The sequence below is a fragment of the Lates calcarifer genome, linkage group LG12, assembly GCF_001640805.2.
Source record: "Lates calcarifer isolate ASB-BC8 linkage group LG12, TLL_Latcal_v3, whole genome shotgun sequence".
Classification (NCBI taxonomy): domain Eukaryota; kingdom Metazoa; phylum Chordata; class Actinopteri; family Centropomidae; genus Lates; species Lates calcarifer.
In genome coordinates, this window is record NC_066844.1 from 7,472,242 (window position 1) to 8,026,186 (window position 553,945).

Here is a 553,945-nt window from a genome sequence, read left to right on the forward strand (position 1 = left end):
GGGAGACAAGTGTTCTTCTCCAGTTTGGAACAATGACCACAGTCACTTCCTAACTTTTGCCGCATGCTTATTATGATGGAGGTCCCCTAACCTTAACAAAGCAGCCATTTTAATCCCAACCATCATCTTTCCTAGAGCCTAACAAAGTCATTTTAGCCCATCCATCCTCTGCAACCTCTCAGGAATTAGGTCACAGTGGCAGCAGATTAAGCAAGGTAGTCCACATCGCTCTCCTCAGCAATGCTTTCCAGTTCTTCCTTGGGGACCCCAAGGCATTCCCAGACCAGATGAGATATGTAGTTTCTCTAGCGTGTACTGGAGCCTCCTACCAGTTGGGCGTGCTCGGAAAACCAAGACACCCCGGAGGCATCCTGATCAGACGCCCGAACTAGCTCAGCTGGCTTCTTGCGACGCAGAGGAGCAGTGGCTCTACTCCCTTGCTCCCTTAGGACGTCTGAGCTCCTTACTCTAAGGGTGAGCCCAGCCACCTTACAGAGAAAACCCATTTCAGCAGTCGTTTTAGCGTCTAAACCCAACCAAACCTTAACCACTGCATTGTGGGGTCATAAAATTCATGGCATAAACAATGATTTGTAACAGTTATGGAAGGCACAGACTAATGATGTTGTCCTCCAGATATGGGCATTAGATCAGAGTGCCCCAGTTTATTACAAAGGCTGTCTGTCATAAATGTATCATCTTCAATCCTGTACTGAGATAACCCTGATGACAACACTAGTGTTGTTTATTACCTCCTCCAAAACCACAGATGGCTGTTTCACTGTGCAGCACTGAGTAGTTAAAATGACGAGTAAACCCCTGTGTACTTCTTGTGTAAAATCCATGAAATCTCTCTTTAATATGTGGTTTTCAAGGGTCATTATAAGCAACAGAGCTCCTTATAAATAGATAAGGAGGATTGGCATTTATGAATACATGAAAATGTTATATTTACTTGATTTTGTATCTGTCATTTCCATCAGGTTATTTGAATTAATGGATGATGTTTCAATTGCATTTCTAGAAAATCTATTATATTATGATTTAAATCCCTGTTACAGCACATAAACAGCCTCTATATCAGATTGCATGAATACCCTGGAAGGAAAACAGTACAGTTACAAGGCAGAAGCGATCTACTATCTAGGAATCTACAAGACAAAATGCTGACTTTTATTTAAAAAAAAATCACTTGATAGAGTTGTTACCACTATATTCATGTCCATTAAGGTTTATCTACACTTATTATTAACAAAAGCCTATTTTCCTGTACCCCCACATGGGTTGACAAATAAGAGGCCACGACCACATGTCTGTGATGATAGTGACAGCATCCTTACATGACTCTCTGGTACAGGACCATTTACCCTCCCCAGCATCAGTTTGCATTGAAATATTTACCAATAGTGCTGTGAGGGCCTGAGTGAGGTAATGATCCAGGTCAGTGGAGATGATGAGAGCATGGGCACAGCTGTGGGAAAAGACCCAGTGAAAAACGTATCCTGTGTTAGCTCACAGGAACAATGTATTATAGAGGAGAGAGCGCTGTAGTGCAAATTCAATCAGCATAATAATGAGTATTCATATCTGCCTAATAACAGTAATAGTGAAATATTAATTTTTTCTCTGGCATTTCCCAGAAGAAGTACAAAACAAAGGACTCGTCATCTATCTACTGTATGTGCGTTTCAAAGAGTTTCATCTTAATGTGTTGCATAACCAGTTCATTGGACAGGCAGTGTGTAGGGAGCTGCCATTCACCATGAACCATGCTATGTAATTTTGAGGGCTTACCACAATTACCAAACCATAACAATCAAATCCAATCATCCCAATGATGAGGTAAGGCTCCCCTTCATTTCTTTTTAATGGTAATGACCGGGCAATTCATCTTTTTCTGAAAATCCAAACAAAAGGAAACAAAGCAGAAAGCTTTATGAGGACAGACTTCAAAGCGCGAGTCCTCATCAGACATATTACGCCTTTGAAGAGACATCCGCAATCCTCAGTGCTAAATCACAGATGGATCTTTCCGAAAGCTCTGTTTTTCTCCCACTGGGGTTCCTATAATTATGAACACATTAGCAGAATGTATTGTTTTTGGCTTTAAATGTGTCATATATCTGCAGCCAGTGACAAGCAAAGTAGTGGTGTGCGTGTACATACTATCACTGGCCAGTGTAATCAATTCCACCGCTGGCACTTTGCTGCTGAAAGAGCAAGAGCCAAAATGTACCCGTAAATCCTGTGGGAGTCTTTGTTTATTGGCTCTATTAAGAGGTTTGGTGGCTTGTACTAATTCTGGCTGCAGTGATCAAATGTGATAGAAATAAGGGCAATTACTGCACGAACCATTTGGAGAAATGGTTTGTAATTGGCCTGTTTGTGGGTTTGGAATATAGTGTGTACCCTCAGGCTTCATAGTTAATAGAAAACAATAGATCATAACTCAGTATCAAGTATTAAGCCATTAACATCCAGTTTCCCCCCTTTATTTTGTTCTACATAAGTTGGAAAAACATATCGTATTCTTTACATTTCGTATTTTTAGTCATTTATTTTAGGGTTGCAAATGTATGTATAGTGACCTATAGTGTGTTTATAGCTGTTTTTTCTGTCTAGAAGTATTGTGTCTTCTTCAAAGCTGAAAGCTACCAAAAAAATTTCATTATGTGCAAGTATAATGACAATAAAGAATTACTGATCTTGATTGATTTTCAGTATCTAATAATCAGTTGATTACATCTGATTATATTCTGTCTCGCTCATTAAATGTTCCCAGAGCCAAATCAAGTATCCGTTATGTCAATCAATTATCAGAATTATTGCTAGTTATTTTTCACTTGATTGACTAATTGACTACTTGGTTGTACAAAAATATGCCCCACATGCATGGATAAACAGACAACAAAAATTCTGGTGCTGGGATAAAACAGCATTTTTCGGAGAACAGAACTTCTGACATTACATTTCAAAGAAAGAACTTTGCCTCCCAGTCCTCACTGGAAATGATTTTGATTTAAGGTAACTTGAAGCTAAGGACTGCGGTGGAGCCAGAGTAAAACCAAGAGTCAGTGGCACGCTGTGACTGAATGAACTAATAGCGGAAAGAATGAATTTTATACAGACACCGGCAAAGAAATTGTACTTAATCTGGATCGGTCATGTCATGCCTAATATCTTATCTGATTAATGAGTTATGCCAATACTGATAAAGCATATCCAATCAGTGCATCCCTAATCTTAGGAAAACTACAACCTTTAAATTATCATATAATAAGCAATAAAAAAAAGAATCCTATCTTCAATCATACCTACATCACATAACAATCAAAATCTGCCCTCAACCCATAGGAGACTATCTAACCCACATGTTTCTATTGCTGGTTGTAATATACCTGGTACATTCTGTATCATTTTGTTCCAGTTCTCCATGGAGGCTATATGATGTTTATAGTCTGGTATCCTCAAACAAGTGGTAATCTCCTACATCATTTTTATACACATTCCTCTAAATTCAGCCTGATATATTTAGTATCTTTAGAAACTTTGGGATCTCTACTAGAATTCAAAATAAAAAGCTGCTGTTTTCAAGAATGTTTAGCTGTGCAGTGTGAGGATATAATTTGTTTGGGTCGTCAGGCTACCAGTTCAGAATATCTAAATAAAATGCAAAACACTTGAATTTCTGGGAGAAGGGAATTAAAAAAAAATAAAAAATCTACATGATGATTAAAAAAAAATCTTCTCAGACCAAAACCTCCCCTGATGTGCCCCAGATCCTGTTACAACCATTACAGAAATCTCCAAATAGGGCATCTCTGATAAAAAAAAGATAGAAACATTAAAAACAGTGATAAGACTTTTCCTTGACTGCAGCTAACCAAAGGCTCAGTCTCACATACACAAACACAGAGAGCTTTTTCTAAAGCCTGTTTGTTATCTTGGGCGAACATATTTGTGCAAATGTGATAAAATATGAGGCGTGCTGGGCTCATTTACTGGAGCGAGCGAAGCTTGCAAAGCACTCGCACAGATACAGTAATTCATGCACACAATGAAGACAGCAGAAAGTGACACATTTATTCAAAAACATCCGCTTAGATTTTAAATGTGTCACGTTTGATACCACTCACATTTGTTCTCTCAGCACATCTCACTAAACAAACAAGTAAGAGATATTGGACACAGTGGCTGCTCCTGCCACACCAAGGGGAGGTCTCACTCCTTTCTGCCTGTGCAATTGCCTTAGCTCAATGATTTATGAAAAGGAGAACAATCTGTGCACAGATGGGACATAGATATAAATATTCTGACCCATTACAAGGAGGCCAGACTACTCTGCTTCTGGCTTCAGGTGATCTATGACAAGGCACACAGAGGGCTAAAGCTGTGCTGGAATGGGGAACCAAAATGTCTCCAACAAAGGGTGAAAACAAAAATTAGAAAAACCCACTAAAAAATGTGGAGTTGTGTTTGTGCTTCTCCTTATCCAACTTAGTTGTTTCTATTCTAATCTTCTAATGCAACAAACAACTTCAGCAACACTTGTTTTACAATGACAGATAAATGTTCAGCCTGAGGAATCTGCATGTGATTTAATCGTATGCGTGGTGAGTCAGGACAGCCACAGTTGTTTACTACCTACACCTGATCCAGCCGGCAGATTGCCAAGCCAACACATCAGTACATGTTTTTCTTTTTTTTTTTTTATTCTTTTGAGGGTTCCCAGGAGAACTGGAGGCAATTTTCTGTGATGAAAAATCCCTCCTAAGGCAAAATGCTCATTTCACTATTTCATTGGTTTTGGACAGTAAAGTCAAGTCTGCTTGGATTGTAAACCAGAGAATCAAGACTTTATTGGATGTCGTTATCAGCAGAGCACGACATTTATGTTGGATGGCTGCAATAATTGGCTTATTTGAGTGTTCAGTTTATATTGGTATTGGCATACACTGTGTCTGCTGAAGTGCTGTAACAACAAACAGCACTTATGTCTTGCCATGATGTCCATGATAAAAGAACACATATGCTCATAGTACTCACCAGAAGTTCAGCCAAATGCATGCTACATATCTGGTATAAACTCAAAATTGTTAGCTTAAAGTGTTATGGAGTTACAGCAGTTTTTGGAAAATCAATGTACCCCTCCTTCCCCCTTCCCACTTATTCCTGATTAAAGGATGCTTATTAAAAATGGTAGATGGTAGACAAAAGACGGTCTCCTGTACAATACTGAAATCAGCCACACAAATTCAGTATTGACCAGACTGTAACTATCAGGTGTCACTTTCTTGCATTAATCAAATTAAACAAAGTGACTGACCAAAAGCAACATATGGTTGATCATTAATTTCTGAATTCATAACAGATTCTGTGGGTACACAGAAACATGCTAGACTCCTGTAAAACTGTGCAGCCATCAGAGCTGCTGCATTGTTCACTGCTTTATGAAGCAGCAACAATTTGGGGATGTCAGTGCACATTTTCTCTCTAGGAAAACAGTCAAAGTGTTGCACTCAGTCCACAAAACGCTAGATAGTTGTGTAACAAATTTAAAAAAAAGAGATGCTAGAGAGAGATGTCAAATCCCAGCCTACTTTCTCACCTCCACACAGCTGGCCAATCACAGCATGAAGTGGGTGTGAATATCAGATTGTCAACACTGTCATCATTAAATCCAGCGTTTCTTGATGCAACATTAAGAACTTGAATGACAACAACAGTTATCACCAATTTCTGAAATGATATTTTAATCTATTTAAGGTTGCCTATCCAAACTTGCCTATTTGGATCCATGGCAACTTAATGTTAATCATCTTTTTTTTTTGTTTGTTAGTTTTTATGAAGCCCTCCATACTGACTGCAATAATGTACAGTACATCACTGTTCAATATTTTGATCAGAAGAGAAAGAACAGCGAATACAATAACACAACAAACTGACAGAATACTATGTGAACCGTCAGAGTTTACGTTCACAACACTGCATCCTTCAACCTACACTATATTACACTCCTCTGGGGCTCTGTGCAGCATGAAATGCATGTTACTGTCTATATATAGTCATCATTATTATGCAGGAATACCTTATGGATGAGCATACATAAAGCATTCATTCCAAAGTAGTTGTGTGCATAGCTTTTGTCTATCTCTGAACAATCAGTCACTGTGCATCATCTGATACAATGCTATACCATGTCTACATCCAGTCAGACCATAATGCATTCCAGTCTTAGACTGTCACAGAGATGAAGTCACTCATGCCTAGGGGCTTTATTCAGTATGCCATGCTGTGGCTGCTGCTGACATTTTGTCTATTTCTGTGGGTCCTCACGATACGATCAGGGCAAACCTTCCTTCACAAAAGAAAGCTTAATTAACCAATTCTTTGGAGTTTTCCATCAGCCGGTCTGTGCATCTGTTGTTGTTGGCCTTGCATGGTGAAAATATCCCTGAGAGAATTCATTTGCTCTTTCTCCTAATGAGCAGTTGGACAGGCATACCTGCCCTGTTGCTGCTCCTCTGAGGATATAGGCATCAAAACAGGATGTGTTATGCTATAGAGTAAATCAACTGGCTGGGTACAGAGGAGTGAAACACATGAGGAAAAAAATACTGCCATCACTTGGAACATTTAAATGGCATAAGGTTTTACTATATCAGTAGAGAAAAACTACTTTAAAAAAAAAAGTCTGCACTGGCATGCAAATATTTAGGCTCAATCCACAGAGCAAAAATATTACACCAGTGACGAAAGTTTGGCTCAGAAATTTAAAATTAAAAGACTTATGAATACATTAATTATCTGTATTAAAGTGGGATAATTCAATTAAGCCATATATACATAAACTATCTATAATAATTACTGATACTTTGGTTATGTTTTTTTTTATCTAATTGTTGTTAAAAAAAAAAACAATTTCACAGTGAATCCACAGGAGGGCAGCAGATAGATTTTGCTAATTCAACACTGCTCTGACTTATGACAGACTGTGAGGTGTTTTTAGCCATCTTGTTTCAGTTCTTTGGACACTCAGCAGCAGCACCAGCGTTGGACTGAAACACACACACCAGATGGATTAATTGAAAATGACAGCAAAAGCTTAGTAATGCTTTTTTTCCCCTCAACCCTCTCATGTGGCAGACTGACCCACGAACCTGAGTGTGGATTAAGGGTGTTTAGACTGAAAATCACATGCTCACTGCAACCTCAGAGCCAGAGGTCTCAAAGGTCGAGGAGACAAATGTGCTGTTAAGCATGGTGCACAGAAGTCTGGGTTTACTCTTTAGGTTGAATCATCCCTCAAGGTCACAGAATGGATTGTGAACATATTGTCACATAATATATTCAATCAATATTCAGTGAGTGGTAGCACCTGTTCGAATGTTATTTATGTTCTAGCAGATTATACCACTGAAAAACATGCATACATTTACATTTGGGACCTCTGGGACTATAAATTCAACCCAGGGTTCCACAATAAACGATTACTCATAAATCATCTACAGCACATCAACTTTTTGAGAACATATTATAATGCAGGCTGTGTTAGAGAGCAGCCGTGTTGGGAATTATGTTGATATAGATTGGACACATCTGGTGTCCAGATTGCCAGATATTTAGGAGACATCTTGCATGCTAGTTTTCATCATACAAGTGGGCCTAATTAAGTTTTGCTGTGTGAGATCAGGTCAGATGATTATGGAAGACATGCATTTCATTATACATGAGGTGCTATGATTCACTGCTGTATATTTAAAATGAAATCCCTAGGGATAAACTAAACAAAGTATTGACATTGTAATACTATAAAGTCATGTAGATAAGAGGACATGTCACAGCATTTCAAACATATTTCCTCGTAAACAATCAAAGGAAGACTTTGTGACCATAACTTCAGAAGACTCACCACAAGATGCAAAAACCCTTGTAAACCTCAAAAATAGAAAGGTTTAAAAAAATAAAAAAAAAACATCAACAAAGAAATTTGTAGAGTTCTGGAACAAAGTTCTATGGACTGATGAAATTAAACTCAACCTCTATCAAAATGATGGAAAGTGTGGAGTAAAAAGAGGATCAGCTCATCACCCAAGGCCAAACATGGTGGTGGTTCTGTTATGGATTGGGTATGTATGGCTGCCAATGAAACGGACACACTGGCATTTATTTTTGATTTCACTGCTGACAGAAACAACTGGTTGAATGCAGAGGTATACATGAGTATTCTGTGCGCTCATACACTTAATCATTCAACAACCCTTCTTATAAACTAGTTCTGAGAGAAGACCACCCCTAACATTCTCCCACTTTACGTGTAGGGCACACTACTACTTCCATTGGACGCAAGTCTAGGGGTGCGAATTCATCCAATATGTGGGCTGTCTGAGCGTTAGGATGAGGAACAGCTGCTGACACATGTACAAGTATGTACAAGACATTTCCTTGTAGTTGGTAGAGAGAACAATAATCACACAGAATCTCCCAATGGCCAAGGCAGAACAATGAAAAGCAGGAGAAAAGGTTTCCCCTGTGTTAGGAGAAGCATAGTTTAAGAATAAAGTTTTAAGAACACGGTTCCAAGTTGGCTTCATTCATTGTTACCACTGACACAATACTCTCTCTCTCTGTCAGGGGGTCCTTGGTAAGAAAAAAAAGACACTCTGTTGGCCCTAAACTTACAGCATTTACTGTATTCATCCCATCCAAGTATCTGTAACCACAACACCACAGGAGAGAAAATTGCCTGTAAAGAGACACAGGCCTGTGTTTCCCTCTGTGTGTCCTTAGCAGAGACGGAAAGGTTTGATCACATACACAGTTTCAAAGGTTGGAGGGTCACCTGATCCTCTGTGTGTATGTGTCTGTGTGTGCATGTGTGTGTGTGTGTGTTGGGGGTCCTTAATGCCTTGGGGTAATAGTATAATAGGTACTAACCCACTCTAGAAGCCAGAAGCTCTCCAGCCCCTGGACAAAGTGAATTGCCTCAGCCATATTTGATTTCAAGGGCCAATCTTTGAATTGATGAGTTCTGGACAGAAATGAAACAGACAGAGGGTGAGGACTGGGTTTTTTTGGTTCACTCTTAGGCTAATATAGTACTGGGCAAAGTTTTCTGAACTCATCAGGAGACATCCATCTCAAGACCATGTAGAACCTTGTAAAAAAAAAGTTATACTGATGCCTTTCTGATGTTCTACATAAGGTTTTGCTTAATTCTACCATCAAGTAAGAGGAAACTGTTAATTATGAACTAGAATTAGTAAAATCAGTCCTAGCCTTGGAAGCCACATGAGACATCTTTGCAGTCCTCTCAGGCTCATGCATTTGTCAACCACTTGAAAGGATTCATCAGGGCTTATAAACCATTGTGTAGTTTAGAAATAGAATGGAATAGAAATGCATTTCTACTCTGGATAAGTGGGTGTGGATGTTTAAGTTCATTGGCCTTAGCAGGGCAATTTGAAGAGGTGTGAAAAGGAGATGAGAGTAAATGTAAATCTAGAACATGTAACTAAATTAAGAATTAAGACATTAGTTGGTTTAAAAACACGCTGTTTTTGTTACAAGTACTATAAAAATATAATTTTCAATTCCTTTGAAATGTAAAATAAGTGGCAACCAGGGTAGCCTCTCTAAAGAACAGGCGCTTGAGATTGTAACTCATTTGAGGACTTGACACTAAATAATACAGGCAAATTACAACAAGTAGATTTGATATAGGGAAACATTCCAACTGGGTGACAGAAATAGTCATGGAAAAATCTTGGTGTATGTGACAGCAGACTTCTCTGTCAGAACGTGTTTTCCATTGACTCAGTCTATCACCCTGAAGCACAAAACTGCTGGGCAGTGATGCTGAATCAATGCTGTGGGGCATCAGTCATGGGAAGTGAGCCAAACCATAACTATAGAGCCTTGTAGACAATGGCAGACTATATCACAAACCCTTATTGTGGCAGAATGCCACTTTGACTGACACATTCCTTGGCATTGAGATCACACAGAAATCAACAAATGGACGATGCACACACGCACAGACTATGTGTACGGTATGTTCAGTAAAATACAACTGGCAGAAGTTTAAAGGATCACTCATGTGTTATCTTAAGGTTTCGCCACTTAGTTACAAATTGCACAATACTTAATGTAATTGTTAATCGTTTTTCAAAGCATAGCTTTTTAGATGACATTTCTTCCCCCAAGGCAGCCATTTGTTTGTATTCTTTTGATACTGATGAGATAGCCAATACATCACAGTGACATTTTGGCCTTTATTTATTTATACAAAGTAAAATTGTGACAGTAATGTATGGACCACTGGGAAATCCGTGTTGGCGCCATCCAAGATTTGAATGTGAGCTGAGAAGCTTTGCATTAGTTGCATTAGCTATGAAAATCAACATGTTTTGAAGAGGGCAAAGTAAATTGGTTGTTTCTGGCATTAATAAGTTTGCAGCCAAATCTGGAACTTCAGAATGTCAGAATGTGGTGGACGCATCAACAAGTGTATCTAAAAACTATAACTGTCCACAGCTGCGCTGTAATGGTAATGAAAAATAAAAAGTGACAAACTGTCAATTGTGATGGCCAAACTCTCTTCATTTTTAAGAGTGTGCAGGTAGATTGTCACATTACAGCAACTAGTGAACCTGGAGACTAACTAAAAGGTAGAATATCAATTAGAAAATTTATGGTATTCTATATCCTATAGAACGTATTCACCAGTAATACAGAGTATTTGCAATTGTAGTTAATCATGCAAAACTATCGCAGCCTTTGAAGTAACACAATGAAAAGAAGAGAAAAACATACAAGGAAGCAAAGGTAATATACAGACGAAATTGTATATTGTTCTAAAGGGAAAGCTCAGAATAAAAGTAAATGACAGAGGTATCAGTTGTTCAATACTCATTTAAATTTTAAGTATTTAGCTTTTGCAACTAAGCAGTGTGAGATAGGATGCTCATTCCACCTTCAGGGAAGAAACCAAGGAGGGAGGAGTGAAACACTGTCCTGGTTTGATTGTTTGAACCATCAGCACGTCCTTTTGACAACTATGGTAAATGAGAGCTCATCTGTCAGCAGTCAGTCCTCAGAGAACGACACAACCTCCCACCAACCACATACACACTGAAGCCTTTGTAAACAAACACTAACTAGAGAGAATAGATCCCTCGATCTTCATCGCACAGCTGTAAACACAGATGTGCTGGGAATCATGTCATGTAACACATACAGATGCGGCGCAACAGGAAATACAGTATGTTGTTAACAAATTGTATGTGCACATGCAAGAACTGGTGTAGCATATAGTCTAAAAAGATATAATATAATTTTTATCATAAAGGGGAAAAGTGGAGATCTGAAGTTTAAATAACAGCTGTTATACATCATATCTGCATCACATGCAGATATGCATTTGAAAACCATTAAGCTGCCAAGACAGTAAAGACTCAAACAGCCTGACATGAAATTACATAGAGTGGTTGGGAAATTGTTTGAATTCTTCTGTTCTATAAGAAATTTAATCCAACGCAGAAATGGTCTTTTCTGTCACATACAACAAGGCCATTGTCCTCCAGAGTTCGGGAGCTTTTTCCTGAAAGGCTATCTGCCTGGTGGCCCCAGGCTAATCTGGGCTGGGTGGAGTGGAGGTCACAGGGCACATGCTTTGCCTGGTTTTGACTGGTGGTCTGAGCACAGATCCTTCAGATCACTGCTTAGGTCAGGTGCTCAATTTGCTTGAGATAATCTGACAAAAGAGCTTACATACCTTTGAAAGGGTTCTCTTTTTTTTGTTTTAGGAGAAGCAGGCAACCACTGGCTGTGAGACTCAATTTCAGATTGATTGTTGAACTCATACTAGATTAGATGACCTGAGGCCAAGAGTCAAACACAGAGTCTCCTCACATGCACACCGATATTGCGCTAGAGCTTCTAACTAACTCCATGAGGAAGAGATATATTTGCTGCTGTTTACATTACACAGAGTCCAGGACTGACTGAGACATGCAAACATGCAAACATTACAAAGTGTTTTACAAGTTTGCAAACAGACACACAGTGCATTTTAGGAACATCACTGCAGGAGTGTAAGACATGGCCTGTTGTAGATACACTATCTTTTTTTTTTTTTTTCCTCAGTTCATGTCTAACACAATATACTGTTGATTCATAAGCCAGAGAATAAACATCCATATAATCTACTTATCTGAATATGACTTAATTCCCAGCTAACATCCTAAATAATGTGTAACACAACTACTGTTGACCAGGAAAGCTACCGCTGGCTGAGAAAGATGACCTCCGCTACATGCGCTCTGCTGTGTCTTTGTGGTAATCAAATCTGAATGTTTCATAGAATGAAGATTAAACCCTTACTTCCTGCTCGGTTCCACGAAGTCAGCTGTCTTTTCAAACGCCGGGTCTGCGTTGATGTGGCTGATGAAGGCCAGATGTGGATTGCCACAGTGCACACATTTTCTTTCTTCTGAAAAATTCAGAGTTACACTGTTGCTTTACAAACACACACAAACTGATCTGTGGTCCTCTATGAAATACCATTCATGTCACTGATAGTTCATATTGTATTAAGCAACACCCTGGTTTAGTTTTGGAAGGGGTGTGTTAGTCTAATACCATATGAATATTATTTTTTGCAGTTTCTGGTTTTTCTTTCTTTACCAAGACCTTGTCTATGACAAAAGTTCATTGTGCAAACATGACCGTTGTTTTTGCATCCATTTTGGGGCCATTTTGCGCCCCTTGGGATCACCAGCAACCTAGATTTCAACTTTCTCTTGCTGCCTCTCTCAAATCTCTCAAAATATTTTTGAATTAGGAAAATTCAAGACAGGGCTAAAATTTTGCTCAAGTTCCTAAATCCTTGTTTTCGCATAATGTGCATGACATAGTCCACTCCATTTCACCATTAGACCAGGTTTAAATAAGGGAAAGACCACTTCCTTTTTGCCAAACATCCCCCAACTTCTCGGCACAGGAGCTACAACAAATGTGAGCCATAAAGTTCTTCCTGTCATTTTGTGCGTACACTTTGGATACCTTATCTCCTACAATAAGAGAGTGTATCATTGCATGACCAGCCTAGATCCTATTATGTAAGAACAGATCAGGGTTCTTAAATTACATTGATTATAAGATAAAGTAATAACATACAGTGTATCCTATCATGCCCCTCAGACAACAGCACAGTTACTGGAATAACAAAGACTCATAAAGCCCAATAAAATGTAAACACATACTTTCCCATAGTCTCGCACTGGCTGCGTGCAACTGCCAAATTAAAATTTCAAAGTCATTTTGTGCTTGCACAAGATGCTAGAAATACCAAAACAAACAATAAAATGACCTTTCACGTAATGTTTTACCCTCATGCAACCTGTCTGGTTAAGTACAGCATATAAACAGTGACAGTAAGTTCACATCTGGATATTGGAAACACTGATCAAATGACATCTGTCCTTGAAAAAAAAAAAAAAAAAGTGTGACTTATGTTTCTTCCTCTGTTACTTTAACTCCCGACCATGTTTCCTCCTCCATCACATTTATTCCCGGCCATGTCTAAAGATGTCCAAAATCTGTGATAAACAGCAGATGAGTCTGGTCTGGGCTGAGTGGCTAAATGGCCTCCTGCAAATGAGTTTTACAGGAGATCAGTGAGACGCCAAGTTTCAAATCCCCAAAGCCCTGTAGTGCCAAAGCAGGAAGAAACCACTGATGTAACTCGTCTGTCATGGGTGTCTGGTCATTCAGATTCCCAAAAGACAAGTCTAACTGTAATGTTCATAGATGACAAACTGGGTCTAATCCATTATGTAGGAAAGAAAAGCTGTGAAGAGGCTCCCACCAAAAAGAAAGATCACAAAACTAGAGAGGGCAGCTTCTCAAAACATGGCCGTGACCACTCTTAAAAATACCAGCCGTGCCATGAAGAGTTCAGAGCAATAATGAAAGACAGGGTGTAATATTCATGTAATATGGTAAGAAGATTTAGCTTCCATATGTTCTTATTAGGATCCAGATGTTGGAGGCTGGTAGTGACATAAATATGAACACACTGAAGCCCTTATGTTATATGTCAACCATTATCTAATTTCTGAGGAGAGGGCAAAAAAGAAAAACTGAAACACAGACTATCAAGTGACCTTGAGTTAAACTTGTTGTGAAGGTGAAATTAGATAGAACGATCCACGCAAACCCACTCACAGCCACATATGAAATATGTACCTTTTCCACACCTGGATTAGTTTATGCTGTCTCACCTCTAAGCTCAAAAACTCCTCTGAAACATGAGGATTATTCACTCAAACACACTCAGACACAGATACACTCTGTAACCCTATGCTGTGTAAGAGCTGGTGTCAACAATTACGTCAGTTTAGCTAAGTTGAACAATTTCAACAATTTGGCATCTGGGGGAATTCAAAAACTGCAATAACTCTAAAGAGAAATGTAAATGAATGCATGAATGAATTCTCAATTTATAGTGGTGTGCATCTCCTCTTAGGGAAATTTAAAAAATAAAAAACACTCTCTACTCCAGGATTAGAGTTCAAAAGTTCAGCAGAACAGACGACAATATCTCCCAAATTAGTACAGTTTAATGAAAAAAAACCCCTGGAGAGGTTTCCTATCTGTGAAATTGATTTCTCATAGATGGTGATCTCATAAACATCTGCTCCTGCTTTCAACAGGAAGGAAACCCAAAATCAAAACACTGAACTGGCTAAACATTTATTAGGTAACAATACTTTTGGGAATTTGGGGACATTGTAAGGAGACAACACAATCTGCTTTTTTTGGTGGGGGTGGGTTGTTTTTAATGTGTTGTCAGACTATAACTACATAACCTGATGAAGGCCACCTGTGGCACTTCCACAGCTAGAAAATAAACGCTAGCAATATCTAATTGCTGTTTAGTTTGGGAATAGCCTTACTAAAATGTGAAGAAAGTACTATAACATAATGTCACAAAGCTAGAGTAGAATTTTATTCATCCTGATAGATTTTTTGTGCCAAAGAAGGTCAGTATACATAATTAAGTAAATATGGGGTACAAGTTACTATGTTACAATTTGATAAGATTACTATGAACAGACATAAATTTGAATCGGTGGTACTGATTTCTATCATGGAAGTTTCATTGAATGTGAGCCATCATATTTAAACATTGTCAACCCCTTCTGGTGACTCTTAGTACGGCAGGCACTAGGACCCGCAGCACTCCATGGTCAGACAGAGCCTGCAGCCTCTCGGAAGCTTCTCACTTACTTCAGAACAATTTTCAAACAAGTGCAGGAGTCAGAAAGGACTGTTTGGGATAATTGACAAAGAATTTGTTCTTCCCCTCCCTGGCATCTCATGGATTTGGACACTAACTGGAATATGTTTCAGTAATCCTCAGGAGTTCTTACATCAGTGGGGAGAAAAAAGAGCTTTTGAAGAGGTAGAAAACAATTTTACCTTCACATATACTGCATGGCATCCACACTAACTTGCTACTGGATAAAATGCAAAGCACTAAAGTAGACTGACATGTTAATAGTTACATTAAATGCATTTACAGACAAAGGAAAGGGAGTTTACTTTAGAATAATTTAGAGTTTTACATGTGCAGCTTTAAAAGATAGAGTAAGACTTCTTTAACCAGGTTAGGAAGACAGTGTTTAACAAGGTAAACTTTCACATGCAGCATGTGGGGCATTTTTACATTTCCTGTTTCTGTATATTCTCATAGTTACCTGCTGAGGATTTTAATAAAAGTTATGTATTCAGCTGGTTGTGAGGGTTTAGGGTTGAAGATCAGACCCAACAGGGAGCTGATCATCTCCATCCCTTCAGAAACTGCTGAAGCTTAGCCTGGGGCTCATCAGGTTACAATAGCACCGATCAGACCTGCACTCTTGTCCTTGGGCTAGGTACTGTTCTCAAATTTTTCCTGTGGAGTTTTTGTATTTGTATGGTATGCTGGGTTGAAAAAAAGGAGCTAGCTGCAGGGTAGTGTTCTTAAATTATGTGTGCCACAGAGTTGAAACAAATTATTGCATTCTTGAAATAATGGCAGGTGATTATACCTGAGAAGACTTGCTATGCTCATTTGATAATAAGTACTTTTTCAAATAGTATTTTAAATATGCATGTGGTTCATTTCAACACACACTTGATTTGATTTGACATTTTCACTCTCTTGTTTGGCCACTTTCCTGTATTAAGAAATACATGCAATTACGTAGTGAGTTTATAAAGCATGGGTCTGCATTTGAGCTACAATTTAAATATGGGAACAGACTGAGCAACTCATTTCTACATCAAATCATATGATTGTTATAAACTGGCATGAAAAATAAACTGCACTATCAATAGGGAGGCTTCTCTACACACAAACAATAGAGGCAGTAGTCAGTTTACAATGACAATGAGAGTGATGAAGTCAGAGTGATGAAATCAGAGGGGGGGTGGGCTGTAGGTAAGATATTGGTCTCAGTGGTTAATTAGTGTGCTTTTGATTTGAAAAGGACAGGAAATAACAAAAGCAGGTTATGGCATACATTTACTCGAGATCTTTCTGATGGGATCTGTGATTGGTCCAAAGTTTTCTGTTCACCTTCACCAATGGCAACTTCATTTCGAGGTCAATTCGACTCTTTGCGATGAGGGGTGGAGCTTGTCATCTGGTCTTTTAAGGCATCTTTGAATTAACGGTCAATATTCAATTCTCTCTTCCAAGGGAACTTGCGGTCGTGTTTTTTGGCATGAGAAATCAAACACACAGTATGCTTGGCAGCCGTGGTTAAACTCACACTGGCTCTGGCAAATGAAAAACAGTGGACGCTACACAACTCCCTCTTGTACAGCATGAAAAAAAATGTCAGCAACAAAGCTAACTACCCTCTGCAGGCTGCGCTCATAAGAAATCAAGTGTTCTGACAATTTTTTATTTCTAATGTGGGTCACTCATATTGACTCTCCCTCTGAACACAGTAAACACGACCACATTTGAGGGCACCATAAATCAAGTCAGTCATCTGACCATTCGAAACTATAACTTCAAATAAAGCCTGATAGAAACTGAATTTTTAGGAAACTACATTTTGTGAGATGCTATGCGAGAAACATGATAGCTGTAACTAGAGAGAGAGATCAGAAAATGACATTTTTAATATAAAATACACTATGTATTATTCTGACTGCATGCCTCAAAGCATGTCAGAAGATGTGCTTCTGTGTGTGTTCTATGTTGCAGACTTAAACATGGAGTAATTCAGTATGTTTGAACCTCCTTACCTAAAGTGCTAATTAAAGGTGGGACACCGGTGTTTTCCAGTGGCTTGTCCTCATATGCCATGTCTTGCTGCAATCTCTGTCAAGAAGTTTTATGTCTTAAAATTATGATTATTTTCATAATCAGTTAACCTCTTGATTATCTCTTTAAGTAAATGATCAGTTGTTTAGTCTACAAAATGTCAAAAAAAAAAGGGGGGGGGTCTGTTACAAGTTCTCAGAGCCCAAGGTCATGTCATCATATTGCTTGTTTGTTCAACCAGCAGTTCAAAACACAAAAAGATATTTCAATTGCATTGATATTACAGAGAGAAAAACACATAACCACATTAAACAAACTGAAATCAGAGAATGTTTTGAGAGAAAATTAAAATGAAGTCCTTTAACAAGCAAAAAGCCAATTGCCTAATTGATATATCAGCCAAATCCATCAGCACCAGTCTAAACCTTACTCTCAGTCATCCAGTAACAACAGAAAAGCTGCCCAGCAAAAAAAGTTACTCATATCTATGCTGAACTCTACATGATGACCTTACTATTCCTGAAAATGTACATTATACATGCTGACACATTGTTGACTGCTGTAGTTTGTTCTATATTGCTCACATATTTAAGATCTAAGGGGAAAAAAATTAATGGCATAGGACTAAAGTGTCCAATGGAAACACTATTTGACTGCCAGTGCTCATCCAAACCACAACTGATGTTTCTATTTGGCTGAAAACTAATTCAATATAAGATTTCACATTGCAACTATGCTCCAGGTTTTCAAATCTGCTCACATTTTAACAACTAAATGTAATATATTCAGTGTTAGACTCACTCAATCTCTTCTGGTATGTAGAGCAAACGTGTACATTGGTGAGGCTTTTCTGCACAACAGCTGTAATTCCTCATCGCTGAACAATCTGTTCCACAGGTGGATGAACATACTCTGGCAGTCCAGGCTCATACTCTTTAAGACAGGTTACAGATGCTGTATGGTCCATATGAGTGGAACCAGGGTATAGAGGCCTCTGCATGCCTAAAAACAAACTTTTACATGCAAAGAAACATCTATCTACACTGGACAGTCACTGATACATTGTTCCAAACTAGCTGAAAACAGAGATTACGAGGGAAATGTCCATGTAGCAAGGAGATATGAGATAAACATACACATGTATTCTGAGTTCTCGTTATAGTCCTGCTGCTATGTTTATCTGACATACGGCATCTGAGGTGTTTCGCTATGCTTTGGAGATGTAATGAGGTCCAGACCTACCTTCCAGTGTTTCAAAGTGAACCACTGGCAATGCTGTACAGACTGTACACAACTTTATCAAGCAATTAATTTACATTTGTTGTTGTTTTAACAAGACAGTCATGAACACCAAGCCTCAATACAGAGGTTTTTAAATGTTGACAGTAGTATATCTTTTTCATAGTATGTCACTATGTTTTTAAGCTATCATCGCAGACCTGTTATACATTCAGTTTTTAGCCTTTTTTTTTCTCTTATGCCAGTTTCATACCAAACATATCAGAGTGGATAATCTTATAATAATAGTCCAGGTATAGAACGATAAAGTCCTGGACTTATTTCCATCGAAGCAGCTAACCAGGACGCTACAGGCTAAATAACTCGAGGAATTTAGAGACGCACAAAATCAACTTTTCTGTTTTCTGTTCCTGTCAATGCTGCTCACTGTTGGAGATTGTCTATTTGGAGATCAGAATTCAAATTTTAGTTAAATTGTGGCAGCAAAACCTGATGGAAAGTCAGGATAGTGCTGGCCAGTATAGCTCTATCCACTGGAAAGAATGGCCTCCTTCTGTGCAATGTCATACTTAAATATTTATTGTTGAAGACCTGTAATGATTTTTTTATGTTTCATGACTGTTGTTAAAATCCCCCTTTCACCGGTTTCCCAGCAGTGTAGAACAGAAGATGTGCATCAAAACTACGCCCTTAAAGTTTGGAGCAACTGGACAGGGGTTTCAGCTTGCCATCAAAGCACAGCAAAAAGCAGAAAATCTGAAAAGAGTAAGACTCCTGTCTCAGGGATGTACAGTTACAACTACAGTTTTGAAAAAATCTCTATGACAGAAATTGCCAAGCCACATAGGACCTAATAAATATCGATAAAGGTAAACACACTTTTTCCTGACAGTTTTATAGTCTGCAGATGAGGAGTACAGTAGTTATGTGAAGAATGAGTGAAAGAATTTACAGACTATTTTCTGTCTGTTTTCACACCAAGTACTCCTGGCCAATCACTGCAGTCAAGTCAATTTATTTATGCTAAATCATAACACGGAACTTTTCATATACAGCAGGTCTAGACCATACTCTTTACAATATTATTTACAAAAACCCCAAATTCCTCCATGATAAGCAAGAGAAAATGAAAAGAGAAAAAGGATGTAAAAAATGGAATAACTGCTGTTTAAAGTGTTAAATCTCAAACTATATGCATAGACTTCTTACTGCTCAAAGAGATCTCACTATGTTTACATCATAATACACAAAAAGAATATTTTGATCATTTTGTCCCCTAAATAAGCAGGACCATAATTGCCTACAATTACAGAAGCTTGTGTTATTCCTCCTCTCACTGGCTTTAAACCTGATAAGCCACCCTTCATATATAATTGCATTTGTATCTATCCTTCCACGCAGACATGTCCCATCATCTCTAATAGCCTCAGGTAAAGTTCAAGGAACATAGTACTCACTTACAAAATATGGAAAGAAAAACATTGGCTACTGTTAAGCCTACTGTACAACAGCAGACAGTGCAGCACCTTTCTCTGATATCCTGCTTGACATAAGTCCAAATCCAAAAGTTCAGCATTTATAACTGTACCTAGAACAATAAGATAGCATATTAAAATTGCACATATAAAAACACTGTGTAAATGTAAATATCTGCATGGATGAGCAGCAGAGATACAACAGGCCTGTGCCTGTGATTAAGGTGTATTGCCTCTCTCCAGTGAAGTGCTCCCTGCAAGAAGGAGTACCTCATCATCTCAGAGTGCAAGTTACAATAAGGCCACACACACACAGCGTGAACTGTGAGTCACTCTCCTCATCCAGCATGCCAGCCACAGCTCAATCCTGTAACCCAACAATCCGACCTCTAACTTCTGGTCTTTCAGACACTGTCAAGTCTACATCAACACCATGTTGATGCAGGGAAACCTGCTGTTAAAATTTAGATGTCTGATGTTCAGTTTTTAAAGTATATGGTTATTTTTCGTTTAATTAAGTGTTTCAGTACAGTAACTTTCTTCTATCTGTAGATGCTCCTGAAGGCTAACTGTGAACACAAATCGATGGGCTTGTCCAATATCAAAATGTGTATTTGAATTTTGTATTTGTTTATTTGTAAGCCTTTTGGCAGCACCACTTTTTCAAGCTTGTAATTTATCTGAATCATCATCTGAACCATGTATAGAATATAGACTAATTGTGTAAAGGAATCTCCTTTTTGATTTGAGCCACTAAAAACAAATAAGGCAAAAGCCCACACAACCACTAAAAGCGGCAGGATACAAACAGTCAAACTTGCTTGAAACAGAAAACGTCAAACACAGCACCACGTATGCATTTTTACATACACACCGCCACTCCTGTGGTGTCACTTTATTTACCTTCCATAACAGCAGGGGCGAATTTATTTGGAGAAGGCGTAACCATAATGTGGGGATATGGAAAACTGCAATGATGAAAACAATGGCTGCAGTAAAAGAGCCACAAAGGTGTTGGGTTGTATGTGAGGAGCTGTTTGATTGGCCGTAAAAGGTGCAGATATATGACACGCTCAGTGAACCAAGACTTTAAACAATCAATTTGGACAGCACACCAACCACAAAAAGTCAAAGCAAAGGTGGACACAGCAGCCAGAAAAGGAATCCCCTTTTCCACAAGGTGGCAAAACAACAGTGATAGTTTAGACCAATTTCATACTGCTTCATATTTGGAGTTGCTGCACAAAGAAATACTTTGGCAAAGGCGGCTCGACAAATCCAAATCCAATATGTGAAGCTTCTACTGCAAATGTGTGCTTTCTTCTATAAATACTCACTATGAGCTTCTTTGGTCCGTCTGCACCCTGGTTTTCATTAGGAGAAAATAAAAACAACAGCACTACATTTGAGTGACACAGAAGAAAAGTTACCACAAACAAAACAGACCGCAGCTCTCAATATCTTACAAAACACCACATGGACTGCAGCATGGTTGACTAATACCAAGAATATATTGTGGACCGTGTTTTCAGAGTAACGTAGTTGCTAAAACCAACATGCAATCTGAGAGTCATTGAACTGGCACTGTTCAGAAATACTGACAGACACAGCAATGAACAGAGGATAAAGTCCTCAGTCCTCTTCTTGCTACAGCAGAGTAGTTGGACTTTGTCTTGGCGTTTATCAGCAGCTTTCCTGAAATGTAAAAGATGTGTCTGGCACTCTATTTTTAAATGATCTGCATGATTGTCATTAGTGAGACCCAACAGTAACCAACTTAACACCAGCCAAGTATGGACACAGGGGGATGTAAAGGTCTGGCAAAACCATTTCCTTGAGTGAACGGAGAAATCAAAGCAGCTGTTCTGTCCAAGTGTTGAAAGCCATATCTGATCTGGCATCTGCTATTGTGGTGTCCTCTAATGACTGGCTATAATCCTGATAACTTCAGGCCACTGAGACTGTTTTTTAAGTTCAGCTCTTAACTGGGCCAAAGTTAATTCACGAGTAGACTTGACTTAATGATGATATACTGTGCAGTTCATCTCAGGCGACTGAGGTCTGTCAGGGTTTGAGCAAACTGCACAAGCTAAACTTCCGCCGCATTGTTGAGTGTGTGCCACTAGATGATGAAAACTACACATAACGCTGCCGACCCCCTTGAGTCATTGTTGTAGGAGTTTATTTAACTAATTTGGAGTACTTGAGCGGAGCCTGTTTCTCCGCCGAGTCTGTTGTGTTTAGTCACACTGTGTATAGAGACTGGGGTCAGCTGTGTTTCCTCAGCGCTGTGAGACCAAACACAACCATCAGTGAGTAATGAAACTGTCCTTGTTAAATCTGCCATTTACCATTCTCATGTGGTTGTTTCTGTCTCAGTCAGTGATTATATTTCACATGCGCTGGGTTCTTGCAATATAAAGAAAGATGTTGTATGCTTTACGACACATTCCTTCTGAAGCTGTTTTCACTTATTGTTGACATCATCAAAAATTTTGTTGCATGTGTGTACAATACAGATGTTTGATCTGCTGGTTAATGTGAGTGGTCAACAGGAAGTATGCTCTAAGTCCTCTTGTGGGAACTGCTTAGCTTATAAATACTAAATCACACAGCTACATTGTAATTTCTGCAGACTGTGTATCCTATCACAGGACACATAAACATCCAGATGTTGCAGTCAGAGTGTCTGTTCTCAGTGATAACTCTGAAGTTTCTATTGGTTGCATCACAAAAATCTTTGGATTAAAAAGTCGGAATCCAGTCTTTGAGCATTTGCTGACTGACTGGCCCTCCCTGATTTGCTCTTTGGCTCGACTCCGTTCGGTCTCCGTTTGGACCTGATGTGGCCTTCGGGTCTCAGCGCCAGGCAGACTTTCACACATCTGCCTTAAATCACAACCGACTGCCAACAGAGGCCCCGTTCCTTAACCAAAGGTCATATTGTGTTTGAAACGGATTCCCACATACTTGTCTGATAACAGTAATACACAAAATTGCCTCGACTAGATCTAACAGGACAGCAGTGTCAGGGAAAATGGGAAATTATGAGCTTCAATTGCATGCTATAATCCTTCTTAACGTGTATCCTTTGACTAGTTGCCAAAAGACAAAATAAGACATTTCACTTCCCTACAACTTGTGGACAAGCTGAGGCAGGTATGCAAATTAAATGTGTTGCATGTGTGTCCTTGAACACTGCAACATTTACATTTGTGTTAAAACCAACTGTCTAATAGCACATGCAATCATGCCTGTTCGCTTGTGTGAGATATATGCAGTAAAAAGTTGTAAAATAGATTCCAACACATGTATTGTGTTACATCCACAATGCTTACCAAATTAAATTTAAGATTTTTTTTAAATACAGCCCAGAATGCAATGTAATCCTGGAGAGTGACAGACAACCAGTAAGGACAATAAGGCTTACAATTATTCATCAAGAAAATATCATCATCTAAACTCAAATGGCAGAAAATTGATGCATGGATTGACCAATTAAAAGAATAATAAATTTCAGTTTTAGTTTTTGCTGAATTTGCCATTTGCCTATTATGAGTCGATTAGCTTCCTAGATACTGTGCCTTGCTACTACTAGCAGTAAGCAACAGTGCTTGTAATAAGTCTCAAGACACCAACTGAAGGTCCACAGAAAATGACTAACAGACTCCTTCAAGTACCATCCACTGCTGCACCAGTAGATTACAGATGGGATGATCTCCCAACAGCCCCTAATCCATTCCAAAGATATAACCAGTTACTGTCTAAGACAAGCAGGAAAAAAATATTCCATGCCTTTTTAAAAACATTTTTAACAACTTTTAAGGTCTTTTTTGAAGGAAGTGAACAAGGGCTGCATTTACTCTGTATCATATTTGGTGGTTTTTGATTGCATCCATAGGAGCTTTTAAACTGGGACTTTAAAAATGTGTTTCCATTCTGTAGTCAGTTCTTCATACATTTTGACTCAAGGAAATAAACTTTGAAATCCTTGCATAACTAAGTTATTCTGAACCTCTGGTGTAAAGGTGATACTTCTTAATAATGTTCAAAAACTCCATATATTTCATCTTAATGTGAAGGAGGAGGTTGTGTTTACTGGAAATTTCCAAAATGGATCTTAACTGACATTTACTGGCCTCATCCTGAAGCAAAGCTGCAGTCTGTTATCACTCAGCAATGTGTTTTGTTTCCCCCTCTGCTCAGGTTTTGCAGTATTTTCTGGTAAAATCTGAAAAAATGCTCAAAGATTTAACGGACCACTACTATTGGTGTCTCAGTGACAGACACACCTTTCCATAGTTTATCATTATTATAGGGTTTTACTGTCTTTAGCCTGGTGCCAGCTATCACCTGCTGCTGGTGCTGCTGTGCTGTGTGTTAGTGTGTGTGGGTGTATTCAGGCCTTTGTCAAACAGACTCCAATTTGAAATCACTGAGGGCGGCCTGATGCAAGATCTGCATTCAGAGAGAACGTGATTTCTCCAAGGGGAGTATTAATGAGAGGACAAGACAAAAGCTGAACTATCATTCACCTTTTTGTGCTGGACCTCAGTCAGGAAGTGAATTCATTAATCAGGAACAGGCCTCACTGTGTGTTTTAAGCCCTTCCTCTATTTTGTCATAATGCAGAATATAGCAGCGCATAATCCATGTGCAACTTTCTAGTGCCTCTACCTCTCTCTTTTTTATGCCTCTCAATTATTTTTTTCCCCCCATTTGAACAGTACCTCTCCCTGTGTAGCCTCAGGAAAGAATATACTGTACAGTCACTATAGCAACAAAATTATGCCCTATTTACCTCTACCGGAAAACACCATTCATGTTAAGAGATGTTTAGGCTCTATCACTGCTCCCTCTTCCTGCCTCTCCTTGCATAACTATGAAAACACCACAGCAGAGCTGCATGCAAGTTTAATTGAGGGATTCTCATCCTGCATTTAAGATGTGAATGGCTCAAGAAACAGGACATACTCAGAGCCTCAAATGATCTGCTAGTAAATTAAGTCTAAATTATAGTGGCACGCAACAGTCCAACAATTTAGTCACAAAGGAGAAAAATTTCTAGCATTCTAGCAGCATATCACAAACATAGAATTTAATTTAAAATCCCAATCAATGAGAGTGGGGGAATGACACGCAGTAAAGATCCAGCCAGACCGGGGACCAGCTACTCAGGGCACTTAAGCCCATGTGGTACGCGCCCCAACCATTCGGCTATGGGGGCGCCAAGGTTTACAGACATTTTTGTGAGTCCCAGTCTTCTGACATTAAAAAAATATTCCAATGATGTGCATGATATTTTATGAATTACATAACAGTTTAAAAATGATTATTATTTATAGAATCAAAGTCATGGACTACAGTAGGTTGCTGTCCATTGCTGTATGCTAAAAGCTATTATACAAATAACTGATTTTGTTTTAATGACTTTTTTGTTTGAAAAAATCTCTATGACAGAAAGTTTGAATATTTGAGATTGCACCACCACTTGGGGAACTGTCCTGTCATTCAAGTTTATGTTATTGAGGTCCAGACTCCAACATTTTGTACATTTCTGTTGATGGCAAGGCAGTTTTAAGAAGAAGGAAAGAGAGAAAGGAAAAGAAAGAAAGCTTAAACACATTAGTTTCTATCATCATTTCAATACTATTCACGAACTTCATACAATAGATCAATCAAGTTTCACTGTGGCCAACATTCAAGGAACTTTTGAATTTGAGGACTTAAATTCAACACAAAGATACACAAACCTGCTGAGCAGTTTTGCACGAATGACCACAGCAACGTAATGAGCAGCATGTCATTCAAAGCCCACTGGTGGCTTTCAGATAAAGTCACCTGCACCTCCCTTCCTCTTTGAATGAGAGCCAGCCTCAGTGGATCAGGTTACTACAGGGACTGTGTGACTTTTACCGTATGAATGAAGCCACTGCCATTTTTGTTCAGAGGGGAGGTGGATTGTTCCTGGACTGCAGACTGGATTGTGTGCCACACTGGGCTGAGTGTCAGTCAACCCAGACGGGTTCATTAAACTGACTCCATTAGAGCTAATGAGTTGTAGGTCAGTTGGTTGTGGGTGGCCTCTCCATTCAGGACTAACAGACCACATAACTAACTCGCCTACTGATTCTGTTAATTCATGCCCGCAAGGGAAGAACTGTTTTCTCGGCCATTGTGTCTATGTGGATCCTTGGCAGGTTCAAACCATCAGAAATAAGAAATAGTTCAATCAGTCAAATCACATAGAATGACTATGAAAATACAAAGTATACATATAAGGTTGGTATTTGGCATCTAGGCTCTGCCTTCATTAGCCTACACAAGCAAACTCAGCACAACAGAGATTGGGGAGTGAAAACAACACCTCCGCTCCCTCTTGCTGGGGGAACCTAGACTCAGAGCCTACAGGTGGATGCTGGGTTCAAGGTGAGAAACAACAGCAGTGTTACACCAGAGGGTGGGTCACACAATATGAAGGCTGCATAAAGCTGATAAATTATTAAATCAAGAAGTATTGCAAAGTGGGGCTCGCAGAAAATAGTTGATTAAAGAAATAACTAACTCAAAATAATCAACTATTTTAATAATGGATGAATAGTTTATGTCATTGCTACAATACCAAATGAAACTAATTTTTCAGCTCCTGCTTTTCTCTGTGAAGACAATACATTTGAAGACATGACCTTGAACTCTGAAAATTTGGGTTGGACTTTTTCACTATTTTCTGACAATTCTGCCCATTATTTTCTTGATTGATCATACTCATTTGGTCTATACAATATCAGAAAATGTAAATTGTCCATTACAGTTTCCCAGAGTGCAGGATGTATTCAGATGTTTGTTTTGCTCAACCAACAAACAGTCAACCAAAAACCCAGTTTTAGCTCTAATGCAAAGTGTGCATATGACAATGCAATAAGTACAGTTACCAGTACAACACAACTCGCCTGCCTGGACACTGCCTATCTGGTGCTGAGGTTCTGACCTCATCACTGCCTACAAGCATGCACCAAGCTCAGTATGGGAAAACTGACTGACCAGCACAAATGCACAAATCTTTTCACACAGAAACAGACAGCAGCTTTCATGCGTCCACAATGGGGAAATAGGAATATGAAATAAGAAAGGAATATACCACAAAACATATTCCCTGCTAGGCACCTCAGTCATAAGGGAAATAAACTAGTGAGCATCTTCTACAATATATGAGGGCCTGCTATCAGCCAGTACTATATGAAGCCATCGCCATTTAAAGCACATCCAGCTACTGTGAGGGAATATAATGTCTAGTAAACAGAGATGAATCTAAGCTTAGCAGTAAACCATTTTCCAGGCAGACCATTTGATATGTCATGGCAGAGAAAACACATGTTCCTAATAACAATCACATCTGCATTTCATTTAGGTTTCCCAACTGCAGGACTGGTATTTTGCATAATGTCTCAATGGTATGACTTACTGGGACACTTAAATGGAACATAACCCTTATTAATATTATTATTTGCACCTGTGTTTTCCTGCAATAACAACGTAAAAAAATAAATAAATAAACACTGAAAAAAATGATAGCCGAGACACAGCTATAACTTATACATATGAACACCACCAAAAACGTATTGTTTGAAATGTTTATTGTTCCCCTCGGGCACAATAGAGTTGAAGCAGTAAGTGGCAAATTTAAGCTTCAGGTTGACAAGAGTTCAGCAGTTTGGGCTAATGATCAGAAGAATATAGAGAGCCTAGGCCTAGCTGAATATTAAATGTGTTGATAAAATATTAAGGTTATCTGAGCAGGTTATCATAGCTTGTGGTGTCCAGCACACACACAAATTTTTTACAGCTCTTAAGGCAATTTGCAATATAACCATCTCTGCACCTGGTTTACAACAGGACATTACCCAGAACAACAGCAACAATCAAAAATGCTTCAAAACCAATTCAGCCCATAATACTAAAACAACAATATCCATATCTCTCTACATTGAGAAACAACATGAGAGCATTAAAATACCCAAGAAAATTAAACTCAGCCACATAAAGGAGTTAATTCTTGATTAATAATAATGCTCATACTCATACAGGTAGGCTACAGGTCAACAGAGCACAAAACCACCAAACAGCTAGTGAGGCCTTTGAGCAAACTACCAAGCACACAAACACTGACGGATACGCATATTTGCAAAATAAAAACATACCTTCGCTTTGGTGAAGTGAAGCAGTAATCCTCGGTATCTCCGCGTTGGGAGTTCGCTCGACAGAAGGTCCAAAAACTCTGCTTCCCCTGGTTTGAAGTGGCCTCAAGAGCTTGCAACGCTTGTAGCTTGTATGACCCAGGCCGAAAATGGAGACCATAAATGAGACAGATTATTACTTCATAAAGCGACATTATGGCGGTTGTCAGGTGAATTAGCTAGTTTATGAAATGCTAACACGAGCAACAGTCGCTGAATCAAACGTTGGTTAATTAGTTAGTGAGTACTGCAGGTGAGTCTTAACAGTGGGCAGGGTGGTTAGAGTTTAAATAATCCGCCCAACTGGAAAAGGGTGCGTTTGATACAGGGTTAGATATGAAGAGTGTCTATGGTGTAGCCGCTGTTTTCTTTTAATGACATCCTCAATGTTCCTCCACTTAGAAACACTTGAGTGTTTTTATACGTTAGCAATATTATATGCTTACGTTACGCCCATCAGTTTTTATTTTTTCAACTTTGTTCCGAAGAAATCGCGTTACTTCCGTCAGTTTTGGTTTGGCGAATGGTTTTAAATACTACGATACCCATGAGCCTCAGCAACCGTTGCTATGGAGATGAAGCGCAAATCACAGCTAGTGAATGGTTCGCAACATGCTGACGTTGAAAATGTGCACGTAGACGCACAGGAGTTGCTAAATTAATGTGACATTTACTCAGATATCTGAGTAAATGTCACATTAATTGTCTGTAATTGTGACTTTTGACGTTTGTTCGCATTGATGAGGTGATGTAACTAAATACATAAATTAGTACATACATTTACTAAGTACTGTAGGCTAATTTGAGGCACTTGTAACTAGTTCAGTATTCCCAGTTTATGCTTAGTCGCCTATTTCTTTTCCAATACATTTACTTTTACTATTTTTTCCAACAGCTCTAGTTAACCTGTTTGTTACTCTACAGATTCAACTTATACATAAATTTCATAATCTTATGAATTGCATTGTTTTAAACTAATGGTTCCCAGACTTACTGGCTTCTGACCCCTTACAAAAAAGTCAGCTGGGGTTTCTTGTCATGTTTGAGATGTCCATGAGTTTTGTATCATTTACACAGAGGAGACATTAGCCCTCTGTTCAAGTATCCAATACACAAAAAACAACAGCAATTAGAGAAATATCCCAAAACTGAATACAATTGTCTGTATCAGAACTTTGTTTTCTCTTTCTCCCTCACTCATTCATCATCTCACAGCCCCTCAGATTTATCTTGCGACCCTGTGGAGGGGCCCACCCACTGGGTTGGGAACCACTGGACTAAATTATCAAACTGTTTGTAGTTAAAACTCCACCTCAAATGCTCCTTACACACTGATGCATCAGTATTAACAATCTGATATCTGAGTCACAGGACACATTTTACTGCAGAATGTGTACTTTTACTTTTGATATTCAAATACATCATACTAATGACACTTGTATGGGAAATTTTACTGAAGTATCTGATTACTTCTTCTATCAATGGATGAGATAAAACATGAGTTTCAAAGTTCATAATGAACTTGGAAATGACATTTGACAAAACAGTCTCACCTCAAGATCCATTTAATAGCTATTCTGGAGCTTTCAACCATATCACATGATTGTCATCAAATTGTAGATATTCAAATTTCCATATTTTTAATTTAAAAAAGGCTATTATTATATTAATTGTGAAATCAATGTAACTTTATCAAAGCCACATTAATTAACTGTCAAAGGAGTGAGACCAGACACATGGTATAAACAAGAAACCCTAAAAACCGCTGGAATAGGCTGTCCTAAATGTCTACAAAATTACGATAATAGGTATAATATTACCACTATATATAAATATGAACTGGTGAGGAGATAAGGATGTCACATTAAATGATAACATTAAAAAAAAAAAAACTACCCTTGAAGGGATCAAACATTGGATATTGTTCTTTTTCTTGTTGTTCTCAACTTGTGTTCCAAATAAAAGAGGACGGCATGACCCCAGAACAGCCTTAAACATCCCAAGCAGGGTTTTAACATGGTTTTAGAAATGTTCCAAAAGGATCTTGTTCATGCTGATTCAACAGCATTTCCTGTGGTGTTATCATTGGCACATTATGATGCAAACATCCTGCTCAACACCGTTCCAACTGTGTTTTATTGGGTTAGGTCTGGGAAGTGTTAGGGCTTTTTTCTGGAAGCTGAAGTCAAATTAATATTAACGTGGCACAGTAACTGCTGCTTAGAATGGCACATTATCCAGATGAAATACTCAGCACATACACACAGAGGGAGCTGAGGCATGCCAAGAAATGCCATTTCTTTCACTGTGGCGCCACCACCATTATCTGACCAAGCAGCATATTTCCACTCGTCAGTCATCAGGTGGACCTGTGCTGCTGTAGCCCATCTGCTTCAAGGCTGGATGAGTAGTGCGATGTGAGATGCCCCAGTGCACACTAATGTTGTACAGCGGTGTTATGTGCATATTTGTAGGCCACCTAGTAGCATGGATGAATGTTGCCATTCTCCTCTCACCACAGGACGAAGACTGCTGACTGCATGTTTCTTAACCACTGAGAGGCTGTTATAGCTGCGTGTCATGGGCCAATATCAGATCCTCATAATAACATAATAGACATTTGTTTTCTATTTACATGATCACTGTTTTTCAAGATATATATTTAATAATAATGGTTTTGCTACGCAGCATGGAAATTTTAACCTAAACTCCTAGTGTTCATCACACAGAAATGATCCTTGATAAGACATTATAAATCACATAAACAAGTACATATTTCATGTATTTTTCTGCTGCTGTAATTCTGTTGATCTGTGACACATTCTCTGGTAGTGCATAATAAATCTCAAAATAGCTCAGCTATGATCATAAACATGGCAGTGAGTTTCAAGTTCAAGTTTCAAACTGGCATTAGTTATGTCTCTGGATGACATTGCGTTGAATGCACCCTGGCATCATTCTTGGTTGTGATTTGCCCAAAACATCAGGTGTGTTGTAGGCTCATAGCAATCTGAGTCACACTTCTTGTCCATTCCTGTCCACATTAACATTTAGTCAACACAGTGACTGAATCTTTCAATCCTGTTTGCTTTTGTACCAGAGTGTACAAAAGACTTAACAACATGTTTTGTTGCTTTTCTATTATTCTGTCCTTATGCGAAATGTATTGTCATGAATCTATTGACCTGCGAGCTCAGAAGGTGTCACTGACTTCATCCATTGCACTTTTTATGACTTTTCTCCTCCTGAGCTGATGTTTACTGAGATCACGTATCAACAAATCCAACTCCATGACAAGTGAGCAAATGTCATCCACCAAGGAAGACTGTGTGGTAGGGTTGAAAGCTCTGGAAAAAAGCCAATAAGTCAACCTTGATTCAGTAAAGAATGAACCTTTATGCTTAAAATGTATTTTATGTATATACAAATAGTTGCACATTGATGTCATGCTTTCACCTGTGTTTGTTTGTGTATTTGTCAGCAGCATTATGCAAAAAGTACTGAACTGATTTGCTTCAAACTTGGTGGATGAATGGGGCATGGGACAGGAAAGAACTCATTCAATTTTGGTGTGGATCCAGTTAAAGGAATCTAGGGTCCAGGAATGTTATTTTATCACTGTCCTTAACATTAAGGGTGAACAAAGTATGCCCTCTATGAGTATCATTCTGATTTTAGAGACTGTTTTGTAGTTTTGTTCCTTGAACATACTTCAGTAGTGTCAGTCACAAAATCCACCAGGAACACATAGTTGGAGTAGACTTTCTGTAAGTGCAAGACTTTTATATCACCAAGAATTTGGTCATTATTCAACTTCAGATATTTGTTTTGCAGTCTGCAGAAAAGGAGAAGAATATGTTACGGACAGACACATGCTGTGGTTGAGGGGATCAGTGTGAGGACAGTGGTCAGTTTTACTCAGTTGTTTTCGGATAGAGTACAAAGACAGGGTGGCTTTAATGTTAAACATCCCATTCTGCAGGTGAAAGGTCACAGGTTTACATTCCCTGTCTGTAAAAAGACCACCGTTGTTGAGGAGCTGTAAAGCAAGAACACCCCCTGTGCCAGTGTAGATTCCTTACAGGAATACACTGGTGTCTTTTAGATTTACAGCTCATTTACTTCTGTTTACGTATCACTTACATTCCTGTAATTTTACCATACATTCCTGTAACTGTGCTGTATCCTAATAACTGTTTCTAATTTCCTGTGCCATACATGCCATACTTGAAAGAGATTTTTTTAAAAAGAGAAAGAAAGAAATCCATGAAAATTACAGTTACTTTTGTAAGGGAAGATGTTTTCAGGGATTCATTTAGAGCTTTTTAAGCTTTTGGAAATTTTATTTCTGTGGGTTTCAGGTGACTGACACTAGGTAAGGTGTAACATAACACATTGTCTGCTGACATGAAAACACTTATCTCGAGCGCACTTGAGCGCAGTGGCACAGCAATAGGACAAAATGACAAAACAAAATTAAGGCTTCTGGTTTAATGTGATGGATTATCTAGCTCGAATGGTGGCCGTGCACCACTCACTGCACAAAACATGAATCATGGCACTTTAAACGTAGGGAAATCAAACCTGATGGTATAATTTAACTGGGCGAGACAACGAGCAGCAATATCCTGATTTAAGAGAATGTTATGCAGCGTTAACATCTTTTGAACTCCTCTTGTGTTTATGTGTGGTTTCATATATAATATACAAAATTCCAAATTCCTAAATGATCTGGTTTCTACTGTTTCCTAAATAACATGTCTTTAGGTACAGGAGTGTTTAAGCCTAAACAAACCTGACAAAATATATATGTTAAAGAATGATGACAGAATTTAAAGCATTAATATTAATCTACCTTAAGTGTTTCTTTGCTTTTACAAATATTTGAGGTTATTTTTAAGTTGAATATGACAAAGTTCACACATACTGTATATACTCACCATACATGTTTTCACACCAGATCATTTACATTACACAGGTCTGTTTTTTTATTTTGGTATGTTCAGTATGTGAGGATCTGGTGAGCAGGAATAACATGAACTTTCTCTTCCTGTATCAGTCTCAGAAAGAATGTGTTTACTTTGGGTTTATGAGCCGGCCGAGACACTTTCTCCGCTTGTCTCTCAACAGCGCTGAAGAGAAGCGGAGGTAGAGGAGGGCAGAGGTGCGCTGGATGGGGGCCACAGCCAGGCCTGATGGCAGGAGCCCAGAACACAGTGAGCTCTAATCACATCCTCTAGGAGCCGCCGAGGTGCTACAGTTCACGTGGAGACACTGAAAAGGTATGAAGATGGATGAATGATAGTCTCCAAAAGAGGAAAGTGCACAAAAAGCAACATTTCCTTTTTTCTTTTCTTTTTTTTTTAACAGTGCAGCAGCACATAGACCAACCAGTCAGACCTTTTGTTGGGTCACAAACACAACATCAAACAAGTTGCTCAGTACATGATAACATTCTACAAATTTCATAAAAATCAATAAGGCATAAATGCAATAACCCTAACCCTAAGTTCAAACCTGCCTCACTGTCCTTTTTGTCATCCTTTTGACTTTTTAAAAATAAATCCTTACATTTTAAAAGAGTGATATGTTTTTCTACTAAAAGCTTTAGTTTTTTTTTTTAATTCAGCCAGTTTTGTGTGAAATCTTTAATATTTAGCAATTAACTTGTGAAATTGTTCATAATAATGTATACAAATATGTGGGTAATTGGTTGTAATGAAAATGAAAAAAAAAAAAAAACTTGAGCAGGGGGGAAATTCTACCGCTGCTAGGTGAAGTATAATAAGGAGACAAGAGCAGGCAAGGAGGATGCCTGGAAAAAAACAAAACATCAAATGTTAAAATCAAATGCAAATATTTGGCTAAAAGCACGCCATTCTGTGTTATTCTTACTGGTTATTTATGTATTATTCATCTTGACCAGTGATATTTTGTACAATCTCTCCAAAACATCTCAGAAATCGTCTCAGAAAGACCTATTTGCTTTTCATATGCAACAATGCATGTCCTATTGAGTATTAGTAAAAATGCTTCAGGTAGTGTTTTAAACATTAATACATTTAATTGTGATGACTTGGTATAATTAACTATAAAAAAGTACAAGATCATTTTAATCCTTTGTCTCACATCAGTGATTTTGTTGTGTCTTTGTCTGTTGTGACCCTTTTACTTCCTTTTGCAAAAGAAATGTTGCCACTGGGGAGGCACTGTGCTCATTTAGAAGTTTTTTCCCCCCTTTTCATCAGCCCTACACTTGACTCAGAAAGTTTTAATACTTTTTTTTCCAGTGTCTCCTGCTTCCTGTTTTAAAGCAACCTTCCTGTGTGTCCCCCAAGCAATCCCACAACTTGGCACATAATGTAAAAAAAAGAAAAAAAGAAAGAAGAACAGTGGCCGGCTTCCTTCACCGTTATCCTTTGTTTATAGCAATCATACTAATCAACCTAAAATTAATACTGTAATGATTATTTTATGTCCAAATGTTGCACCACACACACAGGAAGACAGAGCCCAGTGGTGTGAGGTGTGAAGAGACACACTACTGAATTGGCCAGACCTCAAGAGCGATGATAGGTGCAATCATGGATCACATTATGTACTTTTGTACAGGCTATATTTTTCTTTTGATTTGTTGTGCCAGCATTTTGAATCTAGGAGCACTCACCCTCACACCTGAGGCAAACAGAGCATGTAATAAAGCTACCTGACGGAGCCTGCTAGCAGCGGCATCACAGGTGTTAACATGCCTGTGATTCCTGTTGTATTGTGGTGAACACAGTACACAGGCTGTCAATTTATGCAAACCACCAAGAACAGAGAGTAGAGTGTGGTCAAAGTGTGATGAAAAGAAAATGGTTTTAAACTGATGGGATGTCACAACAATGTCAGTTATATGGGGTAATATGGGTAATGTGACACTTATTTCCATGGATAACTATATACAAGATCTTCTTTTCTATTCCTCAGAGGGAAGCTCTATTCCTGGGAGCTGTTCAGTTTTTTTCCTGCTTACACAGAGACATTAATGGATTTTCTCTTTCATGTCTGTGAATACAGTTTGAAGATTATATTAAACTGCGAGCTCCACAGAGCTTAGATCAAATCGTGGATATCTTTGGAATCAAAAAGAAAACTTCCCCAAAACTTGATGGATATTCAAGTTTAAAGGCTCAGCTTATTTATACATTTAAAAATAATAATAATATGAAATTGCAGTTCTCCCATCATTATCAACCAATGCTGAATACAGAACATAATAAATAAATATCCATCAAATAAAATCAGTAGTAGACAGTACAAACAGTAGCATAAAAACTAAAATTTAAGTCAAATTAGAATTGACATCCTCCTTACAAAATTCTGGTTGTACTGTCCCCTGTGAAATAAATCATTCATCTTATCTGATCTCATACTACAGATGTCCTTCATCCTTCATAATCCTACAGATGCAGATCATTGTAATACTACAGTTCACTGCCTCTCTGTGGATGTAATTAAGTGAACATTCATACTGAGAAATCACTATGAAACTTTCAACTATTTCCTGTTTACATATATAAATACAAATCTGGGGACATTGTTGCCCTCTGTTGAGCCTCTCAGGAAGTGCCTCATTTCAATATCCTACCTCCTCCTAAAATTAGTTCTTATACTTTAAGGTAGAATCTGTGATCCAAATAATCAGATCTTTAGCCATCTATACACCTAAACCTAAAAATAACCATTTGATCTTTGACAAGACCTCTGCAGTCCTTCATCAAGGCCTGCAACGTACAAACATATCAGACACCTGAATTTTTCATGTACTGTACTTGAGAAATCTCTTAAGGCTAGAGGGGATGTTCTCCTAATTTAAAAATGAGCTGCCACAGGCATCAAAATCCAGTGATTATTATCAACACACTGAATTAAAGTTGCAATAACTATAAAAATTCAATTATTTTTTTTTGCTTCACACATTATTTGAAGTTGTAAGCCAGTGTTCAATTCCTCTCCATTTTACTCTCTGGTCTCCTCCACCTGGTCTATAATAGGATAGGATGTGAAGATATAGATGCTATAATAAGCAGTTTCAAATCATAGAAAGGGGTCACTCAAACTGGTCACTCAAGGTGATGAAGCCACAGAGAATTATCACTGAGTCTTGCACTTCAGTGTAATTCTACAGAGCTTTATAACAACTTTCAGCTCATTGTTTTTGTTATCTGTCCTGCAACATCACTGTTTTGGTTCAGGTTTGACCACAGCAGGCAGCAGATACCAGCTACAGCTCACTCTATACCACCTTCACACTAATTAGCTAGTACCAGCTAAACCAGAAATTTCTCCTGGGAGTCGTTGGAGACCAAAAACTGAGAAAATATTAGACTTACAGTCACTGATGCTAGAAGTGTAAATAGGCAACTATCTGCTCACCATAGTTCACTATATCACTTAAATGGTGATAATATGTCAGTGTTCTATTTGCAGGCTTTGTCCACTGCATCCAAGTACCCCGAAAATCAGTTATTGCAGGTTTATATTACTTTGTGAAAGATACAGTGGTCAGTGTACCAGTACAAGGCCTTTTCACCATGTGAATATACTGCATATCTACAATAACAGAAGTGAATTCTGTGCTTTTTGACACCCTTAGGTTGTGTGCCCATGAGGTCGTCCATGCTGGTCCTGTTCCTCTTCTTCAGTGCCCAGGCCGTGGCCACCATCAGAGGGGACTCGTGTACCACCAAGTCGGCACAGCGGCAAGATTCAGGTGACAACCCCAACTCCATCCCCACAGTGGACCCCAAACTCTTCACCAAGCGCCACTACCTCTCACCCAGGGTGCTCTTCAGCTCTCAGCCCCCTGATGCAGAGCCGGCAGCATCAAAAGGTGCCAGCAGAAGGACACGCAGGGGGGCAGGAGAGCCTCAGCACCGTGGGGTGTACTCAGTGTGTGAGAGCATCAGTGTCTGGGTTGGCAACAAGACCAAGGCCACGGACATCTTAGGCAACGAGGTGACAGTGCTCCCAGACGTGAATATCAACAATGTCAACAAGAAGCAGTACTTCTTTGAGACAATGTGTCACAGCGGTCGTTCAGGCGGCTCAGGCTGTTTGGGAATTGATGCCAGACACTGGAACTCCTACTGCACCAACTCACACACTTTTGTACGAGCGCTGACTTCATTTAAAAACCTGGTGGCGTGGAGGCTCATACGCATCAATGTGGCTTGTGTCTGTGTGCTCAGCCGCAAGTCATGGCGGCAGTGAAGATTCATACACACACACACACACACACAGGCTCACACACTCAGTCAAGTGCAGTACATACACAAGACATACTCATACTAACATGCAGGCAGTTGTGACTTTCTCTACATAAATTATCACCAAAGACTTCTCACTCTCTGCACAAAGTAAATTATTGGTATACGTCAAAGTATCAGGACTGCATGTATATACACCAGGCCTGGGTCAAATAGTATTTGGTTTAAGTTTAGTGGGTTTAAGTAGCTAGTTTTTACCTGTTTGAAGCACCACATGTTAAGGGGCCGTTGCAGTGTCACTTAGCATCTGGCTGATTTTAGCTGCAGTTTACAACAGGCTCAGCTCACACTGGTTTAAAATGCAGCTGCAGGCTAAGTTGCTCCTGACTTCTATGTCAAAATAAGCATCAAACTTCCATTTCACAGGAGAATGCAAACTTAGAAGTAAAACAATTTATCAAGCTACTTACCCCCACTCACAGTAAGATGCAACTCTCAGGTGATCACATGACTGATCACCTGATCACAGCAGAAACAGCCAGTCAGAGACAAGAATATACCCCACACTTGCCATATTGTGTAATGTTTTACAGAAGAACCCTTACATTTTATTCTCTGATATGCTTTGTAATCTTGTAACAATTACCCTGTGAAATAACAACAATCTAATTTATTTATGATTGATAAATATGGATTAAATAATAGGAAACTGGCTACAGCTGGATAAAAAGAACTGAACTGAACTGAAGCAGGAAAAAAATCTGCTGCTGGTATATGAGGGACATCAGAGAAGGGGAATTTGTCACCACACTGATAAGTGCAGATTGATATAATAGTTAAAGATGTATTGAAATTTAAAAAGTGGTGTAACATTCTATCAAATCAAGTAATCAAGTAAGACTCACCTTATTCAAAATTGAACATGTTGCTTTATTTTGACCAGCTTATCTCAGGTTCAACTGAACCACAGCTGAACTGCAGCTACAACGAATTCATCTTGTAAGATTCACCCAACACAGCCACAGGTGATTCAGACTCATAAAAATGTCTGGTTTCATCTGTATCATTTTCCGTTACAACTAACTGCTAATTAAAGAAATTAAAAGTCCCACTCAAGCAATATACAGTGTGTGTTTAATCATTATAGTTGAGTTACACTTTTGACAAACACAAGCATACGTTTTCACTGAATTAATTTAAGACAGATGTGAATCATTTAGTTGTGCTTGTGGCCTCAGGTGACTGAAACAGTTTACATGTCTCACCTGAATAAATTAGAGTCTGCATGTATTGGACTTATTGGTGCTGATACATTAGTCTATGCATTGTTCCACACAGAATCAGTCACCATCTTTTCTGGAGTCAAAAATAAGCTGAGGTACAAGTGAATAAGATCATACAAGTCAAAATATTTTAACTTTGAGAGATTAATTTAATTATTTAAACTGTAGAAATCTGCCTTTAGACTGAATTTTATTATCTTAAACCACTGTTCAGGATCTGCAGCAGGTTTAATTTAAGCCTCAGATACAATGCCCTCTAGTGGCATTTACATGAATTCAGCAAGACACGGTAACTGGCTTTAGATTGAACCTCGGGTGCGGTTTAAGAGACCAAGACATCATGTCTTAAACTCGAAACCACAGCTCAGCTTGTCACAGAGCAACAGCCTCTAAATGTTTTAGCACAACACAGTCAGGATAATTATAGTATTTTTCTGCCACCCCTTATATTTTCCTATAGCACACCCCACTCACTCTAAGTAGACTAATGCAACCCACAAATTTTGGAAATACAATTTGACCCAGGTCTGATATAAGCAAAACCTTTGTTAAGATATTGTTGTTGACATTGTTATTTATTAAACACTCACATACATGCACTGTGTATTATGAAGTTCTTTGAATGAATACTAAGCCTGTTGTTTCCCAAAGTCTTGACATGAGACATTGTTTTTTGGCCTGGATGAAAAAAAGAAGAGAAAACCCATATGGCTTCTGTTTACTGCCAGTAATTTGGTGTTTTGGCTTTGCTTTGTGTTTTCCTCCTGCTCGACAGTAGATATGGAACAAAGGGGAAAAGACATAAACATAAATAGATTGCCTATGATTCATCAGTCTAACTCTGGCTGATAATATCATGGCTTGTCATTTTCTTTGATTTGGCAGTGACATTTCAGCATTGTGAGCTCTCTACAAATTGTACTTGAGGCCAAAGAGTCAGTATCAGTTGTGATTTTTTTTAGGCTTGTAGCCCAGTTTTGTATCACAGCTGACATTTAAAATGTCTGATGTAAGCTTCGTGAGCTTGGGGGTAAACTTGAAATGGAGACAAAGGGCAGCTGCTCAGATTATGTTTCTGGAAAACTCTTGTTTTAAGAGAAATACTCCCAGAGAGCTGTCTATCAATCAACTCTAAATATTAATTCTCTGAGCCAATTCGTTTAGTTTACTACTGACTGTGTTTACTTCAAACTCAGTCGTCGCTGGCTGCCCAAAACAAAATGCAACAGTGCCCTCCAGAGGTTAAATGTTGACACATGTCTGATGTGTGTTCAAATCAAAGGAGGACAACAGCTCTGCTGCTCATGACAGTGGAGTATTCAGACCCATCTACGACCACTGTGTAAAACAATTACAAGTCCTGCATTTAAAATGTTACCTTAACTAAAAGTATGTTTGTATATTCAGGAGAGTATACTTAATGGACAAACACAAAGACAAAGACCTTATGGTAACAAAACTTCGACATCTTCTTCTCTTAACACAGATTATTTGTTGAAATAGATATATGAAACAATACCTCAAAATCAAGGAAAAGCAAGTGCAATTACTACCAAGATTTTATGTGCATTTCTTGATCTGTCCACTAGATGGAGACAACGACATGACTATACATCCAGCATCATAATATTTGTGTGTCTATCTGGTTCTGCTTAGAACTCCTGCTGATAGATGCATGCAAATAAATGATCCTAGTTTTCAGATGTTGGAGTATAGTTTAAAAACACCAAACAGACACAGTCACAGTCACATCACAATGAAATTACCACCTAAACCCTGTTTGTTGTTGTCTCTCTATCCCAAAATATTCACTGACACGTCCAAAGTAGTCTACTTTACCAATGATTTCTGAACAGACCAGCTTGACCTCATGAAAAAAAAAACAAAAAACAAAACACATAGGTTCAAGAGGTATTTCAGTATCACCACATTGTTTCCTCACCTCTGATGTCTCTTGGATCATAAGGATGACTCACAGTTGCACCATGTGGAGATCAGGTTACGTTATTGCACCAGATTTACATATCAAGCACAGAAGAGGAGGGTGAGGAGAGGGCGGCTGAGGAAGGATAATGGGATTTTGACTCCATTACACCCTAAGGATATGGTTTCAGTTTGGGTGTACTTCCACTGTGATAATTACAGCTCTGAATTCATGACAGGATTGGATGACCAAATTGGTATTAGGTTAGCATTGATGCAGTTCAGTGATCTTATTCAAGGTTACACAGAAACCATTAATCATCTGTAATTCAACAGGGTACAATGATATCTATCTATCTATCTATCTATCTATCTATCTATCTATCTATCTATCTATCTATCTAATGTTTGATCGAATGTTTGACAGCTGAATCCTCACATTATTTCTGGAGTTGTTATCTGATTGAAAATAGAAGTAGTAGGCAGTGATGTGATGTGTCTCATGATCGACCCAGGCTGATCTTCTCTGATACTCTGGCAGACAAACAGGGGGGTCGCTGTTTCCCTCCCACATCAGTGCAGCAAACAAAGGAAAGCACAAACATGAGAAGCTTGAGTGTGAGAGTGGGTGAACCGGAGCTGACCCTGTCGGGCCCACAGAGAAGACACAGAAGAGCTACGGTGACGCTCTAATACTGCACTCTTCATTCACTGGAACTGGTTTGAATTCAGTGTGCAAAAGCCACACTACAATACTACATGCATGTTTAAATTATACAAACAGTTACCAAGCAAATGAACAAATAATTCTGATTTCATATAAGACACCATAAATAATTTGTATATTAACACTAGAGCTACAATGATTAGTTAATTAATTGATTAAGCAATTGACGGAAAAGCAATTTTGAGTAGTTGAAAACGACAGAAATTTTCGTGGTTCCAGCTTCTTAAATGTGAGTATTTGATCCTTTACTTTGTCATACATGATATTTGACTGTTGTTCAGACAGATCAACATATTTGGAATGTGGGAAATTTTAATAGATATTTCTCACAATTTGCTGACAGGTTAATTTATAATGACAATAGCCATTAATTGCAGTTCTAACAAACACATAAACAAAAGCAAAAGAGTATGCTGTAGATGTTCACTGTGACTGTCTGTTACAGTAAAGAACTGAAAACTCTGTGCAACTGCCATAAAGGACACTGATGTCCTTGGGTTTGGTTTCTAGAGCAACCTGTGGAGAGTTTACAGTCATGTTGGTCAGAGACATATCTCAGTTCACTGTGTTTCAGGTGCATACTGTAGACAAGATCCCATATTTTCATAATAAACACAGATATCAGTGGCACGACGTAGGGTGAGAGGCAGCAGTGACAGAGCCAGACAAATTTTCACAGGGATGGCCAGGTCATGGCCAGTACTCAGTTTTCAATAGCACAGAAATTACAGTTTTCCATTTTTTCTGCATTAATGGAACTGTACAGAAGTTAGATTATGATAACACTATTTATAACACTATTAGCAGCTCTCTGTTCTTTTGTAGCTCTTTAGAGTCTAGTTTAACTTCACAGTTTACTCCTCCAGAGGGAACTATGATTAGCTATGTGGTGCTACGTGGGGTGGCCACCCCCTAGCTCCACCACTGAAAGGCAGGTTTAAAAGCATCAATGTGAGAAATGAATAATGACTAAGTCTACAAAGTCTTGTCCTACAGTCGCTCCCAAAGAGCCTTGAGGGTCCTCACAGAGGTACTGAGTGTCCTCAACAAACTGAACAACAGATTAAATTCACCACATTTGCTCAAAAGAAGCAGACAAAATAGGGACTGCAAACAGATGGCAGTTTTCTATACTGGCTTCACATCTCCCACCCACACAGATTGTTATGTAATTTGCTATTTAGTCATATCTACAAACAATTTTCTTTTACAAATGAAGTGTATTAAACACAAGTGTGATCAAACAGAGCTCTAGTCTGGGCAATTTTATATTTGCTGTAACATTTACCCTTATTATCACCGCGGTAAACCCCAAGCACTGATATTACCCAATGAAATGAGGCTATTCCTTATGTTGTCTAGGGACATCCTAGAGCCTCCCTTTGGGATCCCAGATCGTCGCTGAACCCCACTTTGGGTACCCCAGCGTACACATGCACGCTCACGCAGATGGGCGGTGCCAGCAGCGCGCAACAACAGCCAGCCAGCCAGCCAGCCAGCCCCGTGCGTGCAGCTTGTGCGCATGTTTGGATGTTTGGATGGTGGTAGCGGTGCAGGTCATCACCATTATTGCATGGGGTTGATGTCCAAGTGGAGGAAGCGAGGATTTGCAAAATAATAGCGTTCACAGGGCGTCGAACTTTAGATCGGAGAGAGCGACAAATCAGGTGGCATCATGAGCAAAGTGCAGGGTGGGATGAAATGCGTAAAATATCTGCTTTTCGTTTTCAACTTCATCTTTTGGGTAAGTCCGCTTACCACAACGTGATTGCTATTTGAAAATCTCCATAATGTTTAAACAGCCTGATATTCTTTTATTATTTTATTATTGTCAGAGCAGCTGATATTGGATTTTCAATTCAATTACCCAGCTCTGTTTTCAAGAGAAAAAACAGTTAGTGCTCCACCTTATTGTTTGCATGTTCAACATGCTGCAGGCGAACAGTCTGTCTTGATATTGTTAAATATGGTTTTTAATTAACCTGGTTTCATGATTCACTGGAGGACTGGGGAGTGGTGCTGATAATGTAATCGTGCAGAATTCTCTATCCACCTGCTCTGTTCATATTACCCTCTTTCTTTGTCTCTGACATTATTATCTCTCCCTAATTGTCAAATTAATCCTTAATTAAACTATCAATCACCCTCGTTTTATTTAAGTCCACTATAAAGCTCACGTACCACATTACAGCTCTAAAAGCATCCTCGATCTGTGATCTGGCATGTCTTAATAATTAATGAGGAAATCAAACAAGAGCTTGTAAACCACCAACCCAATAACACTGATGTGATTTATGTAGTATGAGATATACCATGGTCATACTGCAGCACATACAGAGCTGCAGTGTGTTGCTACTTTTCCAACACACCCACTGTTCAGATCCTCTATCATGATTTGGCAATGTGCTGTGACTTTCCTGTTGCAGGTCTGGGAATGTGTAGGCTGTTTTTTTTCTTTTTTCTTTTTCTTTTTATAGACAAGGTTAATATGTTTTGGGTACATCATGGAGGGTTTCTGCTTTGGTCTGTTGCTCTGCTGCACTAGATCTGCTCAGACAGGGTTACCTGTGGCTCCAGCCGCAGCAGAGGCTGCTTCACTTTCGATTTGACTTATCTTGTTATTATCTGTCTAGAAGATGGGTGGACACGTTTGGTAAACATGGCTTTTGGGTTTGTAACTGCCTAAAACAAAGCTGTACTGCACTGTTTCTCCCATCACAGGTTACCCATGGGCTGTGGATATATGCAAATTAAGAGTTTTTTTTTTTCTTTTTTAGATTGATTAATTTCAATTATCTAAAGAGGCCAATGACATTAATAAATTCAGTGATCAACAAGAAAAAGCTAATGTTTTACAAAGTCTGAGAGTGTAGGCAGGTTTGTTGTCTACTTTCGAATTTGGTTTTACTTCTCTTCAGATGAATCTTGCAACTCCCAGGTTGGGAACCACTGATTTAGAAAACAATGTCAGTGCCAAATGAATCTGTTTATGCTCCCACTTCAGATTACAAAATCTGATTTCATTCCACCACCTGTAATGGGGTAGAATAAATAGATTACACACATTATTTTATTATGCAACCAGTAAATGAAAGATGCTGCAGCTAACACCAATTTCCATCAGTGATTAGTCTGACAACTATTTCCTTGATTAATCTATAAAAGTCTATAAAATGAAAGACAATTGTGACAAATGCTCATCACTTCTGAAAAGCCCAAGGTGACAACTTTACATCACTAGTTTTGTCTGACAGCAGTGCAACACCTAAATACTTTCAGCTTTACTATCACATAAAATAAATAAAAACAGCAAATCTTCACTACTGACAAACTGGACCTAAATAATGTTTGGCATTACAGGCTGAAAAATGACTTGATCAATTGATCCTTTCAGCTGTTCTAAACTCTTGTAACTGTCGCCAAAAGGATGCTGATGTTTTACTGCTAAATGATACAGTATATATGAGTTTAAGCGGCTGCATTGACTCATTTGTGCTCTGTAAGACGATCACTTGTGTCACCCAAACAGACAGCGGCCTCTTTGTTGAACAGTTTGGGGACTGAAAGCAGAGTTGTTGTGGTCGGAGCCAAAAGGGGTGTACAGTACGCTGTCATTTTGGGGTGCGGAGCCAAATGAGCAGCCAATGCCAGTGTGAGTTACATCACCAAGGCACTGTGAGGCTGGCACAGCCTGTGGCTGAAATGCACCATGGGAGATGGACCACTGATGCTGGCGTTCAGATATGATACTTTGATGGACCATATGGAAACAGAAGCTGCTGTTACAAAGTGTTCTGTTCCTTTTTCAGTCGTTTTTTTATTCTCACTGTCATTTCCTGACAGCACAGTTTTCTCTTCTTAGGGCTGAGTTAACAGGAAAAAAAATGAGACAGGAAAAGGATCATAGACAAAACAAACTGGTTTGGTTATAGTTGTGATTTTATATTTATATTTATCAGGGCACAGTTGACTATCAAAGCTCATGCTACAGTCACTGAAAGATAAAGATAAATAAATATGGATTGTAATTTTAATTTTAAACTTGTTAATTATCTGTTTGCATTTGTATTTATTGTGAAAAATGAAACTGAAACTGAACTTCTGTTTTGTTATATATAAAACTTACAATACTCACTAACACACCTATACACATTTAGCATTAAAACCCATCATCTGTCTTTTGATTAAATAGAAGAGCAGTGGTTTAAACTAGATAATGTTTTCTAGGTGTTTAGGTCAGAAGGATTAACTGTCTCAGGGTGACACCTTGGTCTGAATCATTGCCCACGGAGCAATGATGTGCTCTCACTGTTGTGACAAACTAATCAGACACATCACAATTGACATCCTATTTTTCATTCAACTTAACGACCATGAAAAATGTGATTATTATATGGGATGTTATCTAAGTAGTAATACTTTTTAAAGATTTAACAGACAGCCACACAGTTCCGGCCTGTGATCTGTTTGAGAGTCTGAGCAAGGCTTAACCTGTTGGATGTTTTGAAAGACCTTTAGTTGCTGAAGAGGCGATGCATTAACATTTCTGGTTTCTCTAGAATAAACTGAAGAAAAAGTGGGCAGTGAGCATCAATAGCCACTTTGCTGATGAGACAAAGACAAGAGTGCCACCTGCAGAATCTTAATCAACTGCAAAAACATGAGAGGCCTCAGTCTTTGACTGTGAAATGATTTCTGAGCGAACATGCCATCACACTGAGAGCTCATCACCGAAGATGTCACTTAAAGACTAAAAACAGAAAATTCAGCATTACTACTCTGTAAAAATCTGTGATTATGACATGAAAATTGAAGCTGTAATTTATCATTCCTTAGCTGTCAGGCTTGCTGGTGCTGGCTGTGGGACTTTGGCTCAGGTTTGACCCAGAAACAGTGGAGCTCCTGACAGGTGATGGCGCCCCTGACACCTTCTTTATAGGTATGTCCCAACTTCTGCAGCCTCCAGTCACACCTCGCCTTGCATCTACAGGTCATAACATACAACTTAACATAACTGAGTAAAATGACTAACTGATGGACAGTCTGTTTGTTTTAAAGTTAAAGTTGAGTTAAATGAATTAATCATGCCAATTCAGTGGCACAATATCCACCTCTTTTTAACAATGTAGATATGGGTTTTAGCTATTTTTCATGCAAGTAATGCAAAGGAACAGGAAAGAGTAAGTCACATGGATTGTATCAGCCACAAAGCAGCTCAAATTTAATTTATATGTAAGAATTTGAATGCTGTATTGCTGATTTATTTCTTCTCAAAGCCAGAAACTAGCAGTTTGACATCTTGATGTAAAAAGTACAAAGTGTGAAAAGATATTAAAGCAGGCTCAACACATTTTCAGGGGTAAAAAAAACAAGCTCATTTGGGCGTAAAACATATTTTATATATGCCTGCAAATCAGTCTCCTCCAGACCCACTGACAACAAGTTTTATGTTTATCACGTTGTAATAATCGTATAATAAGCCCCTATTAACTCATCACCTCACCACTATTTTAACTGAAGAGCCGTTCAGGGGCCACAGGTGTCACCGAGCAATGATGAACGTTTTATCCGGCACATTTTATATTCAATGCAGCGTGATGTTTCATCGCTTCCTCTGCTCAAAGCAAGATGGAAACTCACTTTTCTGTGTGTCTTTGTCATTGTTTACATCCTCAGTCATTAAGTCATTAAGGGTTAAGTGTTTTCCATTTAAAATCCTCAGACATGTTCCTTTGCCCTGCAAATGGGTGCTCAAGGTGCTGCGTGCAGACGGAAGTGAAAACCGACATGTCAAATGGTTATTGAAATGCACCATTAGTGTTAGTGCTCTGGTTTATGAGCTATGGAGAGAACTGCTCATGTTTACAAACACTGATTCGATTTGCCTTCCACTGGAAGAACACAAATTGATCAGTCAGATATACACAAATGGTGACAAATGGAGCAGACCATTAGCTGATTAATGAACAGCTCTGTCTCTTTGCTGAAATATCTTTGAAGCACTTTGCTCTCAGCCTTTAACTGATGTTGAATGAAGAGCTCCTTCTTAAGGCTCCCGATAAAACACACAGTGGATGATTAAAACATACAGTACAGTAGACAAGACAAATACCCTTCAGCTCGTAGTAGTGTTGCAGGACTCCATACAATAGGCCCTCTCTCTCTCTCTTGCTCTGCGTAGGAGCAGATGATTAGAATGAAGCCTATTCTTGTTACTCCCATTTAGACCATGACCTAAAATGGTGACTTCACTTCATCAGTTCTCTGCTGTGCTTCCATGGAACTGGCTGTCTCCCTCAGGACATGAGTAACAGGTTGGGTGGGGCAGGTGACAAGAGTCTATCCTGAAGACTCCCTCAGTAACAGTTATTATATCACGCAGAAAAACAAAAGTGTTTCACAGAGCAGGCTGTGCAACACACAAGATAAAATTCATCCAGCCATAACTTGCTTATGTTCTCACAGTTATCTAACAATGCAAAATACTGTATGTGAGATAAGTTTTGTTCAGTTTAAACTGACATGCAAATATTAACTTGCATAATAATGTCCAACTTGTCCCACACATTTTTTGTTGTTGTTTTTTTTTTTTTTTTTGCCTGTACCTCACTGTACTGTATATTACTTATATAAGTAATATACAATATAGTCAGCAATATACATTTTCTGCTTGTTTATATGCTTCTTCCTCTACATTTCAGAGGCAAATATTGTACTCCACTACATTTAAAGGACTATTTCTTGGCCAGGTTAAGTAACATCCTGACAGCTCCCAACCAAGAAATAGTCTGACACATAACTCCCCCGTTAAGCTGCAACACATGTTATTTCAACACTTCAGTTGATGCACAGTTTGTAAATAAATAAATGGTGTTAATTTATGACTTTTAGATGTGATGATAGGTGGATGTAGTTACGTTTGGACAGAGCTAGGCTAACTGTTTTCTCCTGCTTCCAGTTTTTATGTTAAGCTAAACTAACCGACTACTGTCTGCAGTGCTTTATTGCTTAGACATAAGCGGTATCGACCTTCTCATCTTACTCTCAGCAAGACAGTGAAGAAACATATTTCCCAAGATACGTGCTATTTGAAAGTTTCGGTATTGCTATATAGATAGTGTTAGGATTAACAACTGTCTTCATATCAGTCTAGAAGAAATGTTGCGAGTTCAGCATCAAACTTCAATCCTTTACTCACCAAGAACTGTCGTCACTCATGGGAAGCAATAGCAAGAGTTTGAATCCAGTTCTATCACTTCTTTCCTTCTACTGAAGTTAGCATGCTAATGAGCTAGCCCCGGCCCGGCAGGCCCATCTCGCCACTTCACTGTAGTGTGCAAACTGCCCTGAAGAAGCAGCGCTGCTCAGAGGATGTATCCTAATCTCTTGTATTGTAAACGCAACAATGACTGAAGCTCTTGGCAAGCAACCATCACCACCACCAGCTCCCGGCAAGAAACCACAATCAGTAGTAGAGAGAACTCACAAATTGCCCTTTTCACTCTTTTACATACAAAACATATGATTATAAACCATATCAAACTGTATAAATCGGTCAGAATGTCCATCTTTACCAGCTACAACATTAAAATGGTGCTTATTCATTAATACATCCATAATACAGTCATTTCTAATAAAACACTGAAAGGGTCTGACCTGCATAGTGGATACTTAAACTTAGCATTTTAGTAGACTTTGCTCATAATACTTGTGTACTTTTACTTATGGTGTATTTCTTGGCAACACCAGACTGCAGGAAATTACAGAGTCAGTTTATCTACATATGCATCTTAAGGGTCCAGCAGAGGATTGATTGTCTTACAGAGGAGCCTTAGCAACAGAACAAATATCATCATGAGCTTCCTGAGCAGAACGATGCAGTGTTGCTGCCTACGTGCACCACTAGCAAGGAGACTAAACAGACTGATACCATAACAAGGCAAAGTGGCAGCATTCCCTATGGATGATTCACTTTCCATTCTGTCACCTTTGTTGCTCTGTGTTCCAGCAAGTAAACAGCCATTATGTGCATATACAAGATAGAGACGGTGACACTAAGAGATGTTTACACTCAATAATTTGTACGGATACCAGCTACCTGCCAGCAGCTTTAACAAGGAGGAAGTGCAGTTGGCAGCTTTCTGCTAGAGATCAGCGGTTTCACTAAGAGGAAGTGCTATAGCAAAACGGTGCATATTAAAGTGATGGAAAACATCAGCAGCCAGGATCAGCTCTGTGTTGACACTTTGTATATACAGTAGAAGCTGTCTTGGCCCATTATATTTTCCACTGCTAACCCAGACACTCAGCTTTGAAGCGGTGTATCCTTCACTTCCAGCTCCCCTCAGTGCAGCAGCAGTGGTTGATTTGCTTTGTCTTTACCTCCCCTTTTGTTCAACAGCAGCAAAACAACAGCTTGCATTCCCCCCATGTGGATTAATTAAATTGCTGCGGTGGTTGCTGTCTGTGCCACTGATTAGGCCCCTTAGCGTGGACCTCCGGGACTGGTCCGGTGTATGGTTACAGTCTGAAGGGCTCAGTAGTGAGGGCTGGGAGCAGGGGGGATACAGACCGGGGAGGTGACGACATCCAGGCTAACTGAGGGTTAGGACTGGTGGGGGATGTAGTCTGATTCTGCACCAATAAAACTTTTGAAAATTTGATTTAGTTTTTTACTAGGCAGATGGCATCTGTTTTACTGCTTTATCCTGCAGGACCATGAATGCACAAAGTCTGAGTAATTGGATGTAACACTAATGCATGAAAATAGTAAACCGGAAGCCTTATTTCTCAATAGACTCTCCAGCTCCATCAGCTTTAAATCAGATTTGATCGTGATACTGCCCAGAGCCTGCCCATGCCTCTGAGACATGTATAGATGGATATAGATGGGTAGGATTTCCAGTAATTTGCAGCTCGCCTGTAGCACGACAGAGTCCAGCGTCTCGTTTTGTTCAACACACTGACAAGCACAGACAGATGGCCACTGCAGGTATTTATTATCAGTGGTATCAGCTATTGGGACTGTCTCAACAAGCAACAGTCTTCTTAAAATCAGTATTTTTCTGGGTTATACAAAAACCTTAATCTGACAGATTAACTGTACAAAATTTATCAAGTGAGGACAAAATAACAACAACAACAAAAACCTATTTAAAAGTGATCAAAGAAGCAATAAGCCAAACATCAAAAAGTGGCAGTGGATTGTGTGAGAAACTTTTTGTGTTTCAGTGTTCTTTCATCTACTTTCAAGGAGTAGGCCGATAATCAGAGTAAACTGTGGGAGGCGATTCAGAGGTTTTAGGCTACTAAAGAAGTTCCCACCTACACTACTGCTGGTAGTCAAACACAACAAGAGTCCTATTATAAACCCCACTTCAACAACAAAGACATGGAAGCAGTTGGACAATGCCGCCATCCTTAGTTGAAACTGCAAACTGCAGTCATGTGACAGAGCACTAACACAACGATTAGATTCTTGTCTTCAAGTCTATTTAGCCTGTAAGTATGTAAGTATTGGGAACATTACACAATTGGTATATTGTTAATTTCCTGATTTAGTTCTACAGACTAACACAATTTAAAGTATTAATCTATCTGCCTTTTTCTCTTTTCAGCTGTGTACATCCTTCTTGGTGCAGGAGGGCTGATGATGATTGTTGGATTCTTCGGTTGTTTCGGGGCCGTACGTGAGTCTCAGTGTCTCCTTGCATCGGTGAGTTAAAGTGCTCAAAAATGCTGCCTCTTGTGGTGTTATTTCTGTTCTGTGTTCTATATGTTCTCTATATATGTTTCATATATTGTGTTTTGATGTTCCTTTACTGGCATTTCAAAGATAAATGTGGCACAGTTTTTAGTGGTAATGCTTTAGTTGATAGATCTGCAATTTCTGAATAATTTCCAGGAAGTTTCCAAAAGCTGTGTAATTTGTTGCTAATTACGTTGGAAATAGAGTTTGACTTGTGCACTTCCAATTAATTAACTCCAGTTACTTTCCAGTGTAAACAAGACTTGTTTTAATCATTGTCTGCAGACAGAATTATGTGTCTAATAATAAATGAATAATGGTTGAATATTTACTTTAGTTTAAATTTTTTACTGTTATTACAGACATATTCTCAACTTTTTTTCAAGATATCTTAGATTCTTTTATCATTACTTTTTGCCTACCGCTATAATTTTCACTTTCATTTGTTGGTTTTTTTCATCTTTTATTGTTTGATTTTATGATGTAAGCTTGGCACACTTTTTGAATGAGGGCTCCTACGTAAATACATTTTTCAAGGACTTCCCTGTTGTCTCTATAAGTAGAAACCTGTTTTGTCAGCTGTTGTTTCCAGTGTCAATAATGAACTTTCAGTATTAGAAAATTATTAGGAATTTACTGACACCTAAAATAAACTGCTTGCCTCTTGGTCAATCACTAAACCAGTCCTAGCTCTTGATCTTTTCTGTTCTGCAGTTCTTCGCTTGCCTTCTGATAATCTTCGGTGCAGAGATTGCCGCTGGTGTGTTTGGATTCATAAACAAGGAGCAGGTACAGTCTTAAATAACTCAATATTATTTAATCAGATTGTAATATGTTTTCAAACCCAGAAGCAAGTGATGCATTATTATTATCTTTTCTCAATTACAGATTGTTGAGGAAGTCCAAAAGTTTTACAGTAGCACCATCACCAATTTGAACGGCACTGAAATAGCAATGATTTACCACAAAACTGTGAGTAAAACTTGTGCTCAACAACTTCCTTCTTGTGCTTGTCACTAATTAAAGCCACTACTGTCACAGTTTTAATCTTTCTACTCTATAAATTTACAGTTGAACTGTTGTGGAGGTTCCACATCAGAATTCTCCAGTGAGTTGTGCTCAGAAATGCCTCATGACACCCAGGTAAGAACCATTATGCCTGCTGTAACACTGTATACCCACATGGTGGCAGTAAAGCACTATTTCAGAATTACAAGATTTGCTGCAACATAGTGTTTTATCACACGTGTTTCACTGAATAATTCACAGCAAGACTGTGTACAGTATCTGTGATTATCAATATGTCTGGTTTATTGTTTTTAGGACTGCCTGTCTGCAATATCAGACTTCTTCAATGAAAAGCTGCATATCATTGGATACATTGGGATTGGTGTTGCAGGTGTAATGGTGAGAAATTGCAAAATCTTGAACTTCAACTTCATAAAACAAAAATAATTGTTTCAGGTTTTTTTTTTTCCTTTTAAAATTTTTGAATTGTTTATCCTCAACTTGCTGATGACACTGGTTTGTGGTACTTGATACAATCCTACATAAGTGCCTTAAGTACTTTAACATGACCCCAAAAATGTGTTTGATTTCAGATCCTAGGAATGATCTTCAGTATGGTGCTGTGTTGTGCCATTAGAAACAGCAGGGAGGTTATATAAATGGTGAGTTGACCACCCACCCCGTCCACCACCCCCCACCAGCCAGACCACTACAAGCTCACTGAACCCTTCATCCCGACCCCTCTGCATAGGAAGGGCAACACCAAAGTTACATTTCAATGCCATTTCTCATAGTCCAAACTGATCTGGTGGGGGGAGGTTTACCGGATATCACAAATAAAGAGAGTACAATACATCCACGGGCCACATTCAACACGATACGCTGGATCGTTACCATCACACCTTCTCCTCAACTCCACCAGCACTGAAACACTGATTCGTTTCTCTGGGTTTTTCCATAACACACGCTCTGCTTTTTGGCACGACTCTGTGACATTCCTTGGTTATAACATCCTTTTGTTACACTGCCGGCGTTGCTGCACTGTAGCAACAAACACGGTACACGAAGCCTTCTTTGACACAGGAATGTTGTGACTGAGGAGTATTTGCTGTAAATACGGACACCTGTTTTATGCACCTGCCGTTAACATTATTTATTCTGTGCCCTTTGTAGCCTTTTGTAATTTAAAGGCCTAATGCCAATCATACTTTGTGTGCTTAAATGTTTTGAGGACTAGCCCACCTTTGCAGTTTAAATCTCCATTGTGTGCCTATTTAGTTACACACACAAGTTACCGTACTATTTACCTATTCCTTGTGATCTTTAAAGATGTATATAAAGACTGTGCTTGCTCCCTGCCACCACTCTAAAGTATTGCTACTGTAAAGCACAATAGAGGAAGTGTAGACATGGTATCAACCCAAAGGGTTAGGAAGGTCTGATGATAAACTGACACTGTAAATTTTCAAATTCTTGTAAAATTAGTAATACCACATCCTGAGCTCTTCTAGAGCATGTGTGACCTGTAACAGTGAGCTAGTTTGCATTTTGTGTGAATTATTGTGGATGCCAATCTTGTTGGTGTACCAATAAGATGTGAACTATAGAATAATATAGCTTATGTCATACTGTTAAACATAATAACAATAAAAAAAATACTGGGTGCTTTTATTGACATGTTTGGCTGTTTTCTGTGTCTTGCGGTTTGAAGTGTCTGAATCACAAACTTGCTTTTTGTAAGGTGTCAGAAGTAGCAGTAACAGAGCAGTGCCGTCTCATGAATGTAAATTTTGTGGTCAGTGAAGTTCCTGAACACGTCAGTGCTCCGTGTAGGTTCACTGACAAGAAATGGCAGCCATGTAGAATGGCAGCACGTGATGCTAGCAATTGCAGAAAAATGAATCCTGAATGTGAGTTACGCGTAGGCCATGTAGTCAGAGAGGGCCCAGTAACTCAAGATTCTTTAAATAATATGGCATTGGTTTGATAAGTAGGCCTTGTGTTTCTGTTCAAGGTCAAGAGCAAACTTTTTAAGGTCAAACATTACATTGACTTCAATATCAGAATGGCAATTCACCTACTGTAATTTCGACATAATTCATCATTACCAAATCTTTACAGTGCTTACTAAACATATTAAGCCTAACGCTGACTGATGTTGTAGGCATTTGCCATTTCTTTCCCACTACACATGAAATGACTAACCATTGAATGCATTGAGTGATTAACCAATGAATGCATATAAAGATCTTTACATAACCACTGGTTCTAACAGTGTATGATAAAGCACAATTGTTCATATATGTAGAATTCATGCAGCATTAGTTATTTTGTCTCTCCCCTTCATGGTTGCCCTTGCAAAGACCCTGGTTGGGCTGTTCAGTCAACGATTCACAAACACAGAATGAGTGCATTGAAGTTTTTTAGGCATATATTTCATATATACATATGTACAATATGTACAAAAAGCATCAAACAAAGTATGGTATGTGAACAGTCATTGTTCACATGATCACAGTAATGGTAATAATGCTTTTTTGGCCAAGAGCATTGTCTCTTCAGAGAGACATGCTGATCTGCTCTGTTAAGGCATAAACCAAAAATGAACTGAAGTGAAATTGTTGGTATGCATATGTAAATCTCTGAACTGAGGTTAGTTACGTGTACAAACACATACATATATAATGTGCATGAATGCATCTCAAGTTTCTGCATAAATTATGATTAAGATACAAAGACTGTGGTTCACAGATTACTAACCAACAGTAGAGCTAATATCAAGTATGTAACAGGACGCTGTTAGTGGTTTGGCAAACCGTATGGTCCCATGTCAGTAAGAAGGGTCACGATCAATCAAATCAAACATGTACATCACAGTTGAACTGAAAATGTATGTAAAAAAAAACGAAATAAAAAAGATCCCTTTGAAATAAATTGTGTAAATTGGGCCCCACTGTATCTCCCATTTAAAGCCTTTGTTCAAACTGAACTGAAGGCTGTGTAACATGACATGACAGACAGCAATGGGAAAGGAAGAAAAACATATAAACAGTAAGTACTGCAAGCTATAGCATTCAGCAATTCAAAATAAAACTGTAGCTCACACATAGAAAATAATATTAAAAGTGATAGCACGAAAGAAAACACAAGAACAAATCGGTCTCGATGGAGTGAGCTCCCCTCCCTCACAGAGGAAAACAAAACAGGGCCGTCTCAGGACAAAAAGTAACACTGCAAATCGGAGTCCCTCAACGCAGTAAGGCTAACAGCTTGAGCAAACATTGGCCACAGCCTACTGAATAAGTCATAAAAGTGTTTAAGTGCAACACAGCTGTCAGACCGTACAGAAGATGAAACTGTAGGTCCTTTACACCCTGAAGCTCTCTGACGTTGTCAAACAAGCCTTGAGTATTTTTTATTTTTTTGCTGTAAACTGGTGATAAGTAGCTGCCAGTTGTTCCATCATTTATACTCAGAAGGTCTTATGCATAGCCAGCAAACTGATATGGTCTCATGCCGACAAGAGGCTCAGTGGTGAGTTGTCCAGGATATATTCTCCAACACCAACAAAGTACATAACCTGTGCAATGCCAAACAGAGGAGCAATGACCAGAGCCCGGCAGCCTGCGCCTTTCAGGAAGGCAGAGGGTCCCTCCTTCCGCATGATTTTACTGTGGAGACACAGAGGGATGGGTTCATTTATACACATGCACAAAGGAGAGAAAAAAAAAACCGTTATGGAATAATGAATGACCCAACTGTCTCACCTCACACAATCCACAACACCATTGTAGGTCTCCTCACTGGATCCTTTGTTCAGTGACTGCAGTCTCGTTTTCACCACTTGAAAAGTGAGGAAATAAAAATTATGTAAGAAGCCAGAAACATTACAGAGCTGCTGCAAACAACAAGATGAATGTAATTTTCTCAAAACTCACCATCACAGGGATTAACAGCCACTGCAGCAGTAGATCCTGCTAAACAGCCTGAGAGGAAAGCCCAATAGAAGGGCGACGACTCCTCAGGACTGGGTTTGCCCAGATGGTTCAGGTTGGCAAACAGTGGGAAGTAGACAATAGAAAAGGGAACATCCCTGAAACAAATTACACAAAGAGTTGTTTCAGATGGAAACCCCCATTCAAAGTAACTGGTTTAACAAGTTTACATCTGCTTCCTCTTCAGGAATGAATTTTTTACCTCATCAGTGTTGCCCCTAGACCTTTGTAAAGCCCCTGGATGCCCTGGGTTTGAAGCAGTTCCTTTGCGATCTGTGTGGCAGACACAGCTCGTGGTGCTGAGACCACCATGCCAGAGTTGTACGAGCGGCTGAGGAAGGTGTTAGTGGCCACAAGCTTTGTGGGAGACATCATGACTGGTTTTTGCTGCTGGGCCGCTTTGGATGAAGGACAAATTAATATGTTAATATAGACAGCAACACGGGTTAAAAGTGAGCCAAGTAAATGATCTAAAATCATTTTCATTAAATATGAAATATTTAGTCATCTTACCGAGTCTTCCTGCATCCTGTAGCTGTATTTTGAGCATTTCCATGGGGGTTGTGACAATAACCTGACACATTCCTGCACCACAACCTGCCAGCATCTCTTTGAACACTGTCAGCCCCTTTCTGTTAAAGGAAAAGAGAAAAATTCAGAGCCACAAGTGATGAAACACTAGATTTACATTAAATGATTTTGCAAGATGTTTTTACCTACCCATCTTTAGCAAGGTGATGTCGAAAGAAGTCATTAGCAGCCAGCTTGATTGCCTTCTCTGGGGTAACCAGTGTCAGATTTACAGCAGCACCTGAGGAAAAACAAACACACAGTTAGCACTGAAGTCACAATCATGTTTTTATTTAGCACATGTACAGAAACATTCCCCGCCACTATCATTACAACTTCAGAATCTAATTAGTCCATTGTATAGCTAATCTACACACAGACAAGACAAATGCTCAATTTACAGTAGCTTCGGTAATAATGATGGAGGGGGATTATGTCAAGAGAAGTTACATTAAAAAAATAGAGTTTCAGAAGCAAAATGAGAAACAAGCAAAGACGGGAAGAAATATGATGAGGGTAAAGAACCAGAAGAAGATGCAAACATCAAGTTTATGAAATACAGTGAGTCAGCTTATGATAACGGCCCACTTTGTGTGGAGAAAACTTTAAGAAAGGATATGTCTACAGACTACAAGTCAGTAAACTGGTTAATGACGACAACAGACAACAGAAATGCAGAGATGTTAGTGAAAGGACAGACAGAACCCCGACTATGTACTGTGTGCACAGACTTTGGGCAAACTTAAAAACTGATCTGTGAGACATCAAATCTCAAACAAACATCTTACTAGTTCACAACAGATACATTTCCAAGCTCAACCAAAGTCTTTGAGGGGCACAACCCATAGTCTAGAAGGTGAGGATCCATGAAAAAAAACTGACAGGACAGCAAAGAGACAGCCAAGTAGTTATTGACAAGTAGTCAAATTACAGAACAAATAGATGGCAAAACAAAAACTTGTGCCTATAGTTTTAAATAGAGCAATATTGTAAGAACCATTTAATGATTTGCCTCCAGCGTGGCTGCGCCTTATCGGCTAGCCTTCAATATCCCAGGGGGACCCAAGTCTGTAATATGAAAAACACAGATGCAAACAAACAGCATTCCTCACACAAGCAGAGACCCAGACTAAAGGTCTCCATTTTCCTCATATTAAACTCAATATTTTAATGTTCCTTTTTTACATTAGAGAACTGATTAAAACATGGCAGGTGTTTTCCTACTGGCTGCATGTATGCTATTAAAAAACACCAGAGCTTAAAGCTACAAAACCACTTTGTATGAGAACAGCTTTGGCTACTTCTCTTTTATAGCTTATTCCAGCTCATAACCATATTTTAAGTAAATCAAGCAACCCATGCACTGAACATACACTGTATCTGAATCCTCAGTAAAGATTAAGAGTACCCAGTAGTAGTCAGTATCAATGTTCAACCTCACCACACAAAGATCTTTACATCACCAAGTTTAATCCTCTTCTACACGTTCTAACCTATTGGCTCTTAATATTCAGATGTGTATAAATCTTACCTCTGTACATGCCAAAGTAACCTTCCGATCGAACTGTCTTGACAAGGCAGTCCATCCTATAGAAGAAAGAAGCAAGGGAAATTATTACTAGTTTGGACCATTAAAAGGTGGTTGATTGAAAAGATGATAGAAAAAAATACATACTTTACAGAGGCTTAATCATTTTAAAAGAATTCAAGGCCAGATATTTCTCCTTAATGTTTAATGTTTTAAGATGAGTCAGGACCAGGGAAAAGTCGCTACTCTAAGGAAACACAGATGCTGAGCTGATAAATGGAGCAGTAAATTTCCACCCTTTAAAGCCAGTCTAGGAGATATGGACCATCTCATTGGAGAAGAATGAGAAGGATGAGGAGTCATTGTGGCCCATCAAGTCAGGAATTTCCCTACTCATACACAGTCATCCTGATGCCCTCCATGTGTCATTGTGGGATTACAGAGAATAATACTAGATTATACGCGTACGTAGTAAGTATACCGCCAAGAGATTTGGCAGACCGAGTGTTGCCTTGTATGTCGTGTAAAACAACAGTAACTAAAAATACTCACATGCTCTTGTAGACCTGCTGACCTCGTCTCTGATTCTGCAACCTGGTCTTTGCCAAGTCAATGGGGAACACACAAGTAACCCCAACGATGCCAGCAATACCTCCATTAATGAGTTTGGCGGGAAGGCTGAAAGAAGACAACAAAAAGGAATACTTTAAATGTAGAAATGATTGTTTTACCAAAGTTTCTGAATTTGGTCTTCATTTGGTCTACAAAATGTAGGACCAGTGATGTTCGTCCAAATTTCCTAAACCAAAAGTAATGTCTTGTTTAGTCAATCCAACAGTAAAAGTCCAAACTTTAACTACTGATCAATAGTAAAAAATAGTTGCCAAATAATTTTCTGTCAGTGGACTAATAATGTCAGCTAAAGAGCAACTAGTGAAAACTGACTGCACTTACGTAATTATTCTATATGAAGAAGAAGAGAATGTGAGAGACTTACCTGATCTGCTGCTGAGACATGATGACTTCGAAATAAGTGAAGTGAAGAAGATGTAGAAATTAAGTGTTGTAGATCCAAGTATCCTTCAGTCAAATGTATGAACAGAGTCCTAGACAGAGATAACGGCAGCAGTCAGTTACTTAGAATAAATGACAAGGTTCCGGAGTACTCAGAGTTCAGTGTACAAAGATCCCACCCACTGCATAGGCTTTGGCTTATCTAGGCACGTCAGAGTCACGGGGCCATGATGTAGCGCTTGAGCTACTTGCAATATGAGTAGTGCAACCCGTGGGCGTGTTCTAGTTCACAAACCGGAACACCATACATGGGTATGTCCGCCTTTCATACATTCTTGATAGTGATCTGGAGCCGAAATTCGAAGTAGTTCATGCAAACATGCAAGTGGTAAAGTGAATTATAGGGGGGAAAACTTCCATGCATACCAATAAGAAAGAGCGTTATTTTCTTCTATGAGCGAAAATAAAAGTCCTGCATTGATTGACATAATGGATGTATCTTCCATTGTAGTAAATTAAACTGTTCAAGAGCAAAAACTCACTATACAACACGGTCTCATAAGGGCTAAAAGCCATTGCTTTTAGTTTCGTACATTTGAAGTGGTCAGGTTAGCAGGCCTCGTTAGCTAGAATACCCATTCAGAACAATACTACTCCTAAAAGCGAGTTTCTGTTACTGAGGGCAAGTTCATGACATTATGACAAATGCTAAGTTATCTAAAAATAAATGTAAAACTTTAACTTACCAAAAGATTGTCTTGAAGTTATTTTTAAAGATTGTTTCGAGCCGTTAGTTTCTGCTTCCGTCCGCTTCGTCGGTGCTGTCTGCTGAGGCAGTTGTGAAGTAGAAAGCCAGTAAATTTCCACTGACTTTTAAGCAGGGTGGGACTGGCACGCCCAAGTCCTCATTGCTGGCGAATTACAACTAAACTAACATTTAGTAATTTGCATACCGGGAGTTGATTGGCTACGTTTAACCCTACCCTTATTCCATTGGAGGACAGATGGATCAATCAAACTGCTCTACCAATCACACAGCAAAAAAGATGATGAAAAGTGTGCGACTAAATAAACCATTGTTAACAATCACTTCTTTCAAACATTGAGGCTAAATTTAAAGTTTATTGATACAGCGCTCAAGGCTAGACATTAAAATTAGGTTTTTATTCGGAGAGATTCGTCGGTGAAGGGATCAGGACACCGTTTCCCATAAGGATTTTAAGGTTAATATGATCTTGGGCCCATTGCAAGTCAGTGAGCCAAGATCATCGTGGCATTAAGATCATTCTAGAAAGCTCGCTGGCTTCACCAGTGCAATGACATAATTCTATTGTTTTCTAGTCTAGTCTTTTCTGTTTTGTATTTCTATTTTTATGCTTGTACCTTTATACCAGTGGTGGACAGCGACAAAATACATGAATAAATACAGAACTGTACTTGTGGAGTGATACATTATCAAAGCTTAATTACCCAGAGCTAATTTTAACTATGTTAATTTTAACATAGTTAAAATTAGCTCATCATTTGACCTGTTAAAAGATTTAAATGGTGCTTTTGTATTAATACATAAACAACATAAAAACAATTGTATATAAAACTCTAACAGGGGCTGACTTACTGCATTATGAGCACTTTTACCTTTACGCTTGATACTCATAATAATTCCATTCTTTTACCGAAGTAAGATTTTGAATTTAAGACTTTTACTTTTAATGCAGTATTTTTACTGCTGCTTTCATTGAGAAAAGTATCTCACTACTTCTCCCACAACTGGTCTTAGTTCTTTCATGCTACCCTTTTACACAATAAAAGTGGGTGGAGAAGTTGACGAGTTTCACCCCTCTCTCATCACCCATTGAGACAGTGTCCTTAAGCAGGTCACCTCTTATTCTGAATAGCAGAACTATAACTGTGGAGCTGCTGGGCAAGTACTCACTTGTGTGCTACTGTGTGAATATGAAGCAGGACATCACTGGAAAGGGGACTTCATGCTCAATGAATCCACCTTTGATAAATAAAGGTTAAAATAATCTTCATGTGGTAAGTCATGGCCTTGCTACATAAATAGAGGTAGCCTATTGAATTACTCAAAAGAGTTTTTTCTGGATTTAGTCTGGTATCTGGTAAGTTGAACTGAATGGGTATAAATTGCAGGTGTTCACAGCACTAAGCATTAGCTGCATTATATGGAAATTTACAGGGTGAATACCAAAGACAAGCAGGCTCTTGTTAACATCAAAACTGGATTATCTAAGGTGATGGTTATAAAAGTATAGACACATTCCAAGGCAGAAGGAACCTGTCTTTCCCTGCAGATGCATGACTGAGGCTTAAAAGTTACGCAACAATGGGTGGTATATAAGATCTGCAAGTCAGGTTTGCAGCTGTAGCATGAAGTGCATCTCATACTTACATAACCATTCCATTATATCCCCTTTTGTTCACTGCTCCATTTATTTAAAAGTATGTCAAACATTTAGTTGTCTACTTTCCTTAGAATAGGTGAAGCCCAGTTAGTTAGTTATCCTAAACCCTGCTGACACCTAAAATTGGAGATACTCTATGTGTTACAATGAGTGTTAGCATATATTGTATTAAACTTATTCAACAGTATCTATCTATGTTCTCTTGTGCATGTGTAATACAGTAGATTATTTCAAAACAAAACTAAGAACCCACTGCCATGCTAGTTGCTCTGCTATTTAGGCACAGTTTGAGTTTAGTGTCTTAGCATGCTATCATTTGCTAATTTGAAGTGAGTCTGAACCACAGGTTTGAACGACAGGCAAAACAAAGCACTGGACAAATTAAAAATTTGACCTGATGGTGGCACTAGAGGAAAGGTTAGGTAGTAAGTAACCAAAGTTATTACAGCTCAAAGCAAAGATAATGTGAGTACATTTCCTCATTGTAAATTTTACATTGACCAATGTCTTCATAACACATTGTCTGGGCTCCATGCTTATCTGTACAAAAACTTAATGGCAGGTCATCCTGATAGTTGTCAAGACGTATCACTAAAAACCAAAAATGTCAACCTGCTGGTGGTGTGGAAGGTTGGTAGTTGATGACATATCTCAGTCTAGACAGAAATGCTGGATGGACTAACAGACAGACCAACACTGGCATCCCCAGAGCCATGCCACTAGCATGGCTAAAAAAATCTCACATTTCTTCTGGTTGAATAAACACAACAAAAACAAAACTGTATGGTTTGTCTGAATGAAAGCGTGATCGGTATGTGCACCACATAGCTGGTTCTCTTGGAGTGCTGATGGAGGCAAATTCCATTTCATCCACTGCTTTATCCATTAGGGTATTAGGGTTTTCAAAACACCACTACACAGGGAATTTTGTCTCGGCAATTCAAACCATTGTGCCATATCAGTCTGACGATGTTAAAGTCATACCAGGTCAACTGTTAATATAAAGCATGTAGTGTCATAACACCCCAGTTATGTGGATTTAGGGGTAAAGTCATACTAGTCCATATAGATGTTTTGTAATCAGGACATGCTTTTGAATAGTAATGACCTGACAACAATCCATATTACTTATCATTACTATCATTACATACACACCTTACACACCTGACACTGGAGATTTTCTGGGTAGACCCAACTGGCAGGGGTAGATCCAGAATATGCTGGAGAGACTATATAAAATACTATCATCTACTAATTATGAATAAGGTATGAACAAGGGCAGCACAAATTGTCGAATAAAATTTGAACCTTCTAATGCATATAGGTTAAAGAAAAAGAAGCAGTACTAGTATTTCACACACTCCAAGGACAAACACGAAAGCAACGATAAATTCCTGAATGAATAGAATGCTCTGCCTTTTTTTCAGCTGACTGTTTGCAAGGTTAAACAAAGTGTCAGGTTTTCAGTTTGTACCAAGCTTCCTCAAAGCATATAGCTAAGAAAACAAGTGTACCATTGTTATTAATTCATAACTGGTTTCTCCATCCGTATTTCCTCTCACACAGTTAATTGAGCCACACCTATCCTCTTTTGCTTTTGCCTTCAAAAAAACACATTGAACCAAGCTTGATTCAAAGGTCATAATTTTATGAATAGTGTCAGGCATCAGTGGCACAAAGGCCTTTTGATATATGGAAAAATGGAGATGGTGATCACTCCTGTTGGCTGATGAAAGTGAGACCTTCTCTTTTGCCAGAGGAAAATTCTATGACTCTATGAATCTATGATATGCTGGCATTTAGGTCACCAGATTTCTACTTTGTATTTCACTCTTTTCTGATCACAATGTGAGATACTGTCAGAGCTGTAGAACCAATAAAACCAATAGAACAGATAAAACAAAAAAGGCTCAGGTAACTGTCTAAATCTACCAAAAATCTGTTTTTTTCATCAACACAACCACTTTTCACACAAAAACGGTCACTAACAGAACACTATAATAAACAGAAGTGACAGAATATAATATAGAGATGAGAGAGAGATGTCACAACAATCCACATGATGGACTTATCATACATTCTCCCACTCTGAACTGCTGAGCTATTAATAAGCGCCAGCTGTCCTCCCAAATTCCCTTTGTGAATGGGAAACTACACACATAAGCTCTACTTGAGATGAGACAAAATTAATTCTACAGCTAACAAACTCACAGTCCAAGTTTGGTGTCTAGTCATTCTTCTGTGACTATATGTGTTGTGCTAAATCTTTGTGGTTGAACACTGTCACTGATAATCCATTTAATAAGAGGTGGTGTTTCAACAGTCACGTGCTTTCCAGAATGACTCTGGAGGCAAATATAGTATCCTGAGGTGACATTGCGGCGCGTCACGGCCTTGTGCTTGTTGTGTAGTAAACAGAAAGCTACGATCAAGCACAGGATGTGATTAAGTCAAGCACAGCTTAGTCGGAGGGCTATTTAGAGACTTTAGCTTTAATCGAGTTGTATTCAGAGTATCCCTTTCAGAGCAAACATAATAAGTCTGGGAGTCACACACACACATGAGTGTACAAGAGGATAAATAATGACGCTGTCAGGACCACGCAACTGGATAAACCCCCATTGTAAACTGAGAAGCAGAGCTTCAGCACAGACACGAAACAAAGGCACAATAAAACTGGACGGTACAATAGGCAACAGTACAGACAGTGCAGATAACACTGTATCCATCACAAGCTAAAGGATGACGTTTGTTTTCTCTTAAAAACATTCATGGAAAATGCAGTCTCAGTATCTTTAACGAAAACACGATGAGAACAAAAACAAATCATTCAGAAAGGGATCATGTAGTTGCTCTGACCAGGGTATGGATAGATACGTCTAACTGGTTTGGTACACTTAGCTCTGTCCACACTGGCTCTGTGTGCACACTCATCGCTGTCGGTCCTGCAGGCACCGCAATGGCAGCTGAGGGCCACAGGGTAGGTGAAGACAGGGTTGGAGTCGACAGGACAGCCGGGCAGTATGGCCGTATGGTACTCCACCCTGTCATAGGTACAGCCTCTCTGGATGAGGTAGCGTGGGCCAAGTATGTCCCTCATGTTGCTGTCCTGCTCATCATACATAAGCACAGGGATGACAGCACATAATTAATCTTGTAATACATCAATGGGAAAACATGATGATTCCTTGCTTAATGTCAAACAAAACAGTGAACCTTTTAAATAAATGTGCTTCATGAACTTATGTAAGGAAACTGAACGCACATGGTTCGTCAGTCTTTAGTTGCCATGTTCAACATTTTAAATAACATTTACTGAAGATTACTGAAGATGACAATTTTTCTTTCTTTCCACCTAGAGAGGTGTGACTGTCTTTTCTTTCAACACAAAATACTTTTTGTACATACCCTTGAGTAGCAAAACCCCATGCAGATAGTAGTGTTGATCGCCACACAGAAGTCACACTCTGGCTTCTCCACATACAGGGTGAAGTCAGTGGGTAAACACATGGGAACAGATGGGCTGAACAGCAGAAAAAGGAGCCAGCAGTTGAACACGGCAGTCTCCATGTTAAGTATTTTTTCCAAACAATTTTGGACCTGCATGGGAAAGACAGACAAAATTGGCAACCAGATAACCAGAGATAATCAAGTGTTTGGTATCTTAAATATGGTGTTCCTTGCTCTGCTCTGCAAGTAAAAGTCACCTGCTTAAGAGATGTGGTCACCTAGGACCTGATGATGCTGTGAGTCTGAACATCCCTGCTGAACAGTATTTATGCGAACATTACATAATCCACCTTTATCCATGCTAGCTGTTATCGTCTATCTGTGACAAAAAGGAAGAACTGAATTTTTTGTCCATTATGTGAATGACATGAATTAATGATTTCTTTTATGGACAGAGTTTATGCAGTAACCAAGAAGAATGATGCAATGGATTCACACCAGCTGAAAGCTTGTGCGTAACTGTATCTGATTTCATCTGAGGTGGTCTATGGCAGTGTCCACTAGATGTCACAAAATGCCAAAAGGCATTGTTTCTGCTTTAAAGGATTTATATTTTATGACACACCCTTCAAATATTAACTAGAGTTTTACCTTCTTTTCCAAAACAACCTAATCTGTCTGTCATTTGAATAAAAATTAACTAAAGGTTCTTCAACAAAAATATTTCAGTGTACTTCAGAGTCTGAATGTTCAAGAGATGCTTTGGACATTGTAGGTAAAAATGACACTAACAGTCAGCAATGTGCACAAGTTGATAAACAAACTATTAAAGTTCTGACCTGTAATAAACATGGGTAGATAACATTCTGAGAGGGTTTATCTAATCTTGTCTCATAGTAAATAAAAAATAAGAACTACTGCATCATCAGCATTCTGGTCTACATCAAATACCACATTTTGAAGATACAGACCACAAACTACTGACAAGTCAACTGCTTGACTTAAAAAGTGACAAGACATTCACAATTTTCAGCCTAACACTTCCAGACTGTAGTGACATTCTTATCTATAGTTTTGTTTAATAATTGTCAAGATAGCCAAAGTCTCACATCGACACATTAAGTCACAATTGTAAAGATGTGTTTGCTTTTATGTAGCCTTTAATTATAGTTTACTAAGATTCCTACACACCAACAATGTCTGTGTCTGTGCAATAAACTGGGCGATGTAGCAAATACAGTGGAAAGACTGATAAGTGTCTTTTTTTAGTTCAGTACCACAGTACATTGTACCTCTTACTGAATTTACATCCTCATCTAATAAAAGTTACTCTTTACAATGCACATAACTAATTGTCTGGCATGTGCTTCCAGTCTCTAGTGAATCAGTGACTAGGAATAATGTCCACAAAATTATAACAATACAATGAAAAGTTAACGGTATGGTGTAAGTTCACTGAGCATGTTAGTTGTTCATTCTCTCTCCCTTGCTCACCTTTACAAACATTAACAATATGTGGCATTTCACGTGAACTTTCACACTTGTTACTGATACTCTTATCAAGAATGACTTGAAAGAAGTCAACTGTAAAATCTGTTCATTAGATCACTAGCATTATGAGTAATAACACTGTTTAACTGTAGTTGTCATATTTTTCCTGTGACACCTACATGTTCTTGAGTTTAAAATGACATGCTTCTCTATGCATCACAGGAGTGATAATCAAAGATAAAGATGAGCTAAGTAATGGTAATCACATGAAAAATGATGTAACAGGGGAAGTAGTGACCCAACCTTAAAGATTTAACCTGCCCTGCCTCCTGAAATTCCTGACATAACCTATAAGTACTGAGTAACCCGGAGCTGCATCAGGACACCTTGTGGAAGTGTCACTGTGTCATTTGTTGTCAAAAGGCATCTTGACAACAGAAAGTCTAATTTGCCATCCTGACAATACAACCTTAGACATATCACAGGATCCTCACCTCTATCACTGAAATTATGACTGACTTCAGTACCGTGCGTCCTTGGTGGATTATTAACCAAAGTGAAGAAATCTTTATAGTCTGCTGAATGCATCAGAGAGGACCATCACTATGCACACTGCAATCACTATCAGTAGGAAAGACTCTAGTAACGGACTGGCAAAGCGGGAAACAACAGACAACTAAAACCTTGAGATCTTTGGATTTTCCTATTCTTTGCTGAGGGTTTGAAGAGAAACATTTAATATAAATGCAGCTGATTTTAATATGTCTGACAGTTGACAGATTATAAAAAGTGCTGAGAAGCTTTTTTGTTTTTGCAGTTTTTAAGGGTGTAATTTTTGCTTTTGATACTGGTTTAGAACAATTTCAGAATAATTTAAATGGAAGAACATTAATCATTTGCAAGATTGCATAATAGAGAAATCCTGCTGATTCTAAGCATTCTTAACTACAGCTCAAGGAAGTTCCCGCTGCTGAACTAACAATGGTTGGTACAGGTGGTCCAGTGGCCACTTTCTCTGTGTGGGATTATGTGGTGTTTGCAGGAACAATTTTGGGGGCAGCTGGTATTGGTCTCTTCCAAGCCATTCGAGGCCGTAAGGAGACCAGCAGTGATGAGTTTTTGTTGGGTGGACGGCAAATGACAGCTGTGCCGGTCGCAATGTCACTCACTGCCAGCTTCATGTCTGGAATCACAGTCATCGGCACACCTGCCGAGGCATACCGGTTTGGAGCTGCCTTCTGGCTCTTTGGCTTCGCATATGCCATCATGTCTGCTGTCACTGCTGAGATCTTTGTCCCACTTTTCTACCGACTGGGGATCACCAGTGCCTATGAGGTGAGATGCCACAGACATCAAAATCATTTTACCACTTTAGTCTTTATTGCCTGTACACATACACAAATAAAAGAAACACATAACATCAGAACATACAACTGCAAAGAGTTTACAGCACTGTTTGCTTATTAAACTCATCTTCTCATTTTCTCCATCCTGGTCTATATCTAACTACTGACTATGTCTAAGTGGGTCTGTATCCAGTCAGTCTTTTGCAATGGCCTTCCAGCTGTGGGTAGAATTTAGGTATATTCTAACACCTCATTCAATACTGATTTCACTCTATCACAAAATGGCACCCCCGGAAGATATGTGTATGATTTGCATCTGTTTGGCCACAGTGCCTCTAGCATGTTTGTCGCCTTAGGAATTGTTTGCTTTTTATTTAATAAGGAAATCTAAATTATTTAAAATGGTACAAAGTAGGAGTGTAATGATTCTGGAACGAGACCAAAACTGTAATACAAACACCTGTAATTTTGTATAATGATATGGGGAGACATAATTGTGATATTTTGGTCCAATCACGATCAAGTGATCACGATGAATAATAACTTTGGTATTGCAGAGCCCAACAGCATTCAAGACTTTTAAAAAGTTAATGTGGCTACTGATTCATCCACCATAGTTGGCACATGTCTTGTTTACAGAGGTTTGTAATTTATGAGGCTGTACTGCATCCAGCTGCTATAAAACTATTTCCTTTTAGAGGGAAAGTTTAGAGTAAACAATAAAGAAACAGAAACAAACACCTTTAATATTTAGTGAATTTGAATGTGTATACTAAGCCACTATGCTTCAATCCAATCCATTAGTTTACTGATGTTTGATGGCCTAATTTTGCCCTTTTATTTCTAGTACCTGGAGATGCGCTTCAGCCGGCCCATTCGTATAATTGGGACATCAATGTACATCGCACAGACGGTAAAAATTATTTATGAAAAAAGAAAGAAGAATATTAAGTTACTTTTTATATTTAGATAATTAAAAACTTCAAACCAATGAAGAATCTAACAAATGCCCATGATTAAAATGATAAATATAACATGGTAAACAGCACCTGCCGTCTTTATGACTTCATGTAAAATTGATTCTTGATTCCAAGGATCTATGAATATGAATCACATGCTGTGTGCTTTTGTTGTGCTTCTATCTAATTAACTAATGGTGGCATCTTTTCTCAGGCGCTGTACACTGGTTTGGTTATCTATGCTCCAGCTCTTGCACTAAATCAAAGTAAGCCAAATCACACAAAAGCAGATGTACCTTACTGAACTGTAACCTGGTGATACAGGAGTTCTCTTCTTACAATTATCTGTGATCTGACAACAGAGTTTATATACTACTATTAGAGTTGTCAAAGAAGCTGCTTTTCTTTCTCTCTTATTATACAGGTCAAACTTGAAAAAGAGCATGTCTCTCTTGTGTTCTTGTGATAAATAAAGGGTAAAACTCAAACTGAGCATTAACTTGCAAAAGACAAATACATACATATAATACATTCTTCCCTCACTACTCAGTTACTGGACTTAATCTGTGGGGAGTGCTAGTGGCCACAGGAGCGGTGTGCATCCTCTACTGCACTTTGGTTCGTACTGTACATTTAAAAAACAATTATGTAATTTTACTTAATTAATGACTTGTGTGATTCAAAAAGTGCATTATGTGTATAAACATAGACTGAAATCCTTGAGTCCAAGTGTGCCCCAATTTCAAAGTGCCTAGTTCATTATGTTTTTTCTGAATAATTTTACACTTTGGTAATATTATCCACCTAATTTAGTTTGTGGTTCATAAAACTGAAACAATTTTCTGCATTACTATGTATAGTTAGTACACATTTTAACATTACTATAAGCCTCAACTAGCACTTAATTGGAAAGACTTGACAAAAGTAATAAGTAATTATTCACCTTTTCCTGGATTTTGTTTCAGGGTGGTCTGAAAGCAGTTATCTGGACAGATGTGCTTCAGATGGTGATCATGCTGGCAGGTTTTGTGGCTGTTATAGCTAGAGGAGCTGTACTGCAAGGAGGCCTGACAAAGATTTGGGAAGATGCTGGTCAAGGAGGCCGATTAGAGGCGTTTGAGTAAGTTAACAAGCAGACTAGTGTTGGTGCAGTTTAAAACTGATTAGAGTACTAGATGGGTGGGGCTTCCTGAATGAGAGCCGTTGAATTAGTGTCTTAGTTTGCAGTCACAAGGAAACAAACACCCTTTATTGCCTTAAAGTGGCATCCCACATTATTGGAAGTTTTTATTGTAATATGTGTCAGTATTCTTTTGTGTTGATCTTACAGTTTTGACCCAGATCCTCTGAAGAGACATACTTTCTGGACCATTACAATCGGTGGTAGCATAATGTGGGTGTCTATCTACTCAATCAACCAATCCCAGGTGCAGCGCTACATCTCCTGTAAAACCTTGGGACATGCCAAGATGTAAGGCTTCTGGCAAAGCAGTGAAACAGAATATCGTCGGGTGTAAACATAGGTTTGTGCACTGACAAGTGTTCTTTCATTTTCAGGTCTTTGTATGTGAACATGGTTGGCTTGTGGGTAACTGTGAGTTTGGCTGTGTTTTCTGGCCTCACCATGTACTCCATTTACAAGCACTGTGACCCACTTACAAATGGTGATATAAGCACCCCTGACCAGGTAACTGCAGCTACCTCTTTACTCACCATCACATAGCCATCATGCTGTTTGTTATTTAGAAAAGTATAATAGTTAACAGTAAAAATGGTTTACATTTGCAAACCAGCTGCTGCCCTACCTTGTGATGGATATTCTGGCCATCTACCCTGGAATCCCTGGCTTGTTTGTGGCTGCTGCATACAGTGGGACCCTTAGGTGAGGCCTGAAAAACAAGGAAAATTTCTTATCTTACAGAGTCAGTGGCAAGGAAATAATGAGCTGGCAATATGTGGATTATGTTGCTTCCTGCAAAAATTTAATTAACTTATTTGTTAAAGGCAGATAGAAGATCTAGTTTATTCAACAACAAAATCAGGTCATTATGATAAAGTATGTAAGTGAAGACTTATACACAGAATACACAGTGACTGATATTACAATAATGTGCAGGATTTCATCAGGTAGACTTAATCTGAAAAACATGGCCAGGTAGGAACATGTTTTTTCTAAAGTTAAGATTAAGGGTGTGGCTCCACTATCTCATTGAGAATACTGCTACAGAAAAAAATCTACTTTTTTCCTCATTTAGTATAGACATTGGTAAGTCTAGATCTGTCTACTATTCATACAGTGTCACAATGTTGCTCTTTCTTGCAGTGCATGTATATAGGTGTTAATTAGAGGTGTTATTTGGGGGAGAGGAACAGACACAAACCAGGGTTTCAACAGTTAAACTCAGGACTTTTTAAAACCTTTTTAATACCACATAAAATGCAATTTGAAACCTGTTTCATGATCATACTGGCAGAAGTATATGCAGAAAACGAGTAGGGATAATAGGATGCAGAATTATTTATTATTATTTTACATTTTTTGTCACTGAAACTCCACCAAAAAAGGATTAAACATCTTGCTGCACACACAATCCACTGTCACAATAATCCCACTTTTAGTTTATAAGCATGTTATGCCTCCTGACAACCTGCAATAGGATGAAAAAAACATTTCATTACTGCCTATGGCAGGCAAGAGAAAAAATATTCAGGACCAGAATTTTAAATAGGTGAGGGTTAGGATTCAGAAAAGAAAGATAAGAAAGATAAGAAAATTCAGGCCTCAGTTACCTTGTGATGGATATTCTGATAGTCTACCCTGGAATCCCTGGTTTGTTTGTGGCTGCTGTATACAGCGGGACCCTTAGGTGAAGCAAGAGAAACGAGGAAAAGTGTATTATTTTACATCAGTGCCAGGAATGTTGTGTTGATAAGGAAATACTGTTGCAGAGAAGGTGCAGCAGTGAAGAACTAATGCTATCAATACTTAAGTTGCTTGCTGGGAAAAGGCCACATCATTGTTTTACTGACTGCCAAACAAAACAAGTCATTGTTCCATTTACATTTCCAGTCATTTTCTTTACACATTATGCAAGACACAACTGTCTGTCTGCTACCTGACACTAATCTTATCTATAATCTACCATTTAACTGCATCAGCATTACTGTTCTCTTCAGTGACTAAAAGCTTACTGTTGCCTTTTTTTCAGCACGGTGTCTTCCAGCATTAATGCCCTGGTTGCTGTCACTGTGGAAGACTTTATTCACCCTGTGTGCAAAAACCTCACAGACAAACAAGTGACCTGGATGAACATGGGCCTGAGTAAGTTGTGTTAAAATATAAAAACATACTAGAATGATCATGTATGCGAGAAAAGTGGAAGGAAAAAAGGGAGTGAACCCATTTTTTTGTGATTTACAGGAAAATGGTTCAGAAAAACACTTCATTTCTGGAAATTTGAACAAAATAATCAAATTAACTCCCGATTCTCATTTTGAATACCACATTAATCATCATACAGCATGACTCATCATACCCCCACCCTCCATGAAACTTACTGGATGCCAGTAGGCACCAGGATGTTATCTTATCATGTATTTCTTAGCAGATATGTTGCCAGTTCCACTGTACAAGTCACGGCATGACCTGTAATATATCAAAGACAGTTACAAGTTCTATTTATAGTTCTAAATTCTAATTAACTGCAAAACTAAATTAATTGACGAGAATTTAAGTATGTACAACCCAGGTTTAACTATTTTGTAAAATTTGTTTGTAAAAAATCTTCATCTGCCTTAGACATTTGAACCTGTTCTTTTGATGTTAGACCTTTTCTTTAATAATGTTGATTTTAACATCTCCCAGGTGTATTCTTTGGTGCCCTGTGTATTGGGATGGCTGGAGTAGCTTCAGTTATGGGAAGTGTTCTGCAGGTAAACCTCTCCAACTGTGCAGTAATACACAATACTGCAGCCATTTATTGCTCTACAGCACCACCATGAGCTGAATATTAAGAACTACAAATCTCCCAACAATTTTCTATTTTCAGGCAGCTCTGTCCATATTTGGCATGATCAGCGGGCCTCTTCTCGGTCTTTACCTGTTAGGCATGCTTTTTCGTACATCAAATTCAATAGTGAGTATTTTCTATAATTTGAGCATTTACTGGAATACCTGCATTCTCTGACAACACAAATAAATCTTGCTTGACAAACAAACGTGACACATTCCAGAAATATTTGACTGCAGTCATATTTACTTTGCAGGGAGGGTTACTGGGAATGATCATCGGTCTAGTGTTGACTCTGTGGGTGGGGATCGGAGCCCAGATTTACCCACCAACAGATGAGAAGACAAATCCTCTTCCTCTCAGTATTGCAGGCTGCAACAGCACATTAAGCCAGAACTACACAACAATAGCTCCTTGGACCAGTCCAGTGACTGTGAGGCCTGAGTGAGTCATGTTACATAGTGAACAAATTTGATTAAGCAAATATGCTGCACCCATTGTTTTTTTTTTCTGGACTAGATTTCAGAAATTAACTTTTGTCTTGGCTTAAAGTGCATTTATAGAAAAAAGTAGTAGTAGTATGCACAGTGACAGAGTGAAAATACAAATTCATAAACAAAAGCTCTAAACATACCATCTAGATGTATACCATAAAAAATGGATAGTTTATACATGAGCTTCGATTAATAGGGGATTAAGTGATAGGTTGACTGACAGAGAATTTATCAGCAACTGTTATGACAATTGATAATTGTTGACATGATAAATCACTGAATCTCTTTGGGTTTTGTACTGTTAGCTTGGCAAAACAAAACATTTGAAAAGGTTAAGTGAATAATTAGGTAATTAATAATTAAGGAAATAATCAACAGATCAGTTGCAGCCCTACTAAAACTCCAGCATCAAGAAAGATGACACTCATGTGTAACAAGTGTTAACAGAAAGTTAATATTGTCACAGTCTAGACAGTCAAAAGACAAACCTCTTCTGATACCTCACAGCCAGCCAAGGGGCTTAAATCACCTCATATAGTTCATCTATCTCCTACCTTGTTTATAAAGCTATCCTATGAAGGCCTTATGTGGCTGTAACAAAAATGCACTACATTACTAATCTTGGGGGTATTTAGCAGTGTTAATATCACCAAGCTGTTAATGTTAAAGGAATACTTTTGTTACTGAGACGATTTCCTTTGGGTGTCAGTGTCAGACCACCTTTGGCAGACTCCTGGTATTCTCTGTCCTATCTCCACTTCTGTCTGTTGGGAACACTGACCACAATGGTGTCTGGCCTGCTGGTGAGCATGATCACAGGTGAGACATCTTTTTCAAATCTCAACTCTCACTGCAGAGACACAACAATTCTGCTTTTGTGTAAATGATTCATACTGTAAAAGTTATGGGTATTTGATGATGATTATGTTTTTTTAGGCGGATGCAAACAAGAGAAGCTGAACTCTGATCTGTTTGTGAGGAAAAGAGACCTGATCTGCTTCAGCTGCTTGAGTAAATCAAAGGTAAGATGTTGACCAGGTTACTGGTAACAAAGTAAAGATATACCAGTAGTACTCACTTTAGTACACAAGATTTTATCATGTTACTAATATGTTACTAATGTTCTTAACCCACTACAGGCATCGGATGTCACAGAAAAGGCTGCAACAGAGTTTAATGTTGGAGCTGACAACTCAGCATTCACAGAACTTGATGTGATGGGCAAGGATGTTGAAAATGCAACCAAACTGTAAAGCTGATCAAGGCACCATACTCATGGAGACACTTTTTTATAACCATATAAATGACAACTATTATTACTTTACTGCTACGTTGATGTTTTGCATTTGTTTGCATATTTATGTTGATATGTTAATACATAATTACTTAGAAGGAGCTTGACAACTAGTGCTAAGGCTTGGAAAACCTAAAACTTAACTAGTAAAGAATGTAATTTAAATTACAAAAATCTGCCTATTTATGTTGCTACCTGACTGAAGTGCTTAAATGGCAGAGAAAAAACAAATCAAAAACAATGGGGAAAAGAACATTTAAAGTAAAACATATTCAGTGTCTTTTGTCCCACACAGATTGCTCTGCTCCCATTTCCTGTTCAGCAGTGATGTGGCAAAACTGTTTTACTTTTACTGCCCTTTGTTCAGCTGAGCTCCCTGTCAGCGGCTGCTACCTCTATAATCTACCTGAACACTGGCCTTCTTCATTTCATGCTGACACAGGAAAACAGACAGGAGTATTGTTGTTGCCTATCTGTTTTGAGTATTTGTTTATAGGCTGTTTTTTTTCTCCCTTTTTTCACAATTTGTTCACTCTTCATAAATCACCTGTTAAATTAGTAACAAATTCTCCTTGTTAATAAATATTTTGTACAAAGTTCAAGCGTGTTGACCGTAATCATATGTACACAAGCATACAGAATCAGCGCAGAGAACTTCAGTGAGTGCATGACCTTCATAGTGTGTGTGAGAAAAAAACACAGAACAGTGAAGTGAAGAAAAGCACATTTACTGTGTAGTTAATGCTTTGGCATTGTCCCTTCTATTCTAGTCTAGGCTGTAAAATTTATTTGAACTGAGTGGAAGGGAGAGACAAACAGAGAGAAAAAAAAATGAGCTTTGGTCTTGGTAATAACCGTGTCCTTTGTCTCCTTGGCAACAAACAATAGAGGAAGTTAACAAAGCACTGACCTGCCCACTTTTACCTGCCACTATGCCAGCAAATCAAGCCTTTATCCGTCCTACTTTGTAGGAAGTGGAGAGTCAAGCGTGACATGGAGGGAGACTCACTGCCAGGGAAGTGAACTGAGTTCCGTTTTTCAGTCACACCAACAAAACAAGGTGAGCCTGACTTTTTTAAATCAGTCTACAGCAATGAACTCTGTAAAAGTCTTTTACTTCTTAATCAAAGTTTTGACTTAGTCAAGCTTTCACATGACAGGGAGATCAGAAATATTTCCACTGACGTAACTACAAAAGACTTGGCAAGTTATGTGCTGTGTAAGACTGCCTTAAACAAGGCACCACGTCTAAGGTATTGTTTTCACTGCATAGTTTGTCAGTGACTTATAGAGCCAGACTTTGGTTTTAAACTGAATCTTGCGGAGTTAATGGAAAGAGGCGTTGTTATCAGGGCAGCGTTTACAGTGTTTATTAAACACAAGTTTTCAAGTCCATGTTGTGTTTTCCAGGACAGGACAGTCTGCCATGGATACCATTACCATACTGGCTTATTGCCTTCTGGCCATTTCTTTTGCTATGGCACAAACAGAAAAAGAGAATTTGACTACCACGCCTACAACAACAACAACCCCTGACTTAAACTTGACTCACACAACTACATTTGTAACGTCATCTAACTCCACTCCACATGCAACTGTTATTTCAAACATGACTGAGGAAACAACTCCATTTACCAGCACAGCCCGAGACAATGAGACAGTCAACGAAACCACAAGTCAGCCCCAGACCTCTCAGTCAACAACCATCTTGATTCCTCTACCAAATAGTACCTCAATGACAACCACCACACCCGCCACTCACGCTCAAACATTCACAATGCTCACAACGACAGCAATCCAGACCACAGCAGGTTACATAAGTACACCTGCTACTACTGTAATTACAACTGCAAATTCCTCTCATATTGTCAATACAACTTCAGATTCAGTGGACAGCATCACACAAGGTAAACATCAGGTTCCATGTTTTTATTTGCAGAGTTTTATTAATAATTCAATTGCTCGTGTTTTTTTCTTTTTTTAAATTTAACTTCTGTCAATTACTTCCTTTTTTCCTGTGCTAATAGGTTTTGGACTAAACACTTCAGAAAAGAATATGACTATTGTCTTCAGTGTTGCACTGGGAGTGTTTGGACTGGCACTGGTTATGTTTATGTTTCATAGATGCAAACAGAAAATCCAATACTTGCATCAGCCACTTAACAACACTGATGGGGGTAAGGAGTTCCCCATTCATTATACAACCAATACAAACTACTTTGCTTATTACAAACAGTTGAAAATACCTATTTAATTTTCAACAGATGCATTTGTAGCAGACGATGACACACTCATAATTTCTGGAGGACTTTATGATGGCCATCCGATCTACGACAATGTACCTGAAGCCCCAGAGGACCGATCTCAATTTCGCCTTGAGTTCCTTCATTGACGAGAGACAGTTAGCTACATCACCTTTAATACATAACAGATGTGCACAACCAGTTTTCCTCATCCACCAGTTAGTACAATTTCAAGACTGAAATTTCACAGCTCTTAATGGGAGGCTGACAACAAAGAGAAAGGGATAATGATGATGGGAAGAACAAGGCCAAAAATGACCGATTTGAACATTACTTTTACTACTATCACTCTCAATACTAGGATAGATAAATATATGAAGATAGTAATACATAACAACTACACCTTTTCCTACACCAACAATATAAACTTGTTCAAAATAAATGAGATTTCATGCAAACATCAGTAAAGATTAATTATTTCATAGAACTGATTTTTTTTTTCCAAAGTACTTAAAGAGATAGAGGGTTGATTCAAAATTTACCACCAAATCTCAAACAAACTTGCTTAAAAGCTGGAACACCTAAATTTGCATTTGCATTTGTCATTAACAATGCTGTTTTGCTGATCCATCAATAATTTTCCTGTTATTATGATTTTCCTGTTATTATCATCTCTTTCTATTTGATCTCTAACAGTACTTTATATGCATTTTAAGTATTTAATAAATATTGTTGTTGTTTATCTGACCTGTAACAGCACTACTTATGCAAAGATCTTCTCATTGCTCTTCTTCTTTTTCTTCTTGTCATGGCCAGTAACTGCAGTCCAACCAGCATCTCTCATCCTTTTCATTGCAGCTAGCTTCAAGGAGTTCCCTGGTGATTTATGAGTGACAGGGCTCTGAATCTGAAAAAGTGTTGATCCAACTTGTTTAATAACAATTAAATAGCTTATTTCATTTTTCTTTGAGTGTAAAATGCATGAAGATCATTTTTAAATATATATAATATTATAATATAATTTTAAATTTACACCACTATGTCAGTGTTACCTTTTTGAGGGTCTTGAGTTTGCAGTGTAGAGCAGAAAAATTGGATGCATTTGCAAAGGTCTGTCAAGACGACAAACAGAAGGCCAAATCATCTTGCACAATTAATCAACACAGCTGGTATGTACTGTATACTTAAGACAAGTAAACTATCAACCAATAAAACTTACCAAGAGATCAATTTGATCAGAGCTGTCAGACTTGGGGTCAAGCTCTAAGGTGCTCTTCCCCCAGTGTGATGCTTTTTCATTAGAGGGTGGTGTCCTTATTCTGTAGGACTGTAAGAGAATTCAAAAAGTAAATGTCAGCAAAAGACATTGATATTTTTATTCATTTTGGAAAATGTCAGAATGATACAATATATTACTTTGATCTTTGATGTTCCGCCAACCCTGTCTGTAATACTGCTTGGGGTTTTCAGGTCTTCATTGTGAACATCCTAGGATGCAAAGTCAATGTCAGTTTGAATTGTTACGCATGCCATAGTAAACAGAAACACAGATTAAACTAAACTTTATAGTTGTCTCTATCATTACGGCCAGTTAACATCTACTTTAAAAACAGATTAAATTGTTGTCTACCATGGCCTTTGGTGTTGTTCCACATGACACTCTGATTGAATCCGTGTCAGATTCCTAAATCACAGAGGACATAAAATGCAATGAGTTAATACACAGTATTTTTATTTACTCTTTCCAACTCACTTCAACAATCAAGAATGTACCTGGAATCAGACAACTTACTACACCAATCTAAAAACATTTTAGTAGATTAAACTCACAGTGTTTTTCATAACTGTAGCACTTCCTTCATCTTTGCTGTGGGATGGTGTCTTTCTAGTCTTGGAAAAGTCAAACATGTATCTCTTTGACATGCTCTCTTTTGGAGTTTCTGAACATCTTCCTTGTTTACAGTTTGAGGCAGCCGACTAGAATTTTAAAGACAATTGCTTAGTTAAATGATGACAAACCACATCATCAGTAGTAGCATATGTACTGATGAATAGACTTTGCACCTGCTTGTTCCTTGCTCCTGACAGCAGAGTGATTTTCATTGATGACATCTCTTTCTTCAAATCAGTTAGCTCCTTCTGTAGGTTTTCCTAACAGCAACAAAACATGTTTACCCCCCCCCCCCCCCAAAAAAAAAAAAAAAAAAAAATAAAAAAAAAATTAAGTCTCTCAAAAGGTAAAGCACATCTGATTTCAGCAATCAAGCCAAACATAAAACTATAATTGGTTCACACTAGAACATACCCCCTTTGTTGTTTCTATCTTGAGCTGTTTCTTCAGCTGATCATTTTCTGTCTTATGCGTTGAGAGATTCAACTCCTGATTTGAAGAATTATGATATAGATGATCCAATATCTAATTGTTAGTAAATGGTGATAACTGACAAATCTATTAGTGTCATACCAATGGATTTCCTTTGAGCAATAGCTTCCATCTCTTTTTTCTTGTTCTCATCAAGCTCTGCATCCTTTTGTTCAACCATCCGGTCATACTGGCTCTAGCAATCACAAGTCAAGTTTATTCCAATACAACAGTGACAGTCATGCTGTCCAAGCATACAGTATTTTTATACAGAATGCACTTCATGATAACCTTACCTTATGTTTCTCCATTAGTGCAACCATATCTGCTATCTTGTGCTGACACTTGAGTTCTGCATCTTCCTTGTTCTTGATGGCCTCTGCTGCTGCTAATCTGAGCTTTTGTGCCTATAAGACAAGAAGCTTTTACTTGCTTTTTTTAATTCTGTGGAGCTAAAAATGTGATATGGAAAATAACTTTATATTATTTAAATAACCTCGTTCTCAAGCTCTGCTGCAAAGGTTGATTTGTACTCAAGATCCTTAAGCAATTTTTGACAGTCTTCCTTGTTCAGTCTTTTCAGGTTCTGGGACTCGTCGTGAAGACTGCTGATCTAAAGACAAAAATAAGCATCTACATGAACCTGAGTAATACTCATTAGTTTAAATGTTCATCAATATTAATATTAAAAAAACATCTCCATACCACATCTTCAAGTTGACAGGATTTTGCAATCTCCTTTGCTATTTGTTTCTTAAGAATTTTATTCTGAAAATATAAAAGTGAACTGTTAAGCTAAATCAATAACAAATCCATCTCAGGTATTGTTAATCTATAGTTTCAGTCATCACAAACCTCTTTTTGGTATTCCTCCTGGGCTTTAAGTTTAATTTCAAACTTTTTCCTCAGATTCCACAGCTGAAAACCAAAACTTTTCTTGTTAGTTCCAGAAAATGGTCAACAACAACAGTATTTGAAATTTCCATCTTTTTAAAATCACCTTTGTTTCCACAGTTTTGATTTGTTTTTCTCTTTCTGCAATTTTCTGCTGCAGATGTTCACACTATACATAAAAAGAACAAAGAAATCATTGTTGACTACTTTCAGAAGAACAGGCATCTTTATGAAGCATTGTGTGTCTATTGATAATTGGTTTAGTTGGCATTCTTACATTTTCTTCAATTTTCTTCTGCAGAGTCTCAGTTTCTTGGCATTTCCCTTGGATTTTGGTTTTAATTGAATTTAATTCCTCTCTGTTTAATGAAAATATACAATTATAAATCTTTAAAAAACTATATGATGTCAAAAATCTTTAGGTATCTAAACTGATAACTCACCGTAAACTTTGGTTTTCTTCTTCTAGTCTTTGAATTTCTCTTGTGAGCTTCACAGCCTTCTCCTCACTCACCTGGTCAATTAAAACCATTTTCAGAATATGTCCTTCATATGATACAGTGAGTAATTAATAAAACAAACTACTAGACAACTAATGCAAAAAGCTACTGTACACATGAAAATCACATTTGATTGGATACTTCAAACCTTCATATTTGCTTCAACAGCTTCCATATTAGAGGATCCACTCTCAAACTGCTGTTGAATGGCCATCTTCTCAGACTGAAGCTTATTAAGGTTGGATAATAGTTCTTCATACTTTACTCTTTAAAGTGACATAAATACACATTAGACATTAAGGTCACAACAGTTTAGTATAATACTCCATAAGCCAATGTTATGGAATTGCTGGCTATTAAGAACTCACTCATGTAGCTTTATGTCTTTCCTCAGTTGCTCCATTTGAAAAGTGTGTTCTTTATTTTTGTTCATTTCGGTAAACAACTGTCCCACTAGCTCCTGCACTTTGATCTGAGGGTATAAAAAACACATTCACCATATCACTACATCATATTTTTTCATCATGAGCGGAGCAAGAAAATGAAAATCATGTTATTAGACTATCAAATGAAGAGATTTAGTATTTGTTTGTATCACCTCAAATAGCTGGACTTCTTCAGTCTTCCTTGAAAGCTCAGCTGTGAGTTCCTCCACTCTGACTTCAGTTATGTCAATCTTATTCTTCATGGACTCAATGGATTTTGATTTTATGTCCTTCGAATGACAATCAACGGAGACTGTCTTCAAGTCATTTTCTGTGGTGTTTAGATCCCAAAGAATGCTTAAAAAGCAAAGGCACTCTTCCTTAAATTTAAAACACACTTTACCAGTTCATCCTCAAGGATTTTGATCTGCCCAGCTTTCATTGCACTCTGATCCATGGTCTCTCCTGATAAGTAAAACATTTTCTTTCAGCTTGACAAAACATCAAATAAAAATATCTACATATTTCACACAGTGAGGCTTACGTAAAAGAGTGTTTCTCCTTTCAAGTTTGTCGTTGTTTGCCATGAGTTTATCTTCAAGTTCTTTGGCCCTTGAAAATAAGTTAAAACAAGAATCTAATGCCATGAGGAAAATTTGTATTTGGCCTGGAAAATACTGTGAATTTTCAGGAGTGATACCTCTGTCTCTCTAGGTCTAATGAATTCTGTAGCTCCTGAATGGTTGCCTGAATCTCCTCCAGTTTCTCAGCTTGTTGATTTTTAACTCTGCTGAGCTCCTGTATGCTTAAGTCTTTGCTGTGGATGGTCTGTGCATATTCTTCTTTACTTTGTTCCAGGGACACAGCAATAGCTTCACCTTTTTTCTTCGAGGGAGCGATAATGTCTCAATCAAAGCAGTCAGAACACAACAAAGTCCGATTTGAAAATTAAAAGAATCTCAACACACTCACCTCAGTTTCTATACAGCGCTGCTCAGCAGTGTGCAGTTTTTGAAGAAGGGATTCCTGTTCAGTTTTTGAGCTTTTGAGAAGTTCATGTTGTTGATCTGTAAAGGTAATAAATATATGATAGAATTCTAGGCATCCTCAAAATCACTAATAATACTGCTCACTGGACTTTCAGAAGCATTTACCCCAGAGTAGTGAGACACTGCACACGAAAGACATAAGAATTTGGAATTTAGATTTTCAGAAATTTGACTTTAGGTATTATAAGTTTATCGATGTTTCATCAAGCTGTGATAAATGCAAACATGTGAATCCAGTTCAAGGGTCAAACTGTTAGCTTTGACCATACTGCTTACCAAAGAATTATTTTAACAGCACCATCACTTGGTTGTTAGTCCTTTAAACATTATTGGTCACTAAACATTGGCCTTGTTTTTCCAACAAGCAATTTTAAAACAACTGTTTAACAATTAAAAACTGTTTAACATAAAAAAGTTTAACAAAATCTTTACAGCTGCCAACATCTGAATCGAATCATGATCTTACTTGTTGTCTCCTGAAGATGTTTGCAATGCTTTTGGGTTTCATGAAGGTCAAGCAGGATTTTCTGTAATTCATTTTCCTTTGTCCGAAGTTTTGTTTGAAGCTCTGCCACCTGTGAATGCAGCGTCAATCCTTAAATTTTTTATCAAAACTTGTAATTAAATGTTCCCAAATTACCAGATTAAAAAAAAAAAACAAAAAACAAACCTCTTCCTCTTTCATGTTATATTCTTGATGATATTTCTCTTTAAGTTCTTCAAATTGCAGCAAGCCCTCTTTTACTGGAAAAAAGATACAATTATTAACTCTCTTGCTGGCAGATATTATCTTGCTTACCTATCAATCAATAATTTGTCATTTAAGGTATATTTTGTCCTTCTGAGTGATTAAAATACCTTAAGATTTGGAGACATACACCTAAAAATGTACCTTTTTGCATCTCTTGTTGATCAGCTTCTGCTCGAATACGAAGGCTTTCAAATGCTGCAACCAGTTTCTACAGAAAATAGTTATTCATTAATTGACCGTCAAATCTCATGTCCTACTATTTTACTGTCTCCTGTCCAACAAATAATTATTAGAAAATTATTTCATTATGACAGATTTGGGGGTGGTTTACCTGAATGTTCACATTGTTTTCCATAAAGAGGTGATGTGTTTCCTCTCTTTCAGATTCAACTACAAAATTTAAAATTTCATCATAAAATATGCAGCAGTGTGTCAATATTTTCAGCACTTCAATTGTATGGTTGACATGTTTATGGGCAGAAAAATTTAAAGCACTTTTTACTTACAGAGTAGCATTTTCTCAGCTGACCGCTGAAAAGTATCTTTGAGTATATTACACAAGTTCCTGGTTGCGTTGTTTCTGTATTTAAATTTGACATTTTATATAAATAAAACATTAGATAAACATTTATATTTAGAAATCAGATCAGATTTAACATTTTTCAAACAAAGCCCATACTTGTTCCTCAAATCCTCATTTTCACTGATCTGTTCCTCCAGCTTTATGCTGAGACTCTCATTTCCAAACTGCAAAAGCACAACACTTGATAGATTATACAATAGATATCAAATTAGAGTTTGCCGTTCCTCAATTATCAACAAAATTTTTAATAAAAAAGAGAATTCAAAACACACACACACACACACACCTGTAACTCTTGAATGGCTTTGCGCTGTGTTTCTATTGTTCTTTTGTTTTCTTGGAGTCTTCTTTCCTTTTGCACAGTGTCAGAGTCAACTTTGACCTTCCAGCATTTAATTCTGTCAACTTCATCAAACAACTTTGAATAAAGTTGTCCAGGATTGCCATTAATCTGGGGGATAAGCACAATGACAGGAAGTAAACTGGGGTACTATAGAATAAACATGTTGCAAAATCCATTTATATTCTATTCATGCTCCATATTTTTGTACAATGAAAATATTACCTCATCCTTTTCCATTGGTGGCACAACTTTTATCTTGGGAACATCTTTGGGGGAGAGACAATAATGAATTTATAATAACATGTTTAACACTTAAAAAGTCATTTGTGTTGAAATTATGAAGACAGTGTTGTTTGACAGAAAATACCATTGTCTGGTTGGTTTAGTAGGCATAACCATGCTTGTATTGGAGAAAGGCATGTTTTGCTCTTTGTCAAAACACATACTATATCCCTAGGGGAAAAGAGCAATGACGCTTAGTCATCATAGGCATTAATGATTACTGCCTCATACAGCTGCCTGCATTCATTAATGCTTACAGCTTACAACAAGGAAAACAATGCCCACAAGTGTACATACTGCATGTTTAAAACTTTCACTGTTGATAAAAAAAAAAAAGCCTAATTATTGTGCTGAAGGACTGTGTCAGTGCTGAGCTAGCATCAAAGTGTTCTGCCTTTACTTTAGTCATTACTATTTACTGTGGGTTAACTATTGGCTAATTTAACTTACTTGCTGTAATGGATTCATGATATCACCACAGTTCTCAATGACTTCTTGAGGTCTAACTGCAGATACCTGACCACTATTCACCCTGGGGGGCATCAACAGTTTGAAGTTAAAACTCCGGTCACTCTCCATCCTGAAATGACCACATAGATAGACAGATAGATAGATAGATAGATAGCATAGATAGATAGATAGATAGGCAGCAGTAGAGGAGGAATTACACAAATCTTAATGATAGAAATAAGAATGGGTACAACAAAGTAGTTTGTTATTCAAAATCCTACTTTAGTAAAAGTACAAAGTAGGTTATCAGTAAATTGTACTTAAAATCAACAGTAAAAGTACTCTTACCACAGAGAAATTGCCCCTATGCATGTTATTACTAAATGTGACTTTATAAGACTATGAATACTAAGCCATCAATTTATAAACAATATTTTACTTTTGTAGTTGCTTGAGGTTTCAGTTAGTTTCAAATAGTTTTATATGCAGATAGCTAGTTATAACAGTGGTTCCCACACAAGGCCCTTGTACAAGCCCACAAGATAAATGTTGTTGTTATTGGCTAACTTAGACGTCAGATAGCCTTCCGTTGGTTAACTAATTAGCTTGCTATTGCTAATTCAGTTCGTCTAGCAAGCTAGCCGATGCCACTTGACGGTAACTTACTTAGCCAGCCAGTTGGCTACATTCAGTAATTTCAATGGAACAATAACAAACAAAACAACTACTTGGCAAAGGCAGAACACTTAAAGTTGTCAAGACGTTATTTAGGCAAAACAACACTCGAGACTCACCTCCTTGTCGTTGGTAATGCTGAACATTAACGTTAACTGTTAACTGTTAACGGTCAACGGACAATGTATTCAGGCAGGAGTGACGACATTCCTGTTCGAGGGCTCCTTGACGGTTCATTTCAAATTTAATTAAGAGTTATCAGGAGACTGCGTGCATTGGACAACAGCCAACACAATCCTATAACTTTATATTTCGACTCACGCGGGATTATTAATAATCATACCAACTATTAGACTGGTGTGCACATCTGTGAAATTATTAGGCTAGTATTAGGCTAGTAGTAGAAAATAATGTGGGTCATTTATTCAAGGGATGCATTTGTATAGTCTCGTTTTCCTGCTACTTAATACTTGTACTCCACTACAGTTCAAAGGCAAATATTATATTCTCCAATAATAAGCAAACTTTCCTTTCTCTTTTTCTATTTGTATTTTGATGCTAATACTTCTTGTACTTTTATTTAGTAAAACTTTCTACATTGTGCTATTTAAGTGAGAAGCGCACTAACTCCACCCCCGCCTGCTATCTACTTGAATACAACAACAACTAGAATATTTAAATGGGATGGCATTTTGTGACTGTGGCACTGAAACAACTGTTAGGATGCTGTCAAATAGTAAAATATGTGAGCTTGTTTTTACCCCCAGAAACATAATTTAATGAGAACTGTAAGAATAAGAAAAATAAACGACATTGCTTCTGCCAGCCCAAACCTTTTAAACCATCAGTCAAAGATTCTGTGTGGCTTGCAGGTTCATTAAGGAATCATAAGTTCAGAAAAGACTAGGGAGTCAGGCCATGCAAGTAGAAACTGATCAATAAAGCCTTAAGTAAATTTGAAAGGGAAATAAGAGGAGCTTCCAGAGTCATTAGATTGTCTGATTAAACTCGCATTAGGTTTCCTGTGGCAGATGAACAGGATATGCAATATGCAAGGCAGAATGAAATGAAAACATGTGCAATCCACTCCGTGTCCCTGAAATTCAGTATAAATCTTTTTTTTTTTTTTTAATTTCTCAGATGGGAAAAAAGCATGACTGAACAAGCTGTTCTTTACAGAACATTGCTTCAGATTTAATTTTGAAGGCTTAGCTTGCAGATGTAATATTTTGAATCAGAGGACCAAGTCCAGGATAATGCTCAGGTCCATTCACAGTCTTGTCCAAAGCAATATACTAGGTACTATCCATTTCTAAAAACATTAAACATTAAACTCTTAAACAGCCAAAATGGACACATGTTGCATTTGAAAGTGGAATAGGGAGGTGTATCCTTTCACCTTTGCTATAGTATAATTATTGTATTTGTATATTATTGTCATATTCTACATTTTCTTGAATTTTTTTATGTGGCAGGAAGAAAAAAACTCTCTTGATTCATTTTGAAAAGCTGCAAGTTATTTCACATGTAAGATGAAGATGTATAAATAAATATAAAGTAAATCTAATAATGCACTGTCTTCATCCAGTCTGTTTAGTAGAAGATACTACGATGCAGTGAGGTCTCTGAGAAAAATAGTGTTAAAGCACGAGAACTAATGTTTTTCACATCTAAAATTTATGTGAAGCATAGAATACAGAGGACTTTTATTTTCTTGTCTAATGACAGTTTATTTGATTTTCTGACATGTGTTTCATATATAGTCACTTGTAATCAGTGGCACATTTTCCTCTCATGTGAATACATGAAGCTACCCAACAAGGTTTTATACTCGCAGAATTATTGATAATTCCTGTCATCCATCATCAAAAATGGGCCAGGAAAACATGTTTAAAAGAGAAACTGAGAATTAGTATGAATATATTTGTGGAGTACACAAGGTGGTAGTGGCACCAAGGGTGTTTTCAAACCTTCAAAAACTGCACAGTGCTATCAGGTCCTTGTAAACAGGAAAAAGTCTCTATAAATGTGCTTGAGAGGCAGTGTGACAAGTAAAGCGTGGTGAATATATAATTATGCACTTTTCACAGAGAATGCAGTCTCTTCTGAAAAGTACAACCTTGCACCGCTCATGTTCCCTGTTGAAAAATAACTTTTAATTATATTATGGCACATTTTATAAGGTTAATATACTATCTATATAAAAATAATGTGCTGCAGTAAACTTATTGCATAGTAAGTTATATAGTAAGCTACAGTGATACCATCTGAGATAAAAATAAAAAAAAAGAAAAGAATATCCTACTAATATATAGTAACATTAAAGGCTAAACAAACTTGAATAGTCTACCAAACTCATGTACTAGTCCCTATAGGAATAAAAGAGGTATTTTATGTGGATTGTTCATTAGAGTTTAAAGGGATTTAATAGGCGTGTAAATATTTTACAATGAATTGCATATGAGGCTGTGTATGGTGGTCCTAAAAAAGGAATGCATTATGAAACAGAAGAGGAATCATGAATGAGACAGAAGAAAGTTTCTTCTTTCTGTTTCACACAAATATCTGTTTTTCATGGAAATACACCTCAAACACAACATTAAACAGAACAAGAATGTAACTTAATATGTTACAGAATATTAGACAGTGTCTTCTGTGTTCCTTGCCTCTGCTACCTCTCTGGCAGCATTGTCCCTGTTGGACTTTTGATCTCTACCTCCCACCCTGGCCCTCCTCTCCTCCTCTTTTTTCTCTTTGTTCAGCAGTCGATAGTTGATTCCCATCCCTAAAAACAGGAAGAAACTGGAGACGATGAGGAGGATCCCACAGCCCTGGTATGTATACTTGTAATCATGATAGATGTCTTTGAACCTCCCTGTGAAGACAACGAGCCATGTTTCAGAATTTTGAATCATCATTCTGCAGTGGTTAACAACACACAATCAAATTAATAATAACTTCAGTCAAGTTAGAAGTTCATAAAGTGGGTGATATACTCACCGAGCAAAGGGGGCCCCAACAATACAGGACCACACTCCACAATAGTAACCAGCCCAACAGCACTGGAGAAGCGCTGAGCTCCCACCAGGTCCATTAAGGTCTCAAAAAGCACAGAGCTTAGCCAGCCAAACGCAAACCCGAAGAAGATGGCATAAATAACAAAGCCTTTGTAGTCTACTGATACTGGAGCAAGAATGTGGCATACACCATTGTACAGCACAGAGGCGGCAAAGAAGTACTGTATCCTGGGCCGCACCCATTTGGTGTTAGCCACAATGCCCATTGAGGGCCGGGCGAACATGTCAACAAAGGCCAGCACAGACAATAAGAAAGCTGCCTTTTCTTTGGGAATTTCTTTACTCTTTGCGTAATTACTGAGGAACACCAGGGGTGCAAAGAGGCCAAAAAACATGACAACATTGCCCATGATGTAAAGCAAAAAGCCACGGTGCTTGAACAAAGAGAGGTCAATGAAGCTGTTAATGGTCTGCAGTACGGTCCTCCTCTCTGTGGTCTTCTCAGCAGGTTTGGGTTTTGGTCCTATAGGCCGCATGAGGGAACCTGCGACACAGCAATTGAAGAGCAGCCCACCAAGAATCAAGAAACTTCCTCTCCAGCCAAACTGGTCGTAAAACCAGGTGTTTAAAGGAGCCAAGGTGGAGAGAAAGACGGGGCTACCAGCCATAGCAATCCCATTAGCAATGGGCCGCTTCTTGTAGAAGTACTTTCCAATCATGGTGAGGGCTGGGTTAAGGTTGAAGGCCAATCCCAGACCTGAAAGAAACAATTCAAAGTAACTGTGTTGAAACAAGCTTAAGAGTAAGAATTTAAACATAAAACAACATTTGAAGAGTTTTGGTATTTCTTAGTGTTTTTTATTTTTTAAGAACACTAGATGGCAACAGTGCACAGGAAAAAACGGGTGAGTCATGTCCAAACTTAAAAATATAGAAAGGAAATTAAGTACCTCCCACCACACCAATACAAAAGTACAATGCTTCAACAGAGTTGCAGAAAGAGGCAGCAATAAGGCCCAATCCGGAGAGACATCCTCCTGCCATCATAACAGGACGACTCCCATATTTATTAACCAGGATGCTGCTGATAGGACCTAAAAAGAGAAAAGGAAGAGAAAACATCATGCAAAAACAGACACATGCACATTAAAAGCTGAGAGATGGTGATTTTTTTCCCCAATCATCAATGTGCAGTTCTACATTTAACCACCAGAGGGCTCTGGTGCCACAGCGTTGGCTCAGCAAATTCAAACAAGTTCTGCAATCATTTTTGTCAGTACTGCACTGCAGTAGATGTGTTCTCATGCCATTAATAATGCGATCTGTCAGAAAAACCTTGAAAGCTGTAATGAAATAATCATTTATTTGGTTCAGAGATTCATAAAAATTGACAGAGGAATAATTTGTTTTTGAATTCTTCTTAAATGGACTCTAAATGCATTTGAAATGATTATTGGAAGTACCTCAGTTTAGATAAGAGGGTGGGGGTACTAATGTGTGTGTGTGTGAGAGAGAGTGAGTTTTGTAGGGGTTGAGGGGCAGGATGGGGGTTAGAATAACTGGAATCTTCTACTTTTTGAATTTTTTGTTTTCGTTTTGGCAGCTGATAAACTAGTTCCACAGAAAGAGTGAATGAATCAGACAACAGTAAATCAACTTATTAATATGCGTGCACCTTGGATTCAGCATCAATTCAAGAAAATCACTATGACTTGTAAACAAATGCCTAAAAGGCAAGGAGGGTTCAGGTCGCAAAACAGCATCTCTATCTACGACTTATAACAACTGGCTTAAATGAGTATGAGGATCCACATGGAGGACACTTCTGCCTCCCTGCCAAATCCCTGCACTACCCAATGAACCCAAATAGAAACTGACAGTTTTTGTTTAGAGGTTGTCCAGACTCATTTGCCAGCGCAATGCAAGACAAAAGGGTTTTTAAATTGTAATACAGGGAGTCTCCACACTGACAATGAGTTCTTTCCTTCCGTCTTGCAGGGCGAGTTGCTTAGGATAAAAAGGTTGGAGACAAACCAATGTAGAATATTATGAATGTAATGAATCAAAAATTGAAGTAGCACAGAGGTACGCAACAGTAGGTTGTTAATGAACTTCTGCAGCTGTTGTGCCCAGAATGCTGAACAGTAGCAGAGTCAGCTGTCATCTACTCACAGCACCGGCAAAAACTTTTTCGCTTACTTTCAATTAGCTTCTTTTCATCTATGTATATTTACATCTAAACATTTGCATTAATTAACGATGTCACCCTTGTACACCGAGGGATTCTGCTATGGCACATAACTTGTTAGGACAGATGTAGATCTCACTTTTGCAACCATGAAAAGAGATGAAAAAGAGACCCACACAAGCTTCTGATAAGTAATCTTACATAACACAATGTAAAATGAAAGACAGTTTCGCAGTGTAACTCAGTAACCTTTAATCACTGCTTGCATGTCACCCTACAGCTACTTGTTAAGGGAATGTGTGGCTGAACAATGAGCAGCATTGATTCCTTTATGGGGAACACGGTACTTTTGTTGTACAGTAATGAGGGCTTAACTTGGATGTGATGTTTTTCTTCTCTTTGACATGCAATACTGTTTGAAGTGAATAGGCAATATCCGGAAACTCGCTTTCACAGAATATATTTTGTAAAAATATAATATTAAGGCAGGTTTTTGAAGTAAAATGTTCACCACTATGCATTGGATGCAATGCTAGCCCAGCAAGAAAACTCTATGTCCACTTTTATTTGATTGCTTGCAGATCTTGCAAATACATTTTATACTCATGCCAGACTAGATTCAATAGAGTGTTTTTAAATGGTGTTATACTTTCCACTTCACATCAGTTTGGCACACGAAAGCAACTTTCCTGAAACTTCCCTGAGATTAGAAGAAGATGCCTGTGTCATCATTTTTTCCAGTTTATCACACATTAGAGTAAAGAGAACTGCAGTGTTTTGATTCCAGAGCAGACGGCCTTGAGGGACGAAGGAGAGCTCCTTTGAACTCTGTTCACTCCGTGTTGAATATCACGCACAAGAATAGGCCTGCTCGACAGGAGGTCGCACAGGACTGGCCAGACCTGTGTGACATCACCCAGCGTCTCATTCATCTCATCAGTGCAGGAACACAACCAAACCCCTAGTGGTCTTTCACTCTCAAAGCACAGGGGAAAACAATCAAAGGGGTATACAGGGCTAAAACTCATTCATGTGCTCCAGAAACAGATAATGTTACACTGTTGTAAACAACACTTCAATAAAGGAGTTACAGTATTGTTTTACCTCAGTTTGAAATGCTGCATTATAATTCTGAGAATCTGTGGCCTCTGTGGACAAACTGAGGCTGAAAAGGCTACAGTATACAAGTCTGTATTGAAGCAAAAAGCAATGGATTAGCTTTAAACTGAAGACTGCAGGAATAAATCTTTTGCAGTTGTGCTAAGAGCCAGAAATTGATTCGATCTATAAATCTTCTTGATGTGCTAAATGTCAAGTGTCGAGAAAGCCACGTTTGGCAGGTTGTATTTTGGAGACATAGCTCACCTCCGCCGTACATGACTGCTAACATGATGGAGGAGATCCAGGACACCTGACTGCTGGTCACGTTGAAGATGACCTCGATCTCTTTGAAGAAGACTGTGATGGACTTCGGAAATGCGTAAGAGAAGCCAATAGAAATGAAGGCCCCAATCACCACCATCCATCCCCAGCCACCTTCAGGTGGGGTATAGCCTTGAGGTCCACCGATGGCAGCAGGCATTTTTGCTCACAAAAACTCCTCTTCAAATTCAACAGGTTTTACAAATGCAAGGACCTGGTGAGGAGAGAACAAAGCAGCATAGAAAATTGCTTGAACAGTTGGTGACATTTAAGATTCTTTTCAGATTCTTTCAAATATCTGTTCACCATTCATAAACTTTGGAGAACCTGTTATTATTGAAAACAGTTCATTAACAGAGAGTTAAAAGTTTTGAACAAATGATCGGATCACTAAAAGTATGACTTTAATGAATATAAGGATCCATCAATAAATACATGAAATGATAAAACTTTCTGCTGTTTGTTACACATGGTGATACTTTATTCACTCTCATGGCCATTTTAACCTAATGTTTTATTTTCAGCTTTAAAACAGTTCACATCTTTAACATTTTTGTATCACCTCTGTGAATGTAAAATATCAGAAAACAGGTACTCTTGTAATTATCCTTAAAAATTGTCATAAAGCATTTTATCAAGCAGTATCTAACTGGACAGTAAAATGAGGAAATAAAGATGAAATATGTAATAAATGTAAATTAGTTTTATGACAATTTTAACACAGAATCAAGACATTTTATATATGTTCCAAAATTTACTACAGGCTACTTATGGATGTAACAGGAGCTCAGATTGGTTTTCACCTGCATGTTCACCTTTGAACTTTCCATGATGGTAGAAATGAATCATGGCTGTAATGTGTGATTCAGATATTGCCATTTTTAATTGCCATGACCTTTTCTGCAATTTGTCTACCTTACTTTTTATGCAAGTTTGACTTCATTTTAATGAAACCATTTATGACAGTGGGAATGTGGGGAGATGTGGGTGCAGTTTAACTGCTGCTGAAGGTTTTCATTTGCAAATTTGACACAAAACTATTTGGAGGCGTTGGTGTCAAATGTTTAAAAGCTGAGGACAAAACATTGTGTTCATGTCAGACAGACAATGGAGGAACTACAACACACAAAATTGCTACCGCAAAATGCAACCCTTTTCACCCTTTAATTATACAATTATAGCTTATCATCTTTTTAACAGCCAGCAAGTGCTTGAACTTTTACAAAATTCATTTTACCCCCTACAATAGGTAGAAAATAATCATGTTGATTGCTATGTGACAGTATTGATCTTTGTCTTTCTTTATCTGACTGTGTTTTTTCTCTCCTTGTCTTATCTTCAGTACTAGTTAACCAAACTTGCCCTTTTATTCTCTGTTGGCTAAAGCCCTACTGTTTGTTTCACTGTATAAATTCACCATCAAGATGTGCTACATACATTGACCTCTAAGTACCTCTGGGTATCTCTGCTTTGTTGATACCCCGTGTGTATTTCAGAAGATCAGATTTGTCAAAAACATTTCCCCAGCTCGATAACTGAGTTTAAGACTGAGGATGCCATTTCTGGCCGTGCTTTGCTTCAAATTGCTCTCTGCATGTATTCACTGAGCTCCCACCCGCTGATCTTCCACAGTCTCCCTTTAGAGGTGATGAATAAGAGTCCATCTGCAGAGTCAAACAACTTACTGTATTGTTTACACAGGGGAGACTATCTAGAGAGAGCATCGATCAGACCGTGAATACAGGTTGAATTTACACTAGTCAATAGCTCAGGGCCATGCTCGGGAGTGGGTGATGATATAGTGTTTTTCAGCCAAGGAGGACTTGATTTGGTTGATGAATTGGTTTAGTGCTCTGAAAACTTATTGGATAAGCCAGTTGTGTGCAGCAAGTAGTGAATATTTAATGCGTTAAAGAACTTTTGTTATTGAGCTGGGATTTTAGCTGCTGCTACGCAGCTGTAAATGTGCCTCCTGCATTACTCTACAGATACAATAGCTAATGGAAGAGAAATAGGAACTTGTGTTCTTTATTCATTCACATATTATGGAATAATTGAATAGTTACTACTTGGGCGTGACTAATTAAATTTGCATATGGGTAGCACATAAAATTAACAGATTTGAGCATAAAGTGCTGATTTGAGAATAAAGTGCTGTGCATTTTATACATTGGATGACTGAGGATTTGTTGGTGTGTGATTCTATAAGTTGAGCAGTGACAGAGTCATGTATGCTGGTTTTAAGCTTTTGCCTTTATGCCACTATCAATCGAAGTGGGTGGAAATATTAGGAACAACAGATTATCTGTTTAGTAACATATTGGTCTAACAGGCCTACACAGTGGTGATTTCCGTGATAGTTCAACTTGAATTGAAAAATTTTCTTTGGATGTTTGTAAACCATCATGTACACTAACTCATGGCAAATATAGAATTGTTCGTCATTTTGGGAGATAACGACTTAATTTGGTGTCTTTCCAAGAATGAGAAGATAAGATCAGTAATAATCTGTGCGTTAACATAGCCTAGCATAAAGACTGGCAGCATGGTGAAAAAGCTAGCATGGGTCTGTCCAAAGTGAAAAATTACAACGTACAACTACCAACTGACATGTTTTTTTTTTTTTTTAATGTAAAAAAGGATAGGATGTTGAAGCTATATGCTGTAACTATTTTTTAGCCTTTTTAGTCTGTTTCCCCATACTCCCAGTGTTTATACTAAACTAAGCTAAAATAAGATAAGCAATTACAGATCTCCTAGTCTCATTCTTGGAAGGCAAGCAGGTACGTGTATTTCCTCACATGTTGATACTATTTCTAATGATTACTTTGGTCATAAATAATCCTTTTTTCATTTGTTGTGTCTAGGTTTATTAATAAGTGTCTAACTGCTTAGGTCATTTTATGTTTGTTCAATTTTTGATTTGCCGTTCCTCTACTTTCTGATGGTTTTAAAATACAACTTAAAACCTTGAAAAAACAAACTTTCTTCCATCATTGTTTGGATTACATTCTTCTTGAATATTATAGGAACTATTTTGTGGTTGCTACTTTTACTTGATATCAGTGTCATTAAATGTGGGCTGAATATTAATTTTCATGTGTGTTTAGTGTAACTGTGCACTTGATAAATAGAATGAGTGTTCTGATTCACATCATACTGTCACTTTTCACTTTCAAATGAGTTGCACAATTACAAGAAAGGTCAGTTGAAAGATTTCCACTGTCTTAAAATAGTGCCCACACATCTACAAGGCAATCTCTCAAATAGGACAGTATGCCTGGGAAATGTTCTGTAGTGGCACCAGAGACAGCATTGACAGTATTTTTAAAGGATGAAAAATTCAGTGGTTGACATTAGATGATGAATGGAGAAACGAGTTAAGACAGACAGGACTCCAGATAAAATGGCAGAAGTTCAGAAATAATGAATAAAATGGATAATTTCATACTAAGGATTGATTGCTTGGCTCTAAAATGGAGAGAAAAGTATCAAACAATTCAGTGAGAAGTGCAGAGGTAATTCATCTAAGCCAGGTAAAAGCAGACAAATGGGCAGAGGCATCAACGCTAACTCCCCTCACGCTGTAAGGGTCTAAATAAAGCAGTCATAGTGGGCGGCCTCAAAGTGCCGTTTGACAACACGCAGATACCAGCACAAAGCAGGGTGGGCTCAGCAGAGAACATTAGGAGAGGGACAACAGAATTTGAATGGGGTCACTTAGTCATAGCACTGTCAAGATCCTGAGTTTGGTTTGTGAAGCAGTGAAACCCTGTTGTTGGTTTTGACCAACACTTGCAGAGGGACAGTTGAATCAAAGCACCTGTTCTTATAGAAATACATTCCATATGTTGCACTCAAGGGCCCATTTCTATAGATACTTGGTAGCAGAGTGTCTGGGCAAAATTTGTTCTCCTTAGTTTATTAAATTCAGATTAATTTTATTTATTAATTCATCTGCTTTTTGTGTTTGACTAATAGGTTGGTTAGACTCATAACATGAAACTGAACAGCTTTAACTAAATTTTTAGTGTTTGTGCTTCTGGCAAAAGAGTTTTCATTCATGCTCTGGGCCTCTTATGACCTCAGGTTTCTAATTCCACTTATTAGATCTAGTGAATTTGTCTGATTAATTATAGATGAGAATAGCATGTTAAATATTTGTGCAGTGAAATCGCACACTTGCACAATAAGCTGTAACACTGACAAAGCAATACATCCAGCTGAAAACAGACTACTTGTACAAGTAATTAGTTTTAAAGTGATGTCTGGCAAACGTATAGTGTCTTTGTTGAGCGTCTTACCTTACCAAGGCCAGATGAGCTCTGCAGATAAGTAGAAGTCTCTGAGGCACGTTAACACACTGTAGACATCACTGAATGGGACTGAGTGTCTCTGAATATGTATGAAATAAAAAATCACAGCATATATTTCACAGATACTCCAGAAGTGATCTGTGGGTCTGTATCCACTGTGACAGTCCAGAAGTTGCCAGTGGCACCTCAGCCTCAGACTTCATCTGTTTCCAGTGACTGAGGTGAAGTTGAAAAGTTGAGTTCATTCAGTGCCCAGATCAAACAGCTGGACGATCTGGACACTATGGAGCTAAACTGTGAGGTCAGTCAACTTCTTATTGGCTGTGGGAGGCTTAGTGCCTTGCCCCCACAATACTTTCTCCACCCCTCTGTCATGTGCTGAGCTCACACACAAGGTTAGGGTAATTCACTCAATGGCCCAATAGTACTGTATGTGTGACCTAAGAGGATATTGAATAATGTCTGCACTCTAAGAGATAAGATGCTTTCTGAGACGCTATTTTCCTGCATCAGCTGATATATCAGCCTTATTCAACTGAATATTGGAAGTTGTAGCTATAAGACATCCGGTTTACTTAAACAACAGACATTGTTAACCTCAGCCACCTGAAAGAAAGATTTTTGAACCATTCAGGGGTCAGTCCTGGTTGAGCCTTTCTCCTCAACTCCCTGAGGAGCTATTAATGAGTCTGTATAGGGGCTTGGGAAAGGAAAGGCCTGAGTGCAGGAGGTTATTGAAACAGCGTGTACTTGCAAAGCGCCTTCAAATTCTTGACACCCTTGAAACATTATTTCTCTTTGTTGCGTTGTTTTATGTTGTTCCCCTCATTTTTTTCACTCCAATAAGATTTTTTATTGCTTTTTGAACCGAGAATGCAATAGAGCACCACCTACAATTCATTGTTCTCTCCTGGGCTGACATTTATTTACAAGTGTGAAAAATGGAAAAGGATTTGCGACAAAATACTTCATATTTGCACACACATACTCACACAAGCACCCACACCCACACACTCACACACACGTGTATATAATCTTTAGTTTATTTGAATACAAAATTCTAAAAATCTTGTCTCTAACTGCATCCTTCTTATTTTCAGCCATGCTGACAGACATATCTCAACAACTACTGGATGGATGGGATGGCCTAATGACCTTGTTAATGACATAGATTGCCATTAAATTTGCCACAGATATTCACAGACTCTTAAAGATAAATTCTAACAACTCTGATGATTCTCTGATGTTTCCTGTAGTGCCACCAACAGGTCAAAGATTTCACTTATTCAGTGAAACATCTCAACATTCACAAGCTAGATTGGCACAAAAATGTGTTTATGATTCCAAGACAATACATTCTAATGATTTTTGTGATCCCCTGACTTCTCCTCTATTTCAACAACGACTGGATGGACTGCAATGAAATCTGGATGAAGTGAAATAACTTTGATCCATCTACATGGCAACTTTCTAGTTTCTAGTCTAGACATCACAATATCCTGCACAATAAAGGATTAAAGAAAGAAAAAGCAAAGACACAAAAAATAAAAAATAACAAAGAAAACGAGATTAAAAAAAAAGTAAAACTCAAAAAGGCAAGCCTCATAAGATGGGTCTTGACATGCTTTTTAAAGGTGTCAACAGTGTCGACAGATCCCTACCCTAACAGAGCCACAGGCGTGGCTTTAGCCTTGTTATTGCACATGCATTCACTGTTAGCTGCCATTTCTGCTTTAAATCTGAGTAGGACTCCAGTGTTTCTGTCAGATTAAACCAAATCACCACAGTACGCGCTTCTCTTGTTTCTCTGATTGTATCTTTTCTGTGTACTGCAAGGGTCTGTACAGTCTGAGTCTTGCTGTTTCTATCTTTGTCTCCCTTTGCAATCCCTCCAGAGACATAATAACATTTTTGGTAATGCAGCTGATCGGTGGAGGTACAGAACCTGTCTGCTTTATCAGTGTAATCACTCTTAGTGCACCAAATCTCAACTCAAAGACTCAGGTACTATGACATCATCCTCTCTCTCCCATCCCATCCCCTAATGTCTGTGTGTTCGTGGCCTACGTGTCGGACCTGTCGTTGCCCTGGGAGTTAATTGTTCTAATCCTATTGTATAAGCAGTCAGAAACCAGAGAGGTTTATGACCATGCGGGGGGGGGGCATGCTATAGTCAGGGGTTTATGTCTAGTAATTAGGCTGCAGCTTCTACAGATACAGTTACAGCACCCACGTAAATAATGATTTTAAGTTGCAACTGTGTGAAACTGAGAAGGTAAGAACTAGACCAAATCTCAGTAGGATATAGCAGCCATCTGTGTATACAGTAGATACCATACACTACATTGCACAACATGTTCTTCAACCACACTGGACACGGCAAAAAATGTATTTAGCCACACCCAAAGGTGGGCTTAAAAGCCGTCACAGAGACGGTGGAGATGCGATGAAATATTGGGATAATGGCACACACTTTCAGACAATTTTCCTAGATGGCAATTGTATTGTTGCACCTATTTTGTACACAGCAAACGCAACAGAAGTGGTTGTGTAAACAATGAAAAAACAGTGCTTGAGAGAAGTTAAAACCCTGCTTATTGTTTCACCTCTGCACACCTGCTGTGTGAAGTGGCCAAATTGTTAAATTGTTGGTTTTGGAAAGTAACAGAAATTGTCAGATGCAAAGAGGTAGTAAAAGATGTGTAGGGGGTGGGGGGTGGGGGGAGCTGTTCCACCAGCATTTCATCTGGAGCACTTTAAGTATCTAAGTAAATGATTATCGACATGAGCTAGTTTAGTTCAAAATAACTAGTCTGTTGTTGTGGGTAATAAAGGGAGTGAAGAGTGAAGAAAGAGGCCCATAAAGTAACAGAATTATCATTCAGCTTTTTTAAAATATAAATCAGAACATTTCATCTCTGTCTGATACCGAATGTTCCAAGGCCAAGCACTGGGCTGCAGCTCAGTGGTTAGGAACCACTTCTGTAAAAGACCTTACAGTATTGTCAGAGGGATTAAAATTGATTAGCTCAGCTATGTGAAACACACCACCTACACAGTATAATAAGCCATAGTAAGACTGCCAAACTCTACATTTGCAATCAAACTGGGACATTCTCAGTCAACACCACCAGTGTTCTTTGTTCATTACTGTGACTGATTTGCCTTGTTTTCAAATGCAATACTTAGTTGGACTGTATACCCCACCTAATCAAGTGTAGAACATATACCTCTTCTTTTTACTCAGATATTACAAAAATAAACATGATTTGCCATAATAAGAGCAATAAGTGTATCATAAAGTTAGTTATTTTTACAGAACCAACACCAACAGTGTAACCGACAAGCGAATAAACATTGCACCACCGCAAGCTATCACTGGACTGAATGTACTGTAATTGCACTGTGGGCCACAGAATTGACACTCACAGGTCAAAAGTCAGTGGCAATTACCTTTTGCCCAGGCATGGTGGTCCAGATGAAAGTGGAGTAAATCCTGGCTTGCTGAACCGAGAGAGAGCACGGTCTTCATAAGGGTCAGGGTGAGGGCAGAATGTTGCAAAAGCCAATTAGTTCACACATACAAGTAGGAAAACATCTATTTCATTTAGTGGCCACAGTGACAGGAGAGCTTTCACCTGGTACAATGTATGAAAAGGCCCAACCACGCCTCAAGCTCAATCACACATAACTCTTTGTGTGTTTGTCTGTGGTCCTCTCAGGACAGAAAAGCTGTTTTTGGCAGACAGTTTCTACTGTGGAACAAGGCCAGGCAACAGAGTCACTGAGACTGAAAGTGACTGAAAGTCTGTCCAGCTCTGGCTTCATCAGCAATGTATCATTTGCTCAGGAAAGCAGTTCAGGGGACATTAGTCTCTTGAATGGCTTATTAAAGGATATAATGCTCTTATTAGATCCTTGAGACTTGAGGCAACAACTTATCATATGGGGATACGATGCATTTTTTTGATCCCAAAGTATGTTTTATCTCAAGAGACCCAGACTAATGTCATATATAGAACTGTGGCTGTGTGTTGAACCGTTTTTAGGTACCAACTGATTGAGCACTGTCAAGTCTCAAACATCGTGTTTACACATTCAGACACTTCCTGATTACAGGAAAAGCCTGAATATGCCAGCTTTGTTGGCTCATACGTACATTCTAATACAATTAGAAAAAAGAACTAATCCACAGGGGTAGTTTCTGGAGTCTGAGAGTTAAAAATTTAAACCAGCTTCAAAACGGATTTCTTTGGACACCTCTGGGGCAGTGAAAATAATATTGATATATGACATATATGGTGAGGTTGTTAGCTATTTACACATCCAGGAAATATGGAGCATTGTTTCTACAAACTCCTGTGGCAAATAGCTGGCTTTGTAACTGCTAAATACTCCACTTTGTTCATTCACCACCTATTTGCTAACTTTGCCTGTTTCACATTTATTGTTGAACGGGTAGTGTATAGTCAGTTTATCATCAGATTCCTGGTGCAGCAGTAAATGATGATATGAGAGAGGTGAGAGTCAAACAAAACAGTGAAGTCACAGGCCTTAAAAGCAGAAACAATGAGCTAAAAGACACTACAGCACTTTGGAGAGCTGAGGGAGATAATATTTATCTACAAATAGGAATGTGATCTTATTTGTTGATAGAAAAATATTTATAATATCCACACAAGTTTGCTTAGAAAGCTTTAGGAGGCTTGTGCTGCTTGTCCTAGATACATTGTGCAACGTTATCAGCACAATTATGAGAAGATGACCAAGGCTGAGAAAGAATTTATGTTCTTCAATGTAAAGGTATTAGAAAACCTACACAACCTGATTCAAAATGATTCATTCTCATTTTCAAACTTTCATGTCAAGATTAAAGACCTGGTGTCCATGGCAATTTTAGAATTAACCTGATCACGTAGGTCATGTATCATAACTGCCAACTGTGTCCACATTTAGTGGGGTGTATCCTGGATAATGATTACACCAGCTACAACACTCTTATTTTCTAGATACACCTGAATGCAATAATGCCATTACACAATTTAATCTTTCTAATTTGCACTGTGTTGTGTGGCTAAACACAAAGGTGACTGTGCATCCTAATGTGAACAAACAGACCAGCATACAGGTCTATGCCAGGGCTTCTGCATCATGCACAGATGTATTTTTATTAAATTACAAAGGGTTTTTGGGGGGGGGGGGGGGGCATTTGAAGGCATTGTTACATGTCAGGGCACATTTCAATGTTATCACACAGATTCTGAGACACACATGGTTCGCACTGATACACACCAATGGCCGCCACACAAAGTGGTCGGTGAAAGGATCGGAAACTACAACTTGAGAGTTTTCTGATGAATACCTCTGTAACACAAGCTTTGTTTTGATCTTCTGTTTGTTTACAGGCCTCTTCCCCTGCCATCAACACACACACACACACACACACACACTGTATACCCATCGCTCTCTTATGGAACACTTCAAGAACTCCTTTGTGTTTACAGACATCCGGCTGCTCAATACTTCCTGCCATAAAGGCTTCAATCTTGGCCCACTATAGGTTGTGCCGAACTGTGGGCACAGGCTGTATCCATGTACAGCCATGGACTTATTTTCTCCTCCTTTTTTTGTTTTGGAATTGCCTGTACACCTGCCATGCTTGCACAGTTTTCCCATGCCCCCTATAAGTGCTAGTATGTTTTTATGAACATAAAGCATATCAGGATATTTGCATCTTAAAACACAATCAGGCTACATGTTCTATTTGGGTTTCTGTAATTATCCTTCTCTTGGGCTCATGCCACAGCTCTCAAATTGAAGACTGGTTATTTCACACAGTCTTCTTCAGAATTAACTAAACTTTAAAACCAACATGGAAAAAGTCAGAAAAATATGAGCATCTCCATCTGGTGAGGAAAATCATGTGACACAACTGTTGTTTCCGGGGTCGAGAACAAACTTTGAAACTCAATACAGTTTTTTGTTTTATTTTTCTGAAACAATTTTCTGAAGGCAATTTTCAGTCAACAGGAAAAGGTCACCTGTGTGTGTGTGTGTGTGTGTGTAAATGATCACATGAATAGTCTGTAGTACACAAAATGTGTTATGCATTATAAAATGCAATTATATCTATCAAGGAAAACCTCCAGCTGCAGAAGTTAAGTTAGGGTTTTTGTGTTTATTCATGAATATACACAACAGAGAGTATCTCTAATGTAAATGTTTTTCTAGCTGTTAATATTTAATATTATCAAATGCAATTTTTACGTAAGTAAGATTTCCCTTTTTCCTATCTAAACCTGCCAAAAAGACAATGTGTCTTTGTTTAGGTACTAGCTGTTTTATCTTCAGTGTGTTCTTTTGTTGTGGTTATTTGTTTTTATTATCTTCAATATTCTCTGTTCTCGCTCCAGTCTTATCTATAACTAGTTTCCTGCAGCCCAATTTTCCTATGGGGATCATTACAGATTCAGCTAATCTAAAAAAAATCTTATCTGATCTAAACACACACCCCACACAAAGCACATATTTGTCTAGTAAAAAAATAAATAAAGTTGAGATGAGTAACCAAAAAAAAAAAAAAAAGAAAAAAGAAAAAAAATCCTCACATGTTTCTTCTTCTGTGGTGAATGTATAGCCTATGGAGATTTGTCACACATCAAACACTCAGCAGAGTAGGTTTCTGTGTAAACAGATAAAGTACCTATGGCAGGGCATGTTCCGTCACCACAGGGGTCCCATTGTTTCGATGAAGAGGCATTTTAGGAAATGATGCGAGGACCTTGTGACCAAATGTCAACAAAAGATACATATTCGCTTTAAAGTATGAACAAAGTGACACAGTAGACAGTGTCCTCAGCAGGAACAACATCATTGCAACACTGACAACAACTAGAGGATGTTTTTTCTTGAAAAATCACTGTTAACTTATCAATAAATTACTACCATTTATTCTCGAGTTATAAATTCTGTCTCCGTAATATCTGTGGCTTATCCTAGGGCAGTAATTCTTGAATATACTACAAAGGAATAAAATGTCACAGATCTTATTAATTTTTGCTTTGTTGTTTGTTTCTTTGTCATCTTGTCTCTTCATATTTGGGACCTTGATCCTTAGATCAGAACCAAAGCCTACAAAGGTGGATTATATATAAATTTACTATACCACAGTATATATTTGTCTGATGTGTTATAGGTACACTTCAGAGGGAGAAAGTGAGAGAGAAAGACAGAAAGAAATTTTTGTAGAATTGCTCTTTAAGTCTCTTAATAAAAATATACCTAAAACATGGAAAAAAAACAGCCTGTGTTTTCCTGATAAGGGTTCCCTTAGGCAGAATGAATAGAAGTGTTTTCTCTCAGAAGCAAAGGTTGCAGTGCAGTAGCATGATGTTATTACGACAGTGTATAACCTCATCGGGGAGGTGGTTACGGTACGGTGGATAGGTGAGTGTACAAAGTCAGCATTTGTTTTGTTTTGTTTTGTTTTTTTCGTTTTCACACCATGACCACAATTTTGATCTAAAACCAAATCATTTTTGTTCCCTGACATTAACCACGCCTAGGTAAAGATCAGAAAACTCACTAACAGCCATGCAGTATGCGTAAGGCTCTGACAAACATCCTGTTTTGTCACTTAGGCTGCAGGACTTGTTGGAGCCAACTAGGGCTGAAACAAATTGGTCATTTAATAGATTAGTGCCCACTATCTTTGGATTGTGAAGTCTTGGTTTGGAAAAACAAGACATTCAAAGATGTCACCTTGGGCTCTGAGAAACTGTCATTGACATTTACTAACATTTTATAGACACAATAATTCATTTAAAAAATCTAATTGAAAATGTATCAATAATGGAAATAATCATTGCTTGCAGCCCTACCAAATCTTTAGTTTTTTGGGTCCTGCTAGTATGTATGACATCAAAACACCTCTGAAGCATCACATGCATTTTAGAGATAGTTGAATGCCTTTGGGTTTTAATGGTATTTCTGAACCTTGTATCTCCTTGATTTGGAGCCCTTTTGTGTTGTCAACATGTTCTTTCCCCTCTAACCCCCATGGTGCTGCAGGAAGGTGGATGTAGTCATTAGTGTATCTGAAATGTGATTGGACCACCGGGGCAGAGGGGTGGAGGCAGGAGGCCTGGAGAGCTGGATGTGAAGTAGGCAGGCAATAACAGGAGAGCTGTTCTGCTACTTTGTCCAACAGCACGGAGCGCTGACCTTGAGGGGAAGGGAAAATTGACAGGGGGGAGAGCGGTAACAAGGGCCAGCTATATATCAGGGAGGCAATTTGGAACGGTTTATCCGATGAGGGTCAATTCCTGCTGCAGTGCCATAGATCACAGTTTTTAAGCCTGAGCGTGCCTTCATGGGGAGAGGTTAGGATAGATCCATTTTTGAATGACTGAGCCGCTGATCAAGCTCCAGCAAATCATTCACACAAAACATAGAAGAGTGGGGTAATCATGAGGATTTGTGATGCAGGAAAACATGCATCAGCAGATTTATCCCCTGCTATTTGTGGCCTTGTCGCTGTGGCTCCTGTCCAACTCAAACCTTTTTTAAGAGGCAATTTTACAATGTTCCCTTCAATTATTTTACATATCAAGGACATGGAACAGGTTATTATCTAGAGGATACAGGCATTAACGTTATTATTATTACCAGCGATAAAAATGAAGATCCTCATTTGTGACCAAAGCATATTCCTCCTCAGAATAGAAAAGACATCAAAGATCTGTACTAAATCTGTCACTGTGTTACGGTGTGATGCCAAGAGAGAGTAATTTTACAGATGCCTTTACTCTGTGTCTGACCTTTTCTATTACCGCTTCTATTTTGGATCACTGTCTATTTGCACCTCTGAGACTGGCCAGATGGCAGGTCTATTGAGTGATAAAATTTGAGAGACAAGAGCACTGTTACACCATGAGACTCTTTGGCTCAGGCCCCAGCTTCAGTTGAAGCTGCAATGAGCACATAACTCCAGCACAACATTTGAATTCCCCTTCATTATCTTCACCTCCTGCGTGGCCAACAGACTGAGCCCAATTCAGATGCTCTGCAGTTTTTACACAGTCGCAAGACAACACATTGTAAATGGTGAGTTATGTAGGACATCTACATGCAAATTGTTGCAGTGCAAATGGACTATTGTGAAGAAGCTGAGATGTTCCTAAAACAAAATCTTCTTTATAAAGACAAATATGTGACTCAAAACCTCAATAATATGTTAATGAGTGGGGACACCTTGTGGGCAAAGTCTATTTTGCACCTTGTTGATGTTCCAAAGGCAAAATTATGAGAGGCCATCAAATGAACATTTTTTTTTCTGCTTACAATTATACACAACACTACATGCTTAAAGATGGGTAGGGTTTTAGGAGCATGGCCCACCATTATTTTACTTAAATCTTAAAGCAAAAGGAGTTTCAAAATCTTAACAAATTCATGTTAAAACATAAACAATTAGAGCTTCCTTTAAATAGGTTCTGGTTTTAGGACTCCTCAGTCTTTAACACAGACAACATCTGGCAGATGGCATCCTTCAGAATCCACATCATCAAATCTATTAGATCCATTATGTATTTACACATACACATATACAGTAAATATGGAGTGGGAATGTCCAACCTGGAGAATTATTATCTTCATGCCATTGTTGTTTCATTAATTCCCTTACTGTCACCAGTGTTGTTACTAAATGATAACACTAATTTGGAACTTTCCCTACCACGACGGTGTCTGCAGCCACCAGCTTTCACAGCACACACAAAGCAGTAGTGGCTGCTTTATTTTCAAGAAAGCTCTGTACTGAAAAGCAAAGCAAAGCAAAATTAGTTCAAACGCCACCATGCTTAAGTACAGCCTCACGTGCTAACATTTAGCAGATATAATGTTTACCATGTTCACCATGTTAGTTTAGCATGGTAGCAGGCAAACATTTAGTCATTAATGCTAAACACGAGATGTCATTTGTTTTTTCAGGTATTTGGTCACATAGTAATTTACTGGAATTTTTAAAATATTGATCTGATTATGGTGCTGAATGAAAAATGACAGGACTATCAACCAAATACACATTCATCCTGAGGGGGGCATACATGTTTGTACCAAGTTTCATGGCAAACTGCTTATGTTTAACAAGATGTGTCCCAGAAAAGTAAAGATGGCAACCTGTGGGTGGCAGCAGATGAAAGTTCAGGGGATCACCAAACTTGGTAGGTCAGAGGAATCATGAATGCCTGTGCACATTTTCATGGCAATCCTCCAAACATTACCATGACTGAGTTTCCCAGCAGCTATCTTAGTGGTGAAGTGTCTATTTAAGTGCTGCACAGTTTTAAACATTCCCTATCTTATTATAATTCAAATCTCATCATTGTGTGACTGCTTGGGTCAATGACTCATTCATTCTACTTATGTGGTTGGTTTTAACTGCATTCATTAGTGTCTTTGCAATGCCATGGCTGCATCACAGGCATTTATTCCGGGTTTAGTAAATCCATTTATCCATGAATTCATAACTGTATAGCTTTGTCAGCTTGAGGAGTGAAGTATATATACTGGCTAACACCTAATGAAAGCATAACAAAACAGAATCAGAGCCAGAAATGGTCGGATGAGCTGGGTACATTACCGTGGAGATCACGGGAGAATATTTATGCAATGCGATTCAAGTTACAGTTGGTTCCCTGCTGATAGTCTACAGGATTTTCACTGTATGCCATCATAAAGCAGATATACTACACAGTCGACGATGCACTTTCGCATCTTATCTGTGCTCTGCTCATTTTCCGCTTGAGGAAGTTGGGAAAATTGACTTAGAATTGCTCCATGCAAAGTAGCTGCACTTTCCACTCACATGGTTAGACACAGGGCATCAGAGTGTGGCGCAGGTATGCATGGTTTTCAACAACACGAGAGACCTTGAACGTCCACGTTGCAAATAAAAACCATCAGCACTTGCAGTCTCATTAATGTAACTGAGGTATGTGGAGGAATTTAGGATGCAGCTTCTTTCCCGTGGAGGCACATAAAAAATGCTGCGTATGCTTGAGTAAAATAATGGATTATGCAGCCAAAGCGGTACCTTGGTCTCTTTCGGAAATGAAGTTTGTTGACTATTTAGAAAGGATGCCACAGTTGTTTAAGGTTTTGCTTTTCTTGTACATGTAGGTGTACTTCTTTTGATATAAAACCTAATCTAGATATATTCAATAAATTCCCATGTTGCACTTTATTTGAGGAGCCTACTTTTTTTTATCATAGACTACAGCGGTCAGCACAGTAATTTGATTAAAACTCTAAATACATCAAGACAGTACTGTATCAAAATGTATCACTTCCTTGTGCAATGTGTGAACACTTGTTCTCTTTAGCTAAAGAGTGGTAGCGTGCAACACAAGCACATCCATCATAATAATTTCACATTTTTCAGTGAATAAAAATGGTAATTCCAAGACAAACACGGAGTAAACAAAGTTCTGAGGAAGTGAAGAAGCCTGTAATACAATTGCATTTGCATTTCATACATCTGTTTCCATGACAGGTACATACAATCCTTTATTTCTGCCTTACAGAACTTTCTCTGAATGCTAATTCTCAGAGGCTTTGTCAGTAAAGGTATGTAGGCCTGGACTGTTTGAAAAGCTCCTAATGAATAATTAATTGGTGCCACTGCAGTTAGAGCATAATTTACCTCACCATTTCACAGTGATTTTATTAAGGACCAGGGCTGGCTGGCCAGTCAAGTTGGAAATCCATGCAATATTCATCATTGAAAAGATGCATGGGACAACAGCTCGTAGCCTGAGGATTTATTTGGGAAAAACAACAATGACATCAACAAATCCCACCCTGTTGTAAAAGCCTGGCATGCTACATAGCCTCTTCCAGCCTGTGCGTGGCGGATTTGTGGCAACCTTTCTGCAGGAGGCCAAATGGCTTGAGAGGGGCTGTTCTCATACCTCATAATGCCACGGTGGGCTCCAGGGAATAAGGCAGCAGAATGGTGGTGCGGGGCAGGGGAGCAGTGAACACACTAGCACGATTTTCCGTATGTGCAAAACATACTGTATGAGCCAAAAAGTTAACTGTTCCCCTGGACATTTTTACACTTTCAGGACTGGAGTGCTTCTGCCTCTGCAGCTACCTCTACGAATGATACTCTGTCATCAGATCCTAACTACAAATACTTAAATCTTACAACTTTTTTTAAGGAATTCAAAGAAGTTTCACATCTTATATTTATGGGAAAGCTGTTCCATACTTGTGGTCCATAATGACAGAAAGCTGCTTCTCCATACGTTTTTGTCTAGATTGTACACTGTGTTCACTGACCTAAACTCGGCCCCTTATTTTCTCAATCTGTGGTCTGCCAAAGTAGGAACATCCTTCAATTTTGTCTTTGGTTTCACTCATAATCTTAAGACAGTTGTAGAGTTGTTTACTTATGTTGCCATCCCACTGTCAATCAAGTGTGACTAAACCACAAGCTAACAGTTCTAATGCAGATTAGTTTGAGTGGTTACAACTGCAGTAACTGTTTTTGGCCACTTGGGGGCAAAAACAAGTTGTGAATAGAAAACAGCAAATTTAACTACTTAACTAACTACTTAACAATGAGCTGAAACGCAGTATAAAGCTTCATAAAGCTGTGGGGAACTGTATATTAACTGCAGTAACGCTACTGAGAAATATATCAGATTTGAATCTAAGTTTTCAGGGTCTTTCAACAGTCATGCCCCGATATTTACGCCAAAGACAACCACAAGGTTTGCATGATTAAAGTATAACAGTGCAACCCAACTCCCTTTGAAACACCTAGTATTTAATTTTGTTATCTGAAACAACATAAAAGTTAAGAGTTATAAAAACCTTGTTTTTTATTGTCTTTTGAGAGATTAAAAAGGTAACGTTAGCTCATGGTAACTAGGTTAATTTTAGTCCATTCTTTTAACAGACACACTGGGAGCAATTTGGGGTTCAGCTCCTGCTCAAGGACACTTTGACATGCGGACAGGACGAACCAGGGATCAAACCACAAATCCCTTCTGTGGAGATTCTCATCATCCGGGTCATGTTCATCCAAGAAGGCTTGTATCAAGGGCAGCTGGACTTGGTTGTAGATGTTAATGACCTGTTCTACCACCTGAACTAGCGCCAAGATTCATAAAGCTTCAGTTCATAAAGCACAAGGTGGACTAGATTAGTACATGCAATAAATAAATAACTTTCATTTGACCTCTTCAAGGGTTGTCTCACTCTGGTTCCTACTTTAGGTTAACCACAAAGTTATTCTTTCATGCATCAGCACACTGAAACACATATTTACCTCACAATTGTGCAATTGTTCTTTTATAGTACCGGACTGATTTAAGACAATTGCAATGTAGTTTTATGTAAATAGTGGATCATTTTTGGCTTATAGGAGATTTTTTTTATATTTGTATGACTAGTTCTCTACAGTTTTCCTAATTAAAGACTTGGGAACTTGCATAACTTACTGTGCAGACTACCACTGTTCTTACATTGTATGACACTGCTTTTCTCTTGCAATGGTACCCAACTGGGGTTGCACATACTATTCATCTTCTCTGCTTCGCACAGTAACATACCCCACAGATCTGTTACTAACAAGATGTTTTAATATTTTAGCTCCTCTATAATAACAACAACTACACTAACTTTTGAGTTGCTTTCTCTTTCAGCTAGCTTCAATATCCTTGCATGGAATCAAGTTTATCATATAATATTGTTTATACTAAACTATAAATTAAAAAACAGAATTTAATTTTGTGAGACAAAGGACTAAGGACTGCTTTCTGACTGACACAGGTGAACAATTCAAACCCTCTATGCAGGAATCACCATTGGCCACAACAGTGTTTTAATGCTGCAAATATCTGTAAGCAGTCAGGGAAGGCAGGCAGGAGGGATTAAATATTTATCACTTGCTGTCTTTTGACAATGAAGCTACATGACAATGGTCTCACTTTCAAATATCTCAGGTACGCAAATCCAAAGGGGAACTTAGCTTACATAATTTCTGCTTGTTTAATTCAGCGCTCAAGTGCCAAAGCAAAGTAGACACTCGAATTTCAACAGTACAATTAAATGAGGGGTTAGTGAATCACAGTGATAAAAACACTGCCCTTGAAAAAGGCTCACCTATAGAGAAAAAAACACATTGTATGTAAATATGGGGAAAGCAGTCCATGAATATTTAATTTTCTGGCAATGTAGCACAGAAGATAAAAATAATGCTTCCTTCAAGTGAGGACCTCCTTATGAAATCGGGGTAAAAGCTATTCTGTGTTATCAGATTTTCTATGAAGCCTAGTGTTTCTTTTGAATTGCATCATCTTTTATTTAAATGTCAGGATCTTTTTGCTGTTAGTGTTAGATGATGACTCCTGCTTTTCACAGCTTGCTGATATCAGGTGGATGAGGACCTGAGGATCGGATCTGATTGAACTTGGAACAGAAAAGGTCACTGTAAAAATGCAGATTTTATGCATTTGTTGTATTGAGGTTTTTTTTTTCTCTAACAGATATACCACGTAGGGGATTTTATCCTTACAACAATAAAAATCATACTCTGTATTTAAATCCAAATATCCACACCTTAAACCCATCCAATATCTGATGTCAGCAAACAATAACATGAATCTAAATCTAGATGGTCATCTCAGTTTCTGAAAACACTGACAATCCTGATAGACTGCCTGATGCTGTGGGTACTCCATGATGCTTCAATGCCTGATGTGTTGCATATTAATTTTTTTTGGATAAGGTAAATATAAACAGTTTACACCGAGAAAGAAACAAGTGAGTCTTTAACGATGAATTCAATATCATCATCATCACACACACACACACACACAAATAATAATTAAAAACCATTCCCAACTCAAAGTTAACTTACTAGCTTCAGTTTTAAAATCTTGCCACTCCTTTCCTTAGTTTTCATGGAGATTAATTTGTTGGCATAAGAGCTCAGTAGATGTTATGATTTTATCCATACAGTTTTTTGCTAAAGTTTTGGGCAAGCTGTATATTTTATTCATTTTCAAAGTGAAAAGAAGTAAATACAACCCTTGCAGTAAACAGATGAACCTTTCTTCAAATGTTAATGCACTGTTACTTTTCATTTCATCAACTTACAAAAAATAGGCAACTGGGGTATGTGCAAAAGTTTGGGCACTGTTTTAAGTCAGTACTTAGTAACCACTCCTCTGGAAGGTATCAGGGCTTCAACACTACAAACACTTTTGTTGCAACTAAGGCATTCTGTTGTTGATTAAGAACATTTCACCCACTCTTCCTTGCAGATCACTTCAAGTTGAGAGATATATTTAGGCTGTCTTGCGTGCACAGCATGTTTAATATCTATGGACAGATTTTTGTACAAATCAGTGGACTGACTTTGACCTTTGCTCCCCACACACGAGACCCATAATGCCAATGGCTACTGGATAATTTTGTTAGTTAAACATAAACATTTGTAATTTTGGGGCATTTACTGAAACATCTGATGCTGACTGTACTGAGGATTTATCTTGGGAAGACTAGAAAACTATCTGTGAGTTGTGGAATAAAGTAAAGAGAGTATCAGGAGTCTCATTGAAACAAAAACCCTTTATTGCTATAAAGGGATCCTGCACTTGTCTATTCATGTAAAAACACACCATAATTCCGCAGAAGTGTAGAGAAACATGACAGTAACTAGTAATCACATGTTCGTTATATTCAGCCTTCCCTCATAAAGCAACACCACAAAAGGCACAAAAAGAGATATATTTATAAGGTTTTGAAACCAGGTACAGATTGTAGATGACCTGATGGTGGCCTGCGCTCGTAAATGTCAAAACGAGTCAATAACTCACTAGTTTATCTAAACAGAGAAAGAACTCCATAGGAATTTTTATGATAAAGTACTTCTGCCTTGACTACATTTCCTTGCCTCATGTGGGATGTTGTTATTAAAAATTCCCTTTTTGATACCTTCTATTGCTTTTAAATTGTGTTTTTGAAACTGAGGATGATTCCAGTCTTTATATCCTTTCTAAAAAATGTATAAACCTATCTTTGCAAAAAAAAAAAAGGTATTTAAGGCTGTTGTGATAAATTTGACATAATCTGTGGGCAATCTTCCACTCCATTGCTTTGTTTTAGGAGCAAAGACACTTTAATTAAAAGGTCATGTGCTTCTGGCCGGATATGTCAGTGCTGATGCAAAACTTGCATATTGTCTTGCAATTGCAATTCTCGTGAGTCCAGCGCAGACAGTACAAATATTACTTGCTTGCTCATTGCTACAAGAAAGTTCTTTCTCTACAAATCACAAATGTTGACAAGCGTACAACAATTACAGCTTTGTTTAAAAGGATGACTGTCAGGAGCATTATATTAAGTAGTTTATGGACTGCAAAAAGTAATGGGTCCACTACACAGCCTACTGAAAGTTAATGTCTTTCTCATTAGATAGGCCATAGATCATGAGATGTTATCTAGTATTCACACATGCGTATGGGATTTTAATGCAGAGAAACTAACAACTCAACAAAAGGAAAATCTGATTAAAAGCTGCACCAGGCAACATACACAAACATGCACCAGCATCTTGGCCTGAATCCCTTTTCTCTCTGACAACATACAATGCACTGATCATATTTTAACTGAAGAAACTTGTGGTGTATGCATGCTGGATGTATATGAATGTTTATGGCTAATGCTTACGTAATGCTCTGCCCCCCTCGAGTGGCACTGCTGTCTCTTTATTGTGTGGATATTCACTTTCAGGTCCCCATGCTGTGTCTTTGTTGTTTCCTCAACAACCCATTTGTGAAATTGCCAAATTAAACAGTTGGTCTATCTGATCTTGATTTAGCAACACTTAAACCTAATTGTTTGTTAAGTCTGTGTTCTCTTTTTCTTCCTCACTGAATCAATTTATCCATAATGTGGACAGTTTACAAATAAAAATGGACTTGAAAATTATTATCATTAATTATTAGTATATAATAAGTAGGTAATGTACTCTACATCCACTCTGTTACAAAATACATGAGGTTGTAGTTTAAATTGACACTGAGTTAGTGTTGTGGGCAAAATACTCGGAACACCTGTCAATATAATGTAGGCCAGGTCAACAACAGCACTAACTACAACCTCAGTAACAAACATAAACTTAAATGATTAGCCCTCTGACAGTGTCGATCAAAAGTGAACATTATTATCATTGTAAAGGTTGAATCTATGGCTGAGATGTTGTATTGGATTTCATTAGTGTTTGCAGGTGTACCTAATGAAGTGGTCACTGAGTGTGTATGACAGTAATATCACTAGCCTGGAGTTTTACAAACAGGGTGATGATGGTGACATTGACGGTGAGGGTGGCATTGCTGGCATGGGTGGTTGTTGTCATAGAGACATCTCATTAGACTAGGAGACAGACACAGACAACAGCAGTAGAGATGCGACAGATTTTTTAGGACAAGTGATTCAGTCTGTAAGGTGGTTATTGGCGAAAGCCAGTGTAGTCTGAATTGGATATTGATCCTCTCGGGGGCAACAGTGTGGAGCAGGTAGTAACTGCTGAACTGTGCCTCATTTCATTGAGAGCGAGTGCAAGGGCAGCTTGGTGAAATTCACACAGCTGTTTGAGTCACTGCTCAAATCACAGCATGCTAACACAGGACAGTGGGTTTACACTGTTTCTAGGATCTCTCATCAAAAACTCTCATGTCAAACTTAAAGTAGTCTATATGGCAATATTTTATAAATCAATGATAAATCAGTAATTAAATAATTAGGACTGCTATCTTGCCTGAGGACTTTAGGCTGCAGTTTGTCATGTAGGGGATAGTTAACGCCTCAGAATAATTCACAATTGTAGCATCACTGACTTGGAGAGTTACTGCTCTCTGCACATTATCTGTTACTCATAATAGTTATTGTAGTAGCTTAAGCGAATGGTGATTCACACATGGAGTTGCAGTGTTCAGGTTGAAATGACAGTATTTTGTCCTGCCATGTAAATAAACTCCAGTAGTACTGCGATTTATGATTAGAAATCAATGTTCCTATAGCTTCAAGTCGGTGACTTTCTCAGAGACACTGAAGGGGAAGTTAACAAACGTCTGAGGAATAAACAAAATCACATTTTCTATATATTTTTTTTAATGACCTAAAATTTCTATCCATCTAATTTTGGTGTCATTCATGAGTTTTTACAGTAGCTGTCCATGGCTGCAACTAATTATTCTTACTGCTTAATTTTCTGCTCATTGACTAATCGATGAATCTACTATTTATATCAGCTCTAATGTATTTTGTTTATTGAGAACGGCAAAGTGAAACAGGATGAAACAAAGACGAAAATGTATTGACTCTAACTCACAGAGACATGCCATCCCAGTATGAACACTGGGTCTATGGTGTTAACACATTTTTTGTCAAGTAAAATGGAGCAATCATCTATATCAAAGGCAGAACTAAGATGAAGAGGGATTAAAATAGAGCAATCCTCAACACTGGCAGCCAGTGTTAGATCATTAGTGAGTTTATGGGTAGCTGTTTTGGCGCTGTGAAGGGCTTTAAAGTCAGATTGATTGGGGAAAAAAATGCTGTTGTTATTCCTTAATGGAGATCCTTAAGGGGAGCAACATTTTCTAAAGCCTTAGATAAAACATCTAGGTCTAAAATTGTTGAGTATTGAAATTTAATGAGGATTTTGTGTAGCATTTCAATGTTTCTGAGCCTCTCATAAGCGCTGTAGGATATACAGCTGAAGGCTGATTGCAGCAAGCATACACACATAAACAGTAAAGTACACACCTCTCTCTTGCTAACCAAACACTGTACATGGTTTAGTTTATTATGAATGAGTCAAGGAACTAAAAAAAAATGTTATTGATTAGATTAATAGCCTATACCCGGTGCTCACAGCTCTGTGAGAATGCAATGTAATGTAGCCTAATGTTTGTTTTTTGGTCCTTACACTAATTGTTCCAGAGGGTGACATTGGACATTGGAATAATATCAGACCTAATCACAAGGGTGAAGACATACTGTAAGTGTGGTGGTATTACATAGAAGTTTATTTGTGTGAGGAGTGTATTTCATTTCTGTTTGACACTGTTTCTGTCTTAGTTTAGCATATTAGAATGCAAGCATTGCTAATTAGCACTAAACACAAGGTACAGATGAGCGTGTTGTTAGTTTTCCAAGCATTTGGTTATTAACCAACGTACTGAACAAGTAAAAATTTTACCTGCTGATGGCACTAGATGAAAAGTTAACTGATCACTGAAATCATTACAATTAATACCGTGAATAACATGAATATGTGTACTACATTTCCAGACAATCCAACCAATAAGTGATGAGATACTTTACTCTGAACTACAAATGTCAATCTTGTGGAGGTGAAAAGTCAGGGGATCTACACAATTCCATGTTAATCCATCTTACAGTTGCTGAGATATTTGAGTCTGGACCAAAGTGGTGGACTGACTCACTGACTGACACACCAACATCCCTAGAGCCATGCCACTGCCTTGTCTGAAATACAATTATAATCATACCATCACCACTGAAGATTAGTTTCCAAATAAGTTTGGCAAATACATCTGCTGCTCTGTAATAATTGTTAGTTTGTTTTTTTTTATTCAGGATAAATTGAAAATCCCAGGGCCACAGAAGGTCTATCAAGGAGGTCTTTCATGGCCTGTCACACAGGACTTTCTGAACAGACCTGTGTGACTGAGATACAGCACAATCCAGCCGACTACAGCTCCTTGGCCCTGGTAAGTTTATAAGACATGCTGCCAAGAGATAGAGATTGATGATAGCATCTGATGCAATTTACTCCATGTCCAGGGTTGCTGGTTCACATTCTGTGGTTAATGGTGAAAGCACAGGTTACAAAGAAAATCTCCTCTGAATCTGTCAGCTGGAATTGAACTCTGGGCTTAAACAGCAAAGCCTGTGGATTGGATTTCTTGTTTATCTGCAAATGCAGATGGGAAAATTCATAGGATTTGTGTGGTGTGTAAATGACAAATGTACAGGGTTCAGGGCACTATATAATTATACTCACTGGTTAGAAAACATTGCATAGCAATACACAGTATTTGCATGTAGCAAACTTAAAATAACTCGATATAAACAAACAAATAAATAAAGAGTTACAGCTTGTATTTGAATTTATATTAATGAGCTGTTTTTCCAGTGACAATGCACTCCTAAAAACAAGAGGAACAGTTTGTATTTCAATACAATCAGTGTGGCTGGCTCTCTCATTTAGGACTTTCCATAGACAAGACTTTGTTGAGGAACTGACTCGTTAAAATCTGAAAAATTACCATGTTAACTAGATTAGGCAGGGCAACTTATCAAGTAATCTCTTGATAGGGAATCTGAACGGTGTGATGGATTGTGTGCTGTCTTTTTTTTTCCCTGAAATGTATTCTTAATTGCCCATTGCAATTAGGTATTGCCACAGAAAAGACATATTAGCAGATGTTCTGTTTCCCTGAAGATATTTTTTATTTGAATTTGTTGTAAGGTTTCTAGCTGTGCGAGCTACTCTCTATGCACATCAGATGTGGTATATAGATTTTTCTTTATGTCTAATAAAAAAAAACATACACTTTAGACCCTCAAAGTCTATTTCCCTTTTAAGTGCCATGCCTAAAACTGAGATTCTATATTGTAGGCCAATATATTGGCTGATAACAGCTAAAGAGAGATACACCGCATTAGAGTGTATATCAGCCACTAAATTATATATAATTTATAATCTCTCTCTCTCTCTCTCTACATTATATATATATATATATATATATATATATATATATATATATATATATATATATATATATATATGTGTGTGTGTGTGTGTGTGTGTGTGTGTGTGTGTGTGTCAAGAAAATACCTGGAATGATATCTTGTGTAGGATTATAGTTTGCATGACTGTGTAAGATGCTGACTTTTTCCAGATAACTCATAATATTGAATCTGTCCTCTGCAGGATATTGCGTTTGATGTAAATGCCAAAGGTTGTAACTGAGCGGCTAGGGGACATTGTTTGAGGTGGGGGGGTGGGAGTGGAAAATCAAGTCCTCCCACAAGACACTGTCCATGTGTTGACATATGTGTTGGACAGAGATAGGATCTTTGTTCTGAGGGGAAATGAGATTTCAATGACAACAGAACCTAGGAGAGCTTAGGATTCAAACAGAAAGTGAATGTGAATGTGTGTGTAGGAACTGAGTAAAGTAAAAGCACAGAGATAGTTGTGTGTGTGCCTGTGGCTGCCCCTGTGACTGGAGGACTCCACTTCTTAAATGCCACTTATTTAAGGTGCATTCATTTAATGTCAGCCCTAGTTTCTGAAAATGAGAATGAATTACACTGACCTCCCCCTAAGTGAATTAACATGGGTGATTGTGGATGTAATTGCTAATTAGCATGACTCACTGATTCTACAGACTCACAGGTGGATCATTTTCACTCTCAGGGGTTTTTTTTAAAAGAGAGGAAACCTCATGAACAAAGCCATTAGAATAAAACCAACTTTTCCTAAACACAAGCACTGGTCTTTTCTTTTCTTTTAAAGAATAACTTCCTTTCAGTGAAATGAGAAGTGACTCATGATGTAGCACCACACACAGAAGTATAGTGGGTCCACACAAGAGATTCAATTCATATCACAAGAGGTTAAGGCAATCATTTTTCTTTCCATGTGGCCTGCAACCCTATTTTTCTTAATATCTGGCAGCTTACACCATCTCCCCGGCTATCAAATACTTCAGAGACAATATCATAATGGGAGACACAAACAACCCTCTTGCCCCTTGACCTTACGATCTCATAAAAAAGCCAAAAGCCAAAAGCCAAAAGCTCCAAGCTCCACTGCTCTCACTGTCATTCCTTCCGGGAGGTTGAGGTAGGTGAGCACCTTTGTTTACTTAAATCAAAATCCAATACACTATCCTGGCAGTTTTTATTTATTTATTTATTTTTTTGCTTCCCCAGCACTCAGCTGTGGCACGGCTCAAACAGATGCCCTTGACTTTTCATTAGGTTATTAACCCTTCAGGAGGTGAGCTATGATTCAGAGGGGAGCACTGAGTCCCTGGAGGCTGTGCCACAGCACTATCAAGATGACTCAGGCAAAGAGAGCAGAGGAGCTGTAACAAGAAAGAGAGGGAGGGGTGGATGAGAGGAGAACAGGTAGGGCAGGTGTTTCTGACAAATGGAAAACAACAGATATTTAAAAAGTCTTGTTGTGTTGAGTCCCAGTATCATTGCCTGAATGCATAAAGCCTACAACTATTGTTCACAGAGGAATGAAAAACAACAAATGTGGTATTTTGTCTTGCTAGGTACTGGTGTTGTATCATTTGAGTCGTGTAGAGGGAAGCGCAGCCAGGCCTCAAATGCAGCAAAGAGCTTGTTCACTTTACCCAGAGGTTTAGCTGTGCTATGTCAAGTCTACATCCCATGTTATACTTACTGTGATAGACACAAAAACTCTCAAGGAGGGTCAAATGGCAATGCAACAGGTTGTACTCTGAGGCGGACAGAATAAGATTTTTATTACAAAGCTGCAGTGCATAGACTAAAGGTGTGTAGGTTAAAGAATAAGGCTTGTTTTATATTCTTCCCCCAGTCAATAATAGAACAGTTAGCTAGACTATCTTTACCTACCCAGCTACCCAAGCTCCAACCCAGTTGTTCATACTGAAGAAGAAAAGGATCAAAAATATAAAGTTTAATCTTTAAAAAAGATCAGTAATTTCCTAAAAACGAGCTTTGAGCAAATGTTACTCGAACAGCTGTAAATTTTGCATTTGTTGGGGAACTATTTTCAGCTGTGGACTGATACACATTTACTGTTTTGTATCTCATGATATTGCCAAGTTCTAAATAATTTCAATGTGGAAACACTGAGTCCTGCAAGGTTCTGATTGCACATAGGCAGAGATCCAACAGTTCCAAGTCTAGATGCAACAGTCATTCTTGGACTGGTTCAAACACGTACCCAGCAAATACAGTTCTTGCTAAATACAGGTAACCTCAAGTGATGCCACGCCCATTAAATCTCTATGGACTTCAATGACAGAGTAAGGAAGCGCATGTGACCAGTCCTGAATGTGCAAGAAGAAGAGGGAAAACTGCATGCCACATTTTGTGTGTCTGTATAATAAATGGTATGACTCAATTATACCCTGAGGTATCTTTGTCAATCTTTGAGAAAAAAGAAAAAAACTGATTCAAAACACAGCCCAAACTCATTACAAAAGCCTGCTTTATACATTCAGCATGTGATGACAAACAACAGTGAAAGCCAGCAGTAATCCATAAATCCACAACAAAAGACTCTTCATAATCATTTAACCTTCATACCCAGTTTCATGCATATATAAAATAAGAACTTGACTCTTTTCTTTTGACTCTACACCTGTATTATGTGCACACTGGCTCCCGTGGAGCTTCAGGGAGCAACAAAGGAGAGTTCCACATTAAATAAAAAATGAGCAAAGCGAGGGAAGTTTCATTATTCATCTCACACTGGCATGCCCAACTCCCCAGCTTCCCGAAGGGAACACTATGAAATTTCAATTGGCATCATTCTATGTGTTGAGTTTTAATGTCAATATCGCAGACAGTCTTCAACAGCCTCGCAGCCTCCCTTCTGACTCCAACAAGAAACTTCAAAGGAGCACTACTCTGAATCCCTCAGTCTTGCATTAAAAATGTTAACCTTGGAGACATGCTAATTACCCGGCCATGTATGTTGCCGAATTCCAATGAAGATTCTGATCATTCAAGAAAAGAGGAGTCAACTATGCCCTCTGACTGTCCATCTGTCCATCTTTCAAACTGACCATCAGTCTGTTTCTCAGATTTTCATGTTCACCTCATTCTTAGAAATTCTGCTGAATCAAGAGTGCCTCTTAAAAATCAAAAGCTTAAGATGAAACACTACTGGCATTTACTGTAAGAAATCAGCAGAGATATACACTAAGCTCTTTGTTCTGCTACACTCATGTTCACACATTGTGGTGCACGTACGCAAACAGCAAGCTGCGGAATCAAGAAGATCCCCCCTCATTCAATATGATCTGAACTGGGGGGAAAAAAACAACCATAACAACATAACGAAGCTGAGCTGGTTCTTTTGGGGGGCCTGTGTAACTGCTGCTCACTTAGCCTCAGGTGTGGAGCTCTAATGGTTGGCAGCGAGGACTCCACCTGAGTGCCAATGCACCCGTAATGTTGCCAGAGCTTTGGAGGTAGTATCAGAGGTACACTGGCAGGAATATTTGTGCAGGTGCTGTAGTTACATTTTGGTGTATTGCAGAGAAAATGACACGATATCCTCCAGCAACATTGTGTGAAAAGACATGAAATCTCAGAAGAGGGAAAGACTTAAAAAAAAAAATCTGTAGGATTAGTATTTGCTCCCCAGTCTATAATGACCAATACCATTGTCCTGTCAATTCTGAAGCTACTGGTTGACCTACGGAAGGAGTAGTCATGTTCTATCTGTGATTAGAAACTGGCATGACACTACCCAAGTGGATCTGATGCACATATTGTAGCTACCCACCATGTAAAGCATGGTTAATAAACAAAATGCACAAAATGATTTGCACACTCTGCAGTATCTGATCCCAGTACAATCGCTGTAAAGAAAGCTTTCCAGGTTCTAATTATCAATGTGATGCCCTCAGGGTTTTGAAACTGTTAATAGGTGTAGTAAACTGTATGGATGAATTATGGAATTATTCATCACTTAAAAGACAGTAAAGAAAATTATTCAAGGAAAAAAGGTCAATTGTGACTAAGAATACAATGACAGTGGTTTAAAAAGCTGACATTGTGAAAAAGTTAAGACAACCACAATATTAAAGGTATTTTAGGGGGTGATTAAATTATGCTACAAGCAAATTTCAGCTTTTCTTTTTTTTTTTTTTCGTTTTTTTTTTTACTGATTGTCTCTACAGCGACCTTTCATGGAACTGAACTGACAGACTTTGCCCCATCTGCCATAGCTGCTGAAGGGCCCAGTAGTTGTCTGGATGTCATTCTGCCTTCATTTCATTTGAATTAAAATCCCCGCGAAGTGAGGAAAAAAAATCTGTCCTCTCTTGCCCTCACTTATTATATGGAGGAGTTCGAATAATCCCCATAAAGTTCATCTCATGCAGCTGGGAATCACAAGAAAAGTATTTATACATAATGCAAGCTGTCCATCTGATAGACCTGTAAGGAATAGATAGTCATCACCATCTCTGCACACATTTGGAACACCCACACAGTCTCTCAATCGTCTCATTTAGAGAGGGCATGAATGGGAAGGAAAATGTCATTAGTGAGATAGGTAATCTGTTTCTGGAGAGGAATCAAAGATCATAATTGGATTTTCTTCAAGGCTGCTCAAAGCTTTTCAGAGTCTCAGCCCACTATCATATTAATGATTGTAAGCCGACTGAGCTTGAGAGTGAGCTTGGTGAGAAATGGCCTCCTCTACAGGTATCCGCCTATAACTTAAGTCAGATTGCAGCAAATGTGCTATCACAGAAAAGCCTCCCAAGAGTTTCTACAATTCAAATGGATTCACAGTATGTACATTGTGTGTGTGAAAGAGGATAAAGATGAAGGGAGGAGCAGGAGGAGGAGAAAAATAATTTTACCACAAAGTGAAAAACCTCTGACAAAACGGGCTTATTCTTAAGTAAAGTAAAACACATCTGTTAAATTCCTTCCCCAGACAAATGATCCAGTCTTAACTGGTAACTAGTCACAGGAGCATTGGAAATCTCAGCATGGCAGTAACTGTGTGTTCGGGACTGTAGTAAGAATACTCTGAATTTAAAGGAGGCCTGTGTCTTTGCTTTAGCCTTTCAAAAACCAAAAACACAAGAGCAGAGGTGTAAGGAATGACTTAAACTCTTTATTTGCTCCAATTGTTAGCATGACTGCTAATTAGCTTCCTACATACAGTAGTAACTGAGGCCAAGAAGCACATTATAAAAAAAGAACTGTTCATAACTCACAAATCCACTGTGTAGTCTAAGTGGTGGTACTGGATGCAACTATGCTGGAGTTCAGGCTAACGTTAAGCAACTCTGTCCTGCTGTTTTTTTTATATTCAGGGAAGTTTACACTCCAGCATCTTCAGCTGATGCTACACGAGATACAGTGTTACATTTGCAAAACTGGTTAGTCCTCATCCTGAAAGCCATCATTCTAGGGGTGTAACAATTCTGAAACCAAGACTGAAACGGTGATAAGAACATGCACAATCTTCTATTGCAATACAGGAAGATGGAGCATACAGCATGTTGAGCTCTCATTATGATAGGAAACCAACAAAACTCACCCACAAACAAAGAAAAAAACAAAACAAAAAAGAGGTATGAACCAAACCGTGGATCTGGAGAATCAGTTCACCCCTACTTTATTCTTGTAACATTAAAAGTGAAAATACAATTTGACAAGAATCATAAAGGGTTATGTGAGCATCAAATAACTGATCTCACATTTCTCCTTATCATGCTGCTAAGACTAACCAGCTCCACACTACAATACAGGAACAATCCTTTTTCTTTATTTCCATGTCTTCTACATGGATCACCAGCTGGTGAGGATGCCAGCTTCTTCCCTGCAACATGCAGCCTTAGCCTAAGTCTTTTAGCATAATATCATGTATGTAGCCATCAAGTGCATTTAAGACTCCTACTACACAGTTCCACAAAAGAAAAACAGGAGGATTGGCAGATTGGCGGAGTATCATGGGTTGTATCAAACACAAAGACCTTGAGAAGTTAACACCTATAGCATATAGGAGGCAGACACTTGAAATCCCTTTTCTCAGAATACATCCTGCTTAATGAGCTCCACTTCACTTCTAACATGTGTTGAAAGGCTCACAGCAGGACCACTTCACAGTACATCCAGTTTTAGTATAAAGAATAATTTAGTAATCTGGTTACACGCTGACACTGACAGCCGTTTTAATCAACATCTGCTAGATTATATGAAAATGTATTAATCAGAGAAGAAAGATATGCACTTTTATAATAAATGTCTTCCTGTATAGTGTACCATTTTTGCATATTCTGCCTTATTTCTGAGTAGAAGATTTTTTCCTGGTCGCTGTAAGGCATTAATGAACAGTAAACACTTCACCCAACACCTATGATTAATAATTTATTACAGGACTCATTTTCTGCTTTATTGCATGGTAAACTAAAATCCCTGACTTTCATAAATGTATAACTGCATAAAAAGGCTCATACAAAGGATCAGGACCACATTTTAATTAAATAATGGAATATACTGATTTCATCTCATTACTGATATTATGCTTATTTAGGCCTTACATTTACAGCATTGACATTTCACATGATTCAGTTTTACAAGTCTGATATTCATGTACTTCTGCAAAAAGCAGGTGTTTCAAGCTGCCTCATATCTTTGCTAGATGTTGATGTCTAAGCAGATGGTAACTCTACAGTTATGAAAGAAGGCAGCTATAATCTGAAGCACGACCAATCCAAAGTGCTTTGAAAACTGCCGTAATGGTGCAACACATGGAGCACTATTACAGCAATGTTATTTCTGGCACAGCTGTGGTCTCTCAAACTTGTGTTTTATTGCATTTATTTGCTGGGCTTCTTAACCAAACTCAGAGAGCGCAAGAAGCAGAGGTGTGAATTTAGAAGCTAACAGGCAAAAGATATCAAACTTAGATACCTCTGCCACTGCTGAACATGTTTTCTCCTTCTGTTATTCCTTCTGAATAAAACTAACATCAAGAGTGGAGCAGTTGGATTTGGCAGTCTTCATTGATGTGAAATTTCTGAGTGGGAAGTTGTTAAAAATGACTTTTCTTCCAGTTCATTGTCTTTTTCTCCCACTCGAGCTGAACTCCTGTTGGCTGTTGGCAGGACATGATTTCACTCTTGCCAAATCTGGGAAAGCTTCACCTTACGCAAGCGCTGCATTTCCAGAGTGGACCAGACCTGACGAAATCAAATCAAAAGTCATGGTCTGAAAGGGGGCAGTATTTGTCTAAGTTTCTCATAGCCTCTCTACTGATTAGTTAAAGAAGTAGTTCAACATTTTGGGAGTTAATGAGAAGATTTATACCACTTTTTCTAGGTGTTAAGTATAGAGCTGGAGCTATATGTGAAGGGGAAACTGCTTGCCAAAGCTCGAAAATACACCTGTCAGCACCACTAAAGTCATTAATTAACACATTACAACTCATTTCTTATCTGTAAAAAAAACCAGATGTGTAAAAACAGCAAATTGATCCTATGGGGATTTAACTAACAAGTAAAAATTAGTAGGCTGGAGTGTTTTTGATGTCAAAACATCTGTAAGATCGTATAGTATATAACCTGTCAACCATTTAACTGTTAACAGTGCAGAAACAAAGCATCATGTCTGTATATGTGCCTGAAGCTCCAGAGGCCCCCACAGCTGGTGTGATATGGCCACAGGAGCACCAGTCAGACTTTAATACCTCTGAGGGATTTCTCTGTCAGGTTGCATTTTTGTTGCATCATGTCTCTCTTCGCTCTTTGGTGATAGGCTGCTTGTGCTGACCCATCCTGTCTACTGCACGACAACTCAATAAAAAGACGACATTAACGATTTCAAAGCCAGTGAAGACTGAAGACGTATTAAAACCTTGTTTTCTCAAAGAAGTATTGCTTTAAATGTGAGTGCTGAGGCGTCTCGAGATAATTCTGTGTGAATTGGCTATATAATAAATTGACTTGACTTGACTTGACTTGACTGAGGCTACATGAGAGAAATAAGAGGGTTATTTGGTGTCAATTGAGGAAGTATCTGACTATCCTAGGAATTACATCCATATTGGATGACTCCGCAATGCAAGATTTATCTCCAGTATCATTGTTCAGTGCCAGTACAGTGCCCTATAGTATGCAGTGAGGTTGAAAGAAAGGGTAGGTGGACAGATTTGTAAAATGTCAGCCTTTTATGCAGGAGACCAAAGTTTACATCCAGTCACAAACTGGCAATTAACATTTGTCTTAATGTGATGCGTAATCACAGTCTTTTCTTAACTTTATCTGAGTATTTTAGTTCCATAACCTTACAACTTACCTAATCCTCTTTCTCTCTTGTGAGTTTTAAGGTCACAGTGAGATCTTTTCCCTTCATCCCTCTGTCCTTGGCAACAGGTTAAGCCTCCCCTCAAGTTAGGTTGGCTGGCTCATCTGTCACAGTTCTGCACCAGGCCTCTTTTAGTCTTCCAGGCTTTCTTTTAGCAAAAACTTGAATTATCAATTTATTATTTTGTAATTTGTTAATCAAATCATAAAGTTCCTGCTGCTTCTCTGGGGTGCATGTCACATTAACTGATTAACTGTATTACTACTATATCACCAGGAATTATAATGTTTAGTACAGACAAAAATGTGACATAAACATGAAAAAACACTGTTCCCTATTGGTTTTCCATCATTCTTTGACAAGTACACCAGCAGAAAATGTATCAAATTACATTCTGTCTGGTTTTAAAAGGTCTTAAGAAGTCTTCAATTTAATGTGGTGAACACTGCAGAGAACCATGACTTCCAAATTTGTGATCTTGTTAGGTTATCCATTGTGGAACGCCTCAGTCCTTTTGCTATCAGATTTGGTTTCCTGCCAGCATTCAGACGTTTACAAATGGCTGCTTAACCGTAACTCTATTTTATTTGCCACAGCTATGATCCTTCCTTAATTATATACTGTAGTTGCTGTGCCCAGATTTTGAGGAAGTTGGAAATCTAAAACCTTGGTCTTGAACATAATTTTGAGGTTTTGCAGTCATCCGATGACATTTTTATCTGTCGATAGGGATGAAGAAGACAAGATAACAGGACTCGTGTGAGTTTAGCTTGTGCGTAAATATCTGTAGCCAAAAGTTTCATGACAAAAATGTAATGTGCAAAACCCAGAGCAGAAGCCACAGATAAGCAGCTGTGATTTCAAGCACATTTTCCTTTAGGGCACTGTTTTCTAGCCATTGTATCTACACAGAAGGGAGGTGGATGCTAATTTCTTTTCTAAAGTCTCAAACAGAGCAGTGTTGACTCGTGTCTTTAATCACATCCAGGTAGACAGAATCACCTGTAGTGGTGGATTTGCGGGCGCCATTTATATTCAAGGTTGATTACTAGTAGGGTGTCATTTGCATTATCAGAGACTCAGCACTAATGAGACTCCTGGTTTTAGGCCTTAATTGGATTGCTTCACCACAGTCCCTTATTGATATTTGCATGCCACAGTTCATCATGATAAGTAATGAGAAGATTATTCACTGGAGGTATCCAATTGCAAACTCCATCTGTGAAGTACAGGGAGCACTGCCCATGCTATGGTTCCCGCTGGGACTGAGAGGGCATAGTGGCATGCAATGACAAAGATACATGGCCATTCATACAGCACACACAGTATAGATACTGTGTGTTCCAGTCAGTGTCTGACTACTGATCCACCTTCAAACCCTATTTCAGCTCATGTTTACCATTTCACTAACAGGCAGTTGTTGTTTACCTGCTCTGTGCTATTACGGATTCTACAAGAAGTAAATTACCACCATGCGAGCCAAAATTAAGCAAACATCTGCCAGGGAGCAAGGTAAGGGGATTAAAAAGAATGTAGCTACCTTAGAGGAACATAATCCAAAAAGAGGCATTTGCAGAATAAAGGACCCGGGATTGGGAGAAGCTTGGATTTCTATATAGGTAATTTCTTTCATTTGATAAGGAAAGACCTCCACTGCATAACCAGACGATGTAAAGCGCTCACAAAGCCATCAATCACTCTCACAGAAGACCTCACAGCGTTATTATAATTTATATATTTTCCCACACAAACCAACAGCTCTCTATAAAAATGTCAATAAAGCTGTGGGACAAAACCTTTGACTCATTAAGGCAGATAATGAAACAAAACCTGCTCATCAAGAACGCATTTGTCTAAAAATGAAAATGGCAAAACGTTTATGGAATGCTGTACAGATGGTGCTTTTCCTGTGGGCATCGGAGCGCGGAAGCACTTTGGCTGGAATTCAGAAAAATAACTTTCTATCATTACAACTTGTCAATTAGCTCGGAAATAGCTGTGCATCTGCGTAACAAATGTTGTTTTTCAAAATTGTCATCATATTGTTCGTTTACACACGCTGTGATTCGTATCCATAGATGTTTTTCCAGAAAGATCGTTCACCTTGTTATCCATTTTTCATGAATTTCTGTGGGCATGACGGTAAAAAAAAAGAAAAAAAAGAAAGAAGAAGAAAAAACAGGGAGAGTAAAAATGCTATTGAATCAAAGATAAAGCTGCACATTCTTTACTCTTACTTTTCCTATAAGCTTCTTTTCTCCAAGGAAAATCTTGACTATTGGTTTGTATCTGCAACACATGAGATGCAGGATTTTGCATACATCTGGGTTTTGTCACCACACATCCACAGTGCTGTGACATTTTCTGAAGCTATAGGTTTATCCAGTGAAATTAGACATGTGGCAATATACAGATGAGAACTAAAGCCATCTGATAGGGAAGAGAGGAATCCCGGTGAGTGTTGCTATCATGAATTCCCTGAGCTTCCACTGTGGACAGCTCTGAGGTCCACGACTGCTGGTTTGGTGCAGTGTGAATCCCATTAAAAAACATTCCTCTCTGCTTGATAGTCAGCTCTCAGGAAAATAAAACAGGACTTGCAACAGAGGCGCATATTGTTGCTGTTTCACAGATTTTCACATTTTTCCCCAAATGCATTTCAGCACCTGGGGGTTTGATTTAATGGTTGGATAGATAACATAGCTGTAATGGATTCATGTGCATATAAAAATCTGTCTCATTTAGATCAGAGGCCATTCTCAGAGTATGTTGCGTTCTGGTCTTAAAAGGACGTCCTGTTTGTTTAGGAAGAGGCCAAAGTGTTTTGCTGCAGCATTTTCAAACCTCACTGTCATGTCTGACATGATAAGGCTACATCTGCAGCTGTCGAAGCGTTGGTCTCTTCTGACCTGAACTGGGAGATGGGAATACGCCCAGAGCAGTATTTGACACCTCAGTGAATCTCATTACCATAAAGCAGGGTTGAGAAAAAGCCGCACTTACGCAGCATGAAATATATAACAGTGTCCCCCAGCCAACTATGCTTTCATAGCTCGTGGTCGAGGCATGACAAGTGCCACAAATGAGCAAAAATGTTTTGTTTCGGTAAATTAATCCACACTGAAAATGTTTACACGAATCAACATGGTTGCTTGCGGTGTTTACTTCCTTTGAAGGTGTTGTGAATGAATAAAAGCGGTGACAGCCTCCTGCCGTGCTCGCCGATGTGACGTCGCTTGCAGAGTGGTCATTGCAGCATAAACTTGGCTGTGGCTCCCACCGCTTGGCCTCTCCTGCTTTATCTAATCACTCAGACATGGCCAGGCCTCAGGCACGCTGCCCTAACTCTACACTAGCTCCGGGCAAGGTTGAGGCAGAGGGTACACTGGCTAAAAGCACATCTACAGTCATATCCCCAAGATTATCTACAGTAACACCCAGACATCCTCTGCACCTCTCATCTCTGTTTCCACTCACTTCTTTTATCTCACTCAGGTTAGTTTTATATTCAAGTAAAATGGGTATTTTTTGCAGAGTAAAAGTGAATAAAATATGAGATATCCAAGCAGAACAGCAGACTAAAGGTGCATAATGAAGTGAAGATCTGCTAATTCTGCTCATAATAAATTTAGAGTAATTGTGCTCATAACCTTGTTCATACAAGACAAATAAAAGCACAAATGATCATTTATAAAAACACCATACAGTGCATGTGCATGCAAATTAATTATTTTAGAGCCATTTTACTGAGTTCTGTAGTTTTAATATATTATAGACCAAATATTTTACCTGCACTAACAAAGTCTCAAACCCTTTTTGTACTGGCCAAGTTTTGTTGTAATATATTTCAAGGCAGCTATGATTAAGCTAATAAAAACCAACCAAGTGTAATTTGTCATTGTCAGACAAAGTGTCTGACATCACTCCTTTGCCCCGAAATGCATCATCCAGCGATAAACTCAGATATGTTGCATCAGTAATCTCTCCACCTTTCTTTGTGTCTTATTGGCTGCAGGTCCATTGAGGCATCAAAGCAGCAAGGGATCTCAGAGAAGAGAGGCCTCCTCGGCACGCTTCCTCTGATGATCTGGCAGAGGCAGCACTTTCAAAGCATAAAGAAGTGGGCCTGAATGCACGATGGTTGAAGGCTTCCAAAGGAGAACAGGCTGCCAACTGCAACTTCTTCTCTTTTTTTTGCACCTCACCAAAGGTTATGGTTACATTTTTTGAAAATAAAACTGTGCCATACTTTAAGTGTTAGATCTGCAATAGTAAACACTGGCAAATCCTTATAGTGAATTTGTTTTTTAGGCTTGTTCAAAAGGACAAACCACATTCAAGCTGTATAAATGTACAGGAGTTGGCATCTACAGTCAGATTTAGTAAACGTGATAAATAATAAATCACATGGCAAAGTGCAGCTTTAATGCACATGAAGACATGTAGCATTATATATACTATTCCTATTACTGCTAAACTTATGCTTTATATCCTGCAAAAGTAAGAGTTTTGATTGGCTGCACTTACAATATTTGCTGGTGTCCTTGACCTTGACATACCTAGTATAAGGGGAGTTATGTGCTACAGTGACTATCTGACCTTCGTAGATCGAGACTGTCCTCGTCAGAAAAACCACAATATCTGGCATCTGTTCAGTTTAAAGCAGCTTAAGGTTACAATTAATTGACAAGAACCTCTTGTGGCTTTGCAAATAATGACTTATATGCCACAGGTAAAGGCAGATGCAAAACAAAGTGGGCAGCTTTGACAAGGGAAAGCAGTTTGTATCTTGTCTCCAAACAGTTATGTCCTTCCCTAACCCTTAGGCAAGGGTAGTTTTAGTTTCTTAAAACCAATTAAACCAAACTATAAAGATGGCTGAACATGAAAAAGTCACAAAAAGCATCTGTGATGATAATTTGTAATGACAGTGATCAATGACAACATCCTGCCAATAGGGGCACCAGATCTTTGCAGTAGCTGACAAACAGCCCTTTTACACACACAATTAGCAGTCACTTTTACAAAACAGATTGATGCACCATATGTTTCAAAACTCTCGCATATCTTTGTTTCATTTATGTTTATACCTGGCCACCAGGTTGGAGCTGGTGTACCCCAACCATTTAAATATTGAGCACAGACTCTATAAAGTACAAGAAAGGTAATGAGATTCAAACCCATGCTAAAGTGTCCAATGATGAATCATGAAATCAAATGATATACTGCAAAACGAATACTGCCTCCAAACCTTTGAACATTACCACCCTTCATCATTTACTGTATGTAAAAGCATCATAACAGCTTGTTTTACTGACCTCCAGTAAATCAAAGGAATAGTTTACAACACTTATTCACTTTCTTGTCAAGAGTAAGTGGAGTAAATGTCTGTTGAATATGGAGCAGGAGCCAGCAAGCAATTAGTGTAGCTTAGCATAAAGACTAGGAGCAGGGGAAAGAGTGAGCCTGGCCCTGTTTTACCCCCTAACAGCACCTCTAAGTTTAAATAAATAAGACAAAAGCAAATGAATAAGAATCTAATGAGCTTCTGAATGAGCCTATTTCCCAAAATGCTTAACTATTACTCTGTATTTCAACGAAAAGTATCATTGTTAATCATGTGCTAGTGATACAATATTACATCAGTAGCACAAAGAGATCAATTTTGAGATGAACTTGGTGTTTTGATCTGCATCAGTAATTTTGCAAGCACATGAACATCAAGGTGAAAGCTCCAACATTATTTCACTACCCAAAGCAGAGGCTGCAATTAAACCCACACTGAAATATTTCTATCATTTCTGGTCTCTGCAGACAGCACAGATTCCTGTGGCAAATTGTGTGCTGCCAACTACAGTATGTGGGGTCAGTCTCTCAGGCGTGTTTAGCTGGGCTGCCTTATCCCCTGTTCAATCTTGCCTTTTGTTTTCCTTCATGAAAATAAATGAAACAGTGCAGTCATCTGCAGAGGCGAGCAGAGCCCTCTTGACTGAGGAGGCCTTCGGGCTTCGTCAGGCTTTTCCAGCACGTTGTCATGGCAGTTCAGAGAGAGTGAGGGGGAACATTGCAGCCCAGTGCTGCTGTGGAATGACAATAGGAAAAGGGCTTGGGAGGGGATTGCTAATGCAGAATGCCAATCATAGCAATGTTTTTCTAATGTGCTGTATGAAAGACAGGTAATGGAAGCCCAAAACCACGATCCTCCTGAAGGACAAAGGAGTGATTAGGGGAGAAAGGCTGACAGAAGTGGATTGTGGCAAAGAAAATATTCATTAAAAACATCAAAACCTATCAAACTTTTCCAACAAGATCTGAAGAATAATACAACTAGCTGTCAAATAGCTCATAAGTATACTTTATAGAATTATATTTCCCTAATTTGATCAAGACCAGAGCCTTAGAATTTATTGCTTGTTATTAAAAACATTACCAACTTTGTGCGATTATTTCTTGTATGATTGTTAATCCATACTGCGCAGGATGGGAATAACACTGCTGATTAGAAAGCAGAGCAACAGACATAATGATGCTTAATGACGCAGTTCAAATGTGCTGCCCTCAAGTTGAATTCAAGCTGTTAGATCAGAAAGTTTTACAGAGTTTGCGGGTGTCTTATAGTTCAACCTTCTTATATGGCTTTATTTGCTCAAAGGCTGCAAGTTTAGAGGGATGAGGGACCTACCCAGGAGAGAGCAGTGAGGTCTTAATGAGTTACGTAACTTCCCCGGCACTGCACATCCTCTGATGTAGCACCAGCCCAAGATTTCGGAGGACTTAAACCTAATCCACAGATGGAGGGAGATTTGCAGGTAGAGAGGCTGGAATTCTTATTTGATGGCTTTCTTTTTACAGGCAGAGAGAGATGTCAGCAGCCTCTGTTGCACAGTGACAGATGAAGAAACCTGCTTCTGTGTTTGTTTTTGAACTCAAGTGTTAATAGAAAATATATAGAGGATCTGCTATTATATGTCAACATGTTCAAAGACATCGCAGAGCCGCTGTGGAGTTCTGGGAAAAGTCTTGAAAAACTCGAAAATAGATCCAAATTTAGTAAAGCTGAAGTTTTTTGTAAGTTGAGATGCTATTGCTGTGAAAAATCTGTCCATAGGCAGACACACCTGCTTCAGTGTTCAAAGCCCCCCCCCCAAACCCTTACAGACATAAATGTATAAATGATGGATGGATGGATGGATGCATGGATTAATGGATTATTGTGAATACTAAGTACTTAAATGTTTACAAGTAGTTATTTTTTAAATGCACAATCCAATTTGTGTTTTATAAGCAACAGATCTTCCTGAGGTTTAGGGTTAGGCCTGAGGTACAGTAGGTATCTTATACCCCATTAACAACCATCAACATTAAGTCTAAACCCTGAGGTGTGTGAAACCAATTATAAACATATAGAGTAAAAGCTTTAAAAGCATCCCTGTAATTATTTCTCAAAATTCCATTTACCATTTCCAGTGGGTTTTTTTTTTTTTTTTTTGTTGTTTTTTACATTGCCTCTTTGAAATCAGTTCAACAATCTTAGAGAATCCACTAATGTGTGCCCACTTGGGAAATGTGCAGTTTTGAGGTAATTACTGATTAATCTTGAAATTAGTTCAGATTATTCCTTCCCCTGTGGATGCGGGTAAATCTGTGCCTGAGTATCCTTAAAATAGCCTTCTTACAGCCTCACTCACATAGACAGACTGGCAACACGGCAGCAGGTGAACGGATTGGCACAGTTCTTTCATTTGCAATTTCCTGACACAAGATTTCTGTGAAAATTGAATCCCATTTAATACTCAGAGGCCTGTATCATGGAATAAAATATGCACACTTTAGGATAAGTGAGGTGTTCAGATAATATTCAGTCTTCACAGAATGCTTATATCAATAGCACTAATGCCTGTATACTGTAGCTCAGTGCCCTGGAGAGGAGCACAGAGGAGAGTGTTTGTGCTTCTATTTAGGCTGCCACTAAAACTGTCGAAGTGTTTATTTTTTCATTTTCATTTCCAAAGGTGTTACAGGATCTCCATCATCAAATTTAATAAATCATACCCTCTCAGGGATTATTCATACGGGGGTGTGGTGTTAATGGAGGAGATGGAGAGTTTGAGTCTGAAAGCGGTGAAGGCCTGCGAATGGCCACTGAGCTGAGGCATGCACTGCACGTTGGGCCTGCCAGGGAAAATAAAGTTCACCGGATCACAGTTCACTCTGGCCCTGTATGTAATCAGTCAGTGGTGGGGCCTGTCTGTCAACTCCCTGACAGCTGCCTGTGCCGTTAAATGTGCAGAGATCAGTGGTCGTCAGAGCCCTTCGCGTGACAGCCTCTAAACGAAGACTTTAAATTAGTTCCATGGGTGGTGGAGCATTTCGCTTGAGGTCCGCTCTCTCTCTACACACACACACAGTGCAGAAACATCACCACCTCCCGTTCCTCTACTCCAACTGCCACTGCCAACCAGACTCTGTGATTACATATCATTAATGGCTCCCTTCACCTGATATTCCAGTCTGTCTGTCACAGTGCTTCTCCCATCCCACGGTGGATACTACAGGCTCTGCTCGCAGGAGATCCACAACTATATTCAGGATCAAAAAGACAACTGAATTTGTCATGCAGTGGAATGATTTGGTATGAAGGGTAATACCTACCTCACATCTCTTCTCAATTTTATGATCGTTTTGAAGGACGTAGTGTGTGGTGCTGTTGAGCAGTATTACATTTGTGTGGAAGCATCTAGTCTATGTTCATTAAGATAAATGGGGTGGACAAAATAACAGAGATATAATTCAAGAGCTCCACAAGCTGCAGCCTCCAGAATGATGACAAAGTTCAAACAACCTCTTTCTGAAATTGCTGGTTGTCATGCTTTAGACATGTTTCTTTCATCATTTCTTGCTCTCAGGCCTCACTTGGAAACGACATTTTGATCTCAATGACAATTCTCAATAAAATAAAGCCACTTATTATCAAAAAATGCTAAGTTAGAGCATAAAAAAGGACAAAAAAAGGAAAAGATGTACAAAGGAAAACATTAGTCCCTCTTCTGTTCCCCCAGTTTAGAAACATAATTCACTTGTGACATGGATATGGAAGATGAGAACCTAAAAGAGCATCTTTTTCTGTGACAAACCAGGAAGGCAATCTTAAGAGTAGATGCCCCCTTTACAAATAATCCTGTGCAAATTTCTTTAAAATCTAAGTGGTCTTCATAATCTAGGATTACATCACGTAGAAAAGGAAAAAGAGGCAATCAATCTCCTTTAAAGGATTTAATCTTTTATGAAATAGACTGGATTATTTCCTTGGGTTGGGTTTTATGACCAGGATTTAATTCCCTTGGAGTTACAGTGCCAGCTCTATGCATTTCCCCTCTCTCCCTGGCTCCCTCTCACTCTCCACCAGGGGATCCTTGATTTATAGATATCATTTGACCTGTTAAGGCAACAGTCTGCCAAAAGTCCAAGATTAAGTGCCAATGTCTGGGCTGACAGGGGTTCCTGCTGCTAATTTTACATGATCTATGGGGCTAATACCTGTTCTCCATCCACCCCTCTATGTTCTGTAGGGGGCCAGTGAGAAACTGCCTATACCTCAAACCATCAAGCAATTATTAGAGTCAGTTTTGGCACTCGACTCGAAAAACCTAGAAGGTGAATTTTAGTCAACGTTACAGATGCCCTCCAAGAATGACTTTGCAGCATGATATAACAGGTGTACCTCCTCCACAGTTTCAAAGTGTCTCCTCTCTGCACATTCTTCAAACTGTCCCCGTGCATTCCTGTGGACTACTACAGTGTATTTATGTGTGTAGTGTCACTGGAAAACAGCATGAGAGAGAACAGGTGAGAGGGAGAAAAAACGGTGTCCCAATTTTTAGAGCTGTCTCCCTCCAAATCCACAGAATGAAGACGGAATATGCTGTAATGAGTCGTCAGGGTTGGCGTCATTTTAAATGCTCCTACATATTTAAGAAATGCAGCCAAACTTGGTGGACTCAACTGCATTCAAAAAACCCACAACTGCAAGTCTTGTTTAATGGTGCTTTCAGACTGTCCTTGTCAACTGGGAGACTCAGGAAATGACATGCAGTGGACCAATTAAAAAAACCACTGGTGTCAATGAACTTCACTGTTCTTGTTAGCGAGCTGGGGTTTGTTATTAATCTGTAATGCACTCTGTTGCAGTCATTTACATTAATGATGCAGAGTGTCTATTTGCATACAGGTGAGAAAAGTCACACGGCAGCTATTTGGCTATTAACACCCTGCCCGTCGCCTAGCCCCACAAAAACAAAAAAACCCTGTGGTGCATGCACAGTTGGCCTATAGAATGCCCAATGGCTTAAGCAAAAACAAAAGGCATATAGAAGGGTGCAAATTGTTGCAATGTGCCATTTAATTAGCATTATATGCTGGATCACATCAGGAGTCAGGTGAGACAGTATAAAGAACAACATAATCCACATAGGAAAGAGATGTTGTGATGGATGAGTAGGTCAAGAACAGGATATTCACCAAGGAGACTGGGCTCGAGTCCTGAGTGACACTAATTCTGTTTTTAGATGTAGCTGATCTATTATCTTCAGTTGTAGTTTCAGTTCAGTTCAAATATGATCTCTTAGTTTTTGCAGACTGGTTTATTTAGCCCTAACAGCCAGTGAGCTGATTGTGCAAATGTTAGTTTCTAGCTAACGTATGCACTAATCATGTGTGTGGAGTGTGTGTCTGTCTTGTGTTTGTGTGGACGGTTCACAAACTAACTGGTCACAAACACCTTGAACTCTTTCACTCGTCTCTCCAACTTTTTTGCCTCTAATGTCTGTACATTAATAAAGTAGGAGGCATGCAGCCTTGGGATAAGGAACAATTTTAGTCTCAAGATGAAACATTTTAAATTCATGCCATGGTTGAACCTGCAGTGATTTGCATCTTCTCATGTCTTGCATGGCATTGACTTTATATGCAATTTCTCCACCCTAAATTTGTTTTGAGTTTAGTCTGAAGAGGCTGAGCAGGCTACGTCTTCATATGTGCACCTTTCAAAGGAGACAAGATGAAGAAGTGACAGTAAGAGTTTAAGAGGACAAATGACACAAGGGAAGAGAAACAGCTAGAACGTGATTCACAGATTACCTTTTGACACCCAACATGATTGAGATGCATGGAGTGACAGTGACTGGTTACTTATTTTCACCAAACCCATCCATTATTTTCTGCTCTCCTTACTGACTTATAATAACTCTAATGGCAGAGCTACAATAAAGTCTCTATGCTCTAAATCACTTTTTACTATTTTCTTATGAAACAGTCTCACAAGGGAACATAGAGAAAAAATACAAACCCGAACAAAACCAAGCAAAACACTGTAGAGATCTTGTAGCTAAATATGATAGCATCTGTACAGCTGGTATATACACTGCTATACATTGCCTCCTGGTTTAGAAGACACTAAATGTATATTACTTTTTTGAAGAGTATTTTGGCTTCTGGTTCATTGCACACAACAATGACAATGATCTCAAAGGTAATGGACATAATAATAAAATAATCATCTTCATGATTCAGCACATATTGTTATGAGAATTAGCAAAAAGCAGCAGCTGTGTTAGTCATGAATGAATGTCCTGAGAAAAACAGCATTAGTTCATTCAACAAGTGCCAAAAAAGACATTTTTACGTTCAACTGACAAAGCCCCCTTTAGAAATGAGAAAATCATGTAACTTTCTTATAAAGCAGCAAAGTCCACATTGGGAGGAGGTTGGGGTAAATGGGTGGGTCATCAAAACATTCAACTTCAACATGGGAATCGAAAAAAGTCTCTTAACTTTAAAGTAGTTTTAACCCAAGTTACAATTTTCCCTTAAAACCACAAAACCTCAACTATAGTGTTTTCTCATCATAAAACATTCATTTTTTCACAGTGATCTCTAAGAGTTTTGGTAAGCACAGGCAAACGTTTTCTGCAGACAGAGGCAACACGTTGTCGCTCTGGAGGGCATGGACAAACACCAGGGTCCTCTGTGATCGAGAGTGTTGTTGACTTTGTTGGTAAAATAACTTCATCTTTTAGAACTACTGTTACACATCTGTAAGTCTTACTCAGTGTTTAAAGTAACTCACTGGCACTCACTATGTACACAGTGGGAGAGTCAGGTCCACCAACATTAAGTGCTGAAGCAGAACAGCTGTATTGGTGCAATGGGAGCCAGCACAGAAATTTAAGACACCTTGACTAGATAAAATTTACCCCAAAAATTGTCAAAGGGTGGGAAGCAGAAGCACTTTGAAGAACTGAGAGGATTTTCTCTCCTGCAAGACTTCTAAGGCATATTACACAGTGAGGCGATTAGTATTCCCACTCATTATACATGTATGTAGGGATCACTTCAAACCTCTGTATTAATCACTACCATGCTAGGAAAAGACATGTAGAAAAGTGTTGGTCAAAATATTAAAAGAAAACAACAAGCAAATTAAAAAAAAACTTGTCTCATCTCCAGAGATATTACTCACACCTACGTCTAAAAGTCAGCTGCAATAATCACGAAACAAATTGCCTGGGTTAAACATCAAACGAAAGCTTGGCTGAATTATTTACATAATAGTTTTACTTGATAACAACTTCCTCTGTTGCTGTGGGCTGCCACATAACCTTTCTGAAACGTGTGGGCAGGCTGATGGGAGTAAACATGATCATGCTTGCTATCTTGATCTACAGTGAAAATAACTCGCTCAGCTCAACCGACCTTCAAATTAAAACATACTCCCGTATCTTCAGGGTGTATCCCTGTAAAGACAGTGTAAAGTCTGATTTTGTGAGATGTTACTTTCCAAACAGCCTGTCAACTTTGACAGCCAAGCTTTAAAACCAAACTGTGGCGAAAAAGCTTTCTACCAAGAAAACACCAGAGACAACACATTGTGATAGATCTGGATCCAGCTCGCTATGGTTCTACTCCTGACAAAGGCTTGTTGTATTTCATGAATATGCACCGTTGCTGTCCAAAAACTATTTAAAAAATATCAATGAGTCACACCACAGAATTCTGTGAGACACTGGTGCATTCAGAAAAACATGGGAGCTGTAATTTATTTTGAGCAAACCCCATGTACATTTTGTAGGCTACTCCTATTTGTTGATGTAACAGGTACTATGTTCTTCTGGGAAGAAGGTGATCTAGATTACAAAATGCTAAAATTTGGTCTGAACACTGAGTTTTCAAGGTATGTTCTGGCTATAGATGACCCTGCCAAAACTCGCTAGAAATACACCAATCATAGCACAACTTTACAGAGATATACACACAAAACAACTAAAAATAGAATGACATACAGAATTAGCTCAAAAGTTCACATGATTATCTTCAAGCATCAAGCATATCAAAAGTAGCAAAAAACTTCACACACACATTGTGAGTTGTAGCTAGTGTTTTTAACTGACCTGGTCCCTTAATGGCGAATATTAGCTGCATCTGCTGGCGAGGGCCTCTCTGTCTTATTCTCTCCCTTTCTGCTCTACTGTTTTTTTTCTCACCAGAACAACCATGTATTTTGCTGGGCGACTTGTCTATAATGTTAACAGTGCAGAAGCAGGTAGATGTTTGCTATGTGTGTTGCTGAGAGATGTGACGACGCCATGCTTGATGAGTTGGCTGCTCACAGCAGGTCAAAACGACACTGAGGCCACTGGGAAATGTCCCGGTACTCGTGCCTTTTGTTTGTTTTATTTTGAGTGAAGTGACCCTTTAATTGACCCTCTCTAAAAGCTCTGAAGGACAGGTTTAAGAGCAGAAAAGTCTGCTTAAACTTTGCCTAAACTTGTCTCATGTTTCATGATGAAAGGAGGAAAATAGGTGTGCCTAATTTGTGCTGCTGTCGCTTATTTATTTTGCGATGGAGGAATTTACCGTTCAAGTAATTCATTTCCACAAACTGTATCATCCATCCATCCATTTCAGTTAATGCTCATTTGACTGGTGCCTAAGGATTACAGCAGCATAGGCAACTGCAAATTAATGAAGAATTTAGTTTCATTAAGCACCAGTCTTACACAAGTAATCTGTCAATATATATGTATGAGCAATCGTGATTAATTTAAACGGTCACAGAAGAGACAAATGCATCTGAAGCATAAGATAAAAATACACATTTCAGTGTTTTACAGCATTTCACAAAACACAGAGCAGGGAGATAAACAAGGGAGATTTTCAACATTATTTATTCTGCTGACATCCCGTGACAATAGCACCTTAGAAAAACACTGAGGCGTAATGTTAATGACTTGCTGTAAATCCATTAAAATCTCTTCATAACAACTGGGCTCCTTTTTTATGAAAATCCAGTCCTATCTCTAAAGAGCATATTGGAGAAAAGCTGTCACACAGTGGGACCACAGGGAGCGGATGCAAAGTGTTTAAGTGGTTCCATATTATGCTGCCGTACCCAGTTTATAAGGACGACTATAGAACAGCAGATCCAGCTCTGCCACAGCAATTCCCTTCAGTCTTTACACAAAGAAACACACACATATACTTTTCTTTACATCAACACACACACACACACACACACACACACACACACAAAGATCCTCTGACACAATGTCAGCTGTGCTATGTGAGGGTAAAGTGCTGACTTTCAGCTGTATAGGGGAAGTTTAGATCAATATTGAGCAAACAATGGAAGGACTGTAGCAGTTCTTATATGAAAACTAACTAGAAGATTGGCCTCTCAAACAACAATATAAGAGTGAAAAAAGTATCAAAATAAAATTTTGATAAAATATTGCCTGGCAGAAACATTCTCTCCAGTTGACAGTGGTCAAAGTGTCAGAACCTGTAAAGCAGGAAGAGTATGATGTAGCTATAAAATCAGAATATGCCTACATCAGAGAAACAGCCAAAAATAATGAGTGCATTGAAATTAAGTGTTAGCAAGAATGCCCTGCTGCGCTCAGCAACTGTGAACGACTTGGCAAGCCACAGCAGATGAGTACTGGGTATGATGGAGGGTGATGAAGAAAAACTCCTCTCCGGCTGTCCTATGGACGAATAATTACGGAGAGGATGACTACACAAGCATAACCAGAGGGCAAGGCCAAAGATGCTCACCCCTGGAAAGTCTTGAGAAGTGAAGGACAAACAGTAAGATAGAAAGTAAGAAAGAAAGTTAAAGAAACTTGTAGTTTTGGAACAAAGTGTTTGGAATAGATTTGGCAAAGACCAAACTGGCCCAAAGAGATGAAAAAGATGAAGAAGTGGAGAAAAAACAAGGAACAGCTTGTGATTTGAGGCACACTATAGATGATCTGTCAGACTTACTGGCTGTGGTGTTTTGGCTTGGCCATATAGACTGCAAGTAGAACATGTTCACTTCTGTATACTAATGGCATCACTGCTGATGGCAAGGAGGATACAGAAACATCTTTTAAACTCAGATTTGAAGAAATGCACCAGTACTCTGGATGATGCTCAGTGCAGGACAATGACCCTAAGTAAACAGAATAAGAGTTTTTAAAACTCTGTGTCAAAAAGAGGACTATTCTTGACTGGCCATCAGTCACATGATCTCCACCTGAATGTGCATTTCATTTGCCAAAGACCAGAGTAAAGGCATTAACCTGCAACAAGCAACGAGTGAAGATGGCTGCAGTGAAGGACTGATATCGAGTGTCTGCTGATGTTTATTGGCTTTAGACTTCAGTCACTAACTGCATAATATGCATAATTAACAAGAGCTACCAGTGCTACATGGTTCATCTGAAGTAAACACTCTTAATTAATAATTAAATCACTGAGTTAGCACTCTAGGTTCTGCAGCAACTTTGTAAAGCTTGTGTTTACAAGAAAGTATAGCTGCTATATAGATGTTTCAGTTAATCTATTAGTTAATCAACAGAAAATTTATCGGGAACAATTTTAATAATTGATTAATCATTTAAAGATTTTTTTTATACAAAAATTATCTGCTCTGTCTCTGCTACACTAATACTAATACTGCTCCATCAGATACAGTATTTGGGTATGATATACAGAAAGTGGCTCCACTGAATTTAAATAAATACAGGAAGTGGTGTACATGGTACAAGACTCACACATAAAGTGTGATTACATGCAGTGAACACACTTTGCTGGTGTTCGTTTAAACACATTTTCTAACAGCTATTTGCAGTTTGAGTTTTTAAACCTGATTGTTTGTACCACATTACATGTTTTGTACACTAAGACTCCATACTCTAAAATGTGGAATTAAAAAATCTCAATAGTCAACTTTCATCTGCAGCTAATGGGTTTATAGTTAACAGAGTGAATGTTAGTATCTATAAAGATGGAGGGTGTGAGAGAAGATCAAGAGCACAGCTAGCCTGCTCTTGGACCCAATATCTCTGCGATGGAGACAGATTTCCACACAAAATCCAGACTGAGCCTCACTGGCTGGGGATCTCTTTGATATGAGAACAGGGCTAATCCCTCTAGTTCTGGCTGCTGCCATGTCTTCATCCTCACAACCAGGTGCCCTTTCATTAACCTTTGACTCATACTGGCACTGTGTTTGAAGAAGCTGGTATTAAACTGGCTTATCCTAGATTGCTGCTGTAGCAGCAGTGAGAAGGCTCACACTGTTTCTCACAGGTTTTTTAAGGTGCTGAACAGTACAACAGTTGCATTATGTAACCCTCAGTTACCAGCTGGCCCAGGCTGCACCCTGTGCGGCAGGGCAACGAACTGTTAAACTCTGATAACATGCTGCATGTATGAAAACTCAGAGACATGCCACTTTGTTTACAAGCCCCATGACCCTGGCTGAAATCCAGATGTGTTCTTCCTTATGAATCATGACCAAAATCCCATATTCCAACAAACTTTTGTTTTTCCACTTTTTTCTCAGTTTGGATTATTTTTTATTATTATTTTTTTTTTTTTTGGAAATAAATTTTCACACAGCATTGTCTCCAACAAAAACTAAAAATATTACATTTAACAAAAACTATGAATATATAACAAACTGCTGAAAAAAATGTTCCAACAACAACAACCACAACAATCTCTGAACCATCAGAAATGTTACCATAAAATTTATACCAATATATCTTTCCCTTTAATGTATCCAGATGCATTATACCATTGTAAGTGATTCTGAAAATCCATGAACAGGATTACTTTATGGTAATGTCGCATTATATATTGCACTATGTTATGATGCTGGATTAACCAAAAATAGATATTTCCTTCTGGTTATTTCACCCATAAAGTGTTCATAAAGTGTTTGAAAATGACATGTACAGTGAGGATTTTATTTAGAGTATTTCATTTTTATCCATATTGCCTCCCTCTTACACAAAGCAATGTAACTGACCAGTCAGGTGACTGGGAACACAATCCACTCAAAACTCTGACTGAAATGTCTCTGATTACTCAAGATGTTGTCCGTGAAGTTTACAGAAGCTTTACCCTCTGTATAACCCCACACCCTCAGAAATGCATGGTTTTTTGCACTTTAGGTCACTGTTATCTTAAGGAATTATTTATTGTTATTACAGCTAGTAGATTTAGGACATTTACTGAATGTATTAAATCTTAAAATGCCCATTTTCTGTATAACTCAAACACAGAGTCTGTCTCTTTGAATCTTTCTTCAGATCCTCATGGACATAAATAGATTTTGTCGTGCACAACAAGCACAATGAAAACATCAATACAGTTACAAAACAGGTTTCTAATATCCCAGGAGAAACTTATTTTAACAATTATAAATGACTAAAAACTTCTCATTTATACTTGGATAATCTTAGAAGAAATAACCACTTTATATTATATTTTCGTGTATTTTTTCCCAGCATGATTTGTGCATAGTTGCACAATGCCCATTTCATTTTCAAATGCAGTAAAGACTATAATTCAGCCAGAAAGTCCAATGTTGTGGCAGGATGTGATAACAGGATAAACGTTTTTAAAACCAAGGTACCTTATTTGACATGCTTGTTTTGTTTTTATTTTGAATGCCATAAGTGATGTTAGGCTTGCACTAAGAGGATAAGAGAGATCTGCACATGTGATTTGCACTTGAATGGATTTGAACTGTTGTGAAAATTGAGTTGCAGCAAATCACAAAAAACAAAATAAACCTTCAATGAAAATGTTCATTCTCTCTCTCTCCCTCTGTCTCATTATTTTAGGTTATATTTTTTAAATGTGGTAAGAGAGCAGCAGGCTGTACCTGCAAAACAAGCCAGTGAAGTTCTGTAGCACCATTAACATCAAGTGTTAATTTTTGTCCACGATCTGTTTTCATTTCCTGCAGTTCTTTGAGAATACTTTTAAACTCAACAATGAGTCAGACAGTAATCTGAAACCACAGCAGATGTGTATAATCAGCTGCTCACTTTGAAGAGGGAACAGGGTGGACATTGAGCACTGGTCCCTGAAATTACAATTTTGTTGTTCAATTATCCATGATGCCACAGAATGATACATCTTGGCCACAGGCCCATGCGGTCAGCGGCCTCCTGTGAGACGCTGCCTCCCCTTCACTTCCCTGCTGCTGGGAATCATATAATTGAGTGTAAGTGCTTTGTGAATGACACACATCTGAGAATATTTACAATAATATAACATGTACGATGACTGGTTTTGGATGCGCTCTCTGCATGGTCAAATGATTTACCAAAGGGGGAATCATCAGCTCAGAATTATCAACCGGCTGTGCATGAAATTATAGCCATTAAGATAATAACACCATTAATTTTGTTGCACTATGTGCCATGCATGGTAAAAAGGGCTTGACCGGATTGTTTGGTGGAATTTCTGATACCAGCTCAGAAACTTCGAGACTATGTTTGTTTTTAGTAGCAGCAGTCAGCAATATCAAGCTACACAGGAACAGAATCCATCTAGATGTCCTTTAATCTACACAGCAGAATGAACTGCCAGTATGCCTCCAGCTTTGGAACATTATAGATACAGTCCTGTCTATGGTTATATCAGTAAACCAACAGATTTACAGTTTTAGTACTGCTACGCCTCTGTTCAAGAGGAACTGTTAATACCAACCTAATGATTCTGGCTCATCTACACCTTTGAAGTGGTGTGGTGAAGTCTAAGTGTCCTAATAGGTTAGTGCTCCTATGTCAGCCTCAGTCGCTCAGTCAGTTCTGTGATTCCTAGCTACAACCTTACGTAAGCCCAGGCAAGACTTGTCTGATGAAAACATTCAATTGAGCTATTTCATATAGTTAAGGAAAAAACAAGTTAATGCAGGTTTAAATGCACTCTAAGGGCCCCATTTTCATGGTGGCGTTATAACCAAGCGCAAGCAGTACTCCAACCTTTTAGTAATTTCCTGACATTCACTTTGGCAGTTTCTGTACAGACAATACTTTAGTCTGTACAGTTTGGCCACATTCTTAGATCACCCAACTCCACCTTTTCCTGAATTGTCATGGAAGGCCAACAAAAATGGCCACTTCCTCTGCAAAGACAGAACAAGTACGCCCCATACCGTACAGCAACATCTCTTGACCCACAGCACATTTGTTGACCAGTATGCCAGTTCCGCCTTCCAGTTTCACACATTGAGACGTGATCGAAATTAGGTAAATATTAGCTGAGATGATGGGATTGACTGGTGACACCAGATGTAAATGTAAAGTCTTAAAAGGTAAATTACAACACTAAATTGCTAGAGTTTCACATAGCTACCTTGAGAATTGCAGAATCCTGAGGTCTCCAAATTCCCATATATTTAAACTTAGAAGCCAAGCCTGTAAGTGTGACATGACTGTACACGGGTTTCACTAGCCTAAGGGCAGGAGACCATTTCAAAGTGACGGTTCTCTGAAGAAAGAAGTCAAGATTCTTAATTGACAGCTACATAAAAAGAACCAACTACTCATCATCCTGTCATACATCTTTAAAATTATGCAAATGGCCACAAATAAAATCAGGGATATGACATGTTCCTATTTTTCAGTTGTCCTGAGAATTTATGATCAGCAGCACACTTGTGAATGTGCAGAAACACACTGTATTGGTGAAACTGGTACTGAAAAATCTGCAGCACTTGTAACACCATCACAATCAGTCCATCTACAAGTAATACCACTCTGTCTTTCTCAGAGATAGATGATCTCCTCTTTTCACAGTAGAGTTCAATAAGGAAAGGCTGATCCACCCAGAGGCGACTCTGTACTCATCAACTCAACACAGTCCCTCTCTCCCTCTCACACTCACTCACTCTCTCCCTCTCTCACTCTCTCACTTTCCCTTCTCTCTCTCTCTCAATTTCTCTCTCTGTGAAAACAGTGATACACAAGTAAATCCAAAGCACAAGTGTTTACTGAAATCAACGATGCATTTTTTCAAATTGTAAAAAGATGAAGACAATGATGCCACATGTAAATTGAGCAAAGACAAACGTGAATTAGTATTCTATTAAAAAAACATGGCTCCCAAAGTGCTTTTCCTAATTATATTTTTCAAGTAGTGTCATGATTTTTCAATACATTTCTCATGACAGTCAAGTGACAAAATTATCATTATATTTAATTTAAACAGAGGTTAAAAAATGCTAACAAGAGCCTTCTATTAGCAATCAATACCTATCAAGAACCCTGTTTCTCCCTTTGCGTCTCTGTCTGTCTGCTGCTCTCACCTCTCCTGTGGCATCAGAAGCCACAGTACTGACGCAGCTTGTATGTAACACCTGCATCTGTCCACCACTGCTCTGCTTCTGGAAGTCGGCTTCAAGCTGCTACCCAAAGGCTATGTCCACCCATGGGTGACTTTCACTCTGACAATAAGGAATTCAGAGTTTTTTCCCCCCATAAAATCTATCCTGGAAACAATCAAATGTAACATGTTTTTATGTATTTTGGGGTGCCCATTTAGCATCTGGCAAGTACACATGAAAACTAGCTGTTTGGTTAAGTGGCACAATTACAATGATGTTCATTAAAGTGCAGTGTCCATGTTAAGTGAACCAATTAAAATTGTAAATAAATTAACCTTCATGGTCTGGTGTGAAGGCCAAATAAACTGTTGAATAAACTGGTTTTCTACTTTGTGAACAGTGCAGCATTATGAGGTGCTGGTAAGGCTGTGTGTACACTGCTAATATACCTTGCTGGCTTTCACTTCTTAACGGAACATTTTGAATACATGAAAAGATTTTGTGAGTATATATAATTATACCGGCAAACTTGAAAGCAGCACAACACACATTAAGGTTGTAAGACCAACACTGTGAGCAAGTGTGCAAGAGTTTGAGAGTGCACAAATGTGTAAAACGGAGAGAGAGAGATTATTGTTAATTATATATTAGATATTATTGTTCATATGTTGTGTATTAACAATAGATTCTGTTTGTTCAAATAAAATTATTCTTTGGAATTGTCCCTCAGAATGTGGAGTCAGAATTGAGACAAACATCGAGTGCCACAGAAGTGAGCTGGGTTGTGGCTATAAAGAAAAAAAAAAAGTGACGGCAACAGCATCAGCAAAAGCAAAACAGAGAAGTCACTTTGTCTTTAGATAATATAACCTAACCAGGATGAGTCAAGGATATATTTTTCTTGATAATATTGTGCATCAGTGAATGACATGGTTATCTTGAATATTCCAGGAATGTAATAAGTTAAACTACAGCAGCAGTTATTGCTTTGCACCATGGGACTGAACAGCATCTGCACTTTCACTTAGGCTGTGCCTGCCATCTGCTCCTTCATCTCCTGTGATCATTTTTTTTTTTTTTTAATGCCAAGCCTCAGGCTGGATGTTTCAATGTAGACTCCTCATCAAGATGAGTGACAATTCTCGGGGCATAAACTTGTCCAACTGAAGTGAATGAGGGTGGCACTAACAGCATACCTTGCTGACTCAAGTCAAAAAGTTGCATTATGGCTCGACTAGATTGACTAATGCTGCCCCAGAGTACTGTGTGTTTTCAATACAGTTCATTTTGATTTTTGTCATTTGTTTGTTTTGGTTTTTCATCTCCGTTTTCTTTTATGGCACCTCTAAGTTTCTTAGAGGGAAAGGGAATAATTTGTTTTGCCTGTATGTGTGTATGTGTATGTGTGTGTGTGTGTGTGTGTGTGTGTGTGTGTGTGTGTGTGTGTGTGTGCGTGTGTGTGAGGTGCCGTTGGAAAGAAATCTCATAACATCAAAACAGAATCCAGATATTATGATATAGGTACTTGATGAAACTATGTTGCAGCTGTTTGGTCAAGATAAAATATTTTCCTCAAATAAAATTTCTCCAGGTAAAAGCATAGCTTGCAGCTGTCAATGCACACAGTATAATAAAACTGAAACTGCACATCTAACCTGTAATACCCACAACCACACTATTAATTTTAGATATCATAGCTACTGTATCTGCATAGGCAAGTATTATATAAGTATTACACGTATTAATGAACCTATAATAAATATATGATTACATTACAACAAAGGGAATTAAGATCTGTGAAAAATACTCAGTTATCTGAACAGAGCAAGATCTAAATATTCTCATTATTCTTCTAATGTGCATGTACTGCCAGTATCAGGCTTTTCTGTTGACATATAGTTCTTCACAACCACTGTCAACAGTACAGAATTATGATAAAATCAGCACAATAATGAATTGGATGTGTGGGTCTCTGATAGGTCAGATCGTAACACATAATGCACACTACGCATTACAGAGCCCAGCCATTCTATAGTGTTCATTAAAGCAAAGGTTATTTCCATTTCTCCAGAGAAAATCCAGTAATTCTGTCCTCTAGAACCCTACAAAAAATCTGTGAAAAATATGACAAATTCAGATAATACATGTGGAGCTCAGAGAAATGTATTCCCTTTCTCCAATGATTATGTACTGGGAAAATGCTTTTTGGACCAGTTTGCATCACGCAATTCTAGCAGAAGTTGCAGCACCCAGTACACCATAATCGCCTCATAGCCCAGCGCTGCTCTTCTGGGACTCTGGACATTCAACTAACTGTCACTGCTTCCAATGCCAGTAAAATGACAACAAGAAAAGACACAGACTCTAAGTGTTATGAAACCGGACGGTATAAATGTTAAAACAAGAGTTACGTAACTAAGGATCTATGAGTTGTGGATGAACACCCAATACATATCTGCCATAGGAACTGCAGAAAATGGCTGAAATATGCTGAGTGTGAAAAGTCAAGGGAAAGATTGAGGGACACTGGGACAGCGATGTGACAGAGCTGTCAGAGCTGAATTTATGAAGGGAGCACGTTCAAAATATAATGGGTTGTTAAGTTGCCCTTTAAGCTGACGAACCACTGTTTATTTTACTCCACAACAGCATCATCAGATTGTGTAAAACTACAGGGCGGAGCAGCAGATCTAATTCCTCTGTCTCATAAAGATCTTGTGAGTTGTGTAGGGGAAGATGGATATATTTTTTGATGAAGTTTGCCCAGTGTCTTGACATTTGAAAAAGGAAAAAAAATGTGCGTACACCCATTCCCAGAGGATCAATTTGAAAGAAGCAGAGGGTTGCAGTGTGACACGCTGACAGGCTTAATGTCTGTGAGAAGTGACAAACAACATTCACACAAGTGCTCTAAGGGACCGATGGTTTCTCTGCCTGACATTTCTCCATCCCTTCTAATTGCTAAGCATTTCAGTAGGGCATACACCCTTATTCTTTTTCCAGACAACAGCTGACATGTCTGTGGGTTTGTGACCAATCATGAAACAACCATTTAAACCTTCTAGCATATGAGACTGTTCCCATATGACATGGATGATTTATCAGACTAATTCAGATGTGATGGTCACAGTAATAAAGCAAAAAGTATCGGACACAAGTGAACACATGGTCCTTTCTGGGGGAAACTGCAACATTCGCAGCTGTGTCTAGTGGGCTATATCCTTGGAAGAAGAGGAAGCCTTTAAAAAGTGAACTGTATTTTAATCTCTTTTGAAAATCTTTCCCTCTGGCACAGAAATCCTCTCCATGCTCTTTCCTATCGTCTCTGCTTCACTGGGGCATATGATGGGAGAGGTTTCAGCAGTGTCCCAAGGTAGCCGATCTTTGAGAGATGACAGACCACAGGTTCCATTTTTATTATGATTTATTCGAGCCAGCCAGTTTTCTGTAATGGAAATTCATTTGAATCAACGCCCCTTTGCAGAGCCAGTCGGGAGCCATACTGGCCATCTGTGAGCCAGGAGACCAGCACCATTTGGCAAAATGAAAGAAGTAGTTGTTTTTAATGCAAACATTCACCAAGCATGTCAATCTGAAAACGCGTCTCAAGGTCCATTTCCAGGTTTGTGGACTATGTCTGTTTATTACTAGAAGTCTCTGTATAGCTCATTTTTCAAAATATTGAATATTTATAACAATGATATCATTGTTGTTTTACAGTACACTAATGTCAGTGGATTTCCTTTTCTTTTCCCCCCATGCACAGAGCTTATGTCAGGGTATTAGAAGGTTGACAGAATGACATATTAGCTACATCACCTCTAGGGAGCAAAAGCTATTGAGAGAGACTTGCACAGTCAAATCTTGGATCACTTAGCTTTGTTTAAGATTAGCAAAAGTGTTAGAAAGATAACCCTGTCAAGTAAGGAAAAATATACCAGTAGCACAGCAATGTGTGACTAAAAATGGTTCTTGATGTGAATGCAGATTTAAGATACCATTTAAAAATTTCCCAGACAGCACTAATCCTTCAAAGTGAAGAATGAATGAGATGAGATGCTAATAATAAGCAGTGAAGGTCAACATGCAGACAAACATTCAGGGGAACATTTCATCATTGTAAATATCTAAATGAAATAATTAATTTAAAGGACATGTATAGTATGTACATGTATGTATGTAAGTTTTGTGACATGTTTTTTAAAGGTAAAATATTTAGTTTCATGAAATTAAACTTAATTTATATTCTATTTATAATTCATCAATTCTATGTATTGACATACTGTAAATACTTCATACAGTAGTTTTTACTGCTACCACCATTCCGACACTTGATTCAAAATGCCTCCACAGTGCCTGCAGGGCCTCACTATTTGCCGTTCACTGTACTAATCATGTAGGAGCGGTATTATTTTACTGCAAATTAAAAACTTCCTACTGCCACTGCTTCATATCAAAAGTGTTCAGTTAGTGAAACACAGGGTGGCTGAAGTGGTCGCAGTAAATGTAGCATATTTTGTTACATGGATCGTCTCCTAAACAAGATGTGGTCATTTTGGACCAGTTTTTGACAACGGATCAGTTTAAAATAGTACAAGGAGTGGCCACAGTGAGCTGTTAGATGTCTGCTGTTGTGGAAAACAACTCACACCATGTGCAGCATGAAATCAGATCACAGTTGCAATTATTTCTGACTGCTTTTCTGTTGTATTTCTGACAAAGTAGCTGCTCAAGGGGCATTTGCTCTCCCTCTAATTAAGGGACCTGTAACTACTACTGATCAACCAGGTCTGAACTCCTAAGGGTTATTGTGGCTCAAGTATTAATGTTTGTTATTTGGGGGGGGGAGAGAAAACACGTCCCAAATTTCTGGTGTTCTTACTGGCAGAGAGATCACAGACACTAGTTTCTGAGGGAAAATATTTAGGAAGCGTTTTATTGATTTTTTTAGTGGGATCAAGCTCATTATTTATGATAAACTAAACTCGAGCTGATGATGCCACAGACAGGATCTGTAGACTCTTTGCAGCTGTGCCCTGCAAAAGAACATGTGCAGTAAGTAAAATTTATGTGCCAGACAAACCCACACAGTGACTTCTACTGGATGGTGGTCTGAGCTAAAAAGGATGGATGTTTGAAAATGTGATTACTTTAAATTTAACCACTCTGTCATGGCGACAGCTGCTCCATTCTCCTCTGCCTCCACTTCTCCTGCTCACCCACTGTGGTGTTCGTATCAGTCTGTTTTGTGTGTTTTACTAATCTTTTCCTGTCCTGACAGACCCTGTCATACCTCACCTGTCCACTAGTGACCCATTTCTGCCAGTCAGCTCATAATACTACCTCCATGGCCTCAATAATTAGCCTTGCCAATATATACAGACTTTGGTTACTACCTCACATTGCCAGATTGATAATGTTAACATGCACATAAGATAAAAGGATGAGGCGATCTGGAGATCTGGTTAAACTGTACTATATCCTGATTACTAAAACCCATGCTTACATGCACCAAATTAGTATTCATATCTTGTCTCTAGGCCCGCTTGTATGTAAAAGTTATTGATACTGCACCAATTTAGTACTGCCCATTCACAATTTGAAGGACTCACAAGACACAGAAAAGGGAAGAATGTTTAAATCTCAACTGCAAGGTCCAAGATACACTGACCTTTAAACCCTTATATGACTAAAGCTCCAGGAACATTGTATTCTACGTTACCCATAAAGTAACTAAGTAGTGTATTAATCCATTATGCCCACAATGCCTCCAAACTCCCCACTTCTTTTGAACACCACACTCCCACTTTACATGAAAAGGTTTCAAAGGTTTCAAGCCCAATAAAAACACATGATAATATCATGGTTACTCCCTCCAGAGCCACAGATAACATTATAAAACTGCTTTCACATGCTGAATATTACTATTTATAATGAGTAAACTGAACTTCTTGTTTGAAATCCATGGAGTGCTCCTTTAAATATAAGACATTAAGGGAGTTCTATAATCCAAATTTAGCATAAGGTACTTTTAAGTATGATTACTGGTGTTTTGGAAACATATCATGTTGCTTTAAAGTAGTAGAGTAAGGATTAAGTGTCTCTTCTTAAAATACTGGATTTCTCCTTTAAAGAAGAGCTGCTCAGTTGGACCTCAAAGCTGAGTCCAAATATGAAACTTGTGTTCTGCACCATTTCAGGCCCTCAGGTACTGTCTGTGTCAGTGTCCACAGTCTGGATTCAGTGTCAGCAGCAGTGAGACATCAGCGCTTAGGGCCGTCGTAAGCCTCTCCGTAAATGTCAAGTGCCAAAATGTGAACTCTAGGTGGCATAAAGAGGGACATCCCTTTAAAGAATGACTTTGTATAGATGTGACAAATGGATCATCACAGTGGCACAAGGTTCATCCATAATTCAGTGCTTATGCACTTGTTTGTGTGTGTGTGTATGTGTAAAAAAAAAAAAAGAGAGAGAGAGTATGATGTGCCAAAGAAAGGAGACATATGGAGGTCGACAAAGTGAGGTGGAGAGTAGAGTACAACCTGGACATGTTCCAGCAGTTATGGAGGACATATTTTATACTTGGATTTTGAACACTTCACTGTCGCTCTGTCTGCTGATGTAAGACTATTCCAGTGTGTGTGTGCACGTATATGCATGTGCGTGTGTGCGTGTGCCTTCTCGCACCAATTGCGTGCTTGTGTGTATGGCAAGAGAGACGAATATTAAAGATGATTTCTGTCGCTCATAAACTGATGTTTTCCTGAGCGGGAGAGGAGGCGTCGTCTGCCAGCTTGGCTGAGCGTACGCTGTCATGTTCTTGACTGGGATGTCAATCACTCTCGCTGTATAAGTTCACTGCGCTCGCTGACTGTCAGCGGAGCTCTGAGGAGATGCTCTTCATTCTCCTCTCGTTTCTATTGCCGTCAAATACAGTACAGTACAATAGAGAGCAGAATTAAATCATGACTGTATATAGTTATTAATTATAGCAGTTTTAATTTATGATTCCTCGAAGCAAAGACAAAGAAAACAGGTTTCCTGAAGAAGCATTGAGCAAAGTAATTTTTCAATAACTTCTATTCAAAGAATATCAATTATAATTTCTCTATTTGATTGAGAGCCTGTGTATTCAGGCATATACGCTTTCGCCCACATAAGCTGCAAACTAAATTATATGTTCAATACACCAATAACACATATCACTCTTTTTGACAGTTTATGTGGTTTAAGTGGCAGAGGATATGAAAAGCAAATGATAGAGAAATATATGAATAAAACATTGGCATTTGGAAAACATATAGATGGGATGGATATGTCTTATGTAAATATGCAAAACAAATATCATTCCAGGGTATATACATAAATGGAATCTTCTCTAAGACTGGAGAGCGAGAGGATATGCTTTGAGAATGGAAATCTCATTAGTTTGATATCAAATAAAAGCAGTCATCTGGAGGGAATGGCACCGACACTGCAGAGAGGGAGCACAAGACACAGAGGGAGAGTGAAATTCGTCTTTGAAGTCAATGGTATTCACAGAGGAAATTTTGGGCTGTTGCAAGCTGTTTTCATCCTGAAAATGGCAGCGTGTGTATTCTTGCACAAATTAGCTTCCAAGGTGCAGGACAAGGAGGCGGCGACACCATCCTTGTTTCAGGTTGTAACCTGCAGCCACTGTTTTTTTTTCTTGCCAAAATAAGACTGTCAATTCTCCTTCTAAAGAAACAATGACACGCTGTTCACCACAATACACTTCATTCAGCATACATGCACTTTTCACAACACATTAATGGGGAGGTGATTTACAACTACAGCACAGCATCCCTCATGAAATCTAATTGTTAAAGCATTATTCCAAATGTGTGTTAGACTAATGACAACTCGTGTCAGCCGTCAGATCTTTGTTTACCACTGCGGCATCACTCATTCCATCACCGCAGCGGTCCAGTCTGTGGGGGTTTGATCAAATACCATGCAAATGATTTTTTCTGACATACAATCATAACTACGAATTGCATTTGCATGATGTGAATTTATATTTAATTGTCTCGCAACCTCGATCACATGTCCCACTGATGAAAAAAGCCATCTGACAAGTCGGGCTTAATGAGGTAAACCGTGGCAGTTAATCTGTACAAAAACATTTGCACAAGATGAGTTCATGCAGATGAGCAGATTAGAATCAATAATTATGTCAGATCAAACAAGTGATTATTAAAGACGTGTCATTAGCTTTTTGGGGTCATCTGTCTTGAATTGATTTCAAACCACTTAGCAGCAATGATGATGAAGAAAGGACTTATTATTTGCACTTACTTGACTCAAATATTTCCCAGTAGCTTACTATTGAATGTAAATAATCAGTTGTTTTTGTGCCACTGTCAGATTCTGCTCTCTGTTTAAGTTTTTATTTTATGAGCTATATTGTGGTTTTATGTCTAGATCCATTTTATGTCTGTAAAATGTAATATGAGAAATCATATGGTTCCCAGCAGGACACAGGAAGGACATGCGATTTCCTGTTCAACCATCTCTTATAATGATTATTCCTCAGAGCAGTAAATTTAAAAAAAAAAAAAAGAAAAAAGTCCAGCTTGCTGTTGTGATCGCTTCAGGACATTGCGAGGTCTTGTATAATACATTATTCACTCTGCTACAACCCTGACATGGATCTAAATGATGAGTGCATCTATTTATTTATTAATCAAAAATACTGTATACATCGAACTTCAATAAAAGGTTCTGTATTCATTTCTGAGACCAGCACTACATCATAATCATCGTCGTCACCACCAGCAGCAGCTACCAGCAGCCACCACATCATCCACTATGATATAAAAAGCCCAGAATGGGGCGTGTTGTCACAGCCCAAGATGGATTCAGGGGGCAACGCTGAATGTTGATCAAGGTGAGGCATGGAGGAGGCCCTGCTTGTCAGGGACCCGCCAGCATCCCCAGGCAATCTCTGCAGTCAGGAGATGGAAAGAGCACTGCTCTGAAATCCATCATGTGCCACCTACGAATGAGCGTTGATAGAGAGGAGCCGCTGTCCCACAAGTAACAACATGTGAATGATTTGGGATTTCAGAGCTCGTGGCACAATTTCAGGAGGAATAATTAATTAATGGTGCATGTTTGCTGATGCTGAATAACATCCATTTTTAAATCCCCACAGAGGAAAAAAACTAAAAATACATTTAATACATAAAATAAATTTTAGCTTCAGGTTTGATCTATACTGCAACATCTCTGAGTATGGGCTAAAATTCACATTAGGGGAATAATTCACTCAGCAATCAACATTTCAGCATACATCCAAGTATCCTGAGTTCGAACCATTGGGCTTTGTGGCCCAAAGACCAATATTTACCTCATTATCTTGTAAAGTGGCTTATGTACAATTTGCCCAGGGCAGTTAATCTGTATAAAGTGGTCTAACAATCCCACAACCTTTGTTTCACCAGTAATAATGAGTTTTAATGGACCTCTCTCTTGTACACAGTGCATAGAGATAATGTGGATTTTCCTCTCTAGTATATATGAAGCAGAGACTAAGATCGAAAAAGCCACTGACATCAAACAAGAAGCTGTATTGTGTTATGGTAAGCTGAATATCTCTGGTTTGGAACTGTTGGTGGAAGAGAACACAAAATTGAGTTATCTTGGGCTCATACATTTAGTAGAGTATATGATTACAAATAAATCCATTAAGAAAATACATCAGAAGATTGAAAATGAATCTAATTAATTATATCCTCTGTCATTATATGATTTTTTTGAAACCACTGTAAGGAAATTTGTGATGCTGCAGGTAGTATTAAGATGGATTATAGTGCAAATTAAGTATTGTGATCCTTTCTAAACCAATTTCCAGTGCATATGTTGGGGTAACAAAAAACTTTAACTACAACTTCAAAAATACCACAATCCACAGTTTCTAAAAACTGGCATACAGTAATAGATGATTGCACCTGATCATCACCTTCTGTCAGTTCTTGTATTAAGAACCCCCTTGTACAGAAACAGTAAATCAAAACAAATTGAAATTACACAGAGGAACATCTTCATAATTTTGAGCATAATTACTCTCATTAGATACCACTTAGTCTGATTTATTTGCTGTTTTTACTGATACATAGACATTTGCATGTTAGTACTGTACAAAGACAGACAGGTATATCCCAGGACATTAACACTATGTTGCTCATTTTATAACTGCACTGAATTAGTGAAGCAGCCTAAATTTCCTGTGTGAAATGATTACAATGCAAGAATGTTGTAAGGGTTACTGCACTATATGCTGGAGGTATTGGCAAAGTCGTATTCCTCTCATGTACCCAATAAATGCATGTGGTTTGAGTGTTGAGGGAGAAGTTTAAGGAATTGATTTTGCCCTAGTGAATTTAATTTTCTGTGTGTACACAGAGGAGATTCTCTCATACTGCTGCCAGCTCTGTCATCTAAGCACTGTTTGGTGAATGTGGTGCATTTCATAGCATTCAGCATCTCCTGCTGCATTTTTAAAACTCAAGAACTTTTCAAACACTACCATCAGTCTTACATCCAGGCAGCCAGAATACCTAAACGAAGACAACCGATGCAGGTCGGCAGAGCTAGGACTCTGCAGCAGATGACAGGCCCTGTGAATATTCAGCACAATTACAGTACGTGAAATATCATGCAGATGGAACAAACCCAGATCAAAGCATGTAATTAACCATCAGAGGACAGTTTCCAGTGAGGGAGGAGAGCCAGAGATTAAGGGAGTGAGTGAGCACTGCGTCGATCATGGCTGCGTGAAAAGCAAGGCACTCTGCAGCTGCTTCATTACTAGGTTGGTGCGTGCGTGTCTGTGTGTGTGCATTTGTGCATAAGGTACATCTGTGAGCGTATTTTTTTCTTAGGTACAAAGTTGACTTGTTTTTAAATAGCTAGAGTATGTGAATAATTTTTCAATGCTCAACAGAAAACCTATTTCAGGGGCTAAAATATTTTTCGTTTCAGTCATGAATTATCAAATACGGTGCTGCTAAATTTCCCAGGTGAGCTGAGCAATGAGTGACTCACTTCCTGCATTTTCTTTAAAAAAAAAAAAAGCACACAAATTCAATCTCCATACTAACTTGGTTTGAAAGTATAAAACTGGGGGGGGGGTTTAAAAGCACATCAGACTTGGGACTGGTGCTCAAGGTTGAGGTTGTCAATAGAGTCACAGCATTGTTAGGGAGAGGAGGGAGAGGAGCCAGCCAGAAATAGCATGGAGTACAAACCATTGTCATGAAAGTCGTCTCCATTTCCCATGGGTTGCAGAGAGAGATAGAGATCTGAGAGGCAGCGCCTTGATAAAGATCACAGATTGACTGGGAAGCCTCCCCCAGGATTTAATTGAAGTCAAACCAAGTCACAACATCTTAGATCTAAAAGATGACCCAAGCAACACTCAATTTTTCCATTCTCTATTTTCATCAGTAAGCCCCCCCTCCCCATACTCTTTATTTGTTTATTTATTGAAATACACAATGTCCATGAAATTAGTTTGAATGTCATCCAGGACTCCCTGTTGGCTGCGGCCCCCTGATTGATCTGCCTCACTGGTGACTGGAAACTCAAGTAACAATAAATCTCCACTGTTTTTGTGCAGTATGTTGACTTTTGTTCTTCTAGCTGAGGTTTCATGTGAATAAATGAGGTTTCGTACATATATGTGCGTGTGTGTGTGTGTGTGTGTGTGTGTGTGTGTGTGTGTGTGCGCGCGCACTTCTATATTACATATACATACATACACACACACACAAATCTGTCCTTTTGTAAAAGCAGTGGCATAAGCCTTTTAAATGTAATGTAATGTTTTTGATCTTTTCAAGGCACTGTAGTGCTTCCTAAGAAAAAACATAAATATGAGTGCATTAATGTACAATTGGTTGAGGAAGACTATGTATGAATGCCTCTTATTGTTTCCTCTACAGATGGTTTAATTTGCAATTTACAGTAGGTGACAAGGCATCTCTAGTATTGTCTACTGTATCACTGAGCTGCCTTTATCTTGTGTAGAGACTTATTCATTTATTACTCGAACATTTTCCTCTCCTGCTGTGGGTCGTAACACCTGTCTCTGCTCAGGCTTTGCTCTGACAGTTATGCCTATTTCATCCATCGACTCTGTCACACAAAAGAAAAGCCTGACAGTCATTCAGGCATATATTACTGCTGTCATATATTTAGTCCCTAATCTTAATTACCTTCTGTATACAGCCTGAGCCTGCTCGGGCCGATCCAGCTCAGGTTCAAGTGCGTCCTTATGGTGGGACACACAGCCACTGTTGTCTCTGAGCTGAGCTGTCAGGGTGGGACAAGGAGCCGGTGATTGATGCATTTCCCAGATTGTTCCGCTGAGTTGCCTCATGCACCAATAATGACACATGATGGAAACCCCTGTCAGTGAGCCATGATAGGAAATGAAGATGGATAGTGTCTTGGATAGGAAGTGATTTTGTCGAGCAGGAAGTTAAGAACGTTTTTGTAGTGATAATCTTGCACAATAACTGCCTGCAGTGCAGCATTTTGAGGTACTGGGGACATAAATTCTGGATAACATTTTTAAAGTCAAATACTTTCATTCTGATTATTAAGAATTGTTAATGCTTTCAGTAGCTTTATACTTTTGTCACTACTTCTATTTTTCAGCATGGATATGCCTGCATTTTGCATTTCCCATTTTTCAAAACATATACTGTAAAATAAGGTAGAAAAAGGGTTTTAAAATAGATCTATATGAGGAGAAAATAATGGACAGTAGTCTGAGGATTAATAAGCCTGGTTTAGGTTTAATACGTTCGCCACTAACATATTTTTATATTCACAGGATTAATAATGTTTTTCATCCTTAATGGATTACTCCTCAGTCTGTGTTACATGCCTGTCACCGTCACACACATTTCTACCTATTATGAAAGCCCAGGAGCCTGAGGTGTTAATCATCATAAAGGGGGGGGGGGGGACTCCTGCACAAACAGCAGTACACACAGCAGGAAAGGATGAGATTCATTAAAACAATTTAATATATTTAACGCCACTCTGTTATCTTAGCATCCTCACAGATGACACATTTGAGTGGGCAATTGTCTTAGGCTTACACTGTAGATTTTCGGTAAAATGAATCATTGTGCGGCCACAGCTCGCTGAGTAAAGCTGTGAGCACAGCCGGCAACTACACAACGTGTACTTGAGCTGGCCTTGTCGTTAGAAAACAGAGCTGGCGCCCTCCTCCTTTCCCTTGGTTTACAGCTTTAGTCTCTTCACTTGAGCTGGGTGATTTTAATTTGTCAAAACTGTTTACCAGCATGCCTCCAAGGCTATTACTGGTATGTCATGAGGGAGCAGATAGGTAATGAAAAGCATACAAATGGCAAATGAAAAAAGCAGTGCTGAGAAGGGAAGAAGGGTTGGATGGATAATGTAGGTGGATCATTCATGTAAAAGGAGGCTAGCAGTGATTTATTATTCCATCTTTTCTTGAGAATCAATTATGCTAAAATGCTAATCAGGGCCATTATGAATTTCTCCATTTGTTATGAATAATTCAAATATTTATTGGCATGGGTAGACATCTCAAACAACTTTGTCCTCTGTACAATGCATAACCTATGCAACCCTAATGGGGTGATGTCTGATTGTCCTCTTTTCACACATAGACAGTGATTCACCTTTACCTAGTTCAATACTAATAAAAGGGCTGAACCATCTGTCCTCAGATGCTTCAAACTAAATCCAACTCCACAAATAAACCATCCGGTGCCACAGAGCGACACAGCCATGAGAGGGGTACAATGTGCCAGGGATAGAGGAAGAGGAGTGCGGCAAAGGAGGAGTAGGAGGAGGAGGAGGAGGAGGAGAAGTGTCACTGGCCAGAGAAGTAATGAGGCCACACAGACACAAGGATGACAAGGACACGTCTGGCTGGCTGTCGTCATTTAAGTCCCACAGAGCGGACCACCACACAGTCAACCCGCATTAATGTCACACTGGGCCATCATGGGGAATTAATTACACACCTGTTAATGACAGGCCACTGGAACGGTTCCCTCTAATATCCATCTGGGTGTGATACCTGATCACATGGTGTTATGGCGGTTGTTACTTCTCGTAATCAAAACACACCAACGTGCCTGTGATCATGCTAACTACTGCAACATATGCCAAGTCTAGAGACGGTTTTTATCTGAAGCGTCACAGTGGCACAACTGCATACATTTTCAGCATGGATGCTCCAGTATGGCATCAAACCCCTCGTATGGTATCATGGTATGAACAGCAAAAGCACAACCATCTAGCCACTGACCTGCGACTAATGGTTGTTTACACTGTCAGTTAATCTGTTTATTATTTTACCAACTAACTTGTTAACTGGTTTGTCTTTAAAATGTAAGAAAACCTACCAAAAATGCCCATCACAATGTTCCAGAGCCTAAGGCAGCACCTTCACGTTGCTTAGTTTTACAGCTGTAGAACAATTAGTCAAAAGAAAATTAGTGGGCAACAATATTTATAACCAATTAATCCATCATGTCATTTAAAGAAAAAAACTGGGGGAAAAAAGGGTTTTGAACTTTCTAGTTGGTCTGGACATCTCTCTATTTTCTGACACTTTACAGACCAAATGCTTAATCAGTTAATTAAGAAAATTTCCAGATTAATCTGATGATTAAAACAATTATTCATTAGTTGTAGCCCTACTTGTTCTGTTTGACCATCTGTCACAGTTTTCCAAAGCCAAGGTCATATTCAGTTTACAATGATAAGAGAGAAAAGCAACAAATCCTTAAATTTAAGAAGTTAAATTGATGTTTTTGCTTCTTGAATAACTTCAAAAATTAATCAACTGGCTAACTGTTTCAGTTCTACAATCAAGTGATCAACATTTTTGGTTATAGTCTTGCATTCATGGTCTTGCAGAATAATGGACGAGTCATTTCAGCTCTATTACACAGCAGCACATAGTACAAATCCACAGGGAAAATCATCCACTCTATCGCACATGGCAAATTCTGTATCAATCCTGTGAGCACTGACCTATCAGAAACCTCTGGATGGGGCGAGAATAGCTGCCAAACCCCGTTTTGAGGAGGATTCAGTCAGGGAGTGCAGCAATGACACGCTAGTGTTAATTAGACGGCAGCAATGAAGGGATCGCTTGATCCAGTGCTCTGGCAGCCAACCGCAGTCTGGTAATCAGGTCACGCAGATTGATATGATAATCCCAGGGGCACAGCATGAAAGGAAAGGCTAACTCTGCATTGGCGGGGTGCGAGCCATGGATGTGAGGGGGAGATATCCCTCTGAAGTCAGAATCATTCTCAGGCCTTGGAAGGCAAGTCGAGAACTGGGGAGAGAGAGGGAGATAAGTCGAGGGAGAATAAGAGAGAAAAATCATTCCTCCTATATTGATAATAATCTGGGCTACTATGGAATTTCATTCAAGGGTAGGGAAAAAAAGCTAAGGCTTGAGGTGTACAATAAAGGAGGCAGATGGGACCCAATACATGTGACAGAGGATTGGGCAGCATTACAGCATCCTCATCTTGTTCAGTGTCAAGGTGGCAGGGCTTAAGAACCAGCAGTAAAAAAAAAGATGGTTCAGAAGTCTTCATAGAAGTTTCCACAGGGTACGTAGCACTAAAAATATATTTTTTAAGAGTTCAGCTGAAGAAACAGTTTTGGCTACATCTGACAAGCACTAGTCCTGCTGGCTAGCAAGTTAACAGTTAGCTCAACAGCTACAGCAGTTCACAAACAGAGTCATTGCTATGTTCCCAAGGTCTTATGTTCCTCAGCTCTATATAGCACATAAAGGGAACCTGAAAAAGTTGTCCCCCAAAGTTGTCAAAGAGGTTTTCTGTTCACTGGCACTGCTGTATGTTTCTCAACATAATGGGCCTGCACTTGAAGGAACTTATGAAATAGGTTAAGTTTGTTGTGCATAGCTATTATAAAGCCTTACTCCAATTTTGAAAAAAACAAAAACAAAAAAAAACTAGATAGTATTTAAGAAATATTTCAACTTGAAACAGGTTAATGTGTGTTTACAGAATATTAAACTGGGGAACACAGGACCTTGGGAACAACAGCTAGCTCTGTATGTGTAATCACTACATTCTTTAGGCCTTTAATCTCCTAACAAATAATACAGATACGAATATTAGGGATGTTTTTCTAAGCTTTAACTGTGATTGTTACTCATTCAGACATGAACAAAGTTTTCAGGGACTAAAATAAATGCTGCTATAAAGCTAGATACAATAGTCACTTTAGACTAATTGTGAACTCATTTGGCTGGTACATTATTTTACAGGACCATATGAAATCATAAAATATTGTACAGATATGACGTGTGAGTGCCACAGTCTGCAGCAATCTGATAAATGCAGGCAATGAGTGTGTGTTCATTTCATCTGATGTCAAGGTTTTTCTGAAAGTCTAATATCCAAGCTTCAATCTATCCCATTTTTAGAGAGACGAACGGAGGCAGCGCACATATGGAACACCTGCCTACGTGTATGATGAAGAGCACATATCAGGTAGATCCTGTCCAGCTTTGATCTTGATATGCGTCCAGTTCACATGAAGGAGCCAGTATTTTTCCCCATATCAAAGACATTCTGTGTAGCTGCATCAGAGGAGTGTTGGTTGCCAGACAACAGTCACTCATCAGCAATGCACTTTTCCTGACATTTGCAACCATATGATATTACCAAAAATGCCTCGACGTTCCTGGAGTGACATTTAGGCCCTGAGTGAGATATACTGTATCAATATTACGCGCTACAAATGCCCCCCCACCAAAAAAAAATACCTGTTCTGCCTTTATGGAAATGTTAAGAAAACACAGAGTAGGTATCAGGTGGGTAGAGATGCAAAAAATAAAGAACACAAGCAAGATTTTTATTTTATTACTAGTTATTTTTTTATATTGTACAGATATATAAAGAATTCTTTGACATTTTGGACAAGCACAAAGTGGGGAGACAAGTTTAAGCGAGGGGTAATTAAATATTTTTTTTTCATAAAAAGCTGACAGTCACAGCCCTGACATATTAAGCCCTTTTTAATTAGCAGTTGCTTATACCTGCAACATCAGTAGTTCTCTGGTCACCAGGCAAATGTTAAGTCCAACTTTCAGTCTAATTTTTGCTTTGTGTTGGTCTGAACCACCTCCTGCAGCCTGCAACAGACCTAACGTAGCCGCCTGCTATTGCCTGAAACAATGTTGGCCGAAAGCTAAAAATCTACTTCAGAGCTGCAGTTTGTTGATAATTGTCTGTGTTTTGAATCACATGCAACCCCTTACACATAGCCCTTTGAGTCCTCGCTAATAAAAAATATTCAGTGAAGCTTCATTTTACTCTTCAGTAAATGTTCTGCCTGAACATTTAGCAAATAAGAAGACTGAGACTATATACACATAAATTCAAACATATGATAACATATGATTATCATAATTACTGCCGCCAAGGAGTATTTGTGTATTCATCTGAGTCTCTGTGTGTTTGTTTGTTTGTTTGTCAGCAGGATTATGCAAAAAAAAACAAAAAAAAAAACCGAACCAATTCGAACCAAACTTGGTGGAGGGATGAGGCAGTAGTATGCACTCACCTGTGCCATTCTAGTTCATCCTTTTGTATCAAAATACAAACATTACATATCTATGTAGATAAGATGAAGTCTTTGTTCAAATAGTCAGATCACTCTCTGCTCTATGTCAATAGAAATGCTAAAAGTTCAGAGGTCATAGTGTAGTCTCTGTTTCGTGAATATCATTTCTGAGGTTAATGAGTAGTCACCAGAGGAAAGAGATGCACAAGCTGCACCTAGAACACAATGTTCAACAAACGGACAGGAAGGAAATGAATGAGAGAGAAAGACACAGAGAAAGAGGCGTTATCAGATGCATTCTAGACAGCATGTAACCCAACGGAACGGCTTTGCTTTAGAGAGGCTGCCTTGACCTTTTCAGTATTCATCACCAGATTGCATCTCCGGCCTCTAAACCAATCAGCACTGTGGAATTTCCAGGTCAGCGTAACAACCTCAAAGTAAAGGTCAGTATGGAGCATCAAGGGTCCGTGATAACTTAGAGACAGTGCATGGCGAAGAGGTTTATCTACCTGGCAAATGACATATTACCTCACTGTGGCTTAAGTCCACTTTAGTCAGCTGCAGGACTACCACTGGCTGCAGATAAAGGCTTTTTATCCCAAAAAAGTGCTAGATCAGAGGATGTCAGACTTCACTCAGATAGTACTGATACACATTGTGCAGGCTACAGAGAAAAGCTCCTTAAAGCTGAAAAATACTGATTTTCAGACCAACTGTAGCTAGTTATAAACAAAACAGTCTCAATTCTCTGCATTTTCTGCAGATAAATATCATTTCATTCATTTAAAGTGTACTGCTGGTTTAAATAATTCCCCCTCCATCTAGTACAACTCCACAAGGCCATGGCTTCAAATGTAATTGTTTCTGAAGGTAAGAGTTGTGGAATAAGGGTTAAAAAAAAAAAAAAAAAAAAAAAAAAAAAAACCTCAAGGAGGCGACTGTTTGGCTCAACCCCTCCAGCACAGCTCCATCGATTTCCAACAATAGTTGTCTATCTGGAGTCTCTAACTCCACCTCACAGATATAGAGATCAAAGCACTGATATCAGAGGGCAGGTAGGAGAAAACACAGGCCTAGTGAGTGTTGTTGAGTTTTATCCACCACTGCTTCAGCTTACTCCAGGTTTAGTACAGCACTGTGCACTTATAGGCAGTGAAAAATGTAGGAAATTATGCCAAAAATATCCATCCATCAGCTGTACTTAGAAAAATGTTTTTGTTTTCTTATTCTTAAACTAAAAAAAGTATTCAAAAGAAGAGTAATTTTAATCATTTTGTCAGATTGTACTCAGAGTGACAGTAAGTACAGCTACATAAAAAAACAACTACAAATTGCAATCAGCAGAGAACAAAACAAAAAGCCTGACTGAACAGTGTCATTGTTCTCCTCGCTATAAACATGTCACTTATCATTTGTTTATACCATAACAACCACACTTTCTTAACTACTTTACATATTAAGAGTGGATTTTGGCATTTAATTACACTGATTATGCAACAGTAATTCAAAACCTCAAGAGAAAGCACTTTCAGTCATTTATGGCACATGCCATTTGTAAGCATATTGTGATATAATACAATGTATACATTTTTCCTAAGACAGTAAAGCAGGCTGACAAAAAATGTAATCTTTAAGTAAGACCACCCAAGGGTCTGGGAAAGAAAATCTTGTTGCAAGTCATTTCTTTTACATTGTTAGATCACAGCACGAGTGATGAAATGAGAGGGCTGAGAAATGAGAACAGTGAGACGTAATGGCAATGTCAATTCAATTAGTAAAAACTGTGTGGCAATAAGGTGTGCTTTAGAAGTTATATGGGTTGTGTATATCATAAACAATTCATTATAACAAATGATGCCCAAAATGTTTCTTGTTCAAGCACAAAAAAAATGCCAGGAATCTGCATGTTCTCCCTGAACAATTTCTAATGGATGTTTCTTGGATACAGGACAGTCATTGGACTCAACACCTGTTTGCGTAACTTTAGATGTAGAAGTAAAGTAAGTGTGTATATAAGAGTAACTGTCTTGTTTTTGTTATGGAGTGGCCACCTGTCAAACGGTGTCTCTGCTTTCTGCCAAATGCATGCTGGGATACACTGCAGGCCCACCTTTGACCACACACTATTGTGAAAACATAAATCCTAATCACTCTAGTAATAGTCTGAGAATACTGAAAATGATAACCATTTAATTTTGAGATGTTTTATATAATGACAAGTTTGTGCAGAATAGCATTTTTAGCTTTTTAAAAGGTGAAGTTTTTGATGCAGAGCTGCAATAATGAATCAGGAGTCAGTGTCAAACATCTTCATCAGCTTCTCAACTGTAAGGACTTGATGGTTTTGTTTATCACATACTGAACTGAGAAAATGTTTAGCATTTGTTTTTTGTCCATCCACCTTTGCAAATGTCATTTTTTTTTCCACAAAGTTTTTCCAATTTTTCTAAGTTCATGAAAAAAGTAACATTAACAGTTTTAATGTCTGCTGCAAGGGCTTGAAAAAGCTGCATACAGCTGTAGATACATGATAACTGCAGATCAGTAGATAATGTTACTGGTGGCAGTTGGAATTCTTCTAAGAGCAGACTTTGTAACACAATTTTGTGGCATAATAGCAGTCCACGAAGCAGTTGGCCTATTAAATTTCAACCACAAGCATCTCAACTGACAAGCTGAGACACATGCTGACAGATTGTCAGCACATCTGGATCAAGTCACCGTACATACAGATCTCTTCTCGACATATATGAAAAAGAAAACCAGACCCATCTCGTTGGCTACATATTAATATGTACATTTGTTGTATATTTGCTTAACGTGCTGAGGGTTATCAGTTTCCTTCACAGACAGCCTATGCTTTTACTATCTTGACTGTTCGATTTTGCTGCTACAGAGCTGGAGTGAATCATGATAGCACGGAGGATTTGATAACTTGGAGTAGAGGTTCTCCCTTTGCCACAGACACTTTCTTAATGCATCTCTGCTGCCGCCTGGCACTAATGGTCAAGAGTGGCTACTAATACTCTACTGCTGGATATTTAATCACCCAATCAATCTTACCTGTGACAAAGGCTCCTTAGCTACTCTTGGCAAGAACATATCTGCCGCAATCTCCACCACATTTCCCCCGTCAATGGAACGGGAGAATATGTGGAGAGGAGAAAAGAGAGGAGGTGAGGCGGGTGGTGGGAGAGGGGGAGAGGAGATGGGAAGAGAGAGGAGGAGGAGGAGGGGGTGTTTAATCTACTGATTCAATTCCTGCCAATGCCTGTCACTCTCCCTCTCTGTCAGGGAGGGCAAATGGAGCATGCAGCCCAAAACACCCAGACCAAATCACATTTTCTCTCAACTTCTCAGTCTCTCTCTCTCGCCTTCTCCCTTGCATCTCTGTGTCTATCTCTCACTCCATCTCTCACTCTCTCTGTCTTTCAGCCTCTCTACCGCATTTTCCTCCCTTTCTGTCACCCACTCACTGACTGACTCCCTCTCCCCACATCGTTTAGCCCTGTGAAAACGAAGCCTTTGAACCCAGCATTTATCTGAAAGAATTTGTAACCCGCAGACTTTGTGTTTGCTGGTCTAGATCACTGTTTGGACACCCAGACCTCTAAAACAAACCTGAAAAATGAGACATCCAGACCCCTGAAGTAAACCTGCAAAAATTATCACCTACTCAATCCATTTATTACATTAATAATAAATGGAATAGGTGATGGACTCCACCTAGTCAGACATATTCGTCTGAGAAAAGTCAAGTGGGGGAATTTATTGTTAATCATCACCTGCACATAATGGCACCTTGAACTAGAGGCACAATTTAGATGGAAGAGAACTGCAAATTTTTTGTTAGAGATCAGTCAAAATTAAATCATGGCTGCAGTATCTTATAAGACCCAGTCAAGACCCCTACATCCCAAGTGCTTTTACAGAGAACTTTAAAATATATTTGTTTTTATTATGTCATCCTTTTGCCATAATGTTTGTGGATATTTATAAAATTGTGTAGTTGGCAAAAGGTGGTGCTTTTCTGGTGATGACCTTTACAGTATTCCTATATGCATTAATACATATTGTCTTTTTTAATATTTTTTGGGGGGGGCATTTTTGCCTTTATTGGACAGGTCATAGGAAGGAGGCAGACAAGAAATAAGGGGAGAGAGAGGGGAGTATGACATGCAACAGCAGTTTATGAGGCATGCGCTATAACCATTTTGCTACCAAGGCTCTCTGTGTATCATTCTTTTAAAGGAATGGTCTGACATTTCTCATTTGTCACTGCTGCTGGCCAAGATACAGTCAGGCACATGCACCCATGAAAACACAGCTTGTAATTTTTACATTTTGTTTTTTGCTCAGATTAAACACATGAGAAATGTGCACACTGGTGAGCTATGGAGGTGCTGGTAGTCAGGACGGAATCAGGTTAATGGTTAACAGATATTGGCTGTAGTGCCATTTTTAGTGACAAATGATCAATATCAATTGGTGACAAAAGATCAATATAAATCTTCTCATCAATTCCCAAAATGTCAAAATATTCCTTTAACGTGTGAATTTGCCTTCTGGATGCAAAAGAAAACATTTTTGAATAATAATGAATATACATAAACACACTGATCATATTCAGTACAAATGTGCTCTGTGTGAAAAGTGTCTTGAGATAACTTCTGTTATGATTTGGCACTATGTGAATAAAACTGACTTGACTTGACTCATTCTCCTCACTCCATAATTATGTTGGAAGTATTTAAACGGATTAAATACTGATTAAGAAAAAAAAAAAAAAAAAACACTCCTCCATGAGTGTTTGTGATGATGGGATGCAATGGGACTTTTATGATACATTGCCACTGATGCAATGTACCTTTTATTATGCTTCTGTATAATTGTCGATCTGGCTTTACTATGTGTAATTGTTCTGTGAGGTCACATTGCTTTTACTGTGGTTCTGCACCTTGCACAGTGAGAAAGGCGGATATGTAATACATAAACTCCCAAAAGACAAATTCTATAGGATGAATTATACTGTAATATTTTTCTTGTTTTGTCTGTACAATTGTATTATTCATAAACTAAATTCCCATGCTGCTGGGACAACTTTGAGCTGAGTGTCTAGCTTTGTTTGTACCTAGTATTCATTGTAATAGGTCATCAATATCTACAATATGGTAGTTCTAAGCAAATTCAATGTCAAAATCAGAGACAACATAAAAGCATACAGTATGTAATTAGTAAAATGTGCGTGCCTTACTGTATCAGCTTTATGTTGCAGTGCTTCAGATGAAGCAGCTTTATTCATCCTCTTGCCAGCTTACTGAGTTGACACATTAGCATACATGCCTTCTGTTCTGTCTCTTTTCCTGTCCTCTTTTCATATGTACAGAGCCTAAGGCTGAGAGTGCCACTGTGCTGCTATAAGCTTTGTCACCCTCACATGGGGCCCCTGGCTAGCCACGCCAGCTCTCTCTTCAGTCCTCTCATTTACACCAGGCATAATTAAGAGCTTCAACCCTAAAAAGCCGGTGACTCTTGTAGAAACAACTCCCAGAGGATTTTGCACTAAAGCTGCCAAAGCAGCTGAGGGAGTGAAGTCAGAAATAACAGTGGAAACTTTCAGTGAGTGAGACGTCCTGTTCAGTGGAATTACAGAATGCAAGAGATCCAATAAGCATGAAAAGTCAGCCAAAGCCATGCAGCATTAGTGGACGTTTCCTGTAAGGACATTTAGAAATGTTATTGAAGGGAAAATACCAGTGTTGCTGAGTGCTTTGATCATCTGTGTAGCTTCTCCTCTACTTTCACTTTCTCATTACTAGATGTCAATTATAATGTAATATACTGATGATTTCAATTTCCATCATTTGGACCTATCATTAACAAGCAGTTTCAAAATTTGTCCACTTATTATATGTTGCTTCCTTTTTCAAAATATAGAGATCAATAAGCCAAGCTGGCGATGAGATCCACATACATTTGGCTGATCTGGTGGCTGAATCAACAGGACAAAGATAAATCAGCAGTGCCTTTCTGCCAGTGATTGTGGTTATGTGAATTAAATCATGGATATAGTACTGTCAGTTAAGACAACTACAATGACTTGCTTAAAGGAAAGGTTTAGATTTTTTTTAATCTTACCAAAACCCAAACTGAAATCACAAGACTCATGGGGTGCTCCCTGTCAGCAGTGGCAAACACCTACCAACAGTGCTCCAACATGGACAAACCAACAACAACAAACCGACAACAGGGTGTTGGGGGATGTGCTGGAACAAGTCAAATCTGTGGTGGCTCCAACTCACAACTCACAGGGATCAAAGGATCTGCTGCTAACGTCTTAGTGCCCGACACCACGGGGCACCTTCAGAGGTCTAACAACACTATAAGGTGAGAGTGAACCAAAATTGTGAAGTTAAGGACCAGATAGCTAAACAGTGAGCTGAAATCTGTTGACGGGAGCAGCAGAGTTGGGAGATAAATGTCTGTAGGTTCACTGCAAGCAATGGCTATCACACTGCACATTGTCATCTGATACATTGTTCTGATAAAAGCATTAATAATAGTCACTTTGACGTTAAGTAAAAATCATGGGTATCTCCTGCAGCCTGCATGAAAGTCTGACTAGCTACGTGCCCACTATCGCAATTAACAATCCACCTCACTACATGTAGAGCACACTACTTCCTGTTACAGAACATAAACACAGGTTATTTTTGCTGTTGTAACAAATAAATACTTTTTCCTAGTGAAGATATTCTCTGCTAAACAGGCAGAATAAACTAAATGAGCCAAAACTGACAAAAAGAGACTTCTCTTGTTAGTGTCTACATCCTGGGTGTTACTCATCAGTTAGCTCTTTTATTGAGTCTGTTACTACTTTGAGCCGATCCAGGCAAATGTCTCAGTCACTTGGACAAATAAATTCAGGACAATTAGGTGTGAGCAGCAAGTTTCCTTATTATAAGTCTGCAGTGAACCTGCCATTATGCATCCAATAATTTGCAGGGTAATCATCAAGGCCTCTTTTACACACAAACAGCCTGAGACCTCCTTTATTACTACATAAACAAGAGAACCAATACCAACAGTAAGACTGCAGACAACACATGTGTAATGTATACACAGACCGGCTGGCAGGCGGGCTATACAACGTGCCGAATAACAACACACTCACATTCCATACACAGGCTGGAGAGATCTTCCGCGTTGGAGATTAAAGAGGTGACCCTTATTTCCCGTAGGAGCACTTACATCCCGTCTCCCTCCACCACCACCCCACCCCACCCCTCAAAATCCCCACTGAATACATGATCATTGCTGAGACTGCGACCTGGAGGATTGGATGTAAACATCCCAGTGAGAGAGGAAGAGAAGCTGGCTCCTCAGAGCTCCTCTATCAACTTGATGGGAGGTGTTATTTCTTAAGCAGGCAGCCAATATCCATGCGATCTGTCAAGGACGGGCACAGGGTGGCGTAGGTAAGGCAGGAGACAGCCCTAGACAGCATAATGTCCTTTGTGTTGTGCGTGTGTGCATAAATACACAAACACACACACACACACACACACACATATACATACACCAGTTTTGACATTCTCGCACAATTCAACAAAAAGAGGGATTAAAGACCTCCATCCTGCAAACCCCATGTCATTACATGAGTGGGATTTCATTCTGGATTGTGAATGGATGATCATATTCAAATCACAGTGTAAGAACGACTGAGAGGCAACCAATTACTGACACTGTCGACATTACACTCCACCTTATTCTGTGCAGGTATCCCTGGGAGCAGAAATAAGAAATATGAGTCACTGTGCTCCTCCACACAGCTGTCTGCTGGGTTTGTCTTTTAACACAGACACATCTGCTTGTCACATTACATTTAAGTCACTTTGCATCACTTCATCATCAAATGAATGGTTACCTGTAAACATAAATAATATCTGGTAGTATTGCAAACATTAGAATCCAAATAAGTTGCATGTGATGACACTGGCATCAAAGTCCAACTCACATTTTGAGCATCAGGCAACAAAAATACTTTGGTTATGGTTGGGGACAGGTCACAGTTTTGGTTAAATGGAAATAAAAATGTGTCTGAAGTCACTGTGAACGTTTTCTGTATTAAACAACACAAACTTTCCCCAACCTTAACCAAGTGTTGTTGCATTGTAAAAACCTTCTACTCTACCTCAATAATTATTTTCCCACATCAGGATATCTCTGCATGTGTTACTGATTATTCATTCAGCAAACTGTCTTGAAATTCCCAAATTCAGAAATCCAGATCCCGACGTGCAGTTTTTAAGTGAATGGTTGTAATGGTTATGGAAGGAAAAATAGCATTTTCTTCTACTGGTGACAATTGCATTTAAAACATGTCCACAATAATGCCAAGAAAGCATCTGTTTAAATTTATCTGCTTGTCTTCAGGGTAAAATGAATCCATGTGTGAGGGGGAAGTTATGATTACTTTTTCTCAAATATGCACATTTATTCAGCCAGATGTTCCAGAATCTAACTACATCCTCTGCCCTACTGGGGAGGGGAGCTGTATTGCAAAATATTATGTTGATATCAAGTTGCTCCTGATTATTTTTTTCACAGTAATGTGTCTGATGTGCCTGAAAACTATCTCTCTGTGCCACTGTGGACATTAAAAAGGTAGAGCCACTGAAAGTGACAGTTGATGCCATGTAGCCAGAGGCTGTATCTTGGCATCACTTGGCATGATTCAGTCATTTCAGGAATTTAATCTGGCCGCTTTTTGTAGCACGACTTGTGGGACAGAAAGCAATGTGGGGTCATCATTCTTTATAAGTTTATTATCAGGGCCAGAGGGAGATGTCAGAGGCTAGTAGAACTGTTGAGCTGGAAGTCCCAGCTTCACGGCTTGTTGCTCCCACCTCTGCGACCCACAGCACAGGGAGCATGGCTTCGAGCAAGGACACCAGAGAGAGCTTGTGTGTGCGTGTGTGTGTATGTGCTGGTGGTTCTGTGTTTGTGTATAATTAAAACATTGCAGAGGCAAGGCAGCATGTGCATGCAGTGCATGTGTCCTCTCTAATTAATCTCTGTGTAGTATAATTAACAAAATACCCCAAAGGTGGACTGCATCACTAACTTGAATCTAAAAGTGTGCCATGTTCCTTGAAAACAACCACTACCTTATATCTTTTTTGCCTCATTTACCTTTTTACATGTCTTGGATTCATCTAACTAACAAGAGCCAGTTTGTGACTGCAAACACGAGCAAGCACAAGACAATCTGAAATGCATTCATCTGAGGTATGGTGGCATTTCTCCCAGATGTATAATTCATGGCACACACCTGTTTTCTCGACAGTTGCCCCCCCTCGCCCCCCACACTCCCTCTTTGTTTTGTATTCCGCCATGTTCGTTCCCCACGCTATAATTATTCATTACAAGAGCCTTCAATCCACTGTGACAGAGCACCATTATGATGAAGTGGGCTTTGTTTGAGCTTGCACAGCTGGACAATCTGAATGCAGGAGTAAATTCACCTCTGCAGGTGTAACAGTGCTGCACCTCTGTACCTTAACTTACAAATGCGGAATGCCCTGTCATTTTTCAGCCTGATGCATTCATGGTAATGACCGGATCAACAGCAGACCTCCACTTCACTAATGCGTCACTTTTAATAAGACAATAGTGAAGCAAAGTTACAACACACCTGCAGATATATATATATATATATATATTATATATATATTATATATATATATTATAGTTACTGAATGGATGGATATTATTCATACAGAATATGACAGAAATTGTCATAGTCAGTGTTCTGTGTTTTTCATATCTTGAAATCAAGTGAGACTCAGTTGAATGTTGATTCAACAAAATCAAAAAAGACTCACAACTCAAGCAACCTTAACGCAAATGACTGATGAGAGTTGTTAGTCAGCAATAAAAACAACTCATGTCTGTAACAACATTTTGGCGAAACTACAACTGTGTGGAACATACTGAGTATGATGCTGAACAGCAGAGCAGTAGAAGTAAGGGTTTATCCTGCAGGGGAGGTTTGAGTTTTCTTATTCTTTTTTCTTTTTTTTTCTTGCCTGCAGTGACAACTTGTTACCTTTGGAGTAAATTGTAACTGACACGAATTCAAACTGACCACAGCTGCTGTTCTCTAAAGGAAAAAAACTGCCAACTTTTAAATGCCACTTTTCAAGCCTACAAAGAAAGAAAAAGCTAAATGTTTTGTAATTTCAGTGCTAATAATAAGAAAGTTGTTAAGCAGGGTCTCCAAATGTGGGTCCTGTGTCACAGGCTGTGTAGGGCTGGCTGACGTTATTAATATATTATCACTTTAATCATAGCCATTATTAACACTTTATGGAAGAAATGTAATAATTTGGTGAGGAGCACATACAGTAATGACTTATTTAAGACTGAAACCAAAGTTTAGTTTCACTTTGGACTTCAGGGAAAAGACTTGAGACTTAACTTGAAACCCAAAGCCATGACTGTGTTCCACTGGTTTTTATGGTGTAACTGATTACTACATATCTGTAAAAAAAAAAAAAAAAAAAAAAAAAAAAAAAAAAAAAAAACTCACACACACACATTTCACAGCCCAGAGACAAAGCCAAACTACTAAAGCACTGAACTCAAAGCACTGAGCAAATAAACTGCTTTCATTGTTATTTATTGGTATTCATTAATAGTTAACTGTGTCGAGGTATTGGATTTCAGTAGGGTGCTGCAAGACATTTCTTATCAAGTTGATGCACTGTATCTCCTAAATGATGAAAATAAAACATCAATTTGATTGACTATAGAATTAGTCATCCAGTGGGCAATTGCAGCAGCTGACACACTAGAGAGCTGTTTATTAACTCTTACATTAAAAGGCTACAACAGAGAAATCCTCCAGCCACAAACAGCTGAATGAACTGATTATACTGAACAACACAAAAACCACACTGCTGCAAAATCACATGCCATAAAGTGCTGTCGTTTCTTCACTGTGCATTAGCACCATTCCACATTCTCCTTAAGAGTCACCAAATGTGTCAAAGAGGAGGTGTATTCAGCATCACCACCACCCCATGGTAGGTGAATGTGAGAGGTAATGAGTGGAGAGGGCAGGGTTCAGGACATGTAGGAGGTTAATCTGTATTCTCCACAGGCAACCAGGCCCCTGGACCCCTCTCTGGGGGTCACACAGATCAGAGGCAGCCTGCTGCTGCAGCTGCTGCATTGCAAACCAAGGCTGTGGCTACATTATGAGAATAGCAGCAAGGTAGAGGAGGGCTAATGTTATGAAGGCTTCATAGGAAGGTTTATTAACAGCCTGTCTGTTCGTCAGTACCTTGGATTTCTCATCTGCGCAGTTTGCTTGGGAGGAAATGGCAGGGGAGGGCAAAGAAGGCTGAAATCATACCAGCTGGGTAAGCATAATGTTACACTAAATGGGTCAAACGAGACAGCGCTGATTACTGGAAGGAACTGAATCGAGTGTGGGTGGTTTGCCCCTAAACCCGCTGTGGGGCAACCTGAGAGTGTATTTATGAAAGCCACTGCCTACATCCCAGACTGGGAAGTCTAAATACTTTACCTAAAAGGGCCATAGGGGATTTCTCTTGGCACTACATGGTACATAAGATACTTAGGTAGGTACATTAAACACTCCAAATTTGCATCACACACAGCACAGCACATTCTATGTATGACTATGATATGCCACTCTGTGTATGCCTTTATGGATTTTTTAAAGGCTCTTCTTAGTGTCATTTACAGTGAGTCAATTTACAAACCTGCTCTCTGTGTATGCACCATCCTCACAGTAACCTGTCATCAAAACAGCAAGGTTAGATGTTGTTCTGTTATGCCCCGTGACTACTGACTAGCTGATTTTATCCCGCGCTCATCCTCTCAGTGTGTTTCCTTGCTGTTTATATTTTCATTTTCCTTCCCCTGCAGCATGCCCAGCCCTGTCCCTCTCTGTCTGCCCCTTTCTCTTTCTCTTCCTGTGTGAGGGGAGACAGTTTCTTTTGACTTTGACCTCATGAGCCAATGAACCGCGCCTGAGCATCACATTCAGTTACTTTAAGAAAACATAATCTTCTCAGGGCAAAAGACTATTCAGTCAATGCAAACGTGTTCTGTAGGTCCTTTCTCATCAAATAATTGATGCTTCACACACATGTACCCTTGATTAAAAAAATTAAATAGAATGTATCTGCATTCAGACTACTGTGAGATAAAAGAAAACTGATTAAAAAGGGATAGCTGAAATTAAACAGAAAGGGATGTACCCTCGGGTACATGGTTAGCATATAAATGGTATAGAGCGGGGGGGCTTCAGCAGAAGTTATTGGTGCAGTTATTTAACTCCATTCCTTGGGGTTTAGTGGTCTCTATTTATTGAAGCAATCACACCTTTTATCACTGACACCAACAAGTCTGTCACGTCTTAAACAAGACTGGTCCAGTCATTAAAAGCTTGGTAACATATTCCTTTTATGTTCTTCAATGAAATAATGATCTGCCTGCTAGAGGACAGTGTAAAAACACTGTGGGGTTACTGAGGAGCTGAATCAGACCCTGTGGCACATCCTGCTTAAATCCCAACAGCTAATACTGGGCATTATGACACTCTTAAAAGTCCACTGCCAACTTATGTTAACTATGATTTACCTTACAGTGCCTGATGTACTACAGGATTTATGCCACTTTATGAGTTTTCATCTTTAGTTCTTTGTTGGGGTTTTTTTGTATCCACTGGTCCTCAGGATGAAAACCACTGGCTGTTCAAACCACCCTGAATTCCTGTTATAATTTTAAAACTCTTTCACCATCTGTTTTATTCAGAACTTTTATTTTAATACAGTGAAACACTTTCATCTGCACTGACATCTTTCTCATCTCATGGCTCAAAGCAGCCCTCTGAGCTCACTCTTGATATAGTACATCATAGCACTTCCCAGTTTTCTCACCTTACCCAGAGCACACTGTGAAAGCCTGCACATCACATTGGGGTGTGATGATGGCCCACTCAGTCACACAAGGGCATCTGAGACACCAGTGGTTTAGCATACATAAAACAGATACACTCTACATCACTGCTCAGAAGGAAAAAAAACAACACAAAAAAAAAAAAAAAAAAAAAAAACAACTGCACACCCTTCAGTGTAGTCAGTCTCAAAGGCAATATGGCACTTAGAAAATACTGGCAACACCCTCCAAAAATAGATAAAACAACATTCATCTGCTTATATAGCAAGTAAGAATGAATTAGTTTTGGTGCACACAAGTAGCTACTTAAGCTGCTTGTGTGACCAGTCGAAACTGTGTTTGGTGATCCCAGCTATGCAGGCGAAATGTTAATTTGTAAGGGCACAATTCTGGCTACAACACAATCAGTCTGTCACTGTCAGCTCCAGGGACCGAAAAGCACAATGTACCAAGGTAAATTCTCTAAAATCAGTTTGATGAAGCATCCTTTTCTATTTGTGCAGTTCAAGCAGCACCCACCATGACAACTTGTCCATTACCTCATGTTCATTTGGCTGATGCTTGTGTCCTAAGCACACAGGCATTGTTTGGGTTGGTGCTTTAAATGCAGACAGGACAACTAACCCTACAATAAAAGGATGATCCACTCTACCACTTCAGCTACAGCCACTGCTTATCCTGTTCCAGACAGCAAGTCAGCCCCTTGTAGCTTAAAGCAGCATGAAACTTCTGAGGGCTTACGGTATATGTCTTCTTGCAGTGGACATCACACACAATTAGCAACAAAGGCAGGCCATAACTAACAAATACTCTACTGTACTAAAAATGTACTTTAATATGCCATTTAGCTTTAAGATTAGAATTAATCTGTTTAAATATTTTCTTATTAAAAGTGACAGTAATTTAGCAGCTTAGTCACTGAAATACCCTCTACCACAATTACCATTCCTACTGTTTAGATCTATAACTAAATCTGTATATATTCCAGGTTTGATTCCACCCACAACTTGGATATTTGCTCCTCCAAGCAGCTCCTGTGATAGAACCACTCAATGCAGAGCACAGACAGCTCATGCAGTGTACTTCCCAAAATGCTGGACCAGTGTAACATTTTGGGAAACACACTTGTTTACCATCTTACCCAGCATCAGAACAGGGGATCAATATCAACATCATCCATGTTTAGCCTGGCTTAGCGAAAAGACGCAGGGGAAAACTGGTAGTCCTCTCGGTCAAAAGTGAAAAACATTGTCTTTTTTTTTTTTTTTTTTAAACAGTAACCTACATATTATTTAAAAACCAGCACATAAGACTCAAGAGAGTCAACCCATCCATAACCCATCCACAAGTGCACAGTTGGGTAGATGGGGCCAATGGTGCTACATTTAACACAAGCATGAAAAATACCACAGTGTTGTCTGTTCTCACACCAAGAACTTAATGACCTAAAACCTCCACAATGAAACATCCGCAGATGTCTCTGCCTACCCATAAAGCCACAACTGAAAAATGTATAGCTGTTGCAAGTCGCTTAGAAAATACAAACATTTAACCATGAAAAAAGCAAAAACATCATTATCTATCAGAACTATACAGCGGTCTCTCACACACACATAAATGGATAGCACTCTGACAAACAATGACTCAGCAAAGATGTATACAATCCGTGAATGAGCATGTTTATATCAAAACTATTGCTGTTTTAAATGGCTGCAAAATCTCCAACAGAAAAACAACCTGTGAGATTTTAATGTTGGAGCTAGACATACTGACCAATGTGCTTTTCTACACAATTACAGAGAAGCTTCTTCACCATGTTCCATCAGGGCAGAGAATAAAGGACAAGCTGATGTCTTTCATTAACTCCTCTCTATTGTAAAGTGCTAGAACCCACTTGTAGACTGCTGGTCTGTGCATTTCGAAAGCTCCCTTTCATCCCACAAAAAAAGGCTGCTATCTTAAGTTCACAGCCTTTTTAGTCATCCAGGATCGTGTGTGGTCCAGCCTTGGCTGCAGCTGTTTCTTTTTTGCTTTTTGATGGTGTGCAGCAGGACTGGTGCGTTTTTGTGGCCGAACGGGTCCTTGGGATCATTAAGTTGCAGACTTTGTGCTGCAATGTGCACAACAGGCAGTGGAATCATGTCCCTAAAGGGTGCAACGCGAGGCTTTCAATCAGACGTGATCTTTCATTCTTTTTTTTGCTATTTCTTCTGTTTGTCCCGTCTTTTGTTTCACTGGTGTGTGTGTTTGTTTGATCCAGGTTTCATGAGATGCGAGAAACATGTCCCCGCATGTGACAAGGGAGCACGGGAACATCTTGCTTATAATCCTGAGTAATTCCAAATGGCAAACCACAAGAGATTCATTATTCCCACTAAACTTATGTTTCTGAAATTATTTTTGTATCTCAGTTCATCTTTTCTAAATCCCTGCCATTTTAACAACCAATTTGTAAGACTAAACTCAAGGCTATTTTTATTTTGTGCTTCCAAAAAAGACAAAAATAAAATAATTTACACACTAACCCTACTTGACAGTCATCAACATGTGAAAAAATAGTGTTGTAATTGTTTTTCTTTTCTGCTATGTATTTAAGAGATTATGCTCAATTTTTGGGAGTGTTTTTATACATGACCTGCATTGAACACAAGTACATGTTTATTGTCCTACATACAGCTGATTGCTTGTAATTTCTTCTCACTTCCACCTTAAAGTCAGGTTAGAGGAGACTCGCTGCCCCACCCTTCACCAATCACTTTAAATCTACAGTGTTATTGGGGACACACAAAGGACAAACATCAAAGCTGCTGTCCCAACTTGTCAGCTGTAGCTGCACTGCACCAGGTACTGTATCATTAGAAGCAAAGGGCATAGTGGCAGGGACAGGAACATTAGGGCATACAGGTTACAGCAAACACATATACAGTAAAACTTGCTTCACCTCCAACTGAAGGTGAGGGTTTCTCCTTGGATGATCAAAGATCTGCCTGACAACCATGCAAAGATAAATGCAAATAGAGTATACTGTAGAGAGTAGTGAAAAATTTAAATATCAAAGATGTGATGTCAGCAGGGCTGCAGCTAAAGGTTATTTACTCCAAATAAAACAAAAAATGACATGAATTTTTATATAGCGTCAAATCACAACAGAAGTTATCTCAAGGCACTGTTCATATGGAGCAGATCTAAACTGTACTCTTTATATTATCATATCATGGAGAGAGACCCAACAGTTCCCACCGTGAGCGAGCACTAGGCGACAGTGGCCCTCTACAATGATGCCTAGATACAGAGCATGACATAATTGTCTGTGCCCTCCAAAGCTATTACAAATCACTCCTGAAAAATAAATCACTTGTACGATGTAAAAAAATAAAAAATATTAATACCACTTAATTTCTTTACGGAAAATATGCCCCAAATAATTTCACCCTTCGATACGTCTCCTTGCTCAACTATAATTCAGCTGCCCTATTTTCAGTGACTGGGCATGGGGCAGTGTCAAGCCAAACAACAACACCAACATCAACAACAACAACCACCGGCTGATGAACGACTGCCGAGATGGAGAAGGGAATCGAAGGGATTGATCCGCACCCTGCTATCTCATCCCTGTTTTTACCCTCTGTCAAACAGGTGCCGCGGGGAGATGGATTCTGTCTGCCGAAGGAGTGGATTAATGGCAGTAGGAGAGGGGGGTCTGGCTGTGCCCTGGACCCAGCCGAGTGGTGCTCTCCTCTGGGCAAGAATGGAGGTAGCAGAGGTGTTATTGACAAGGCTTCTAGGAGAAGAGGTGGTGCCAAAGCCTCAGGTAGAGTGGAGAGAGGATTGAGAGGGGAGAAACTCTCCCTCGCCCCTAACTCACATGCCAACAAATGCACGTGTGCACACTCTAAAACATGTGTGCACACATACAAACACAACTGCAACCACCCTCCCTGAGTACCTCTAGCAGGCATAATGATGGATGGTTAGAGGGTTCAGCCTCTCATTCACCTTTGTTCAGACTTCTTGCTCTGTGAATTGAGTGGCCATGGTAATGAATATGCATGCATGCGTAGATGATGTTCACAAGCTCAACACAGAGCATATAAATTGCCAATTGCACTGAGTTAATGACACAAACATAACCCTTTGTTCAATTTCCATTGACTTATTGTGCGCTAAATTAATTGTCTGGCTTCCAATTACAATGGATATTTTTAGTGCATGGAGATGTATTCTGTAAACATAGATTACATTACTCTAATTGAGGGAAAAGAAAATATGTCTAAATCATTCCTGATATCCCATCAGCGCTAATGGCAAAACAAATGGAGCGAGCTCATTCATCTTTGCCAACAATAACTCAATTAACTGTAATACGATACATTAAACGTTGGAGTGGTCACACTTGATTGGTATTTGTAGTAAACTTTGAAGGTCACAGTCCAGGAGTTCTACTTGTGTGGAAAAGTGTTATGGATTCACTTGCAGGCTAGCAGTGGCCCCGAGTGTTGTGGGGAAAGAGAGCAGAGCAGCTCAGTATGCTATAGGCATCCGTCTATCCCCCTCTCACTCTCGGCGCATCTCTCCCGTGAAACATCATTGACAATTTCTCAATGCTGCAGAAGTGCTAATGCTGGTTTTTATAAAAGATGCTCAGCAAGACAACAGGGTGTGCCCTGTCTCAGATTAATGAGTACTCAAATGCAAGCAGACAGCAGTGGAATTAACAACCTCATCTCCTTCCATCTCTTCCTCCTTTCCTCTCCCTGCCTTTTTGTTTTCTCAAGACTCTGGCGACTAATTAAAGATACTGCGTCATGAGGGGTGTGCTTCCTCTCTTATCACTGCTTAGCCCTTCATCACTAAGAAAACAGGAGAACGATTGCCAATCTCCCTCTCACATGTTCCACTTACGACAAGACGTACACATACGAAAGCCAAAAACAGTGTGAAAACTATGATCACTGTGATTTACAGGTGAAAATTACATGACATTGCTGAAGCCATCAATAGAAGCCAGCATCACAGCTAAATCTTATTAGGTTTAATGTAAAGTGCGAGGCACCACTTCTTCTTTAGCTTTAAGCTATAACCCACACATCCAAATGAAGTCATGTTTGTGTATGGTATCAATGCTGCTGTGATGAAGAAGCAATACACACAGTTAAGAGGACGGGTGATGTGATGCATGTTTATTTGCACATGACAGTTTCTGATTCACAGATACAGAAATAGGCCAGAAGCAAAGACTTCACAAGTACACAAGGTGCAAGGAGCACAGTATCTGTGACTTTAACCTCAGGCTATTGTGACTTTAAGGTCTACGATATGTAAATACAAATTGTCTACATATCAGATCAAACAATTCTAATTCTTGAAAAAGGGTATCACAATCAGTTTTTAAGATAAAGAATCTGTTAATATTCTTCATATAAATTGAGCTGAAAATAATTTCCTAAAACAGCTGCTGTAGAATTTAGCAAATGGTACTCAACTATCTATCTATCTATCTATATATCATATATATATATATATATATATATATATATGCGCATTTGTTGGTGACTATTTTCAGCTCTAAATTGTGACATATTTGGTGCATCAATAAGTATGTATGAGTCCAGGATACTGTATTGGAGATATTTGTTGAATGTGACCCAAAATATGCATCAATAATATGCACTGATGTGTTTTTTGTTTTTTTTTTTTGGTCTCAGCAAATGGCATATGAATATGAATAGTGGAATAGAATGAAAAGTCTTCTCTGTATGTATTTTTCGCTTTTCTTTTATCATTGCACTCCACATCATTTCTATACTTACTGACCCTGAACCCTAACCCTTCCCTTAACCAAAACATTAATAACACGTGGGACTAAAGGGCGTTAAATGACACGTGAAAAGCATAAAATGCATAGAATGACATGCAAAATGTCACTCAATAAAGTGGCGTGAGATCACATTATAATGGCGGAATGACACCATTAGGACAAAGGAATAGTATGTATAAAGCTTTTGCTTGACCAGCAATAGCCTGCTTGTTAGTAGAATCAATAATTGTTTATTTTGCTCTTTTCATTATATTTTTTGACTGTAAGAACAAATATAGAAAATATCCTTAACACGCACTGCATGTCCATCACAATTACATGAACTGCTGGTTATATCACGAAATTAATGATTGCAAATGATCTATATTCGTTAGCCATGGAGGAGGTGAGGCAGCGAAGTCACATGTAAAATCATCTGTGCTCATACTACAGGGGCATCAGTCCAAAACACTTCAAAATTATCTGGCTTACTGATCAGCAGCAAAGTCTTTAAAATCATAACATGCACCAGACACATCTGTGTCAGCAGTCACAGGTTCAATCTGAACAGCAGGGACATGACAGTTCAGAGGAGTTACAAACACTGATAACCAGCATACAACCTAATGTTACCCCTTTATGTAACACTGCTTGTAATAGGAATTTAGTTGGCTGGCAGGTGTGGTGTGTGCTGTGTGTTTTTAAAATAACAGAAACATGTCCTCTAAAAGCACTTTAAAGTAACTGAGTCATCTGGCAGGCTGTAGATCATAGGTGTAAACTGACCTTTTGCCAAGCTACTGGTACCAGTTAGCCTCAGTTTATCTCCAAGCTCCTCCTGCAGAAGGATTACGGGGTTGTGTGCCCAAGATATGCCATTCAGTCATGAGAGAAAGCAGCAATAAAGTCAGGATGGATGTGTGGGTGGAATTGGGATTGGGATTTAAGCGATTTGCAGACAACGCAGAGGCACAGGCAGAGGGGTCGGCGGGTGCCTGATGGATCGTTTTCTGTGAACAGGCGAGAGGACTTGGAGTACTTTTTCTACTGTCCCCAATTGTCCCATTTGTCTGTGTCACGGCAAAATACAGATGTGTGAGTGTATGAGAGGAGTTCATTCTGAAGAGCATTTTGGAGGAAAGTACAACCAAGTGATGATCACTTCGATCTGCTACTCCATCTTAACTAGATATTCGCTTACAGGTCCATGAGGAAAGCTCTATTTATATGCTAAACATTTTACTTTCGATTAAAGTGCGACATGTAGCATTTTACTGTCAATAAATCATTACTACATTAATTTTGAGACACAAGTATAATGACTAGTGAAAGCCCTATGGAAAGATTTCTAACATCTAACATGCTCCTGTCTCTAGTGAAGGAAAAGAGAAGAGAAACACGTGGAGCGATGCCAGGAAGATAGATGAGGGACTCAAACTACTGCTGCATAACAGTGGTCTTAACTTTGGAAGCGTACAAGCTACTATGTGAGACAGACCAAACCATTGTAATGTGCACTCTATTTTACATACAGTTTACACACAAGACCATTCAGTTGCAAGAAAACACAGAGCTCATCACAACAGAGACTGGTGAGTACCAATGATATATGTTCCCTCAGAGGACTCCAGAGGTGCACCATTAAGTGACGCAACCAGATACTACAACAAAGTCTCAGTGCACCTGATTGATCATCAGATCAGATCAGATGATCAGAAATAATCAACAATTAACCCATTTAAAAAATGGACAGATAAATCTAAACCCAGCAATGTGCTGGCAGACTAAGACACATCAGCTATGCAGCCAATAATAAGTAATGTGAGCATATGAATTCATGGCTTAAAGCAGCATTCTTATGAAATGTTGGTGTTGACTGCAGGAGATGACCATCAATTACATAGAAATTAGCTTGAGACTGACAGTGTAACTCTTCAAAAGCAACACTAAGTGCAGAATGGGAGCTCAGTGCCATGTTGGGTTACCCAAAAACAGGAAAGAAATTACCTGAATTGGCTGAGCACAAGACAACACTCAAGTTAATATCCCCAATATCAACAGACATAACTACCCCCAAACCAAGTATCTAGTAAACAGCGGGAACTTCGTAGAAAAAACAATTCAGCACAAAACCATAACGTGGCTGTACACAGGGAGGCATACTATTCAAAAATGATTATTCATATGCTATGAAACACATTTCTCTTAATTCTTTCACATCTACAGTATTTCACCACTATGCAAACTATAAGCAATGACAACATCACAATGAACACCAATTAAAAGACAAAATAGCTAGCAAGTTAATTCACAATTAATTCCACATGAAACACACATAAAATACACAGGTAGATGGACGTGAGCATCAGAGCAGAGATTAAGAGCCAGCAGCAGATGGGAGGCAGGAAAGAGCAATATGATTTGCACAAAATCTCCTAGCTCCAGGCTAACAAGCACCCTCTGGATAGAAATGTGTTTTCACCCAAATCCATAATACTTACTAATTGTATACAGCATATACTAATCTTGATATTACAGTGACACACTGGTTTTGCAGTATACAAGAAATCAACTTGATTGTTTTACACTAACAAGAAATTACACAGTAAGTGCACTGCTCCACAAGCTCCAACTTTAGAATTCCACTGAGCAATACATTTAATAAACATAAGCAAAATGGTTTTCCAACTATTTATTATGGAGCTGTTTCACCACCACTTTCAGTTTATTTAGAACTTTGCAACGTTAAGAATTACTTCTATTTCCACCCTGACATGCCATAGTGGGAAAAGTTAATGAAATTAATGATGACTGAACTGTAATTAGCTGCTTCAGTTTCAGAGCCATTCATATTATTAGACACGTGTGTTATTCCTACACTGACAAGTCAAAATGTCTAACATGAATAATACAATAGAAACTGTGTTGTCAGACACCAGCACTCCCTAGTATTCTAAAATCTGTCTGGATTTATTAGAAAGTATGGGGTTGGGACACGGCATGCGTATTAGCACGAATAGCAGGTACTTACCTTGATGAAGAGTCTCTTCCTCAGCATCTCAGCGGAGTTGGGAAGATTCACCAAGGTCCGAGGAAGCCAACAGCGGGTCAGGAAAACTCCTTTTCGGCTTCAAGTGGCGTTTTGAGGCCCGTGGCTGCTGCGGTAAACAGCTGCCTGACTGTGCCTCACTTCTCCACAAAAGCAACACGGTGGGGAAAAAAAAACATAGTCCACAAAGACTTCCAGAGGTGACATAAATCCAGACAGTGCGGGTGAAATTAAATGTTGCAGCCGCACCGCAACAATACTGAAAAATAAACAGAGTATAATTGGCAGCTACAATTGGACCGCCATATTGCCAGGTGCGTTTTTTCCCCAACTTTATTCAACAAAGGCAGTCCACAAACCACGTGGACACGAAACAGGTGCGCAAATTACAGGAGTGCCGATAGCACATTACAACATAGATATATTTATAAAATATAATTGCATAACAATAAACAACATATTGGTTAAATGAGATACAAAAAAGTATGTGAAAAAGTAAGCATGTGAATTAATTTTTAAAAATGCAGATAATACAAAATAGACACAGGAGGAATTGGTCTGATTTGGTATTTCACAGCAACATTTTTTAAAGTTGTCTCAGTGACTTAAATGGAATAATATAAATGGCAAAAGCCAAAAAAAAAAAATACTAATTGTTTATTCCAAATGTGATTTCTGATAGAATGTACCTCTAGTTTTAATAAAAACTTGTTATTATAAGCTAAACCCTGCTAATGTTAAATATCTGTCACAGGAAGAAATGCTTAAGGGATCCTTAGTGTTATTAACTGTCATAATCAGATCATCAGGGATCATACTTAAAAATATAACAGTTTAAAAAAAACATTTGGAATAAAACCATTTTGGGGTCACATCCTAAAAGAGGCAGATGTACAAAGCAACGACCTTCCACCGATTCTCTGTGCGTGTGTTTTTCCGACAGAGAACTCTCCTCTCCCTGATCTCTGGCACACATCAGCTGAGTTGTCCATTGCAAGCCTCCTGTCACACAAAATAAATTGCCTTTACTGTGAATGGGTCAAAACAACACAGAGATGTCATTATTTCTCTGCAATTGATCATACCTTGGGAAACACAAGTCAATAGTTTCTATAATTGCAATATCTCCAGCCCCTCAGAGGTTCTTCCATGAGGGCCCCTTTGCGTCTTTTCATCTTCCCACTGATTACTATTTTCATGTCTCATATTTTTGCCATCCTTGAGAAAGCTGCACATTAGGAAAAGATATATTTTAATGCTTTGTCATAGGCATTTGTATGATAGCTTTAAACCCAGTACCTCACTTTAGTTCAGCATTTTCCAACACAGCTTGCCAAACAATCAACCTTTTTGTTGTGCTGACATTGTTTTTTATGTTCGCCACCAACACTCAAACTTTTATTCTTGACTTCTTTTGACTGGAGCCCTCAAAGTCACCCTGACTGGGCTGTAATTTTCAAACTACAAAAAGCAAAAGGAAGTTCAGTGTACAGAACAGCCAATAGATTTAAGCTATAGTGTTAGACCAGGATCATAGCCACTGCCAATATGGTGGGTGTTAAGTCTTTTCATTAGCATGTGTATTTATCTTATAGTTGACATATTGATTGTTAAATTGGCTGTCCACTGGAAGCCCTTGACCTGAATCGATTTCAGTGTGACATTTTGTTCTGCTGATCATTATTATTTTATCATCATTAGTTCTTTTTTATCCTTTGGTCTAAATTCAAAGGCTTTTCCACACCGCCAAGGGTAAATTCAGGGGGAAATGTCACTGAACAAAACAAAACATACAATCAGTGAATCATCAGTCACCTGCTGATCTGTTTTTTTTTTTTCTGTTGGTCTATCTTGTGTTGTTGTGTTGATGTGTTCATTCATTCTAATAAAATTCTTATTTAAAGACTTAAACATCAGCCAGTATATTTGTTTGTTTGTTGCTACTGGCAGGTTCATTAAAAAAAAAAAAAAACTGACATCTGCCCTCAAGGCCCTGTGTCAGTCAAACCTTCAGACTGATCACAAACCTTCATGACTTGGTATAAATCCATGTAGTGCTGAAACAGTGATTCAATTAATCAATTAATCAACTGTCAGAAAATTATGAGGCAACAATTTTTCTGGGGAATGAGTTTTATGTTTTAAGTCGATTTCAAATAAAAATGCCTAACATTGAAGGAAGTGTTGCTGCTTTTTTGTTTTATATCTGGGTAAGTGGAGTACCTTTGTTTTGTAGATAGTTGGTTGGAAAATTTGAGAATAGTACCTATAGCTCTGGGAAATTCTGATGGGCAAATTGTTATAAATTTTTAGCATTTTATAGGCTTAGTGATCAGTAACAAAACTACAAGAAGCTGGAAATCCTTAACAGTTTAGTTTATCACAAGCTTATGTTATGAGCTTTGTTTCATTTGTCCATTAATGTGATACTATAGGATATCACACAATCAAATTTGGCACAGAGCCAACTTACCTTATAGTGCATTTATAAAACTAAGTCATGTGGCTGGTCTTCAACTGCATAAAGCGAGTTGAAATATAATGATACTGTGCAGAGAACAGGCTGAACAAAGGTGAGTGTGCTGAGACTCACATAGAGTTTAATGAAAGTGACGTCCTGCAGTGTGGGGCCAACCAAGCCTTCTGTTAGGCCTCACATGTTCTCATACTATAGGCAAAAATGTGTCGTCTGCATGAGGAAGCTTTCCCCTTCTTAGTGGTCCGACTACGGCCAGTTTTTCCCAGTGTTATACCTTTTCTTTCATTCTCTACAGCTGTACAAAGTCATTCTTAACCTTTAGAGATAGTAATGAATTCACTACAATGTATGCAGGACTATACAGAACACACACACAGATGCAGGAAAGGTATGAAATATGGGATCTACACACATCATCACTCCCTAATATCCTAATATAATACACACACATTGAGAATATGTAATTTATTCATACCCACACACAAACACTCAGACATATTCACACGCTGTATTGTGTCAGTATCATCAGTCCCTAATGCAACCATCTGCTCCGCTCTGTATTTCTTTTATGCATAAAGTGCTAACCAACTCTTGGCAAGAAGCCCTCACTCACCATCTCATATGCATCACAGCAAATTAATGAGTTACCTGAGAGAGAACATGAAAAGAGCTTTTGTGGGTCTAATGGGAAATTAAAAATGGCTAACAACCCTGAATCAGCCAAACTAATGGAGAGTGCTGCTGAGGCCTTTCTGGACCATGCCAAAACGGCACCTAAACTGCCAATGCGCTGAGAAATAAACAGGGAGACCTGCATGATGGTTCCATAACTGGCAGGCCTAATGAGCGATATAGGGGGGAAACAATAGAAATAAAGAAAAAAAATAAGCTGGGATGAACCAGCAAAGAGCATGAAACATTACTTTGTTAGATACAATCCCCTTAAATAATGAACCATCAGTCTATTGTCGGATACAGTCTATCTATAATGAATCTGCATGCTTTAAATGTATCATTTTAAGATTTATGGAGGATTTATGCTGAGCTGTTTCAAAATCTGATCCACAAGTCTGTTTGTTCTACAAAGTAGTTACTTTAGTACTGCATTCACAGAGATTTTGAGCTGAGAATTTTCTAATAACAACGTCAGTTTCAAATCAGTATTTTTTTTTTTTTTTTTTTTTTTGCTATCCCCAGGGATAGCAATGCTTGTCATGGGAGAGAAATGCACCAGAGGATAAAATATTATGAAAGAATATGATTTGCTTAAAGTACAAGGCTGGTGATATGTTTTTTCTTATTGTCAACAAATTCTATGAAAGGAGGCAAACCAACAAATAAACTGATCTTACAAACAAATATTTTCTTGTGTTGCCAAAGTCTGACATGACTTCGAGACCTCCAGTGTCCTCAAAGAAAAAAATATTAAAAGCACATCACTGAACTACGCTGGAGCACTGAGTGTTCCTTCATTACCACAAACATGGGCACTGTGGTTTATTTAAATCTGCAGCTGAAAATAGTCCCCAACAAATTTTGTATTTACTCCTGTTTGAATAACATTTGCTAAAAAACTACAGTGCACAGCTGTTTTAGGGAATTAATTTGCATATTAAAAATAAAAGTGTATATTTGTGACCCATTTTTTTGAAGATTAAAAAGATTAAAAGATATGTCGTCATTAGAAACAAAATGGCTTGGAGCAAAGTTCCTGAGACAGGGTAATATCAAGACACAGACATACACCATAATGCCAGCTTTAAGAAGGACTACAGTGATGATAGAATGACAAGAATGATATGAGATTTTGAAGAAATATATTGTATGGTACAGTTGACATGTATTCCATAGGAATTTGTGATGTTCCCCTTGGATGGCATCAAGTCATTACTAAGTTATGAACATAATAACATGTCCCATAACATTTAATACCGTGGGGTCCTGAGGTGTTAGATTGGCAGGAAATTTAACAATCTCTCATCAGGCATCTTCCAAAGTTCTTAATGGTCAAACTGGTTTAGGGGGGGACACTGCAAATTTAAAGGTGGTGGCATCAACACCCTTCAAGTCCCCCTTTTACACCTCCTTTGACTTCACCTCTTCTATCAGCCAACACGGTTTAATCTGAAACACAAGCCTCGGGTTGCAAAAGTCACTCTACATCATGTCAGGACAATATTTTCACTGCCTCCTTTTCCCAGCGGCGATGACCTTCCTGCGTCTCTCTGATCTGTGCAGCACAGACACCCAGCCCACATTGACAGGACTGCGAAAGGCAGCCAAGCATATCTTAATCCATTCTAGCTCTGCTTTGCTTCGGACAGGGTTGTCTAAGGTTCTTGCTGGAGTTCTCTCTCTGTGTATATGAAAAGGGTCTCCTCAACCAGCTGGTCCATTAGTCCGAATGGAAGATGCTAGTAAAGGCTGGGGAGTTTTAGACAGCTGACAGAAGCAGAGGTATTCTGTCGCTTCATGTTATGTAGCTAAACTAGCCATTTTTCTGTGACCTTCCTCCTGAAATATTCAGCCTGTGTTTGTGAAAATGTGTCTCAATTTGCTCTCCATGTAAACGCTCTGTTGTTAAATTATTCATGTGGAATAAATGTGCCAACATGCTCATCGTAGGAGAACGGTGTTAAGAGTAGAAAACTCATTTTCATCTCAGATGCTAAACTCTTCTGAAAAGGGATTCACAAAGCATTAACTCTGCACACTGCAGTTCAAGTACTTTTGGATCAAGTCACACCCGCTTGCACGGCTTAAAAATGATAGAATCCTGTCTTTCAGTTTCATGCTTTCTCACTTTTGTTGAATTAATTCTACTTGTTGAATTCGATGCATAACATTAATCAGAATGAATAGCTGGTCAGGATTCGCTTTAAAATGCTAACTAGAAAATATGTTCAAAGGTCTGTTTCCATCAAGGACCAGCTCACCACGCTACAGCTGGTTTTTGTGCAAAGCACACTTAAATATAACAGCTGTAGACTGTTGCACTTTATATAACTCCTCTCCCATTGAGCTTAAACAACAGGATAGAGGGTGTTTGCACTTGAAAATGACAGCTAAAGGTGTGTGTACGGTGCCGCGTGTTGCTGGTGGGCTAGTCTGTGTGTCTCTCTAGTTCCCTTCACAGATGGAGAGGAGTGCCCCAGGTAAGTGGAGACCAAGCCAAGGATATGAGACAGGGATGACCAAGCTCCCACCGGAAGACAACAGAGGAACTGAGGGACTGTGGGATCTGTGCTACAATAGATAATTAGTCAGGAACATCTGTTGGAGGAAGTTCCCTGTACCTCATGGGCCACAGATCTTAAATCACTCATTGGCTCAGAATGGAGAGTGAGTATCTCCAGCTATTTACTTTGATAAACCATTTGTATTAATCACCGAGGTCCACCTGCATGCTTCCATATGGCTGTGACGAGGTTGTGCATGAACTTCAGTCGGTTCCACTGTAAGTGAAACGCTAACCTAAGTATCAAACAAGATGGAGCTGAATTAAACATTTCAAACTACTTTGAACTTTTTTGGACCTTATCCTTTTTCACTTTAAAGTTTAATCTCTTATCTCAGCCTTTTAAAACCAGGGTAATTTAACTTTTGTGCATTTTATTTGAAATGCAGACATGAGTTATCTACAAATGACATCAAATGCAAGGGAGAGCAGATTCCTACTTTCAGTTATAGGTTATACTATAGTATATGGATGTATGCATGACTTCTACCTGGGTGATTGTGTGATGCTGCGAGTATTTATTAAGGTGGAACTGACATGGCTTCTTTGATATTCCTCTGTTATTGTTTATAAACATCAGTTCATGAGATCAAAAGAAGAGTTTGCTTTGTTAGGCTGTACATAGGCACAGTGGTTTCGCACTACAAGTTAGCATCAGCATTTCTCACACTGACAAATTTAGCATGCTGACGTTTAGCAGGTATAAAGTTTACAATGTTCTCCATCTTAGTTTAGTGTGTTAGCCTGTTGACATTTGTTAATTTTAATTTTTGCAGGTATTTGGTAAACCAAAGCTTTGAGCAAATAACATTTTTTGACCTGATGATGGCACTAGATGAAGGTCATGAAAGTTGTTACACTTAATCTTGTGAATGTGTGTGTCACATGTCATGGAAATCCATCAAATGGATGTCTTGGTGGCACTAGAGGAAAAGTCAGGGGATCACCAAAGCCAGTAGATGTCATCTTCTGGGACCATGAATGTCTGTACAAAGTTTCAAGGCAATCCATTCAATAGCTGTGGAGATATTTTACTCTGGACCATAGTGCTGGACTGATCATGTGGTTAAAAGCATGTGCAATCCAGCTGCATTCAAAGCAGTGAGAGACATTTGCACACCACAAACATAATGGAGGACCCTTTTAGCAGAATGACAGCCCACTGACCCCACCCATACCCCACAAGAAAGTATAAAGATACTTTAATTTCACTAGCATCATCTTTTAGTCCCCTCAATCATCAAATGTCGGACTGGGGCTGGCCCTGCTCCTGGTGTAGTGTAACCTGATCATTAGCAAAGAAATGGATGCTATTTGCGGTGTCAAGAATGAGGTAAATAAATAAATAAATGCACTGCAACGAGCCACAAAATGGGGCCAAGGAGAAAAAAGGCAGTTAGAAATCCATCAGAATGTCATTTTGTGTGTCTCTGCCTCTCCCTCTCTGCCCATCCAGATAGGTATCAGCTCATTGCAAACTCCCATTAACCTGTTCATAGGTTGCCAAGAGAGGAAGTTACATTTTTCACCTTTATATCAACTCCCTGCCTATAGACATCCACTCACCCCCACCTTCTCGTCCTTCTTCCCCTACTTTTGGTCTGTCTGAGTAAGTTCCACAAAAGATAATTTCCTTTTCAAATTACAGCAGGTCTTTTCACTGACCCGAGGGCATTGTGATAATGCAGTGTGGGAGCAGAGAGTGTCTCTGATGAGGGGTGAGAGCAAATGCACTGGGCCAGCACTAATGTCTTGTCAACAGCGTACATGGACATGGGGCACCTATAGGGTACTGCACTGCTTCAGACTTGCTGAGCAGGGAAGCTCAGCAAGATTCCTCTAAAGCATTGTGGGTTACAGAAAACCTCAGTATGATTGGCTGACACTCGCCTTACACATAACTTGTTGTGGGTGCATGTGAAGGTACAGTATGTGTTGTTGTAAATAGGCAGAAAAAAGAAAAAAAACAACTTTGAATAGGAAGCCTCAACAGGATGTGTGAATGACTTGCCGAAGCAGCTTGCGGGCTGTCATGATTCATGGGCTAATCGCCTCACAGTCCAGTCAGGCATGAGAAACAGAGAGGAGGAGGTGTCAGGTACAGCAAGGAATACTTTGATATTAGAATTCAAGGCATCTACGTCTTGCCTTGAGCAGGATAATCCCATTATGCCTCAGGTCACAGCAGTGCACATAGAGAGAGAGGCACAACTCACTTCAAAATAAACTGCTTATGGTTGACGAGAATAAACACAACAGCCTTCAGAAAACATCAAACTCCGACCCAAACTGAATTAGAACATCCAATTGAGGACGAAAAATACCCCAGATATTGAAAAGAGAGAATAACACAATTAGATTATCAAAAAAACTGGAAAGTTTTTTCCAGCCAGACTTTTACAGTTCATCCTGGGTGTTTTCAAGATTGAGCAGTTTTTCATTACAGTCTGTCGCTTTCATTATGAAATAAGAAAATCTAATTTTGCGTGGTGTATCTGACAGTTTTTGCAGACTAATTCATCCTGTCAAGATAAAGCCCTAGCAAACCCACCAGATGGTGTTTGTGTAACCGAGAGCTTTGTTTTCGGTGTGCACATATCATTAAATGCAAGACCCTTCCTGATTTAGATCTAAATGTGCACTGTGTTTTGTCTCTGTTTTTCTTTGGGAGAAGGAATATTGTCTCTACCAATCTCTGATTAATATCTAGTTTGATTTAGATAAGCTTAAAAAACAAATTAGGTTGTTATTGCCCTTCAATTTATATTAACTTAATTTAAAATATTCTTAAATAAATAAAAAGGAGAGATACTACAAATAGAAAGCTGCAACTCTGAGATATGGTTGAACTGAAATTTTAATATAATAATAGCCTTCCATTTAAAATAGGATTGGTGAGTCATTGTCATCCACTTCCAATAAGATGTGTGTACTTCCTAGACCACAGCTAGAAAATGCCATTTCACTAATATTATTTTCTATTTCACATGGCTGACCAGGGAATTTATTCCAGGGAGGAGGAGTGGGAGGATTTTAATCAACAGCTTCAGAGGCATCAGTCTGTAAAACCTGCAATGAAACCAGCTATAAGCTAATAACCTACACATTATAACCACCTCAAAGAATGTCATTAGTAGGAGTTACACTGGAGAAGTTTAATGTGCAGAATGATTTAAATGCACTTGATACACTGAAACCCCCCCCCTTCCGGAAAGGAACACAATTTAGGGGCAAATATTATTATACCATAAAACATTTTAAATGGAACTGCTTTTAAAGGAATATTTCAATATTTTCTTTCTTTTTTTGGGGGGGTAGATGAGAAGACTAATACCAGTCTCATGTCTGCACAGTATACATGGAGCTGACTCTAGCATACAGTTAGCTTAGCACAGTTCAGATTAAACAAACAAGATCTAATGTGCTAAATGGTGAGCTTAAGAGGTGCTAGTAGGCAGACTAGCTGTTTCAGATGGACAGAAAACTAGCTAAGGCTAGCTGTTTCCCTGTGTTTCCTGTTTTTGTGCTAAATTAAGGTAACAGCTGCTGGCTTTAGTCATATTTACTATACAAACATGGGAGTAGTATTTGAGGTGTTCAGCACATGTACAGATTAATATTTGGGTGCCGAGCCCCTATAAACAGAACTTGTAAAAGCCAAGTTGTACTGAGCTGGGAAATAACAGCTGAATGTACTACCGAACTGAAGACAATCACAATCAATGCTGAGAGCAGCGGAATGAACTGACTGATGAATATAATGTACATTTGAATGGTGATGTGACTGCTTCGCTTAGAAAAAAATAAACAAACTATATAGTCACTAACAAATGAATCTTTGAACTGGACTGAATGAGACAATTCAAATCAACAAAATGATTTATAATTTTTTACCATTAAGTGACATATTTTCTCATTTAACTCAATGAGAAATTAAGCATGTTTCCCAAAACGTTGAACTACTTCTTTAAACATCCAAATCACTCAAACCTGAGCTTACAGTGACCGAGAATGACTGGAGTGAGGATCGCAGTGGTTATAGGTGGTCTGCCTGGACAACAGATGACTTATCTGCAGTATGCAATTCGTGGCCACTGCCAAACTCATCCCATGTGCATCCTGCCCAACTAATTTTACTGCAAAGAATGAAACACCAAAGTCAATAGCAGTACACAGAATTGTTAAACAGCCAGCCCTCAGATCCTCACTGCGGTTTCCAAGCACACTGAATACATTTCCATTCAACTTTTGTGAAGGTCTTTTATGGAGAGCAACAAAACCCAGAGGAGCTATGGTATGAAAAGATCTTTCATTATTAATAGAATATTAGCCCACATAAAGGTGAATGACTGAAGGATTGTGTTTCAACACTGCAGGGGCTATAAAGTGCACAGAGGTTAATTCTCTGATCCAAGGGTAGATTGTATCATTGTTTGTAGATAGAAAGGGCTTTTCCAGGGGATTGGATTCATGTCTCTTCTCTATGTTCCTCGGAGCACTGTGGTGGATTGCCTGGTCTGATTAATCTTAATGAATTATGCAAATAGCCTTTATCTCAATGATTTAGCAATGTTTCTGTATTGTTTTATTAATGCACTTTTGAATTACTCTGTATAATCACGTAGCCTTTCCTCAGCCGTTTGCTGTTTGTAATTCATCGCCAGCTCTTTATTAAATCCATGGTGGTCTCCGCGAATTGCATGCAGGAATGAGAAATTAGTCATTACTGTAATTTAATGATTTCTAACCAAACAAGAGGCAACCTGGATCGCTAACCATAGCAGCCCTTCTCACTCCTCCCCGTCAGCGCCGGTCCCTTGGGTCTGATCTTTGGGGAGCAAGCCTTCTACATTTTTCTTTAATTAATTATGTTAGTATAAGGAGCATTCTGCAGTGAATGCACTGTTTCAATTACAGAGAGAAATTGACTTACAAAATATGAAATTCCCCGTAAAGTAGTGTTTTTTTTTTGGAGTCTAGACACCCTAACAATTGACAAAAGCTTTCTCTGCTTGAGTGTGTGGATTAATGCAAGTCTAGTATCAGCTGCCTTTTTGTTAAAAGAAAACCATGTTCAGTGAGATTTCTGAAATTTCTTTTGTCTTGCACAGATGGTATACTCATGTTTGTCTTGGACTCATTTACCTGACAGCTATGGTGAAAATGTACACTTGAGAAATCTCACTTATTATCACATCAGAGGAGGGGCTGCCATAGTATGCACTGTGGTTTCCTGTCCCAAAGGGAGGGGTGTAAATGTCACAAACAGGTGAAACATAAATTCATCTCCCATAGTTCTCTCCCTCCTCACAAATGCCTGCCTCTAGCCTGTTTGGCTTCCAAAGAGAAGGGACTAGAGCTACATGTTGATATCAGTAATAATAGTAACTTCAGTATACAGAGTATATGTGTTAAATTTGATTGGACATTTTAGATGCCTTTGGACATCATACACTGAGAGGGCTAGCATGGTCATTGGGGCCTAAATAATCCTTCACTGTTGTGCTTTGGTTTATGTCTTTGTCCATTTTCTCTCACTCCCCTGCTCCACACTACCTGGCTTGAATCCCTTGGGTTTATTTTCTGTAAGCTTTTAATGACATGCACTAACAGTGCTTTAGGGATTTCTTTCAGGTTGAACCTTATGGGAAATCATTTTGGACCAACAACAACAACAACAAAAAGGAAATAAAAATAGTATGGCTTTGTTTGTGATGGGTAGTATTAACTAAACACAATAAACTGAGGCTTGGATAACAACATCTAGGTTTGGAAATGAATCAAATAGGATTAGGCTTGTTTTAGAGTGAGAGTTAATTATGAGTCTCTCTGGTGGACCAGGTTTCAGATGGCTTTTTGTGAAGTCTGTTCATTTTAAGAAACACAGTACAGTGAAATTTTTCTTTTTGTATTTTTGAACATGGCCTATTTCTGCATTTGCTGATTTTTGCATTTCAGCTACATCATGAACACAACCTTGATTAATTGTGAGGTTTTCTCCTCCTGCTTCTTTTTTTTTTTTAGATTATGTGCTCGACCTGCTAATTTTACATCTCAACATCTCCTGCCTAAACAGCATTGTGGCCCCATATACATAAAGCATTAATACTGGTTGTAAAAAACCCTTTTTCCATACAATGATATCCATTGAGTTAGATTTATTGAGATAATACTGACATTTGTAATCAATGGTTGTCACCAAGCTTTGAAAACAACAGATACCATTAAAACATTTTGGCAGAACTCAGCTTTGTTGACCCTTGGTGACTTGTAGTCAAACATCATTACATTTTTTATCGTTGTGGTATTGTCTTTTGTCTTTGAAAAGAAGACTTGACGTCCTAAGAAACGTAAGCCAAACACTCAATCGTTTCAAATCAACTAAAAAGAAACAGAAGAGACATCTGCTCCATAAGGCTAAAAGGAATGAAAATGCTTATGATCTCACTAGATCTTCAACACAGATAAGCATCAAGAGTCCTGGGGTTCTTTGTGGCAAGAAAATAACACAAAAGTTTCACATCACATGATTTTGATTTAAGGGTGATTTTTTTTTTCTTGTGTAACCCACAGTCTTTTAGTCAATAATTATCTTCATGGTAGAGTCTTCTAGTCCATGGGAATAAAACTATAATACAAAGAGAGATTTGGTGGGCAGTAGAGTTCAGAGACAGCTACTGTTGATGCTGGATCTAAAGTCAGGAATCTTTTTGGATATGTAGTCTTGTACAATGCTCCGTGGTCCTTTTCTTCCATCTGTTCAGTGGAATGTCCGTGATTATTGTCCTCGTTGGTCCCTGGTTTCCACCAATCCTCAAAACATGTGATATCCAAATGTCCTGTGATGTCAGTCAAAGAAATAACACCTGGTTCCAAACATGGTTATCCTGGAAGCAGACGACTATCGTGTGACCTAGGAAGAGACGGAGAGAAAATATTTGGTATGGGTTAAAATAAGTACTTCTTTAAGGTTAGAAGATATTCATCATCATGGATGAAATGCTGATTATTGGCTTCACATGGATAACTACCAGCAGTCTCAGTGTTCTGTGTTTTGTTGTCCCATCTATCCACCCTGACCTCCTCTTTACACAGACTTTGTTATACTACATCACTTGACCTCCTCCTTTGCTCCTGTCATAACTACTATGGCCACTAGAAGTCACCTAACAATAAAACATAACTGTCGGTCGTAATAAGCCGCTTGCACAGAGGACATATGGGCTTGTTTTAATACAGGAGGACAGTCTTGTTAAGCACTAATTAGCAAATGATAACATGCTAACACGCTAAACTATGCTGGCTAAACATCAACAAATTGTCCCAATGCATATGACAATGTTAGCATTTTTCTCAAATCACCATTGAGCTCAAATATAACCTAACAGAGGCGCTAGCATAGCTATAGTCTCTTATTTATATTTTTGTCTACTGATTGATAAGTGAATTGAATAATTATTTAAGCTCTACATTAAAATGTGGCTATCTCATGAATTGTTTTAATGCTGCACATCTAGTAATAGCCTATCTGTCAAAATTGTGACAGGTTCAAGGTGTGTGTTCAAGGTTTATATTCCCAGCTGGCATGTTTATAATTCAAACATCTGTGGTGTTCTACAGCGAAAGTGGGAAGACGGTGAGCAACTAGAAGTCAGACATAAAGCAATGTACATCATGCTCAATGATTTCCATGCAAACAGTGGGAATATTATTATTCATGATGGCATACTGCTGGCATAAGTATTCTCAGACATTTTCATGAATATTAATCTAAAGGATTGAAAGATGCAGTTTGTACTGCTCTCACTTTAAGCATAACTCTAAAAATACTCTGGTAGGTGAATGTTGTTCCTTGTCGGTTTGCCCTTTAAAAGTAGAACATAAGTAACTTTTTGACTTGCCCTCTGATGCAGGAGGAACTATAACACACACACACACACACACACACACACACCACACACACACACACACACACACGGGGTGGGGGGGGAGTGAGAGAGAGAGAGAGAGAGAGAGAGAGAGAGAGAGAGAGATAGAGAGAGAGAGAAAGAGATACACACACACAGGAACCCAGAATATTTTCACATTGTTGTCATTCAATTAGCAGTTGGCGGGATCTCACCAGTCCAACCAACAAGGGGTTTACCACACACAACCAGTCTACCAAACAGTACAATTCTAATATCTTGTGGAAGTGTGATTTTTCTGCTGCTTGGAACTGCACCTGAAGACGCAGTGCATGCTGTTTGGAGAGCCACAATTTAATTTACACTTCCATGTGACAATTTTCAGCAAACTTGGGTGTGACAGAGCATATAAGACTGATTTGGTCTTGCTACTGTTGCAGCAGCAGGCTGTGGACATGCATGAATTTAAGCCACAGATTATTGATGTATTGATAATTATGAATACAATTTGTACTGTATACATGTTCTTAGCTAAGTTTTCTTTCTCATTATAAAAAAAATCCCAAAATAATAAGAACACATAAGGAACACATTTTTTAGTGCAGGAGTAGCTTTGAAAAGGAATTTCACTTCATAAGAGAAATGTGGAAGGGATAACAGAGTTAAGACACACCCAATTAACAGAGCAGAAGAAAACAAAAAAGAAACATGAGGCTATATGGCAACAGAAACAAAATGTGACGCACAGTGAAACCTTATCAAAGCAATTAACAAGCTGTGGTGTTGTGGGTGTCACTGTGAGGGTTATCGGTGAGTAAACACACAAAGGGGAATCGGGAGAACAGAAGGCAGGTCCTTAGGGTTTGATGCTTAAGCTTCTTCGGGATGAAAGACCACACTTGACTGGTCAGCTGTAGGTTCAAAGTCCCATTGACAAACGAACTAAGACCCTACCTTTGATGGAGAACTACTAAAGCACGTGTGTATGTGTGTGCATGTGCACGTGTGTGTATCCCACACACTAGATAAAGCAATAAAAAATATAAACACACACACACACACACCTCTGAATATTCACAGTTTTAACTGCATGGATCTTGCCTGATTGTTTGAGACATCCATTGAAATATGATAGATACTACCTCAGAATAATCACAACTGCATGGTCAATGTCAGCCTCCAGCAATGTCTTAATAGGCTATAAAAAATAAATCATGAAGAGAATGATTTAGCTCCTCTTTCCAGGCTATCCATCGATTAAATGTCTAATTTCCTCTTTCAGGCTTTTAACTCTTAAAATCAGTTTCATTTACACACTGTTCTTGACTGACAATATAGGTTGATACAGGGCACCGAAAACAGTTTTAACACAACAGTTTTGTTCAATTTAATTTTGTTTTAAACCAATCTTGATGATATGTGATTTTACCCATTTTTACCCATTTTACCATACATAAGTATGTGTGACCTTGACCCTGCACATCAGTGACAGTTGTCCAGACTGGGGTAGGTGGTTGTGTTTTTCTTTTCCTGGTTATATGCAGCCGATCTTAAGATAATGGTGAATACAAGCCCATGATGGACTGTTAAAATTTGCTTTGCTCTCTCAATAATAATAGAATTGTCAAAAAATGGAAGTGCCACCTTTAAATGCAAATGTATTTGTCTGTGAAAACATACAGTATGGTCCAAGGTTCAGTTCAAGGCAGAAATACCAATACAATTGGTGGTGTTTCTGAGTGGGAAGACAGTGAAGGATCACAACATTACTATTCAACCCTGTCTCCTAAAATCAGAATGAGCTTTATTCACCAAGTATGTGTGCATGTACAACAGTTGCTTTCTGTGTATTTACACACAGTTCCAAGAGGACTTTTCAGAAAACAGACAAAAAGACATACTGCAAAATATTTAAACATAAATATTCAACTACTACGTAGTAGGTGAAAAAATGTATTGTCTGTATAAATATACAGCAGCAGTGAACAACAACAACATGAATAGGTTTAGGAAATAAAAGCATTTTGGCTAAGGTTAGTCTCAAGTCACTTTTCTATTAAACCAGACAATAATCTTTACCCAACTTTAACCAAGTGCTACGTGTACCTAAACATAGCCAAAAAAATGAATAATACCGTTGTCACTACGAGTGGGTAGTATACAGCAGAATCTGATCTTTTGGTGGGAAACATCATTGATACTTCAGTATCAATGTATTTGTGACATGAAAAATACATAATTTAACAACATTTCCTCACTGTGTTGATAGAAAAAATAATCTAGTAACAATTAAGTTACATTCCAAACGTATTTGCTATTGCAAACTAGTTGTATATAAAGGGTTTATCTATTATTTATCTATTATTTATCGATTGGGATTGGATCTATGGTGATTATATGAATATCCATGTGTTTTGTAGTGAGGATCCCAGTGCAGGGGGAATTAACCACACCAAACTGGGGAGAAATGGGGGGGGAATAAAAAAGACACAGTAGTGCTGTTCAATAACTAGATTTCAAGCTGCTAGTGAGCATGAAGTATATTATTAGGGCTAGAATACTATATTTAAGGTTAGGATACTATCTTTAGGGCTAGATACTATCTTTTTTACATATGTTGTGGAGTAAAATTTCCATTTCCTTCATGTCATATAAACATATCTACCTCAGACAGCTATCCATCACCAACCTCCAACACATTCTCTATGAGCATCATAGCACCTGTCAAGTAGGAAGTCTCTGTGGTTCTTTTGCCTTCTGCCCCCTGATTGATAGGAAGTGAAAAGCAGGAGCTGCTGGGGTTATAATTCCTGACATTACCAGCAGGACTATAAAACTAGCTGCTCCTCGACATGCAGAGAAAGAGGGAACAACTGGAGTTGTCCAAGAAGGGGCCTGCAGGGTGTTAAGACTGATTTATTGATGTGACTTCATCATGAGGTGAAACGACACCATCATTTTTTATCAACATTGGCACCGCTGGACATCAAAGAAGAAAGGATTTATAGTATTGAATGAGGCATGTTCTGCAGCTGAAGAGTTTGTTTACACCTATATTATGCATCCATTTTGAGATAATATGAAGTGAAATCATTCTTACCACTAACATTAAAAAATGTTGGATATACAATATAAATACAACATTTTGCAGAAGTGTAGACTTTAGACTTTGACTCACATCTGACTTAAAGCAGCATTAAGTAGATTTTGGCAATACATTATGGCCCTATAAAGTTGTTGTGACAATCATTCTGGCTGACAGTTGCTTATTTTCACATCTATTACACATCTTCATTTATAAAGCACTTTTCAAAACTCATGTCAAGTGCTTCACACAAGGAACAAATTCATGCAAATTATAAAATCAGATTTTAAGACTGAATGGATTGAAAAAATCAGAATAGCTTTGACAAAAATGTGTTAAGAAGAGATTTCATAATAAAGCAGAAAAGGTCGTACACTTAACATTACTACAATTTATTGCTTGGTGCTGGGCAGGTAGAGAACACTGGGGGTTTTGGAGATTTTTGGTTATGAAAAAACAGCTGCCTGCTGCCTCTGGAAAGGGCCTGATGAGAGCTGGTAGACTGAAACACTGTTAACAACAGTTAAAGGTCCCTGGTACTGCTATGGAACTGTTTTTCTTTGAGTGGATGGCCTGTTTTGTTTCTCATGCGCACTCACACGGGTGACGCAATATACATCCCTGCCAAGGATATCACACTATTCTACTAATCTGCAGGTGGTGGTGATGTGCCAAGATATGCTGCAATGCACCAGTAAAGGCAGGAAAGAAGACGACTGGCAGCAAGTAAACATGGACACGAACAGTTCTGGAATTAAAATATTTTTTTAAATTGTCCTTGCAAATATTTTATGAGGAAAGAAATGCACTCAACACATTGTGCTTTATGTTGCAACCCAGAAAGATAAAACAGAAGCGAAAGATGCTAAAATACTCTAGAGTACAGCAAGATGATATTTTTCAGTGGATTTGCCACTTCAGGTGACCCTTTTGCATCCATGTAATTATTTGATGATTTTTTCTTATAGAAATATTGATTAGTACAGCTTTAATCAACACAAGGACAAGAGACTTGACTTGGAATTCAGTTTTGAAGTGGTTAAAGACAGGTCTATAACCACACACCTTGAATAGTAGTTCAAGACTTCAACTTTGAACTGGACAGCTAAAGATTTGAATTGCTCACACAACTTGTGACTTAACGCAGTTCTCTCTCAAATCAGCCAAAATCCCACCATATTTATCCAAATCTGGAGATTATGCAGTGTTGGTTCAATTTTTTAAAGCCAGATTTATATGCTCAGAGAGCAAAACACTTCACATAAACAATCATTACACCAACACCATACTTGTGAACCTGAGCTCCATCCTTAGCAGAGCCCCCTGTTCATACCTCAGAATGATGTTAACTGTCCAGGAAGCTTGGGTACAGAGCCCTCTAGCATACACAGGCCGTCCCTTGCTGACTCTCTGTGGGAGGCTGCAAGGCCATGAGCATGGAGCGACCCCCGCTGACTCCCAAATCAAAAAAGTCTCGAGGTTCTGACGGGTTCTACTAGCCACCTGGACCCCTGCTTGTCTCTGCCTCTGTTTCTGCTTTCCCGTGGCTGTGTGAGAGGCCATGAATTATTAACCCGGCTGAAATAAAAAGCTCTGCTTTGTCCAGGCCTCCTGTAGCCATGAATAATGGAAGAGGCAGCTCAACTACAGGCGTTTGGTGAGTCAAACACTGGGCCGTGATGGATGGCTAAGGGCCCACTGTGTCCCCCCCTCCTCACCTACCATCCACTTCAGGTCTACCACACCCAGAAACCTAAAACACACGTCCATATAACCTCTATTAATCTCTAGAAGCACTACAGCTTGAGCCCTCCTGCCCTACCTCAGGACATCCCACTCGACGATTTGGGCTTCCTTGAAAGATTTTTGTTTGTTGTTTGTTTGTATTTCTCCTGCCTTGTCCTTCTGCTTGCCTTTATTTTGCTTCTCGCTGGCATTTTTGAAGCCATATGCAAGCTTGTGCTGACTTTTTAAAGTCATAGGTTATAGGACCCAACTCAAACCTGCTCTCTCTTTTACCCCTAATGCTAAAACCATGAGGATGAGATGGATACACATGAGCTAGATTGCTGCTCAGTCACCAATAATGTTTTTGTGTTGTTGTTGAGTTTTGTACCAATGAAGTCACTGGTGTACAATCCGACTGTTTATTACAGAGGTGATAATTGATTTTCCATTTCCATAGTTGTCTGTGCTATGTACATCCATATTTCATTTCTCACTTAAACCACCAAGTGAGAATTTTGAGCCTCATAATCATAATCGTATTTCTATATTTACATCTGTATTTTTTTGTTCTCAACAAAGTTTACTTCTGACCTTATTATCTTCAAGAGAATAATTCTGACATATGTCAAACCATGTAAATCAGATTGTTGGGAAATTGTACAGTAGGTCTATGAGGAAACAAGACAAATTTCTTGTTGCATATGTTAATGTGGAACATCATGTATATTCATGATATTCACAATTTTGCCACTAAATAAATATTCTGTTTAGTAGTTAGCGTCTGTTCTAAAACACATGATCTCACCTTGTGGTGAGAACCCTTTAAGCAAGTAATGATTATTGACAAGAGCAATGGCATCGTAGAATAGACAGCAATTCTCAGTATATTTTTAAATGATAATTACTTTTCCATTAAATACATGGAATTGCAACTTAATTGTCATAAAAAGTGTTTGTCAGTCTACAATCACAAGTTTGACAAAATCATCTTAATGTCATAATGTCATAACTAAGTGTACTAACACACACACACTGAGACATGAATATATTGTTGCAGGTTATCTGGAAAAGTAAGTCTTGGGTGCATTCTACATTTATAATATTTTAAATAGTTTTTTATTCCTGTAGGAATTTTTTTTTTATTAAAAACTAACAGGTCATTAAATATGAGTCCTTCCTTTTCAGACAGCCTTGGTCTGGTTGCTTAGTCTACACCGGAGTTCAATTGATTGCATTCACATCTAACTGAATAAACCGAATCAAGCAGGAAAACACACCGATTTTTTAAAAAACCAAACCAGACAGGTGAGGGTCAGAAAGCATCTTAAGGGCATTTTGAAACCTATAGCTTGTTTGCTCTGGTGAAATCAGTGGATGAGTTGGTTTACTTATTTTCCCTTTGTCTGTTTTTTTTCCACACACACACACACACACACACACACACACACAAAAAAAAAAAAAAAAAAAAAAAAGAAGAAGAAGAAAAGAAGAAGCTCCTGAGTAAGGTCCAATCTGTCTAAATAACAAAAAGGGAATGCACTTCATTGTTTGTCCTGGTCAGACCTTGTTTCAGTCTGCAGCTAGCTGTTAGCAACTGCTGATCTTGCTTATCCACTCTCTAGTATGCAAAGCAAACCTAGCTATGGGAGTAGTTTATTTATATATTGTAACAGCAATGCATGGGAGTGGTTGTCTTAATTTTGGTTATGGGAGCAGCATCACCAGAATATCCTGCTGTATCACATTGCCCTCCAAAACTGAACAGTTAGCTGATGGGCTCCCAAATTGCTGACTACCTGCTCTACTTTGCTTAGCCAAATAAGTAGCTCAAGGAAAATACTATAAATTGACTGTGGCTACACTTTCACAACAAAATGTGAGATATAGCTAAATAGATAGTTGAACCTCTTTCTACTGTTGAAAGCTGATTGCTTCAAGAAAACACTTCACTGGCTCTCCCCCATGAGTCACATTTTCCTCTCCTGCTGCCTCCTACTCTGCCTGCTCTACTCTGCTCTCATCTGAAGTTGATAAAAAAAATTCTCCAGTGCTCTCTGTGGCTTTTCTTTCTTTCTTTTTCAAACACTTATCTAGCCCTCCTCCATTATTCTAGGATGTTGTTTTGTTACAACTATAATCCAAGGTCGTGAATTCTGCAATTCTTCTTGTTTCTTTGGCCCTTAGAAATCTTGGGAATTTAAGCATGATAATTTAAGAGTACTTACGGTCTGGCCACAAATATTTCGTGAATTAAATCTACCTTGGTCGTCTTAACTTTGTTTCCTGTACTGCAACTCCATCCTTTGAGATCTGGCAGCACTTTACACTCTTCCCCGTCCATGCAGGGATGCATCTGGCACCACCACTTCTGTGCAACTATGGATGCTGTGAAGAAAATACAAGAGGAAAAGCAGGAGGAAAAAAAAAGAAAAAAGTTACCAGAGGCAATTAACAACATGGTGTTTGAAAGTATAGTTTTGCCCTGGCAACAAGGATACAAGAAGTGCCTTCAGCTTCTATAAACTTCACAGTGATTGAAGAGGGTGCCTTTTGATCTCTGGCAGACAGTAGAGGCCCGTCAGACCTGCCCCGGTGTGTTTTCAGGTGTGAATTACCAGGCGTGAGTCAATGTCAAGCTGGTGAGTGTTGTGAGCAGGTGCATTCAGTGTGAGGAGGGTGGATGCTTGTATGTAGGAGTGGTAATAAAACGTGCAGCAGAGGTTGGCATGTCAAGGTCTCAAGTTGCTCCAAGGAGGCCTACAGGGGAGAAACAGCTTCATCCTTTAAGTGAAAAGAGACTGAAGACTGTCAAAGCTGAGGAAGCCCCTGTCAGAGCCTCTACAGAGAAAGGAGGAGATAGGGATCGATTCACCTGTAACTGAGGCCACTTTTGACATGATATCAAGTGGCCTGGCCTTCTGTCTACTCTGCTGAACACAAGGTCTGATACAATCTCAAAAACAGATAAAGGATGAATGAAACGGTGGGCAGTTTGATTTTGAAGATTATAAAGCCTTCGGGAAACACAACAGCAGGATACTGAAAATCCCAACACTGTTTTTTTTCTTCTTTCATACAATAAACCTCTCATACCTGAATAATCACTGAAATAAGCACCAGAGGCACAGTGACAGGTGTGACAGTTTTGCAGCGTACCACATTTCCACCCTAATCAGAACTCGGTCTCAAATCATTACCAAAACTGTAATGAGAAACCTGGCATACCGTCTACACAAGATGGAGCCGCTCTTGTTGTTCCCGCCACCTGTCCAGGAAAGCAGGAGCACTTGACAGTCTGGGATCTCTCTTCGATCTTGTTCTTGTTACAGCATCGGTGTGCAGCAATTACCTCACAGGTTCCCGCCTTCACATGAACTAGAAGCAAAAAACATACACAATGGTTAGAAAGCATGTGATGGCCTTCTGCAACAGTCACTGCACTTTTATTGAAGTTTTTGGCACAGAGGAACAACTAATAAGCAATTCATTGTTGGTTTTGGTCTTTTCAAGAGATGTATTAAAATCCCACTTGATACAAATTTCATGCAGAAACCTTGAGCAAGTATTTTGTACAAAATTGTGTACTTAAAGAATTGTTACAACTTTTGGGAGGTGCTTTAATTTTCTTTGTTGCAATCAGTTAGATGAGAACACTGACACACTAACACTGTAATATCTGTATGGTAACTGTTAGCTTAGTAACCTGTTAGCTTAGCTTAGCACAAAGATTATAAATGGGGAAACAACCAGCCAGGCTTTTGGTGCATGCATAAAAGCTACAACAGTTCAGCAAGGTAGCTGTCACGCACACACACAAGGCAGGCATTATGTCTCAGGATTCTGAGATGTTAAGCTTTTGATATATGTGGACAAAGCCAGCCCAGCTGTTTCCTCTTATCTCAAGTCTAATCTCAAGTCTAATGCAAAGCTAAGCTAACTGCAAAAATGTTCCCAAAATGTTGAATTATTCCTTTAAACAAACTGTAAGGCTGTGGACTAAATAGCCTTCATCTACCGTACTGCTCATTATTAATATGAATCTCCAATAATCATGTTCAGTGTTCAATATACAGGAGTCTTCCTTGTCAACCAGTCATGTATTATGCAGATTCAAGGAGGCTGTTCATAAAGTATAGAATATAGAGTACTGTGAAAATGTTCAGTGCAGAAGAGACGAGGAAGAGAGATTCTTGTTTTGTGTACTGCAGTGCTCACAAAAGCAGGTGGTAAAACTTTAATCCGGCATATAAATCTAGCACTACAGAAGGTCGAACAAGGTTTCCTCAGTGGTGTGCCTCCACGTCTCGTTTGATATAACGAAACTCCTGTGAGGATGTTTGAGTAATTTCTCAGCGTGGTCTTGTTTCAAACGTTCAAACACAATGGCTACTTGAAATCCAGGTCATCCCCCAGGTGGAAGACCCAGGCTCTGAACCCTAGTATAGCCCCACCTGTCCATGTATCCTTGAGCAACACACTTAATCCGCTGACCCTGGACCCCAACCAGAGGGTGAACAGAGCACTTCTATGCTGGGATACAGCTAATGAAGTTGCATAATGTAAAAAAAAAAACAAAAAAAAAAACACGTATACTTCTAGAAAATGACTTGATTCACATCACTAAACTGCTTATTTATGTTAAAGAACATTACAATATCAATTACAAGGACACTGTTTTCACAACCACAACCACAGGCATTAAGCTGGATCAAATATCAATACTGCTCTCCATTTTATATTCATTACTTTCTGCATAGACTCATCACCATTCTGTGCATGTCTGTGTATTTACACGTAACAATCAGGATTGGATGGGTGGTGAAATTTTTTTTTTTTTAAAGCGTTGAAAAAGTTTGGACATACCTTTCAGATAAGCCTTAATTATGCCTGCAAAGATTTTCAATTTGGAACTTGACTTGAAAATAGATTGCAGTGAGCTTCCATCTTCCCATTAGCTAGCAATCCAGAAATCTCATCTACAACATTAAAAACATTTTGCTTCCAATCAATATGGTGCTATTCACATTCCCACAAAAGGCAAGACAACAATTGCCGATTGAGTGCTTTTCACTGAGCAGAAACTTACTGATGCAAAAACAGGTCAGCCTTCATGCCCTTGATGTGATTATCTTTAAGCCACCAGCACGCCCCCCGGTCAAAGTTAATTTCGAAAGTTGGAACAGCTTGGATAGAATATTCAAACTTTGTTTAAGAGATAGATGTGCGTGGACAATAGGTAATCACAAAAGGTGAGATGAGCAAAGACAATCATTGTAAATCAGATGATTATAAGAGGGAAAAAAAGTGTTTGCTGTCACTGTCTTAAAAGTGCTCACTAATTCTAACAGTCCAGCATTACAAAACAAGACTGCAGTACAGCAAGATAATATTTTTCTCTTACTCCTACAATATAATTGATTTACCAATCTCTAACACCTAATACCTTCTTTTTTTTCCAAAAAGAAGGTGTTAGGGGACAGATGTCACACTCAATACCTTTAAAACCTCCTAAATCTTGTCTGCTATTCTTGCACGATGATGTGCATCATTGGCTGTAGTTTTGCTGTATGTACGCCCACTCTGCTGTGGTGCAAAAAAGAGGAAAGAGAACTACAGCATGAGCTCCGGCTGGGCCCGGCCGGGGACTCTCAACTCATTAAGGTGCAGGAAGTGGTTGGTCGGGGCTGCTCGTGTGGAGAGAACTGCTGATTAAAACTGGAGCTGCTGGCCAAGGTCGCTGACTCTGAGGCTGGACCCAAAACCACCATGCAGTGTGGACAGGATGAGAAGTCAGAGACCAGGGCACGGTGGTCGGCCTGAGCCGGTAACAATCCATATGAGAAGAAACAACCACGAATTGTCTGACTGCTGTTGTTACTACATACAAAGTATGGAAGACAATGGCAAAAAGGTATAAAAAGGAAACTTTCAATAAAATCAAAAAAAAAAAAAAATATATATATATATATATATATATATATATATATTTTTTTTTTTTTTAACTATTTAGACCATTTTTCTTTCCTTTCTGTTTAATGTATTTACATCAGCAATTATCTCTCCATTTCTCTCCATCTCCATTTAGTAGCTATTTAAGGGTTTCAGAGGGAAATGATGTATGCATGCATGCATATCTAGCACAATTTCTTTCTCATGGACACATTAAGTCAGTAATAACAGAGCATCTTACAGTAGCTGCTTCACAAGTATTCAATTACAAAACAAGGTATGACTTCATCAATACACACAAGAGACACACTGTGTTTGTCACTTCAGTTATCAATCAGTTATCCAAAATACATCTTCAAAACAAGATATATAGATACTCATTTAAAAAAGGTGGAACTTAGTTTATGTAAATGTAAAATAATCCTGCAATATGAATGAAAATGTTGCAAAATGTAACTGGGAAGCTGGGATAATTTTCTCAACTGTTGTTTCTAAAATCAACAATAAATTCTGAACCATTTTTAAATGAACAAATTAGATTATTAATCATAAATTATGTAGCAAGCTCACTGGGCTTAAACACAACCACAGCATATCATGGTGATTTGTTTTTTCTTAAACATCATTCCAGTCAAACATACATGAGTATGAGCATACATATCTGCACTGCAGGTTTGGGCAGGTAAGAAGTCAATTTGTTGCTCAAGAACACTTCAACAATGGGAGGATGACCAATGAACCTCTGATTCTGTGGTTGTAAAATGGTCTGTCTAACCACCAGGGTCACCCTGTTGCCCTGTTCACAGTACAAACCAGCTCTTTATATGGCATCAATGGGAGCAACTGGGTGTAAGGGTTGTGAAGTGTAGCACACATGTTGGGGACACACATAGCTGTGTCCATGGCTCACAACACCTGGGATCAATACATTTCTATTAAAGCACTTAGGACTGTCATCAGTTAGAATCACTAGGCACTCACATCAGGGGGGATGAGGGGGGAGATGAGAGACAAAGAAAGGTGAAAGGACGGAGACCACTAATGAGAACTGGCGTAAGGCCCAACCCTTCAGCCAATCAATACCACTCTGAAGCAAAGCACTCTGCTCCACAATCATATTCATTGATCCCCGATTGATAAATGCCAATATGAAACCAGAACCTGCACCGAGCTGGAGAGGATAAAAAGAGGGAAAGTTCATTGTTCTACCTCGTCACGTGCTACATGTCCAAACATGAGATACAAGTTTCATGTTATTATAACAACAAATGTTAATCATTTACATTAGAAAAGAGACTGGGACTGGGTAATAAAACATGAAACCTGAATCTATATATTGTGACATTTATGCTGGTAATAAATGAAGAACATATCATTTGTTTTCATTTTCATTATTTGCTGCATAAATGTTATATTCTATTGTGTTATGGCTGTCCATTAGCAATAGCATCTGCTTTATTATACTGACTAAGAGGTTTCGTATCATGGATGTAATCTAATACATTCCCTTTCATGTTCTATGACAAATAAACAAAAGTTCTTATGGCTCCTTTTTGGCGTAAAATTTCCTCTTCTTCTGAAGCCATTACAGCTGTAAAGCTGTGTGAGTCAAGGCAAGCAAACATCACTGACCAAATCACTGGAATTTGAATGACAGATAGTACTCAAAAAACTTAAACTTCCATAACTAGTTATTCAAGTTTGTTCCAGATTCATATTTCAGCATTATGATACATTCACATCTATCCTCGCCTAGTATAACATGAAACTGTGTATATATATAGCTTGTTCGCACTGCATTGATTCATGCTTGTTGCCAATGCTTTGTGCTACATTATTACTAATACAATTAATTCAGCCAATTTAAAAGGAGCAATACACCATTTATTTGTGTCTGGTTTCACATGGAAACAAACAGATACAAACACGTAACACAGCATTTTATTTAAAGGTGACAATGATATGATTCATTCATACACATATTTTTCTATCTCTGCTTTGTGACAGCTGATATTCAACACCATAAAGGATTCAAGGGGGTGCCAAAGTTACATTAATTACAACTTCTATAATTGACTGCTAATAAAAGTGAAATGTGCATTGTCATGAACTGGAGGAATCAATAAACCAAGCATGGCAATAAAGCAGGATATGAACACATAAACATAATCCAACACAGGAAACAAAGGAACAACAATCACATACATTGCTCTTTTTTATGATGTGTGACAGATTAACCTAAACTTAAATTTAAGTGGAAAAAGATGTGGTTTCCGACAAGCAGTCAGTTATCCCATTTATAAAACTACTGTGCATCAAGCACTGACAACTACACAGCATTTGGTGGTGGTGAACGGTGTGGAACATCTAAAAGCAGAAAATATAAACCTGTCATTACTTTCATGAGGGTATAGGGCATTTATAAATAAGAGTGTGCAACGTGTGAATGCTCTGACACAAAAAAGGAAGAGTTGACGGATGCACTCTCCTTTCAATTTGCTTATTTTACCTGTCACATTGCCCACTGCACTCTATTTGACTTCATGTTTGTCATGCAGGAGTTTGCTAATGTGATGACAAAAGGCAGGCAGGAAAAAAAGAAACCATTTCCCTTGAGTTTATTTATAAAATGTCTTCATGAGTAAATTTGCATCCTTGTAGTGGGTGGACATTTTGCTTTTCATCAACACGTTTTTGTGTAAAACTGTTAACTAAAGATAGCAGTCAAGAAAAATCAAGTCATAAAACACATCTGTGAGATGAACAGGGATAAGGAAATTATCAGTTTAATTCAACAGCTACCTAATAATAAAGAGATTTGAATGGGTTACATTAATAACACTGATTATACATGGATGGATTTTGCTAGAAAGTGATAGAGTCACAACTAAAAAAGTGTACCACTTACTAGGTCTGTTGCAATTATTACATAATCAGCTGATTGGGATTTTCCATAATCATTAGAATTATTTGCATTCATCTGTATATGAACAGCTGGATGAAACAGAACATGAAATGTTGCACTTCCACATCGTTTTCTACCATTTAAAGTTTGACTGGTGCTCTTTTAATGATGTCAACTCATTGTGTCCCCTTTCCCTGCTATGGTTTAATGTCACCTAAGTGGACTGTTTACGTCGAGGTGCTTTACTTGTGATATTCAACTGACTGAATTTTGATGAGGATCTATTGACTATTAACATAATGGATATAGTTGTGGGCACATTTTGGTTTTAAGCCAAATGAAAAAGGAGAGCCCAATAAACTGGAGGAAATGACTTGTCAGATCTGGAGCAAAAAGGTGGCAGTCAGAGGTACTAATATAATAAAAATGAAAGAGAAAATTAACTTGTATGACAATCAGTTGTCAAGTAAAATGTCATAATAGTGACAACCTTCCCACTATAGATCCAAGGTCAGTCAGACATTGAATGTTTTTTCTTGTTATTGTTAATGTACTTGCAGTGTTTTGATGCTGATCTCGCTGAAATTCACGTACATAAGTCAAATATACATTAAAAATAGGATGGAATTTGTCCTCTTACTCAAAATAAATCAGGTCCCAGCTCACAAAGCCCTTCAGAAATTCCACTGGAGACTGACTAGATCTTATGAGACTGCTCTATAAATTCATTTCTGTACTGAAACTTGTTGCCCAGTCACTGGGTAAAGTGATCTCCTGTTGTCCTTTTCACAGAACTAATCATACAGGTTAGAACGAAGCCATGGGTTGCTTTCAGATCCTACAGCAATCAAACAATTGATCTAACATTCAGGTAGGGAGGCATCATGAACAACACACTGTTCGAACTGTCAGCTGCTTGACTGGCTGTATCAGCCTCACCTGGTCAGTCAAGCACAAGATACAGTAATAGGAGCACAACAGGGGATACATGAAAAACAGAAGTGCAGCATTCATTCTAATGCTGACAGGGAGATGTCACAGACTGCGACAAAACTGATTTAGAAATACTTGTTGTGCCAGTTTAATGTACTGGATGTTTCAATTGTCATGGCGACAGTAAGAAGCTATTCTGTAAAAAACAAAACAAAACAAAACAAACAACAAAAAAAAAAAAACATCTCAACCAGATGTCTATTGCAAGTCTATTACAAAGTGCTGAAAACAATCTGACATTGAAGTAAAATTATGTATGAATTATTTGTGCAGCAATTTTGGGAAACATCTTTCTAAAACTGATTTCTGAAACATGGTAAAATATATCTGGAGATATATTATCCCCCACTACTGGCAAAATTCCTTCTCATTTTGAAATGTCTGAATGCTCCATAGAGCATTAGGTGTCTTGTAAGATGAGTGTTTGATAAGATAGAGACCATAGCAAACTGCAAAACTGTAAGCTGAAAGCACAAGACAGACCTGCCTTAAAAACATAACAACTTAATATCACAAAGCGCTCATTAGAGTTGACATCCACAGTTATGTCGGAAATGGCAGTACACTTTGTGTTACATTTGCAACCTTTTTTCATGTTGCTGTTGCAAGTATCCAGTGAGACCTTTATGTAAATCCAAATCAATTATATATAAAAGTGTTACAGTTAGATGGCATCAGTAGTTGTCAACTAAACAAGTACAACCTGTAAAACCCAATCAACACAATCACTCTTCCTCATCTTTTCTCCACTGAATATTCTTACTAGAGTAAACATGCTGTTTCACTACACAGATTATATTAGAGGTGATAAAATTTTACTTACATCACTTTACATTTTTTCTGGATAATTTTTTGTGAAGATTAAACAAACAGGACATTAGAGGTGCTGAAAGGAAGAGTTTGTCACCTTTGGATAGTCTTTATACTAAACTAAGCTAACTAGCTGCTGGCTGTATCTTCACATTCAACTTTTAAACATGACAGGGAAATCTTCCCATCTTACTCTCAGGAAGAAAGATAAAATAATAAGCATAACTTTCTTCATGTTAAATGTTTTCCTATAACAGTGTGTGTTTTTATTGTGAGTTAATGTTAAAACCCATTCTGATGTTGATATATTACAGCAATCAAATTTACAAGAACAATTCTTTTGTTTTGTTATGTCAATAGTCACCACTAGCTATCTGAGCTTACCCAACTACATACCACTATATAAAAATTACAGTACAATAATACACCTCTACAATATGAAAATTCATTTACACAAAAATAAAAGAAATACTTTTTTAAAGCTTCAGTGCATCATTATGCAGCAGAAAAAAACGTTCTATGATGTGCATTCTGTAATATCTCAGGATAATTTAGAGTACAAGAAAATAGATAAATATAAGAGTTGCCTTCAAGGTGCTTAGTGGATTAAAGGGCTTGAATTCATCAGGGAACTGGCACATGATAAGAAAAGACACAAAGTCTTGTCAATGACCTGTTACATAACCTCAGACGGGAAAATATTTAGATAAGGCAACTTCACAGTTAGCTACCCCGCTCTGATGCTGATTCACTGACATCATGGCAACAAAAACAGTGATGGGGCAAAATATGAAGCACGATATGAGAGGAATCAAATCTCAAATCACAGATTAGGTTGTACAACGATCTGCTGTGCACTCCTGCATGTCCTCACGCCGCTCAGGGAGACATGTGTGTATAAATCACTTGTAAAACAGAACTAATCAAGAACATGGTCATCTGAATGCCAAGTGCAAAGATCAAATAAGCACACTTGCCACATGGACCAATCACAGGAGGCTAAAACAAGTATCTAAAAATGTTCAGTCGAATTAATGTCAAATCAAATGCTGTTTCTTGACTGCCTTGTTGACATGAACACACGTATCGGCCTGACAGGAAACAAACCTCTTTTATCCACTGAGGCATGAAGCAACAAGTCTAGTTTCAGTGGGCTTTCACCACAGAAGGACAGAGAGCAAAATATACAGTACGTATTTTCTTCTTCAATCCGGCCTCATGCAGCGTACTGCCAGTTGGCCTTTTTCTGTCGGCAAATGCAGAGGCAGATCAAAACACTGAAAACGGAGTCACGTCCTGGCCACAGGCCCAGACCGCAGAAACAGCAGCATCCATAAAAACAGAGGTTTTAGGCCATTCAATAGAGACACTCCATGAATTAGTAATGATTCAAATCATACTGTTTGCTCCAGATACCCATTTTGATGACTCAAAACCTCTACATGGCGAACACAACAAAATGTAGCATATTTTCCAGGTAAAACTGAGCATGTGATGTTCAACTGCTGACTTCAAACAGCCAAAATACTCATTGAAAGGAAATGTGAGCGTGTATTAAAAATAGATCCAGGTAAAACTGTTCAAATGACCACATTAAAAGAGCTTTTAATCTTGCAGCAAACAATCCAGGACACACTGGGGTATTGGTTTATGAAACATTCATTACTTTTGCCCAGTGTGAAACACGAGGAGAACCCTCACAAGATCAGTGTTTAATTGGATTACTGTATTCGGAAAAGAGAGACTCATTTCTACCCAGCTGTAAACCTGCTGAGCTGACAGTCGGGCCCAGCAAGACCCAAGAAATAAATCCATGTCTGAGAGATGCTGAAGCGGGAGTTAAGTTTAAAGGGAAATTTTTAGTATGGATCTATTCTCATATTTTTGTCTTTTATGAATATCGGTCACAATTATATTCATTCGCCTCCTCAGTTGTAAAGATGAAGGACAAACAGAGTCTGGCAAAAAAAAGACACTAACTGGGGTTAGGAGCATAACCCTTGTAATCTCCCAAAAAATTAAAAGGACAAGTGTGGAGGAGGGATATTCAATTGACCCAGATCTCAACTTTTCAGTTGCCCATAGCTGCATCTTTTAGCTTATTGTTTTGGTTTTCAGTCCACAGATATACCTCTTTGAGTCACCAGATGCAGTGGGCAGAAGTTTTCAACAAAAACACTAATAAACTACATGTGCAGTACCAAACAGGACACAGACACAGCAACAAGCTGGTGAACACAGTGGAGCATTTGGTAACATAAGAGCTGGATAGGAGTTGGTGGAGACTAAAACAGAGCTAAATAAGAATGGGGATGTGGACAGTAACACAAGTTCAAATGAATAATAATGTTACATGTCTGCTGGTTCAAGAAATAGGCAACAGATTAGCATAATAATTTGTAAAATCATCATGTGCCAGTGTTGTAATTACAGCTTGTTGTGCTGCCCCCAAGTGGTGGAAGGTATTAATATAAGTTTAGTTTTCTCATCTCAAAGTTAATGTAGCAAACTGATGACCATAGTGGGATGTTGTTGTTTGAGAGGTGGATTGTTGGTTGAGTTTTCCAACTTTGACACAAAGAACACAAAGTACCATCCGGTATCAGGCCTGAAATAATCAAAGAATAAGCCAGTAATTAAAAGTTAAGGCTTAAAGTTCGGTTTTAAGTTTGGATTTAAATGCTTCAATAAAATCACACAGTCTGATGTCAGCAGGGAGGCTGTTCCATAGGAAGAGCCCTGCAGCCTGCTGACTTCTTTTTAACTCTGGGGGGCTGAAACCAGCTGACACACAACTCTTTCTGGAACATTTTATGAGAATGAAGTGTTAGAGACTAGTTGACAATCATTAAGTGACCCTGGATCAAAGTGTGGTTTCTTAAATAAGCAGTTTTAAAGGTAGTGGTTGATGATGCCAGATGCAAGTGGTAAATTAACAATGTTTCGGATTGTAGGTCCCAAAATTGAGGATTGGAAAGTTTAGCTGATAGGGGATCTGGGAGGCAGGTAGTAGGTTTTGAAGCCAACACCAACTTAAACAATGAATCCAGAGATATAGCCTCAAAATTTGTTTAAAATCTGGTATTCAATGTAATGCTTGACCGTTCCAGCAGAAAAAGCTGGAGATGAGGAATTAATCTAATGTAATCTAATCTAATTTACTGCAGAAAAATAAGAAATCAGAAGTTGTAAAAGAAGAGCAGCTAAGAGAAGACCACTTTTGAGTAAGTTTGGCTACAGTGTCAAAAAGAAATTGTGTTTATTGTTACTGATTAAGCAAGAGAAATATGATGCTCTAGCAGCACACAGAGCATGCTTTTAATTCAGTGCACACTTGTGCCACTGGGGGTAGAAGTTGAGAGTTTCACCATTTATGCTCCAGTCTCGCGCAGGCCTGCTTAAGGGCACGTGTTTCTTCAGTAAACCAGGGTGCAGACGCCTTTGACAGTCTAGGTTTGGTGGTAAGAGGCACAGCTGAATCAAGGAGACAGAACTGAGTTTAAGTCACTGGTACAATTTTCAAATCCCAGTAAGGAGCCAGCCAGCCATTCAGTGAAGTGAGCCTACTGTACATCTCATCATTACCCCGCACAGGTAAATGACCAGAGACATCTAACTGATGCAGATGCATCATTCCAATGAACTAAAATGTCCTTGTCTTGTGTGATCTCAGACTGCTTCATCCTCATGTTACTGACAGCAACATGATAACAATGTTGCTAAAACTAATGGTGGAAGGTGCTTGGGTTCCCTGCCTCCAAACCTAACCAAACCTTAACCACACAGATGGCAGAGATATTAATCATTTTTGATTATTCAGATCATTTGGAACAGCACAGAAAAAAATGCTTTCAAGCCTTTTTTCAAAAAAGTTGCTATGGGATGTTTTGGAAAGCAATGAAAAAGAACATATTTTGACATTTATTGTGGAGGATTTGCACTTGGATGATTGCTGTTGGTTTGAAGTTTTCTAGGCAGCTATAGGAGTCTTGTGAACCTTCCCCTAGTGTCCCTGTTTATCAAATGTATACAATAGAAGTGGTGAGCAAAAGTCACATTGGACAAACATGTAAGAGTTACACTACACTACATTTCAGTGGTTCCGTACTCCTGTGAAAATTACCAAACCAGAAGTCAAGTCAACCATAACCCTGTCACAACATGAGGCTTTTAAGATTATACTACATGGGAGCAGCATGGAGACTTTCAATTACCAAAATAAAGTGCAAGTATTGCTTGCTCCTCAGTCTTTATCCTCATAGGCCAGCTTCCTAGTAGAAAGACCAGAGTTTTCTTTTATTTTTTAATCTTTTACTCACTGAGTACAATCTTTAGAGAGGGAGAATATAGAAACAGATGAGTGGGCTCTCACATTCCCCGAGTGTATGCTTTAGTGGTTTAGATGAAGTCCGTGTCAGTACCATTCATCTGGCTGCCATGATGTTAGAGCCCACCACTGACTGATCAATTGGAGTCCCTCAAGGAATCATACAGCCTTATAAGTGAAAGGCTACTGAAGTTATTAAATCCAGGGACAGCAGCGGCAGCAGCACAGAGGAAGAAAAAGACTATACACAAACCTACAAAGCCTATACAAAGCCTTCTGCAAAGAAAGTGTTGTCTTGACACGGTTTCTCATTCTCTAGACAGTCACTGAAAATGTAATAAGAGATGTTCAGACACATCATCAAAGAACCATTATAGTCTTTTTCTCATTTCATCACATACTGTTTTCTGTCACTTCTAGCGTATAGGAATGTATGCATTTTTCATCATCTAATCTTAACACTGCAAGATCCAATATAGGTTATTTTGCTACATTTTCTTCTCATGATCTACTTGATGATCTCCCATTATTATCTATCACTCCATGTATGGATCTATGGATCTTGAAGATATGTTGTCTAAATCTTAAAATGTATGACACATGTTGAAAACGGTTGCTAACTAAAGCTGCGACTGTTAAGTTTACCTCTGATTAACATTACATTTTCTCAACCACCTCTTGTTCTGTCAGTCACCTTCTTCCGAAAACCCCTCCTTTTGGTGTAAGTTGACTGATAGAACAAAAACTGTCAAACACTGGTTTAGTTTCATTTTGGAAAGGAATTAAAAATCACTTCCAGTATCCATCTTATTTGTCTTTACAAACAAAAACAGTAAAGCACCTCTGTTTTGACTCTTGTACTTTTCTCTTAATTTGTGTGATGTGAAAAAAGAGACATTATTTCAAAACAGCCTGGCATTAATATTCTGACCAACATTCAAAAAAATTTTGTTTTTTGTGTGTTTTATTTATTTATTTATTTGTTTGTTTTCTCATTCAAGTCAGAGTACATTTATTGAGTTGTTTTCTATGATACTGTGAATTTAATTGAACCCAATAGGCCTGAAAATATGGCAAAATTGAATTTAAAATTCTGCCTTTAGTCAGTGTTTTTATTACTAATCCTAGCACATTTTTTCTATATAATCATCACTGGCAAATGAGACTGCATGAAGAGTGATTACTTCTGACAGCAATGTTACTTTATCGCATATTATTAATCTTACATGGCCACAACTAGAGATACAGTACATTAGCCTGTGCCATTAGCACTTACAGGATCATGCAGACAACTATTTCCCCAAACCTCTCCTTTCTGAATAAACACTTGGCTAAAGGTCATGAATGGCCGAGGGGGAATCTTTGTGACAGAAAATAAATGCTGCTCATGGCCGACCCTTTCTTCTAGAAATTTAATTTGTGATTGAATTGCTTTTTGGTTTCGTTGGAAGTATGATTGTTGCCTGGATCAACTTTACTGGCAATATTTTGTGACAACAGTAAAAGGAGGACATCAGATTGGAAGACTGGGCATACAACACATTGGACTCTGACCCAGGATGCCAAGGTTTTTGTCTTGCATACTGTTATAGTGGCTGAAGGAACTGTAGAGTTTTTGACCCCTACTCACACTTTGGAGTAATGTTTTGATGGGTAGGTCTCTGTTTTGTTTCTGTCTTGCTCCTATATTTTGTTATGCTCACAAGGACATACACATATTCCTGACAATGCTTTGGTACACCTCAAGGATGTACAAAGTGTATTTTGTTGAGGAAAAACTGAATGCGAACACTCCCTTCTGGCAAGAGGTTGCGGTCCATCAAAACCAAGACCTCACGCCATCAAGAACAGTTTCTTCTTTCCATCTGGAACTGGGCTCCTCAACAAGATCTAGCCCCCCACAACACACATATGCAGAGTGTCACAGACTATAACCCCCCCCACCCCCCACTACATGTTGCATTAACGTACATCTATGCGTTACATTAACACACATCCGGACAATCACTGCCAACATTTACACTCTACACTTTACATTTTAATTATGTATATTTATGCTCTTTGTGTATATATTTATGTTCCTTGTAAATATAGTTCTTGCTTTTCGCTCTTTTCTTTTACTATAACTGTGACAAATCCCTTGTATGTGCAAACTTACATGGCAATAAAGTTTGATTCTGATTCGGATTCTGATGAAACTCAGCTCTGTGATGAAACTCTGCAAGATACCTGTGATGTCAAGGGAAAGGTTGTGATTTTGGTAAAATATTGAAAAAAATCAATGCGTCCCATCTCCTGGTTCAAGATCCAATATTTAACTGCAGTCAAAGTCTTCCTTAAGCCTAAACCCAGTGCTTGAGTTTCCAAAACATAACTGTAAAAAACTCTGGTTGCTATCAACCGATACCACAAGGAACACAACCAAAATGTATTGGGGGTGTTGGTTTCGCAGATATGTTAAGAATGGCTTTTCCTTGTTAAAAGCATAATTTCTGCAGCATTGTATTTCCTACAAAATGAATTTCCTTATGAATGCAAAACTTATTGAAGTGGCTTTAAATGGACGCAGATTGCAGAGGTCCTAACATATATGAATATGTGTTTTGTTACATAATTTAGATCAATGTTTCACAATAATCTATATAATATTAAAGTATGCCCAGAACTGGATTTTTCTAAAAGCATCATCAGTAGCTCTCCATGCCCAGCTTCACCAAGTCTGTGTTTGGCTCCACAGAGGCAGACAAAAGAGAAGCCGGAGATCCTCTACTCCTGTTTCTGGTCTCTCATCTGACATGCACACATGCTGGTTATCTGTCAAACGGATGTCATGTCTGCTCTAAACGGCTGCCATCTCTGCTCTCCAACTGGATCCCCATGTTTTTCATCTTGAGCAGATTCCACTGATGCCTCTCAGGGCTGACTGACAGGCACAGTGTCATGAAACACAGAGGATTGGTTCAACTAAAAAGGGGATGAGGATCCCCAGTTAAACTGTACATTTCTGCAACAATGACAGAACCACAATGATCTGAACCGCAGACAGATCCGTCTTCATTAGGCGGAGGAGACGGCAGGCTGCGTTAAAAGTGGAGCAAGAAGCAGAGTCTGAAAATACCAAGAATGGCTTGCTTGAAATTACTCATCGCCGTGGATCAGAGATCATTCTTTAAATCAAACTGTCATGTAATTACATTAACAATGCTACTAACTGAGAAGTATATTTAACCAGTTGCTCTAAATCAAACCTCGCCCTGGAAAACAATATTATCTCGTTAGTGGTGAGGCAGCCAGCGGCACTGATCCCCTGTTGAATTGCGGGCCGCCTGAGGACACTATTAAAGGAGCATCTGACCTGTCCAACCACTGACAGCTCAATATAAATGTTCCTCTGTTTAATAGACCATCTTGCTGAAAAATATGTCGACAAACCTTTTAAAAAAGCCATTTCAGGAGAACTCCAATGGTTCCACCCATTACATTTTATGCTCCAGTCCATTCACATAAACTTGATGCTCAGCCTCGGTTGCTGTTTTTATGGTCCGATATGGACACTCGGCACTGCACTTCATTCCTGGGGAGATGTGAGCCAGAAGGCGAAAAGTCACGGAGCGCAGCCGGAAGATGGAGGCAAGCAATTGATAGACTGCATTTTAGAAGCTTATATTTCACTTTATTCAGTCAGTATCCAGCCTCTGGTGAATAACTACCAGGCCATAGTGTAGCATTACTTTAAAAGAAAAGAGGAAACTACCCAAGGCTCAACGGCTGACAAGTTTCCCTCTGACTTGCTTCCCAACATCGCCTGACTACAGATGAGCACTCATAAATGTCTGTTAGGATTTAAATTATCAAACTGCATGGAAAAGAGGTTTCAGGGGACAGTTGTTAAGGCAAATGTGTTAAATTTACGACTGGGGGCTGCAAATCTGTAATAGTAAGTACAAGGAATTAGCATTAGAGAGGACATTAAACTTTCCTGACATGTTCTAAGACATCTTGAAATAATACTATATGCCACTTTAAAGACAGATGTCGAACTGTTGGAAAGCCTTCACTGATGTTAATGAACTATCCCCACGAGGAAAAGAAAATCCTTCAGATGAATTTTAGTTGAACATGGCAAATATGTTACATGTCTCAGAGCAATCTTAGGATTGTTCTTTTGATTAGAATTGATTTGTCTAAAAGATGCAATAGACCAGAAATGAATGAAATGACATAACTGCTACAATTAATATTTTTATTTATAACAAGGGATCAAATGACCATGTGCAATGTAAAACATGTTGCCAGTTGCCACCTGGAATTATCACCTGGATATGCAGTTCACCTCAGCTCTACAGAGCATTTTTGCATCTTTTAGCTCCTCTTTTTGCTGCAGTCTTTAGAGTGTTGTTTTCAGCAGCAGCAGGCAGCTGTTCCCTGCTAAAGATCTCTAGAAATCCACTGTGCACTACCTGCTCAGTGTCAAACAGCAGAAAGAAAAAGTTAGCAACTAGCTGGTGAACACAGTGGAGCATTTAGCAGCTAAAGGGCCAGATGTTTCCCTCAGGAGCTAGTGGGAAAAAAGTAAAAGAGCTACATATCAGCTTAAAAGGTGATAACAATGTAAGTGTTGTATTCAAAGCTTGTCTCCATTGCCCTAAAGTGGTTAAAATCTATTGCAGGTTTAACTTCTTTATTAAGAACATCTATAAATTTGACATTTTCTGATATATTTTTTTTTTACATGCTTTATAAATTAATTGACTCAACATAACTTGACTACAGGCAATTTGAGAGTTTTATTCACACTTTTTGTGTTCTAGGGGATGATCCATAATTTATCAACCGCCTTCATTCTCACCTTTTGTAACCTGGAGAAAACCAGAAAGATGTATATTTTTTGTGTCTTTTAAACTTTTAAGTATGATTTCTTTTGCTTGAACTCAAGAGAAACTCAGCAGGTGGTTGTTGCTCTTTGAAGTCTTTAATCCCAACACACAACAGGAACAATCCAGACATCAGGTGGTAAATATCAAATATGTTTGATAAGACAGGGGCAGTTCAGATCAGTCTGTGAGTCAATCAGTTTGTAAACCCATCAAACTACCAGACTATCTGCCCAGACCGTCTGTCTAGACCCATTTGTCACCTGCTTTACATGAAAATGCATAATGTTGGATTTTGATGCACTTGCTCAGTATAAGATTGTAGATACAGGCAAAGACAGAAAAGGTGTTCAAGGCATGCTGCTACATGTGAGTATGTCCTTTGAATTTAAAAACCTCTCTTCAAAATGTAAATGAATGGAAAGCCACTGCTGCTTTCTTAGGTTGCCTTTCTTTCTGTCCTCCATCTGACTGGTTCTGCGCTAACACGTCTCAGGCTTCTCTAAGTATGGCTGCACCTGTCTGCTTCTGTTTCTATCATGACTCAGACATCCCTGCTTGCTCCTCTGAAGCTATTAAAACTGCAAGTACACTCCATAGACATATAGTGAGCAGGCCACTCTAGCGAACACTCATCATAAAACCATTTGTGGAGCATCTAGCACAACACAACTCAAACATAAAAATGTACTATTCTTATGGCCTCAATCAATATGAACAGATCAGAATTTGGCATCACCAAACTTTTCGATTTTAGTGGGGTATTTAGCAAGACTCAATATGTAAATAAGTCCAGTCACAGCTTATCTGTTTTCCATGAACCACCACTAAATCAGATCTGATGTCAAACTGTTTTGTTCCCTTAGACTCTTATATGATTCTTACATTACCCATTTAAGAATGAGGGAAGGGGCTTAGACATCAGTGAAAGAAAAGGGAATCACACTGCACACTCAGAACTTCAGTTTTTGGAATTCCCAGATCAAGTTGTTGACATTGTGTACTTTGTGAAGAAGGATTCAAACCACAAATTATCTGAGTGACATATATATAGTGCATAACCATAAGCATATTCTAGGACTAGGAAAGACAAACCAGACAAACTATGCCAGCACTCAAATTAATCACTAGGTCTGCATAAGAATTTACATTTGTGTTTAAAAAAAAAAGTACTTTGTAAATATTCATTATGTAAATGTTGCAAAATGTACAAGAGGATCACAGAGCAAGGAGCTATGAGCTCATTAACTTGAATCACCTTATATATGTCCTATATGCCATGCTACTTTTGTCAGTTGATTTAGTGGCTTTAATCTTGGAGAAGGCAATATGTGCCAAATTATGAGTTAATGTAATTAAAAATTTAAAAAACCTTGTCAGAGTTATGAGTGTGCAGCACTCCTAACTTTAATATTAGCAACACTACCAGTGCATAGGAACAATATGTTTGAAAGCTGAACAATGGCATGATTCCTCTTCATGATACATAAACTGTAATAAGTCACTAATTTCAAAGTTAATGTTACGTAGCAACATGCATCAAACAGCCTCTCTATAACACAGTCTGTGGAGCAGTGAATCACCATCACTAACAAATTAATCACCTCAAAAATTCTTCAACACATTAAAATTTCAACAGAGCACAGAGGCCCTATGATAAAAAAAAAAAAAATGGAGCTGTGGCCAATTTGAGTGGGGACTGTACCTCCTCGTGCTAAGCTTCAACCAAGCATAGACCATTAACAGCAATACAATTGACTAACTCTAAAGGAGGCTGCTCTAATTGCTGGGTAAGGGCAGGCTTTTAGTTTGTAAGACCCAATTACCGCCATGCTGTTAGCACTTCTCTACTAATTGCATTCATCAGCTCAAATCGTTATCACCAGGCTCTCCTTCGATTTCTATCAAAATCCAAAAATCCTCATTTCTTTGAGTTTCAGAATAGCTAGAGGTAACTCATAATGTGGCGAGGGATAATGGGTTTACATTTGAGCTGTAATTAGAGGGGGAATGGAGATAGAAGACTGCTGGCATATCTGATTCTGACACAGTATGGGTCCTATCTGCGGCAATGAAACACAGAGGCAGATTTTACTCTAAGCTATTGTCATGGCCCCCGTTTGCTCAAAAATACTGATCAGATGTGAACTGACCATTAGGTAAGCAGAGTACAGATACTGAGATTAAGTAAAAGTTTGGTTTATTACAGGTTGCGCCTTTGCTGTCATTTCTATAATAACATATTCAGAAAGGTAATCACGAGGATCTTGAAACACAACAAAATTATGGCCATGTCCCTCTATGAATGATGATTTGAACAAATGTATATGCCCATTTCTGTAGAAAAAAATAAACACACAAACAAGGATTAAAAATTTGTATAATGAACTGTCAGGCATTGTGATTGATAGTGCATGAAAACTAGTTAGCAGGCGAGCAGAGAAGTGTCAAAATACACAGCTAAAAGTAATGGATCAATGGTTTCTACATCCAGCTTCTGCCACTGCATGTGATTGGAGTATGAAAGCAAACAGAACAAACCTATTGAAGTACAGAGACCAAGCCTGAACACACAGATAGGTCCAGGATTGCTGTGTCCACCAGCACAACCACCACTGTATGTTTTTTCTGCAGTGAAAAACTTCAGAACAAATCCACGGCATGATGGTACAAGGAATAGGGACCTGACAGTGTTAACTCTATTTGGAAGTAAATCTGAAATACATTGAAACATTAACATACATTAAATACAGTCCTGATATATTCCAAAACAGACATGGCCAGCTGGGGTGGACAGCAGACACCCACTCTGTTCTGTTTATATTACACTGAACATCTGCATTGGTGGACCTGTTCTCACATGTGCAGCCAGCCTCTATGGTTCATACATTCAGTCCACATGGTCATAAATTTTGAGGTGCACACTTGTAGACAAGGGCAGATGATGAAATTTATGTCACTTGGACCCTCAGGTGGACACAGAAGGTAATAATTTGAGCTTTTGTACATTAGGATCAAAGTTGAACAGTGAATTCAGTCCGACGGATGTTAACAGACCATTTGGGACAAAAAAAAATCTTTCGCCTTTGTTTTCTCTTTCAAATAACTTTGGCTATCCTGGGGGTTTGTTCAACCCCTGCTTTTGCTTCTCTCTCTCATTTGAGTTCTTTTTTTTTTTTTTATATTGATACATACATCTAGATCTTGGTCATTTACTTGCAACATTATGATTCCAGATGGGAACGATGGCCAAAGTTGAAACAATAAGTTGTGTGACCCTGGAATTTCCCTTCAAACTCAGCAATGTAGCAGCTGATATGAAGAGAGCTATCTGTTTTTTTTATCACCTTGACAATACACACATGATAAAAAGAACAAGCCCTGGAGTTAGCTTTAATTTCCTCCAAGCTTGTGAATCAAACTATTGATATTCTCTCAACACATACACTATCCCCTTGCTCCCCACTGTTGGTTACACAGCCGCACACACAGAGGATACGACCAAGGCCACACGCAGCCACTCATGGCTCATCTATACAGCTGCCATTCAGATGCGTATAGCAGAGGACGTTTGATGGTTTTCTAATCTCAGTAGCTGCCACTGGGAGATGGGGCGAGCTGACCCCTGTCATCCCCACAGTGCATCTCAAACAGCCCCACATCTCCATCTCAATCTCCCTCCACTCACTATCTCCGTCCACCATTGTGTCGTCCACCTGCTCTCCAAATGTCAGCACGAATGCTTCGCGGCAGCATCCCTGCGCCTCCCCAGGGTGGGGGTGACCTGCTCTGCCGCCATTTGGTATAATGTCATGCTATCCCTGGGCAAGGGTTCCATGCTGACCTGCTGTGTGGAATGTGCAGGCTGATGTATGCTATCACACAACAACAGAGATCCAGATACAGTATGTGCTTCATTACATGGCTCCTTACGGGCCACTAAATGAGAAGATCGCATGTTCTGAGGCACTGGATGAGAAATAATGAGGCAGAAAATGCACAGAGCGTGGGTCCAGTTGGTTCGGATGAAAACCTTCCCTGAAAATGTTTCTTCATTTGAATTCTTCTGCCTTAGTTTGTCTAGGTAACTGACAAACGAGGCACTTTGTGACCTGTGAAACAGAGCCAGTAAACCCAATGGCTTGTTTTGCAGTCAGTGACAATTTATCTGACATTCTCCTAGCAGTGACTAAGTTTCCTGACTAATACTAATTGAAGTCCAAAAATAATCATTTTACATAGTATAAAAATAGGGAGCCCCAGAACTGTCAGAATATATCAAAAAGACATCAGCCAAGTCAAACTAAGAATTTAATACATCAATAAATAATTTGTTGGAGTGTAAAAGAAAATATAAAGCTGTTTATACATGAAAATTTTATTTATGGTACTCTTATATTCACTTTTCACTGCCACAAATTTTTTAAAACTGAAATTTCTTTTTCTTTCTTTTTTTTGGTATTGGTCCACATAATTAATTATCTATTCCCTATTTTCCCATGATAAATTAGATATTTGTAAGATATCATATTATACATTTTTAATCCATGCATGTTTTATATTTTTTCTATACCTATATTTATTATTCAATTCCCAGGGCTTGTGAAAGAAATTTTCATTTGCATTACATCATCACAATGTAAAATTTATGGGATAAGCAGCACACATACCAATGCACATGTTTAGAAGTGGGCCATACAACATGAAAGCAAACTGGAAACCACAAAACTTTCAGTCTTATGCACTCTGTGAGTGTTAGGGTTAGGGTTAGGTGATTCTCACCTGTATTCATAGAAAGTCACAATTAAAACAGACATACAGTGACAGACTAAACAAACTGGACAAACAAGAGACATATTACAAAGTTACACAAACTATGTGATATTTGCATAAAACCCTCTTAACATTATCCTCATCTTCAAGTGCATATCTCTATTTGTCTTCATCAAATACCACAATGGAAGAGAGATTTTCTTTTTTCTTTTACACTCCCTTTCAATTATTCAACTAACAACATTATTTATTGATGTCTTCATTTATATTTTTGACTTGTCTGGGATTCTTTTGTTACATTTGGACAGTTTTGGGGCTCCATAGAACAAAATATCAATGAAGAGAAAAGCAGAAATTGTACAAAATGAAGAGACTACCATGCAGTATAAAAATAAACGTATTTTTTAAATAATCTAGTAATGTCTTTTTTAATTTCTTTGCCGCTACACTGTGAACACAAAAAACAGTCACACAAATAGTCATTGTTAAGAACACAATGACTAAAGCTACTCCACAGATATCTGAAGTTGGACTGTCACAAATTATATTATTTTAAACGTAAAAAAAATATAAAATAAAAAAAATAAAAAATTAAATCCTTTAAACACTAAAAAAAAGGTTCCCTGCTGCTGCCTGGTTCTCATCAAGACCCATCAAGGATGAAAAGCTCTCCTCACATCCTCACAGTCTTTTTTCCCTCCAGGCTGGAACAGGGAAACAATTCTAATTTATCTAGTAAGCATATTTTGCTTCAAATTTTATTAATGTGACACATCTTAATATATCTTTTCTAAAAAATAATCTTGACTGGGACAGCAGGGAGAGAAAAAAGTTTCTCTTGGATTCTGCTATTAATTTGGGCTCCAGAGAATCAGTTTGTTCCCAATATGAAAAGCTGAAAATGAAGAGGGAAAAAAGTTAAAGCCAATTTACATAGAATACAAAAAAAAAATCCCCTGAAGCATGAAAATCAGCTTGAGAATGAGCCATTAGAGTGCATCACACAGTTTTTAGAAAGTCTCTACCATAAGCAAATATGGAAATATTCCACTGAATTCAAATGAGAGCCAGTGCACAGTTTCATTTTATTAATAAGGCAGCATGGCCCCTTGTGTGCGTGTGAATATAGAACAGGACCTTGATTTAAACCTAGCATAAACCTGAGCTCCAAAGTCATTTTGACTCCTAATTTGTGGAGCTATCCATGAGCCATGTGGCTTAACACCTTATATTTAAAAATGTAACAGAGTTTACGACCTGTAAATGGCACTGCTTAGAGCACTTTTATCTCAAGAAGAGGGAGCTGCTGCCGTGTTGCATCACACAGCCTCAGTGGGAAATGTGTTTTTCATGCCTGTTTTCCTTCTCTGCCACATTTCAGCATTTGCCCTCGCAGACACTGACCAACAAACCACAGAGAGCTTGATTGCTGTTTTTTAAATGAGACAGTGGAAGTTACTGTGTTAGAGTGAGTTACTGCGAAGGGAAAAAAAAGTATTCAAGTATCTAAATAGCTGAACAATAAGGCTCCCATTTGACCTGGTCATATCATCAGTCTAAATCCTACTGACGGGACCAGAACAAATTGTACAGCTGAAAGGTGCTTGTAATCGCCCTCACTCTCCAGACCACTCTCCTCTCGCACCCTCTCTCGCCCCTCCTCTCTTTCTCCACTCTTTCATGACTAGCTAATGAATGTAGATGGTGCTCTGGGGGATGCAGTGGTCTTATTACACGGGTTATGTGTGCGCGTTGTAAGCTCACTGTGCTCCAGTCAGGCTATGGTGAAAGGTTCAATTGCTTTGGTGAAGCCCCCACCTCAATAAACAGAGGGGCTAAAGAGGTTTGTTTATTGGGCCCACCTTGACTTGACCTCCGTAGCTCTGTGGGGACAGGCTGCGTGATTACCTAAGTGTCAGTGCTGCCTGGGGAGAACGGGGGCAGGCTACTTGTGTTGGCCCTCTCTCTCTCCTAATAAATCACAGGAATAAGCGCACAAACCACAAGAGTGGAACAAATGCAAAACCAAAGACAGAGTGATGTAAGCCTGAAGATTAAATGGTTTATCCAACATGTTTGCAGTCAAACAAGTGGGATTTACTACTCTACCGTCAGTCTACAGAACAATCATCAAATATATTCAGTAAATTTTAAATGTATTGATTAGATTATCGCATGAGAAGGTGAAAGGTAAACATGAGATCCCCCATGAATGATGCAGATTTGCAGTGGATGAAAAAGCTAATACAACACGTGGCCAAAAGTATGTGGATATGCAAACATTTTACTTGTGAATGGTAGACACCTCATTCCAAAATCAATTAATATGCTGATATAACAGTCTCCACTCTTCTAAGAAGGTTTTCCACAAGTTTATGGAACCTGACTGCAGGAATTTCCTCCATTCCGCCAGAAGAGCATCAGTGAGTTCAGACACGGATGTTAAGCAAAAAGGCCTGGCTTCCAGTCACCGTTCATGAGGTTGAGGATGAGGTTGAGGTCAGAGCTCTGTGCAGGCAAGTCATGTTCTTCTATATAAAACTGGAAAATAAATGTATCTATGGACCGTTGCATGGTCATGTTGAAACAGGAAAGGACCTTTCATAAACTGTTGTCACAAAGTCAGAAGCACGCTATTGTTTAAAATATCACTATATGCTGAAGCATGAAGATTTTGATTAATGGGAACAAATGGTGCCAGGTCAAACTATGAAAAACAGCCCAAGAACAAAAGTACCCAAAGGAATGTGGACAGACAAGTCCACATAGTGTATTTTATCATGATTGTATGTGTGACAAAAAAGGCAAATACACTATAGATAGACAGTTTCTGAGGTGCTTTCATCTAAAGCATTTGCCTCTCATTCACACACACACACAAGCGCACATTGTTGGAAGCAAGCTAACATGCAAGGCACTGGCCTGACCATTTGGATCAATTGGGGTTATGTGTCTAGCTAAAAGACTGCCTCAACATGGACATCTGCAGGAGCTGGGGATCAAACGACCAACAGTTGCAATTAATAGATGACCCACTCATTGCCATTAAAGATTCTGCATCACAAATCAATACTGCACATTTATTCTAACAACGTTTGAATTCACTCGTGAATTCATTATTGAGTGTGATGTTGTTCAACACTGTTTTCACGGCAGACATTTTTGCTGTGCGACATTTCCATAATACATACTAACTGTGTTATGTAAAATATAATGGGAGCATTTCCTCCATTTGCACATTGTATTGTGGGACAACAGCCTTCAACAGCAGCAAAATATCAATCAATTTAGTCTTTATACTGAATGTTTTGAATATAATTTATGTGGATTTGGGACGTAGCCAGAAATTAAATGGAGTGGTCACAGAAAGTTGCTGTCACAGCTTTGCCTTCGTCTGTCTTTGATTTAAACTGAAACACACCTCAACGAGGCATATGCAATAATCCTTTTTGTTTCAAATTACGTGTATCCTCTCCCTGTGTTTTCTATTCTGTCACGGGCCTGGGTTTTGATGCTCTATCAAAGTCTTTTGCTGGTCATGTTTTTTTGTTTTCTGCTAAAGTGGAGATGTTTCCCTCCAGCCATTGTGTGCTGTTTGTCCTCTAGTGGAATAAGGCTCATTATTTCAATGTGTAGTCACAGTTTCTACCGTTACGCCCAGGGATCAGGCCATCTCTCCATTAAGGGAAATTGCTTTGAAAGGTCTTGTCCCCTGCCACACACACACACACACACACACACACACACACACACACACACACACAGACACATTCACACACTTACTGTACTGGTATTACATTTTTTCCATGCAATGCTTGACTTGCATGACTGCTAAATTGTTGAATTCCCATGTGCACAAAACAAAGCCTTACAGTGCATCTTTACCTTGCCAGTGAGCATAGAGAGCAAGAAAGCACAGCTAATTATATCGGTTTCGTTTTTAGAAGTCAGTGAGGTGAACTGTGGCCTGCACATGTGACTGACCTGCACTGTAAAGAATCAGTTGTGACATGATGTGACTGCTGTACCAGTCTATTCAGGATGCATTTCCTGTCAGTGAACAATGAAATAACTCAACTGTGATCCATCCACAACAGTTCACATGTGATGATTCAGTATAAGCTGTTATATCATATTTGTTATGATGTATCTTAATGTTTTATTGTCCTTCTTTATTGTAAAACTGTAGGATACTGCAGTATTTGTATCATAAAGATGCTGCATTTCTCCTTCTCTAAAAGCAGTTAACACGAGACAGTGTATTTGACTTCACATACATTTATGACTGAAAGGTTGTTGGTTTAAATCTCTGCGAAATCAACAAACAGAAAAGAGAAACAGTATACAGGGAAAATAAATGAGTAATGCACTGTCTTTCTCAACAATGCCCAATAAAGTCTATTCAGCAAGGCACGCAGTAAAGAATAATGCCAGAATACGTGAAAAAGTGTGTTTGTTTTTCTTCCAAATGCCATTAACGGCCATGAAATTTCTATCCTGCTGGTGTATTTGCCACAGTCTGATGCTGCTGTTGTCTGTTTTCCTGTCCTCCTGAATGAAATCGCCCATTATTTTTTAAAAAATACATTAAAAACTGTTTCCTGGATCAGCCTTTTTTGACTTTTCATGGGCAATAACTGTAATAGAGAAAACATTAATAAATAACATTTTATTACTCCTTTTTTTCCTCCCTGGTGTCTATAGTATAGCTATAGATCAGTCAATAGTAGCAGATCTTGGTATGAATGTGTGTTTGAACATCATTGGATGAAAGCACCGTGCTCCCTGAAAAAAACGTATGCAGTGTTGTACCTATGTGACTTCTGTGTGATGATGCGCTGGTCAGTTGTCCCCAGAGAGACACCATACAGATGGTCAGCAGCAGCGCCCTTCTGCACACGCTCTGTAGGTCCCTCTTCCGCATTCTGGAAAAAAAGGTAGAGACAAAAATCATCAGCCATTTTTTGCATCACATGAACACTCAGATGTGCAGGCTGGCTCACTTGAGCTCATGCCAACAAGCTCCCAAAGCCTTGACTTGGCAGTCAGAGGTGGTCAATTAGAGTAACTCCTGGAATCACAAAGCTCGGATCTACAGAGCTTTAACTGGACGCCTTGGCTGTGTTAAGGATTAGCCTGCCGAAGGCCACGAACAAAAGGGTTCCCCATGGCGCGCAAACTGCAGTTACATACTGCCAGCAAATATCAAAGTACCATGTCCCAACAAACGTCTTCTATCAAGGCCTGGACAAGTCAACATTTAAAACACAGAAATTTAGCAGCTAATTCTGTTCTTTGGAATTGGAATTGCTGCAATGTTTAGGCTTGGACATTGGGGCAAAGCAAATCTGAGCTAATTTTCTAATTTTCTGGGTCAAGTTAAACTTTACTGAACTCTGATATGCTAATTTGTGCTGCTGACCAATGACAAGCCATCTTGACAGTACTGATCTTACCCGACTCGACTTACTAGACTTAGTAGCTTATTAGCTGTGCTCTACAAAATCCAACTTTATTTAACCTCCTCTGTTAGAGCTTAACTGCTTCACAAAAGAGCAAAGTTTTACAGACAGTAATGAGACAAGACCAATTGGACTACTGCTTTTAATTAAACTATGTGGACTTACTGTCCTGTTAGCAACCAAACTGACAAGCTTGCTAGCTGTGAGATTGCAAGCTCATTTGTTTGGAGAGCTTTTTTCCCCTTTTCTGGCAGTACAAAATGATAGGTGGGAGCTAATGGTACAGAGAAAACTAAAAGAAGTTCAGGGAGCTAATATACTGTGTAACCATGTTAGCCATGTTAGCACCAAATACTGAGCCATTTTCACTGTTCCACAATCCTCTGTGATTTAGTCCACCATACAGCCCTCTTTACCCTTTAATATTATGCAGGGATTCACATTGTTTCAGCATAATCAAAATGCATCAAACAAGGGATTTACTGCATGCTGATTCAACAAAACATTAGGCTGAATTCACGTGAAACTGGGAAGGGATGTGTTGTAGGTGTTGTGCAGGTATCTGACTACATTCTTTAAGACACGTTCAGTGATAATTTTAGAAACCATAAACAGACTGCATTTTGTAATATCAATTTAGACCTGGAGGCAGAGAGCAAATGAAGTATGTTTGCCCTCTCTGTCTCTTCTTGCCCACTTACAGTCATCCTGCTACCTGGGAGGTGAGTAATGCTGTTTGTGTGGTCTGTCTTAATGTGCTCTGCTCGGTAATCTCCTTGTACTTTCAGAGGACTGTTGTCCAGTAATACTCTCCATCTCCATCCGAGAGAGGCCCGTGGAGAGCGGTACAAGCATTGCAATCAGTGGCTCATCTCACTGCCAACAGAACTGGCCTCCTCTCTCGTGAGGAAGCAGTCGCAAATCACAGCTCTGCTTTGAACTCTGTTCCAGTGCAGCCAGTCAAATTAGTAAAATGCTTGGTTTCATGCATAGAGATCAACTCTTGCTTATCTGGCAGAGGCTTGCATGTGAGGGAAATGTTTTGCTGTGACTGCCTTTGTACTGACAGCCAGAGCTGGGTGAGATCTAAACGGGAGACTCTAATTCTGTACAGTCTCAGACAGCTGACGCAACCAGGATGTTATGAGCACACAGACTAAGACAAACACAGACACAGTGTCTGTAACATCACCCACAGATTTATAAGGGACTATTTGAAGCCTGGGGTTTATATATTTACACTCATTGCCATTTGGTCAGGTGTTGAAGCCAAATAATCCAGCTTTGGGCAAAAGGGTTAGAGGCTTGGATGGACCTGAGGTGAGGCGAAAAAGTAGTAACCATGAAAGCGGACTGTGACAGGCTGAGACACCTGTCAATCAAGACAAACTTTGCCTACAAACATTGTTTGACACATATATCTAAGCCTCACTAAATTCTTCTGAAAAATCAAGTTTCAAGACAACAGCTAAGCAACATTTTGAGACGTTTTGACATCATTATCATTGCTTTGACTTTATATTTCTTGAGAAAGGTTAGGGCTTTGGAATTGAAGTCAGTCTAAAAAGTTTTCTGATGTTAAATGTATCCTTTAAAGTTTTCATCATTTGGTAGCAATGTTTTTAGTATCTAATGCACACTCATGAGGATGCCCATGCATGCTTGGATGCGAGACTGCCAACTAGAAAACATGGATCTAAACAATGCAGGTTTCAGATTCCTCTAAAATCAGCTTTTGTGTTTTATGAGGAAAGAAATAAATTCAACAATAAGCCTCAAGGATAAGGATTTCTTAAGAAACAGGGAATGTAAACATAACTTTGTATGTCTACAAAACACCACAGGTACCTTTAATGTCTAGAGGCCCCTTAGTGGACTCCATCTTAACCAACTTCCAATTGGCCACTTGACCATTGTGGTTACCCACAGGCATTGTCTGAATTTGCCTGGTTCTTATACAGTATTACATTCCAAAAGAGATACACACTGCAGCCTCCAGTGCAGCTACAGTGGCTGATTTGATCTTTTACTTTGTTCATCAGGGACTGACCAGTTAAATTAACTCCCACAGAGCCATAAAACTAATTTTCACCTGCAGTTCCTGTAGTTTGGTTCAATACCAACACACACAACGCCTCCAACACCAAACCAGATGAAATGGTAACTTGATTAAAAAAAGATTTTTCACTCTGGCAGAGCAAATTTGGAGCTCTGTTGCAAACACAGTACGTATAATGTGAGTCCTGCTCTGGAGACCAGCTCAACACTTCCACCTCACTTTCAGTTTAATTTCTTCCACTTCTCTTTATCTTAAAAAAGAAATACACCCACATTAAATATTCCACCCCCTGTTCAAAATCTTATTTTTACTTATTTGCAGTTACTGGTAATAAGACAAGAGAAAACTAATAAATCTCTCTGACAGCTGAACTCCAGAAATAATTGGAATTTGAGTGCATGCTGCCCTGCTTGTAGAAAATGAAATGTCAAGCAGTTAGTCTGTGAGTGTTTATTGATTTTAGGTTTGGACAGTAGGATGCCTGGTTTTATTCCAAACTAGATTTAAACATCTAGCATCTAATATTATGATTTCCATCTCAGTGCCCAGTAGTGTTCAGGTGGCTTGTTGGAGCTGGTTAACAGGAAAATTACTCCACCTGATGGATGTGACACTGAGACCAGGTGGCTCATCACAAAATGGCCTGATCAGGGTAAACCTACTTAGGCACAGGTTAAGTCTGATTTTTACATGCAGGAGGCACACATACACATTTAGTGTGGTGATCAGTTTGGATGCAGCTTGGGTATCATGTTATTTACATTGGTTTCGCCACAGTATGCCAACAAATATTCTCCAACCTGTGAACCTTTTCTGTTCTCTCATAAATTTATTACACAGTTACAACCTATTCAACTGTGCATGTAAGGTCTGAGTGTAGGTGACTAGAAATGCAGTATCTGCAAAAGTGAATATATTATAGCTCTTACTATATTTCAGTTCTTCAGTTCCTCACGAAAAACGTATTGGCTGCTGGACTGCAAATCCATGAGAAGTCTCATGTTTTGAGGCTCTGCCTGTTTAATGACCCTGCATCCTGAAAATGACCTTTATATATTATTAATTTGCAAGCTATAAGGAAATTTGTTTTCCCAAAAATATGTTGTTGTAGCAGTTTAGGTTTGACTATTGTTTCTGTTTAGGCAAGTCGATACAAGCGACAGATCATGGCCTTGGTTCAATATTCAAAAGTCAAGAGTGATACAAGACAGGACATTTTATTTGTTCGAAATGTAACCAAAATTGTTATTTTTCCCCAACTTAGTGTTTTGACTTGACTTAAACTTAACTGCAAGAAAGACACAGGACATTACCCTGGTCTACAGTGAAAGCCCTGAGCATTATACAGCCACATTGATCTACCTAGAAAACCTGCCTCAAACTTCTCCGCCATACAAGAACTGGAAAACAAACCTTTGCCAGTGAACATTACCCACACACCAATTATGTTTCCTCCAAAACGTAACAGACATTTACTAGTATATGAAAGTAATTTTTAGGAGACAGGCTTGGCTGACCGCACCAGGAACACCAGCTCAATGAAGTATGAACGCCACAAATTATTTCACCGAGCTGCTTCTCAAGAAAACAGGTGCTGGTAAAATGTGGCTTTTCCACAAGAAAGTGTCATTTAACAACATAGAATTAGTGACTCATCTTGCAAGTTAATTACAAACTTTTTCTTGTCCAATTTTTTTTTTTTACCGCCATCCAATTTCCAGAACCCTTCAATCCCCTACTCCTTCTGTTATTAGCGATTCTCACAGCTGCTAATTGTGACAAAAAATCCTCTGATTACAGCCTAATGGACAGACGCAGCCAACACACAAACGTGCTCACACACACCCACAAAAGCCCCCCCACCACCACCACCACCACCACACACACACACAGCACCCATTGCCTTGTAGCAGCAGTGAGTCAATGGGACCAATAAGACAGAGGAGTGTATTTACTGCTGATACACGGCACTGAGTGGACGAGCTTGAGGTGGCTGCTGTGGTTGGAGGGCAAAACAAAACTACTGTTGTTGTTTATGTTAGGCGTTTTTGTTTACCTCTTATCTAAATATGACACACTGCCGGTTGTGTACCGGCAGTCATGCCCCAGGCCAAGCCTTCCCTCAGTTACATAAACAGCTATTATACTGACACAGAAAACATAGAGTGTGTCGAAACGTAGTACATCAGTCCAGCTGAATTAAACCTTCAGTTTAGTTGCTGTTGGGACACTTTCTGAAATACTTTTTTTCTTTTTTGTTTTGACAGTTGACAGTCTAGAGAGAGATAGGGAGGGAACAAGGGTAGAGAGAGGGGAGGGTATGACATATAACAAAGGTCCACCGGCTGAGAATTCAGCAGTTATGTGGTATACACATTAATCATTAGGCTAAAAGATTTTGTATATTTTACCTCATATGACTTTAAATCTATGTTATTCCTGAAATTTTAATTATGCCTTAACACACAATTTTCCCCTTTTGTTTATCCATAACTATCTAATTTCACATTATCTAACAGTATCATATACTGTATATTCAGTATCAGCTTGTTCTAGCTCTGATGATGTTGCAGAGTTAAATATCAAACCCAACACTCCTTGTTTTTTTATGGCTGAAATCATTCCTTCAAATGGAATCACTGACAACCTTAGGAGCTCCACTACAATTTAAACTTAAGTTCAGAAGGTTTGAGCAGCACAGCATGAGTGTATAAGGACTGACATGTTTGCACTGTCACTACTTGTAGAGGGATTAATGGAACAGAGGCTTGGGATTTAAAACCACCATCACTGATAATAGAAAATATGAGGTTATAGGTAGGGCTACAACCAGTGATTATTGTCATTATAAATTAAACTGCCCCTTATTGTCTCAATTCATCAGTTAATCGTTTAGTCAATAAAATTGTGATGTTTTAAAATGTGTTTTGTTTGAGCAGCCCACACCCCAAATATATTCAGTTTATACTGATATAACAAAGAGAAAAGCAGCAAATATTCACAATTGAAAGGATGTAACGAACAATGTAAAGAAATTAATCGTTTCAGCGTAGTTATGAGTATATTTAAATGTTGCAAGTTGGATACAAAAATAAAAAGTATCTGACTAGATAAATTAATGTTTAAGCTTCACAATCAACACTGCAATACTTCTGTTAAAGCCCAAACAGTAAAATGTTTTGGTGAAAGTGATAACAAGGTTTTCTTGTTTTGCAGTGTGATCAAATCAAACCAAATACTGAAGCAATAAAGATACATTATACTGGAAGAAGTCTGTAAGTTACTTTCTTGCAGGCACTTCTTTTTGTTGGCATCCAAATCCAATACAGCCATGTAAGTAATACTCAAAAGGTCAAGTATTGAACTCGTTCATTGACCTTGTGGTTAACTCATGATGGTTTATAAAATGAATTCCCTGCTGGAGTCAAAGAAATGCACTTAACATCAGGAAACGTGTACAAGAAGAGCAGCTGGGCTGAAGGATGTAATACAGTATATACACTGTGTATACTACAGTTAGAGCATATGTTCTAATTAATATTGAGTGGTTCAGTGCACTAATGTGTCAAAACATACCATGTACTCTTTTATTTCACAATATGACAGCTAAGTTAAATCTAACACTCAGTTCTCTGGAGTATACTTTATACATCAGATGCCCACCAGTCATTTAATCTGCATAAAAAACAGAAATATGCAGACATAAAAGATTTTGGGAAGTTTTGGGACAATTAAGGGGAACTACAGTCTTTTTATCGACTGAATTACAGGAGAAGTCATGGGTGTTAAAGACAAAATGACAATGTCAACCTAATATTAAGTAGATCAGAGAGAGTCTGTGATGACCTGCTGTTCTCTGGCTACTGGATCTGAGATATGTAATTTAATGCAGGGGGAAGTGAACGCTTACAGCAGTCTTTGTCATGATAATAATTAGTTCTTCCTCCATCCTCTCCAGCACACTGGAAGATGTCTGACATGTATTTCTGTTTCTTGTTTTAAAACACATCTCCTGATAATAATGAGGTGAAATACAGGAAGTGTCTCGGGAGCAGAGACACTGCCAATCCAAAATGCTGCTAGAGCGACTGTTTTACAAAAGGGATTATAATGACAGGATGAGCGGGAATGCATGCTACTAAAATCCCTAGATGAATGGATTGAGGGAATGGCCATTACCATAAAGTGATGGAATCTGCCCCAAGCATGTTTTTCTACCCACAAATCCTGAGCAATCCTACAGACAACTGGAAACAAGAAAAAGATTTGCACATTGCACAACTGACTGCCATGAGAAAATCACACAAGAAGTCACAGATGAACGTCAGACTGCCTGTCGCTGACAGCTTTAACTCAGCAGGACTGATTACCTGACAAAATTATAACTTCTTAGGGAATAGTGCATGGCATGTAATCAAATGCACAATTAACACTGCAGCATATGGCTCAGTTGGCAGTCAAGTGCAAGATGTTCTAAGTATGTAAATATGACAGCATCACAAGAGGAAGGCAAAAAAAAAAAAAAGCAAATTGAAAACCAAGGTATAATCAGGCTCATTTATGTTTTTCTTAGCTCTAAACTCTAAAGTCAATTTATTAAAATTTGTTCAGACAGCTTCAGACTTGTTACATGCAGCAAGGTGAGACAACGATATTAGGTTATTAAATGAACCTCTGCAGTCCCAAGGGACCACACAGATGTTTCAGCCCATAAAGTTAAAGTGGAATGTGATTCACAATCATGCAAATCACATTTCCCAACAATACACAATGGCATTATTTCCATTTGAATCCTAGCTTTGTCCCACATTTGATTGACTGACTAAAACTTCTCTACTGTCTATAACTATAATAATCCAGGTAGAAGCACTGAGTTGATCAAAATGGTGATATATATACTCTTCTGAGTTACCTTAAATTATTGTAGTTTGCTCACAGCAAGTTTTACAAACAGCTGCAAGTGCCTTGCTGACTTTTTTGCCCTGGATTTCGCCTCTCAGGTGACATACATGCTGCCCTACCTTCACAAGGGTTGTTGAGGCTATATGCAGTCTAAGAGGAGGACTACAAGGCTGAAAAAAGTACTTCTGCATGTTTTGGGACTAAAATATTAACTACTATAAATACTAACACGTACATGTACATATTAATCTAGGATTTTACAATCACCAAGTCGTCCAACTATAACAACCTTATAGGTTGCTTATACCTTCCTTTGCATACGACCCATTGGATAGTACCAGTACCAGTATTTGAGCATACCAGGGACATATCAGACCTTTGTAGTCATGGTAACAATAAAAATACATGGTTATGGTTATGGAACTGGCACGGTTTGATGAGGATTAGCCACAAAAACTACTTGGTTAGATTTAGGAAAAAATCATTATTTGGGTTAAAGTATTTCCTTAATGTGAGAGGACCGGCATCATCATGGTTAAATTAAAATAAACACATGTTTAGGGTTGTGGAATGGTCATAGTTGAAAGACACAATAACAATTACTATTGGTTTAACACAGGACTCAAACAGTAGTCTCACATGTTTAAAGTCCTGTGTTGTCAAGCCATCCTCCTCCTAATGCAGACTTTGTTGCTCTTTATGCTATGTCACCTAACTTCACTCTTTGCTCCTGTCATAATAACTACTGCCGCTATGGAGTCACATAAAACATAACTATGGCTTATGATAAGCTGATTGCATAGACGATCTATGGGGTCTCTTTACAGTAGCTATAGAGAATTCATGTTTTCATAAAAAGATAGGAATAATACAGATCATACAGGGAATAACAGTGCTCTCTGCAGTAAAGATGGAAACACAGCATAATTTAAGAGGTCTTTACTGAGGAAACTAACCATTAGTATATGTGTTTGTGCAAAAAATAATGCAGCCATTCAGCATTTCTATTTTTGTTATACTGCCATTATCATGGAAGGCAGGATAACCAACATCCTCACAGTTTGTTGTTGATATAAATATACTATATATCAATGCAGGAGATTGCATTATTATTATTATTATTATTATTATTTTTTAAATTTTGTTTTGTTGAAGAGCCTCTGACTTTATTGTGTCCCCCAATTCACTTCTGAAACCAAACCATCACCCTTGGCAGCATATATACAGTATATAAAAGAAGGAGAAGGTGTGGCATTTTGAAAGGCACTGAGTCTAAAAAGCATCAATTCAGTCAATATTATGTGGCAAAAAGAGTGCATGTGGCAAACTCTCTCACTTGTTTTTTTCAACCAATCAATTACAGCTTACCCCACTGTGCTCCCAGGGACAACAGCAACAGTGTTCGAAGACCTGTTAGTCCGCGCTATTTAACAGTGGCTCCTAAATATCTGGTGAACAAACTATCTAAACCATTCACTGTTTTCCTAAGAGTGAATGTGTGGCTATGAATGTGTGCTATAAACATAGCAAGACAGCAAGTGTAACAACTTGATTTTCATAGTTGTTTCTGGCTCAATAACTCCCCAGTATCAAACTATGTGAGTTGCAGTGACTTCCAACATGTCAAATGCTGACAGAGAAAATTGTAGTTATGAAAAACAGCAGTAAATGTAGTGGGTAGGGGTGGAGGATTGCAACTGTGTTCCAGCGTTTACTCCCGCCAGGCTTGGGATGGTGTTAGTTTGGAAGTGGTAGACCAGAGGAGGCCGAGTACTTAGTTCCAGAAGCCAACATTAGGCTCAGACCTGTTGGAAAACATCCCCTTGGGTGCAGAGGCAGAGGTCATCTCTGTGTAGCTGGAGTCCTCTGACACACTTGGCTAGTCCCTCTATCTCATTCTGTCCTTCTCTATCTCTCTATCTCCCCCCGCTATTGTGGTTCAGCGAGGTCTACTTGCTTCTGACTCATCCTGTGTCCTCACAGCATGTTCTGTGCCACCGGACACACGGTACAACGCAGCGGGGATCAGATAGCTGTCCTAGTGCATCATCACACCACGCGAGCATGGGGAACAGAGGAAGAGTCAGCTACTGTGGGTTTAAAAGAGTGCAGATGGCATAAGAACGCACTATGTTTTTCCATTCAGTCACTTTTTATGTAAATAACACCATGCAGCGTTCAGCAGACTGTACATCTCCATTGCAATGAGGTTGGATGAAAATTCAAAAGGAAAATTAATTCTTGACATACTGTACAGTTACATTCATATTTATAAGTCACCATTCAGTACTTGAATGAATATGTCCTCTTTAAACTCCATAAAGAACAACAGTTTCCAGAGAAATGTTGATGAAAATCCTAATCCTAATCCTAATTAGTAAAACTATTTTAACTCACACTATTTTACATTATTCTCAGTATACAACCAAGTGTTTATCAATTTACTTTTCAACAACTATAATTCCTCTTCTAATTTATATTCCATGACAACTGAGCACACTTTCTCTGCTGATGAAGAAAAAAAATCTAGTAAGTGAATCATGTGAATGAACCCTCAAATGAATGTGTATTCAAGAGTTTTAAATGCACCTGTGAGCATATGAGTGAAAAAAAAAAAAAAAAAAACCCTAAATGTCAATTTAACAATACACAGTATTCCAGCTATATCATACTGTTTTATTGTTTGTTAACTGTTTCTACAACAGTTACAGATGCTTCATGGGAAAACCTATACTTTTGGACATATAACAATATATGACATATCAAGAAACACTCTAGCACACTAAAAACTACATTAATGTTTCATTATTAACATTTATGAATTACATAACCTACATACTGCTCATAAATACTAAATAGGGGGAGTTGAAGTTTCACACATTTTATGATTGCTGCCAAATTGTTTGTTAATAATAAAAAAGAAGTTAAAAACGTTCTGTAGTTGAGATTCAGTGTGCTATCAGCTGTCAGCTGAACAGCTGCAGGTTATCAACTGGAAGAGCATACAAGGTTAGAGTTTGGATTTCTGAAGGTTTGAATCTCTAATTTGATGCTTTGAATGAGTGAGGATCTTTTTCACAAATACTGGCAGAGCTGCCAAAGAACAATAACATGCAAAACCTAAAACCCAGTCAGAATTCAGAAACCAAATTATGTTGATAAATGCTGTCTTGGTTGTATTAACATTTCACTCACACAGAATTTGTGATCTTGTGGATACTTTTGAGTAATTTGCATTTTAAACACAGAGGCAGGTTTGTTGATTCTTCTGGGTTATTTTTCTAAATTATTTTTCCCTCAGCAGCTCTGTTGTCACATCTGATATGAAGTCAGTCACAAAATGCTGTTTTGGACTGTGTGTGCCACATGTACCACTGACTTAAATGAATATTCAAAAACCGTGAAAAGTATTTTGACATAAACTGAATGCGTGAGCCAGGCATAAGCTGTAATAAGATCAAAGTAACGCTAAGTGGATCTTCAAGCTTTATTTCCACATTTCATCCAACAATATGTCTGCTGAAGCAGAAAATTATTCTGCTGCTTTAAAGCAATATAAGTCACTCTAGAATAAACAGTGTTCACTCGGGTCCTCATACAATTAAGCTCCAATGACTGACTGAGCAGATAAGAACTATCAAGAAACGAAGCCCAAGTAAAATGAGTAACGGCTGAGCTAAACCAGCAGACCAACAATCTCGCGTGCAATTTACATTCGTCCTCAACAATTTTCAGAAGCAAGTGAAGTGGGAGATATTTCTAACACTCTCATTTCTTGCTTCCACATAAAACTGAATTAGACTTCCACAGACAGCACAATGCAGTCCTGATTGTTTCCTTGTGGTTCTTTTTAGGCTCTCAGATTGCTACTCCAGTATAACCCCTAATGGACCGAGGTGTGTGCATATATACATATGTGAGTATAGTATATATTGTTAGTATCAAATTCCACCCCCAGCTGGGACTGGTTTCATTTAAAAAGGTCATTACACTCATCAGTGGTTTACTGAGGAAGGAGCTCTGAACATATAGGTGTGAATTTATGTATGTCTGTAACGACTCTCAGGAAAACTCGAATATGTTTCCTTGTAATCACAAGGCTGAAATGGATTCTGCTGTGTCCTGTCAACAAGCACAAAGTCAGTGCTACTCTGTGGGGAAACTCCGGTGAAATGATTGAGATTGAGCAACTTGTTTATAGTTACAGTTTTACATTGAATTCACACTACACAACATCAGCCCAATAAAGGTCCCCACTGACTGACATGTCTGTATGAAAAGCCTCAGGTGAGACAGATGCTTGACAGATGCTTGTATTATTCTGAGCAGTGCGTAACAATGTGATGACAAAAACACTAACATGTCAGAATTGTTTTTTGCGTCTCTCACCTAGTTTGACAACTTCTACATGTCCCTTGATGTTGACACATAGTATGGAGTGTTCTTATGTGCACGACTGTAAACGTGGCAAAGTGAGAGAAGAATCATTTGATTCTGTAACATTTGACTGTAACGCTCAGTTTAATCACACCTGCTGTTCATTTCTCATGTGTAAAGCACAACTTTAAACACAGCAACTTTGAACAAAGCGACTTAACCCAAACCACCATCTTTTCCTAAGCCTCCAAGTAGTTTTTGTGCCTAAACCTAACCAAACCATAGCCATTCCATAACTATATGTTTATTAATGTTATCATGATGATGAAGGTCTGGCATGCCTGCTGCTGGTTCAGTCCTATGGGTCGTATCTGAGGATAGGGACAAACAACCTATATGGTTGTTTGGGTTGGAGGACTTGTTGAACTGTGATTACAAATGTAAACATTGTTGGTTCAAGTCAGGTGTAGCTGGTCCCTCCGACCTTACCAATCCCCAATCATACCTATGCTTGTTGTGTGCCTGATCTACAGCTATGAATGTTCACCAAGTCAATGCACAAATCTATGATCCATCTATCTACATTCACCTAAGTTGACAAAGATTATCATCCAGTGGGAAATCATTTGTCTTGTTTCAGTCAAGGGAGGGGAAAACTCATTATAGAACTTCTAGCTTTCTGCTACAGATGATCTCTTTAGTTTAAACTAAACATACTAAAAACTTTGTATATTTTGGTACATGTTGTTCAATATTCCCTTTATTAGTTCAGATCACAGTTTAGAGAAAGCACATGTTTAAAAAGTTATTAAAAGCTATTAGCTCTTATTTACCTGCCTCTCTGAAAATCAAACCTACCTCTGTGAGGCTCCATGTGGTAACTACTTACTAACCTATATTCAACATTAGAGTGGCTTGTGTGTCTCTCAGAAAAATGACAGCTTCATGATGTCATCCTTTTGTTCACTGAGCAGCACACTGCAGTTACAGTACTGAGTCTTAAATAGGTCAAACTAAACTCTAGAGCTGAGCTGTAAAGAGAAATAAGATTATAATAAAGTGAGATAGTGGCAGAGTGAATGGGAGTGGGGCGTTCCTCTGCCTTAATGCTAACCAGGGGCTCCTGAATTTGCTACAAGTGAATCAGTTTTGGGTCATTGATAAGTTCTTTTTTGGGAGCAGTGAGTTGGTTTTGTTGTTGTCAGAGGCTACATTCAGCCGCATTGTCGTGTTCATGGACAGACTGTGGCACAGCAGAGCTTTCTAGGAAAACAAACAACTCTTACTAGTCATAGTACCACTTAAATAATGAGTCCCCTCGCTGCTGCTGCTGGACTCTCTGTTCTGCATCATAATAAGTGTAGGGTCAAAAAAATAACTTGGAACTACTGCACTGCACCTCATTAGCCCCCCTTTAGGACAACAGAGAGAGCCAGTGGCTCTAAAGGGCAACACTTTGGGAAATGGGCCAGTATTCACATGGTTCCAAAACAACACTGTGCTCCACCACCTAAAAAAGCCACCAATACTTCTGAAAGACTGTAAGTTCGTGCCAAATGCATTATTTACACCGGAGCAAGGAAGGCTGCCCGTTCCATTTGCTTCAGCAGAAGTAGCTTTGCATGCATTCATAAATAATAAACATGCAGCACAACGCGTGGGAACGGGGGAAGAGCAAGCATGAAGAGCAGCCCAGTCGCACAGCATGAAAGAGAACAAGCCAGCTTAATCTGGGCATGGTAAAACACTGTCCATGCAAGTGAGTCACCCATGAAGAACTAAACACCGGATGACAAAATGCAGACAGAGACAACAACTGGGGCGAGCAGGCCACAAAAGAAAAACAAAATTTGCATCTCTGGCGGCATTTGGGCACAACGCCACTGTACTAAACTGATCTAATCACCTTCTGGCAGGAGGAAGAAAGCAGAGAAGGGGTGGTTCCAGCTGAGATAGATATTTCATGTACTATAACATACAATGAGAGGCTTTCACTGACACTTATGACAACTAAGCTGAAACACTCTGAGACATGGTCTATTGCATGTTTTCATGCAACTGCCACTTATTTAATTCTTCCTCTAAGCTGCTGGTGAGAGCACCACACAGACTGTCGCGGCTGATGCCATAAAAATGAACCTTTCGAATGGGATTAGACGTCAACTCCGACCTCTCACCAATCTAGTGAGGATTTGCAGAATGTTTGAATTCATTTTTCATAAGAGAGTAGTTAATAAAAGTTGTTACAGGCGATAGCCCTGGGAGAGCAGCAGCCGTAATTGGATGTCAAACTGAGTCCTCTGACATGTTTGGACAAGCTAATTCTCAGAGCAATTTCAAACTTTAGTTTTACTCCATACAAAGCTCCAACACTGTGTTCTCCTGACACACAGTCATACACAAACATTAGTTATTGGGTATGGTGCGGGACACAGGGCACAGACAAATAACCAATGCCAGTACTGATTACTTAACAAATCATAATAAATAGATAATCACAAAACAGGAGAAGTTCTTGAGCAGACACATGATTTTCTTATTTGTATGTATATGTGAACGTCTGCTACAAATCTTGTGCATGATAGATTTTTCCAAATTCCTTATTGGTTTGGAGAATAGTAAAACACATAGTCGAACCTGCCTTCCACTAGTAAGGGGTGTAATTTTTTTTTTTTTTTTTTTTTTTTTTTTGCTGTCATCTAGAAATGCGAAATTTGATTCTGATATATGAATTAACAGCTGTTTAATTGCTCTTTACTACTGCTATACAATGCATCTGACATTGCTCAGTTTTTGCTAAAGGCTTATCATTGATACATGAGGATGTTGCATGTTTGTTTTGTTTATACCTGTGTACTATTTTGACGCATACAGATGCAGCACTATGCATGGTATCTTTCCTCAACATCATGTTGGTTCCTGGAGTGAGAACTGAGCAGGAAAAAGCTTTTAAATACATTTCTCCTCCCTCCTAAGACAGTGTACAGTCCTTCTGTACACTGTCTTAGACCGGAAATTGTCAAAGCTGTTTGCTGTTGGTGAGTCTAAGTCAACTTGATACTGTCTATACACAGTTTTCTTAGCTTGTTGATGTTGTTGTATTTATTGTTGTAACAATGTTTCAATGCTGGAAAAAAAAATTTGCTGTGGAAAACAGAAAGAAATGGTCACCTCTGAAACATCAGAAAACAACCAAAAATATGGATGCTTAGGCAGATATTCAAAGATCAGTCCAGTTGAGAATCACAGATCTTGTGATCCTAAGTCTGGCTGAGTTGGTATATCCTTAAACGACCTACTGCAGACTAGCATGCGAAAAAAGATTTCTATGAATAAGAGATGAACTGGTTTACCACAAACTCAAGTCTTTAAAGGCTGGATTAAAATAAGAAAAAAACATTGCTCAAGTGTTTTCTTTTTAAGACAATGAGCAGTATTAACAGTCTCTGTGTGAGGTTTTCCTCCATGGCAGAAAGATCTGCAGTGTGGACTGCAGTGTCTTGGCAGGGCCCCATGTATTCTGGGAGAAGGAATGGCGAGGCAGAAGAGAGGAGCTAAAAGAATCCCTTTTCAAACCAGAGCCAGTTTAATTTTTTGACAGGCTTGCTTAATTCCCTTTTAGACTCCCTTGAAAAGATTTTGTTCTGCGCTGCTCCTTTGTGCCTTTCCAGCGGGGAGTCTTGTGTTTGTGTTTTCCGGGCACACTCCAGCCTATTTATGCAAGCTAATTTAAAGTATAAATGAGGCTGCATTTTTTCATGGGTACACAGACAATTGCAAATGGGAAGAAGAGTTTACTGTTTATTTGTTTCACCTATATAGTCAGTTGAGCAAGGATGCCCCGTCTCCTGTGACTTCTTGAGAATGTGGTGCTGCATATAATTACAGAATTCAATGAAATCCATAAGTTGCACTATATGAAGTGGGGCTTGCAGGAACTGTATTAGAGTTAACAATCATTTCCTTCTACTTTTCAAAAATGGAGACTGTGTTTTAGTCCCTTTCAGAAAATGCAGGAAGCAAACAAATTCCAGCATTAAGCTGTTAAAACCTGTGACACATAAAGATATACAGAGTACTGACAACAGACACAATATACTGAATACATCATGAGTAGACAAGTCAGTCAAAAATCCAGTTTGCCATTAAAGCTGAGTTAATGTGACTGTGCAACCAGCAAATTATGGTGACTCATTTGGGTTGCCAAATGCATTTTGATGAACATTTAATTGCTGCTTGGTTTACATTCACTGGCAAGATTTTATTTCCAATCCAGGTAGTATGAAGTTCTTATACAGCACAGGAGTCATATGGAGGAGGTCAGGGCAGATGGGTGGGGGATGGTGACCAAGGGTTCTGAGTTGCCTTATCATAACCATAAAAATATAACTCATGCTTTAGTTGCCAGAAGCAGATAATTGCACCAAAAAACAATTACATACTTGGACTGTAAACATTTTGCAGATACCTGTGGTATGTTCATAAAAATGTTATGTAAACATTATGTTTCTTTCATGATTTTTTTGGTTCTGCTAATTAGTTACATAATAACCTAATTTTCAAGAAACCGGGATGTCACAAATCATCACCCTCTTAAAAAAATTGCCTAAGTCATTTTTTTACAATTATTACATATTACATTTACATTATTTACAATTATTATTATTTATTTTTTTTTTTTCCTAAATCATCTCCTCATGATGCTGGCCACCTCTGGTAAAATCGCCTACATCCTCAGTTAAACAGATCGTGCCATTCTACCCCTTTAGTATAATTGCCTATGTCAAGAGTGTGACTTTTTTAGTTTTAATTTGCCTAAGTTATTTAATTCTCTCATGTTCCATGTTTGACTGACCTTCTGGTTTGTATGTCAATAGGCATCTGTTGTTGTAACTGTTTTGATTAAAATTGTTAGTAAATATCATATATTCAACAAGTGGTTCAGTTTTTTGTGTTTCCTGAAAAATCTGAAAAAATGACTTAGGCAATTATTTTAAGAGGGTGACGAAATTTAAGTTGTAGTATGTAACTTTTTCTCAACGTGTTTTAGTTGAAATACACCCCAAAACATAGCTTAATGTGGAAAGGTGCTGTCAATGGATTCTGTTACCCAGACTCATTGAGCAGCCTGGCAGCAGTGCAGAGATATTCCCCTCTGAAGTTTCTGAGCAAGCATCACCCTTCTAACCAATCAGAGAAGGCCAAAGTCTGGGTTGGGAGCACCTGAAAGCACCTCTGGTCTACTACTCTTCTGACACAGAGACTTAAAGCTAGCATTAGCTGGTGCACAGCATTGCTATGGCTGATGCACAGACGATTGCTATATTGGCTAAGATAGCATACATGACGAGGATGCAGGTGAAGGGCTGGGCGAAGTGTGGGAGAGGGAGGGGTAGGAAGAGTAGATAGTTCGCTTTCAAGTCTTGTGCTAGCGCTAGATTGATTTCCACCGTTTATATATTATCACTGAAAATGACATGAAAGTGTCAGATTTATTCTATGATATCAACATTACATAAACACTACACAAACCTGATATAACTACCTATTACCTATTTGTCAAAGCAACACAACAGTGGTGATTAACTGCCTGAAAACAAAGCCACCAAGTATCATCACATTTCCGAAAACAGCAGAATATCCACAGATAGATGGGAGTTTGTATCTCAGCAGACCTTCCTTAGGTAACCTGAGGCTTACGTGCCACCCTCTAGTGATCGTTCTCCTTTGAGCGTTAGTGTGTTGTCACGGCAATGGTGCAGGCTAGCAGAGAGAGCCTAGGGGATGTCCATATGGCTCAGGATTTGCAGTGTGAGGTATATGTTTATGTGGTGGAGTTGGGATATAGAGGGATACAGCACTTTAAATGTCTCTCTTATTTTGTCTTTTATTCTACAGATTCTATTCTTTTTATATACCTACCTTTTATTCCCACGTGTTGGACCTGTCATCTAGTCAAAAATGAATAAAAGTTGTTTTTCTTTAATTAAGCAACTGCTCAATATGCCGCTTAAAACTCTCCGTAAGAGGCAATAATAATGTACAGCTACTGCAATGGTAGAACAACAACAACAATAACAAATTGGGTGTAGCATTTACGTAAAATCCTAATAACCTGCTGTTTGTAAGTGTAAGTGTTTGCGTAGAATATGCATCATCAGAAATGTGTTGCTATGTTTCCTGCTTTCTTTCTTTTCCCCACACTCCCCCTCCCTTTTTTTAAATTTTTTTCTTACTTTGCCTCACCCTTTTCATTCAGCTGCAGAGTCACTTGAATCACAGTTCCTGTCAATTTCCTCTCCAAAGTATCTAAATACCTTGCGTACCTTCTGCTCTCCGGTGTGAGAGAAACTGCTCTCAGCTTATCTTACAAACCCCACTTGGGGGAATTGATTAATTCATCACTGCGAGCTGTTTTTAATTACAGTGTCAAATGATCTGTTAATGGACAAAGTGAAATCTATTACATCATTCTATATATAAGTGAGCTTTCTGTGTCTAAGCCAACAATCTCTGGTCTCCAGTGGCCGAGGTCATACAGGATTACTGATATATGAAACTGTATTCGGAGGCTTAAGCAACACTTAATTAGCTCCTGCCTGCTCACTTATCACCATCTCAGTCTAATCCTACAGCTCGGACACCGTTTGACACCACTTTACAAAGGACATTTACTTTAATGCCTCGGGTGCCAATCAAACCAAGACATAAAGGGACATAAAATTATAATATCAAGCATAAAAGTAATGGAAATGGCTGATTAAATATATTGTTGTTCAGTTCTAGTAGCTTCACAAGCAGACATCAGCGTGGCGAGGTGCTCAAAATGTGAAAAGTATGCAACCTTGACATTGTGGTGAAATAATTGGTGGTACACTTGCCAGCCTGCAAGGCGAGCTCAAGGCCCCAAGGTTGAAAACTGCTTTCATTGCGTTTGGCCCGAAACGATAGCACAGCACATATTATAATGGCATTCTACCTAACGTCAGGTGAATGTTGATATGTGCTGTGTTATCAGTTTCACTGAGACTCTTTGAAGGCTTTTTCTCAGCTTTGTACTTTATTCCATAAATGAAAATTTAATCTCCAGATCAAGGACAGTGCGCCTCAATTATCTGTCTCTCCACAACATATGTCTAGACAATCTTTTTTTATTCCTCCTTTGATTTTGTTTATTTCTTACTTTTTCCTTTTTGAATAGAGAAGCAGGTGGGGTGGGGCAGAAATGACATTTTCAATAAGGAAGATTTATGGATGCTATCTGACCCAGAAATGTGAGGAATCCTAGTTTTGCCTTGAATAATCCCTCTCACAGGACTGAGAAGTTCCGTTTCATAAAATATGTCTTTGTGATCACTGGTATGTCAAGCTGCCTTGAATATATTCAGGAAACCTACTCAAGTTGTTGAAATGAATTAATGCTCTTCTGCTATCAAAGGCACATGCATAAGTAATCCAGACATTGGCTTGTGGCCCCCTAACATCTCTGAAATATTGTTTTATTTCAGTGCTGAGTCTTACAGATCCCATTAGCATTAAGGATCAGCTAAGAAAATGCTTCCTCTAAACAACAGCAGACACTAACTTCAACTGTAAACAGTTACGCTGCATTGATGTAATGACTGCACCAATCCCTTGAGCTTGAGGCTGCAACATTTATGAGAGTCAACACAGGAGTTGGTGAAATGGAATCATGTCATCGAAGGAACAGTGAGTGTTTTTGTCAAACAACGTGCTCTCTGAGCATTAAAAGCCTCTCTGACTGACAGCTCAGTGGCAGCCTTTCCCTCTAATGCCCCTCCTTTGACCTGAGATCTGAATTGGCTCAGTGGGGGCTCCGAGATCATCTACTAACCATCGGTCATTAAAATATTACCTTACACTGCACCGCCACTGTGAACAACACTGTCCATGCTGCAGAAGCAGATTTCCACTTTAGTCCTGTTTCCTATCCCTTCTATCCCTTTTAACCACACTTAACACTCTTTTCCACTTAGTGTTGCCCATATTCAGCGGGCCCCCAGGGACGAGCCATGCACATATGGTGGAGGAGGGGAGGGGAGGAGAGAGCAGGGAGAGAGCGCAGGCTATTAAACACAAAATCAGGAGTCTACTCTGCCTCAGATCTGTGCACGACTCTCACTAATTCCTCTAACCATCACTTTTGAAGCGCTTTCGGTATTAGCGGCTGTCCGGCCGGTGGTGGTGGCTGCAGAGAAGCCCCACTCTATGTGTGCTCTTTTAATGTAAGCTGCCAGATTAAACACAGCTCTGGGACACAGAGATTGGGTCATGCATTAGGAAGGGCCTGATTGGCCAAGCAGATGGGTTTTTAGTGAAGAAGGAAGGTTTAATCAATCCAGTTTGCACACTGTTTACAGAGGAGATTTTATAGCTGAGAGAAGGAAAGAGAAAGCAGAGGGGAAGGTTGGGTGATATTAAATAAATGTTCACATCCTCTAATTGATTTATTTGTTGTTGTGTCTGGCTTTTTATTGACTGTTTCAGGGCAAACACAGTTAGCCTTGTTTTAATTCATTCTGCAGTGAAAAACAACTGCTACTATAACATTACTTTAAATATATATATTTATACGTGTGTGTGTGTGTCTGTGTGAAGTAGCTTGTGTGAGTTCAAAATGGCATCTGGGCCGGCATTTCTCTGGTGGCCTGAAGCAAGTAACACGCAGTGCACATATAGCAACAGCTGTGTGATCATTAAGTTACCAATAACAGTGAGCTCTGATGTCAGTGTGCGCTTATTTACATGCTGGGGAAAAAGTTACTACCAGTCAAATGCCAATTTTTTGTAAGAGCTTGGAAAATGTGACAAATACTCCCTTGAAAGCTATCATCACAACGGGTATGTCAATCATCAGATATCTTCACATGTTGAAGCTGTGTATGTGGTGCTATAATAAGGGCGATACTCCGCATTTAATGAGTTCGGTAGATGGTGTCTTTTTGATTGTCTTTCCAAATCAAAAAGCATAATAGCAAAAGGAGGAATGCATTAAACAGGTGAATTTATCTGTTCTAATGTAAGCTGTAATTTTTAGATTAGCATGTCCAGATTGCTAGCTTTCTACTTACAGTCATTAACCTAATCTAGTGTTACCTAAGTCAAGATTTACAGGCTACATGCAAATCCGCTATGTAATATCTCCAAGGTCCAAGACAGCAAAATGACACTTCTGGCCCAACATACGCCTGGCCCGTATACCTCCACATCTGAGCTGATTATGCCTGTTATCCTCCAATGTTGACTGACAGATGGAAGATCTGTGCATGCACCAGAACTGGTCCAGATGTGGAAGTAGCATCTGACAATCATGTTGCACATGGGCCAGAAGAAGTAAACAAGCATGAAGGCTAGGCATGAGCTGGATTTAATTTTTCTATTTGCTACCAGAGTTTAGGCTAATGTTAACAATTGTGGACTGATCTTTATTGAATTGGAGAAACTTACACTCCAACAACTACAGTCAAAGTTATCCAAGATATAATGCTACAGTTAGTCATAAACCTAGGCAAGGACCCACCGCAAGGACCCAAAAATTACAAACAAGTGATAAATCTGCCACCAGCATCATTGTGAACCGAATATGAATAAGTGGAGCAAGGGGCTCGGCAAACAGTCAGTTCTGACTTTTCCGAGTTACTGATACAAACAGCACATCTTATCATCTATTAGCTTTTCAGGCAGTGATACTCTGTAAATACGTTGACACCACATCAGATATGCTGTTATTGAACTGTCAACAGTTAACATGATCAATAATATGATGAATGACACTTCATGATTCACAAATGAGTTACTCTGACGAAAGAAAATCATGCAGAGGAACAACAGAAGTTGTGCGTGAAGTTGTGCAAAGTGACAGACCATACTGTGTGTTTCACAGTGAAAGTGATGACAGCTGATCTGAGCCGATGGGAAGTCAATGGAGGCTTATTTCTACATGTGTTTTTTTAATTGCCTTAATGATTGACATTTTTCTGAGAGCATGATTTGAGGCGGAGATGTAGATGACAGACATCACAGTCCTTGTCTGCGTGTTTTAATGAATAGCTTTAAGGAATGAAAATAAATCTCTCTATTTATACTGGAGGACCAGCACATTGTCCTGTGTGACAGTTTCTCAGATTGTGTTGGGATACACAGCATCTTAGATCAACACTGAGTGAAGCATCACAAGGGAAACTGGTTACCTTATTCACAAAATTCAAAACCAGTTGATGTTTGTACTGTCATTAATCAAAAAAAAAAAAAAAAAACCTGAAGCCATGGCTTTGTTTTTTGGTTCCTCTTTGATCAACCTTCCATTGTGTGACTAAAATAGTCGTTGCTGTTTCACCACTCTCTTTTTTTTTTTTTTTAACCCAGGATTTATTTGGCCTGTGACTGTGCATGTTAATACTTTATTACAGCCTGTATGCTAAGTGGATTGTATAAGCTTGCTTAGCATAATCTCAGAGGTGTAAGCATATGCACCACAGCACACTGAAAACCACACACATAACTCACACACATTTACTCTCACTGCTAACAAATGCTAAACCTTCACTTGATCCAGGAGCTTGCTTACCAATTAGTTGGTGTGTTTTATCTTTTTTTTTTTTTAATCTGTCTTTTCAGAGGGATGGGCTTTACCTTACAGTGTGTCCACAGAAATAACACTAAGAAGGTGTGTTATTGGAGCTGGTTACTTCCTTGCCCTCTTGTGGGTGCACAGTAATCTAGAGAGCAGTTTGACATGTTGCTGACTGCAGACTCCAAGGTTTTTTTCCCCCCTCCTCTCCTCATTTCATCGGTTCTCCTCTGCTCTCATCTCCTTCTCTCCCCTGTTGTATCCTCTACCCCCCCCACACACCCTCCCTCTGTCTCTCTTTCTCTGTCCTTTCCCTCTCCTCCTCTGCCTCCTTCCTTTCTGGCAGCTGTCTGTTCGGTTCAGCTACCTGCAAGTACAGTATCACCTTCCAGACAGAAACGTGTACCGTTGAGCTCACAGAAATAAGCCTCTTTTCTGCACTACTGTTCTGCAGCAGAGATGCAGATAAGGGAGCGAGAGGTCTGTGGCAAGAATGACCTTTTTTTTTTCATTTCAAGAAAAGCCAAAGCATGCCAAAGCATTAGCATGGATCAAGTGAATAATCTGCCAGAATGGATGTAAAGTATGCACAAGATTTTTTTTCCCATTTTCCCCTGATGTAAAAAAAAAAAAAAAAAAAAACACTGTGTGTGCAAATTTGTTCTCTTTGAAGAACAAAATATTCCAGGAATACCTGAAAATCAGGGCTTATTCTAAATGTGCATGTTTCTGTTTGCATTTTTTTTCTATCCCTGCATTCTTTCATCAGATTTCACATTCAGTTCTTTTTGAATCTGATCAAAGCGTTCCCACCTCCAGTTTTCCCTCTTACCTACCTCTGCATTCAATTCTCATGTAGAACAACATACAATCACTTTCTCTGCGGTAAGGCGAGCAGCTAAACAATACGCACTTCTGCTGGAGTATCACTGGAATGATAAAAGGTACACTCCACATGACCCACAATATACTGGTATTTATAAGAAGCTGAAAACTGAGGCAGATCGAAATGGGAAAAAAGAGAAACAATAAAACCTGTTCCTCTGAGACAATCAGACAGATTTAGTCTCAATTTTACATTTTCTTAATGAAGTTTAAAAACGTACCACATAAAGTAAGTTTCATTGAACTCAAATGTAGTATCACTTGCTGAATGTTCTGTGGATTTCCCTGATCTTTGAAAATCACGCTTAACAAACTGGCTTTATGTATATATTTACTTTTACTTTGGTTATGATAACATTGTACTCCCCAAAGTAATGGCTGAGATGTGGGAACCTGGTAACAGACTGTAGCTACAACAATATTAGAGTAAGAAACATGAGAAGATCAGACAGGCTGTAAACAAGATAATAATTGAAACCACTTGATTTGGAAGTAAAACCCATAGTATCAGTGATTATCCCTCACTGCACAGAAAAACTGTGTGTTGTGTAGGGTAAACAGTTTGGATAATAATTTTACCATTGGTCTTGCTTTTCTCATCCATAAAAAAAATTGCTGACTTGGTAGTTTGTCTTAAAACCTGTTAACAGGTCTGACTGCACGTTTATTTAATCCATTAGATGTCTTTTCAGCAGAGTTGTCATTCCCTAACACTTCACTTAAAATGATGGTCAAAAAAATAATGACCACATTTCCAAGAACTGGAATTATCTATGCTCTCTGAAGAGTAAACAGACAAAATCTTTGAGGCTTCAGCTCTTTTCTATTCATCCCCAGATACTTGATTTTGGCTGCTGAGATACACTTATGTAAAAATAGATCTGTGCATGTAGCTGTAACAGGCACATTGTACAATTAGTAAGTCGTAAAGATAAATACTTCTGCCAAGGCCACCTCGCACAACCATCCCAGTCAGTCACAGATTCCTGGCACAATTTCTGGATGTCACTCAGAAGTGGAGCTGAGTAACGATCTGCTATTGACATCATCCTGCAGCCTGAGAGGCTTGTCATATTGAGTCATGCTCAGCTCTGTTATGCTGCATTACAAAGGACAAGTGAAATGTGTCACCTAACAGACAAGTACAAACACGATCCAAACAGGACAGCAGTTCTGACCGTGCTGATACTCAGACCCAAGAGGAGAAACTGAGAACACAAGCACTAAAATAGTCTGCATGTTTTATTTGGTAGCATTGCTGTTTTTTTACATGAGTGATATTTTTCATTAAATCTTCATGTGGACATATTTTTTTGTTAGCTTGTCTTGTAATTTGGTGTTTGCACAGCTTTCTTAACCAGAGGAGAAAAAGTTTCAAGTCTGTGTGTGTGTATATTTATGTATGATATAGTTAATATACCTGACTGATGTTTTTGTTGTAACATAAATGTTGGTACGTGTATGTCATGAAATGAATTCATAAAACCTTCGAAGTAGGCCACATTTGACAGGAGATCAGGTACAGTCATGTGTAAAGGTGTGTTTGCAGCACAACAGGTAGAGTTCAGCAGGAGAGTTTTTTTTCGCTGCTGTGTTGTCAACTGTCACCTGAGTAAATCTTAAAATAATAAGAATCTGAATAAATATCCTTTCTGGGATTGTTTCTGGGAATTTCAGGGTTTTAATAACCTGAAGAGGAGCTCAAATTCTACAATTACAAACTTTTTAAAGCCTGATAGTGATATTTTTTTAGAGTCGACTTAAATTTGACTTGTCTGGCAGGGGAACCTTTGCTGGATGTCATTCTTCGTCAAATTAATGCAAGCTTGATGTTTGCTGCGATGAAGCAAATAACCAGAGATAAAACTTGAGTAAAATATGGAAATATGTTTTGTTTCATAACACTGAGGAGAAGGAAAAAACACATCCAAAAATCTTAAAGCTGTGCATCATCTGAAAATACTCGGCAAAACTATAAAGTATACATGCTACATGTGATGATATATAATGTTTCTAAAAAGGGTACAGTGTCCTTTAAAAACTACATGTCTGTGTGTTTGCATGTGATCATCACCTGCAAATACTCACGCAAACCAACAGGCACATGACTCAGACATGCAAAATGGAAATCTGCAGCTACCACCAACACACAGGCATCTGGTGTGTGATGATGACATCCTTCTCACACATCTACATCTGCTTCCTTCGATCTTACCGCACAAACATAGAGACAAAAATCTCATAAGAGAAACACACAAAGACGGCTCTCTATTAACTAGCAGACTCAAACATCTGCACAGGACTTAGTGACCACCGAGAGCGTTATCAGAGAAAGTCAGCCATCTTTTGACCAGGCAACCTGATTCGCCATTCAAAATGGTGAATATTGATTTCTCTATTAGTGTCTGCATCTTCCTTTTTCTATCCATGTCAAAGTCAGCAATGACTAACCCCCCTCACCCCTCAATGTGGGTGTAGCTTATACTGCATTTAAGTGAGGTGGGATCAATCTGTCTAAAAACATGACATCTCAAAGCAGGGGGTTGGAAGTGGTGATGGGTTCAAACCTTTGGTGGTGAAAGTTTCCTGTAGACTTTTGTTTTTGTGTCTTGCCATTGCATTTTATGAGATTTTATGCATTTTAGAAACGAAGAGGGAGAGTAGAGGGGAAGAAATTAGGATAATAAAAATACAAATAAAATATAAAAAAATAAAAATATCAATTTGTATTGTATTGTATTTGTATTTGTGGCAACCAAAGCATGATTTTTAGGTTATGTTTAAGCAACTCGGAGAACTTGGTTTAGGTTAGGGTGAGAATGAGAATGAATGTAAAGTATGCACAAGATTAGGGTGAGGCATACTCTTTAAGCCAATCAGAGTCGTCTAGGGCGGCGCTTAGCCCGGGATGCAAGGGTAACTTGTTTTGGTGGAATATCTGCACATGGGTAGGCGATCGCTGTCACAACTGATCACTGGTGTGAGGAACGCCACCAATGGCATGCATATAACCGCGGGCTACGTCTTTCCCTATCCTTAAAATTGCATCACATTATTTTTTTTGGGCCACTTGGGGCAGTAAAACTGTAAACACAACATTGACATATCAACCACCAGCTTCCCTGGCACTGAACAAAACACTCCCAGTGAAGGTAATACAGGTAGCAACTGCAATTCCTCCAAAACGTGTTGAGCAAAACAAATCAGTAGAATCTAAATGTATTTTGTAGGAGACAGGGTTGATAAACCACATTGCTCTTCATAGTTCTTAATTACACTGAATCATTTCCTATCTCGTGTCTCAGTCTCTTTCAGTCTCTGAGATTCAAACACAGATGTCTGAGAAAACACAGACATACTACACACACAAACACACAAACAGCCCATCATCACCCAAACATGCTCATGAGTGACAAGTAGGCAGTGTTTTGAGTGCTGCTGGAGACAGTGTGAAGCCTCCTTACTAGACTGGTTAATGAATTGGCAAAAGCCCGCTGTGTCCTCTGCCAAACAGCAGAGAGTATCAACAATACAGCCCTGGCATCTGTTTCTCAGCCAGGAAGGCCCATCCCTCCCTCCTTCATCCTCTTCTGTTTTTTTCTTTACTATTTATTCATCATCACTTTTTCAAGATCTTGTTTTTCTCCTGGAAGAGCAGCGTGTTTCTAATTACCTCAGGGCTATTCATTACAAATGACAACCTCCACATTGCACTGCAGCGATATTCAAGAGTGCAGAAGAAAATGGGGTTTGCCTTCACACTGTGTTCTTCTGTACTGATGAAAAGGCAGATAGAAGGGAGGAAAGCTTTTATCTTTTGACAAAATGCTACGCCGGGGCATGAATATCTGCTTTTATTGTCAGACTATCTTCTGTGTGAAGAATCTGTTAAAGGGAGTTGGTCTTGCTTGAGAAAGCACGGGGAGAAAGTTTGATTTGCGGCGGTGAATCACCTGGAGGAGGCATTCAAGATACAAGTGACGTGAGAAAGATTCATTACACCGCAAAAAGGATCAAACCCACACAAAGCATTACATCTATACCACCACAGTACAACTGCTCTGCATTTCTATTTCTGCTGCTGCCCTGTGTTTTAGAGGGCACAGCATTCTCTCAACATTAGAGTAATACTTTGCGGTAATAGTTGTAGAAATCAGACATCTGACTGCCTGCCTTGCCCCTGGACAGAAATTTAAAAAATATATTCAATCAGCCCCCAATGGTGTGCAATATTTAGCTCCTGCTAGTTAAGGCATAGAAAGTACAGCTGTCGACAATGCTAATATTGCAGTCATACAATCAATGGTGTGACACGATTGCTTTGTCCTAGCTGTTCTGTGAAGCAGAGCCACACCAAAATGTGTTTTCAAACAGATTCACTGTAGTTAGCCTCAATGTGTCTGCAGCAGAGCTTATTATATCAAACCTCACAGAGACACAGACAGCAATGTTTATGAACTTACTGAAAAATGCTGAAGAGAAAGGTAACTGAATGCGTCTCCCTACAGAGACATTCAGCAGTGACCACTTTTGCATGTTTTAAAGGTCAAAGGATAGAGGAGGAAATTGCCTCTGGCATTGCTACAAACTAGTATTGACTTTAGTACCAACAGAAATTGTGTTTCAGTTCCACTTCTAATGGAATCACCAAAAAAATCTCAAACATCTGGTGCTCACAGCAGGTTAAGAATTATCATTGTTAAACACTATTTTCCCAGATGTGGCGTAAACCAATCCAGCTTGGGTTCAACAACTGTCTCCGGCTGATAATGATGTTTTTTGTAATATGCAAATGTATGCAGTGTTGTTTCCTCTACCATTCATTTTAAAGCAATTTCTAACAGTGGAAGTACAATTCCAAAGCAAAACAACACAGAATGGATAAAGACTGTGGAAGATTTCTTCATTATTATTCATTAATTATTTGCCAACTGGGGATGCACCAGATGGCGAAAGGGTGATGAGAAAAATGTTAAGCGACATGGTATTTAGATACAAATGAGTCTGAAACAAGGTAGTTCAAATTATGTAACAATAACAGTAAATATCAGATTTACTGTAGGTGTTAGTCACTCACAGTCAAAGAGCAGAAGCTTCTGTCTCAATTCACCAACACTCACACAAACACAGAGCTGCTGTAGAAGAAGTAGAGATATTGTTTCCCCACCAACAGTGCCCACCGGACTATTAGGCCATGGTGCAGTGCAACCACAAGACATGTGGTGATTTTACTAAATAGCGGCACTGTCACTTTTTCTCAAATAGAAATACACTTGCAGCCTTTCCCTTATGTTGTGACCACTGTTGCTTTTGCTCTCTCCACCTACACATTCAACAAGCTCAGTTCAGCAACAAAGGTGTGACCTCCACGCTCTGTTCTCTCAGTGTTGACTGCTCTGCACGACCATCAAAAATAACAACTTGCAAATACACCTTAAAGTTCAGGGTGTTGGTAATAAATGGCAAAACAGTGGACTTGTAAGTAGAAATGTGCATCTGCATGGAGCCTTTTATTCCATTGCTTGATATTTCATGTACACAACATGATTAGAATATCTGATTGATTAATGCAAATATTAAGTTGCAGCCAAGAGATGATATAATGACTGGAAGTTGGCCTAATAAATGTATTGTATCCTGCTTCTTTAGTCTTTAGCCGCTCTAGTTCCACAGTTCAAGCACAAGCATCAAGCTTCCCGTCAAACTCTATAACATCTTTTCCAAAATGTTTTTGTGGAAATGTAAGTACTTTCATGGGTATTGTTAATGAGATTCACTGAGTTCTGAAAGAATACATTGTAACAGCAGCCAATAACTGCTGATATCTGACAGGGTAACTGTTTTATAGAGAAATTAGCCAGGCTTGAGGCAACCAGATCCCTGGTCGAAGACTATCAGCCACCTCTCAGACAAGCACCAGTGAACGGTAAACACTCTCAAGCAACGTCCAGAGGGCCACATGTGGTGCCTCTCAGCGAAGGCAGGTGGGAGAAGCTGGAGGAGTGACACTCAAGAGGGGTGCGAAGGGAGAGAAGGAGGCTGACAGAGCAAAGTGGGAGTGAAGAAGCATGGGAGGTGAGGCAGAAAATGAAGAATTAAACAGTCGGGAAGATGGAGCCGGGGGACGGAAGGCAGAAATTTGGGGATGTAAGGGATGAAAGGCTTTGGGGACCAGTAGAGAAGGAGGAAGTCTGGGTGAAAACTGTGACTTGATGTATTTTAGAAACAACAGAGGACAAATGAGGAGGGAAGAAGATATGGATAGGGGGGAAAGGAAGTAAGGGGAATGTAAGAGGAAAACGGAAACCTATGTATGACACAAAGATCTATAACGACAGATAGAACAAACAGTGGGTGCTCAATTATCCACATTTCCCGCTGCTTTTCTCTCCGCCTGTGATTGGACAGCATGAATATATCGCCTCTCACAGCAAACTAATTAGCGTTTGTTTGGGGGCGATCATTTCAAACAAAGTTACATTTTGCATCTTTATCACACACAAAATTCCAAGCTGTTAGTGCATTGTAAACATTTGATTAAAATTAATTGAGCAGTGGGGAGCGCTGTCAGAACACGCGGCACAACAACAAATCAGATGTTTTGGAGAGACTGTTCACAAACTCTATTCGCGATCCCTCGGAGAGATGATGTCATTACGGACTAATAATAATAATTTAGCGCACTGTCTCAGCTGCTTGTGCACGGCTCTTAGCTTGATTTTTCTTCAGTGCTTGCAAAGCCCGGACAAACAAGACACTCACACGTACACACACAAAAAACACACACACACACACACACACACACACACACAAGTTATATTGAAAACGGCAGTGGAGAGAACTCATGCATCTAAGGCTGACGGGGGCCAGATCAATAAAGCTTTTGGATATTTTAAGAAAATGACTGAGGAGGCACGCAGACAGCCCAGAGCTGCGCCGCGGCTTCAGCGCTGTGTGTATTTAGAGAACTATTCCTGAGGGGAAGGCAAAGAGCAGCAAAGCTCAAACAGAGCCACAGAGTCATTATTTTTAGTCCTGTTTGCTATTGGCTCGTTCGAAACGCCCTCTCTTCTCCCCGGGAATAAAGAGCAGCAGCGTGAGAAGAGAAATGGAACAGGCCCCGAGGAGTGCGCACACAGGCGCACACATCGTTATAAAATCAGATAGAACCATAATTATAATCACTCAGTTTCTTTCTAACAGTTGGGCAAAGTCATTATAGTGCTAGGTGCATGGTAGAAGAAACTACAGCAGGCTAGAGGAGCGGAAAATCACGTGTCTCAGTGCGAGTAACAGCGCATCTGACTTGTGCATCTGACTAAAACATTTTCCACATCAAACCACATTATACTTTGGCTCTTTGTGCTGGTGGACTTTTACAGGTCATTAGAGAGGAGGAAAGGTCTGACACTGTGGCGCTGTGGGATTTCAGCGCTGAAAATGTTCCTTTATCATAGCTGGTCTGCTCTTCCCTGCAAGTGTGTGTGTGTGTGTGTGTGTGTGTGTGTTTGAAAATGAGCACGTCCGCATGTACACACGAGTGAACCTGAGGATTATGTGTGTGTGCGTGCGTGCGTGCGTGCGTGCTGGTGCGCGTGCGCCACCGAGGCACCAAAAGACAGGAACTCATTCTGGTAGTACTAATACAGAGCAAAGCAGAGCCAGAGATGACATCTATGATCTATCACACTGCTATCACACTAACACCTGCTTCCCAAAAAGGCGGCCATTTAAATGCCACATCTGCTCCAGTGCACCACCATCCACCAACTGTAAAACACAAAAGAACACCAGAGCTTGCAGAACACACTGAATATTACAGTGCATACACGCATATACAATAAGCACGCACACAAGGGAAGAAGTCACGCTGAATCTTGACAAGTATTCACAAGAAGGAAAAAAATGTATGCAACCTAATTTTTGGTTCTCTGTAACCCACATGGAGCCATATGATGTATATGCAGCTGTCATGTGCTTTAGAAATGGCCGAGGATAACTACAGAGGTCACCCAGGCTCCACACACACACACACACACACACAGATAGATAGAGAGAGAGAGAGAGAGAGAGAGAGAGAGAGAGAGAGAGAGAACCAAAAGCCCATTGGTCACAGAGCAAATGAAGTTCAACAAAATCTAACCAACTGTCTGTGTTTGGTTGGCTCACTGTGTAAGCTGAACGGCACTCGTGTGTGCAAGAAATTAATGTGCTGTGCTGCTGTGTACTACAAGGAAATGATGCGAGGACGTTGGCTGAGCAGTGACTAACGACCACCAGTTTCCAATTTTTGTGGTAATCTTCCCACTGCCAAGAAGTTTTGTTAGTTAAGTGTTGGCTTCGAGTGTTGTCTGCCTTTTACTCACAAGGACATCTAAAAAAAAAAAAAAAAAAATCCTCAGAAAAATTTTAAATGAAATGTAATGGAAATGTGGTGGATATGGATTAAGATACAGATCCAGGAGTATTTCAAGTAATAACTTTAAAATGTAAATTGGACATTTTTGACATGTTTAACCATTGAATTGCTGCTCTTACTTAAGAAAAACTAAATCGGGTGCATGGTTGTCTGTCACAATGAAATTGGATCTTAATGCAGATATACATTTTAATTTTCACAGCGGTTTCTATTGTTAAAGGAAAAGTTCAGCATTTGGCTTATTTCCATTTGTACTGAGAGTTTGATGAGAAGAGCAATACCAATCTCATATATATCTGTTAAATACAATGCTGGAGCCAGTTAGCTTAGCATAAAGACTGAAAACAGGGAAGCGAGGAAACAGCCTGGTTCTGTCCAAAGGCAACAAAATCAACCTACTATCTCACTAATTAATGTGTTACACTGTGTCTTGGTTGTTTCTTTTTCAACAGAACCAGTCAGTGAGTATTTCCCAAAATGTCAAACTACTGATGTCTTTATGTGGTGGAAATGTAAATACTTTCATTGTCAAAAACACAGGAAGAACATTGAAAGAACATGTTGTGCATGTGCAAAGCCAAATATCTAAGTAGACATTCAGAGCAGCAATAATTTCAAGTATTTCATAGCTGAATTTAATTCAAATTTCAAATTGTTCTTTTACAGATGAAAATTTGTACAGAGAAATTAAAGTGGATCAAGGCTACAAGATCCCTGGTTGAAGAAAATATTTTCCAAAATGTCAAACTATTGCATTAAAGTCAGTTTAGAGGACTGTGCAGCCTTGGTGATGATATTCACTCCAAGACGGCTTTCAAGTGAGTCATTTTTTTGTTTTCTTAGTTGTTTCTACCTTTTACCAGCCATGAATCTGTGGCCAGTATTGTTGTGACCTTGTGACTCTGTGTGTGCGTGTGTGTGTGTTATCATGGCGAAATGTGGTCCTGAGAAAACATACTCTGGCGGGAACAAGTGCAGAGGCGGTTTTGAGTAGTCTGGCAGGCGTTTACATCGGTGGACAGATTTTGTCACTGTGATGGAGTCATTGTGCAAGGTGCAGTCACAAAACTTTACAAGCATGTAGTTGAGATCAAAATAAAGGCAGAGTTCAAAGATGGAAGTGTATTTGGTTTACTGTATCCTTAACAATGTGTATAGCATAAATTCTAAATGTCCATATGAACATAAAGGAAAAAGATTCCCTTAAACGCCACTCAGATATTAACAATATTCAATGTGATACAAATTGTATTTCACTTGCAGTGCACCCACTCTCTGTGTTACTTTCACAATAATCATTAGGAGGTTCCCTGTGCTTTATATGTATAAGTGGACCATGAAAGTGATAGTTAGACCTAAGTAATATTTCCAGGCAACAAACAGGGAGGTTGTGGAGAAAAGGATATCATGCTGTGCCAGGTTCAAATCATATAAAAAAAAGCCACCACAGAGTTTGACATTGTTACAGACTATATTACACCCACAATAAATCAACAAAGGCTACACTGCTTTATGATACTTGAGTAACACTCACTGAAAAAAAAGATATATCTGTGTGCCTTTGCAGCAAGTGTATTGTGTCTTTGTCAGTGTCATATTCAAAGATTCAAAGAGGAAAATTTTCTCAACTTTTCATTCAGATTTAGAACAAACTCGCACATAGAAGAAATCTGACTCGCTTAGCTGTGCTCCCAATGTACCTACATGAAGTGAAAAAAAAAATACAGGGAGACATACAGTACATAAAGCTACTCTATACAAGGCACATAGGTCTAGAAATATAGACAAGCAGACTATGCAGTTGCTATATACAGATATAGGGGTTAAAACAGCAGGTTTCTGCTTTGAGAACACCTTCTGCAGCAAATACACAGATACAACAATGTTCTCCATATGTTGAATTTCCACAGTATGGATGTGTATGACACAGAATAAAATACAAAATATGTACCGCAATTCTACTGTCAAACTAACTTATAGTTTGTTCAATAATTTAGGCCTTAAATAACACAAAATTACAGAAGAACTAAGAATAATCAGTAAAATCTTAAAGTAGAATATCTCTATCAATGATGAAACCATTAGATTGTAGCTAAGGCATGTGCTGAGAGGTGGTTTATTTAGTAGTATTTTTTATGCAATGAATTGAGCAAATGTCAACTTTTCTTCTGCTCTGTTATGTACTTTTTATTTTGAAATATCCTTTATTATTAATTTCAGACAACAAGCACTGAGTAACTGATGGAGATTTTTTTTCCAGTTAAGTGTTAGTACGAAGGTCTCTTTCACCAAGTGTTGCATTTTCCTTCCTTCTGGTTTTTAATCTTTGTTAATAAAGCACCATAATTGGGGAGAAAAGTCTATACTCTCTGCCTGCTCTTTCTCTTAATCTCTATACTGTTGAAAACTGGTTCAAAGTGGAGAATCTGGTGCGAAACCCAAGCTCCTTAATTGTGAAAGTCTGATACCAAAACCTGAAAGAAGTGACATATGCTTGGCCAATTATCTCTAACCAACACCTTTTCTGATTATTTTTTATTTATTATGATTTATATTATTATTATTTGTTACTGCTGATCTGTAACAGCATGTGGTGAGATCACTTTTTGACCCTGTTTGTTTAGCAAAGAAGTCTGGCTGTGGTTCAGGAGCCACAGAGGAGGCTGCGTGGGCTTTTTTTAATGAACTCCCTGCTTCAGAGTGATGAATAGGTGTGTCTGAGCTCAGTGTCTGCTCCACCCCTTCAGAGGGCTCAACTACCAGGGCGCTCGTAAGCAGAGCCTTGTGCTTCCCACACACATACGCAGATACAAGCATTCATGTATATTAATAATGAACACAGAGCAAACACATAAAAACACACACAATCAATGCAGCAGTGGAAAAAAGAAATCAACAACTCAGATTCTTGGCAAATGAGAAGAAGCTGCGAGATGAAAGGTCGTATAGAACATCACCCTGAACCACACGCAGCTTCAAAAGATGATTACTAAGGAAAAGCAAACAGCTAATGCTATTGTTGCTTAAAATAAAACAAATACGGTTCGTAAAGAGTCTAAAAACCCATTTTCTCATTCAGCGTCTAACCATGAGTGATGGGGTCCAACATTTTCTTTAGTACAATCTTTCTTATTTCACATGAGAGAATTACGTTGGTTGGTGGACAGGCTCTGTTAAAAATAGATGATGTCGTGTATTTCCATACACCAATCAGAACTGCAGTTACAATATATTGACAATTATGGGGCAATTTGGCTCTGTTGCCATGGTAACACCATAAAGAATAACATCAAATCTCACCAAACCACACCTTCATGTTCATAATGAAACAGATTAGCTAGATTCTTGAGTGCTGTAGTTTAATTAAATCATAGCAAAGCCTTTCTTATTCAGTTGTGAAAATGCAATGTTGCACAAGAATAATTTTTGCAGAACCAAAGTTATAATGTAGGTAGTTGGTTTGTTCAGTGATTCAAATTGGTACCATGTCCACTGACAGCTGTTTATGCCAATCAATGGCCACACTTTGCTTTAAGTTTCCATATTTAGCATTCATGAGCTGTTTGCTAACAGCTCATTCATTAACTTACTTGCAGCACTGAAGAAAAACTGTGGTTAACTATACTTGTGTTTATCATCATAGCTCTGCCAATTGGTTCCATCATTATGATAAAGTAAAAAGATCTAAGAACAGGGTAATATGGGATCAGTGAGGCAAGAAAGAGGAGGAGAAAGACAATACAGGCTGTAAACAGACAGATAATTTAGCCAGATTAGCTACCACATTATTTGGTGGTGAAACTGAAAGTGAGCATGCTCATAACAATCCCTAATTAGACATGAAAACTGTAACTTCTAACAACTATGAAAAGTGGATGGATGTTAACAGTATCACATGTGCCTTTGTTTCTACATCAGATAAGTCTGACTAACATGGGAGTTTGTTAACAGCCTGTCTAATCCCCCGACCGCTCATGTTTCTTGTCCCATTAGATCTATTTTCAGCGATGTTGCTACTTTTCCAGATCTCCGAAATTACCTTGGTGAGTACAATGTCACCATAACTGATAGGAAAATGTCCGGAGCTACAAAAATAAAACTTTAAACAAACCATAGTTTTCCTTTAAATAGATCACTGCACCCTCAGTGTGTAATGTTAGAGCTATACTGTATAATGATGTATAGCAGGAGGCTCTCTGACAGGAAAAAGCTGAATGTATTAACCTTTATTTATCCATGGTAGACTTGATGAGCAGGTCATCTTTTGTTCTGAGATGCTGCGATGCTCATGCACCAAAATGCCTGGGAGGAAGATGAGCAGAAGTCTCGTATACTACCATCACAGCAGTCTTTTTTTTCCCCTTCTTTTTTTCTTAACAGATGGAAGAGAGACAGGTTCTAGAACATATCACAGTTCATTAGCACTGAGCCAGAACCGTTCCATTTTCCTCCCTTTTCAGTGAAGATTTATTCTTTTCTTCGCAGCAGTCAGGATGATGTTCTGTCAGATTCTTACAGTTATGTCATAGAACATGCTCTTTGGAAAGGACGTCTGTAGCCCAGTCCTCTCTGGCTTAGCTCCAGCACGATGAGGGGGAAATGCTTTCACAGCCCTCAATTTAATGCAAATGCCCAAGTCCACTGTCCGAGTCTGTAATCCCAGTGGTCCCCAAGGGGCCGTCAGGGGGCAAGATATGCCATATCTTAATACAGAAACACTGTCTATCAAGTCTCACACCATTAATTCTGTGGAGGCTCCACAAACTGTTAACTGTCAAGCTATCAGTTCCCTCTCTTCCCCTCTCTGTCTCTGTCTCTCTCACTGCTTATAGACCTCATTTGCAGATAATAGGCCATACAGGGGGAAAAGTGCCCTTTTTAATTATCCCGAGGATTATGAGGTTTGAGTTGTTCCCAAATGCTAATACATCGATCGCAGCTGTGCATCTTTGCATAAGGAGGAGTATATTACCCTTCCATTTGGCCTCTGTTGCTGATGGCTTACAGCTGATCTTTGCACACCTCATTTGACGGGAAAATAAGAGGCTGAAAAGCTCTGCATGAGAGACCCGTGAGCGTAATGAAGTTCTGAGATCCGATTAGGGAGTAAATGCCAGAACTCAGACAGTTAACAACAGAAATGAAAGATGGAATCAATCAGGAATTCATTCTGAATAATAAAAGATAGTGATGAGGATGATTTTACGGTAGTGAGTCGAATTCATAAATCAGAACCTATTGTACTGATCAGAGCAAACAATTCTTAGACTTTGATTTCAGTAGCAGATGAGTAAACTTTAAAACACCTGGACAGTTGTTTACCTCAACTGACCTTCTAATAGTCTGCTGTAATCATCTAAATTTATTGTGCTGCTGTCTTCCCAAGTAAATTCAACCCATCAGTAACTATAAGGAGCTTAAAACATACGCTACAAAATGTTGGCTTTAACAAAAAGAGGATCAAAGAGAACTGGATCTATTTTCTGTAATATGGAATGACACTGAATGAACCTAGTGGGCATGAATGCAGATATACTGTGCATGATTTATGTACTCATAAGACCCATTACAGAGCAGTAACTCTACAGGCAACACAGTGATGGACACAAAACTACAAATGCTGCTTCACACTCTGACTTCAAAACTGTTCCTCAACCTTAAAAATGATGCTTTTCTGAGTCTAAGTTCCTACTACGTGAACGGTAGAATTCAGTACAGGGTTCAGCAAATCAATAGCACTCACAGTCCTCATTAATTACAGCTGCTTTGCAAAGGTATACAGGATTTCAAATCACCCACATGTTCTCTAGTCCCCACACCCCACGGTGGAGACTTATTTATTTTCTTCTCTTTAATTCTGTATTTTCTTCTTGGCTCGGTTAGCTGCTACTTTGTCAGCGAATGTGGGAGACAAAATAATTGCCTCTATATTTCCTGAATTGATTTCTTGCACAGTTCTAATACAGTGGTCAGGCTGGCACTCAGGCATCCATGACAGGCCCTTGTACTGCAGGCTTTGTATTTCAGGAAAAAAAAAAAGAAAGAAACACTTAAGAGCCAAAACTCCTTTTTAATTTTTCTACAGCTTGTTATCAAGGTCAAGCATTAGCAGTCAAAACAGAAATCCCTTAAAGAAGCTGCAGATGAAGCCCATAGCACATAATATGGGTGACAGTTAAGAGGATACTAAATTACTCTTATAATTACACACAAAAATGATTAAATATGAATATGCCTGAGTTTTCCGAACCTAAGGGTCAGCTCCTAGGATTTAAAGTATGAAGAAAAAAAATACTGACTTTTCTTTAATCTTTTTCTTCTTTTTCTACTGGGTGTCTTTAGGTGACGAACAACTATTCAAATCTAACTATATGAGATGTGAACATCCCTCTTAAAATACTGCATAAAAATATGCAGCCTGTGACAAAGGGTCATGAGTAGCACCAGGTAGAGTGTGACACTGTGTAAAAGAGATGGTATCAGCAGCAGCCGAGTTTAGTGTTCAGGTTTATGATGCTGAGCGATCACAGTTATGGTTAGCTCAGAGGGGAAAACATTCAATAAGTTTTTTTTTTGTTGTTGTTGTTTTAAATCAAACAGAACCTTTTTTATTCAAAATGTGAGGCTATAACTATTTCCTTGAAGGCAGTCTTTTTTTTACCAGCACTTGTCACAATTGCTTTGCTTTACAGGGTCACAAGCCAAAATGTCAAAACTACTGCAATATGAGTTAACCACCAAAACATAAAATGCAGTACCATGCATTTTCTGAAATGAAAACTGCAAAATTGATGAGGATGAGATGATGAAGAGAATCCTGTTTTGCTCAAACCTGATTCCTCCTGCCATCTACTCTGTGAACTGAAGTCTTTCTTTTGTATGATTTTGCAGCTCTTAATTACTTAACTTTTCGTCTTGTTTTATCCTTCACGTTGTGTTCCCTGTGGTGAATGTTCAGTATAATGACCCCCTTGAACCTTCCCTTCTGGTACAGACTGCTCTTTAAATTAGGCAACAGCAGAGGAGGTAACCACCACCCACATACTGAGCTGAATGATGGAGAATATGGGGCCCGGCTCCAGAGAAACGAAATGAGGACAGAAGTTAAAAGATAGAAATAGACAGGATGTAGGGAAAAAAGAGAAATGTATGTTGTCCACTTACACCAGTCTTGACTCCTGCGGTCTGGTCATGAACTGAATTTTCCTTCAGATCTAACCCCTTGTCTAACATAGTCTTTCCTCTTAGCAGGCCAGTGGGGTGAGGACACCCTTTGAACCTTTTTAGCACAAATTCATGACATCAAGCTTTCTGTGAAAACCCCTCACGCCCTCCATGTGAGAGAGAGAAGAGACGACATGCTGGATCGGCAGGGAAAGCAAGCGGAGAGCGAGAGTGCATTAGACCTCTGGCGTCAACTGAGGCATCAATTAATGAGCAGCCTGGGAATGTGTCCATCCAGACACACTCTGCACCAGGGTGCTGCAGGAGGCCATGCCAGGGCCACAGACAGCTAGGGGACATGAATAATGGAGGCCCCCGTTTTAAATGTTTAAATGAATTAGGGCCAAGGGAGGAGGTGTTAAGAGATGTGCAAGAGGAAGAAAGGGAATGGCAGCAAAACTATCTCCATTATGTCTCCAATCATGAAGCACAAAGGTGTCCTGTGCGGTTAAACTTGCTCTGTCAAGTCATTAATAGGGTAAAATCAGTGCATGCTCACAACATACACAGCTTAGATTAACAGATTTAACCAATCATGAGCACTGACCAGCAGTGAGGTGACAATATTCCATGAATTGTCAGTGGAGAGTTTTGTGAGCGCACAGTCGGAGACCACAGAGCATTAAAGCCAGACAATAACATCCTATTGCTACAAGCCCAACTTGAGTACACAAGCAGCACAGTGGGTGAAATCCCAACAAATAAGAGGATGGCCGTCCTTTCTCTCTTCCTGCTGTACACATCATCGCATTTTCAGTTCCATCACCAATTTCAAAAAAACTAAAGCCAATGGGTGGGTACCTCTCCCTAATAAAGCATCCTTTAGAGCTATTATAAGACATTAGGTTGTGTCTAATGGCTTTATTGATTGCTAATAAATCACTCACCAGTGCTTTATAGATCAGGTATGAATTATTACTAAGAACAAATTTGGGGTTACTAGGTTGTGAAAAAATCTTTCTGGCTTGTTGTTTATCTTCCTCTAGCATGTCACTTAAGATGGTTCTTCAGTTCATCAGGAAGACTTACTAGGGTTTGTAATTGCACACCTGATTCAGGCTTGAAAAGGGAGAAACCCCTGAGCAAATATTGACTTTCTCACTCTCTAAAAGAAATTAAACCTGCAGTTATAAATGTTATTCGTTCGTAAAAGAATTTTAGTCAAGATGCTCTTCAGCCCTTTTCCAGAGGTATGTGGTCAAACATGCATTGGAGGCATCTCTGTGATGAACTAAAGAGCAACTAAAAAGAAAGCAAGGGCAAGGGCCATTTTGGAGGAAGATGAACATGATTATCTTTTAAGAGGTTTAAAATGAGGGGGAAGAGCAGGTATGACACACAGTTTAAGTATCTGGCTGAAATCAAACCAGGGATGTTAGAAGAAATAGAATAGAATAGAACAGAATAGTATTTTATTGATCCTTGACAGGAAATTGCTTTGTTACAGCAGCAGCACACCAACCAACACTAAAAGAGACTAGTGAAACCAAGAAGAAAGAAAAGCAAGAGCCATACAAGATATTGCACCTGTTACAAGAGCCATACAAGATATTGCATTATTATGCTACTGCACCCCAAAAAAGCTGTTCTTGTTAATGGCTTATAACTGATTTATAAGCATTAGTAAATAATTTATTAACCACTGATAAAGCTATAAGCAACACCTTACAAGCCTATGATACAGGGTGTCTGTAACACCCAACACCTGTACATCCACTTGTGAATGTATATAAATGTCTGCATTCATTAATATTGCATTTGTTACTCACTTTTTTTTTTTACACACATAAAGATATATAGCTGCTTTTTCTTGGTATTCATGTCCCCTCTAATCTTAAGTCTGGGGAGGAACACTACAATTTCTTTAATGGACATTGAAAATGTGGTGGGGACATGACAAAGCCATGGAACAGCCCAAACACAACACAAAGCAGACAGCTGGGCTTTGAAAGTGGTGCCAGACTTCTTCTTCACTAATATCTTCAAGTTCTGGGGAAAGTTTTTTCTATTGGGTATGTTTACCTACACACAGCTGGTAAATGTTCCTGCTGAATTGCTGCCAAGATTTTCAACAATCTCAGTCACTCAATCAAGTTCTGGAAAACTAGCCCACTCTGGCCTTTGAAATTGTAGGTGTACCTGCTTTTCTTTTCAAGTGCTTTCCTATATGTCAACAGATTTCAGAAGTAGATGAGGTATAGAGGTGGGAATTGTTAGTTATATTACCTAGTGACAAAGCCACATTGAAATCAGTTTCCTAAATGACTGAAAAACAGGGCGTGTTGAGTCTGAAACACCCTGTTTTTCTCTAATAACTGATCTATGTATAAAAGTTAATACAGAACAAGCGGCATATAACCTATTTCAGCTCAATGTTTACCGTTTATTGTACAAAGGCACGGTGTGTGACACAGCAGCTGATATTTGTACCAGCCAGTTGTCAGCAGGACACAGAGAGTAAACAAAGCCCTACTGATTGGCAGCCGTTCCACTCTACAGAATCCAGCAACGGCTCAAATTGGATGCAAAAACAGCACACTTAGATTTCAATTTCTCCTCACAAATGAGAGCACCATGCACAATACTTGTGATTTGTCTCCAGCACCTGAAACTGGGGAGTAAACAATGATCAAACTGACACGGTCCCAGTGAGGCTACGCGCATGCTGGGTGCTCTGGGCTCTGAGACAGAACAGACAGACAAGCAGCCAAAAAGATGAGATGAGAGGTGGTATCAGGCTCCTTCAGTGTGGGCGGCTTCCTCTGAGCTGCCAGTGCACCACTGCTTCTCCTCTCTTTCATTTTCTCCCTCTCACCCTCACTCACGCCGTAGTCCAAAGCCCAAGAGAAATTAGTCACCCCACACCACGCTGTGGTGAGAGAGTTGTTGCGTGCGAGTGTGTGTTTGAAGGAAAGAGAGTGCATGGAAGACAAAAGGGAGCAGAGAGGGAGATGGAGATGGAGCAAAATTGTTTTCCACCCCAAGGCTTATAATTCTGCTTTATATCTGAAAATTGATGCTGTTTTTTTTGTTGTTTGTTTGCTTTTTTTTTTTTTAAAGAAAAGCATCAATCTAAGCATCAAATATGTGCTGCAGGAACAGGAAAAGCCTCACTGTACTATACAGATATAGTGGCACAGAGTAAAAACAAAGGGTTTACATCAGTTGTTGTTGATCCAACATGCTGTCAACAAGTTCTCTCTTTTTTTCTTTCAGGGTTTGGGTTTACATTTCAGCATAGTTCTGCCACAAGATCTTCCACCAGACCATAGGAAAATCAAGCAGAAGATCCACTATCATTCAACACATATAAGAATAACGTTACTCCACATCAAGAAATCATTCCAGCTGCTGATGACGGTTTTAAAGTAAAACTGAAAGCCTAAGGAAAACTGTTACCGTGTTTCCTACATATCACTGTCCTGTCTATTTATGTTGATAAATCCAAATTCGTCCACATTTGTTTCGTCATTCGTTTACACTATCACTGGGGTGAATTGACGTTTTTTAGGGAGTGAAATGCCACTGAGGAGCGATAATTGCAAAATAGGTAGTTAAGTAGGCAAAGTAAGTAGGTGCACACTTTTCACAGTATTTCCCCTTGGATGGAGCATTGACCTCCTGGAAAAGCACTAATGAGTCCATTTGACCCCCTGCCAGACAATCCTGGCTCAAACATACATCAGGATAAAACTATATTTACATAAATTACAAGAGCAAAGGATTGTGCATCTGTCACACATGACTGTGCTTCATCTGTTAGTCACATTAAAATGAAATGTGAAAAATCAAACTGCATGAGAATAATTAAAAGTGAAATATTCTGCATGTATTTATAGTGCAAGTACATTGTGCACATCACTGAGTGACAGAGGAGGCGTGTTTGAACGGATGAAAGGGAAGCGTGAACTGCAGCTACCCTTGAGCTAATTCTATCATGGTGGAGAGATAACGCAAGTACCCAGATTTCTGTTTCTCATTCTCATCTTGAACATTAGATCAAGGCTCAGACACTGGCTTCTGCACAATACAATTAATGACATGGGCATATTTCTTTTGAAGATAGGAGCCTGCTTTGAAGAGCTCTTTCATTGTTGGGATCTCATGATGAAGAAACCTGACCGGTCACCGTGTTAGGTCACAGAATCCAACCCACCTCGCATTGTTTGCATGATATGAGGCAGAAGGGCAAAAGAAAGGACCACCAAAATCATGTTTTCAAACTGTGTGTGTGTGTGTGTGTGTGTGTGTGTGTATTGTCCAACTTTCAATTTTAAAGAAAGCCTGATCACCAGGCCTCCTCTATGATGCAAATGGAGAGACCTTTGACATTAATTGCCAATTTTATTAAGTCCGATTTGTTCAGTTACAATCACAACAGGGATGCCATTCGCCTGTTTTTTCAACAAAGGAATAACAAGCGTAGAAAATAACAGGCTAATTTTTTAAACCCCATAATTGCAATTTTCTACCCAAATTGCGGTCTAATGATTACAGGCATGAGGTGGAGCTTGACAACAACACCAGAAAAGAGCAGCAGAAAAAAATGAAAAAAAAAAAAACATGTTGCTAAGGACCCTCAGGTACCAGAAGAGAGGGGGGGAAAGAGAGAGAGGGAGGAAAAAAATCTGCCAACAAAAAAAGCTGAGAGCTGCCTTACTCCCATAGGAACCAGGGTTTAGAAGTGGGGCTTCTAAAAATCTGCAATTTCCCAACCTTTTCACTGGGCCGATGGTTAAGGGCTTGGAGAATTGAGTTGATGGGAATTCAGTGCAATGGCACAACACTGAGAGTGAAAGCTGCCAAGTACTGACTACCTCAAGGAAAGGGAACACAGAAAAAGAGAAATTGAAGAAAGCAAGAGAAAGAGAGAGAGGGGGAAGGTTGGTAGAAAAGTCTGATGCCTGACAAAGCTGAAATCCACCTCCATGGAAGAGTGGATTCCTAAGCTCTGCTGAGGCTCTTCTCCGCTCAAACCTCATTGTCCTCAGTGTCCAGAGCACTTGAATTCCCAGGCAGAGTCACATGACTCTTCCACTGTACACAGAGTATGCTCAGGATCAGGATGGGACTATTGGGGCTTAGAAAAAGTGAATATGCTTGCATATGTCAGCCCTGAAAGTAATCTGGGATTCTATCCATTAGCCATATCCACCTATCCGTTGAGGGTCACGGGGGAGATGAAAATGATCCCAGATCATATTAGGCAAGAGGTGGGGTATACCCTGGATCCCAGTCCATCACTGGGCTGACACACAGAGGCAGTCATGCTCACATTCAAACCTGCAGGCAATTTAAAGTCGCTTCTTAAACTATTCTTTTTTTCTACAGATATCTGGGAATCAAGCTGGATACGTCAGTGGTTCCCAACCCAGGCTTGAAAACTTCGACCACAGAGGGCAGCAAAACACTGCAAATCAGTGATAAAAAAAATGCAGGGATTTACAATGCCTTTCAATGCATGACATGAACAGAGTCATGAACTTAATATGAGCGAGCCCAGCAAGATCGGAGTCTGTACTCAGGTCATGTACACTGATTGGTCAACAGAAGGAACTGATATGATGCAATGACATCACAATACACACACAATGCACAGCATTAATAAAGCAAGTGGCGATACAGAAGCCTGTTGACACATGCATTATGTGCCCACACACATCATTCCTATAAACACCCAGGAAAACACACACTTTTCCAAACACTGCTGCACTTCAGCTATACACACACATACGCTCACTCTATCCCTATTTCTCCCTCTCACACACACACAGTTATACACACCCATAACCAAACATGCACACAGCAAATCAGCATGAATAAATAAGAGATGGAGTTGTTCTTCACAGCCTAATCTCTGAGGAAAAAACAACTTGCCGCATCGGCAAGGATGAGCTCGGGCAAGAGAGTGGGACACTGCTGGCTTCTAGGAAACCAATTTGTTTGTTTATTGTCTTGGTGTTTTGTCGGTGGTTACAGTTCATTGCAGCCAGCCCATCTTGGGCATGCTCCTTTAAATGGCATCTATAAAACATGGGATGTGCTTTCCCCACATCATCCTCCTCCTCCTCCTCCTCCGTACATGACGGAGCTGCACACGAGTGTCACAATGCTGCATTTCGTTCGCTACGGTGGGGCTTTGAATTTCCCTTTAAACACCCGAGCAGCTCGAGTTGGCGCTTTGAGAGGTGGAACAAACTGTGCTTTCTAAACACATTAGCCTATGAATACCGCTGAGCAGCGAATCTTGGGGTGCTGAAATCGGGTGTAATCATGTAGATAGATGGCTGACTTTTTATTGTTCTGCTAAGCCAAATCTGCAGGGTTGGTGGTGAATACAGAGTTCTTGAAATGATGCAATAGCGAGGATTTTATGGTTAACTCATGGTGCTGCAGCGCTATGTTCTCTGTGACAAGACACTGGGCTATCACATGTGTATGTATCCTGCATAAACTGACACATACAGCATGCCCCCACAACAGGAAATGAAAAAAATGTCAGTCTTACATGGGAGACATTGGGAAGGACTGCAGTCTCAACAAGCAATCCCAATGGTGCAACTACTACAGCACTATGCACATGTAAAGAATGTAAAAGCTAAAGTGCATGTATTGTTTTGTATCGTGCCTGCAAACACAAGCCAGACTCTCATATGATGCCCTATTGATCTGACAGAGTAGCAGGAAGCTGGCGGAGAACACAAATACTGCCTGGGGTGGCTCCTTAAAACTAGAGACAAGCCTCTTATCCATGGTGTTCTCTTCCTCTGGAAATCACCTGGTGGCTCATGCATATCAAGTACTCTCTCCAAGCCTGAATCTGCGATCTGCCTTCTTCAGGCTCTGCTGTTTGTTGTGATGTCTGTGTAATGGTGGCTTTGAAAAAAGAAAAAAAAAAAAAAAAAAAACTCACACAGAAAACTGAAATTGCGAGCTAATCTATCTAACCTCTGTGTTCTGGTTATTTTGCAAAGATGCAGTGCATTTGCTGCCACCAAAACAGCAGAAGGAGCAACCAGTTTTCTTTCACCACCACCAGCACTACTACTTTGGGAATATGCATTGCAACAGTGCAATATGGTGAGGCAATTGGTGGCAGTGTGTTTACAGGTTCAGACACAAGTTTATTCCAAGCCTTTAGCTCCATAACAAATTTCCACTTTTCACAACAACCACTGAGGAGTGCGAAAAATCTTTTCCAAGTTTCTAGTGTTACTGTCAAATACAGTGGAATTGTCACTGGGATCCCATCTCCAGTAATCCCAGGGTGGCCTTTGCTCTGCCTGTCAGCAATACCAACCAATAACACTGCACAATAAAACCCTCCAGAACAACAGTGGGCTGCAGGCAGCTTCAAGGGCTACTGACGGCAATCTATAAAACAATATAATGGCTTGCCTGTCAGCGAGTGTGAAAGGGAAGATCTACGCCTCCTCTGACTCTCTGAGGGGACTTCAATTAATCACAGCAGAATTGTATCACCCCGCAATGGGAGTGTAAGGTTATTACCATCCCTGTATTCTGCAGGATGAAATGCGATGATAGCACTAATTGAGGGGAAGAGAGAGAGGAAAAAAAAACAAAAAACAGCTGACCACACAACACTTGTCAAGGGGAACGAGGTGAACAAGAAGACAGACTGAGATAGAAAAAAAAGAGAGAAGAGGAGGTGGGAGAAGGGGGAGCAAGGAGGGAAGGGGTTGTGAAAAGAGAAGTATTCACAGTGGTGTGTAATCATAATCATAAATATCTAAAGTCTTTGTACAAAGCAGCTGACAGCACATACAAAAGCCCAGTTTTCATTAGGGACTCCATCCATGTCCTCTCAACATAATCCAACAAGATAACAGCATTATACTTTTCTTAAGTCACAAACAAGCCGCTTATAGCTGGAGCTGCTTTCTTCTTAATTTGGAGTTGAAAAGGTGGGGGGGGGGGTCACTCTGATGGAGGGCACAGCCCACGCTGTGAATTCAGCCCCAAGTCCCATTTCAGGCCATATAGCTTTTACTGTGGAGAGTTGTGTTTATGTTTGAGGGTTAGTTTTTACATGATAGAAGCTTCTTGATGATGGTGAGAGATAGAGACACAGACAAAATATTGTGCAACCTTTCTTTGGGAGAGGGGTTCGAGAAAACAGCTGAAACATTATGTCTGTTGTATGTTTGATGTAGATAGATAGATAGATAGATAGATTACATGCCATTTTTTCAAAAGATTATCAGCAAAACAGTTTAAGGTTTTAGATTCTTCCTGCCGTGATCTCATGATGACATAATAACTTATCTGGATGCAGATGACACCACACTCATCGCCCATCTGCCTTACATGAATATGTTTAAAAAGAAAAATATTTATTTTTAAAAAAGGCATGAAGTTTTTCTCTGTATTAGAACACAGAGGGAAGTTCCTTCAGTGCTTTTGTGCAGCAAAAAATGAGTAGGCAAATCTCTCAAAAGGGGAAACTTGATTCATGTCTGATTTAAGCAGTCAATGCTGACTTCATGTTGCTGCATAGATCTGATTTTCTCTGAATCTAGACAATATGAAGAAGCCTACAGCTACACCTGTACGCCACCTCAGGCCATTAGTTCCCAGAAGCCTACTAGTGTCTCACAAGTTAATAACTATTTATCATAGTGGAAAAAATCGATGGTCAAAATCGATAAACGTAGTTTATTTATAGGTTTGGCTGCTTGGCTGTTTCCCCAGTCACGCGTCAGCTGTTAGGTTTTAGATATTTACAATATAAATATTTTGTCTGAAATAATTTCTCCTCAATTTATCGTTGTAAAAGCCACACATTTTTCAGTTTAATGTACAAAATATATGACAATAATACTCTCAAGGTATGTTAACCTACCTGTCGTTGTGCAGTCAATTAATCCCGGGAAACGTCCCCTTCATTTATTCTCCATTGTCAACCACAAAACCCAGAGACCTCTTCTTTAGAGAAATGCCATTTCCTTGTCGCTTCAAGACGCCGTCGACAACGCATAACCTAAAAACATCGGTCTACTGACAAAGCTCTCCAGACGCACAATCCCAGAGTCAAAGGAGTCTAAACTGGAGCTGCTGGGCTACTTGCAGGCGGTGGACTTAAAAGTCTATAAAAGTTGTTGGTCCTCCGGCTCTGACTCACAACTTCCCATCCGCCAGAGCGACACAGCAGCTGGGCAAAACGCCGGGCCGTCTCTCATAGTTTCTGGATTCAAGCGTGATGTGATTTTTTACAATCCTCCTTCCTGGTTGCATTTGGGTGTTTGGCAACGTCTTCGCGCAGTTAGAGAAATGGATTTGAGGTGTCCGAGGGATGAGTGAGCAGCAGCCGGATTCATAAACTGTGTGCGTGTGGAGCCAGGTGGTAGTAGTGGTGGTAAGGTGCTGCTGCGCCGGTGTTATACCGCCATCCAGTGGAGGTTGGTAATCTTCGATTTTGGTAGTGGTGGTGGTGGTGACAGGAAAGAGTGCAGACATTTATCTCAGCCAGATTCAGATGATGGTAATTGGATGATGATGCCCTCATGAAGACAGCACGACACTATCTACTGCTGTAAAAATAAAAGCAGTGTAACTTCCAGCATTATCTGTGGTGTTTTAGGCTGACTGATAAATCTGATATGATTTTTTTTTAAAATCAATTTTAATCTCCTATGCTGAGGAAATGTATTAAAAACAAACCAAAGAGACCAGTTTATGACGTGGTATGGTTTTGAAAAAAGTACTTTTTACTTTTTTTTTTTCAACTCAGTGGGTGAAAACTTAGGGACTGTATGAAAATTATTTGAGTAGAGAGAGTGCTAAATGTAAGCACCCTCTGCCTGTAATATCTCAAACTACTATATTCATGTCAGCTTTCTGTCTGGGTGGCATTGTGGTTAGTACTGTTGCTTCACAGCAAGAAGGTTCTGGGTTTGAGCCCTGTTTCAGCCAGGGCTTTTCTGTGTGGAGTTTGTATGTACTTCCTGTGCCTGCATGGGTTTTCTGCAGGTACTCCAGCTTCCTCCCACAGTGCAAGACATGCAGGTTAGGTTAACTGACAACTCTACATTGCCATATGTACCTGTGATAGGTAGGCAACCTGTCTACCTAGCTAAACACACCTCTGTGGGACAAATGAAAACCATCCTTTAACGTAACTATTTGATTTCTTTTTCTCTTTTTTTCTTTTTACAGTGGATCTCACACATATAAAAGATGCAATAATACAGGAAAGAGAACGAGGGGAAAAAGACCTTCCTTCTCTCTCAAAAATAAAATAAAATACAGACTAACCTCCCATCACCAGAAATAGAAATGTAAAAGAACTGTAAAGACAAAAATTTGCCTACAGTCCCTTACTCAGAACAACTTGCGTGTTAAGACATGCATTAGACTCCTGACTACTCACCATGGTTATGATAATACATCTCATTGTCTCTGACATTCAACTTCCTCTCTCTTCAAGCATTGCTGCCCGGTCTACAAAGGCTTTCCCCCCAGTAATTGCATTATCATCTCTCCATTTCTCAAGCAGTCTCTTTTGTCTGCCCCCCGGCCCCCCCAAAAAGCAGGAATGGGTGGAATAATCAATACCAACCTTTGAAATAGCCTGTGGAGATAGGAGGCAAGCATTTGGATTTGATTGATTTTGGACACCCTCAGAGAGTGTTATCATCATACAGCCGAAGCCATCTACTACTTTGCAGACAGCTCTTTAAGCACATACACACAGAGACATGCACACACACACACATAAAACACACATGCATGCAGTATCAAAGGGCAGAATACACAAATCCCAGGGGACTCAATACAAAAAATGTCAGGCCATTATCACTGACCGGGCTTAGCTATAACATTCAAAGCAGATACGTAGACCAGAGCCAGGCCTCACATCACTTTATAATTGCCTATGAATAGAGAAGCTGTTATTTTGATTCTATTTACGTCATTTATTATATGACTCCCAAAGTCATCAAGTTTCTTTTTTCTTCCCTCTCTGTCTCTCATACACACACACACACGCAGTGAGAGAGGAGATGACCTCATTAATCTTTAGTGCATTGTATAGACCTATCCTGTCATAGCCCTGACACTGTGGTTTGTGACACAGCTCTGCTCATTAAATCATATGACAGGATGAGGTCAGCCACTAGGTGAGGTTTCTCAAGCTGTGTGAGAGCAGATAAAGCCAGCAGTGTGTGCTTCAGTTAGAGAGCTCCACAACAAATGTACTGTAGGTGGCAGCTGAGGTGAGTCACGAGGTAATCCCCGTTAGTGAGCATTTGGCATCAAAATCTAATAAAAGTCTCTGGTTTTGTCTCTCTGAGGTCACTCCTGCAGGGAGAAGCTGTGTTTGAGGCGTTGTGTGATTTGACACCTCACAAAGGAAACCTCACTGCCTTTTTAGGCCTTGTTACTGTAGGTTGCACTTAGCATAACACTCATCATCTCATGCTTGTCATCCTGTGATTACTTTCACTTCACACAGGGAACAAGAGATGTGGGTGCTCTGTAGCCCGACATTGATTGCAGTGGTTCAGCTTAAAATAACAGCACCCTGCAGGGAGCAGTGCAAGCCCTCTGCCTGAACCCTCACTCGCCTTCACCGTTGAAGTGTGTTTGAAGACAGTGGGACGTCTACCAGAAAATTGCACGAGGAAAAATAGGAGGCATAATGGCCTCAGGAATGGAGCTGACCATCAATAATGCAGAGGAAGCTGCAGTTAATGCCCCCTTTAATTCAACAGGTCTGCCTGACACCGGGACAGTTTTTCTTCTTCAGCTGGAGATGCTCGATGAGAGGCAGCTACATCAGGCTTTATGGCTTTGTTTGTGGTTGCACTGCCAGGTCTTTTCCTCAACCTCAATCTTGATTGCAGAGCCATTAATGGGTTTTCATCAGGGGGCCACACTAATGGAGTTTCCAACTTCACCTGCTACAGTGGGGAGCTGTAACCACAGAGAAAGAGATGATGTCCACAAAAAAATCAGTTTATACAGTATGAGCTCAGTTTAAACTGAACTGTAAGAACTGACAGGTTTGATAAAGAAAAGCATTACATAACAGTCAATGTTGTACTGCAAAACTAATCATACATTTGTTTTAAAGGTCTTATCAAGTTTAACACAAGTGAGTACATCTTCCATCAAGGTGAGAATTATTTAGTTATGTCAGTAATAAATAAATAATTTTCAAAACATTCTGCAAAATATTGTAAAATAGATCAAATTGATGACATATGATATATTTTCTAGTTGATTCATTTGGTAACTCTGATGCAAACTGTTCATTTCTAAGTGTCTTGATGAGTATTCAGCTGCCATACTTCTCTTGTGAGTGATACATTACTATAAATGACATTATTAGATTAATAATACCGATGCCTGAATGCAAACAGCATTCTACTGTTGTAGCTAGTAGAAATGTGGCTCATTTTAACTACTTTACACAAAAGTAGGTGCTTTCCAGTTGTTCCCAACCTAGGGCTCAGACCCCTCCAAAGGGTCTTAAAATAAATTTTATGTGTCTTTAGATGTTTGATTGGTTTGGAAAGAAGAAAAAACAAAGCTCGCAAATCAGTATTCACTTTTGGAGTTTTCTCTAACCTTTGCTCTTTTGTAAAAATATTGGATAATTTTATTTTTCTGGTTGAACTGTTACAGACCTATCTGAGAGGTTTGGAGGTACAATTACTCACTGTTGGAACTGTAAACAACTCAACAACACTTCTGAACTTAAGTGGCTTCAACCAGACACTGTGTTTTTGTAAGGAGTCACAGGTGGCTTGTGACCACTGGCTGGGAACCACTGGTTTAATACATCACAACATGTTGTATTTTATAACCTTATCATATGCTGCTTTATGTGAATTCATATAAATAATTTCACAGTTATGTAAACCACAGCTGTGAAATGATTGTAGTGCAGTAAGTACAATATTCTCCCCTCAAATGTAATTCTATAGATTAACATTTTGGCACATGTTGAGTTTACATAATTATAAACAAATAGATTGCGATTCAACATCTCACTAGAACACAATAGATGTTCTTTTCCCTCAGTTCTACCTAATTGAAATCCAAATATGAGAAAAGATGAAAACCTTGTTGAAATGAACATTGTTGCAGTGTAAATGTGACTACAGTGCATTCATTTTGCAGTGCCACACAATGAAATATGAACTCCAGTCACATTATTTTTCTTTACTCTTGTTTTCTCTCCTGACGATCTGAATATCAGATGAACTTGATGACTCAGAGATCTTCTAAACTGGGACCAGCATCTGTCCCCTAACCACACACACACACACACACACACACACACACACACACACACACACACACACACACACACATACACACACACATCACTGAAACAAATTCTCCTGTCATTTCACTGTTTCTCTCAGAATCAGAGCAGTCTGCCTCAGTGGCCTCTGACAGAGAAGTAGTGGGTCATTTATCAGGAGAGAGATTAAATCTCCATCCGCTGCTACTGGATGCTGAGTGTACTTCATCTTTGGGAAAGGAAATAAAAGTTTAAATCAAAATCCATCCTTTGAGGCAAAGGAAATCATTTCATCTCCTTTTATCACTTGCCTGCATGTGATGTTGTAGACAGTTAGCGATAGAACAGCTGTTATTGCTGGACTGTACAATTACATGGATCAGTTATAAAATGCAAGACAGACACAGCCTCAGTCTTTTTAAGAGATCAACAAATTCAGTTGTTAATGTGAGCTTCTCCTATAACATCCTGGCTCCATTGTTTTCAAATTGCATCTGATAATACTTTGGCTCCATCTACTGGAGAACATACACAGGTGCAACCATTTTGTGTTGCAAAAACATACAGTAGTTCATACAACTTCTCCTCTGCATTACATACTTTCTGAGGCATCTGAGGATTGTTTCATGGCGATAAATGATCATGGAAATGAATGATAATTAAGATTTAAACTACAAAATAGTCGTACAAAACAAAGATAGAGGATGTATTATGAAGATTTATTACCTTGTTAAATAACTTTTTTATTGAAGTTTGTGTCAGTTTGATAATTTCATCTACATCAATAGAGTAAAGTGAAAGCAGCAATACCTCATAGTCACAAATTCAAAATTTTACCTGGGTAAAAGTGTGTTAACCAGGCAAATGTAATTGAAGTATCAAAAGTAATAGTACTTACAGTGCAGGAAATGGCTCTTGTGTATTGAGTAACTGCTGTATTGAGTAACTGCTGCTATCAAGTAATGCAATGAAGTAAAAAGTACAATAGTAGAATAAGCAACAAAAAAATAAAAGATAAAAATACTGAGTAGACTACAAGTATTTCTCATTTGTATGTGTGTACAAATGTACAGTACTTGAGTAAATGCACTTAGTTTTTTTACTTAGTTACTTTTCACTGCTGTAGCTGTCAAACAAATGTAGTTGAGTAAAAAGTATACAGAAGAATAGAATGGAAATACTTGAGTAAAATGCAAATACATCAAAAATATACTTAAGTAAAGTAGGCCTACTTGAGTAAACATACTGAATTACTGTATTTTGTAATAAGTAAACAAAAACACAGCAATTAACCACAGAACTACTCTGGTCTATAAAGTGATCTGGTTCTGCTTTCACTGTTACTTCCTCCAAAAGTACAGCTAAGTATGTGCAACAAATAAAATTTAAATGTAAAGGATGATTGGGAATAACCTTTGTATACTGCCTTTTTCATGACAACATGACAAAGGTCAGTAAAAAAAAAAAAAAAAAAAAAAAGAACTACAGTAACAAAGATAACAACACCACAAAGAAAAGCCCAGTTGACATCTTTAGTATTGAGTGGTGGAATAAGCAGGAACTGAGAATGGTCCAGGGGATGTTTTGTTTACCTGGTGACAGTGATTTGTGAGCAGCAAGCATTATTGTGGACTGTGACCTCAGATTATGTACGATTATGTAACACAGTCACAGGCAACTCTTCATGTACCATCAGTGCTGCCTCTTGTTGAAAACTGGACCAAAACAAGGGCTCTGGACTAAAATGCCAAACTCCATCTCATCTGTGTGCAGATTAATTATAAAGAGTGACAGTGACAGTTTTGGTGATAGGGATATAGTCAGATGAGATGCATATACAACTGCTGAACAAGTCATTAGACAGTAATGTATAATCAAGCACTGGTAAAAGTTTATGGGAAATGTGAAAATACAATAAAATGTTGTGAAATCATGTGTCAGTCCCTACTGTCAAACAAACCTTCTCTGAACCAAAGATTACCTGTTAGATATCTGATATGTCTTTATTGCTTGAAAGGTCGTAAGGAGATCTATCAGTACCACTCTCTAATACGGCACAATCTAATTTATAATTCATAGCTTTAGTAATAGTTCATAAATTATTCTGTTGCTCTTCAGGTCATCAGGTATGCCCTTCCAGTGGACCTTTTGACCCCTGGCATTGTGGAAAAGTGCAGCAGAGTATTTGTCTTGTTAAGATTTGTAATTAAAGACTTGACTCGCTAACTTTTGCTTTTAGTAAGTGAGGGGAGTCCACAGCACTGGACAGAGATGGAGCTGATAGATGCTGATGATTTGAATAACTTTAGATACAGTTGTTTGACTTGGAACATTACATTATATATGTAACATCATTGTAAATCCATACCTGAGTGTAGTATCTGAGTAAATGTAAATACACTATCACCCTCATTATTCATGACTTATTAACATGTAGAGCCACAGACTTAATGGTTTAATGTTTGTCATTAACTGTCAAGGTAACTGTCATCACCTTGACAGTTAATGACTCCACCATCAGAGAAATATTTCTCAACCTGGCAACCAAAAGTTGTTATAATGAATGCATTATAGCTGATCTACAAAGCACATGAAAAAAGGACTAAATCTATAAAAGGCAATGTAATTTCGTTTGTTATAATGTTTGAATGTCCTTTATTTTATCCTAAAGTTAACTATGGGAATGGTCATAAATCCACATATCTGTCAATCCTCGTGACTAAAGCAACGTGTAAATGTATCTTGTAGCTGATGAGATTTTAAGTTTGTCTCATATTTTTTTGTATGTGTATATTTTTCACTGGCGGCACATCCCTGAGAAGCCCTGCCTTCTGAGATGAGAGATAGCCTCCTGCCGGATTACAGCCTATACGCAGTCAGTGAAGGTTTTATTCTCTTCGCATGAGGAAAACATCGTGTCTGAAAGCTGTCACATGGGGCCAAGGAGGAAAAAAATCGCTTCCTGAAATGATCCTCGTCACCGGCTGTGTGTTGTTGTTTTATTGTTTTTTTCTTTCTTTCTCTAACGTAATCTCACACCGGGTTTAATTTCCCCTCGTCCGGATCTGCTTTTCTTTTCTTTTTTTTTTTTTTTTTGGCCGAGTGTCGTTGCCGATGATGATCAGCAAAGTTAAAAACGCGATGTCCACTCTGGTGGGAGGGATGATGCCGCACGGACACCACCACCACCACAACCATCACTCAGGTGGCGGCCAGACCTGCGGACCGGACAGCCTGCCGCCGCGCTTCCCCTACGGTCGGCCGGATTTCTTGGACCTCACCCCGGAGCTCCTGCAGTACTCCACCGAGCATGCATCACGGCCGGTGCTCGCGTTAAAGAGAGGCAGCAGGCTTCCCTGGAGGACGGGATACGCAGAGTGAGTGGGGTCACGGCATTCACTAGTGAATTACCCCCCCCCCAAAAAAAATCATTCACATCACCAAATATTACGCTTTTGTCATTGTCCTGATGAGTGTCAGGCCTGTGCTGCTGAAGCCTCAGCAGCTCCAGAGTGCACTGCAGCAGCCAAATGATGGCCAGTACGGCTTTATGCTATTGTAGTTTCTAGCACTGTGTTCCTTCCCTGATGTAAATTTGGAACAATGTGTCTGCGCTGTAATCAGACAAAACGCTCCCAGCCATGACACTGAGATATTAGTGTTCAAAGATCTTTGAATACAGACTCCTCCTCATTTTATTTTACAGAATAATACAGGAGATACAGGACAATACAAAAGTGAAAGCAGGAAATGTCTACCTCCTCATGTTACAAATAAGCCTTTCTGTGTTTTCTTCCAATCTTGACGTTTTTTTTTAAACAGTTAAAGAGCCTCAAAGCTGCTTCAGCTTCTGTGTCCAGCTGGTTATTTGTTTTTTTCTCCCTGTACACTCAAAAAGCCTGTGGTTAATCCTTAAGGTGATTTCATCTTTGTTTTTCATAAAGAGGATTCTTTGGCTACACAAAAGAACTGGCCATTCACAATTGTGAGCAATAGTGCAGAAATGTCCTTGTTTTTTTTGTTTTTTTTCTCGCCTTTACTGCAGGTGCTTTCATACTCCATTACACCTGCAGTAGTCTCACAGGTAGAAACAATGCAGCACCACTTCATTCACACTGCTGGTCAGAATGTGCTGTTCAGGCGATTCCCGCTGAGGAAAAAACACTCTCAGACATTCCACTCTCCCACAGGGAAAGGGGGAGTTAGGAAGTACTGAATAGCTTCAGGTCTACAGTACGAGGGGCTATGCCGTCCCTGCCTGCCCTCAAGGACCCTGTATAGAGACAGAAAAACAGGCTGACTCATGCAGAGAGTCTCCAGGGGGACAAGGACGAGATTTGTGACGACAGCCGTCTCAGAGGACTGAATGAGAGGAGTTGCGTGAGGATGCTGTGATGCAAAGAAAGGGAGGTTGTTGTGTGGGAATGTGCACCGACATCAGTTCTGTCATCTGGGTCTTGCAGCAAATCACTTTAATGTAAGTCACTGAAACTGTAATCACAGCATTGGCGGTGCTGTTTACAACACAACATAATCAGCTGATCTGTTCATGCGTCAGCATCTCATTTAGAATGGAGTGTAAAAATCCAAATAGTCCACACCCATCACTGTGAAGTTATCACAGTTAATGATAGTGCCCCATAAATACAAAAGTCCCAGATCACTGTGACTGAAAACAGCAGTTAACACTGTGAACTGAAGATTCTATCAACTCTTGAAAATGCAGCATTGACGCTAAATTGTTGTTGTAATCGGGTTGTAAAAGTTGTACAAATAGGTGAATGGATGGCAGTGTTTATCTGGGACGAAACTCATACAGCTGATATGGCTCTGATACAGTCATTCAAAGCTGTCAAAAGCTGTTAGATTAGCTGTGATGTGTGTAGACTGTCCAAAAATGGATAATTTATAACTTCAGATCAAACTGGGTGAAATTATAATCCCCAGAGAGCAACATTTATCTGTTGGAGCATCTATCAGCTCCATCCCTTTTGTATGGTACAGTGACAGCCAAACAAGTGTAGGTGGATGGCCCGGCCTGATGGCCTACATCCAGACTCTGTGCCACTTCTCCAGTTTGATATCACTTAATTAGTGTCTGCCTGTCATCCTGGTAGTAATGAAGATGCATGGTCATTGTAGTTAGGTTGTTTTGGCCTGGTATCACACTGATGGAGCAGTTTTTTTGTCCTGCATGAACATGCACATGCACACATGAGGTCTAATTTCCAGGGGAGTTTGAATTGCGAACCTAGAATCCGTCTGCACTTTTAGCACCACACACGTCTGGGATGCACAAGATAATGAGTCTAATTGATGCCGCTGCACAACATTGTGTCAGCATAAACATGTGAGTGCACTTACGGTAAGCCGCTCAGAGTGCTTTTGTCAAATGGCTATTTAATACCATTTGATACGGAGGCACATTTCCAGGCCTGTGCACTAATCATGAAACAGAGTGTGAGAAAGCAAAGACAAAGAAATACATATTCCGGTGCCTAGAATCATTTTTTAGAAATGTGTTCATGGATATCTTCTCCTGTTTTAAGCCAAAATGTGCGTGAGAACAAATCTGAATAAGTAATACTGTTGTATATATACAGTCTATAACATCATACATAATACATTGTTGTATGATGTAATAACTCCATGTGGTGTTATTAATAATACAGCAAGAAACAGATGTTAGGTAAGCAGAACAGTAAAGAAGGAGAAGGGCTCAAAGCCCCTCTGTGATCCTGAAGTGAATTAACAGGTAGATAGAATAGATGGGTGATTTTTTGAGAGAGTGAGATGTGGACATGCATTAGCAACACTGTAATATCATGAGAATGATATGTTGATCATTCAGTGTTTATTACCATGTGCTCGAATGCAGTGAATGTAAATATTCAACTGGATTTTATTTGTATCACCCAGTCATTAACATGCTGTAATTGTCCATCCTAAACTGAAGGTGAGGGACAGCTGACAAGTTTCAGTGTGTTTTAAATACACTACCTGAGTTATACTTGAAACAATATTCAAGTCACGGCCGTACCAAGTTGTAGCTCTACTGGTGATTTGTATGTTGTCAGGTCTCATTTCAGCATTGCACCATGTACCTTGTGAACGTGACAAGCAACTTCCTCTCCCTGAAAAGGAATTCAGAATATGACTAGACTAATTCCTCATGCTACAGATGAAGACTTTACTTTTAGACTGTGGAAGACTGCAGTGTTTGTCTGTCTGTCAGCTTCCAACCCTGAGGTTGTTACATCCAGCAGCAGCCCGGGATTTATCTTTTTCATATTTAATTTGTAAAACTCCTCTTTAACAGTCCACTGTTATTCTCTGAAATGTGTTTCTGTTATGAACCGAGGGATTAGATACACACCCAGAACAGGCCAGTCTGCTGAAACAGGTACATATTTGTGTGTTGTTTCAGCTCTATATGGACCAATAGTTAGGAGCCAAAAGCATCATGAACAAGGAACAGTTACATCCATATTTTAGAAAATTTAAATATGTGATTTAAAATAATCAGCAATTCAAAAGCTAAAAGGATTATTTCAGAGGTGTTGCTTTCACTGGATTATTGCACCACTGATCTGCCTTTGACTGAACCACAAAACTATTTTCACATCACTAAACCAGCCTTTCCCAAGGAAGGGGGAGGATGTGAAGAGACATGAAGTGGCTTACAACAGTTTCACGTTAACTACAGCTTTTTGATGGAGAATTTGTCTTTTTTTTTTCTGAGAGGTGAGGTTTAAAAACACCAGACTTGCACAGACAGACATTTTCATCAAATGTATGACGCTAAAAGGTCCAGTCACTGCAATTAGAGAATTCACTGGAACTCTCAACTTCTGCTTTTGATCTGTTCCTTGCATAATATACAGTAGCAGGAGTTGAAACAGAGAAACACCGTTTTAGCATACATGACCAACATGGTGTTAAGTCACGAGCTGTGGAAACATATGACCGAAACGCTGATATGTGAGAGAGTGAAGTCACATTATAGAAAGGCTTGAGCTCCTGGTTTAGAATCACATCCTCCCACGCAGTCGACATTATGCTCAATTATAGCTCATTGGGTGCATGTGACTGCTTTCAAAACAAAGAATGACTGCTGATTCTTTACTGTGGGAGTGGTGAGACTTTATTACACTGCAAAAATCCAGACAGATGACATTTACTTTCATATTCAACATATTCTCTCCTCCAACACAAGTGCAAATATGATTTCTGGTTAGTTTCATTTTAAGTTATAATATAGGAATTTCTCACTTTTAAGCACAGTAACAAGGCAGAACAAGCTAGTCCGTGCACTAGTTTGACTCTTTATTATTATAAAATATATTTATCTGAAAAAACACAATGTGAAAAAATCAACTGAAGGAGAGTAACATTATAAGACAATACTTTAGATTAGCTGTTGTAATTGCTGTTTTTTCAGCTAGCCAAATACAACGTAGGCCTCCAAACAGAATAGATGCATCCAGTGAATAAAAAAACGTATTCTTTGTTCCCAGCTTTTATGGAAACCTCATAGCTTCAGAGCAGTTTTCTGGCAGTCACCAGCCTTTGCAGATAGCACATGATTTTGACAAAAAGGACCAAGCACTTGGTGAAGCCAGAGTGAAGCTATAGTAAACCAAGCAATGCGCAGGATTCAGCCAAAAAGAGCATTGGCAGAACATTGTGGATTTGCTGTGATCATACTCCAGTATAGATGAGGAGTTGTTTCTCTCCTGGTCCTGTGTCCAGATATCTGAAAATGTCCTGGTTTTGGCAGAAAGTAGACGACAATCGGGCGACTTTAAATTCTTCCCCGTCATTAGTCCTAATGCAGGGAGCACAGTGCAGGACACTGTGGTGCCTGTCCACCGCTTTCAACTGATTAGAAAGTGAAAGGGCTTTTTATAATCCAGATTTTGGGCAGCAGTTGCATTTTGTGCCTCATATTTGGTGCTCTCTGATATCAAAGCTGCTGGCCAGCCAGCAACCATTTTCTATAATGATTGTAATCAGCTGAACTATTTGGAGAGTAAGAGGTCAAAGGTCTTATTTTGATGAGATTTTTATCCTGGTTTTCTCTCATCTCTTTAGTTTGACTGTACAGTTTGTTCTCTATATTTTTCTCTGTCAGGCCTCCTTTCATTTTTGGTCTCTTATTCTTTTTCCCTTCCTCAGATGATCCCAGCAGTAACTGATAAATTACTAATCCTTTCTCTGCAGAAGTTTTCCGAGGGAATCTTAATGACTGTATGTGAATTACTGGAATTGTGCAATAGGTATCATGCTGTTATTATCCAGCTAATGTGGCATTTATCTATAACTGAAACTGAAATGTTATGTAATATGCCAGCATGAGGTCCAAACTGCAGCCTGTCCAAGTCTGTCTCATGTAGCAGCTTAAAAAGGACCATACCAGTGGATGTTTGTATGTTGTAGTCCATATTCTTTGCTACACTGCAAATTTGCAGTGTGCATTTTTGGAAAACAGGCCGTCTTTTAATATTTTGTATTTGTTTAGTTTTTTTTTTTAATCTACTGTTCCAAGCAGCTGTTACTTTCCATTAACTTCAGTATAGTGTAATTATCAATTAACAGATTCTTGAAACTTGTTTGAGTTGTGTAATCAATCAATCTAAGTGAACATCAAGCCTGCATTAAAATTTTGCCCTAAGATTCTAATTGCATGGTAATGCAGTCAAAGCTGCTCTAATTAGTATTTTTAAATTAACAGTGGATAAAACAACATAATGTAAGAGGCTACTTGTCGTGACAAACCCACCCACAAACATTTCAGCATCTTTTAGGTCACTGTTTTGGTTTTATGGGATACTGCTCTCATAAACCTAATTTCCAGTGGCAACAGGCAGCTGTTTTCAGTGAAAATTCTTTAATAAACTCACTGTATGCTATTCACCCAGCACCAAACGACAGACAGAGTTAGTGTCTAGCCAGTGAACACAGTGGAGCGTTTTGCAGCTAAAGAGCCAGATATTTCCCTCAGGAGTCAGCAAAGAGCAAAACAGAGCTTAAGGGAGAATGAATATTGGACTTAAATTGCCAGGTGAATACTAATGGTGCTTTTCGTCTGCTGGATGTGTAAATAAGCAACAGTTTGCAGGTGTTAATGCATGACGTATTATGTATTGTTGTGTTGAGCTTTATCCAGTGCTCCCAAGTGGCCAAAAAATCAGTTAATGGAGGTTGAATATGTAGAATGATCTGAAAGGCCTGCACTTTATAACCATACAGTGATGTAATCCATCACTTAAATCTATCATGGATTATATTACAACTCCATCAAGTTTCAAGAATCAGCTAATTGATTTTCATGTGAATATTGAATGGAAACCAATGGCTGCCTCAAGTTTTTTTTTTCACTGTTGTTACTATTTTACATTTGCAAACCTGTAAAGTGAGTTTCTTACAGCTTCACCACTCCTCGCATCACTACACTTCATTGGTACCTCCAGTGAACACTGCTGCAGCATATGCCAGGACAGATGATGCTGCCAGAGTATGAAACAGTGCATTACTCTAAAGCCATTATCCTCCACAGGCATCAGCACATAATAAAAACACTTAATTCTGCCTGCAAGTTCCCTCTGGGACATGACTGCATCCTGCCCCACTTTTTACCTCACTGTTCAGCTCTCTCTTTCCATCTTTTTGGCTGCTGTTATGTTTTTGTGTGGTTAGGGGAATGAGAGCAAATGCCATAAATCATCTGACTTCAGGTTCACCTCTCTCCCTCGCCCCTTTTTTCCATCAGGGTGATCAATGCGGGGAAGAGCATGCTCAACGAGGACCAGGCCTCTTGTGAGAAACTGTTTGTGAGGAAGCCGAGCGGCAAACACCGAAACTCCACTCTGCTGGAGGACAACGGGGTGAGCGAAGGGCAGACTCCTGAACATCAACACAGTCTGGAGAATGAGGGATGAAACGTCTGGTTGAAGGCTGACAGCGCCAATAAATAATCAGTGATAATGTTTTGATTGTCAGTGTACTTTAGTCCTGAAGGTGTCTGAGTTGAATGTCACTGAGGGGTATTTTAAATTCTTGTAATGTAGCTGAAACACGATGTAGTTTTAGCAGCAATACATGCAAACCTCCTCACACTATCAGTGAATGCATTGTAGTTATCTGATACCAAGCAATGGTGTTTTCATATCCTTTTTGGAATTGATGGATTCACCTTGTTACTTGTTATTCCCCTCTAATCCCTGAGGGAGTTATAGGTTTTCACCAGACCCAAAAAGAAGACATATAACCAAATTTTACAACTCTGCAGTTCCCCTTAGCAGTAAAGAGTGTATTAATGTCTTTTAGCTCATTGTTTTGCTTTTCCAGCCTAACTGTTTTCAGTGAAAAAGCTCTAAAAACCCACTATATGCTGCCTGGTTAGCACCAAACATCAGACAGTTTGTGACTACCTGGGTGAACACAGTGGCACATTTAGCAGCTAAAGAGCCAGATATTTCCCATAGGTGATGGTAGAGACCAAAAACAGAGCTAAAAGAGAGTTAATGTTGGACTTCAATTCATCAAGTGGTCAGTTACATTACTTAAAAGTATTGCTAATGCTGCTCCTGTTTTGGAAAATTGGTATTTGAGAAAAAGCTAACAATTTTACCATATCAACTTACAATGTGACAGTATGTCAGTGTATCTGTGCCCCCAGTGGTCAAAATATCGGCTATTTAAGGGTTAAAATGCCAGATCTCATTGAGCATTAGATTTTTTCCCTCCTTGAATCAGAACTGTGCAGTAACTTTGTCAGTGACTCATTTCCTTAACACAATAAAACAAAAACAGGTGTTTCATAAAAACTATTACTGGGTCCACAGAGCATGGGCCAAAACTATAGTTCTGTAATCTTTCTAAATACATTTACTTCAGGTCAGTTTGTCTGTTTTAGATGCACTACTCCTGAAAGACCTGAATACACATACTCACACATCCACACATAGTTGTCCTTCATTTGGCGTAAATGAATTACATCTTCCCTTGTTGCACCCCTCCCCCACTTGAGTCTAGTGTCGGAGGGGTAAGCAGATGTCTTGTGCCTGTTCATCTGTTAGTTAGTCAGTCAGGCCAAACTCAGCTTGTAAACATGCCTGCAAACACAAAGGTGGCAACGCCTCTCTGTACCCCATTGCATCACAGTAGAGCAGCAAAAACCCTTGGATGGAGGAGATTTTTCCTGTCATCTTTTCATTACTTGATATCATATTTAGTTTATATTGTAGGTTAATAACATTTACATTTCATGATTTGTGCATGCATTCATACATATGTTTACTGTTTTAGTATTCAAACACTGCTGTTCTATATTGTTTTAGAATGGTTTTATACTATATAAATCATGAAGAGTAAAGTTCATAGTTCACAATAAGACTTTTCTATCTTGCTGGCTACCCCATAATATTATAATCTAGATTTTCTGCAGCTGTGATTCAGTAAGAGCTGAAATGGAAGAAACATATTGCTTAGCATTAAAAATGTTACCAGCTGCAGTGCCCTGAGCCTGTAAACCCTCACAAATCTGTGCCTTCTGCTCAGAGTTGTAATCTCATGGGAGAGTTTGAAACCACACCCTTAACCATGGGTATTATCATTGTAATCGTCCTTTATTTAATAGATTTTTATGTCCATATAACTTTGTAGGATGGAACAGGAATTCCTCTCCACTTCTGGGGAGTGTTTGATGGGCATGCAGGTTCTGGAGCCGCCATCATGGCCTCCAAACTTCTTCACCGCCTCATCAGAGACCGTCTGGGAGAAATCTGCCACCTGCTGGAGAATCCCACCAGCGCCCCACCTATCTGCTTGGCCAAGAACGGCAGCCCGTACCAGGCAGAAACGAAGAAAGGAGCTGCACAGGAACCAGAGGACCCCGATGCTATCAACGACTCCTCAGTGCGCTTCCACATGGAGAAGGCTGTCAGTCTGGAGAGCCTGGTGATGGGAGTCATAGAGACCGCCTTCAAACAGATGGTGCGCAGATGATAACTAACAAAGCATGTTTAAAAACAAGGAAACAGCACTTTGCATATTTCAAGCAGCACAAGACATTTTTGCCCATTTGTATCTTCAAACACCAGAATTACTGAAGATTTTAAATTCAATTCCCAGTAAACACTTAATGCTAAGGAACAAGTTCTGAGAGACCATAAGCCCACCCTGTCTGTCTCAGTTAGTCTGTTTTGTTGTTTATGTTATTTCTGTGGGTGGATGGGTGTCCAAACCTGAGGATCAAACAGGCCAAATCTGCTTGGTCTGAGTTAGAAAGCGTATCTCTATTGCAACCTTATTTTCAGGTTCAGATGATACAGTCTAGGGTAATGCATTCTTCAAAGCGTCGTTGTTCTTCTCAATTAGCACTGCATATTTGTTTTAAATACCAAATATGAATGGAAAGGATAATGAGCTACTCAGTGTGAAGAGAAGCAAAGTGATTTTATGGCCTCACTTTGATTTTTCTTGCTTTATTTTCAGGATGACCTAATTGAAAAGGAGAAAGCTGTCCTATGCCATCTCTGGTGGGTGTTGTGCCTTAGCTGCTATTCACTTAATGGGGAAACTCTATGTGGCCAATGCTGGAGATAGCAGGTGAGTGAAACGGCAAACTAGGATAGACCACAGGGTAAATCACCCTGAAAATGATGAAAACTATGTGAACATTTAATATAATTACTACATAATTAGGGGTTTCATGATGATTGCAGATGTAATTCTCTCTAACTCCTCCAGTGCACAATACACAGCGCTTTATACTCGTGGGAAATCTTCTCCCACAAAGTAGCTTCTTGTGCCCCCTGGGGTTCATTTTGCACACTGCAGCATCATGTAACACACTTACTGACTGACCTACTCAGATGAGCTGTTTTTGTGAAATTAAAAAAAGGAAATTGTTTTGTCGTGTCACTCCTGTGTCCCCTCCATCTTTCTCTCCACAGGGCCATAATCATACGAAATAATGAAGTTATCCCCATGACTAATGAATTCACACCTGAGTCAGAGAGACAGCGGCTACAGTATCTGGTATTCTTTATATTTTATGTTACAAATGTCAAATGTAAAAAAAAAGAATACAAATATAAACAGTCGCTAGTTAAGTGAGGTTTTACTGTCAGAGGATGTTAAGTAAGAACTCTACAGAGGAGAGAGGAAGTCCTGCATCACACTGAGATAAACTGACGTTCATCAGTAACCTGTTTTAGTAGCCGGTTGTAGTTCTGAGTCACAGAGTGGGCGGATAATGTTTGCTGCTAAAATGGGGAGCTGTTTTGTGCCTCCAGTATACAGCACACAGCACTGCAGGCCTGCTGTAACACATGCAATCTGAGAGCTTTTCTTGTTTTGGAAAAACTACAGTGTCGTGACATACAGTTAGACTTAAATAAAGATTTTTATTCTGTAGTTTGAGGTGACCTGCTCTATTTTGTGTGTCACTCCAGGGCTTCCTGAGGCCGGAGCTTCTGGGTAATGAGTTCACTCACATTGAGTTCCCTCGTAGGATCCAGCACAGTGAGCTGGGCAAAAAGATGCTCTACAGAGACCACACCATGACTGGCTGGTAAACCTGGAGATGCTTTCTAATCACATTTCTGACAGTTAAACACTTTTCATGGAGACTTTAACATGGACTGAGAATTCTATAATTGTTCAGAACAGTTTGGTTGTGGAGTGTTTAGGAGAAATTTATATTAATACTGACAATCGTTTTTTTGACAAAGTAAATATATATTTATTTTAGGGCTTATAAGACAATCATTGAAGATGATCTGAAATTCCCCCTGATCTATGGAGAAGGGAAAAAGGTAAGAAACATTTAAAAAATACATTGTACTGGATCATAGTCTGTTATTAAGTCTGCTAAATGGTAAGGAGCTAACAAATTTCAATTAATGATAATACACAGTATAATGCAGTGTAGAGTCATGCTGTTTTATTCTGTGTCTATGTAGATTATTTTAATTAAAATTACAATTGCAAAACATTTCTTTTACATATTCAAGTTGTCTGCTAGATTCTGCCATGTCTGTCTGGATAGAAATGAGACCTGCTTAATATTTTCATTATAGTCTGAGAGAACATGGTCTTCACTTAATAATCCCTCACAAGTGGATTTTCCTAGAACTGAAGCACATCCCGGAACAATAACCTACATTACTGTGTGTGGGTGTGTTTATCTGTATTGTATGTGTGTCCCTGCGTCAATGTGCAACGTGTGTTGCTATCCACAGGCCCGTGTCATGGCAACAATTGGAGTGACCCGCGGGCTGGGAGATCATGACCTGAAGGTGTATAACTCCAACATTTACATCAAGCCCTTCCTGTCATGCGTCCCTGAGGTGAGTTTTAGGAGAGAGAAGCAGCTCTGGTTGTGAGCGTTGCTTGAGGAGTCATATCCACATTGTCGCTTTAGCCACCTCAGAGCCCATAGGATACATTTAAATAGCTGTCAGACCCCAGGCTTCACTTTGCTGCCTGTTGCTCGAAGTGAAACTCTTGCACATTGCTCAAAGTGCTGTTTTATAATGTGTTTTTTACAGGCTCAGATATGGAACAAAGAAACAGATTTATCCACTCCGGTTTTTTCTTAGATGTTATTCTTTTTACTTTTAATTTTTGATGATTTAAATATTTCACAAAGCAATGACAAAACAAACAAAGCACAGGAATCAAGTGTGGTATGCATTTCTTACAGCACAGTCTTTATGTCCATATTGTTCTTAGCATCCTTGCTATTTGCAGTGAAGGTGGCCCATTTATTTAACTTTCGGGGAAAGGTCTCCCCCTTACTGTTATGTTCTGAGAAAGCTTTTTGTTGGACCCAAGGGCAGGAGTCAAACTGGAGACAGTTGAACAGAGTAGAAAGGCTGTTTATTGCACAATTTTGGAAGAATGGCTTAGAGCTGGACTCAGGTCGCTGGAGAGCTGGGCGGGCAGCAGAGTTGAGGTCGGAGCCAGACTGAAGTTTGGACACAGAGCAGGCTGGGTAACAGATCTTAGGCTGGGGTCTAGGACACAACAAGGAGCTGAGCAAGGACAAGGATCTGGCAGGCAGGTGAAACGTCAAAGCAACACAAAGCTTAGAGTTGGGCTTAGCCTAGTATCACATGAGCAAACGGATGACCTGGCAAAAAGTGAAGTGAGGAGCTGGGGTTTAAATACAGCAGGAGCTTGTTGAGTAGATGAGCTGATCTGAAGCAGGTGTGCAGGAGTCCAGGAGGCCACGCCCAGTATACACACACAAACATAGACAAAGACCAACTGGGGACTAACAAGAAACATAAGGACAGGAAAAACAGCAAGAACACATGGGAGGGAAGGAAAGGCAAAGCTCATACCTAGCACTTATTCCTCATAAAAAAAGTCAGTTACCTCATATGTCTATCTATTGTTTAAGTATGGGAGGTTGCATTGTATGCCAATTTGTAGATATTGTGTTTTTGCAGGCAGACGTCTTGCCATCTCATAACCTAAAATGTCCTTTAAACATACAGTATATACACCCAAAATATGTTCATTTTTCACACAAGCAAAAGATGTGGAAATGATTAGCATTCATGTCACACAATCTCCAGCGCTGCTGCTGACTGTGAAGTTTATTTTTAAGGTGAGGTGTGATGAAAGCACGAACATAGTGATTTCTTCCAACTAAAGTCCATGAGGACATTTTATTTCCTTCACATAATGATCTGACTTCTATCTAAACAGATCTAAATAAATCTTTGTTTCCTCCTTCAATTCATTAAGTCTCAAATTCTTAAGATGTGCACAGGGTTGTCAGACATGTAGTCATTTCTGCCTTTTTCAAGAGAGGTTAGAAGTGCACACATCCTATTTTCAGGTATCTCCACAGTCATCACAGTGCTTCTCATTTTTGTATTTTGGAGTAGGAAATGCCTTCAACCTCTCTAGTTAGATTTTATTTTGTACTTCCTGTTCAAGCTCATTATTACAGAAATATGTTCTGGCCTTTATTTCTTGAACGTAGTTGTATCAGGCTGTTATTCAAAATAAATGTGAGCAAACATGAGAAGCTTTACTGCAGCTAATGGAGGTTATGTCCCTTGCATGCCAGTGTACATTTGCTAATCTTCCAGCATTAATAAACACACAAAGAGAATATGCAGATTAGTTTAAAAAATCATAATACTATGATGAATAAAAGAGAAAAAATATGTCTGTCACTCACAGGTGAAAGTGTATAACATGGATGAAAACAAACACGGCCCAGACGACGTCTTGGTCATGGGCACAGATGGATTGTGGGACGTGACAACTGACAGGGAAGTGGCAGATGCTGTGTCAGCCTACTTATCCTGCTGTGACCCCTCTGATCCCATGAGGTATGCCGTCTGCCAAATAATCCTTTACATTAGGCTTTTGTTCCCATTATATACTCCGTCATGTGCCGTGTGAACATGTTCAGGAAAATTACATGAAAGCTGTGGTTTCTTATATCTGCTCTTACATCAGTGCCGTATTGTTATACTCTGTTTGTCCACTAGGTAGAGACAAATACTTAGATCTCCTGCAAAATTCTGCTTTTTCCTTTAGCGTAAGCATATAACATAGCACTCAATAACACATTATAATGTAGGTTTAGACAAGTTGGCAATTTATAAGGTACACATGTACAACATAATGGAATCCATTGCCACAAAGTCTACTTTCATGGTGTGTCATATTGTATTATTGACTCCAAATACATCAGTAAATTCTTAAGAAGACCTTATATCTGCTTACAACTTCTTAACAGAGTGTTATAAACCATTTATTAAATGTTTATATAGTGCAGTAAAGGCAGTTACTTTCCTCCCTTAATGAGAACATTTACCACAAATACTGTGATTAAGTAGTTTTGAGGAGTCATTACTAATGCATTTTGTGTGATATACTTGATAAAATATGAATCTGTGATTTGTATTTGTGTTTGTTCCTGTCTTAGATTATAGTGTATCTCACTGTTGTAATGACTGTTTTTGTGCATTACACAGGTATACACTGGCAGCCCAGGACCTGCTGATGAGGTCTCGAGGAGTGCTGAAAGAGCGCGGCTGGCGGCTACCCAATGATAAACTGGGCTCAGGCGATGACATAACTGTATTTGTCGTCCCGCTGGCAGGGCACGAGTCAGAGACATGATGAGGTGTTGTAACGACCGCTATGACAGAGCTGACTCTCAAGGGTCCTCCCCACAGTCCGTCCAACCTCCCTATACCCTGGACTGATGGGGCAGCGGGAGATTTAAAAAAAAAAAAAAAAAACCTTTGTCATAGGGAAGACTCGGGTCTGAGCAGCATCTTCATCAACCACTGGATCAGACCCTGAACCCAGCTGCTTCACTTCAAGCCATCCCAGAATCCCAGCTCCTTCGGTCTCAGTCATGTAACAAAAAGATTTTCAGTGACATTATAAGAGAAGTCACAGCCTGTCTCCCAGACCTGATATTTGTGACAGTTACAAGTGAAAAATTCCCATGTTGTATTTTTGTTTCCTGTTAATGTCCAGGGCCCGACCGCTACCTTTGAACGGATTGTTCATTTTCATGTCATGTCCTAAATGTGACACTCTTTTGTAAAAAAAAAAAAAAAAAAAGAAAAAAAAAGAAATATGAAAAAAAAGCCTCCCGCAGTTTCACAATCATAACATGTAAAGGGGATTGTAGAAGAGAATATGAGGAAACCAAAGAGATGCCGCTATGGCATGAGGATGGAAATCTGTACAAATAAATACATAAAAGATAAACAATAAAACAAAACAAAAAAAAAATTACATTCATGTCTGTACATTAAAGAAGCATGGAGGATGCAAAAACAGAGGAATGGACCCAAACAGAATCAGCTGAGTCTGTGTCACTGTATTTCCTCTGTTTCAGTAATGATCAATGAATGATGACACCTGAGGCACTTGAAAATTGTTGCACATGCTCTGTGGTAGCGTGTTGATTTGTGATCTCTTTTTATTGAATGTGCTCATAAATGGTTTATTTTATTTTTGTCATCACAATGAGGAGAGCAGAGGGTTATGTTTGTGTTCAGTAAAAATAATCAAAATATGAAGTGACATTTGTGTAAGTTGTTGTTTTATGACATGTTTTCTTTGTTTAACCCTCGGAGGAGAAAGTAAATTGTTCTCTGTAAATGTGCTGGTATAGTAAGATGTGATGAACTTCACACATGCCTTATTAAGAGGTGAGGGGGACTCCAGAGTTTTTTTCTGCCGATGCACTAAATTTGATCCATGTAGAAGTGGCAAAAAAACATTGTATGCCCTTAAGTGTACTGTATACTTCTTTTGTACCATTTTTGTCATGTCATATTGTTAATTAGATTATCCATATATTTTTAAAGACAACTTTGGTTGTGAGCAGTATCAGAAGGTTTATTTTGTATGTCTCTATCCATACTTGTTTGTTTAGAAAGATGTGTCCTAGAATTCGAGCTACCAAAATGTGAGATAGAGGGATAACATGTACCAGTTTAGAAATAAATCCGATTTTTCCCATTTGCTTGAATGTGTTTATTTTTTTGCTTTTGTGTCTCTGACTCTCAGGCGTACATTTCTCTCACAAGGAAACAAACCTAATGAGTCAGAATGAGTCTGTCACTGTTTTAGAAGAGCAGGCTTTAAACCCTAAATGATACAACTGCACACACTTTCCCACTTTACTGGCTCCTGGCTTGAAAGTTATAAGCATTTCGAGCCAATATTGAATCAAAAGAGTTGTCTAAAGTCAGAATTAATTTAACAAGCAGAATTTCTTAGGATGTTCTCTCACATATTCAATTTAGAGAACTAGTTTCCAAAATATATATGAGCTTCAGCCAATATTACTAAAGACATCTGTATAGGAGTATGTGGCCTTTAGTTTAGGATAATGCATTATATTTTATAAGATGCTCATACAGTGTGGTTTGTTAATAAAATATTTATTTGTAATCACAAACACAGGTGGTAAGATAAATGCAGAGCTGTGTCAAAAGTAGGCCATAATATTTTCCTCAGAAAAAGTCAATGTATTTACCTGTTTCCATCACTGATTATACAGGTCAATCAATATATTAATGTGTTTTGTTTTTTCTTGTTTTATGTTATAAATTATTATGTCTGGGCATGTGGTTTATTATCATACTAGGTTAGATATCGTTTGAGCTGAGGTATGGTCACATGCATTCTTCATTATTGTTTACAGCATTGTTTTTGGTGCTGACATGTCCAGTTGTGTTGATACACAAATGACACAAATCACACAGGAACACAGCATATCTTGCGTCCTGCAGGAACTGGTTGTTCAGATATGACATGACTGGTGGATTTCTTTAAAAATTTTGTTGTTGTTGTTTTTCTTTCAGAGGGTCACACTGGTGAGATCCACACCCATCCCTCCTGTTGCACGAGTCTTCTTGTACTACGGATGATGTCATCTTTGACTGGGGAGGGGAGGAGGGACCGGGGTGACTCCAGAGCCTGCAGCAGCCCCACCAAGTTAGATAGAGGTAAGTATAAAAGCACCGGAAATACAGGCATGAGCTTTCAAAATAATAGTGTAAACATTGGAACGAAAACTGGGAAGGGAGTATATGACGCTACAAATTTCATTTGATACAAGAGCGATCATAACATTCAAATCTGAGTCAATAATATGAAATGATAGGCTCACATATATTTTTTAAATCATCTTTTAAGATCATCTGCTGTGAGGAGTTTATTTGAGAAATCATGTAATTCACTGCTGTAAATAAATACTGAATCACCAAATTTTTTCCGCCTCAGCATTTCTTTCTGTTTTTGAAGATATTAAGCATGTTTTACCTTTGAAGCATCTCCATCTGATGGAAAACCACCTTATGTGACATCACTTGGTGGGCTGCAGCTAGAAGTGCATCACTTTTCTGCCCTCTTTGAGTAACTGCTGAACTTTCACACTGATGGGCAGTAACATACTATGACATAGTATGCATAAGACTCATCATTTTCATATTTCACTTATCTTTACACTGAAAAATACCTTCAGCTGACTGTCCTCCCACAGAAAATACTAAATGCTCACTAAATGTGTATAGATCCACTGCTGAAACTAGTTCCTGGGAAATACACTGTTTATTCCTCTTTGAATAAAGTTTGCTTTAAGTAAGACAGCAAGACAAACAATAAGAAACAATAAGATAAATATGGAATAACACCAGACTTATCCTTTTAGGGCACGCCTATCCTCTTTTATTTTGAAAGTCTTAAACAGAAGTACCAGCCTGTAAGCCTGGCTCAGGTTGTCGCTGGTGTCGGTGGGAGGATCTTGCTCGCCTGCCCCGGTTTCCAGCACCCTCTGTAAAATTAGCGAATACTGCAGCAAGAAGTGAGTGTGTGTGTATGTGTGTGTGTCACGATCAAGAAGCAAGACCAAGCGGGGATTAATATATATATATATATATATATAATATATATATATATAAAAATCTCTCATCTGGCTGGCGACAGGTAATTATGAAACAGAGCCTGCAGTTTGACTGAATATTCTTATTTGACATTAATTATAGCTTACTTACTTGGGTGAGAGAACAAGGTGGTGGCTTGTTCTCGTACTAACATTCGCCTTTTTTCCTGCTTTGATAGTTTGATCTCAGACGGTGATTGTAATGAAGTATATCCAGTGTGGTTTGTAGTTGACAAGGTGTGTTTCAGTACAACTGTTGATAGCTTCATTGTTGGTAGTTTCAAAGTCAAAGCAGCAGCAGCAGATCAGATCCTGTTGGTATGTACAGTCTGTCCAACTGCTGCGACCTCAATAAGCAACTCCGCATGGCAAATCTCTTAATGAGCCATTTCTATTCCTGGGAACGCTTAATTTTCTCATTATTAAGACTCCCATTTCTTACTGGGTGTTGTTTGCTCTGTTAACAATGGTTTTCAAACACAACAAAAACATGTGGAGGATGAAATTTGAGAACAGAGGAGAGAGTTATTTAGGCTGAAGTTTGCTTAATTATTTCAAAGAAAGACGTTTCAATTCAGGACTAATTAAAGTGATTTAATTGGGGAGGTCTAATTCATCACTAAAGATTCTCATAAAACTATGATATATTATGATCACCCTCCCACTATGTTCAGATTTATTGGAAAATCAAAATACATGTGTCATTCAGGCAAAATATATTATTGATACATTTGCTGACAGCAAAACTATAAGTGCTGAAACAACAACATACATCTCATTAGCATGCTGCTGTATATGGGAGGGTTGCAGCTCATTTCATTATCGATTAATCTATTGATAATTTTTGAGTTGATCATTTGGACTGTAAAATGTCAAAACAAAGGGAAAAATGCTCATCAGAGTTTCCCAGAGATGAGGGTGGTGTCTTCAGATTATTTTCTTTAATCAACTCTGAAATGTAAAGATATTCAAATTAATGTTAGAAAACTCTTCTGCTTCCAGCCTCACAACTGTGAAAATTTTTGAACACGACACCTTGTGCCCTGGGGAATGGCAGTGGTCATTTTTCACAGTTTTCTGACAACGCAGACCAAATGATTAATCAGTTAATTGAGAAAATAAATGGAAGATTAATCAGTAATGAAATAATCATTAGTTATAGACCCTGTGCTCTCTCCTGGAGGAACAGAAGTGTCCAGGATCAGTAAATCTGCTAGGAGTTCTCTAAGCCAGCCAGTCAGCCCTTTCTGTCTGCTTATGACCTGAGTTCTTTTACAAAAGTGAGTCATGAGGTGTCGGCTCTCTCAGAGCCATGCAGTGTATCCTCTGCCTCTTTCTTTGAGTTTGGTCATCACGCTCTGGCTGCCACCGGCTGACTCAAGTCTCTCGTCTTGCCCTGCTTGCTCTCACTGAGCTTTAAGAGCAGGAGTATCTGTGAGTGTCTTCCCCTTAGTGTATTTCTAAGTTCAAGGCCAATACTGTGATTACACAATATGTAGTTGTGAGACTCTCGTCGTGACAGGTCCGGCCATGGCATGAAGGACGCTGTAACCACCCGATTTTAAAGGAATAGTTTTGTCAAATGCGCTTATTCACTTTCTTCCTGGGAGGTAGATGAGAACATCGATAGGGATTATGTGCTGGACTATTTCTTGTCTGGGGAACAGTGATTTCCTGGAGTCTAGTTGTTATTGTGAGGTTACCAGGAAGTCAGCAGGGGCTTCTAAATGCTAAGCTAAGCTAAATGGCTGCTGGCGGTAGCTTCATATTTATCATACAGACATGAGATCTTCTCATTTAACTCTTGGCAAGGAAACAACTAAGTGTATTTCCCAAAATGTTATTATTGTTATTATATTAATTATTCCTTTAACATAGAAATATCATTTTGTACACTAAGAAATCCCTTTAAAGTTACCTTGTATTCAGTTTAGAATCTAACAAACTAGAACTCTCTTTCTTTGCGTGGATAAGTAAGTCATTGCCCTCAAGAGGCATTACTAGAAAGCCCATACCTGGTTTTATTTCATGGGCTGGCTCTCTGTTGGGACATTTGATCATTTCCATGGGTGTTCCAGTAAAGTCATGACTCAGTGATACTAAGGAGCTGCTGTGTTTGTAACATACGCCCAAAGAAAGTGAGATGCTGACCCAATCTGCTCTGTATATTCCTGCTGTTGTGTAAGAGAGCCCAGCACTCAGCCCACATCTTAACATACTCAGGAATCTCTACATTGTATCCATAAATGCTTGATGTTAAACAGCCTGAAGCTTCCTTGTAAGATTAGTTTTCTGGGCAGCCACCAACTGTTCAATTCTGTCTGTTGTTTGTTGACTCCTGTCAGATTTAGTCAGATAAGATGTTTTTACACTCAGGTTAAGGTGGTGTAGACAGCCGGTGTCGCAGGCTGTCTGCTCTGTCTCAGTCTTAGCCTCTGCCGGTTTCTGAACTTTGGCCCATATTCTCAGACAGACCAGCAGAGGTGAGGCAAATTCTTGCATGCCTTCGGCTTTCTAGCTTGTGTATCTGGAGAAAAAGAGATGGAAAAAACACTAATTTCCCATTAGAAATTAGTCATGGTTGAGGTGCCAAAGATGCTGGAAGGCATTTTCTGGGGGAAAAAAAATATCTCAGAAGGATATTAAAAGTCATTTTTACTCTCTAGTTAAAATAAGTTCTGTGTTGTTCCACAGAGATGCTGGCTAGACTTGTAATCTCTGGGTGAATGTTTACCTGTCAAACTGACAAAAAGTCAAAATCCAGACTTGCTTTTATTGCTCTGTTAGTTATGAAGCCTTTATCTACAACCAGAGCTTGACTGAGCTTCTTGACAACTCCTGTGTATAGTAGTGACACAAAAAACCCAGGGAATAACTTTTCAATACTGATATCTGCTCATCTATGACCCTGAGTATAGTGTAGTATATCAAAGAAAGAGGTGCAGTCCTGGGAAGCCTGTTAGACGAGCAAAACAATCCTACTTGGATTCATTTCCTGTAATATGTTTGCCTGTTTACAGAACCTCAAAACAAAAAGTCATCACCATCATCATCATGTCAGAAACAGCAGGCCTTTTATTGGACTGGATGTTTGATGTATGCTCTGCATTGTTGTTGATATCAAACTCATATGAGGATTGAAAGGCCAGCTCTACCTTATTGGTCAGGGTCACGCTATGCCCTGTGCTAACTCTGCTCAGCTTGTTGCATAACTCCTGTTGGCCCCTAAGCCTCAGGAAACCTCCTTAGAGAATGAGAGAGGTTGTGTGTTCATTAACCCGGGGCATTGCTCAAATAGTTGTAGAGGTAATGGTGCTTTGCTTTACTATGCATTTTAATGGCTCCTCACGCTGTGTTTAGATCACGTTTTCTAGTGTATCTCATGTACCATATCTATTAACTTCTGGTCTGCAACTAACCATTATTTTCATTGTGAATTAATCTGTATTACTTTTTCATTCATTTTTTAGTGAATAAAACACCCCAAAATAGTGAAAAATGGCTGTTACCATTTGCTGGATCACAAGTATATTTATAAGTAAAGCCATAAGTCTTACATTTTTGATGATATTAAACAGGACTAACAAAAAACTCTCATAGTATACTGTATATAGATAATGTGTATCAACTGACAACTGCATTGCAACAAAAGTTAAGCCTGGTTCTACTTGTTTCCCACAACAGCAAACTACATTTATTACAACTGGCCCTATTCAAATGAATCAAGGAGCTGTGTTTTTTCACACAGGTCTAAACACCTTAGACAAGTTCTCAAAGGGTCATGAGCCAAAAAGGTTGAAACCCAAACTAGAAGTGAGGGAAAAAAGCGGAATAGCTCACAAATAGAAAAAGGCTGTTAACACTGTACCATGTTGTATATTTGTTATTGTTGTTATTACAAAAGATATAATTTTGGCTTTTGTCACCATAAATACAACTTTGGCTAAGGGACCAGTTAACTAAAGCTCATTCAGTCCAGTAGTAGTTGGTGTTATTTTGTATGTGTTAACCTGTGTATAACACAGTGTTCCTGCTGTCTCATAGTTACACTTGGTCTTCCGTCAACCTCAGCATGATTGAAGGCTTTATGAATATGTTCCAGCATATCTCTCTGCACCACCGGCTAAATCTCAGTTGTGTTGTGCAGTGCCACAGTGATAGGTAAAATAAAAATGTCCGCACCCTGGACTGAGTGATGTTTTTATAGAGCCGACAGAATGATGTCTAACCATTTCTGCTTTTGTTACGGTTTTCATGAGTTCGCTTAATCTCTCAGTGACACCTTTGCTTTCATTGAATAGCATGCGGGTCAAAGGTGAGCCACGTGATAACTGTTTGGTTGCAGATAATTGGTTCCCATTCACATGTTTTGACTGAATCAGAGTGAGATTAGTTTGATATGAATATGGAGAGGATGAGTTGGCAGTTTTTGCCAGTTGAATCATGATGAACAGGTCTAATCAGGATGACAACATTTGTAAAATTGTTTAGTGCTGGCAGCCGCCTTAACTTCCTTCTCATTTGTTGCTGTCATTAGAATCCATTAGCGCCTAAATTGAGGGTATCAGTCATGGGTAGCTGGAGTATTGGGCACAGTTTGTGACTATATGGGGCATTTTCACATGTAATTTCGTGTGTCAAGATGTTACCTCATCGGCTCCCAATATCACTGACACCAAGGACGAGCTACGACTGTGTTGTGTGAAGAGAGTGACTATGTACAAGTGCATGTATGTGTGAGTAAGCATGCATGCGTGCTTGCATGTGTTGTGCCTCTGGCAGCCCTCTCTGTGTCCCAGCTCTGCTGAGGCCTGTCCAAACAGAATGGGAGCCAAAAGCTCCTCCCAAGCTTCACAGAACAGGAAGTGGATTGTTTTGTTTCTCAGGGTGAGCCTCTGAGGCCGCAGTGCTGCTGTCTCCCACTTGTTTGGCTTTGAACCCATCTCTGGTCCAGTTGGCAATCTCTGGAAAGCACAAGATACTGTGCAGTTACTTTGGAGTCAACATTCATTCTACTACCAATCCATTTGAAGGAATATAGTGGAAGCAGTCTTTGTTCTCATTAAATATTCTGTTCTTTTGTTGAATATAATCTCATATCAGTGAAAGCACTTGCAATTGCAGCTGAAGTGGAAGATCAATTTTGTCATTTACACAATATTCAGTCAATTTCCCCACTTGTCTTTCAGTGCATTTTAAATGTGTAGAAATAAAAGGAGTGAGAGCACTACCAGTATTTGCTGCAGTGCCCTAAATTCAAACTCACGTCTTTGGCACCTCTTGGCAAAACCTCTGCAGTCTGTAACACAGCTCGTGGCACCAGAAGGTATGAGCCTTTGGGCAAAAGGCAGAAAATATAATTAAACCATGACCACAATTTCTACAAGAAGGAGAGAGTAACCACAATGTTAATAAAACTGTTAAACAAGCAAACACACCCAAAATTTCCAGTATGGTTACTGGTTATGCCAAGTCTTAATACCCATGGAAATATGGCTGGGTAATAATTTCCTCTCTTGCACACTTATTTTTCTTTTTACTCTTCCCAGGGTTTCTTTACCCATTTAGCATATGTCTATGTATGTATGGTGGCAGCAGTTAATAAATTAACCTTTTAGTTGATTGACAGAAAATGTTGATAATTGAGTAATTGCTTTGAGTCATTTTTTTCTAGAAGAAATGCCATAATTCTCTTGGTTGGACAAAATGATATATGAAGACATCACTTTGGGACTTTTTCTCACTTATTCGTTAGCTGTTTAGCCTTTCTCCAGTCTTTATGCTAAGCTAAGCTAATTGGATGCTGTCAGTAGCTTCATCTTCACCACACAGATATGAGAGAGAGTGATCTTCTCATCTAACTTGTGGCAAGAAAGGTAATAAATATATTTCCCAAAATGTCTATTTTTTTAAATAAAGTCCACAGAATCTATGGTGTTCTTTTCATCTCCTTTGTGTATGTGAACTCAGCTTTTTATTACAATATAAACAGCATGCTGATCAAGCTTATTGGTTTAATTATTTGTTAAGATTTCAACAGATATTAGCTTGAAAATGTCAGGCGATTGAGATAACAGTTTTGCACATATCCCCCAGCCCTGAATGGAAGAAAGATGAAATTGGTCACACTAATCCGCTGATCTGTTATGGTACTAAACCACTAATAGTTTGACTAATAACTTCAGACCTTACACTTGATGATATTTAGCAGTTTGATGCTACTCACTGAAAGGACTGGTGTTGCTATGCATCCAAGCAGAGATTAAAAATGGGCATTGGGGCAGACTCAACTCAGTGTTTTGCCCGTAGCTCTAAAAGATGAATTTCCCCTGTTAAGTGGGTGCCCTAGTGAAGAGGATTGCTGTCAAGACTGTCTGGCAGAAAGTGGATGAGGTGAGGAGCCAAATGACTATATGCACAGCTGCTCCCAGGCAGCAGGGCTCCAGCTCATCCATCAGCAGTACTGCTAACTCATCTCCACTCAGCCTGCTCCAGCTAAACTAGTCCTCTACCCTGAGGTTATTGCAGACAGAAACCAGCAAAGCTTCATTGCACCCGTACGTGTCTGACATGATTTTGTTTTGGTGAGAAATGCTTCCATTCCATTTCTCTACAATATGTTTGCAACTCTCTTGCAACTCCCATGTAAGCAATTTCACCTTCACACAACATATGGACTGGCAGCTTTAGCTCCTGTTCTGTTAATGCAAATTAAGTTTGAGATAATTATGATATTATGCTACTAATAACGTATTCCTGAAGAGATCTGAAGAATCATATGCAGAGATCAAAAGCAGAGTTGTGTTTTGCCTGCACCACTAAGTACTTCACCAGCTGCTCTGATTTTCTGGACACATTTCCACACGCGTTGCAGAGGGAAACAAATAGGGCGGAGAAGGAGCCTGATAGTACATTCCTTCATGTCCCAACTTGTCTCAATGCCCCTCTTCTCTTTCTCCTCTCCCTCACTTCACTATCATCCTCCTCCTCCTCTGTTCTTCCTGTAGCTTTGTAGTCTAGACTTGGCACTGGGGATTCAAGGTCTGTGACTTCAGTTATCTGTGACAACGTGCAGATCACAGAACACACTCCCTTAGGTGTAGTGCGATGCAGCACTGACAGTCAGAGATGTCAGAGTGGTCGCTTTGGAGCCACGCAGCATGAGCAGAAAAAGTTTTTGTATGACATTGCGTTCTTGATTCGTCTCGTGTTCCTGCGATGTCTACAAATAATTTAATTATCTGTAGTGTAGAACACACAAACAGATGACAAAGTGTGACTGTGTTGGTTGGCCCATTTTTCAGCACGACAGATGAAATCTCTCTTAACGCACAAAAAATTCTTTTTCCTTCCGTGGTACTGCTGCTGATAATTTTGGCACTTAACAGTCCTTTCTGTTTAGTTTTTTTTTATATCTCTTTGTGATAAATTCTTGAAAAGACACTCTTTTTGTTTCCCCACAGAGATGGCAGCCATTCGGAAGAAGCTGGTGATTGTTGGGGATGGAGCTTGCGGAAAAACATGTCTTCTTATTGTTTTCAGTAAAGACCAGTTTCCTGAAGTCTACGTCCCAACAGTGTTTGAGAACTACATCGCTGATATCGAGGTTGATGGAAAGCAGGTTTGTATGTTCAGAAGTGATCAGTTCATTGTCATCAGGTACTGTTGCTACCCCTGTCGAGCTTTCTACTCCAAATTTCACCCTGACTGCCAGTCCCTGGCAGGGCCTTTTGATGGCATGCTGTTGCAAGCAAAAATAAAAAATCAGCTTCCTCACTAGTTGATGAGAAGATATATAAGATCAACATAGAAGATACATGAATACAGAAACAGTATTGTTCTTGTATTTCAGTGTAGAGGTATCCAACAAGGAAAGATACAAGATCAGACTGCTATTTCACTGTAACATTATGAAATTACAATTTCAATATAGTGCAGAAATGTTACACTCAGAATTTAGAAAAGTAGATAAAATGGTAGAGGGTTAATAAAGTGTGTTACATAATGAATAGGGAGTGATCTTGGACAAAGCCAGAGTTATCAAACCAACTACATTAACATCCTACTCCTGAGTCTGTTTGAACTCTTGAATCTAAGTCATGGCGGGGGTTGAGACTGAGCCGCAGATGGCTTGTTGTGTCAAAGGGTTTTGTTCTCTTGAGCTTGACCACCGCTGCAGGATCACCACCGGGCAAAACAGGAAATGACTCTACTTCCCAGCTTCCTGTTCAGACAGGGAACAGGGATGTCTCCTGGCAATCCCCCTTCTTCCCTCAGGACCCTCCTCCATCTCCTCCTCCTCCTCCTCCTGCCCCAGTAAACGTCTCTCATTTCCTGTCCTGGTCGCCCTTAGATGTAGAGGGAGCCAAGGAGGGGTTAACGGTTGTGTTCTGGACAGGAAATATAGACTTAGGGTTTCAAGATGGACATCAGTCTGGAGGGGGATAAGAGCTTCTATAGTTATCCCCCCTCTGACTCTCCAGAGGATGGTCGTCCCATAAGTATCAGACCATTATGCAACCAGCTAGATTTGTTTCATGATCTCAGCCAATAAAATGGAGTTTTTACCCCCCTTGAGGGTATAAAAACATTCTCTTTCACACACCTTCAGTAATTTGGGCAGATTCTAAAAATAGGTGTTTTTTCCCTCTTTCTTTTCCTCCCCAAAGTCTGCAGCTTTACAAGAAGTCCAGTGGGAACATAACTGCTCTGGTTGCTCATGCAGTCTCAACAGTGTGCAGCCACCTCCCACCCTCTGCCTCTGCAAACTTCTATTTTGGGACCGTTGACTGATGCTTGCGCTCTCTCTTTCTCTGTGGACATACCAGAATCTGTTGTCATGCAGTAGTTCCAGTATTTAAAAAACTTTGCAAAAGTTATCCTCCGCCCCAAACTGGCACAGTGAGTCAGCTCCGGGAGCGGAGTCGAGTGAAGACTGGCTGCTAATGCCCGTACAGGGACAGGAGGTATCCTGTTTGATGCTCTCTAATCTCTGGCTTTCCCTAATTGAATTAATCAGCTGTATGATGGGATGAGGCCAGTCCCCGATTTCATTTCCACCGCACTGACAACATTAACAGTCTTACGAGGCTCTGATTAGGTCAGAGCTACGACGATAAGAAGCAAATATCTGTACACTGAATTTCTCACATACAAGGAAAGCAGCTTCAATGAAACATTCAAATCATAAGTTATGATCTAAATGCAAGGTGTGTATGGCCAGAGGATAGAAATGTCCCAGGGTTACTGTAAGTGATCTAAACATCATGTACTTCCTGGTGTGTAAAGTATTGGCCTTCAGCAAAAGTTACTGCCTCAAGGTTCATATGTGATCTTCCAAATAGTCACGGCTCTCAGTGGATAAGAAAAGAAACTTCATCACTAATGATGTTGTGACTGGTTAAATGTTTTTTGTATTCATCCGGAACAGTAAGCAACCTTACATCAACTCTGGGCAGACAGCTAATTTTTAATTTTACCCCTTAAGACAGGGTCCTATTATGAAACCGTCAACAAAATGACACAAATGAATGAATCATGGAGATAATGAGGAGTAAGAGGAGAAAACCAAGATTAAACCAGCTTCATGTTCAGTGTATTTATATTTTGTGTTTTATTTGTATTTATCCAATTTACCAAGTTTTTCTTTTGATTTGTCCCAGGTGGAGTTGGCGCTGTGGGATACCGCAGGCCAAGAGGACTATGACAGGCTGAGGCCTCTCTCCTACCCGGACACAGATGTCATCCTCATGTGTTTCTCCATTGACAGCCCTGACAGTTTAGGTAAGGAACTGCTGACATACAGTATCCTATTTTAAAATGTTTCATTTGAATAACCTTTATTTAAACATCTAAGTTTTATAATGATAATGTACTGGCAGCTAAGATGGCAGCAGCACTGCAACTTGACAGCCTGTAATAGTTACAAAGTAAAAAACCATGACTCCATATAAAGGTGATATTTTGTTACTGTAGCATTCTTCACAGAATCAAGGCTTTTCATATCAGCTAAGCAAGCTGTTTGTTAAATGCCTTAATGGACTTGATGGGAAGTAGGATTAGAGCAGCTAAAAACATCTTTGCCTCAAGCAGTCTGCAGAGCAATCCATCATGAGAAGTGTTCTGCGCAGTGACTCCGCTCCGCCTGTCCCTTTTTATAGTAGCCCTCTCTCTTGAGCATTTCAGCTTACTTCTTGTCTCTCCCGGGACAGAAAATATCCCTGAGAAGTGGACACCCGAGGTGAAGCACTTCTGTCCCAATGTTCCCATCATCCTGGTGGGGAACAAGAAGGACCTGAGGAATGACGAGCACACACGGAGAGAGCTGGCCAAGATGAAACAGGTACGAAAGCCCCCAAAGGTCAATGAACTGAACAAGTGCCTTTTTAAGGCCTGAGAAAATGTGTGGGGTTGATACATTTCATGAGGTTCAATTATATTCATGACCTTTAAATATTACTTCGGTAGGTGTTCAGACCAGAAACAGCACTGTGTTAACAAAACACAAGAGGTAGAGGTGTGTTGCCTTGGGTGCTGGTGAGACAATAAAATTATTAAATCATTAAAGTCATTTGCAGACACCATGCAGATTGCGAATAGTGGCAGTGTCATGTTTCACAAATATCTGTTGCCCACAAATTAGAGAAAAAAAATTAATAAATGTGGCAAGTCTGTCATTGTTTTGATTAGTGAGTTTGTTTTAATTAATGAAACGTGTCTAAACTGATTTCATGTTGCAAATCTACTGAAACAAGCCCCAGGAAGGGAAGTTTAAATAATATAACCACGATTAGAAAATGCTTTTTACTATATATTAACAGTAAAAACTGAACAACAGTAGAGCCTGCCCTGTTCACATTACTATCAACAGGAACGTGTGCTTGTACATATATGATCTACTAATTCAGTGCATTGCCAGATAATGTTGCATTATGCATTTTACTAAAATGTATTTTAAAATAAAATAAAAAAAAGATGAGGACCTTACAGTCTCCATTTTAAAAGAGACATTTTTGCGCCTGCCATTGAGAGTTATCTTTCTGACGCAGGCTTAAAAGGCTGTTATTGGCCTGTCAGTCATAGTACAGTGACAGCAACATAGTCGTTTACAGTGTCAGAGAATGGCACATTGAGCCATGGTGGGCCATTCTCTGTCTGTCTCCAGGTCCAGCTGATAATGGGAACATGTTGACAAAGCTCTCCAGCTCTTTCAGACGCCGCTGTCAGCTTTTTTCTTTTCTGTAGAAATCAGGAAATGTTTGACAAAGAGTTGCACTAAGTCATCAGTTCAAGTGTTTTAGATTCACATGGTCACACAGACATTGTTGGCTCAACATGTTTAGCTGTGATGTTGCTGTCAGGCCGGGACTAAAGGCAGGACTCAGACGCAGAGATGACGTAAATAAAACAGACTTTATTAACAACCAAAGTTCTCTCACCTGAGTGACAAAGAAACAGAGGCTATAAAATTTTCCTAGGGCGGATAAGAAAACAAAAACAAAAAGTCACTCTCAAAAAGGAGGAAAAAACAAATGAACGGTGGCTAATAAAGTTAGAACAAATCAAAAATCACTCACAGAGGAGGCACACAAAAGGCTATGAAAGGATTTAACAAAAAACAAGGCTGGAGGTAAGTCGGGTGAACGGACAAAGACACTCTGGCACAAGACAAAGGAGACACAGACTATTTAAACACGCAGAGGTAATGGGAAACAGGTGGAGACAATGAGTAATCAGGACACACAGGTGACACATGAGGAAGGGCAAGTGCTCTGAAATGAGAGGAGAGTAAATCCTTCAAAATAAAACAGGAAATGACAAGACCAAAATCCCAAGACAAGACAAACCTCACCGCAGTGTGACAGTTGCTGGTGGGGCTCATTAAGTCGTCTGCTCAAGTTTTCATCTGTTTGATAAGGTTGTCATCTCAAGTTGATGTAGATAGGCATAAAAACACAGGTACATCAAAGTCAGCTTATTTATTACTATTCATTTTCACACAGACCCTAACAATCTCTGATCTAACCCTGCAGGAGCCAGTGAAGGTGGACGAAGGCAGAGATATGGCCGGCAGGATCAGTGCTTTTGGCTACTTGGAGTGCTCTGCCAAGACTAAGGATGGCGTGCGGGAGGTGTTTGAGATGGCCACTAGAGCAGCGCTGCAGGTTCGCAAGCGCAAGAAGAGAAGCGGCTGCACTCTGCTGTGAGCAGTTCAAACAGTGTAAAATCAACTGACCAACAGGAGAAAAACAACCTACGTGAAAAGGACTGACCTTTTACCAAACGGCAACTCTGTACTGTATCTCGCATTTCACGATAATGGGTGGGCAGATGAATCGAATGCAAACACATTTAATACAGGAAATGGACTTTGTCTATATTACAGCCGTGGTTAGAAATTGGTGTTTAAAGTTCCTTGTTGATTTGATTTTTTTTGTTTCCAAAATCACTCTTTACACATAGAACGTTTTCCTACTTGTTTTTTCTTTATATTTGTAATGTAATGAGGCAGTGATAGATGCACATATTTGTATGCAATATTGTTCTTCACAAGCTCGGGCGAGCAACATCCTTTTTAGCTTGTATAAAGTCTTCATGAATACGGTCTTGTCCAAACAGTCCAGACTGTCCTGTTAGTATCAGTCCTGTTAGTAGTTGTGATAGAAAATGAAAGATGATATCTTAAAGCTAGTGCCTTTTTTTGTTTTGTTTTTAAGTTTGTTCACCTCCATCTACTTCTCATGTTTGTCAGCTAGCTAACATTTCAGCTGAGGGCCTCTCCATTGTACTGTAGCTCATTTTACACAGTGTTGTCATTGTGAAACCTGAGCAAAGCCATAACTAAGGCTTTCAGTGCTGCTGACAACTCATGAAGCACAACAAATGGTTGCCTGTGTCATTTTTGTCAGCGTACCCTCAAACATTCTCCATTTCCAGTCCACTCACATTGAGGATAGAGAAGGTAGTCATCTCTTGTAATGTGATAATGCTCAGCAAAGTAGTAAGCCTCCTATTCTGTATGAGAATAAGATTTGATTATTCACATGCATCCCTCATAACTGTCACTAATCTGTGCAGTGGACCTAGATGGAGGGATGAGAACTGACCAATTGAGACGCAAGCCAATATGACTCAACTATGCACAATAGCTGTTAGGACCAACAGGGAGATGACACATCTGAAACAGAAATCACATGTGGGCCAAGGCCTGGTGAATCCTCCTTTGTTTGTTTATTGCGAGTGACTGAGTTCAGCTCTTCTTCTGCTACAACGCAAATGAGCCGGTCACGCCTGCCGGAGGAATCTCTGTGTTGGACAGGTTAGCCCAGTCATGGTAATGATGTCTTGTTAAAGCTGTTAGCCTGTTGCGTGTGGAGCTTTCTAGTCAGACGACATTCTTTACATGTTTTCGAAGGAGCTGAGCTGTGCGTGAGGAGTTTGTTTTTCCCTGGTGCCTTCTCTGTTCTGGTGTGCCTTTGGTTGTCCTCTCCCAGACCAGATAGACCAGCTGCACTATGCCAACCTGATACTGACTGATGAGGTCAGAAGTGACCTTTCTGGCATGTTTCACAAAGCTCAGATCTTTGCATGGCTTGAAAAACAGCAAGAGGTGTTCAGTTTGCTAAAATGTGTGCCCTCCCAAATAGTAAGATTTTATCTACAAATGCAGTCTCATCTTCATTATCTTGGCAGATAAGCTTGATTATGCCAATTTACGTCATGCAGTTTCATGAAGAATTCATCATGGGAAAATTACAAAACTAGTATCATCACATATTTCATCAACATCATGGGGAAAACATCTGTCTGAAGCCATAGAGATGCTCTTTGACGTTTCAGAGTTGATTTTCAGAATTCAACTGTGGCAAGATGGAAATTAGGCTCATTGGTCTGTCTTTTATCTTGATCAGTGTAGGTCTTGAGCTTTGTTCCCTGGCAAAAGAAGCATTTGATATTTTATGTTGTATGTTAAAAAGATGCAGAAGATCAAGGGTTCACGCTGTATTTTACTTTGGAGACATGTCAGAGACTGTCCACTGGTCCCAACTTTCACTCCAGTTTCCTCTCAGAATACTTGATCATGAACTTGACCTAAATATATATTACAGCTTGATATACAATGCTCAAAAAGGCCCAGCAACTGTCCTCAGGCACAGACTCTTCACTGCATTCCTTTTCTTCACCTCTATTGCTCATCCACGTACTGTACATGTCCCTTGGTTGCATGTTGCTGTCAGCAAAGAAAAGGGTGGATGTTGAAAAATGTGTGTGGCAAAACAGTATCTTTGATGTTGCATGAAACCTCCTTATAATGCCAGGATAGGCACCAAACCTACCAGCTGGCAAGGTTTGTATCTATTATGATGTAATGCCATTTGATTTCCTTTTTTTTTTTTGAGAAGGAGGAGGGGGAGAGAGGGGGCATTGATTACAATCACACACAAGCACCATATTAATGTTTTTACCTCAAATCTTTATAGGGTGGATGCTATGTTTTAACCCTGGACTTTTTGCATTATTGTGGACAAATAGCACACTAATAAGTCAAGAGTAATTCAGATTCAGATCCTTACAACTAAAGATTTTTATCAATGAAAGCAAAAGTCTTGAGTTATGCGCTTCATAGTTGTGACATGATGTTCATGGGTCTCAACAAGCTTAAAGCCAAGGAATTCTTGGGAATTAGAGGTCGGCAGAGATAGTTGAATAACTTTCACAGCTCGAAGCACAGCGTAATGATGAAAGCATTCCAGTAGAGCAGCAGAGGGTCTAGTGTTGAACATATCACAAATAGCATGTATTATACTGCTGTTAATGTGTATGCAGATAACGTTGCGCTATATCAAAAGTTGTTCTTACGATGTTGATGCATGCATGAGAAACCGTGGGTCTTTACAGTGCACACACACACATACACAAGCGGCACATGTCTTTGGGAACAGCTTCTGCTCAGTGTTGTGTAACTTTTTCTTTCTTTCTCTGGAAGTATTTGAAATTATAAAGGATCCAGATTTATATAAAAGTTCATTGTAATAATGCTTTGTAAACAGAAAAGTGTTGTAGTGAATGTTTGATCTGAAGTGAACATGAACATTGTTAATAAACTATTTTTGAGACAAGGCCGACTCGCCATCCTTGGTCAATTCTTGGAGAAAACATAAGACGTCAGATAGAGTTTCCTGTGTACGATGCCGTTAGAGGTTATGATTAATCAAAGGGAAAGTTAGTCATGACAGTGTGCAGTACAATATGGTTGTTAAATGAAACTTTATTTTTTTCAGTCTTCAACTGCTATCAGAAAGGAAAACATATTAAAAAGAGACTCACTTGTTCAGTGCAAACAGCAGTTAAGACAAAAGGTGATAAATTCCTGAGAGAGTGTGCTCTTTATTTCTAACCTGAAAATGAATGTGTGCAGCAATGCTCAAGTTTGCTGTAAACTGCAGCTTTATCTAAAGTGAAAGTGAAAGTAAAATCAAAAACAGGTAAATTTTGGCATTGTCATCAAAACAGAGCAGTATTTATTGCTCTTAGAGAACTTCATAAAAAGGGTATATTAAATATATTAAATAATGGATGCCAAAGTTAAAACTCAAACAGAGGGAAAATGAAGTACTTCTTATCTTTTGAGGATGTCACTGCAAATAGTTTTGTGTTGTTTGTCTATAGAATGTTAATGCTCATTTTCCATCCTGGTCACGTGCTGCTGGCACTCTCCTCTGCTACAGGACCTGAGACAAATAGAGAAAGACCCTAAATCTTAGTTTCTTGCAAGCAGAAAATTTCATGACTGTTTTGTGTAAGTGATATTAGACTGAATAAATGTTTTGTTCACATGCAAATGCAACTCATTATTATTTCAGCTTTAGCTAGGTATGATCCAGGCAAGCACAGGAACATCATTTGTGCCAGTTTCACTAAGGTTATAGACATACGAACCCTCAGAATCCACAGTGATTTTCAGGGTTGCCAGTCTTGAGACAATGTCATCTTCGCCCTCTGCATCTTTTAAGTCAAATCCTGTGTATCCTTTCTCTGTCACACAGTAACTGATGAACCTGGAAATGAAAAACCACAAATTAAGTAAACATGGTTGAGAAGTCCTCAAACTAAACTGTGATACAATTGAAAGCCAGCTACTTAACAGACCTTGTGGTGAAATTGTTTAGTCAAGTGCTACTATTTCTGAGGTCAAGAATACACTTTCAGTTAGATAAATAACATCACATTCCGATACAAGGCTCTTAACTCAGTGTCGGCAGGCTGAAAGAATACTCTTGTTGTATTTTCTGACAGTTTTCTGTCTCGTAACATCGATAAAACATCTCCCGTTGCCAGCTTTGACTCACTTCTCCCAGATGGGGTCCTTGTTGAGGATCACAGGGTTTCCCACAACAATCAACAGAGACCTGGCTCTTGTCACGGCTACATTGAACCTCTGCATACATTAAAAATAAATGAATAAATAAAACAGGAAGAATTTAATAACTACTTTGATGATTATCATATTAAATATCACTTCATATGGTAAGGTAGGAATGTGACAGACCTTTTCATTTGACAAGAATCCAATGTTGAAGTCTTTGTCCATCTTGACGTAGTTGATGCTGCTGCGCACAGCAGAAATCAGGATGATCCTCCTCTCTTGTCCCTGAAACTCCTCCACAGACCCCACCTGATTCAGGACAGAAGAAATTGTTTTTGGCCAGTTTAGTTTCAATACAATTAACTGATACAGTGTATCGTATTCACAACAGCATCACTAACCTTGAGCTCTTTGAGATCACTAAATCGACTCAGCGCAGAGACAGACTTCAGGGCTTTTTGGATTTTCTCAACCTGTTAGAAAAGTAACCATGTTACCAGTGACTAGTTTAAACTCTTTCTTTTAAACTTTCCCTCCACATCTTTAAAATACAAAGGAACGCTATGCAGGCTCACTTGTTTCCTGTAGGGGGCGATTATGCCGATGTCTTTTGCAGAGAGTTTTGGGAGACCCTTCTTTCCTTGTGTTTCCATCAGCTTGTTGAGGTAGTCAATCAGAACTTCAATCTCAGACACATTGAAGAAAGATGGACTGTTCGCCTCTCTCTCGTCTTTCCCCATCACCCCATGGAAGATCACTGGGAAACCCTGTAGTGATGTGAGAGTGAGCAGTTGTCAGTTGTCCATGTTATTTTTGTGGTTTACGTGCCATTTGCCATTTTCACTTATGACTTTTGTGTCAGGCTCTACTGTTGTCCTAAAAGAAGCACTCCTCTTTAAATAGCCCTCCCAGGGCTTCCCCCTTTTATTCTGATGAGAATTTAGATTTTTCCTATCGTTTGATTTTTGCACTTTTTGTTTTCAAATTAATTTTTTTTCCCTAATGAGTTCTCATTTGTCGTAATGATTTTTGTCTTGTTCCCTGAGCCAGTCTAAAGCTGGTTACTGTCTTCAGTCCATTTAGATAATGAGTGTTGATTCCTTGTGACACTAATTATAATTAGAGAGACACTCATGCAATTTAGTATTACACTTCCATGAAGTTGTTTGACTTTCGAGAGACAGAGACAAAAAATGAGGAGATGATGAGAAAATCATTGCAGCAGAGGCAGAGATATCCTGACTTTTAGTCCCTGGTCAAACCGTGGATCCTATTTGTCCAGCAATACAATTCAACGGCATATTTAGTACGAGTAAACTGGCTTTGAGATGTAAAATTGGTGTGGAGTTTCCCTTTAAGAGATACATGAGGAAACTGTAGTTAGTCATAAATATGTACAGACATTTTATGTGGAACCACTGTCATATTTACTTTTCAGAATTCTTTGCTGTTTATCAGGATGATATACAGTGCATTTGGAAAGTATTCAGACCCCCTCACTTCTTTTTTACATTTTGTTAAGTTGTAACCTTATACTAATCTACACTAGTACCCTATAATAACAGGGCCAAAACAGAATTTTAGAAATGTTTGCAAATTAATTCAAAATGAAAAACTGAAATATCAATATAATAAATATTCAGACCCTTTGCTATGACAATTCTTTGTCTTTTAGATGTTTCTATACCTTAATTGGAGCCCCACTGATGTGATTGCTAAAAAACGTATTGCCCTTGCAGCCAAACCTTTTTGGGGAGGTATTCCCAGTTGCAGTAAGCCTCGCGGTCCCACTGGTCAGCAAACACCTGCAGCTCATTCTCATAGAACAGCTCGTTGGGGACTTTCAAAATGGCAGGATGAGACCTGAGTAAGAAGGGGAAAACAATAAAAGCTGAAGAGCTATAATCAAAAGTGCATTGGTCTTAACAAGCAACTCTAACAAGAATAAAAACTGAAAGACGCACCTGTAGTTTCGTAGCAGTTTGGTGACAAATCGTGTGTCAAAGTGTCCAGAGTCTGTACTCTTCTGATATAAAGTGTTATGTCGCATCAGCCTCTCTAGTAGTGAAAGCCCTGAAGATCATTTGAACAATAACATGATTAAATTGAGACAGACAAAAATAAAACAGAAGCAGCGAGAGCTTACAAATTTATCATTAAAGCATTACATCATACACATTAACTATTGTCATAAATTGCAAAGACAAAGTTATATAATCCCCCTCATCTCACCAAGTCCATGCTGCATTGCAAAAGGAGATTGAATAATTGGTCCCAACTGCTTGGGATCTCCTGCCAGCACCAATTGACCCTTCTCTGGATTGAGCAGACCTGTGACACAGAGTGATCACGTTGCTCAATGAGTAACAAGATATATATTTTTCATTCACAATTTTTATTGAAAATTTGACCTTTACACATAAGACACCGGTGGTATATCTTACAAATCTGTTGCTAGGCAGGCAGTGATCTTGTAAACACAACAATGGCTGAAGTAAGCACCCGTTAATGCTAATGTTGACTATGTAGCGATAACAAAAACTTACGCACCTTTAAGCTAATATTATTTGACAAGATTATGCAAAGATAGATCATCCTTCAGACTTTATTAAAATTAGACCTTAAAATATCTGAGCAATTATCTTATTAATCATGTTTGACAGATCAATTAGTTTGTATGCATCTTTACAATATGCCTCTGTATTAAACATGTCAGAAAAGGTAATGGGATGTGAGACTCTGAAGATTGTTTCATCAAGGTTTCACTGAAAATAAAGTCTTATTCCGAGTTTACCTGCAATAGCAATGACACACTCTGGCTCCACTGCTTGGCCTCCTTCATCCACAAACACATGAGTAAAATGACCAACTGGGATTCCTCCAGACACAAGTCTAAAAACAGAAAGACATAGCAGAAATTTTACAATAGTAGTGTGAAAGTAACTTAACTCATGATGATGCCAAAGCATCTTTTAATCAACGGCAATGGGTTCTTACCTGCCAGCTGTGACCATAGTTGTTACTATGATTGTGTATTTCATCAGAATTCCTTTCTCTGGGAATACAAAGCCATCTTGTGTCTGATCCCAGTTACAATATTTCTGGAAGAGCCAAAAGATATGACAACATGCAAAAAAAAAACAAACTTGATCTACATTCAAGGTCAACTTCAAGTTTGTAAAAACAAATTTGACAAATTTTCTATCCATTCATCATCCAAGTATTTGAATGTAGGATACGTGTTTATCCACATGTTTATCCACACAACAGGAAACAGTTTTACAACAAGGCCTTTGGCTGTATGCACAAGAAACCAACATCTGGATCAACAGACAAACATAATTGTTCAGGTCAACCTGGTAAACTCTCTGATTATGATCACTGTGGAATCACTGAGGAATCTGGTTAAGATGCGGGAGTACTTGCTTGACTTCCCATGATGCATAAATATCTTTGCTTTCAATTCTGAATTTTTCTCCAAAACTCTAAAACGTTAAGGGTTATCCATACACACATACAAGGATTAAGATGTTGTTAATAAGATACAGTTATTTGTGGCCACAAGTATACTGATAATTGCACCTTAGTTGGTTCGTAGCCAATGGACAGACTATAAACAGCAGGCAGCTGATGCTCACCAGTAGGTTCGTCGGGACGCTCCTTGGGTCTCGGCTGCTGGCGTACACACGATAAACCTGATAAGGATCCATGTTTACCATCAGTCTCTCACAGAGTAAGTCACATGCACTGTTCGAAGGTGCACAGGCGAGGATGTGGGCTGATGGATCTGCCCTGCTGACCTGCCAGTGCGAGCAAAGTGAAATTCATTACTTATATTCATTGACATATGAGCAATAGTGCTGTTATTTTAAGTAGCAATTTTGTGGAAGCAATCATATTAAAAACACATTAGAGCATTATTGAAATTGCTCAGACCAATCATGAACTGAGCTGGAATAACCACTCAGTCTATTTTAAACATTATGAGTTAATCTTACAGGTCCATTGCAGCCAATTATTTACTGTTTAAGCATTTTATCAGTCTGCACATCCAGTTTTATGGAAGTAAATATTAAGCCCCTAATAATTGACTTATCTTACAGAATACATTTACTAAATTTAGCCTTGGCTTTATGGAAAAATAAATGTCCTTTTTTTTAAAAAAATAAATGTCCTCCTCTTTTATTGTTGAACAGCTCCCCCATGCACATTCCCCAAATAAGTATGAGTTTATACTTCATGTTCACAATCAGACAGTTACAATGCAATCAAAAACAAATTAAGTAATTTAAAGCACCTGGAAATCCTAAGTATTTCCCTGTAATATTAAATATGTATGACTAAACAATAAGTTTGAAAAAAAAAACACGCTTAGTCATAAATTAGAGACTCTCCTGGGATTATGTTAAGTCAAATTATAGCTAATCACATATTTTCCTGAAGGAGCCTAACAATCTGTACACCATTACGACACCTGCTGCCCTTAGACCATTTAATCGGACAGAGAAAAGCTATCCAAAAAAATACCCTATATCAGATATGACAAACAGTGGTGTCTCTGTGGAGACCAAAACAAACAACACAGCAACTATCAGAAATCAGACAGATTTCTGATTGTGATTACTGATTGGCAGGTAAAAATACCTGACATTGCCTTTTTTCCACCATGGCTTACCTACTTCAATACATCACTAAAAGCACAGACAAAACATGGGAATCTCTCATGAGAGATAACCAGTCTCTAACTCAGAAACACTTCATCCATATTAAGCCGCAACCAGCAATTATTTTCATCATGGATTGATAAGATTGTTCTCTTGGTTACTCGCTTGGGCTATAGTGGCTAGGCTACAGTGGAAAACTGTAAAAAATGGCCATCTTAGTATCCCAAGGTGATGTCATCAAATGTCTTATCTGAGGAACAGTCCAAACCTAAAAATATTCAATTTACTGTGATGTACTACCATGGAAAGCAGCGAATCATCACACTGAAGAAGCTAAAACCAGATAACATTTGGCTTTTTTGCTTAAAGCAGGAGGCGCGAAAAAAATATTTAAGATGTCTGTTAATGAAATTAACTTTTTAAACTGACTTTTTAATTTTAGGGGAAGTGAATTCAAAGCTTTGTAGCACCTTCAGATACCCTACTTAATACCTGACTCATAGCTTCAACCAGGGTGATTGTCTTTCCAGTTCCTGGAGGCCCAAACACAAGGTGGGGAGCTGGTTTAGATGATCCAGCTACAATGCGCTGGACGGCAGCATGTTGTTCTGGGTTGTTTTCCAACTGACGGTTAAACATCCTGTAGAGTAAAGTGAGAATGGATTTTTAAACCTTGCACACTGGTGAAATATTTAAAAGTTCAAGTGTGAGGCAGAAGCTTGTAAACTGACTAACTTGTGCCTCTGTAGCTGAGCAACAGATAAGGGGACACAAGTTTCTTACAATCAAGTCTATGCAGACAACAGTGAACTTCATCTGGTAAAACAAGGCTTTGCATGCAAGACCTCAGCCAACATAATCCCCCATATTTTACCACATCCACTTGAGGCGGGTTTTATGGCATTAAACCAAAGAACAGTATCCCCTCCTCTTAGTATGATACGGTGGATGAGTGCCCAGGGAGTACTGAGGCGAAGGCTGCAGAGCACACACACTCATCATCTGGAGTTTATACTGTCTTATCACTAAAACCAGACAGTTTAAGTACTACAAGTACATGAAGTACACTGGTGGTTAGGTTTGTGTATTTGGTGTTGTGTATGCATGTTCTATATTTGTAAAGGCACCACACCTGAGTTTAGGCATGGAGAGGTTAGTCACTGCTGCACCAGATGGGAACAGCACCTCTTCGAGCTGATGTTTTGTTGCCAAGTCCACCGCCCGATGCTGCAGCTTCAAGGGGAACCGGTTGATAGTAAACTCCACATCAAACTTCATATTGCTGATAAATATTTGCAACAACCTGAAAGAAGGACAGAAGGTGAGAAGAACATGTTGGTTAGGGCCTTTTTACTGGGTTTCAAGGTGACAAGTATCCTTAGTCCAGTTCTTACCTCTTTGAGAAGCCCAGCTTCACACTATCCAGCTCTACTCTGTGAACATAACCAGTGTACACAGTGATTGGCTCGACCGTGTCCTCAGATTTGGACACCCTTAGGCAGTCTCCTCGAAGTACAGATGGCCGATTCTCAGCAACACCAGGTACCTGTTGGAGAATAGCAATGTTTGTCTTCTTTCACTGAGCTTACAATAGATCAGCAAGCATTCAAAGGACAACTATAACATATACAATAAATCGTTATTGTATATCAAGATATTATATCATTCATCAGTCTGAAACAGGCGATTCCAAACAAGTTAAAAATAGCTTTAAAAAGTTTGGAGAGTCCGACTTGGAAGAGAATTTCAGGACAAGAATATGAAAATATTCTTGCATGAGGCCGAAGGATCACAGTGTCACCTGACTCACAAGATTTGATGACTGTTATTTACAAAGAAAGGTAGGGCAATGTGTTCTAATTCCTTACTCTAAGTTTTAGCAGTTTTCTGTTGCTTTGGTCTTGAGTCATGGTTTGGTTGTGGAGGTCATACTTCCTGATGTCCACCTCCATCTGTATCTCTTCCAGGTGCAGCAGGAGGTGAAATCGATGAGAGTAGTTCTTCATCTTTAAGGGACAGTTGAGGAGGGTCCTGGACACAGACATTGTGTTCAAGATGAGTTTTTTTTTTTAAATATAAAATATTTAACCTGACAAAGGTAATCAGTCCAAATATTCTCTCACTTCACTGATGCAAGTTTCTGCTTGGCAGTTGGAGAGAGGTACTCTGAGTCCTCCATCCTCTGTTTAGTCAGTTCCTTTAGGTAATGAGGGTACTTGTAGTCTCCCAATTTCACAGTTGTCTTTAGAGGCTGAACAATAGAACTACAGAGAAGAACAAAACACAAACACATGATGATTTGTAATCAGCATGAACAGAACACAATTTCACTAATTGTTCTGGGTCTTTCTTTTGATCAAGTTCAATAGCAAGTGAAGAAAATTGCTTCAACCAACTCCAAAATCAAATGTTTGTACTGACATCAGTAATAGTGAATTTCCTGCTGTTGAGGATAATTTCATTTGGAGATGGTAAGTGAGCCTGTTGAATTTATCTGCTACACATTATTTCCTCAACTCCGGGAGCAGCATCAGTTTTTTTAATGACTAGTTATAAAAGTGCATTTACATTCATTTATGAAATTTATAGTGGTTTACAATCAGTTTTAATAACTTACTTCTCAGGAGGCACTCCCTCTACTATCACAGTTGCAACTGGCTTGTATGTGACCGCTTGAAATGGTCTGTAAGGAGCCACAGGCCCCAGCTCCACAGCCAGTGGGGTCCTGGCAGCAGCTTCCATCTCCCTCACAATGCAGAAGGGAACAGATCCGGAAAGATCTGGGCAGAACTCAAAGTACATTGTGGCGGGGAAATATCCATAATGATTCAGCACGTACCGGACCACAACTTCATAGCTTTCTCCTGGAGAAAGACAGAAAGAAGCCATGGGAGGAGCTGTAAGTATTAATTACCTCTTCAGTATGTTTTTTTTTCATCGATGAAATAACAGAGAAGTTGTCTCACCAGGACAGAGGAACAGTGGACAGGCTCTGTTCACTCTCCTCTCATCCTCAAGGGTGAAACAGCGTATCCTGTGCAGGGCAGTGTAGTAGGTGAAGTGGATGCAGTCTGGGCCCTTGTTTAAAATGTGAAACCTGACAATGAACAACTCTCTCAGACGATCCACGGTGAACTGAACCTTTCCACCACTCGCCACGGGGTCTGAGGTGATCTCGATGCCCCCCTTGTCAGCTGTCAGCTTTTTCCTGTGAGATAGAGAGAGGCACGATCAGGCTGTGCTGTGGGCCAACATGGTATAAAAATATCGCAAAGTCAGTGCATCCTGGTGGTTGATGTACATACCATGTACCTGTAACTTTCCTAGGTTGAGTCTGAACAGGGATCTATGTATGTCATCGCTTCCACTTCCTTTCTTACCCTTTTTCTCTCTAGACTGTCGCCTGTGAAATTAGGCAAATCTGCTATAGAAATAATCTAAAAAAAACAATGAAGTGATTTCTTGTGGTGGGAATATGCTGTTAGGGTAAGAATTTAATTTGCAAACTACTTTGCCTCAAGGGTTTTAATCAATTTATATTTGTTACTGGGTGATCTGCATTATTCTTCCTTGCTTTAGGACGTAAGAGAACTGATTATATTAATGATTTCTTTTGGAAAACACTTTGCAATGAGGACAATTAGGGGAAAGAATTATCCCAGATGACTTTGTACCAACTCAGCTGCAGAAAGCCTCATCAGGGTTTTATTCCCCTCCACAGAGAATTCTCATCATAAACTTCCATCCATTCATCTATTATCAACACTGGAGCTGTAACACTTAGTCGATTAATATTGATTAGTTGATCGACAGAGAATTAATCAGCAACTGTTTTGATTAACATGATGCCATGCATTTGCTGTTTGTAACTGCTAGTATTCAGAAATTAGCTGTCTTTCTTGTTTTATAAGAGAGTAACTTGCTTATTTTTGGGTTTTGGACTGTTGGTCAGACAAACCAGGCCTTAATGGGCATCACACTGGGCTTTAGGAAACTGTGATGTGTGGCAACTTTTAATGAACCTTTCTTGTAACAGTGCTGACTAATCATGAACTCTGCATATTTAAAAGCTACCAGCATGATGAAAGATCCACTCCCACCTCTCCCATAGACTGTTCACCCCTCTGCCATCTGGCAGAAGGTGCAAGCAACACCTCTGAGTTTACAGCTGCTGCTTCGGTGCAGTCTGGCTCAACACCCACTGTTTCCTGCAAACATTCACCTTAACTGAACTAACCAGACTTTTGGGTTGTCGGTCAAAACCTACTTAACTTGGTTAAGCATGAAGCAGCAACATATTTATATCAGTGATTGTATTTATATATAGTTATTGGTTATCATCTTCACACAGCAGTCCAGGCTGTGTGATCAGGATCCTTCTTATCTTGTCCATTTTGTTAATAAGTGACGTGAAGCTGGTGAGAAAGAGACTCGGGTGGTAGGTTTGAGGAGGTTAGCCTGAAACTTAGCTCATATGATAATTAAAATGGTTGCAGGTTAATTATCTGTCAATCGATTCTACTTATCAATTAATTGTTGCAGCTGGCTCATACTCATTTGTACTTACCTGTTCGTCTTTAACTTGTGGAGGATTTCTGTGGCCAGCTTTTTCTTGGGGGTCAGCACAGGGGTCACAGGGGTCGAGGGGACAGAGGAGGGCCCGGGTGTCCCTACTGTTTTCTGAGGGCCAGAGCTGGGACTGTGTGGCTGCGGGGCCCTGGGCCTTCTCCACTGGTCGCAGTACACTCGAACCTACAGCAGAGATTAAAATAATATGATACTTCCTCATTTTATTTCAGTTTTTTTCATGCAGCTGCAGAAAAACACAAAAACACGTCCAGTCTTATCTCCTCACAGCGTAAACTCTCTGCCAACAGACAACCAATAGTAACTTACCTGAGGTCTGCCATTTATGTAGATTCTCCCCTGTCTCATGTGGACTTTGTTGAATTTCAGAAGAGCAAAGATAACAGTGGAGAAGTTGGGGTCTTTTATTCCTTCTCTGTGAACAAAATATAAGACAGAGGGGAAAGGGTGTTACACACAGAGCCTGTCTCACAAATGCATGCACAGACACTGGTAGATTGTTGCCTACCTGCCCTTAAATTCATAGTTGTAGATGTCTCGAAGTTCCTTTTTGCTGTTGTTGGATATCCTGTCTCCCAGAAATTCAATGAAGTCCAGTCCGGATTCAAGCGAATCAATAAGCGACGGCATGTTGACGTGTTACAGGCCGCTGTTGTTGCTGACTATCGCCTTACTGAAAGGAGGAAGTTCATCTGCTGACCAACTATTAGTCTCAATTTCCTTAAGTATTAATATGGCTGTTTAGTGTATGTGTGCGCGCGCTCCAACAGTGCACACTCACATTTTTGCGCGAGTTTTACGCATAGTTACAGTGTGTAGGAGTTAAACTTAAACCCGGGCATCGATTTCTCATTCATTTTTAGGTTAAAACATACGGAAAATGATTTGTAGATCTCTTATTTGGCACCGTTTTGCGCAAAACTCTAGCTGATGAACGTTCTCCAACGGTCCCAGCCAGGGAGCGTCTCTATGAGTGTTTTTCGAAAGAAAAGCGAAAACACCTCAGTAACTGAATAAAACACCGAACCGAAACGAACAACGTTAGAGCGAAGTCTTCTTTCTTTATCTACCTTACAATGGGCCACAGGTTACATTTCTCTACTTGTCATATATGACAAATACACGGGTTTCCTCAGACGTGCTGTTGTTGACACTCCCTGGGTTGGAGTTATTACATAATCAACAACAGAGCAGGTACAGAGCCAGTCACTGTAAAATAGGCCAATACCGCCGTTAAGTAAAAACGTTTAAATACACCAAGCTGCACAAAACAAGCAACTGCCGATATAAATAATAATACAAAATAAATAAATCTTTTTTTTTTTTTTAAATACATAGGTCATTGTTATTTTCATAATTGATCAACCTGTTGATTTTTCTGTTTCATTTTTTGTTCGTTTTTTTTGTGATTGCTTAGCTCAAACTGACCTTCAGGTTATTATTATTATTATTTTTATTTATTTATTTATTTATTTTCAATAACAGACCGAAACCAACAGATTTTTAATTACAAAAGAGAAACTTTCGAATTTTAAACATATAATTATGAAAATATTTTCATAATTTTATAATTATGAAATTAACTGATCAGTTGTTTGGACTATAAACATCACAAAATTGTGAAAAATACCCATCAGAATTTCCTTGAGCCCAGGATGATATCTTCTATTTCTGACCAACAGTCCATAACCACAAGACTTTGCAATTTACTACAATTTAAAACAAGGAAGAGCATTACGTTCTCATACTGGAGAGGCTGAACCATCAAATATTTGTCATTTTTGCTTCAAAAATAACTTGATACAGGTAATTGATTATTTAATTAAACTAATTTTAAATTTTAATTTAAATGGCAGCTGGTTCACGTTATGTCACTTGACTTATTAATTAAGTGATTAAATAATTTCACCTCGAATCAAAACAGTAGAATTGTTTTCTATAATCAATTAATCAGCACTATAAATCAATGAACTGGTTAAGCTGTAATTACAATTAAATAAAGACATTTCCACACAAAAACAGCAGAATAATACTCTTCAGTGAAATACTTTGTTATGGACATGGAACATGCAATGTAAAGCCAATACAGATGTAATATACCAAATGTCATTTTTAGCAGCATACAGTGTCAATGAAAATGCTAAATCTGTTACGAAGCAAATCTCACTGCAACTGTGACCTTGACCTTTAACCATCACATTCTAATTGGTTCATCACTGATTCCAAGTGAATGTACAAAATTAGAGGAAATTCCCTCACAAGGCATTACTGAAATATTGTGTTCATGCAAAAGGGACAGGTGGATGGAAGGACAACCTGAAAAACTTAATGCTGTGATGCACATTAGGCTATATCACAATCCCAGAATTGCCAGAAATCATAGCACAACATAAGGCACCCTCTCTAAAAAAAACGTACATAACAAATGACCATCATTGCTTGACAGAGCATATTCGGTGCAACATTTTTATTTAATGAATAATAAATGTACTTACAGTTTGTATAAAAAATATAGCAAAAGCTAAAGGCAAACAGTTGGCAGGAGGACACCAATACTTTATCAGTTTGGGGGGATATATAGAGGGAATTATTAATGAAAATGTCTTCCTATAACAGAGGAAAATAAAAGAACTACACTTCAACAGGGAAGACAGGATCTGGTAAAAGAAAAGACATATATACTTTTCCATGCCTTCTGGCTACAACCCTGCAACCAGAGGAATGCATAAATATGTATGGATGAGTTTTTTTTTTTTTTTAATGAAATACAAACTGAATAATCTGGTGCTGTCAAGTTTCTCTCCAGTCAGATAACATATCAAATTGCATACAGTATTTGCCATCTGTTAATAAAAAACTATAGAGGTATTGGAAGCTCTTAAAGAATATCAGTTATGCTTTATAGAAAGTGTAAATGACTTGCTACATGGAGGTAAAGGGGGCCTTTGGGAGGATGTGTGTCCATTTGAAGCACTGAGGGATCAAAAACTGTATGTATGTGTAAGTGAGTCTGAATAGCAGGAAATGACCCAAGCTTTCACAGTGTCACTAAAGGCATTATTTGTTGAAAAATAATAACATAGGTTTGCAAATGAGCGAGAGTTACACCACTCAATGTCACTGTAAATGAAGGTATCCCTTCTTAGTGCTCAACAGAAGCTGTAATGTCTCTTTTAGAGGGACATACAGGAGGTTAGGCCACACACTTTGCACGAGCATCAGCATCTCCCAAATCAGTTTGTCGTAACCCCAACAGCCTCTGTCCTCTAAGCGTTCTGCATTTCTTTGCCGATCTTGTAGCTGAGGATCTTGTTCCAGTCGATCTTGGTGCGAGTGACTGGGAGCTGTCTGCGTAAGGCTTTGAAGGTGGTGTCTGACATGGTCTGGTAGTTCTCACTGATGGCCACCTGAAAAACAAAGAAGATAAAAACACGTCAGTTCATGCTCTCTTGCTACAAGGAAGTTGTACCATGATGTCATCTGTCAGTTCCAGTGAAGTAAAAAAATATTCAAGAAGAGAACAGAATACGTGAGCTGTGGGAGAATGTCAAGTGAGTCTAATTTTCTTTTGTGTTGTACATACTATGATCATTCTGGAGCATCAATTTGTGATGAAATGGGCCGACAAATCTGTGAAATATTCTGGTGTGACGATAACTAGATATCGTGTTCACAAAAATGGGACGGGCAGATGGATGGACAACCCGAAAATATAATGCATAAAAACTGCAATGGCTGTTTTAATTTTGATGTGTATAAGTTTTCAAATTTTCTCTCAAAAACCTGGGGCAAAGAAGGCAATTATTTAATTATTAATAATTCAGATTTTTTCCATTGTTATACCTGATGTGATTTGTCAGTGTTTTGTTAATTTTATTAGATCTAACTATGAAAAATATTCAAATTGGTAATGTTTAAAACTAATAAAAATAAAGTGTTCTGGATCTGGCTTATATGAATTTGAAATGTTTTGTAAACTCATTTGGGCTGCGCAATACAATAATAATAATATTAATCCAATCATTCACTCTTACACTGAGGTGATTCTGAATGCTCACATACCTGATATTCATTCTCTGCATCCTCAATAATTTTCACCAACTCCTTTGCAGTCTGGCTCTCATTCTGTTAAAACATATACTCAGTGGTTAATTCAACAACTCAAACACACATGATCATAAACCAAATTCTCCAATATGACTGTGTAATTATTTTATACTTGCTTCTGGATTATCAACACAAATGAACTTTTAATATGCAAACAGAGACACAGTGAAACAGGAATCTCCATCATACATACAGTAACCCTTCAGCACTTTAAATAGAAAAACATTTAATACAATGAAATACTCACAGACACAGTCAGTGATTCCTGTACATCTTTGTGGCTGACTAGCTGCACATTGCCATCCTCATAATAATGTACCTGGGCATAAACAGAAAAAAAAAAACAGACTGGAGAGATGCAAACAAGAGTGAAACAAAATTACAATTCCCGACAATCACTCAACATACCTGTAATTTCAAGACTCCAACCACCTGTGCTGTAGATTGTGAGACACTGAACTTCCATTCAGACCGGCAGCGACCGTTCCTGGGAACAGAATTTGTACAAAATGTAAACTGAAAAACACACACACAACCCTAACACAATAACACATCATTGCTTTCATGCTGCTCTGACAAAACAGTCCTGAGGAAATTTGATTAGGTTTGCAATGAGATCATTATCTTCTTATCAACTTACCAGAAGTTTTTCGGCTCAAACTGATGACCCTCGATACAAGCAATAATGGTCTGCTGGCCATCGATTGTTTTCCCATAAACCTGTGGCAGATGAAACAGGATGAGTGTGTGATTAACTGTGCGCAACACTGAACGTGGCAGCTACGGTGCAGACTGGGAGAGCCATCTTACGGTGCAGACTCCACTGGGGTAATGCTCCTTGATGTAGGCCCTCAGGGCAGAATCACAGGCGTCTCTCCATGACTTGAGGGCTGCCTCGCCCTCGTGGGGCTGGGGATCACTGGCCTCTTTTCTCAGGTGGTCAAACTTGAAGGAGATCTTATTGTGAGGGTCAAAGAAGCGCCCGTTACCAAGGTCTCCGTGTTCTGTGATCAGGACCTAGGGGAAAAACATACAGAGAAACCTGCTGTTACTACGGCTATCTACTCAGGCATTGTCTAAATAATATAATTGGTTCAATAAGTAAAGCTAATTATCTAAACACTTTTTTTAAACAACTTGCCTGATCTTCATATCCATCAATTTTGGCAAGGGTGAACTGATCCATGTTGTACTGGGCAAAGGCGCTGTATGAAAAGAGAATACAATAACAGGTTGCATGCAAATGCACAACATCAATATTTTGTGATTTTTTTCAACAAAGAGAAAAGAATGAAACTCACTGAGCTGCGCCTTCTCTGAGAAGATTATCATTGTTAAGCAGTAGTCGCACATCTAAAGATAAGAATGAACATTTAGGTAAGCATTAACGAATTGATTCCAAACACATGGAAATACATGTTGTCCGAAAGTCACAAATAAGGCTCACCATTGAAGACTTCATTGAACTCCCCAGGGGGAGCGTGCATCACAAAATTAGCTGCAATACGGACCTGGAAATAAATAATATGTCTTGTCATAAAACTTAAAAATAGTAACAGGTGTCACATTATCACTAAACACAGTGTGTAACTTATGGTTTCACTTTCCTTTTTATTTAAAGAAACTCTGGTAGAAATCTAATCAATTTATTCTCTTTTGAGCAACAGTACATCAAGTGATGTCTAGGAAAAGTGAAAAACCTGCAAATAGCCACTAGAGTGAAGCAGAGAGCAGTCTGCTAACTTTGTTGGCTTGCAGGTTTGTGAGCTCTATTTTGGCCTCTCCTTACATGGCAGGCAAGGTTATGTCGCCCAAGGGCTTTTCTTAGCAGCCAGTATGCAAGTGTAAGCATGTGGTGTCAAAGCCAGAGTGAAGACATTGTGGCGGGTACTAGTGCTGTCATAAGGTGTTACATGGTAAGGACCTTTAGGAGTTAGCAAGATACACACAATCAGGCACCACATAGTTAAGTGGAAGTTCACTGCCAAAAGAGAAGTTGCAATAACCCCCTCTTTTTTTTTCATGACCTTCACAGCTGTGACCAGTATTACATCCTAATGTCACTTCCACATTGTAGTGTGCCAATGATGCCGTCTGTCAGGCAGGCAGGGTTATTGAGCCTCCAGGCTGCAGCTGGCAGTGACCTACAAATGGGTTTGTCCAGCTGAAGGGGCATTACAATGAGTAACCTAGTTTAACTGTGCTCCTGAATAGTCCCTCCATTCAGAGCCCAGAAAAAACTCCCAGACTCAGACTCTTGATTCCCCACTATGTAGATCAACACTATGACATTATCTGATAAAGATACTACTGGACATAGATATCTAATAAAAGTTAAAATTGTGGGGATTGCAGTCTTTCCATTGACTGACTTGTTTGCATTTATTTTAAAGCTTTACTATAATCAGGTTGGGAGGTGTAGGCTCCTGGCCAGTCCCTCAGCTTTAGGAATGCACAACATGTAGCAGCTTGATGCAGACAGCAACACCGGCCGGTGCAAGCCCCAACAACACTGCAGGAATACTGCATCTGCCCTATGAACGTAGTGCAAAAGGTTACAAACATACAGGCTTAATACAAAACAACTGCAAACTCGATTAACTTGTATAACATAACTTAACATCTGATTTTATCAAAACTAGTTTAGGTAGCAAACTACACTCATTTGAAGTAGACTGGGTGTGGGGTGGTGGTATGCTGCCGATGCTCTGTCATGATCCCTACTGTAAATGCAGGAAGTAGCTCGACTTCCTTCGCTTTAGCATTAGCTCACCATTTTTAATCTAGCCCAAAAACTCACAGTCATGCTAAATCTGACATCAACCTCAGCCGCACGCTTGTGTTATTGTTAATCAAAGAGGGCCATTATCACACAAGTTATCTTAACTTAACAGCAACTGTATTTATGCACAGAAACAACATGAGAGGTAATGTTACAACTCTGAGCTGTCAAATACAGCTCTGCCCGGGCTCAGCGGTCCGACAGGTAGTTCGTGCCAAAACAGGGAGGCTTTCACAGGGCACTGCTATTTTCGTGAGAAAGATTGAGGGTAAAAGAATAATTATAGTAATGAATTTATAAGGTAATACCTTCTCCTCATCGCTGAGCTCTTCGAAATCTGCCATCTTGGTTCAATGAAGTGTTAACAAAGCGACTGCTGCCTACGTTGCCAGGTTTGCGTATGTCTCCTCCCAGCCCAACAATGAAAGCACCAGACCAGAAGTACACTGCGCGGTGTGAACAGATATCTATGTATAATCGGCATAACAGTTAAAAAAAGATGTTACGTTACTACTTTTATTGATGGGTTATCATACATTTTAAAATTAACATGACATAAGCTTTTTTCCCCAATGGAAACCCAGGAAAAATCAGGCATTACGTTGCTTTCAAATACAAACTGCACCTGACACCATTCAAATCTGGCAACCCTGAGGTGTTCAGGGCCTACGGGACGGTACAGAAAGAAATGATTCCCATGTTCCACAATTTGTGAGTGTTCACATAAGTGAACAACCCATGGCGGTTGTGGATTAGAGTTGGCTGTATGAGGGTTAACATAAAGCCACACTGATAATACAATTTCGGGCTAACTGCGCTAAAAGTTAGCCCGAAATTGGATGGACCTTGGATGACGCCGGATGACGGGTGACGGTTTAAACGATATGACTTGAACGCAGCAGAAATCACAATTTGGTTAATTGTCATTATTGGAGACTGTTCGCACATGTCGAGACTGTGTGAGGTGATCTGTCTTCTCCATCATTTTGACTCACAAACCTCAGCTGTACCATACTGAAGAGTCGATTGAATATTAAAGAAAAGAACTCAGACCTATTGATAATGCAGCTAATCGTTGCAGCATTACTGGACCTATGTGGTTGAATATAAGACTATGCTCGTGGTTTTCTGAGTAATAATTGCTTGACACAAACAAAAAGGGATCACTTAGGCAAAACATAACTTTATAACAAATAAGCACAACATAAACTGAAACTACTCAGGTATTAAATCTAGATTAAGATCTGAGTAGTCTGTCTACAAAAACAGGGCAACAAGCTGCCTGCTTTGCCCAGTTGGTAATCTAGCCTTGGTTATTAAGACCTGGCTTTTGCCTCAATATACAAGACATTTGTTCTTAGACACAACCAGGGCTTGAGATGGCTTGATCAGTTTTTCTCATCACATTAGACACGGTGCCTGCAGATAGGTAAAAGTCACGCTGAGTATTATGGCTCGGTTACCACACAGTCAGTGGTCACTGGTTACTTAGCAACAGAATATGAGGAAAGATGCTGGAGCTGAAACTGTTGTTTCTGAAAGGAACAAACTATTTCAATATATGGCTCAATATGGTTCAGTAGTCAATCTTACAAGAACTGGAAAATTCACTGTCTGATTGAACATGTGACAGTACACGTCTTCAGCAAAGCAGTTATTTTCATTACTGATTAATCTGCCAATTGTTTTCTCAATTAATCAATTAACTGTTTTGTCTATAAAATGTCAGACAATAGTGACACATGCCCACTATAATTTCTCAAAAACACAATATGTTTTATTCAAATTGCCTGTTTTACAACAGAAGACAGTTGTAACACTTAAGTTTTAAGTCTATCCAAAACAAAAATGAATCCTGACTTGAGATCGATTAACACTATATCCCAAGCTTGACAACTAAGAGAAAGAATTAAGACAAGAAAGGCTGTAGAAGAAAAGGTTGGGGATAAATAATCAATATGAATCCCCAAACGTACATAGCCCTTGTATGTTACTGTATACAAGGAAATCCTCTCATGATATGCATTATATAGTAGTGATGGGAACCCAGTGGTCCAGTGGGCTCATTTATATCAGGTCAATGGCCAACACTGCCATACATTTATGAAGCTGCCTCTGCTACCTTTTATCTTGTCACAGAACCTTTCCATTGGAAGAAATAAAGGTTTCTTACTAATAATTTAATAAAGTTTAAAAATACTTTATTTTTCCAGTTTGATATGGATGTATGCCCTTTTCCTAAAAGTGAAAGGAACTGGTGAGAAGTGCAGATCTTGAGGACCAACAAAAGAGTGACAGACGAGGCAAGCGAGACCATGGGTGAGGCAAAGCAGCTGCAGGCCACATGTGAAGTTAAGGGCATAGATTGCATATAAAAGGCTGGCAGGACAACTTAAATCTTCGAGTTAACAAAGCACATTTGTAATGATCAGAGCACAGGTATGACTTTCAAATTTCCTGAAAAACACACAAACGTTGGTTGAACATGTTGCCCCCCCACGCCTGGTTTACACAGGTGATCAGCCTGGCGGGGTCAGTTACTGTTGGCATAGCAACAGCTATCTGCCAACGCTGGCAGCTAGCTTGGTTAGCAAAATGCGTCGGTATTAATTCCCCTTCTCCGGTCAAAACACATAGGAAAAACACGTTCACATTATGTACATATTAAGGAAAACAGGAAAACCTAACAAAATTACACATTTACTTACCTAAAAAATGGATATCAGAATCCATTGAGTGTCTGATAACATCAAAGAACGTATTTTAAAACTAACAGCAAAACTGGCAGTGGAAAATACTTACTCTAATAAAAATAAAAAATATATTGAGAAAATAGCAGTAATAATAACACAACTGTGTGAAGACGATGTGCATTAAATTCAAATTCTCCGCTGGTAAATGACACTTGGCCAAACAGCTTCTTGTCAATCACTCCAGACCATAGACTGTATGCTCCAGACCAGGCATGTCAATCTTGAAACCAGACACATACCTATCTTTGAGGTCCTATATCTAATTTATTATAGAAGTATTTTCAGATGGACCACGATACCACATTGACCACACTGACTTGAATGAGCGAATTTAGCTAATGACATTATATTACATGTGGAAAAATGTATTGTCTTAGTATTTCGTGCTTTTTGAATGGGAGTCTATGGAGCCAGCGATTTTTTTGAGCCAACCCCTAGCGGGTCTCGGTGGTATTGCACGTTTCAGACCCGGAGTCACCGTGCATTTTTAAATATAGTCGATGGTTAGGGTCCTAACAAAGAACAAAACACTTGAGCAGGACGCATCCTGTGTATCAACAAGACTGTTTTGGCCAGATGTACGTAGAAAAACTGGCAACTGAGTGTATACATACCAATATCTCATTGAATTGACAATTGTTTTATAGTTAGCCAGTGGGGGGCGATATGTGTAAATAATAGTAGGTGTTGCCACAGAAGAAGAGGGAGTCGCTTCCGGCTGTAGTAAATAAAGCAGTGAAGAAGAAGTGCAGCTTTGTGAGAAGATAGCGATAGCAATACAGTCACGACCCGATTGTGGCCTTGAGCGACTGAAAAACGGAGATAAAATACACGCTTAAGGTGAGTAAATGTGCTCGTCTGTCTTTTACATAACAACACACGGAGTGAGACCGTATACCTTCATGTAGCTGGACATGTAACGGGGCGATCGGTTTGAAAATAGCTAGTAGCTTAGGATAAGCAGCGTCAACCGAGCTGCGTGTAAATTGTAACCACATGGATGCCACTACATTATACTAATCTTCTCCTATTGTTTTTTGAAGAAGAACAATCAAATTACACGTTATTGTTGGTTCTCATAAACAGATGTTGTAGTGTTTTATATGCCATTGGTAGTGCGACCGGCGCGTTTGGTTTGGTGGACTATGACGCCGAAGTTAGCTTCAGATTGACCAGTTAAGACGACGCTGAAGTTGGCTTCTGTTTCGCAGCTCCCGTGCATAGCTAACGAGTCTCCCTATTTTTTACTGTTGCGACAACGTGGTAGAACGTTTAGGTAAAGCCAGTCTCTGACTTCACTGTTTCTTTCACGTTTTCACATAAAATGTACCTAAAGCATTCTAATATATTAACTTAATTTACTTTACTTACTAGTTTTCAAAGTGTCTAAATACTTATCTCCCTCCTTTCAGGCACTTGGGAGTTGTAAAGTATGTGGACACAGAATCCAGGTCATCCAGGTTCAAGTTGAGGTATGTAAGGGGTTGCTCCCTCAAAAAGCGTTATGTAAATTACCTTCAGTTATAACTGTAATGTAAGAGATGCTTTCACCTTCCAATGTCAGTTTGTAATGTGTGTGTGTGTGTGTGTGTGTGTGTGTGTGTGTGTGTGTGTGTGTGCTGGGAGTGAAAACCCCCAGAGATTCTCTTCCTGAAAATCATTTAATTTTGTGCCACCTTGGCTACCTAAAAAATTTCAATTTATCCCAGATTTTTTTATGACTGCTGGTCTGAACAAAAGATGGTCTGAACAAAGGATTTCATTTCATCAATACGAATTTCCACAAGAAGTTTTTACTGTTTCAAGAGAAGAGGATGATTTGAACAACCGCATTTATTCAAGCGTTTTCTGCAGAGTTATTAAGTGGAATCTTACAGACCTGATGGGACATATTTGTCTTGCTTCAAAATAACCAAAACTTTATCAGTTACACTTAGATGTTTATTTTCAAGAGAAACAAAGTTGGGATGGATGTGACCCTAAACTGAAATCATGGAACATTTGGAATATTTGACTCTAGGGTTGTAACTACTTATTGCCAAGAGTCCATTTTAAAGTTGCAATTTCAACAGCTTATGTGGCAGAGTTGACACTGTGTGTATCTTTGTGGGCATCTGTGTCATTTCCTCCACTTTCTTACAACAACTGCAGTACGACGGTTTTGATTTGCATGAAATTTTTCTGGGTTCGTGTTGCGCACTATGAAATGTGTTTTCACCATCAACGTAGAGCCATTTGCGGGAACACTTTATCAACCAATTGTCGTGACAAGATTCCTCATCGATTCGTCCTGCTGCGCTAGAATTGTCCGTTTCATTGCCCACCACTTCTTAGCATAAAACTTAAGCATATACAAACTGGTTTTATGGTGCATTTTATGAACTGTCACAGTCAAAGCTGTTCTACGTTAGAACAGATGACCGTGTGCCATTTATATTAGTTTTCACTACAATATGAAAGTCTGCGAGATGTCCTTTGAGAATAAATTTAGCCCACATGAATACAAATTGGTCAACATTGGGAAGTATTGATATAATTCGCCACTTGCTGAAACCTCTGGGCTCAGTGAACAACTTTATCTGAAACTGATTTTTCCTGGCCACTTCAGGAGAATTTTGCAATTTCCAGAGCAACTTTCCTGCTGGAAAAACACAAAAAAGAAAAGGCCAGTGAAAACCCAGCAAGTGCGCATTTTTTTCCCACTTGTGCTGAGGAATTGTTCATCTGCATGAGGTGGCATCTATGTCAAGCAACAGCCTTGCCAAACCACAAGTGAAGAGAAATTGTGGGCTGGTTATGCAAGGCTTTCACATCACTGCACTGGGGAAAACTGAACAGAAGTCTATCACATCACCAAATTTGCATGGTGGATTTGCACGTGCTTTTGTTGTTAAAACCCACGGCATCAGATATAGACTGATGTCCCGCTGCTATCCCTTGTGCAGTAATTCAAGGCAAGCTCTCACATATGCAAAGGTCCAGGGCAGAGATAAAATGACTAATAACCTGCCATGCAAATGAGCACAAGAAAATTGCAGTGGACATTAAAAATGTCAATACAATATTAGTATAAAAATGTTGTTTCGGGTAAATTTGCGACTTGAGTAGCGCTATTTATTTCAAATTTGAGGGTTTGCTACATTTGCCACAGGATTTGAATTTGCATTGTCCGAGCTTTGATGTGATTTTCACCTGCAGCATTTGCCCCACTAAAACTCTTTGTCCTTCCAAGGAATTTGATCTCTTCTTTTAACTCACTGACATGTTTCAGGATCGTGGACGACAATTTAAAGGCGCTCGCTAGCAAACAAAACCAAACTTTTTCAAGCGTTTGAGACATACGAAGAACAAAACCAGTAACCCGCCGGATCAAGTCATGTCTCGCCGAAGAAGCCGCAGTACGTCACCAGGGCGTTATTCACGTTCCTGCAGCAGTAATGATCCCAAAGATTTGGAGAGAAGGATTTTTGTTGGGAATTTGCCAACCTCTGACATGGAAAAGAAGGATTTGGAAGACCTGTTCAGCCCATACGGGAAAATAGTCGGTCAGTAATCAACACAATATAAGCGATAAGTGGTCAATTTGCATTCATGAGAATTATTTGAATCAGACAGGCTGTCCCTGGATGCCACAATTGTTGGAATGTTTTAGATGTGTAGTACCCTTAACTTAGTTATCATGAGCTAAGTATAAGCATGTAAAATTGTTCCTATTTATAATTTTGTGGATAAATGGGTAGGTATCCAAACCATTTTTCAAACCAATCCTAAGTTTGTACCATTTTAAAATGTTCCTCTTCCAGGCGTATCCATGTTTCGTGGGTTTGGATTTGTACAATTTGAACACGTTGAGGAAGCCGAAGCTGCAAAGGCGGCCCAAAAGGGTCGAATATATAAAGGTTATAAAATAGGTAAGCCTTAACTGCAGTAGGTGTGATTGTGTGGCTAAAACAGGATAGGCTTTTAATGGTGTACAGTGAGCAGCAAAACCAGGCTAATGAAAGACTTTAGTTTTTGGGGGAGTTTTCTTTGTAAGAAACCTTTGATTGGGCATAATGGCTTCAGTGTTGTTCCTGAAGTTAATCTTTTTTTGTAGATTTGGTGATCAAAAATAGCAGCCAAGGAAAACATAGCAAATTTTAAAGTGACAATAGACAACTTTCTTATTTTAACTTATTATTGGTTGCACAATATATTGACACCATCTGCATTTAGATTAGTTCCCTATAAGTCTCACTTTCACTATGCCTGAATCTTTGCGGAAAAATAAAGGCTCGATATGCAGGCCAAAGGAAGTTCATCTGCCACTGTGCTATGAAAACTAAAATGGCCATTATTATTATTTTTTTTTAAACCAAAAGTCTAAATATGGAGGGAGCTCTAGAACTTGATAGCATTAGTTGGGGTTATTTCTACCAGCTCTGTAACAAGACCTCCCTACTTATGGAAACAACCAAAACAGATGATTCATTGTCCATTTTATCGTCTAAACATATTAACATTTTTCCTAAAATGAGCAGTAGTGAAATGTGCTATATTCTTCGTTGACCATGGCACCAAGATTGATGCTAAGGTGTAAAGTTGTCTGTTGCCACTTTAAGGATTAACACTTTACCAGTGTTTTTCCCTAGGTAAATATTGTGCATGAAAGCCAAATATCTCCTTCATTCATATTCTTTAGAATAATAAAAATCCTTAAATAGTTAGTTCTTTAAAATGGCATTTTAAGTATGTTATATACTGCTTCCAGTAAATGCAATGCCCATGATGACGAATGTGGAGCCCTATGCTTCCCCACAGCTAACCTCATTAAAGTGTGAGGATGAAGTGTAGGTTGTATGATTTTTTTTTTTTTTTTTTTTTTAATCAACAACTTGCTGATTTTTCTACTAAAAGCTGTGTTTTGAAGACATGTTAAATTATTGGCAAATGAAGCAAATAAACAAGTATATTATTAAATTCTGGCAAAGCCTGAATCTCAGAATTCTTTCATTTTATTTGCAACACTGTCTTGGAATTTTCTCCAACATGGATTTAAGGACGATCATTTTTGTAAATATTTGGACTTCAGGGACAAGTGGGGATAGTAAGGTAGGGAGGGGTCGGGAGGGGTCGGGAGGGGTAGGGCCTTTCACAATTGGAATAATGCAGCTGTCCTATGTATGTATACACTTTAATTTCCAATATGTGCTGCAAACAAATGTATGGTGGGTTTATGGAAAGTCAATAAAAATTGCTAAGCAGCATGGATTTAAATTTTGTCTTGTAAAGTGAGGATCTTGTGGTTTCTGAAGGCCAAATTTCAAGTTGAAAATCTAATTTACATGTTCAAGCTTTGCTGGTGTTTTGCTAATTTTGAAGGGGAGAAAAAAATTACTTCACTTCATCTTAAACTTAATTCAACCGATTTGCTAACTCGATTTGCTGCATTTTGACATCTTGTCCAGTTTGGATTTTCAAGCTTGGATATTGGAGCTCAGTTTCATTTGGATCATGGAAGCGTTTGACGCGACTTCTCCATTCTGCGTGAAAACACATGAGCTGATTTACATATCACTGTTATGTTCAACGTTTGGATTGATTTATTTTCAGATGTAAATATGGCAGTGGAGAGACGGCAAGCTAAACCTCAATCCCAGCAGAGCCCTCCACGAAGGTAAAGTAATGCGAAATGGGTGTGAAGAACTACCATCGCCTCTGAGGTGCCGGTAAAAAAACAAAACCAAAAAAAACAAACAAAAACAAGCGTATTTAACTTTTCCTCAGCAGTCATTTCAACCAAGTCCGCTTGATGGAAGTTACCGTACCATTAGATGGGTTTGTGATGGTTTATGAGACAATATTTCATCCTAAATTTCAAATTTCCAAATGTGTTGAAATAAAGAAATGAGACATATAAATGTAATTTAAAGTGTCTTTGTCTCAAAGATTCTTGCCCTATGGCTTTTTAATGCTCATGTTTTTTGTGTGTGATTTTGTATTACTGTTCATCTTACAGCTGCAATATGTTACTTTCCAGCAGAAGAAAATAACGTAATGCCAGTCCCACCCAGCCCTATAGTAATTAAGCAAGTTTATTTCCTACAACATGACATGGATGTGTACATTTAACTAGGTGTGTGCATTTAAAACTACATTTAGTCTGAGGAATAAATCCTCTAGAACCAAGCAAATGCGTTGAAAAAACATTTTGATGTGGGCAAGCTACAGTGAAAATAAATGTGGAGGTTTTTTTGTGAACAATCTTAACAAATATTTGACCATGTTTGTATTTAGTCTGTTGTTTGGTGAGAAACTTTGCTTGACGCCTAATAATAATAACACGCAGAGCTAATGTTGAAGGATTTGAACCTACATTGTCAACTTCCGTGTTTACTAGCTAGCAGCATGCTAGCTAAATGCTACCACCAACAACTGTGGAGTAACCTAAAACCATCAGCAGGACTTTGTCGCCTGCATGTGTGCACGACATGCTAACAGAACGGGGACCCATTCTTTGAAAATTTCGGTCAATAGTGCTAGTAGTGCTTAAAAATCAGTATATTATCAGTGTTGGCCTGTCATTGAGTCTCTTCGCTTTGTGTTAGCTTTGATACTTCCGTTTGGCGCCATTGTAGCCAGCTCAGAGTTGGCCATGTTGACACGCTCCACCACCCCAGATGATTCAGTACTTGTCGCTAAACACTCCATATATCATGAAGAGATTTGGGTATGGGATGGGGCAGGCACACACATTGAATCATATACCAGTGCAAATGATGTGTATGTTTTTTTTTTTATGTTTTTTTTTTGGTTTGTTTTTGTTAAACAGTTGAATTTTGTAGATTTAAACAATGCATGGTGATACACAATATTCATTGAGAATTTACGGTAACAGTCAGTTGGTACTTGGTACTTCTCTCAATTTGAGACCTATTGTACCAAGAAATAAGTAAGTGTTGGAATGTTTTTGCTCAGTCTGAATAGTGTTAAAAAGAAAACCTTTTTCTCACCAGTCCTCTTTGACAACAGTGAAAAACTTAAGGGTAGAAGTGAAGAGAAATCATGAAATTTTGGGGAAACCTAGAAAAATAACAGTTCTTAACTTGGCTTCCACTTGGATACACCTTGGCCAGTTCATGTTTTTAGGAAGCCTCGTTATGAAAGTCACAGTTGAGTTGCCTATGACCTTATATAATGGAATGTCTCTTGCTGAAGAACAAAATGAAAATCAAATTGCAAATTGAGCTAAATGCTCAAAATAAACTACAAAATACTACTTAAAGGCTAAACAACCAAGGTACTTATGTATTTTTAGAGCTGGAGTGGTCAGTGAGCCTTAAATGGTAGACAAAATGATATTGTTGTGGGCACGGATCACTGGACATTTTAAAAAGACTGTCCTCGAAGGGACACTTAACCGGAATCACCTTCTGGATTGAGTTTGTGCTAGTTCCCTCTGCAAACACGGTAGTTGCTTTCTGTTGCTCTGCTTCAATAGTCCGAATAAATATATACATACTGCATAAATTAACAGATTCATTTAATTAAATTTACAATACCAGCCTGTCCTCACTAGTTGAGGATAGAAATTCTTATTGTCCTCTAGTATTTCATAGGCAGCCTAAACTCAAACCATTCTTGCACTAACTGATAACATTTCTCTTAGGGCCCCGTATAGCAGTTATGGGGACAGCAAAGAGCCGCGGCCTCGGTCCCGTTCACCTGTTTATGGGCGTGACAGCCGTGACAGTCGTGATGGACGTGAGCCTCGGGACAGCCGTGACGGGAGGGATTCGGGCAGGGAGCCCAGGCCGGGTGGCCACTCTCGTGACCACGATTACCGCTACCGTAGCTCAGAGAGCAGAGACAAGGATGTGAGAGGTGACCCACGGGATCCTCCATACAGGTGACTACTCAGCAGACACTCAGCAGATAAGTTGGAAGTCCAGAGTTCAGTTGTTACATTTTTGACTGAACTTGAAATGTTTCCATACAGCAGAGATGACTATGACCGATACTACCGCAGTGGCAGTGGTGCAGAGGATTATTACCGGAGGAAGGAGGAACCCTACAGGGACCCTTACAGAGATCCCTGGAACGGACGCCGCGAGCCAGAGGGTTTGTATATTGTGCGGCAGTAGTCAGCTCGTTGTAAAATGTTAATCCAGGAAAGCTAGCTTTAAGAGATTTTTCAAGATGGTTTAGAATTGTTTTCAAATTCAGAAAAATAAACCAACATTAAACTTTCTAATCCCCCCCCCAAGCAGCAGATGATCGTGCTCGACCAGAAGAACGTCGGCGTAATGAATTGTATCGACAGTACTATGAAGAACTCCAGCGGCGCTATGACACTGACCGTCCTGTTGACTGCTCTGTGATCGTCGTCAACAAGGCACAAAAGTATGTCCACTCTCTGTTGTTAAAGGGGAACACTGATCTTGGGCCAGAATATTTATACAGTACATTTACAATCAATACATGGCATGTTTTCATTTCATATCGCTCCTGTGTGTGTGTGTGTGTCTGCCTGCCTGCCTGTGTGTACTTCTGCTTTGAAAACAACTGTAGGGAGTATGCAGAGACGGTTGGGCGAAAGGTCCGTGACTTGGGTATGGTGGTGGACCTTATCTTCCTCAACACAGAAGTGTCCCTAACCCAGGCTCTGGAGGATGTGGGCAGAGCCCGCACTCCCTTTGCCATCATCATCACCCAGCAGCACCAGGTCCACCGGTCCTGCACTGTCAACATCTTGTTTGGCACACCACAAGGTAAAGTGACAATATGAACCTGTTGTCTGGAGTCGTTTTGATCACTCCGAAGTTAATCATCACAGCAATTGAACAGTGTATAGTCTTCTGTTATTCTACGTGATGTTGTTTGTCTTTATTGCTGCAGAGCATCGAAACATGCCAATGCAGGATGCTATGATGCTCGTTGCCCACAATTATGACGCATACAAAGTGGAGAACCGTGAAAAAGAACGTGAGGAGATTGCAAGAAAGGCTGCTAAGATGGCAGATGACGTATTACTCAGGGAGCCTGACAGAGAGAGCCACCCCATCTCTGTGCTCACCCCTATCACACTGCTGGCTGAAAACCGGTATGGCTTTAGCGTCTTCACACTTGTCCTAGAATGTTGTGTTACAGTTTCAGTAAGGCCTCTCACTGATGATTTTAAAAATCCTTCCCACTAGATTTGTAACCCCTGAGGAACTGGATAGTCTCATTGCATACCTGAAGGATAAAAGAGCTCGGCTGGTACGGAGCACTGCAGACCCTCTCTCAGGTAAAAACTCTCTGAGATTTTTTTTAAGTTTGTTGTTAAAACACTACACACATGCCAATATGTACGTTGAAAGAGGAATTGGTGGCTGTTACTAATACTCCTTTCCAGAGAACTTCCTAAAGCACACTGTGTAAAGTGATAGCTGACACAATCTGCTCTGTTGCAAAAACACATTCCAAAGTTGAGTTTAAGTGGCTATCTTCTATATTTAGTCTTTTTATTGCAAAATTCCCACAGTTTCCACAGACACAGTTTCCTTGCTGAGCTGCATGAGATTTCAAACTAGAGACTGTACCTTTGGAATGCACTTAATTTGAATCCTCATTAGCTTCCACTCAACTTCATGATGCATTTTTATACAGAATGAAGGCTGTTTTCTCATCTCTAACAGTGGAATTGTTTTTCTTGGGGGGGTCAGTATTGGTGAGGAGAAACAATTACAAGCAACCAAAATCTTGTAATACATGTGGGCATGTACATTGAAAAACGGCAGCTTTGTCTATTTAAAGCAGTATTGTTAGTCGTAGAGCAGAAAATTCTAACTGAATCTGTCACCCCACAGCTGCAGTCCATGTTCCAGCTCCAGCACCAGTGCACCACGACATTCAGTCCTCAGCTGTAGGACTGCCTCCTTCATCCCATTCTACTCACAACCCCCCACAGTCCAGCCACCTCGGCCTATCTGCTGGCCCAAGCGTCTCAGCTAACCCTAACCACCAGCAGGAGCTGCAGGCTAAAATCCTCAGTCTGTTCAACAGCGGCACTGGGGCGTCAGTAGGCGCCGGCGGCCTGTCCTCCGCTGCCCCCCAGTCGCAGGCATACGGCTCCCTTGGCCCATCCGTTCCTCAGAATCCACCCCGCCCAGCTATGCCTGGTGTTCCCACAGCTGCATCCCAGGGTTACGGCACCCCACAGGGCCGCATGGCAGCCGCACCAGGTGGTCAAAGACCCCCCAGCTCTACTTCTGGTATCAATTTTGACAACCCGAGTGTCCAGAAAGCTCTCGACACACTCATTCAGAGCGGACCGTCTCTTAACCACCTGGTGGGTGCTGGGGCCTCTCAGCAGCCACCCCAAAGACAAGCACCTGGCATGGGCCAGGTCCCGTCTATGTCCATGTATCCCCGACACTACTGACAGGATGTAGGAAATTACTTCTTCTAATGTGCGGTCCACCTTTCCTTAACACATCAGTTCTCTGTGAAGTGAATTTACCAGCTGTGTATAGATAGTCTGTAGGAATGTTTTTGTAAACGCTTTTAATTTTTGTTCTTTTTTTTTTTTTAATCTTTTTATTCTGGGCATTGTTCTCAGTTTGTTAAATTTGATGACTTGTCCAGACTACTAAATGGTCTGTATTTTCAATTATTATTAACCAGAAGATTGATAGTCTTCTTACATGCAAGTTAAACAATGAAGATATGGTGCATGTGTGAAGTATATTTTGGTTCTTGATGGACACCTTCTTTTCCAACCATGATCTGTTGTTCGTTTTATAGTTTTTCCAGCATCTTTTAATTTGTAAGACTGTTTTCAATGTCAAAACAAAGACATGATTAAAAACTCAAGACACAATTGCTGTAATAAAATGGTATCGGTTTATTGCATTTTGTGCTGACAAATCTATAAAATGGAACGGGTATCGCCAGAAGCCATAGAGATATAAGCATTTGAAATGTAAGATAAAACTACTTTTTCTCTTTTTTTAATGTACCATGAAACACAATAGAGAATAATACATGTTTTTTTATTTTAGAATATTTAACTTACACTGACACAAAAAATAAACACCTCCACACTAACTGTACTTGATTTATTTACATGTAGCCCCCTCCCACCCTCGCCCACAACCACCCCCGCCCCCAGCAGTTACAAGTGCACATGTACACACATACACACTCCCACAGAACTGAAAGGAACACACTACAGCTTTACCATAAGACTAGGTACAGTATCAAGGAAGAGTAATGAACTGTTCAGAATGGAAAAAAAAAATAAAAAATCCTTTTTTCATATTAGTGAAGTTTTGATACAGGTGTGCCTTTCTGTGTATGCCGTGTACATTATCTATATCTACATCCATTACATTTTTAAAGCATCCACACAAAAATGTTTCTCACAATTCCAGTGAATTAAAAACAAACCTGGACAGTGACAAGGTTTCTCTTGGGAGGGGGAGGAACTGTTTTTTAAATGAACTACTGGATTTGGATTTTCAAAAGCCATAAACTGTTAAAGGAAATGACATTTTGGGAAATACATTTCTAAGAGTTAAATGCGTAAGTTAAATGTGAAACTCTCATCAATAAATCTGAATAATTTATGTTTATTTAAGCCCTACAAAAACCTTAAACATAAAAATTATAAATCGCTGTGCTGTGAGGAGTCCATGTACTGGACTATTTCTTGGTCAGGACCAGTAAGTTCTGGAACCTCCACTGGTTGCCTGGCAACGACTACCAGCCAAGATACAGTCCACTAAACAGCATCGTGTCATTTTTACATTAGGTTTTGGACAAATTAAACAAACCAGATTAAAATTTGTTCATTATGATGCCGATCAGTGAATTTAGCAAACTAGCTACTTCCCCTTGTTTCCAAGCAAATAAGCATAATATTTCCCAAAATGTTGAAATTTACCTTTAAAGGTTGTCTGGATGCCTCCATAAAAAACCCCATTTTGGTGACTGTAAATTTTTATATTCAGCATACATTTATTGAACCATAGTTGGTGACTGAAAAGAGGATAATCTTAAGTTTTGCAGTGCCTTTTCATGCAAGTCCCCGCAAACTGTGGATTTGCAAGAGTCTCTTCTAAATACTTTGGCACTTCCAATTAGTTTTATCATTTTAAATAAATATATATTTTTTATCTATTAACTGATAATTGCTACAAATTTTTGTAAGAAGGTAAACAGTATTTACTTGTTTGTCTAATTCACCGGAGCACGCATTTTCACACTATCATTTAACTGAAATATACTTTGGTTATCAGTTTATCTGTAGATAATATTTGACACAATGAGAGGACCTTGTCAACAAATCTACCATAAAAAATAGAGTCTTGTACTATAATAATATTCATCTTGGATACAATGATTGGCCAGTCTTAAGGAAAAAGAGAAAAACAAATATTACTACTAGAAAGAAAAGTTTGCAACTAATATGAACAAAATACTTTTATACCACAAACACCCAATATATTTTCAATACACCTTGTTCAGGGTAATTGCATGCATGCACTGAGTTACACAACATAACTGGGACAGGGCTCTGCTTGCACTGCATGGATAGCCACTTGGAGATTTTCTCATCTGACTCCCAGAGAGATAGACTGTTAAATGTAAATGCAGCTGCTGTTTAACCCCCAGCATCAGGCACCTCTGTCTGACACTTCCGCAAGGATACAGGCAGGTCCTCACGATCTTATCTAAGCCACAGACGGTGTGCCCTCTATGCAATAATCTGGGATTTGTTTTGTATTTCCTCTGTTGGTGTCTTAAAGGACAGCCTCCTCAACCCAGTAACAGATGTGTTTCAGAGCCCTTAATATCCATTTAAGGATGGAGACTGAGTAATGATCACCGGCAAAGTTTTGTCTCATGCTACAGTTGTGCAGGCGAAGGATCTGATCTAAATCACGGATCAGCTAGGGGGAGGGGGGAAGAGGGGACGTGCTGGTTTCTCTGAGTCGACTATCCCGTGATGTCCAAGCGGAGCCAGTGCCAGAATTGGAAGCGCGAGTTTTATATTCTTTGATCATTTTTCAGAATTATACTGCAATCACATTTAAAATACAGAGCTGGGGTGGATTTAGTGGCTGGGATGGGGGAGGCCAGGGCAAATTGTGGGACAGATGGGGCGAGGAGGGGAGGGTGAGTGGGGTGGGGTAGGGGGTTTTGGAGGAGGGATTCTGGGAAGGCTCACCTCACAGATTGAGTGACAAGCACTATAAATTTAACAGTTACTATTATTCTTTTAAAGAAGTTTGGCAAGAGAAAAGGAAAGAATGTGATGCATGCTAAAATGTAAAGAAAATGCTTGAATGATTAAGATGTAAACAAAATCAGCAGGTAGGTCTTGGGGCTATTGCAGTTCAAAACTGCAGCAAGATAATCATTTTTTTTTTTTTTTTTGTCTGAGCTGTCAAGACCGCCACAGCTGGCTGCAATACACTCGTGTGCCACCAGAGATCACTGTGGGATAGAGTCTGTGCAGAGCAGACTGGCTCTTGTTTGACACCCACTCGCCCCTCCCACTCCTGCAGACTGATCCTGTCACAGAGTGCCCCCTCAGTGTAAAGTGCTTTTCTGCCTCAGCCACATTTGGGATGAACACTTTGATCACTTGATCTTTATGGTCCGTAAGACCGGGTGACAAACATTCTGATGAAGTAAGTGACTGCTGACACCTCCGGTTGCTTATAGAAAATAAAAACATAGCTGCGACAAAAAAATGAAAAGTTACCCATGTGAGAACAATATTGCACATAATCTTACAAAACTCTAAGACTTTGTCCACAGTGATAGAACAGTGTACAACAAAAGACAACACTAGTAGGTTACAGTGTCTCTGACTTAAGTGATATATATTTACAAAGGTGGAATGACCATTCTTAAGGCCCATTCATTCACAAACTCAAAATCTCCTATTACGTTACATAAGACTATTTGAGCAAGGTTGAAATATAACAAGTAACAATATAGTGAACTCATACTTTTTCTTATTTTTTGCAAAAGACTTGTTTTCAAGGTCTAGCCATGTTGCCGACTGTCCGGCAAACACTCCTGAGTTCTCAAAACGCATAACTCAATGAGAACGTTTGACAAACCATCTTTCCCCACTCTGCACCTTGAACATGTAAGTCATCACTATAGAAACCACTAAAACAAATATTGCCACATAGTACCATGCAAACAGCAATTATAAAACATTTATAATTCAATAAATAAATTCATTTCCAATAAACTTCTCCAATAAACATCAGATATCTTTTCTTTTGAATAAATTTAAAAGGCTCAGTTGATGCAGGCAATGTTGTGGAGACAATCCCAAAATAGCCATGTTCTTCAAAAACTTATGTGAGCATTAAATGACCCCTTGGTCAGAGTTAAGCATGACAAGCTTGATAAAGAAAATCTTCATGACTTGGCACCCCAAAATCTTTGAAAACTAGGAGTGGCTTCTTCTTAAGTATCACAGGTGTTTAAAGGTAGGTGTTTTTAAAAATTTGCAAACAGTAACGTTTAGCAGATAAACCAGAAATATTCATATTTAAACATATTTTGGCATTTTCTTTAAATAAACTATGTAAATTAATAATCTGTTACCTTAAAATTAGTTCACTTTACTCATGGGATTAAAGATGATAATAATCACGAGAGCGTTTCTTTTTAAAAAGAGAATAAAAGGGTGAAGGATTTGCCCTCTGTAATATTGCATCAAGGTATTCAGTATAGTATTCTAATAAAACAGAAAGATAACCCTGTCCAGAGATCACAGGCCAAATGTTTACAGGTACAGCCTTGTCTTGTTAGACAACCACCACCACTGATATGTATGTCTATACCCTTTTCACTTGATCTTTAATGTTGCTTTAGTCATCTCTATTTACAGTACAAATAAATCTATTGATACTAGCAGCATTCACAACATATGGTCCGACATTCAAGCAACACTAAAAACATTTAATACTGTTTTTAAATAGTTCTAGAAACTAATTTGTTTTGCTTTCCTATATTGTATATACTGTATATATATACGTATTTATATTCATATTTCTACTACAAGTGCAAATGACCAAAAACAGTTTCTTTAAGAAAAGAAACAGAAATAATCAAAGTAAAGTGACAGCTGTCCTTGGTCAGAGTGAGATGATTCTAGATTTTATAAGACTTACGAAATCTACATATACAAAATATATGTGTAAAAAAATAAATAACATGATCACATGAGTCCGGATTTCAACTATTGCACATTCCTTCCAAGATGCACTTTTTTTTTTTAAACCTAAATATAATTTGCTCACAAGTCATTCAGTCAGGGACATGTGTGGCTCAAATCTTAGCCAATCTAGAGGATATAAAATCTCACTGGAGAGTCTACTGCATAGAGTTCAGTCTTGTGGACAAAGTGAGTTTCCTAGCTACAGAAGCCATTGTCCTCTCTATTTATTTAGACTAGACCCTATAAACAATCATTGGACAGACGTTCAGACTTTCACCTCTGTAAGAGCTGATATGCCTACTTCCAACAGCTGGGTGTTGGTAGTTTCATGGAGGTCTGAACATCTATTCTTCTATCATCTACAGGGTGACTTTCCAACTACAGTGTCATCACTGTTTACTAGGTTCACGTAGACACCTCCATTTTCTCTTTTTAGCACACTTTGTTCTTTCTGATTTAATCAACAGAATTTTGTTCAGTATGTCTCTTTGAAAAATACTTTGATATGGCACATTTAATGTATCTAAATTTGGCAAAACAACAATATATCTTTGAGTGACAATCAAAATGATATACCACCATTTCATCAATATGTGTTACTGCTATCTATAAACATAAATACATATTTGTTCTCTAGATGAAAAAATAACATTTAGTATTTTTTTTTCTTGATTTTAATGATATTGATGATTTCATCAAAATTTCACTTGTTGCACAGTGGCGGACAGTGCAGGTGCAGTGCTTGTAGAGGTTACAATGACGGTTACCATAGTGACAGGAGCCTATGCCATCCAATAAATAAATTCCAATAAATAAATAAATAAATACATTTTTAAAACAATGTTTTTGAGCTGTCCCTCAGAGCGAGGGAACGTTTTCTCTCCACTAGAAGCTTCTTAGTATGTCACAAAAATACTACACTCATACTTAACAACGCGCCAGAGCTTGTACATTATTTACAGTGATCCACACCGAGGGTCGAGGGGTGCTGGCAATGATAATCTCCTCAGGGGGGGTGTTGTACTGTCTCCCCACTGCACTGTCACACCAGCCTTCTGCTAGGAAACGCACTATTCACAGTTTAATTACGTGTCAATCTCTACAAACTAAGCTAGCCTTGTTGAAACTTTTTTTTTTGGCACTAACAGTGGCCAAGGGGATAAACAGCCACTAAGAGATGAGTAGAAAGGTGGATGGGTAGAAAGACAGTGATGGCAGTAACAGAACGAGTGGAGTAAAAACACACATTTATAAGGATTTCATGCTAAGGAGTGATCAGGTTAAAGATAATTCTGCAGGTTTGAAACCCACATGTTGTTTCAGTCTCCTTCTGATATCAATGTGAGTTTCATAGTTCATACTTAACTATATTCTCCTTTCTTCTTCCAGCTGGTGATCCTGACCGTGGGTAGCAGTGTCTTTTGCCTTTAAAGATAAATCACATCAGAAGACGACAGGCTGGAACGCTGTGGGAGGTGTCCGATCACCACGAGGGAACTAAACAGACGAACCTACACTGAGCTCATTTCAGCTGGCTCTCTTTCTTTCTGAGCAGAAGCCGCTTCTATGCCACACTTGTATTTCGAAGAGAAAAAAAAACAAACAAAAAACAGAAGAATCTGCAGAGTTAAAACAAAGACGGACACATACATGCATGTGCGCTCACACCTCAGCTAACAACCCACACCCACCGCCACCACCTCCTCCTCCTTACTAAGTGACTCCGACTCAATGCGAGTTACTACGGTAGATTACAGACTAGCAAAAAGTCTCTTTAAGAACAAATCTAGACAGCATCTAAATTAGTCTAGAGCCTACAATAGATATAGTAGCTTATGAGACTAAAATGAAGGGTTTAGTAGCTGAGCATGTGATTCTGCTCATTGGTGGGTGGAGCACAGGGAGAGGTGCTGAAGCTGAGCTGAGCTATTGGTTGGGTGTGAGAGGACTATCTTACAGAAATAAACGAGGGGCAATGTGGTGACGAAGCAGCGTTGATGAGAGGGTGGGAACAGGGCTGAGGGAGGGGTGGAGGGTGAGGGTTGGTAGTGGGGGAGGGGGCTGCTGTTTCAAGAATAGATAGTGATGACCTCGCGGCCGCCTCCGCGGACCAGGAGGACCCGGTTGAGACCCTCAGTGAGGACCTCGAGGAACTCCATATCTGAGAGAGAAGGGTTAAAGAAACTGGAAGAAGTGAAGAAAAAGAATAAACCAAAATTACCTGCTAATGTTATTTGAGATGTCTACTGCCTGGCACTTTTATTGCTTACTTAAAAATCCTAATTGCTTTTTTTTTTTTTTTGCCTCTGCTGCCATCCTGCACATATCTTCTGATAACAAATCACAGTGCTATTTTTATTCCTGAAGCCAAGTCAATTAACTTACCATTTATTGCTTAAACACAAAATCCAAGTTTATTCCTGCAGTAAGAAAGAGCCTTGAGGCTTAAACCGAATTTGATTGTATCTGGAGAGCACGACTAAAACTTTCACTGTTTCTCACACCACATGAATGTCGATTTACAAACTCTGAGAACCATATTTGTACCTATGTGGGTCAGTGTATCTGTGTTATTGAACCTTTAGCCTCCAGACTTAATTTCTGAGGTATTCAGAACTGTCTGTTTAGTATTGTAATGGGACCAAGCTATTAACAGGCTGTAGTTAAGATCACACTGCAGGTGACTCAACGGTGTCGCTGCTTATTACGTATGTTTTAAAAGGAAGGCAGAGCTGTCTCCTGCATATTAGGGACTCCTCTCAGTGAACCTACTTCTGTCTGGCTGAAGGATACAGTTCTCGTCACCTGTCCGGTTCTTGGGCGGCCCCGGCATGTTGAGGAGGACTAGTTTGGCCTCTGAGGACTTTTTCATGATGACTTCATTCAGCCGGAGTGCTGTGTGCATGCGTCGCACATTGGACTGGTTCCTGAGTGATGACAAAGCAAAAGAAAAAGAGGTCAAGCTGATCCACGCTGATCAAGGCCTGGATGTGTTATATTTTAAAGAATGTTACATTTTGTGATACCGAGCTGGTCGAGGTGACAGATGCTCATTCACACAAGTATTTCATCCTCATCTGCTCATGTGGCCACTTTGGTCATTATGAGATGTGAATGGGCTGAATGAAGTTTATAGGAACTTCAATACTTACAGGTTCTCCCACTCACTGCAGCGTGGCAAGAAGAGAAACACATGAATATCAGTACTAAGCTATAAATTCCAAGTTTCAGATCCCTTAACAGCACTCTGGCAGACATCTTTGGCAGTATATTGTACAGAAGAAAAGAGTTTGGAGACTTGAGGCTCTTTTTGACAGGAACAAGAAGGTAATTCACCTTTACAAAAGGAAAAGGTTCACTGCACATTTCAGAGCACTCACGGCTTCATGTTGAAGATGTCTTTGATGCCCTCTGGTGTGGCTGCGCCGGGCGGCTTGGTGGGCTCCCCGTCACACTTCTCAGTCCAGGTCATCTGGATCTGCTCCCCGGGGCTCTGAGCTCCCTCTGTGGGGGTCAGTGGCGTGGCTGGGGTCGCGGGGCTGGCCGGGGTGGTGTTGTCGTGGATGAGCTGGACCTGAGCAGGGGAGGACACAGGGGAAGAGGCCGACTTTGACTATGAGACGAGAGGAGAAGAGGACGGATGTGGATTTACATGTACATTACATGGAAGGTTGAAAGAGTCACAGTTGAGGTGGAGATGTAGGAATGCAGGCAAAGTCACAGAGAGCCACAGTGTTTGAGAGAGGGAGAGGAAAGAAAAGTGTGATTAAGGAGCCTCATGTTGTTTTCTTGTACATTACCTGGTTTCTTTGTCAGTATAGTATGCTCTGTTAGAACATAAGACAACATCAATTCAACAAAACTGAAAATACCAGGAAGGGGACCATTCTTTCTCAGCTACACTGGGTTGAAAGTTTGTTTCTCAAAAGTTCAACTTTTTGAGAAATATGCTTATTTGCTCTCTTGCTGAGAATTACTGTAGAGGAAAAGATTGATTATGACTATGACTCTCATATCTTTATGCTAACTATTAAGGTACCACCAGCAGCTGCTTAGCTTAGCACAAAAAACAGGGAAACAGCTAGCCTGGCACACTCTGTGTAAAACCTCAACTCATCATTTTCACAATTGGTTTTTGTACAAAAATAAACAAATGACATAACATTAAACTTTAATAGTTAACTTTAATAGTTAACTTAACTTTAATAGTTAACTGAACTATTAAACTTTAAAGGTGCTGGTAGGTGGTTTTGTAACCTTAGGACAAAGGCAGGCTAGCTGTTTCCCCTTGTTTCCAATCTTCATGCTATGCTAAGCTAACTAGCAGCTAGCTGTATCTTCATATGTACTTTACAATCTTTAAGCTTGCAATGATAATGGTAACAAAATGTTGAACTATTCCTTTAAATCATAAAGCGTATTAGTATTTCTATTTTGTCATTACACCTTTACAATTCTAGTTTTAGTCATGCTTTACTTTGTATTATCTTCTACTATGTTACTATGTCATGTTTTTTTGTTTACCATGTTGATTCTTTGTTTTAAATCTTTATTTAAAAAAACCCTCCCATTGGTTTTATCTCACCACCCAGTTTGGACATTTTTCTCTTCTTGCTTATCATCTCCTAAACGTGTTCCTACACTTAAAATTTAACACTTCGGACTGAGGTCAGCTGTCCTCTACTGGAAGAGCTGATCCCACCTCCTCCTCAGGCTTCTCCTCCTTGCTGGCTGCTGGCGGATCCTCAGTCACACTCAGCTGGGTGGTCACAGCAGCTGGGTTCTTGCGGCGGATAGACCCACGGGATGAATCAGTGATGCTCTGGATCTGTGATGACACAGAAGGAGGAGTGACAAGGCAGAAGTGTACATGAGTTAAGATATTTTTTTTTTTAGATAGAGACATTTTTTGTTCAGTGTTTATGAACACCAAAGCAAGTCAGTATGTTTTTACAAGACATTTATTTGCTATATATCACCGCAACGATTCACTGATTTTGTAAAGTAAAAGTGAGGATAATTTCATTGCACTTATTAATTTTATTGACCTGGGGGGCAAAGCAATCTTACAGTTCAACAGAGAATTTGGAGGAGGTAATAGTGGAACACTGAGATCAATATATTTTATTTCCCACATCTGTCAAAACACCATCATGCTGCTGTGCACAAAAGCAAATCAGTGTCTGTAGTCAACAGATAGAGAGGGTAAATATGGTGTCCCACTGCTCCGATTTAACCGTAGATATGCTTTTGCCCAGAGGGGCTCATGTGTCATGTTAAGTCAAATCAAGTCGAATCGCGCCAAGCCATGCCAAGTCGACCCGTCAAGTCATGTGAAGTTTATGTGTGCATCTTTGAGTGTCTTTTTCAAAACAACAAAACTTTGACATAAACAAACTTTCATACCTCTCTCTCACGTTCATTCTTGGTCAGGTTGATCTGTTTGAGCATCTGCGACCGTTGTTCCATCACCAGGGTCTTCTCATATGTGTAGGCTGAGATGTCGCTGTCATGCTACGATGACAGGAAAAAAAAGGTTCATTCTTCTTTTATTAATCACTTTGTGTCTTTTGTTTCATACACTTTTTATCAGTACGAAACAAAGTACTTTATAAAAAATATCGTCTGACCAAGTATCAAAAGTGTTTATTTCTGTTCTGAATAGCCACACCTGAATGCAGGGTGAAAAGCCTACTGTCACAGAGAGGGGCAAGAAACATTCAAACATGGGGATAATGGCGCACACCTTCAGACGGTCTTTGCTCGAGGACTTGGTGTTGCACTGGTGAAAGTGACAGAAGTAATTGTGGAAATAATGAGCAGCTTGAGAGGTTTAATTAATTTCCTTCCCAGTTTCTCAGCTGGCTTCTCTCTGCCTGCATGTAGAATTATTAACTTTCTGAAAGTTACAAAAATAGTTGGACACAAACCCCCCACCCCACCCCACCCCCCCGTCCCAAGTTACAACCTTGAAAAGATGTAGTGGGATGGGATTTTCAGACACTATTCAACAATCTGACATGTGCTTCATTTAAAGCAAGACAATGTAACTTGTGAATACCAGTGGTATCTGCACCCACGTGTGGTAATTAATCCTGTTGGGCTTGGAGAGAAAACTCACCATTTCTACAACTTCCACCATGGCATCAATACGGAGATGATAGAGGAATGTGGTCAGGTCCTTTTTCATCTGGATGCTGTTGTCATCCATCTGGGCCACAGTGAAGATGCGCATCTTGCACTTCCTCCAAACCTGGGGAACAAAACATATTCACAACAGTTCCATTGTTCAGTTTTTCACTTATAGTGGACCTCAGCTTATGTGATGTAATTGGCACGGGCAAATTTTTTTGTTTGTCTACTTGTTTAGAACTACAAAAACTAATCACAAAATACTACTAGAGAAACAATTTCTGGCTGTAGGAATACAGGCTGTGCTTTGCATATTGTGGCGCATACCTGTTATTCTGTACCACTTTCTATTGCAAAGTACCTTGTGCTGGCGGAGCAGGAAGGGCAGCAGCATCAGCATGCCTCCATCATGGACAATCCACCACACGTCAATGTGACCCTCAGTAAAGCGCTCGCCATTGGACGGGAAGGCGGAAATGTTCTTCGGGACAAGCAGAGCCAGGTGAGCAGCTGTGGTTTCTCTGACCAACTCTGTCAAACAGAGAGATGCAGCAAGAGGATTAGAGTGTTAGCTGTACTATATCTACAAACTCTCTTCCTTACAGAGACTGTTACTGCAAGATTCTTTTTAAAAATGAATCCTGTCTTTATTGTTAAGGTATTTTCTACGGTGTCTTGGATTTTCTTGATACTGCTGATTGGCTGTGGCTGACCTTAATGGAAAGTTTTGACACTGATTAAGTATGACTTTATTACAGAGAATAATCCTGCAGTGCATCAGTAAATCCTCTTCTGTTTGATTATACTCCTCTTTTTTAAAACACTGTATGATTAGGAAGATTTTCTTTTGACATTTTGCCTTCACAGAGAGGTTAAATAGCAGGATGAGCTACTCAAAAGCTGTAGTTTATAGGGTTTTTTTTCTGGCTGATATGATTCAGCATCAACGATGCTGGACATAAAAAGAGCTTGAAACCTGCTTTTTTTTTTTGGGTCAGAGAAGTGTCTCTGAGCACTATTTCACATTTCTACCCTGAAAAATCAGCCTCAGAAATAAGAGTTTCTTTTCTTTCTCAGTGACCCACCAATGAAGTTCCTCCAGGTCTGGTGCTCGTCTCCCTGCTTCCAGTTGCGTGGCCAGGAGACTAGCACAGCGTTGTGTTTCAGACCTCCCAGCCCGCTGGCCTGGAGTAGATGGGATGTAGCATCACGCAGGTTCGAGGATACCGTCACTTGACAGAAGCCCTTCACCTTCTCAGTTTCCATCAGTTTATGCAGCGCCTAGAAAGGTATGACAGAGAAAATAACTGTTACTTTTGGTGTATATGCTAGAAAGGTATATTTTACTGGTATTGTGCTGCAGAGTATTGACATGATGTGATGATTTATCATGCTTTGAGAACTGTTAAAGATTGTCACTGATGGTTAAAGGCTTCGCACCTGCTCTGCACGCTGACTCTGTTCGTAGTTCTCCAGGTAGGTGCCCTCCAGAGCGGTCCCAACAATAGTTAGACCTTTTCCTGCCTTCAGTTGGTTGGTCAGAGAGAGCAGACGAGGCTGCTCCACATTCTGCTCAGCGTCTGTGCTAACCAGCACCAGCAACTGAGGTCTGAGGAGAGGGGAGAGCAGAGGGGAAAGTAAAAATACAGGGCAGAAAAAAGTAGGGAGACAAACGAGATAGAAAAGGGCAAGAAGAGCGATGAAGAGTCAAATAAAGGCATGAAGAAAGAAATGGCAGAGTTGGCCAAGTAAAAGTCCTAGTCGGGAAAGAGAGAGAAAAACAGCATGAAAAGTTGATGTGTTAATATGAACTCACAAACACGTTTTGTAGTTTGACAGCTGAGATGAGGAGAAGCATTGATAACTCAACATGTAGAGGCATGTTGTTAATTTCTGTGTTAATTAGAACAGTGTCTGACTTTGTGTGTCATACCTCCAGTTCTTGGTGTGTGGGGGACCTTCCTCCAGCCGCATGAGAGCATAACGCGCAGCACTCAGAGACAGGCCTCGTATCCCATCACCCCACTCTTTCTCTGCGCTGTGACACAGACAGTCCCGGTCAATATTTGTCACTCAAAACATGAACAATAGTTTTGCACCTTCATTCTAAATTTATAATGTGACAGTGATACAGGCAGCACACTGAAACAAATCTACTTTTAGACGACAGTTTGACACGATGCAGTGTGATTAAGAATTAGGCATCACTGGTAAATGTCAAGTTAGCATGATGTCACTCAGTGCAGGGAATCTCAGCACTGAAATACTCAGTGTTCATGGCTCTGTGTCCTACTTCATTATAAGCATGGATGGATTACTGAAGAAGCCCTCCAATCACAGGCACAGGGGCCTGAGGGGTCTGGGGACTGCTGGGCTGGAGCCTCTGCTTGAAACTGTTTGTTGGAAAGTTTAAGAGCTCAGTTAAAACTAGGGATGTCCTGATAACATTCTTTTGGTCCTGAGGCTGATAGTTTTTTAAATATTGAGTATCTGCCAACCAATCAAAACATTGTGCTTGTTTATTTATTCTTTCATATTAAAGCAGCAAGGCATGCTGAGGTTATAGTGACCTTTTACTGAAAAGCTATTTAAATCAGAGCAGCAGAATAGCTCTACTTTAAGAAAACAGATCCTGCATCTCAAACATTCTTTGATAGTTTCCTATAGTATCAGTGTGGATGTTCTCTGGCAGGAAGCTTTGGACAGCCTCTTTTCATATCCAGTGTCAACTAAATACTAAAGTGCAGTGGCAGTTTTTGAAGGAGCAGAAGAACCTGAGAAATCCGCTGAATCTAAAAAAAATTCACTTACAAAGAGAATCGAAGCAGCTAGGAGATGCAAGACAACCACGAAGGGACACAAAACAATTACAAGATAATCACAATGACTTCAAAGAGATACAAAATGTCCATAAAGAGATTATTTATTAATATTATTAATTATAAGGAGGATGTTCTGTGTAAACCATGGAATCTACACGTTTCTTACGGTCTCACATAACAGGAAGTTACGAGAGCCCAAAACAAACAGTGGGGCTATAACTGAAATTCTTCCTTATAAACCCCTCAACCAAAAATGATTGATGGTGTGGACTTAGAAACAGCACACTTTTAAAATACAGTACACACACACACACACATATGCCAGCCAAAGCCAAAGGCAGCCAGCGAATCCAATCTCTCCTGAGGTTGCACTTCACTCACCCTGCAAACTCGATATACTTGTAGATAGAGCCTGCAATTGCCATGGCGACGATGGCGTAGTACCAGGAGCAGAGGAACATTAGAGTGAGACACAAGCTCATCCCCAGGAAGGACAGAGCCCTGTATAGATGGAGAGATAGATGCATAGAGAGAGGTAGACAGTAAGACAGAGCCTGTTTCAGGACAGAACATTGTTTTAAATACAAAAATGCAGCCTCCTATTTCTGTTAGTAACTGCTGAACTGACCAGTGGTAGAACTTGAAGCGAGGTCTCCAGTTTGGAGTCCTCAGCAGTGTCTGCAGGGCACATGCCAGGTTCACAAACATGTAGCACATCAGGAAAAACCTGCAGGAAACATACAAGCACAGAAACTAACTCTAAGACACAGCTTCTTGCATCCTAAATTGACTTCACTAAATAAAGTCCAAGGAGTATGTTGTCTCAATATCTGTCACATTTACTGGTATTTATATGTATTACCTAAGCAGAAAAGCATTCTGCTCTTTTGTGTGATGAGCTAAATCCTGAGCCCATAAAATCTGGCATTTGCATCGCTTAAGGAATAGCAGGGGACTGGCTGCTCTGAAATCTCCTACTGTTGGTTCTTAAAAATGGCAGTAAATTAGACAGTTTGTCTCAGTTCTCACATGGAGAGGATAGGAGCCACTGCATCCAGGGAGGCAATGAGGATGCCGCTCTCGCAGATACAAGCTGTCAGCAGGAGGGACCATGTGGGTTCTCCGTTGGCCTTCCCATGGCCAAAGATCTGCAGGGACGAACGAAAACATCAACACCATATTTAAAAATATGTCTGCTTTAAATGATTTTTGCTGTTTGTCATAGTAGCCCTTAGACAGGAAGAGACCATTATGTATATGATATGTAAATAAGCAGACACACTGACCCGAAGGGCGGGCACGATGCTGTCCTTGGCGATGGCCTGCAGGAGTCGAGGAGCTCCTGTCAGACTCTGCAGCCCTGCCCCACAGGTCGAGAAGAAGGAGCCAATCACGATCACCCACGGTGACGGCCAAGCTAATGTGCCAATCACCAGGTTCCCGTGCACCCCCTCCCCGAACCTAGAGGAGATGGGAAAAGGTTGCTGGCCATTTCTAATACATGCAATCTGGACTTCTTATTGTATCATTCATAGCAAACACAATATGTCAGAAATAATCAGTAGATTTTAGGGGTTGTTGTCTCAGCTAAGTGAGGATGAACTTACTTATCTCTGAGGACCACACCCTCGATGCAGGCACCAAACAGAACCACGCTGGACATGTCTTAGCAGTTATGGTTCAGGAAAGTAATACAAACAGGTGATGCGTTTTTTCAAATGGTGGATATGTGATATCTGTTTAGCCAGCTTAAATATGGGATGATTGATGATTTGATTATAAAAATGATAAACCTTTGCTTTGAAGATGCACTTAATGATCTGGATAAATCAGTTAACTACATTTGCTGGGAAAAGACGTCCATCGATTTTGTTTAGGATAATATCTCACAGATCACTGACATTGTAACTAATATCCCTCTGCTTTATTAACTTGTGATTGCATAGGCAGCCAAATGATGCGATTAGAAGTCCTAATCAAATTTGGTTAGACCCCAAGCTCATTACTGTGAGATGCATCGAAGACATTCAACATGGTTGCCTCACAGGCAGAGGCCTGTAATCACATCTGCCTTGTATGTTCTAGTACATGTGTAGCAGCCGAATAATGGTTCAATAGATTTAAAACATGGAAAACTGGGACAGTGAAGTCATCATCGTACACAGCCTAAGAGTGAATAATAACAATAAGGAAATTCTGAAGGGAAAGTGTGTCACAAAACAGTTTCCCCACCATGTCACACCATGGTTTTGAGCCATAACCATGCTTGCATCTTTTAAAACTGTTCAGTAATATTACAACAGAAGAATACAAATAAATAAAACAAAATATGAACATGGTGGGAAGCTCAAAATTCTCTGAGTGGAAAAAAATTAGCTTCTATTGAAACCAAGGAAGAAGAAGCCATACCAACATAACTTAAGAAAAGTCAGCTCTCATGAATGACATGGGCATACCGTGGGCCAGTCAGAAAAACAATGCTTTACCCCTTGTCAAAATCAGACTGGTATTGTAGTGGTTATGGCCTTTCGCTGTTTAAAACATTGACCTTTAATTACGATGCACCCTGCAGGCCAATCACTGTGTCTTTGTTGCAGCAGAGCAAAACACCACAGTGCATCATTGCTTCAAGTCCTGATAAAATTGGACCAGCGCTGTCTGAATTAACATCACTGAGCTTAAAATAACATTTGAGTGGATATCTGGTTGGAACTGAAGGAGTACTTTTAAATGTCTAGTCAGAAGATGACGAGGTCAGAATTAGGTTTTGTGTAACAAACAGTCCTGAGACTTCATTTAATTGTTAACTTAAACTGGCAGACATTAGTATAATGTCCTACTTGGGCACACAAAATACATAATCCATGTCCACTAAGTAGAATAGAAGAGAAGAGCAACACTATTTCAAATATTTTTTAAAAATTTGGTCTGTGCATTGATTCTTGTTATCCTGCAGGGGGCAGTAGTGAGAGGATACAGACAGTGGAGGTGGTGGTGATGGCCGCAATGGTTCCAATGGGGATAGACTTCTGGGCATCACGCAGGTCTCCAGAGCGGTTGGAGCCAGCCATGATCCCTAAACAGACAGTCGAGAAGCAAACATTGTCAAGGTCAGAGACTTACACACATAAGGCAGCAGCAGCAGAATATCAATTATTTCATCTACATGCATAACGTGGATTCAGTGCCTGACATTGTAAACAACAAGAGAAATCTGTTTTACAGTTTTACTGAGTGAAGCACAATGTGTTTTTGATGAAGATTTTGGCTTTGTAGTTCATTATTTTGCTTAGTGCTAGGATAAACCTCTAAGTGCAAATATCACACAACAAAAACATACACATACACATTAGACGAGAAAAGTTAAAAGAAAGTGAAAATGTTTCACCTGTCACAGAGGGGAAGTAAATGCCGACCAGCAGCGTGAAAAAGCTGGTGATGTCGGCCAACACGTAGCGGTTGGCGTTGGTCAGAGGATCGTCCTGGTCTTCAGCTGAGTACATGTTCGTCCTAGCAATCAGGTCCCCTTTCTCGTAGTAGGTCCCAAACAGGTTCTCTGGGTAGATGAGAGGAGGGAAGAACAGAACAGGTGAAGGTTTAATGTATAAACACTGTGTTGAAATCACTAGTGTGAACTACAGTTAAGTTGATAATATTGTAATAATAAGTAACAGCTTGTGAACATAAAGTGCCCATAAGAAGTATTCACACACTTCAAAGTTTTCATGTTTCACAGCAGTGAATCAAAGTAGATTTAATTAGGCTATTTTGTTTTTAGTCTGACAATAGCATCCTCTTGGATGGTGAAGACTTATGCAACCATGTATTTTATATTTGAGAACGAAAGATCACTGCATGGAGATGGAGTTTTGACTTTGACACTGAAGGTTATTTTTCTGTTGATTAGTGTCAACGTGAAAACTTCCTAGGGGAGTGGAAACTTTTTTCTTGGCACTGTATTAACCACGGGCTCTAATTTACAAGTGTGAATCCTTAACACAGGGTTTACTGTTAGCCCTGTAATAAATACTTGAGTTAAACAAGGTTAAGCCAGCTCTGGGTTTCTTCTTGCCTAGAGTTTTTTGTAAGCCCAGAGCTGAGAAATGAAAGTGCCTTTGCAGTCAGTCAGTCAGTCAATTACTTTCTTTTGCTTTGTCTTTAGACATACAAAACCTCATGAACCAACCTGCGAGGATTCCACTGGTGACCCCTGGGATGCCCTGGACCTGAGTCACATTGTTGGCAGTGAAGTACTTGTCGCAGGTAGCATTGAGGAAAGGTGAATCACAGAACATGCGCCACAGCTGGGTAGTTACTGTCCCATTAGCTGTCTCAATGGTCTTGGCACACACATCAAAAGTCTTCCACACCAAAGTTCGGTTCCCTAGGATACATACACTGGAGAGAAGAAAGGCACAAAACGTCTGTTGGAGCATTGTTGCAGTGGCTGGTGTATTGTGGTTGTTGTAAGTAGTTTGCTTTGATTGCTTTAGTAAAGATTTAAAATAATAAATCACAAAATACTGCATTCTTCCTGTGGTTTGATGTGATTCAATTCAGTTTGATTAATTTGGTCGCTTATTGTACAACAGTCCTACAGATGTAAAACTAAACTAAAACTTTAGCCTGAAACAACAACAGCATTGATTTAGTGATTGTTGCAGGTCAAAACATGTCCAGATGTCCAAGTTAAAAATGTGCTCAAGTGGCTGAAAAGCACATGTCTGGGTTACTTGTTGATTTATCAGCATCTTGATGACTATATTTCTGTGTGAAGCAGGTTGTACTTGCATGCTGAAATAAAATCACTGACTTGACACAACAATTAGATGCAATATTAACATCTTTACCCAAGTTTAGCTCAGTTTTACCCTTCAAGGAAAAAACTTGCAAATCACAAAATCAATGCTTAACTAATGGTTAATATGATTATTTGTTTGTTACGCACTGAGGTATCACTTGAACATGAGAGAAAAAATATGAACTAAGAAACAATTTTATTCATTTCCAACCTTTCAGATTAAAGCAGATGGCTGTCTAACATCCAAGCAATGTAGTTTTAAACAAACCTAGTGTGTGTTTGTGTTCCTACATCTGGTGTGTGTTGTTACCCAGGTGTGTCTCTCTGCCTAGCTGTCAGGATTATGGTTATGTTTTATGGCTAAACGTATGTTTTGCACTGCTTACGGGAAGTCGGGAGGATCGACGGCAGTTTTGATGACTCCGGCGTACACAGCCAGGATGGAGAGAATGACGCAGGCCAGAAACACCAGGGCCAACTTGTTGACGTACTTCACGCCGACAAACACCACCGTGGCCATGGAGGTCAACAGGATGGTCCCGTAGACTCGCATGTTGTTAAGCAGGGCAGCTTCGGCTTCGGCACCTTCCAGCCCCTCCAGGGGAAAGATGGCTGCTTTGGGAACTATGTAGATCTAAAGTAGAGGGATAATAACATTACTGTTTTGTTTTTTATGTGTATGTATCCAGGGAAAGCACACCTACATATTTCTCATAAAAGTTCTATACAATCTCTGACTGTTGCTCAAGGCCATCTTGGTGGTAGTTGTTTAGGGAGTGCGTTACTCATCCACTTTCCCTCCTCAACCTTTCCCCAGCCTGTCTGGGGATTTAAACTGGCAGATTGCAGGTCACAAGCCTGCTCATTTAGCTCATTGTTTACTGCTGAATTTAATAAATTTCACCCTGGGTAGAAAAAAAGAGATGAAATATAATAAAAGAGAGGTGAGAAAGGCAGGAAGGGATGAGTTGAGTGAGGAGGACAACTCTGTGAAGTGTGAAAGCATGTGATGCTCACATTAACAGTCGTCTACTGGAGCTTGAAGCAGTACATATAATACTGGCTGCTATATTTAATTCAGCTTAATTAAAGAACTCAAGCATGGTATTAATATTTGAAATTAACTACCATTATTACACTATTACTACGGGTCAATCTAAGAATAGTCCCATCATATATAAAATGGTAAACCCCTAATTAGCCTGTCAGTATCTGTCATCAGCTTTAGATGATTCATGGCAAGGCTGTTACGTAAGTGTGGGAATTTCTCTTTTTTTCTTTCAAGTAATCATTTGGTTTCCACCCAAACTGTTTAATCACCATACAGAGCAAAGAATATCGAGGAGAACAAGCGGGGAGTCATAGCTCAGTACGGTCATTTGGCTGGAGAAACTGATCTGACACTAAGAACAGCATATCACTAGGCAAACAAATCTCCTGCTTCACTGTGAACTGTTCATGCTTCCTAAAAATAGCAGCATCAGTTTGTGTTCTTGGCTTGGGTGGAAGGATGAAACATATTCAAATCAGCCTTCTCCAGATCCGCTCCTTACAATTCTGCAGGGATTGTTATTTTACAATGGAAACTAAGCCAGCTTTGACCCAGAAGACAGAATTAACCTCCAGGCATGATCAAACTCTGCATATCCATTAGAGGCATCCAGAAGGAGAAAAAAAACAAAAAACAAAAAACATACTCTGGTATGTTGATAACAGTGGACCAAAGTGATGAGAGCTGTTTCAAGGAATGGTTTTATTACTCTGCCAGTGTCTTGATCTCCCACTAATGCAGTATTTGCATAATTACCCAATACTCCATGCAGCATGGGCTACAGTGGAAGAAATGTGGAATAAAAGGCAGAGGAGGAGGAGATGGAGGAGGAGGAGGAGGAGGAGGAGGAGAAGAGGAATGAAGATGGAGATGAAAGATCCCTGCATTTCATCAACTTATCAGAATTCACATTGAAGAACACACAGCTTGAGAGGAAAATAGCTTCAAAGCACAGTGAGGAGGAAAATAAACTGACAGAGAGGAACTCTATTTTCACAAAGATGTGGCACGTAGTGGTACTGTGCAACATTAAGTTTCATTTTCTATTCAGAGCACAGGGTATTTTTTGTCACATTGGCTAATTCACCATTAATTCTAGTGCGCTGAAGTGTCAGCAATTAAGCAGCACTGAATTTTGTTATCAAAGATCACAGGAATATCAGAAACTGTTCCTAGATTATATAATGCCCAGCTGAATTTAGATAAAAATCTATTAAGCATAAAAAACAAACAAAAAATCCTGTGACTAAGCAACAAAAATATTAAATAAATATATGAACATGGATGAGACTGATGTGGCTATAAAGGTTGTTACACTCACAGAAATAAGTCTTTAAATTAACATATTTCTATGACCTACATTTGTCAGCTTCTATGAACTATGAACAGTTCAACTTTTTTTTGTCAAAAGTTAGATGAGAAGACTGATGCCACTGTCACATCTGTGCAGTAACTATGAAGCTGCACCCAACATGTTGGTTAGCTTAGTTTAGCACAGAGACTGGAAACAGAGAACAGTTAGATTAGGTTTGTCCAAAAGTAATAACATACACCCACCAGCACTTTTCACACTAATCAAAACTAACTAACACATAATATTCATCTGTTTTAACTATATTCACATCTTTTTTTCACCTTAACACAGAGCCAGGCTAGTTATTTCCAATGTTTGCGCAAAGCTAAGATAATCTGCTACTGGCGATATCTTCATATTTGACATACAGACATGAGAGTGGTATGAATCTTCTTATCTAACCCTCAGCCAAAAAATGTCTGACAGTCAATTTAGGTTAGCTTTTCCAAGAAGCTACCTCCACAGCTTCTATGTCTGCTAAAACTGACACAGACACTAACACAATATAACTTTGAATAATACAGTGAAAATAAAATGGCAGTTCAGTCTGATTATCAGGCTAGGTCAGGTCTTCCTTGAAAAACAGATTTTAATGTCATAAAACTTTTACCTGGCTAAACAAAGTTATAGAGAGAAACAAATGTGCGATGCTGCTGTACTCTCAGCAGACAACAGGGCTTGGTTTTTGAATACCCCTGAGCTGCTGGTTTTGTTTGGCTCCTTACCTCTTATTATTTCTAACACTAGCACCAGTTTTCTTTGTACCAGAGCAACCCGGTGCCAAATCTTTAATGCATTCCCAACATAATTTAATCTAAGGGGTCATATTCACTTGTGGTAATTGTGCCATTACTGCATGATGACATCAACTTCCCCTTGAGAGCAGCTTTTGTGACAGCATTATCACCATGACAAAATTGTCAAAGTATGATGTTTAAGAGTTCACTGCAGGGAAGGAAAAGCTGTGATTTGAGTGGTCATCCTCCACTAACCTGGCAACACTGTCCCGTCACTTTCCCTTTAGCTCATTGTAGTCTGGCAATGCCATGGATGAATTAGCTTGAAATGGATGTCATTTCAAGTAGGTTGTACAATAGAGGACTGACAGTTCTCTACTTTACTCACATCAACATGAACCCACTCACTGAGCTGTGCTTTTAATTTCCAGTCTCAAAAACAAAACAAAACATGGCAGCTGTTCTTGAAATGTGAGAAATTATAAAACCAGAATCAGACTTGGAATAAATCTGTGGTGAGAAATAGGCCACGCACCTGCAGAGGAATGCAGTTCCTAGTTTTATAATTTGTTATAAAATAATTTCCAATCAAGTTATCAATCCAGGTATGACAGTGAATGCATTGTAGTCTATAATGTCACATAGCAACATATTTTAATGCCCTTTGACCTTGGCCCAAGATTACAGATTCTTGAAATAATGTCAAAGCAAAGATGTCTTAGCTTGATGTTAGGCTACCAGTGTTATTTAAGTTATATCATTTGTATGATTTGAATCCCCATAAATGCTAATAAAAACGTAGTGGGGAGTGTTGCGATATTGGGATAAATCAGTTCTCAAATGTTTCAGGACTGTATACTCATCTTGATCCTATCTCTCTCCCAAATAAATGCACATACATTAAATTCCTATAAAACAGTGAAATGATAAAGCAGATACCCTGATGAAGACAGTGACAGATTGTGAGAGGAGTACAGAGGGTGTTTCTCACCAGGAGGAGCTCGATGGCCCCCAGGATATACATGGCACCAGCGAACGTGGTCCCCAGGTAGAAACAGATCCCCACTGCTCCTCCAAACTCAGGGCCCAGCGAACGGGATATCATGTAGTAGGATCCTCCAGCTACACACAGACACAACAATGTTAACACAAACTATCAGAAATATGTGTGTGGTGTTTTAAGTATGTACATGATTTGTAAGTACGTACATGATTTACCTGCTACAGACATTCTCTGTTAATCTCTAATCAGTCTATACAACTGCATATGTCACACATTCACTAAAAATTAAGTAAAATTTATTCCATTATTTTTTCTTGACACATTGTTGTCCATTATCTAAATATGACCTATGTGTGCCACTATTTTGGAGCATTTATAATGTCAATTGATTTAATTATTTTTGAGAAACTGATTAAAAAATTATGATAAATGTCCATCATGTTGCCAGAGCACAAAATAATGTTTGACAGTTGGTGAACTGTCGGCCAAAAACCCAATACTCAACTCAATACAAGGATAAATAGTAAATGTTGTTTTTTTTTTTATTACTAGAATGAATTTAATGTGACCTGGAATTAATTACATTTTTCAGATTGATTGGTTTAAAACATTTGTCTAATTTGCTTTCTAGAAGTAGTAATGCCAGTGCTTATATTTTATAACACTGCAAATAAATTAACTGAACATAAATAAATAAACCTTAATCAGCACTTTGCAGCAGCATAAAGGCTGGTACCAGTTATAATGGAGACAGTTATAATTGGCGTGCACACACTTCTCTACAAGCCTGTAATTTGCTATGGCCCCTGCTGTACGCACACCAACTGGTAAGACGCAGGCCATCATTACTATGTAAACTCACATTATAAAATATAGCTATACTGTTTAATGTGCACATTAATGTGTCTGCAGACAGATACAAACACATACATTCAGTCTTACATTTCAGGCATTTGGCTGATGCTTTATTTTGTGTAAATAATGTTGTGTGACAACAAGTTAAAGTGCACAAGATCCCAGACTAAAGCTCTTAATGTTTCTGGGGATTTCAAGCTGCGCTGGGTGTAATGTGCCAAAAGCAATCAGTGAAAAGAGAAATTTAGAAGCGGACAGCGTCAAACAGTGATGGCTGTGTGGTGCCAGCGTCTGCTCACCCACCTGGCACTACTCCATTGGTAGCGATGGCACTCATCGAGATGGCAGTCAGCATGGTCTACACAGAGAGGGAGGGGAAACGACAGAGAAGCAGGAAAAAGAAAATTAGATCTTATTTACCAGACTCCATATATACTGTGAATATGAAGAGTTGATTGCTGAGCTTCTCATCCTTTAATCCTTTGAAAAGTATCATGTCAAGTTTCAAGTGTCAGCATGCTAACATGCTAGCAGGTGTAATATTTACCATGTTCACAATCATAGTAAGTTTAGTATGTTAGCATGCTCACTTTTACCAATTAACACTTAAGTATAGCTCAGGCTTATGGGAATGTCTTCAGTTTTGTATGTATTGGTCATAAAACAAAGTATGTGACAAGAAGAAATTTTGATGCAAGATGAAGTCAGAGAATCAAAATCAAGTCATCATCCTTGGATTACTCCTGAGGGGCACATGAATGTCTATACCACAGGTCGTGGCAATCCATGCAATAGTTATCAGGACATTTCACTAAAAACCACAAATGTGAAAATCACAGTCAGACAGTCAGTCAGTCAGTCAGTCAAAGTCATTAAGATTAATCCTTTGGGCACCATGAATGTCTGTACAAAATTTCATAGCGTTCCATCAAATAGTTGAGTCGAAACAACAAAAGTGGTGACAACATTACCATTTCTAGCCACAATGCTAAGCATGGCTAAAAATCATCACTTGAGTTGTGTGTCAAAGTGGATTCCACTTCTTTTGGCCAATAGTCACTTTCAGACATTAATTCTCCATATTAAACTTTCCTCCCAGTGATGTCCATCAGTGTCAGGCCTGTGGTGCGATGACATCAAAACACCCTGCACTGGAGTTTACATGGGGACAACAACAATTTACAGCAATGCTAAATGCTAAAGCTGCCTGGTTGTTGATTAGATAAATAATAATGCCACTGGGCCTGTCAACAGCTGTCAGAAAGCATTCAGACAACCAATGACAACTTGCATGTAACTCTGGTATTGAGTGGGAGAAAAAACACCAGAAGAAATTTAAGGGCATGCTAGAGTGGAGATCACTAGTTGCCTGCAACACAAACAGCCAGCCCTCATTGCCCTGCAGAGGGAGAAAGGGAGAGATGCAGGCAGCGAGCGGAAGAGTAGACCAGAAAAATAAAAAATGACAAAGTGAGAAACAGAGAGGGTGAGTGAGAAAGAGAGAGAGAGAGAGAGATAGTGTGTGTGACAGTACAAAGATGGCATTAAGATTTCATCATTCTTTCAAACGCTATTGTTGAATTTCTGAGTGTCTTTTTACATTGTCTGCATATGAAAGAGAGCGACAGAGACAGAAAGAGAAGCATGAGGAGGAGATGTGAGAGCGGGCTGGTAATAACTAGTACTGTCCTCTAACACAGCCCCTACTTTTACTTTTTCCCTTTTCTACTTTTCTGTAAATACTGCCTTACTGCTGTAATTATTTTTCCATTTTTATTTTGACATTACTTGCTATCACATTTACTGTTTTAGTGATTTCATATAGAAAATTGAAATTATAATTGGTATCAAGTGTTACTGATTCTACTTTTACCCATTTTATGAAAGCTTTCAAACTGTTGAAAGCTCAGTATTAGGTAGATATTTAGTGTTCTTCGTGATGCATGTTTTACATTTACAGCAGCAGTAACAAGGATTGGGTAATTAACATTTCAACCATGATAGTCAGCTACTGTACTCCTATTTTCGAGGAAAATTCAAGGAAAAAGATGGCACATCATAAAAGCAAATTCAGTTGACTTTTTTTTTGTTTCTGGTCACAGATACATTGTTATTGGCATATACAATATGTCAGCCAAAACAAGACAAAAATCATTTAACGTTCATAATACAGACTTGTCCACATTAATTGTAATGTTCAATGTAGTTAAAGATCCCAGCTACACATTTTTTTTTAAACATAACAGAATTCATAACATAACAGAATAATGTGTATTATGAATTAAATAGATTTCATTTTGACATTCTCAATGCTTTGAAAAGTGCTTTGCTTTTGTAAAGGGCTGCACCAATAAACAGAATAATACCAACTAATACTGTAATACTACTACTACTACTACTACTACTAATAATAATAATAATAATAATAATAATAATAATAATAATAATAATGAAATCACAGCATTTGCACGACTACTCTTCTTTACTCCATTAGTAACATTATTATGATTTAGGTGTCTTAGACCAGCAAGACAAAGACCAGAGAGAGTGAGAGCTGCAGTGGAAGAAAGTCTGCTGATTCCCAGCCACAGGACGACATGCTGGTTGTTTGACTATCATTACGTCTGTCTCTGTGAAGACTGTAATGTGGTTAGTGTCACCTGAGGGCCTGGTGGACTGACGATCCGGAGTCAAGAGTGAGTGGGACTGGGCTCTGTTCCTCTCTCTAATCTGGTCCTAATGAGGCCACAAGCTCTTCTCCCACCTCAGCAGATAAGACAGTAATTGTTTAAGTGTTTTATCTGATGTGGGCAGCAGCCACGCAGAGGTAGTCAGTCGCATACTGAATCACTGAATCACCACGCAACTGTACAGAGCAGCCACCAATGGACTTACATGATTTACACTGGTGCACTCAAGTACGATTAATGTCCTGTACATTAGAGGTAATATATGACTGTGGATTACATATATTTCAGTAATGGCAAAGTAAAATGGCAAAATTATTCAAAAGGCAACATTCTTTTTCTCAAAAGCCTTGATTTTGTCTTTAAAACACACATATAATAAATCCTTCCCCTGAACACTGACAATGTTTGTGTGATTGTTTTGTCTCTGGTGAAATTGGTAACTTCACATCTGTCCTCTGGTTAGTTTCTAATGCCCTGTCTGTCATTTTGTTTTGACTGGAGTTTCTTTTTTTAATTTTTGGAGGAATCCCATATGGCCACTTTACCTTTACTTTTAGCAGTGCCCTACTTTTATTCCACCTGACCCTCTGGGCGTCACTGCAGACAGGAACATGTCATGTCATCAATCAGCTGCTGTCACAAACTCAGTGGATTGTTCTGACTGTACTGCAAAGTTTGCACAGATATCAGATGGTCACAATTTGATTAATTCTGCAAATATAAATGGACCAAAACACAATTTTAAAGTAGATACAGTAGATCCAATATGCCAATTTAAATCATTTTTTGTGCTTTTATTTTTTCATTGCTCAGGTGACTGATGGCCAAAAAGCCCAATCACTTTACCTGATGACCTCATGTTTGGATCAGCAGGTGATTGGTGGACTGGCACTGGAGGCAGCAGTGTTCTGCCGTAGTGGGCAGGATGAGCAGCATCTTTTTTCCCACTGACCCAGAGCCTGTGGCCTGTTTTATCGTCCCACTTTCAGGCAATGCAGGTAACCTAAAACTGTTAGGGTTTGAGAGTGTGTAGCGTACTCAGGTTTGCTAACGCTATCTTTCTCTGTGAAGCCAGGAGTCGGTGGCAGTGCCTCCGAGCTCACATGTACCTACATGCTCTCTGGCCTCCAAGCATGCCAGTAGACAACCTCAGATTATGCCGCCTGCCATCTGTCTCCTCCATATGAGGTGTAACAGCAGACAGCTTACATATCAGACAAAAACGGGTGTTTTCGTTCAAAGGCAGTCTGAATGCTAGCAAAAACTTGAATAATTGCTAAGCTGTCATGATTATAGCTGAGCCTGAGGAATGTATTCGGTGAAGGAGCTAATTTTCATTTTTAAGAAAAGTCTGCTAGCTGACATACCCCCGACGCTGACTGCAAAGGACACTTTCGGTCTGTTTCTTCCCAAAGCTACAGACAAACTCTGATTTGGCCTTTGGTCGACCTCAGAGTTGAGCAGAAATTGGTTTTGACAGGAATGGAGTTTTCGCGCTGCCCTGAGAGCGTGCTTCATTAGCATGCTTCATTACACAAATGCAGAATAGTTTTGTCAAGTACAGCCTCATCAATTCACATACAATGGTACAGTAGAAATCTATTTTCAGTGCGCTGTTTATCACTTGAAATCCCGGTGGATGGTGTGCAGTAGAAGGCAGAAGTGTCAGGTGAAGGAGATGGAGGTGATTTTTTCTTTCAGACTGACATCGGGGATTGAGGCTGAGCACAAGAGGACGAGATGCAGCTGTGTGAGAGAGAGGAAGAGAGAGGTGGCAAAGCAGGACAGAAATTAGATGGTAGGTGGAAAGAGAGAGAGAGGCAGAGGAAACAAAAGAAAGGCGGAGAGGGAGGAAATAATGAGACACTAAAATGAAGAAAGGGTTGGAGAAATTGAGGGAGCGAAAGAGATGAGAGTAAAAAATGAAAGAGATGGAGGGAGAAAAGCATCCTTAGCATTTAAATGAGTCACGACAGAGGGCAGACCACCCTTCCCCTCGCAGCATTTGGATTCAAGACCTGGAAGTAATGAGGAAGGCCAAACAACAGATGACTTTCCATCTAGAATATTAAGCCTCGTTTTATCTTGGTGACAAGCCTGCATTCATTATCGGGGCTAAAAATACATACATTTACATGTCTGAATATACCGACTTGAGGAGCACTGTCTGCAGTAATATACTGACTTTTAAAATGGTTGGTTGTGTGTATAATTTTATGGTTAATGGTATAATGTGTCAGAGCTGTTACACATGGAAGCACATTCTTCATATAATAATGATTCACCGAGTGTTCGAGGGGCTCGGCGGCTCGTTAATGTTCTGTCAAAACGTTGCGTGAAATAACTGTGGAAGTGTTCGACAGGTACAGATGTGTGCTGCTGTGACTGAGCATCTAATGGAAAGGGTTCTGTCAGTGATATCCCATCATGTGAATAAAACATGGGGTCACGCTGTATGTTATCGAGCTTTGCAGCATGCGTGATTCCTCTGCTCTTCAAGTCCTGTGGATTTGACTAAGGTGGGGGATTGTTGCACACATGTATGTACACACACACTTTACACACACTCCTGTGGTGTGTTTTCTGGCAACCCCTGGAGGGCTGGGTGGTTATGTGTTATGTAAGGAGCTCAGGAGGAAAGAGGTGGGGGTTTCTCACACACCGTTCACGCTCAGGCTTATCGCCCCGGGGGTCTGCAATGAGCTCGGTGTGACTGATAAGAAATGTGTGTCTGTGTGTGTGCATGGGTGTGTGTGTATGAGAGAAAGAGACAGAAATGGTGAGAAAAAATAAGGGAAAAAGGGTGAAGGAAGAAAGCATATTTTAATACAGTGAATATTTAAATTTAAATATTCACACACTCACAGACACTACACATCTCTTACGAGCATGTACCAGTGAATATTTAAATTTAAATCTTCAAACATAGAACTCAAATGTCCTGTGCAAAATTTCTTATGCTTACACACACACTCACAGACACTACACATCTGTTACGAGCATGTACCAGTGACTATTTAAATTTAAATCTTCACTGGTAAGCATAAGAAATTTTGCACAGGACATTTGAGTATCTATGTTTATATGTGTTTGCATGGGTTCTTGTCAAACTGAGCTTGAACCAGCTTTGATCTTTAAGGTCTTTAAGGCTTTTTTCTCAATTTTTGACACTGTTTTTAGCGTAAAACTGAGCACCACAGCTTCAACAGAATAGTTTCTCTTTTAGGCAATAAATATGCCAATATTAAAATTGGATAATATTAAATTTTTGCCTTCTAAAGATGGGAACAATCTTAAAAAGGTTTCAAAATAAATTTTGAATGTGCTTTCTTTGGAAAGCACAAAATTGCAGTAGATTGGCCCACTGTGTCTTTGGTAAAATCACCTGCCATTTTACAGTTTGAATATCTATAGCACAGTAAATGCTAAAAAAAAAAATAAGAAAAAAAGATTTCAGCATTGACATGTTATCTCAGTTTCCAAATGTGTACAATAATGAATACACAAACAATAAGAAACATACTTCTTTCCCTCAGTATGCCGTTTCAAAGCCCTCTCTACACTGTCACACAGAAACATGATTGGGAAGCATATTGCCTGTGTGTCTGTGCAGGCAACTTTGCTATGGTTGGGATTTGAGGGGGTGTTCTATAAATACACTCTGTGCTAGAGGAGAATCTAGGCTGCACAAACACACAGACATGCCAACATACAGTCCTGCAACAATTCACAGCACAAAGCAGAGAAAAGATACATGACCACGACAGTTGTTAGACCACACAGTTTGAATTAAACTGTCCTGTACAATAACAAAGGCAAAGCTTCGTTGTACTATACATTGAAAAGCAAAATTTTAACATTTAAACTGAAACACAACATTTCCTCATGCCTGACAGAGAGCTCGCCATCTGACACAGGACACTGTCATGTTTTCACCGGAAAAGCACTTCAGGAAAAATGCGTCCACCTCCGTTCTACTGAATAGATACCATGTTAGGCATTCAGGGAAGAGGCACAATATATGTTCCTTGACAATCAAATACATCAAACAAGTCAAACACAATCAGTTTGTAACAGCCACTCAGATCTCTGACAGCAGCGCTGTCGATCCTGTGGCAACAGTGTCTGCTGTAATTCGAGTCTCAGGGCCACGATGGGGTGTCAGTCTAACACCAAAGTCACTCTGACACATGACTACAACTCTGTGGCACTGACATTAATGGGAACCAGGGAACATCACAGTGTGTCATCATCCATTTTGTTCTTTTTACAGATTGAATGCGTGGTGTATATAAAATCCAACTAGAGGAATGAAAGAACGGCACCTTCCTTCTTCCTGCATGCCTCAAAGGGAACCTTGTTTGGAACAAGACTAGCCTTCATAGCTATCATCATGTGACTGTAGCTGCAGCAACATTAGACCCAACCAATGGCCAGAATGATCAAACTGGCTAAAATAGGATCAAAGTTAACACCTTCTCCCTTGAAATGCTGCTTTAATAAGACTTTGTTTGGTTTGAAGAAGGATCAATATTACTACTCTACAAGCAAGTAAAAATAGATATTATGTCCCAAAGGAAATAAAACTCTAAAACTCTAAACTATGAGTATGTTATTGTGTGTGCCAAGTGGCTACAGTGCTGTGCAAATGTTACATTTACTGTAATCTATGGGTAGAATGAAAGGCAGAAAACAGGATAACTGATGTTTTGGTAAAGTCTACTTAAAGCTGCACAGGTTATACGACTAATGTGTCTAGTATAACATTTTGAAGTGTAATGCTAACAAGGTCTTTAATGACTTAAATGTGTGTATACAAATATGAATGTTTCAGATATGATGGGGACTGATATACAGTGCACAGTATACAGTGTGATTCTTAAGGCTTGAGGATAAGGCTGGGAATATTCAATCAACAACAAATGCCATGAAAATACCAAACCTACCACCAGTAAGTGTTGACTGTGTAGCCAAAGCCTGATATAGTTTATTTGGTAGCACATTGCTCTGTGCCATAGAGCTCCACTGTAGTCCAAAAACACATTAATGAGCCTCACTGTTAGACTGACTGACATGTTCCTTCATTACGATGAACATGGACGTGTAGTTTATTTTGAGTACATCCCACATACACCATCCCGCTGTAGTAAATATTCATTAGCAGCTGAAAATATCCAATAAATGCACCATTTACTCCATTTTGAGAAGCATTTGCTGAACACTACAATACCGAGTTTTTTTCCTACATGAAAATACATCATTCTTTCAATCAGTGGGCTTAGGGCCCCAAGCAAGCTGGGGTCAGATGAAAAGTGTTGTAAGATACACTTTTGTTTTTGTTTTATCATAGGTTTCAGTGACAATAACAACAGTATAAATACTGCCATTCACTGGTGTTTCAGTGTTTTCAATATTCAACTGGACTAAAAATATGACTGCCTTGTTCAAGAACAGCCAGAGCTGACTCCACCTTCTGAGGAGGATAATATTAATTCAGAGTCTGCATTTAGAGACTCTGAAAGACAATTTATTTCAAAGTCTTCGCAGTGATGTGTATGGCAGTTAAATCTTAGCTTCAGACAGGAAGAGACTGGACAAACTAATTAGGATGGCTGGCTCTGTGCTAGGGTGTTTTTTTGGACTCCATAGAGGAGGTGGGAGGTATGAGAATTAATTATGACCAAGACACTGACTATCTTCCAAGCTTAAGTGGATAATAATGATGAAATGCCTCTTTTGCAGTATATATAATTTTATACTATATATTTGGTAATGTGTTGCATTTTCTGTAAGAAAAATCAAGTAAGGACCCATTTATGGATAGAAAATCAAACATTCATGTAAAAATGCTGTTCATTGATTTGCAGTTGTGGGTACACTATTAAGGTGATAGCTGTGGTAAAAATGGTAAACCAAATTTCTCACAATAGACAAAGTGATACTGTCTAATGGAATTTATTGTCACATTTCCTAACCTTAATCCCAGCAGCTCCTTAGATTCTTTAACCTCCATTGTCATCAGCAAAGGTAATAAAGGTGAACATCTGGTATCTTTACTACTGCACAGCTCATTACCACTGCACTACCTGCTTCTATGCGCAGGAGGCTATAAAATGCTGCTATCCACTTTAAGGTCACGCTTTGGTGTCTTTTTAAACATGTGAACTTTCAGGATAAACCAGGCCAACCCACCCCCCTAGTGTGCTTCAACAGAAGGGCTAAAGTAAAGTAGGTAACACACTCACTGTGGCACAGCACATGAAGACGATGATGAAAGTCCCAATCACACCTCCGATTCCCACCAACCAGGTCATCCTGAGGAAGAGGATCACTCCGAAGATGTTCTGGATGCACGGCAGGTAGACGCCCATCAGAGTGCCGAGCTGAGGGGCCTGGAGGAAGACGAGGGGAGAAGTTACTGTCATAAAAATTCAACCAGGTGGAGAATTAATAGACCAAGAAGGTTAATTAATAAACTTAATTTTCAACATGACTGATAAGTGGTCGTGATGTGTTCTGCATTCCTTATACGGCCTTGTAAGTTGGCCTGCACTGTGACACCATTTTTTCTAGAATTTTCTTAAGTTTTATTGCTGAAGTTTAAGTATAATTTTGAACGCCAGACAGCTCTCAGACCACAGAAGGTAAATGTGTAGCTTAGTGTCACTTGTCTATTGCCAGAACCCTGGCACACCAGATGTGAAGCATTAACTGAATGACTCCTGCTACATTTGAGTGTCTGTGTGAATCAATTATAGTCAAAACACCAGCCGTGCATGCTGGGAAGCACAGTGTGCAGATTTGCTGTAGTTTCTGTGTCTTTTCCAAGTGTCACGTGCCAAGAAAACAGAACAACACAAGGAAAAACAAACTACAGATGGTCGCACTGCTATTAAAGCAAACAGACATTTACTTGTAGGACTTATGGATTATTACTTTCAAAGACCCCGTTTGGAATAGTAATACGGTGCTTTGGGTTGAAATAGCTGCTGTTGCCACACTACTGGCTTTGTTTATTTTTATTTATTGTAAACATCTTTCTTTCTTTCTGTCTGTCTTTCTTTCTTTCTTTCTTTCTTGGTTTCAGGCTCTCTTTCTCCTACTGTTGCAGCTTCATATTCATGTCAGGCTACAATATTTGCCAAGCATTTAAACATAGCACAAACATAGTATTTTGCGATTCAAACAGTTTGATTGAAAGGCTTACAGTTCTTCCATCTACATCATACTGTATGCCAGACTGTACTTTTTAAAAGCCTGTTTTTAATTTAAGGCTTTCCCACATCGCGTTTTGTAAATCCTCTGTTGATTTCCAGTACAATAATTACTCAGAGTCCAGGAAACAAAGAAACTTTGAGATCATGAGCCAGCCAGGGGACCAGCCTGTTCAGTGGATGGATGGATTATTATTTTATTTCTTCACAGGCTCTGTTTTGTGTTTGAGGTGGATTTGTTCTTGTAGGTTTTGCTGCAGTGCTGTCCCTGATGTGGATCAGTGGACAAAGAGAGAGAGCTGCACTGTAAGTCCTTATACAGTACAAGAATCAGTCTCAAGGCTGTTCCACTGAAGGCAGTTACGGACAGAGGATGCATTTTGTCCAACCTCAGATTGATTAATAGGAAGTTTCCTTTCCTGAAGGTTCCTTGAATGATCTTGGTGCGTGTGTGTGTTTCTATGGACCTATTTGTTTGTGCACAGTGTATGAACATGTCCTGCGTGTGTGTGTCTGCACCACCATGATGGCATGTATTAAACCTGAAGGACACAGCGGCTAACCCTGTACATAATAGAGCAATATTCATTTCCTGCTCAAGGACAGCTTGGCCAATGAAGGGTAATTATGCCGATATCCAGCCATGACCCATTTTACCAAGTGGGAGCGCAGACCTTAACTGTCACGTCATTACATCACCGATAACACAGGAACAAACCTTCTGTGCTGCATCTCTGTGCTTTAATGCAGACAAACATGATGAATAATGGGCTGATTAGCTGCGGTTTATGTCAGTGAAGATGTTATTACATATGAGGATTTGTACCAAAAAGGTTTATAGTTCACTGATCAAAAACTAAATGTAGCTGTGTGATAATAATTCATCTCACATGAGCTATTCCTGCAAAATGGGAATTACAAGCTCCACCAGGCTACACACACTAGAGAGCTTACCATATCAGTGTTATTTATTGGAGTTGTTTGTTAGATTATTTTAGTTCTCTAGTTTTCTTCAACCAAATACTAATCTTTATTTAGGAGGGGATCACATCCTGTATACTGTTAAACTACTGAATCAACATTTTGAGATATTTTGAGTTCCACATCCAACAAGCAAAACACTCAAACATTTCAGATAAATTGATTCCATAATAAAACCTAAAGGCTCCCTCCCTCAAAATAAAGAACTTGTTATTGATGCATAGCATCCAAACAGAGGTCTAGCCAATACCGTCCCAATGCAGAGCTATAGAACCAGCAGTTTAAAGGAATAGTTAGACATTTTTGGAAATATACCTTAAAGACAGAGATTGATACAGCTCTCATGCCTGGCTGGTGAATACAAGGCAGTAGCTGTTTAGCTTAGATTAGCATTGCATAGCATAGAGACTGGAAACAGCCACAAGCAGCTGTTTTTAAATCTAAATCTTGTATATATCTTTTTATCTTTCGTCTTTCGGTCTAAAGTATGTATCATGAAAAAATTATGTGCTTTGGAGACAACCTTGGACACTTCTTGGTTATCACTGATGGTCACTAATATATTTCCTCAATGGTGGTTGGTCATTAAATTGGCTGGAACAGGAATGGAGGACACACAAGATGGCGGATTTTAAAAAGAAGTCCTGCACTGCGGAAGTGACAGCAGATGCTGAATTCATAAACCAGACTTTTAATCAAATCATCCTGACAAGTGCCTGACATCAAATGAATTATATTGCGTCTGATGCTACAGTATGTGATTTGTTTGGAGAGGCTCACTTTCCAGCATTAATAATGTACTGTTTGCAGAGAGGAGAAGGGAGAACGAGGACAGGAGAAAGAAACAGAGAGAGAGAGCAAGTCCAAACAGGTCTTGCAAATATAATTATCTTCTAATTTTCTTTGGATAAACAACAGAGCAAGCGCTCACACTCTGAACTGTAATTAGTGAGCTTATCACGTTGAACACCCCTCATCCAGTCGAGAACAGCAGCAAATGGCCTCACATCATATCATATCATATCATATCATATCATATCATATCATATCATATCATATCATATCATATCATATCATATCTATGCACATATACCACCACCAGATCACATGTTTCTCACCACTATGAGACATTACATTAACACATAAGCATGAACTGTATTCTGCAGCATCTGTGAGAAATACTGTGATAAAAGAAAATGGATCAGGCACAAAATAAATTAAAAATCAAAATAAAATACTGTGCATCTATTCTGACACTTCCAGCTTGATCCTAACAAAACTCTATTTTATATAATCCTCATTTCAATATCCAAATAAGATCTGCACAGTTCAACAAACTATTGTTGGTTACTGACTTCGAAAAACACTTTCACCTTCTCAGACCATTATTATTAATATAATTATAATTAAGTACTGCATCTTGGAATTTAAAACATTTCTGTTCACAGTTAGTATTAACAAACATGTTGAATGCTATTACCTTCCAGAAAAAACCTTTGCAAAGCCAGCTTTCTTATAGTTTTGAGACCTGCACTGTTATTTTTCTTGTTTACATGCTCTCAGTCTTCTCCATAGCACTACTAGTGGTCAAAAACTCCACAGGGAACCTTTAAATTGACAAGAAATTTAACTTTGATGTAATGCTGACTGTAAATCAATGGTGTTAGTTTACAGAACCATCACAGAATAATTCCTGACCTTTTCAGTGATCTGTTGGTATGGGAATTTTGGAAATGGAAACATCGTCATGGTGGTGAGTAAAACTCATAGGTGTGCTGCAGCATTGTTTGTCAGACATTTTAATTAAGCAAGTCACACAAAAAGGTAAACGCATCATAGTAAATCTGGGTTCATATTTTCATTTATCCCATGCACAATTCTGACACAGCATAAACTGCTTTTGGTTCAATGCAAGCTTGGCACTTCATCTTATGCCTTTTCATATTGCTGCAATGTTTCTTTACTTGTATCATATAAACATTGTATTGTATTCTGTATTGTGCATATACAGTTTGCACTTTTAATATCTTCAACTGTCTTTCTTTGCATATTGTTAATTTTCTATTGACACTTATAAACTCCTTTCGTCACAACATATTTGTCATCATTTTTATGTGTGTGTGTGCAGAGTTTGTATTCCTTAGAGCTGAAATGTAACAATCCTTACAACTTAATCTTCACAGGAGGGAGTGTCTCAACCTTCAGTCTCATTGCACTTTAATCAAAGATCCACATTCGTGGCCTCCACAGGTTGCTTGAGGGAGCAGCAGAGAACAAATCTCGTCCATCTTTGTCACCTCCTCCACTATATGATAATGATTTGCACAGTTTGTCTGTTGTCTAAGCTATGCAAATCAGACTGTGACTCACTGTGACTGTGCCCTTCCGTGTGTGGCAGAGAGGATTTTTCATCATCTGCTTGTCAAAGGTCTTAATAAAGTTTTTTTTTTTTTCCTTAGGTGGGACCTATGAATCAACATTTGTATTATCTGAGCAGTGTTTACATTTAGTTGAATATTTTTCTCTCTGTGCAGTTGCAATACCTGTCAGATGGCAGACTTTAAAAAAAAAATTTTGGTCAGAAAGAGAGGGACACAGATTTTAACCCATGTTTATGATAAGTAATTTGAAGAATAACAGTATCCTTAGAATCAAAATAAAATCAAACTATAAAGATGAAAAACAGACCACATGAATAAGTTCATATCTGACCAAACATACTGTCACCTCTTTTCACCTCCAAGTTCTTTCTTTTTCACGACTCACCCACTGAGCAGCCATACTGTAATTAAAAAGACTGAGTTTCCATTGGCAGCTCCTTCAGGGACTTGGTGTGTAATATACATTAGCAGTCAGGTGTTGCAGGTAGAAAGGTTTCCCTGCCATCAGCACTTTGTTGTTAGAGCCAAAACTGCTGCCGCTGCACAAAGTGGCGCGCAGTGGCTCAGGTCAGTTTGTAAAAACAGGTAAGTTATTAAAGGGAAAACCTGTGTGCTTTTTACATACTGCAGCGTACAACAGCAGACACAACACCTCCAAGAGGATGAATGCTTTGTAAGTCCTTTCAAGGTGGGTGATTCTAATTAAAAAGGATTTCTAAAACTTCAGTGACTTTGTTTTGTGGCTTTTGAAGTCAAAAAGGTGAATGCACAAGTCTCATAGCCTCTTTTGTTTTGGCCAAATCTTTTGCAGCTTCCACTTCAAACACATCAAAACAGAAAAAGAGTTGTCTGAGAAATAGTTGCTGCCAAGACACCAACTTCCTAGATTGTAGATTTTATCAAAAATAGATAAGAAAAAAAAGTATGGCTTCATAAATTCAAACAGCACATTAAGGTTAGACTGTGGGATACAAAAAAGATAACATCTTGGCAGAATAGTTTGTCAGAAAAGCTTAAAGTAGTAGCACTGTAAAATATATATATTTTTGTCCTGTTTTCATTCACATGTAGATTTAGAGGAAGGCAGGTTAAAAAGCACAGCATGACCTATAATAATGATTACAGATTGTAGTAATCTGCCCTAAAATGTGTGTAAATACAATACAGTATTACAACAAAAAGGTGTTTATGCCCCACAACACTCCACAGGAGAGTAACAGAACGAAAGTAGGCAATAACTCTCTCCAGACTACAAAATGTCATTTTCCCCGCCTGCTCCCAGACACAATGGAGAACCACAATCAGGCAGACCTTGTATGTTGGCCCTGCTGAATGAGTGTCTGCGGCAGCTCACAGCTGAGTGATAAATTATAATCCACATTCAACAACAGGCGGGCTTTGAAAAACAGTGTTTGTCTGCTAGAAATCCTGGGTGTTACATAAGATGTACAGACACAGATAATAGATACTGAGGGGGCTTACACCGAGTCAGAGGACCTAAACATGATAAAACACCTCTGCTGCTTTGGTAAACAGCCTCCAAAACAACAAAATCTTGTGAACTAATGGATGCTTCTAATGACTTTGCATTGAGAAATAGTCTGAAAGTGATGGGATACTTGTGTATGCATTGAATCAATGACCCTGTTGGGGGAAAAGGCTGGACGTTTATTGAAAATGCTGCTTTTCTATTTTCATTCAATTGGTGTTTCATTTGTTCATTTGTGGATGGGGATTGCAGTCCACACTAGTGTCCGCTCTGATAGACGCACACGCGCTCGCTCTCTCGCGCTCTCTCTCTCTCTCTCTCTCTCTCTCTCTCCTCTCTCTCACTCACTCTCACTCACTCACACACACACACACACACACACAGAGTGAGTGTCTGTTTAATGGGCTGGGAGCCAGCAGTGTGATGATTTCCCTGGAGTGCGAGCCACCGTGAGCAAAGGGAACACTGACTGCTGCAGAGCCACAGGTAGGCCAGCGAGGCAACATTGAACTTGGTAGGAACAGCTGCCCACCGACCCCCTGGGAAGTGTAGTCGGCCGACTGAATGGATGACTCAGGTGTGTTAGAGGCACAACAGGACCTTTCAATACATCTGCTGCGGCACCTACTTCAGATTCACTGCCTCCTGCTGTCCTACCACTTACCACTAGCCTCTCACCAGACTGGACCTTTTTCTCTCTCTGTCTCTACACTCCCTATATCCACCAGATACATGACCCACTGAGCTCTGAAGCCCACTAAAGCAATATCCAAACACTGCATTTAAAGGAATATCAGAATTTCCTCCATTTCTTTCTCAATTTAAGGAAAAATAACAGAACTGAGCTATTTAATCATTTAAAACAATCTGTGTTTAAGCCTCCTGATAACCATCCAACCATGGCAGACAATGTAGTAGTAAGATGTTGTTTTAGTGCCACAAAGTGATGAACGTTCCTTTTTTCCTGTTGCCAGTGATTTTAAATATCTTGCTTTCTGCGAAGTTGGGCATACTGTAGCTGTGGAAAATACAATATGGGTAAGACCCTCTCTGAAAATTGTTTCTGTTGAGATACTCATTCCCAAGACTGTTAATCAAAGATATAGCATGGACTTTCTAAATTCAAGTTGCACATGGGCAATAGACTGTGGGATCCAAAAAGATAACATCTTGGCCAATGTTTATAAAGCCTTTGCTTTGTAGAATATCTGTGCATGGTAACAACAGTGCAGTTAAAACTGGAGAAAGATTGTACTTACGGAAAATAAAATATTGTTATACTATAGTCAAGGTTAGGCAAATAAATCATTTGGTTGAGATTAGAGAAAGACTGTAGTTATGGTTGATAAAAGCAAAATCATTAGGACACACTACTAGCTAGGCATAAATCGTGAAGTGTGGAATTGTCCAAATGGATTTAATTCCTAGGATAATGGGATGACCACAGTTCATTTTCTCAATTCAACCAACAGTCAACTATTATGGCAATATTCTCCTATGTTCTCCAACCTTAACTAGCATAACCAAACCTTAACCTTAAGAGATGGCAGATCAGAAAATACAATGCTGACAGACAACAAATTTTGCTGTTGGGTGTAAGGACCTCATTCCTAAATTCCCTCTGTAATTTCATACTGTATATTATTTGTCATGGACCATATTGATCTTCATTTTCCTTTCCTTCTCTTTCCTCACACCCCCACAATCTTCTACTGACCCTCCTTTGGATATCTCCTGAATTGCTGAAGCTAGCGAAGGTACCACCTTCTCTCCACTAGAGAGAACATTAGAGTTTTTTGAAGAGAAGAGTTAAAAAGGGAAGGTGAAAGGAACTTCATATCCTTGACTAGCTGCAGGGTAAAGAAAATGAAAGCAGAAGAGGGCAGAGGAGTAGGGGGAGGAATGTGGGGGGGACTACACATACAGTACATCTAACTAGAGTTGCAAGAGAAAGGAAAGGAAACGTCCAGGCCCTCAGGCTCTGGGACACCCTGCCAACCTGCTTAGGCTGACAAAACCAGTGTCATCTTTTATATCGCTTCTTACAGGAATTTGTTATGCTCACCAGCAGGACAAGCATCCACTGCACACTGAAATCCCTGCAAATGTGTGGCCAAGTTTTTAATAATTCCTTGTTGGAACTGCACCTCTCTTTATAGGTCAACTGATGGCAATGTGCAAATGTTACTGTAGGATCACATCACTGAATTCAACATCATGAAAGGTCTGTTGACTTCAACATCAGATCAATCAATCAGTAATATAATCATTAATTCATCAGTAAATTAATGCCTCAAAGTAACATGATATATGTAACACATTCTTGTTTGACTTTTCAGATTTAGGAGACGAGAGGAGAGGAGAGGAGAGGAGAGGAGAGGAGATGCAGATAGGAAGGAGGAGAAATGAGAGGAAAAGAAAGAGGACATGAGACAGGAGAGGAGATGAGGGAACAAGAAAGGAAAGGAAAGGATGCACATTTGCAGTTTCATTACTGTGGAGGCAGAGAAAGAGCCATGAAGTGGAACGGGTGAGGTGGAGGGGAGGCTAACAACAGTGAGGGAGGCAGACTGGGAGCTTGTAACGGCATCTCCACGCTCTGCTGGCCAAACAGGAGCTGATAGGGCAAATGTGTTTCTGCTCAGGTGTGCTGAATTATTAAATAGACAGCGAGAGGAGAGGCCAGCGAACATCAGCCTCCCTGACCCGCTGTGGACGAACCAGTCACTCAGCGGTCAACACTCTGTGTGTGTGCGTGTGTGCGTGCATGTGTGTGTTAAGGCGTTATCCACTGGTTATCTGTAAAACACTGCTTGCTGCAGCCAAAAGTCTTCTGTGGTGCTGCAGACTCACCACCTCGAAATAGCTCCTACATGTGTTACTAGAATATTCTAGGTTAAAAGACTCCACAAAGCCTCATGTGTTACCAGGAGTTGTGAAACCTCTACTTAGCCGCACTATCACACTCAAGGCAAAAAGTCTCCTTATCCACTAATGGACATGTTCTGGTGAACAGTATCTACACTGAATCTCTTGCTTTGTGAAATTCAGGTCAGCAGTACAGGACAGGTGAGTTGAAAATGTAAGCAACAGTAGCAATGGGGAAAATGACTTGATAAGCTTGCTTAGGCCCCTAAAAACACTTTATGAACTAAAAATCTGAAAGAAACAAAAACAAAAAACCCACGAACCAAAAACCAAACAGACTTGATAGTATTGAGACTTAAGATAAGACTGAATTATTTGTCCTCTAATTCAGCTCGATCATTAATAATTTATCTTGAAACAAGTTTGATGATTTAATTCAAATGTTGACAACATTTATCATGGATAAGAGAAAAAAAAAACAAGGTGAAGATATGACTTTCCTCAATTGTTCTTGAGCTGACTGATTTCAACATTTTTCAACAAGTTTTCACCTTATGACCTTGTCATATATAATTTAAAATCAAACTTCTTAGACTAAATGGTTATTATTAATCAGCAGATTAATCAGAATTATTGTGGTCCTACATAAACAAAAACCTCCACTAAGCCTGTTAGCCCGGACAATATGTAAGCTGTGAAATTTCGCTTTAGGTTTGCCATGAAAACAAATGCACGCTGCTGTAATATATAATAAGAATTGACATTAATCAGGATACGTCCTTCAGAAGGCTCCTGATGGGAATACTGATCCGATGCAGCGGTCTAATGAAAGGGGGAGGGAGGGAGTGATGGGGGAGACGGCGAGGGCAGAGCTAAGACCAAGGCTCATAAAACACCCAGAAAGGAAACAATGTTTATGTGAGGGAACATTACCGCTGTAAAAAAAAAAAAGAAAAAAAAGGAGAGACAGAGAGCGTATGGAATAATGTTCCTGTAATTCTTGGTGAGAGCACTCGACTAGAAAATTACTTGAATAAAAGTAAAGAGGTTTACAGTTTGTAGTGGGTTTAGTGTGGTTGAATCACAAGACATTATAGAGCAGATACCACAATATATGGTATATTGGATTTTATTGGACAAATAAAAGTAGCTACTGCAAACTGACCATCAGTCATTGGCACACCGCTACTGGATTCATAATAATAAATATAGTGAATAAAGACATAAATTACTGTATTTGGCAACAAGAGGGAAAGACTCTCAGCTTGATTTCTGAAGTAGTAAGACAAGTGGCCAAGTTAGAATTCTTGGCATTACATAGACACAGATTTTAGGTTCGTCAGGAATTACAGTCTAATGTCGAGACAAATTTGAGAAGCTAATTTTGCCATCTCCAGCGAGGTGCACAGCTGTAAAGGTCTCTTGTTATGCCTTTCAATAAAAATTGTGAGAATACTACAGCACTTTCAGGGCGCAGCTGCCAGATTTCTAATGTGAACTAATCATATCACTCCAGTTTTTAAATCTTTACACTGGCTCCCATAAAGTCATCGAGAAGATTTTATTCATAGCTATTCACTTTCCAAATCATTACGCCTCACAGCCAAAATACATATACAATACAATACAGTGAGCTGAAAGATGCTGAAATGCTCTGTAGAGGGGAACTAGAGAATCAGATAATAATTTTAAGTGGGTTCATCACGAGCAACACTTTTAACAGTATTTGAATTACCTGAGTTTAAAAGGTGCTGTACAAATGAACCTGTCTTGCCTTCATGTGTTAAAGGAAAAAAGTCAGAGACGAGAAAATCGCCGTCAGATTAGCTGTGACTGGTTTCCATCTTAACCTGTGCGACCTCTAGACTGCTCCCTCATGTCACACGCCAACCAAATCTCTAATCTTGGCTTTCACACTGCGACAAAGAAAGCCGGCTGCCTTGCTCTCCCTCCCTCACAACTCACTTGCTCCCTCACTCGAGGGACCGATGATGAAGGAGATGGAGAGTGAGAGAGAACGGAGGGGGAGTGGAGTGAGAAACAGAGAGGGAAAGGCGATAGGGGGAGAGAGAGGGGTCGCTGTGTGAGCGATAAAACGCCACAGGCTGCCTTAATGAAAAGCCTCTCATGGCGATGGAGAGATTGCCTGTAGAATGGGCTGCTGATTGGAGAGGCAGCAGCCTGGTGTAACGTGCAGACTAATTAAAGTATTGAAGGGGTTGAGGTGACAGGGGGTAGATCAGACCTACTCCCAGGGTTAGCCGAGCTGAAGAGGGCCAGACAAATACACCTCACATCTGGGACAACTGGGAGTGTTGGGATAATGGGGGACTGCACCACTAGCAAATAGCTTCACAGTGAAGACATGTTGAACCGATGCTGAATTCCCATGTGGTCACTGTTATTGGCTAAAGCTGCTACCTGCATTATTTGTACTATCAGGACATAATAGAAAGTAGCTTTAAAACCTGTTTGAGGGTTAGGTCACCCAAATTACATCTGTTTTCAGAATGAGAGTGTCCTAAATGCTCTCGATAATCCACACTCCACCAACAACTGTTTTTATAAGGAGTATTTCTTAGGTATAACATTGCTCCAGTGAAAACACAGTTGACAGTGAGGGTCGGTGGATTATCTTGATCTTGAGAAATAGTTTCTGGAAAGAGAGGCTGCTGCTGGTGTTTTCAAAGGTAAAAGTAAGTTTAAACTGTACTGGGCTGGAGGCAGAAATCTCAAAGACAGATATCAAAAAACCTGCACAAATAAAACCAAAAACATCTGCATGGCGAGATATCACCAGAAGCAACAGAGAAAATCATGTATTATAATCTTCTTTTGCTCCTTTGGGTGAGCTGACATGTTAACGATGAAACTTTTATTGTGCTTTAATGTTGTGCTGACACAGGCTGAGCTTTAACTGTTCATCATTCAGAGGGGTTAAGTATATCTTTGCCATCTGTCAAATGCTTTCGTAGAGCTGCGAAGGTGTTGAAAGGTTTGTTGTTGACCTTGGAAATAGCAATTTGACAGAAAATTCCACCAATTGTTTCCACTATTTTTTTTGGCTGAAGCTTTTAGTCACCTCTGGTGACTTTCAGCAGTTTGCTCAGTTGTCACTGAGATGGTTTAGTTTAGTTTTTGAACAAGACTAAAGGCCAGTTCATGGTCTACTCCTTAAGACCACATCAGAAGTAAATACATACATACATCATACAGTTATTGTTCCGATTGGCAACACTGCAAGGTGGATTGAAAAGAAACCTGTGATGAAGATGGGGGAAACAAGATATTGTGTAAAATGGGGTTAACAGCACATACTTTCACTAGGTTGTTCACATTAAAGTGCCACAAATAGTTAGAATGTTGGCACTAGTAGTAAAGTCATTTGATCACCAAAGTCATTAGACTTCATCCTCTGGAGACCACAAATTTCTCGACAAAATGTCGCGGTTATCCAGCCAACAGTTGTTAAGATATTTTGATCAGGATCAAAGTGGTGAACTATCCAACAGACACTTTCATCTCTGGAGCCATACTGCTAGTGTGGCTAAAATTTAATGCTTAGGCCATGTGATAACCATCTCCTATGACAAATGCGCAAACTCCATCTGATGAAAAGATGTGGCTGAAATCCTTTTTTTTTTAATGTCAAAAATGATCACAAATCATTTTAGTGCACTTTTTGCCACTATAATTTGTGTAGGAGAGGTATACATGTAGAAATCACTATGGTCGTGAGGTCGATTGTACCTATAAACCTTATCTCCACTGTCAGTTTTGAGTGTTTCTTCACTGAGGATCTATTGTATATCTACAGGACTCATCTGGATTCACAGTGGATAAAGTAGACAGTGTATCAGATAGATACACTGGCACCCAAGGTCATCACAAGTGATTAGATTCAAGGTGAGAAAGAAGAAGGAATACCTGAGTGAAAAAGCACCAGCAGAAAGTGAGTCACATTGTTTTAAGTCAGTCTGAAATATGTCAACATGTGAATCCAGCACTGTCAGTCTGTCACTCTAATTTGACATAATGTCTTTCATTATTTGCATTATCATCATCATTATCAGTGTTGCTTCTCATTCCAGCTTTGCTATATCACATCGTGCTGTGCGGCTAAAACCACCATTTCCCACGGGATTAATAATGTAGCTGCCTTTCTGTCGATCAAGTGCTTAAAAAAAAAAAAAAAAAAAAACTCCTTCTGAAAAGTAAACTCCTTCCTGCTGCCATCTCAACACCCAACAGCAGAAAATACCAGGGGATGATGTGGAAGGAACTCATTAGTGAGTGGCATTTAAGATGCAATCCAGTAACACGAACAGGGGATTTATAATATCAACAAAGAATGATTGACAAGTTCTAAACTGGTGGAGTTTTTCTGGCTCTCTAGTGAGTGCGTTAACAAAGCAATCAAAAGCTGTACTATTTGGGATTCCTGATTTAATCTGATGGAAAGTACAAATCTATATTTGGTAACGCTTAATGACCATCCCTTGGCAACAAGCATAACCATCTTTCTCAGGTGAACAAGTTGTCCAGAGCACACCATAAACAAGATTACAGCAGCAAATGTGATTTATCTATGCACACTGCATCATGTTGAGAAGGGAGTCAGATCGGTGTACAGTGATTTTAATAATTTGTTTAAGAAGGAATCATTTCTCATAACTACAAACATGCCCTTTTTGTGCAGACAGCTTAAACTATCATTTCATCATTATTATTTACCCCGTAGCCAGTAACATCATTAGTCTGAGCTGCAGCAACATGGAATCTCCTCTGCAAAGCTGCAGCACACTGCACATATCCGATAACAGTAAGTTGCTTTTAAGCACTTTTTAAGTATATTCAAATGTTATGACAAATAGACGATAAACACCTCAGCAGTTATATGCACTACAACACATTATAGACAATGACTCCAGAAACTCCATTAATGTTTTTATGTTTACTGCAACACATTTAGAGGTAGAGTTAGAGTAAGCATACAAGCATTTTTTAAAGGAACTGGTCAGTGTCGCCTGAATTTTACCCAGATTGTAAATGGAAAATCATGTAATCATGTATCACAGTATACACAAAAACAAACCTCCAGGCTCCCCTAAAATTGTGCTTGGATTTTGCTTGTGCTGTTTTTTCTCATTTTAAGTACATTTGTCTTGCAAGAACAGAGATGTCTGACTCATATAGCTAATAATTATCCTATGAATTGTTTTGTGAAATCTCAATTATTAATATAATCCACTGTTAAACCCCAACAAAAGTTATGCACTGTAAGTGAAATTGTATTATCTTTAATATGTGAGATGCCTGATGACAGTATATTTGCTGGCATGTACTGTGTCCTGTATGCATGTGTATGTGTATGTATACCTTGACGGGTTTCTTGCGCGATGACTCAGCCTCGTTGTTCTCGGCCTCCTCGTGCTCCTTGCTACCTTGGGGCAGGTTGGAGTAGTTGGCCAGGCTGCTGAGAAGAGACGACACCATGGGGCTGGTGTCCATCTCCTCCTACGGAGTCACAAACACAGACAGGAAGGCTGGACTCAGTGTTTTCATTATTCTTTTTAACTCTCTCAGTCAGTCAAGTGAATAGTGTACTTGATAAAAGATTGGTAATTATTTCAGGTACAGTGCTTTTGCAAATCCCAACCCATTTGGAAGAGAAAAACGAAGTGCTTATAAAATAAAATGTTCGTTGGCTGATTTTATTTTTTCTTGTTTATTCTAGAAATCCCACCGAGAACACAATGTAAATACATTTGCGCAGAGCTGTGGCAAATTGCTTCGTTGAAGTTCTTTCCTGCAGCAGTGTGAGATTTGCTTGCATTAACCTGAGGTCCCCACATGCCCTTCACACAGTAATTACCCTCATTAATCGATGTCAGAGCACCTATTCAATCACTGAATTGTGAGAATGAGTGTATCCTGCTTCTTACTATCAGGCCTGATTGTGTGTGTTAACACATCAGTGTGTGTGTGTGTGTGTAGAAAATTGGACTGTACCTCAAACAAGGCCATGTTCTTGCCGTCATACTGCTGGCTCTTCTCTGCGGCGGCATCACTGCTGTTGATGAAGGGGCTGCTCTCCTTGGGGTTACTGTCGCCTGGAAGAAACACACACACTCCACTTTTAGACTGTACTGAAATAAAGCAGACCACAAAGAGAACACCAGCAGAGAGCAAAAGCCAGACAGCAGTATCAGAACCCCTTTATGGGTTGACAACAACTTTCAAGAACAGACTGACTTATGAAATTCACGGTTATTTTATTTTATTTTATTTTATTTCATTTATTTATTGTTTAAGCAAAGAGAGAGACACAGACAGAAGGCTCAAGCAAGAGGACTTCTGCCAGAAAAGGAGGGGAGGCTTGTCGTCTCCATAAAGCGCTCACAGTCAGAAATGCAGAGAAACAGAACCATACCTAATGGAGTGTGCATTCACAATATGTGCAGTGCTATATATTCCATATGGCCATGGGAAGAAAGCAAACTGGAACATCTCAATCAGTTTGCCTCTACGCTGACAAACGACAAGATTACAAGTCTCAGGGCTAACAAAGAGAAATAATAAGAAATGTTCAAACCACACGGCAGCTTTTTACCCCCAAAACACAGAGTGGTAGAAACAGTGTGATGTTATTTAGGTGACAGCTTGCTGTAGGCATCATGACTCCATCGAGAAGCATCTGTCTACAAGTTCACAGTCTAAGGCACACGGCAAATCTCCAAAACAAACAATTTCAGAGCGTGGATAGCATCCTAGCATCCAACCCTTGGGAGATTTATTGACTGGATGTTCAACACGATCATTGACAAGCTCACTGATTTCCAATTGAGGTTTGAAAATGGAGTGAAAACAACATCACACATTGGTCGAGCCATTTTTACAATGAGACAGTTCCACTCCACCATGTGCATTACTAAATAGACTCTATTTTGTGTACTACCTAAATCACTTAGACATAAACAGTAGAAACAAAAGTGAGCATAAAAGCGCAGAGACAAAAGTGAGAGGAAAGAGAGAATGAGCCGTCCTTGTTCGATGCTAACATGCTGATGATACAAAGCTTTCTGAAGCACTTTCTGAAGCACTTCCTTTTTTATAGAAGTCTTCCAGCAGATAAACTTGTTTATTGTCAAGTACCCACAGGAAGTCTTGAGTGCCACAAGCAGTACTATAGAGTTAACAAAAGTTGGAAGTTTTGCACCCTTTTACCTTTTTATAACATTTTTCAGTTGAAAGGTTTAAGTGATTAGAACTACAGGTGCTTTTAACTGAGGTAATAAATACCTTTGTCTTTTCCACTGCTATAATTACAATAGCTTAATTGTGCTCTTGCATTAGATACTGGTGGTGGTTCTGTGAGAGTCCTACTGAATCAAGAAGTTAAAACAATTTGCACCCTTCAGGAACATATGTAAAACTACACTTGAGTGGGTGATACAGGAAGCTACAAAAAGCTATAATTGGTCAGCTTGTGCTGCTTTGTCTGTTTCTCCTTCATATTTCTGGTGCAGATATGTTTGTTTATAGGAAAGACAAAATGGAGATTTAAGACAGGCTCAGCAATCTTGTTCTGTAAGGTCATGGGAATGACTTTGCATTCCATAATCTAGTGAAACACTTGCCCGTGCAAATCTAATCCACATTGCAAATGTTGCCTTTTATTAGACAGGGAATAAGAGAATGTAAAGATGATCACTTGTAGTATATACCAGACATAATCATGTAATCCTCAATTATTTTTAAAAAAAAGCATAATACTGACTCATCTTTCACATAATGTTGAAATAGTGCTATGACTCTGGTGCATTTGCCAGAGGGTTGGCGGTAACTAAGAGACAGTGTTACCGTTATACCCTGTAGTTTGTCCAACACAGAACACTGATATGTGTATATCAGTTCTACAACTTACAAATATCAGGTCGAGCTATAATACTAGTTTGGGAGCTTAGCATGAATTGAAAAATATTAATTACCATTTATAATAGCTTTATTTATAAAGCAACAACATATGACTTTTTTTCTATGGTCCAGATGAAATGAAATACAGATATAAAAGTAACTGATATGCAGAGCTGTAAATCAATCTCTATATTGTAAACAATGCAACATCTCAACTGAAAAGATCGGTTCACTGTCATCAATCAAGCTTTCCAATGTGACCAACACTGAGACAAGTTAGAAAAAAATCCCTCACATTCTTTGCCATATCTACAATAAAAAAAAAAGACCAAGTAAAACTACATGGTACAACCATGAACAGTGGCAAACAAAAAAAACATACTGAGTCTGACTTGATTTGATGTAGGTGATTACAGAGGCTGTAAACACCCCACACGACCACAGCCTCATGTGGATCCAGGGAGAATATTGTCTTTTTTTGTTTTACACCTCACTATTTAGAGCCTTAACCTTTGATTAGCCTTAGTACTTGAACTGCTTCCTGACCAGACGTTTGCCCTTGTCTAGAAAAATAATTAAATTCAGAATCACTTTATTCACCAAGTACAATGAAGGTCTTGGTGGCGAAGGCGGCACAGAGTAAGCTGTCTTATTTGCGCCTTCTCCTTCGAGCATCTCTTGAGGGAGACAACAGATTGCTCTCCCTCTGGCTCTCGGTCCTGTCTTGGACTGAGCACCGCGAGACCAAGTTATTTATAGCCAGGATGCCGCAGCCATGTGCCATGACGTCGGGGCACTGCTAACAGCCGGCACACTGTTCTACAGAGACAGAGCAATAGGGCCACTCAGACAGGGACACTGAGAAAAGGGGCCGTGCATGAAGATTCAGAGCACAGGAAAAAGAGCGCAGAGGGAAAGAAAAGAAGCAGGCAGAGGGGAGGTTAATGCAAAGAGATGGAAAGTAAGAGAATGAGGGTGCAGATGATGGAGACGGACAAAGATAGATAGGGCGAGAGCGAATAGTGACAGTGAACGAGATGTGAGCTCGGACAGACAAAGACGAGGCAGCCAGACCTGAAAAGGGAACCCGCAGAGGGAGAAGTGGAGAGGAAGGAGGGAGACACACTTATGTCTCCGCCTGCAAAATGTAAAAGCTTCTGCTGCACTTAAGGTTCTCACTTTGACCTGCAGGTTAAAATGTACACAGCGGTTAAAAGGGAGGCAAGAGCGTTGTAGAGAGGGTTTTCAGAACACGTGGATTATTTAGTTGTCTGTTTTAAGCCATTTTTACCCCTTGAGCCTATGTGAGGATGATACACCTCAGTGCAAGGTAATAATATCAGGTTTATTGTACACTGTAGAGATGAGATAAACACCTATGAATATAGATGAACATGTGAATGCACCGTATAAACTAATGTACGCACTCACACATGGATCAATTGTGAGACCACTCTCTATTTTCTACCTATAATTTTGGAATGAAAACTCACAAAATGAACTGATAAATCACTGAAGTCATTCAAGAAAAAAAAAAAAAAAAATATATCATATATATATTCAGTGGGCATTTCAGATTGTTGTGTTTTAGATGACTGGTCTGAAAAAACAAGCAATTTTAATATCTCTTGGCTCTTTTTCAGTATTTCCTGAAATTTTACAGACTAAGCCATTAATCAGTTAATGGAAAAAAAATAAAATACAGAGCAAAACATGATGAATATTGGAATAACTGATACCACTTAAAAGAGACATTATTTCCTCTGAGGGATGTTAAAGTTCCACTTTCGGATATTTTTAATTGTTTTAATTAACGTGTCTGTGTGTGACGATCTGTTTTGCATGTCTGACTGGTCTAGTTGTGATTTTGTAATTTGTTCTTATGTCTCTCTTGGAAAAGATACCATAATCTCAGTGAGACTAACTAACTAACAAATTAAGTATGCTACTTCAGTAAGAAACATTTACATCAAGATACCGACTATTTATAGGGAAAACTACATTTTCCATGTAACATACAGTTAGATTTATTGCTCTTTGAGTGAGATTTTAAAGAATCCAAGCAGCAACAAGGATTGTGGGGGAGAACTAATCCTCAATAATACCACAAATGTAGCACATAAAGAGGAGGCTGGGGTAGTGAAGAATGCTGTGGCAGCAAACAGCATTTGCATGCGCATAGTGTCAGGTTATAATAACCATGCTGTAAACCTGATAGGATGTTACTAGTTCGCTGGCAGCCAAACAGAATGAATGAGCCAGTGATGGTGAAGCATGAATGAATCTGCTAATGCAAGTGTGACTTAAGTTCTCAACCTGAACCTGAACACGATGAATTACGCAACACTACACCTGACAGTGATGCAAAAAATGATAATACTTAAAATAGTGAATAAGTGTTTTTTAATCCAAGGATCAAAGCACACACACACACACACACACACCAACAATAAAGTCTTTCACACACATATGTAATGTAAGTGTGCACATAAACAGAACACTACTTAAGGGATCAAAGGGACGAGTGATCTCACACACACACAGTGTTGTATATCTGAAGGGCTGATGCCCCAAAAGACAACTTCTCTATCCTGTCACTTATCTTTCCACAGCCCATTTCTCCTCATCATCTAATAATTAAAACTCCATCATCAAAAGAATGATGGATACCCACTTCCTGGAAAAATGACAGCGCCCACAAGAGTTTTGTTCCGACTGTATCCCCCAAGCAGCTTATCCTCCTTCAATCTGGTGGGATCCGTCCAACAATGGCTCTCACTATCAAAGCCTCTCACTATCTATGGTCAAAATCCAGAGCTTTGCTGCTCAACTGAGCATGTGATCGTCTTCTAAATCCTCTACAAAACAAAAACAATGAATCTACACTCTTCTTGTGTTTTCAAGTAGTTGACATTTTACAGAACAAGAGGTTGACTGACTATATTGAAACTCAGACTTTAGACACCCTGTTTTATAAGCCTGTTACTCTTATGCCAAGCAAGATAATGACACAATGGGTATGATTTGTTATAATGCATACATTTATTGTTCTACCTGTGATCGTCACGTGATTGTTTAATGTTCAAAATGTCTTGCAAAGCTGCCTCATTTGCTGTATGTTGAGGCACGCAACATTTTTATTGCTCCAGCTTCTTAAATGTGAGGACTTCTTTATACACTGAATATCTTATCTTGTCGGTTGGAGGAAAAAAAAAGTTATTTGAAAATGTCACTTTGGGCTCTAGAAAATAACAAGGAGCATTTTTCACTATTTTCTGACATTTTACAGATTAAATGTTCAATTACTCGAAAAAATTGCTATGCTGCCACTGATGATGGTTTTCATAATTGATTCATTTGCAGATTATTTTCTTGCTTAGTTGATCATCTGTCAGAAAATAGTGACAAATCGTCATAATTTTCAAGGCGCCATCTTCAAATTGCTTGCTCTCTCCGATCAGCTGTCTAGAAGCCAGTAAACAGTCACATCAGACAAGTAAAAGCAGCAAATCTTTACAAATTGGAAGCTGGAACTTCCCATGTTTGGCATTTTTTGTTCGAATTTTTTAAAAAAGTGATTAATAGATATCTACATTTGTTGATGATCAATCTTCAGTTGATTGACTGATCAGCTCATTGTTACAGATCTTATCAAGACAATCATCAATGCTAAAACAGATGTTATGGTTCTACAGAATTTCTACTACAGAAAAACAATTCTTCAAACGACTTCATACAGAGGACTAGGACACCAAACTGTACCAGCATTATTGGTATTGTTTACCCTGTGCATTGTAATTAGCCATTTTATAGGATTTTAATTCTTCTACATCCTCTGCTCAGCACTAATATGATGTATTACATGTATAAGATTGACAGATTGAATTTCATACATGAGTAATAGACAGTTTACAGTCTGTGACCATACAGAGCCACTAATGTGCTTCTCTCTTGTCTGTATTATGCTGTTGAAATAAATTCAAAATCAAATTCTGTGTTTTCTGTTGTCTGCGAATATGAGCTACGCCAGCAGTCAGGACACTTCTAGTGTTTTGAGTGTAAATATAACTTTTACCACAAATGAGTGGAGGCCTGGTCCACTGCTCTCTCTCGGACAATTCACAGTTATCCAACAGATATTTGAACAGAGGAGCCACAGAGGATTACTTGGCGAGAAATATTTGACTTTGTTTTATTGATCCATTTCGTACAGTGTTGAGGTGGCGACAGTCACAGTTATTGCTGTCTCTCTCTCTCTTTTTACTCTTAGAGTCTGTTGTTCTCTCTCTCCCTCTCTGTTCCTGATCTGTGTCATGCTGCCATACTGCTCTTTCTCTCTGAGGACTGACTTTGAGGGGAAAAGCCAAAGTGCTAGATGTTGATTCTTGAGAAGCTGACTCAACAGAGGCTCAGGGACCACTTGTTGATTTGGTGAGTGTGTGTGTGTGAATTTGTGAGTGTATATATATATATATGTGGATTGTGCATATGCTTGGCTCAGACCCCACTAACAGTGTTTGTACAGCAGCAGAAAACAGCCACAGCCAATTAATCTTAGTCTGGGCAGAGACGACTGGATTTCAGCCATTTTATGTAAAATAGGGACACATGAAATATGATGCTACACTTCTGTCCTGCTGAAAAATTAGGCTTTTCATACACGTCCAAAAATTTATTCACAGCTACTTCATGTATGAAAGTAAATATACACTATCCTTTTGGCTGTTAGTCAGAGTCAAACTGGAATTGGAACTGGAAACAGTGAGTACATGTGCTCGCAGAGACTTTTAATTTGCATCCGGAGAGAAATAAATGCTTCATGTGTCGGAAGAGTGAGGATTTTAAATGGAATTAGTGGGATGGAAACAAACAATTAAAAAAGACAAAGTTGGATTTTCTGGCTGCGTTCCCCCACCATTGTTCCTTGGTGCATTGCCAAATCCAAGCAGGTCACGAGTTCAGGCACTGATTCTGCTGTCTCCTCTAAGTGTCACTGCACTAACACATTAATTCATGTCTGGCAATCAATGCTATAGGTCTCTCTCTCTCCCTCTCCTTCTCCACCTCTCCCTCTCTATGAGCTCACAGACGTGGCGAGAGAGTACTGGGAGGAGTCAGGTGAAGGATTAGGGTCACTTTAATCTAAATTCCAGTCAAATCAGGACCAACAGTGTATTAACATGTACCCAAACGTATCCATGAGTGATTCTGAAAAAAAAAAAGATTTAGCCTAAAACTGACCTACATCTACGAGCTTTCAGTTACAAGGCAGTATAATATTGTACAGATGACACGGGCATGTGAGGACAAGTTCAACATTAGATAAAACCATATGAAAATAAATATCAGATTTAGATCCTATGTTGATGTTCACAATGTCTATAGTATTCTTGCTATTCCTTTATCTGTTATTGTATTTCTGTGACACTAGAGTTTCCCTGCATGGGCTCAAGTTTATCTTTACCTATTGTTACACCTTAAATGACTTTTTGTGACACAGTGAACACCAAATTTTTTTTATCATAGGAGAAAACAAAAAAAACAAACAAACAAACAACAAATATTCAAATTTGAGAAGCTGAAACAAGTGAATGTAAATGATTGTTTCAGTTCAGTTTTCAATTTTGTGGAATCACTACCCTGGACCACAGATATTTGTAAAATGATTGTAAGATGTGATCTTATCATCTCTATTCAATACAGGTGACAGACGATAAATTATAATATTGAATTATTGTCCAGCCCTGGACCTATAAATTGGCTTAACCTTTCAAATTGATTGAAACCAAATGTACTGCCTCCATCAGCACAAAGTCAGACTTGTCAATTTGTTTGAATTCCCGACAAACATCTATTTGCAAATACTACGTATGCCAGGATATGAGATAATTATTGATTATGTTCTCTATCAGTTGCAGGCATCTATTTATAACAAGTTACAAAAACAAGAAGATGTGAGAATGTATCTACAATACATACACATTATATATATATATATATATATATATATATATATATATAGAGAGAGAGAGAGAGAGAGAGAATTTTATAAGAGATTTACACGTTTTCACACACACATAATGTGCAGGAAAAAATAGCCACAGTATATAGTTACATGCCCACATCTGCCCACACACACTGTCATAAATAGATATTCTCTCACTCTTCCCTCCTATCATGGCTCCAGCACCACATCAGAGACACAACAGCCTTGTATAACGGGATCTCTGTGTTTTCTCTTTCTGTCTCCCACTCTCCTCTATCCAACTCTCTTTATTCTCCTTCTCTCACCAGTGATGTGATGTGATTTATGTAGGGATACCTACTGTATGAAAAAAAAAAACCTTTTTCCTCACTGTGCTGCAGGACAGGACCTATGCCCTGATCAGTATTCAGGCTGATGCTTCGGCTCGGTATGAATTTTAATGCAGCCTTGCCTCACAGGGTACGACTTTGACACAGTCCCTCCAACAGAGACCCTCGCTCCTGATTGGCTCCTGAGCTGATGGCGGCTGATTGGCTGAGAGCAGAGGGACACAGGAGGATGCCTGTGCATGCACATGAGAGCTTGTAGCAGCTCTTAGCATGTTGACCAGGCTTCCATACATGTCACTGTCTGATGTCTGATGATGAATGGGTAAGGTTTGGTCCAATTTCCCCTCGCTGCCGCTGCCTCGCCTCTAGCTGTGCACGTCAGGATTAATTTTTGTTTAATGGCAGGCCCCTGCAACGCCTTCCCAGCAGCACCCTCTCTATCTGACATCAGGCATAGAAGGTGATTGTGCGCAGGAGGAGACTGACACACAAGTAAAACTAAGCCTATGCCTCCCTTTATTTGTTAATCTCTGCAGCCGAATCGACCAGAGGAATATCTTGACAGAGGAAGATACGCAGATGTTGCTGGAAGGTGACAACTGCCAGACTCCACTATGAAGTGATGCAGAGAAAAGGCCGATTGAGAATTTTATTCACTGTATATCATAAGGAGTTGATACTTTTTATTCATAAACTCTTATCGGTCTTTGACAGAATTCAATTTATTTCTCTGCTTCTGTTTTCACATTATCACAGTATACAGTTTAATAATCTCTAGTGCTAATATTTGAAAGATAAGAATCTTCTTCCAATTGACATGAAAACACAGATAACAAAACGTTTCACTACCCTTGCTAAAGTGTCTTGAATTTCTATGCATCAGATAAGAAGAAATAGAGAGCTGGCAGGCATGTAGACAGTCCCTGCTACACTGTGAAAACTGTGTTAGACTGGGACAGAATAGATTTGTGGCCTTAAACATTGACCTTATGATAAACTTAGTCTGTTGCATCAAGGACGCTCTCGCCACTGGGGATTGATTCATTCTCTAAAATCTGTCTAAACATTGTTCTTTTACTGTCCAGCTGCCAGTTGAGAGAAGCTCTGAGATGATTAAAATGTTAATATGCTCATCTGAGTGGCCTTCATTACCGTGCACTTGCAGCAATTAAGCTTAAATAGCAGCAGTAGGTGATTTTTGAATTTCTCTGCCCTGGGCTTTAACTCTCAGGCAACATATAGACTGCCTTATACCCCTATTGGATGTGTTTGGAGACTGAATGCAGCTTGTGAGGACAGCTGTAGACACTACTCAGTGCTGAAAAACATCCTGCCACCTCCTCAGAATTTTTGGGTATAATAAGAAAATCATTAAAAAACTGTTTGCTCAAAAAAAAAAAAAAGAAAAGAAAAACGTTAGTACTGATCATTACTCAAAGCTAATACAGTAAAAGACAGAGGTCTGTGATAAATATGGAAATATAGCGTTATTTATTCAGTTTAAAAATTTTCCAAAAGCATTTTCAAATAACATTCTAACATACTAATCAAATAAACTGTATGTGTATTATAGGGTTAGTCCATTTTTCACTGTTTCTTCCACTCTTGGTTAATCTGTTACTTTCTCTTTATTGTCTTATCTATAATAATTTTTTTTTGACTAAGAATCCAAGATATTTATGGAAATTATATAAAACAGAGAAAAGCAGCAAATCCTCACACTGGGAAAGCTGGAACCTGCATGTGTACACTTTTTGTGGCTTAAAAACCTCAGACTTTACTGTGCTCCCTCACTTATGAAACCAAAACCATATCCCTGTGATGCATTCAGGGGGAAAATCTCACACTCTCCTCTCAAAACCTCATGTTACTCCATTTCACACCCAAATTTAATTATGCGCTAGTACGTAGGCGTTTAAACTTTTAAATCGAAACCCTACAACTCTCCGCAGTCATACCTTGGCTTCCCAGACTCCCTCAGGTGGTGGGTTGGCTATGGGAGAACACCCTGTGTCATGTCAGTCAGCTGCATGCCTCCTGCATGCATGGAGATTGCCTGTGGGAGTAAGTTTAGCTAGCTGCCTACTGCTGCTGTAATTGGTGAGCCATGGAGCCTAACAGGGCTGGAGGGATGAGGGAAAGAGATGAAAAAAAGAAGAAGAAGAATTGCGTGGGTGGAGGTGAGGGAGTGAGAGCGGCAGGGAGCGAAAAGGACTGAGTGGGAAGAGAGGTGAGGTTGGGTAGGATTATACACTGGTGAGGTAATTGGTAGAGGAGCAAAGGTGTCCTACACCTGCTATCTTTTACTTTTTTAAGAACAGCAAAGCCAGAAGAAAGACACAGGGGCAAGAAGCAGGTGGGAGCAGGGAGGGAGAGGGAGGTGATGGGATGGGAGAAACGATAGCAGCTGGGAGACTGACATATTTTCATGAGGTCATGGATTAAAAATTCACCCCAACTTATCACATGCCAGGAAACCAATTTAACTCGGAAACATAATTTCCTTCTCCGTGCTCTGGTGCCAGGTCCGGACGTGGAGCCAAGCGCTATCACACTTTTATTACATTTGGCACATTTTGGGACAAGGGAGTCCTATAAGAGGGTTCAGCAGCCTGTGACAGGACAAGAGAGGTGTCTCGGCTGAGTCAGAACATGAGAGAGAGAAAGATAAATAGAAGAGGGAGGGGGCTGGGTGATCCAATCGCCGGCAGCAAAGTCTTATAGATGGCAGGGATGGTTTATGCGATCGCTAGGTCTGATCGAAGGTGACAGGGCTATCATCTCGCCAGGTCTGCAGCTTTCTGGCTCTCTGATGGAATGCTGGAGGTGTGAATCGAGGTGCAAATTAACACCTGAGTGTCTTTTCTGCTGACCGACAACCCCCCTCCCTCCCTCCCTCCCAGCTGTAGCCAAGTTCTCCATCCTTCCCCCACCCTGACTTCTAAGTCAAAGAGAAAGCAATCTAGCCAAAGCCCAGAGGACAACGGACAGGAGGGCACGTCCTCATCTCCTCTCTCGGCACCTTTCCTCATTTATTTCATTCTCTGGTCTTCTTTCAGGTGTGATACCACATCCCCATGGTCTCGTCTCTCCCACATCTCTCTCCACTTTCTCCTTCACACTTCTATCCTCTTTGCCCTCTTTCTCACCCCTCCACTCTTCCATCATAAACTCCTCTCTCCACCAGGGTAATAACAAAGTCAACAGGCAGGACTGCAGGCACAGAAACAATCTAACACACGGGGTGAATCGCTGTTCAACTAAGAGACAGAGAAAAATGAACGCCCAAAAATTGAGTGGTGAGAACTAAAAGAGATTAAAGGAAAAGGGAATAAGATGGTAACTGATGAATAAAGAATCATATGATTTATGATAATCCGCAACCACTCTGGTATTAAACTGACTCAAATGTGATTAGGTGCTGGCATCTCTGATGTCCTAGGTGACTGGAATAAAAATTTTCAATTAGAACCAGACTGTTGGAGGTTGAGTTGGGAGTTCACAATAAATATGAGTAATGAAATGAAATAAAATAAAACAAAAAGCTAAAACACTCAGTGAATTAATCAATTAGGTGAGTGACAGAAAAATAACTGGCAGCTATTCTGACAATCAAATCATTGATAGCGATCATGTTCCCAGTAAAATGCCCAAAATATGAACTTCTGAAATATCAAGATTTGTTGCTTTTTTCTTGTCTTACGTAATAGTAACTGGACAAAACAAGCAATGTAATAGTGTCACCTTTGGAAATAATGACTAGAATTAAGACTAGATTTATCAATATTGAAAGTAATCGTTACAGTTAGTCCTACTTTTATTGCCAATTGTTGGTAAGGTTTCCCTGTTCTCTTCATTGCACATTTGGGTAATCTGGGAGTTGAAAGAAATCCCAAATGTCCATATAGTATTTATTCCATTACATATTTTATTCAGGTAAGGTAAAGTTTCATTTACAGGCAGTAAATGTTAACTTGTGAAGTCTGCGCTGTCGTAATTTATGCAGAACATGATCATCAAGCTGGCTGGATAATCTAATGAAAATCCACCAAACAGCATGAGAATTTTTATGTGTTTACTAGACCCACTTCTGGTTCACAGGTCGACTTGACGACTGGGAAAACTTCCACTACTCCAGATGGTTTGTCTGCCTCTTCTGGCCCAGCAAAGCTCGGTCTTTCCAACTGTTCAAAAACCGAGGCACTGCAGCACTCAGCTACACAGTTAGTGTACCGTAGCTGTCTTTGACAAAAAAGTTTTCTAATATTCTTACAACCAACTGACAGCTTCTGGTTGGAGCTCAAACATGCTTAAATATCTCCATGATACACCACAATTAGTACTTCAGAGCTGACTGGCCTGCCAACTGTGCAGCATCATACCACTTCATGAGAAGAGACAGAACGAGAGACTTATTATGTAACGTGGCCAAAAATAACTTCAGTGAAACATTCCACCATCCTCTCTGAAAGTCAAGACAAGCTGGCATGGTTGGGCGCAAGGCTGAGGGGGATAAATCTACATCAGGCTAATTTGTGAGGGACTAACAGCATAAATTCAGCTGATTTGCAAGGCAACGAGCAGAGAGGGTCATAAAACTCATGAAAACAACTCAATCGCAGCCCCGTTCAGGTGTGTGATGAACAGCAGTTTCATCTTTCCCTGGTGGCTCGCAGATGTCTTCAGGTACTTTACACTCACTTAACATAAATTTTTTGCTAAGAAGATTTGGCAACCATGCAGTGAATTTCTACTTTCCTAACTTCCCGTAAAGAACTTAATGAATGCTTAACTGACTGAAGTGTCCAGGACCGCGATATATAATGTGATGATCCTGAGTAAGTCTTTTAAACAGTATCAATTGTTCCATTAGCATTCATTTAGAGTTGACATATGTTAAGTCCAGTATTCCCTATTCTTTAAGCCCTAGTCTGATTCTTTAGCAACTAAATGCTCCACTAACTAGTCGCTAACTTTGTCTGTCCAATATCTGGTGGCATAAAGTGAAGTTTTAGAGCTTTTTCACTGAAAACCCAGCTGTGTGATCCTACTGGAAACAGAGCTGACAAGAGCATTGAGAGTGAACCAAAACAGTTAAGTAAGGGGCTGTAAAATCAAAACAATGAGCTGGATGATGCTAAAACAGTCAAGTGATGATTCATCACTACAAGTGATACCTTTCATATTACACATTATCATCTGACCTATTGTTAATATAAAAATACTGATGAGTGCTCCTTTAAGTTCTACTACAACTTGAGAGGCTAGTAGTCCAGCATCAACCCAAAGGACCTGACATTTTAAAGGAAATAAAAAGTACAGAGGGAAGGCAGGAGCAGGAGGGAGCGAGAGATCATCCACAATGAGGAGAGTTTATAGCCTATCAATTTCAACGGGAGAAGTAATGGACTTGCGAAAGACAGACTGCGGAGTTGAGCACTGCTGCAAGCGGATTGGGGGGGCAGACACACAGACACAAACAGAGGTGACGAACAGACAGACACATGGAGCCACACACAAAAAGACTGGAGCCTTGTTCTTCAATCTGGTCTGGGCAGATAAGACTACAGCATTCAGGGGATTTATCAGGTGCCTCAGTACAGGTGCATTACCTGGACGGCTGACCACAGTCACAGTCATTTACTGATAGTGTGTGAATTTCAGTTTCTAACACTTGTGTGCTCAAATGCCCATTTATTTGTGAGTGTGTGTGTGTGTTTGTTTGTGTGTGTGTGGCCGCTCTGCCCCGAGACCCACCGCAAGGCCGAGGCTCATCTCGTCGAAGATGGGCAGATGTTAGCGGATATTTCTAGTCTCTGGCAGATAAATAAATAATGGAACACTGGTTTGGATTTAGACAGAGATGAAAGCTTTAAGAGCTGAGCTTTTTACAGCTGTGCCCTGGGAGAGAGACAGAGAGGGGAAGAAAGAGAAAGTGGCACCATAAAAACATACACAACCACATCCCATCACCCCAGAAGTAAGTCCATCTCTTTTAAGTGCACTGATAATACACCTTGAATCACTGTACAGTATAATGTCAGTGCTAAACATCTCTTATTAAATTATTATGTGTGCTAGTCATCTGCATTTCATAAAACATTAATGCAGTATGCACCCGCTAATTATTTATTTATTTATTTTTCTTAACTTTGGATCCTTAGCTCAAGCTCACACAAAAGCCCTTTTCTCTGTTGATGTACTCAGGAGAAAATGTACAGAGGAAAGAGGGGGGCAAATGAAACAGGAAGTTAAAGTCAGAGAGCTCGGGGAGTTTATCTCCAGTCCTCTGTCTCCTTTTGTCTAGACAGAACTATTTTTTAAGTAAAAAAAGGAAGAGGAAGTTGTAAGAGAGGGCCTCTAGGCAGACGAGGGAAGTGAAGGGGCTGTTTGAAAAATGATCCGCTCTCTCTCCACATCTTTTCCTCTTATTCACCTCCTTTTCTCTCTCTGTATTACCCTCTGTAGACCACTGCCTGGCTGGTAGGAACCACTGCTCACTTCAATAGAAGGAGAACTGCCGTGTGTGTATGTCAGACTGTGTCCTGGTGGGCCCACAGACTCAAAGACTGTGGCTTTTGTCTGCCTTTGATTACTCATATGAATTATGCATCCTGCACCTCTCTGTTTGTGTCCATGTGTGTCTTTGAGTGTGTGTGTGTGTGTGTGTGTGAGAGTGAGTGGAACTGAGCCAGAGACTGCAGTGTTTAGTGACAGTGACTGATACTGCTTTGCCCTTCTCAGGCTTACACACACATACACTCACACAGACACACACTAGCACATACAGTATGTACATGCATGGAAACTCAGTTACAGTGACTGATATCTGTCCTTGCTTGATCTTTACTTTCCCATCTCTCATCAGCCCGCAGAGAGCTGAGCCTGAACTTCTGAACACAGTGAAGGTCAAAAACCGTGTGTAACATTAACAAAGCTGTATTACTTTAATTAAGAGGACGGTGTGGCGTGTTGTGTGTCAATGGTAAACTCTTGTTACTGGGACATAATTTAATTGTCTAAATCATAAAATGTCAAATATATAAAATATTAAGAACAACACTCATCACGAGTTCTAAGAAACCCATAAATATTCAATTCACAGCAATATACACAAGAAACATCTTCACATTTCAGAAGATGAAATGAGGGATATTTGTCAATTTTTGCCTAATAAATCAATTTTCTGTCAGGTGACAAATAGATTAAATTGCTTCAGCACTGGTTTTGACATAAGATGGTGATGGCAATGAGTCCAGAGGGGATATTGATGTACAGACACAGATAGTTCTGTTTACAGATCCTCTGGTTGGCAATAATCCCGGTGAGTTTACAGCTTGTCTTGTCTGCCAGAAATAGAGCAGCAAATGGAGCCTCTTGGTAAAAACACTGTAAACCACAACACAGCTCCCAAAGCTTTCCCATCCACTTGAGAATGCAACATATTAAGCATATCTGCGATATTTCTTTTTACTCAGACCTGTTTATATGATGAAAGTATTGAAAGAAAACGACAGAGAGGATGTTGATGATGATTAAAACTTTTTGAGTATTATGTTGTGGTTTATAATGTTTTGTTTATAGGTCCCTTTGCAGTTCTTAATTTCTGTTAGATAAGATGCTGAATTGCAAAGATATTTTTGACCACTGGGTCCATTGCCCATGCCAATATCCATTTATCTACACAACTTACTATAACTGCAAAAAATCTGAGCTACAAAATAAGGCCATGTAACTTTTACTAAATAGTGATCACCATGGCAATTGCAGAATGATGGGAAATGCTAAAACAGAAGCATAACAGCAGCACAAGGTGTGATCAAAAAGTTCCAACATCGCTTCTGTTGTTATGAATAAAGTGTGGCACAGTAATGCGCATGCAGTAGGTTGCTAGCAATAAGTTTCGTGAGTTAGTGTTCCACGTGCAGATGCAAATTTGCGATTTCGCTACGAAGCAGAAACAGCATAGCATCAAAGTCTTCAAAGACCTCCATCAAAGAGCCTGGGATGAACCAACCTTCATGTCAAGGATCATCTATAGCTATGACCCAGAGACCAAACAGCAGTCTTCGCACTGGAAGAGCCTACACTTTGCAAGGATAACAACTGAGCGCAGTGGGTGAGAATAATGTTGAGAAAATGAGAAAATGTTGGATGGAGACCATCCCCAGTTCTGACGCTGGAAAGTCACAGTGGGTAGGGGTGGTGAGGCATCATGGTGCCTTAAGGCTGTAGCAGAGAAACCTCATAGTGTAATGAACTGAACAAAGATGCATTTTACTTTTCATTTATAACAGAAACATGTTATTTCTTTCTATTCTTTCAAAAATTACAATTCCTCCCGGACCACGCGAGAGCTACAACCATTGAGGTGTAAACTTCCAACTTCAAAATGAATTCAACATTTGGGCAGCAGCACTTCTGGTCATAACTTTTCACAAAGTGACCTTATGCTGTTACAGGTTATATCACCTCATCCATTCATCACGTCTGTCTATGTCCTGTATAAGGCCTCCTCTGCTGAACAGGACATTAGGGAGAGTCCCCTCATTCATGGGTGAGGAACTCCCACAAGACAGCATTTGCGGTGTATATAGACAAATGGGGAGGGCTGAGTTTCTGAATAGTGGTTTATACAGTAGCTGCTGAGATGCAGCACAGTCATACCTCTTACTGACAGGCTAGCAGGTGATGCATCCAGCCAGCTGTCTTTTTTCTCTCTCTTTTTCTCTGTTACAATCTGACTCTTTATTCCTTTTATACAGTAATTCTGTGCCCACAGCAGGATATTCAGTAGGAGACTACGGAAAAGAATATTGGTGATGAAGAAAAAAGCGACGGAAAGGTTGGAGGGGTGACTGCAGTGTTGTTACAGCTGTGGAAGAAAAATGGCTGCAGTAGAGGGAGAGATGGAGTGTGGGATACGAGCTCAGGGGGAAAAGGCACAACAGAGATAGAAATTGAGGAAGAGATCAACAAAGGGAATCCATTCAGTCCAGACACTGGTTTTCACACTGACGTTGTGCTGCTATCCGAGATCCATCTCAGACACAATGCACCGGTCTCTTCAGCCCTCACCACATTTATGCTGAATAAAAGATATGGTCTTTAAAATATAGAGCTGGAGTGAGGTGTGCTAGCAGCTCAGCAGGGGACAGCACACACAATGTCAAGCCTCTTATTCTGTTATGGGTTTGAACATCTTCCTCACACCTGTTTTCCCTTTCAACAGCTCCCATGGTTCAATTTTCCCAGTCTCAACAGGACAAAGAACAAGGTAAGATAAGCAACATGAAACTTGCAGTGCTTCTGCTTATATTGCAAAGTAACCTGGATTTATGTGTGTCATTCAGTTATTGTTACTCCCTTCCTGTAGACATTGCAGAGAGATAAAATTGGTCTTTTAGCTCAATTTACTATATGACAAGAGTAACAAAATGAAGAAACCTATTTCTCAGTATTTACAAACACACAAACTGAAATAAATGAAGCACAAGCAGGGCCACATATGTGGTTATCATTAGCAGTGAGGCAGAAGACATTCAGTCAACGCTCTATCCTGGAACGCTGCAAACTTTGCTCAGTTGCAGAAACCATAAATTTGGCTTGGGCTGAGTATGGGGACAAGACGAGTTGGATCCTGTGAGGGTTAAATGTTACATAACTTTTATTTGTCCTTTACTTGAACCTCTCTAGCATATAGAGGCAGCCAATCTACCAATACAGCATTCTGTTTCTTGTAGAAATGGTCTCCTTGTTTTGCAGTCACAATTTAATAAATACAGAATGTTTTTTTTTTTGAATTATTGTGGTTATGCTGTCTCTGAAGGTTCCTCAGAGTCATGGTGTCTATTTTCTTTTCTCATTTTTACTCATAACCTCATGAAAATGTTGAATGTATGAGCTCATACTGTGCAACCAAGCTCATGTATCAAATGTATCTTCTTCATGTTAGATTCAGGAACAATAACATTTTTACATGCCATCTACCACTGCAGAAAACATGTTTTTTAACTGGTTCCCTTTGGTACATTCTCCATGTGCTTACCTTGCAATACTGTGAGAAACTTTGAGTATTAGTGCCAAATTAAAGAAGATGACACTTAAAACCATAGGTCTAATCTACTCTGTTGTCCCCTACTGCAAAACAACAGCCAAGACAAAACAGACAAAAGAATGACAACAACTACACATGTTCACACAACTACAAAATGACAAATTTGTGTTTTCACAAGAGACAACTCAACAATGCCAGAGAATTTGCTCTTCTCTTGATATTGCTGTTGGACTCAGATTGAAAAGTTAGGCCAAAATGAGAGAAGACAAAATGATGATCAAAGTTGTTTCTTGTTGGCTGCCAATATGAGTGATGTTCCTCCGTTCAATACAATCCAGCCAGCGGGCTGCTAATCTCTCCCTGTCCGCCCTGGCTGTGTGTATTGTTGAATGTTTGACAAGCCACCTCTGCCAGCCTCCAGCCCTCAGCCACAGGACTGGCAGAGCCGCCAACGAGACTCCCTCAGTGAGATTTAATGGACTCCCACCAAAAGGCGGTTAACCAGGTCGCCATTTTGGGTAGTCCTTGTTGTCTCTGGCAATCGCTTACAGGTCAGTGACTCTACCAACAATCAATTTTTTTTTTAATTTTTTTTTTTTTTATGCACGATGATGCCACAGCTTGACTAAGGTCAATGCCTGACAGGAGGAGGAAGCATTCAAGATGCTCTCTACAGTATGGTATACTGCTCTTTGTAATCAACTTACTGTTGGTTGGTTTTCACTGATAAAAACACTGACTTCTTTTACTGCAAACTCTTCTTTAAATGTTTGGTTTGCACATGTCCAGAGGAACAGTCAGAGTTCTTTAATATTTTATTGGAAATGTTTTGTCCCCTTAAGTCACAGTGGGAGTTTGTGAGGTACCCCAGCATGCGCTGTAGAAATGTCTTAAAATACCAAGCAGCTGTGGGTGAGCAATTGATGCTCTTCTGCTCGTCAGTCAGACAGAAAAGGTTGAAACGTGTCGATTCTGCTCTGAACAATCGTGACATTTAATGAGGTAATGTTGGATGTGATAATCACGTTTTGGATGTCAGTCATCTCCCCGTTTTGCCACATTTTGGAGGGGCTGTGTGATGAATTTACCTTGTCAGTGGTTTGTCGTAACTGCTGAGTTCTTTCACATCCCTCTACTGTGAGCCTTATGCATATTGAGCATCTGACTGTGTGCGTGCACACGTCTGTGGTTCTATTCCACGTTGGTATAAGTGTGTACAATGAGACAGAGAGTTGTTGCCTCTGTGTGTCCTTGAGTTTTTTTTTTCTGTGTGCATGTGAGCACATGCATGCAGATTAAGTTAGGTGGTGACTGATGGCGTGTCCATGCTTGGCTATCCACAGCACATCTTCTTAGCTTGTCTGAGTGACGGGAGGGAGACACACTCCAGTTGAATAAAACATGAATTCAGACACACTGTCAGCAGAAACAAGTCTCCGCCGGCTGACGTGACAGATGTGCGGGTGCGTGAGAAAATAACAGCTCCTTCTTAAGTTTACATTGAAAACTTTATCACAAGCTTACATATCAGTTTGTGCTGAAACACGAAAAAAGACAGAAGTTTTGGTTGTTTACAGCTTTGAATTTGAGGACTTGCTTCATTTTCTCCATCTTATCATACTTTGGATTTCTGTACTGTGAAAACAACAGTCACAAAAAAAGCATGTTGTCCTGCTGGTCAGTCTGCCACTTTGGTCAAAACTGAAAAAATTTGACAAATATTAAATACATTACCACAGCATTTGGTAGAGACATTCATGTCCCCCACAGGGATGAATTTCACAATAACTTCTCTTTTCGTCCAGCACAATCAACAGGTCAAAAGTACTTTGGTTTGTGACCAAATCATCAGCCTCAACTGTACTATAAGTTTAGTGCTAATTAGCAAATGTTAGCATGCTAACAAGCTAAATTAAGATCATGAACATGGTTAATATTCTACCTGCTAAACATTAGGATAGCAATTTGTTGTTTCACAATGATTCTCAATTTAAGTTAAGTCACTATTCAATGTTATATTGTGTTGTAATTGTATGTTACAAATTTACGGTTGTAAGTGTATTGCTTACACAATTTGTAAACAATACACTACACTTTATTGTATGTTACAAATTTACTGTTGTAAGTGTATTGTTTACACAGATGATTTGCTGTTTTGGACAAATAAATTAAAATTTATATTATCACTTTGTGATAAATTGTAATTTGCAGTCATTATTTTAATATTTCATGAACTAATCAGTTTAATGAAAATATTATAAACTTAATAAATAAATCAATGGTTTGTTACAGCCAGAACATGCATACTTTCTATTCTAAAAGTGAAGGTAATGATGAATTCATACATTTAATACCACAAGGAACTGTATATTATAACTGTACACATATATATATATATAACTGTATATTCTTTCTCCAACCACATCACCTCAGGGAAGGGAAATGCATTGCAGCCAAACAAAAAAATATGTAAACCCTTTAATAGACATTGACAATCTCCTCCATGTGGCACAGAGGTAAACATCACGCACAGCTGAGTCATTTATGACTAATGTATGGTACGCAGTGTTCTGTGTCTCAGCCTTTCTCAGCTTAACCTTGCCTCATCCATGAGATCACATCATCTCGCCAATATGTTTTCTAACTCTAATCTCCTCCGTTCCCTTTGACCTCTTCTTTAATTCTACAGCCGCCTCCTCCACGTGTCCTCACCCCTGGCCTATTTTCCTATTCACGCTTTCTCACATTCTTCCCATCATCCCTCCTTTCCCCGTTCCTGCCTTTCATAAGCAGCTGGTGGTCTTCTGTTAGCCCCTCTGTCGCTGGATTCCCACTGATGAGACACTGGTTCTTAACACCAGCAGCACATCTGCCAAGGCTCAGATAAGTACACTCCTCCTAAGCACACTTCAGCTTCCCTTAAGTACACATCTGACAGAAGCCTTGGAAGTGCAGGTTGACCGGGCCAGCCGATGACTGCAGGGGGAACTGACATCAGATCAGTCTGGCTACTTAACAAAAATAAGATGTATAGTAAAAACTTTAATCAAGCAATCAAGCCCCTGTCCTTTGAATTAATGAGCAGAATTAAAAGACTTGTTATCAGACTTTTTAAAGGACTGCAGGGTGTGAGATAATATATTTTATTCTATTTTAGTTTGATTAAGGTATTAAATTTGGTTCTTCTATATTTGTCTACTTGTCAACAAATCTTGTGAAAAGACCTACCCTTTAATTACCCCGACCATTAATTAAATATTTGTTTATTGCTTGTAAATGCTAAATATGGGAACATATAGTAAAGTGTTAGCAAATACTTTTCTATTTATTCATCATTTCAGCTCTACTGTATCTAATATTAATGCACGTACATAAGTTATCATCATGCTGGGTCTTATCGTCCTTGAAACCTTGTTTTGTTTTCAGGGGCCTGTGAAATGACCTGAGCACACTGAACGTTTAACTGCAGCAGCTTTTGTGACAACTGTGACATTAGACCTCACCGCGGAGGACAGGGGCCCTTTTGATATGAACGTGCCTGTGCGACGCTCCATGCCCCCCCCCCCACCGCTGCCTTTGAAGATGGATGCCGGTGAAATGCTAATTACCCCGGGCCACGAGGCTGGACGCGTGCACAGTTCAAAGGCTGGTCTGGGCGCAGCCGAACCTCAAAGCGCAGGGGCTGAATCTGTTCCGCTCCGAGACTCTTCAACTACTGAAGGCCAATGCCTCAGCGGAGACACCCTCTCTGCCCGCTTTCACTACATGCGTTACACAACCCCCCTCCACAGTGTGTGGGTATGAGTGTGTTTGTGTGTATGTGTGGGGCGCCTCTGTGTGCATATGCTTTTGTAAGCGTAGTAAAATGAGAGGCTCTTGTCCTCAGTGGCTGTATATTGGAAGATACTTTAGTCTCCATGATGCTGCAGATTTGAAAGCTATGCTGTCTCCCTCTCCCTCTCTCTCTCTCTCTGTGCCTGTCTGTACGTGCTGTCCTTTTGAAAGCAATGCCTCCTACACCTCTCTTCCAAATTTTCCTACTGGATGTTTGTCTTCTCTATGACTTTTACAAGGGTTTTTTTCTTGCTCTGTCATCAATCTCTTTCTAGAACATTGTTTTAGGTGTAGTGTTGGACTGATACCTCTAGTTTTAAGTTTGTAATGTCTGGAATGAATAGCCATGACTTGCTGCTGCATTGTACTGCAGTGTGTGTGTGTGTGAGTTGGGGGAGGTAACAATGTATGACAGGTAAATAGAGGTCACTTCCTGAAGGAGGATAACAGAGGAGGATTCACAGGTACACAAGCAACATACAAATACATACACACTCACACAGTCACACACACCAACTCTGCCTCCTCAGGTGATTTATGAAACGTGTCGGCTTTGCAAGTGTTTGCATTTGAGGGGGATTTTGATGTATCACCCTTGAATGCCCAGTTCCAACAAGTCACTGCTGGATGCATTTTCACTGCTCCTGACAAAACATGCGTGTGTGTGAGTGTTGGCTGCATAGTGTAAGGGCATGTAGTACAGGGGACTCTCAACATTAGATGGAGCTCACTGTGTCATCAATCAGTGTCAGGGAATAATTGCACCAGTTTGCTTCTACTGACAGTTTACTGTCTGTAATCGTTTAGGAAAGTCACACTGCTAGAGGAAGACACAAGCACAAACACAAAAACACACACACTGAAAAAAACATGTTGGCTTTATGATAGAAGCAAAAAATAAAATATTTTTTCACAGGATTAGATGAATGTGTGATCCCATGTCTTGTATCTGCAGTAGAATCTACACGATTCAAGAAAAAGCAAATAAAATCAGCAAGTATGATCACAGACACACAGGCTGCATGTTTACAGAAATTACGTGTCAAACAAAAAAAATGGTAAGAAGCTGTGACTGAGCTATTTTTGGCTGAGTCCTGTCCTGGTTTGGTGTCTGTGACTGAAGCAATAAGTGATGCTGGGATGATGAGACATCATTTCTAGTTTCATCTCCGAAACTTCAGGTCCCATCAAGTGGAGCGGCTCTGTCCTCAACAGAGGTCTGAATAAATGTTTAATCGTTTTACATTTTTTAGATACCTGTGTCAACGACCGCTCTCTAATTAAAAAGAAATGCATCAACATGTCGTCTTTGCTTACATCTCCAAACCGGAAAGGTGACTCTTAAAGTTGCTTGTGTAAGAACAGACTGCATGGGGCTCGGCAACAGCGGGAGGCCTGCCATGTTAAGGAACTTTGAGCGTTGTATTTATTTTCACAATGTTCCTCACTTCTGAGTCTACAACCTCCTTTCACACTCTGCTGGTTCTGAACAGGCCAGAGTCAAACCGGTTCAAGCCGAGCAAATCACTCCTGTCTGTCCTTCAGAGGAAACATGTTGACGAATGGAGATGAGATGCTATCACACAGAACAGCTCACCACTAAACTATTTCAAAGTTAATGTGGTAAGAATATTGTGTATGTAGAAAAGGAGGACAGTAAAGTATACAGCCTGTTTTCGTTAGGGGGATCCAACTGCAAAACAGGTTGGCATGCATCTCCATCTGCATCATTATCTGCCATTCTGCATCACTGAATAAAGGCCTAGACAGATGGGACACTGTCATCCTCCTCTTGCTCAGGACACGATGAAGGTTGGTAACTATGGCCATGTTGGAAGAGGGGAAAGACTAGCAGCGTATAGGCCAGGCATTATCTCCTGAGTTATCTTTATCAACCTCTCTATAATCAACCTGAAAACAGAGCTTGGTCTGCTAGAAATTAGACACTTGACAACACATTAAATATTCCAGATTCTTATGGTCCACACTGAAAACTGCCATTCCTCCAAAGCAAGCTTTTGGTTTTGGTTCTTGGGCTAAACTTTGAGCCATGACAGCTGCTACATCCTAATCAATCTGGTTTGCCGTGGACGACCACTTAAAAGGAACTGAGCAAGATAAAAGCATTATGACAGGAAGCCATGGAGCTTTAGTTATTGTATGTATGAATTCAAACCTGGCCTGTCGGACGCTGCCTTGACCGGATCCATCTGCACACTACTGACACACAATGAAGCCAATAAATGAGATGGTGAGACATGAAACTAACGAGGAAGGTGTGAGGAAGGTGTGTGCTGCCAAGACTGCCAAGACAGATCAGTCTTTCCTTTTATCCATGATCTCTTAGACAGTTGTCAATCCAGACAGTTAGGGTTATAAGAGAATCTTGTGGGTAGTCTACCACTAAAGATTTATGTCCTCTAAAGGATTCATTGGGCTGTTGCCCCCCCTCTCTATACCAAACAAAATACTTAAAAAATACAAGAGTTCAACTGACTTGACTGCCACATTGTTGGTTTTGGTCTTTTCATGGGATTTGTTGAGAAAAATACAGAATAGCTCCAGTCTTGCCCTTAAATGGTACCACAGAGACAATGGTAATAAGCATCCTGAGGAGTTCCACTGCTCAGTCAACAGTCCTTCACTCGTCACCATCTTTGGCGAAGATTCAACAGGCTCAAGGCCAGAGATTAATCAAATCAACTAAAGACAGAAGAGGAGGGAAGTGAGGAGGATGGAGCAGCTGTTGCCATGACATTTTCAATCCACTGATAGATTGCTGATTAGGGGAGTTTTGCATTACAGTATTGTACATGTTTTAATTTCTGCTGTAGTGGCTGATGCAGAGGACAGATGTATCAAGATGTATGATGAGAGATGTTTCAGTCTTCAACAGCATCTTTAAAAAGGACCAAGTCAGATAGCTGCACACCTGTCATGACAAAAGCTTGGTACAAACCTATCCAGTCCATACTACATCCACAAAATGTGGCAGACTTCACCTTCTCTCACTCTTTCCTCCCCTCCTGCCCTCATCAGTCTCTCCTGATCCTGCCCCTGCTGCTAGCTGAGTGGGAGGGCTGGAGGGCTGCACAGCCTCTGCATGGCAAACAGTTCAAGGGGAAGGAGGAGGGGAGACAAAGCACTGATGTAAGTGATTCCATTAGAGGGCGTTGACACTGGCATTACAGGCTATTGACACGGCCACAGGTATTAATAACATAATGAGGGTGTTAAACTGTCACAGTGCGCTTGGTTAACACGGTGTGTGTCTGTTAAATGTGTGTGCGTGCTCTCCAAAGGTCTGTCTTGTGCAACACTGGTCACGTGTACCACAGTGAGGATGCTCTGAATGGACATGGAGCAAGAAAAGACAGAGGTACAGAGGGAGAGAAATGATGTTGCATTGTCTTAATGGATCAGAGGTAGAGGGTGTCCATTAGAAAAGAAAAAATGTCTCCTCTTATCAGACCTCACAGCTGTGTTAGTGCAGCTACAGTAAGGTCACTGTTACAGATACATGTCTGCTGTTGTTCCGATGTCCGAGAGACCGGCAGTCCGACAATCAATCTTTACACCATTTTCTCTTCCTTGGTGCCCTTGACAAGGCGAAGCTTATCCTAAGTCGGAAAAGTACATCATTTGTTATCTCAGCTGACATGTCTTTACCCCCTCTATTCATTATACTTTCAAGAACTCTTAAAAAAAACATATTCTTCTATACTTTCATTAAAGCCACACAATGTTCTTCCTCCTTTGAAAGCCACCAACATATTGAAATGCAAAGCTACACTGCAGCACAGAGTAGATGTCAAACATATTACTTATCAAAGCTTACATAATACATTTTCTGATGTGCCACCATTCGGGGGCAATACATAAATTACATTTTTACTGCAGTTAACAGCAGCCTGAATATGCTGTAGGCCAAGAGGGCTCTTTGTTATCTTTTTTTGGGTGCATCTTTTTGACTGCTCACCCAACCTTGACCAACTATATACTGTTTGAAACACAAAGCTTCACAATTCTGCCTGTTTTGACATGCTGAAAGAACCTCAACCATACAACACTAGATACCACTAGATACACAGTCTTTGTATTTGCAAGATAAAAAAGCGTTTAACAAATGTAAATTTGTAAATCATTAGCACCTAGTTTGTGGCAACTGCTCATGTGCATTGCTTGGTAAAGACACAGAATTAGCACAGATGACTCTGCCTTGTGCTGTGTGCTTTTGACACAGTTGACAATGTTGACATGTAGTAGATGTTTTGAGTTAGGGACCACATTTGATGATTTTTACCCAAAATGAATATTTTGAAAATTAACATAGCAGAAATGACTGCACTGCAGTATCTTGACATTGCGGTCTGTTCTCATTCAGTAGCTCAATTGCACACAGAAAAACACTCTCTAAGATTGCACACTATTTGCTGAATAAATCGAAGTGGAATAACAATACAGCCTTTTTGGATGAGAGCATTGGCGAGCTGTGTCGTTGCAGATTGGGTGTGCATTTCATCTGCTTCGCCATCACCTTCTGTGTATGCTGTGCTCATCTTCTCTCAACCTTTCGTTCCCTCTGCTTGCCATTCTGTGCTGCAATCTTTATCACTGCTTTTCTAAAAATCCAGATCTATAAATCAGCTCCTCTCCTTTTGTGACGACCTCTGCCTCGTTTCCGGTTAGCTGCCATCTCTTCTCAGTCAGTGCTATCAGTTCTCGCTCCCGATATCCTGGCTCCTCCCTCCCCTTTCTCTGCTCATCTCCTTCCTTTATCTTCTGTATCGTCCTCTCTCTTAAACTCTATTTTGCCTGCCTCTCCATCTCTTTTGTATCTTTCATCTTTCTCTCCCTGTCTATCCCTCGCCTCCTTCTCTAGCTCGGGAGCTAGTGTGACTGCAGTTGTGACCTACTTAGCGGTACTGCTGCTGCTGCTGTTGCTGCTGACTGGCATGGTTGAGTGTTGGCATAGTGATGTAGGCACCAGAGAGGTTCCCATCATGGGCACTGCCAAAAGAAACTCACCAAGCACCGTGAGACACAGAAAAACCTTCAAACCGCTCACCCTGCATCTGTGTGTCTCCTGACCTGGTGAAAAATCTCCAGCAGCAAATAAAGCAACATATCCACCATTTTACAAGACAACTTATTGCATATCTAAAAAAAATATATATACTATAATACTAATACTTTCTGCATAGTCTGAAATACCTGTGATTTGGTCCATTCTAGAGATGTCTACCAGTGTAATTTGAGACTCATTACATGTCCCCCCCCAATAATGAAAGTCATTTACTGAAATTAGATTGTTTCATTTAGGTTCGCATATTGTTAGATGCTTTGGACTGAAAATGGCAATCTGCTGGACCCATTTGTATGTCCATCTGTAGGTAACAATCTTCATTGTCTGTTCAATCACACTGACTATCACTGCTAATGCTAGCCGCATGTCCTTTATTTATCACAAACAAACCCATGGTGCAGACAAACCCCTGCCTCTGATAGCCAGAGACATACAACTCATTGCTCCCTGTTCACTGAGGATTTTTCCAAGGAAAAGGTTTACTAAACACTGGGTGCTTAGAACAGAAAATGCACTGATTCAAGTGATTCAACCCAAGAGTTTGCATGTTCTCTCTTTTCTCCTGGGTATTCCGGCTTCCTCCCACGGTCCAAAGACATGCAGGTTAGGTTAATTAGTGACTCTAAATTGCCTGTAGGTGTGAATGTGGGCATGAATGGTTGTCTCTTTGTGTCAGCCCACTGATAGACTGGCGACCTGTCCAGAGTGTACCCCACCTCTCACCAAATGTCAGCTGGGATTGTCTCCAGCCCCCACTACAACAGACAGTGATATAGACTGTTGAATCTAATTAGCTGAATGATGTTTGCAAGATAATCTCTAATTTCTTTATTACAAAATGTGTACAGTTCAATCAGAGTTGTTCATCACAGAGGCCCAGAATTCAGACATGAATTTCAAAAGGTCTCCAATAACTTTCTTGCACTCACTGTTTTGTCCCTTGTGGCACCAAATTGTTTAAAACAGAAACTTATCTGTCCACTTTTTGACCCGGGTCTGTTTGTTTCTCTCAGTTCTCACAACTCACAGCGGGACCGCACTGGGAGCATGAGGAAGTGAGGGTTCATCAGGAAGGGAAAACAAGTAACACTTCACTGCTTTGTTTTTTTTCCTCTATCTCTCCAGACATATAGGTCTATATCGAAAGCAAACTGCCTCTACAAAAACAGCAGTTGAACCGAGAGGAGAATTAATGAATAACGCTCCACCATAAACACAAACGTGCACAATCATCCTTACCCAAACCATTGCAGGGAACCCCGGGAATTGTGTAAATGACACATGAGATGCTGCTGAGCTGTGTTTTCTCAGCTCTGCTCTGTACCTGCACTTGTCAGTTACAATCCATAGTCGTACGTGAATCAGCAATCGAGGCACAGTTCCGTTTGTTTCAATGGAAACCCAGAAAAAACTGCAAACAGTGTAGGTTTACAGGATGATGTTTGCACGGGTTTGTTTGTGCTCATGCATGTGTGTATACATGATTGTGTGAGATTGTGCATGCATGGCTGCATATGTATGTGGTGACAAATGCAGCTCCCCTGTTATAGGTTGAAGTGCATTTTCCTGTCACTTCCTCTGTTTTCTTGCTGGCAGGATTGTGTGACCTACTCCAGATGTTGTGCTAATGAGCTGGGACATTAGTGCCACCTTGTCATACCATGTACATTAATTTAGAGTAACAAAGCTCTTTTTTGTTTGTTTTCCTGTCGGTAACCACAGAGAATTTTTATGATGCCTCTCTCCAGTCTTTTTTCCACCCTTTTTAACAGTTAAGGAAGCCATATTCATAAATTTCCTAATGTCTACATTCCCTACCTCCGCAACTGTCCCCTGAAATCACCTCTATGCAAAGTCCTGTGCAATGTAGTTGGACAGAACAATATGTAAGAGGATCCAATTATCCAAATAGCCAAGTCATCAGAGACATTTTATGAAAATAACCACAGATCGTTCCTCCATAATGCTTCACTCCATAATGCTTCATTCATATGTGCATTAGAGGCACTCACATGATTGCACTGCACGCAAGGAACAGGGTGGAGGAAGAAGGGAAGGAACACATTTCATTTCACAAATTTGCATGTGTGTTTCTGTGCCATTTACACATAAATCAGAGTGGACATGCTGCTGTACCCCTATGCCTATAGGTGATTGTGACTATACATGTCATTGTGCATGTACTACATACGGTATATTTGAACAAAAGTATAAGCAGATATCACTAAGTAGAAATGCACTTTTTTACGTGAGAGCAGAGTTATCATGCCTCAGTGCCTCCAGCTCAGGCTTTACTCCCTGCATGCCTTGTTTCCTCATGCAGGACTGACTGTCACTATCCATCTATACACCCATTACGCAGGACCCCGCACAGAGCTCTTCTTTTCACTTGCCTGATTAAAACACACTAATTAGCACGATACCACTCCAGGAAAATAGCGCTCACTTGATAGAAGCTGTGACACATACGCATAGTTCAAATACATTATAAAGGGTGTTTGTGGCATGTAATTGGTCACATCCAACCTCTGGCTACACAATTTTCTTAGTCTTCCTCGATCTTTCTGGGGAAAAAAGGATACCCTGTGGTTCAAATGAAGGTCTGGTCAGGTTCTGTCAAACACCCTTGTAATTTATCTATAAGACCGTGATGGACCGTACTGTGGCTGTGGTGGTCCACGTACACTCCACAGCCTCCTGGCTCCCTATGAATCATTAGTTTGGGGTGTGATTGGTTCTGTAGGAGTAGTGTTGCCACACAGAGTGCTCTCTGTTAAAAGGAGAATGTTAGTCAGCATAAATGGAGAGATAATGATGGTGTAGCACAATGTGAGTGTTATTCCACCATAGGGATTTATACTCAGATTTATACACTACATCACTGCACTGCACCAGCAGTTGACACTGGTATGTGTGAGAATGAGGATGGAGTACAACGTTATGACAATCAAACTATATTAATTGCCATTAGTGAAACTGATATTAGAGATATTAGTAAAGCAAATATGGTGGCAGTCCTCTCAAGTAAGTCAGCCGCAGTGGTAAGGCATTTCAGGACAAAGGAAGGTTGGCAAGGGAGAGGAAAGAGTGAGAATTGATCAAAAACGGCAGGTGAAAAGGAATGCGAAGTCATGTTGCTATAGCAACTAGCCATGCAGCCGAGGATAAAGGCTGGAGTTGCATGCAGTCCCTTTCTCTATCTCTCCCTCTCTCTCATCCCAGAAATATGAGCAGAGCCGCTGCTTGACCATCTGAGCAGCTTCCTTATGCTGTCGGTGCACAGATAACACATCAAGTATACTGTCCGTCTGACTGTGTCATCTCACATTTACTCATGTGGGGGGGTGGGGGAGCACCTAAATCGCTCTATGATGTTTTTCTCGTTGCCGAAGCTAGAGAGTGGATCTTCCAGGATGGATCACATGCTAACCTACCCATTTGTATGCATGAGACAATGTTGCTGCCTATATCATTTCTAGAGGCAACTGCCTGCGTTATTGAATAATGGAGCCAGGGAGACTGCTGGTTGTTACAGCAGTACTGAAGCTCGGAAAAATATTCTCACTGCGGCAAGATGTACCTGTAGGATGGATAATACTTACACTAATATTAAAACTAATAGTTTATTCTTGGATAAAACAAACTCTGAATGCACCTGGCTTAGAGGGCTGTTTCAGTGAATGAGCCTTCAGTGATTTTGGACCCTACAAGAAGTCAAACATTTAGATTTAGTAACCCTGGAGGCTACAGAGATGTTTGCGTAACATTTTGTTTGATGCCATCTGTGTCCATATTTATGAGTTGAAAGAGAGGCAGCCGCATAAGCAGTGAGGCTGCAGTAATGACCGAGGCTGTGGGCTCCTTAATGAACAAGTATATGTTCACAGACTCGACACTTAGCTGACTGTCACCTCAGCATGAAAGTGTTAATGTATAGCCTCCTGAACTAAAATCCCAAATATGAATCTGATGGCCTCATTCAGTCAGACATGGTTTGGCCACCCATGTTCCATTAGGCCTGTCAGGCCTTCAGGCCCAAAACATACCAAACCACAGATTATTGTTCCCTGTTGCTTCCTCCTCTGAAACAGAGGATGACAGCTGCCATAGAGGCAAAATAACAAAGCCATAGGCAGGCTTTTAAATTCTCTTTTTCTCTATCTGTCTGAGGAGTGAAAGCAGGGGGTAGCCACTAATTCACTGGTCCCTCACAACAAGTACTCATCACTTCTCTCTGTGTGATCAAAAGATACTTCAACCCATACAAACAAAATGCCTCAGTCTGATTTAAAAAGCTCAGGGCAAGTTCAAAGATCAGAAAAACAAGTGCCCACTGCAAAAAAAAAACAAAAACAAAAAACTAAGCAGTGCAAGGACCCGAGCATGCCGCATAAACACCAACCTGTTCTTATTACTAAGGTAATTGACTAAGCTGACCTGGCAGCCATCTTGTTTAGAGACATCTGCTGAGGAATCCTTTGATGTGCCTGAGCAGTGATGGCAGCCCCCCCATCCCATGAGCCCCTCTGTTTCTTCCTCCCTGCACATTGTGCCTCCCGAATATCAAAGGCTCCTTCGCTCTCTCCCTCTGCACCACCAACGATAATGAAATTAAGTGAAAGTGTGACAAGCTGCAGCAATCACGTCCAAGAGGAGTCCAAGCCACGCCTGGGACGTCGGGAAGAGAAGGTGGAGAATGAGCAAAGATGATTAGAACAAGCAGTAAAAGAGGGAAGAATTACAAAATCAAAGAGCTTGTTGCTTTACTGTGAACAGAGCACGAACCAATCTCACAAGGATGAACACGTTATATTTTGTTAACACAGCACAATAATTAGCAACCCCAAAGAACTAAAACTACAATTATTCTTAGTTGACTGGGCAGCACAGAGGTCTTGAGGCTAGGCTCAGCTGTGATAAAGAGTTGCTGAGCCAAGGTCCTGGGCTGTGCTAGGCTAAAAAACTAGCGGTCTGATGACCAATCTGGGAGGCAGCTGCCGAATAGAGGGATGAGGGGATTAGGATGTGTTGGGTTTAATAATCTAGACATCATGGACCAAGATGACAGGGTGGGAAAGGAAGAAGACGATAGATAGCAAATGAGGAGGGATCAACAGGGTGTAAGTAGAGGTCCAGGGATTACTGGATGGAGGTCACAGAAAGCTCTCACTCTCGCAGACTCAAGCACACATGTAGAAATCTCTTTCTTAGAGACAGACATGGAGCGTGGAACACATGGACTGAGCTCAGAGGGCAAAGACTTGACTTGACAGCCCTTGAAAAATGAAAAAAATATGAAATGTGAAGTGAGGGCTTTCTGTTTTAAGCATTCAGAGAATATATGGGACTATGTGAAAACCTTCAGCTGATGGATCATGAATTATAAGGCAAAATAGGAGAACATAAGGGCTTCTATTTTAAGAAGCTGGGGGGGCTTTTATGTCCCTTAGCAGAAGTCTGAAGATGCATTATTGAATAATAAGGACCATAAAGGCCATAAGACCAGAATAAATGCATTCATTAAAGGAGTTAAAATGGTGGAAAGTGTCACTACCATCATCTGAATATTGCAGCATGAACACCTACAAGAAAAGACAGCATCTATTCAAATCAGTCTCAGATGAGAAAAGCACTGAAATGCTGTCAACTGAGAGATGTGTTGTAATACTGGAGTTAAAATAAGCTGCAAACCACTGCCATTTTGATGACATATGAGGTTCATTTTAACATTTTCTAACTTCTTTGTGCCCATCAAGAGGAATGTCGGGTGTGGAGAGACACAGACAAATCATTTTACATTGTTATGCTCACAAAATCTATTTAGCTAAATTTCATCAAAAATCTAACTGACAGTCACAGTCAAGTCAGCGCAATGATCCAATAAACTTCTTCATATTTTTGTACTGATGCTGTCAGATTCATACTGCTGGTAACTCAAACGAATATCTCAATAAATTCATGCAGTCAGGGATGTAATTTGTTTGGATTAGTAGGTGTATGTTTCACATTGATATTCAGCAAACCTTCAGCTAAAAAGCAGCTACAGCAGCCATAATGAATGTTCATTGGCGACTTTGGGGTTAGCAGAACAAGCTGTAAACTCAATATTAACATATTATCAGCTTGTATAGCTGCTATGGTGAATGTTTTGGCAAACAGCAATTTAGCCAACCAGCAGATATGAAACATTAATTTGGGTTCATGTTTCTGTCCACCTGGCAAATGTAAAACCAACATTTACCCTCCTTTTACATCTGTCCACCAGCTAGCTGCTAACTTTTGTCTGCCCACTGATGGGTATGTTGGAAATGCCGCTGATGAAAGAGGTAAGGTGAAGCAAAACAATGTGCCGAAAGATGCTAAAAGAGTTGAGGCTACTTATCTGTGGGTTTGCCGTCATAACTGAGGTTGTTCACAGTGAACATAGTCATTTGATCCATTGTCAATATAAAACATTCATCAGTGCAGCTTTAAAGAAACATTACCTAAAAATCTAAAATCAAAGTCTCTAACTGAAGGGTTGAAGTGTCAACTGATAATGTGTCAAATCAGATTTCCAAAGGGGGAAACGGTCAAATTGCAAATTATCATCTCGTCAAGTGGCCCAAAATTACTAAAACTTCTGTAAATTGCGAATCCATAGAGACAGAATATCCTCTAATCCTGCTTGCTAAACATAAAACATCAAACGCTGAGAGCGTCTTGAGAAATCCTCTGTATTTACGCTGCGGCACACACAACACCAGTCCCAGAGCTCTCCACTTAAGTTGCTCCATTTCCTATGTGACAATAGCTAAATGGGCTTCTATTGAGGACCGAGATGGGACACAGGGCAAGTGGCACGTCTCTCCGCCGCCTGTGGAGGGGCCCGACTGACAGATGGTTTATTTCCATTTGCTGAGGATGCTGATAGGCTCTCTGGGCCGTGGCAAAAAGGGAAATACTATTCATACAGGCATATCAGCTCCAGACACTCGCCTGACTGAGAGTTATGCAGACATGTCAACTAAGCTGTCGTCAAAGAGAAAGAGAGAGACAGATAGACAGAGAGAGACAGAGAGAGAGAGAGAGAGAGAGAGAGGAGAGAGAGAGAAACAGAGAGAACGTCACAGAGAGGTGTTGTAGCACTGTGAGGTAAGTGGTTGGCCTAGCCAAAGGCGACACTACACTCAGGGGAATGGTGCATGAAATTCATACCCAGGGACATAAATATTTGATTGTGAGATTATACTTTACATCTATACGTCCACTTAGCTGAGCTGTGTTTAAGTGGTGGGCTGAAAGGCAAGTGATTGAGTATGATGGTATAGAGTGGTTGCTGTGGTGTGTGTGAGTGGCATTTGATTGCTTTCTGTGAGAGTTCGGGAGAGAAATTTATGTAAAATGTTTAGCGATGCACCTGAAATATTATATAAGTATTGTCAATTATTTAATGAACTTAAATCATGTGCACCAAGCTGAACTATTTGTGCATTCATTCTACCAGCCATATGACAAGACATACTCGTAGAGCAGTTTGAGTTTAGGAAATAATCACAGAGGCTATTAGCCAGTAACACAGGTATCAATCACAATCTGTCTACCTCTGTATGTCTCTGTGTCCTCTTCTCTCTTCTCTGTCACATCTGTTTGATCCCTAACAATGGATACTGTCATCAAATGACACTACGACATGAGAGACACTGTGGATACATGCTCCAGCTGTGAAGACATCAAACGGCTGTATGGGCATATACGACACCTAACAAATTGGACCATTTAGTTGATAATAAGTAATTAGGTTGTGTGTGTGCATTTTATGGAATTAGCTGTCTACAGTTTGTTCTGACAAACAGGGGGAAACAGGGTCCTCTTTCCACAATGAATGACTATTTTCCCAAACAACTCCACTGATAGCTCTGCCATTGAAAATGTTCAAATTATAGTGTTGCTCTTTGTGTCCTGGTCATAATGGCCCTAATCCAGTAATGTCCTTGTACATTTATCTGTCACTTCAAGCAATGTATGAAGGGGAGACAGGCTAAAGGGGTATGTTATTAACTAATACCAAAGTTTATTTGACTATAAATATCGATTAATATTGGGATCATATCCCAATATCATATCATATCATCAACAACATATGAAATCTGAATTTCACTCTGGTTTCTCTTGAAAAAAGCAGGCCTAAAATCATCCTGTAGATGTTTGAAATGAAGTGAAAAACAACACAAGCGAGGCTGATGATGGAAGTGCTTCTGAGGCTCCCTACTGTTCTCTGCATTATAAGCCTTGGAAAACACATTTCATTATGTTTCCACCCACATTCTTCCCCCAAAACTCCTGCCAAACAATTTCCACAAAAAAAAAACCCCCAAAAAACTTAATATCCTCTAATGACGTTCTGGGCACTCTAATGGAACTAACAGCAAAACTGGAAAGACAGCAAAAGCTAAAACTTCATCACCAGTTGCTTCCATTTCACCGTTAAAGCCAAAATTACAAACGGACCATTAGCCTTTAATGTGGTCAATCACGCAAATGGGCAGATTTATAATCGTAGTCTGTCTTTATAGGATAATGGCATCTGGACAGCAGGCTGGGGCAATGAACAAGAGGCACTGCGCCCGTGAGATATTCATTTTCATCAGTTGAAACATCCCTATCAATTTTGGTAACAGTGGTTAACAGGCAGCAACCTAAAACAGGGAAATCATAGTCTATATACCAGTCGTCATGAAGGGTAGAGGCACATAAGCAGTCATTATGACATTTCATCAATATTCTGCAATTTTACTTCCCAGTTCTTATAACACATATTGATTTTGCTCCAACAAGTAAATCCTGTCCCTGTTTCACGATACAGTTACATACAGTTCACAAAGGTCAGTTACAGCTGATTTGGTAATAGGGATGGGCAATATGGATGAAAGTCTGTAAACTTCATTTTAATGTCTAATATTTTGAAGTGGACATGACCAATATCATTACAGAATAAACAGATGTTTAGCTCCTCACTGATGAAGAAAATACAGTTTTAATGGACAGAATCTGATGGAGAGAAGAGAGAATGATTTGAACTTCCTTTTATTTTTTCTCTCAGAGTATCCGTGCCTTTCCATGTGTTCCCACTGCCTCTCAGAGTCGCCTCATTACTTAAACTTGTTCAATACACTGTATCAGTAATTAATCAGCAAAAACTTTTTTCATCATCTAAGCTGCATCATTTGCATGATTTGAACTTCAATCTGTGCACTGAAGTTCTTACGCAAAAGCATGATGTTGGTGCCGTGCCCATCTGCCTCATTAGTAATTTCACTGCATCCCAAACATTATGTTGTGCGTCTATAGAGAGTCCACTGGTGTACTGCTGGCCAGAATGAGAGTCTTTGCAATGAAGCAGACTGTGAGGGATTGATCCCCCTCAGTGCCCCTCCCCCACCCTCCTCCTCTGTCCAATTACAAGGCTGTGTGTGTTTGATATTCGTCCAAGGTGGCCAAGCGCTGTTTCTCGGTTCGACAGAAACCTTTACCACTGGCCTCACAGTCGCCTCGCAGTCCCTCTGCCCACTCATACTCGCCAATTAAGCCGTTTTCTAGTTTAACGATACAGCAATCCCACATTGCTCTACCCCTCACTCCTTCCCCTAACATACAATAATGAATTTCACCACTGCTGCTGGCTGACTTCATCACCAGGGGCCAGATGTAAAAATGATGCGTATGCACAAAAACTACGCACGTCATATTCCACACATAAACTGGCATTTATAAAAGAATAATGTGCGGTAAGACCTCACCTGAATGTGCACCTCACACAGACTTCAGACCAGGCATACACACAATTTCAATCTCATTGATGAGCTTAATTTAACTGTTATTTTTAATTCACATTTGAGTCATAATTTCCTCATCAGCAATCTATGAATTAATCATTGATCATCTTTCTGACATTTAATGATTGAAAAATTATGGTTTACAGATACACATGATAAATTAATAGTATGGGCGCTATAAATGTTGTGTGTAATGACTGTTATTCACATGCTGTTGGAGAACAGCACTGATGGAACACAATCGGTAAAGCTGTACCACTTCTTTGCCGTTGTTCTCACTGACAGGTTTAATAAGTGGTGGAACAGGCAGAAGTATCAATAGGGCATTTCTACATCCATTTATGTCAAACTGTTGGAGAGTGTGTGCACTCACTCAGTCATGAATCCAGACAGAGTTTTATGCATCTGACCCCAGCAGTTTTCTCCAACGAATCCAAACAATAAGAGCTGCTTTATTTGTTTTTGCCACTATTAGTATAGACGTACATTAAAAGACATACACACACATAAGCATGAGAGTCACAATACACACACACATTCTCAGGGCCAAGTACACACTTGATGGCAAGGCCATATTGTATAACAACTTCCCTTTAAGATGAAAGAAAAAAAAAATCAGTTGGCTGGTGGTTACCTAGGCAATTAAAGATGGAGCGGAGAGGATTGTTTGGCCTTCCTCAGAGACGGAGAGAGACACAGAGTGTGCTGTGACGCAGAGGTAACGTGTGAGCTTGACAAGAGAGAAACGTGACTTCTCTCTGTGCTTTATGAAATGCTAATGATTTATCCACCAGGGCAATTCCCCAACTGAAAAACTGTATATTCAGTACAGAAGTGAATGTACCACAGCAGCAGTTTACATGTAGAAACCGATGAATGGCAAAAGAGAAGTTCGTGCTGTATTTTGTTTGTCATGTTTAACCTCGATGTAAAGGTTTCATATTTAGCAAATATATGGATTGTTTCCAACAGCCCAGACCGTAACCATGGCAATCCACATTACCTACTTGGTTATTTTTCTCTCTTGAGCCAAATGAAAACAGCTTGATAAAATGGGATGAAGCCAGGGTCTGACACACACACACACACACACACACACACACACACACAGGGATAGAAATGTAGTAACAGGGGTTATTTGGCCTTTATTTTGTCTCAAGTGACAGTACAGACAGAAGTCTTTGTGTACAGAGTCAATGCAGCAGTTGATTGTTGTGCTGCCAGGCCGAGTGGGTATCATGGTCCCGAGGCTGGCCTCAACCACACAGCGGCTAAATCACTGCAAATAGATATATGAGTGAGAGCAAATCAATACGTGGTTTTTCATTATGGTTCCATCTCCTGGCACAGGTCGGTTCGCAGTAATGTCAGATAGGGTGGAAATTGAGAGACTCATCAAGGACTTAGGTCTCTTCAATAACGAGCTGGAGGAAAGCGAGGATGTGTCACTCCCCCACCGATGTGGAGCGTGTGCTGTCAGCTCTACTGGAGTTGTTTTGATTTACTTTATCTGCCATGTGCAGATTCACACACAGTGGTGCACCTGAACCCAAACGGATTCCTTTTGACATTCAAGAAAGCGTCAAGTCTTTAAGACCATTGAAGCAAAATTTCTCCTGCAGATGAAGTGTTAAATCATCAGTTTATAATACCGTAATATACAGAGTGCATTCAAAGGATTTGTGTTTTGATGTTGTAATCTACTTTTCTGTTGCATCCACTTCACCTCAGTCTGTGTTATCACTACTTCTTCTAATGATTTCCCACACTTCCCAGCATGCCTTCTGACAATCCCAACAGAGCATGTCTAAATGTATTGTTTTCATTAGGTGTGGTTGGAGAGATCAATAGTGACGGTGATAAGCAGCTGTTCTACCCAAGAAAAATGAATGTTACTAACTCAAGTATGTATTTCTACCTCCTCCTCTCCTCTCCATTTCCAACTGTATCATTGTTAAAAGTCAAATTGGTGACCTTGAAAAAATGACCTCTGACAAAGTATGATGCCAAAAGCCTTCTGTTCAACACTGATATTATTACGACCCACGGTAACCACAGTAGCGTTATTAACATGTTGTGAGACAGTTATCCAATAAGGGAGAGAGGGGGAGACATATGATCAACAAAGGATAACTCCGCTTGGCTGCAGATGTTTTTTAAAATGGTATATTAGGACAGTCTACAAGAGGTGATTTTGTATGTTGGACTGTAAAGTTAGCTACAGGGTATGAACAGGCAACAGTGCAACATACATATGGACATGAGAATAATCTGTACAGCACACAATGCCCTCTGTCCTATCAATCAATAACTGAATCAATATGTGAAAGCCTTCTTATCATACAGTAAGCCTTTTTCCTAATCATAATCCTGCCTCAATAAAAATCTTACGTATTGAAATGAATTCAAATATTTTGACTTGTGTAGTTGTTTCCCACAGTGGTAATAAAGCAACCACAAAGGAAACAATTTTCAGAATATTTTTCACAACGTTGGGAGATAGAAGATGAAGGTTCCTGTGTTCAGCTTGGTTGAGCTTCTTTTGGCATGATTCATCGCTTTCGTTCACTTCGACTGACCTCCTCTTCCCCTCCATAAAACCGGCCATCTATTTCTCTCTGAGACCATCCATCCATTTGAAATCTTTTACCTCAGAAAACCTTGGTGCTTGTATTTTTCTACCTCTGTTTTTGTAGCTGAGCAGGACTTTGTGCTGCTGAAATATAAAATAAAATATATGAAATTAATTTAGTGATTATAAATCAATAAATATGTAGTCACCATATTTGTATTCCAAATCAAAGAATGAGTGATTCTTTGAGATTCTTTGTGAATCTTTGTGTCTCAAATCCAACTGAAAGTTTAAATTACATTATAAATTGCACATGAATAGTAAAATACTTTGACACCACTACAGTTGATGGCAGTGAAATGCTGCATACAGGGAGAACATATGTGACTAATGGTGGTCTCAAATTGTGTATGCATTCATGAATGAGCCCCCTGTTTGTACATGCTTTTGTCTGAGCTTTTCATCAGAACAGTATGAGTCAACAGCAAGCTTTGGGGAAACAGAGCCCTTCACCGCTGATTATACTCTCCTGCTTTTTAATTGACAAACCAATGAATGAATACCCATCCATTATATCTGGACAGCCACTACTGATACACTAATTAGCAAGAAAATTCATTCATCTGCTCCATCCTTATGTAAGCCTTTGTATCCATGTTTCATTAATATTACTACCTTTATTAAATTCAATTAAGTGATACATAATTACGATCTATATTTGGATTTTGGGAGCCATTTGTACAATGGTGACTGGTACACTGCTGAAAAATAGCAGTGACTCTTAAGCAGGTGATTTTCTATCAGTGTGGTGTTGGGCGAGACATAAAGCAAAAAATGTACTGAAGAACTGAAGAGGAATGGCTGGAAAAAGCTAACACAGGCAAAACAGTGGCTGAAACTTTCTAAACTGATCAACAGTATTTTGCACAGTATGGAGTTTCTAATGAGGATTGCAGTGCATGGCACCATGCTGCTACATAACTAACTTGGTTGACATGGCAATAAGGTATTGAATTTAACCTATACAATACCATAATTCATGCTACAATGGGCTTATATGTGTCTACTCGTGTGGAGATGATGCACTTTAGTGCTAACCTACTGAAAATGCATTTTTTGTGTGCAGCCAGAGAGCTACCTTTCCAAGTAACAAGTGCCTGTGGTTCTGTATTAGCCAGCAATCTCTCTCACTTACTGAGCATTTCTGCTCTCTCGCTCTCTCTCTCTCCATTCACAGTAGATAAGTTGCAGAGCGGGTAGACAGAGAATAATGACGTTGAGCATGCACAACAACTGCCTCCCTAGGAGAGGACCCCAGGGAGCATTTTGCAGTATTATGCAGTCAGCCATAACTAAAACATCATTACAACCCTATTCACAGCCCTGACCACAAGTATGGACTGGCTGGAGGGAGAGGGGAGGGATGGATGGATGGATAATATTCTATTCTCTTGATTAATCCATAAATTGTTTGGTCTAAAAAAGGTTAGAAAAGCAGCAAAACAATAATAATAATGATAATAATAATGCCAGCTCTAATTTACCAAAGCCCAAAGAGATTTAATCAAATCACTTGTTGTTCAAGTTGTTCACTGCTCATTTGACCAACAGTCCAAACCCCAAGAGACGGTCAGTTTACTATGATATATTACAAAGACAAGCATAAATTCCTCACAACTGAGAAACAGACAGTGACAAAAATGATTAATCAGTTATTAAAGTAGTTGCTGATTATTTTTCTCATGACTGACTAATCAATTCATCAAGTAATTGTTGCAGCGCTATGGATGGATGATGCTGCAGATGGATTGACATGATGGAGTAACATGTTGTATCTAAGGCCAATCTCCAAATTCAATTTTGTTTTATATTATGCATGTCACAAATGTTATCCATTCATTATATGTCCCTATGCTGCAGTAACACTGAGGCCACTGCCCTCAGGTTGTTTCCTCCTGTATGAAATCCAGTCATAAATATATATACAAGAAGCAAGGTAAAGTACCCCATGGGTGAATACTGATTACATCCAAATCTGATGGCAGCTGAAATGAAATGATTAAAAAGCAGCCAGTCAAGCTTGTAGTCTTTGTATTTGAAGTTATAATCCTTAAGATTTTCATGCAACCGAACCCTGTTTATGATGATGATCTGCATTTTTTCAGCATTACCCATTCAATGCATTACATTCTGCTACAACCTCTCTATAAATTAGTCTTTGTTGCAGAGTGTGCCAGCCAAAGACAGCATTCAAATTACCTTTACACGTACAACGGGATTAACAGTAAACAGTGCATGTATGGAATCCATTGTTATTGTAATTTTATCTCATCTATCAGCCTCATAGTTTCCTTTCTGACAACTCCAGTCAAAAAGCAAGAAATCAGCTGCAATCATTTTTGACCAGTTTCTTTACATGTTTGTTTGGCTGCACTGTAAACAGATACACCAGTTGCTCAAGAAATCTTATGGATTACAACAAATACCGACAACTTCAACAAGTGTCACCTCAGTTTTATGACTGTATGTGTGTCAAAACCTTAGTTAGTTACTACTTATGTTGGTATATGGTATGTTTCCTGAATAAGGCTCCAGAGAACAGTGTGATCTATCTGGAGTGAGCCAGCTATCAGTTGTCAGCTGACCTGCTGAGCCAAAGACTCTGTCCAGGCAGAACTCATGAGCAATATTCAATTATGCACACGTAACAAAACCTACTCACTCATTAAACCGGAGCAAATAAACAGAACTGACACATTAATGAGAATCTGAATACATCAATGAAAAATTGCACACAGTAACAAACATTTGGAGAAGTAGCATGAAATCACTTCTGCTTGCTAACAAGAACCCAGGCAGTTGAACACCAACAGCTCCTCTTAATAGTGCACCATAAACAGTGAGTACTCAGACTGCCCAAGCAAACATAATTTGCACTGTATCTTATCACTGCAATGATGACAGGGTCAAAGCTTGACATGATTCAGTGGATGCAGCACATTTATTACAATACTGAAAATATCTAAAATGGTACTCTCCACATTTAAATACCAGAAGGCAAGAAATTAAACCAAGCCTCTCTCATCTCAGTGTGAGCTACAAAAACTAAAATCTAAAACATAGCATAACACAAGATCATTCCACACCTGCCATGAAGGAAATGAACAACTCTTCAACCCCCTCCTCCTTTTGCTATCCGTCTCTCTGCATCACTTCATCTTTCAGACAGTAACAGCGTCCCCTTTTGTGCTTCAAAAACAAGACATGCTCTGCCATTAAATCCTTTCTGTGCTGCAAAATGATCACTGAAACTTCACCTTCCCTTCAACTCATGATTGCATCCCACCTCTTTACACCGCTGACACTCCACCTCTCCTCTGCTCCAAAGAGAAAAAAATCTGCAGATAATTAACAATATGGTGGGAGAACATGACAACTTATGAATATGAAAATCTGGCCATGATTCAACATCCATCCACTTCCATTTTTTTTTTGTTTCGTTACAACCTTTTTTATTATTTCCCTGAGAATTATGCCTTTCATCTTTGCATGCTTATAAGGTATGCAGTGCAAAAATACACCCCTACAAACAAACACACCTCTCCATCCTGATGCTGTATGCAACTCCCTGTGCTGTCCTCTCCTGGGCTGTAACCCAACCATGTAATGAAGGCTATAAATCAGCACCCTGGACAGCGGCAGGCAGCCCTGAACTCCTGGATATACATTCTACTGGAGTCAGGCAGCGGGGGGTGGGGTGGGGGGCCTTCAGCACCGGGGGAGAGCGGACAGCGACAGCCTCTGACATTCCTACTGTAAAGAGGCAAAAAGCCCTCCCTATCTGAAGCTGCCCGGCATAGTACTGATGACTAAACAGAGTTATTCAGGTTGTTGCACAGCTAGCTTAGCAGAGCTGTGATTCAGATGAAAGGGATTTTTTTGGGGGGGTGGAGGGAGTTATGTGAGGGTGTGTGTGTAAATAAGGTCCTATCCTGATAGATGCTGCTACTGCAGAGTGACAAAAAGACAGAGATAGGGTGAGAGTGACACAGGGAGAAAAACTAAGAGGCTGAGAGATGTGCGGGGGGGTGAGAAGGGGAGGGAGGTACTCATCCACCTCTCTGAGGGTCTCAACATGGCTCTGTGCCCATTACATACAAAGGTTATATCTATGCATTACTCTGGAACGGATAAAAGGGGACAGCCTGACAAATGAAACAGTCTGGCATCTATATATAGCTGGAGAGGCAATGAGTTGCTGCTACACACACTTTTCCGTACATTAGCATGTGCTCAGTATGAACATGTGTGCCAACTTTAAAACACCATCCTGCACACACATGACTGCATACATGTAAATTTGACAATGAATTAAATAGTGCTAAAAGGTGGACACACGGAGACAGCAGTGCTTAAGTAATCGTATTAGTGTAACACTTCTGCATGCGCTGTTTTGTGGCTTTATGTCACGCTTGGTAACCTGCCCTTGATGGTTCCAATTCGTCGCACTTATAAACGGGGTCATGCTTCAAACCTGCCACCATCCTCTTACAACTGCTGTCCATGCTCTTAGCGCAGCATTGTAATCCCCCCCCCCCCAAAAAAAAGAGAGATGCCCGCATTAAGTTAAATATTCATGTTCCCAGCGCTGGTCTATTTTTATCATTAAGCCCTCACAGGTAGGAGAAGCAGCATAGTGACTGTTCTCTCATCCGCAACCTGTCTCTCCAGTGCATCCCTGAGAGCCCAGGACTGACAACAACAGGGAGATTTGTGCATAACACAGAATGGGAGACACGAACGAGTAAGAAAAAAGGCTGAGACAAATGTAGAGAGCAGGAAGGGAAAAAAAGAGGGCAGTGAGGGACAGAGCTGGGCCTTAAGAGAGAGTGATGCATGCAGAGCTACAACAATCCCAAACATACAGCAGAGATGAAAAAGAAACACTGCCGCTTTGCAGCTTCTGCACAGGCAAGTGAAGAATGAACCAGTGGGTATGAAAATGGTAGCCAAACTTAAGTGACTAGGGACTTTTAACTGCATTCATGTTACTTGATACTGTTCTGAAATGTGCCATGCTCGTCACTAACACTTAGAAGAATAGGTTCAATTTCTGCTGGGGCCTGACAAAGTATGTGCTCTCTGTTGAGCAGCCGGTATAAGAGTACTTGCATCACAGCTCTGCACTAACCAGCGACCTACAGGTTCTCTCCAGAAAGCCTGCAGAGACTGAGGGCTGGGCTGAGCGATGGGGATTGGGCAGAGAGCTGATTTTGACAGCTGGGGGTGATGGGATTAGCAGCAATGCTGGGTTGGTATCTGTAATTGTGAGCTGTATGTGTGTGTGTGTGTGTGTGTGTGTGTGTGTGTGTGTGTGTCCACAGAGTGCCATATGTGGTGGGAGTATTTACATTGCCATGAAGAATGGATGAACCATAGGACGGCTACACCAGAAATCACTCCGTATTGTGTGTGCGACTGTGTGTGTGTTTGTGCACGTATTACTGCAAGTGTGTGCATGTATGTATGCTGGACATAGCGGTAATGCCCTTACGCTCACCATCCATCGTATGGAGTGAGCCTATTACTATTCCTGTCACAACAGCCTTGCAGTAAGAGCAGCAGCAGAGGAAGCAAGCAGGCCGACCACCGTACGATGCTGTAATACTCACAAAAACACACACACACACTCTTGACTGACCACTCACTACCATCAGGTTGTGCGTGTGTGTAAACCTAAATCATGCATGTTGTGTGTTTGTGACATATTTTTCTGCTATATATATTTAATCCCCCTGTACCCTACCATGTATTTGTGTGGGCAGATGTGCAGTATCTATGTGTGAACATCTCTATTTATGCATATCTGCTTGTGTGTGTGTGTGTGTGTGTGTGTGTGTGTGTGTGTGTGACTGTATGACACATCCCATCACTCACCCTGGCTTTGCGCTCCCCCGTCCCCCTCCTCTGTGTCGGTCAGGTTGTTAAGCATCCTGGCTCCTCTACGGTACTCTTCTTCTGCTGCGGAGCGATGTCACCGATCAAGCTGTCGGCGGCTCTCCCTGCGCTCCACGCACTGTGATACAGCCACAGAAATCGCGGGGAAGCAGCGTAGAAAATATGCCAGCCGGATCCTCCTCGCTCCTCTTCGCTCCTCGCTGCCCGTAGGATGCACGAAGAGAGGCAGCAGAAGAGAGAGAAGGATTTTTTTTCCCTTTGTAGATCCTCCTCTTGACGTCTCTTCTCCGCTGGCTTGTAAGCGTGACTCTCTCGCTCTCTCTCTGTTGCTCCCTCTCTCTCTCTCTCTCTTTCTCTCTCCTTCTCTCTCTCTCTTCCTTGCTCTTCCTCTCTCTGTTGCTCTCTCTCTCTCCAGGAGGAGGAGGAGGAGGGAAGAGGGAAGCTGCAGGAGTTTGGTGGATGATGGAATGCCTCAAAGCTGCACACTTGTTCTCTCCCTCCTTCCCTCTTTCCTTCTCTGTCTCTTTTTTGCCTCTCTCACTCCTGATCTTGATCTCACCCACTCATAGATAAAAAAATAAAAAAATAATAAAAAATTCACTCTCTGCTGCTCAGATGATGTTGCTCAGTCATTGTAGCCGCCAAACTGATTGCAAATTCAAACAGTAGTGATATTTTTTTCTGTATCTATTCCTCCCCTCCCTCCCTGCCTCTCTCCTCTCATCGCAGCTGTCAGACAGAGAGGTGATTGGGGAAGCAGAACTGATGCTGTTAGAGGAGCGAGCAGGCGCTAGCCTCACTGCTCTGATGTTTTCTGTCCATAGAGGTGCATTATGCATCGACTTCTCCTCCTGTCGGCTTTGTAATAAGCCGCTGTGCTCACTCCTTACTTTAATGTCAGATGCAAATAGAGCCTCTGTTTCCTTCAAGGGTTGAACAAGCCCTATCAACATCATCTGTATGCAGTTATGATCAACATGGAGAGCCAAGTGCTCAGATGTACATGGAGAGAAGCACCGTTTCAGCATTAGGGTGCATCAGCAAGTGTGTTTGGTTTTGTAGATGCAGAACTGCATACGCACACTTGCCTCTCTGCTCCCCATGTATATGCAGCTGACAAAACAGCGTGGTTCTTTATCTTTTACATTTTTTTTTTCTTCTTTTAATCCACCCTTTAGCTTGTAGAGATGTTTGGTTCCAGCTGAGAGGACCTGCATGGTGTATGGCGGCAGCGCAGCATTAAAGCCTCACTGTCAATTAGACCGGTCTCATTTTGATCCACGCAGATTCATTTTGATCTGGTACACTGTGTACCGTGAGCAAAAATGTGCGTAGTATGAAGACACTCTGCTTGTGTGTTTGCGTGTGTGTTTCTATGTCCCAGCGGTTGCGATCCCACACCAGAGATATGAAAGCAATTAATCTTGGTTTTAGTCATGGTACCACTGATGCACAGAATAGATTTCAACAAAAAGAGAAGGAGGAAAAATATAACTACACGCTCGGCTCCAGCGAATAAATGTATTACCAATGTCTCAAACAAAACTGGTTTTGTCAAGGTACAATTACCTTGAAAAAGAACCAATACTTTGAAGCTTGCCAATAAATTTGTGTGTACAGATACATTTCTCTCTCCTTGTTTATTAGTACTCACACCATAGCACCAGCAGTTTGTTTGTAACAACAAAAGACACATACAAATTAAATTATAATTACCATGGGAGAAGAGCTCTTGCATTTACAGAGCTGAAACATTTAGGCGGTTCAGTCATGTCCTGAATGACCTGCTCATTATTGTATAATATAGATTATACTAGGTGTAATTTCAAGCAAGCAATCTGATGTTTTAATGTGCAGGGGCTGACATGAAATCAGATTATTTTATTTTATTTGATTTTATTCAAAACCAGAAGGGCAGAGACTTTTCTTATCTTTTGAATGATGTGGAGGTAAACAACTTTGAAGAAAACAGGACACTGCATTATTAAGAACAAGAGTAGTGGTTACTGTAATAATGGGCACTCTGATGTAGGTATACTACACTGCACTGCACCCACACAATCCTGGTAAAGCACTTCATGTCAGACATTTCAGCTGTAACACGAGCTGTCACTTTTGCACTTTTTGTGTAGTACATTTTAAATGGATAAAACAGGTATTTTTGCCCAGTCTACATCCAATAACCCATAATGACAAAGTGAGAGAAACTAAAACTGAAATCTCTCATTTAAAAAAGTATTGAGACCCTTAAATCAGTATTTTGTGGAAGCCCCTTTGGCATCAATTACAGCTGAGTCTTCTTAGGTAAGTCTTTACAAGCTTTGCACACCTGGATTTGGGCAGTTTATCCCATTCTTCCTGACAGATCCTCTCAAGCTTTGTCAGATTGAATGGGAAGCTTCTGTGAACTGCCATCTTCAGGTCTCTCCACAGATGTTCTACGGGGTTTAAGTCTGGCCTTTGGCTGGGCCACTCAAGGACAGTCAGAGTAATGTCTGGAAGCTGCCCCTGTGTTGTCTTGGCTGTATGCTTTGGGTCACTGTTGTGACAACACTCAAAAATCTCAAGGACCTCTCTCTATTTGGCTGCATTTGTCCTTCCCTTAATTATTTCCTTTAAATGACGCTGACAAACTCCAAGTGGGCTGACATACACCATTTACTCAAAGTCTTCCATCACACTACCATAATGACCTGACTGATGGAGTCCTTCCAGCAGGTTCTCCAATCTGTGCAGAGGACTTCTGAAGTGACCGTTGGGGTCTTAGTCAACTCCGTGACCAAGGTCCTTCTTGCCCAGTTTCTCAGTTTGGCTGGACCGCTATAGACTGCCACAACAAAAGGCCTGAATGCCTGTGTAAATGAGAGATTTCAGTTTTTGACTTTTAATAAATTGGCAAGAATTTCTAAAAACATGTTTTCACTTTCGGGTTATTGAGTTGATAGACAAAAAAATATGTATGTATATGTAGTACTGATCCATACTAAAAATCTACAGTAAATGAGAGTCCTGTGTGATTTATTTCACAATGACTGGCCATTACTGCTGCCATTGGCATAGAAGAAAGACTATGAAATGGTTACGTTTTGTGCAATGGGTACCATGCTTTCATTAAGCTACATCAAGGACAACAACAGTTTAATGTTTACTCATCTATTTAGAGCTTTAGATATGTGTACTTATAGGTATCTATATAAAGACCCATCTAGGGACAGGTACAGAAAACTAAAGGCTATAAATGATGGGGTATGTGGTATCAGTCAATGCTACATACTAGGGCTACAACTACCAATTACTTTTATTATTGATTAATCTGCTGGTTACTTTTTTGATTCATCAATTAATCATTTAGTCTATGAAATGCTAAAAAAAAAAAGAAAACTCAAAATGTCACAAAACAACTTCACATTACGTTTTCAAATATCTTGGACCAAAAGTCCAAAACCCAGAAATAATCAGTTTACAGTGATATGACAGGAGCAGGAGATCCTCTCATTGAGAGGTTGGAATTAGAATATTTGGCACCATCTCTGCGGGAAAAAATATTATCAAACAATTATCAAAATAGTTGCCAATTATTTTTCTATTGATTAATTAATTGATTAATCAACTTTTTATTTCAGCATTACTATGAAAATTAATTAATTACTATTTGAAAATTAATATTATGGCCTGAGAGAGATGAGCACCATCATGTTTCCCTAAAATAAAGTTGGTCCCCATTTCATTGGTTAATGTGACAAATAAAATAATTACCTGGTCTAGAAACTGGTCTATGCGCAGTGCTTCCTTTATTATTAATTGACATATTGTTTGTTGACTGTTGAAATTAATATACCTAGAACATAGCTATATGCTAATTTTAAAAAAGAGGCTGTGCTATTTTAGGCAACCCAGTTCACATCCTCCATATTCAGTGAATTACATGCTGCTGCTGATCTGAAACTTGATGAACAAAGCAGTTGATTTGACAGAAACTGAGCAAAACCTGCCAGCCAGTTCAGTCACACATAGCACAAGTAGGACTGCTACACTCTCATGTGACATACTTGACTCTTCAACACATATCAAACGCACCCTTTTAAATCAGGTGATCTATTTAAGCTCGCAATGCTCAACTCACTCCACAGTTCTGCCTGAGGTGCTGCTGCTACACCACAACACCACATCGTCACTGCTGCTGCATACATATAGCATTTAAATCAGCCCGCATCCACTCCTGCATCCAGCTCTGGACTCAAATTTCCCCTAAAGAGTAGCATTGTGTGGTGATCATCACTACCAATCTCTGCATGGGTTTAAATGTCACAGCCACAACACCAAACACTATCAAAACAAACTCTGAGCTCACATACAGATATAACCTACTACATGAGATGGCTGACTGAAATGCAAACTTTTAGCACACAATCAAACCAGCTGACGTTAGCTAATAGACTGCCATATCTCTGCAATATTTTTGATTAAGACAGAAACAAGGTAGGCAAAGAGCCAACTGTAAACTTGAGTTATTTGTTGTTTTACATTGTTGAGCAATGTTGAGACAACCCTGACCTTGAAATGATGTGTCTTCATAACGGAGCCTTGCATTTCCTAATTTAACACGTCAAAATGCACTGAAACAAAATTCATTTAAAAAAATATTTAAAAAGCTGCCACATGCCACCCACTGCTGCTGTGTAATGTAATAGAGACCAGGCCATAACACTGAACACAGACATTTTTAGAGATAGTTGGGAGAGGGAGGAAATGTAGAGGTTTGTGAAGAGGAAGCGGAAAGGAGGGGGTGAGGGAGGTGGTCGATACAACATCTACATAAAACAATGGACAGGTGAGAACACGTACTTGTCAGGCAGATGATGGAAAAGAAAGCGTTAACCTTAGGATGTCTGTGAACCACTTTGAGGAAGCGCTCCATTGCATTAATCTGCCAATCACAACCACATTTACTCCAGTCTGCTGAATGTTTAAAAAGAACTCACCATTCATTCTCTATATTCTCACCAGGTAAGATTTCCCAAAATAATAACTGCTACAAAACAGAGCAGGTTCTGAAACTAAAAATGTGTTGATTTAACATCAAAACTGTCATTTTTGCACCATTTATGTCCAAATACATGTTGGATGACAAGTATATACAGTACTTCAATGAAAAGAGAAGTAAAAATGTATGAGAAAGATGGCAGACATGCACTGAATTTGCTGGAGCAGAGGGACCTGCTGGCACAGCAGCTGTTTTCCAAGAGAAACTATGAACAAACAGAAGGTTCAGTTACAGTTTTCTAAATCAAAGAAGACTTATTGATAACACCAAGTCATCAAGTCATAACAGAGAATACTGCTCTGAAAGTTGATGTTAGAATGCAATTCTGAAACAGAATAATGTCAAAAAGTTGTTAAAAAGTTATTTCAAGCTGCAGTAGTTGGAGGTAAAACTTCAACACTCAATGCACTTTCAAATTTAGTTTCCATCCAGGGATTTACAAACAGCACAGATTCAATCAAGTCGGTCTGTGTTGAACGTGCCTGGCGTAAAGAATGTTTCAAATAAACCTGATCCAAAATCTAACTGTATTATCCAAAAAAGGAAATTAATTGGTCAGATGTATTAGTGGTGGTACAAGGGGATGCTCTTTTTCTGTTTTCTGCTCAGAATACATAGAGTATACAATGCTGTGACAGTGGTTCATTCAACTCACAACTTGTATACCAAAGGTTTCTGCAGATCATTTCAAATTTAGCATTTTTTTCCTAATTCTGTTCAATTCAAGCTATCAGAAAGTCTAATTAATGCAATTCAATTTCCCGTGGGCACTATTCTGTGCATGTACTGCAGACTCACTCAGGCATCTGATGGCTTTCTTATTTCTTAAGCAGCATAGCTTGCTGACAACTTAACAGTGTTTTGTCTACAAACAGGGGCCTGTTATTGGATTAGCCCAAACCCTTACAACAATCAGACACTGCCAAAAGCAACTCTTTGGCTACAGTATGGGATGTAGAGGTAGCGAAGAATACAGAGATAGCAGATGCATGGAATTCTACAATGATGCTAACATTGGGAGCCTTCTTCTGAGTGCTCGTGTGTGAGAGAGAGAGTGTAAAAATACATGCACATGATGCCTTTGGGCATTGTAGTCAACAGGCAGAGTTTTTGGGAAAGAGAAAACGTGTAGCTACTACAAGATTGAGGGTTGGCAGTGATGTGTGTGGTAGCTATACACAGAAGGGAAGAGAGGAAGACTGAAAGAAAGGCACTGACAAATCAGAGGCTTTTATACCTAAATGCAGATGCATGAGTCACACATTTAGTACACACAAGTTGTACTTGTTTATCTGTGCCCGATTGTGCATGTGAGTCAGCATTCATGTGTGAACTTGTGTAGTTTAGTTTGCGTGTCATATTGTCCTCAGAAGAGTACTTCTTCCAATTAATTCCTTTCGAGAGAACAATTTCCAAAAGGGGTTTTGAAACAGAAAGGCTAAATTTACATTTTCAAGGATTTGATTAGAGGCTCATTTAAATGCCATGAACTTAGAGCCGGGCACTAAACAGGAGCCGGAAAGGGAAAATCTTTGTTGAGTAATAGAGCCATAGAGCCTTGGTCATATTGACCTGGTACGCTATACTCAAGAGCCTAATAATGAAGAAGAGGAACTCACACACTCCAAATACTTTTAATGATGACAAGCCATGGTCAAAAGAAATTAAATTATGTTTCTAAGCAGGGCTCGCTGACCTCCGCTGACCTTGTGTCATCAAAAGGAGCAGGGCTGGAGAGGAGAGGAGGGTGGGGGAGTAGGAGGCTGCTGGTCTTTAAGAGATACAAGGACTAAATGGATGTGAGCCGGATCACAAAAAGAAGAAAGGAGGAAAGGACACAGGTACGGTTTTTGGCAAAAACGGTTGGTTCTCTAATCAACTTACTCAAGCAATGACAAGGATTTAGTGTGCTGTAGTGCACAGGCCAAAGCATCTGAGATGATACTAAACTAGACTGTATGCTCCACTACTTCATTACACCATATAATAAAACAGAGTATGCACTGTAACAACATAAATACAAAACATACAAGGATTTGGTTTAGATTTTCTAGATAATGATTCTGCTTATTGATCCTGTTTATTGTCAAATTCTAGTGCTGTTTATCAGTATTTAATATATGTACTTTATGCTGAAAAGAAAACCAAGGAATAGTTATACCATTCTTGTGTCTGTACAGTATAAGTACAATGCTGCAGCCAGCAACAGGTTAGCTTAGCTTAATATAACTACTGGAAACGGGGAAACAGCTAGCCTGGCTCTGTGCAAAGGTATCAAAATATGCCTACCAGGACCTCAAAAGCCAGCATTGTGCTTCCTCAGGCTGGGAGTGTGCACAGTGGTTGTTTGGATAGGTTTTTGGGCAGGTTTCTTTATACTTAGCATGTTTTCATTTCTGGAACCTGAGTTCTGACAGGAGCTTAATCAACCGGTCAAACTGTCTCACATGCTGAGCCATGTTGTTGAGATCTGGGAGGTGAGCATGTTGGCTCATCTGTGCACTATGTGTGTGTGTTTTTCCACTCTGTGTGTGCAGTGTGAGCCATGTCAAAGACAAAGTTTTTATGATTCTTATTCTGATAACATTACATTATATCACACTTTAGTGGTACAGAGCCAGTGTACCTGATTGTTAATATTATATGCAAAGACATGTACAAGATGTTCTGCAAGCAGAAATGTAGAAGACTATCAGGACTCAATGCCTGGAATCAAAAAGCATATTTCTTACTAAGTTATAAAATTTAGGTGTAGTTCATGTCCAGAGCTAGGATATTCAGAGGTTAGACTGCTACACATATTCTCAATGTTGAGTGGTTCAAGGAACTTTGGACATTACAGGACGAGCTAAAAGTGAGAGGACAGCCATCTCCAACCTACAGCATCAGTAGCAGAGCCTCATCCACTGTGTTTCATGACATGTGTTGCACTGTCTTGGATTTTCTTCATTCTGGTCTGTCTGAGCACCTCTAAATGTTGACAAGGGCATACAGCATTTTACAGCATCCAGGAGACAAAAAGACAAAAAGCTCTGAACGCAGAGTTAGACTTCAACTGGACAGACAAGAAAAGACAAAAATAAACAAGAAACAAAAAAATGTGAGGAAGCTTAAAAGCCAGTTCCTTGCTACTCATCTCTGAGTGTGCCGCAAGAGGAGACGTCAAAAACTTTTGAAATGAAACAGCATCTGTAATATTCTCTCTGAATTCCCTCAGTGTCTGAAATTAAAAAATATTTTGAGTGTGAGGAGGCATTTGTGCTTAAATAATGCAATACACAGGCTTTCTTGATCTGTCAAAAAATCTCAGCCAGAAAAGGCTCAGTCAGCATTCGTGTTAGACACATCTAAGCTGCCTGTTTCGTCACAAAAATGGTGTCGCACACAACAGGTCTGTGTTTGCCTCACAAAAACAATGCTTTGGGTTGATTTAAACTAGTATTACACTCATGTTCTCTGGTTGGGGTTGATGGAGAATCAGCCATAAAATAGCCCTTGCATGTCAAATCTTTGCTTGATGATGGTTGCAATAAATCTAACTGAAGCTGCACTGTGATGAATAATGCATTTTGGTTTTCTGTCTGAGCCATTTTGGGAATGAAATATGCAAACATTAAAATGACTTCCATAAACATAATGCGAGGCTGATGTGCACAGTGTTACTGTAGAGCACTGGTGAAACAATTTGAGAATTCAGTTTGTTAGCACAATACTCGAGCACTCCTGTTGATGAGTTCAGCTCGATTAGATTTCCCATGTGTCTTATTCTCTCTCTCGACTGTAAATCTGATCAGGCTCTGCTCAGAGAACCGCCTAATATCCTCCTACGGCAAGCCTGAGGACAAACACAAACACATGCGCATGCACAAACACTACAGGATGTAGTTATCAGTTTATCTGTATTGTGAAATTGTGTTAGGATGGACTCAGGAAAATTACATGGTAACTGTTTGAATTTAGCCCCGGTCTCCTGAGGAGTAATTTACAGTAGGGCTGTGGACGATAATAGATGTTATTCAGGAGAGGCTGGGTGGATTCCATCTACTGCTGTCCATCAGTTTACCTGGCACTGCCAAATTGAATAACAAGTTTACACCCACTGTGTAAATTCTCTTTATTGAATCGACCCGCGTTTTTGAAATTTGTCCTTCACAAACAAATCTAATCATCGCTTTGTCCCTCATGAAAGGCTGATTTTGCAACATGAAAGAACACTACTCTGACCGTCATTATCGAATGAGTGTGAAACATGATGGAGGGACAGAGGGAAAGAGAAGGGCAGAAATCAATTCAGCACAATTGTGTGAAACTTTTGAACTCTCACATTTGTCCTCTAGTCCTTGTTAGCTCCAGTTGATGGGATATTGGTACATAACTTAAAAACGAAATCTATTGTTCATCAAAGCAGAGAGCCTGCTACATGTGTTTGGTGTCAGAGATTCGGTAAGTGTTGAAACCTGCAGGGCTGGCAGAACCTCTCGGCCCTCAGAGAGGTTGTCAAGTAATTAATCTGAGAATAGCCGCGGCAGTCCTGAGAAACAAGCCCCCGCATCTGACAAGGCTTTGATTGCAAGACAGACATCTGAAGATCTGAGGGAGATTCTCATAGCCTCGACAGGAAAAGCGAGGAGATCAAAGTGGTCCGGCAATGTTCCGACACAGCAGAGCCGAGCTTTTGTTTGCTCTAAACATGTTTTATCTGATGAGGCTTGCCGGCCAATCTCAGAGAGTTGTCTCTAATCGCCTAATCCTTCCACAGCAGCCGCTGGCTCTTAGAAAAAAAGTGACAAATACTGAGGTCATCAACTCTCTTAACATGCTGCGTGTGTTAAAGATAATGTACTATATGTGGTGCAAACATAAACAGAACCTATGCAGAAGTTACATACATCTACATCCAGGTGTTAAATTAAACTGAAGAATAGATTCCACTAAGTATCAGCAAATGTCAAAAATGTGAAACTGAAAAGAGGCCAGCTTATACAACAGGACAATGATCCAAAGCAGACCTCAAAATCCACAATGAACTACTTCAAGAAACACAAGCTGAAGCTTTTGAACAGCCCTCTGAGTCCACTGACTTGTACAAAATCTGTCCATGGATATTAAACATGCTGTGTGTGCAAAACAGCCCAAAAATATCTCAGAACTTGAAGCGATCTGCAAGGAAGAGCGGGTGAAACATCCTCAATCATGAACAGAAAGAGTCTTAGCTGGCAACAAAAAGCATTCGCAAGCTCTGATATCTGCCAAACGAAGAGGTTACTGAGTAAAATCAACAAAATACATAATTTGTTTAGTGATGCCCAAACTTCACCCATATGTTGCATACAACGTGTGAGTGTCAGATACAGCAAACAGGTGTGCTGGGTCTTACCCTGCTCCTTCCTGAACTGTGAGTAAAAAAACATGACAAAAACAGCCTGGCATCCCAAATCTGAATGATAAAGATAAAGGCAGCTATTTTTTCCCTGAAACTTCATCCTGCACACATCACTGTCTAAGTGGTGTCTAAGTCTTCAGGTAAGTTTGAAGTCTGAATACTGATGTACCAGTTCTGGTATTAACTCTGGCACTCTAAATATGGTTCAGTATGTGTATGTGTGTTGCCACCTAAACACATTTACGTAGATGGTAATTCAAATACAGGGACAAGACAAGTATGTTTTCTTGTGATAATATACTGGAAACAAGTAACACTCCCTTTTTATCCCAAATTTACAGATTTTTGGTTTTACACCTGAACTTTAAACACTTATTTACTTAGTATTTTATTCATGTATTTTTGCTTAGGTAAATAAAAGAGTATTGCGGATGCTGCACTTGAAAAAATTGTTTCCTCTTTTTGCTACACAGATGTACCAACAATCATAAATGATTGTCCTGTATTGTACCACTGTTGTGTAGCTAACTATTATGGACTGTGCTGACAAATTAGATGATATTTACTAACCGCAGATACACTGCTAACGCCGAATTTTGCTACAGAAATGCCAAAAACACATTTGTGGTAATTAATCTAAAATTAAGAAGCAATTAAGTCATGTGTGTGTATGTCATTGTGACACGTCGTTTGTTTACCAGAGAGCACTGACAGGTTTATTTTTCAGCTGCACAGTGGCCCACTGAGCACATTAGATCCCCTATCAAAAATGGTTCATGTCAGCTCATATATCATTATCAGATTTTTTAAAGTCTCAAATATTGGCATTTGTTGGGCTACAATATATCAGTGTTACAATGTGCATCATGCAGTACTGCGATTTTGTAGCATATGTGTGTGTATCTTATCTGTGTGTGTGTGAGGGGAGGGAGATTCTGACATCTTCCTACATTAAAAAGGTGAACCTGACAGTACTATTGAGCTGTGGCGGCAGACAGTCAACGCTGAAACCCCTGAAATGTTAGATAAAGACGCAGCAGGAAGAAAAGCAGCGGTGAGATGCACCTTGTACAGGAAAGAAAAAAGCAGACAATAGTGGATGAGATGCACTGAGAGAGGAGAGATATGTTTCAAGTGCTTCTGGACTGAGTGTTGCACTAATGTATGAGCCTATGCAGGCACAGCAGGTTTGTCTGTCTGTGTGTGTGTGTGTGTGTGTGTGTGTGTGTGTGTGTGTGTGTGCGCGCGTGGATGACTGTGCTTATACTGCCATCCATACATTTCCATCTCCATGTACATCCACCAGCACTGCATTAATTGCACCCTCTTTTCTTCTACTTATTCCATTTAAGCTGCTGAGAAGGAGGAGGAGGAAGGAGGATATGACCCAGTTTTATTTCCTCCAAAGAAAAGAGATGGAGCAACAGAGAGAGAAAAATGAAGTGAGAGAAGAAGAAAAAGAAGAGGAGCGGGGGGCGCATCAGGCCTGAATGAGAACAGAAAGTAATGAGGGCTCATTTCCATGCATGGCTCTTCATCTTCTGGCCTATCCGCAATGATCACCATCCCAGTTTTGGTCAAACCAGAATATCGAGGCGATCTCTCTTCTGAAAATTGTTTACATAGACTCGTAGTGACTCATAATGTTTAATTAGAACACACTGAAGCACAAACAGGGATATGTATGCCCATGTATGCCAAATTTAATAGTCTAATGCTTGTTTAATAATAAGAGCCACTCAAACAGTGCATGAATAAGCTGGTACATCATGTCAAGAACACCAAGGTACTGAAGGCAATTCCTCCCTTGGAGCAACATACTAAAGGTTTTTGTAGGCTGCTCATGTAAGCTGCTTTAGAGCACAGAACATCTGTTTACGTCAGAGAGGAGACACTTGACTGAGATGGAAATTGGGGGCGATTTATCCAGTGTTACACAAATCAATGTTTGGTTCAGGCTTCACAGAAACATGATCAGAGGGATTATCTTTAGCATGGAGCCGCTGCCATATTTGGCAAATTTGTGGAAATTAAATGCAGTGGATGTGTGTTCAAAAGAACAAATAAACTTTCACAACTGGAACAATAGCCCTTTTACAGTCCCTTGATGAATTTCAACTGCTGATTTGCTCCTGTCTCAGGAGGGAAAAATAGATTTGAAAGGAGAAATGTTATTTGTGTTATATGAATTTAGTGCTGTTATATTTAACAATGTTCTGCCTGCAGTTCTAAAGTAGGAAAGGTTTTAAAGGGTTACTGTAGGCTTACAAGGTGTGTGGGCTTTGAGATTTTTATAGACTTTCTACTGTTGCTGCTGCTAATTTTGTACAAACATACCTACAAATACAAAATAAACTACCCACTCCTCTGAGCAGAAAGTCTTTTTTGGTGCTTCGTGGCTGTACAGAATTAAACAGGAGTCTAATTTTTAACTTAAATCTAATGCTAAACATTTTAAGATACACACAATGCCTGCTTTGTTGCTGCTGTGCTGATTAGAGACTTAGACCAGACAGCAAAGGAGTCTGAATTAAAATTTAAAAAAGAAAAAAAAGATGTGTTTAAACTATTCTAATCTACTGAATCTATACTCCATTAGCTGCTCATTAGTAGTCAGTGCCATTGTCATCTTTTAAGTGGGCTCTGTCCACATTTAAATTTATAAAAGATTAACAGCTGTCAGCAGACCCTGGCAGAGATGTTGACTTGTCAAACAGGTGCTACATTAATAATGGTTGTGTTCCATTTTGCTGTGCCTGAGCCAGGTCTTTGCTAATGTGCATGCTGGCTCATTGGCTTGGCTCGCTGGCACATCTAAATGGAATGGAGCCATCATTAATGTTATTAGTTACACTTGTGTTTTTCCTCCTAGTCAAAATGGCTGCTGTGAAAACTTAGAGTTAGAGGGAATTTCTAAGGATAGGATCAGTATGTGTATGTATGATCCTTTTTTTTCTGGTTTATGGGTTAAACTTCTCACCTTCTTCCAGTGATGTAGAGGTATACCTGCAGGGTGTGTGACAGCATGAGATCATTATACCCAAATTTGGTGATTTTTGTTGTTGTTTTTAAACTCTATTCCAAAACTATCATGTATGGACATTAACAGTGAGGTTAAACCTGCATTAATCAATATATTGATATTGCCATTGATTATAACTAAAAAGACATCATAGAGAATTAACACCCAACCCTGCAGCTTTTTATTGTTCTGATTTTATGATGTGTACATTTACTATACAGTTAAGTCTGAGGCACCCTCATCAGCCCTGTAGTCATCAGCTTCCAACAATTAAGCTTTGATAAACCATGTGTACATAGACCTGCCCAGCACCAAAGAGGCAAGGTTACCAAGAGGCTGTTGAATATAGCAGAGCAATTATAGGCTAAAGAAAAAGATATTTCCCTCAGGGGTTAATGACTGAGCCGGGGCTTTAAAAAAAAAAAAAAAAAAAAAAAAAAAAAATCAATAAAAAAGGGAATACCGTGCAAAAAGTCTTCAGGTTATCAAAAATGACGCAAAAATAAATGCTAATGTAATATGTGTGTCTGTTTCTTTGTTTCTCTTTAACTGTAAACAAATTGATGGGTGGGTACTGGATAAACATAACATTTTTTATGTGGGAAGGTTGGAGAACAGGTCTTTGAACACAACATCAAATAGTGCTAAAAACAGAATATATAAATGTAAGAGTATCCAACCGTACATATTTAGCAGCCAGGTGTGATCTCTGTCTGGTTTGTAACGCACTATTTCTCATAAAGGGCCACAGGATATGAGTTTCAGATCTAGATGGGCTTTAAAAAGGCCATCGTTTATCTGCTCTGCTCCTGTGCAGCTGTACAAACTTATGGGGTGTGCACAAACAGGTCAGCGATTATGGGAGAAAACGTTGTTTGACCAGCACTAAAAAAAAGTAACTGTAAGATGGCACAGATTGAATTGCAATTTAACTAAAATGTATTGTCTTCTTTAAAAATACTTAGAAAATTAAATTATGCCAAACTCCTGTGTTAAAATGTTATGTTTTGTTTCTGACTGGTCTGAGAAACTTTTCCTCCATGTTCTTTTATTCATGTGGTTTATGTGCTTAAAACCACTGCATATAAAAATATGCGTTCCTCATGAAAGGTCACCTCATTACTGTCCCCACATTAAGCAATCTGATGTCAATTTCATGCCACATCGACCTTTGTTTCTATTTCTGTCTGTTCTGCAACAGCGAACCTATAGGCTAGTCGGCACTAAGCTGACATTTACACCGAAAATACTCATCTGCACTCAGAGGGGAAAAACACTCAGGCATTGAATGGGTAGTTAGTAAAGCACACCACGCTCTGCATTTTAGCCAGTCACACAAGCTATTTTCCCCCACCAATCTGCAGACCTTTACCACCAGTATGGTCACGTTGCCACATGATGTTGATTGTTTGACAGATACTCATCAAACTGTTCAGACTGCTCCCAGAAAATTGTCTGCTGCTGCATGGGTGGTGAATGGGCTCAATACCACCAAACAACCCTTAATGAGAGGATGAGATGAAGCTGACAAAAATGGTCGACGGTGAGGCCAACGCTATGTTATGTCCCTATTTGTGTCAATGCAACATTGTCCCAAAATAAAACACATGAATGTGCTCAGCCTGAAATATGTACTTTTTAAAGAGTTACTTTTATCCAGCATTTATACCTTCCTCAGAGGGGATTCAAACGGAACAGAAGAAAGAGCAAGTTGACAAGTATATTCAAATGACCACTGAGGACAGGGGACACTGGCTGGGTTCAACACTTATCCTTTTACATCATGTTTATATCACCTTTTCCTTCTATTTTTGGGCTATTTTCTTCTTTCTTTCTTTTTATTGCTACACTCTAATGCGAAAGTAAATGATCAGAGAAAAAACTACAAGATGGAGAGTGTGTCTGCACATGGTTGTTCTTTGTTTGTGGCTTTTTCTGCTATTTATAGCTGTTTTGGTTTTCAGCTACTCCATTAACAATCTGGTGCAAATGAAAAGCAACCAAAGTACTTAAAGAGACAAATAGCATATCTGAGCACAGCTGGTTTTGTTTGTGGTTTCTGTCAATCCCACTGGGCCAATATATCTCATAATGACAGAAAATGATAATGACTGATGTATCAAAATGGAACTTGCACTACACATGGATATTTTGTCATTTAGTCTATTAGCTGGCAAAGTGAGAATCAATAATAGATTGTACTTTGTTTTTGTGGTCACAGACCTGGATAGGAAGCCAAGTGGCAAGACATGGCTGATCAATAAGGAAGGGACTCTGCACTGTATCTGAAGCTCACAACAACATTCTGTGGGCTCCTTTCATTATCATTTGTCCTGTGGTAGCTGTTCCATCAAACCAGTCCCTTTTAGTAGTTGTTATTTTTGAAAAATTTATTGTCATAATTTTGACTAATGAGTAACACTAACTTTGCATTTGCCACCTCTGTCACAGAAATTCAAGGATTTGAAAAGAATATAAGTAAACCCTAAATAACAAGTCTCTACACATTTGAAAACATCACCATGGAGACTTGAATGGATAATTGATTTTTCAATATTTTCTGACATTTTATAGACTCAACGATAAATTGAGAAAATAATTAATAATAGCAGATTAATCAATAATGAAAATATTTCTCAGCTTTAATTTGCAATCAAGTTTCCAAATCACAATTACATAAGCTGCGTACTGGACCACACACAAATGGCTTCCAAACTAGTTATGATGGGATCACTTAGAAACTCTCTAGCAGTCTAAAGTCTAAAGGCTAAGACGGACCTGATAACAACATACAACAACATAATCGTTAGATCAGCTCCTGTTTAATTAAGTCAAAAAATACTCTCAGACTTCTGAACAAGCTTGAGCTTTATAATCTACTGATTAAAATCATCATGATCAATTTCCATGTTAATAGAGGCAACTGAGTAGCAGCTGCTGTTTTCTTTTTGAAGAGACTGAGATGAGTGAAATGACTCTCTACCTTTACAGAGGTCAAACCTGCATTTGCATGAGTAAATGAGTAAAGTAAGTCGCTCCACTGTGAAGCAATGTGCAGTACAGTAACACACCAGCAGGCTGCACCAGCTCTACCAACCAAAGTAAAGTGTCTCATCTTCTCTATAATTAACTGGCGATGATGGGAGTGGTCCGCATCACTAGAGGGACAAGCTGATTGGATCAATTGACACCTCTGGCTTGTGATAGGTGATAATGTCCTATTCTGAGTGGATAATGCAGAGGTAATCTGCCCTGTGGAGATCCCCATCGCTGCCGAGCCCCCACCCAACCCCAACTCTGTTAACAACAGATAATAAGATTACAGCTCGGCCCGTGGCTGATAGAATTACAACTATATCAAGGAGGAAGATCGTTTCATGTTATAGCGTGCCACTGGATTCAACTGTAGTAAGAGTCACACACTGACAGTGTCACCTCACCTTTGCAGGACTGGACATGCTAGTGACATTGTGTCAATATGGTTCAGCGTATTTTAGGGTTATTTAATTCATCTCTTTAATATATGTTGTGCCACTCTAGAATTTCAATCAATCATCACTACCACAATGTTTCTGGGATATTGCTAAGTAAATGAATAGAGAAGAGTCTATACAGAATTACTTTTTAAAGTTCATATTGCTCTGTATATTTTGGGGTAAATGAGCGGTGACAGTGGAGCCTTAATAATTAGATGAAAGTTTAATAATAAGCTAACTTCTCAATGCTATTGTCTTATAGTGCATGAAAAGAGTTATTAGGCTCACTGTATTAAAAGCGGAAAAGTCATCAAAAAGTGAGAAAAAAAAATCCTCCATTGCAGTAAGGCAAACTGGAGAAGGCACAGAAGGTAAAGGACAGGACAAGCAGAAATATTTTCTTAATAAGACATTCAGGGGAAAATATTAATATTTCTGGCTCTCTTAAACCAAATACTAAACACAGACTGAACCCCCCCCCCCCTCCAAAAAAAAAAAAAAAATAAAAAATCTGCAACCTCATGTCTACTGTATAGTTGCTATATGTGCACACTAGGCTATTTTCTGGGACCAACAAACTCAAAACTCAGTCAATGCAGTTGCTACGTAAGCAGCAGTATTACGCGCACAACAAACTGAACTGGAACCAAAGACACCAAAGAAATATGTGCTGTACAGAAAGTCTGATTTAGCACATCCACAAATTAGAGGAAACAGGCAGCAGCATGTTGTTGATATAGTGCTGCTGAAGTTTTCACAGGCACCATGGAGCTCGAGTCAACTTGAAGTGAGAGAATGTCTGTTTCTGAATCTAAATGCTATAATCTTATCTGCCCACTGGAGCAGGAAGCAGAGAGGCACTAAATTCCCTTCTGGTGATTGGCTCTGGCATCTTTGGAAGAGCCTCACTGACACACACACACACACACACGCACACACACAGAGAAGGCCCACCTCCAACATGGCTTACCCACTAGCCTGAGAGTTATTGGACATCCAGAACTGAGGAAAAAGAATTTCTCTGGTTCTGCTCCTCTGACTTTGTAATTTAGAGTGAAGATTTCAAGATTAAAAAAAAGAAAGAAAAACAGTGCTGTATCTTGGGGGAGTTATCACCTGCCTGAAAAGGTTGTTTTGCTGGCTGGCTAACTGTCTGAGTTACTGTAAGACTGGCACATACCTATTTTATCTGGATCATGTCTCACACTCAAGTTAATCTCAGTTATGGACTGTTAAGAATTTAAATATGAAAGGAAATTAACCTCCTCTCTTGTGCATTTGATTATTTCATCTTCTGATACTGTTCTGATCCACTGATACTGTGAACACAAGTTCTATCTTGATCAGGTAACTGATTGTTCGTTGTACGATTAGCATTAAAGGGGAAATCTACTAAATTTATACGACATTGAAGTCTGTTTACAGGTTCTGGGGAATGTTACTAAATATGTGAAAAAAAAGTTGTTTAAAGCTGTTTGTGGCTCAGAGGGGGTTAAGAATATGCAGCATGTGTATGTGCCCCATAGCCAAATGATTAAGGTGCATAATACATGGGCCTTAGTGGCCCTGAGCAGCTAGTTCGACTCCCGCACCGCTAAGGAGATCCCATTTTCATTGCTTTTCGTTTGTCTATCAATCTACGGATAGCAGGGAATCTCAAACGTTTAGATCCAGGTGTCATTTTGTTTGCAAATCATGCTCAAGGTGCAGATCCAGCAATTTCTTCAAGATTTATATTTTGATTTTTTTTTCTAATTTTTACCATTACTGTTACAAGTATTGCACAACGACACACAAAAAATGGCACGTGTCCCAGGTCTCCTACAAGTGTTTATCATAATTGGATTCAGATCCAGATAAAACATTTCAGAGCATGTCTAGACATTTCTACAAGTTATCGTGCCACAGCTTGGTGCTTAATTTGCTTTAAACTACGGTCAGGCTGATATCTTTTCAAAAAATGATTACGGAGGATAACTGAGGAGGGATTAATTATTCATAAGAGGTTGATGTATCAACAAAATTTCACAACATATGCAATATTTAGAGAGGCTTAATGTTTCATGAGGGAAGGTGAATATAATATAACTCTAATGTGAATGTTATCGCACTCTGTTTTACCTTTGACTCTGATACCCAGGGGAAAGACTGAACACTCCCTGCCTCACTTTGCTTGTTAGCACTTACTCTGTCACACTGCATTATCTGCGTGTGTGTGTGTGTCTATACGTGAGTGTCTATTTGTGTTATGTGTCAAAATAGCGTCATGAATAGCACTATCAGCTGCTGCATCTAAGAAGGTTCAGTAGGTAAAACGGAGAGGTCAAAACAGAGAGAACAAAGCAGACCAAAAAGACATTTCTACAGCTTCTGTCAAATCCTCTCAGTTGAGGAGTTGTGAACTAAGCTGTTAGACCATATATCACTGCTCAGAAGTCTATTTGTGTCAGCTGCCTTGTGCACAACAGTAATACACACTGGTTGGCTTACAGGATTTTGATTTTAACATGATTGCATCTACACTGACTGTGAATATAATCAGTGATAGTGCTGTATGTTTCATTCTCAGCAGATCAATATGTCCTTGATATTCTAAATGTTTTTACACAGTAAAAAATGTTAGTCAAATACTGCACATCATAAAAAAGACTTCAACAGAAAAGATATAAAGTATTCCCTACAACAGTATGAATCCTGATCGCCAGTATTCCCTGCCTCTGGCTAGCTCTTTCCATTTTCTATGTAGCTCATACAAGCTTGAAATGAGCCTCAAGGAGAGTAGCGGCATCTCAAACAAACCTGACGTGAGTTGGAGTGAAAGTGACACAGTGAGGTCAGCCTGCACCCTGCGGCGTTCACCTGTTCCCACCTGACAAACAAACTGGTACAACCTCGGAAACCAGCTGCTGAGTCAGCTGGGGAAGAGGAGTAGGGTTTGAGGGAGTGGGGAGAGGTGACAGAACAAGTGACGGAGCCAAATGAAGAGAAGGTAAGCGAAGGTGAAGTGTGTAAAGAAAGTCATCAGAGAGGCAGTGAGGACCAGAGAGAAAGAGGGGAAGACAGAAGTGGAGGGTAGCAACTCAATGAAGGATGCTACAGTGAATGTTGAATAAGTTGGACAGGAAAGGGTGACAAACTAGGAGAGCAGAGGAAGATATGAAAAAATGAGAAGAGAACAGAACATCAAAGAACAGAAGATGATGTAATACTGTAAGTGTTAAGAGGAAAAACACATCAGCCCCAAGAGTCTTTACCTTGTTGTGTTAGTGACTGTCACATATTGGAAGGTGCGATGTAATTAAAAACTGAGCTCACACCTTTGATGCTTTGCTTCTGAGTTCTTAGCTCAAGTTAAGCTCTGGGATATCTTGGTCCCTGAGTTTAGCCTTCTCAGACTCTGTACTAATTCTTCTCCTTTGCAGAACTCAGTTCTAATCTTGGTCCTAATTCTGACCTTCACCAGTAACAGTAAATCCACTATTCAAAGTCACTTTATTACATTATCAATTGTTCATTTTAACAGTACCTTTTTGCCTTTTCCCACAGAAAATCGTAAAAGTACAAGTGAGCTTGTGGTCTGCAGTGCTGAAAAGCTTGACAAGGTTTGTGGAAAAATGACATCTTCCTACTATTGCACTGACATCCCCTGTTTACTATCCGTAGAGAACCAGAGCAAAACTGGAATAAGAAGCCATGGGCAAGTCAAGGGGTTGCGCACAGCCAAGACATTTCTGTATCTGCGAGGAGCAGTAGTTTTTAGAAAGCACAGATTACGACTAAAAGGATGGAAAAATGGCAAACAAGGGTATATGTGAATTTTATGGATATGGACAATTAAGTACCCACAATGCTGCTCTCAACGGATACCCTGAATGGCTCTGTTTCGGTTTATAATTACTAGAGGCTAGCTTGGATGTGACACCATGACGCTGTATCTGCTGAAGTCTCTGCGCCATAGTCTGAAGGCTGGGAAATTCACGTCTCGGCTGTGCGTGCCCCGCTTGACTTGCCCATGGCTTCTTTTACTAGTTGTGCTCTAGTTCTCTGTGGATAGTGAACAGGAGACGCTTTACGATACGGATTTCAAGGCAGAAGTCCTGATGCAATTACTTTTTCTGAAACTGTAAACTAGGTGGGGGTGGGGGGGGGTGGTTGGGTGTACATCGATTGACAGTTTTGTCAATGTTATTTGGTTGGAGGCACAATAGATTAAGGGTCACGTCAGCTTCTTGTTAAGGTGCTGGTTCACTTGTTCTCATGAGAATACACATTGTATTTCAGGATCAATAAAGATTAAGGTAACATTAGTGCATGGTCTACCAACAAGCCTTTTGATCTCTAAGATGCTGCTGTTCTCGCAATAAAAAGTAAATACCATTATTTTCTGTTTAGTAATCACAGCTACTGTATGCATCAGCTCCACATGGATGACCTCATCGTATACTTCCATTAATTTTCAGTGAAAAAATCATAAAGCAGAGAGAAAAACAAGTTGACAACAGGTTATGTTCTGCTGAAGCTCATAAATAGCACAAATATCTCCACCAGAGATTGTTTTGAGCTTTTATGGACGATGAGATGATGTCACCTCATGGGTCTTATAAAATATTAACTTTGCTACCTTGAGGGGAAATGGGTTTGAATGGGAAATAAACAGAAGTGTTGCAGGAGCTGGGGACTCTGCAGAAGGACCACCTCATTGTCTCTTTAAGTGTTTTCTGAGACTGAAACATAACCACCAGTAATGAGCAGGCCCTGGCTCTCAGAGGAGGCCCTGTTTATTTGATGAGGGATAGAGAACTCATTGGAAATTAAATGACATCGTGCCCTAGGATTGCTTTTATGTAAAAATGTCCTGAAGGACTGTCACAGGGGCTGCATAAAATCTAGTATTTCAGGAGTGGTGCTCAGTATTTCATTGAAAAAATAATATAACAACAGAAATAACTAGAAGGGGAAACTGTAAGACGGTATATGAAATTGGTTGTGCACATTTGCATATACAAGTATACAGTTGACTTTGGTCAAGTCTAACACTGTACATGAATACAGAGTCTGCATCCATATGATGTTTGTATGATTGTAAATAGCCTGAATGTACCTATGTGTGTCCATGAGCCTATGCATCCATGTGTTTGTTGTCATGTTTGGCCATGCGCTTTATGCTGTCAGCATCCAGTGCATAAACAAGTGACTCTCTGAACTCTAATTATAAACAAATGAAGTATGCTCATTAGTCACCGAGTAAACAAGAGGAGGGAGAGGAGGGGAGGTCCAGACATACATGCCCTTGTTTGAAGGAGCCACCTCAAAGGAAAGCATTAGCCCAAATGCAAAACTTGACCGAACAGTATTTGCAGATAATTACTGATTAACGTTTATTATCACAAATCGTGTATGTATATTATTTTTAAAAAAGTACACTAACTTTGTTGAGACTGATGACGTTTTTGACACCCATTCTAATTCCACAGTCTCGAGTCTATAAAGATAAGCTAGTCTAACACATCCTGGACCAATGAACCTGATACTGATCTTCTCATCTGACCGTAGACACAGCAAATAAGCATATTTTCCTACATTCGTTTTGTAGCCTTTAGTCCGTGTGCAGTTTGCACCCCTGCAATTCCCTGTCGGAAACCTGATTTTTGTTCTTCCGCAGACTATTCTTCTTCTTTAGTAAGAGTTTTAAAAAGGAGTCTTCAAGGCCTAATGTTTAACTTAAAGTTCTGCCTGGGAGCACAGCACTTTTGGGGACAAGATATCAATAGAGGCTGTGTAGCCATTACAAAATGGAAAACCACATTATCTCTGCTTTCATTAAATGATGCATTTCCACCTCCTTATTTTACCCATCTTCTCTTAACTATATTGTCATTCATGGGTCAATGTGTGTGTTTACTACAGAGCAGACAGAATACAACTACAGCATTCTCCTATCATATCCAAGCCCACACACTGCACCTTCTACAACTCATCCCCTTGATGGAGGATAAACAACTACAATGAATTAAGATGAAGGAGTTGAAGGCACAACAGAGAGGAAAATAACATTTTATGGTTACAAAGCATTTAGGACAGATGTTACTTCAACTAGAGAAGATGACTAACAGTTACCTTCTTGTTATTGTCGGTAGATGTTTTATAGATTTAAATATTGTGGCAAAAGGTTACCGCACACTGTACATACTGAACACCTGAGTTCCAAAAACTGTGTCCCTGTTAAGCCAGAGATATACTCGCTTTTACCTACATGTTTGTGTTTACATGATGGCTGCCTTGTGTATTCTGCATCTGTTCGGAGTGTCAGTTGTGCACGTCCTCAGGAATTAACGCTGGACATCAAGAAGACACAATATGTAATGAACAGTAGGTGCAGTGTAGGGCAGTGCAGGGATGTGAGAGGGTAGGCACATCAGCAGCTACAACAATGGTGGAAAGTTTTGAAAGTTTGATAAGCTAACAGACCAAGAGAGAAACATATTCACTATTGTGACAATGTGCTCCACTGTCACTTTTTCTGTGAACTAAATGACCAAAATAGCAACAGCCTGAAGTGTCACCATGTTAATGTCCACATCCCTGTGCTGAATGTTGTTACATGCTACTCCCATTGGTTATATGCCAGTTTATTCTGATACAGCCTACCTACAGCCTTATTTTTTTCTAGATCAAAAAAGGTGGTTTTACAAGATGTCACATCTGTCACAGTTTTGGCGTTACTGGTTTACAATATTCAGACATTATCGCGAGGAAAGGGTTGAATACCACATTAGACTCAACAATAAACCAGCAAATAGCAAGGGTAGCAAAGTTTAACTGTTTAGAGGACTAACCATGCACATCCACAATACTGATAGAGCTGTAATAAGCTAATATCAGCCTGACATTTATCAGTCTATATTCAATCCACACAACTGTAACATGTGTCTGACTCTTGATAGAATACAAAAGCAGAATCTTTCACGCTACTGGGATCTGTGGTTAGCCTCAGCTAGGCATCTGCCTCAGGATCTCTGTCAGGTATGTATGCTGATTTATGCTTTAACAAATAAGAGACCATGTGTATTGGCTGGACGTAATTTTAAACTTGATGTCAACATCGCAGGATTTTACTATAAACAATAAAACTGCGTGGCTGAGATGGTGACTGATATGTGCAGCTGGGTATGTCAACCACACTGTTACACCAGCTCAGCGGGCGATGACTGTGCTCTGAAGAGATGTGTAGTGAGTATTCCCGGGGGACTGGGAACACTAATATGAATGATTGAAAGACATAAGAAAGCGGACACGAATGGAGAGCAGGAAGGTTAGTGGAGTGGGGAAGAAACATAAGTGGGGATAAAAAGTGTGTGGGGGGGGGCTCAGAGGTACCAAGAGTGGGAGAAAGGGTAGAAAAAAAAGGGGATGTAATCCATGATCCAGATGGAGGGAGGCTTGCTGTTGGGAGCAGCAGGGGATTGGGGCTCTCAGTTAATGTGACGGGCATGCTGGGTAAAAATAGCCCGGGGAAGCAGGGCAGGAGTCCTCTATGATGAATAATACACAGAGGAGGAGGGAGGAGGAGCGGAGCGGGCACTGGTTCGCTTGGATAATAATATAATTAATTACAGGAATTCTGCTTTCTCATTATCAATCTAGTCTCTATGATGACAATGACAAATGATGCTGAGTCGTTTTTTCTTACACTTGTTTATATTAAAAAATATCAATATTTGAAGGTTGAGGATAAGTCGAAACATGCCATAACTCATGTGAGACCACAGAACAGAGAGCGTTACAAAACCATTTGGGTCTTAGAGAAGTGAGAGGAGAAATGTGGGGCTTTCATCCCCACTATATCCACAGAGACACAGGGATGTGCAGCAAGCTCTTTCTTTCTATCAAATATTCACACAGGGGAGAAACACATTGTATAACACGGATCCCTGTGGATCTGTCTAAGACACTTTGTACCATGCATCAATACAGGTACATTTTGTTCGATAAATTCAACAGGCGGCGTCCTTATAAATTTCATTAATGTCAATGAAAAGCTCTTAGTACCTCTATGTGCATTACCTAATATTACCAGGCAATTATAATCCAGATAAGGAAATATAAATTAAGAAAGTGTCTGTGCTGTTTGGTCTATTAGCTACCCTGAAGAAAAACACCAGAGTTACGTGTACAGATGATAAGAGCAAATATAATGCTTCACTGGATATGATGCATGTTTTTTTTTTTAAATCACTTCCTCTATCAAACTCAGGTTTAAACTTCTTAAAACCTTTCCTCAATGAATGAATGCGTCTGGCCATACTCCACCCACTTTATCGCGCAGTAGAAAATATCACTCCAGGAAAAAAAAAAAAAAAAAAAGGGAATCGTAATCCATGTCAAATTCAACAATGACAGTGTGTTTCAGCCACAGTTCCTTATTGAATGCTAGCAGCAGCAGCGCATTGTTTGAGCTTTACTTGTGGAAAATTGATTGCCACGAGCATTATGTTGCTGAATGAGTTTGTTTACCCTGTTCAGTTTACAAAAATGATGGGGGAGATGTTGCAGCCGCTCAGTTCTAAACTAATCACCCTGTCTCTCGATAACACAACAGAACAATGACGAGTGTGTCTCACTGAAAAGGTAGACAAATCACTGCTGGTCTGCTGTTTGACTGACAATTGCACGGATTGACCATAATGCTTAGCTAATTGCCAGTTCACCTCCGTGGGGTGGAGAGCTTTTACAACCATGATATATCTATAAAAATGGTGCACAGTAAATCAGAACGTCTTCAATAAAACCAATGCATATTAAACAGAGGCTGAATGTATGTGGGTCTTCTATGGTGCTCTCGAGTGAATGGCTCTTTGAATGCAGCATCTTGAATGAGAATATGAAGCACTTGAAGATGGACAGAATTCATTTATGGTTAGGTTGATGGCGTTAATCCATGCTGGGTCATTGCTAAATCATCATATTCTTCTTATTCTTAATTATTCTCTGGAACATTTTGTGGCTCATACAGACTTCAAAGGCTTGAATAAAATCTCTTCTGTGAGTGTGTGTGTGTGTATATGTGTGTGTGCGCGCATGGGTTTACAGTACATACATGTGAGTGTGCGTGTAAATGGGGGGAGGGAAAGCGTGTGGCCAAGGATGTTAAAGTGGTGCGGATCTACAACCAGAGGCTAAAAATGGACTCAGAGTGCTTGCCATCCTCTTTTCCTACTGGAAGTGAAACCGACATTCAAATATTTAAATGACAATACTGGTGTGACATTGAACCCTTTTAGCAGATTTATCAACTCAAGTAGAAAGAATGAAGGAAGCCAAAGTGAAAAGTTTAAACCAGTGAATAAAGGAGGGTACAGAGAGAGATAGATGAGTGTCTGCTTTGAAATTTAAAAAGCTATTTATTTGAAGTTCTGTTTAGTCAAGCATGCCCTGCACAGAAAAACATCATTACACAAATATATGAAGCTTGTTTATCAAATCGCAAAGGCTACAGGATGACGCCAGCAGCTCTGTGGTTGCTTTTTGTGGGCAGAGTGCACAGTGGGAAGTGTGTGGTTTCAAAATACTTCATTTTTCAAAATGGATATTTGGGTTTATTTGCGACTTTAACTAAACTGACATTCTGTACCCTCAACCATGAAATAGTGGTTTTCAATCTGATCTTTCAGTCTGCTTTGTGATCACTCAGAGAGGCACATTGGGAGGGGAGACTCCTCAGATGTTTGGACGTACAAAAGATAAAGATGCCTGTTACATATATCCTTAAAACCCTAAAAAACCCTTTACATTACATATAAACCATACATAGGGAGGTTTGATAGAATACAACAACATATCAACATATCATCTTGGAAGAATAAGGCTGACTATATTTTTAATTCTGTAAATAAACTTTTACTTGTCTTGTCTACCTGTTTTTATTCGCATATTAAGTGAAGTGCTCACAGTGATGAGGCTGGCTGCCACTAAGCAGAGCAGTGTTGCAACACTAGCAGGCTGAGGTGGATAAAAGACAGGTAGAGGATCACAAAGAAGGGATCAGATTTTGATTGGCTTGGTTTTAGCCAACACATCCGTTATAATACTAAACTGATCATTAGGATTGCCTCAGGAATTTCATAGTAACTGGTACAACCTGTAAAATACCATGGGTGATATATATATATAATGTCAAAGTTTTGAGAGTTTTTGTAGGAACTTTCTCTGGTTAAATATATCAGAGCAGAAATCCATAATTGCTATTGGATGCGACAGCTACAACAACGAATGACATTAAATCAGTGATCAGTGAGAGAAAACCCTCCAGCAGCCAAGGGAAACAAAAACAGTGGAACACACAGTGTACTGAAAAACAGACCTTTAAAAATCAGCATCCCCAGCTCTAAGGGAAGGTTTGGCTGATTCCAACACTGCATCTGGTGAATTCATCAAATAAACAACATGTAACAATGGAACACTCACCCATCTGTTCATTGTCTAGAATGTCAAGAAAACATCTCTTCTTTTACTCACGTACAAGCCCATGTACACACACTTACAGACAAACCACAATATCTACACAAACAAATAAAAACACAAACTAATTTTCACCCTCTCCTCAAATTGCATGATGGGAGTGAATAAAATTGTAATAAAGCATGTTCTGTTCAGTGCTGCAGTGGCTATCCAGACTGTTCCTTTTCTTGACTGTAGCAAAATCAGTGGGAATGCTTCACTGTAGCTCATCTTGTAAGAATACCCTGTGCAAAAATATCATATTTATCAGACGAACATAACAAGAGGCAACCACACATCAGAAAGCTGGCTGCACTCTGACAACAGAAATATGTAACCTTATTTAATTTATAATCCCAAGGTCCTCTGAAGTGAAAACTGTTTATTGATAGCTTACTGTATTTATGCTTTTTGTTTATATTGAGATAAGGTCTGCTCTTGAACTCTGCAGCTTTAAAAAAGGGTGGACAAAAAGAAAAACATACATTTTCACGAAGCCAATGATGGGTGCTAGCACAACACATGCTCTGTTTACGCCTGCCAATCCAACACTGTACGTAGCAGCACAAAACATCTGTCAGGATGAAGAGAACTGTCGGTTAATCTGGCACTCGGTGAGAGATTTCAAACGCCGGTGGCTTGGGTGCCAGCCGCCGTGTCCCAAACAAGGGATTGCGAGTGCGGAACAGAGCGAGCAAAGGAGTAGCTGATTGTAGCGCCATATTAGCTGACCCCAGATGTGTACTGAACATCAAATCCTCTGCAGTAATTCCACTCGCTGCTCCAAATACCAACCGAGGGCTGCTGGTTGCCATGGCAACGGCACTCCTGTCCAATATTGCAAGCAGTGGGTCTGCCAGTCTCACTGTTTCTCTCTTTCCTTCTCTTTTTCCCTTCTCTTGCTCTCTCTTCTTCTCCTTCTTCTTCTTTGTTTTATCTTTGTGTCGCATGTGTAAATACCCCAGCATGGGTTTGCTGCAATGTTTGTGTTTTTTGTGTGTGTGTGTGGCTGTGGTATGACTTGCCCCATGCTGATATTGCCCATGCCCATATTTATGGATCGTGCCTTTAATGCACTGTAAGTAGGGGTTGAGGGATTTTGTTTGTTTGTTTGTTTGTTATTTTTGTCAGATCATGTCTGATGTGATCCGACAAGATGACACGTTAGCAGTTGAATTTCAATCCCAATTTGCGATCCCAATTGGATATCTATTGACAGTCCTTACACTGAGCGTGATCCGCTTTTCATCTGGGAAGCACAGAGGGTTCAGCCGCACTTCCACTTCTGGTATAAAATGGTTAATGATAATTCATAATCATGTATGTGGACCATTCACCAAATAAGCATTATGCATTTACACACTGAATGAAATGGGATGTTAGAGAGAGACTTCTGTGTAGGTACACTGATGACGTAGCACAGCACAATCCCTCCTGCATTTACAACACTTCACCGTTCACCTTTATGTAATTTACCAAATGGTGGTAGCCTACTTGTAAGGGTGCCTTTTCTAATCAATCCACCATATTTCACTGCCCAGTCCCAAATTCACCAGACTGCCCTTTTCCACTTGGCTGCTTGGCTGCTCATGTGCCAGGCTGTGGTGCCCACTGCCAGAGCTTTACCCTCTTCCAGTCTGCTGCCCCTCCTCCGCCTTATGCAGCCAACACCACACATACTTCTTTCACCTTGCCTGCCTAGCAGTCAGGGTCCTCATGGTCTACTCAATGATGAAACTGGTTACAGGAAACAGTTGCAAGTTCTTAAGTATATCTATCACCCTGCTGCAGATGTGACAACCTGTGTTATGCTTTAATGTTATTTCAGAACAACTCTTGACTTTTAGCTGATTTATGACCGAGCATGTTGCAATTTTTCCTGATTATACAGTATGAGTGCCAAGGGTTTGTAATTAGCACCAAAGTACTTCAAGTTTACAGGTGCACAACGAACCCAGACAGGTTGATTCACCTTTAAAGAGGAACATCACCTTCTTGCATTCAAGGGTGAAATTATTATGGGACTTCAACCTCAGTACATAGTGTTCCTTTTCATGTTTAAATCTGAGTCATAGCTGTTCTTAACAACAATTACTGATGGCACAAATTAAAATAAACTGAAATACTGGTGAAATTAAAGTCTGAAAACTTGAAATAGGTGCATCCTACATTTTCTAAAACTTATTTAACACATCATCTGCTTGTAATTCCCTTTGTCCTTCTTTTGCAGCATGCTGTTGTCACTACCAGAGAATATTGTGCTGCAAGATGTTGCAGAAAACATATGAAATAGTCAGTGGACATTTTTTTCAGTATCAACATTTTTGTACCTTGCAAGATACGTTCATTTACAATTAACATTAGTAGAAAATGGAATCTGGTCACATAAATCATCACATAATCAAAACATTTTGTTCCGTTGCAAATTAGTTGTACATAAACATAATTCCTAAGAGACAGAGTTGTAATGTATTCATATTCATATTCACATTCACTTAAAATAGCCTATTTTGTTTATCATGTATAACACAATATGAAAATGCTGGTTGCACCTGAAATTAAAAACAAGAGAAACTTGAGTAATGCTTGTATTTTCCATACTGTGGGAACCTGCATGCTGCATTGATTGAACACCAGCCTTAGGTCATGGTTAAACATAATAACACTGGACAGATGTTTCAAAGCTCTTGCTTAGATCACCCAGGCCACTGGGAATATCTGGCCAAGAAAACACAGCCATGTCTTAATCTGCTTTCACAGCTAAGCATATTTAACCAACAGGATTACAAGCATGACCATCACAGCGTGCACGTGTCAGCGGAGAATATCAAATCAATGTTTGGCGAATGCATAAGCCTCTTATGGATCAACGAGGGAAAAGTACATACCAAATTATTTTGAGGTGTGAGGACTGGTGTCCGAGTCAGACCAATGCACTTTCAGAGATTTTAACAGTTCACTAATTAGTGTGGCTAATTATTCTTTCACTAATTAACTTGTGTTTGTTCAGGGGTGATAAACACAGCCTAAGGAGGAGCTGGTGGAAGGTCTGAGGCATGAAATTTACTGTAGAGATGTGGCACAAAAACAATCCACTGTTTAATCTGCATGCAAGTTTTAATTGCAAAATGCAATATTCTTGAACTGCAGCTGGGGGCATAAAATTACAGTAGCAGGATTACATTCTAAACCGGAGGGCTAACAAACACTTTATCTTAAAATTGGCAAATAATATTTTGGATATAATAAATAAATAAACATTATCTGATTAAAAGTTGCAAAAAAATAGAAATTGGAAATTTTCTTTTTTTTAATTTTCCACAGCAACAGCTTAACAATACTCTGCTGGATTTACATAGGCAGGAGTAAATATCTCTCATCTGCTGTGAAGATTCAGCTCTCAGAGTGTGACGTTTGGAGCTGGGATCCTACACACAGGATGAGAGTAGGCTAGTTTTTGTACTGCTGCTCTATGACTGAGCCAGATACCACAGTAGTGAGATGAATCACTGTAATTCTCCCACATCTCATTCGCTGCCAAGGAGAAGCCGAATCAGAACAGCGAAACTCAGAGGGAAAGGAACTCCACCGAACTCTGTTAAACCATCAAGCAGTAATGAAATCTTCAGGAGACAAGTTTTTCTTTGAGTGTTTTAAATATCAAAATAACAACACTTATCAGATTTAGCTTTTACATGCATCACTCAACTTAGTCCCACTTGGAGTGAAGAAAACCTACCTCTGTAGAGACAAAAAAAAAAAACATCTATTTTAAATGGTTTCCTTGACTACACGGCATCCTAGGCACATCCATTAATAGCACATAGTGACGTTGATGCTGGTTTCCTTCCCTGAATAATGGGAGCGAAAAACTGAGAGGAAGAAAATGTGAACCTCTCTGTACAGGGACTTTTTCTCCTCTTCTGTCCACAGCCTCTCAGAGGAAAAGAGAATAGAAAATGTTTGACCACTATAAAGACTGTTGGGATTCAACAGGCCCATCCATAGCACAGGGCTGTGTAGGAGATTAGGGCTGACAGGACCTTTAGCCATAAAGAAAGAGCGGTTTTGTGTTGAGCTTGCTGAAGCGTCAGGGAGGAGGGCATCAATGGGGACACAGCTCCAGTGGCGGCACCCATAGTATTGATATTTGCAGCGTCTACCTGCCTCGGAGGGCGTAAGACTGAGTATGAGGAAGAGCAAGCGGTTTTCTTTTCAGTGCAGCAAGGAAGAGTGATAAATACACTCACCTCCACATCTGACTCAATAGAAAGCAGTTTGGGGGTTCAATTGGTCTGGTTCAATTCAATTAGAGGTGTACACAAACAGCCTAGACAATTGCACTTGGTCAATCTAAGCCTAATGCCAAAGGACAAGCTTCAACAGCTTGTCACTACTTTCAACTTTAAGCCGAAAAAAAACAAAAAAAAAAACAAGCAATTTTCCACTGATACATGCCAACACAGACAGTGAATAGTCAGACTATAAAGAGAGAGTAAGGGATATAGAGAGGAGAAAAGTAATAAAATGAGAGAGGAGTGAGAATAGTTAAATCTGAATAATGGCTTCATTAGATGTTTACACTGCAAAAGTGAGGCAAACAATATAAATGAGTGGAAATGAGAATAATACACAATAGCCTTAACTTCACGAAGAATGTATTTAGTGCTCTAACATGCGTATGTGTCCATTTTCCAGCTTGCACTTCTGTCTTAAGAGCAGGTTAACAAGAGATGCATTGTTCTGTACAATTCTAGACTTATTGAGGCTTCAAAAACCATTACGACGAAATGGGAGATTTGCAGGCAGCTACGCGACATTGCCTATCTATAAAAGCAGCTTCCTTCGCTGGAGACAAAATCAATTTCAATTAAAACGAGCGCCGGGCAAGACAGGCCCCCACTTCTGGGCTGAGAGACGGGCGGAGATAGCAAATGACAGCTTCAACGTAAGCTGCCGACAAGCACACACGGCATGTATTAATTTGAGTCAGAAGTCATGAGCAGATGAGCACTTGGACCTGCTTGACGCAGTCAAAGCTTCAACGATCCATTGATCAAAGCTTACATAATCTATTTCCTCATGGGTGACCTTTTGAGTTCTGTCTTGAATTCATTTTTTCCTTTTATCACATCATTTTTCATTGCTTCAGCTCGAGTCAGTAAATGCTCACAAAATCCGTGTAGGTAACAAGAAGTGCAAGAGAGGGTAGCATTATCTTTTTCTGGCTTGATCTGATTTTTTGTCGAAATTTGGTCACTGGAGATTATGCTCACTCCACAGTCAGCAGTTAGGAGCAGTTTCAGACAACAGAAGCAAATAGGATGCAGGTGTACTCAACGTGCACTCGACCTGCGATGGATTCTAAATATGAGACAGCCGACAGCTTCATCTCCCATGTCTTTATGCTTTCTATTTTTCGCTCCCTTATTCCTCTCTCTCTTTCCCTTTTATGGAAACAAAGCGCTTAACACACTCATTTTTAATTTCATTGAGATTTTATGATCTTCTTGATAATTTCAAAGACAAACAAATCAGGAAACCAATTTAACAGGCCAGGATAAAGTGTGTCCATCTGTGTGTTTGTGTAGTACCCACCGTGTGAGACCCACCACTGATCTGGTACCTATGTTCTCCAATTGCACACCTATTTCAAGACTCCCTGACAGTCTTCTTCACTGTTTTTGTTGGTGCATTGCTGCATTTCTTGGCATATTTCAGACTCTGTACTTGAAGCCAAACTTTTTTTTTTAATTTAGTTACTCAAAACTACTAATAAAAACTTTTTTGGACTTTTAATCTCATTATATTATATATTACAAAGGTATAGACAGTATGTGTATAAAGTTATCTGGGAGGGAAAGATTCATGCCTCTATAATTTTTAATTCTTGAACAAATGATACTACAGCAAAAAAATCCTTAGAGATAAAAAGGCAAACACAGCTTCACTCTGTAATCTCAGGTTGCCATGAGACCAGAAAGATAAGTGATGTCATATTATACTTTTAGATTTTACTCAATTTTCAGCTTCAACAAGACAGGATGTCTGAATAATTCACAAGAGGACACAGGACAACAACACAGTGTACAACAGCAACTCTATTTTGTCATCTACAATAGAGAATAACAACTCTTGGTTATTAGGGTCTACTTCACTACAATTTGTGGACCTTTCAGTCAGTGCACATAACATGTCACATATGTCATCTGGCATAAGAGGGTAATGTGTGCAAACTGTGACAGGGCATTACACAGTCTCCTGGGAAGACAAGCCCTGACCTTTAATGGTTGTGGGTGGCCATGTTGTCATGCTCCTCATGTCAAGTGCACAGGAATCCCCACAATCTCCTCCCACTCACACATCCACACACACGTGAGCAGATAACAGGCACACATATAGTACACTTGCTGCACACACAGGCATACTCATTAACACTCAGCTATTACATACTATTGTTCACTGATGCAAATACACACACGGAGAGAGAAAACCACCCCCCAATCATGCAATCCCTTTCATTAATAAACTATGCCTGTGCCTGGAGAGGAGTTCAAGCATGAAAGACAAAAGCATTACGTAACGCATACATGGAATTCTAAATCACAGGCTCAGCTTTGGGTTTTCACAAGTGGGAGTGTTAGCCTTAAATAGCTCAGATTATAAAGAGGGATGCTTCACACTGGGTTTGCCTCATCCAGTCCTGCATGCTTCTGTGGCAGGGTTGGGCTAATGTGCTGCTACAGTGCCTTCAGAAAGTGACAAACAAACTGATTCTAAACTAGACCTTGAGAATAAATGTTACATGTCCTTTTCTTGTATTTTCATAAAGGTTAAGGCTGATAATCTACATTTTTCTTATATAGATGAAATCAACAAATTTATCCTTAAGAGTCAAACCCACATTGACTGTTCTCCTGCTGTAAATACTCACTAGAACACCAGGTATATGTATTAATCCACAGCTAAAAGTAATCTTCAACAAATAAACTATTCACTCCTGATAACGTATGCGTCTTATGTTCCCTAGTTGTTCACAGAATTATCATATTCTTTCATAAAAATGAAAGTACACACTGATCAGCCACAACATTTAAACTGATGACAGGTGAAGTGAATTATATTGATCATCTTGTTTTAATACAATGTTCTGCTGGCAACCCATGGGTCCCGGTATTTATCTCGATGTTACTTTGACACATACCACCCACCTAAACATTGTTGCAGACCAAGCATGCCTTTTCATACAGCACTCCAGGGAAGAAAAGGCTCCATGCAGGAGCATCCCCAGACACATTTTCAGACATTCACATCTCCACTAGAAAATCACAAACAAAGAAGGTAAAGTACTGACAGACTAACTAACTAACACATTGTTGGTTTTAGTCTTGTGTGGGTCTTGATTTGGGATTTGTGGGCTCTGGCTAGGGATGTAGAGTGGTTGCCCACCAATTGGAAGGTCAGTGGTTAGATCCCTGGCTCCTCCAGTCCACATGCTGAAGCATCCCTGGGTAAGATAATGAACCCCAGGTTGCCCATGACATACCACTGCTGCGTGAATTTGTGTGTGTAGGAGCACTTTATATGTAGAGAGTGAATGTGTGTGTGACTGGGTGGATGTGACCCACAGTATCAATACATTTACATTTGTTGACAATAAGAAAAGCTATAAAATACAAAAATGCACCAAATATGCTGATATTTAATCAGCCTAGATCCAGTCTCAATTTGAATGTCCATCCAAAGTCCAGTTCAGCTCGAGTTTACTCTTCAGATTTTTCCTGCACTACCATCAAAGCACTAGATTCTCCTCACGTACAGCCTGATGAAGGACATAAATTCCAGCTGTCTTCTTTAAAGCTTTCATAACCAAAAATATTTTCAGTAATGCTGAGTAAGGATTAAGTGGGTGGACAGGTCTGAGAAGCCGAGAACAATGGAAACAGATATTTGTTTTCTCCACTGGGGTAAATAGGGTTTAATGTTTTTTTGGTTGTTGTTTGTTGGTTTGTTCGATATCGGTGTACAATCTCTTGTAGTTGTACAATATTCAACATAATACACTGAATAAAGACCAGTTGTGGTATCATCTCAATGTGTTTCCCATGGTTTTCCTTTTGTTTACATATTAGGTCATTAAAACCTTAGTAAAAATGTATTAAATAATACAGTGGTGTTGAAAGAGGACAGATTATTATGCGAGTGTGACACTGAAATCCCTCTGTTAGACTGTATATCAAGCTGAGAATACATGATACCGGAGAAGAATCCCTCATTAAATATATTTTTAATCAGTGTTGGCAGATCTAGAAAGACTGAGGGCTGAGCTGGATAGATGCTGTGACACAACGCCAGTCACCTCCTACAGTGCCTCGTCTGGTAGTCTATTCAGGTGTGATAGATGGCACAAACAACAAATCTCACAAAGTCTTCCTCTTCTTCCCAAGATCTATGAAATGTCTTTCCTCCCCAGAAATCAGAGAGAAATCCATCATGAAAATTGAAGAGGTGGTTGCCTTGCAACTGCTTGAGAGGCACAGGGCTTCTGAAGGCTGTGGTGTGTGCATATGGAAATCTGCAAGTCTTCCTCGCAAGAATGAGGGCAAAGGATTGTGTTTGTGCCTTTTATTTCAAATCTTGTGCAGCTTTTTATATGGAAATAGCTGAGGTTACTGTTGGGCTCATTCTCAAGGCTTTGTCTCTTGCTCTCGGAAAGTCTTGAGAGAGTAAGAAAGCGAAAGAGATGGGAAATTGGGGCTAAAATAAGAGAATAGAAAGTAGAAAGTGTGTGTTGTCCATGTGAGTGTGTATATGTGTGTGTGTGTTTGTGCTTGTGCGAGCGAGAGAGACAATGAGAGGGAAAGTGATAGAGAGAGAGAGAGAGAAAGAGAGACCTCGTTTGCCAAGGCTGTTGTGTCTCCAATGTGGTGGTGGAGCCACTGCATTGCACCAAAACCAAGGGGAGAGAGAGGGTGTAAGAGTGAGGGGGTGGGTAGAGAGAGAGAGAGAAAGAGGGATAGAGAGAGGAGAGGAAAGAGAGGGAGTCAAAAATACAGAGAGGGGGGTAACGGCAGTGGCAAAAAGAGACGTTATGAAGAGAGAGAAAGAGAGCAAAGAAGGATCGCATAGAGACGGGTGAAGAGAACGCAAGCAAACCTGGAGTGTGACAAAGTGTGTGTGTGTGTGTGTGTGTGTGTGTGTGTGAGAGGGCGGGAGGCACAATAAACCTATTTGCCATCCATCTAGCTTTAGCTCATGCTGCTGACAATTGGAGTGGGAGATGGGAAGGGGAGGGGGGGTTAATGGCTAAAATCCAAGATGTCAGTATTTCACTTTTCCTTTCACCTTGTTATTCACAGGGACAATCCTGATCCCTGCTGCTACAAGCAACACACATCTGTATACTCGTTGACTACACACACAAAATGCAGGCGGCGCAGTCTACCTATCATCCTCTACACACACCATTAACAAAGCAAGCCAACCAAACACCTAGACACATACTGGCGCTTTTTGCCATCCATTCAGCGGGCCAGACAGGCAAAGTGGCCCCAAGCTGAATGAGCATAACACTGAGAGAGAGAGAGAGAGAGAGAGAGAGAGAGAGAGAGAGAGAGAGAGAGAGAGAGAGAGAGAAGAGAGGCGTGTGCTGTTTACAAAACAGAGAGAATTTGGACATGGGTGAAAAAGTGCCACGTGCGAAAATCATACTTAAAAATGATTGAGCGCAGGCGTTAACTACACATCAGGTGGACATGTGGTACAGATAGATCACGCGCGCGGCGGAGCTGTAATGTCGGCAGTTTACCTGGCCGACAACGAGCACATGGCGGGAAAACAAATGACTGCGAAGAGAGTGGATCATAATGTGCCTTCTTCAAATACTCATTGTTACAGCAACTCCAGAAGCAGTCGGCTTTTGGCAGGCAGATAAAGGGAAGGTCACAGAGACATGAAAAGGGGAGGTGAGAAAGAGAGCAAACACCAGAGAGGAAAAGACAGGGAGAGGATTAATGGGTTGTCATGACTCAATCCACTCTTTAGAGCAACTTTAGAGCTGATTCCCAAAATGGATATGGGCCATGTGACTAAATAAACTTAATTCACTTCATTCAATCCTTCATTCAAGAAGGATTTAATGCTCAGTTTTTATTAAAATAGTTTTGTAGAGGTGTTGATTCAACTAAATGATCATTTCGGGGGATGTAGTTTGTGGTGCTGTTGAACTGTAATGTTTTATACAGGGGGGTGTTTCTGTTTTTTTGCCTACTCTCATAGATTGCTGTATTAGTTTTAGGTAGGTGTAGGTAATGAACTGCCTACTGAGTGTATGTTTGTGCTTTCGAAAAATGAAAGAATTTAGAATTGTTACCTTGGACTCTCGAGAAGTCGCAACGGGCATTTGTCATTTCATATTTCATACTGTATTACATCCAAAGCTAGTATTTTCCTTTGTTTCTTTGCCTTGCTAACTTGTGATGTGATTCTTGTAGAAAATGGAAACCATTTTTGACAGTTTTTTTCCCATCGAGGCACAGGAATTAGATCTGGAACTCATAATTATTCATTATCCAATTATTTTCTTGATTGTTTGGTTGATAAAATGTAAGAAAACAGTCAAATGTCTCATCACAATATCCCAAAGCTTACGTTCATCATTACCATCATCAACTGGTTGATAACAAGTTTCAGTAATACTCAGATCAGTTCCCATGCTGCTTTAAGCAGTTTTCCATACACTATTTTAATCCAACTACTCATTTTGCACTATCTTTGTTCACCTCAAAGCTTGAAATTACATGTTTCACCTACTTGCAAGATTGCATCATTGAGGACAGCCTGGCCTGTCTTCAAGTGCTCTTGGAAATGTCGTAATTACAGCACAAACTGAGCACACATGAACACCACACCAAAGTGGTAAATACACCAGGGAAGTCAGAGGCTTCTTAGCTGCTGAGATATGACATTTATGGGGTGGAATCCATACCAACAACTAATGGCAAATGTGATGAATTATTATTGTTGCCACGTTTTTTTATTCATGCATCCTACTGTGTTGTTGCTTGGCATCCAGCACACTTCGCTATTACGTGGCTCTATTGACATGATACAGTATATCTACAAATGTTTGCTTCAGTCATTTAAAACAGTTGTTAAAGTATGTTCTGTTCTGCTTATTCTGCTACAACAAAATCAAATATCTTGGTGCTGCTGCTTGAGTCTAAAAGAAAAACAACATTATTTTTATCCAAAAGCACAATGCATGTCAAGTCACATTAACATCTTTTTAACTCAGATGTTGAGGTTTACAGAGCAGTTGAAGGCAGCATTAGACACTGCGAGCCAAGTAATCTAAGAAAAGTGCTTTATGTGAAAATAAAAGCAATGTTTGCAAGACGTCATAGACGTTGTAATCTTTTATGAGCAACTGACAGTTTTTAACAAAACAGTTAAAAATAAAAGGTATCAAACGATCACAGAAGTTGATTCACTCCATGAAACAAAAACTGTCTTGAAACTAAGACCTATTCATGATCTCACAGACTCAATGCTGTGTAGCTTTTGATTAGAACAGTCTTGACTGCTGTTTAAAAAAAAAAAAAATCAGAATCTTATCCCAATGAAAATTATTAAATTATTGTTACTAAGGGTTAATTTATCATTAGAGAGGTCTAGGTTACAGGTGGAGTTCAGCAAAACTAAAATGAATGCGAATAAATCCTATATTGGAAAGATGGTACATAACATAAATACAGACCATACCGATATTGAATCGAGGTCACTGGCAGAAGTAAACCATATACCAGCCATTAACTATTCATCTATGTTTACTTGATCTAAACCATTTATGTAAAGTATTCCCTGTGTACAATTGCACAGTTTTTAACCATTGTTTCTGCACTGGGGAACAGCTTATGCATGTGTCTCTTTGCATGCATGCAAAGTGAGTGTTTTGAATATGGTGTTGTTTTCCATGTTATTTTGCTGCTATTACGTGAAGCACAATTTGAATAAAATGAATACATGAATAAATAAAAGCCCACTACAACAACTACAGTGTTATAATGTCTTCCTTGAGCAGATAACAAAAATCTAACTCAGAACTTAAAGTGATTAAAATAATGGGAGAAGCATAAGACCTGCAGCAGACACACTATTAGGCTCATTAGAGTTATGCAACTGCACTAGGCAATACAAAATCCACCTACTTCTTTAATATTAAAGTGTGTGTGCAACAGCAAACATTGCTGCACTTTATTGGGTGGAGTGGAATACAATATAATTTTACTGCAATCTACTGCAAGTCATGCCACATTACAAACAAGCCACTCTGCAGTGTAACACAATACAGTATTTTGGGTGGTGGACCAACAATATCAGAAATACCATTTCATCATTATAATCCCATAGCATAAAAGCCATGGAAATACAAGCATGTTGTACACTACTTGCCCAGCATAGACTGGTCGACAAAATAAACAGGCAATTGGTAAGGGAAGTTGGAAAATTAGAAGTCAAAGTGAGTCAGATGTTCTTCTGAAGAGACAAAGGACCAAAGCTAAAATACTGCAAACACTGATTTGATACTCTAACTGCTACACTGTAGCCCTGTAGTGTTGCCCTGTAGCCTTATGGGCAACTATTTGCTAACTTCTAAGCCATAAAAAGTAATAATCATTTGAGAAGCTAACTTTAGTTGCCATCATCATCATATCACAACTGACTGCTTGAAATGGGTTTATTTTGACAGCTGAATTTTGCAGAACAATGATAAGTGGATCGAATCATCACAATACAATTTGACTAAAAGTGTATAAATACTGAATACCGAATTGTAAATTCAAAACTGGATTGAATAGCCCTGGCCGACTGTGGGTGGAAGAATGTCTCAGTAATGTCTGAGTTATAATTAGTCATATAAATTACATAGAAAAATAATCAAAACAACATCTGCCAGTCCAAGACTACAGGTGTAATTACTTTCCCAGTCTATAAGTGGAGTGCATATTGACAGGTCTAGAATTGCAGCTCTGAAACTGGATGATATTGAACAGAACAGGTGTATGTACTGACAGAACCCTAATCACAAAAACAGTTCCAAATACTGTTTACAAAAAAAACTGTAACTCTTTAGTCTGTTTGGAGAACTGACAGGGTGTTGGTGTATGGCGAGCTGTCAGATAAACATATAACTGATTCTTTAAACATATTAATTGGCATGGTCTCCTTTAATTGCCCTAGTGGCAATAGAACTGATTTGTGCATACTATTTGACCTGGGCCTGTTCTGCAGTCACCCTCTTGACATTGTGCAGTGGCAGTGGCATGTATGGTAATATTGATGGAGAGTGTGTATCCCCAACCGAGCGCAACGAGCTGACAGAACCTTTGGACTGTGGAAAGAAGTGGGCTGTGGAACAACTCCAGTGAGGCCCTTCTCCCTCCTGCCTGCTGCAGCACTATGGCAACTAGCCCAGTAGCCATCCAGCCAAAAAACATTATTAAAATTCACAACACAAAATTCAGATTCCGAGCACATAATTAAAATTCATTTAGCTGGTGGCACAACTACTACATCATATATCTTCCTTTACAGTTCACCTTTTCAAAGCCCAAACTATGCCCCTGCAACAGTCCTAGCCCCAAATACTTTCCCAGCCAGAGAGAGAAAGAGAGAGACACAGAGAGAGAGGGGGGGAGAGAGAGAGAGAAAGAGAGAGAGAGAGAGAGAGAGAGAGAGAGAGAGAGAGAGAGAGAGCGGTCCTGAGGGACAGGAAGGCCTGGTATAATTCCTGAATACCAGCCCAACCCCATGGGGATCCATGACCTGCATCTCTGGCCCGCTGCTCTCTGCCTCTACTGCCTCAGTAGATGGAGCGTGTACTGCTCTCCAAATCAGACCAAAATAACATACACACACACACCACAACTCTACATTAGTGTGTGCTGCTTTTACATTCTAGTGGCAGTGATATATTCTGGCAACCTATGTCTAATAAATTATCATACTGACCTATTAAAAATTATCTTGTCCCCACTCACTGCTCCATTTACTATCTCCAGAAATGTAGTTGATGTAAGCATATTTTTGGGTGGAAAATATAACAGCAGAGTTTGCCACACAACAGCATTCGATGAATTCCCCCTTGGGTCCAGCTGTTAAATGTGAGCAGAAGAGTCCAGAGATATCATTGACTGTCCACAGATCCTGATGGTGTTGAGCAGAGAGAGAGGGCGGATCCCACAGGACTAATAAATAATTTCAGAATGATGAAACTCACTGCAACACCAGGATACGCCGACTGTGACACATGCAATGCGAGAATCAAACCCGCAATAAAGCCAAGTCACTTGGAGGCAAAGAAAAAGTGGAAAAGACAAAAGGCTGAGATAGACTGCTTTCACAGGAATTGGATACAAAGACTGATTATTTCTGTATTACTTCATCCTGTTCAGTTCCATAACTTGCATTCCTTCACAGTAACATCTTATTGTTAGATCATTTTTTGTACATATAGAGGAACTGCAACTAACAATTATTTTGATTACAGAGTCTGCTTATTATTTTCTGCATTCATCTTTTGGTCTATGAAAAGTTCAGGAAATTGTGAAAAATGTTCATCATAATTTCCCAGAATCCAAGCTGACATGTTTATATTTGTTTAGTCCAACAGTCTCAAACCAAAACATAATCTGTTTTCTGTTTGCCCTCAGACCGATGTGGACTGCAGACATGGATGTGCTTCTGTTAATGCTGCAATAGAGGGTATGAGTAAACGGACAAGTTCCTGTTCATTTAAGAAAAATACACACAGAATGCAACTGACATGGGTCTGTTTTATTCTTTACAACATGTCTTCACAAGACCTTTATCAAATACTTTTTACCATTTCTTACAGGATGTTCTAAAAGAGCCGGACGTGCTGAATGGGTGTGGGATATTAATTCTGGTGACTATGTGAGAACACGGACACGACAGAAATCCCGAGTGTAAAGGTTGCAGACAAGCCTGTGTGCCGCAGAACAAGCCACGGTTGTCCATGTTGCCTGATCTGTGGACCTGTGACGGATGTGTCAGAGTCAGAGTTGCATGGTAGAGGAAAATGTTCCACCTCTCCCCACTGATGTTTCTTCTCCTCCTCTCTCTCCCCCGTTCGTCCCGTGTTAGTGTCACTGAGGTCTGCCCTGCAGCTTGCCTGCATGTGAGGAGGATTTTGTCACTTTCCATCAATTGGTCCCAATCCCCAACCACACACATGCGTATACACAGACACACACATACACACCTCCCCCTGTTTGCAGACAGAGTTACATAATGGCACGAGGATTTCTAGGCTAAGGGAGGTTTATTCCCCCTCTTGTGCTGCTACTTTTTCCTCTCTCCCATCTCTCTTGCATCCTCTTCTTTCATCCTTGCACGCAAGAACACACACTCTTTTTTCATCACTTGCCATATGCTTGACATGCACTTTCCATCACACACATAACACAAACCATTGTGTAATTCCCTAGGTTCCTGATCCCTCTTCTCATATCAGGGTTCTCAACCACATGATTCTGACTCAAGGGAATATACGTAGATGTTGGCAGTCTTGATCAAGAGAAAGGACACAACTGCCCCCTGTTGTCTAAGTGGAGAAACACACATGTCTGGGTTACTGCAGAGCAATTAATTTCTCACATTCAGTCCTCCAATCCGAACTGACTTAAACACATTTGATAGAAGCAACAGTCAAAACTATGTATGTCTATTGTAGATACATAACATATCTCTTTTTTTTGTCAGGGGGTTTAGGTCTTGACTAAGATGCCTCAAGCATTCAACAGTCACACATATAATCTTTTTATGTCTACCATTAAAACATTAAACAGGCTGCCCTCTACTGTCTGGTCAATGTCACCACACCTCTCTTTGAGATCACACTGTGTCCCACCCCTGAAGAAGCCTCTGATCATTTGATTCAATTTAAACCATGCTTTTGAAAATTAGATAGGGACTGAACATACATAGGTAATTGTGTATGAGTTGTATTGATCTAAACTATATTGATGGTTTGTCCTTTGACAGAAAAAGGAATAACAAGTTGAGTGATGGAGGAGAGGTTATGACATTTAATGGCTAGCTAGATTACAAATCAATGGCTCCTCTGAGGGAGAAAATTTCAGCCATTTAATGGCATTACAGCAGGAGAAGGACAGATGGGCATGGAGACCAAGAAAGGTAAGTGGGAGGTTAAAGATGTCTTCCAGCCCACACTAATGTAAACAATATGGACTTTAGATATTGTTACTGAAAGTGAAACCAGGGTAATCAGCTGTTTGGCACTAACTGGAAATGACAGTTTTCTGCTAATGGATGTTAATCAAACTGTGACTTTGGGAAACTAGTGCTAGTTTCAAGTTTGAAAGCAAAATATACACAAAGCAAAATGTTTTATAAACTACTTAGTGTTTTAATTATTGTTTTTTCAAGATGTTGTCTCACTTACTGCCATTAAACATTTCTTTTCAGTGTGCATTGCACTGTAGTGTCCATTAAGCTTATTTACTTTGCACTCTACATAGACATCTGTGAGTATACTTTTCCAATACACACACACACACACACACACACACACACACACACACACACAATATAGTCAAAAAACCTAGATACATTTACACACAGTGAGGAACTGGGACACAGATGTTAGTCAACAACACTATTACAACTGAGATACCTCATAAAAAGGGGGACCAGGTGCTATGAAAACAAACCAATGGCCTCCATGTCCCCCACTCCCACCACTGACACAAACCACAGACACCAGTTTTAAAAAATGCATGTATTCATTATGTCCTTATAGCTCTGGATTGCCATTTTGTTGTTCCTGATGTGCAGAGATGGTATAGCCAGTCAAGCGTTTAAGGTTACAATATCAGGCCTGTAATTGACAGGCTCCCATGTTCAAATTCCCAGCCCAGCTTCAATAATGCAGTTGGGGAAGATTCAAGACAAGAGCATGCCACTATGAATCTAAAGCAGGGGAATCCTTAGCAAAAAAGCACACCTTAAACCCTTCTGGTTTACCCAAGGTAAAGCAATCCTCACATAAATATCATTTAAATCCCAATAAACTGCTATCAACCCTAAGAATTTGACTGATTACCTTTTTGGTTTCAGCAGCCTATAATTATATGAACTGTTGAGCTTATTCTATTGCACCCTAGAGGTATGTTTGTTTCTCTATGCACACAATAACAACAGGGGGCAGACAAAATATCATAAACACCTCACGGAAAAGAACTTTAACTATGCGATAGCAATCACTACAAATGTGTTGCAAAATCTGCGTGTGTGTTGCAGATCTTGATGCAGGGTTTGGAATGATGATTTAGGCACTTCAGAGTCCCTTTTCATTAAATTATTATTTTTGAAACCACCTTTAATTTTCAATGATAAGGCAATTTAGCTGTTATCCAAACAAAATCACACATCTCAAACCTGATCTATTTATAATATGAATGCAAGGAGTAGTTAAATATACACAAGTAACCCTTTCCAATCCTAAATCCTAATCAGGTATCCTCACTCTTCCCAGGAGTGACTAAAGCAGTCACCCTACTATATTATTCCTTCAATAGGAGTCATCCACAATAGGCCTTTGTGAATATCTGTGTTCACCATCGGACTGCACCTCTATATCAAACAGGTTTTCTATAATTTACATGGTATTCTGCTGGCAGCCACTGTTGGATAAAACTCTCACTAGAATTTGACTGAATAATAATAATAATAATAATAATAATAATAAATGTAAGTCCACTGATAATTCCTTATTTTTCTATTTTATCTATTTTCTATTATTGTTCTTTATCCTACTGACAAGTATAGCCTGTGTAGCTACAGCCTGATGCTGTGTTGCTCTGTGACGTAGCTCTCAACTTGTGGTCAAAAATTGTTAAAACCACATCAAGGGACAGTTGCACTTGGTGACATATTCCTTCATTACTATGAACATGGGCACTGCAGTTTATTCTGCTGCTGCAAATTGTCTAACCAATATTCACTATTTCCTCCTGTTGAGGAATATTCACTAAAAACAATGCTCATAAAGAAAATTATTAAGACTTTTTTTAAAATTAAAGTACACATTTAGGATCAGTTTTTAAAGACTTGCATCTTAACTAGGAATGAAAAGGCTTGGGGCTGAGAGCCACAGACTGGCAGAGTCAGATAATATTAAGAGATTAACTAAAATATTGTTTGGTTTTGTTGGCAATAAGAAAAATACAGGATGTTGCTGGCCTTATCCTTTAATAATGCAGACCAGGTCTGCTCTGGGTTTGATGGAGAAAAGCTATCATACTGACAAGATGACACCACAATAAGCTGAACACAGTAACACACTGTTAAAATTAGAGTGAAAGGACATGCATGGGAAATTGCACACTCTGGCTACAATTCCATTTGTTCCTTGACGTACACACACCTTGACGACAGCTCTGTATATAGATTTTGAATACATTTTACAAAGTGACTGACACATACTGAGTTGAAAAAAAACACACACACAAATATTAATGTTTTGCTGGAAGATGGACTATTCACTCAGTGAAGAGAAAAATACAAATCTCTGTTTGTGCTGCTGTCATGAGGTTATTAGGTTGTGTTGTTGTCGTGGTTATGGCTGTTTTTGTCACTGTGCTGTGTCATTCTCTTCTGGACTACATTTGTGTAGAAGGAAACAGGACATCCTGACACAGATTAAACATCAACCAAGTTGACCTCTCTGCTCACCGACCAAAACATTGAGGACAAATTAGGTTGCAATTCTTTACGTCAAATGTCTGTGTGTTTAGTTCTAAGCTCTTCTGCTAGAATGATTACTTGTTCATACATCAGTACAACTAAGCCACAAGAACAGACACACACATGCTCATGCACAAATTTAGAAATTGTTTCAACAATCACAGCTCAAACTGCAAGAGTCAAGGACAAGAAGTGAATTAATAACAGATTGTGTTATAAAAAGGACCAACCAGATTTGCCCCAGAATAGTTCAGACATACAGAGGACTGCACACTCATGCAAAACTGCTCATAATTTAGGCAGCTACAGTGAGCAAGGTAAAGGATTAGAGCAGATTTACTCATCTCAAAGCTCTATTCAAGATTTTTATATTAACAGATCAAATTACTATGTGTAATATGAAAGGTGTCGCTTGCAGTGACAAAACCACAGATAATTATCACTGGATTCTGCAGTTCCCGTCAGCTCTGCTCAGTGTTTTAGCATCTTTCAGATCACTGCTTTGCATTTACAGCATGAAACTTCACCGTTTTGGTTTGGTTCTCATCTTCTTCATTTCCAGCCACAACAGGCAGATCTTTTTTATAAGAAAAAGTGTGGGTAAACTAACTATAAGCTATCAAAACCCAAACCAGACCAGGCAGAGCTATAAGGGGCCTTAATACTTGCCTTTTATTCATCAGGTGGACAAAAATGCTACTTAAAATTAATGTTAATGTCACTCTTTGCAGCTAGCTTTCTGTTTGCTAAGATGCTCGCCACATAACTGTAGAAGGTTATAATATCTACATTTCTCTTTTTTTTTTTGATCAGTGAGTGAATAAAATGGAAATGTTGTGTTCACAGCTCAATGTATTCAAGTGGCAGAGGAACAATTAATATAGGTTTAAGTAATAATAAATGTATCATTGTTGTCTCTCCAAAGCAGGGTATCACAGTTTTTCCTAGACTATACAATTTTTCTGAATTATAAGAAATATTGTACATCAGCAAGTCTTTCTGAATGACATGCAAGTTTCAAAGCCTCCCCTACTTTGCCAACTGCTGGGTATGTAACACGCAGCCCCCCCGAACCCCTCTACAGCCCATCCCACTGAGCCCAACCGATATAACAAAGATATATCTCTGTACACTGCTGCGAGGTCAAGGGCAGAGAGGGCACTGAGCAGCCAGACGAGGATCTTCTGCAGCCAGTCATCAAACACACTGGCCGGCTGAGCTGACGGAGCTCACGCCTCTCTCTGGATCAATAGAAACAGGATCACGGGTCCAGGCCAAGGAGGAAGAATTTAGATACTGCTCCTGTCCACCAGCTATTATAAGAACAGTTCTGAAGGGTGCTGTACACAAACACACCTTTTGGAGTACAAAATAATATTTACATAAACCCTGTGTTTCAGCTGAACCAATTCAAACACATACGGAAGGATGTTTGTCAGATGTGAAGATTTTTAGTTTCTACTTGTCTTGTAATATTGATAGTAAACAGAATACCTTTGCATTTTGGACTACTTTAACATAAAACAAGGAATTTGAATGTGTTACTTTCAGTACAGGAAATCTGTGATGGACAATTCATTACTGTGCTAACCATTTTACTGACAGAAAATAATCAACAGTTTAATCCATAATATTAAAAAACTGCTAGTTCTGATGTATTCTTTTATCAAATTTACAGTAGCAACAAGAAATTGCTTATCAGCTTTGCACATATGGTGTACAAATTTGACGTTCATCCATGGTTTACCTTTTTGTTCTATTCCAACAACTTCAAGGCACACAGAACAAAACACAGGAAAGAGAAAATATCACACCACCCCAGCAAGAGATTGATTTCATAATGGTACTTGCTCTATCTGAAGTGTTTTCACCTAACTGCAAGACCATTTGTGAGACAACTCTGGCGAAAATGTACTGCATCACCATAGCAACCAGCAAAGTGGATGCAGAGACACCAGTCTCCACAAGGCTGCAGCTCAGTAAGAGCATAGCATATATGGGGGGGAGTCCTTCAATAAAGCACTCCCCATCTCTTAAGGGGAACACAAGGAGATGGTTAGATTTGTTCCTACCTACCAACGCAGCCATCTCTCTGTCCAGAGGAATGATTGATACACTCTGGGGCGTTTGAGCCGAGAAATGCTGAGGAGGCATTTATATGCTAATTCACCTGCACACGAGGGGATGGTGGCATGTTTTGAACCTCTATGGCTTTCTGTAGCCACATGTAGCAATGAGTGGGAGAGCAGGACTGGTAATTAAAAGCCTTCATTTCTTCCCTAAGTGGCTAGCTGGTTTAATAGTAGAAAATTGTCAGCACTAGTGAACCTCAGCACAGCAGGAATTATGTCAAGACGAGGGGATGACATGTAATATATCCAGTGAGAAGGGTAAGTATATAACATAAAGTGTAAGGACTGAGAGGAGTGATGTAACTTCAGAGATAGACAAAAGAGGTAATAAAAATGTCTGTAGTGACAGATGCAACATGTTTTATAGTGTCTGTTATCAATCCAACAATGCTGGTCACAGTTTTGAACACTGAATAAAGAATTAAACTGAATGCCTAAATAAGGCTACACTAGGCTCCAGAGCCTAGAAACTAAGAAAATCTGCAAATCTAGAACTGCAATAAAGGTATTTATGGGAATCTAGGGAGGCAGGCCTCTTTAGCTGAAATGTCATCAATGTAACAGCTTTCATAGGTTAAGCACAGAGTGAAATGTATTGATTTATTTGCAGACAAATCTTTATTTTCACTTGACCAGCCTTGAATGATTGCACTTTTTCTAATGCTAATCACTGGTAACAGTTAAGGCTTCCATTCCTGGCCCAGTGGGGATTTCAGCCACCTCTTGTTCTGCACTACTGCCTTCATTTCAGACAATGACTGACAGGACCTTGATTATTTCAAATCAGGTGAGGTGGTGACAGGATTGAACCACAATGGCACTTGGTTCCCATGAGACCAGGCTGGGATTACTGGAGGAAATTGGCATAACTTAATTGTAGAGCTTAAAATACAGAGGTTTGACTGGCTATGTTTTTATTCACCCCAATCGAATGCACTCCTTATGACACTCACTGGAATTATCCTGTGTTTTCTGAACTAAACAAGCACATACCTCAGTCACAAAAGAGTCAAACTGCACTGCAAGCTATCACCTTGTAAAATATTTTGCTAGTAGTGCATATCTAAGCCAAGCAACAAGACTGAAATGTACTCAACACTGACATCTCATTTTTATCACCAGGGAAGCAAGTAACTTTTCCTGTTCGTTTCAAGTGGTACATCAAAGCGTGTGTAGAGGATAATAACCTGACTACTTGGATATAATAAAGTATAAAGCCTATGAATCAGGTTACAGAGTTAGGTTTTTCAGATGGTTAGATGAAGAGGCTAGACTATTATACAGCTGAGGGCTTGTAAGAGAATAAAACGATGCCCTTCAGAGCAAACACTGATGACAGTAAAAATACGTTTGAATGCAAGCAACAGTAGGAGCAACATGTCTGAGTCATACAACGTTAACAGACCACATGAAAAAAGCAAAACATACCCCCATGTCAACGTGAACATGCATACAACATGCACCTGTAACAATACAAGCGTCGTACAAAAAGGGACATTTGCTCGCTTTGCAATGCCTCTGTTAATGGCCAGACCGTGCCCTCTGAGGCTATTAAAAATTCAAGTCACACACATCTGTCCATAGACAATGTGGTGCCACTGAACAGCAGTCAAGCACCAGCGCTGCTAGCATACTATAGCCTATAGCTAACATAACAGCGTTTATGATGAATGAAGCCGGTGTGAGTATCTCCTTACCTTTCAGCACCACCACCACCTCGGCACCGGCAGCGCCCTCCCTCTCTGCTCCGCTGCTGGTCGGGGGTTCGTCTCCTTCAAACAGCTGGTTCACCTCCCCCTGGATGTCTGAGGGGCGCCGGTCGCCGTCACTCTTGGAGACGGTGAACCTCTGGCTCATGGTTGTCGCCGGTGAGAGAAGCGACGGGTCTTCTTGCCACTGTGCGGGGTGACGTGGACGGACAAAGCCAGCAAAAAATGGTCTCGTTTCTCTCCTTAGAGCAGTGCACCTTCTCCGCCTAGCAAGTTTACCTCCGACGACTCTGTCCTGGGCGCACAGCTGCTCTTTGTCGGGTAATTAGATGTGTAATGCCGAATGGACCATCACATCAACCGGTGTCTGCTGGCTGCCGCGCACCTGGGTCCTAAAGCCGATTGTTCCGTGTCTGAGATGGCGTTTTAAAACACGCTTAACTGATCACAGAAGACGCTTCACGATACTTAACGCTAACACATTAAAATGATTTACTAACTATTTTAATTTAACACCCTTTTATTTCTTAACATATATTTTTAATCGTAACGCTTTCAAAACATTGCTGCTCTCAACATTTCTGAATTAACGTTGCCTGGCAACCACAGAAAGCTAAAGATCAGCAGTCACTCAGCCAGCTGCAGTTTATCAGTGATTAAGTTTACGTTAATTAGCTGCAACAACCGTATAAGTTTTCAAAAGAATGAGTGGAGAGCACTTGTGGAGAGCACAAATCCTGACAAAAAGCTTGTGTTTCTGTTCTTGTAGAGGGACTGTGTGTCAAAATCTTACTTTAAGACCTGGATTGTTTTAGTATATGTTGTGGTAATTTGTTGTAAATGTATGTTTTATGAAACTGCCATGTATTGTATAATGGGAGACAGTAGGGGCCCAACAACAACGAATATTTTATCCAACTTATGTCAATAATACTCTGGAAATTAATATGTTCTTGCTGTGTATGGTTTGGCTTGTCATTGCAGGAAAACCCCAACTGTAACTGTTAGTGGTAGTACTACTACTAGTAGTAACACCAGCGTTTAATAATTCAAACTGTCTGTTGTGAACAGGGCTAGGCCTGCTAATTAACTAACACTGTATCATGCAGTGGCCAAAAATCCTACACTTTCATACCATAGATAGATAGTTTCCTCTCAATCTTTCAAAACCATGACCATGTTTTGAAAGGCTTATGGAAAATCATGAATGGAAATTACATAAATATGTTGCTATACTTTTAGCATTGTTCTAAACATCTTTCATTCACTGCCTTTTACTTCCATTAATAACTAAACTAATCCAAAACGCTTTAGCATAAATACAGGTTACCATATATTTTTTTCCTTAACTTTATTTACAGAGTTAACAGTACAGAGTTAACAGTAGTCATGCAAAAACAAGTGCAAACTCGAGTTTAGAGTCCACAGTTAGCAAATGCTGTAGATTCATTTGGAGACAGAGCTCACATTGGATATGAGAGATACAGAGTTTTCAAAATTTCTAGGAGCAAATGACCTATAGCTATAAAGTTTAAATGTTTGCTACTGACTTCAATGACTCCAATTCTTTGCTAGATTTGGGAGTAAGCTGAATCGTTGCACAGCTTCAAGTCATCCTATTTCTCCACTCATTTGTCAGATTTCTCCTATAATCTGTCACTTGTCTGTACATGGAGGCACAATTACGCACATTTGTGTCATTTAAAACAAAGATCTGCGTACTTGGGCTTGGTAGGCAGTCTTTGATAAATCATGTCCCATAATCCAGATGTATCGATATCAATGTCATCATCGTCCGCAGGTGACTTGCAGTTTTCATAGTCTGTGCAGGAAACAAAACAGAACATTTAATGAATAACATACTGACATTATTTTATCAGCAGTAACATTCGGTCTCCTACCTATTAAACAGGTGACACATTTGAGATGAAAGCTTTGTGATGATTTCCTGTCTTGGAATGTCCACAGTATATATCAGTTTAACCCACACTATTGCACACATACTATATTTTACATATTTCCTTTTGCATACTACTAAAACCCTTTTATAGCTGAGATAGGTAAATAAACAATATACAGTAACAATTCAGAATTAGTTCATCCTTTTAGTCATGTTGTGTCAGTGACATGGTTCTGGAATAGCAATGCCAGTCTGTTGGCTGGTCCGCCACTTGCTGGGTGTCTTGGTTAGTGTTAGGCCTGTAAGCTTCGTAATGTAACACTGTTTTTTGTGGTAACACGTCTAACTTCATCACACTCTATGAGTGTCTTGCCAAGTAGATTTCTTGCTCACAGTGCATTTCAAAAGGAGAAATGATCTTGCTCTCACTGGAGACTTGAGGCTTGATTTTGAGAACAAAGTTGCAATTTCTAACTCATGAACATATTTTGATCAACATAAAATAGTCACTGTGTATCAAACTTATTGGAAATACTATTACACATTCTCTTATGTCATCTTTCTGTTCTCCTTACTGAGAAGCAGAAAACTGCTGATGAAGGCATCCTTCTTTATAACGTGGCAGCGCACTTGGTTCATCACTTGGGGCATCTGTTGGAAACATAAGAACAGTGTGGATGGTAATAATACTTTAAATACGAAGTGCAACATTTTAAATGTATCACAGGTTTAGCACTGTGCATCGTTTATAATGTCTGAGACTACACACAGTTAAACACAGTACATAAAACAAAACTCTTACTGTTGCTGTTAACTTCTGAAATGGTGGTGTTCCCATAGAAGAGTGGATGAATGTCCATACCTGCCAAGGATATATTAAAGATGTGAGAGAACTGGATTGAAAGAACAGCTGTATAGGACATAAAGATGTATGATGCACAAATACTCTGACTGCAGGAAGCATCTTACTGTTAAAGATCCATGCCAGTAAAAAGATTACTTACATTTTAATCTTAAAGTTGTCATCGTAGATGAACAGTTTCAAAAAATGGTGGAATGGAACAGGTATTCAAGGACACAACCATAACGTACCATCTCCCAGACAACTGAAATAATGAAAAGCAATAATAGAACTAGCAATAATCTGAACCTTGTTATGTGAATAGTTTTGTCCACAACACATTTCAGGGAAAAGAAGTCCCTGTCTGAGTGGGTATGATGCAGATTACACCGATTTAAATGTTAACCTTGAATGTGATGCCACTAAAATGTAACCCTCATGTTGTGTTCATTTCATGTTAAACAATTTTGTATTCCCAGTCAAAAATGACTGTTCCATTAAAACTCACCATAAAAACCTGTAATAATACATATTATCACTACTTGTTGTGTTAGATTTTTTAATTAAGTTATTGTGAATATAACAAGTCTTGAAGTTCTATATGTTCATAGTGGCCTGTGTGCCTCATTGATCTGAGTTTATACACATGAACTCAAGTTCTAAAAACATAATTTCTGGATTATTTTGACTATAAGAAATAATCAGGTGACACATGGTATTCCATCCTCACTGTCAGTTTCCTGGCCTCTCCCCCTCCTCATCGGTGTGGTGTGATCATCAAATATGTAATCAAGAGCCTCACTTAGGGTATATCGACCTGTCATGGTGCTGCCACACAATGAACTGTGAGCAGAGCATCAGAAAATATTATATATCTAAGCTACGGGAAAAGTTCAGTGTTATTGAAATAATGTTAATGCAATTTTTTGTGAGAACTGTCAACACAGGTGTTGTTCCCGAGGGAGAGAAACCCTACTGGGCAAAAGTTCCCACAGTAGTTTGTGTGTGTGTGTGTGTGTGTGTGTGTGTGTATGCTTGGGTGTGTATGTCCATCTGACAAATGAGGATGTACCTGAGCTCAGTTTTTACTCTAATTGTTGTTTCCCCCATTTATTTCTAATGAACGGTCATTTTTGACCAAAACATTAAGAGTGTACAAAAGTTGAATAAAACTCACAAAAGTATATACAGTTTATTTTGTGTGTTCAAATCCTCTTTGTGGCCAAAGTCATAGAATCTTAGGTCAATCTGAACAAATTAACTACATTTTTCAGAGATAACTTTTAAATCGGTCAAATTTGACTGGAACACAACATGAGGGTTAATGTTTGCTCATCAAACACTATGCAGCACAGCTCCAATGGGACCCAGTGAGTGGTACATGTCAAAGTAACATCCAGATAAATGCTAGGATCCAAAGCTTCCCAGCAAAACACTGCATTGTTACAAGATGATCAATGTTATTCACTGCACCTATCACATGATTGGTGTGAGTTAATATTTATTATAGTCGTGCCCCAGTGCATTCACCATAAGCTAGCCCACTTTTGCTGAGCCCACCCAAAGGCAACATTGGGATAATAAAGAAATTTCTGTGAAAGACAGTTGAATGACACTGTATAGATGTTTTTCAGGCTCTCAAACATTGTGCCTGATAATCCTGAGGTATCTTCGTCAATGTTGTCGCCAACTCGTGCAGTGCAGTTTTCATATTCTGTGCAGGAAGTAAAAGAGAAAATGAAAAATATATAATGAGCTGAGAATAATTGGAAGGAATCATCATTGTGATACAGCCCCACTACTCCTCCTTTGTCTTCATAAATTGACTGTAAAGACATTTTGCTATATTTATGAACAATACTTTTTTTCCCACATCTCACCATGATCAGAGTTAAAGACCTCTGGTGTATACCCGCCAAGACAATCTGCCTGTGTAGCAAACTCCTTCAGCTCAGCAGAAGTGAGAGTTTTTCTCCTACCTGTTAAACAGGTGACACATTTGAGATGAAAACCCTGTAATGATTTTCTGTCTTGTAATGTCTACAGTATATATCAGTTTAACCCATACTACTGCACACATAATATATTTTATATATATTTACATGCCATTAAAGGCCTATTAGAGATAGGTAGAAACCATAATAAATCAGTGATAGTTAATACTCTGGATATATTTCAAAAGGAGAAATTAACTTGGAATAGACAGATTAAGTTGGAAACACTAGAGACTTAAGACTTGATTTAGATTTTAAATATTTTGAGAATGAGACTTGGAATTTGCAACTCATGAGTATCTTTGGGTGAACATTACCTGCTTGACACCAGTATGTTAACATTGTTATAGTGATTAGTTTAAAGAACTGCTTGTGTCAGTGACATTTTAAGGCTGCATTTCTCTGTGTATCAAAATAACTGAAAATAGTATGACACATTTTCTTATGTCATTCCTCTGTTCTCCTTACTGAGAAGCAAAAAAGAGCTGATGTAGGCATCCTCTTTTATAACCAGGCAGTCAGGACAGCTGCTTTGCAGCAGCAACACACCTGGTTCACTACTTGAGGTATCTGTTGGAAACATAAGGAGAGTGTGGATAGTAATAATACTTGAAATACCTTACATTAAAACATAATAGTATAACAGTTCATCTATGTTAAAAAGTTAAGAATACAAATATCATTATTAACATAAAAGATTACATTACAGAATATAACAAAAGAGAAAAGATTAGAAAGTGCAACAGCTCTATTTTACAGTGTCCTACTAATGATTTCAAAACGTAATTGTATCACAGGTTTAGCACAGCATTTTTAAAGATGCCTTAAACAACACACAATTAAACATCAGTGTACACAGTGTATTGAAGAAAGCTCTTACTGTTGCTGTCAACTTCAAGTATAGTGTTGTTCCCATAGAAAAGTGAAACAGTTTTATTATCACAATGTCCATACCTGCCAAGGATTTATTAAAGATTTATCAGAGAGAAGTGGACTGGAAGAAAAGCTGTACACATCAACAGGACATGAAGATATATGATACACTTACATTTTAATCTTAATATTGCCATCGTAGATGTTTGGTGTGTCCTTTGAGGTAAAGTCTGCAGCAATACTCGGCCAAAAAACAGTATTGAAAATTGCTGCAGGCAAACAGGTGTTTGAGGACATGGCTACAAGATACCATCTACCAGGCAACTGAAACAATGAAAAAGGGGAATTTTGTTTATATATGTATTTTGATTTGTTAATGTTTTGCATAATCTGAAACTTTTTATGTGAATAGTTTTTCCCACAACAAGTTTGAGGAAAAAGAAGTGTAACACAAACAGGTCCAATAGGTTTACTTTAGTTTTGTCTGAAAAAGCTGCCACAAAATGATGATGTTTGTTATAAATGTGGAAGGAGACTTACATCTGGACCTTTGTCCACTGGCTTCAGCAGCTTCTCACAGGCCAGCGTTGCAGACTGACACACTGAGGTGAGGCTCAGCACAACAACAGCAACACACAAAGTCTTCATCATGGCTCTGATGCCTCTGTCTCTCTCAGCTGTGTTTATATTGATATCACTGACCACTTATTTTTGAGCCTTATCTACCCACCCCTATCTGAGTGGGTATGATGCAGATTACACTGATCCAAATGTTAACCTTGAATGTGATGCCAGTAAAATGTAATGTTTGCTCATCAAACACACTGCTATGCAACACAGCTCTAGTGAGACCCAGTGTGTGGTACAGCTCAAAGTAACATCCAGATAAATGCCAGGACCAAAAGTTTCCCAGCAAACCACTGCATTGTTATGAGATGATCATGTAATTCACCTCACCTGTCACTGGTTTTAATGTTGTGGTTGATCAGTGTATCACAGCAAAATCCCCAGTGTTAATTTTTCAGTGTTAGCTGACATTAATGGTGGTCTGTGTTATAGGGCTAGGGTTAGGTAACCCTAATACTTGATTTATCAAAACTAACATCCCTAGAGTACACTGGAAACCTTCAGTGTTCATTTTTCAACTTTTACAGTGTTGAAATAACATCTTTTCAGTGTTAACAGTGAAGAGAGTGGAGAAATATAGACACTTTTCTTGCGATTTTGCTGTGTACATGTATTGTGCATCTCTCAGTCAGTGAAAGAAGTGGTGTGATAGTGTCTACTAAGTTGAGATTTTAAAAATCTGATATGTCCGTGCTGAGTGGTAAATCAGTTCTAATGTTGTCTATATTATTTGTTTTGTTTTGTTTTGCTGAGCAAAAGTGGCAGTCCTCAAGAGGCTTCATGAGCAAGTAACATTGAAGTTTGTAATAAAAGTACAAATGTAATGTTAATTATCCATATAAACTGTATTAAAATGTTCACATGTATGTTTGTGATCAGTTGATTCTAGTACACTTGAATATAATGTCAATTAAAACAAAAACACTTTACTTAGTTTTTGATTTACTGTTGTCCCACTAAACCTTTAAAATCTGATTGAGGGAAAAGGGGGGTCTTGTAAGAGAATCTCTACCTTTAAAACAGCAAATCAGACAATAATCAATCAATAAATAGGATTAGGATGAGTGAATATTTATTGGTTGCCTGCGTGGGTTTTCTCTGAGTACTTTGGCTTCCTTCCACAGTCCAAAGACATACACATTAGGTTAACTGGTGACTTTAAATTGCCTCTAGGTCTGAATGTGAGTGTGAATAGTTGGTTGTCTATATATGTTGGCCCTACAGTGGACTGGCTATCCATACAGGGTGTACCCTGCCTTTTGCCCAATGCAAGGCTCCAGAACCACCTGTGAACCCTCACAGATAAGCGCTATAGATAATGAATGGAGGAATAAATCCACTGGAGAGCAGTGATGAGAAGCTTTCCCACATTTCCTGACCACCCTTAATGATAAAACGGATGGGCCGAGCAATTGTCTCTAAAAGACAGTTGTGCAGTGCTGCAGTCATGTTTTTCAGTGTTTGATAAATCATATACAATAATCCTGAAGCATCAATATCAATTTCGTTGTCAACTGACTTGCAGTTTTCATATTCTGTGCAGGAAGCAAAAAAAGGGAAAAAAGAACAATAACACACTGACACTTTTACACTTTATATCACATTCTCTAATGTGCAGTGCAGTTACTAATAACCCCATGAAATTTTACCACGGCCTATACTGCATAGTATGGTGTACCATAGTAATACCATGACCCAGAGGAGAATAAAATGGTACAAATCAACATACAGCCCCACTATACTTTCTTTGTCCTCATACACTGACTATAATGACAATTTACTTTATATGAGCAATGCTTTTTTTCAAGTCTCACCGTGATCTGAGTTGAAGACCTCCGGTTTGTTCAAGATAAGACAATCCGCCTGTCTCTTAAACTCCTCCAGCTCATCAGCAGTAACATTCTGTCTCCTACCTGTTGAACAGGTGACACATTTGAGATGAAAGCCTTGTGATGATTTTCTGTCTTGGAATGTCCACAGTATACATCTCAGTTTAACCCACATTACTGCATACAAACACACACACACACTCATACTATATTCTACATATTTACTTTTACATGCTATTAAAGGCCTGTTGGAGATAGTTAGATAAACAGTAGCAGCTCAGTATAAGTTAATATTTTTAGGTATGCTAATATCAAGGCTTTGTGGATGACAATGTTTGTCTGCCAGCCATTAAGTCTGTCACTTTGGCCTAGACCGAAATGTAATATATCTGGGTTTCATATAGTGCCATCGGCAATTTTCAGTTTGTCCTATACTTTGATTTACAACTAAATACCAGCAAAACTGATGGCATTACCATCAGCTTGTACTTTTTAGTGCTACTTAACAAATGTTAACATGCTATCACACTAACATCAGGTGGTGAATATGGTAAACATTGTACCCGCTTAACATCAGCATGTTAGCAATGTCATTGTGAACATGCTAGTATCAAGGCATTAGAGTGGTGGTCGATTATTTTTTATAATCGTTAACTGAACAAAAAAGACAAAAACAGGACAACTAAAGATTTCACCTTGTGCTGTGAGAAATTATACCAGACACTTTCCCTTATTTTCTGATATTTTATAGACAAAATAAGTCTAAATGGAGAATGAATGGTCTAAAGCAAGGCAAAGAAATTAGTCTCTCTGAGACTATGCTATTCTGTATTTCACCATTATTGAAAGTTTTTTTTTTATCCCTCCTTACTGTAGAGCATCAAATTGTTGAAGGTTGTATTCCCCTTTATAAGAAGACAGTCATAACATTCACTTTGCAGCAGCACATCTGGCACACCAGTTGGAGCATCTGTAGGAAACATCAGGAGTGTGGCTGGTAATAATTTATTGAATGATTTACATTCAAATCATGATCACATCAGTACTCTGTCTGTATTACAATGTTAAAAGAACAAATATCATTATTAACACAATATTTTTTTTAACATGATACATTAGGGAGTATGATTAAATTGTACAGGGCCTATAAGACAGATTAAATGTATCACAGGTTTAGCACAGTCTGTGCATTGTTTAAAATGTCTGAAGCAACACATAATTAAACATCAGTGCACACAAAAAGATTCTTACTTTGCTTGTCGACATCAAACATTATGTTGTTCCTGTAGAACATATGACCATATCCTTTCATACAATATCCATGCCTGCAGTACAGATTTAAAAATGATTAAAAAACTGAAAGAATCAGACAGGACAGGATGACATAAGATACAAACAAAACAAATATTGATGGTGTTATTCAAATTACCTTTAAAAACTCATGCTATTAAGTTACAAGTAAAATCTAAAAAGATTTCTTACATGTTAATCTTAAAGTTGTATTGGTAGATATTTGGTGTCTCCTTTGCAGTAATGTTCAATGCAATGCTTGGCAAAAATACAGGGTTTATTATTCCTGGAATCAAACAGATGTCTGAGGACATGGCTATAAGGTACCATCTCCCAGACAACTGAAATAACAAAAGTTTAATTAGTTAATTTATGTATTTTGACTTTGTAAATGTTTGATAAAGTTGTCACAAAAATATGATGTTAGTTTTAAATGTGGAAGGAGACTTACATCTGGACCTTTGTCCACTGGCTTTAGCAGCTTCTCACAGGCCAGCGTTGCAGACTGACACACTGAGGTGAAACTCAGTGCAACAATAGCAACACACAAAGTCTTCATCATGGCTCTGATGCCTCTGTCTCTCTCTCAGGCCTGTTTTATATTGATATCACTGACCAGTTATTTTTGTGCCACATCTACCCACCCCCTGTCTGAGTGGAAACAATGCAGACTGCATTAATCCAAACCTCGAATGTGATGCCACTAAAATTTAATGTTTGCTCATCAAACACACTGCCATGCAACAGAGTTCCAAAATGGGAGTGATATCCAGAGGTCAGTTTCATGCCTAAGAACTATCCAATAACTGTCTGTCTCAGGAAATCACTTACAATCTGTTTTGGTCACATGCACAAGCTTGATAAATCTTTCAGAAGTAAACTATCAGCTGTTATGTCTCGATTCTTATTCCCAGTTGCTCATCCTGTTTAGGGCTTGGGGAGGCAAATGCTTCTCCCATTTTACAGTTATAGTCAAATTCCATACTTTGTTGATTTGTGAAGTGAGAAAGGGTAGATAGAGCCCCTGCTCCAAACAATGAATTAGCCTAAATTCAAAGGTAAGTCCACTGTTACTTTGTATTTTATGAACTTAAGAAAATAGAAGTCTAATTGTGGCTTGTGCAAAAGTTTTGAAGCCTTTCCACTTGAAAAGTCTCAGGACTTCATTAACTTGTTTGGCCTTAATTGACTCTTTAGAATTTAAATGACAGGTCAGGCACTGTCATTAGGAGCAGTCATCCGATGACATATTCTCTGATTCTTCAAACTTTGTGGAAACACCAAACAACTGCGGTCCCCTCTCAGCAACTGGCTGCGGGTCAGAAAATGAAGCTAAATGTTGCTTACAAAGCAGGCAAGGGCATAAAAAGATGCAACTTCGTGCCTGCGGTATAAACTGTCCAAACTGTCATTAAGAAGCTGCAGATAAATGGAACTGTGAAAGTCAAGACAAGATCTGGAAGACTGAGAAAACATTCGGATAAAACTGCACGTCTGCTGGGCTGAGAGGCCAAAACCTCCATATGCCTTAATGTAACCTGTAACACTACAGACAAGCATTAATAGGTCCTTGTTAATAATATGCTCCTTGACCATGGACATGATGTTGGCATTAACTAGTTAGCTGGGCATGATAACAGTTGCAGCTTACTTTAGAGCGGATAAACTGTTAAATTCATACCTTTACTCTTGTTTTGCTCTCATTAATCTGCAGTGGGAGATGTAGTCAGTCAGAGCTAAGTGTCATGAAATCATCACCACGATCATTTACAGGATTTAGAGAGAGAGAGATCTTTTTGGACAGCATACATTACAAAGTCCACTTTATCTTGTTAAACTGGCATTTCTTTATCAGCAAAATCAGTTGTTTGTTCAGCATACACCCACACACAAAAACATACATGACCTCTGCTCTGTAGGAGGGCCCCTGTTTGGCTCTGGGCCTTTTAAATCAATCAAGGCTCCCCCTCTCTATTTTATCATTTTGAGAAAATCCTCAAGTTATGTAAAATATGTGATGGATACTGTATATCATGAAATATGATTATGGGTTCATGGCTGTAGCATGTGGTAATTATTGAAGTGTTTCTCCACAGGTTATGATTGGAGTTAATGTACAACCATTTTTTAAAAAAGAATTCTTAGAAGATATACTGACACTCTTACATGTAAACACATACACCGTGGATCTCAGTCACTCTTTCACTGAAAGAAGTGGTGCAATAGTGTTTACTCATTTGTAGGAGGAGATGTAATTTTTGACGATCTAATGAGTCCAATCAATCAACATGATTGATGTGAGTTAATATTTATTATGATCAAGCCTTAGTGTATTCACCATAAGCTAATCCACACTTGCTGAACCCACTCAGAGACACTACGAATAATAATTTCTATAAGACACTTGAACAGCGTTACAGAACATGATGTTCAGTCTTTGATAAATCCCTTCTGATAAACCTGAAGTTTCAATATCAATGTTGTCAACGTCAAGCGACTTGCAGTTTTCATATTCTGTGCAGGGAAGAGAAAAAAAATGTGAAAAATTATATACTTACAATTCAAATAACACTATTTCATGCTGCATTCTCTAATGTATAGTGCAGTTAGTTGTAACAACAAAACAAATTTTACCACCAAGACATTTTATTGTACATGAGTATTTTTTTTTTCTAAGTCTCACCATAATCTGAGTTTAGGACCTCTGGTTTGATCCCAGCCAAGACAACCTGCCTGTGTCTCAAACTCCTTCAGCTCAGCAGCAGTGACAGTTTTTCTCCTACCTAATAAACAAGTGACACATTTGAGATAAAAGCCTTGTTAGTTATTGTCAGGCAAAGTAATAAGTCTCTCTGAGACTTGGTGAATAGTCTTCCTGGAGTGTTACACTGTACTGTATTTTATCAATATAGAAAAGTATTATCACATATTTATTTTATCCCTCTGTTGTCCTTACTGTAGAGCATCAAAGTGTCAACAATGTCATTCCCCTTTGTAACGACACAGTCAGGACATCCACTTTGCAACAGCATTTCTGGCTCACCAATTGCGGCATCTGTAGGAAACATTAGTGAATACGGATGGTAATGATGTATTAAATGGTGTGCATTAAGGTCAGGATCACATTAGAACTCTGTATCAAAATATCTAAAACTACATCACAATTTACATCACAGGATATGATGAAATTGAACTGCACAGTAGATTAAAGAAACTCTTACTCTTGCTGTCAACATTAAACATGGCATTGTTCCCATAGAAAAATGAGTCAGATTCATTTGTGCAATATCCATAGCTGCCAAAAAAACAAAACAAAAACAAAAACAAAAAAAAAGAAAACAATTTAATGACTGAAAGAACCAGTGGACAGGACAAGATAATATAAGATGCACACAAGTAAAAACAATTGAAAGGATTTCTTACACGTTGATCTTAAAGTCGTATTGGTATATATTTGGTGTCTCCTTTGAGGTGATGTCCACTGCAATACTTGGCAAAAATAAAGAGTTTATTAGCCCTGGAACCAAACAGATGTCTGAAGACATGGCTATTAGGTACCATCTCCCAGATAACTGAAATACCAGAAGGAGAGAATTATGTTAATTTATGTATTTTTACTTTGTAAATGTTTGGCAATAATTTCAAAACATTTCAGGAAAAAGAAGCACAAACAGGTCCAGTAGGTGCATTTTAGTTTTGTCTGATAAAGATGCTACAAAAACACAGTATTAGTTATAAATGTGGAAGGAGACTTACATCTGGACCTTTGTCCACTGGCTTCAGCAGCCTCTCACAGGCCACCGATGCAGACTGACACACTGAGGTGAGGCTCAGCACAACAACAGCAACACACAAAGTCTTCATCATGGCTCTGATGCCTCTGTCTCTATCAGGTCTGTCTTATACTGATATCACTGACCAACTATCTTTGGGCAACATCAACCCACCCTCTGTCTGAGAGGACAAAATACCAACTAAGATTAATATTAACCCTGAATGTGAACCTTTCCAGTAAAACTTCATGTTTACATATCAAACAAACTGGCAGGCAAACGCTGCAGTTGACAAACTAGAGGAGAGGGAGTGAGGAGTTTTGAAGGGTTGTGTTTCCTGTCTGCTTTTTGTTAAGATAATATAAGATTACATTGTATCCACTTTATGGCTCTATTCTTCCAAATGTGTCCAAACAAGACTAACAGCGTGTCCCAAATCCATACTTCACACTGATTCTAAGGAGGGTTTGAGAATGTACGTTATAACCAATGATAATAATGACCCAGATGCAGAACAGAGACTTGAGTGGTTAAAATGTTTCAAAAGGTTTATTAGGTTGATTAAGAAAAAGCCACAAAGCACAGGGAGTCAAGAAACAAAGAAACAGCACTATGTGACCAAAGTGTTTATAACAGAATGACCAGGGTTTAAAATACTGCAGGGCGATGAGGAGCATGTGAGTTGGGTGAAGCCATCTTGAGGTGTGGTTCACGATGCTGACAAACAAAAACAGAGAGAGAGAGAGAGAAACACAGAAGACCTGCAAAGGAAGCAAGAGAAAAACAAACCATGATAGTATGATGTGTTCACACCAAAAAAGTGACAAAATTAAATACGTTCAAAAATCGTAGACTATGCATGCTAAATGGGGTCAATATATGAGTGTGCTGTTCATGCACACTGCTCTTCCATGGTGCTATGTAAAAAAAATAAAGAAATAAAAAAAAAAAAAAAAAAAAAAAAAAATATATATATATATATATATATATATATATTGGAAGTTTAATTTGCTCAATTGGTTTGATTGATATCCAACATTGCATGTATCAAATAATTTCCATCCATCCATTATCTACTGTGTATCACTTATCTGTTAAGGGTCGCTGGAGTCTATCCCAGACACTGGGAGAGGTGGGGTACACACAACGACAATGCTAACCACTGCCCCACCGTGCAGCCCCAAATCATTGCCAGTTAGTATAAAATGTATGTTGATATTTTTGGCACGGATGTACGTACCAAATTTCATAGCAATCAGTCCAACAGTTAGCAACACTCAGAACCATAAATGTCAACCTCATGGGTGCGCTAGAAAAAAAGTCACACAATATTGTCATCCACAAAGTCATACATACATCTGGGAAGCAAAAGCTCAAGTTATTTAAAATATGTGATGCATACTGTATGTAGCCCACCTTTCAGTGTTTCCCCAATGTCCAAACAACATTTTTGAGGATTGTTAGAGCATGTATTCACACACATGCATGTAAACAGACATATGCATCTTTGCTTCTGTCAGTCACTCTCTTACTGAAGGAAGTGGTGCAATAGTGTTTATTAAGTCATAGGAGGAGGTGTGATTTTAGTTCACACTGTGGCAAATCAGTTTTGACTTTGTTTACAGTTTGTTTAAAAATCCACTGAGCAAAAGTGGCTTTCTTTTGTGGTTCCTAATTCAAATTCCATAAAGAAAAAGGCAATGATACTTTTTCATTTATTTAGTGATTATTAGTGATGATATTGAAATGGCTAAAATTATTAATAAACAACTCAGAAATTTTACTACACCTGCAAAAACCTTTATTAAACCTTTATTGAATAAAGTGACAATGTTGTTTAATTGCAGATTATCTGTCCTGTGTATATACATTCTCCTGTGTCTGTAACTGTTTTGATAGTGACATTTTTAGATAATTTTGAGTCTCAGAGATGCTAGTCAGTACATGGCACATGACTCAGTTGCAGAAAATTGGTGTTCAGTAGTGATGTTCCTTAAAGTTACACACTGATTTTCTGATTATCTGATTTGATGGGACATATCTACTCAGTTTGGAGTGGACTAAAACTAAAACATACACTGTTTCAGTTGCAACCTGGTTGTGAGATGAAAATGCGGGACAACCTTTTTTACATAAAGTTTCATTATTTAAAAAAACACAAATATAGAACACCAAAACAATCTTTTTAAAAACAACAATGGGATTTTTTTCCCACATATTTTCATATGTTGAAATTTGGGGGTCATGGGTTGGGACAGCAACTTCCAAATGGAAAGTACCTGTTAAATTATGATATTGTATATATTAAGCTTGCAGCTATGTTAGATTTCACTCTGGGTTTCAGTAGATAACAAGGGATCGTTGTAAACATCAGTATCTTCACATAAGTGTAGTAGAGCAGTCCAATCAGGATATTTGTCTGAATGACAGTTGAGTGGCACTGTGTAGTTTTTGTGTAGTCGCTGACAAATCTTGACTGGTAATAGTGAAAGAACACCTTCAATTATGTCGTCAACTACCGTGCAGTTTTCATATTCTGTGCAAGGAACAAAAAAATGCAATTAGAACAACAACATACTGACATTTTAAATAACACTGTTTTACACTGCACTGCACTGTTTTACACTGCATTCTCTAATGTACATAACAATAAGAACCCCACAATAAATGTTACCACGGTATATATATTACATACTGTGGTGTAGCCTACCATAGTAATATCATGAGAAATAAATAAATAAGAATATTGACTGTTTAACTGATTAACTGCACATGAACAATAGTTTTTTTTTCCAAGTCTCACCGTGATCTGAGTTTAGGACCTCTGGTTTATACCAGCCAAGGCAATCTGCCTGTGTCTCAAACTCCTTCAGCTCATCAGCAGAGACATTCCGTCTCCTACCTGTTGGACAGGTGACACATTTGAGATAAAAGCCTTGTATTTTCTGTCTTGGAATGTCTACAGTATATTTCAGTTTAACCCACACTACTGCACCCAAACTATATTTTACATATTTACCTTACATTCTATTGAATGCCTATTATAGACAGGTAGGTAAACAGTAACAATAACTTTAGTTAAAGATATTTTAGCCATGTTAGTGTTGTGGCTCTGTGGATGACAAAGTTTGTCTGTTGGTTGTTCAGTCTGTCTCTGTGGTCTAGACTGAAATTAATAGATGAATTGCCATGAAATTTTGTTCAGATGTTAATGTTTCCCCTCAGAATAAATTAAAATAACTTACTGAAGTTTTCACACACTGCCATTATTGGGTCAAATTTATTGATTATGGATTCTAGTTTGCTTGAGGTTTCTCCAAATGGAGATCATGAATGGTCTAAAGCCAGACAAAGAAAAGAGTCTCTCTGAGATTTGGCGAGTGGTCCTCCCGCAGTGTCAATGAAATATTATGCTGTACTGTATTTCACTATTTTAGAAAGCATTATCACATATTTATTTTATCCTTCTGTTTTACTTACTAAAGAGCAACAAATGTTCGCTGGTTTCATTCCTCCTCATAACGACACAGTCAGGACAGCCACTTTGCAGCAGCACATTTGGCTCATCAGTTGGGGCATCTGTAGGAAACATCAGAATTGTGTGGATGGTAATAATGTGTCCAGTGGTTTACATTAAAATCATGATCACATTAGTACTCTGTCTGTATTACAATGTTAAAAATACAAATATCACTGTTAACATGGTTAAAAGAAACTGCACTAGAGAATATTACTAAACTGAAAAACATCACCTAATACAAAATATTAGAAAAAACATACATTTTATTTTTTTATTTGTTTCTATTCTCTGAATTCTTTTTTTTCTTTCTTTATTAGTAGATGGTAATAATACAGACTAAGACAGAACAAACCAGTGAGTGACATAGAGAGTCGGTAGTCTACAGTGAGAAACAAAATGATCTAACAAATCAACATCAGTGCACACAGTGTATTAATACAATACAATACAATACACTTACCCGCAAATTCAAAGATGGTGTTGTTCCCGTAGAAAAAATTGCCAGATCCGTTAATGCAATATTCATACCTGGCAAAGATTTTAAAAAGATTTAACAAGTGAAAGAACCAGTAGGTAGGACACAATGATGTAAGATTCACAAATATTGACACTGTGATGCAGTTTACTTTTAAAGACTCATGCTTGAAAGTCACAAGTAAAAACAAGTTTTTAAAATTCTCACGTGCTAAGCCTTAAGTCGGCATCATAGTTGTTTGGTGTGTCCTTTGAGGTAATGTTCACTGCAATACTTGGCCACAAAGCATATACTAATGGAGCCAGACAGATGTCTGAGGACACGGCTATAAGGTACCATCTTCCAGACAACTAAGAAAATAGAATAGGGGAATTTTGTTAATTTGTGTATTTTGACTTTGTGTATGTTTGCCAAAAATCTGAAACCTTTTAGGCGAATAGTTTTTCCCACATTATAAAAATAAAAAATAAAAAAATAAGCGCAGCACAAACAGGTCCAGTAGGTTCATTTTAGTTTTGTCTGATAAAGCTGCTACAAAAATACAATGTTAGTTATAAATGTGGAAGGAGACTTACATCTGGACCTTTGTCCACTGGCTTCAGCAGCCTCTCACATGCCAGCGATGCAGACTGACACACTGAGGTGAGGCTCAGCACAACAACAGCAACACACAAAGTCTTCATCATGGCTCTGATGATGGCTCTCTTAGGTCTGTCTTATACTGATATCACTGGTCAACTATCTTTGGGAAACATCAACCCACCTCTCACTGAGAATACACAACACCGACCAAGCTGAATATTAACCCTGAATGTGAGCATTTCCAGCAAGCCTTTATGTTTACTTATCAAACAAACTATCATGCAAACGCAAAACTGCAGTTGACAAACTAGAGGAGAGGGAGGGAGGGGTTTTGAGCGCTTGTGTTTCCTGTCTGCTATTCGTTTTGTAAGACTATGGTGTATCCACTTTAAGGGTCTATTCTTCCAAATATGTTCAAACATAGCCTCCACTGATTAGTTTTCATATTCTGGGCAGGGAACCAAAAAAACCAAACAAACAAACAACAACACAAAAAAAGAAAGAAAAAAATTACAACAATGAAATACTGATGATTCAAATAACATCTACCCATTATCTTCAGAATGTCACTGTTGCTGAACAACAGTGACATTCTGTCTGCCTGCCTGTTTAACAGGTGACACATTAATTATTTTCCTTCATCATCTAGTTATTGTTACAGATGTCTGGATTATGGATTCTAATTTTGGAAATCATGAATGGTCTGAAGCCAGGCAAAGAAATTAATCTCATTCTGTGAAAAAATAAGTGTTTCATCATTATTGAAAGTAATATCACATGTTTATTTTATCCCTCTGTTCTCCTTACTGAAGAGCATCAAAACATTATTGGTTTTGTTCCTCCTCACATCGACATAGTCAGGACATCCACTTTGCAGCAGCACATTTAGCTCATCAGTTGGGGCATCTGTACATCAGACAAGTGTGGATGGTAATAACGTGTTCAGTGGATTACATTAAAGTCATGATCATATTAGTACTCTCTGTATCAAAATGTTGAAAATACAAATATCATTTACACGACATTCATTAACATGATAAAAGAAACTACATTAGAGAATATCACTTGACTGAAAACGGGGGTGGGGGGGATTATATTATAGTTATATAAAACGTAATTATCCGAATTAATGCAATGATAAATATTTATTGTTGTTGACAATTATTAATTATTAATAGCAGAATTAAAGTTAATCCACTAAAAATGCATAAGTGCTGATGACAAAGCATGTATGAATCTCCGACCACGTAAGGCAAAACACTGATATTCTGACTAAAGGGTCTAAACCTTTTCTCAGAGGGACTTCATTTCCCATTAGTATCCACGTGTGTTGGTGTTGCGTAGCTAACAACGAAACCATGGAAACAGTCTCGCAGTCATTGCAGAGAGAGCTCGGCTATTGCGTGTGAGCCTGTCTGTGGATCGGTGTAGGCAGGACGTCCAGTGTCAGCTCAGCTTAATGCCTCTAATATGTAATAAATAATTATTTATGCGTGTCGAAATACGCAGCTACGACAGGGTAACTCGCTTTCATCGCTGAGTTTCTATTTGGACAACATTAGAAGGCTAATTTAGCTAGGTTAACTTTGCTAAGTAACGTTAGTATCCTTCGAACAGCTCCGTGGTGCTTTCGGTTTGGCTATATACCTTAACAGAGGATGCTGGAGTCAATAAAAGTAACAGGTAAGGCTGCATTTGTTTTGTGCTCCTATCATTTTCCCGAGACTGTAGCCAGGACCTTGTCTATTTTATTAACAGGAATCGGGAACATTAACGTTGTTTACTAAATGTGATACCACAATCAGTGATTGGTTTAAACCTCGGATGTAGCATCAGTTATTCAAAGTGGTAGCACAGTTAAGGGTGGTTAAACTAGAAAATGAGCTCAAGTTAACTATTAATGAACGTCTACATCAACATCAACTAACATCAACTTTATTCATTATGACTTAAGTACACTATTTTTTTAGTGCCCACTATCTTGTGTTGTAAAGACTCATGGCAGTCTGAAAAGCAGATTTCTAGTGGGCTTTCTCAATGCTGAATTCTGTTGATCGTTGCTCATCACATACTTAAAATTAACAGTTGTGCATTGATATTTTTCATTAATGGTGATGGATGAGATGGAGATGTTTTAGCATTCATTCATTTTATTTTGCTGTTGAATTACATCTAGTACTGTTTATTGTCATAATTTAATTTCATGTGTGGTTACTGGCTTTGAAATGTTTTAAATTAACTTTGCAAAACTTTCAAGTATTCAGCAGACAGGATTATTTCTTTTCCTACAAAATGATGTGATGGTAGCCTATCACATTAGTTGAAACTGAATGATGAGATACCCAGCTGATGTGTTAGGTAATAGTATTTGCTTAGATGGCTGAACACATAGCAAGCTAGTGAAACTCCTGTTTGTATTTTTTCTCTTTGAATCATTACTGTGCTGCTGAGGTCATTAGTTGGTGCTGTCTGTGGCTGCATGGATTCCACCTCAGTGCTCCTGTCCAAACAGAGAGTCAGCTCTCAGTGTGATGATGTTCCAGGTTGCCTAACTAGAAATCACACAGCCCCACGCTGACTCCTGTGCTGACTGTCTCTGGAGACATGATGAAAATAATTTCCTCTGTGATGATATTGTCACGTGAAAGTGATTGGTGCAAAGCCACAGACTGCTGACATAACAGTTGTCCAGGATAAGTCAACTTTTAATTTGAGTTAGAGGATATCATTATGATTGCAGTAATCATTTATCATGACCAACTACAAGTTATGGTATCCATATATTTATTACAGTATTTTTTTTTTTTAGTTTGGCACTGAAATAGAGAAATAGTTGACATCTTGCAATCCAAGCCTGAGCCTGAGTACTGTTTAAAGTAGGAGTATTTATCACAAGTTTCATCATTATACAATATTATATCAATTCAGTTGACAACGATTCGATGTTTGCTGATATCACAGTCTGCTACAATACAATTTTGATTCCAGCCAGCAATCGATATGAGGTGATATCATGAGCCAATTTAACACAATCACTTCCATTCATGTTAAAGCACAAACAGCAACTAAAATATCATTTGACATTTTTATTCCTGAGCTCAACCAGACATTTTTATGAGAAACAATCCTTATCAACAACCTCATGTTCACTATATGCCACGTTCTGATGTACAGGACATTGTGTAAACCTGAACATTTTATCTTGAAATGGCATGGCTTACACACAGCATGTGACTTGCCAGTTGACCTGTCCTCTCTCCAAAATCCAAAATATTTCCAGACTCCAAATGATTATTGTGATGGACTGTGATGTTATGTTAGTGTTGGGTTAGTGAAGAAACACTGTTCAGACTGTTGAAGTTGAAGTACTGTTATTCCAGGGTTAATGAACACGTTGCCAGCTTAGACACGCTGACGTGTGTCTGTCATGTCAGCTGCCTGTTATTGTCTGGGAGCTGGGTATGGGTCTTTGGGTCTTTCCACAGAAAATAGGACTGAAAGTGAGACAATGTAGGTAGTTCAGGGCTTTTGTCATTTTTGCCAGCATTGGCTATGGTTGCCTGTGTGATCGCGCTTGATAAAAGCTGTGACAAAACCAGCTGATGTCTTCGCGCTTGCTTGGCAAGGGACGTTACAATATGTATGATGACTGATCGATGTTTCCATTTTGGAACAACGCTATTGAATCATTGATCACTGAATGGATGTATCCATGTAGATCAATGTTACATCCTTAATTAAAAGTGTGAAGTGAATTCTGACGGCTTGAAATCAGCGCTGGTGCCATTCATTTTTGCTCAGACTTCCTGCCAACATGGTGATGTAAACAAACCAAGTCATGTGATGTCCAGAGCTCTACAGACCTAATTTTATCCTGACTTGATAAGAGGATTAGTCTGTCGAGCTATCTACAAAAGGTCTGCATGTTAAGGTGATTCTGAAGTAAACAGCAGAGACTTTCACTATCCTCCCTTAATGGTTTCCCATCTTACTTTTTTCAGAAAGACTCCACTGGCCAGAAGTAGAAATGTCCAAAAAGTACATCTTACACTCTACAGACAAGGCACTGAGTCCAAGCCAAGTGTGCCTGGAGAAGATTTCTTCCAGTGTCCTCAAAGATCTCTTCAGCACTGGCTCCAGCAACCACAACATACTGCTGCAGACTGAGAAGGAAGAGTGTGAGAGCTCAAAGCAGTCTCTGTACAAGGGGCCAAAAACATCAGTGAGATGTGTTGCCACACTTGGTAAAAGAAATCATCCAAGCATGGCTTTAAAAAAGGTGCATGCTCAAGATGGTGGTGGTAAAACTACACAGACAAATTGTGTCCTCTCAGGCACCAACTCCAGTTTCCCTAAATCTGCATGGAACATCACAGTAGTGGGCAGCACAATGGGCCTAACCCCTCATACAGTCCCACAGCTCAGGAAGATGCGCATTCCCAACTCGCTTCGCACTAAGCTTCCCTCTTTGCACAAAGCACCAATTACACGGGAAGTGGAAAATGCCAAGAAGCTATGCATTCTTACTGCCATCAAGCCATCCAATGTGGAGAAAGAGAAGGCCAAGTTTTTCAGCTCTGACTTTAGCTACAATCCGCAGTTTGAATACAGCAACCCTGTCTCTCCGCTTGTCTTGGCACGACATAATAATGCCTCAGACCGCTTCCTGACACAGGTAAGGGTGCGTTTCCACCAAACATGTTTGGATCACCTGGCCAGGTGAGCAAGACCATCTGCAACAAATAAACTTTATCAAAATGCTTAATAATGTGTTTTTTGGCAGTCTTCCTAGCAAGTAGCTATGCATGACTAATACATGTCTGCTGAAAACCTGGCAGAATGGGGGTAGTGAGGGCAAAACAAACAGACAAGATACAGTTTTTATCATATCATACACCGGTTTCATAACAGATAAATGTAAACATTATTTGTGCAGTGCATATTTAGTGTAGTAGAAAATTGTTAGAAGGTGAAAAAACTGCAAACAAAAGTGTTATTTTCTATAGTAATGATCTCTGTGACAGGGATGTAGCTAACATTGAGAATTGTGACAGTGTGTCCTTGTGATATCGAATCGTGAGATCAAAAAAGATGCACAGCCCTAGTAAATGGGGGTTCAAACCCGGAACTGTCTTGCTTGGAGAGAATTCTTCTCTACGCACTAGACATGATGATTCACAGCTTAAGAGTAAAACAGACATAGTTTAGATGCCTATTTACCTATTTTTTTACCCTTGCCACCTCTTTCAGTTACCAAGAAGAAACAGTTCATGTTCACGAAGGGGGGACTGACAAAATGCTACCTGGTTTGTGGATAATGACAGGATGTATACAAACCAACACTTGACCATTAATTTTAAGCCACTTTATTTATTATACAATGTCAGCAATAATCTGTCAAAATATGAAAAGTTACAGTAATCAAAGTGGATGGATATGAAGGCTCCTTGAACTGGAGAAAGTACTCAGCCATCAAGGATTTAATCCCATGGAGACAGTTATTGAGGTCACTTTATTGTAATTATTAGCAGAGCTAGACTGATTAATAATTATATTATCTTACTGCATATAGTGGTATCTGTCATGGTCAAGCTTAACTCTGGACACCAAAAGCAGACTCAAGACACTGACACAGTTCTGGATGTGTCCAGATAGTCTTTACTGATATTAAGCAGGTGAGATTTTTTACGAAGTAGAAGTCAGGGCAGCGAGTCAGGTGGTGTTGGGGAGGCTGGCGACAGAAGCCGGGGCTGCCGAGGAGTTTGCAGCAGGGGCGGACAGCTGTGCAGGGGTCGGCAGGGCTGAAGCACAGGGAAAACACACAATGAGCGAGTCGTTCAAAAGACACTGGAAAGTTACTTTGATTACTAGTCAGCAAACACAGTGGCTGGAAGCATTACCACATGGTATACTAGGATGATCTGGCAGCTTGTGAATGGGAGCCAGGGTAGATGCTCTGATGGTGATGAGCTGATGGAGAACAGATGAGACTGGCAACCAGCACAGCATCCATGCGGTACCGCATGTCCAAAGCATCAGTAATGGAACATGTCAAATACAGTCATTGGTCATGGGCAGCTTTTACATTATTGGTTTCTCATCTCTTACAGGCAGTGCACATCATGGAGCTTGCCCTGCAGCGATATGGCAGCTATGAGAAGTTTGAGCAAGTCACTGGGGGTAACCTCCTCACCAAGAGTCGCATCTGGCACAATGTCAAGAAATACATGGAGAAGGAAGGCTGCATGGGAGAGGTGAGAGAACAGAAAAACACAATGTTTGTGGCTGTTGCAGAGCATATTATATTAGTTATGACAGACTGTTGTGCCCGTTATGACACAGACTGCAGTGGGCAGCTACTGCAGTCTGTGTCATGGTGAAATTGTATATCATCATTACAGAGCAACAGACAGGAGGGCATCTAAGTGAATGTGCCTTAAGGAAATGTAAGGCCTTGCAAAAAGCCACCACTTTACATTGGTCAACAAAACCGGTTTACTTTTATGTAACAATCAACCAATGTTGCGTCACCCAGTTAATAACGTTCCACTGAGCCCATTACACCACATATACTGTACATACACCTAGTGTATATATAGTATATGTGGTGTAATGTAGGGTAAAATGTATTCTGACACTGTGGTGAAAAGCCAGGCAGAACAGGAACGGCATGTCCATGCTTGCAAGTACAAGTGGTTGGAGATCCCATGGCTACCAGCTTATAGGCAACAACATTCCACAAGTTGAAAATAATACACCTCTTTATTAAAAGACTTAATTGAACCTCTATCAGTGTCTTTTATTTGCTGCCATCCATGCTGCATCCCTCCTGCTCTGCTGCTCAGGTGTCATGCACATACATGAATAATGAGTATGAAGAATTATTCAAAGTGCCTGTACAGTGGAGAGCTTCCCTATTTCAGTCAGAACAGGCATACATTAAATAATACTTTTGTCAGTGTGACTGTTGAGGTTGTTGCTGTCTGTGTGCTGTGTAATATTAAACTTTACTCATAACCTGTACATCAGTGGTAGGCAAATAACAGCCAAATCAGAAATCTACTGTAATAATGCAATAAGTAACTGGATAGTGTAAATCCTGATAAGCATTACCTTACAACAAATATAAGCAACGTCCTCTCTAACACAAATAGGTCTCAGTCTAATAGACATAGTGTGCTGATAAGGCAACAATAACAGCAGTATTTTTATTTCACCATAACGCGTGTATAATCTATCATTTACATTTTAAGTCACATTGTGCAACACTGAGCATACATTTATGGTTATGAGTTGTTTTTGCCATATTAGTCTTAAAGTAACAGAAGCTGCTTTAACTCTGTCACCACTCTGACACTTATTTTGTCTAGTCCATATACATGGGGCTCATATTCCGGTTGCTAAGTAAAGAAGTTTTCTGATGCAATGGTTCTGTCGTTGCTGTGTTGGTAGATAGTAGTCCAGGTGACAGATGACCTCCTGTCCAGAGCCTCTATGACAATCACGAACAGCAGACCCACACTTACCATCAACATCTCCACTGCACGAGAGCACTGGCTGGAGGGCATGCTGAGGCATGAGATCGGTGGGTACAATAGTTCTCATGTGTAAGGCTCATATTTATTTCTGATGTGGAGTTCTTGGAGGTCATTAGCTGAAATCATTTAAATTTGACTGTACTACAGTTCATCAAAAGACATAAAATTAACTTATCTAATCACCAAGTCTGATTGGCTGTCATCAAGTATTTACTAAAAAAATCAGCATATCAGCAGACCATGGCAATTGATGTTGCTACTTAAATATTAAATCCTAATCAACCTTGCTCGATTTTGAACTTTAATATAGCTGAAAAAAAGTCCTTGTCCCATTCCACCAGGCACGCATTATTTCCGTGGCATCAACAACTCCCACCAGCCGTGGAGCAGCAGCGCGGGCAGGAAGAAGCACAACCTGAAGCCCCTGAACCCCACAGAGGAGGGCTTGGCCAGCATCCACAGTGTTCTGTTTAGAAAAGACCCCACTCTGTGGCGTGCTGCCCTGCTCTACTACACTGTCTACCAGGCCAGCCACATGTCCTTCTCGCAGCTCTTCCACAACCTGGGATGCTTCGTCCAGGACCCCAACACCCGCTGGGACTACTGTGTTAGAGCCAAGAGAGGCCAGACCGATACAGCACAGCCAGGTCACTCTGTCACTAGATAGGATTTAAGATTCAAAGGAGTTTGCTGGTATATGCAGCCAGTATTGGACTTGATTACATATTTTATTTAGAATCAGACAATCTTACACTCGGTTGTCTTAACCTGAATTCACATGTGATATGCTCAAAGTGACTTTCAGAATATTAACATTAGCCTTAGTCATACTCATCATACTCTCTGGTCTCTCACATTGCAGGGTGCTTCAGCAAAGACCAGGTATACTTGGATGGTATCTTGAAGATCCTGAGATACAGAGACAAGATCAACTTCCCACTGCTGATGGCTCTAGGAAAGGTGTGGCATCTAAACTATGTTTGGAGGGGGGTGGGGGGTGGGTTAATTTACTGATTTACTATGCAGCAACTACATTGAATAACATGTAGTTATGTACCTAGCTCATGACCATAGGCACAGGTTAGAGCACAGATGATCTGGTGCATCAGAAATCAGTTCAGTACTGCAAACAGCTGCTGACACCAGTCTGTCTGTCGATCTCACACTACATCTTATCCTTAGTCCTAAACAAGACACCACAGGATTTTGCTAATTCTAAGTCTCAGCACCACAGCACTGCACACAGCAGCCTACAAAGTGGTAAATACCAGTAGTGTATTTATTTGCATGATACCCTTCACTGCCAGGCGCTTCTCTTTCCATCATTTGTGGATGGGCTCATCAACCAGAGACTGGTATTTGTACAGCTTCCTTTTGAATGACCTCACCTCCAACATACAGCATTGAAGCTATTTGCTCAGTATCACAGTCGCAGATCAAGTGCAGTGTAGTGCTGAGAGAAAATGCCTTCCCAATCAGCGATGTTTCCTACTTTACCCACTTTACTTGGATCAGGATACTCTTATTTGTCACTTATGTAACATCTCTGAAGAGGAAACAGACTGTGTTTTTCTGCTTCAGAAGAGCTGAGGCCACTGATGATTAAACAATGTTAGAGCTCTAGATGTTGAACATGATGTAAAAATTGATGCTGATGAATTATAACATCAACCCAGTTTTGCAACACGAGTGGTTTAGAGGGTGCATAAAAAAGCTAAATAATACAACTAATGAAAAACTGAGTCAGACAATAAATAGTATAATGTTGTAACTGTTCATCAAATATAGTTTCATAATTTCACTTTTGCTTTAGTATAAAAGAATGCAAAATCTATGACTGTTGTTTTTGTGGGATCAGGTGTCATTCGAAGATGTGGACCGCCTGAAAGCCCTGGCTCAGATGGACAACATCCGTATCCCACACTTCATGCAGGACCAGGCGAAGTATGCTGAGCAGCTGACAAAAATCATGGTGGTGAACCAGCTCACTGACGAGAAGCTCAAGACCATTATCTGAGCCTGCTTCACTCCCCCGCACAATCCTGATCAGACCTGAATAAAAGCTGTCATACTACTGCCAGCCATGAGCTGTATTACTTAACATCACCGTCAGTGTGCATGGTAACAGAGTGTGAGACTTGTGCAGTGTGCTGTATTGCATGTAGTATAGTGTTAGATTGGTATGTAATTAAAAATCTGCTCTTGTGTAGTCATTTCTCCACTGACAGATCGCTCTGAGAATCATTTCAGTGTGTTGTGTTAAGGGCTGGATAAATTTTTACAACATTTTATAGCAGTGCCAGTACAATACTTAATTCACTTTAACAATACAAAAATATACTTTTAACTCTACCTTACTTTTTTTAATATAAATATTTACCAAGTATTTTGTGCCAACTTTTTCTTCTTCTTGACAATTTCTGATACTCAGTTTGGTTTGAGTTGGTTTGGTTTGGTTTGGTTTGGTTTCTAGTAGCGTTTCAATGGTCTGAAATAGAGTTTTAATATAACCAAATAAGAGCCTGACTTTTTTTTTTTTTTTTTAGGCAGGTCCCTGATCTCATGGTCTCAGGTTAATTTGTAAAACATGCTGTCTGACAATGTTGGAAATCCGAATTGTTTATAATTGTTCCAAAATGCCACACTGGAAGGCAGAGTGAAAACCCTGAGTGCATAAAGAGGGAAATGATGGAATATTCAGTGTTGCACGAAAAGTGCCATAAATAGCTAGGTAATGAACAAAAAAAAGAGAGCTAGATAGAAGTTCAATTGCTGGCTGCTGACTTGAAAGTACTTTGTGGTGGACAAACTGTAATGGTGTAATGTAATTGTGAGATTGTAATTTTCCTCAAACATAACTTTGGGATTTCTGAACTTAAGTTTCTTGTCTATTTATATTTTTTGAGATCAACCAGCTCTTAAGATGTGGTAAAACAACAACAGGATGTGTCATGTTCTAGTTAGACCCACTGCCTGCCCTGTTACCTCGTAACTGAACCGTTGTTTTGCTAACACAAGATGGAGAAAGCTAACAAGTTGAGCTAAGGCAGATAATGATAATAACATAACTATTTAAGAGGTACTGAAATGTGGGGAAGCATTTTGGAATTAACACCATAGTTAAATGCAAGTCCCTTATAATAATGTTACCTTGTTACTCAGTGAGCAGTGAGTTGCATTTGAATTAATTTAAATAAAAAACATGCTAGTGCAAATTTGTTCAAACTTCATGTTTAAGGTCACAACCCTAGTTCCAGTATGTCAGTGTATAACTGTGATAATCTAAATCAGCCAATAATAGTGGATGTGACAGTGTGTTGTGTGCATGAATATGGTTAAATTCAGACAAAGGGAACAACACAACAGTTTTAGCAAAACCTTATTTCCCTAATACTACAATATGGATTCTTTTGCCTCTCATGCAACTATGACAACTGTACTTGCCTACAGTAGTGGCTCTTTAGTGAAGATTAACACATTATTACACTTTGCTTCCTCTAGATACCTCTGAAGGTTATTATTGTTGTAGTGCATGCATTAGGCAGAGGTGTTGCTCGAGAGAAAGATGGTGAAAGTGGGATGGTGCACAATGCTGCTGCCTCTCACTTGGCAGAGATGCAGTGATGAATATATTCCTGTATAAGAGTTTTGTCAGCATAGTTACACACAGGACTGCTGGTTAAAGCTGAACATATCAGTACTGTTCTACATTTCCTTGAAGCCCTGTTTATCCATTTACACTTTTTTTTTTTTTTTTTTTTTTTTACGTTCGCTCTACCTTTTCAACTGCAGTGATAAATTCAGTTATTGTGTTGGTGTCATTTATACAGACTGATACATCTATGCTTTATAAACCAAATGCCTTGTAGTTTTACTGTAATACTGTGGTTTTTGTCCTGGAGCATGTGTGTTACTCTGCTTCCTCAAAGACCCCTTAAATGGTACAGTGTAATAACATTGCATTTTTATGTGATATTTTCTATTTGAAGGATTTTTTTGTGTGATATCAATAAACAGACTCTAAAATGGACTCCCTGTATAAGAGTGGCTGTGTACTTTGCATCTCCCAAATTAGTTATGTGTGTTCTTCATTTCCATTTGTATATCAATATTATCAGTGTCATACTGTTTGCTGATTTCAAGCATGTGATTCTGTGCATGATTTCCTCAATGTAGTTTTAGTATTATCATTAGAAATCTAGATAAGCAGATCCATGGCCATAGACCAAGAGGTTGACACAACAGACACCAGAAGTCTGTGTCATGCATGCATCACGAGCTACATATTAGCAGTATTCTGATGTTGTAGCTGATCAGTGATTATCTCTGTATTTTCTCAGTCATTCTTACTGAAGAATGTGCATAGTATTACTCAGTTGTAGGAGTGTTTTAAACTGATGATCCACTGGTATGTAATCAGTTTTGACTTTATTCACAGTTTGTTTAAAAGTCCACTGTGCAAAGTGACATTTAAAGCTTTGTTTTTTTTAGTCGTTGCTAATTCTGATTCCATTCAAATTCCATTGGCAGGTTTATTTGTGATCAGTTTGTTATATTATTCCGTAATGTTGTTTAAAACAAAAGACAGTGCTGAGCAAAATCTCATCAGCTTTTGTTTGTCACAGTTTATTCTCTGCAATAATCCAAAAGTCAACTGAAAAATCCATCAGGCTTTTTGGGGAGGGAACCAGGGTGATGCTAACTTCCGAACTGGCCCTCAAAAATATGCCATCCCCACAGCACTCTATTCCAGCCAATCAACACTATACTAACTCAGTTGTCAACACACACACACACACAGACACACACAGACACACACACACCACACACACCACAAATCTACAAGAACACCCAGAGGAGCTTGTTCAGTTGCAGAAAACTGGTGTCTGGTAGTGATGCTACTTACCCACTAACTTTTGCACACACTGACATCAAAACACGGACTAAAACTAAACCTTACACTGTTTCAGTTGTGACCTGGTCGTGACATAAAAATGCAAGACAATTTTTTTCAAAGGAAAGTACCTGATAAATGATTATTTTATTCATATTATGCTTACTGCTATCTCAAATATTACTTTGAATTTCAATAGATAACAGGGGGATCTTAGTTACCTTCTGACATTACATACATCTTGGATTCCAACCAGGAATTTTCTCTGAATGACACTTGAGCGGCACTTTATAATTATTTATTCTTAGACAAAGCTTGTGTGCTAATGCAGAGGTTTCGGTTTCATTGTTGGCAAATGACTTGCAGTTTTCATATTCTGTGCAGGGAAAAAAACGAGAAAAAGAGAGAGAGCGAGAGAAAGAAAGAATGAAAGAAAGTTGGAACAATAAAATACTGACAATTGAAATATCACAACTGTACATTGCATACTGTAATATACATTACAATAACAACCCCACAATAAATGTTACCATGGTATATATATTATACTACAGTGTACCATAGTAATATCATGTCATAAAATGGTGTGAATCACTATCTTGGTACAGCCCTACCACACTTCCATTGTTTTCATACGCTTTACTATGAAGACATTTTTACTGTACATGAATAATACTTTTTTTTCAAGTCTCACCATGATCTGAGTTTAGGACCTCTGGTTTGTTCCAGCTGAGACAATCTACCTGTGTCTCAAACTCCTTCAGCTCAGCAGCAGTGACATTGTGTCTCCTGCCTGTTGAACAGGTGACACATTTGAGATGAAAGCCTTGTCCTTGTTCCAGATGTCTGGATCATGGATTCTAGTTTTCTCAAGGTAACTCTAAACAGAGATTGTGAATGGTCTGAAGGCAGGCAAAGAAATGAGTTTCTCTGAGACTTAGTTAGTGGTCTTCCTGCAGTGTCAGTGAAATATTTAGTTATACTGTATTTTACAATTACTGAAAGTATTATCACATATTTATTTTATCCCTCTGTTCTCCTTACTGTAGAGCATCAAAGTATTAATGGTTGTCCACCCTTTCATTACGAGGCAGTCAGGACATCCACTTTGCAGCAGGACATTTTGCACATTAGTTGGGGCATCTGTAAGAAACATTAGAGGAGTGTAGATGGTAATAATGTATTACATGGTTTGGATTTTGCAGTAGCAAAAACACAAAGCGCAACAGCTCTGTTTTACTGTGTGGTAGTTACTATGTCAGAGCCAATAAGACAGCTTAAATGTATCACAAGTATTGCACAGTCTGTGCATTGTTTATATTGTCTGACGCAACACACAATTAAACATAGGAGCACACATAGGTGAATTAAACTTACTAAACTTACTGTTGCTGTCTGAATATCATGGTGGTGAAGAAGAGGATTGTAATGAAGGCTGGCTGAGGCTGAGGAGTACAGGTGACTAGAAAGGCTGGGGTGAGGACCAGGGCTGGAGAGGCAGGCAGGCAGATGAGATGAGCCACAGACCTGGAGCAGGGTTAATTCAGAATAGGCCACAAAGCACAGGGAATCAAAAAAAAACAGAGAAACAGCACTATGTGACCAAAGCGTTTGTAGCGTGCTGAGAGACAGTGATGAGCGGGAGGACGACCAGGGTTTAAAATACTGCAGGGCTTGTGAGGCGATGAGGAGCATCGTGAGTTGGGTGAAGCATCTGGAGGAGGTGTGGTTCACCACACCCACAAACAAAAAGAGAGAGGGAGAGAAACACAAATGAAACGTAAGGGAAGTGGAAAACCAGAGTCATGGCCAAGACCATGAGGATAATGTGTTCACACTGAAAAAGTGAGTTTGCAAGCTAAATGGGGACAATATTTGAATACGCTTTTGTTGCACACTGCTCTGCCATAATGTCATGCAATAAGGAAATGGAGGAGGAGCCACTTACAGGTGGAAAAAGATAAATGAATTGAGGATAACAGAGGGACAGCTCCAGAAATATGTAAGAAATAAAAAAACTGAAATATTTTCATGTATTTTGGAAGTTTTATTTGCTCAATTGATTTGATTGACATGAAACACATATTGAACCATTTCCAGATAGTTTAAAATGTATGATGATATTTTTTGTATGTTTTGGGTCATTAATATATGTACCAAATTTCAAAGAAAAAGTCATACATTGTCTAGGAACCAAAAATGTCTGTACAGTATTCCACATAGTAATCCTTAATCATTCAAATCTACAGTGCTTTATTTTTATACTTTGTACCTCAGGGCCACTGTATTTAGTGATGTTCAGACTGACATGTATTCCAATTAAGTGTACTGTAGAACTGTTAATAAATTACATATATTATCTTAACCTAACCATTGTTAAGTGTGGTGTAAATTATTAGTAATCATACAGTCTATAAAGTCTGCAGTTGTAGATGTTAATAAATCATTAATACATGGATGTTGGTGCAGATGCTCTGAAATATAACAGGGTTAGTGGTCAAACAGTCCTCCTGTTGAATTAAAGCCACAGAGCAAATGTCATTGCTCTTAGAAATGAAATGCAGCTTAGCAATATTAGCAACTTAGCCGTCTAAGAAACTACCAATTTAAAATACTGTGAAGTTTGTCTTGTTATGAACGATGTCTCCACTGAAAGAGCTTGCATCACAGATATCCTGATTGAGCGGAAATGCAATTTCACACTAAAATGTGTGCCACAGTTTGCAGTGCGTTACCTGATAGTCATAAACACAACATTAGCTGCACGAGTCTGGCCGCTTTCAGAGCAAGAGGGTTTGTTTGGCGGTATATGGGAGCTATATATTTCACTAAGGATGTGGTTTTGTGGGTTCTCCTGTTTAGGCGAGATAGCTCGTCTCTTCTTGCTTGTTTTTTTTTTTTTTTTTATTATTATTATCAAGTCTAAAAACCACTGCAACTACATATGGTTAGATTTTTTTTTCAGACCCCTTGATTGTGTATATTATCAAAAAACTGCAAAAGGCTGAGGGCTTCCTCAAAGGTTTCACACAACGTACTCATACCCAGACTTTCAGACTGCACCAGTTACCATTCAAGCCATCAGCCAGGTTGGAAGCACAATGACTGTGAGTGAAGTGATCTACACCTTTTTGGAGGTGCTCATTGCTGTCAGCTGCTGTTTGGGTAACATGTTGGTTATTTTTGCTCTGTGGACCAGTAAGAGCATCCAGCTTCCCACCTTCTGCCTTATTGTCTCTCTGGCTGTTGCTGATTTTTTGGTGGGCTGCGTGGCCATACCTCTGGCTGTGGTGGTTGACGGACGAGTGGAGACTTCATTTTACGGCTGCCTCTTCATCAGCTGCATGGTCATCCTGTTGACTTTAGTCTCAGTTTTGTCACTGGTGGCTATTGCAGTGGACCGTTACCTCCGGGTGTACATCCCTCTCAGGTATGATTATCCAGACTAATGCTTACTGATATAAAGTTGCACTGACAAGGTAAAGGATTCAGTATTATTCTATGCTAAATACATGTAGTTGTGGTACTGCTGTGTGTTTTTGATAATGAAAAAGGCATGTAACTAAAAGTGTTATGTTTACACCTGCTATTTATATGGCTTGCATTAAATGATATAATTTTTAACCAAATTTTGTCAGAAACACAAATAGTCAGACACAGTCAGAAACACAAATACATAAGGAGCTGTTGCTGATACCAGTAATTACTGCTTCTCTCTATAGGTACAAACGGACTGTAACACGGAAACATTCATGGCGTGCGGTAGGCAGCATGTTGGCTTTTTGCAATACCACCAAGCTTTGCCCCCATGTTCGGATGGTACAACCACGAAACCTTGTCTAATTCAGTCAACTCTACCATTGTCTGCCAGTTTATCAGTGTGATCCCCATGTCATATCTGGTTTACTTCAGCTTTTTCCTCTGCACTTTGACACCTTTGTTGATTATGACTGTATTGTACGGATTTGTATTCTGTACCATTCGAGGAAACCTCAGAGAGAAACCAGGCAGAAGTGCCCAGAAACAATCTCAGAACTACCTCAGGAAAGAGAAACAGCTGGCAGGATCTCTGGCCCTGGTACTGGTCCTGTTTGCCCTGTCCTGGCTCCCTCTCCACATAATGAACTGCATTGCTTACTTTGGTGGGCTGAATGTTGTACCAGAGGTAGCTTTCTATGTTGGGATCCTTCTTTCTCATGCCTAACTCAGCTGTAAACCCAGTTGTGTATGCGTTCAAAATACAAAAGATCAGGACTGCATACCTGAAGATATGGAGACGGTATATTGCACGTGGAGAAGAAAATCAAGCATCTCATACAAGCCACACGACAGACAACAACCTCAGCAGTATCAGTGTGACCAAAAATGAGTGAAAGTACATTTCCTTGTTTGTGTGCTTCTTTGCTCTAAACAACCCTGTTTTGACTCTTTATATGGGGCACATTGTCAAATACAAATGTTAATACAACATTTTCTTTGACTCCTCAGAATGTATTTTGTTAAGGTGTCTCACAACTGATTGTAGAAATTCAACTGAAGGTATTATTTGTCATGAACAGTTGTGTGTACAGTTTTCCCTGCTATCAGTCTTAGAGTTATAATGTATTATCTCTGTATTAGATGCACAAGATTATTGATAAGGTCATCTCACTCTGCAAAATGGCAAATTATTGTACTTCCTCAAATGTGTTCTATTAAAAGTGTTGTTTCAAGGCTGTTAGGAAGTGAGAAGTTTCTGTAATATTTATATCACAGACAGAAATACATTGTAAACATTTGAACTAGACCTGCAGTGTTGTGGTGTTGTAGTAACCAGCAAAAATTATAGCTTACAACAGATTTATTATCATTTCTCACAATAAAAAACATCTACTATATATTGATGTGTACTTCTTGTCATAACAAAAACAAATTGTGCATTTTGCAATTTGCTTAAGAGCTGCAAAGATTGGCCAAAATGTGTCACATTTGTTTACAGCAGCAAAGTTGGGATGTCTGTTGGAAGCATAAGAATATTGTGGATGGTAGTGCACTATAGATTTGCACAGAAAAAATGAGCATCAATGCATTAAATGAGGAACTGAGGAACTGGTTAAACTGGAGCTGACAGACTGACTCTAACACCAGTCACAGGTGAATTACCATTATAATCATTCACGAGGTGCCCCCTCCCCCACCTATGCATGTCTAAAGATGGAAAATTCCGTTGAAATACATTAAACCCTGCATGTTCATGAATTATTTCAAATTGAAGTACATCCCATAATATAATAACATTCCATTCTTGAGCGACTCATTCTGTAGCCCCTATTATGGATGAATAAACTTTAGGTTAGGCTACACCCAACTGCATCCGGTTTCACAGATCACCGAGACTCGGATTTCTGGACGACGGTATGTGGAAATATATGAGTGGTCAGTAAAGCCAGTCATCCAGCACAGTCGAATGTGGGGCAGTGTTTTGCGCCGTTTCTCCCCACAGGCTCTCTCCGCGAGTGGCTTTATCTCTATTCCACCGTACTTCGACCCGACATAAAAATCAAACGGACGGTCTTTAAAGATCGTTTCCCCGGTAAAGTTAACTTTCAAACAGGCTCACGGTATTCCCTCTCCCCATGTTCAGAGTTCATTTGAGCCACTGTAGTTGGGACTGTACTGCTCGTCGACAAGGATCGTTCTCTACAAGTTGTCAGAGTCATGTAAGAAAACCTAAGTCGTGAAAATGTGATATTATATCGCAGCAGATTGTTCGTGCAGTAGTTAATCTGTGTTTTCACAGATTTTCACGCGTGTACTGAAGCTCAGTTTGTCATGTCACATGTGATGTTAGAAACATGAACTAACGGGATAACCGGAGCTGACATCTGCATATCTGTGATTAAGTCATGATTTTAACTAGGGTCTGATTATGATATGGAGAGTTGACTGCAGCAGGGCATCTGCAGGTCAGTGATGTTACTATCTCTAAACAAGAAAAATAAAAGCTTTTGTTTCTAGCCTCCAGTGGGCAGTAATATTAAGTACAAAATGTTCTTGTGTGTGACTTTGGCTGCAGAATCACCAGTGATACTGTTATGTCAAATCCACATGTGGTCCTTATGTAATTTGTTAGTCTTGCCATCCATTTTCTGCTGCTTATCCAGGTGCAGGACTTGTTTAATTATTATGTAATGTCATTATTAGTTATTACTGTTACATACATAAAGGAAATAGAGGAAAAAATAGGACATAAATGTAAATAATTTCATGCACTTGGTTAATATTTCTAGGTTATGTCATCCGTTTTGGTTTTCATCACTATCTATCATTCTTTAAATGGGTTAAATTGCGTTCTGTGTGGTATTAAAAAGTCTTGAGTTTAAGGCGGTGAACTCTGCAGTAACTGTGGCTACAGTTCAGACTAGCACAGGAGGCTCTTTACAATGCTGTAAAAGGACTAATAGAGCTTGTAGATGTTAAATGTAGTTGAAAACTGAAAGGAGAAATAGCAATAGTGATAGAGCACATGGCTGTCATAGTTAATATTTGAAAGATCATGTGATGGAGAATCAGTCATGGATGACCTGGTTTTTGCTTTCAGAATTTGCCAGACTCTGTAGGAAGAAAGACAGTTGTAATAAGTCATTATATAGTTCTGAATGTTTTCTTTATCTGTTGATAATATATGGTATATAAATGATAATATATAAATAATGGAATAATTGTTTAACCTAAAAAATATATCAAAAATAGTAAGGTGAGCTCTTCATGTCACTGTTCAGGATTTCAGGACCTAAATGCAGACACACACCAAGGCAGAAATGTTTAGTGACAACAACTTAATGACAAAAACAGCAGGCTACAAGCAGATGTGTGAGATAGCAGAACAACAGGCGGGAAAAATCCAAAAGCAGAAGCATGAGGTTACTCAAGGAAATGCAACAGAATAACTATAGTCCAGGTTGATTGTGGAACGAGGTGCAGCTGGGGGGAGAGACCAGGTGACTGCAGGGCTGATTGGGAAGTGGGAACAGGTGATGGGATGAAACACTGGAGAGAAAAACACACGAGGACAGGAAACAAAATCATAATACACACAACAAGGAAAGTCATTTCAAAATAAAACAGGAAGCACCACAAACTCACAATGTTAGTAAGTCCCAAACACAGAGATATTCAATTTATAGTGATATAACAAGGAGAAAATCAGGAAATGAATTAGGAAAATAATCAGTAGATTTCACACAGTTGTTTTTTTGATTTCCCTCCAGTCTCCTCTGGTCATGCAGCTGGTGATCCGCCGGTACTGTCCGTCAGACAATGAAGCGGTGTGCGCCCTGTTCAGCGTCGGCATCCGGGAGCACATCCGTCCATGTTTTCATAATGCCATGACCAGCCCTCTCTACCTCGCCATCACCCTGGCTCTGTGTGTCATCGGCTACCTCCTCGGTTCCACGTTAGGGGCTATGGTGTTGCTGGGAGTCTGGGTGGGCCTCGTCTACTACTGCTGTTATGAGCTATACGCCGGCTACGTCAGGGAGAGACTCCGGACGGACATGAAGGACATCCCTGGGAACTATCTGAGCAGACCAGATGACTGCTTCTGGGTGGCTGAGGCTGAGGTTGATGGGAGGGCGCAGATCATGGGTATGGTGGCCGTGATGGCCAAGCAAAGTGGGAAAGAAAGGTATGGAGAACTGTTCAGAATGATCATCTCACCGCTGTGCAGGCGGATGGGCCTGGGCTTCAGGATGGCTCAGATCGTGCTTGACTTCTGTAAGGAACGAGGCCTCTCCAAGGTGGTCCTGGAGACCAGCTCCACCCAGATGGCTGCCGTGGCCCTGTATGAGAAACTGGGGTTCTGCCACGTCCTCTCACACACAAAGACAGAGGCTCCCTTTTGGGTTGTAACACTGACCAAAGTCACAGTTTTAAGAATGGAAAAACAGCTGTAGGCCTGAAATAACCCTGATCAGCAACTGTGACATTCCTGTTTTGTTTCTCTTTATCAGTGGTTTAAGCTTCTACATTGATGATACTTGACTAAAACCATTGTTTGTAAGCTATATATCAGAAACACACCTTAACTTTACTTATACTGTAGGGGAGACATGACTCAATGCTGCTCTTTTAAGTTCACTGGATCAAGATTCACCAACTGTTGATTATTGTACTGTGTGTTTTTTTAATAAAAAGTAGTTTCAACTACTGTGATTTTATTGTGTTTCAGAAATGACGCTGAGAACATTCAGCTGTTTTTCACTCAAAAATGTGCAAGAAATAAACCCACTCCCAGAGGATAAACCTGGCTGTGCGTTTTGCTTTTGCTCATGATCCTCTCTCCAGGTGTTTCCAAGTGCTGTGGGTGAGAGGACCTCAGCTCAGGTTGAGGTTTTGGTTGAGATGTGCTGGAATCACAAACGTTAAGAACCAGTAAGAGTAATAAAGGTGTAAGAGATGTAAATCAAACAGTCTTCACAGTCCTGACAAGAGTTAAGTGAGATGATTGAAAACACCTGTGTGTGGGTCAGTCACAGGTGTTACTGGCAACATTAACGACTTTGTTCTATTTTGTGACAGTGAGTCAGCATGCACAATACCCCAGACCCTGAAACTGAAGCAGCGACAATGAGTAGAATTTAGTCTGTAGCTATTATTTAACTGGAGCTTTCCTTATTGTCAAATGTCAAATGTCTTCAGTGAAAAAAAGTCACTATCACTACCTGCTATATAAAGTAAAAACTAACAAGGAAGCTGATGCTTTCAGTTTAGAAATATGTGGCTAAATAGCCTGAATGTGTCTTTACACTGTTTCTAAAAAGAAATGGCAAAAAAAAAAAAAAAAAAAAACAACTTGTAAGACCATGTTGTTGAAGTGGACTATAGACAGTAGAGGGCACCATTTATCTATGTAACACTGAAGCACTTCTCTGTGTAAGAAATGAATTGTTATTCTGCTACAGTATTTGCCGCATTTATAGTACATGATTATGAGTCAGATCCTGGTACATTTTTGCTGATAATATTTTTTACATCTACTTCTTCTCAATTTTAGATGAAAGATTTTACTTGTACTTGGGGTATTGTTAAATGGTTTTATTGATACTCAAGAAATTGATCTTAATACCTTTCCCACCACAGACCAGCGACATGATGCTGCATCACTAATGTAAGAGGTGCAAACAGGTTGCAGCTGTCTGATTAGTGAATACATGAGGATTTGGATGAGGTCAGAGAACATAATATGCAGAACATAATATGCAGTTACAGCACATTACAAGACGTGATGAGATGTATTTGTTGTCATGCTTTTTATTTCATGAATACTAGATAACTTGAGTTGAAGCCACATATGTGCACAAGGTGAGAAGTGATCAGACACCTGGATAAAGACTTTACATATCACAGTATTTGGTGATGGAAGATCCAGATCCTAAAAGTGGCAATACCACACAGTCAAAATACTCCACTACAAGTCATGAATTCAAAACCTTACTTAAGTGAAACATACATGGTTTTCCCTGTACAAGAAGCGTATGGAAATTTAAACGAGTATCAAGTAACTATGGCAGAGAGACAAATGTAGTGTAAAGCAAAAAGAGTATAAAGTGTAATATTTGCCTCTGAGATGTGGTGGGTGGGCTCCTGGTTTTTGGAATATCAAGGTCTGAGGTTTGCAGTGCACATGTAAAACACCCTCACTCAATGCCACAGTGTCTTTTTTTTATTTCTACCACTAAGAGGCGCCAAAGTTTTCAAATCATACACACAAGGTTGTAAATACTTGATAAAAAATTGTACTCCTAGAGACCTTAAAATAAATTTTAGTGTAAGCTATATTTTTTAAAGTGTAGCACTGGAAATGAAATGACTTGAATTAATACTGACAGGGAGTTGGAGGTACAGTGTTGAGAGCTGTCATGTTCCTCCCGTGTGTGTGGGATTCCTCCAGTGCTCCATGTGTTTCATTCCAGAGGTATATCTCAGGTGAATAGATGCGTGAAAAAAAAAAAAAAATCACAGCCTACTCCTATTAGACAATATCAGTATACGATACAAGTACCACCAGAAGCACCAAGAGTCTTAAGGTGCATTTCCACTGTAGGAACTTACTCCAAGGAACACCTCCCCTACCTGAATTTCCACCAAGGGAACCAAGGCCTATATTAAGTTCCAGGGAGATAAGGTAGGGCTTGCAGCAATGAATGTTTCTTGCTGATTGGTCAAGTACACTAGTGTTTTCTAAAGCACTGTTATACACACGGCATTTCTAAAAATGTGCGACCACAAGTACATTGTGTATTTTGTGGCAGACCATAATCAGGATGGAGCATTTTACAACTGATGTTGAAGTCCAGACTTTGTTGTTCTTTTTTGTACAAATGATCTCAAAGGCAACTGTTACTCCTGTGATACATCAACAGACTAATTTGCTTATTTTTCCCAGGGCTTTGGCTCTGCCATGGAAATGCAAATCACAGTGAGCTGGGGTAATTTTTACCACAAGGAATGTTGCTGGACATTAGTTCTTAGGAAATTAAAGCTCCTGGTGGAAGAGCACCTCTTATATTAGACTGGGGATATGTACACTGTAAAACATCACAGAGGAATATAATTTCAGCAGTTTTTATTTTCAGGCCACTGTAGAACTTATAAACATAACTTCTTCTAATTTTAAGTCTTTTGCTCTACTCACCAAGATGTTGTTTTTTGTAACCTTTGCAGAACATTTCCAGAACATTTTTTTTTTTTTTGACGAAAACAGGTGACCCACCTCACAAAGTGCCCCATGGGCTGTAACTGGGAAACAAAAACACACACACACACACACACATACCTATCCCACGTGTGTTTTTGTGCCGACACAGTCAACCAACAGAAGACCAGTCAACAACTCACTCAGCAGGACAGAGGGCCGCTGGCTCCAACCATGCCACAGTATATTACCTTATTTACCACCATGTGGAAAAAACTCTGAATGGATCCAATCAGGCTTGTAATAAATGTTTTATCTGTAGTTCCCAATGAGGATTTAATGTTGTTGTTTTCACTTTAAAGGCCCTGTAAACTTATTTTTCTAAATCAGCCTGTTACTATTGGTTATGGGATCCTACACGAACACCCTATTTTCTACTTAAGTTTGACAACTTTGTTGTTTCACATGAGGGCTCATGCAGAAAAAGCTGATGTCACATACGTCTGCACACCATCAAGATTTAGCAACATGTCAGTGCTACTCTCTCAATCAACAACACCAAAAGATGTTTTGTAACTTGATTTTGCTTATTTAATCAGGAATATTTTATGCCATGTAGAGGAAGTATCTTTTTAAATAACAATGCATCAAATGACAATCTGAGAGTTGTTGCTTGTAGTAATGAACCTACAAGAATTACCACCAGAACCTGCAGCTCTCCTCGACTACATGAAGCTTTATATATTCAGTTCATTGTTCATCTGTCCGGCTGCAGCTTTGTTTGCGTTGGTTCATTCTCACTGCTCTCATAACGGAGTGCAGCTGTTTTCAGCAAAAATGCTCTAAAACCTTACTGTACTATGCACTACCTGCTCAGCACCAAGTGACAAACAAACAGACAATGACTAGCTGGTGAACATAGTGGAGCTTTTAGTAGCTAAAGAGCCAGGTATTTCCCTCAGGAATTGGTAGAGACCAAAAAACAGAGCTAAAAAACAGAGATAATATTGAACTTCTTTCACCAAGGGGGGTGGGGCAGTCTTCCAATTCAATAATTAATACTTCCTAATTAATAGTAAACATAATTTGTTGCATTATTATTCCTTCAAAACATATTTGTTGCTGTGGATTAGTTATATATAAATATAATTTCTAGGGTTGTCAGCGTTGTCATGTCTGTATAGTAAATATGAAGCTATAGCTAGCAGCCTGTTAGCTTAGCTTAACATAAAGACTGGAACCATAGGGATGCAGTCACCCTGGCACTGTCCAAATATAACAGTCCACTTACCAGCACCTCTAAGGCTCACTAATAAACACACCATATTTTGTTTGTTTCGTCTGTATAAACAACAGATTGTGTTTTTACAGTGTGCTTTGTATACCTAGTCTTTGTGCTAAGCTAAGGGAATGACCTGCAAACTCCTACATATTTACTTTACAGATACAAGATTGTTGGAACCTTCGCTCAAAACAATTAAGCACGTTTCTGTAAATGCTGAACTATTCCTTTAAATTTGGCCAACTAATTTAGTTACCATGTGTCTGCAGGAACACTTGATAATTGTTTGTATATGTGTATGTTTAAACTTTAACTAATTTTATTTGTTTTATGTAAACAATACACAAATGAAAGAGTTTTTCTTTCTTCACACAGGCAGAAATCTTCACCTTGATAAAGGCTTTGTTGTTTCTTTGAGTGCCCCTCTCTCTCAGGGCATCTCAACTCCATCTCTCTGATCTTCCATAACCCCATTCCTCACATCCCTGTACCCACAAAACCAACACATGACACTTGTTTTGAGTTCATCTCTACACACATTTCAGGTGAATGACACTTGGCAGCTCTCCAAAGCAAAGAGTGTGATTGAGAAACCAAAGGTAAAGTTACTCCTGCCTGTGTTATAACACTTGGCAGTGTTTTTGTGTGCTCTATCTGTCCGTCAAAGGCTCTGAGTTCAACACTTGTGAAAAAGCCAAACAAGATGGCAATACTGAATCTGTGTCAGTTGTTGAAGCGACTAAGGGGACAAACATATCAAAGTTTGTACTGTTAAAGGCCTTGAGAGTCAACACACAGCATGTGTACACTGTGTGACATTATCTAAAGGGAGAGAAACTGTTTTCACACTGTACAGCTTGTGATCATGACTAAGAACAAAGTATGTATAAAGAACTTTTTAAAAACAGTGTGTAAACAGACAGTCAACTTAAGGTTCTTTAAATCCTAATGGGGAGGACCCTGGGATGAAGAAATCATTCAATGGAAAGAAAAATAGGATCACAGAAGAAGTAGCAAGGATGGTAGGGATCCAGTAAGTGTTCATAAAAATGGAAAAATTCACTTACGTTTTGTAGATGTGCACACAACTAGTCTTACCTATGCTACAGTCAGTATTTAAAATAAATGGTTTGAGATATAAATATGTTTAATATGCATGAAGGAGAGTGAAGAACTGGGATGGACGTAGAAACTAAACTTTGTAGTAAGACTCCTCACTGTGACTCTTGTGAAGTTACTCTTCATTGTTTTAACACTTAATGCTAATACTGGGGCAGCATGGTGGTGCAGTGGTTAGCACTGTCGCCTCACAGCAAGAAGGTTCCAGGTTTGAGCCTGGGGCTTTTCTGTGTGAGTTTGCGTGGTGTCCCTGTGCCTGCGTGGGTTCCCTCTGGGTACTCCGGCTTCCTCCCACAGTCCAAGGACGTGCAGGTTAGGTTAATTGGTGACTCTAAATTGCCCGTAGGAGTGAATGCGAGAGTGATTGGTTGTTTGCCTATATATGTTGGCCATGCGATGGACTGGTGATCTGTACAGGGTGTACCCTGCCTCTCGCCCAATGTCAGCTGGGATAGGCTCCAGCCCCTCTGCGACCCTTAACAGATAAGCGGTATAGATCATGGATGGGTGGACGGATGCTAATACTGATTACATTTATTTTAAATGCTAAGAATAAGCTCAAACCTAATGTGCGCAGTTTTCAGGGTTTTGATGCATTTATAATAAAAATTTAACTGTCAACTGAGCAGCTTCAGGCCAAATACAGACATGCTGCACAGATCCACACTCAAAGCTGGAATGGATGAAAATTGAGAATTGAACCCAGTTATACAGTGAAATGCAGCCAAAGGCTAGCCCAAGGCAATATTATTATTATGATTTTTTTTTATTTGTAAGAGAAAGGAAGGAAGGAAGGAAAGTCTCAAGGTCCATGAAGCAAATATATTAACATGCAGATCCAAGGTAAATGAGGCAGTTCTGCAGAGGGAGAAGCTGCTGATTTGGCCACAATATGACCACATGCTAAGCACACCAAAAGCATGCAGTCTGCAGGGACCCCATTGAATGAGTTGCTCTCCACCTTACATTCTTTTAGCAGGCGTCTGCAAACCTTCAACATTTTCAGAAAGGGGAGGGACTAGAGACATGATTCAGGTGGAATATTTCTTAATGCCTTTAACTACTGTATCACAAAAAGACACTTTCCTGTAAATTATACCAAACATCAGTTTAATTAACTAAAAAAAAAAAAATCAACAAATTGAGTCTCAGTTCCTTTGGTATGGTATGTAAATGGTGTATAAACAGTATGTAGATCAGTAATGACAAACCTTGCTCATGTCCATACATCCAATCCTCCTGTGAGCAAATGAGATGTTTAGTTTCAAAGATATTGGGTTTGGACATTGCTGTGACATTCCTCTCTCTGGCTTGGAGATATTTGTGAAGGGTTATGTAAATGTCATAGTTCGGAAATCTTTGAAACACCCCTGCTGTTTTTATAGACATTGCTATCTATGCTAGATGACCTACAAAGATGACTACAGTTAAAGAATGACAAAGAATGACGATGAAAACACAGAAATTAAACATTTATTAAGTGAAGCCAAGACAGTATAATTATGTGCTTTTATCCATATAGCATGTATGTGAAATGGACTATATATATGACTATATATTTCTTTTATACATTTTTGTCAGTTTATTTATTCTGCCATTTTACCTTTATTGGGGCAGTGACAGTGCAGATACAGACAGAAAGGGGGAGAGAGGGGTATGACATTGAACAAAGGTCCTTTGCTGGATTAGAACCAAGGACACGGTGTGCATCTGAACCACTGGGTAATGGGTCTGAACCAGTATACCTTTTATATACAGTAAGTGCAAGTGTTTTAGGCACTAAAAGTAAAGTAAGTGTGCTTTCAAAAGTAATGCCATGAATAGTTTTTATTCATCAATTTCAAATCAAATCAACTTCATACAAAGAGCAGTAAACAGAACCAAATCAATATTTGCTGTGACCATGTGTGACCACTTTGTGTTTAAAACAGCACCAGATGTCCTTGGCACATGTGCATAGTTTTTCAAGGTGCTTGTCAGGTATGCCGTTCCAAGCATCCTGGAGATCTTGCCGCAGCTCTTCTGTCTCTTCATGTAATCCCAGACTGACTCCACAATGTTGAGATCAGGAGTTCCGTTGAAGCCAGACTATCTGTTGCAGGACTACTTATCCTGGTTGTATGTTTGGGGTCACTATCCCACTGCAGAATTAATTTGGGACCAATCAGATGCCTCCTTGATGGTATTACTTGATGGATAATGATTTAAAAATCTTAAGTGCCTAGAATTTTTTGCACAGTTCTTTTTCCCAGAGCAAGAGCTTCCCCTCAGTTTGCGCTGTCACATCTTCATAGCACATTAAGCGGACTGGGCAAGAGCATACTGGTGCTTTATCATCTTGAGACCATGCAGGTAAGACAGAGAAACACAAGAGAACACTGTAGCTTCCAGCCTGCCTCATTCAGATGAAACTGGGATGATTCAAAAATTGAGTGTCCAGAACTGAGTCAAGTTTTTCAGAAAAAATGAGCCTTGTAGTTATTAATCTGCTGTTTTGATCAATGTAATGTGGCTGTTGTATTATCTTGCACAACAGACAAACATTTGCACACACACACAGGCGTTCACGTGTCCAACAAATGGTGCTGCGGGTATGGTTTCACAATAAGCTGCTAGTCACCCTGGCAAAAAAAAAAAAAAAAAAAAAAAAAAAAAAATCCTCCAGTTGCACAAAAACGGAGGACAAATGCCCAGGTACACACACACACACACACACACACACACACACACACACAGACACTAACACACACTAATACACGCATGAGCACACAACTGCCAAAATGTGTAATAGTTATTTGATCAGGTCATGTTGACAGATCGACCCTTTAATGATAAACAGACATCTCCTCTGTGTTCCCCAAGGAGGCAGCACACCACGGGACCCTGACTTCCTCTGTGGGCTGTTAATGGAGAACACAGCTCAGGTCAAACAAATAAACGGGCTACTGGACACGCACAGAAGCCTCCCAGCTCCAAGTTTACCATTTTTGTTTTTTTACCGTAAATGGGCGGCATGAAAAAATGTTTTTCTGACCCTGTGACCCTTTGAACCAAAAGCTTGATAAGGCATCAGAGGATGTCAGTTTAAAAAAAGGACCAGTCCAACAAATTTTAGCCAGCTCCTGAAGAGATGGTAATGTTTTACCAATGTTTATATACTATATAATATATATATATATATATATATATATATATATATATATATATATATATATATAAAAGTCTCAAGTCTGATGAGGGAGGTAGAGGGAGAAGCCTCTGCAGGGGATGGTACCAATGGAGGTGGCTTGTTGGCTGGGAGGCTCGGTGATGGTGACGGGAACAATCTGAAAGACAGGCTTGAAGCTGGACTCAGCTGTACCACTGCAGTTGACTGAATGAATTGTTAACAGCTGCAACAGGTTGAGGTGTTGAACAGCAGGTGTGCTGGACAATTGGTGGGAACAGGAACCTGGAGGCCACACCCAGCAGGACACACACACCACACACACACCACACACGTAATCACATTGAAAAAAAACTTGAAATATAACAAGGCTTGTAACAATTGTTAGACATTTAAAAGAAAAATTGAATAATATATTATAAATCACAAAGCAAATCACTGATCTAAACTAACATCTAACTCCACTGTTTTTTGATTCAATAATTTCCTTTAAGAAAACCAAAATGAAAACTGCTGAGCTTGATAGAAACAGCACATCAGCTCAGGGTCCACTTACTTTCTTATTTGTGTCTTTTTATATTGTTTTGTGTTACCTTAATGTCTTGTCTAAATGCCTTTATATCTCATTTAAATTACTTTAAACTTTTAGCTTAACTCTTAAGACTAGAGGTCCTAAAAGTGCTTAGAATAAAGTCAAGTTTAAACATCTATTATTCAAATTGCCATTTTAAGACAGTTCATTGCAGCATATAAACACCAACTGATGGAAGGACACACTTCCAACCACTCATCTACTTAAATCTCCTCTTAAGTGTCTATGTAGGTTTCTTTTTCTTTCTTTCTTTAATTGCTGTTTTTGTTGATTGATTCCGTTTAACTGTAAAGTGATTTGTCCTGTGCTGTAATCTGCTGTAAGTCAGTTTTAACTTTGGTTTAAGTGTAACACAATGACACTTTTAGCCTTTTTCTGTATACCTCAAATAAGTGAATAAATAAAAACAAATAACTGAGCAAACTCTTCTCTGTGACCTGTTTTCTTCCTGAACTCCTGGTTTTCATTTCTTCACATCCTACATGGCAACAAAAATTGAACTTTTAACTCTCAAACACACTTTGTTTTGTACTGTCGACTACACACTGTAACTCAACACAAATCAGGCCCCATAGAGGCTTAACTTAATGCTGAACAGAGCCAATTAAAAGTTTTACAGTGCTCTTCTGGAGAAAATGACTTCCGCTACGGTGAAATAATATTTACCACCCAATAAACTGTCACTGATGCATTATTAAGAGTAACTACACCTCACAACTTTTACAAGAAACTTTTACCAGCGGTTAAACCATTCTAAATATTCTTCTGATTATAGAAAGCTAAGCCACAGAGATGTGAGACGCCTCTTTCCTGCTAACAGCCTGTTTTTCTACTTAGTGTCTGTAGTTAAAAAAGAGTACAACAAGTTTACAGCTGCAGATTGCGGATCAGAGTCCTCCGGTCTGAGACCTTGAGGAGTTGGTTCAGGGAGAAATCAATACGGTTAAATGAAATACAGTAGCAAAAACAGAGTTAGGAAAGAGGGCAAGAGATGGATAGAGACACAGAGGAGAGAACAAACATGCACACGCACACTCACACAGACACACAGAGACACGTTGGTGTGATTACGCAGTGAGGGGTTAACGATCAGATGGGTGGCCTCATCGGTGTAATAACATCTGTGGAGAGGTCAGTCACTCGGTGGCCCCACTGGCCCCCGACAATCATCCGACATGCACAGAGAGCCCGTTCACACACACACACACGCACACTGTACACATGTTGTTCATACATCAACATTTAACAAAAACAAGTCAAAGAGAGCACATTACACACATTTTTACATATTTGCACTCACCTCCTGTCTCTTAGAACTGATTTGAACAATTTATTGTTACTACAGTTGAATGTCCCTTTGCACTCAATGACCACTGTATTATTAAATATACTCCAGAACTCACAGTGCCAGTGGTTTATAGTCAGTTTAACTCATCCAGATAAACAAAACACAGTCAACAAGTAAAACATTTTTTTTTTCCAGTAACAGACTTAACATTTGTATTTCTCAAAACCTAAAATGCTTTTCCAGCATGTGGATCCTTCCAACCACCACAGGTTTATCCATTTCATATTAATAGGGACTAAGGTAAAGCCAACCAGGAAAAGCTGCTCCAAAAAAAAAAACAAAAAAAACATGTGATTGTGATTAACACACAAAAAACCTGTAGGCTGTAGTGGTATTCCATCATAAGAGGCACTTTAAGACTGCAAACCAACAATTATTGTCATTATCAATACATCTGACAAATATTTTTATTAATAATCAATTGATAATTGATTGTTCAGTATATAAAATTTCACCTATTATTATTCTGTGGAACCCATGGAAACATGTTCATTTTATTTATTTATTTATTTTTCCTGAGAAACAGACACAATATTAAGTAAAATCTATTTCTGGGACAAAATGTAGAACTCAGGACACAGATGCAATTTCAGCATTTCACAGCAATTATTCATTAGATTTGACTGAAGAGGAGATTGGACTATGCTGTGGCTGGGTGGCTGGGGATCACACACGCATGTTTTAACGTGTGCAATTTGAAAGCAGCTGGGCAGGTGTGGTTCTGATGCTGGAGTTGAGGCTTGCAAACACAGTGAAGTCCAAAAACAACAAGGGTAATTAAAAAAAAAAACCTCACAGATACACTTGAGTTTGGCTGCAGTGTTTTGAACAATGGTGAACGTACAATCTGGTGGGGAGTGGAGTGAAGAGCCAGGGTGTACATGCTGCAGCAGCTTGTAGAGGTGATGAGGAGATTTGGCACAGGTGCCACACCTAGGACACACACACACACACACACACACACACAGACAGGAAAACTGGGGACCAAAGAAAACACCAGAAAGGGAAACACGAAAGAAACACAAAGGGATTGAGGGGAAGACAATGCATCCAATAAAGAGAGAAAAACGTGTTAACATTCAGCATTTTGGCTTGAAATGTAACATTTTCCTTGGTGTTTAAATTGTATGATGGAAATGTGAGTAGATTTGACAGCATCACTTACTACCCACAGTGTTCTGTGTATTGTTTGAAGTATTACCCCAAAGTACACAGAGACTCTGTTCTTACACATTGATGTTAAAGAAGCTTTTTTCAAGGCTTTAGAATTTGGGGAAAAGGGAAAAACACAAGAGCAAATTAAAAAAACACCATGTAGTTTGTGTTGTGAATGCAGGTGAAAATTAATGGTGGGTGTCCAAATAAAACCGTTATTTTGTGTGATTTACTGCCAGTTATAGCATTAAAGCAAATCCCTGTTTATAGACTGATTTTAATGAGGGAATAAAGAACCATTTGGATTACAGCCTTTGTTCCTTAATCCACCAGCTGCTGCAAAATAATTTAAGGACCCATTTAAGTCTTCTTGTGAACTCTAAACTGCTGCAGATCCTGAACCAGATACTGAATCACAGCAATCTGAAGAACCCAGTTCCCAATCCTTCCCACCATCTACCTTTGACAATTTTTTGTTGTTGATTATAATTCTATACTTTCACATAAGTAGGACTGGGAATGCAGGATTTACACTTGTGATGGAGTATTTTTCTTAAGTAAAGGTTTTACATACATTTTACACTGCTGTGTTTGAGTTTAACCAGAATGCCATTAATTCATTAGCCCTTGATTATGAGTGTGTATAAAATGACAAAATATTGTAGAGCACTGATATAGTAAATAGATGAAGCTTTTTTTCTCTATCTGCTTGCACAGTGTCTTAATTGTAAGTGAATATCATGTTTTATGTCTTTTGACTTGAGTCTTCCTATAATTTCTAATATGATGTGTATGTGTGTGTGTGTGTGTGTGTGTGATTGTTTGTGTCCAAGAAGTGCCAGTTTGTTTCGTGTTAATGTGACAGTGTTGACTTTTGGTACATATGGGGACAGTGGGGTTGTGGGACACAGGCTTATATTTGCTTGTAATTTCAGCAATGATGAAAAAATAATGCCAAAAAAATAAAAGAAAATCTGTTATATTTATTTTATTTTTGCTGTTTGCTTGAGTAACAGACAGATAAATAGCTGGTGCCTGTCATGTCTATATGAACACCAACAGGAAACATGATAACTGATACATACAGTATGTACTCTCTCCCGGTGGGTTTATAGAGGGTTAGTGAGGTGTTTCAAAGCGGGAGGTACTGCATGTTATCACTGTCACATCCATGCAAATAAGTGTTGAGGCCACCATGGGCAAAGTGTGTGTGTGCCTGTGTGTGGGTGGGGGTTGAGGGGGGGTATCACTTTCCACCCTGTTGGCACAGGCAAGGTCGACCAGTGCATGTTTTTTAGCTCATTTACCTACCACTACCACCCCTTTCACCCCATACACACACACACATACACACACACACATTAAGGTTGTAAGAGTTCAGAGCAGGGTACACAAGGACCCCTCTGAACTCAACAAGTTGGCTCCTTTCCAACGAATATCTCACCTCAGTTGCACAGCTCATAACAGAGTCTCCGTGCCCTCCTTACCTTGAACACACACACAGGCTCACACATACACACACACACACACACACACACACACACACACTTAAAAAACAGCTTAATATACTGCAGTGCTTTCCAAAACAACCAGGTTAGCCCTGCCCAAGTGTACTAAACAGCATTTTAAAACCCTCTTTTGATCAGACTGGATGACCTCGGGGCTTTGTTGCTCTGCGACATCAACACACGGCGTCGGCACGGCCTGCACCCTGGCACCAAAGCCAGACAGATGTTGTAACCACCAGCGTGAGTGATGAGCTGGTTGAAACCACATCAGACTTTGTAAACACAAGTGAAGATGATAGAAAAACAGGAACATGGAAAAAAACAAGAGGAGAAAGCCTGGGAATGGTGCGGAATAATCACATACACAGTCACGCACAAGAAACCTGCACACATGTTAAACCAGGCACGTGTGGTTCTTCTAGATGATACTTTTCGAATGTGTGTGTAGCACAAAAAACAGCGCACAAACATACACACACCTTCAGCTGGTAGCGGGAAAATGTGTTAATTAATTGTATTTCCAAAAAACTTTTCAAGCAAAATGCCACACATTTTTTGCAGTGGAATGGATGTGCAACAAGACACAGGGTAGAGCAAAGAGAAATTATACACAAAAATGAAAAATGTTGCCCAGGTCAGTTAGGGTTGAAACAGGTTTGTGACTGGCAAGTGAGTCCTGTCCCAGAATGCACATGCAACATGTTCTCAGGTGCACCTGGAATGACACAGATAGGGCTGGTAAAAATTTTATGATGAGCTCACAGATGACTAGGATGAGAATGGAAAAGGGATATATGATGACTGCGGGGGCAGGGCTGTTGGGTGACATTATGTTCTTATTTTTCGAGATGGCAGCAGCTGGAAGGAACGCCAGGGTGCAGCACATGTAAAATTAACTCACTTGACATTATTACTGTGTGAAGCTGACAGTCATTTTTATTTATTTATTACTCCAATGAGCTGGAATGACATTCAGGATTGTTCTGGCCCACTTCAACCCCTGCTCATAAGCAGCTGTGAGTGACAGTAAAGGTGAGGCCAGCTTTATAGTCTGACCTGTCAGATGGTTGGATGGCTTTAAAAAACCCCTGTCCCCACACCTTTCCAACATCTCTCAGGAATGTTTTTCACCCAGTGAGTGGTAGGGTGTGTTCACATCTTTCTGCCTGTCCCCATATAGCCCCCTTTCTGAGGCTCCACTGTTTGCTCAATGTCTCTCTTTATGAATGAAAAGTAACATGTCAGGCAAAAATGAGGGTAGAGCTTTTCATGGAAGTGTGTGTAAGGGCTCTTTGCTGCTGGCTACAGTTACCATATTTAACTGTAAAAGAACTTAATACATTTTTATAAGCAGTTGTGAATGACTGTAAATGTAATGCCAGCTTGTCGTGTGGTTGGATAGCTTTGAAAACCCCTTCCCCCGACACCTTTCCAACGTCAGATAAGGGGGTGTCAATGTCTGATCATTTCGTCAACTATTCAAAACCGACAATCTTGACATTCACACCCACCTCAAGTCAAGATTGGCTAGGTGCGCACAGGTGAGAAAGGAACTGAGGACTGTACTTCTCTCTTTTTTTTGTTCCTTACATTTGATTACTTGTGGCACTTTTTATGTGAACAGCTGGGTTTAACACTGTGACAGCTTTCCTGGAGATACTGTCTAAAAATGTGCACTGTTAACCCCGTATTAATGCTGTGACAGCCAGCTTTTCACTCCACCTTCCAGCTGTGATCAGGCTTCTCATCTTGGAGATAAACCACTAAGTCACATCTCCCCTCTCTCTGTGACAGCCAGCTTTTCACTCCACCTTCCAGCATGGTTGTTTGGATCAGGTTTAAACACTTTTGAATTCTGACATCTTAAAAGCTAGCTCTAACAGACCATAAACCAGCCCTAAGAATCACTAACAGGCACATCAAAGTGCAAAGAAAAAGGATTGTTCTTCTTTTGTGATTTTGGAGAGGCCTAAGTGCACCTCAGTCTCATCTTTGAAAACTGCTTGCTAGGTGGTCTGAACAAGCAAAATTGCAAGCAAACATCATCTATTGATAACAGGGAGGGCACAAAGTCTTCTAGATTAATCAGTGTTGCTGTTTTTTTCTTTTCTCTTCCTCTCATGCCCTCTAGCCTAATAGGTACAGTAAATCTCCACGAAAGAGCGATCAAAACACTCCCTTGCACAACTCATTTTTTAGAGGAGTAAAAGTAGTTGTAAAAACTTGTTGTGCCTTCATCTTCACTCATATGCAAAAATCTCCCACACACAAAATACAAAAGCACACTTTTCCACTAAGAGTCTCTGGATGTTAGTGGGAGTTAAGATTGAGCTACTGCACTGTCTCAACATGCTTGTTTTGATGGTTTTTGTCTCCGTTTCCGAGTTCCTCTCCTGGTGTTTACTACGTCATTGAGCAATGTAGTTCTTTTCCCAATGAAACCTGATATTGTTACTGTACGCTCAGGAATGTTTTTCACCTGGTGAGTGGCAGGGTGTGTTCACAACTCTTTGCTTGTCCCCAAAAAGCCTCCCTATTTGAGGTTCCACTATTTGCTCAGTTTCTCTCTTCATGAATGAGAAGTATGAAGGTACAACTTTTCCTGGAAGCGTCCGCAGAGCCTCATCTTCGCAACCCAGTGCCCTGGTTATCGTTGTAACAGATGTTAAATGAGCACAAAACTGTCCATCATGCAGTAGTAAACAACACTGTCCTTCAACAAGGAGGTGTTATGCTCTTACCCTTGACACCATTTCATCTCTTAACACACACACACACACTCTAAATAAAGAACGATAACCAAAGTGGTTACTCTATCTCTACTCTGAGAGGGTTGAACAGACGGTGGAGGGGAATCATGCCTGTGTAAGTATTCCCATCAGTTCACTCAGCCTACTTACATGGAACAAACGTGTATGTACAGTATGTACAGAGGAGTTATTTGGCATATAGGCTCTGTCCTTGTCACTAAGAAAAGAGACTGGGGGGTGACAATAGTAGTTCACCCCCAAAAGCACATTAGATACAGCAATGGATTTGTCAAAGTCTGTATGATTAGCGTTCCCCCTTACCTTAACTTGACCCCAATTAGTCATCTCTGTGATGTCTAACTAATAAAATAAGACCTACAATTGGACTAGGGCACAGACTTGCATCACATCAAACCTCAGTACTTTTTGAGAAAAGACTGAAATGTCTCCGTCAAATCAAACACCCCACGAATGTCACTACCAGTATGTGACCCCATAGACCCGAGTTTGTGGCAAGCAAATGACCCAGAATATGAAAATTAGCCCTGATCCAGGGACAATATCTATATATGCTATATATGAAGATCTGCAATGGTTATCTAGATTAAATCATAAAATGTTTGACCTTCTATTGCACTTAATTATCTATCTTTGACTTCAGCAAGGGTTCATTGGGTATGTTGTGCAGTGAGTAGGGTATGTCATGTGCGTGTGAAGCACCTAAGTCCAAACTGTCTGCTGAACTAGCTCTGCTAAATTGTGCAAGATCTGGCTTCAGCAAAACTATCCCTACAGGACCTTTGGGGATCTAAACAAGGCTCTAAAGTTTCAGGTCCTCACAAAACGTTGTGCAGACATTTATGGTTCCCCAGGGATGGATTCTGATGACTTCAGAGATCGCCTGAGTTATACTCTAGTGCTACCATGAGGTTGACGTTTGTAGTTCAGTATGAAGTATTTCAGCAACTGTTGAAAGAATTGCCACAAATATTGGATCTCACATTTATGTTCCCTTGGCGCCAACATGAGCTTATTTGTCAGATACTTTAAACTAAAAACTAATGGCATTCCTAAGCCTTACTTTGAAAATTGCACTAATCAGCAAATGTCAGCATATTAACAAACTATTATAGTGAACATCAATATGACTGCTAAACTTTTGTGTTTTAGCCTTGTCATTGTGAGCATGTTAGCATGCTAATCTTGGTATTTAGCCCATTGTTGTGCCTAAGTACAGCCTCACAGATCTGCTATCATGGCTGCAGACTCTAGTCTCTCTAGTCTCAAGTCTACTTTTACACTTTGTATACCTAATAATAACTCTACATTAATTTACAAGTAGCATCTAGATTAATTTACAAGTAGCAATCTATGTTGGTACAATGTGGCTAACCATGGGCAGAGGACTTGACACTGCATGATGGACATACAATGATGGTTTCTTTACATTTACAGAGCCACACAATGGAGCTAAAATCATAGTAAAGGCAAGCTGATGGTTTTTAACCACATGAAAAATGAGGCAATCTGAGGCGTGTTTGTCCACTGGATGCCAAACGTGGTGTGAATTTTGTTATGCAAACCTCTCTGTGTTCTGCCATGCACGGCCTCCTTTGAATGCCCACCATCAGGCAGGCTGACAGGACATGGGTGCATGATGACATCCACCTAGAGCTTCTGTTTATAATAGATAACACAGGTAGGGCGATGAGTTGATGGGGCCACGGGGGTACACTATATCTGGGGGTCAAAACAAATTTACCTCTGAGGTGCAGGTCAGTGAAGAGGTCAAAGTGTACCAGAGTGTGCCAATGATGTAGTGTTGATTGGGGCTATGGCAGAGATGGTGACATAACTGTTGCAGTCATGGTGTAATATATATGTCTACCAATTTAAAAAAAACTGACATTGAAATTAGATGAAATTACAGCACTCTTATAATCTCAAGTTAGGACTTTGCTGAAAGTCATATTGCACTCAGTTGACAATACCAACTGCAAACAACAGAAAAGGAGCGCTTCATAAGAAACCATTGACCTAGTCAAATACTACTGCACTTGTTGCACTCCTTCACTAACTGGCTTTTAAATTCTATGGACAATCATACCTGTTAACCTATTGGCTCCATGTATACAGAAAGTAGGCCAGCACATACAGTAAGTCAGTGTCTTAAGCTGCATATCAGATCACACTGCCTTTTACCTTTGGTCAGATAGTCTTTGTTCTTTCAGGGTGCTCTAACCAGCAGAGCAAATACATTACAGTCAAGAACAATCAGCCAGTGACGCTTAGAACTCCTTTCAGAGTGCTCATGACCCACTTACCCCATGAACATATAATCCATATACATACAGCAAAAATGACACTGACACATTAAAGGGAAAAGTACATTTTAACACAAAATATACATGGAGATGCTAATTTCTTTCTGGATACATTCTATGCTTGTTGCGGTTGTGCAAAATTCAGGTTACAACTGGCCAAATACAAACAGTATGATCTGTGGATACTTTTAGTGCAGCTAGAGTGAAGACTGATATGAACAACATTTTTCAGCTGTCTCCAAACAAGACTTTACAGCCATGCTATCAGCTCTGTAAGACTACTTTAGTAGCTGATGGCAGGTTTAATGTTCACCATGTTCACTATCTCAGTTTACTGCATTTGTATGCCAACATTTAGTAATTAGTACTAAACACAGCTGAGAATGATGGGAATATCATTTGTTTTGCAGAGAGTTGGTTTTATTACATTAAGTAATGTGCAAATTACTATCAATTAGCTATCCAGTAGTAATGACATTTCTCTCAAAATAAAATGTCAAAAATCAGGGGTTCATCAACATCATTAGTAGTAGTCTGGATACCATGGATGTCTGGACCAAAATTTTGTGACAATCCATCTGGCAAATATGAAGATATTTCATTAGGAAAGCAAAAATGTTGGGATACACCCTCTGACTGGCTCTGAATCTCTGCTCAAAATGTATATCCATCTAATAGCTGTTGAGGTATTTCAGTCTGGATGAAAGTGGTGGACTGACTGACATTGCCACCCATGCTCCTAGCGTGACAAAAAATTCACATCTGTGGGCCATTCCCTCTGAATAACAGTGAAGAGCAAGGTCTTCTCTCCTGCTGTTAAACATGCTGAATTACATTTCTCAATACAGGAGCATGTTCATGGGAGGTTTTAATGTATTTTTGAAAACATAAGAAGCCTGAGACTGACAGAGGGGGGACATACAGAGGGATCTTCTGAATGTGATGATTTCACTTTTCATGGGCATTCATGTCAAACTCCATAGATAACATTGACAACATTTATCAAGATGTTACTGTGTTTATTTCACAAAGATAATCATTTCAGTCCTGGATGCTGCCCTAATTTGTTATTGAATTTTAACTTGGGTTTTCCAGGACATTTAGGTCACAGACCCTTGTCATTTGCACTCTCTCGGTGACCTGTGCATCTCTGGATATGTGCTCACTAACAGCAGTTCACCTCAGTCACCCCAGTCTCTACTAACTAATTTGTTAAAATGAACGATCCCATACTATAATAACACAAATGCAGAGCTTTTTGGGAGGAACTCTACAAGTTTTCCTCCGTTTGCTTGGAAGAGATGCACATTTTCACCTCATGTATGACTTGTCGGCTACTGATCAAGCCTATGGCCTCACTTCTGCCTCAGCACTCTCCCTTCCTTCAGCTTGTTGCTGTCAGAGAAGAGGGAGGTGGGTTCTCCTCCATCCAGGGAATCCTGACCCAGATACAGAGCTTGCCTTCCTCTCCACAGTGCTGAATGCAACAGCAGCCTCAGTGTACAGAGGAGGTCAGCAGGTTCACAGGAGATCTCCTTCCTTACTAGCTCCAGCTCCATCTCCAGCCCTTCCCCATCATCTCTATCAATAGGAATGACCTACTTTCTGGCCAGAGTCAATAATCTATAGGCTATTGTGAGACCCATTAAAATAAAGAAAACCCTTGTTTGTTTGTGTCACAAATCTTTATGTTTCATGATATTAACATTGGCTTGATGTCAAGAATTTTAATGCTCAATCAAGGCCACACAGAAAGTGCAACCAATCGGGACGCACTGAAATACTGTCAGATGAAAGGCTGAATGACAGATAAAGTTGTTAAATGGCAAGAGGGGAAATCTTTTTCGCCTGCACTGTCAACACTATATAGAAATATCTCTATCAAGTCTGCGAGAACCTGAGTTGGTGTGATGTAGGGCATAACACACTGCCAGAGGGTGGAGGATGCATTACTTAACTCCTACTCTGTTGTAAATATTTTCATTCTTAGTGTAAGGGGTGGGCTTTGGGCAAGGGGGCACCTCACATTCTAGGTCAGCGTTATGTGACCACTCTGATCAGGCTGATGTGACTGTACGAAGCATTTCCATCTCTACTACGATCCCAACTAATCTCCTCCCCTGTGGCCTCCAGGAGCATGGTGGTCTCTCGCTGCACACATGAATGTGCGTTTGTGCTTTCATACATGAATGTTCATCTTTGTGTGCATGCATGACTGTGTTTCTCCTTCGCATGTGCCTACGGAGCAGCCTCCGCTTCAAAACTGGTCACCGAACTCACTGACCTGTCAGTCAATTTGGATGTGAGTGAGTTTGAGTCATCAGGTTTGCCTGCCCTGTGTGCTGATGACTCCACTGCTGCCTGAGAGGGTCAGCCGCCCGCTATCTTGGTTCACTCTCACTTATCTCTCTGCCGGCTGATGTCAGGACTACAAAGCCCTCGCTGATTTGAGTGTAAGAAATAGAGAAAAATTGAGTTGGACTGTAATCAAGGTGATATCTAAATGAAGAGATGATTAGATGAGGGCTGGGTGCTCAGTAGGTCAGGAATCAGGAGGAATTCAGTCAACTTAGATTTGTTTAAAACAAATCATAATAACTTCATAACGCTCTCAGTTTTATTTATTCAGTTCTATTCTTTTTTCTGCAGCCAAGGGGTATAGATATGTGGCAATGGGATTTTTTCTTGTTACTGAAACACTATAAAGACCTGAGACAGAGATGCTAGTATTTACTTTCAGATGATACTGTATGCAGGTATTAAATTATGGCATCCATGTTCCCTGAGCAAGTAACTTCAGTCTCTTTTGTGTCTCATGTTTCTGTAAATTCATCAGACTAGATGAGAAAATGAAAATGAAGATAGTCATGGGGGTGGGGGGGGCGACTTAATTCAGTCCATTCACTTGTGTTCTTCAGTATCTTCCAAACATTGTTCATTGACATCGAAAGCAGTAGAGCTTGTGCTCATATTTCAGCAGATGTTTAATATGGAATTACAAAAAGAAGTGTGACAGATGGTGACAGGAGTGCCTTTGATGAAGAAACTGAACAAACACACACACGCTTTCATAACACATTTATTACGGCT

The 553,945-nt window shown here is 39.3% G+C and overlaps 20 protein-coding genes across 36 annotated transcripts; 10 read left to right on the forward strand and 10 right to left on the reverse strand.

Annotated features, from left to right (window-relative positions):
- The first annotated feature begins 15,079 nt into the window (after positions 1 to 15,079).
- ngfb (nerve growth factor b (beta polypeptide)) lies at positions 15,080 to 42,818 on the forward strand. Of its 2 annotated transcripts, none has more exons than XM_018661847.2 (3): positions 15,080 to 15,469; positions 33,405 to 33,556; positions 36,913 to 42,818. In XM_018661847.2, the coding sequence occupies exon 3, from the start codon at positions 36,924 to 36,926 to the stop codon at positions 37,527 to 37,529; it is 606 nt and encodes a 201-aa protein (XP_018517363.1). In that variant the 5' UTR covers positions 15,080 to 15,469; positions 33,405 to 33,556; positions 36,913 to 36,923; the 3' UTR covers positions 37,530 to 42,818. The 2 variants fall into 2 exon arrangements, with proteins under 2 accessions (XP_018517363.1, XP_050930742.1); XM_051074785.1 differs by lacking the exon at positions 15,080 to 15,469 and adding an exon at positions 22,144 to 22,352.
- A 163-nt stretch (positions 42,819 to 42,981) lies between these two features.
- tspan2a (tetraspanin 2a) lies at positions 42,982 to 53,889 on the forward strand. Its single transcript, XM_018661846.2, has 8 exons — positions 42,982 to 43,202; positions 46,295 to 46,397; positions 51,076 to 51,173; positions 51,921 to 51,995; positions 52,095 to 52,178; positions 52,278 to 52,349; positions 52,530 to 52,613; positions 52,808 to 53,889. Exons 1-8 carry the CDS (start codon positions 43,134 to 43,136, stop codon positions 52,871 to 52,873), a joined length of 651 nt encoding a protein of 216 aa, XP_018517362.1. The 5' UTR covers positions 42,982 to 43,133; the 3' UTR covers positions 52,874 to 53,889.
- A 738-nt stretch (positions 53,890 to 54,627) lies between these two features.
- slc25a55a (solute carrier family 25 member 55a) lies at positions 54,628 to 60,216 on the reverse strand. The gene is made up of 10 exons (XM_018661844.2): positions 60,068 to 60,216; positions 59,305 to 59,413; positions 58,860 to 58,985; positions 58,311 to 58,366; positions 56,930 to 57,020; positions 56,723 to 56,841; positions 56,412 to 56,607; positions 56,153 to 56,307; positions 55,982 to 56,057; positions 54,628 to 55,885 (listed from the first exon to the last, which is right to left on the reverse strand). Exons 2-10 carry the CDS (start codon positions 59,322 to 59,324, stop codon positions 55,726 to 55,728), a joined length of 999 nt encoding a protein of 332 aa, XP_018517360.1. The 5' UTR covers positions 59,325 to 59,413; positions 60,068 to 60,216; the 3' UTR covers positions 54,628 to 55,725.
- Positions 60,217 to 64,221: 4,005 nt separating this feature from the next.
- tshba (thyroid stimulating hormone subunit beta a) lies at positions 64,222 to 72,108 on the reverse strand. 2 transcript variants are annotated; one of them, XM_051074786.1, is made up of 4 exons: positions 71,784 to 72,108; positions 70,799 to 70,882; positions 65,156 to 65,347; positions 64,222 to 64,856 (listed from the first exon to the last, which is right to left on the reverse strand). In XM_051074786.1, exons 3-4 carry the CDS (start codon positions 65,315 to 65,317, stop codon positions 64,578 to 64,580), a joined length of 441 nt encoding a protein of 146 aa, XP_050930743.1. In that variant the 5' UTR covers positions 65,318 to 65,347; positions 70,799 to 70,882; positions 71,784 to 72,108; the 3' UTR covers positions 64,222 to 64,577. The 2 variants fall into 2 exon arrangements, with proteins under 2 accessions (XP_050930743.1, XP_018517364.1); XM_018661848.2 differs by lacking the exons at positions 70,799 to 70,882; positions 71,784 to 72,108 and adding an exon at positions 65,455 to 65,818.
- slc5a8l (solute carrier family 5 member 8, like) lies at positions 66,742 to 75,393 on the forward strand. 2 transcript variants are annotated; one of them, XM_018661890.2, is made up of 15 exons: positions 66,908 to 68,023; positions 68,882 to 68,947; positions 69,208 to 69,259; positions 69,544 to 69,611; positions 69,959 to 70,113; positions 70,324 to 70,464; positions 70,551 to 70,680; positions 70,787 to 70,875; positions 72,203 to 72,315; positions 72,859 to 72,926; positions 73,043 to 73,129; positions 73,260 to 73,447; positions 74,207 to 74,316; positions 74,434 to 74,519; positions 74,637 to 75,393. In XM_018661890.2, exons 1-15 carry the CDS (start codon positions 67,670 to 67,672, stop codon positions 74,748 to 74,750), a joined length of 1,821 nt encoding a protein of 606 aa, XP_018517406.1. In that variant the 5' UTR covers positions 66,908 to 67,669; the 3' UTR covers positions 74,751 to 75,393. The 2 variants fall into 2 exon arrangements, with proteins under 2 accessions (XP_018517407.1, XP_018517406.1); XM_018661891.2 differs by lacking the exons at positions 70,324 to 70,464; positions 70,551 to 70,680; positions 70,787 to 70,875 and having other exon boundaries at positions 66,742 to 68,023.
- A 311-nt stretch (positions 75,394 to 75,704) lies between these two features.
- On the forward strand, positions 75,705 to 77,502 carry si:ch211-105j21.9 (sialomucin core protein 24-like). Its single transcript, XM_051074784.1, has 4 exons — positions 75,705 to 75,851; positions 76,202 to 76,698; positions 76,819 to 76,968; positions 77,056 to 77,502. The coding sequence occupies exons 2-4, from the start codon at positions 76,218 to 76,220 to the stop codon at positions 77,181 to 77,183; spliced, it is 759 nt and encodes a 252-aa protein (XP_050930741.1). The 5' UTR covers positions 75,705 to 75,851; positions 76,202 to 76,217; the 3' UTR covers positions 77,184 to 77,502.
- Positions 77,194 to 85,661, reverse strand: sycp1 (synaptonemal complex protein 1). Its single transcript, XM_051074787.1, is given in 33 exon segments — positions 77,194 to 77,941; positions 78,087 to 78,146; positions 78,254 to 78,361; positions 78,451 to 78,522; positions 78,665 to 78,718; positions 78,865 to 79,011; positions 79,099 to 79,185; positions 79,340 to 79,414; positions 79,476 to 79,592; positions 79,693 to 79,803; positions 79,893 to 80,009; positions 80,102 to 80,164; positions 80,252 to 80,314; positions 80,397 to 80,459; positions 80,568 to 80,649; positions 80,734 to 80,804; positions 80,939 to 81,056; positions 81,159 to 81,505; positions 81,619 to 81,680; positions 81,760 to 81,827; positions 81,916 to 82,100; positions 82,188 to 82,282; positions 82,731 to 82,839; positions 82,935 to 83,008; positions 83,157 to 83,223; positions 83,347 to 83,405; positions 83,522 to 83,595; positions 83,695 to 83,762; positions 83,885 to 84,049; positions 84,164 to 84,208; positions 84,311 to 84,394; positions 84,674 to 84,803; positions 85,468 to 85,661. Coding segments are annotated over 32 exon segments (3,183 nt in total). The 5' UTR covers position 84,803; positions 85,468 to 85,661; the 3' UTR covers positions 77,194 to 77,797.
- A 1,391-nt stretch (positions 85,662 to 87,052) lies between these two features.
- Positions 87,053 to 185,870, reverse strand: slc16a1a (solute carrier family 16 member 1a). Of its 3 annotated transcripts, none has more exons than XM_018661898.2 (5): positions 185,614 to 185,870; positions 91,919 to 92,189; positions 89,316 to 89,459; positions 88,349 to 89,122; positions 87,053 to 88,223 (listed from the first exon to the last, which is right to left on the reverse strand). In XM_018661898.2, exons 2-5 carry the CDS (start codon positions 92,133 to 92,135, stop codon positions 87,988 to 87,990), a joined length of 1,371 nt encoding a protein of 456 aa, XP_018517414.1. In that variant the 5' UTR covers positions 92,136 to 92,189; positions 185,614 to 185,870; the 3' UTR covers positions 87,053 to 87,987. The 3 variants fall into 3 exon arrangements, with proteins under 3 accessions (XP_018517414.1, XP_018517413.1, XP_018517412.1); XM_018661897.2 differs by lacking the exon at positions 185,614 to 185,870 and adding an exon at positions 96,285 to 96,652; XM_018661896.2 differs by lacking the exon at positions 185,614 to 185,870 and adding an exon at positions 96,280 to 96,652.
- An 11,621-nt stretch (positions 185,871 to 197,491) lies between these two features.
- On the reverse strand, positions 197,492 to 282,000 carry tafa3a (TAFA chemokine like family member 3a). The gene is made up of 5 exons (XM_018661817.2): positions 281,482 to 282,000; positions 233,512 to 233,624; positions 207,294 to 207,443; positions 206,329 to 206,453; positions 197,492 to 198,261 (listed from the first exon to the last, which is right to left on the reverse strand). Exons 2-5 carry the CDS (start codon positions 233,621 to 233,623, stop codon positions 198,250 to 198,252), a joined length of 399 nt encoding a protein of 132 aa, XP_018517333.1. The 5' UTR covers position 233,624; positions 281,482 to 282,000; the 3' UTR covers positions 197,492 to 198,249.
- Positions 282,001 to 288,741: 6,741 nt separating this feature from the next.
- ppm1j (protein phosphatase, Mg2+/Mn2+ dependent, 1J) lies at positions 288,742 to 304,413 on the forward strand. Its single transcript, XM_018661800.2, is given in 11 exon segments — positions 288,742 to 289,268; positions 295,664 to 295,778; positions 297,559 to 297,888; positions 298,390 to 298,410; positions 298,412 to 298,503; positions 298,851 to 298,935; positions 299,352 to 299,470; positions 299,651 to 299,714; positions 300,141 to 300,248; positions 302,101 to 302,252; positions 302,904 to 304,413. Coding segments are annotated over 11 exon segments (1,497 nt in total). The 5' UTR covers positions 288,742 to 289,005; the 3' UTR covers positions 303,052 to 304,413.
- Positions 304,414 to 306,221: 1,808 nt separating this feature from the next.
- rhoca (ras homolog family member Ca) lies at positions 306,222 to 321,459 on the forward strand. Its single transcript, XM_018661799.2, has 5 exons — positions 306,222 to 306,384; positions 313,804 to 313,961; positions 316,003 to 316,123; positions 316,552 to 316,682; positions 318,373 to 321,459. Exons 2-5 carry the CDS (start codon positions 313,806 to 313,808, stop codon positions 318,544 to 318,546), a joined length of 582 nt encoding a protein of 193 aa, XP_018517315.1. The 5' UTR covers positions 306,222 to 306,384; positions 313,804 to 313,805; the 3' UTR covers positions 318,547 to 321,459.
- A 577-nt stretch (positions 321,460 to 322,036) lies between these two features.
- On the reverse strand, positions 322,037 to 333,102 carry mov10a (Mov10 RISC complex RNA helicase a). Its single transcript, XM_018661797.2, has 22 exons — positions 332,466 to 333,102; positions 332,267 to 332,372; positions 331,938 to 332,122; positions 330,337 to 330,578; positions 329,988 to 330,234; positions 329,494 to 329,634; positions 329,239 to 329,401; positions 328,765 to 328,916; positions 328,503 to 328,673; positions 327,863 to 328,010; positions 326,345 to 326,506; positions 325,704 to 325,807; positions 325,501 to 325,598; positions 324,939 to 325,037; positions 324,671 to 324,779; positions 324,452 to 324,569; positions 323,282 to 323,473; positions 323,108 to 323,179; positions 322,890 to 323,015; positions 322,690 to 322,778; positions 322,280 to 322,398; positions 322,037 to 322,071 (listed from the first exon to the last, which is right to left on the reverse strand). Exons 1-22 carry the CDS (start codon positions 332,585 to 332,587, stop codon positions 322,037 to 322,039), a joined length of 3,000 nt encoding a protein of 999 aa, XP_018517313.1. The 5' UTR covers positions 332,588 to 333,102.
- Positions 333,103 to 334,409: 1,307 nt separating this feature from the next.
- capza1a (capping actin protein of muscle Z-line subunit alpha 1a) lies at positions 334,410 to 339,293 on the reverse strand. Its single transcript, XM_018661796.2, has 10 exons — positions 339,155 to 339,293; positions 337,512 to 337,575; positions 337,366 to 337,417; positions 337,206 to 337,269; positions 336,875 to 337,081; positions 336,705 to 336,784; positions 336,473 to 336,551; positions 336,312 to 336,383; positions 336,020 to 336,082; positions 334,410 to 335,364 (listed from the first exon to the last, which is right to left on the reverse strand). Exons 1-10 carry the CDS (start codon positions 339,188 to 339,190, stop codon positions 335,224 to 335,226), a joined length of 858 nt encoding a protein of 285 aa, XP_018517312.1. The 5' UTR covers positions 339,191 to 339,293; the 3' UTR covers positions 334,410 to 335,223.
- Positions 339,294 to 342,288: 2,995 nt separating this feature from the next.
- Positions 342,289 to 352,456, forward strand: ncoa5 (nuclear receptor coactivator 5). Of its 4 annotated transcripts, none has more exons than XM_018661792.2 (12): positions 342,289 to 342,439; positions 343,012 to 343,071; positions 344,871 to 345,144; positions 345,403 to 345,510; positions 347,192 to 347,255; positions 349,248 to 349,487; positions 349,578 to 349,699; positions 349,849 to 349,981; positions 350,147 to 350,349; positions 350,477 to 350,681; positions 350,776 to 350,867; positions 351,430 to 352,456. In XM_018661792.2, the coding sequence occupies exons 3-12, from the start codon at positions 344,976 to 344,978 to the stop codon at positions 352,002 to 352,004; spliced, it is 1,911 nt and encodes a 636-aa protein (XP_018517308.1). In that variant the 5' UTR covers positions 342,289 to 342,439; positions 343,012 to 343,071; positions 344,871 to 344,975; the 3' UTR covers positions 352,005 to 352,456. The 4 variants fall into 4 exon arrangements, with proteins under 4 accessions (XP_018517308.1, XP_018517309.1, XP_050930720.1 ...); XM_018661793.2 differs by having other exon boundaries at positions 350,150 to 350,349; XM_051074763.1 differs by having other exon boundaries at positions 349,581 to 349,699.
- On the reverse strand, positions 352,447 to 495,397 carry slc12a5a (solute carrier family 12 member 5a). 3 transcript variants are annotated; one of them, XM_018661787.2, is made up of 26 exons: positions 494,789 to 495,397; positions 399,204 to 399,304; positions 398,571 to 398,708; positions 384,504 to 384,650; positions 375,872 to 375,926; positions 374,702 to 374,832; positions 370,955 to 371,202; positions 369,954 to 370,165; positions 369,156 to 369,323; positions 368,745 to 368,843; positions 367,375 to 367,432; positions 367,054 to 367,228; positions 366,797 to 366,915; positions 366,396 to 366,494; positions 366,149 to 366,268; positions 364,879 to 364,983; positions 364,386 to 364,554; positions 364,031 to 364,226; positions 363,307 to 363,476; positions 362,935 to 363,066; positions 362,220 to 362,327; positions 361,516 to 361,641; positions 360,194 to 360,387; positions 359,966 to 359,980; positions 359,607 to 359,740; positions 352,447 to 358,974 (listed from the first exon to the last, which is right to left on the reverse strand). In XM_018661787.2, the coding sequence occupies exons 1-26, from the start codon at positions 494,946 to 494,948 to the stop codon at positions 358,883 to 358,885; spliced, it is 3,471 nt and encodes a 1,156-aa protein (XP_018517303.1). In that variant the 5' UTR covers positions 494,949 to 495,397; the 3' UTR covers positions 352,447 to 358,882. The 3 variants fall into 3 exon arrangements, with proteins under 3 accessions (XP_018517303.1, XP_050930719.1, XP_050930718.1); XM_051074762.1 differs by lacking the exon at positions 494,789 to 495,397 and adding an exon at positions 444,725 to 445,427; XM_051074761.1 differs by lacking the exon at positions 359,966 to 359,980.
- A 3,322-nt stretch (positions 495,398 to 498,719) lies between these two features.
- Positions 498,720 to 501,113, reverse strand: LOC108873551 (uncharacterized). The gene is made up of 6 exons (XM_018661805.2): positions 500,949 to 501,113; positions 500,584 to 500,732; positions 500,416 to 500,489; positions 500,004 to 500,105; positions 499,422 to 499,520; positions 498,720 to 499,255 (listed from the first exon to the last, which is right to left on the reverse strand). The coding sequence occupies exons 1-6, from the start codon at positions 501,057 to 501,059 to the stop codon at positions 499,068 to 499,070; spliced, it is 723 nt and encodes a 240-aa protein (XP_018517321.1). The 5' UTR covers positions 501,060 to 501,113; the 3' UTR covers positions 498,720 to 499,067.
- Positions 501,114 to 506,446: 5,333 nt separating this feature from the next.
- Positions 506,447 to 512,716, reverse strand: LOC108873550 (uncharacterized). 2 transcript variants are annotated; one of them, XM_051074399.1, is made up of 6 exons: positions 512,498 to 512,716; positions 512,130 to 512,272; positions 511,908 to 511,975; positions 511,408 to 511,506; positions 510,731 to 510,829; positions 506,447 to 506,668 (listed from the first exon to the last, which is right to left on the reverse strand). In XM_051074399.1, exons 1-6 carry the CDS (start codon positions 512,606 to 512,608, stop codon positions 506,532 to 506,534), a joined length of 657 nt encoding a protein of 218 aa, XP_050930356.1. In that variant the 5' UTR covers positions 512,609 to 512,716; the 3' UTR covers positions 506,447 to 506,531. The 2 variants fall into 2 exon arrangements, with proteins under 2 accessions (XP_050930356.1, XP_018517319.1); XM_018661803.2 differs by lacking the exon at positions 506,447 to 506,668 and adding an exon at positions 509,724 to 510,463 and having other exon boundaries at positions 512,498 to 512,712.
- A 1,001-nt stretch (positions 512,717 to 513,717) lies between these two features.
- On the forward strand, positions 513,718 to 524,073 carry LOC108873549 (uncharacterized protein KIAA0895). 2 transcript variants are annotated; one of them, XM_018661801.2, is made up of 7 exons: positions 513,718 to 514,187; positions 516,506 to 517,179; positions 518,615 to 518,758; positions 519,957 to 520,089; positions 520,384 to 520,689; positions 520,905 to 521,002; positions 521,901 to 524,073. In XM_018661801.2, the coding sequence occupies exons 1-7, from the start codon at positions 514,163 to 514,165 to the stop codon at positions 522,057 to 522,059; spliced, it is 1,539 nt and encodes a 512-aa protein (XP_018517317.1). In that variant the 5' UTR covers positions 513,718 to 514,162; the 3' UTR covers positions 522,060 to 524,073. The 2 variants fall into 2 exon arrangements, with proteins under 2 accessions (XP_018517317.1, XP_050930600.1); XM_051074643.1 differs by lacking the exon at positions 513,718 to 514,187 and having other exon boundaries at positions 517,040 to 517,179; positions 517,755 to 518,758.
- A 3,821-nt stretch (positions 524,074 to 527,894) lies between these two features.
- Positions 527,895 to 529,800, forward strand: LOC108873564 (adenosine receptor A1-like). Its single transcript, XM_018661818.2, is given in 4 exon segments — positions 527,895 to 528,366; positions 528,659 to 528,701; positions 528,703 to 529,137; positions 529,139 to 529,800. Coding segments are annotated over 4 exon segments (978 nt in total). The 5' UTR covers positions 527,895 to 528,037; the 3' UTR covers positions 529,310 to 529,800.
- A 437-nt stretch (positions 529,801 to 530,237) lies between these two features.
- Positions 530,238 to 533,123, forward strand: nat8l2 (N-acetyltransferase 8-like 2). Of its 5 annotated transcripts, none has more exons than XM_018661823.2 (2): positions 530,238 to 530,330; positions 532,187 to 533,123. In XM_018661823.2, exon 2 carries the CDS (start codon positions 532,199 to 532,201, stop codon positions 532,868 to 532,870), a length of 672 nt encoding a protein of 223 aa, XP_018517339.1. In that variant the 5' UTR covers positions 530,238 to 530,330; positions 532,187 to 532,198; the 3' UTR covers positions 532,871 to 533,123. The 5 variants fall into 5 exon arrangements, with proteins under 5 accessions (XP_018517339.1, XP_018517335.1, XP_018517341.1 ...); XM_018661819.2 differs by lacking the exon at positions 530,238 to 530,330 and adding an exon at positions 530,342 to 530,635; XM_018661825.2 differs by lacking the exon at positions 530,238 to 530,330 and adding an exon at positions 530,342 to 530,508.
- The last annotated feature ends 20,822 nt before the right edge of the window (positions 533,124 to 553,945 follow it).

Excerpts from the sequence above, each read along its gene's own strand:
- tafa3a (XM_018661817.2), bottom strand. The coding sequence starts at position 233,623 with ATGCGGAAGAGGGACCTACAGAGCGTGTGCAGAAGGGCGCTGCTGCTG. Across the intron at positions 207,444-233,511 it reads ATCACACAGAAGTCACATAG|TTCATGTGAAGGCGGGAACC; the intron begins GTACAACACTGC and ends TTTTGCTTCTAG. Across the intron at positions 206,454-207,293 it reads GGCTCCATCTTGTGTAGACG|CATCCATAGTTGCACAGAAG; the intron begins GTATGCCAGGTT and ends TTTTCTTCACAG.
- nat8l2 (XM_018661819.2), top strand. The coding sequence starts at position 530,552 with ATGTTCAGAGTTCATTTGAGCCACTGTAGTTGGGACTGTACTGCTCGT. Across the intron at positions 530,636-532,186 it reads CTACAAGTTGTCAGAGTCAT|TCTCCTCTGGTCATGCAGCT; the intron begins GTAAGAAAACCT and ends ATTTCCCTCCAG.
- slc16a1a (XM_018661898.2), bottom strand. The coding sequence starts at position 92,135 with ATGCCTGCTGCCATCGGTGGACCTCAAGGCTATACCCCACCTGAAGGT. Across the intron at positions 89,460-91,918 it reads AGCAGTCATGTACGGCGGAG|GTCCTATCAGCAGCATCCTG; the intron begins GTGAGCTATGTC and ends TTCTCTTTTTAG. Across the intron at positions 88,224-88,348 it reads GTTGGGGCCCCCTTTGCTCG|GGAGGTTCAAAGACATCTAT; the intron begins GTGAGTATATCA and ends TTGTCTTCACAG.
- si:ch211-105j21.9 (XM_051074784.1), top strand. The coding sequence starts at position 76,218 with ATGGATACCATTACCATACTGGCTTATTGCCTTCTGGCCATTTCTTTT. Across the intron at positions 76,699-76,818 it reads AGTGGACAGCATCACACAAG|GTTTTGGACTAAACACTTCA; the intron begins GTAAACATCAGG and ends CTGTGCTAATAG. Across the intron at positions 76,969-77,055 it reads ACTTAACAACACTGATGGGG|ATGCATTTGTAGCAGACGAT; the intron begins GTAAGGAGTTCC and ends AATTTTCAACAG.
- tspan2a (XM_018661846.2), top strand. The coding sequence starts at position 43,134 with ATGAGCAAAGTGCAGGGTGGGATGAAATGCGTAAAATATCTGCTTTTC. Across the intron at positions 52,350-52,529 it reads AAATGCCTCATGACACCCAG|GACTGCCTGTCTGCAATATC; the intron begins GTAAGAACCATT and ends TATTGTTTTTAG. Across the intron at positions 52,614-52,807 it reads TTGGTGTTGCAGGTGTAATG|ATCCTAGGAATGATCTTCAG; the intron begins GTGAGAAATTGC and ends GTTTGATTTCAG.
- ngfb (XM_018661847.2), top strand. The coding sequence starts at position 36,924 with ATGAGGTCGTCCATGCTGGTCCTGTTCCTCTTCTTCAGTGCCCAGGCC.
- tshba (XM_051074786.1), bottom strand. The coding sequence starts at position 65,317 with ATGGAGACTGCCGTGTTCAACTGCTGGCTCCTTTTTCTGCTGTTCAGC. Across the intron at positions 64,857-65,155 it reads TGGGGTTTTGCTACTCAAGG|GACAGCAACATGAGGGACAT; the intron begins GTATGTACAAAA and ends TATGATGAGCAG.
- mov10a (XM_018661797.2), bottom strand. The coding sequence starts at position 332,587 with ATGCCGTCGCTTATTGATTCGCTTGAATCCGGACTGGACTTCATTGAA. Across the intron at positions 332,373-332,465 it reads AACTATGAATTTAAGGGCAG|AGAAGGAATAAAAGACCCCA; the intron begins GTAGGCAACAAT and ends TTTTGTTCACAG. Across the intron at positions 323,180-323,281 it reads TCGCCCCCTACAGGAAACAA|GTTGAGAAAATCCAAAAAGC; the intron begins GTGAGCCTGCAT and ends CTTTTCTAACAG.
- slc12a5a (XM_018661787.2), bottom strand. The coding sequence starts at position 494,948 with ATGAGCCAGAGGTTCACCGTCTCCAAGAGTGACGGCGACCGGCGCCCC. Across the intron at positions 366,495-366,796 it reads GTGGCTCCTATCCTCTCCAT|GTTTTTCCTGATGTGCTACA; the intron begins GTGAGAACTGAG and ends TGTTTCCTGCAG. Across the intron at positions 360,388-361,515 it reads AGGAGAAGCCTGAGGAGGAG|GTCCAGCTCATCCACGACAA; the intron begins GTGGGATCAGCT and ends TCCCCTGCTCAG.
- LOC108873549 (XM_018661801.2), top strand. The coding sequence starts at position 514,163 with ATGCTGGAGTCAATAAAAGTAACAG. Across the intron at positions 518,759-519,956 it reads AGGAAGGCTGCATGGGAGAG|ATAGTAGTCCAGGTGACAGA; the intron begins GTGAGAGAACAG and ends CTGTGTTGGTAG. Across the intron at positions 520,690-520,904 it reads GACCGATACAGCACAGCCAG|GGTGCTTCAGCAAAGACCAG; the intron begins GTCACTCTGTCA and ends CTCACATTGCAG.
- rhoca (XM_018661799.2), top strand. The coding sequence starts at position 313,806 with ATGGCAGCCATTCGGAAGAAGCTGGTGATTGTTGGGGATGGAGCTTGC. Across the intron at positions 313,962-316,002 it reads TCGAGGTTGATGGAAAGCAG|GTGGAGTTGGCGCTGTGGGA; the intron begins GTTTGTATGTTC and ends GATTTGTCCCAG. Across the intron at positions 316,124-316,551 it reads TGACAGCCCTGACAGTTTAG|AAAATATCCCTGAGAAGTGG; the intron begins GTAAGGAACTGC and ends CTCCCGGGACAG.
- LOC108873550 (XM_018661803.2), bottom strand. The coding sequence starts at position 512,608 with ATGATGAAGACTTTGTGTGTTGCTGTTGTTGTGCTGAGCCTCACCTCA. Across the intron at positions 512,273-512,497 it reads CAGTGGACAAAGGTCCAGAT|TTGTCTGGAAGATGGTACCT; the intron begins GTAAGTCTCCTT and ends CTATTTTCTTAG. Across the intron at positions 511,507-511,907 it reads CACCATCTTTGAATTTGCGG|ATGCCCCAACTGATGAGCCA; the intron begins GTAAGTGTATTG and ends TGTTTCCTACAG.
- capza1a (XM_018661796.2), bottom strand. The coding sequence starts at position 339,190 with ATGGCAGATTTCGAAGAGCTCAGCGATGAGGAGAAG. Across the intron at positions 337,270-337,365 it reads CTCAGAGAAGGCGCAGCTCA|CGCCTTTGCCCAGTACAACA; the intron begins GTGAGTTTCATT and ends CTTTTCATACAG. Across the intron at positions 335,365-336,019 it reads ATGCAGAGAATGAATATCAG|GTGGCCATCAGTGAGAACTA; the intron begins GTATGTGAGCAT and ends TTTGTTTTTCAG.
- slc5a8l (XM_018661890.2), top strand. The coding sequence starts at position 67,670 with ATGGTTGGTACAGGTGGTCCAGTGGCCACTTTCTCTGTGTGGGATTAT. Across the intron at positions 69,612-69,958 it reads GCATCCTCTACTGCACTTTG|GGTGGTCTGAAAGCAGTTAT; the intron begins GTTCGTACTGTA and ends ATTTTGTTTCAG. Across the intron at positions 74,520-74,636 it reads GCTGCTTGAGTAAATCAAAG|GCATCGGATGTCACAGAAAA; the intron begins GTAAGATGTTGA and ends AACCCACTACAG.
- slc25a55a (XM_018661844.2), bottom strand. The coding sequence starts at position 59,324 with ATGTCTCAGCAGCAGATCAG. Across the intron at positions 56,608-56,722 it reads ACAGGATGCAGGAAGACTCG|CGGCCCAGCAGCAAAAACCA; the intron begins GTAAGATGACTA and ends CTTCATCCAAAG. Across the intron at positions 55,886-55,981 it reads GGTGTTGTGGATTGTGTGAG|TAAAATCATGCGGAAGGAGG; the intron begins GTGAGACAGTTG and ends GTGTCTCCACAG.
- LOC108873551 (XM_018661805.2), bottom strand. The coding sequence starts at position 501,059 with ATGATGAAGACTTTGTGTGTTGCTGTTGTTGTGCTGAGCCTCACCTCA. Across the intron at positions 499,521-500,003 it reads CAGCTCTTTTTTGCTTCTCA|GTAGGAGAAAAACTCTCACT; the intron begins GTAAGGAGAACA and ends CCTGTTTAACAG. Across the intron at positions 499,256-499,421 it reads GGTCTTTAACTCTGATCATG|AATATGAAAACTGCACTGCA; the intron begins GTGAGATGTGGG and ends CTTCCTGCACAG.
- ncoa5 (XM_018661792.2), top strand. The coding sequence starts at position 344,976 with ATGTCTCGCCGAAGAAGCCGCAGTACGTCACCAGGGCGTTATTCACGT. Across the intron at positions 345,145-345,402 it reads CCCATACGGGAAAATAGTCG|GCGTATCCATGTTTCGTGGG; the intron begins GTCAGTAATCAA and ends TTCCTCTTCCAG. Across the intron at positions 350,868-351,429 it reads CACTGCAGACCCTCTCTCAG|CTGCAGTCCATGTTCCAGCT; the intron begins GTAAAAACTCTC and ends GTCACCCCACAG.